The sequence below is a fragment of the Euleptes europaea genome, chromosome 1, assembly GCF_029931775.1.
Source record: "Euleptes europaea isolate rEulEur1 chromosome 1, rEulEur1.hap1, whole genome shotgun sequence".
Lineage (NCBI taxonomy): Eukaryota > Metazoa > Chordata > Lepidosauria > Squamata > Sphaerodactylidae > Euleptes > Euleptes europaea.
Genome location: NC_079312.1, coordinates 104,119,797 through 104,696,512, shown reverse-complemented (window position 1 = coordinate 104,696,512; position 576,716 = coordinate 104,119,797). Strand labels below are relative to the sequence as shown.

The 576,716-nt window shown below is 45.3% G+C and overlaps 6 protein-coding genes, 2 non-coding genes and 1 pseudogene across 9 annotated transcripts; 4 read left to right on the top strand and 5 right to left on the bottom strand.

Moving 5' to 3' along the window:
• The first annotated feature begins 21,352 nt into the window (after positions 1-21,352).
• Positions 21,353-21,459, top strand: LOC130493632 (U6 spliceosomal RNA). Its single transcript, XR_008933997.1, has one exon. It is a non-coding gene; the product is annotated as a U6 spliceosomal RNA (small nuclear RNA).
• A 98,605-nt stretch (positions 21,460-120,064) lies between these two features.
• Positions 120,065-126,476, top strand: IL17B (interleukin 17B). The gene is made up of 3 exons (XM_056867054.1): positions 120,065-120,104; positions 122,968-123,293; positions 126,230-126,476. The coding sequence occupies exons 1-3, from the start codon at positions 120,084-120,086 to the stop codon at positions 126,474-126,476; spliced, it is 594 nt and encodes a 197-aa protein (XP_056723032.1). The 5' UTR covers positions 120,065-120,083.
• A 3,317-nt stretch (positions 126,477-129,793) lies between these two features.
• PCYOX1L (prenylcysteine oxidase 1 like) lies at positions 129,794-146,407 on the bottom strand. The gene is made up of 6 exons (XM_056867051.1): positions 146,281-146,407; positions 137,015-137,221; positions 135,314-135,488; positions 134,629-134,840; positions 134,323-134,463; positions 129,794-130,561 (listed from the first exon to the last, which is right to left on the bottom strand). The coding sequence occupies exons 1-6, from the start codon at positions 146,405-146,407 to the stop codon at positions 129,903-129,905; spliced, it is 1,521 nt and encodes a 506-aa protein (XP_056723029.1). The 3' UTR covers positions 129,794-129,902.
• Positions 146,408-147,202: 795 nt separating this feature from the next.
• Positions 147,203-148,374, top strand: LOC130476031 (dnaJ homolog subfamily C member 17-like; annotated as a pseudogene).
• A 5,873-nt stretch (positions 148,375-154,247) lies between these two features.
• Positions 154,248-172,567, bottom strand: GRPEL2 (GrpE like 2, mitochondrial). Its single transcript, XM_056867052.1, has 4 exons — positions 172,503-172,567; positions 163,449-163,629; positions 162,069-162,150; positions 154,248-154,642 (listed from the first exon to the last, which is right to left on the bottom strand). The coding sequence occupies exons 1-4, from the start codon at positions 172,565-172,567 to the stop codon at positions 154,290-154,292; spliced, it is 681 nt and encodes a 226-aa protein (XP_056723030.1). The 3' UTR covers positions 154,248-154,289.
• Positions 172,568-181,993: 9,426 nt separating this feature from the next.
• AFAP1L1 (actin filament associated protein 1 like 1) lies at positions 181,994-270,818 on the bottom strand. Its single transcript, XM_056847829.1, has 20 exons — positions 270,803-270,818; positions 269,986-270,159; positions 219,354-219,482; positions 215,201-215,284; positions 213,363-213,460; positions 211,384-211,495; positions 209,389-209,487; positions 207,613-207,824; positions 205,908-206,087; positions 201,373-201,468; positions 200,875-200,968; positions 198,733-198,885; positions 195,594-195,805; positions 193,536-193,681; positions 191,443-191,521; positions 191,077-191,188; positions 188,860-189,024; positions 184,951-185,129; positions 183,538-183,666; positions 181,994-182,181 (listed from the first exon to the last, which is right to left on the bottom strand). The coding sequence occupies exons 1-20, from the start codon at positions 270,816-270,818 to the stop codon at positions 182,158-182,160; spliced, it is 2,493 nt and encodes an 830-aa protein (XP_056703807.1). The 3' UTR covers positions 181,994-182,157.
• A 14,107-nt stretch (positions 270,819-284,925) lies between these two features.
• On the bottom strand, positions 284,926-477,718 carry ABLIM3 (actin binding LIM protein family member 3). Of its 2 annotated transcripts, XR_008933970.1 has the most exons (22): positions 477,646-477,718; positions 373,795-373,935; positions 357,578-357,761; positions 353,376-353,488; positions 342,464-342,590; positions 337,652-337,745; positions 323,060-323,147; positions 316,063-316,121; positions 314,135-314,206; positions 313,421-313,576; positions 307,335-307,364; positions 306,652-306,781; positions 305,636-305,734; positions 303,536-303,586; positions 296,950-297,084; positions 296,382-296,446; positions 295,844-295,991; positions 293,460-293,489; positions 291,033-291,091; positions 289,274-289,348; positions 286,321-286,395; positions 284,949-285,086 (listed from the first exon to the last, which is right to left on the bottom strand). XR_008933970.1 is itself a non-coding variant. In XM_056867050.1 (21 exons), the coding sequence occupies exons 1-21, from the start codon at positions 477,656-477,658 to the stop codon at positions 284,973-284,975; spliced, it is 1,908 nt and encodes a 635-aa protein (XP_056723028.1). In that variant the 5' UTR covers positions 477,659-477,718; the 3' UTR covers positions 284,926-284,972. The 2 variants fall into 2 exon arrangements, 1 of the variants encoding a protein (XP_056723028.1); XM_056867050.1 differs by lacking the exons at positions 303,536-303,586; positions 305,636-305,734 and adding an exon at positions 287,648-287,655 and having other exon boundaries at positions 284,926-285,086; positions 286,321-286,401; positions 289,288-289,348.
• A 48,525-nt stretch (positions 477,719-526,243) lies between these two features.
• SH3TC2 (SH3 domain and tetratricopeptide repeats 2) lies at positions 526,244-562,439 on the top strand. Its single transcript, XM_056847817.1, has 18 exons — positions 526,244-526,298; positions 528,977-529,096; positions 532,141-532,245; positions 533,820-533,947; positions 534,978-535,083; positions 536,070-536,213; positions 537,357-537,552; positions 539,428-539,501; positions 540,484-540,679; positions 545,325-545,461; positions 546,322-546,363; positions 546,460-548,169; positions 548,268-548,448; positions 553,464-553,614; positions 554,345-554,467; positions 556,355-556,505; positions 560,370-560,566; positions 562,248-562,439. The coding sequence occupies exons 1-18, from the start codon at positions 526,244-526,246 to the stop codon at positions 562,437-562,439; spliced, it is 4,008 nt and encodes a 1,335-aa protein (XP_056703795.1).
• On the bottom strand, positions 535,357-535,428 carry TRNAA-GGC (transfer RNA alanine (anticodon GGC)). Its single transcript has one exon. It is a non-coding gene; the product is annotated as a tRNA-Ala (tRNA).
• Positions 562,440-576,716: the final 14,277 nt, after the last annotated feature.

Genomic DNA, 576,716 nt, shown 5'->3' with positions numbered 1-576,716 from the left:
ACATAAAACCACACGGTAGGGCAACTAACTGTGGGCCTTGGGATGTTTCAGGAACAAATCTCGCCTCTTTAATTCAGTTGCTTTCTGCTGGTGTCAGTTTGTCTCCACTTGTGCCCCCTCCGTGTCACTGTCACCACGTGGCCTCTATTGTGCCTTCTCTGCCGCTCTCTGCATCAATAGAACTAGCAGTTTCAGCACGAAGCTGCATTGCCTACGGCTGCGCTATGAACCCGTGAAACAATCTCCAAACAATGGCCTAGACGAGATGGAAGTGCAGGACGTTATGTGTCCTAGGGATTCTGTGGCAGATACCCATCTCTGCCTGCGCTAGCCTTTGTTCATGTGACTGAGGAAACAAAAGGTGTTTAAACTGAAGTCCGGAAAGTACCACAGGTCCACGTAGTATAGCTGTGGGTAGGAAAGACACAGCCCACCGTATGGGGCAGTGGGGCAGCTTATGAATTCCGTGCATCGGTGCTAGCTCAAATGGCAGACGGCTGCATGCAGTGTGTTTGTTCCTAGTGCAAACACATAAGACCGGGGGGGGGGGGGCTTCTCTTGAGAGCCAGCGTGGCATAATGGTTAAGAGTGGCGGTCTTTAATCTGGAGAACCAAGTTTGATTCCCCATTTCTCCACATGAAGCCTGCTGGGTGACCTTGGGCTAGTGACAGTTCTTTCAGAACTCTCTCAGCCCCACCTACCTCACAAGTTGTCTGTTGTGGGCAGGGTTACCAAATCAGGGGAGGGAAATACCTGGAGATTTTGAAGGTGGAGCCTGAGGAGGGCAGGGTTTGGGGAGAGCAGGGACTTCAGTGGGGTATAATGCCACAGAGTCCATCTTCTAAAGCAGCCATTTTCTCCAGGTGATCTGATCTCTGTCACCTGGAGATCAGTTGTAAAAGCAGGAGATCTCCAGCTACCACCTGGAGCTTGCCAATCCTAGTTGTGGGGAGGGGAAGTGAAGTGAAGGTGATTGTAAGCCGCTTTGATACTCCTTAAAGGTATAGATTATCATGGTATAAAAGCCAACTCTTCTTCTTCTTCTTGTTGTAGGGAAATGTATTTGGAGAAAATTTGATGAATGTTGAAGGGCTGGTAGTAAGCTTATATGATACATGGAATGCCTTTTGACTGGAAGTGGAGTCAGAGAGTCATCCAACAGTGTTGTTTAAGGTAATAAGAGGCCTTGTACAAGTATGATTCTGCGAGCAAATAGCTGAACCTTCTACGGCTAGCTGTGATCCATTTGCAAAGCAGTTTGCAGTTCAAATCACTCGCGTCTTAAAAAAATATATTGAAATTATTAATTGTGATTACATTTTCCACCATCATTAAACAATTATACAATTAAGCAAGGATACAAAAGTGAATACAAACCGCTCACCAAAGCTTTTGGCCCTTTTAGTTTTCTCATTCAGTCCATTTACATTCCAAGAAATTGCTTTTGCCATAATGTAGTGTTTTTTAGCAAAATAAAAAGTCTATAGTTTGGTACCACCTTCTGCACCCTGTACCTCTTCTTCTTCCTCTTCTTCTTCCTCCTTCTCTCCAGGTAATTCTTTAAGGTCCATTTTATATTTTCTCAGAAATTTCCCCACATCTGCTTGGGATAGAATTATCGTTTTCACTTCCTTATAGGTGAAAGCCAAACCTTGTGGCATAATCCAACGGTATTTGATACCATTAGCTTTCAGTATAGACACAAAGTCTTTGTAGTTATTCCTCTGTGAAAGTAGATGCCTTGGAATATCCTTCAGTAGTATAAGAGAGGAATCTCCTGCTGACACTGGATTTTCATAATGAATCTTCATAATCTTATCTTTAACTCTGGTGTCATAGAACACTATCATCAAATCTCTTGGCTTAGATCTTCTCATTCTAGCAGGTAGTGGTATCCTGTATATTCTATTAATGGCTTGTTTTAATTCTTGTTCATCTATCTGAAATAAGTAGGCCAAATTTGGTATTGCAGATTCTTTATTGTCTCCCATCATATCTGGAAAATTGCGTATACGAAGGTTGGTCTCTCTCACTCTCATCTCCATCATTGCCATTTGATTTTTTGCCGCCATCTGATCCGCTTGTATTGTTTCAATCTGTTTTTCTTGGCTTGTTAATTTTTTCTTTGTGTCCTTGTGCTCATCCATCACTTTCTTAATTGATACATCCATCGCTTGCATATCTGTCTTCATAACAGTCATTTGAGTTTTTACTTCTTTCAAGTCTCCAGTGACCACATCCAACTTCTGATTAATAGCTTGGGATGCTTGACCAAGATTTGTCATCATAGAAGTCAACTGTGCCATCTGTGTAGACATCTGTTCAAACTGTTTATTTGTTGCCTCAGTTTGTTTAGTTAGCATATCCTGTAACTTTTTTTCCATAGTCGAGGTTTGTAAAGAGTCCCTTAGTTTAGTATAGGCAGGGCTATGTAGTGAGCCAGAGCGGGGTCGAGACATTTACATTCAAAAAAAGCTGGTAGAATACATGTCCACCGACAGGGCCTTTAAGGTGCTGGTTAAAAGATGATAGTTCAAAGATCAGCCTAATAATTTTTTCGGGTTGAAAAGAGTCGAAATTGGCTTTAAAATTGCATTTTAAAGTTTTAAAATACCAGTGAGTTTTTTCGGTCGCTCTAGATCGGGTTAATCAGGAAGTAAACAGGAAGTTACTAGTGCTGCAGACCTTCTATCGCCTCTTCTCGATGGTTATTCCTTCAGGAATGATTTGAAAGTAACTCGAGTGCGACGGATATTCAGTCCCGCGGCTACTTCCTGTTGTTTTAGTTCCAATGATAGAGAGGGTGTTATAGAGAGTCTTCCGTTCCAGGCACTCCCTTACTGCAAACGTGGCAGGAATTCGCCGGAAAATCAGGAAGAGAGATCACCCTCCCCTTCCTTCGGACCTTCTCATTGGTGATAATTCTTGTCAGTCTAAAAGGTATCCTTCCGACTCTTTGTTATGGTTTAGGCTGATCGATCCGATAAGGCTCCTGTCGCTAATCCCGATGACTAACTCAGATCAAACTTTTTCAGTTCGGATTATGGAGGGGTGGGGGTCCCAGAAATATTCTTATCAGCCCCCCGTCTGTTCAAATTTCTAGTAAGTAGACGAAGAGTTCTTTTGTACTCACTTGGGTGTCAAGAGGTGAGGTTCTTTTCTTTATGTAGTCCTTATGTTGGTATTAAGGCGGTGGAGGGTAGAGCTTGCTGCCAGAGTTGCGTTTTGGCGATGTCCTTCCCTAGTGCCCTCGCAGGACCGGCGTCTAGGACTCCGAGGGGCTTAAAAAGCCCCCTCAGAGTACCTAGGAGGTCAAACCGCGTTTGCGGGCTGCAGGGAGTTCCTGCTTTCCAACCCACTTGCAAGGGTCGGATTGGGGTATCTATGTACCCCAAAAATAACGCAAACTTGGATTTCTCCCAGGACAGCCTGGGGAAATGGAGTGCTCTCTCCAACGGCACCACCGGAAGTTCCTTGAAATTATTAATTGTGATTACATTTTCCACCATCATTAAACAATTATACAATTAAGCAAGGATACAAAAGTGAATACAAACCGCTCACCAAAGCTTAACATAAGCAATACGTACATTAAATCATCATTCAATCCTATAATTCAGCTCAATTAACCAAAGTAGAGAGCCAAGTCCTACCTATGCTGCCACTTATACTATATCCTTATTTAACCTTCCATCTGAAGCAATCAAGTATTCAAATATATCTTAAAATACTTCCTTTAACCTGCTCCTTTGGTTTATGTCTGTTCCAATATCTAATAAAGGGATGCCTTGTTTCAACTAACAACTCTGGAGGGTTAATTTTCCCTTCATAGATCTTCTTATATACTGTAATTTTGTTCATTAATACAACATGCCACACTTTTTACACCCATTCATGAATGCCTGGCAAGTATGGCTGTTTCCTGGTCTGCACACTTCTTGTCTTGCTGCAACCAGTAGATTTTTAATTGTGCGTTTTTTTTCATTCATGAAATCACCTGGTAAAATATTTTGCAGAGCTATCTATGTACACATACTAACTTGCAGCTTAGGATACCGTTTAAAACCTTAAATATGTTAGCCCAAAATTCTTGAGCAAGCGGACAGTGCCACCAGACATGAAGAAAGGTGCCAAACTCTTTATTACATCGCCAGCATGTTTTAGAAGCGCCAATTGACATTTTTACAATCCTGTCAGGCATAAGGTACTATCTATACTTTATTTTGAACATGTTTCCCCTAATACCTATATTAGATGATACTTTTACAATATCTTCTGTGATGGTTAGCTGTAGTTCTTTACCTCACCTGCTCTTATAAATTTTACTCCTGCCTTCTGAATCTGCAAGTAGACCATAGATTAGAGTTGCCAACCTCCCGGTGGTGGCTGGAGATCTCCTCCTATTACAATTGATCTCCAGGCGACAGAGATCAGCTCCACTGGAGAAAATGGCTGCTTTGCAAGGTGGACTCTATGGCATTATACCCCATTGAAGTCCCTCCCCTTCCCAAACCCCACCCTCCTCAGGCTCCATCCCCCGAATCTCCAGGTATTTTCCCAACCCGGAGCTGGCAACCCTAACCATAGATAGTCATTACCAGTTGCCTATGTGGCTGTGTCTGGTTTAAAAAATGCTCAAATCTATGTAATGGGCGAGAAATATTCTTCTGATTTGATCGAATTTGAATGAAGCTTGTTATCTGAAGGTAATGAAAGAACGGCGAAAGGAATCTCACCAGCCCTGCATTGAATTTCTACAAAGGATTTGATAGCCTGATCCTTAAGGAAGTCGGATATCCTAGTCATTCTCAGGCTCTCCCATATTCTGAAGTCCACTGTCTGGAGGGCCTCTGCAAATTCGTTATGATGCAATACTGTCTAATCCCAGTTTATTTTTACACTGATCCCATGCCTTAGCCAGTGCCACACAAATATGCCTAGGTCTGCTGTTTGCTGTTTTATTAAAAATTTGCTGAATTTGGATTAGCATTGAGCGTTTAACTAATAATGGTAGCATGATAAATACAGAGAGAAGCTGTGGTAGTATTTTTGTCTTAATAAGGCCAGTTCACCCTAAACAAGATAGTTTGGTCCAATTCTTTAAATCATTTTTGGCATTCTTTATTACTGGGTATAAATTTTGTTGCATCGTAGAGATTAAGAGAGATTAAGATACCTAAATGTCTTATCTTCTCTGACTTCCATGATGACTTAATTATTTCCATGACAATTTGTTTATCTGCTTCTGTTAGCTCTACACCCATCAACACTGATTTAGTATTATTACATCAGATCTGAATTGAATTTCACATTGATGAAAGTTACATTGAATTTTTTAAATGTGTGGTTTCTGCTTGGCAGATTCATAGGGATACTTTTCAGTTAATTCAACCTGTGGCTGTCGATCAGGCACTTGGAGAAGTGAGGTCTATCGTAGCCAGTAAAATTAGCCACAGAGGGACGGACAAACTGGATGGTGACAATTATTAATAATTCATTACAGGAAGGCACAAAGCCCACACTGTTAAAAGAAGCTACAGTCAGACCCCTTCTGAAGAAACCATCATTAAATCACACTGATGTAAATCATTATATCCTTGGTATCCAATCTCCCTTTTAGGGGAAGATCTTAGAAAGAAAGGTGGCCAAACAACTCCAGACATTCCTAGTTTAAACAGTATTTTAGTCCTTTTCACTCTGGTAATGACACAGAAACTCCCTTGGCCTCCCGATTTCATGATCTATGCTAGTTAACCAAAGTGTGTTCCTGTTGGTTCTCTTGGACTTCTCAGCAGCCTGCAATATGATTGGCAATGATATCCTTCTGGACATCCTGGCTAGACTCAGTCTGGGAGGCTCAGTATTGCTCTTTCTTTGCAGGTGGTGCCATTGATGTTTGGAAGCGATTTTACTGGAGTTTTAAAAACTTGATTTTTAAACAATTTAATTGGTGTTATTTTATTTTATTGAATGTTTTGTAGACCACCTTGGGGACTTTTTAGTTGAAAGGAATTCTATAAATAAGCTAAACAAATAAATCAAGAGAAAGTGAAACAGTGTAACTTTAGGTTAAATTGGGGAGGGGAAGGATAAGAGAGGATGGCTTCAGTCCCTCACCTGTCTCTAAAGACTAGGACAACTTTAGGAAAGACTGTCCATCAGGTGGGCAGGGCAATGCCTAGGGCTGCCAAGTCTCCCTTGGCCACCGGCGGGGGATAAGGGTGCAGGGTTGTCAAATCCAGGTTGGGAAACTCCTGGAGATTTGGGGATGGAGCCTGGGGAGGACAGGATACACCTTCCAAAGCATCTATTTTCTCCAGAGGAACAAAGTTCTGTAGTCTGGAGATGAGTTGTAATTCCCACCTGGAGGCTGGCATCCCTAACAATGCCTCCAGAAGTTCTCAAGGCTTTAAAACTCATTTGAAAGATGAGAGAGCTGCCGACAAAGCTGGTGTGAGGGCCAGGAGGATGTGAGCTAAGACTAGTTTTCATTAACACAGAACTAGTTTAGGCTTAAAATGCCTATTGAAATGGTCTAGGGCAGTGGTGCTCCATGGCTCACTTAAATTTATTATGTACTGATATGTTCGTATTGCATGAGACCACAGTATAGTCAGATTTCAGAGGACTGCCTCTGTGAAATGAGAAAACCACATTTTGGGAAGAAGCGGGCATCCAAGTATTCAAACCCAGTTTATGGTCACTTATGCATGGGAGTTTTACCTGAGGCTCGTTGCTCGCTGGACCACACTTTCTTCTCGCAAAGCTATGCACCAGCAGTCTCCAAGCTCAAAACAAGACGCTTTTGAGTCCCTGCCCATTGAAATGCCACTTTGTAATTGGCTGTAGTGCTTAGAAGTCCCCACCCCCAGAAACCCAAGTGCCGGACTTGGAGCTGGCAACCCTACAGCAGATAGCTGGATTCAACCCCATGAGAGCAAACTCCGGTTTAGTTGCAAGCATACATGCCATCAGAGCCTCAGCCAGCCCTGGTGTTCAGATTAGACTTTTCTGCTAATGTCTGTTTATTACATTCATACTTAGTTTTTAGGTACATGTGAAGAAATGAGGTCCAGGCTTCCTGGGGAGCATTTTAGTGGGTATCAGTTCCGTCGTTTCCAGTTGGAGATTGAGGAAAGGGTCAGCCCATTTCCTTGCTCCATCTCTGGGACAGTGTGTGTGGGTTTCCCCCCCATTCAGCCTGCACTATGTATCTGATTCATCTGCCTTTGCAGTTAGCAGCATTCAAGCTTTTCAGGAAAAAAAATACGCTAATAATTAAGTCAGAGCTGCAGTCTGAAATTTAGCTGGGTCAGTCTTTAGGGCCTGGTGACATCATGTGACCATGGGACATTTCGGCTGCCGGTACCTTCTAAGGCAGGGATGTCAAACATAAGGCCCGTGAGCTGGATCCGGCCCCTTGAGCACTCTTATCTGGTCCGCAAACCAGCTGAGGTAGCCACCCCTCCCCCCAAGTCCCAATCTGGACTGGCAAGGCATGGCTCCGCCCGACCAAGTGACATTTATGTCATATCCGGCCCTTATAACATAGGCGTGCGACACCCCTGTTCTAAGATGTTATTGCTACTGAACACAAACACAACCTCCACTATTGGACCTACTGCTGTGGGACCATCTCTTGAGTTTGTCTCCGTCTCTGCTTTTGTGGCCGGCCCTCTTGATTCCATCTGGCTGCCAGAATGCTTGAAATCAAAAGCCGGCAACTTAGCTGGAGGCCAAGGGAGAGAATGGGGGCAGTGTGTGGGATGTAGATTGCGAGCAAGGTGCTACAGGGAAGGAGGACAAGGGGAACATTTTGGCCTTTGTTCTGCAAAGGCTAAACGAAGGCAAGGCTAAATGAACGCACACACTGTTGAAGGCTTGCTTCCTTTGTGGCTCTCTGTGCACAAAAGGGGAGGAGTGCAATAGAAGCCTTTGGCGTACATTTGGCTAAAAGGTTGCAGCACCACCCTAGAGACTGTTTTCAATGCCCTCTGAGCAGATGAATCAGAGAAAGGGCAATTAAGCTATAATTCTCTGCTTAATTGTATGTCTTTTGCTTTTCCTCTGCAAGGAGGGGGAAGCGGGAGCAGCTGCTGGAGTCAAGCTGAAGCTGATCCTTTCGAGAGGAGTTCGTATTTTGGCCAAGCACACAAAAAGCCCTCTAGCCCAGATCCCTCCCTCCTTTCAGAACTCACTTGCCAAATTATGTACTTAGGTTTTTTCCTCCTTTCTTTTCTGCAGTTCTCAGCTCTTCCTAGCTGTCTCTGTGCTCCCCCCTCCCCAAAAAAGTTTCCTAACATTTGAGTTCATGACATAGTTGGGGCAGGAGCAAAGTTGAGCATTGCATGCAAGCGAAGAAACTGTAGAAGGAGCTTTAGAAGGAGAGAGGGGAGGTTCCCATGTGTGGGATCAATTACAGGGCAAGTGTTAAAAGGCCAGAGACATGTTAGCTTCCTGAAACTGTGATTTATGAGGTGTAGGGGAAAAGCTTTGAGACTCTCAGCTGGATGTATGAAAATGGCCACTGCTGTCTGTATCCATCCCACTAGAGCAGGGGTCTGCAAACTGCGGCTCCTGAGCCGCATGTGGCTCTTTGGCCCGTTGAGTGTGGCTCTCCGAACTGCGCCCATTCGAGCAGGCGAGCGGGCACGCTGTCTCTCTCTCCCCCCCCCCCCCGCCGTGGAGAATGGCCAGGTCCCCCTTTCCCTTGCCCTCAATGGTTGGGAGGCTAAAGCCTCCCCTCCCCTCTAGCCACGCAATTGCTGGGTGGGCGGCTCGGTGGTTCCTATCCCCCCCCCGCCCGCCTATCAGCTGTTGGGCGGGGTGGGCTTCCTTTGGTAGACCTGGACTCCAGCTGAGTCCCATTGGGAGGCCATGTCTACCCACTGGCTTTCTTGGCGGTAGACCTGGACTCCGAGGAGGGGAAAAAGTCCCCCTTCAGAGGCCAGGTCTACCAATTGGCTTCTATGGGCCTCCGGAGGTCAGGTCTACTGCCAAGAAAGCCAATGGGTAGACCTGGCCTCCCAATGGGACTCAGCCGGAGGCCAGGTCTACCAATAGGCTTTTATGGCGGTAGACCAGGCCTCCAGACGAGGACTCCAGACGGGGAGGGGGAAATGGCAGGGACTTACAATTTAATTTTTATCAATAAATAAGATCACTATTAAGTATGATATCAAGTTTTATTCAGTGTACCTATAGTTTAATTAAGACTTAAAACTTTAAAGTTTATTAAGTTAATACTGTATATACTCGCGTATAAGCCGAGTTTTTCAGCCCAAAAAAAGGGCTGAAAAAGCCGGCCTCGGCTTATACGTGGGTCAATACGGTTGGGGAGGGGAGGAGGGGGGAGGGAGGGGGCAACTTACCGCCGCCGCCATCGCTGCCGGGCCCATGCGGCTTCCCCTGGCCAAGAGCGCCCTGTGAGGGCCTCCTGCGGCCGCTGCAAGGCTGCGCAGCCGCCGCCGCCGGGCGCGCCCGGCTCCCCCCGCCCTGGAAGGGCCGGGGTAAGCCTCCTGCGGGGGGCCCGCCGCCGCCACCACAGCCTTCGCCGGGCCTCAAGGTAAGCCTGCGGGGGGGGGAGGGGTTATAAGCCGACCCTCGGCTTATACGTGGGTGCCTAATTTTTCCCCATTTTTGGGGAGAAATTAGGCACCTCGGCTTATACGTGGGTCGGCTTATACATGGGTATATATGGTAAACAGTGTACCTACCTATATAGTTTAATTGGTTCTTGTAGGTTATCCGGGCTGTGTAACCGTGGTCTTGGTATTACCAAATACCAAGACCACGGTTACACAGCCCGGATAACCTACAAGAACCAATGAACTCTGACCGTGAAAGCCTTCGACACTATATAGTTTAAGTTTAAGAAATTTGGCTCTCAAAAGAAATCTCAATCGTTGTACTGTTGATATTTGGCTCTTTTGACTAATGAGTTTGCCGACCCCTGCACTAGAGTAACCTGATGCAAAGGGGAATGGCTCCTGTACCTTTTAGCAGTTGTACAGAACACAACCTTCTAGCCAGCGCTACTAGCCAGGAAGGTATGAGAAAAGTTGCACCAGCTAAAATGCTTCCTCCTGGCTAGCAGTGGTATGCTTCTGGTCACCTCATAAGTCACAGGGTTTACAGCTCCATAGGGTTGCCAGCCTCCAGGTGGTGGCTGGGGATCTCTTGCTATTACAACTGCTGTCCAGGTGACAGAGATCAGTTCACCTGGAGAAAATGGCGGCTTTGACAATTGGACTCTATGGCATTGAAGTCCCTTCCCTCTCCAAACTCCGTCCTCCTCAGGCTCCACCCCAAAAATCTCCAAGTATTTCCCAACCTGGAGTTGGCAACTCCACAGCTCTGAATTGGGAAATACCTGGAGATTTTGGGGGCATGGCCTGAGGAGGGCAGGGTTTGGTCAGGGGAGAGACTTCAATTCCATAGAGTCCAATTCTCAAAGCGGCCATTTTCTCCAGGTGAACTGATCTCTGTCGGCTGCAGATCAGTTGTAATAGCAGGAGATCTCCAGCTAGTACCCGGAGGTTGGCAACCCTAACCACAGTGCATTAGAATTGAGCTGCCTATGATGATGGAGTAAGATCTCAGTTACAAGAATTTCAAATGATTAGTTAACAGTGATCAGCTCAACCAGTTTCAAATGCTGTGACTCCACCTCTTGGGGGAGAAATCTCTGCAGTTGCCTCCCTGTTGAGAGGGTAGATAGATGGGTTGGTTCAAGGGAGCCTCTTACACCTATCCTCCGCCATCTGTGTGACTTGCCAGATGGCTCCTGGGTCAGTTCAAGGTGGTGCTGATGCTACAGTCTGATTTCCAAAGCCCTAAATTCCCTGACTGACTCTTAACTGAGTTCCTTCCAGCGTGGTGTAGTGGTTAAGAGCAGTGGTTTGGAGCGATGGACTCTGATCTGAAGAACTGGGTTTGATTCCCCACTCCTCCACATGAGTGGCGAAGGCTAGTCTGGTGAAGTGGATTTGTTTCCCTACTCCTTCACACGAAGCCATCTGGGTGACCTTGGGCAAGTTACAGCTCTGTTAGAGCTCTCTCAGACCCACCTACCTCACAGGGTGTCTGTTGTGGGGAGGGAAAGGGAAGGAGGCTGTAAGCCGGTTTGAGTCTCCCTTAAGTGGTAGAGAAAGTCGGCATATAAAAACCAACACTTCTTCTTTCTTCCTGTGAATGTTCCCAGGTGTTAATATCACCTGGAGGAGGTCCTGCTCTAGACCTGGCTCAGGGGAATGTTATAGAATGTATAGAAGAAGAGTAGACTTGTATACCCTGCTTTTCTCTCCCTGAAGGATTCTCAAAGAGGCTTACAAATTCATTCCCTTCCCCCACCCCACCCCCGCCCCAGAACAAACCCCTTGTGAGGTAGGTGAGGCTGAGAGAGTTTTGAGAGAACTGTGACTAGTCCAAGGTCATCCAGCAGGCTGCAGGCGGAGGAGTGGGCAATCTAATCTGGTTCTCCAAATTAGAGTCTGCTGCTCATGTGGAGGGGTGGGGAATCAAACCCAATTCTCCAGATTAGAGTCCGCTGCTCTGAAACACTACCCCACGCTGGGTTCCTCAGTAGGACCCATCACAGTTCTAGAACGTCTTCCCCAGGGAGAGCTGTCTGGTCGAATCCCTCTGACAATTTAGTTACTTGGCTAAAACACAGATTCCCCCACCTCCCTGCTTTTTAATTGTTTTGGCCATCAACTGTTCTTCTCGATGCTCTATTGCTGTTGCTGTTGTTATTGTTGTTATTTATGACCTTCCTTTCTCACTGAGAGTCAAGGCCGATTACGTAGTGTTGATGGTCATGCTGATTTTAATAAGGTTATGGATCTAAAATCGTTCCTTACATTCTTTTTTTGTTATTATTGGCTTTTGTTGCTGATCTCAAGCTTTTGTGCTACTAAATGAAGAAAAAGCCAAAGGAGAGGTGCGGGTGACAGCCAGCAGCCTCTGCGTATCAGCTGCTCCCTTGGTTCTCCTGGCTGTCTGTGGCGCCTCCGCCCTTGTTTTTGACATTGTGCAGCCAGGGGCATCTTCTGCAACATCTGCCAAATTCTGTGAAAACTGCTGTGAATGCGGAATTGTAGAATCCACAGAGTCCTGCCGCAAGCTCAACCACACCAGGCAGGGGGGCAATGTCCTTTTGCAATTCCCCTTTGTGAGGAAATATGTCCCTTACAACATAGCCTTAAGCGTATTTACTCAGAAGTGCGTCACTACGTTCGATCATACTTACTACATGGGAAGTGTGTCCAGGATTCATAGAACCATAGAATCAGAGTTGGAAGGGACCACCAGGGTCATCTAGTCCAATCTCCTGCAAAAGGCAGGAAATTCACAACTACCTCCACACCGCACCCCCAGTGACCCCTATTCCATGCAGAAGATGGCAACAAAACCCCTCCAGGAGCCCTGGCCAATCTGTAGGGTTGCCAGGTCTCTCTTCACCACCAGCGGGAGGTTTTTGGGGCGGAGCCTTAGGAGGGTGGGGTTTGGGGAGGGGAGGGACTTCAATGCCATAGAGTCCAATTGCTAAAGTGTCCATTTTCTCCAGGTGAACTTATCTCTATCGGCTGGAGATCTGTTGTAATAGCAGGAGATCTCCAGCTAGTACCCCAAATCAATCTGTCTTTGTTCTTAGGATGTGTGGAGGAGGAGGTAATAGGAACTGTGAAATGTCTCATATTCAAGAAGCTCACCACGGAACGTTTCATTTCAGCCAGGGGTGGACTGGAATGTTGAAACAGTCCAGGTTCAAGCTGAACTGGCTCAATTCAGTGCCAAAGGAGCGGCTTTGCGGAGACCCAGGTGGCCCCACAGGAGGAGGTGAAAGGTGAATCAACACTGTCATTAGGGTTGCCAGGTCCCTCTATGCCACCAGTGGGAGGTTTCTGGGGCGGAGCCTGAGGAGGGCGGGGTTTGGGGAGGGACTTCAGTACCATAGAGTCCAATTGTCAAAGTGGCCATTTTCTCCAGGTGAACTGATCTCTATTGACTGGAGATCAGTTGTAATAGCAGGAGATCTTCAGCTACTACCTGGAGGTTGGCAACTAACTATAATTGTTGCTGTTGGTTCAGGTGCCGTGGAGGCACCGTTTGTTCCTGGCTGCCAGCAGCCCTCGGGTTGACAACTTTGGGTTTGGAAATCCTGGAGATTTGTGGGTGGAACCTGAGGAAGACAGGGTTTGGAGAAGGGAGGGCTCTTCCTAAGGTATAATGCCAAATGGCCCACCTTCCAAAGCAACCATTTGCTCCAGAAGAAGTGGAGTAAATGTTTTAAATGAATAAGTAATAAAGACCTCACTTGGAATACTGTGCCCAGTTTTGGGCTCCACAACTTAAGAAGGATGTTGACAAGTTGGAGTGTATCCAGAGGAGGGCGACCAGAATGGTCAAAGGTCTGGAATCCATGCCTTATGAGGAGAGAGGGAGCTGGGTTTGTTTAGTTTGGAGAAGAGAAGGTTGAGGGGAGACATGATAGCCATGTTTAAATATTCGAAGGGATGTCATGTTGATGAGGGAACTAGCTTGTTCTCTGTTGCTTCAGAGTGTAGGACACGGAGTAATGGATTTAAACTAATAGAAAAGCGTTTCCACCCAAACATTAGGAAGAACTTTCTGACGGTGAGGGCTGTTCGACGGTGGAATGTGCTGCCTCAGAGGGTGGTGGAGTCCCCGTCTTTGGAGGTCTTTAGGCAGAGGCTAGATGCCATCTGTCAGGAGCGCTTTGATTGTGGGATCCTGCATGGCGGGGGGAGGGTTGGGGTCACTGGGGATGTTGGGGGAGGTAGTTGTTAATTTCCTGCATTGTGCAGGGGGTTGGACTAGATGACCCTGACGGTCCCTTCCAACTCTATGATTCTATGATTCTAAGTGGTTTATGTAGTCGGGAGATCAGTTCCAAAAGATCTCCAGCCCCCACCTGGAGACTGGCAACCCTAAGAGGCCCTCGAGGCCATGTGGCTAGAGTTGCCAACCTCCAGGTGGTAGCTGGAGAACTCCTGCTATTACAACTGATCTCCAGGCATCAGAGATCAGTTAACCTAGAAAAAACGGCCACTTTGGAATGTGATTTCTGTAGCATTATACCCCACTGACGTCCTTCCCTTCATCAAACCCCGCCCTCCTCAGGCTCCACCCCCTCCAGGTATTTCCCAACCCGGAGTGGGCAACCCTACATGTGGTCCATGGGGAACTTTCCTGGTATGTTAATGGTCCAATCCATTCCTGATTTTATCTTGCCTGCTTGCTCATACTAAAAGTTATAGAGAGGAAGGAGAACACCCAATATTTCTGTGTGAGAAAAGTGCCTCTATGTACATCCCCCGTGTTTTGCTTTGCTAAATGGTTATTGAAAGACTAGTCAACCAGGCTGTTGATTGTGTCAGGCATGCACGGGCAATAGCTTCCTCCCTAGGGTGCAGCTTTTTAACCTGTTTCCTTTCTTCCTGTGCCATGCTAGCTGGCATAGGCATGTCCTGCTGCCACAAAGGGTAGAAATCAGGGCTACACCCTGCATTTTATTCCTTCTGCTGTAAAGGAGAACAAAGTTCAGAGATCTAGCATGGTGTAGTGGTTAAGAGCGGTGGTTTGGAGCAGTGGACTCTAATCTGGAGAACCGGGTTTGATTCCCCACTCCTCCCCATGAGCGGCAGATGCTAATCTGGTGAACCAGGTTGGTTTCCCCATTCCTCCACATGAAGCCAGCTGGGTGACCCTGGGCTAGTCACAGCCTTCTTAGAGCTCTCTCGGCCCCACCTACCTCACAGGGTGTCTGTTGTGGGAAGGGGAAGAAGATTGTAAACCGGTTTGATTCTTCCTTAAATGGTAGAGAAAGTCGGCATATAAAAACCAACTCTTCTTCTTCTTCTTGCACTTTAAACTTGATAGTCACTAATTTAGGGACTTGTGGAAACTTGAAATCATATTCCACATGATATGAAATTAAGAGCTTCGGGCTCTATCATCATCATCATCATCATCTTCTCATAGATGCAGAAACAAAGATTAAATTCAACTGACCTAAAAGCTCAGAATGCAAAACACAAATATTTTAAAGAATCCTTCACCCATTTTTTAAAAAGTGTTTCTGGTTAAAAACAACAACAAGCCACAAAAAAATACAGCCTAAGAAATATTTCAGACCATGGTGCACAGAACTGGGACAGGCGATGTGATCAAGTGAGTTGTGGTGGTGGAAAGTGATGTCAAGTCGCAGCCGACCTACGGCAACCCTATAGGGTTTTCAAGGAAAGAGGCGTTCAGAGGTGGTTTACGATTGCCTGCTTCGGCACTACGATCCTGGACTTTCTTGGGTGTCTCCCATCCAAATACTGACCAGAGCTGACCCTGCTTAGCTTCTGAAATCTGACAAGATTGGGCTAGCCTGGCCCATCCAGGTGAGGGACAAGCAAGACATCGACCTTAGCAAACAGGAATGTGTGATAGAAGGCCATGGTATAAACTTCGTACGAATAAGTATCTTCCGTTTGAAAGCGCTTGCTGTTCTGTAGCAATTCTCTGCAGGCAGATGTGGAGAAATTATGGGCATTCTAATGTGGGAATTATCTCCCAGCCTCCCTGCCTTACCTGTTTACTTATGTGTTCCCCTCTGTTTTGTTTCCTGCTCCCAATGGCGTCGTTTATTTCTACCCTTGTGGCAATTCAGCGTTTAAGCAGCTTTCTTAAAATGACTCAGCCTGTTCTGCAGGGGGTGGAAAGGTGGGCTGAAACATGCCATTCTGCTGGACCGCAGTTCCTCCGCTTTGAGTCTGTGCTCTGAAGGGCAGGCAGCTGAATCCCTCCAGGGGAAATGATGATCTCAGAGGGAGGGGCAGGCTACTACACACATACCAAGGCCATAGCCATGCGCTTCAGTAACAGCTGGTTGCCTTGTCAACCCAAGGCCAGCCCCTAGCAGAACTCTCTAGGTTAGAGGTGTGCAACAATTTGATTCTTTTACAAATAAATTCGAACCAAGGTGGAGTGTAAACAGTGGTGCTGTTTAGATGGTCAGTTTATAAAACAAAAGGCATTGTGTGCGTTTCAGGGTATTTAAATGCAGTTCCTCAGCCTAGTATTTTTTGTTGCTGGATATCTGTTTTTTAGTACTCAGACCACAATATAGTTTTGCTCCTGGAAAATGTGATTGAACAAACCCAGTGTAATGGGTCACTTGCAGGCTAGAGTGCTATAGGGAATGTGACTAGGGTTGCCAGCTCCGGGTTGGAAAATACCTGGAGATCTTTGGGGCGGAGCCTGAGGAGGGCAGAGTTTGGAGAGGGGAGGGACTTCAATGCCGTAGAGTCCAATTGTCAAAGCAGCCATTTTCTCCAGGTGAACTGATCCCTATCGGCAGGAGATCAGTTGTAATAGCAGGAGATCTCCCGCTAGTACCTGGAGGTGGGCGACCCTAAATGTGACTGAACCAGCATCACAGCATCTAAGGACATAAGAAGAGTCCTGCTGGATCAGACCAGTGGTCCATCTCACACAGTGGTCAACCAGGTCCTCTGGAGGTAGGGTTCCCAGGTGCCTGCTAATGGCGAGCAGTTGCCCACCGATTCCTGCCGCTGCTGCCTGCCGACGCTTGATGGGCGGAAGTAGGCTGGCGGAAAGGGGGGAGCAATCCACATCCCCGCACAATGTCGTCACTTCCAGCGCAATGTGGAAGCACTGTCATGGCACCAAGGGGACGCTCTAGCGCTCAAGTGCTAAAGCGTCCCCCCAGTATGATGCCGGTGCTTCTGGATCGCACCCGAAGTGATGTCATCATGTGGGGATCCGGATCTCTGATCCCTGTACCCACCTCCCAAAAGCTACTGTTAGTTGCCAAGAGGGACCTGGCAACCTTATCTGGCATAGATAACAACAACAGGGCATAGAGGCCAAGACCTACCCCTCATGTTGCCTCCTTGCACTGGGATTCAGAGGTTCCCTTTCGTCTCTTAGTACATGCCCCAGCAGATGTTTAATATAAGGAAGGCTCCTCAGCTTAGAAATTACAGATGTTCTACAGGGTTTCCATTACCTTGAAGCCTCTTTCAGGTGTGCAGGCCAGCACATGGCAATGGCTGCCTCCCACAGAACTCAAACAAAATTACTCCTAGTTGTGCTGAAATAGTTCAATACAAATTACAACAATAGGCTCAATATTAAGCAAACAGTATCAAGTGTATTCAAAGTGCAAAGCAACAATACGCAAACGAAGGCTGTTACTGCACTTGTATTCCCACCGATGTATTAAGAGTTTGAAAACGTTATAAAAAATACTGTTCGCACTTTCTATGTATTCCCACCGATGTATTAAGAGTTTGAAAACGTTATAAAAAATATTGTTCGTACTTTGTTTGGCCTGGCCAGGTCAAATAAGCTTTTTCTGAAGTCTCCAGGTAGGGTTGCCAGGTACCTCTTCATAACAGGCAGGAGGTTTTTGGGGCGGAGCCTGAAGAGGGCAGGATTTGGGGAAGGGAGAGACTTCAATACAATGGAGTCCAGTTGCCAAAGTGGCCATTTTCTCCAGGGGAACTGATCTCTATCAGCTCGATATCAGTTGTGATAGCAGGAGATCTCCAGCTAGTACCTGGAGGTTGGCAACCTTATCTCCAAGAGATTTTTCCTGAGTTGTTCTAGGACTTAATTCTTCCCAATCTCTGTTCTCTGGTAGATATCACTTGTCTAGCAGGAGTGGGGAAAGGGGGGGGGACTTGACCATCCCATTGTCTCTAGCTAGACCTATTAGCATTTCTAAAAGGATGGCTGAGGAGAGGCTGGAAAGCAATTTAATTGACTTCCTCCTTCCTGCCTGTTCTCAGCCAAAAGGAAAACCTTTTTAAAATGCCAGGTGCAGGTTTATCTCTGATCAAACCTCCAAAGAAAAATGCATTTCTCCGAACAGTGCAGTCAGCAGTAGCCCGTGCATGTGAGTTCTCACACAGCTCACTGAGAGTTTGACCCCGCCCTCCCAAAATACCCTACCCTGTAATTGATGCTTGGCAGCTGGCAATCATATGAATGAGCAATTAACAAATTAATCTGTCAGTCAGTAATTATAAACATACAAATTATAGGAATATTTGTTTTTTTAATGTCTTACTATTTGGTTTTATTTAACTTTGTGGTGCAGTCAACATTGTTGTCTTACTATTTGGTTTTATGTCTTACTATTTGGTTTTATTTAACTTTGTGGTGCAGTCAACATTGTTGTCTTACTATTTGGTTTTATGTCTTACTATTTGGTTTTATGTCTTACTATTTGGTTTTATTTAACTTTGTGGTGCAGTCAACATTGTTCAGCGCATGCTAATCATGACAACGTTGTACTATTGGTAGGTCAGGGTTAATGCAGGTGTAGCTGTAAAAATTCTGGGAAAAAGATCCTACTTCTTCCAGATGGGCTTACAGTGCATTCCTAAAGAGTTACTCCAGTCTAAGCTCATTCATTTCAATGGGTTTAGACTGCGTTTTAAAGAGAAACTTTTTTAAAATCTGGAGTTAGGCTTGCCAACCTCCAGGTGGTGGCTGGAGATCTCCTGCTATTACAACTGATCTCCAGCCGATAGAGATCAGTTCACTTGGAGAAAAATGGCAGCTTTGGCAATTGGACTCTATGGCATTGAAGTCCCTCCCCTCCTCAAACCCTGCCCTCCTCAGGCTCCGCCCCAAAAGCCTCCCGCCGGTGGCGAAGAGGGACCTGCCAACCCTATTCATGAATCTACCTTGCATAACCACAGAAGGTGTAGCATTTAGTCTAGCAAGCAAAAAAGCTCTTAAGAAACTAGCAATTTTCATGAAATAGGTATAAGCAGGCAAGCAACATGAGGGAGGGATTCCAAAGGACTGAGATGACCAAACGCGACGAGCACGAAAGACGTGATAGAGCAATTGCTAACTGCCATTATACTGTATGTTGATGCTTGCAGAAATCTTTAGGGAACAACACAGCCCTATTTCTGAAATGATGTGTGACAGAGAAAACATCTCTCTTTAAGGAGATACAGGGAGTGGTTAGGCCACCTACAAGCCCCACCTTCACACTCCAATCTTCCTATCAGTAACACTCCTGTGGTGTTGAAAGACTATTCCTGGCTCCGCCCCAAAAAAACTCCCACCGGTGGTGAAGAGGGACCTGGGAACCCTATCCGGAATAAGGTAAAAATCTGTTTTTTAACCATCTCAAAAGTCCTACAGCTTCTTCTGACATGTCTGTAATAAGAAATCCTATCTGCCTGACTCCCTTTATTGGTAAGAGGAACAACTTGTGAAAAGAAGAGGAATTAACTGGTGATATTGGAATGCGTGTGATATCAAATTGCCATGCAAAATTGAAGAACCTTAAAGAAAACAGACATCCTTCTTCGCCTGACCAGAGCCTCCCTGTCTACACACTTCTCAGGTGGGAAGTTGAGGCATTCCTTCCCTCCTGTATGTGATTGCTGCAGGAAGTAGGAACTTGAGGGAGAGCTCAGCTAAAGATAATTCCCACAATGCCACAAATTGCCCATATTTCCTGCTCCCGGTATTTCTCCGCCTGATACTCACTGGTAGTAAAGCAGGCTTGAATACTTTCTCATTTTCGCCAAGTAGGGGTGCCAGCCTCCAGATGGCGGCTGGAGATCTCCAGCTATTACAATTGATCTGCAGGGAACCGAGATCAGTTCGCCTGGAGACAATGGATGCTTTTGCAATTGGATTCTATGGCATTGAAGTCTCTCCCTTCTCCAAACCCCACCCTCCTCAGGCTCCACCCCCAAAAATCTCCAGGTATTTCCCAACCTGGAGATGGCAACCCTATCGCCAAGGGTTTGCTCATACACGTCTCTGTTCAGGACAGCCCAGAAAAACCTTCACAGTAATTGAGCCTTGACCTCGACATGACCAGGCATCTTACACAAGGACCTGAGCAAGGACTAGTTAAGAAAACACCTTAGCCAAGTGTGGTCGCTCTCCATTATGGATGTTGTAGGGTATACAACTGATTTGTTTTGTTAATTTAGACTTGATCACCATATCTCTATTGCTATCCTACGTTGTCCACAAACTGCCCAGGCAATTAACAATATATAATCAAGTAATAAATAATACAATTTAAAATCAATAATATAACAATTACAACTAAACTAAAACAGCATCAGCATGACTCATGATCAGTTCTTTAAAACAGCAACCAGTAACACCAGTTGTATCAAATCCACATAAAAGCAGGACGTACAAACAACCAGCATAGTAAGGGAACAAAAAAATACAGCAAGGAGATCAAATTAAATTAAAAAGCCTGGGTAAACAGCAATATTTTGGCCTAGGGAGTCTTCACAAATATAATTAAGATAAATTAAGATAAAGCAAACAAAAAAGTAACGTAACTGGTTGTGTTCATTCTAGCCATAGCCCAGGTGCATGGAAATCTATGGGAAATGGAAAAAAACCAGGGCAATGTTGGCTGTTGATGTGACTGAAGAAAAAATGAAAAGCTGCATAAAACTTGCAAAAGGCAGGGAAAGGCTTTTATGGTCCCCAGGAATAGTCTTTCAACACCACAGGAGTGTTACTGATAGGAAGCTTGGAGTGTGAAGGTGGGGCTTGTAGGCGGCCTAACCGCTCCCTGTATCTCCTTAAAGAGAGATGTTTTCTCTGTCACACATCATTTCAGAAATAGGGCTGTGTTGTTCCCTAAAGATTTCTGCAAGCATCAACATACAGTATAATGGCAGTTAGCAATTGCTCTATCACGTCTTTCGTGCTCGTCGCGTTTGGTCATCTCAGTCCTTTGGAATCCCTCCCTTATGTTGCTTGCCTGCTTATACCTATTTCATGAAAACTGCTAGTTTCTTAAGAGCTTTTTTGCTTGCTAGACTAAATGCTACCCCTTCTGTGGTTATGCAAGATAGATTCATGAATAGGGTTGGCAGGTCCCTCTTCGCCACTGGCGGGAGGTTTTTGGGGCGGAGCCTGAGGAGGGCAGGGTTTGCCAAGGGAGGGACTTTAATTAGGGTTGCCAACCTCCATGTACTAGAAAACAACAGCACAGGGCTCAGTATCTCTATATCTTTTGTATTCAAATCAACATGGAAATCATAAGAAACATGAATAGTCTTGTATAATCAGACAATACAGTACTACAATAAACCAGGTGTGTATAATGAACACAAGGTTAGTAAGTAAATAAAGTTCTCTCCTTTTCTTTTCAGGAAAATAATGCCAGGTTAATTCCACCAGCAGGCATAGTCCATGAAAATCCACGAAGCTACAGGAAATCCAAAGTCCATGAAAGTTACAAAATAGTATCCAAAATAATTAGAACCAAAAAAATATGGGACGCTTCACGAATTTGCGTGTCATTTGCTCGCTTCGGCAGCACATATACTAAAATTGGAACGATACAGAGAAGATTAGCAGGGCCCCTGCGCAAGGATGACACACAAATTCGTGAAGCGTTCCATATTTTTTTGGTTCTAATTATTTTGGATACTATTTTGGAACTTTCATGGACTTTGGATTTCCTGTAGCTTTGTGGATTTTCATGGACGATGTCTGCTGGTGGAATTAACCTGGCATTTTCCTGAAAAGAAAAGGAGAGAACTTTATTTACTTACTTACCTTGTGTTCATTATACACACCTGGTTTATTGTAGTACTATATTTTCTGATTATACAAGACTATTCATGTTTCTTATGATTTCCATGTTGATTTGAATACAAAAGATTAAGGGCGAAAACGCATGTTCACTTTATCCTCCTTTAATCCCTGTTTCAGCCAGGATTCAGCCAGAATTGAATGCATGCGTTTCACCTAATGTGCATTCGATCCTGGCTAAAACAGGGATTAAAAGAGGATAAAGCGACCATGTGTTTTCACCCATAGAGATACTGAGCCCTGTGCTGTTGTTTTCTAAACCTGTGTTTGTTCTGCATAAGTTTCAACCTCCAGGTACTAGCAGGAGATCTCCTGCTATATTACAACTGATCTCCAGCCAATAGAGATCAGTTCACCTGGAGAAAATGGCTGCTTTGGCAATTGGACTCTATGGCATTGAAGTTCCTCCCCAAACCCTGCCCTCCTCAGGCTCCACCCCAAAAACCTCCTGCCGGTGGCAAAGAGGGATCTGGCAACCCTAACTTCAATGCCATAGAGTCCAATTGCCAAAGCGGCCATTTTCTCCAGGTGAACTGATCTCTGTTGGCTGGAGATCAGTTGTAATAGCAGGAGATCTCCTGCCACCATCTGGAGGTTGGCAACCATATACACGAACCTACCATATGCGGAAAGGACTTGCCCATGTTCTTCTGGTTCTACTGATTCTCTTGCACATGTGCTCCTGGAATGTCGTTTTTATGAAGATTTAACATCAAGTTATATTATTCCTCTTCTAACAGATTGGACTAGTACCTCTGTGTCTGAGTTAATGCCCCATTTATGAAGTGACAGCGATCCTAAGGTTACATTGGCAGTGGCACAATTTATCTCAGTCCTTATATCTCTTAAACAATAGATTCAGAATTATGCTGCTCAAGATTTATGAATCAAGGCGCTTCTAAGGGAAAGGAAAGCATTGCTCTATCAGTAAGATTTCCACCTATTTTCCTGGCACAGCAACTGTGCTGCTAGCCATTGCATGACGAGTAGGTGGAGTTTTTCTCACTATTCCGTGGCAGTGATCAGAAAAGCTCCTCCCGAGAAATGTTTGCTTATCTTTTTTTTTAAATCCTTCTCACTGCATGCTGAGAAAAGTTTCACTGGCTTTCACACAGCTGTTATAGGCTATGCCAGGGAAAAGGGAGTTAACGCTACCAAATCAGCAGTGCTGCCAAACTGTTGCCTCCTAGAAAAGAGTTAGCACCTAGCTCAGTGCTTGTGTCCTATACCAAACAGGAAATCTAACAGCTTCATACTTAGTGAGACTTGAGGACCAGTGTAGTGCAATGGTTAGCACAGGGGTGTCGAACTCACAGGCTGTTACAAGGGCTGGATATGACATAAATGTCACTTGGTCGGGCCGGGCCATGCCTTGCCACCCCAGATCGAGAGTGGGGGGAGGGGTTGGCTGCCTCGGCTGCATTGCGGGCAGGATAAGAGCTCTCAAGGGGGCGGATCTGGCCCTCAGGCCTTATGCTTGACACCCCCAAGTTAGCATGTCACTCTCGGGGGGGGGGGCGATGAATGCTATCTTGAACGTCTTAGAAGATGTTATATACAATTTTCAACTTTGAACTGAGCATGAATCTTGGCAATCCTTCACTTTCTGAGAACCTGCTACTTAGGCACCAGGCTGGGACTCCTTAAAGACTCCTTAAAGGAAAAGTGGGGTATAAAAACCAACTCTTCTTCTTCGCATTTAATTATAGCACTTTTATCTTATCCATTTTTTAATCGTCTGCTTCTGTTTTATGGATAGCTTTTATGCTGCTTGTGTCTAATGGCTTGCTTTTTTATTCTGTGGTTCAAAGACTGTTTGCTTGTGCCTATTTATTCTAATAACTACAACATAATTCCATCTGGGCCAGGTGGGTGGCTCTTCCTAGCCCTGGAACTAGTCAGAAGCTGACTTACACCAGGATGTAGCCAAAATCCAGCAGCCGAATTCTGCTGGAGGAAGAAGACGGAGCAAGATCAAACATTTTCAGAAACCTGTAAAGAGAGGACCAAAACTCTAATCTGAAACACAACTGGAAGGCATCGCTATTGAAACAAATAAACTAAACCCTCACTTCAGGATAGAGACATGCATTTCATGTAGTTCTGTGTTTTCTTTGGTGTTTTTTTTTTTTTTTTTGTGCTGCCACTGAAGCTGATATTTGAGTGGGGAGGCCAGTTTCTTAATCCTTCTGCCTTGGGCTATTTTCTCACTGAAAATCACTCCCCTAAGCTACCTTTACCTCTATTGCACAAAATGCATTGGATACCCACAGTGCACCCTTCTCTTGAATCATGGTGTCCTATGATTATAGATACCTGTATCTGCTGTGCATCTGATCATCTGTAAATAGGGAACCTCAAATCAGGTTGAAGTACCATTAGAAGAAGCAGAGAGCCGGCATGGTGTAGTGGTTAAGAGCGGTGAACCAGGTTGGATTCCCCACTCCTGCACATGAAGCCTGTTGTTAAAATTGGGCTAGTCACAGTTCTCTCAGAACCCTCTCTGCCCCACCTACCTCACAAGGTGTCTGTTGTGTGGAAGGGGACGTTATGTGTCCTATGTGGCAGATACCCATCTCTGCCTGCGCTAGCCTTTGTTCATGTGACTGAGGAAACAAAAGGTGTTTGAATTGAAGTTCGGAAAGTACCACAGGTCCACGTAGTATAGCTGTGGGTAGGAAAGACACAGCCCACTGTATGGGGCAGTGGGGCAGCTTATGAATTCCGTGCATCGGTGCTAGCTCAAATGGCAGACGGCTGCATGCAGTGTGTTTGTTCCTAGTGCAAACACATAAGACCGGGGGGGGGGGGCTTCTTCTCTTGAGAGCCAGCGTGGCATAGTGGTTAAGAACAGGAGACTCTAATCTCGAGAACCGTGTTTTATTCCCCACTCCTAAACATGAAGCCTGCTGGGTGACCTTGGGCTAGTCACAGCTCTCTCAGAACTCTCTCAGCCCCACCTACCTCACAAGGTGTCTGTTGTGGGGAGGGGAAGGGAAGACGATAGTAGAGAAAAGCAGGGTATAAAAACCAACTCTTCTTCTTCTTCAGAGTGTAATAACATTTGGTGACATACCAAAGCCTGTAGCCTACGCTTCACTTCTGCCAGTCTGTTGCACTGCTCTGTCATGCTGAGTGAACCACAGTTAAATTCTTGCCCACATTAGTCAGACTGGGGAGAAGAGACTATGTGAGTGTGAGACAAGACATTCAGTATGTGAGAAAAACACTCAGAGAGAGAAAGAGAAAGCCTCTGTACTGTTCTAATTGGAAGTTCACAGGCGAGTAATACTGCCCAGGCAAGAAATCCAAATGGAGCGCTTGGCAATGTACACTTTTCCTGGCACTGACTCATCTGTAGAGCCCCTCTGGCAGCTGATGAAGGCTTGACTCACCCGCACAACTTGGTTTTCCTAGGCTAGCTGTGACTTGCTCTTCCTTTCCCTTTTGCCTTGGCCCCAGAGGGTCCTGGCCTCGGTTTGTGTTCTGCCCCCCTTCCCAGCCCGTTGTGTGTATATTTGCAATGGCTACCTTGAACAGCCTCTCTCAGGACCCAGAGGCCAAAGGGGGACAAGCAGAGATTAATGATAAGCTGATTTCTGCAGCCGGATAGGGAAATGCTGAGGCGATTCTCTTATGTCATCAGTCCCAGCTGCTGGCATATTACATGATGTCAGGCCAGCTGAAGAACGAAGGCAGGGATTAGGCTGTTAATGTCAGGATCAGGGGATGTGGGAACGGACGAGAGCCGCAGACCGATGCTTCTGCCCCGCCTCCTCGGCCTGTGCTTTCCTGATGAGGAGGCTTGTGACCCCGCCCGACGCATCACACCAATCCCTGGTCACAAGCTGGGACAGGTTCGAGCCAGATCAGAGAGAATTAAAGTGCAGAGATCATCAGAAAATAGTATGAAGCCTGGCCCCTCCGTGCCGCTCGGCAAAGGGGAAGGGAACGTTCTTGGGAGATCCGGCTGCCCTGTGCATTCGAACACGATTGAGAACCACAGGCGACAGAAGTTCCAAACCCGTGACAGGATACAGCAGCCCCTTGCTTTGCGTCCATTGCTCCATGATGAGAAGTGTGGATTGGAACTGCTGCACAGACATCCTCCAGTTTTCATTAATTGCCCCCCTTTCCTTTTTAAAAGTTTAAAGTTTGTTACTAGAATAACTTGTTTTTACTTCCCTGGTAGCAAATTCCAGGGGGGCAGCCGTGTTCTTTTCTGGTGTGCCAAAATCAAAACAGAGTACAACAACGTGGTAAAGACTAACAAATGTACAGGTCTACAAAAGCTTATGCCACAATGAATATATTGTAGCCTCTAAGATGCTACTGATTCTTGATTATTTTGAGTCCTGCCTTGATGCCGTAAGTCTAAGAGGCTGGGAAAGGAGGTTGTCATTTGGTAAATGCTGGCTCCATGAGAGAAGAGCCCGGTTCAGCTCCTTCAGTTTTGTAAGTCCTCATGATAGATGCCCTCGCCATTTTGTGTGAACAGGGCAACTCGTGTGTTTTGCAGCTTTGGCATGCACAATTGGAAACAAAGGTTTCTGAAAGTATGTGTTTGCATGCACCAAAGCTGGAAGATACGTTTGTGTGCCCTATTCACCCAAAAATATCAGGAGGATCGTGCGCACTGCCATTCTGTGATGTCAGATCATCAAAATCATAATGATGGAATAGGGCACCCAAATCCTGCCTGTTGGTGTTCCTGGGACCGGAAGTTACTGTCAGATTATGTTTTCGTTCTCAGTTTTCTCAGTGGATGTGCTATTAGAAATTTTAAAAAAGGCAAATGCTGTGTTACACTTTAATCAACTATTGCAAGACAAGTAGGGTTGCCAATGGATGGGGGACGTCCGTTTCAAGAATATTTCTTCAGCCCCATTTCCAATCAAGTATCCAAGCTTAATTAAATTCTATATATCATCATGAAGTCAATTCACCAGTTCCCTGGGACAGGATACTCCCAAGTGTAGGCAACAGCTTAGCTTGTTTCTCCCACTGGTGGACCTGGCAAGCCTAAAGACAAGCCTCTTTCTGAGAACCAGGCCCTGCCTGTGCTCAGTGGCATTGATCACTATTAACCATCCTTGTTGACTCACCAGCATCTCCCTGTAATGGTCTTACCATATGCCCCCTCCCCCGGTTCTCCGGGAGCTTCAGAAGACTTCTCCCGCCCCTACTCCAGTTTCACTCATAGGTTCCTACAATTGCTTACTAGAAATATGTCTTTCTTCAGCAAGATCTTCCTTGACCCATATCCTCTTGCCAAACAAATGCAGTTTTCAGTTCCTCCTTCCAAGGCAGACCTGCTTCCTCCACTGAAAAACAGCAGTCCCATCACTAAAAACCAGGGTTGCCAACCTCAAGGTGGTAGCTGGCGATCTGGGATTACAACTGATCTCCAGATGACAGAGATCAAGTCACCTGGAGAAAATGGCTGCTTTGGACTCCATGGACCCTCCCCTCCCTAAACCCCACCCTCCTCAGGCTCCACACCCAAAATCTCCCAGGTATTTCCCAACCCAGAGCTGGCAACCCTACTAAAAACCCAGCCAGGACACCTCAGGGTTGGCAGGCGTTGGCAGCCAGGACACCTTAGTCTGGGCTTTTGGTCATCACTCATCCCGAAGAACTGGCAAATAGCTACTGAAGCCCCTTGCCAAGCATGTGAGTGGCATGTTAGGAGAATGGCCATACATATCCCCCTGCCAAGTCAGCTGCAGGGTGGCAGGAAGAATCCTGAATGGGACAGCAGGAATTTGCTTTCTCATGCAGGTTCCCTTTTCCCCCCCTTTCTGTTTGTGTGTGGAGCTTTTCCGCAGCCTCAGCATGTCTGTGCACAACGTGAGGCTGGGTCGAGAAACAAAGAGCAGAGAAAGAACATGAAAGAGCAGGGCAGCCCCCCCGCCCCGGCAGGCCAAGAGGATTTCTACAGCACCGGAGGCCCTGCAGAGACTCTGACAGATAAGCAGAGACTGAAAGGCCTGGAATGGTTTACACTTCCGTGGAAATGTATTGATTAACGATAACGAGAGTTTATGATCTGCTTTCTCTTTCCTAGCAGGATATTAAAGGAAACTGAAAAATAGCAAATTCAAAATTCCTACAAAGCTTTCCGTACATAACAGGCAGGTACACCTCAGGTAGGGTTGCCAACCTCCAGGTACTAACTGGCGATTTCCTGCTATTACAACTGATCTCCAGCCGCTAGAGATCAGTTCACCTGGAGAAAAATGGTTGCTTTGGCAACTGGACTCTATGGCATTGAAGTCCCTCCCCAAACCCCGCCCTCCTCAGGCTCCGCCCCAAAAACCTCCCACCTGTGGCGAAAAGGGACCTGGCAACCCTAACCTCACAAAAAGAAAAAAAGAAGGTGAACACGTTTTGAATTAATCTCAACTATTTTTGAAGGAATTAATATAACATGAACCAGTCTCAATACAACAGAGGGAGTACCTAGTTTCTAATTACTGACAGCAGCTGTTGGGTACCTGGTATGGAAGCATTTTCCCCACATATAGTTGATAGATGAAATATGCTGAGTTTCACATAATACAGATTTGGAGTCTAAATATGTGGGCCAAATGTAAACATTCTTGTATGAGGTAAAATAATGCTGTTGTTTTTTTAAACTGTACATCTTCAAGCAAAGGTTTCCAAAACTCCTTTGAGAGGATTCCAGCCAGCAAATCACATCTTTCCCCCACTGAAGCAACTTCTTCTTACCCTTTCATCTCTCTGTGTCATAAAGCTATGTTCCCACATGATAAAACCCAAGGGTATCTGTCCAGCATGTAGCAAAACTTAGAAGGTATTAAACAACACCATTCTCCTGAACTGAAGCCAGTTTCCAGCTATTGGGGATTAAGATGGGTCTTGCGTGGGTGATAGATTATAATACAGCATTTCCCATGCTTCCTCCATAGTATCTGATGCAGTTACATCAAAATGGGAAGAGACCGTTCAATGCCTGCTTAATCCTTTGCCACTCACCGGAAAGCTCCTTTTCACCGGCTTTGTGCCCCCATGTAAATACAGTCTGTTTCTGCACATCTCAGGAAATGAACACATTTTAAGTCCTTTCACAATTCCACCAACCTTGCCAACGCGGTATAATCAATGGCTGCTTTGGCCATTGAACTCTATGGCATTGAAGTCCCTGCCCTCCCCAAACCCCGCCCTCCTCAGGCTCCACTCCCAAAATCTCCAGGTATTTCCCAATCCAGAGCTGGCACTCTTCTGGCTCTATTGATTCAGTAGCTCATGCCCTTTTGGAATGCCGCTTTTATGAGGAACTTAGATCACATATCTTTCCCCTTTTAACATATAAATCTAATACCTCTGTGTCTGACATAATGGCTTTTTTATTAAGTGACAATGGTCCCAAGGCTACATTGTCAGTGGCAAGATTTGTTTGTCCTTATATCCCTCAAACATTAGATCTAAAATTACGCCGCTCAAGATCAATGGATCAAGGAGCTTCTAAGGGATAAAGGAAAGGAGCTAGGAAGCTAGCATGCAAACATATATGAGGCCTAGTAGAGTGAGAACCCAGATTAGTTCAGTCATCGCAGGAACCATGATTTAAACTACCTGTGATTAGTATGACTGTCTGAATGAGTGACTGACGGTAAGATGAATCCTGGGCTCCTTCCGCACAGAGATCATTCTCCAAGTAACTCTTGTTGTCGCTGCAATTTCAGAGGTATTTGTAGTGGCAGCAGAGTGTCCACAAAGCAGTTTCCCTCACGCTTTCCTTGCTTCAGTCCCCTACACCCATCATGTCCCCCATCCCAGGGCAAGGGTGTTTAAAAAAAAAAGAAAAAGGTGTCAGAAGCAGGCCCTGAAGACAGTTCAGGGCTGCGCTCCCAGGTGTTGTTTTGCAAGGTCTCTCCAAGGCCAGATTAGATCACCACTCAGTGCCCTGTGTTTAGGCTTCATAGATTCCTTCAGTGTGGGAATTGCCAAGGTCTCCTTCCTGCCACCGGGAGGGGGGTTGCCAGGGTTACTGGTTATCTCTTATTGCTTTGTATATATGCCAATTGCTTTCCCTTAGCCTTTCACTAGTAACATCTTGAATATTGACTTCTGTAACCTGTTGTGCTTAATCAATAAAACTGCTTTCGTGGACTTGCCATCTGCTGGAGTCTGTTTATGGGTTTGCCACAGGACTAGAGTTGACATTATGTTACTAGTCCACATCTTCATCGGTTTTAATTGCTAACCTTGGCTGGAGCCCTGGAGGGTTTGCAAAGACACTCGTCTCCTCGGCTTGGGGCACGAGACGAGCTCCCCGAGGATCCCGGACTACTGCATGCCGTCTTGGAGGAGATGTTGTGGACTGACGCTGAGGCCACCCGGCTGGTTTGGCAGGTGACTGAGCAGTGGCGTTGCCTGGCAGAGACGACCCCCTGGAGGACCCAGGAAGCTGATCTACGTGCCCGCGACGACCTTTTGTATTTGGATTTTTTACTGGAAGAAACCCAGTTGGCACAGGAGGACCTTGCCGTACTAACTCGGTTGTTGTCTGAGCTGATGTACGGCGAGCCGCAACCGTAGTCGGCGGCCCCCATCCAGGAGCCCGAGTCCTGCTTCCTGATGGCGGCAGCTCAAGGGGCAGATGTTCCGCCAACTGTCCCAGACCCAGCCGTATGCCACCGGGAAGCGCAGAGTATTGCCACCCAGACGGTCCTGACTCTTATGGATTTACCCCCGAACACTGCAATGGCAGCGGAAGTTGAGAAAGTTTTAAACCTGGAGTTTGGACTTTCCTCCGCGGATCTAGCTCAACAGGTCCACCTGCTGTTGGGTCAACATAAGGAAATACAATTACTCTTAGAGCAAGCGGCCAAACCGATTGTGACGTCCGCCGCAGTCGCCAAACTCGAGGCGGACCGAGCGCTCACTGACCAAAAGCGAGCGGAGGAGCAACTATTGGAGGAGGAGGCCGCCGCTCGGGCACGAGCAACGGCAGAGGCTGGAACCCGGCCTAACGTTACCAGAGGAATAGACTGGTCTTTTCCTTAATCCTCCTGGGGCTCTCCAGAGTTTGGACAACCCCGAGAAGTAGCGCGCCGACATCGATTAGCCGCCTCTCCTGATCCCCATGAATATGAGGAAGAAGAGACCGAGTACATTGAGGAAGGCGACTGGAATACCAATTACCAGGTCAGCCAAGCCCGACGGACTGGTACCGAGGAGGAGATCCATGTCTTGCGATTTCAAAACCGGGAATTGATGGATTGTATGGCCCAGATGCAGGACCAACTGGACTGAGTGATGCGTGAGTACGGTCGCCTGCAATGTACTCAACTGCCTGCCCCAGGCCAGCCAGTCCCGGCGCATCCAGGACAGCTGGGGCAGCCAGCGGGGCCGCCAACGGGGCAGCCAGTGGGGCAACCAGCTCAAAGGACACAGTCCCGCCATAGACTGGGACTCTGGGACTTTAACGTTCAACAGCTCGTTGTGTGAATTACACCGACATGCCGTGGCCGTTAAAACCATAATCAAGCCAACCCCTGCCCTTTCCGCAGATCCCTCCAGTCCAACCCACTTGCCACCCGACTATTAGGACTTTGCGGATGTGTTCAATGTACAGGAGTGGGATGTTTTACCTCCCCACTGCCGGACAGACTGTGCTATTGAGGTGGTGGGGGATGGAAAACTACCAAAGAGTAAGATCTACCCAATGAGCCCTGCAGAACGAACTGTGCTCCGCGAGTTTTTAGGCAAAAACTTGGCTCGCGGTTTCATCTGACCGTCCACCGCGCCCTGCTCAGCACCAGCCTTTTTCATAAAGAAAAAAAATGGGGGATTTGCATTTGTGTATTGACTTCCGGAAACTCAATGCTGTTACTCAAACGAATGCCTACCCCACCCCCCTCATTCCTGATCTTTTGGGACAATTGAAGGAAGGACACATTTTCACTAAGTTGGATTTAGTCGAGGCTTATTACAGAGTCCAAATTCGGGAGGGAGATGAATCTCTGACAGCTTTCTCCAGTTGCTTTGGGATGTTCGAATTTATGGTGATGCCTTTTGGATTGAAAGGGGCTCCAGGGGTCTTCATGCAACTCATTAATGAGATCCTCCATGACCTGCTATTCAGAGGAGTGGTATTTTTTTTGGATGACATTCTTATTTACTCTAAAACCATGGAAAAACATGTTGCTTTTGTCAGAGAAGTGTTGCAACGTCTTAGGGATCATCAGCTCTATGCCAAACTTTCTAAATGTGAGTTTCACAGGAAGCAATTAACCTTCCTAGGATGTCATCTCGCACCAAGGACTGACTATGGATCCCGAGAAGGTGCGGGCTGTGCTCAGTTGGGAACCACCCTCTACTCGCAAACAAGTCCAAAGGTTCCTTGGGTTTGCAAATTTCTACAGGGCATTCCTCCCTCATTTCACTCGGATTGCTCTGCCCATCACAGATCTCCTTAAAACTAAGGGGAAAGGGGATTCGGTCACTTTGCCCAATACCCGGGTGGAGTGGACCCCCCAATGTCAAGCCGCCTTCGATAGTCTAAAGCAGCTCTTTACCTCCGAGCCGGACTTGCAACACCCCGATTGCACTCAACCGTTCATAGTTCTCGTAGATGCTTCTGATGTAGCGATGGGGGGTGCACTACTGCAACGGGGGGAGGATGGACACCTGCGCCCGTGCGCTTATTTTCCCAAAAGGTTTACCCAATCCGAACTCAATTGGGCTTTTTGGGAAAAGGAAGCCGCCGCTGTCAAACATGCCTTGACAGTGTGGAGACAGTTTTTGGAGGGTTCCACAGTGCCTTTTGAAGTGTGGTCCGATCACAAAAATCTGATCGCCCTAACGGAGGCCCGCAAACTGTCCGCAAAACAAATGCGCTGGGCGGACTTCTTTGCCCAATTCCGATTCATCCTGAAGCATGTACCAGGGAAGCAAAAACTGCTTGCTGAGGCCCTATCTAGACTTCCCTAATATCCCACCAAGGTTGACCGACCCACAGAGTCGCTCTTCACCCCTACCCAATGGGGTCTAGTGCCCACTCTGGCCGTGCAAACCCGTTCTCAAACTCACTCCCCACCACTGCCGCTTCTAGAGGGAACAAATGCCCCATGCCCGGGCGAGCTGGTGACACCACCCATCTCACTTCCTCCTCCCTCGGAGCAATCTACAACCGTGTCTCCCGAGGCACGGTGACCCGAGCACTCTGTTCAACCGCCCCCCACTCCGGTATCCACTCCGTCCCCTGTGCAGCCGCCCGCCGACGCTACTCCGAAGGGGGTGGAAGGTCTGTCCGAGTCCTTCAGGAACACTCTTCTTCGTAGTTATCACACGGAACTTTCCTCACGAACCTTTCCTGCCTCTCTAGTTAAACACGGGGATTTTTGGTACAAGGATTCTAAACTGTATGTGACTGCGGTGTTGCGGGGGGAGGTTTTAGGTTTGGTTCATGGTGCCAAGACCACCGGACATTTCGGATTCCTTAAGACTTTGCATTTACTTAGAAGGCAATTTTGGTGGGCAGGCATGCGGTCAGATGTGGACTCTTTCATCTGCAGCTGCCCCATCTGTACAGCGGCCAAACGGGCACAGGGAAAACCGCCTGGACTCTTGCAACCATTAGAGACCCCCTCTAAGCCTTGGGAGGTGATTGCAATGGACTTCATGACGGATCTACCCCCTAGTGGGGGAAAGACTGTGCTTTGGGTGATTACTGATCTCTTTTCAAAACAGGTGCATCTTGTGCCCTGCGCAGGTATCCCTTCTGCCCCGAAATTGGCCCGCCTCTTCGTGTCACATGTCTTCCGTCTGCATAGCTTTCCACGCAAAATAGTGACGGACAGGGGTTCTAGTTTTGTGGCCAAATTCTGGAAAGCGTTTCTCAAACTGGTTGGAGTGGAACAGGGACTATCTAGTGCCTTCCATCCCAAAACGGATGGTCAAACTGAATGAGTAAATGCGGTATTGGAATGTTATTTGCGCTGTTATGTCAATTACCATCAGGATGACTGGGTAAATCTGTTGCCTTTTTCCGAATATGGTTACAATAATGTGGTTCACCAATCCACAGGGTTCAGCCCATTTCAGATTGTTCATGGTGAAAAGTTTAATCCTGTGGGCCATGTCGATGTGTCTGAGGTGCCTGAAATGGTGTGGGGGGAAGAACATTTTGAAGTGGCTAAGATACTGGATTCCGCTTTGGCTACGGGGCCCTTCAATACGTGGTTCGCTGGAAACATTTTGGTCCCGCCCAAGATGAATGGGTGCGTGCCTATGACGTCTCCGCCCCCCGCCTGGTGCAAGAATTCCATTCCGCCTACCCTCACAAACCCTCGGGGAAGGGCGAAGGGGGGTCTTTAGGGGGGCAGAATGTCAGAAGCAGGCCCTGAAGACAGTTCAGGGCTGCGCTCCCAGGTGTTGTTTTGCAAGTTCTCTCCAAGGCCAGATTAGATCACCACGCAGTGCCCTGTGTTTAGGCTTCATAGATTCCTTCAGTGTGGGAATTGCCAAGGTCTCCTTCCTGCCACCGGGAGGGGGGTTGCCAGGGTTACTGGTTATCTCTTATTGCTTTGAATATATGCCAATTGCTTTCCCTTAGCCTTTCACTAGTAACATCTTGAATATTGACTTCTGTAACCTGTTGTGCTTAATCAATAAAACTGCTTTCGTGGACTTGCCATCTGCTGGAGTCTGTTTATGGGTTTGCCGCAGGACTAGAGTTGACAAAAGGCTCAAGTGCTATAGCACAACGACGTTATAATGATCTGTTGCCACCATCTGTTGTTTCTTGGCTTTCATTTTAAAAAACCCTCCACAATGAAAAAGGGCTAGAGACTTACTTTTGTAATGAAAGCTGGGAACTAGTAGACGGTGGCAATCGATCGTTATGACATTATTGTGATATAGCAATCTAGTTTTAAAAAGCCCTTAGGGGTATGGTATATTTATTGTTTATGTTATAGTCTGCTTTCCCCCTCTGATATTTTTGTGATTCGGTTTAGTTTCATGGGTCCCTGCTGGGTTCTGTTTGTAGGGTTGCCAACCTCCAGGTACTAGCTGGAGATCTTTTGCTGTTACAACTGATTTCCAGCTGATAGAGACCAGTTCACCTGGAGAAAATGGCTGCTTTGGCAATTGGACTCCATGGCATTGAAGTCCCTCCCCTCCCCAAACCCCACCCTTCTCAGGCTCCACCCAAAAACTCCCGCCAGTGGCAAAGAGGGACCTGGCAACCCTATCTGTTTGTTACTTAGATTGTAGATTGCCTGAGCTCCCTTTCCTGAAACAAGTTGCTCCCATCCCCGTGTCCCCTTCCAAAAAATGGATGTTGTTTTGAACACACCCGTCTCTGCTGTGTGAACCTAAGAGTAGGAACCTGAGTGATTCTGATTTGCATGCAAAAAGGAACATCACAGATGAGGCTATGGGGATTGAGGCAAAGAAAATAGTGCAAATGAGGGTGGAATCTGCCAAAATCCACACCTTCCCATGCACCAGGATTGCCAACTCTAGTTTGGGAAATGCCTGGAGATTCCTGGAGATTTGCGGATGGTGACTGCAGATGGCAGAGTTTGGGAGGAGAAGGAGCTCAGTGAGGCTCTGATGTCACAGATTCCTACTTCTCAAGCTGCCATTTCCTCCAGGGAAACTGATCTCTGTAGTCTGGAGGTCAGTTGTCATTCCAGGAGAACTCCAGGCCCCACCTTGAGAATGATCAATTTACTGCCTCCATGGTGCCCAAAGGTGCTTTGACTGTGATCTTTCCAAAACTAAACCACATTTGAGAAAGATTTCAACAAACTGGTAGAAAACCACAGAAGCCAGACAAACAGAAGATGATGTCGCATGCATGCTCCTGAAAACAGCTCCGCTGTACGGAAGCCAGGATGGACCTCAAATCTCCCACTGGTGGCAAAGAGGGACCTGGCAACCCTAAAGATAAACCATGGCTTTATGTTATGTCTCAACTGAGTGTTAACTGGTGGCCAAATAACATAAGGGCCATTTATGCATATGAGGTTTTGCCCTGGATTTGCCGCTCCTTCGATGCACATTTTCCCTATTTGAATAACTCTGCATGGGGGCTTATTTTCGAGTTTGGAGAATTGGATGGGGAAAATGTGCATCTAGAGAGCGGCAAATCCAAGGCAAAACCTCCCATGAATAAATGGCCAAGGACTCTCCCACACCCCACTGACTTGTCTTGTGCTTTTTTATAGTAGTTAGTGAACCAAGATTGTGAATACACAGGAGGGTTTGTCCTGATGCTGGAGTCTCTGAAAGTATTGCTCCTCAAAGCAAACACAAACACCCTTTTTCAATGGGTTTGAAAATAAGCAAGGGAGGGAATAATTGATGGGCAGCTGGAATATACCATCCGCTAACATGAAAGGGAGTTAGTAACCTACCCTGTGCATCCTTTTTCAAACTTGCTACTGATCCTTCAGAGGAAAGTGATGAAACTGCTTTTAGGCAGTGGCGTTTTCCATGCAGGGACAGAGCAGCAGCAACACAGTATCCACATGGCAGGTTTCCCCATATTTTCCCTGCCCTGGTGCCCGGGCAGCAACCATTCCCCATGACACCAGGATACGGAAGTGATGGTGGTGGTGGTGATGGAGGTGCCGTCAATTGATAGCCGACATCTGGTGACTCCGTAGGGTTTTCAAAGCAAGAGATGAGTAGAGGTGGCTTGCCATTGCCTGCCTCTGCGTAGCAACCCTAGACTTCCTTGATGGTCTCCCATCCAAATACTTACCAGGGCTGACCCTGCTTAGCTTCCCGGAATGGGGCAAGAATGGGCTAACCTGGGCCCTCCTATGGGGGCTCACCACTGGGTATATTTTGAGGTCTTGGCACAGCAGTGACCGCTGCTGTGCTACACCTCACAAGGAGCAATATCCTTTGCTGGAGGTATTGAAAGAGGTATAAAATGGGCTGTGGGCTTGGAAGGGAAGGCTACAATGGAAGAGCCAGAGAAGAGCCAGCGTGGTGTAGTGGTTAAGAGCAGTGGCCTCTGATCTGGAGAACCGGCTTTGATTCCCCACTCCTCCACATGAGCAGCGGAGGCTAATCTGGTGAACCGGGTTGGTTTCCCCACTCCTCCACATGAAGCCAGCTGGGTGAATTTGGGCTAGTCACAGTTCTCTCAGTCCCACCTATCACACAGGGTGTCTATTGTGGGGAGGGGAAGGTGATTGTAAGCTGGTTTGATTCTTCCTTAAGTGGGAGAGAAAGTCGGCATATAAAAACCAACTCTTCTTCTTCTCTCCACTGGCTGCAGCCAGGAATACTCCTCATCGGGGGGGGGGGGGCGGGCAAAAGAGCTGAGGGAGTATCAAGTGCCGAAGTGCTGAGGCTATATTCTTTTACTTGCTGTTTCTGAGCTCACTCATCCCTCTTACAGGATAAAATAAAACGAAGGTGACCGTCTGAGGCTAGACAAGTAGCAACCCAAGAAAGGGGCCTTCACGGTTGTGGTACCAAAATTGCAGAACTCCCTCCCCAGGGAAATGTCTTTGTCCTCCTCTGCCATTGTCTTCCACCGGCAGGTGAAGACTTTTTTGTTTCATTCATAGTCCTTGTTTAAATTGCTGTTTTACATATATGTAATGTTTTTTAAAAAAAATTCAATGCCTTTTTTTGGAAAGGCAGGATACAATGGTTTTAAATAAATAAAATAATAAAAAATATATGGCAGAGAAGCAGATTGGGGTGGAGTTTCTGTTGAGTGGCCGATTTCAGAGCAGCCCTGCCTCTATGAATATGCATAGCCCTGGAAATTCCTGTCTGTCTGGCCCACGTCTTTCCCCACTCCCTTTCCCCACCCACACGCTGACAAGGCTTCTGCTGACACATTGCACTTCTGCTCTAGTTGGAAAAGCTCCTGCCCCTCCCATGGGGCTGTGTATCACACAACCAAGCGGGAGGGCATAGCGAGAAAGTATGACAAAAGAGGGGAGGGGATTTGGTGCAAGTCAAAATGAGGTGAAGCGTGTGTGACAGGGGGAGGCCGAGTTTTAAAAGGTCTTCTAAGGTGTGACAGTTTCTCCAGAGGAGAACTGCCATCAAATGAAGCATGTCAGCGCTGGCAGTATTCAAATATTCCCAAACAGACTGCTAGTTAGGACTGCCAGCTCTGGGTTGAGAAATACCTGGAGATTTGAGGGGCGGAGCCTGAGGAGGACGGGGTTTGGAGAGGGGAGGGACTTCAATGCCATAGAGTCCAGTTGCCAAAGTGACCATTTTCTCCAGGTGGACTGATATCTATCAGCTGGAGATCAGTTGTAATAGCAGGAAATCTCCAGCAACTACTTGGAGGTTGACAACCCTACTGCCAGTTCTCACTGACGTCACTTGGGTGCTGGATATGATAGGACACCACTGTACTTATTGTCAGTAGTGATTCCCAGAATGGCCATTCTTCATTGTCATTTATGAAGAAGTCACCAGTCTGAAGAAGAAGTGAGCTGTGACTCACAAAAGCTCATACCCTGCCAGAAATGTTATTAGTCTTTAAGGGGCTACTGGGCTCTTGCTCTTTTCTACTGCTACAGACAGACGGACATGGCTACTCATCATGATTAAATCAATATTGTAAGCTGTCTTGGTACCATGTGGTCAAAGGAAGGGTAGAAATATATATTGCGCTGATTGGTGTGAAAAGTAGCAAAAAGGCCAGGGGCACCTTAAAGGCTAACAAGATTACAGTAGGATCCCATGGATGTTTACTCAGAAATAAACTCAACTCAGTTCAATGGGATTGGTTCTCCTGACATTACGTTTGGGAATCTGCAGCCTTAGTCTTTAAGGTACCACAAGGCTCTGTCCTTCTTGCTCTGCCAGACTAACATGGCTGCCCCTCTCACTGAGGAACAACTGAAGCAATGTACATGCTCAACCTCCCCCCTTGCTCAGCATACAAACGCTGCTATATATTACCTTCTGGATTTTCTTAATCTAAATCCTCATGAAGCTTGGCAGCAATTTGGACGGGGAGATGGATATATAATTCCATGAAAACAGGCTATATTAAATCTCCATGCTGATAATCTGTGGCTCTGGAGGCTTTGGTTGTGTGCCCAGATGCTGCATTAGGTGGCAGGGTTCATATCCTAGCCTAGCCCAGATCAACACCATGCAGGAATTCATGCTCGGGGAAAAGGCCCCGGGGCAGTGCGGTTCCCCCCAGGAGTGGAAATAATTCCCTGCTCTTCTCTGTGCCGACAGGAGATGCACTGTGCCATAGGCTGTCATTACACAGAACATAATGAGGGACTAGATCTTCAGGAAAATGTGTCAATTTGGGGCAGGAACCCAGGAATCATGGGAAACTCACTGGAGGCTTGGGAGGGGAGGTGGGGCTGCCCATCATCCTCTGTCGGGCTTGCCTAAGTTTGTTCTTCTCACCAGAGGTGTGCTGTGTTCATCAGCCCTGCAGAAACCTTACCTGGGTGTGCCTCATTTGAATTGTACTCTCGGCAGCTGCTGACGGGGGAAGGCTGATCTCCATTAACCCCTTGGCTGTTGACTTCTCTCATCTTGGCACTAGTCAAAACACAGGCGGAGGGTTGTGGCGTGGCTGACTCACAGCCCCAACAAAATGAATCTTGATGAGGGTGGGAATAAGAACAGATAGCGATGCAGTGTGAGGAGGCCATCTGGGTATTTTAACAATGAGTTTACCATGGGGAGCTAGACCCAAACTACTCACAAGAGTATGTCAGTCTTCAAATGTGGGTCTTACATCTGAATAGGGTTACTAGGCCCCTCTTCGCCACCGGTTTTTGGGGCAGAGCCTGAGTAAGGCGGGGTTTGGGGAGGGGAGGGACTTCAATGCCATAGAGTCCAATGGCCAAAGCGGCCATTTTCTCCAGGTGAACTGATCTCTATCGGCTGGAAATCCGTTGTAATAGCAGGAGATCTCCAGCTAGTACCTGGCGGTTGGCAACCCTACATCTGAAGCAGAACAGCATGCAATTTAAAGCACCCAGAGGGATGCATGGGCAACCCTCCCCTCTCCCACTGGCTGTGTAACAGCGCATGTGACCGACAGGATGTGAAAAAGGAAGCAAAGAGATAATTTCTGCAAATGTGTGGAATACAGACTTCTTGACTAGGGGGTAGGGATGCCAACCTCCAGGTGGTAGCTGGAGATCTCCCGCTATTACAACTGATCTCCACGCGACAGAGATCCATTCTCCTGGAGAAAATGGCCACTTTGGCAATTGGACTCTATTGGACCCTCCCCTCTGCAAACCCCACCTGTGTTGCTTTCTTGGAGAGGGAAGTGAGTCTCACATACTCAAACGTCATGCACAAATGGCTGCTGTAACCAGACAGGGATGGACTGCCCATTTAACTTACCAGGAGGGCTGCTGGGCAGCCAGGAACAAGCAGAACCAAGCCCCGAGATCACTGGGCTCAGGCCCTTCAGCAGCAGCAAGGATCAACGTCAGCTCACCAGTTGCCTCCTCCCGCACTACCACCGCCCCCAGAGGCATCCGGTGTCCATAGGGTTGTCAATTCCTGCTGTAGATCTCCTGCTATTACAACTGATAGAGATCAACCGATAGAGATCAGTCGAATTGGAGAAAATGGCTGCTTTGGCAATTGGACTCTATTACATTGGTCCCTCCCCTCCCCAAACCCTGCTCTCAGGCTCCGCCTCTAAAACCTCCCACTGGGGGCAAAGAGGGACCTGGCAACCCTACGTGTGTCCACCACTGGTGCTGCTGACAGGATCTGAGTTCAGTGCTCCCTGTACCACTGTAGGGGCAGCTCAGTATGGCTTGTTCCTAGGCCACTTACCAGCAGTATAAAAAGTAGGGTTGCCAGGTCCCTCTTCACCACTGCCGGGAGGTTTTTGGGGCACCGCCTGAGGAGAGTGGAGTTTGGGGAGAGGAGGGACTTCAATGCAATAGAGTCCAATTGCCAAAGCGGCTATTTTCTCCAGGTGAACTGATCTCTATCGGCTGGAGATCAGTTGTAATAGCAGGAGATCTCCTGCTACTACCACCTGGAGGTTGGCAACCCTAATAAAAAGGCAGAAATAAGGTAACAAAATACCCTGCTGTGTCGGGCCATGCTATGCAGTTTATTTAATCTGGAGAGGGTGTTTCTCCTTGGGTACCTTTGGGAACCAGCCTAACTGGTAACCGGCAATTCGATGACAACAGTGTTTCCTCCTGATGAGTCACATGTGGCCGATCCCTGAAGTCCCACTCGGGTTTCCAGTGATCAAACGGAACATTCCTCCTGCAAGTGGTAGCACCTCATGCCTTTATTAGGGGCACGGGGGATTTCACAAAGGAGTGAGCTAGCTTTTGAGTTTCACAGAACTTCTGGAAGCTCCTGAGCTAAGAAACCGGTTCATCTCGAGCTTAGTTTTTCACTGAGGAGGGACTGTGCTGATTCAGACTGTAAGTTGGGGCTTGCATGAATGAATCCTGCTCTACTTCTTAAACATATTAGGGGAAAGGATTCTAGGGTAGCAGTTACCTATTTGTAGGGGACTTGTGTGTGTGTGTGGGAGTATGCCATGACATGAGCTCCATTTGCGCTCTAGTTCAAGCTTAACACCTCTTTCAGACCCATGCTTGAGCTTTCGCAGGCAGCTAGCCATTGCACACACTGGCAAAGAAAATCCCCGTAAGCCCTCGTAAAAACTTTTAGTGTCCCTTTGTATATTAAACTCTTCCCCATAAAAAAGGGTAACACCATGTTTGAAAAACAATATTTATTTGAAGTACAGTACAAACAAGTTTTCCCCCCATTGTAAGTACATAATTGATTTAAGCAGCTGCTATACTGGCTACCTGGACTCATGGGGGAAGAGATCAATGGCATCATAATTTACCCACTAATACTGGAAATGAGGGTAAGAGGGTAGTCATTGATTCAAGACCCTTGGTTGGCACTGAGATTTTCCAGAGGTTTTGCAACATTTCCTGCTGGCTCTGAACATCTGAAACATTACTGGTAAGAGTCCACATTCACCACCTTTCTGATCACATGAATACATGAAGCTGCCTCATACTGAATCAGACCCTTGGTCCATCAAAGTCAGTTTTGTCTATTCAGATGGGTAGTGGCTCTCCAGGGTCTCAGGCAGAGGTCTTTCACATCACCTACTTGCCTAGTCCCTTTAATTGGAAATGCCGGGGACTGAACCTGGGACCTTCTGCACGCCAAGCAGATGCTTTACCACTGAGCCGCAGTCCCTCTCCTAAAAGATATACGGAGGTGGTTTGCCATTGCCTTGCTCCGCATTGCAATCCTGGATTTTTTGGGTGGTCTCCCATCCAAGTACTAACCAGGCCCGACCATGCTTAGCTTCTGAAATCTGACGAGATCAGGCTAGCCTGGTGCTGAGCCTAGTGCATTATCACATCGCAAATGCTTTTTCAAAATGAGCATTGCTCTCTGAAAGGACTGGACCAGAACACCATCTCTCTGTAGCCTGTGCGCTTGAGGGCTGGAGTTCAAAGGCACAACACCTGATACCGCAGATGGGCAAGCAAGCCAGGAAGAGGATTGGGGGGCGGGGGAGCCTTCCAGCCTATGCTGTTTACAAAACATAATGGAACGTTTGAGCAATGTATGGTTGAACGGAGGGGTGGTGGTGGCTCAGTCAGAAAGGCCTTCCTGAATGACATATTATAAGGGCCTGCTCTGCTGCCATGCACAACCACTGTCCATTCCACAGATGCAATCTCTGCTGGCTGTCTCATCTGTCCTTCGGTTCCTCTTCCTCTTGTGAAGGTGCCAGCTGTGTGGCCCATGCATGACAAAAGGGGGTGGGGAGAATGATTACACGAAAAGGTGATGGGAATTTTACCCTTAATAGAGGAAATGGATCGTTGAATATTAATGGAATCACCGGCAGAAGCTAGTTAAGGTTGCACGCACACAAAGAAAGACACGCAGTCATTTCTCTTAGTAAAAATCACCTTTACTTACTAACTTCAGGAAAGGGTTACTTGGATGTAAAATAATAAATCTCTTTCTACATTCTAAGTTTCCTATCACATCCCAAAGTGGGAGTTCTATAGTTTACATCTTCACATGGTCAGATCTAAAGTCTAAAGTCTAATGGCGGAGGCTTCTTCTTGGTAAGACAAAGAAGAAGCTCCTGGTATGCAAATACCTTTACAACTGTCCTGTTTAGCCAATGGCTATTTGACACATACTGTAGGTCACATCACCTTTGATCTGGTCAGCTTGGTTACAAACAGTTTAACCCTTGAGTGACTGAAATACAATGAAACTCGCTATTCAAAACCCAACAAACCCCTTTTCGAGTTTACATAGTATTCAGGCATACAAACATAAAGCATCACGCAAATATTCAAATTGTTGCTTGTGTAGTGGCTTTGTCAAAATGTCCGCCACCATCTCTTTGCTCTCACAGTACTTCACTTTCAAAAGTCCTCTTTGTTGCTTGTCTCTCACGGAGGCAGTCTTGTATTGAAGAAATCTTCTTCCTTTCCTGGCGCTTTCGCTGCTCAGTATTGCTATGCAAGCTTGATTGTCCTCAAATGGTTCACTTCCTTCCAGACTCATATATGATGGGTCAAGTGGAATATTTTTGGTTTTGCACTCCATCATATCCATAAATTGTAGGAATTTCAGTATTTTGCTCCTTTGGCTGATTGAGAATCCATTATCTTGATCTCTTTCAATTTCCATTCCAACATAATTTTTCACTTCTCCAAGTAGTTTGACTTCTACTGATTGGTTCAGTTTGTCTGCTATTTGCTTAGCAGCTGTTTCTGTATCACAACAGATTAGAATGTCGTCTACAAAAATTAAAATATATTGCCATCGATCATCCACTTTCCTGCTGAATAAACATCTCTCTATGTTTCCTTGTTTGAAGCCTTGAGCTTCCAGTAAGGTTGTAAGTTTGTGGTTCCATGCTCTTGCAGATTGTTTAAGTCCATATAAAGTCTTTTCAAGTTTACAAACTTTATTCTCCGTATTACTGTCCATTAGTCCAGGAGGTATTTCCATGTATATCTCCTCTGTTAATTCTCCATTTAGAAATGCTGTCTTGACATCCAGTTGTAAGACAATTTTGTTCTTAGATGCAGCTATACTCAGCAAAGTCTTTATAGCTGTTTGTCCACTAACAGGTGCATACGTTTCTGTGTAGTCAGTCCCATATTTCTGGGTAAATCCTTTTGCGACTAATCTTGCTTTGTACTTGTTGATCTTTCCATCAGCATTTTCCTTCAGTTTGAAAACCCATTTACATCCCACTGCCTTCTTTCCAGGTGGGAGTGTGGTTAATTTCCAAGTTTTATTTTTCTTCAGCGATTCTAGTTCATCTCGAATTGCGTCAAGCCATTTGGTCCGCTCACCATCGGGAAGCTTTTCCAGCTCTTCCCAACTTGAGGGCTCCATCTGACCTTTCACTTCCGCATAGAGATTCAGTTTAGGCGCTGGTATTCCTTTTGTGGTCCTTGTGGATCTTCTTAGGATTGGAGAGGGTGAGGTGGTTCCATCAGCACCGGGGTCATCCCCTTTTGTTCCTGCAGTCTCTGGGTTGTCTGCAGAATCAGGTGGTATGATTTCCCATGCTGTAAACGGAATTCCCTTTTCTTCCTCTTCACTGTCCTCTGGATTAGATGAGTAGCTGGTTTGCTTTCCATTCATGACATCTCTCTCATCTATGTACACTGCATTCAATGCTTGAACTTTGAATGTCTTTGGATTCATTACACGGTATCCTTTTGGGAGATATCCTACTAAGATTCCAAGTTCTGTTGTAGGACTTAGCTTTCCCCTTTTCTCTTTCGGGATGTAAGTATATACATGACTTCCAAAAGCTTTCAAATGTCTTAGACTAGGCTTTCTGCCATTCCATCTTTCATATGGAGTCATGTTAATGGTACTAGAAATTGACCTATTGTAGAGATAGGCTGCTGTACTAACACATTCTCCCCAGCAGGGGTCAGGCAATCCTGCCTGCAACAACATACATCTCGCACTTTGCATCAGAGTTCTATTAAATCTCTCTGAGAGTCCATTGTGCCGTGGGCTATATGCAACACTGGTCACATGTTCAATTCCTTCAGATTCAACAAATTCCTTCATTTGACTATTAACGTACTCAGTTCCTAGATCTGTGAATAACACTTGAATTCCTTTATTAAATTTGTTCTTCACCATGGCAGCATACATCTTAAACTTATCAACTACTTCAGTCTTTGATTTCAATAAGTAGACATATGCATATCTTGAATAACTGTCTATAAAATGCAGAATATATTTAGATCCTCCAGCAGAATCTTTGATTGGCCCAATAAGATCAGAGTGAACTTCATCAAGAATTTCTGCCTTAACATCTGTGCCTCTCTGCACGTGCTTTGGGGCAGTTCCTTTCCCTCTAATGCAAACGCTGCATCGCTCCTGGCTGGCAAAGCATTCTTTCACTGCTATATCACAATCATTCAGCAGTTGCTTCACAGATTTGAAATTTCTATGCCCTAATTTCACATGATATCCATAAACACAGTCCTTATGATCACATTCCTTAGTTTTCATCTCATTTGATTTTCCATTATATGCAGCTAAATGCTCCGTTTCTGAATCGCAGGCCTCATCCTGCGCTTCCTGCAATGCCTCATCATTGCAATCTGAATCAGAAGTGTCTATTTCATCTGCTATGTTAACCAAACAGTAATGAGATCCTTCTGCTTTAGTTGGATAAATCCGTCCTTTAGGGTCAATTAACCAACATCCATCTTTCTCCATAGTCACTTTAAAATCTGCATTATTCAGTTTCCTTACAGACATCAAACATTCTTTGGCATTAGGCACATGATAAACATCAGTCAAATTCAGTTGCATTACATTTCCACATAGGCTCTCTATATACACAGTCACAGATCCCTTTTCCTTGCAAGTGATTGACTCTCCATTGGCAACTGTAAGTTTCTCATTGCATGCTTCCATATGGTTAAAACATTCCCTGTTAGACCATAAGTGGCAATCCGCTCCTGAATCAAGAATAATGTCTCTAACATGCTTGGATTCAGTTTTAGACTTTAAATCAGTACAAGAAGTCTTCTTAACCATAAGCGTGGTCATCTCATTTGGCCTTTTACTTGTACTCTGGTTCCCTCTTGTGGCTGGTTGGCGCGATTGCTGCCTTTCCGGCCTTTGTTTGAATTTCGCGGGCTTTTGGTGAGAAGAAGAAGAGGGGGAGGGGGATGAGGGGCCCCCCTTCGCCATGTTTTCTCGGCATTGAAAACTCTTGTGACCAATTTTCCCACACGTAAAGCATTTAAAAATCTTTCTTTCATGCACATTCATCACTGAGATCCCACTTGATACTTCATTTAAACGTTTCTGATCATTTTCAAACTCTTTCAGTGCACACACAAGATCATTAAGGTTCAGGTCCTTTCTCCCTAGCAAGTTTCTCCTTTCAGACTGAAATTTGGGATGAAGACTGGCTAGGAAAATTGTTATAAAGTCTCTTTCTGACACTGTTTCGCCTGCAATACGAATTTCAGCGGCCAGGGTCTGTAATTGTCTTAGATGCTCAGTCAGAGAAATATTTTCTGGCATCCTGCTTGAGAATAAGTTTCCTTTCATTGCCATGAGCTGATTTGAGGAAGTTACCGAATACTTTGCAGATAGCTCTTTCATTATATCTTTGGCCGTTTCATTATTTAACAGAATATCAGATTCACTTTGGCTTAATGCTCCCATTAAGAGGCAGACTGCTTGTGCATTTGCCCTCTTAAAATCAGGGTACTCTGGGTCATCTCTTCCTGGCTTTTCTTTATCTAAGACCCATTCAATATCCATAGCTTCAAAGGCAAACATTACATTTCTCTTCCATAAAGCAAATGGTGTTTTTGCTATGGGAGGTATAGTCACAGTTTGGGGGCCTTTTGCACTCACGACTCGTGGAGTTGCGTTGGGAGCGGCTGGAGTTCCCGTGCTCGTTGTAGCTCTGTCGTCTGGGTTCGACATCCTCGCAGCTTCCCTCCTCTCAGATTACAGCACGCTGGGTCTGAGTTCCTCAGGTCTCACACGAATAAACCGCTGAGCTTTTGCAGAGAAAAAGTCCCTTCTGGCGTTTTGTAATCCGTTTGGCTTCCCTGGAAAAATCCTAACTTAAGCTGTGCGTGTTTTGGCTTCTCCAAAATCCATTAATAATTCATATTAATATTCCAAACCGTCTGATGCTACCAATTTGATGGGAATTTTACCCTTAATAGAGGAAATGGATCGTTGAATATTAATGGAATCACCGGCAGAAGCTAGTTAAGGTTGCACGCACACAAAGAAAGACACGCAGTCATTTCTCTTAGTAAAAATCACCTTTACTTACTAACTTCAGGAAAGGGTTACTTGGATGTAAAATAATAAATCTCTTTCTACATTCTAAGTTTCCTATCACATCCCAAAGTGGGAGTTCTATAGTTTACATCTTCACATGGTCAGATCTAAAGTCTAAAGTCTAATGGCGGAGGCTTCTTCTTGGTAAGACAAAGAAGAAGCTCCTGGTATGCAAATACCTTTACAACTGTCCTGTTTAGCCAATGGCTATTTGACACATACTGTAGGTCACATCACCTTTGATCTGGTCAGCTTGGTTACAAACAGTTTAACCCTTGAGTGACTGAAATACAATGAAACTCGCTATTCAAAACCCAACAAAAGGCCTTCAGAGATGTTGTGCCCTGGCCCTGCTGGTATACGTCTTCACTTTTTGCCCTGATCAGCGTGATGGCACACCGTTCCGCTCTGTGCAATCCTGCTGCGCCACCTACTGGTCATAAAATCCCTTTGCAGAGTTACCCCTCTCTTCAACGCAAATTTCTCATTGCGTGCGTTCGATCCTGGCTGAATCCTGGCTGAAACAGGGAATAAAGGAGGCTAAAGCGACCATGCGTTTTCGCCCCCTTAAGTACGCTAAATTTTCTTGGAATAATTATAACTTTTTTGTTCCCGTTATACGCGTAGTTCTGTTTCATTTCCCTGCAGATTTCTACCAACTCTGCATTCTGGATGCCTATCCCATTCTCCTATGGGGTGATTTTTCAGAACTGTACATTCTGTGTGTTATTCCACCCACTCTTCAGATTTTAATTCCCTCATTCTTTTCTTTACAATTTTTATTCTAAACTCTCCCTTCTGCCTGCTGGTTCTCTCTCTCTCTCTCTCTCTCTCTCATTTTGATTTTCTAATTTCTTTTTATTCTGAGACCAGAAATGTGTAGATTTGTGTGTGTGTGTGTGTGTGTGTGTGTGGCTTTCCCCATAAAGAACCATAAACACATACTAATTTTCAGGCCATTTTGTCCCAGTCATATGTATTTGTAGTAGCATTGCGTAGGTTCTCTGTTAATATACGGGTTCGGAGGTGGCACATAGATGCTTAGGCATATAGTTCCTCGTGAAAGGCCCTTGTGATTGGGCCTAGGATGTGGTATCCACACATATACACCAGCCATGCATGATGCACCACAGGGAAGCACTCCAATACAGCTGTTTGCATAAGAGGGGGCTGTATGTCACACCCTTTCCTCCACCTCCACCTCTTCTAAAGGTAAAGGTAAAGGTCCCCTGTGAAAGCACCGGGTCATTCCTGACCCATGGGGTGATGTCACATCCCGACATTTCCAAGGCAAACTTTGTTTTACGGGGTGATTTGCCAGTGCCTTCCCCAGTCATCTTCCCTTTACCCCCAGCAAGCTGGGTACTCATTTCACCGACCTCGGAAGGATGGGAGGCTGAGTCGACCTCAAGCTGGCTACCTGAAACCAACTTCCGTTGGGATCGAACTCAGCTCGTGAGCAGAGCTTGGACTACAGTACTGCAGCTTACCACTCTGCACCACGGGGTTCCTCCACCTCTTCTACTTCCTTCTTTTTTACCTGAAAATGGGTATCAGCTTCAAACTGAACATAACTGAACACAGCGCTGCACTAGCTAGAAGTATTGGCGTCTGGACATCAGGAACTGGTGTAAGTGGCAATTCAGCTGTGAATTTCATGCGGATGAACACAGGACACTGCCTCATACTGAATTAGGCCTGTTGAAGGCACGATTGTCTATTGGGACTTGACAGCTAGCTGCTCTCCAAAGTTTTGAGCAGAGCTGTTCCATAACACCTCTTGCCTGTTCGTTTTAACTAGAGATGCTGGGGATTTAACTTGGTGCCATACCACCGAGCCACAAAGTCCTTGCTTTGGGCAACTCAAAAGCTCTTAACCTGTCAGGAAAAAATGTTCTGAGCTTGTTGAAAAAAATCTGGGTACCAGAAAATATATTGTTGATCAAGACATCATTTGCCTGGAATGAAGTATTTCCCAGTCCTGCTGCTTCCGTTGCCTTTCTCCTGATACATCTTCATTCTCCTAATGTATTTTTCGAGTGGCTCCGTGCTCCTTTTTTCCAGTGTTAGGGCGTATGTTTCCTTAACAAACCCATCAAACATAGGCTATCTTCCCACAGTTAGGGTACTCTACCCCTGTCTTTTATATGGGAACAGGTTACAGTACAGCAAGTCCACAGGCCTTACAAAGGCATAAGGTAAAGGTCCCCTGGGTAAGCACCGGGTCATTCCTGACCCATGGGGTGACGTCACATCCTGACGTTTCCAAGGCAGACTTTGTTTGCGGGGTGGTTTGCCAGTGCTTTCCCCAGTCATCTTCCTTTTACCCCCAGCAAGCTGGGTACTCATTTCACCGACCTCGGAAGGATGGAAGGCTGAGTCAACCTTGAGGGGGCTACCTGAAACCGACTTCCGTCGGGATCGAACTCAGGTCGTGAGCAGAGCTTTTGACTGCAGTACTGCAGCTTAACACTCTGCGCCAAGGGGCTCTATTACAAAGACATACCATTATGAAAATGAATGGTAACTGAGTGCTTCATGCAATCCTCTCTGCAGCCACTAGGTGCCGCTGGTTTGCTAGTTAAACTATTCCAGAGGAAGGTGCGTTGTTCCCAGAATATTTCTTATTCTTGAGAAAAGTTTGGAGATGTTTTCACAACTGAACTGTATTGTGCTATTTTGTAAATGGGCAATTCTGCCTCTCCTACACTTATTGAAAACTTTGGACTTTTTATTTATTTATTTTTTTACTCAGGTAGATAGGCATGTCCTATCTCCCTTCCAGTGGGGTAGCAGTGTTAGTCTACTGTAGCAAAACAAAACAGTCCAGTGGCACCTTAAAGTCTAACGACATATATTCCAGTATAAGCAAGCATGAGCTAATTTCTTCAGTTACAATGAGAAGAAAGAAATTCCCGTCTTGGCCTTTGGAACTGTGCAGAGCGTACACCCTTTTTCAGAAAGGATTTGGACACAAATTGAATCATTTACAAAATCAGGATAATACATTTTTATTCAATTTAACTAACTGAAAAACATGGTCATGTCATTCAATCTCATTTAAGCATGGTGGGAAAGACATGGCATGCTTCAGTTATTAGCGAGGCAGACAGGACAACCTGACTTTTAGACATTCAAAATGTTATATCTTCCCCACAGTCAGACTGGTCTTAGCTATACAGAATGGAAGATTAAGGCCACATAGCCCAGGATTTTAGCTACTCAAAATGCTTCTTGGAGGACTTCAGTGAAGTTTATGTTAAGAACATGAGAAAAGCCATGCTGGATCAGACCAAGGTCCATCAAGTCCAACAGTCTGTTCTCACAGTGGCCAACCAGGTGCCTCTAGGAAGTCCACAAAGACAACTGCAGCAGCACCATCCTGCCTGTGTTCCACATCACCTAATATAATAGACATGCTCCTCTGATCCTGGAGAGAATAGGTATGCATCATGACTAGTAGCCATTTTTACTAGTAGCCATGAATAGCCCTCTCATCCATGAACATGTCCCCTCCCTTCTTAAAGCCTTCCAAGTTGTTAGAACTGGTTGTTAGAACTGGTTTTGCTTATGTATGTGTGTGTAAAGTGCCGTCAAGTCGCAGCCGACTTATGGCGACCCCTTTTTGGGGTTTTAATGACAAGAGACTAACAGAAGTGGTTTGCCAGTGCCTTCCTCTGCACAGCAACCCTGGTATTCCTTGGTGATCTCCCATCCAAATACTAACCAGGGCTAACCCTGCTTAGCTTCTAAGATCTGACGAGATCAGGCTAGCCTGGAGTTTTGCTTATACTTGCCTGAAAAAAGGTTTGCCTTCCCCCTATTAACATGCTCAAAAACTCTGAGACTCAATTGGTGGTGGTGGGGTCTTCTTGCAGGAATGTGCCTTGCTTGATATGAGACTGGCAGGGAATCATGGGAGGATATTTTTACCTGCTGCCTCCAGGTTATGGATCTTCCTCCCCTTGCTGTCTTTACAGGCCTTCTACCTAGGGTTGCTAGCTCTGGGTTGGGAAATACTTTGAAATTTTGTGGGTGGAGTCTGGGGAGGGGAGGGACCTCAGCAGCGCATAATGCCATAGAGTCCATCCTCCAAAGCAGCCATTTTCTCCAGGGAACTGATTTTGGTCATCTGGAGATCAATTGTAGTAGCAGTGTAAAGCAAATGACAATGAGCTACTATCCAACCAAGAAGTGGTATCACAAGGGAGGGAATTTTGTGATCTGGCGTCTAAATAGGAAACGTTTTGATAGATGCAATAATGAAAAGATACTGAGGCAAAAGGAGGCTTTCTTTATACATCTTTATACATCTTCTGAACACTCTGGCTCCAAACGGTTTAAATTTGGACAACGATCTGACATGCTTCCTTTAAAATACTCCTGTCCCTTTAAGATACACGAGCGCCATCGGCAAGGTCGGGCTTTTGTCTCAGATCTGACTGTAATGACGCGCACCTGGGTTTATTACATAGCTGTTAGCTAGTTTCTAATTCTCTAATGCTGCGTGATGTGATGTACCTTTTGGACGTCTTATAGTAATCTTTTTTCTACTTACCCTGTGTGGGATATGGAAATGATTGTGTATGACTGTACACTCTTTAGAAGCAATTCTCTGTAAGTATATTTTATTTATTTTTGTATCTTGAATAGCTGTAATCTAGAATATATGACAATGTACTGCAATTTTAAAATACAGGAAGGACTGAAGAAGGATTCTACACTATTGTGAATTTGAAACGGCCGTATCCTATTGAAGATTGTGGTTCATCTTGAAAATTGAACTTGAACTCATATTACTTACTTGGTACTCTGCTGAGACCTTTGAAAGATTTTTTTGCCCTTTGATTGTATATTTTGTACATACTGTGTGTTGGTTATAGTGTGGTTACTTGTGTTTGTACATTGTATGTGTTTGTGTATCTCAGTAGCTTATAAAATTTGCACCTTGTTTGTAAATGGTTTTCGCCACTAACCTCCAGGGACTAGCTGGAGATCTCCCACTATTCCAACTGATCTCCAGCCGATAGAGATCAGAGCACCTGGAGAAAATGGCCGCTTTGGCAATTGGAATCTATGGCATTGAAGTCCCTTCCCTCCCCAAACCTGCCCTCCTCAGGCTCCACCCCAAAAACCTCCCACCAGTGGCGAAGAGGGACCTGGCAACCCTAGGTTACCAACAGGCCTTGATAGAGGCTTACTGTGTGGAAATGGGCATCTGGGCTTTTCATTGCCTGGAGGTGAATTGTATCACCTGGGAAATCACATCCCATTAATAGGGATGTTATTAACATCTCTTGACAGGTCCTTTTTTTTCTCCAGGCAGTTAGCAGGCCTAGTGTAGATCCATATAGGGCCAGTGTTGCGGATGGATCCTCGAATGAGATTGGGGGGGGGGGGGCTGCCTAATCAGCAGGCAAACAAAGGTTGGTATCCATCTCTCTCTGTGGTGCACGGCCTGTAGTGCCTTTCCATCACAGACCCGGTGTGAACACATTGCCTGCTTTACAAACTTGCCAAAATGCTCTTTTCCAAGGACAATGAAATCTGCTGGATCATGTGAGTTTTGCTACTCTGGTCTCCATGGAGTTGTGACCTCCAATTGCTGTTTGCAATCTGTAAATTCTGCCACAGTGTGGAAAATAAGGCAGCCTGACCCCCACATAAAACCAACGGGGGGGGGGAAGCCCATAGATGGAAGCAAAGCTCAAAATTGTCTTGACACAGGGGTGCCCAAGACACACATAAAGGGTACCACTAAGTAAAACTGTGCTTACTTGCAACTTAATCATTGGATGGCATATCTAGGTGGAAGGAAGGACGATGAAAGCCGAGGACAGAACCCCGCTGAATCAGATTAATCCAGGAGGAATTTTCAAAGAGTCGTGCAACCAACCACCGTTGCAATGCAGGGAAGCATTAACAATTACTCTGTTAGCTGGGTTGGGAAGGCAGCTCCTCGAGCAAAGGAAGTTCTTGTCTTCAGTATACTCAAAGGCTAATTACACTTCTCTTTGACCATCCTCAAGGGCAAACTTGATTGGGTCAGAAGGAATAACAGCTTTTTTGAGACACAGTCAGTTGTGTGTTCTAGCTTTTTTGTAATAATTGGGGGGGATCAGTGCTGGATCAATATGTGTTTTCAAAGCTTTTTTTGCTTTCTAGAGTATGCTACCTTGCGCCACAACTCCCTTTTCTTTTGATCTGCTTGCAAAGAGGTGAAGTAGAGTTGCCAACCTCTGTAATAGTACAGAGGTGTCTTTTTTCTCCTTAACCTCCAGGTACTAGCTGGAGATCTCCTGCTATTACAACTGATCTCTAGCCGATGGAGATCAGTTCACCTGGGGAAAATGGCCTCTTTGGCAATTGGACTCTACGGCATTGAAGTCCCTCCCCTCCCTAAACCCCTCCTTCCTCAGGCTTCGCCCCAAAAACCTCCCGCCGGTGGCGAAGAGGGACCTGGCAAGTCTAAGGTGAAGAGTGCCTGGTGAACAAACTATCCTTTTTTAAAGGGAGGTTAGTTCTCATGATTTGGGGAAGCCCAAAGCGATAAACAAAGTCTGCCTAGGAAACGTTGGGATGTGATGTCACCCCATGGGACAGGAATGACCCGGTACTTGCACAGGGGACCTTTACCTTTACCTTAAAGTGATTTAGAACCCCTGCCGTGAAACAATGCAAGTAGATCACTCTGGTCCACTGACCCTTTGGGATCTAAATCACCACTGAAACAAATCCCAAGAGATTTTCTCAGACCTTGCTCTCCACTTTTTGTGTACTCCAAAACTGTTGCTGTTCCCCTCTCCACCATGACAGAAGGGAACAAGCTGCCTCTGGTTGCTGAGCCATGACCCCAAGAACAGTATTTCCAGGAATCCCCCTCTCATCATCTAAGGGATTCCTGGGAAAACTGGACCCCGAGGACACAGTGAGGGTTGGACAAATGGGAAGGACGCCCTCTAGTTCACGCTTTCTCTCTTGCCTCAGATGGAGCTTTTCCAAGCGTGATGTTGCTAAAATGGTCAGGGATCATGTTCTATGCATGGCGTCTCCTATGAACAGTGCTCAGTATTGCCACTGGGTGGCGCCAGTGAGGTTGAGATGTGGCAACATCAAGAATCCCATCCCAATGTGTCCTGTGACCAGGCTAGAGTTGTGTTTTTTTCGGTATGAATGCTCTGAGAGAACTCTTCGCCTCCTGTTAACAGGGGCAGGGAGAGAGATAGTTTGTTATATTCATATTCCCTGAGTGCATATATAAACGTATAATCATGTATGCACAAGCATATGTGCCTATCTATGCTCCCCAAAGGAATGTCTCTTGGATCCTGCGTTATAACTATCCTATAGCTTATGTTCGACCGCAGAGACACATGGTTCGCAACTCTATAGATATACAACAGGGCATGGAAACGCCTCCGTGTTTCCTGTCCTGTGAGCAAACTTTATCTCAAGCAAGGAGACATGAACACATGAAACTGCCTTATACTGAATCAGACCCTTGGTCCATCAAAGTCAGTATTGTCTACTCAGACCAGCAGCAGCTCTCCAGGGACTCAGGCAGAGGTCTTTCACATCACCTACTTGCCTAATCCCTTTAACTGGAGATGCCGGGGATTGAATTTGGGACCTTCTGCATGCCAAGCAGATGCTCTACCACTGAGCCACGGCCCCTCCCAAAGACATGTGTCATGAAGGGTCACTAATGTAACAGGGACGATTGTTTAATAGACAGATGGTCTCCAAGCTCGCCAATTCCAGCCTTCCCAACAAATCGGAAGTCCACCTCCTTAGAAGTGAGCAGCAATAAAGAGGCTTCTCCTTTCTAACTATACTTTCTACATGCCTTCTCCATATGGTTCCATCTTGTCCCTGGCTCTTGAGCTCTGGAATAATCTCCTCTCCTGCGTCTACAGTCCAACTGAGTTGTTCTGGGCTCTGGAGCTCCCAGGCAGAGGACACTTGCCTGGGGGGCTCCCATTCCACACGGCCCAGTAAAGGAGAAGCCGGTCCGATCCCTTTCGTTGCGTCGCTCCTCCCTTCCCGAGCTACAGTGCTTCATCTCAGACTCACAACTGACCAGAGATGCAGCACTGCACCTTGGGCTGGGAGACATCCAGGGAGTTCTCGCCGTGTCCGTCCCATGAGCCGCCTCTTCTCGCGATCGCTGTGGTAGAGGATTGGTAAAGAAGGAGAGAAACTGAGGGGGTTGGGTTGACTGGTGGCTTTTGAGCTTTCCACCATCAGGCAGCCCTTTTGCCGTTCTCTGTGGCGACATCCCTGCATGTCTGCTATGAAAGCCTCAGGGCAGTCCTACAGCCACACGGAGTCAGGGTAGGGTTGCCAACCTCCAGGTACCAGCTGGAGATCTCCTGCTATTACAACTGATCTCCAACCGATACAGATCAGTTCACCTGGAGAAAATGGCCGCTTTGACAATTGGACAACTGTGGCCTTGGCACAAACTGCAGTGAGAAGGAAGAAAGGCCTTAAATGAACATTCAAATTCAGAGCCTTCCATAGTCTTAAAAGGGGTTAGAGAACAACTCAAAGGCAAAGCACCTCTGAACATCTCTTGCCTTGAAAACCCTATGGGTTCACCCTAAGTTGGCAGCGACTTGACAGCAAAAACAAAAGGCCCCACCCTGTGTAGGGTTGCCAACCTCGAGGTATTAGCTGGAGATCTCCTGCTATTACAACTGATCTCCAGCCGATAGAGAGCAGTTCGCCTGGAGAAAATGGCCGCTTTGGCTATTGGACTCTATGGCATTGAAGTCCCTCCCCTCCCCAAATCCCGTCCTCCTCAGGCTCTGCCCCGAAAACCTTCTGCCGGTGGTGAAGAGGGAACTGGCAACCCTAACCATCATGGGACCTTTTCCTGAGGCTTTTAAAAACCACTGACATAGTGATGTATCTATATTTCAACATGTCAATCACCATTTTGAAAAACGAAACCCAGAAATGCTTCCCAGTAGCATGGGTGGTGTGTGTCATTGCACTGGGGCAGGGGAGATTAAAAACCCTCTGGGGCTGGGAAAATCAAGATTTTCCCACCCCTGCTCAGCAGCCCCCCCCCACTTGGCAGAGACCAGTCCCAAAACATCACAGCAAAACCGGTTTGAAAGGGATCACAGAAAAGTTGTGGGAAACCTGGGAGGTGCATAAAAGGCACCATGACACTGAAAGGAAGTGAGATAAAACCTGCTGCCCAACAGCATCCATTTGCAAGCCAAACAAGCCATGCGTAAGTGACCTCAAGTGCCACTGATGGATATTCAAAGAGCCTTTGGGCAGAACCTGGCAAGTAGCATCACACATTGTGGGGTTTTGGGGGATAGGGGCTGAGCTCCATGCACCTCCTTAAAGGCAGAAACCGGTACTTGTGAAACCTTCTAATATGGCTTGGATCCAGCACAGCATTTTCTCAGACAGTAGGATTTCTGTCCACTGAACTTAACTTTCTTGCCTCCCCCTCCCACTGCAGCCCCAAATCCCCCTAAAAGGCTATTTCTAGGGAGCAGCAGATGGGGGGAGCATTTGGGGCTGTAGCAGGACAGGGGGTTAGAAAGTCATGCTTCTCAAGCGTAAATCCCTCTTCCTCTGGCATGGTTCTGTTGGAACCAAGCCACTGGATGGAGAGAAGGCTCCCTACTTCCCCTGGAGATGGCAATTTCGAGGGCATGTGCTGGGGAAAGAGGTGAACAAGAGATCGAGCAGTGACTTTCCCAGGGGGGGGGGGAAACTAGCATCCTGTGTGATCCCAAGGAGGCTTGGAGCGTGGTAAACGGAGCATGTGTCATAACCACTTCCTTGCGGTGCCGTCCAACAACCTCAGTCATCAGACAACCAGGAACAAGCACTTCACAACAACCTGACAAGAAGCAGATGGCAGCTGCAGGGGCTGGAATTCCATCCGGCTCTTTGGCAGCGTCTCTTTCCCCTCTGCTCTATGTACAGGACACAAAATCTATAGAGCAGCAACCACCACCACCACCCAATTTAAAAAGAACACACACACCGCCAGGCGGACAAAGTACAGGGAGAGGTGTGCATTGTGTGACAGAGAGGGAACGTTGTGTAACTCACTCCAGCAGGGAGAGCACGGCCACTGTGACCCTCCAAAAGAAACAAGATGCTGATTTTCTTCAACAATGTCCTTTCTTAAAGGAAATGGACCAAAAACAATCCAGGCTCATAGTCTGTAGGGGAAAAAAATGAAAGAACAGATTCCCGCAGCATTCACAGACACTGCAAGGCAACGCTGTATGTCGTATTGTACATGCACACGCAAAAGCCCATTTCGTCTGGATCAGGTAGACTCCCGAGCCCTCATTGTTTTTAGCATGTTCACAAAATAATACTGCACGAAATAAATATATCACTCCTTCGATAAACCAGCTAATGACACTTATCTGCTATCAAGTAGATAAGTGAATTGCATGAGACATGGCAACTTTTCTCTTTATAATGTCAAGAAGAAATTAATCTTCATCCTCCCCTTTTTAAAGTGTGAAATGACAGATGAATAGCTAATGGCTGTTAAATCCAGGAAAAGGAAGTATGGTACATGTCACAAAAGGCTTTGCTCCAGAGGTCCCACGAAGACCAACAACCTTTCTAGAGTCTCTGATCTGAAGCCATCACTCTAGAATATTCTTTCCTGAACATACTGATGCATACCTCATATTGCCGGCAACCTTGTTCCCAAAACCTCTGCAATCAATATATGCCAATTCTATATTTTTGCAAGGATTATGATCAGGAGCTGAACCATTCTGAAGTTCCATGGCTGGAAGAAAAGTAGGAGAGATCGACTCCCCAAGACTTGAAATAGTTTGAAAAACTCAGTAAGAGCCCAAATCTGTAAGATCTATCTTTCAGAAATGCTGCCAAACACAACATTATCTCCAGACTGAGAATAGATTTGGGCAGAGAAACCAAAAACTTTGGCCAAGTTTGGGAATGAGCAGTAGTGAGTCAAAGGGACAGGCAGAACACAGGGACAGGACGTCATTACCCAAGCCGTTTCCAGAGGAGATAAATCTCTGCAAACGTGGAAAATGAAAATGAAAAGCAGACTTCCGGAATCATATCCAGAATGGGATATCTAAGGCAGCTACATTTTGTTCTATCCCCACTGCAGCATTCTTCCTAACTTTTGAGAAGAGACCTCAAGACACATTGGCCATAATCCAGTACTCGGTTAAGCACACTTAAATCCATTGATTACAATGGGTTTAAGCAAATTTATCTCTGTTCTGGACTGTGGCCATGGGATGTCTCTACACTGCAAGCTCGAACTGGTTTAACATCCATTTTATTTCCTCAGGAATTGTAGCTCTGTATAAGAGTGTGCATGAGTGTATAAGAGTGTGCCCTCCCTCTCAGTTCATGAGAGGGAGGGCAACTTGGCCATCTTCTGGGCATGGAGTAAGGGTCGCTGGGTGTGTGTGGGGGAGGTAGTTGTGAATTTCCTGCATTGTGCAGGGGGTTGGACTAGATGACCCTGTTGGTCCCTTTTAACTCTATGATTCTATCATTCTATCTCTAACACTGAATTCCTCAGGATCTTGGTAATGCCCAGGGTAGTTTTGGGGGAAGCCATTGCAGCTGAAGTTGTACAGAACCACATACACACATATTTACCTATTGTTAGCTAGTATGTACAATGATATCCTGACCTGAACAGTTTTTTTAAAATGACAAGTAAAAAACAGGTGAGAATAGACTTTGATGGGCGCCAGATACCGTCTCACTATGGACTAGCAAACTGCACTATCCGGCCGCTGCGTCTTGCTCTCCTCAGTGTGGGCTGACCACTGCCCTTCAGAAAATGTTTGGTTTTCATCCATGTAGCCCAACCTGTAAGAAACACAGAGATAACTGATGTCAGCGGGTGACCAGAAAAGCATTTTGCATCCCAGGAATTGTGCTACATGGGTCAAAGGTATATATAATGTTGTTTTCTTTGTCGTGTCTGTTTTTATTTTTCATCCCAAAAGCTTACTGGGTCAGTCATTCTCTCAGCATGGTCTACTTCACAGGACTGTTGTTAGGATAAAATGAAGGAGGGAGAACCACGTATGTTGCCCTGAACCCCTTGGTCATGCATTACACATGGCAGTTCCTCAGCTACCTCCACTTTCACATGCAACAAAGTCACGGGTTGGATCCAGACTACATTTTCCACTAATAGAAGGTGAAAGGTAATTTCCATCAATCCCCCCTTCCTATTCAGTCCTCATATTTTCCTCTCACGCTGTTCCTGAGCGTGCCCCTGTCCCCTGCTGGGGCAGGCAGTGAAGTTGTATTTTGTTGACAGAAGTACCTTGACTGAGCAGAAAAGTTAGTCTGGATCCAACCCCAAGTCTGTACTGGTGCCTAGTTACTATTCATGCACATTTCTCTACAGATGTCATTCACACATTTTGGTGAGTGATCTGTCCTGTCCTGTGCCCTCATCCTCTCCGTCTGGAGCATTCAGCCAACCAATCTGTTCTGTGTAAGGCAATTCTGCTCCAAGTCAGCATACACTTGACTGAGAAAATTTTGCCCCTGTTGCACTCAGGTCAGGGAAAGCAGCCACTGGGGTGGAGAGTAGAGCCACCGTGGTGTAGTGGTTAAGAGTGGTGGTTTGGAGCGGCGGACTCTGATCAGGAGAACCGGGTTTGATTCCCCACTCTTCCTCATGAGCTGCAGAGGCTAATCTGGTGAACTGGAATTGTTTCCCCACTCTTACACATGAAGCCAGCTGGGTAACCTTGGGCTAGTCACACTCTCTCAGCCCCACCTACCTCACAGGGTGTCTGTTTTGGGTAGGGGAAGGGAAGGTGATTGTAAGATGGTTTGATTCTTCCTAAAGTGGTAGAGAAAGTCAGCATATAAAAACCAACTCTTCTTCTTCTACTACTACTACTAATAAATATAATAATGTAAGGTTTGTCAATAAGGCAGCCTTGGTGATCACAATGCCTTCTGGCAAATGAAGATGGCTGTTTTACCAGAATGGCTTCTCCTAATGCACAGGGCTATCCAGAGAAAGATCTGGCTTGCAGGGAAAATGCTTCAACAGCAAAGAAGAATTGAGCTGTGTAATGGTACTCGGCTGAATTTCTCGCTGCGCAATGTCAGCTGAACGGCAACACAATAGGGCAGCCCTGCTGCTGCCAACAGCTCCACGTGAACAAAAATTGCCGTGAAACTCTTTGTTTGGCTGCAACAGACTGTCACGTCCAGCAGTCTAGATTTCTGCCTCTTAGACCTACCTTCCCCCCCCCCACCACCACTGTTGCATCTTTCCCACCTTGGTTAGATTCGACAGAGACAAAATGTATGTACTCCTCAGTAAATGAACACAGGATTGGGATGCCAGGGTTTGTTCAGGCAATACCATCCACGATGCTTAATTCAGCCTTCCCCCTCACCCCATGCACAAGTGGCAGCATGTGAAGTGTGCCCAGGAATCAAAGATGGGCACCTTTCCCACTGTGGCACATCTGTGGTAAGCATGAGAAACCAGCCCTGCGGACTTCACAATGATTGCTGGCCCCTGAAAACGGGGGTTAGGGTTGCCAGGTCCCTCTTCGCCACTGGCAGGAGATTTTTGGAGCAGAGCCTGAGGAAGGCGGGGTTTGGGGAGGGGAGGGACTTCAATGCCATAGACTCCAATTGCCAGAGCGGCCATTTTGTCCATGGGGAATTGATCTCTATTGGCTGGAGATCAGTTGTAATAGCAGGAGATCTCCAGCCACCACCTGGAGGTTGGCAACCCTACCGTGGGTCAAAGCACTTGCTATGTCTTAATATCAGGTATTCAACGCAGTTCTCCTGATTCCCAGTCCTGGATGAGCCCTACTTCTGGACAGCCCCCCAAAGCGGGGCACACCCAGAAGGACAACGTTCGACTGGCTTTTAATACCAGCGAATCATCATGGCTTCCTCCAAAGAATCCTAGTTTGGTGAGGCTGCTGATTTTTTAAAAAAACCTCTAGTCCTCAAACTTCGCTGTGGAGAGGGAACGGCTACTGAGCCAGTCTGAGGTATAGATACACCTTAATGTGATGGAATGTGATGGAAAGCCGTGTTTTGAAATGGCATCTGTTTTGATAGCCAGGCCCCTCTGTGCACCAGCGGGGTGTAGTGGTTAAGAATGGTGGACTCTAATCTGGAGAACCGGGTTTGATTCCCCACTCCTCCACATGAGCGGCGGACTTTAATCTAGTGAACCGGGTTGGTTATTTCCCCACTCCTACACACAAAGCCAGCTGGGTGACCTTGGGCTAGTCACAGTTCTCTTAGAGCTCTCTCAGCCCCACCTACCTCACATGGTGTCTGTAGTGGGGAATGGAAGGTGATTGTAAGCCAGTTTGAGCCTCCTTAAAGGTAGATAAAATTGGGGTATAAAAACCAAATCTTCTTCTTCTTCATCTCCCCTTTGCGCATTTACATAGCCTTTTCCCCACCATCGAACTCAAAGGGGGGGTGTACATGGGTCTCCCCTCCTGGCTCTGCTGCATCCTCCAGATCAGAGCTCAAAGTAGTCTTGCCCTGGCCTGAAGCGCAACCGAAGTTTCCCACAGCTGGAATGCAACCTTCACGGAGTGGGAGTCCCCTTGAGCCGCCTCCTTTCCCCATATCCTATCAAACCCTGCAACCCAGACCCATTAACGTGACCCAGGAGTCTCTGTGGAAACACAAGCCAAAAGTTCTTTTAATCCCTCCCAGTCCTAAATCACGTTCTCCGGGCTGCTGCCCCTGGGGAAGGCTGGAGCAGGGGATGAGTTTGTCCGGAAAGCCTCTTGGAACAAAGCATGGGGCTGAGCATCCTGCGGCGCTTGGAAGAGAAACCTCCTCTGGGAAATAAGTGCCGGAGCTGAATAGGGAAAAGCTTTGAGAACCCTCTCGACAGCCCATTTCGGATAACTTGCAGCTATCCAAGGAGACTGTGGGAAGAGTGAATACTGGCTGGGACCGGAGGCAAAACTGCACGTTTGCATGGAACGACAGCTGTGTGTATATAAATATATATATATATTTGGACTGGGACTGTGGCTGGCACTAAAAAGTTAACGCCTGTCTTCCTGTCCTCATCCCATATTCTTAGGGGAAATAGTCTCTTGGACATGTTATCAGCCACAGTGGAGGGGAAAAGACAGGGATAATATGGAGATAGATCATGATGGGTAGCTGTGTTAGTCTGTCTGTAGCAGCAGAAAAGAGCAAGAGTCCTTAAAGACTAACAGCACTTTTTGGCAGGGTGGAAATGACATGGGAGGGAAGCCTGAAGCCCCTGCCTTCCCCCTTGCATCACTGCATGGAGTGATGGTATGGTTTTTAAAGCTTAATTCTTTTGTGAACGTGTGACTGAGAATTGGGTTGGGCACCCATGATCCATGTCTCATGGAACGTAATTTGGCCCTCCATCTACAGGCATGTGCTCAAATTTCTACAAGGAGCACCATGGAGATCATGGAGGCTGCCGGTGCTCTCATTTTCAAGCGCTGTTGTGTCCTGATTGAATTTGTTCTCCTTGTGGCATTATTTTGTCCGGGGACTATATGCCAAATCACATTCAACAGATCTCAGTGGCCCCCTTTTGAATGGACACAAGAGCACCAGATCAATGCACACACCATCTAGTTTGAAGCACTACATGTGTACAAAATGTAGCACACAACCCTCTAGAATATGCAGAAGCAACAACCAGGGTCTTTTATGCATGGCTGTTTCACATGCATAAAAGACCCGGGAGTGTTCCAAATATTTTGAAGTGTCCTAATTTTACATGCATACTCCCATCACACTTGAGCTGTGTGTGTTTTGTGCTCCCATGCCCCTACCCGAGTGCACAACATACCATGTAAATCCACCCCTGGGAAGCAGGGGGTCAGAAAGCACTGTTTATTGGTCTCCTCCCTTACTTTCTCCAAGGGTTTCCTTTTAAAATCAAATGCTTCTGAGAAAATAAAAAACGAGATCTCAATCTGGTCCCACAGTCACAGGCCGATTAACCCCGAGTTCAAGCCCAGACCCTCACATTGACTATAAATAGCTCTGCCTTTTCCTTTCTCATCCTCCCGGCAGGAGCTGAGAAATGCCTGCCCTTTTATGGTCAAAATGGCAGATTCCTAGAGCCGAGCGAGCCAGATCTCCTATGCTGGGGCTCAGCCAAGGGGCCCAGACGGGAGGCAGCACTGGGTCTTTCAAGCTGCTGCTGTTGCTGCTTGTCCTCAGTGGGTTTGCCTGGGATAAATCATAATGCCAAGAACAAAGGCCAGGTTTCCAGGGTCTTAGAGACGGGGATGCTGCTGCTGAGGCTTTTGGAAGCAGAGTCTGAGAAAGATTTGGCGGCGTGTTCCCCCTCTCTGCGGCTTCATACCCCTGGTTCGTTTGCTTACTACTTCAGAAAGCTCTGTTCCGACTCTGGTATTGAAAACTGGACTCTCTAAGTATATTCATTTGCATTAGGGTTGCCAACCTCCAGGGGGTGGCTGGAGATCTATTACAACTGATCTCCAAGTGATAGAGATCAGTTCACCTGGAGAAAATGGCCGCGTTGGCAATTGGACTCTATGGCATTGAAGTCCCTCCCCTCCCCAAACCCCGCCCTCCTCAGGCTCCGCCCCAAAAATCTCCAGGTACTTCCCAACCTAGAGCTGGCAGCCCTAATTTGCATACATGTCAGGATTATTATGCCATATTCAGATGGCATCAATGTTATGTACGGCCTAATGCAGAGGCACAGTCCTTAGTTTTAGGTTGACAAACAAGGTTTTTGGCCTTCCTCATGTCACATGACCCAAAGGCCATCAAATCCAACTAGAGTTGCCAGCCTCCAAGTGGTGGCTGGAGATCTTCCACTATTACAACTGATCTCCGGGTGACAGAGATCAGTTCACCTGGAGAAAATGGCCGCTTTGGAAGGTGAACTCTATGGCATTATATCCCACTGAACTCCCTCCCCTAGCCTCACCCTCCTCAGGCTCCACCCCCCAAATCTCCAATTATTTTCCAACTCAGAGCTGGCAACACTAAATCCACATTTGTAAGCCTCTGCTTGCTGATTAATACCTATTCAGGTACTAGAAGGAGATCTCCTGCTATTACAACTGACCTCCAGCCGATAGAGATCAGTTCACCTGGAGAAGATGGCCGCTTTGGCAATTGGAGTCTATGGCATTGAAGTCCCTCCCCTCCCCAAACCCCACCCTCCCCAGGCTCCGCCCCCAAAACCTCTCACTGGTGGCAAAGAGGGACCTGGCAACCCGAGGCCTGGAGATCTCCCAGACTAACAGCTGAGCTCCAGACTACTGAGATCAGTTGCCCTGGAGAAAACGGGAGCTGTGGAGGGGAAATCTATGGCCTTATACCTTCCAGGAGAAGTCCCTCCCCACCCTCCAAATCTCCGGGAATTTCAGATCCCAGAGTTGGCAGGCCATAGCCATGAGAGGGAGATTTCTCTACTCTTTCTTTCAAAGATAGAAGTGCCCTAAAGCCATTGGACCTCTGTGGCTGGCTACAGGCCACCAGCTATACTCAGCATCCCTTGAACCCTTGAAATCTGCCTGGCCTTCTACACGGGATGCAGACAAGAGCCCTTAAGACCAGGGTCTGAAACACCTGTTCTCCTCCCCCTTTTAAGCATCCAGCATGATGAAGAATGCAAAAGCTTGTGCACTGTTTTGTGTTTTTTTTTTGGTTGGCCCTCATAAAAATATCACATGACTTTTGTTTTCAGGTTTTGCTTTGGACCAGCATAGCTACTTGCAACCACAAACCCAATTGACATTTTGTCAGCGAGAAACTGCTTTGGGAGGGAGCACTTTGGAGCAGAGAAGTGGCAGAGTGAGAAAGTGCTTAACTATTTTTCCCACTGCACTCCTACTGAAACATTTGCCCTCCACTCTTACCTGCTTTCCCCCTGTGGAATTCCAGGTGTATGTTAGTGAGCATAAAAATGTGTCTGGAATCTATCTTTGAAAAAAGCAGCTTTGGGGAGCGACAGCAGAAAAAACGGCAGGTGAGAAAAGGATTAAGCATCCCTCACCAGTAGGGTTGCCAACCTCCAGGTACTAGCTGGAGATCTCCTGCTATTACAACTGATCTCCAGCCAATAGAGATCAGTTCACCTGGAGAAAATGGCCGCTTTGGCAATTGGACTCTCCCCATCTCAAGCCCCACCCTCCTCAGGCTCCGCCCCAAAAATCTCCATGTATTTCCCATCCTGGAGCTGGCAACCCTACTCACCAGTGCTGCTTCTCTAGTAAAACCCACACTTTTTCTGAAGCCACTTTCCCCTCCAGCATGCAGCTGCTGGATTCAAATACATATATTTGCATGCCGTGTATTATTTGGCCTTTAGAAAAGCTTTCTGTGTTGTTCGGAAATGGCTGCTGCATTTAATCTGGGGCTCACCATCAGCTTCTGCAACTAAAATCCTGCAATAAAGACGCCCGCAAAAGAAGGAGCAAGATCTGGACCTGGAGAGAAGAAGGCCATGAAGGCACTCTCTTCTCTACCATCTTCCCATCCAAGGGTGGGGTGAGGATGGATGGGGGCGGTGGACAGGCAACAGAAGATTGTTGCTGAGAGTGATAGCTGGGTGGTTTCAGCAGGCAATGGCCCGCCAATCCACCCAGCTGCTCCGGAGCACCAATTGTGTGTGTGTGCATGAAAGGGAGTTTGAGTGCTAAAGCGGCCACAGCGATGTGGTGCTTCTGGGGGTAAACCCGGAAGTGACGTCATCACATGTGCGCGTCTGCCCTCTAAAACCTCCCGCCAATCGAGAGAGGGGACCTGGCAACCCTAGTGGTAGCCCAATGGGGACAAAAATGCTCTCAACAACAACTTCCATCAACTTCCCGGGCTTCTCAGCTCCTTTTTCATTCTCAGATGCTTGGAAATGAGCGGCACCCTTTCGACCACATGCAGAACTTGTTCCTAGGATCCAAGGCTAGGTGCAAGGAAACACCTTTCTCTGCCTGAGATACTGGAAAGCCATTAACACACAGCCAGAGTCAACAATACCAGGCTAGATGGACAAGTGGCATGACTGATGAAGGGCTGATTCACACATCACAGCACCTTTGTGTCACCTGCAAGGACTTTTGATTAGAGGGGCACTGGGAATTTCCCACTGGGAACTTAATTCCCAGGAGCACATGGGCCCAATTTAGGACTGTGGAAGGAAGAGAGAAGTGGATTAAGCCTCCTGCACTGTTTTCCCAACCTGAAATGCCTCCCAGGGAGTTGCTATTTGTCCTGTTGGGGAAACGTGTTGCCATCAAACTGGGATAAAATGGTGTAGACCCTTCTCCCCGCACACCCCATAGATCCAGGGAACTCCCAGCGAACATCTATCACAAATCCACGTGGAGGACATGGAGGCTTTGTCACATGTCAGTTACCCCTGAGTCAGTATAAGGGGCTTCATATGTTCAGTAGCTGCAATTTTGAAAAAGTTATGGCATGTCCAGAATGGCCCCTTATGAGGTGGGCAAGGTTTGGGGAGGGGCTTCAATGCCATAGAGTCCAATTGGCAAAGCGGTCATTTTCTCCAGGGGAACTGATCTCTATCGGCTGGAGATCAGTTGTAATAGCAGGTGATCTCCAGCTATTACCTGGAGGTTGAAGGAAAAATCAGACACCTCTGTACAATTACCAAAGGATGAGAAATTCAGTACAGGAATCCAGCCATAAATGATGCCAAATATATTCTGGCTAAATCTTTACAGTATGTGGTAATATAACCACCAACACCATATATTGCCAACAACAAGTGTATTTTTTCTTATTTACAGGATGTTTCAACAGGTAAGTACGCAATTAATTCCTTTAACTAGTAAGTATTGATGCTTCAATACTTACTAGTTAAAGGAATTAATTGCGTACTTACCTGTTGAAACATCCTGTAAATAAGAAAAAATACACTTGTTGTTGGCAATATATGGTGTTGGTGGTTATATTACCACATACTGTAAAGATTTAGCCAGAATATATTTGGCATCATTTATGGCTGGATTCCATTACCCTACCTTATGCCCATACAAGTACTACAGAATACATACACACAACATGCATGTGTGTACAACAAGCATCTCGGGAAGTATCATTTTTCAATTATCACCACACCGATGGAAGTGGCTTGATGTGCGGTCTGCATTTATAAGCATTTTACAGGGTGGCAAATTTTTATCACCCCTTTTATGGTACCCGATCTTTGCAAATGTCATTTCTGCACAACTCAGGGCGGGGGAGAGGTTTCTGGGGCATGTGAACTGGTAGGGTCTGGGAGTGACACCTCTAGCTCTGTTTACAGATTGCATTCCTAGAAAAGAGGAAATGGTTTGCTGGGTCTTTTCCCAAGAGAGGCGCAGCAACGTCAGTAGGCCCTTTGGAGACTGTTTGCTTTTCACTGGTGGCCTCCATCTGTTGTGAAGGGTTAGGCAGTGGAGAAAAGACTGGAGGAAAAGGGAGGGGGAAAGCAACAAGAAAGTCCCTGGAGTGATATTTCGAAGGATAGAGCCACTCCGATAAAATCCATGGCTGTTCATTTTCCTGAATCACGTAAAGATTGCACGTTCGGCATCCATTCAGTGTAGCCTCCTTTGGCCCTTAAACCGACAAGACCTGGTTGTAACTGCTATAGTTCCTAATCTAGGATTTCGTTTTGTTCCTTTGCCCTCCGCTCCTTTTCCCTACCTTTCTATCAAGGCACTTCCACTGGATGAAACATGTATTCCTTTTAAACGTCTGTTTCTTATTTTAGATAAATGGGTGATAGAATATATCCATATATATCCGTGCCTCTTAATTAAGAATGTTCCTGGAATCTATTGCCTCTCCAGGTTTTCCACGGACAGTGTAGTATAGTGGTTAGAGAATCAATCTGGAAGATCTGAGTGCAAAAATCCCCTTCAGCCCTGAGGCTGCCTTTGATCCAGGCATCCTCTCTCAGCCTACTTCTCAGGGCTAGCGTGAGGATCAAATGTAAAAGGGGAGACTCCTGCAGGCTTTGAGCTTCATAGGAGAAGAATGGGGAAACAAGGACTTGTCTATTGACAGCATTTTTACCCTCACTCTTCCTTCAAGGACTTCAGGACATTGTTCTCTTTTCCTCACAACGTGGGTAAGGCTGCCAGTTCACACATTAAGTTCTTTTGGCTGCCAGACATTTTTTCTATCAGACGTGTATAGGGGGTTTCCTGCTAGTGACTTTTCCTTAGTGGGCATGGGCCCAGTTTGGATGAGGATTATGGTACTTATGGTATGGTAACCCTAACCCTCACCACAACAGACACCCTGCGAGGTAGGTGGGGCAGAGAGAGCTCTTAATAGAACTGTGACTAGCCTAAGGTCACCCAGCTGGCCTCATGTGTAGGAGAAGGGAAACCAACCAGGTTCACCAGATTAGCGTCCGCTGCTCATGTGGAGGAGTGGGGAATCAAACCCGGTTCTCCAGATTAGAGTCCACTACTCCAAACCACTGCTCTTAACCACTACACCACTATACCAAAGAACTACACATGCAAGGCTGATCAAAAGGGCTCCACAAGGACTTTATAAGCATGTCAGTCACTGCCACAAAGTGCTTGGCACGAAGTCACCCTGTGGGGATTTGGGCCCAGTCTCCTAGATCCTAGTTCAACAGTTTAACCACTATAGATTATGGCAAACCAGCACTACAGGATAGACACAAACACATATACAGAAGATAAGAGTAAGACTGCTTGACTTCATACTGGTCGGCTCATGAGATGCAAATGGCAAGTACATTAGAGAATGAAGTGTTTACACACAAAGATGTTTAAAACTTATAACATAACATATATCAGTTGGTGACTCACCAAATGATATTGTTGGCCAACAATGTTATTGACCTGGACTAGAAAAGGCTTAAGGCAAAGAATGACGGGCAGTGTGGTGTAGTGGTTATTGTGTCAAACTAGGATCTGGGAGAACCCAGGTTTGAATCACAGCTCTACCATGGAAGCTTGTCAATTGACCTTGAGCCCGTCAAATCTCTACCCAACAGGGTTGTTGTTAGGATAAAAAGAAGGAAACAATGTAAACTGCTTGGGGTCCCCATTGGAGAGAAAGGTGAGATGCAAATAAAGTAAATAAGTAAGGAATACATTGATGACTTAACATATAAAGCTTGCTATTCCTCTGATAGTTTAATCCTCCTTTAGCTTTGGTCTCCTGTAACAGCTTCATTCAAAGGACTGTACAGCAGAAACTGACTTTAATGAAACATACTCCCTTTCGAAGGAAAAGGGGGCTGATGTTATCTTCTTCAGAATGCAGTTTCCTTTCATCGCTCTATCTTTCTGCTCGGAAGGGAAGAAGAGGAGGAGGAGGGGGGAATATGTATAATTCCTGTTAGTAAAACACTTCCTTTCATGGGCAGTCCGTGTACCAAGAAGACTGAGATCTGCTGTCTGCAAGCTTTCCCATGGTTGCCTCTCTGCTGTGGTGGTGACACTGTTAAATATGGGAAGAGGCAGAGAAGGGTCCCCCAGAATGACCATAAATAGAAGACAGAATGGAAAAAAAGCATCTCGGAGCGGGGCTGCCAGAGTACAGTTTCCACTCTGCTGTATATTATCGGGACAGGATCTTTCCTGGATGCATTTCTATGGAGATTTGAAGTCTGTTAGATAGGCACTAGGCTTAAACAAATACCTACTTAAAAAATAAAGGAGATCTGCCCCACTGCAGAGGAGAAAACTGCCAGGGCTCTTTTCAGCTTTCCCCAGCCTGTGGAACAGATGAGAAACAGCCCCGAATTCTCCAAATTATATATTTTTAAATCTCCGCTTCCCTTCCCAACAAGTCTCTGAGGTATCAGGCGCGACATGTGTACAGTCCAAATTCAAAGGCTCTGAGCCAACATCCATGGCAAGAGTGGGGGGGGGGGATTGATAACTGCGAACCAACCTGGAGCAAGGCAGCTCTCGCCCACTGCCACTCCATGTCCTACGTCTCACTGTCAAAGTCCATTTGGTTCTATAAAGAGCCCCCCCTCCACCCCTGGCCAGTGCTTTTCCTTTCTCATCCTGAACTGTAACAAGGGCCTTTTATGCAGGGACATTTCCCTGTGGTCACCCCCACCAACTGCTTTAGGGCTTCCTTTTGATTATGCATGCCTGTTCTGCCCGTCAGAGGTCACCTTGCTCGCCCCGCACGTTTTGCCCGCATTTTCCAGATTCTGGCTAAAACAGCATCTGGAAAACACGGGCAAAACGTGCAGGGAGAGCGAGGCGACCTCAGACTGGCGGATAAGGCATGCAGAGTCAAAAGTCCCAAAGCAGTTGGCGGGGTGACCACAGGGAAACATCCCTGCATAAAAGGCCAAGGACAAAGTATGCTCCTCTGACATGCTCATAACAATGCGGCCTGCATCCTCTGAAGTCTTATTCCAAGGAGGTCCCTTCATCCTCCAGCCAAGAAAGGAAGATTTAGGACATCCCAAGGACTCACCTTCTCCTCAGCTTTCCTCCAGTACAGTTTGGAAAATAAAGCCTGCCAGCGTAACACTGGGCCTTTGGCAGGCTCATTGATCCCTGTATGCCCCTATAATGCTTCCTCCTGTTTTCTTTTCTTCCACCAATGGCACCGCTACCTCTGGGTTTGTCTATGAACTGCCGGGACTCTTGACAGTTTTATCTGACAGACTAATTTCAGCCTCAACGACAGTCTTTCAGTGTAGCTGCTAAGTTATTATCAGTCCTCATCAGCTCATTAATAAAGGCTATCTAATGATATACTGCAGTGGCTTTAATCAAACGATTCTGGTCCTGTTTTGCAATAAGCTGCTCATTTTGTTCTGAGCACCTACACGACCGACTCTTACTGACAAAAGATTTCTCAAGAATATTTTGTTCAAGCTGAAATGGTTTTCCTATGTTTTAGAATAACATACTCTAGTTCCTTTCTTTACCTGTATGGAAATCAAATGGCCTCAGAAGATAGGGAAGCAATTGCAGCATACTGCTTGTGAGCATGAGATGGATGCCATCTGATTCAAATACTGGCTGAAGTATGAATTTAGGCTTGAAGGTGGGCAGTTGAAATAGTGTGGGTTCCTCTCATCTGGAGCCTCAATTTTCTTAGCCAGTCTGCTATCTTTCAGTCTCAGCACCCATCTGTAATGTAGGAATAAATAATACTGACCTACATTACATTGTCAGTGTTGTGATCACCAAGATCATGTAAGTGCTGCCTTAGAGACTAAGGTTTTATTCCAGCATAAACTTTTGTGGATGTTTATTAAGCAAACTGTCATCAACCCGTCACAATTTTCTGCATGCTTATAAGATTTCACGGGCAAACTATGGCACCATTCAGTAGTCTCCTAACTAGTTTACTTAGAGGAACAACGTCACTGCAGTTGTGTGATAACTGCATTGCTGATATGTCTTCACCAACAGACCCAGTCCATGCGTCCCCTTTGAACATGGAATGTACCCAACGTAATGGAAGCTCTGATCTTCTGAGGAACACAGCATCCCTTTCTGAATTGGATCACTCCAAGGGTGGTTTCAAACAGGAGGTTTAAATCACTCTACCGCTGTGCTGTTTTATATGAATATGAGATCCCTCCTAATGTGGACTAGAAAGCAGAAGAGAGGCACTTTGGAATCTCAAAGAATCTTCTGGTCAATATTTATATATTTAAGAAGGAAGGAAGGAAGGAAGAAAGGAAGAAAGGAAGAAAGGAAGAAAGGAAGATTCAAAGTAGGAATCCTGGCTTTTTATATAGTAGGGAGAAGGCAATAGGATAGGTGGCTGGGTTAAGGTCTCAGTACAACATCGTAGGGCCGTGTGTGTGTGTGTGTGTGTGTGTGTGTGTGAAAGTGAGATGACCCAAACATATAGCATTTCTGAGCCCACGATGATGGTCACATGAAGACATGAAGCTGCCTTATACTTGGTCCATCAAAGTCAGTATTGTCTACTCAGACCGGCAGCGGCTCTCCAGGGTCTCAGGTTGAGGTCTTTCACATCACCTACTTGCCTAGTCCCTTTAACTGGAGATGCCGATGATTGTTTGTGGCTTCCTAGAGGCACCTGGTTGGCCACTGTGTGAACAGACTGCTGGACTTGATGGGCCTTGGTCTGATCCAGCAGGGCCTTTCTTATGTTCTTATGACCTTCTGCATACCAAGCAAATGCTCTACCACTGAGCCACGGCCCCTCCCCAATGGTCATCATTTATTTTGGAGTGGTGGCAGTAGTTGCGATCCAGAGGACCATGCCAATATTTCTACATGCCCAATGGAGCTTTGGGCTTGCATATCTTAATGTGACACATAGAAAACTGCTGTTAAATGTGAAGGGACTCCCCAAAATAAGTGTGATATGAAATGGACAGTCTAATGTTTATGGATTGGGGGGAGGGTTAAACCCCACCGAGTATGCCCGAAGTTAAAATCCTCATCTGCCAGCTCAGATCGCTGGATCTAAAGGTGAGACTGAAATCCCAGTTTAGCTCCCACCAACAAACCCCAGTTTGCTGGATCATCAGCATTTGTTGGATCATCATCGGAACTACGGTTTTATTAATCCACAGTTTATACACCATAGTTTATCCTAATGTTTGAATGCAGCGACACTGTCTGACAGAAATATACATGCTCAAACAGACCCTGTGGCACATACCACACACCATATTGAACTCACACTAACTGAAGCACACACAGTTAAGTTAAACACTCCAAATTGTGCATACAACAAACTAAGTTGGGCCCCTTGCAGTGATCAGCTTTCTTAACTTTTGAAAACATGGGTAAAGAAAGTACTACCTCCCAATGTCTACGAATATAAAACCTGAAGACATTTTCACTCAAGAGACTGAGTGCTGCTGTTTTTAAAAATGGGACTGCAAAACCTAAATTTGCTGAAATGGATTGGCACGCATATGCCCTGACCTGGTTAGCCCAGGCTAGCCTGGTCTCATCAGATCTTGGAAACTAAGCAGGGTCAGCCCTGGTTAGTAACTGGATGGAAGGACCACCAAGGAAGTCCAGGGTCGTGGCACAGAGGCAATGGCAATGGAATACCACCTCTGAACATCTCTTGCCTTGAAAACATTGCAGGGTTGCTATAAGTAGGCTGCAACTTGACAGCACTTTCTATCACCACTGACACATGCGCTTGCTTGAGCAGAGCCCTTTTCGGCTGTGGAGGCAGCTTTCCCCTGCAGAGTGATTTTCTAAGGAGTCTGGAAAGTACTACGAAGCACCATGCTGTATAATTGTACTGGACGTGACACTTCACCCATTAAAGAAAATTCTTGAGGTAGTGATACGAATAGAAGTGATGATTAGTAGAACAAAAGTACATTCACATGTGCTAAATACATATTCAAAAAGAGTCTGTTCGGTATATACCCTGTTTCAAAATATATCTTCATCAGAAGAATGCAGGTTGGAAAACCATCAAATGGATTTTCAAGCTGTAAATCTCCTACGTAATTGAAACAAATGATACACATCACTTTGTTACATAAAATCTTATAAACCAGTAAGCCTCTATAGATATATTTTGAAACAGGATAATATACCAGATGCCTTTCTTTGACTCTTTTTGAATATTTCTGATGGACTCTTTTTGAATATGTATTTAGCACATGTGAATATACTTTTGTTCTAATAATCATCACATCCATTCGTATCACTGTCCAACTAGGCTCTCCAACTAGGCTACTACAGGTATGATTTTCTTTAATGGGTGACCTATCCTGTCCAGTATAATTATACAGTGTAGTGCTTCATTGTACTCCCCCCCCCATTCAGTTCTACACGAAATGTTCCTTTTAATGCTGTTTTTCTCTATAGAGTCAGGCGCATAAATTCACATGAGATCAGTGTCTTTCCATGAGCTGAAAAGTGCCCGGCACTAGAGGAACACGGCCCACAGCAGAGGAGTGCCACTACAATGGACAAAGAGAGATGCTGGTGTAAATAAGGCTTAGGATCCAAATCACTGTCTCCCACATGAACCACAATCATACATGACACAAAAACTGTGTGTGTGTGTGGGGGGGAGGGGCTCAACAGAGGCCACACAAAAACACTCTGGCCATTTATGCATGGCTGTTTCCTCGCAGTCACCCCACCAACTACTTCGGGTCTTTGCTTCGATTATGCTTGCATTTTTCGACCATCAGAGGTAGCCTCGCTCTCCCCATGCATTTCCGCATGTTTTGCCCATGTTTTCTGGATTTGTGTTTAGCCAGCATCCAGAAAATGCAGAGAAAGAGCATGGAAGCACGTGGGGAGAGCGAGGTGACCTCTGATGGTCGGAAAATGCATACATTTTCTAAAGTAGTCGGTGGGGTGACTGTGAGGAAACAGCCATGCATAAATGGCCTCTTGAGTCTTATTTTAATGGAGTTTGGCCTGTCTTACATCAGATAGATGCACATTTTCAAATGTTTACTGGCTGCTGCCCCACCTGCATTTTTAAACTATGGGTACAGAACACTAATGCCCAAAATCGACCTAACACATTATTACAGTCAGCACATACATGCTCTTTCTAAGTAATTTTGAACTCCGTCCTTATGAAAAGGGGGAGGGGAGCGGAAAGGCATGGAATAAATTTCCCTAGCTTTTTCCAGTCTTGAAGCCACGAACGTATTTTGCAAGCTGTCATTTTTTTTTAAAGAAAAAAAGAAAGAAAGAAATGTAATCATCTCCAGACAACATTTTTCACAAGCAGGGAAGGAAACACCACTCTGCCCAGGAGCAGTCCAGAGCTGCAGCCCGTCTAGACACAGCCTTCCCCTCACTTCCTACTGATAATTGCTTTGGGAAATGTGGATGTGCGTGTGTGTATTTGTGTGTGCATGTGTATACGTGCTGGAAAGGAACTCCCTGCCTGTTAGTAAAAAGGCACTGAATCTCTCTCTGTACCCAGAGTGCATTATGGGTGGCTTTCAGAACTCTGATCAGATGCAAACACGTCTTCACAGTGTTAAAATGCTCTAAGTGGCAGGAAAATCGGTGCTGCTCTTTCCACCATGCATCCCAAAATGCCATTAGCACAAAGTGGTTAAGAAAATGATCTTATCTCAAGGTGGCCTACTGACAGATTTGGCATGTGCATTTGTGAGACTCTCTGGGACTCTGGATTTATGAGAAGAGAGAAAGAAGAAGAGTTGGTTTTTTATATGCTGACTTTCTCTACCACGTAAGGAAGAATCAAGCCGGCTTACGATCACCTTCCCCTCCCCTCCCCACAACAGACACCCTGTGAAGTAGGTGGGGCTGAGAGAGTGTGACTAGCCCAAGGTCACCCAGCTGGCTTCGTGTGTAGGAGTGGGGAAACAAATCCAGTTCACCAGATTAGCCTCTGCCACTCATGTGGAGGAGTGGGGAATCAAACCTGGTTCTCCAGATCAGAGTCCACCACTCTGAACCACCGCTCTTAACCACTACAATATGCTGGCTCTCTCAAAAAGATTGTTTCCTTTCGCTATTAGAGCCACTGTATGTTTTAACATGCAGAAAGTGAATTCCTTGCCTCTGGGGGTTACCGCACTTGTATTTCCAGCGATGTATTAAGAGTTTGAAAATGTTATAAAAAATACTGTTCGCACTTCGTTTGGCCCCTTTAACTGTGAAGACGTCTTCCAACCATTTATTAGCCGTTGCATCCAAAAACCCTTTTTTTATAACATTTTCAAACTCTTAATACATTGCTGGGAATACAAAGTGCGGTAACCTCCTCTCACAGATCTTAGGAAGCCCAGGGTATCTTTCTTTTAGACACTGACTATGAGGTTTCTCTTAGGAACTGACCAAGAGCCACTGTCTGCAGCGCTAGTCTGATGATGTAGCAGATAACCAGACATGCACAGAGAAAGGAGTCTCTGAAAAACTCAGGCACGTCTTCACTAAGGGTGACCCAACGCCTGCCAAGCAGGCTGTAACTAACTTCAGCAAACCCATCTGACCCAGGTTGACTCTGTATTGATGAGGAAGCCCTGGGATGACAGATTGATCTATTACCATTTTCCATTGTAGGGTGGGGGGTGGGGAGGGCCATCTTGGCTGGAAATTCTTCTGGTTTTTATTTTTCCGTCTTGGAACAGGCTTCGTGGAACAAACAACTGCCAGCGGTAGCTCCATAAGACAGCTATGTCTTAGAGCCAACCAGACAGACTTTGTTGTAGTGTCTGCCGGTCCTGCGGGAAGCAGCTCTTTATCATACTCTCTGGAGAGGAAAGGGGTAGAAATGCAGCACCGCTTGTTTGTCGGTGTCTCTTGCTTGAGTCTAGCTTTGGAAAAGAAAACTCAGGGGAAGGAGGACTGGTAGCGAGGCTCAGCTTCCCTAAATCGGTTCTCATTATGTTCCCTGCTAAACTCCGTTGTTATCAAAGGCTGCATCTTTCTCTTCCTGGTGATCTTCAAAGTTTCCCAGATATAAACCAAGTCTCAGGATGCCTCACTCAGCAGCGCATATCATTCCGATTTAGGAAACTGCACCAGGATGACTGCAGAGATAATCGGAGCTGCAAGACAATGGGGCAGCTGGGCGTGCTGTTTGTCCCACTGCAAAGAGGTGATTGAAGTGCTTGGATGCAGTGCTGCAGCCTCAGCCTCCCAATTCCAGCCACCCTGAACCCCATCGATACTCAAACCTTTGAGGGAGGGGGTTATATGATGGGAGATCCTCTTGGGGCAATTCAAGATGTTTTGCACAAACAAACCCCCCACCCCGCCCCGGAGATCCCTTCCTTTACCATTTTTCCTTTCTACTGTTTATTTCTTTTTCATTTTTTCAGCTGGAACTCAGTTTGATGCTCACAGTATTTTAAACTGCAGAGCAAAACCAGAAGGCAAAGGCTACCTATATCGAATAGTGGCATTAAAAGATTAACCCGAGAATAGAGGGAAAACGTACAGGTTGCCTTCTGTGGGTATACAGACACAAGACAGAGGATGCACAGAGACACGGGTAACAGCTGAGAAACAAATTCGACAGACACACACGCAGAGAGAATGATTCGGCACATACCTGCTTCCGCAGGGACCAGGAGTCTTTGCCCCCACCTGCCATGCACTAGGCCCTTGGTCTGGATGGAGAAGGGTGGGCGCCTTCTCACCTCTTCAGAACATAGAGGGCCACTGGGACGCCAGCGCTGCCACTCCTTTTTTAAGCCGCTGGCACAAGGGGTCCTGGCTGAAAACTTTTCCTCACTGCTCAGAATCTGGAAAAACCTTTTACTTTTACCTTATATGAGCTGAAAGACGACGCTGGGTGGCTGACGGCCACATCTGTCAGTGGTCCTGAGGGCAGCCATTGGCTCCGGCCCGGCCACGTGGGCCTGCTGCCTTGACCTGCGACAGTTCAAGCGAATGTTGGTTTTACCCCCTAAGGAAGGCGTGCTTGACAATTTTCATATTTCTTCTAAATTTGGAGATTTCAGACAATGCTCCGAATGCCAGAGGCCCATGTGGAAGTCATTAAAGACTGAGGGGGGAGGGAGGGGGGAGTGGGAGAGGGGGAGAGAGGGAAGGAGGGATGGCAGGGAAGGCTTGGGGGTGGGGCAAGGGAGACAAGCCCGAGGCTCTTGCCAGCGACATGCCTGGGAACATAAATGAACTGGCGGAGAGAAAGTTGTTTGTAATAATTTACTTCCTCTCCAAGCCTCCTGCCCCGTTTGGGAAAGCTGAGAAGCTCTGAGAACCACATGCTTGGAAGGAATAAATCCGATTTTGTCGCTCAGCGGGAGATTCCAGCATTTACCTTTGGAGTCTAGGTTGTGCCCCTGTAACTCTGAAGTTGAGACAATTACCCATATTTTATTGTATTGTGGATGTTATCCGGATGTCAGAAATAGGCTGATTTTGCCCTTGTTGACCAGAGTTTTTAAGACATTCGGGATGATTTTATTAAATGTTTACTTGAGGATAAAGATGACAACATTTCCTACACAATGGCAGAGTTTCGTTACATTGCCACCAGAGTGAGAAGAGCTCGGGTTGGCACATCAAAACTGTAACAGCTCTGTATTCATCAGTTTTAACAACGTTTATCTGCTGGCCAAATGACTGTAAATAAATAAACTGAACTGATTTTGCCAGTGACAAATGTGGAATGCCCTCTGGCTCTGCCACAGGGTCTAACCAGGGGAAGGAATTGCCTGGGGCATACTGGGGATTAGTTGCTGCACATTAATAGCTCCTTACCCCACCCTAATCGGGTTTTATGCACACAAAATGGATTCGCCCCCTCCCTTTCTCTGGTATGTTTTCTGTTAGTGATTGTATGTATGAAACCAGGCAGTGGTCATTATTCTGGTTCAATGAATTGAGAACTTAACCCAGTTGTAGTGTATCGTTCATGGATGACTGCAGTCCTGACTCTCCGAAGAGGGAGGTAGGGAAGAAGTCGAAAGATGTTCCCTGGCTCGGCATTGGCTACCTTGTGATTTTCATTGCTCGGTGAAGCTTGATTTGACCAGGCTAAAAAAGGCATCTAGGCATATGAAAACCAGCATGAAAAATTTACATCACTCCCCCCCCCCCATGTTTGTGCAAGTGTGTGAGTACGTGTGTGTGTGTGAGAGAGAGAGAGAGACAGAGAATATTATATCAGAATCTTTAGTATGTCCAAGACCACAATCTTTTTCTAATGACATCCTGTAGAAAAATCAGGAGTTGGGCTGTGCATTTGGATATTTCTGATCCCCAACTGCCTGAAATTCCCTGTTTAGTTTTGTTCTGGAAAGAACCAAACCACAACTAATAAGGGGATTTCGGGCACTGTTTGGGATCAGAAATATCTGGATACATACCCCTAGTCGGGAGTAAAATGCTGACCGCTTTATGGCTGACTTTAGAAAACAGTCATGTCCAGGCAATGACCATGTCCTGTCTATTGAATATCCTTTTACACCCATTTCCATTACCTGTCGTCAAGTTGTAGGGTCCAAAGGAGGATTTCCCTGAAAGTATCCAGCACCACAGTCATAGCTTCCAAAGATCTTTTATGCATGCCGTTTCTGACCATCAGAGGTCGCCTTGCTGTCTCCCTATGTTTCCCCTCCCCCCCCCCGTTTTGTCCGCATTTCCAGAGACCTGTTTTATCTCAAATTTGAAAACGCGGGCAAAACGCGGGGAAACGCAGGGGGAGAGCAAGGCGGCCTCTGACAACTGGAAACGGCATGCACGATCAACACAAAAACCTGAAGTCGTCAGAGGGGTGACAGCGAGTGAAACAGCCATTCATAAAACACTAAAGAGAAATCCATTCACCTAGAGACTGTGAAGTGTTATCAACAGATACCAATCCTTTCCCCTTTACAAGTTTATTATGAAATGCTCACTAGCATTTCCTTTTTGTACTCATCAGACATCGCATTATCTGAGGTCCTGCACTCAGACGCCATGTTGTTCTAAAATACAGTCCTTCTCCTGACATCATGCAAAAGAGCTGCATACCCACTTCTCTCTACACAGCCATACTCTCTCTGCCTTATTCTCTTCCGCCATTGGCATAGCCATTATTATTAGAGGCAAAGAGCCTGGCATCTAGATTCTGTAGCCTCCTCCTTTTTTATCTGAAGCCTTCATATAAGTTTCCTTCCCACATTTTGGTGTACTTACAGGACAGTGAACTCAAATTAAGGAAGTGGTGAATTTGGAGGCTGATTAGATGCTGGCTGAGTTGGAGAACAATGGGATCGGTTCACCCAAGGTCCAGTTTGCAATATGCTAGTGGGCTTGCATTTACCACACAGTCACAATGCTGCGGAAGGTGGGGCTGCCAGCTCCAGGTTGGGAAATACCTGGAGATTTGGGAGGTAAAGCCTGGGGTGGGGTGGGGAGGGCCTTCAGTGAGATGAAATGCCATAGAGTCCACCCTCCAAACCAGCCATTTTCACCAGGTGAACTGATCTCTGTTGCCTGCAGCTTGGTTAGAATTCCAGGCAATCTTCAGCTACCACCTGGAGGTTGGCAACCCTAGCTGGTGCTGCATAGACCAATTAATGGAGACATATACCATACAAGCAATGGGAGGTGCGAGAGAGAAAGGTACTCATAGCAGGGTCATTACTGATGACAAACACTATGTCATTCTCTGTGAAAATAATATTTCAGAGAAAACCTGGGTACCCTCCCTGCCATTATACCAAAATCCCAATCCTGGAAATTGTAGCTCCCTTGAGAGTTCTGTGTGGGAATCTGTTTTGCTTTTCTGTTTTGCATAGAGCTGCAGAAGCATAATATACTAAAGCCACCTTAAATCAAGGGAAGGTGAGATGGCTCTCATGGAGGGATGGACTCTGATCTGGAGAACTGGGTTTGATTCCTCACTCTTCCACATGAGCTGCGGAGGCTAATCTGGTGAACTGGATTTATTTCCCCACTCCAACACACGAAGGCAGCTGGGTGACTTTGGGCAAGTTACGGTTCTATTAAGAGCTCTCTCAGCTCCACCTACCTCACAGGGTGTCTGTTGTGGGGAAGGGAAGGTGATTGTAAGCCAGTTTGGGTCTCCCTTAAGTGGTAGAGAAAATTGGCATTTAAAAACCAACTCTTCTTCTTCTTCATACAGCACATCTGGGTGGGTGGCATAAGACGGCAAATGTTGGCTGTTCTTAAGAAGAAGTTAAAATGTTTAATCTACTTACAAAAGTGGGAGGAGTAACTCGAAGATGATACTACCTTAGAGCAATTGTGGTATAAAACCTGTCGGCCTGAAACCAGTTTCGAAATTTCCTGGCAACGGCCATCAGAGGAAGAGAAGATTGTTCAGGTACAGTGAGATGGGGTAGCAATTCCTCTTTCAGTGAAGAAGAGGTTAAAGTCTATCCTGACAGCTTCTGCAAGCAAAGACACTTTAGCCAGTACAGCAAATAAACATTCTGGTAGACTCCCATGTTGTATTTGGGGAGTGAAACACAAAACCTGACTAAGTACAGATGCAAAAAGTGAGTCCATGTATGGCAGGGACTGTACTCAGAGAATGATTTAATTAGCAGCCAGCTGAAAACCCATGAAAGGCATTAAGGTAAGAGGAACTCAGCATCAGCAATTCCTCGGGTTCTGTTTCACTTTGTTCTTCTTTTAATAGAGATGTCTACAATCATCGCCCCTTCTAGAAATCCATCCTGCTTCTTATGATTATATCCTTCTCTGTTCATAATTCTTTTGTATGTGTCATGGAAGAACATGACTTTTATGCAAGGAATAAGTCAATGAGAAGACAGCACTCCTACGGTAATGAGATTGTTCATGTCTCGTATTGAGCCAGGTGTCTGACCTAAATGCAACTAACGCAAGACCAAGCAACACTTTACCTTACCACAGGTTTGTGCTTACACTAGGCAAAAGGAAAATGGGCCACTGAGTGTCACTGCTCTAGAGGAAAGTTGGCAGCAGTGCAAGGTAACATTGCCAACCTGCTTCATGTCAGGGGCGCCTTAAGAGTTTTTTGTAGGGTTGCCAACCTCCAGGTGGGACCTGGAGATCTCCTGCTATTACAATTTATCTCCAGGCAATAGAGATAGATTCCCCTGGAGAAAATGGCTGCTTTGGAGGGTGGATTCTATGGCACTGTACCCTGCTGAAGTCTCTCCCCTCCCCAAAGCCCACCTTAGCCTGGGTCCACCCCCAAAATCTCTAGGTATTTCCCAACCTGGAGCTGGCAACTATAGTTCTTTGGGTAGTGGGAAGAGTGTAAGCTAGTTATTAAAATCTACCTCTTCCTCCTACTGATGGGGTATCTAAAGGATATCTCCTATTTAAAAGGCCTGCACCTCTGAGAAAACCGCAATAATCCACACTTAAGTCCTTAGATTCCATTATATGTGAAATAGGACTGTACCTTCAAAGGACCCTTTTCTAGTATTAGTTAGTGATGCCATTGGACGTCACTATTTCCTGGAATGCAGACCCTCCTGGATCTCAGTGGGTTGTCTGCATAACACCCAGCAAAAGATGGAAAAGAATGGCACCCCCCTCCACCGGCCACATCTATTTTGGCTAAACCAAGTGAACTGTGCTACATTTTATTTATTTGAAATAATTTATAACCCACATTCTCCAGAATCTGCCCAAAGTGGCTAATAAAACAGTAAAAAATACACATTAACATAAAAAATCACAATTCACAAATCAATAACAGCAGTAAGGCTCACAAAATAACAACCAGCATCAAAGCAACTGGCAAGTGGAATGAAAACAGGCTAGAAGTAGGCTTGCCAACCTCCACGCAGGGCCTAGAGATCTTCTGGAATTACTACTGATCTCCACACTACCAAGTTCCCCAGGAGAAAATGACTGCTTTGGAGGGTGGACTCATTATACCCGTGAGTACCCATCTCTCCCTAGGCTCCACCCCCAAATCTCCAGTAATTTCCTAACCTTGAGTTGGCAGCCCTAGCGAGAAGACAAATTCCAACTGAAAAGCCTGGGTGAACAAAAGTCAGTAATGTTGGAGCCAGAGGAGCTTCTAGGGGAGAGCACTCCACTAGCACAGCTCCCCTACTGCGAAGGTCTCATCTGTGGTGGCGATCCTCCTCAACTTTGTGGGCAAGGACACCAGGAACGGCACGTGAGATTAGGACTGCAACTGGTCAACTGCGCAGCATGGGAGGAGGCAGTCCTTCAGAACCCCTTGTACAAAGCCGTTCAGACTCTTAAAGTTAAGCACCAGTACTTTGAATTGTGTCTAGTAATGGATAGGCAGTCAGTGGAAATATTTTAGCACATGGGTGATACATAGGGTTGCCAACCTCCAGGTACTTGCTGGAGATTTCCTGCTAGAACAACTGATCTCCAGCCAACAGAAATCAGTTCACCTGCTTTGGCAATTGGACTCTATGGCATTGAAGTCCCTCCCTTCCCCAAACCACGCCCTCCTCAGGCTCCGCTCCAAAAATCTCCCACCGGTGACAAAGGAGAACCTGGCAATCCCATTTCTATAATCCCCATATCCTGTTTCATACATGGTTTTTTTATTTTGTCCCTTTTCTCATTGGGCTTTCTCTCCCTGTAATCCACAGGCCTCTAATGCAAAGGACTCTATGGCATCATATCCCACTGAAGACCCTTCCCTACCCAAACCCCGCCCTCCTCAGGCTCCACCCTCAAAATCTCCAGGTTTCCCAACCTGGAGTTGGCAACCCTATTTTCATGGCATGGAGGTAGTAACTGTTGTCTAGAAAATGACATCCCATTAAGCCTATATTAAAGGGAAAGGACAGGTTTTTTTTCCAGGCTGCTGGCAAGCCTAGCAGGGGGCTGATTGGAGGGAAGCAAGGCCAGAATAATTAAACATACAGGGACACACTAGGCAACCTCCTGTGTGAATGGCTGCTTCAGGATCTCAATAATGAGAGGTCTGGAAGTGTGGTAATGTAGTATTCATTTGAACCTGAATAACATACCACTGTGGGCCCTCACAAGCCACTCTAAACTTTGTAGAGGAAAGGAGGGTTGTAAGTTAAATATATAACTAATTTTGCTATCATAGAATGCTACCCATTCTTTTATGGCACGTTACTTACTGTGCTAATGTCTATAAGCCTCCCAGAGAGTAAGTGAGTAGCATATTTCATCCAGAGTTAGGGTTGCCAGGTCCCTCTTCGCCACCGGCAAGAGGTTTTGGCGGCGCAACCTGAGGAGGACGGGGTTTGGGAAGGGGAGGGACTTCAATGCCATAGAGTCCAATTGCTAAAGCACCCGTTTTCTCCAGGTGAACTGATCTCTATCGGCTGGAGATCAGTTGCAATAGCAGGAAATATCCAGCTAGTACCTGGAGGTTGGCAACCCTATCCAGAGTATATAAAATCTTAGTGCAGGACAACTGTATTCTTTCCAATGCATTCACTTCTCTGGGGGCTTCCCCTCTCCTGCTTGCCCTATTTCACTCCCTCAAGTGACCCAGCCCAACCATCTCTTGCACTGCTGAGCTAACACTACTCAAAGACAAAGACATGCTCCCATTAAATACCTCTATAATTAGGAAGGCAATTTCCAAAATGAAATGAAAAATGTAATGTTCCCTGTTTGCTCACTAGATGCTAAAACCTTGTTCCATGACCCGATAGGGCTGTGCCCTCTGCTGTCTAAGAAGACTTAATAAGGCAATGTTTAGGCGGTTACTATCTTTACAGCCCGTGTCTTCTTGCAACTGTGTAAAATAAAATAAACCATTCAGGGTGAAGAAGAATTCTAAAAAGAGTCTTCATTTTTCAAACTGTTTCTCTAGCATGCAGTGGAACAAGACTCTGTTGCTGCCCATGATTTGCTTCTCTGCCTACCCACCTCCATGACCACTAATCGTTCTGCCTTCCTCGTGAACGCCTACGAATTATCCAGACAGCTCTGTTTGAAATACTGGCATTCTGTTCCATTATTCCTAGTTCCTACACTGCAGAGCTGTTCCTGAATTAGGCCCCTCCAGCCACCATAGCTGATTGAGACTAGCATGGCCCATTCAGCCGGTAACACTGTACAACTGGCTTCTTCAAAGAGTTCCCAAAGAAAATACCCACATATCCTGTTCTTGCATCTGTTCCACAGCTGTACTGATAAGAAAGTGCCATCCAGATAAGACTCAAAGGGACCTTTTTTGTTCTATGCAGATCTGGTTGACAGTCAGTCATCTTCTATCTATCATCCTCTCCAGTAAACTGTGTTAGGCTGACTGCAGGCTCACAGCTGGTAAAAAGCTGCAAGGATGCCACTCCGTATGACCTCCTGCCCTCACTAAGCACCCCTGCAAGTTGGGTTGCCAGGTCCCTCTTGGCCACCAGAGGGAGATTTTGGGGGCGGAGCCTGAAGAGGGCAGGGTTTGGGGAGGGGAGGGACTTCAATGTCATAGAGTTCAATTGCCAAAGTGGCCATTTTCTCCAGCTGACCTGATCTCTATCGGCTGGCGATCAGTGGTAATAGCAGGAGATCTCCAGCTAGTACCTGGAGGTTGGCAACCCTACCTGCAAGTGGTTTGAGAGCCAGCATGGTGTAGCGGTTAGGAATGGTGGACTCTAATCTGGAGAACTGGGTTTGATTGCCCACTCCTCCACATGAAGCCTGCTGGGTGACCTTGAGCTAGTCACAGTTCTCTCTGAACTCTCTCAGCCCCCCCTACCTCACAAGGTGTCTGTTGTGGGGAGATGAAGGAGATTGTAAGCTGTTTTGATTCTCCTTAAAAGGTAGAGAAAATCAGCATATAAAAACCAACTCTTCTTCTTCTTTGTTTTTCATCTGCAAGTAAAGGTAAAACGTTACATGTGCTCCAACACATTTACTGTATATGTGTCAACAAGAACAGGTTATATGCCTGTCCCCAATGACCCAAGGCAAACTTCTTCCGAGAGGGGAGAAGCAAGCACAGAATATGGGGTGTCTGTGTTATGTGTGTCCATGCACACTCGCTGGTTCTGTGAACTCAAACAAAAACTCAGGCCCTGATAATAAAGGCCTTGTTCTTATAATTCCAAGTCATTGTACAAACACTTACGGCACCATGGAACAATAGCTGAGGATGGACTGTTGAGAGATAAGCTGTGGTTTCTTGGCCCATGTACCACCTAGGGGAGCAGAAACAAGAATCTGACTTCCTTTTTAATATACATTTTTTTCTTGTATTGTCAAGACTGAATATGTGAAGGCTGGCATGATTAATGAGCATGTCAAAGTCAGAGTCACTCCTGCAAGGTCAAATTCAGAACATATACATGGCAGAGTTGTATGTTTAATCCAGTTTGCAGAGATAGCCACTCTACCTGGTGTTTGCATTTCTGCATGAGCCAGGAAAAAAAAATTGTTATGTGTGTATGCATGTAAGGGTGTGTGTGTGTGTGTGTGTAACTTTTCTAAGCCGTCCAGAATGTTAAGCAGCCAAAAATATATACCTGCTTGGCAACCATTTTCTTGCTGTGCATAAAGTAGATGGTAGAGGAGGGGAGTTCTGATCATAGAATCATAGAAACGTAGAGTTGGAAGGGACTCCAGGGTCATCTGGTCCAACCCCCTGCACAATGCAGGAAATTCATAACTACCTCCCCATCCATAGCCCCAGTGACCCCTACTCCATGTCCAGAAGATGGCAAAATAAACCCCTCCAGGATACCTGGCCAATCTGGCCTGGAGGAAAATTGCTTACTGACTTCAAAGTGTCATTAAGGTTCTAAATAGTTTAGGGTTTGGGGTACTGGTTCCTCCTATACTGTCCATCCTTCCAGCTGAAACCCTTTTTCCCAAGATCTGCCTTTGTTGCTCCCACCTGTGGAGGTGAGGTATGTGAAGACCAGAGACATAGCTTTTTCAGTGTTGGCACCTCACCTTCAGAATGACCTCCCCCTTGATGCTCACCTGGCACCTTTAAGTATGCCAGTCAAAACATTTCTCCTCATACAGGCTTTTAACTGATGTATTCAGTCTTTTTAAGCTGGTTTAATGATCTGCTTTTAGCCAGGGGACCATTTGATGGTTTGTGATTTTATGTTTTGTTTAATATTGATTTTTTTATGTCTATTGTTTTTTATGATTTCACTATATTATTCTTAAAATTCTCACACAGGTCTCTGGAGAGATGTCATATGCATTTAAAAATAACATTTTAAAGAATAAGTATTTCTAAGCCAATGTTATTGTAGTGGTTGGACTGTCAGACTAGGCAGTATTGCCAACAGATCAGTTTTCCATTGGCATGACTGGTTATTTCCCCTTCTGGACAGATGAGGTGTTATCATATATTGGAAAGACTAAGAGAAACCATTTTTATTAACATAAGACAAGCCACGCTGGATCAGACCAAGGCCCATCAAGTCCAGCAGTCTGCTCACACAGTGGCCAACCAGGTGCCTCTAGGAAGCCCCCAAACAAGACGACTACAGCAGCACCATCCTGCCTGTGTTCCACAGCACCTATTTTTTTAAGGTTTAGTGCCTCTTTGCACAAAGGATTTTGCTGTGTTGCTCCTTTAAGATCTTTGCAGCACTAAGTTTGCATACAGTTAACCTTCATTTTCAGGCTTGGCTTTTCTGTGCCTCAAAAGAAACTCCTCTAACCATTGCAGCTGCTTTTGCCTGCCTTTTCTGTACCTCCTGATATTTCCAAAGCCAGAAACAGGGAAAGATGAGCACCTTCAACCATGCAGTATTCTCTGAAGGCTTTGCCTCTTAATCTTTTCTCTCTAGCCGTTAACTCTTCAGCTTTGCATAGGGTTGCCAGGACCCTCTCTGCCACCAACAGGAGGTTTTTTGAAATGGAGCCTGAGGAGGGCAGGGTTTGGGGAGGGGAGGGACTTCAATGCCATAGAGTCCAATTGCCAAAGTGGCCATTTTCTCCAGGTGAACGGATCTCTATCAGCTGGAGATCAGTTGTAATAGCAGGAGATCTCCAGCTAGTACCTGGCGGTTGGCAATGAGTTCTAGTACCTAGCTCTGCCCATGAGTTCTGCCTCTTCACTTCACTGAGTTCCACCCCTTGACCTCACTGGTCATGGGGGGGGAAGCATTCTCCCCTTCCCAGATTTGTGCCTTTAAAGAGTTGGTACGCTTAGGACTAGGCCTGGGTATACCCAGGTTCAAATCTGATCTCCAGGCGACAGAGGTCAGTTCACCTGGAGAAAATGGCAGCTTTGGAAGATGGACTCTATGGCATTATACCCCATTGAAGTCCCTTCCCAAACCCTGCCCTCCTCAGGCTCCACCCCCCAAATTTCCACATATTTCCCAACCCAGAGCTGGCAACCCTACCTATGCCTAACATTGAACATGCTCATCCTGTAGAAATGCATAGCTGCCATAGAACGGCCTGCATGAATATTGAGGATTCCAAATGAAATCTTAGCCTGAGGTTGCCTAATAGGGCAGTTATCAAGCATTGTCCTCTAGTTTTTTATTAAAGGGCTGGGCAGCTTGGGCACAGAGTACATCTAGGTCCATTATCTACTACCCATTCACTGCGAGGCTGCGTGATTTGTTTGGCAGAAGATGACTAAGAGTGGAGTTCAACCATCCATCTCAGAAATCCCTGTGTGACAGCTTAATGGCTTGAAGTGAGTGCCAGGTACAGGCACAGAAGTAAATGTTAGGATTTTGTGAGCTGTAAAACCTTTCTGCCGTTACAGTCTTGGCTGGCCTTGCTCAGGGTGTGGCGGCTGAGCCTGTTCCCCCAAGCAGACACAAGCCCAATTACGGAATGGTCTGAAGGCTTCATTTAGACTGGTTCCAAAACAAAACCGTGCTTGAGGCCAGTAAAGGTAGAAGTGCCCACAGAGCTTAGAACAAAGCGACTGAGTTTGTCACCCTCAAGTATAAATACAATCCACCAGCCATGCATGGTGGCCTATGAGGGTCTCAAGAAACATCCTGTTTTTACTGGTTTGTTTAGAATGGCAAAAACACTGCGATTGTCAAGAACTTGGCAGGCCATCACGTATGGTACAGACGCTGTAATAACCATGGCGGCCATCAATTGTGTCAGTCTGGACTAAAAGGTGGCACAGCACAGGAGACAAAAGAAGCAGAGGGTACTGGGAACAGCTACGGAGTGGTTGTAGCTTGGCAAAGGGACTGCGGCCAACATAGTTTTTTAAAAAAAAGGAGAGTAGGGTTGCACCGGCGGGAGGTTTATGGGGCAGAGTCTGAGGAGGGTGGGGTTTGGGGAGGGGAGGGACTTCAATGCCATAGAGTCCAATTGCCAAAGCAGCCATTTTCTCCAGGTAAACTGATCTCTATCGGCTGGAGATCAGTTGTAAAAGCAGGAGATCTCCAGCTGGTACCTAATCTTTGCTACTATGTAAATAAAACACTATGTGCTTAGCACAGCTTCAGTTCTATATTATTCTGAGCCCTCGTGCTGCAGATTATCTCAGTCTCCACTGGTTTCAGCACAGGTATTTTCTTATCTCAGGTACCTGGAGGTTGGCAACCCTAACTCTATGGCATTGAAGTCCCTCCCCTCTCCAAACCCCACCTTCCGCAGACTCCACCGCCCAAATCTCCAGGTATTTCCCAACCCGGAGCTGGCAACCCTATGAGAAAGAGGACAGAGAGGGTTTGTTCTTCTTCTCCCAAAATACTACAGCTTCGGGGCACCCAATGAAGTTGATGATCCAGAAGAGACAAGATACGGGCCTTGCACAACCAAGGTATGATTAACCAGGAGAGGCCTGGCCCTTTTACTGACTGGGAAAGTTCCTGTTTTGGAGGGCTGCTAGCAGCCAGGAGCAAGCCAAGTTGAGCCTCACCCATTCTGACAGTATCAAAGGTAGCACCTGCCTTGGCTTTAGGGTTGCCAGGTCCCTCTTTGCCACCGGCAGGAGGTTTTTTGAGCGGAGTGTGAGGAGGGCCGGGTTTGGGGAAGGGAGGGACTTCAATGCCATAGAGTCCAATTGCCAAAACGGCCATTTTCTCCAGGTGAACTGATCTCTATCGGCTGGAGATCAGTTGTAATAGCAAAAGATCTCCAGCTAATACCTGGAGGTTGGCAACCCTACTTGGCTTGCTTTGGGGCCATCAATCTGCTCCTGGAATTAACTTTTGGAACTTGCTACTGTAGGATGGCCTGAGATGGGTTGATGGCCTTAAAGCATAGCTGGCTTGAAAAGGAGAGATGAATTCATGGAGGAAAGATCCATCAATGGCTATCAGCCATGATGGCTGAATGGAACCTCCACGGAACCGGGTGTGATTCCCCACTCCTCCACATGAGCAGCAGACACTTATCTGGTGAACTGGATTTGTTTCCCCACTCCTCCACATGAAGCCAGCTGGGTGACCTTGGGCAAGTCACACTCTCTCAGCCCCACCTACCTCACAGGGTGTCTATTGTGGGGAGGAGAAGGGAAGGTGATTGTAAGCCAGTTTGATTCTTCCTTAAGTGGTAGAGAAAATTGGCATATAAAAACCAACTCTTCTTCTTCTTCTTCCTCTTCTTCGAATGTCCATTGCTGTGAGGCAGTGGCAACAGGAGGGGGCTTTGGCCTCCGTAACCCTGCTAGTATAAAGAGGTATGGGGAGCAGAGGAGGGAGAGGAGTGCAGGAAACCAGAATGGGGGAGGGTGCCAGAGTATTTTTATTTGCTTCTGTGGGAAACCAGATGCTGGACTACGTGGATGTTTGCCTGATCCTGCAAGGCTGATCAGCTGCTCTTTGATAACGATCGAAAGACAGCCAGTCCCCAGACGGCTCTCTTGCATTTTCACAGTGATCGTTCACAGGCTCGCAAGCCGTGGCTTCTAGAAAAATCAAATGTGAGCTTGGAAAGAAGATGGAGGCATTGCAGAAAATGCTATCAGGAACATCCCTGCCCTCACACAAAACTATTGCCTAGGAACCATGCAAAGCTCACCAGTCTCATTTACTTAAACATGTCGGAAGCGCCAAAAGAATGGGGCTCTTCTGGCAGTATGATCATCTCCAGCCCAGCCTCAGAGTCATGTTGCAACTCAACCTTCAAGGAGTCATTGTCGCCTCATTTTCTATGCTTTTTCGCCATCAAACTCTAGTTCATGGGTTCTCAACAAGGGGGGGGGGAATTCCCCCCAGGGGGATTTTAGGGTTCGGGGGGGGGATTGGGACCACTATTTAGCAAAGTGTGATATCCTGTAGATTATGTACAATCTGTAAAATTGTAGGGGTTTTTTTGTTTTGTTTTTTGAGCTAGACTATCTTGGGAAGGGGGCAATGATATTCTGAACAATGGTGAAAGGGGAATGGAGCAAAAAATGGTGAAAGGGAGGAATGGAGCAAAAAAGGTTGAGAACCACTGCTTTGGAGACAAATTTTAAATTTGAGTGTTATCCAAAGGGATGCTGTTGTAGGATTATTTGGGATGCTCATCTTCAAGACTGGTGGGTCTCCCAGTTTAAGCTTGGAAAGGCTGCCTCACCCTTTCCTTACATCCTTTTAGGACTCTCAGCCAGGAGGAAGGGGATGGATCTTTGGAAGCCAGACATGGATTGTATACTTCTAGTCTCACTCCAAGTTTTTTGTTCCCATTTTCGTTGGCAGCTGCAAGTAAAGCGGGGTATGGAGTGGAGAGGAGGCTGGGAGGCTCAGGAAGCAGGAAGGAAGCTGCCAGAGTGGGGTTTTTTTTTTTTTTTTTTAATGTACAATCATTTACACTGGCTAATTTTCCATCAGGTGTTTGGGATCAAGGAATTAGAAACGAAGTCACAAAAGGAAGAACAAAGGGGTTGTTAGCAATATATATATATTTCCTTTGTATCTGGAACATGTAAGGAGATGTGTTGTAAACTCTGCAACTGTGATAAATGCACTCAGGCCACAGTGGCAGGATATGAAAGGGGCCTGGACATGACTTATCCTTCTTTGCTAATGTGCTGTTTATTGACGACAAAGGACATTACTCTTCCAAGGACCTCATATTCTGATCTCTGTGTTCCTGCATTGCCAGGTGCGAGCCGGAATGGGATGTGTCAAGGTTGGGGAGAAGAGGGGATGCAGAAGAGGAAAGAGCTCTCTATCACGCCCTAATAGGGTTGCCAGATCCCTCTTCGCCACTGGCTGGAGATTTTTGGGGCGGGGCCTGAGGAGGGCGGGGTTTGGGGAGGGGAGGGACTTCAATGCCATAGAGTTCATTTGCCAAAGTGGCCATTTTTCTCCAGGCGAACTGATCTCTATCGGCTGGAGATCAGTTGAATTAGCAGGAGATCTCCTGCTACTACCTGGCAGTTGGCAACCCTACGTCCTAAGGATCCCATAGGCTTCTTTGCACTGGGCACTTTCCTTTGTCCTGAGTCTCACAATACCTGGCCAAAGAGTCTGGAATGTGGCGAGAACTTCCGCCTTGGAAGAAAGAGCAACCAGAAGTGATTTAAACTACTTCTAAGCAGCTTATTGTTACGTCTTCCTCATTTTTCCTGAGGGCTGAGAGGTTCCAGGGGAATGGTTACCTAGAACAGTTCCCTTTGAAGGAGAAAGCACTGGAGACTAGGGTTGCCAACCTCCAGGTAACAGCAGAAGATCTCCTGCTATTACAACTGATCTCCAGCAGATAGAGATCAGTTCACCTGGAGAAAATGGCCACCATGACATTGAAGTCCCTCCCTCCCCAAATCCCTGCCCTCCTCAGGCTCCACCCCAAAAACCTCCAGCCGATGGTGAAGAGGGGCCTGGCAACCCTACTGGAGACGTATGACATTTTTTGTGACACATGCTTTAGGTTGGATCCAGGAATTAATTGGCGGAAGATGCTGACAGTCACAGATCTTTCTGGTGTTCCCCTCTCTCCCCTCTCCCCACCAGTCCTTTCTGATTCTGGGGTTATGAGACCCATGTGGACCCATGTGGGTTGGGGGGACTGCAATGGGGGGAGGGAAGGGGATACACCCATTCTGCTTCAGAGCCAGCGTGGTGCAGTGGTTAAGAGTGGAGTTTGGAGCAGTGGAATCTGATCTGGAGAAACGGGTTTGTTTCCTCACTCCTCCACATGAGTGGCAGATGCTAATCTGGTGAACTGGATTTGTTTCCCTACTCCTACACATGAAGCCAGCTGGGTGACCTTGGGCTAGTCACAGTTCTGTTAAGAGCTCTCTCAGCCCCACCTACCTCACAGGGTGTCTGTTGTGGGGAGGGGAAGGGAAGGTGATTGTAAGCCGGTTTGATTCTCCCTTAAGTGGCAGAGAAAGTTGGCATATAAAAACCAACTCTTCTTCTCCTTCTCCATCCATTAGCACAGTTCCACTGATGGAAGATGGAGGAAAGGGCAACTTCACCTCTTCCACCTCCTCCCTGCAGCCTCCCAGCTTACATGGATATTAGTCCATGCAGGTCCCACAAGTCTCCAGGAATAAATTTTCCCCCAGGCTGGAAAGGACTGCTAGGGAGAGAGGGACGTGGGGAAGATCTGCAGTCTTTTGTGGCCACAGATCACTGGATCCAACTCACTAGGTAGAGCTGTACAAACTCAACACACAAAGAGGCATAGAGTCACTTCTACGGGGCAGCTGATTGGCTAGCCCACATCAGGTCCCCAGAAAGAAATCCTACAACCCACCTTCCACCAGGCTTCAGTCAACTTACAGCCATCCATCTGCCTGCCTCTTTGTTCTGAATTCAAAACTTCTCTTTCGTCACATACACACTGCTGCCTACTCCCCTTATTTAGGAGGAGTCACCTTCCTCCAAGCTCTGGTGGGTACTATAACAGAGCCGTTTGAGAACAGTCTCCTAACACTTATCCTCTGTTGAGGAAACACCCACATTCATTAAAGAAGGTTAGAATTCTGTTGTCATAGGCTTTGGCTTTAGTCCCCTTGGGCAAAACCCACAGCACTATTTACTCTGTGACACAGTTGTGCCACAATCTATAGTATTCAGTGAATGTGATCCATTTATTTGTGGTGATGGTTCAGGTACTCTTGTGTTGTAGAAGAACAGTCACAATGGTTTGCAATATGGTTTTTGTCCACAGATACTCCACATGCTTATTTATTTCCAGCCAATAACTCTTCTGAGAGTCGCAGTGTGATTTATAATCTAAACATCCTCCCATCCAAGTGACCTACAAGGCTAGGCTTGCTTGCGCTCAACATCATGTGCCTTTAGACCATTTTTGGACTCTGAAAGCATCGAGGCCATACATGAGCCCAGAGGAGGGTGCACATTTGGCATGCTTTTCTAACTTCTTCACGGCAACTTGGGAAAAGAAGGATGGAAAAGTATGGTGTCTATCTGTGCATCTGAACATAGCCATCCACAATCATGCTGGTTTATGAGAAGTGCCAAAGAATTCTGGAAGTTTTCCAGATACATGTAAATGAGGCAAGCAAATAATAGTATGACAACCCTATCCTTTTCTTGAATGTCCACTGTTTCTAACAATGTGTGAGAAACATGAAATGCACTGTTTGACTAGGGGGATACCTGATGGGTTTGTTTCTTATAGGACTTCCCCGTATGTTCTGGCGGCAAAGAAAAGAAGGTCCAATATGGTTGCTAAGAGAGCTGATCCTTTGGTTTTAATGGTTGCTAGGTCCCATGGGCTGATTGGGACACCACTGCAACTTTTAGTTATTATTTCTCTGTATGCATCAATTTAGCATAGTTTTATTATATATATCGATTATAAATCCAGCATTTTATTAACCTTGTATTTCCTTTTATTACATATCTGCAGTATCCTGGACATATTTGTAATGGCCTATGGCTAAATGCAAGTAAAGCTATTACTTACTTACTTACTTACTTACTTACTTACTTGGGGGATACAGTTAGTGATGGCAGTGAAGCTGGAACTCAGATGTCTTGAGCAGCATACATTCAGGCACAAACTGTTGGGAGACATCATTTACTACATAAGCAAAAATGAATGACCATGATTGCCCTTAAAGAATGCCTATAATTCCACCATCATTCACATTTGATGCATTAAGTAGAATTTCCAAATCCCGATGAATATCACTTTGGATAAGCCTGCCAGAGAAGAGGAATTTGACCAGCTTCCTGTCCCACTGACACCACTCCTGATGAACGTCCAGAAGAAGGCATTGACCTCTGCTGGGTGCCAGCAAGAAATTCCTCACCGCCCTCTCCAGATGGGACTTGTCTCGGTGTTTATGCAACCAAGGGAGTCAATAGAATTAGGCACTTTTCATGTTGCCCTTTTTTGAGTACTGGGAGTTTAATTCCCACCAAACAATGTTCTTTTACAGCACGCTTAAAATAAGCCCTTTAGGCTGTGGGGCTCTGTGAGCTGCTAGCATTGTGCAAATATGGACTTGTGCAGCAAGCTATGACACAATGAAACGGCTATTTACTCTTTGCGGGGGAGGTGGGGGGGGAAGGCCAGGAAGTGAAGGGAGGGGCAGTAGGAAAGCCTCAGAACTTCATGTCCCCATATGGCCATTCTTTAAACAGCAAGAGCTTTGTTCCAATGGCTGCTAACATTAAGTGGATTTAAGGAAACCCAAGGCAAGAGGTATTCTGTGCTAGCGATGAACTTCTCTCACGATAAAAAATGGCTAAATTCCATGGCAGTCCTGGGCACTGGGGCAGTAGGGGAAGGGAATCATTTGTGTCAATTTTCTTCTTGTCCATACAAACCAACGTGATGTGTGCATAGTGGTCAAAGGATAGCACTTTAAAAAGAGGAAAAGGTGGCATAGGACTAATCATGTCACGGTAGCACAGCACATGGCTTTTATTCCCATGACTTTGCAGCATGGCTGCAAAGGCCTCTCCTTATATCAGGGGTGGGGAACCTTTTTCCTGCCAAGGTCCATTTGCACATTTATAACATTATTCGGGGGCCATACCAGGTGTAGATCTCCCGGTGGGGGGGTGGAGAGGCTAGGGTTGCCAGGCCTCCGGCCACCACCTGGAGGTTGGCAACCCCAGGGGAGGCCATGCAGAGAAGGCCTGGAGGGTGCCCCCGGTCCTCCCCCCCTCCCAGGCAGGAGGGCAGCCAGCGGTGGGCCCGAGCAAACGAGGCGCCAGGGGGGCGCAGCCCGTGGTCGATCGGCAAGGGAGGAAGAAAGGAAAACAGAAAGAGGAAAAGGGAGAGAGGGAGAAAGAAATGGAAAGAGGGGGAGAAAGAAAAGGACGAAGGGAGACAGACAAAGAAAGAGAAAGAGAGGGAGAGAGAAAAGCCTTCCCCCCCACACACACACGCCGGCCCCACGCGACCTGGCCCCAGGCTCCATGCCCTCCCCCCCCCAGAGTCCACAAAAGGCCCCCCGAAGCCCGATTGGCTCCTGCGTGCATGCTCTGCCGCCGGTAGCCACAGGCCTCTTTCCCCCCCTCCCTCTCACTGCTCAACAGCCAACAGGCAGCAAGAGGGGCTTACAGTGTGCCCCGGCGTTCCTGCATGCTGCGGCTATACGGGGCAACCTTGGGGGAAGCGTCCCTCCCCCTCCTCTCGCCGACCAACAGCCGTCCAAAGGGTGCTGCAGCGCCCCTGCAAGCCATGGCCACAGGAACACCCTCAGGGAGGGCTGCCCTGTGCTGCGCTTCTGCGGCAGGGCCCCGGAGCTCCCGAGGGCCACAAAAAATGTCCTCGGGGGCCGCATACGGCCCCCGGGCCTGAGGTTCCCCATCCCTGCCTTATATGGACACCGAAGTTTGGTGAGGTTTGGGACAGGGGTCCAATTTTGTAGGCCTGCAAAAGAGTCGTCCCCATCCTCCAGGCATTTGTGAGAGGCTAGAGCCAAGCTGTCATTCGGTTTTCAAGTTCAGAAAGTCAGCATTGCCAGGAACTGGCAGAAAGAGCCGATTGGCAGGCTGGCTCCTAAAAGTCTGGGGCTCCGTTCATATCTGGGGCGCATAGCATGATTTCCATGCAAATTTGCTTCCAAAGTGAGGGGAACGGCTTAAATGCAAGAAAAATAAGGCACAGAAAAAATTATTTTGGTTCCAAATGACATCCTGTGAACAGTCCTTTAATATAGTCATCAAAAATCTGATTTCAAGAGATGGTCATGGTACAGGTAAACGAAGCCACTACTTGGGGCGACCTTCAGTTTTAAAGCAGGTTTTCATGGGGGGTGATATCGGAGCCAGCCGAAGTCACGACCATGGCAGCTCTTCTGAAGGAGATTGTTCATCCATGCTGGTGAGGAGTCTTCTTCAGAAGCTGGTTCAGCAGCTGTTGAAGTTGGTGTTTTAGTTAGAAGGTATATCCCTCTGGACGGAACTGGGTTAGCCCTGTCTTTTAAAATGACCCTTCCAGACTAGTTTAGTCAGACCAAGTTGGCTCCGATTACACAGCCCCTACCTCAAAAGGGCCCCAACTATGGGGTCCTAACCAGTCAAAGATAGAAAAATAGGAGAAAGCACAGAGCCGTGCATCTGAGCACGGGCGAATAGCTGAAACCCGAAAAAGCCGACTATGTATTTGGCTTTTCAGGAATCGTCTATTTGGCTTCGGATAGATTCCCAGGTTTTGGTATTCAGCTGAAACGAAACCCGAATATTGTTGAAATGGCTAATTTTGGGTTCATTTACGGTTCGGGTTTATCAATATGCACAGCCCTACTCAGGAGCAACCAGTTCTTCCTGCTTTCAGCACAAGCTGGCTGTGTAAAGTGCTAATTGGATGGCCCTTGTGACAACCTCAAAGCCATCTTTCACCCTCCTTTCCAGCCAGCTGTGAAGAATGCTAATTGGCTAGACCTGCTGGAAATTACAAAGCTTAGAGCAGTGTTTCAAGTTTAAAAAAAAGAATAAACATTTAACTGGACAACTATAATAGTCCCCTGGGGGAAAAAATTAAGCCATCCTGAAATACAGGGGGAGGTGTGAATTCAAAACCATGTCCAATGGCAGACAAGAAGCAGAGCAGGAGGAACAGATATCATCTTGCAGCAGAAAAACTATTTCCAGATCCTTTGATGAAGGTCTGATTGATCCTTGAAATCACTCGGTAAAATCTAATGGTCTACAGTATTTGCCTTGTCTGACTCTGAGGCTCAGTTGAGACATTTACAAAAGCGTTTTTTTTAATAACTATGGTTAGTTTGATTGTCTGAACACAAGCTGACTCAGGCTTACTCTATTTACTATGCTTAGTTAGGCCAGTTGTTCCCAAACGTTTTTGGACCACTGCCCCCTTGATTCCATAAACTCATCCCCAGTGCCCCTTACCCTATAAAAAGCATTATTCAGAATAGTGGTTTGCACAACCCACTAAAGAAGATAACATTAAAATTGAAAACAGTAACAACTAACTGCACATTTATTCAAAATCCAATTAAAACTTTTTAGTTTAATTTATTCAACAAAATTGATGAATTTGATCCAGTGATACCGGTTTTTCAATGTCTGCTAGTCATTTAGAAAGAATCTTAGATACCACATTTAGCAACTACTTCACTGTTCAGCAAATTTTTAAGGCAATGGATGAGCTTGATGAAGTGTTACCAGTTTCCCCAATGCCTGGTTTAAAGTCACTTAGCAGGAGACTTAAATCACATTTGGTAATCTGGAGTCGATTTCTTTGCTTGGAGAGAAGTTGGATGACCACATTAAAACTACATTCCACCAACAAGGCACTTTTTAACTACTATCCATAGGACAGCGATCAGAAATCTCCAAATATCCAAATGGTCACAAAAAATTTGCAGATCATAATCTTGTATCACACCTTTGTCTTCTAGCTCAGACAGGCTCGGAAACTGTATAGCTCGCAATGGCCTATATTGTGTTTGAACACAGTTAACTTTGAAATAACTGTAGAAATGACAGATTTGGCCTTAATAATACTATCCTCATTTCCTTGCATTTGCAACTTCATTTAATTAAACGTTGCAAATAGTTTTGATAAATAAGCAAAGTCATGCATGATCTCTTTGAGTTCATCACTGAGCAAAGCATTTGTGTCTTCAAAAAACTCCACAGCAGTGTCAAAAAGGGAACAAAAACATTTCACACAGTTGTCTTTGGTAGCCAACAAACTTCAGTATGAAGCAGCAAACATTCAAAATCTTCATCATTCTCAACACAGAGCTCTCAGAACAGTCGATCATTGAGAGCCTGGGCTTTAATTTTAGTCACTGCAGTAATAACAATGTCTGACAATTTGTGCAGGCAATCGCTGAGGTTTTTTGCAACAGATGATGGCAACGAATGGCACCGTGAATTTGGCAATGCTTTTTTGATGTAAGCGACACACCCGCGATAACGACCGGTAGGGCTGTGCATATCGATAAATCCAAACCGAAAATAAACCCGAAATTAGCCGTTTTGGCAATATTCAGGTTTTGTTTCGGCTGAATACCAAAACCTGTATAAACACCGAGAATGTGGTTTCATTGGCCTTTCCCCCGCTTATCTCAGTATAAGGATGTTGACCAGAAGTATCCGGAACTGTAATTAATGCTCTCCTGCCTTCCACATCCAAAGAAATGATTCTGAGGGTGGGGTGGCAAAATTAAATAAAAACATATTAAGAGATCAGCCACCTTTCTCCCCCCCCCAATGCTTTCTGCCATCCTTTCTCCTATCATCTGCTCCTCCTGCACTTGTTTTCTTCTAATTAGATCTTCTTTCTCCTTTTTAAAGTGATCCTAACCAGTCAAGGATCAGGTAGAGAATGTGAAGACTTGTTGATGTCAAGGAGCCAAGGAGATCTGGCTTCGTTGCTAAGGGCAAACAAAGTCCCTTCAAAGCAAGAGCAATACTTTTTGAGCTAATGAAACATTTGTCTCTTGCTGAGGCAATCACACACCCCCCCCCAAAAAAAATCAATGAATGTGGGTACTTCCATTCCTAAATGAGGTGCCTGGCTCTTTCAAGGCAGGGCTGTACTATGCAGTTGGTTACGGGGAGGACTACAAACACCATCAATGAGTGTTGCTGCAGGAGGATTCCGCAGTCTTACCAGAGACACCAGAGAAAATGTCAACGGGCACAAAGGCTTCAGCATCATGCAGCTACAGCCTACTACGTGACCCAGATCCTAGTGCTGGCAAGTGATGTTATTACGTGCAGCCATTCCAGGTGTGTGGTAGACATGCAGCATCCTTGGGTTTGCATGTTGCTGCAGAAGCAGCCCCAGTGTTTCCATCACTACCTCCCGATGCCCTCCAGTAATAGGGATGCCAGCCTCCAGGTGGGACCGGGGGATCCCCTGGAATTGCAGCTCATCCCCAGACTACAGAGATCAGTTTCCCTGGAGAAAATGAATGCTTTGGTGGGTGGTCTCTATGCCATTGTACCTCACTAAGGTCCCTGTCCTCCCAGGCTCCATCCCTAAATCTCCAGGAGTATTCCCAGCCTGGATCTGGCAACCCTATCCCCCCTTCCCCTGCCAGTGGCCAGGGTGGGGGTTAGGACCTGGCAACCCTATCCAGTAAACTGTCCAAGCCCCATTCTCAGTATCTTGAGTCCTCCCAGCAAACCAACACTCTTTTCTACCCAAGGAATCCCGGACAGCTTGAGAATGAAAACTCTGTTTCTGTTTTTAAGGATACCAGAAGACACATTCTACGAGCAGAGAACTTGGCTGCAATGGAAGAAGCCTTCTACATTTTTCTCCAAAAAAGAGCAAAACTCCAAGGTCCAGGCATAGCTGCGTCTCAGTCATGTATAAACAACATTTCCAAGTGTTGACCCAACAAAAGGCCAATGGTGCCGCAGAAGTATACCAGGCAATCTTCTAGTGCCAGATGGGACAGACCAGACAGACTTCTTTAAAGCTTGTCAGGCTTATTATTATTATTCTGGATAAAATGGGGGGGGGGAGGAATCACCCTGATCCCCTTCCTAGACTGGATTGTGCCTAGGGTTCCCAACCTCCAGGTACCAGCTGGAGGTCTCCCGCTATTACAACTGATTTCCAGCTGATAGAGATCAGTTCACCTGGAGAAAATGGCCCCTTTGGCCATTGGACTCTATGGCATTGAAGTCCCTCCCCTCCCCAAACCCTGCCCTTCTCAGGCTCCACACCAAAAATCTCCAAGTATTTCCCAACACGGAGCTGGCAACCCTATCCCTACTAGGGTTACCAACCTCTAGGTGGGGCCTGGAGTTCTCCTAAAATTTCAGATGGCAGAGTCTTTGGAGGAAATGACAGCTTTGCAGGGTGGACTCTGTGGCATCACATCCCAGCCAAACTCCTTCCCTTGCAAAACTCTGTCCACCCCAGACAGCATTTGCAAATCCCCAGAATTCCACCTATTTAGGGCTGCCAGCTCCAAGTTGGGAAACATCTGGAGATTTTGGGGGTGGAGCCTGAGGAATGTGGGGTTTGGGGAGGGGAGGGACTTCAATGCCACAGAGTCCAATTGCCAAAGCGGCCATTTTCTCCAGGTGAACAGATCTCTGTCACCTGGAGACCAGTTGTAATCCCAGGAGATCTCCAGCCACCACCTGGAGGTTGGCAACCCTACACCTATTACAGTGGCAGGGCCAACAGTGGTTGAGCTGCCCTGTTAACACAGAATGGACATGTGGATGTGGACCATGCCTCCTTGCACAAGGATTTGGTGCAGACCTTCAGGCCAATGCACACAAGCTAAGGAGCAGGGCCTGCTAAGAGGATGGTGCCTTCTTGCACATCTGCTTTAAGTTCAACTCTGAAGCAGCAGCAGATCCCCAAAAGAACATCAAGGCATCTTTCCTGGCCAGTTGCCACTTCTTGGCCAAGTTGGTGGTGCCTTCCAAACACTGATGTAGGAGACTGCTGAATCTTCAGTATGGGAGAGAAATGTTATGCAGGAGAAGTAGTGGACCCTGGGGTTTGAAGAAGAGTGCTTGGTGTCCCTGGAAAAGCATTCCTGGGTCACTCTTGCTGTGATGTCTGACTGGCCATTATTTTAACACAAGTAATGATTTCAAATTTGTAATGTTTGTAGCATGAAAAATGTGAAATGTTGGGATGGGGGGATCACAGTGGAGAAACCATTTGCCTTTACAATAGCACCACCCTCTGGCAGCTCTGAGGAATTACAGGGGTGGCTGAACTGATATGCCTACCATTTTCATTCACACATGCCAAACTAAAGTCTTTTATGCAAGGACGTTTCCCCGTAGTCACCCCCGTGACTGCTTTGGGGCTTCCTTTTGATTATGCATGCCTTTTCCACCCGTCAGAGGTTGCCTCGCTCTCCCTGTGCATGTTGCCCGTGTTTTCCAGATGCCGTTTTAGCCAGAATCTTGAAAATGCGGGCAAAACGCGCGGGGAGAGCCAAAGATTCCATCCAGAGCCAAAATGATTACATGCCTCTGAGTCTTTCATTGCACTAGGTAGGTGCCTATGTGATCATTGTTAAGACACAATAAAAAGCAGAATGGAAGTCTTTTGAATTGACCGAACAATGCAGGTTTTACAGTATAAGCCACTTTAAGCCAACAATACAAAACATTCAAGTGTACACATGTCCTTAGGATATGTACATAATTTAGGTAGTGACCCTGCTGAGTAAACTCTTGTGTGCAGCTTTCTCCCCATGGCTCAGCTCAGGGTGACATCCCCCATTTGATAAACACAGCTCTGATTCAATATCCCATTTGTCAATCATGAAAAAACCCCACCTCTTCGCAGAGCAGGGCTGCACACAGTGCTGACTGGCTGCCTCTTGTGGCAGTCACAAAGCCGCCCCCTCTTCAAACCGTTTTCAAAGAACCCTTACGGAATAATTCAAATGCAGAACAAACTTTTGGTCAGATAAAAACGCAGGGGCTTGGAAAGTGGAAGGCCTGCCTGAAGCATACAGGGAGGGGTGACAATCTGCTTTTGATCCAGGAGCAGGTATGTTAGCCAAATTGCTCTTTAACTTGGGGAATTAGCAAGCAAGATGGCAAACTACAATATTTATAAAGCTGGAGCAACCTTTGTATATCAGAGCCGGTAACTGTGACCTTTAAATAAAGACAGAAGTGAAGGATTCCGAATTAAGAGAGTTTATGTTGTTTTCTTTCAAAGCAGTGATGCATACACACATACAGAGAAATCTAAGAAATTCAAAGAGAGTAGTACAAGCACAGATGCCAACGTGGCAGGGATCGTTGATGGGGTGATATTTACTATTTTTGAAGAGGTGTTGTCCAAGTTCACGTAGACTAAGATAGAAGAAATTAAGAGCAAAGGTGGGGGCAAGGGGTTCCCGTAGACTTGGCCAGCAAGGCGGGAGGGAGCATGGTCAGGCTGCGCAAAACAAACCAACAGAGTAACTGCAAAGATGCCAGTAAACATTATGGGCTGGGGGCACCCCAGATATACTGTTTTTCTGGGGGCAGGGAGAGGGGATTTACCCCTCCTAGGTTCCCAGGTGACAAAAGGATTAATCTGTGGCTGCCGGGGTGGGCTAGGGAGAATTTGGAAATCTATTCTGATTCCAATGGCTTTTACAGCCCGGGAGAAACCGGGAGATCTCTGCTGAAGTGATTAGCATTCTGGAACAATAGGCCCGATGTCTGCAAACGTCTGGGGATCGCTGCTGCATAGCTGGAGGAACGACTCATCGCTGATATCAGGATCGCTGCTGATTGCTCATTAAGCTGCTGATGTTGCAATGGGAAAGGGGGGTGTTGGCACTGACTACGTGACTGTCTGCTTTCCATGACATGGCTGCGGCTGGAACAGAGTTTGCACAGGAACATGGAGTCTCTCAGGTTCGCTGGAGGTTGCCCTTGCTTCTGTTTCCTAGCTGCTGGCTGCACGGAGCTTGCAGGAGCGGCTGTGTCAGTTTCAATGGAGCCTGCAGCGGCCGTCCAGTAGCGTTTGGGGCGCGCACGCGGCTGGAACAGTAGTCGTGTGCCTGCATATCGGGCTGCCAGGTCCAGTCCGGACGTTTAGGTGGCCCATATGCTTTCAATTCCCCCCCTTGTCGCCTGAAGACACCGTCTGAAATGGTGACACACTTAACACGTATTGCTTGAAGCCTTCATTGAAGACGCCAAAGCCGGGGATGCATAAGCCAAAGGGTTTTTGGGAACCACTTAAACTAATAGTAAAATCTTAGATTAAAAATGGTGACTGTCTACGGAACTTGGACATTCTAACGAGAAATATGCACTGTTGAATTTGCAAGCATTTTTCAAAACAGTTACATTGAATGGGTCAATGCACCAGGCTCAACTTTAATGCATAAATGAAAAACCAATTTTCTAAACTCAAACTACATTGTTAAACTATAAACTGTAATCAGATATATATATATACACACATTGATTCATAAGGCAAACATAGGATACAAAGAAAAACCTTAGGCAGAGACTGCCAGATGTTAGAAGGAAAAAACTTTGCACTTTTAAAAGCTATAGCAAAAAGAAAACAGTGAGATAGACCGCTGGTTTACATGCATATTCTGAAACTAGAAAAACATCACCCCCCCAGTATAAGGGTGAAGGCAAAAATAAACGCATAGTGGTTTTAAGGGTTCACTTCCCCTAAAAGTTTTAGAAAGGTGGGGAAGGGTTAACAAAAATTTCCTTGCTTCTTCCGCTGGCAATCGGCTGGGCTTGGGTGTCCTTCATGCCTTTTGGGTAGCACTCTTCGGCTCCCTTGCTTTCCTCGGGGGCTGGCATGGGAGGGCCAGGCCGAGTAGGCGTGGGGTGATTTACATAATGACTGCAAGGCATGCTGGTCTAACGTGGAATAATGCAAATGGTGCAAAAAAAACCCCTTTATATTTCTGCATGTTTTCATTTCATTTGCTGCGAGCTGTGCTACGCATATAGGGTCCTTTTCCTATACCAGTTCAATATTCACTTTATTCCCAAAAGCTGTTTCTTAAAAACGGGTTGCCTGCTTAACTTCCCAGCAAAACCATCAAGCTTGAGTTCCCATGCTCGCACGGGTCTCAGTTCAGCCCACCGAATAGGCGGCGCCTATCCAGCAGGTCATCATGACCTGACTGGCTGCACTGGCGTTGCCCTGGTTTCGGACCAGACACTCCCACGGGGGGTGCCTGGTCGAACCTCAGAGACCTCTTTCTAACGGGGAGACCCTTCAATGCAGGGGGGGGTCTCCTTCTCGGGGAGAGGTCTCACTTTACTTGGTAAAAGATAGATCTCAAAACAAACATACAACAAGATGATAAGCAAAACATTCTAAGCACATTCCTGTTCCGCCCTGTTTTTCTGGGGGTGGCATCCATATGCAAAATGCCTTTGACTCAGAGGGGTTGTCGTGTGCAAATGGTTGGCACACAAGCATGTTGGGTAAAGACACCTGACAGTGCTCACGGTGGAGCTCAGCACTAGGTGTGTGGATTGGGTACGTGGAGAGCTAAAAGAGACAGTGCGCTCTCCTTAGACCAGAAAGCACCTAGCAGTATTGTGAACTTCTTTAACTTTCTGGGTGCAGGCTGCTTGGGAGTTTAGTTGGTCACCATATTAAACAAATGTTCTGCTGCCGCAGACCCGGTGGACTTTCAGCCTTGCTCTTTAACGAGCCGGCCAAGTGCTGGCCGCAGGCTGTCAGTCCGAAACCGGCGCGGCATCAGTGCAGAGAGCCCTCACACGTCTCTGCAAAATGGGCCAAATCGCCCACTCACACCAGCCTCCTTGGGGGCTGCACTGAAAATGCCACCAAGCTCCTGCTAATCCCTGTCCCAGGGGCAATCCGAAATGGTAGCCCCACCTTTGAAAGTTAAAGAATAGACCTTAGATAGAGAGACCAATGAGCAGTTTTCGGTATCTGCCGGCTGTTCTCGGGTCTTTCCGTAATGGAGGAGGTGCTAATTACTTTCGTTTTTGCGGTCTTCTGCTTTGCTGGCTTTCAACGGGGGTTAGCATGGGTTAAGCTAGTCCGAGGGAGGTGGGAAGACATTTACATATGGCGCTAAGCATTATGGTTGCAAATATTTACACTTTAAAAATAAAGACTCTTAAACTTAAATCATTAACCTTGGCGCTTGTATGGCCATCATTCTTTACGGGTTAAAACACACACAAGAAAAACGCCTAGAGAGAAACCTAGATGAAAACCATTGCTCAAAGGGAGGTAGAGTTGCAAGACTAAGTTGGTTCGGGGCGCATTGCATTAGCTTTAAGCTAATTATCCCGGTGGCACGTCCGCACGACCACCGGTGAATGCGCACCTCCTCATTGAGCCCGGGTGGGCTCCTTGACTTGCACTGGTGTCACTCTGGTTTTGGATTGGCTCGCCCACGGGCTCGCCAATGACCAATACCTCAAGATCTCTTCCCAACGGAGTGATTCCATATGGTCAGGCTGGAATCATCTCCTCGGGAGGAGACCTCCCCTATACTTGTAAAAGATAGATTAAGAAAGAAAAGGAAAACATTCATTACATTTTCAGTTGGTACACTCCATAGGAAGGGGAGGGGGAAGAGGGGATACATGCCAGTGTAGAACTGGCTTGGTCTGCTCCAGAGGGTTTGGCGTATGCAAATTTGAGGCCCAAGAGCATGATGGGTACCTGACGGTTTTTGGGGTTTTGACAGGTGTCAAGTGAAGGTGTTTCCAGTTAAAGAGACCGCAACAGGTTTTTAGATTGAAAGGGAGAGTTGACTTTCCAAGGGCATGTTCGTTTTTAGGGGGAAGGGGGATCCCTGTGATCTTAAAATTGGTGGTTCAGAATCCCTTGGCATTTGGGGTGAAGTGCTCCATCCATCAACGGGTGAGCGGTCCAAAACCTGACCGGCTCCAGTGCTTGCACACCCCGCTTCGTTAAAAGACTGGATGGCTCTGCCTCCACTTGCAAAGGATCTGAAAAAATGCTGGATTTCCACCTTGACGGTGGTCGTGCTGACGCGCCGCTCGTGGAACCAGTCCCTTAGTCCCTCCCTCTAATTTTTGCTCCCAGGGTTTGCCAAAGTCGATAGGCTTTCCACCTTGGAAAGTCAAAGATAGAACACACAGAATACAAGAGAAGGGAAGGAGAGGGGATGCAAGTCTCCCCCCCTCCTATAACCTTTTGTCGGAGAGTTGGGTGGTGCGATGAATGACCTCCAGCTTGCTGAGTTGTCTGTGCACCCAGCACCCAACTCTCCGACAAAAGGTTATAGGAGGGGGGGAGACTAGCATCCCCTCTCCTTCCCTTCTCTTGTAGGGCAAAACTGCCCTGCAGCCAAAAATAGAAGAAAACCCCCTGCAACCACTCCTCTTTCTACATACATCGTCTTACGCGGCCTTACAGCACAATCCTATGCAGAATTATTATGTAGGATTGAGATGAATGGGCTTAGAGTGGAGAGGTTCTGCATAGGATTGCACACAGTCACTCAAAGACATTGCCAAGGAGCAGGGGCAGGGTCACACTATGGGATAAGGAAGTGTCCGGTCTTCACAAAATCTGCCCTTGAAACTATGAATCTCAACCTCTCTCTAAAAGTTCCCAGGTCCCTTTTTGCTACTTGCGGGAGGTTTTTGGGAGGGAGGCGGGATTTGGAAGGGGGGGGACTTCCATGTCATAGTCCAATTGCCAAAGCGGCCATTTTCTCCAGGTGAACTGATCTCTATCAGCTGGAGATCAGTTGTAATAGCAGGAGATCTCCAGCCACCGCCTGAAGAAGGTGACTCTCTCTGGTCAGCTCCAAATTACACACCAACAAGATACACTTAAAACATCTGGTACAGATGGGGCATCAGACTCAGGTGGGTACTCCAGAATGGCTGCCTGATCCCATGCAAGTTTACTTGGCGTTTAAGTCCCTCTGAGTTCATTCAGGCTGACCCCTAGGTGCATAGAATTTTAGTCATAGATTCAAAACTGTCTGAGCAAATGCAGCAAGGAGGAATAAAGCATCCAAGTCTCATACGGACCCCTCATTTGGGTTAGGAGCCTCATACCTTCTCTCAAACGTCCCTCTTACAATGCGGACTTGCTGTTAAACAGCAACTGTATAACAGGCAAAACTTCAACAAACGGCATTCAGCTATAGCTATTGCACTTCCTTCAGACGCAGGTCCACGCTAGATGCTCTCCTGTGGTTTTAAAGCTTTCAAGTAGCTGGGGGTAGGGGTGGGCAAGCAGTGCTTGAGAAGGAAGGTCGGTCCCTGTCCCTTGCGCCATTTTCCTGCTCTAACCATCCCCACCTCAAAGCTGTGATTTGCTCTGTGGGGGAATTCCCTGGTAAGGCAAATGCCATCTTCAGAGAGGCGATTTAGATCCGGAAAACGTGCGAGGACAAAACCCCACCACCACCCCACTCCAGTGCCATAGCCCCGATCTCCCACCCCTCACGCTTTTAAGATTTTAAAAAATCAACCCTGTGGGTGATCCAATCATGGATTTTCCTGTGTCTCATCAGATTTGTTTCTCAAATTGCCAAGCCAGCCAAAACACAATGCCATGAAACTGGGAACCAGCTGCTATTATAAACAGGAAAAGGCATTTGTCTAGTATCTCTTTTAAACAAATAATTAAAAAAAAAACCTTAGCACAAAGAAGTATGGGGTGAAGACATCCTAGACTCCTTCATGCTAACATACTGGTATATTTTTAGTTTTGTATGACAGAACCAACTTATTCATGCAGTTCCCAGCGCTATGGCAGCTGAGCAGCAGCAGCAATTTGTGGACTGTGCCTTGACTCTTTTATTATGTTTATGTGAGTGAAAACTTTCCGTAGCATCCGAAATCAGATTTCCACCTTATTTTGTTTTAAGAGGACAAAGATATCAGATACACTGGCTTTGTGTCCTACTTGTATTTCTCAGTAGAGCAGTAGTCTTCAACCTTTCCAGCACCAGGAACCAACTTTAAATCTAAGGAAGCACTATAGAACATTCTATTTGTGAAGTAATTTAGTGAGATTTCAGAGCTGCAGAGATGGGATTTTCTGTGGTACGCTTTAAGAATAAATTTTAACTGATGTATTATTTGGCTGCCAAAGGTAGGATATAAATGTTTTAATAAGTAAGCTTGTCATATTTATTAACAGAGACTAGTCACTTCGACGCCCAGCAGCTGATTCGTTCCTCATATATGATTAGTTAAAATATGGCTTCATTGTCCCATTCCTTTCCCGCTGTCCAACCAGAAATCAGGGAGAAAAGGAGAGGAGCAAGAGTTACAGGCTATGGTTGTTCATATTGACAGGTTAACTGACTTTACAAATTTAAAGCCATTCCTTACTTATAATTTAAGCTGAGCTTATAAACCCAGTAAACATGGGTGAGTTGGCTTAAGACTGGCTAGGTTGCAAGTCTAGCTGGATATGTGAAAGAGATAGAGGAACTCTGTGTGCGTGTGCCAGAGAAAAGAGTGAGTGTGGGCAAATATAATTTGCTATTTTGTAAAATAAATACAACGTGTGTGAAAACATCTGGCTTGTTTTTGATTGACTGTGTGTGTCTTATGGCTCTGGGCCCTATGAAGAGTTTGGTATGCAGACTGTGAGGCTGGGAGATGTGGTCATCCCCCGAGTCTTATTTGAGCAACAAAAAATGTAGATCACTGCTATTTAAGAAACAAAGTTATTTTTTATTCAAGAGACATTTATTACTTAATTGGTTGATTGATTACAAATTTTAAAATCTAAAATGCTAAATGGTTAGCAGTTCTGTCCTATGCCCTTCCAAGTCCATTGAAATCAATAGGCTTAGAAAGGTGTAAGCAACTTTGCTTGGGGTGGCGCTGGAAGAGCCCGTATGCAATCTGTTGCAATAAGGCTTACTGGTAGGGTAGTATGGATTTGGTCTTTGTTATGTAAATGGCAACAGGGAAATTGTGTCTTATTATTCATTTCCTAACAAAGACTGGGAAGAGAAGTCAAAATCAACACTCCATTCATGCTTAATAGAAGACTAGCTTCACAGCATAGTGGCCTGTTTGCCAGAGAAACATTTGATAGACAACAAAAAGAAACTGTATGGAGTAAATCCTGCAGTTTGGACTACATTCTAAAAGGTCTGGCAACAGGTCATAAAATCCTGGCTATGTAAAAGAGGGCAGGAGTCTATGGGGTACACTTTTCCCAGATATGTTGCCTTGTTGGGTGAAGAGACATCTAGAATTACCTTTGCAAGGGCCCATTGCAAACATTCATGGGAAACTGAGTTTTCCCACATTCTTGGGTGAGGTAGCAGGCGGCCATTACAGCGTATAAAAAGTAAGTACTTTTAAAATTCTCCTGGGAGGCATTTTTTGAGGTAGAGGCAGTGTAGCTGCAAGGGACTCTCCTTGCATGAACGCAAAAGTTGGTAAAGTTTGGGACAGGGGGTCCAATTTTATGGGGTCCTGAAGGGGTCGAACTCCCTCCATAGAGAAGCATTGTAAACTTTACCATTCTTCTCTATGGAGGGGGGCAACCCCTTTGGGACCCCATAAAAGCAGATCCCCCAACACAATCTTCATCAAACTTTGGAGTTCATGCAAGGATAGTCCCTTGAAGCTACCCTGAAAATTTGGGAATTCTACCTCAAAAAATGCCCCCCCCCCAAGAGCTCATTAAAAAAATTCCCCTAAGGAAAAGCCTGGGGAAAGCTGAGTCTGAAAAAAGCCGAATACCTATACAGCTGATTCGGCGATCGGCTATCCAGCTTTGGCTTGATTCCCAGGTTTTGGTATTCAGTACAACTGAAACCCAAATATTGCCGAAACTGCTAATTTTGGGTTTATTTTCGGTTCGGGTTTATCGACATTCATAACCCTAATTACAGTTGATTTTCCAGACTACAGAGATTAGTTCACCTGGATGAAATGGCTGTTTTGGAGAGCAGACTGTCTAGCCAGGGCCTCCCAGTTGGGAAGGAGGGCTTCTGCTGCCATTTGCTAGGGTGGTGGGTGTAATGGACTGGAGGTTGTCCTGCCCCTGAAGGGAAAAATAGCCCACTATGGGAGTGCTGCTTCAGCATCCAATCACCTTCCAGAAGGGGGATGGCATATTGGGGGGAAGCACAGCAGAAGGGAGTTCAGATCTGGCTCAGCAAAGGAGCAGGCAGAGGGAAGGGTAGCTCTGCCTGGTAGCGTGGCAGAGTGGTTCAGCACTACCTCTGGGAGAGAATAGAGCACCCGAGGATTAGGCCTGTCTCTGGTGATGAGCAGACCTTGTACCATTTAGTCTGGCTCTTGGGAAACGGCAGGCTGGTGTGGGTGGAATCCTGTGTATGTGGCTCGTCATTGAAAGCCTGTTTGCAGCTGAAAGCATTAAAGAGAATTCACAGCACATTCTGAAGCCACCACTAGCTTAAATTTATGTGTCTCAGCCAGGTTTCTCCTTTGACTACCTGGAGACCTGTGCTGCTGATCTGTTCTTTAAAAACAACCTGTAAATAAATAAATCTTTATTATTTACATATAACTTCAGTCTCCGTGATCTCCATGTTCTACATGATTGCCACAAAACTTCATGGTGGCAAATCCAAAGCCTTTACACTTGCTACCTTAAGAACATCTGGTAATTGAGAGGAAGGTTTACAGTTTAATATAAACCCAAAATCATAAGAGGCTGTGTGGGTCCCCTCAGTTGGTAGAAAAAGCCTGTCACAATTGGGTGGTGGTAGAATTGGCATTCCTCCCCCCCCTCCAGCAATGTCAAAACATAACTTCCTTTCCTTTCCTTTATCCCTTAGAAGCTCCTTGATCCATTGATCTTGAGCAGTGTAATTTTAAATCTAATGTTTGAGGGATATAAGGACTGAAATAAATCTTGCCATTGACAATGTAGCCTCGGGATCCCAGTCACTTAATAAAAAAAGACATTATATCAGACACAGTGGCATTAGATTTATATATTAAAAGGGGAAAGATATAACATGATCTAAGTTCCTCATAAAAGCGGCATTCCAAGAGGGCATGAGCTAATGAATTAATAGAGCCAAACATCACTTCCAGTGTGATCCGGAAGTGACATCAATGGATTGGGGTGAGCCTCTAGCATATGCCAGAAATTGAATTTGAGGTGGTTGCTAGAGTGTTGCCCTGCTGCATTGACGTCACTTCCACTTCGCACTGGAAATGTCATTGGGGCACCAAGTCTGTGGGCAGACAGGGATGCCCCACCCCTTAAAGCACTCCTGCCGCTTGCCACCAACATCAGGCTGGTACACCAAGTGTGGCTTCATATTCCCGCTGAGCCCTCCCCAGACAATCTCCCCAAATCTCCAGGAATTTTACAAGACAGAGCTGGCAGCCCTATGTATTGTCTAAGAGTTGTGCTTCCCAGACATGCAATTACTATACTCTCCAGGAGTGTTCGAGAGCTAACCCTACAAGGACAAGGTGGCAGAGGGAGTCTTCGTTCAAGTCTGTGGGCAGAGAATTTCCTTTATCTATAGACTTATTAGTGATGGTGAAAGTTACCCAGAGAGGGGGGGGGCGGCGGCTGCGCAGGCAACCTGACTCCCACATGGGCAGAAATGTAGACTTGTAAGCCTCCACCCCACCCTCCCAATAACCAAAGCAGCTGCACTGTAATAAAATCAGTAAAAAAGGATCACTGAACTACATTATGGTGCATTTCCATCTTTAAGAGTTAATCAAAGGAATAGTTCAAAGTGTACCATTACTGTAGCATAATTCTGATTCATAGGCAACAGCACAATCTCCAGTCCACTAAATGGGTAAGAGTGTGGAGGGTAGGGTTGCCAACCTCCAGGTACTAACTTGAGATCTCCTGCTATTGCAACTTATCTTCAGCCAATCGGGATCAGTTCACTTGGAGAAAATGGCCGCTTTGGCAATTGGACTCTATGGCATTGAAGTCCCTCCCCTCCCCAAACCCCACCCTCCTCAGGCTCCGTCCCAAAAATCTCCAGGTATTTCCCAACCCAGATCTGGCAACCCTAGGAGGATATCATGTAATTTTGCTCTGATGCAAATAACTTCCCTCTCCCCAAAATAGACATCAAGGCTGTTAGAGAAAATGATTGGAAGAAAGGGTCTTGTACGCCTCAGGAAGCTGTATAACTTTATCCACGCTTAAAATGTATTAAAAGGCCACACACATACACAAAATCTCATGAGAGTTAAATGACATGAAGGCGAATGTTTAAATCTGTGCCCAGCTTGTTTGGGAGGTTTGTAATTAAACTGGCTGAAGGGAAAGCAAGAAGAATGTGCTAATTTCTAAAATGCCATAGAGTCTACTCAGAGGCTCCCCCTTCAAAACTTCTACTTCTCCTCAAGCTGCCAAAGAGCTGCTGTGTTGTTGTTGTTTAAAAAAACGCAGTTCAGTGTAAGCTTGGGTGAAGATTTGTAATGGGAGGTTTCTGAACATTGGAAAGCAAAACAAATTGAAGCAAAAATCAAGATCCAAAAATTGAGCATTATTCAGGGCCCGAGCATCGTTTTCTGTAGACCGGTGCCAAGTTGTAATGCGCATACACGCTAATCATATACTATATCTACAATCTTGTAAATCACAAAAGAAATGTTTCTACTTTATTTCTGAAATTACATACATATGTATCATTATTAGAGGCTTGTAGACTAGGCCACCACAGCCTAGGGTTGCCAACCGCCAGGTGCTAGCTGGAGATCTCCTGCTATTGCAACCGATCTCCAGCCAATAGAGATCAGTTTGCCTGGAGAAAATGGCCGTTTTGGCAATTGGACTCTATGGCATTGAAGTCCCTCCCCTCCCCAAACCCCACCCTCCTCAGGCTCCACCTGAAAAACCTCCTGCCGGTAGCGAAGAGGGACCAGGCAACCCTACCACAGCCCCAGATCCCAGTAAGGTGTACTGATTCATAAGGTTGCCAGGTCCCTCTTCGCTGCCAGCAGGAGGTTTTTGGGGTGGAGTCTGAGGAGGGCATGGTTTGAGGAGGGGAGGGCCTTCAATGCCATAGAGCCATTTTCTCCAGGTGAACTGATCTCTATCGGCTGGAGATCAGTTGTAATAGCAGATCTCCAGCTAGTACCTGGAGGTTGGCAACCGTACTGATTCATCCCTCTCCCATCCTTGGGGCCCGGTTAATCTTACAGTAAAAAGCAAAGGTCTTTCAGGACAGGTGCAGAACACTCTGTTCTAGCAACTGTGTATTGTTGTGGCATCTAACAGTTGCATCACCCAGAATTGCAACTGATCATAGAGATCAGTTCCCCGGGAGGAAATGGCAACTTTGGAGGGCTAACTCTATGGCATCACATCTTCACTGGGCTCCTTCCCTTTCCCAAACTCCAATCTTCCCAGGCGCTGCTCCCAAATCTCCAGGAATTTCCCAAACTGGAGTTGGCAACCCTACTAGGAGCCTGAAACCAGTAGGGTTTAGTTACATAGACCAATTTCATATGGTTAGGTTGCCAGGTTCCCTAAAGCGGGATGCTTTAGGGGGCGGGGCGGGGGCGGCCACGTGCGCATGTGGGTGCGCATATGCAGTGACATCACTTCTGGTTTTACTTCTGGAAGTGCTGCATTGCCACAGCTAATTTAACACTCAGATTCCCCACTTTTGGTTCTGGTCTACAGCTATAACCTATTTTAGTGAAAGGCTCAGAGAGGAAATAGCAGGTAACCTGCATTTCAATAGTCAGCTTTTGTGATCACATGTGTTGCATAGTTGGACTGGAAAGCCAATAAAAAGATCAATATACGTGTGGATGACTGGCTAACAAGACAATATACTTGAAGGTTACTCTGTTTCCTCATGGAAATGTCTTTGGTATGTATTTTGTGAAATGTTCATTAGTCAACATGTGGTAACACAGCATTGCGTGTGTGTTAAGTGCCATCAAAGTCGTTTCCGTCTCATGGTCACCCTATGAATCAATGTCCTCCAAAATGCCCTATCCTTAACAGCCTTGCTCAGGTCTTACAAACTGAGGGCCGTGGCTTCCTTTATAGAGTCAATCCATCTTTTGTTGGGTCTTCCTCTTTTCCTGCTGCCTTAATTTTCCTAGCATTATTGTCTTTTCCAGTGACTCTTGTCTTCTCATAATGTGACCAACGTATGATGTTCATAATAAATACCTTCAAATAAGTGACAAGCTAGAAAGCAATGGAACCTGCTCATGGGGTAATTCATGCTAGCAGTTTGAATGTATGCATTTACCCTTGCCTTAATGCAATCGTTGTGACTTTACTATGCAGAGGTTGGCCAAACTAATCCACTCTTTTTTTTTTTAAATTTTTTATTGGTTTTTTTATAATAAATCAGAAAAAAAAGAAAGAAAGAAAAAAAAATATATAAAAAAGAAAAAGAGAATAATACATGCCATTATAGAGCGTACAGTTCCATTAATACATTAATACATTATTATTCATCTAAAGATATATATTGCGCCCTAATTCAAGCTCCCACCCCCCACCATAGTGCCCATCACCCATGGACTTCCGATGGAGTGTCTTGACAATAAAGAAAAATCACATTATTTTACATTAGTTGAAATCACAGTATACTATAATTCGTTAACTATACTTTTAAATTCTGTTTTTGCCAATTTATCCCAATATGCAGCGGCCTTTAAGCATGTAGTTTTAAATTTAAATTTAAATTTAAACCAGAGAATCTACAGAAGAAGAAAAGGCATCTGAAGCTTCTGGAGGTGGAGATATACCAACAGTTCCGTCAGAGGACTCTCCAAATGATGAAGAATGAACAGAAGAAGGGGGGTGGGGGGTGGCAGTAGTAGGTGGTAAGCACGTTAAAATTGACTATGGAAATATGGGTTTTAAATGAAATTTGATATGTTACAGGTTCTATCTTGGAATGTGAATGGATTGAATTCTCCCAACAAGAGAAGTAAAATATTTCATCATTTACGGAAAACTAACGCTAGTATTATTTGTTTACAGGAAACGCATATACTCCCAAGAGATGCATATAGGTTGGAACAGACAAGGTTGGGTACCTTATTCACAGCATGTAATGATAGTAAGAAAACCAATGGTATTGCCATGTATATACCTGCTTCACTCCAACCAAAAGTTATTTACCAAGACACGGAGGGAAGGATTTTGATGTTGGAAGTATTATGTGATTTTCAAAAGATATTGCTTGTGGGAATATATGCACCTAATATAAATCAAAAGTTATTTTATGAAAAACGAATCCACTCTTTGAGGAAGTGTGAAATCCTGGGGCACATAAACTTGCATGAGATAATGGCAGCACATTCATGTATAGGGTTGCCAGAGCAAGCATGGTGTAGTGGTTAAGAACAGTGGTTTGGAGCGGTGCAGTCTGATCTGGAGAACCGGGTTTGATTCCCCACTCCTCCACATGAGCGGTGGAGGCTAATCTGGTGAACTGGATTTGTTTCCCCACTCCTACACACGAAGCCAGCCGGGTGACCTTGGGCAAGTCATTCTCTCTCAGCCTCACCCACCTCACAGGGTGTCTGTTGTGGGGAGGGGAAGGGAAGGTGATTGTAAGCAGGTTTAAGTCTCCCTTAAGTGGCAGAGAAAGTCGGCATATAAAAATCAACTCTTCTTCTTCTCTTCACCACCTACGGGAGGTTTTGGGAGAGGAGCCTGAGGAGGGCAGGGTTTCGGGAGGGGAGGGACTTCAATGGCATAGAGTTCAATTGCTAAAGCGGCCATTTTCTCCAGGTGAACTGATCTCTATCGGCTAGCGATCAGTTGTAATAGCAGGAGGTTGGCAACCCAATTCATGTAGATAACGCTGATGAATAATAAAAGCACCAAAGGGAAGTAATTGGTCCATTATAAACACTAACTGCTTGCAGAAGTTTCAGATTTATACAGCAGAGTCAACTGCAGTCAATGAAGGTTCCAGCCCTTTGGGCTTATTAGAAAATGTTCCAGTCAAATGCTGCCTAGTTAACTTCACTGATCTTCATTGTTCAGACATTAAGCCATATAATACCAAATCTTATTGCATTGTTCCTTGGATGTCTCACCGTGTTGATTGTATTGATTTACAGTCTGTAATCTGCCTTGAGTCTCAGTTGAGAATGGTGGAATATAAATAATGCAAATAAATAAACATTTATTCAGCCAGAGCAAATGCAGAAGGTACAGGAAATGTTGGCATCATCTCAGTTACTCCATTTCCCTTTAAAGGCTGTGAAATGGATGGCATGATCCCACTAGCAAGGTGGCATTTCATTTGTGGAGTTAGTTGCAAACTTTGATTTGTGTAGGTGTAAACGGCTACGGTAAACCTGTACGGTCAATGAGGACGAGAAAAGCCAGCACGTACAGAAGTGGAGATAAAATAATCTCATTACTCTTGGAATATCTTGCACCAAGAAGCTTTTAGATAGTTTGTATATATATAAGATTTATAAGGTCCTTTTGCATACAAGCTTTTTAAACTGCTTTGGCTTCTGAAGGCAAACAGATTTTTTAAGGTTTTGCACACCTAAAGAATAAAGTGCCACAACAACAGGATTAAAACAGGTTTTGGAAAACCCTGACAAAGGCTTCATTAACTGCAGGATGATAGTGTTTCATCCTTAAGGTGTATGAAACCTTAAAAAACATCTGATTAGGATTGCTGTCTTAATCACACGTATGATGCTATGCATGACCTTACAGTGCCACATCCTAAACAGTTACACCCTACTAAATCTCAGAAGTGCTAGACAGCAGCTGGGGATGTGTTTTCAGGGCATCACTTCTGGCAAACGACTGTTGAGCTCACAGCATGGAGTCACTTCTAGGAAAATCTGGACGTGACATCATGCCTCTCTAGGAATCACCAGAAACTCTATGGTGAAAAACATAGAGTTTCCAGTGATTCTTAGAGAGGCATGATGTCACATCCAGGTTTTCCCAGAAGTGACATCACACAGTCACTGAAGGCCATCCCAAGTCGCCCCCCTCCAGTTTCCCCCTGGTTCCAGGCCAGACCTGGTAACCCTATGGTCACTTATGCGTGGTCAGTTTAGCCTCCTTCATTCCCTGTTTCAGCCAGGATCAAGTTTTTGAAAATTTAGGTGACCTCATTCCTTTTCGGCTCAACCCCGTTTCAACCTTAAACGAACTCGGCTTTTCCCATTCCTCTTCTTGCCGGAGTCAAACCTGGCTCAAACCAGATCGAAAGAGTGTGCATATGCCTGCCTCTGGTGTTCTGTTTGCTGATAGCCATATAAGGGAAGCATAGAAGATTGGCATCTCTCACAGCCAATCACGAAAAAGTGTGTAAAGAGGCAGGGAGGGATTCAAGTGCTTTCTGGGAGCTCTTTCTGAGAGAATGAAAGGCTTTTTAAAAAGGAGGCTTGGATTTTGCCCGCCCCGCCCCTTTTTCAAATGGCTCCGGTTTTCGTTTTTTGTTCCTAAAATGCTTTTTTATGCGGCAGTTGGGTCTGGGGGAAAGGAAATGTTCTCTCTCGAGGTGAGCCAATTACAGAGCAGCAATTAAAGGGGTGGGACTTGATTTGAATTTGGGAGACTGCTTTTCTGTGTCCATGCCTCCATTAGCACAGGGTTTTATCCCTGATCATTCCACCCAATGCATACAGTTTGACCCAACCCGAATTACTTTGATCCTGCCTGAAACAGGGAATGAAGGAGGCTAAACCGACCATGCATAAGTGACCTATGTGTGTTCCTTAGTGCAATTAAAGGCCGATGGCAAGATGCATCCCATTCCAAATGATAGACTGTGGATAGAAACCACACTGAATGCTTTGTATCCTGATGTGGATGCACATGTGGATGCATATTTGTATCCAGTTTGCATAGATAATTTCCCAGTTCTAGAAATTTAGGATAATTACATCAAAGCAGTGAGGTCTATATTCCCTTAGGGATGTTAACAGCTAACAGCTATGCTTTCAAACTAAAATCAGTCAAAGACAGCAGGTTTAACACAAATGTGAAATATGAATGCTGCAAATATGCACCAAACATATTCCTGTGCAGTTGCAAGACATGAAAAGTATTCCACATCAGTTATGAGGAGAAATGTTTTAAAATTGTGGGAGTCCTCTTCTTTTATGACTCTCCTAAAGCAAGGAATGGTTTGAGTCACATTTAATGCAGGTGGTGAGGAACCAGTTCCTGATTTCCAAGAAAAAGATGACCCAGGTCATCTTAAAAATGCTGTAGTACAGACTTTTCCAGCAAGTCAATAAAACTAGCCCTGCTCTCCCCCCCCCCCCATTAAGTTTTTCAAATGCTTCACATCTTTCTTGTAGCATGGGGGGGTGGCTAAAACTAAAATCAGAATTTGTTGCTCAGTCTTCCCTTAGTCAAAACAGCACATGATAAATAGATGACAATAAAACAGGATCATCTCATACATTTTCCATTGTTTTATTTTCCGTATTTTATCTCTTCTGCTTCTGAGAGCACTAACTAGGCTGAACTGTGCCTGGTAGCACTGAAGGCTTGGTGCACCACACTTTGCCTCTCAAAAGCTTATACCCTGAAAAATTGTTGGGCTCTAAGGTGCTACTGGGCTCGAATCCAGCTGTTCTAAGGCAGACCAACATTTATTACCAATGCTAATTTCTCCACACCTACTACCCCTCTGCAAATCACATCTAATCCAATCACGCCTGCTATTGCCATTTACTTGCTTTTGACATTTACATTGCCATTGTGTGTCTAATTCACTTTTCTTTACTTAAGGATAGTTGGACTCACATTCTAGTTGTATTTGAAGAAGTGAGCTGTGGCTCACGAAAGCGCATACCCTGCCAGAAATGTTGTCAGTCTTTAAGGTGCTACTGGACTCCTGCTCTTTTCTACGGCTACCCCATGAAACTATAATCCAGTCAAGGTTCTGACTCGCACATAACCCTGAAAGTTCAGCTTCTGATTGTAAATCCCCCTCAACCCTTTCTGTCTTAATAAATATAATCCAGGTAAAGAGTATTCTTTGCCTTTCTACATAACATCAAGTTTACTCTAGGTTCTAGCATGGTGTAGTAGTTAGAATGCCAGACTAAGATCCAGGAGACCCAGGTTTGAATCCCCAATCTGACATGGATGCTTTCAGGATGACCTTAAACCAGTCAGTCACTCTCTGTCAGGCCAGCTGACTTCACGGGATTGTCATTGTCAGAATGAAAAGGAGGACAATGTTGTAAGCTACTTGGTATCCCCATTGGGGCAAAGAATGGACTATAAATATATTAAAAAAACTTGAGTGAGGTTTTCTTTTCCTGATCCTCCATCTCACCACACAGTTCCATATTTCCAAACTGAACTGTATCCATTCCATTTTCTGCCTGTCCTGAACTGGCCTCTTCATTGCCCTAAACTACCTTCCAGGACTCTGGTTATTGTAATTGCTTTACTTAGGGAGGATGAGATCTATACTTTCTGATTCTTGGCGGCAGTCAACAACCCACCCATTCAAACCCAAGGACACAGAGAAGGCCCAGGTCCCATCATCAGCCTAGAGGAATGCTCTTCACTGTATACCAAGATCAACATTCTGGGTTGGGTCTCTTCCTCCACCAGCTTGGAAATCCCTTCCCTTACAATGGGACAATTTCTGCCTGCACTCAACCCCAGGGGAGCCTGCCTCCAGCCAGCAATTTTTATGCAGGGGTTCCCCATCACCTGGTGCTCTGTGCCAGGTGTTCCGATCTAATCTGGTCTGTGGACACAATGTGTGCTGACCCCCCCCCCACCCAAGGAAACCTGCACGGGCAGCTGGGAAGCAGTCCGCCCTGGCCGTTGTCCCTTCCGTCAACAGCCCAGCTGGCACCGCGGAGACGTCTCTTGGTGCCAGGCAGGCCCACCTCCCTGGCGATGAAGAGATTAGGGGCTGTTGCTTTCCTTTTTAAAGCTCCCGGCCCATCTCCTTCCCTTCATTCTGCGGCAGAGGGAGGCATCCGCGGAGCCCTCGGCTCTCTCTCGCTCACCCACCCACTGAGATGGAGTGGGCTCCAAAACTGGTAGGTGCCTGGCCTGCTTTGTGCCTCTTTTATTTACTTTCAGTTTATTAATGGCCTGTCAGGCTTGTTTGCTTTTGGAAGTGTAAACTTTGCCTGGATAAGCGATGGCTTTCAGTGCCTGGCAGGAGAAAGAGACAAAACAGTCTCCCAGAGAGAGACTGAGAGAAAGAGAGAGAGAGACCATAAAATGAACCACTTACCCTCCCAAGAAAGGGGGCGAGCTTGATAGGTCTTCTGTCATACGCGCATAAGGATCCACTCGCGCCCCAAGAATCTGCAAACACCAAGAAAGGAAGCAGCTTGTCAAACAGAAGAGTGCAGCTGTCTCTCTGGGCTAGCACACGGCAGCTATTTCAGCGAAGAGAGCCACTGAAGAGGGAACAGGAGATGCAGATAAATGGGAGAGGCAAAGCTCATCTAGCCGGTCATCTCATCTAAACATGTAGGATGACCGTTGCCATGCATTTCATGGGATTAGGAATGGTCATCTTTTGTTTGCAACCATTCCGGTACTGAGCGACTCTGAGCATTTGCAGAATCCCCCCCCAACAGTGTGAGATCCAGCATGGTTTAGTGGACAGACCATAATAATAATAGTTGGTTTTTATATGCCGACTTTCTCTACCACTTAAGGAAGAATCAAACCAGCTTACAATCTCCTTCCCTTCCCCACAACAGACAGCCTGTGAGGTAGGTGGGGCTGAGAGAGTGTGACTCGCCCAAGGTCACCCAGCTGGTTTCGCATGTAGGAGTGGGGAAGCAAATCCAGTTCACCAGATTAGCCTCCACTGCTCATGTGGAGGAGTGGGGAATCAAACCGGGTTCTCCAGATCAGACTTCATCGTTCCAAACCACCGCTCTTAACCACTACACCAAGCTGGCTCTCCTTGGGCTAGGGACAAATTAAACTCCTGAACAGCACTGTAGCTCACTCAATAGCATGGACCAAACCATCTCACAGCCTAACCAGCCTCGCATTGCTGGTGTGAGGGACAAACTGGGATAATTGCCTTGTACGCTGCCCTCAGCTCTTTGAGAAAAAGCTGGTTATAAATGATAAGAGAGACCATAAGGCATTGTTGTTAAGCTTTAATGCCACCTTCTAAACAAGGCTTCTGCCCTTCGCAAAGAGAGGGGGGTCATGGGTATAGTTGCCCCCGCCCCCCTGCAGCCAACCAAATGGGCAAAAGGAGCAGTTGCCTGGAGCCCAGAGCCAGGCCCTTAACAGTATCTCCTCCTCCCCCAGCTGCCTGCCCCCCTCACCCCCACCACAGGGATTGAGAAGGCAGCTTTGCAAAACTGCCTGAGGAGTAGGGTGGCCAGGTCCCTCTTCTTCACCTGTGGGAGGTTTTTGGGGTGGAGCCTGAGGGGGGTGGGGGGTTTGGTTAGGGGAGGGACTTCAGTGCCATAGAGTCCAATTGCCAAAGCAGCCATTTTCTCTAGGTGAACGCATCTCTATTGGCTGGAGGGTCAGTTGTAATAGCAGGATATCTCCAGCTAGTACCTGGAGGTTGGCAACCCTACTGAGGAGGCAGACAGCAAGCACTGTCAGTCACTGCTGCAAGCTGCCCAATGGGCTGCAGAAGGCAAGATGGGCTTCCAAGGGCTTTTGCACCCGCCTTCTTAGTGCTTTTGCCAGGCAGCCTCTACCACTGGTTACTTGCTGCAGGGCTGAGGAGCTATAGCTCAGGCCAAGGCACAGAGCGGTAGCCATGGCCGCCGGATAGGGTTGCCAGCTCCGGGTTGGGAATTATCTGGAGATTGTGGGGGTGGAGTCCGAGGAGGGTGGAGTTTGGATAGGGGAGGGACTTCAATGCCATAGAGTCCAATTGCCAAAGCGGCCATTTTCTCCAGGTGAACTGATCACTATTGGCTGAAGATCAGTTGTAATAGCGGGAGATCACCAGCTAGTACCTGGAGGTTGGCAGCCCCTACTGCTGGTAGAGCCAGGGCAGTGAGTGCAGGTGATGGACTGAGGCTCTGCCACTGTACAGCAGTCTTACTGCTAGCTTTGGATGCGCAGGCATGATTCACACACTCAGAACAATGTGGTGGTTATGAAGTGGCAAAGGTAGAGCTTGGCCATTGATGCAGGGCTGTTACCCTCGCGATCACCCTGCCGACTGCTCCGGTACTTCGTCTTGATTACACATGCCTTTCCCAACCTTCAGAGGTCGCCTCGCTCTCCCCGGGTGTTTCCACAGGTTTTGCCCGCGTTTTCTGGATGGTTTGGCAGGAATCCGGGAAACACAGGCAAAATGCACAGAAACATGCGGGGAGAGTGAGGCGACCTCTGACTGTCGGGAAAGGGATGCATAATCAAAACAAAGCAGCGGAGCAGTCGGCGGGGTGACCTCGGGGAAACAGCCCTCTATAAATGGCCTAATAGAACAAACTGCATTACTTAAGATGACAGGTAGTGAATTTCGGCTCTAAATGTTCTAAACCCTGCTGAGGCCCCTCCCAGCCGCAAACCCCACCCTCCTCAGGCTCCACCCCTAAATCTCCAAGAATTTCCCAGCCAGGAGTCAGCAACCCTAGACAGCAGGGTAATAGCCCTCCTCCACAGGTCTGTCCAAATTATCTAAAAAGGGGACAGGGTTGCCAGGTACTTATTCGCCACCAGTGAAAGGTTTTGTGGGTGGAGTCTGAGGAGGGTGGGGTTTGGGTAGGGGAGGGACTTCAATGCCATAGAGTCCAATGGCCAAAGGGGCCATTTTCTCCAGGTGAACTGATCTCTATCAGCTGGAGATCAGCTGTAATAGCAGAAGATCTCCAGCTAGTACGTGGAGGTTGGCAACCCTACAAGGGTACTTGAGTGACCTATTCTGAAAGTAACCAGCTCACCTTTCATTTCTCCCAGCTTCTTTTCTGCGCACTGTGCATTTCCTTCACATTAGATGCCACCGCGGAAACTAAAGACCAAAACAGAAACGCAAAAGGAAAAAAGAAAGGATCCACAAAGGTCAAGATTCAGCGCCTGAGGGCTCAGGAATCCTCACCAGACCCAGTGCTGAGGGTGAATCCAGGGGCCTCAACAGACTACACCCTAGTGGAGGATTACGAGCGGAGCATCCATGAGATGGTTAACCAGCTGAAGAACATCTCTGAGCCTCTGGACAGCAAGTGTCAGGTCAACTTGAGACTCTGGATGTCCAACAAGAGGAGTTTGTCTCCTTGGGCCTACAGGTGAGAGACAGAGAAGAACCAGGGTAACTGAACATGCCCCAGCCCACAGGGCATTTTTATGTATTTACTGCACACAATTTATACCCCCACTTTTTGCCTTCATAAAGACCACATAAGGCATTTAACAAATTGAAAACATACATAATAAAATCACATCTTAGGGTAGGGTTGCCAACCTCCAGGTAATAGCAGAAGATTTCCTGCTATTACAACTGATCTCCAGCCGATAGAGATCAGTTCACCTGGAGAAAATGGCCCCTTGGGCAACGGGACTCTATGGCATTGAAGTCCCTCCCCACCCCAAACCCCACCCTCCTCAGGCTCTGCACCCAAAACCTCCCGCCGGTGGCAAAGAGGGACCTGGCAACCCTATCTTAGGGGCCCTTCTGCATGAGCCCAAAGTTGGGACCCTGCTGCGTTGTCTTTGTAACATGTTACTCAAGCAATCTGTGGTCCAAAGGCATGATAACCATTCCCTCTGTAATGGAGGTAGGGTTGCCAACTCTAGATTGGGAAAGACCTGGGGATTTGGGGAGTGGAGCCTGGGGATGGTGGCGTTTGAGGAAGAGAGGGATCTCAACAAGGTATAATGCCATAGAAGCCACACTCCAAAGCAGCAATTTTCTCCCAAGGGAACTGATTTCTGTAGTCTGGAGATTAGTTGTAATTCCAGGAGATCTCCAGGCCCCACCAGAAGGTTGGTTACCCTGAATGGTGGGGTGGGAGAGACAGACATATTTCTTTGTAAAGTTTTATTTATTTTTTTAAAAAAAGACTCCAGTGCTGGCTCTAGACAGTGAGGAACAAAAAGGAAAGAAAAGCAAAATAATAATGTAGAACAGAAAATCCAGGGGGATGGCGGTTGGTGGGGTGTTACCTGTGTTTCTTGGCACTGAAACAGGGAATAAAGGAGGCTAAAGCGACCATGCGTTTTCGCCCATCTACGGCCAGTGGTAGCGAACCTATGGCACAGGTGCCAAAGGTGGCACTCAAAACCCCCTCTGTGGGCACGCACGCCGTCGCCCCAGCACAGAGTTCGCCAGAGTGTGTTCCCCCGGCTGAGGAGGCTGGGGACCAACGGTGCCTTCCCGGCTCCTCCAGGAAGCACCAGGCTCCTTCCCAGCACCTTCTCCGCAGTTGCTGGCTGTGCGCTCCGGAAGTGAAGACAACGACAAGCCTTCTGCCGAGGTCTGGAAGAGGTGGAGCCGGGACTGGGCTGGACCGGGAGTGGGACGTCTGGGCAGCCGTCTGCGGCAGGCTGGTTGGTGACTGCAGCGCGGGGGATTGGCGATGAGAGCCAAACAGGGCCCCGCCTGGCTAGAGCCGAGCCCTTTGCTTAGCTCAGGTTTCACTCTGCTCGTTCATGCAACCAAAGGTGCCTCTGATCGTGTGCAGAGGGCTGTCCCCACCATCAGCCCCCCGCATAACAGTCTTTTTAAATTCGTATGAAGATAACAGTTGGAAAAAGAACCAAACTGAAGGGGTGGGGGCTATGCTCCAGCTGCTTTCCTTCCCCTGCTCAGCCGCCCATGCAGGGTTGCCAACCTCCAGGTAGTAGCAGGAGATCTGCTATTTCAGTTCACCTAGAGAACATGGCCGCTTTGGCAATTGGACTCTATAGCATTGAAGTCTCTCCCCAACCCCACCCTCCTCAGGCTCCGCCCCAAAAACCTCCTGCACCTGGCAACCCCTAGCCCCATGTGAACTTCTAGCTGTGTTGGCACTTTGCGATAAATAAGTGGGTTTTGGGTTGCAGTTTGGGCACTCGGTCTCTAAAAGGTTAGGGACACTGAAGCTAGAGGTGTCAGAGAGGATGTGATTCCCCCTTTACGCTCTGCAGTTTCTTGAAAGCCTAGGATGCTACTGTACATGGATGTTACTGATAATGACTTGTTGGCATTATCAGAAATTGAGTGGCACATGCCAAGAAGCATCCCATGCATCGAGCAGGTTATGCCATGGGTTCAATAGGGTCAATTGGTAATTAACTGTAAACATTAATTTATTATAGTTGTGGAACTAGTAGTATGTTCTACCAATTGCAGCTGGAGCCCACTCAGAGGTTAGCTTACAACTGGGGCCTGTGCGTTCTGTCCCTTATATATGTTCACATCACTCAGAAAGAAGCTTACTCATTAGTGTGCACTACTTTATTTTCATATTTAACACCGGCTAACCTAGAAGAAAAAGCCCCGTGACGCAGAGTAGTAAGCTGCAGTACTGCAGTCCAAGCTCTGCTCACGACCTGAATTCGATCCCGACGGAAGTCGGTTTCAGGTAGCCGGCTCAAGGTTGACTCAGCCTTCCATCCTTCCAAGGTCGGTAAAATGAGTACCCAGCTTGCTGGGGGTAAAGGGAAGATGACTGGGGAAGGCACTGGCAAACTACCCCATAAAACAAAGTCTGCCTAGTAAATGTCGGGATGTGACGTCACCCCATGGGCCAGGAATGACCTGGTGCTTGCACAGGGGACCTTTACCTTTTTTAACCTAGAAGGTGAACCAAGAAAATACTGTGGCTGTATTAGTGGCTTAATTCTGTGGGACTGTCCCCCATCTTGTGGTACTGTTAAAAGTTAGCGCATGTGCTACGAGGGCTGAATGTGACATAAATGTCACTTGGTCGGGCCGGGCCATGCCTCGCCAGCCCAGATCAAGAGTGGGGAGGTGGCTGTCTTGCTGGCCGGATAAGAGCTCTCAAGGGGCCGGATCCAGCCCGTGGCCCTTATGTGTCACACGCCTGGTTTAGAGTAATCTTTTATTTAGGAAGATCCAGAATTTCAGGGAGTTAACATTATGGTACATTAGGAGGTGCCTCAGCGGGAGGTGTTGCAATCCCGTTTCCCCAGGCCCTCTGTACAAACGTGGCCTGACATTACTAGCCATGTAAAATGAACATGTGTATTCCCATGTCAACATGACTCTGTATTCTTTCAGGATAAACCATGATGCAGCGCGAATCCCAGTTGACATTCCAGAGGCACTCTGCCTCTGTGCAGGATGCATCAATCCCTTCACCATGCAGGAAGACCGTACACTGGTCAGCATTCCTATCTACAGCAAAATCCCAGTGCGCCGTCTGCTGTGTGACCCAAGCAAAAGTCACAGAAAGAAGAAAAAGTGTCACAAGGAGTACAAAACGGTCATGGAGACCATTGCTGTAGGCTGCACTTGCATCTTCTGAGAACACACGATGGGCAGATCTCCCATCCTTGCATTTCGGCCCTCTGCTCCCATTTACCTGGCCTCCTTCTCTTGCCAGCTGGTGAGCTAAATCCTTTCTCCTTTCCCTGTCACAACGAGGCACGGTAAATGTGCAAGCACACGTGCGTTTTCAGAAGCCAAAACTATTTTGGACAGGACCCTTCTTTCCCATCACCCTCCGATCACCTGGCACTGCCTCATGCACACCTCAAGCAATCGGGAACTTGGCTTATTAAGGGGTTTCACTATCCCCATCTTAGTGCTTCTGGGTCCATATTAAGACAGACCTGTGTAATTGCCTTTTTAACTACAACAGTTCGTGGTATTTTCAGAGGGTTTCATATAGGTCTGCAGTAGAAGAACTAGATTCACATCAGTAGCACCTTAGAGACCAACATTTCCAGGGTGTAAGCTTCAGAGCAGAGGGTCAAACATAAGGCCAGGGGGCCAGATCCAACCCCTAAGAACTCTTATCTGGCCCACGAGCCAGCCACCCTCCCCACTCTCGATCTGGGCTAGTGAGGCATGGCCCAGCCCACCCAAGTGACCTTTATATCATATCCAGCCCTCGTAACAATTGAGTTTGACATCCCTGCTTTAGAGAGTCAAAGCTCTAACTATATCTGAGGAAGGGAGCTTTGACTCTCAAAACCCTGGAAATCTTGTGGGTCTCTAAGATGCTACTAGATTCAGATCTAGCTCATGAGATGAATCCAGAGTCACGCTTATTCCCCCACTGCCAGTTGTTCTCTCTAACTGGCATACCTGCATCCTCAGGTGTTTGGTGAACTGTCTTGGCACATGAAGAGAACGGCTGCTGGAGGGGTAGGACAAAAGGCCTGCATCGTTAACTGCAGAGGGCTCAGGCCTGTTGCTCTGCCTAACCGGTGGTTTGGCTTTTCTGAAGATCATCATAGCTGCTGCTGACCACTCCGCTTACAAGCTGCTTTCGCCTTGGATTCTGGAGGCCTCAGTCAACTGGGACACAAGTTAGGCCAGAATAACACCAAGATTACAAGAGGCCTTTTACGCCATCCACTTTCTTGGATAGCACTACTAAAACAGAGAAAATAAAACCCTTCTGTAAGAACCTCCATCTACCTGTATGGACTGCTGAAGGTCAAAAGCTAGGAGCAGGCCATTCAGTTTCCTGATCATCCCCCACCCCTTGACTTTCCTGTCAGAGTAGGAGAGTCTGTGCTTACCCTGAGGAGGTAGAGAGGGAGAGGCTTTCACAACCAGGATACTTGGGCAGGCTACTGTTCACCTTACACAAACGTATCAAGAGAACTCCTTATCTCAACACCAAGCCTGGTGCCGGCAGCTCTGATAGCAGAATCCGGGAAGTAGTGGGAGGCTTGGATAGGGGCCAAAGCAGAAAACAGCAGGGTGGTACTTGCACCAAATGCAAGTAGAGCCAGGAAGCAGCCAGAGAACCTCAAGCTACTCAACTAAGCCATTCGCACCCTCAGGCCGCTGACCCATGAGCCTGGAATTATCCATCTTCAATGGACAGGAAAGCCTCCCTTCTCCACAAGGCAAGCAGTAGTTCTCTGTCCCATGGGAAATGGGCACAGCTCAGTGCAAATCATCTGCAGAAGGTCCAAGGTGCAATGCCTAGCATGCCCCCCCAACTAAAGGATCTCAGGAGGATTGAGATAGATCTTTTTCCCTAGACCTTGGAGAGCTCTTTGCCATCAAAGCAGGTGGTGGACCAATGGCCTGACTCGATATAAGGCAGCTTCACAAGGAAATAAAGGCTTTGTTAAAAATAAATGAAGTATTGGTTCCAGCTTGTGGAAGCCCACATCAACGTATCTATGAAGCAAACCAGCAAATAGAGAATGATATAATCAAGCCAATATATTTTCAAGGCATTGCCTTTTGCCAGACACTTCACAACACTGTTGAACACCAACTGGTAGCTCTAGTTCCCAGTGGACTTCTGTTTCTCAGCCCATCCCAGAATACTAATGAGCACGCCACACACAGTTAAGGAACTTTATTACAGGTTAAGAGTCACACGACCAGCACTTCCTGCCCTGCCTCTACAAGGGAAACAGGAGGGATTCACTGGCCAATTATTGTGCTCAGGAAGCAGCCTTGCCGTCTGACAATAAAGCGAATTCCTCACCTTATTTTACAAGTACTCGATTCTTTTCTCAAAGCCCGTTTAATTTTTTTTAAAAACCCAGATCTCTGTAGAAGACGGAACATGCTTACTCCGCCCGCGGCCTTTTTTCTCCAACCACCAGGCTCTAAGAGTGGAAGCTGACTGCTTTGTTGTACCTGCCCCAAGTCACCAGTTTACTGCAAAAGCAGTTTCAAGTAAGTATGGCCTGACTCACAGCACTACGGGAGCAGACAGGCTCCCGTCTCAAGATTTATAGACTCAGCTAGACAATACAACTGGATGTGTGGCTCCAAGTCATAAAAGTTTCCAGTCCATATGCAGTGTTTTCTCCTTGCCAAGAAACAATAAAAATTAATTTTACCGCCGAGGTCTGGAAGGGGAGAATGCCCAGTTTTTCTTGTAATCCCAGAAACGGCAACCATGCCTTCCTCCATGATATACAAAGGGGGAAAGCAATGTTAAGGCAGCCATCAGTTGCAGAGATTGGATGTTTATCAGGGCAGAGGTTATGCAGTTTTGTATAGATGCGGACAGTAGGAGGCACGTTCACACACGTTTACATTTACACAGTCAGGGGACATCGGACCTGAGCTTTAGCCAGTACCCAAACACCTAACTCAGGGCTCTGGCTGACCACAGTTAAAGGCAAGCTCGTGGGGGGGGGGGGCTGGCAGAGGATAACATTGCTTGGCATGGCAGTACAGTACAGGAGCTGCAGGGACCTGTTATCAGACACGTGCTCCTACTCAAAAGAGCCATTCCCTTCAGCACAGCAGCCTAGCCACACGGAGGGAGTTCAGCAGCAAGCAGCTGGGAACCAGGACTGCAGTCGTTGCGTAGGAAACGAGAGATCCAGTCTTCATCTAGCTTCTTTAACAAAGGAGTAGCTTGTCAAGTGACGTACAATAGCCAATGCGCGGCTGTGGCTCGGCAGCAGGTAACTGAGCATTGTTGACCTGAAGAAGAATCTGGTCCCACTGCTGAACTTGGAATAAGCTTGGATGCAGTTCAGTAGTAACCAGCTTAAGATGCCTTCTAAGATTTCTCCAGGACAACGTTAGTCTCCAGTAAAGGATTGCCATTTGCTCGCAGACTCTCTGCAAAAGAGAATGGGATGCACTTGCTGTAGGGAAAAAAAAAAAGATACACAAGGGATGTATATCCAATCCTCCATTCCTCTCCCTGATAAAAGTCCAGTGTACCTGTTCAACCCACCCTGCATCCAATAAAGGAGACGATCCTGAAAGTCTCCTCCAGCAGCGCCCACTCGATTCACAGCTCAGTCTTTATTTTGTGCATCAGGTCCTTCTGGTCTATCTTATCTAGGTCATGATACCAGAGGTTGTAAGCTAAGAGGGCCACGTTTTTGGCTGCCACGGCGGCCATTTCCACCGAGCTGGCTGCCCACTCCACGCTGTTGAGGTAGTAGAGATGGTCATGGAGAATAATGGGCGGAAGAGTCCTGGAAGATTCATAAGAAGGACATGCCTGCCATTCCGTCACCTGGACAGAATAGTAGGAGCGAAAGAGCATCTTCAGCTCCTGCTTTTCCAGGGGATGCTGGGAGTGAACTCTCCACACAGCAGCCTCTTGGGGTTGTTTTCGCCTGAAGGTACCGGAAACGTTGACAGGGCAAATGTTATCCATGGAATTGAAGAAGAGGGCAGGAGAGTCTGTGGTGAGGACACTGGTGAAAGGGAAGAGCTTCGGATCAGAAAAACCAAAATAAGAGGAGTTGAGATAGCCGTGGACTATGGAGGTGATGGTGGTGTGAAAAGTTCCTGGAAACTCAGAAATGGGCGGGTCAAAGTTCTGAAAGGTGATGTTGCTCTTCTTATCATGCAGTTGTGTGGCAATGACCACTATGTCATAGAAACTGGAACCTTGGCCTTCCTCATCCTCATAGTGCACTTGGTAGAAGCTTTTTCCTTCTGGAAAGAGACAGGAGAGAGAAAATGCAAAACAGACACTCACAAAGGACAATAACCATCGCATCCAGGTGAGGGCTTCAGAGGAATAGTATGGACAGGCACAAGATGCTAGAGCAGGGTGTCGAACTCATTTGTTACAAGTGCCGGATATGACATAAAAATGTCACTTGGTTGGGCCGGGCCATGCCTCGCCAGCCCAGATTGGGAGCGGGGTCGGGGGGATGATGGCCTCAGCTGGCGAGCCTGCAGCGGGTTTGCCAGCCCATGTCGAGAGTGGGGCGGTGGCTGCCTTGGCTGGCTCACAGGCCGGATAAGAGCTCTCAAGGGGCCGGATCCCTCCCACGGGCCACATGTTTTACAACCCTGCCCAAAAGGATGGTAAATTTCCGTGAGTCACAACTCATCCCCAGTTCTCCTGCAATCCGTTAACCAGATCCTCTCCGCAGCTCCTTCATGACTTGTGGGTTTTAACTTCCAGACCCTGCTCAGGTGTCTTCCACACAGGGATGGGACTCTGTGGTTTCCCTGTTGCTGGTGCAGCTGCACATAAGGCAGCAGGCTCCACAAGGCAGGTTTCCCTGCCCCAAATCCCCAGCAGCGGCCACCTTCCTCCACCAGGCCACAGGGGCTTGTGCAATTAAAAAAGAAAGAAAGAAAAGGTAAGCACTACAACATGGTTATGTTGATATGCCATTGTAACTGTAGGGTGTTTTATGCATGGTCGCTTAACCCTCCTTTATTCCCTGTTTCAGCCAGGATCAAATTGTTGGGAATGCACGTTACCTCATTCCTTGGAAGCTCAACGCTGCTCCAACGCAAAACGAACCCAGCTTTCCCCATCCCTCTTCTGGCCCGAATTAAACCGTGGATCCTGGCTCATTCCGGAATCACTGAGCGAGCGTACAACTTTCTCGGGTTGAGCTTAGCCCCACCCTTTTCCAAACCCCTCTTCAAGGCAGCATGGAGATAGCCAAACAGGGGAAGCACAGAAGATTGGCTTCGCTCACAGCCAATCACAAAGCAGTGTGTAAAGAGGCAGGGATTCAAGTGCTTCCTGCTACCTCGGAGCTCTTTCTGAGCAAAAGAAAGGCTTTCTTAAAACGAGGCTTGGATTTCTCCCCCCCCCCTCTTTCAGATTGCTCCATTTTTTGTACTTAAAATGGTTTTTTTATGCGGAAGTTGGGTTTGGGGGGAAGGAAATCTTATCTCGCGAGGTAAGCCAATTACAGAGCAGCATTTAAAGGGGTGGGACTTGATTTGCACTTGGGAGACTGCTTTTCTGTATTCATGCCTCCATTAGCACACAGTTTTGTCTCTGATCATTCCAGCCAATGCAAACAGTTTCCCCCAACCTGGGTTACTTTGATCCTGGCTGAAACGGGGAATAAAAGTTAAAGTGACCATGCATAAAGGACCTAGGTGTAGCAAGTTCTCTGAATTCCCAGCTTTCATTCAAGTCTCTAGCACCTTTGATTGCAAAGATATGCCTTTTCCCATTTATCTCTGCAAGAGAAGCAGCTAGAGATTTACTTTAAAAAAATGAAATCTGAGAATTCAGAGAACCTCCTACACCTCTTTTTACAAATGTATATTGACATTTTAGTGCCGATTGTTTTTTTTTAATTAAGAGCCCTCTGGTGATGAGAAAAGGAAATGGCTGCCGTGGAGACAGGGTCACGGAAAAGGGCTGCTGTGTTGGTTGGGAACATCAGAAATCTTCCCACTCATACAGCAGCCATCCAAGTTTTACTGCACTCTTTCCCAAAACTGTGGAGCAAAAGTTTGACAAAGACTGGAGAAGATATGGATGAACAGAGGTACACAAATGCACCATGATGCTGTGGGGAAGCGGGGGGGGGGGAGAATACCATCTCCCCAAAGCACTGAACTTGAGGCAGATAACCCATGCAGAAGCCATCTTAGTTAGCTCAACAAGCCCCAACAAACCAACAGGGCAACCTGGACAAGTGACACGTGGGCCCTCATCAAAGGATGCAAAGCCAGGGAAATCTTTGCAAGTACGACAAATGGAGAAATCTCACTTTTGACAAACCCAGTGAAAGGGATGCTACGCATGGTCAAAATCTTAAGAGCAGAATGGTCATATGGAAGGAACTGTATGATGGGATGACACAGCAGGCTTCTATTTTGGAAAGTGTGAATTGACAGAATGGGTCAAACTAGAGCTACCATTTGTGCGTACAGCAAAAGGTCACCCACAGAGATACAACTGGGAATCTACAGGTGTTTTCTAGCTTGGGATTCAGCAAGTGTGAGACCATAGGGTGACAATGATACAAAATGAAATGACATGAACAGCAGCATGAGAGTGATTGGTTGTGTTGCCTCACAGAAAAGATTCCATCTGTCAGACTTGGCTAGCTACATTCACATAAATCAATTACAATAGTGATGAATACAGTATCCTAGGGGAAGTATCGTGTATTCCCAGGTAAAAAATATTGATTACTGAGTTACAGAAAATGCAGCGTTCTTGCAATAGAAGAGAAACCTGGAGAAGAGATGTGCAGACTCTAAACAAGACATCAGAAACAACTTCACATTTATTATACAATCAAACAATCTCCAGGAAAAACCCAAGATGTGTGTACAGTTGAGAAGGCCCTGGGAACATGGCTCCCAGCTGACCCCCTCTGGCTGCTTCCTTGCATGCATCTTCAAAGCACATGTGTGTATGTAAAGTGCCGTCACGTCACAGCAGACTTATGGCGACCCCTTATAGGGAAGAGACTAACAGAAGTGGTTTGCCAGTGCCTTCCTCTGCACAGCAACCCTGATATTCCTTGGTGGTCTCCCATCCAAATACTAACCAGGGCTGACTCTGCTTAGATTCTGAGTTCTGACGAGACTGGACTATACCATGCTGCCTTCCCTCCCCAAGGCACATTTAGGGAAATTTAATGTTAGAAGTGGCTTTTTATCTTGGTCGCTGGCACTAAGGCAAGTAATGGGACCAGCAACTGTCCACAAATAACAAGGGGCTGGACCCTTCAGAAGAGAAGGCACTGGCAGAACACATCTTTCCCTGCCTTCCCCCTTCCTCAACCAGCCTGCAGTTTGTCCCTGAAACTCCTCTCTAAAGACTGGCACAGCTGTGTAAGTAAAGCACACTGGAGGATGGGCTGCTGCAACTACAAGGGGGAAAGCGAGGAAAATCGTTGTGAGCTATGAATGGAAGAGGGGGAAAGAGGTGATTTTACTTGCTTCTCCTTTGTCACTGCAACCCCTGCATCCTGCCGCTCATTTCGTTCGCGAGGCTCTGCTGACCTCACAAAACATGTGTTTGCATGCAAGGTATGTTGCAGTGGCACGCACAATGCATGCAAATTACAATGCATGCAAATTACAATCACATATCGCTTTGCAGTCCCAATTCTTCCTTTAAGAACAAATTAACACCCTCTACCGAGGCCACCTAGCCCATTATGGTCTACTCTGATCCATCATGGCTGTCCAAGTTCTCAAGCTAAGACACATAACTTGCTCCCAGTATCATACATGAACACACATGAAGCTGCCTTATGCTGAATCAGACCCTTGGTCCATCAAAATCAGTATCGCCTACTCAGACTGGCAGCGGCTCTCCAGGATCTCAGGCGGAGGTCTTTCACATCACCTAGTTGCCTAGTCCCTTTAACTGGAGATTGAACCTGGGACCTTCTGCATGCCAAGCAGAGACTCTACCACTGAGCCACAGCCTCTGCTTCCAGACCTAGAAAGAGACGTACTGTATGGCTCACCTGAATTGTGCAGGGTAATGGCAGTCACAGTGGCCTGGATTACGTTGGCTTTGGTTAACTTCAGCAAACCGGAGCACACCAGCTTGTTGCCACCTTCCACAGCCCACATGTTGCCTTGCGCCCCTGCTAGTGACATGGCCCCTGAAGAAAACAACACAGAATGGGTGAGTGTCAACAGACCAAACGGGCTGAAGTCACACAGCACTGCCCCCTCCTGTGACACTCAACTTCAAGCCTTCAGGAAGGGAAGCCTTCCATTGGTCTTCCTTGGTGGACCTGGAGAATGATAACAAGGGAGCCACACACCTGCAAATGCAGGCACCAGTATGGATTGGCCGTAACTGGCACGCAGAATGGCCACAATGGCGTCATCAATGAAACGCTGTGCGATGCCAGCCTCCAGCAGGGATTCTGCCACAGAGCGCTGAGTCATGTTGACAAAGGCATCCCCACCCAGCGAATGTAGGAGTTCCTCTAGGCGAGAGAATGAATAGCCATGAGCCTGGTACTTGTAGATCCTGGAGGAGAAGGAGGAGAAGGAGAAGAAGAGTTGGTTTTTATATGCCAACTTTCTCTACCACTTAAGGGAGACTCAAACTGGCTTACAATCCCCTTCCCTCCCCCTCCCCACAACAGACACCCTGTGAGGTAGGTGGGGCTGAGAGAGCTGTGACTAGCCCAAGGTCATCCAGCTGGCTCCATGTGGAGTGGGGAAACCAACCCAGTTCACCAGATTAGCCTCTGCTGCTCATGTGGAGGAGTGGGGAATCAAACCCGGTTCTCCAGATCAGAGTTCACTGCTCCAAACCACCGCTCTTAACCACTACACCATGCTGATGCTGTGGAGCTTCCTTTCCAGAGACCTCAAGAACCTCCGGCATATTGTTCTGCATTTTTTCACGGCCTGATTAGCACACCATTTAGGTGCAAGGGGAAAGCTCATCCAGTTTTCCTTCAGCTCCTCTGGAAGGATGACATCCGTGTTACGTACCTCATGAACTTCTCCATTACCTCCTCCACCCACATCTGTAGGCGCAGGAAGCTCATGCCGTAGTGCCACCAGAGCCTAAAGAGATTCAAGAGGTACCAGTCTGTCTCCACAAGGACAAATTGCTCCCCACTGAAGACTGCACTTTTCCCTGCCACTTCCCGACGGTGCTTCAGTCCTGTATGAAGGAACAATGAGACACAGACTTTGTTTTTCATTGATGAGTGCGGATGCTCAGTAGTTGATCTTCACGTTTACATTCTTTCTCAAGCTACAACGAAAACAATCAAAATTTCCGACCTCACAATCACTGGTACTTTAGGGTAAGACAGCTGAATATACATGGGTTTTCCTGAAACATCAAAGTTTGACACCGATTTAGATCCAGAGCAGGACAAAAATGCCACAATTCATATTTTACCACAATTCATATTTTGCTCTTACCCAAGTGATTAGATGTGATAAAACAATCAGCGGGGGCCTTGTCCCTTGTTTTGAGGGCACAGGACCCAGCCAAGCAGGAACAAACATCAGCAGAGAGAGTTGTAGACCTTTTAATTTGATGCGCTTATAAAATACCAACAACAACAACAATAATCTTTTATTTTTATCCCGCCCTCCCCTGGCAAAGCAGTTCTCAGGGCAGCTCACACAATACAATAAAATTATAATACATATAATAAAATCAATTATAGCAACGCTGAAATTTTGCTCGAATTAGCCTAATACAAGGCACCAAAGCTGTACCCAGCAAGGAGAGATGTTTCTATGGCAGTAACATCTGAACTCGTATTACAGGGAGAGGGATGGACCTCGATTACTTTAAAGTGGAAGCAAATCAGAGGGTGGGGAGGGCTTCATATGAATGCCCCACCTTGGTGCTACGTGCGCATCTATTTCTGCTATTTTGACACTACACAACTCTGCTGCACTAGCACAGACTCCTTGCCATTTTGTTTCCCCTCCTCCTTTTCACAAGTATCATCTGGCAGTTACAGCCCCCCACCCCTTCCCCATCCTGATCTTTACTGCAGAGGATTGTCAAGGTTAAGTGGGGTTGGACGCAGGAAGATCCTGCAGTGCCCAAGATGTCTTTTAAAAGGGAATGAGAACGTAACTTCTGCTAGGCTTTAGAGACTTTTCCTAGCATTAACAGTGCTAGGAATTCCTAGCATTAACAAGGGGAGCAGCTGTGGCTCAGTGATAGAGCATCTGCTTGGCATGCAGAAGGTCCCAGATTCAATCCCTGGCATCTCCAGTTAAAGGGACCAGGCAGTAGGTGATGTGAAAGACCTCTGCCTGAGACCCTGCAGAGCCACTGCTAGTCTCAGTAGACAATATTGACTTTCACGGTCCAAGGGTCTGATTCAGTATAAGGCAGCTTCATGTGTTCAACAAGCTAAAGGACTATTTTTTTGGAAATCCTCAGAATCCCCACTTCTCCAAATCACATGCTAATGTGTACTATTCTCAGGTTGCAAGGAACTCAAAGGGTCATAAAATTCAACCTTCTGCCACAAGATACAATTTAGCATATCCAAACTGTAACACAACCATTATAATCCCTCATAGTATACATTATTGTGTGCCTGAAAAGACAAAAGCAAAAAAACCCACGATCCACCACACCAGAGACACTTACAAGGCATGACAAGAGTATACAAAACCTTTAAGTCCCAGTTCATCAGCTGTGCCCACACTCACCCAGCAGTTTCACAAAGTCTTGCATGTGCAAATTGAGGGAGTGGATGGAAGCTCCTCCACTTTCGTACTGCTGTTTGTTGACAGTGACTGTGGCCAGGCGACCGCCCACCGTGTCCTTTTCGTACACATCCAGCTGCACCTGCGGCCCAAAATGCTGCTGCAGAAAGTGGGCCACTGACGAGCCACCAATCCCAGCTCCTATCACGGCTGCCGGAGAAAAGAGGAGAAGCAGGCATTAGACATCACACAGGTAGATTCAGAAGAAGAGTTGGTTTTTATATGCCAACTTTCTCCACCACTTAAGGAAGAAACAAACTGGCTTCCCCTCCTGCAACAGACACCCTGTGAGGTAGGTGAGGCTGAGAGAGTGTGACTAATCCAAGGTCACCCAGCTGGCTTCATGTGTAGCAGTGGGGAAACCAACCCGGTTCACCAGATTAGCCTCCGCCGCTCATGTGGAGGAGTGGGGACTCAAACATAGTTCTCCAGATCAGAGTCCACCACTCCAAACCACTGCTCTTAACCACTACACCTTTGTATCATAACACTTTGGACCATCTGCCCTCCCTCCTTCGAGGACAAGAGGGCTGGTTTAAAAGCAGTTCTTGAGACAGATTTTGTACAGTGTTATGATATAAATAATTTTATATTTTTGCAATAAAATTTAAAACAAAAATAACGAACGAAGCACAATGGGTAGCCGTGTTTGTCTGTAGCAGTAGAAAAGAGCAAGAGTCCAGTAGCACTTTAAAGACTAACAAAATTTCTGGCAAGGTATGAGCTCTCATGAGTCACAGCTCACTTCTTCTCGAAAGCTCATACCCTGCCAGAAAATTTGTTAGTCTTTAGGGTGCTACTGGACTCTTGCTCTTTTCTGCTACAAAGCAGTTCATGTCAAGCAGGAAGGATACCATAAAACTAACAAGCTTTCCCCAGCTCAGTCATTTTGCCTGGTGCTTTCCAGATTTCCTTTGCGAACATTTAAGATTTGTATGATACAAAGCAGCTAGGAAAGTTTCACTGGAGGCCACGGGATACTTTGAGCACCTGAATACGCCACCAGTTGAGTTGCTCTCACACATATACATACCAAACCTTACCTATTCTCCCAAGCTTCAACTTGATGCTAAATTTGGCATTAAACTCTGACTACCATTGAGGGCAAATCCTTAATCCCTAGGAGTGGCCACCTTCCTCCACTGGGCCACCAGGGCTTGTGCAATTACACAAAACTCAGTCGGCTGACCAAAATGAGGCACAGCAAGCAGTCATAAGAACATAAGAAAAGCCCTGCTGGAGGAGCTTCCGGTGGTGCGCTGGGACGAGTAAGACGTTCCCTCAGGCTGTCCTGAGGGAAATCCAAGTTTGCGCTAATTTAGGGGTGATATATGCACCCCAATCCGACCCTTGCAAGTGGGTCGGACAGCAGGAACTCCCTGCAGCCCATAAACGCAGTGTGACCTCCCAAAGACTGAGGCAGCTTTATAAGCCCCCCAGAGCTCTGGACGCCGGTCCTGCGAGGGCACATAGGGAAAGGAATCGCCAAAACGCAACTTTGGCATAAGGCTCTACCCTCCACCACCTTAATACCAACATAAAGGACTATTTTAAGAGAAGAACCTCACCTCTCGATGCCTAAGTGAGTACAAAGAACCCTTCGTCTTTTACTGGCATTTTCCAATAACCGGGGGGTAGATGAAGATATTCCCAGTACCTCTGCTCCTCCCTTATTTTAATCGGGAAAGTTTGATTTGTAAATTCCATCAGGATTAGCGGCAGGAGCCTTATCAAACAGATCAGCTTAAATCAAAACAAAGAGTTGGAAGGACGCTTAGATGACGGACTAAAATCTCTACCAATGAGAAGCAACTCTGAGGGAAGGGGAGGGCGAATTTCTTCCTGATTCTCTGGTGAAAAAGAATTTCCTGCCACGTTAGCAGCAAGGGATTCATCAGACCGGAAGCCCCTCTATACCACCCTCTCTATCATCTGAGTCACAACAACAGGAAGCAAGCTGGAGGACCGAATACGCGTCGCACTTGAGTAACACAGAAATAATTCCTGAAGGAAATAACCATCGAGATGAGGCGGTAGAAGGTCCACGGCAAATACAACTTCCGGAATACTTCCTGGTAGATCCGACCTAGAGCGTCCAGTAAAACTCGTTGGTATTTCAAAATTTTATTAAGCTGTTTTAAAGCCAAATTCAGCTCTTTTCAACCCGAAAAAATTATTAAGCTGATCATTGAATTACCCTCTATTAACCACCATCTGGAGGGCCCTGTCTGAGGACATGACTTTTACCAGCCTTATTCCAATGTAAATGTCTGGAACCCGACCCCGTTCTGGCTCACTGCATAGCCCTGCCTATACTAAACTGAAGGACTCAGCACAAGTTTTAGCTATGGATAAGAAATTTCAGGATATGTTAGCCAAACAAACAGAGGCAACAAATAAGCAGCTTGAACAGATGTCTACACAGATGTCTACACAGATGGCACAGTTAACTTCTATGATGACAAATCTAGGCCAAGCATCTCAAGCTATTGACCATAAATTGGATGTGGTAACAGGAGATCTTAAAGAAGTAAAAACTCAAATGAGTATTATGCAGTCAGATATGCAAGCAATGGATTCATCAATAAAGAAAGTGATGGAAGAGCATAAGGATACAAAGAAAAAATTAGCAAGCCAAGAAAAACAGATTGAAACAATACAATTAAATCAGACAACAGTAAAAGATCAAATAGCCATGATGGAGATGAGAGTGAGAGAGGCCAACCTTCGTCTGCGCAACCTTCCAGATATGATGGGAGATAACAAAGAAACTGTAGTCCCAAATCTGGCTTACCTGTTTCAGATGGACGAACAAGAATTGAACCAAGCTATTAACAGAGTATACAGAATACCATTACCTGCTAGAATGAAAAGATCTAAGCCAAGAGACCTGATGATAGTGTTCTATGACACTAGGATTAAGGATAAGATCATGAAGATGCATTATGACAACCCGGTGTCAGCAGGAGATATTCCTCTAATTTTATTAAAGGACATACCAAGACATTTACTCTCACAGAGGAATAATTACAAAGAATTTGTGTCTGTTCTGAAAGCTAATGGTATCAAATATCGCTGGATTATGCCACAAGGCTTGGCTTTTACCTACAAAGAAATGAAAATGACAATTACATCTACAGCAGATGTGGGAAAATTTCTGAGAAAATATAAATCAGATCTTAAAGGATTAACTGGGGATCAAAAGGAAGAGGAAGAAGAACAAGAAGAAGAAGAAGAACCACAGGGAGCAGCAGGAGGAACTAAATTATAGACTGCATATTTTGCTTCAATAATCATTGTACCATGGCAAAAGTAATTTCTTGGAATGTGAATGGTTTGAATGAAAAAACTAAAAGGGCTAGAATTTTTAAATATCTACAGAAGTATAAATACTCCCTAATTTGTTTACAAGAGACTCATATAGCAAAAAAACACAAAAAATATTTGGATAGACAAATGCTTGGACAAGCATTTGTGGCATCGGCCGAAACAAAAACTAAGGGAGTAGTAATATATGCTCATTCTAGCCTTAGTCCTGAACTACTATATAAAGACAATGAAGGGAGAATTGTAATTATAAAAACCAAAATATTGGGGCAAAAGACGATTGTGGTAGGAATATATGCTCCCAATGAAGGAAAAACAAAATTTTATGGACAATTGCATGAACTGATCTCTCAGTATGCCAATGACCAGATTTTATTGATGGGTGACTTAAATGGCGTTATTCTCCCAATTTTGGATAAAAAATCAAAAGCAAAAGACGAAAATGAAGGATGTTTACCTAAAACTTTCTTCACCATGGCTACAGAATTGGAATTACAAGACATCTGGAGAACAATGAATACTACAGCCAAAGAATATACCTTTTATTCAGCGAGACATGACTCACACTCCAGAATAGACATGATTTGGTCTAGTAAATCAATTTTTACGCAACTACGTAAAATACATATTTTACCAAGAACTTTTTCTGATCACAATCCGGTTACATTTGAGTGGAACAATAAACAAGCATTCAGATGGCGACTGAATGATAAACTTTTAAAGGAAAATAAGATTCAAAAAGAATTATATGATCTGATTAAAGATTTTTTTGAAATCAATCTTAATGGAGAAACTACGTTGAATATAGTGTGGGATGCGTTTAAAGCAGTTCTAAGAGGATTTATGATACAGAAACATGCAGCGTGGAGGAAAACTCAACTACAATTTACCAATAACATACTTTGGGATTTACAAAATTTGGAACAAAAACTTGTTATGGTGTTACAAGAAGAAGAGAAAAATGAAATACAAATGAAGATTTCTGTATCTAAACATCAATTAAATTTGGTCATAATGGAGGAAATGAACAAAAACTTAAAATTTGCCAAACAAAAATATTTTGAACATGCTAATAAACCTGGGAAATTTTTAGCAACACAACTGAAAGACTCATTTCAGAAGAAGATTATAACAAAAATCCAAACTGCTAAAGGACCAGTTCATTCAACTACAGATATACAAAAAGAATTTGTTTCATTCTACACTAAGCTGTATCAGAAAGAAAATATTTCAAAACAGAAAATAGATAAGTTTTTAAGTTCAATACAGATGAATATTCTTTCAACAGACCAACGAGAATGGATAGATGCTCCAATCACAAGGGAAGAAATACAAGAAGCAATAATGAAACAAAAGCCGGATAAGACACCTGGACCAGATGGAATAACTGCTCTATTTTATAGAACATTTAGTGACAACTTAGCAGACTTTTTTGTATCACTTTGCAATACAATTTTGGATAAGGGAGTAGCCCCAGAAACTTGGTCACATGCATATATATCGTTGATACCTAAGGAAGGAAGAGACCCAGAAAGAACATCAAATTATAGACCTATTTCGTTGTTAAATGTGGATTATAAGGTTTATGCCTCGGTCTTATCGAATAGGATAAGAAAATTTATTAAAGACCTTATACACGAAGATCAGGCGGGCTTTGTTCCAGGAAGGCAAATTAAAGACAATATAAGAATCTTATTGGACTCATTAGAATATTATGATCAGAATATACAACGATCAGCCGCCTTTGTATTTTTGGATGCGGAAAAAGCCTTTGATATGGTCTCATGGGACTTTATGGAAAAAACATTGGTAAAATTAAATTTTGGAGACCGTTTTTTGAAAGGTATATCAGCTATTTACACATCCCAACATGCGAAAATTTTGGTGAATGAATCAATGTCGGAAAATTGTCAAATTAAGAAAGGAACTAGACAAGGCTGTCCTTTGTCTCCGTTATTATTTTTGTTGGTGTTGGAAACATTATGTTGTAAACTAAGGAGTATGGAGGACATTCGCGGTCTAAAAATTAAAAAACATGAATTTAAATTGAGAGCATTCGCGGATGACCTCCTGTTAATTCTGGAAAACCCAACACAATCAATGAAGTTACTACAAGAGACTCTGGACGATTTTGGGGAAATATCGGGATTTAAAGTTAATCAAGAAAAAACAAAGACAATATTCAAGAATTTATCAGAAATAGAACAACAGGAATTCGTCTCGTTTACAGGTTGGGAGAAGGCCAACAAAGTTAAATATTTGGGAATCTGGATCTCAGCGAAGAACAAAGAATTGTTAACCAACAACTACTTTAAATTATGGGGTAAAATAAAAACTGATATGACTATTTGGTCAAATAAAAAGTTGTCACTATTGGGACGTATTTCAACAATTCAAATGAATGTGTTACCAAGGATGCTCTTCTTATTCCAAAATTTGCCTATAATATCACATGTTAAATACTTTGATACTTGGAGGAAGGACATTTTAAACTTCATCTGGCAAGGGAAAAAACCGAGGATTGCTTATAAATACTTGGTGGACCTTAAAGTTAGAGGAGGTTTAGCACTACCAAACTTTCAACTTTACGCTGAAGCGGTAGCCTTAACATGGCTAAAAGACTGGATAACCTTATCAAATACACGTTTACTGGAGCTTGAAGGCTTTAATAATATTAGTGGATGGCATGGCTATTTATGGTATGACAAAATTAAGATACAAGCATCATTTAGGAATCATATAATCAGGTCCTCTCTACTGCGTATCTGGATGAAATATAAACATATTTTGTAACCAACAACTCCGATGTGGATTTCACCGCAAGAAATGCTAACACTACGTCCACTTAGACTGGACAAATTTATAATTTACCAGGAATTAATTAATTGGGAGGGGAAAAAATGTTCATTAAAGAAATTTCAATTTCTCAAAGAGGATTTACACTGGTTGCAATATTGTCAGATTAAATCAGTTTTTGTACAAGATATTAAAAATGGATTTTCTAAAGAAAAGTCCCCTTTCCACAAGATGTTACTAGAAAACAATCTGAAACTGATCTCTAAAATGTACAATCTACTTTTAACATTATATTGTGAGCAGGAGATAATTAAACCAACTATGATTGATTGGGCTCAAAATATCGGACATGATATTGCTTTTAATAAATGGGAAAGACTTTGGTCAAAAGATTTGAAAGGAATAAACGCGCAATCAATTCGAGAAAACATTTATAAAATGATGTATAGATGGCATTTAACACCTAAGAAGATGGCAAAGATATATAAAGTGACATCCCCTAAATGTTGGAAATGTAATACGGAAATTGGTTCCTTTTACCATATGTGGTGGACTTGTGATAAAGCTAAAGATTTTTGGGATATGATATACAATGAACTGAGACTAATAGTACAAAAAAATATACCCAAAACACCAGAAATGATGCTATTAAGTATGATACCTGACGACTTGCTAATACAAAGAACGTTTTTGATCTATGCTACAACAGCTGCGAGACTGCTTTATGCAGCAAAATGGAAGGGGGCAGAAATTCCCGAGAAAAAAGACTGGATTGGGAAAATGTTTGAATTGGTGGAAATGGCAAAACTTACAGCCATTTTAAATGAAAAAGACAATGTTCGATTTTTAGGGGAATGGGAGGATTGGATGAAATATTGTGAATATGAATTAAAACTGGGAAAAATGGAAGAATACTTATTAATCTGATCTAGAAGACACAATTAATATTAAGAGTTATAATCATTTATATTAATAGAAGATGTTTTATGAAAGTTAAATGAATTTATGATAGTTAAGATCAGACCAATTATGATGGGATGAATATTTTATTAAGAGGCGGAGAGAGGTGATGGGGAAGCCATAAATTTTCCTCTAATTTGTTTTTTTTTGTTATGAATTCAAGAAATTATAACAACATAGAGTTAGAATTTTGAATTTCATATTGCTTTTATTGTTATTTACTATCATGGAAAATTTGTATTATAAAAACCAATAAAATTATTATAAAAAAGAAAAGAAAAGAAAAGCCCTGCTGGATCAGAGCAAAGCCCATCAAGTCCAGCAGTCTGTTCACACAGTGGCCAAACAGGTGCCTACAGTGGTGCTATTCGGTGGTAGCAAATGAACTAACCTGTTTTTATTCTGGCACAAAGACTAACCTGTTTTTATTGTAGCACAAAGCTGTGCCTTTAAGGTGCCCCAAGATTCCTGTTAATTTTTACAGGACACACAATGTCTGTCATGAATTATTTCAAGATTGGATCGATTCCAAAACAGTAGTCCATGGTGGTCTCTTGCAGCAAAACCAACAAAGAATCTCATGGCGCCTGAAAGACGACAAAGTTTCTGAGGCATCACCTTTCACGGGCTTGAGCCCGCTTTGTCGAATACATGGAACAGTCACCTACGCAAGTAGGTATATACTCCCAGAGTACACAGGAAAAAGGAACACCTTTATTTTAAATGGTTGTATCTCCAAGACAACAAAGAAAGGCGAACCAGCTCAAGGGACAGCACTTGACCGTATCAAGCAAGGCACAAATAGATCCAGTTGGCATAGATGTGATCCTATGAAGGCTAGCAGCCCACAGTGATGCACAATCATAGTAAGACCAATGCTACAAATAAAGATGACCAATTCCTTTCTGTGGTGAACAAGGATTTCCTGAAACCAAATTCTATGGTGTCAACCTCCCAGGATTTTCCAAATCATCCAAAAGAAATATCTTGGGGGGGGGGGAGTCATGTAATATATATTTCATTAAGCCCATCCAAAATTATTCGGTTCTAGAGAACCTGAAAGCTTGCACACTTATTAGTGTCATTTTGCTTGGCTGTAACATTACACAGCATTTCATTTTTGGATTCTTCTTTACTTGGAATTGCTTCCTCTGGATGACTCCAGTGCAAAGCCACCAAATTCATGAACACACATGACACTGTAGAATCTGGTCTCAACAAATCCTGGGAACATCTAGCTTAGCACAGAAAGTCACTGTCCCTCTTTAGTTTATTTACACAGCTGAATACACCATTCACCACCAGTAACTAACAGGCTGGAGTGGAAAGAAGGTGGCTGTCACCGGGTGTCTTCTGCGAGTACAGAAGAAGACGCGGAAGATGGGGGCAGCATTGGTGAAAGCAGAGACATTTAACTAGGGTTGCCAGGTCCCTCTTGGCCACTGGTGGGAGGTTTTGGGGTGGAGCTCGAGGAGGGTGGGGTTTGGGGAGGGGCTTCAATACCATAGAGTCCAATGGCCAAAGTGGCCATTTTCTCCAGGGGAACTGATCTCCATCAGCTGGAGATCCAGCGTAATAGCAGATCTCCAGCTAGTACCTGGAGGTTGGCAACCCTACATTTAACAGGGAAGAGAAGCGCACGCACACACACACACTCACTCTACAGTTCAAGGGGTTTTGTGTGCATGAACGGGGAGGGGGAGAAGAACCCACGGAAGAATTGCAAAGAGCCTCCTGGAGGCTGTGCAACACAAGAAACCGACGACCCGTCGTTCATCGCTGCTCTGCAGCATCTCACGACAAGCCAAACCAGCCTCTTCTTCAGCACCGCTGCTAGATCCTCGTCACCCGCGTTCTTTCCCATATCGTAATATAATTATTTTTAAAATAAATTTAGATTATTTGGGGTTAACCAAATGCCTCAACGTTTTATTTTACGTTCAATAGAGAATCCTAAACGTTGTGATAGTTCTTGCCGCTACATTTTACGTCCCCCGCGTTCTTTCCGACAACCCCCCCCCCTCCTGCCCTCCTCGTCCCCATCCCGGGAGGCCTGGCTCCGAGCGGCAAGACCCGCACGCCACGAACGAGCCCGCGCGGGGGGGGGGGGGGAGAGGACCGCCTACCTATTTTGCCCGGCGGAGCATCCCCTGCGGCGGCTGCAGAGGACGCCGCCCGCATCACCCCTACCGCTACGGCCAGAGAGACCAGGAGCCGCGACGCGCGAGGCGGCCGAGGCGAGCCTGCCATCATGGTGGGGGTGCGGGTGCGGGGGGGGGGAGGAGCTGGGCGGAGGAAGAGGCCGCGCCCAGCAAAAGCGATTGCAGCGGCGCGAGCCAAGCGGCCCAACCGGCTCGCCCACGTGACCGGCGAGGCGCCGCGGGCTCCGGCCGTCCCGGGGAGGGCGTCCGAGGGAGGCTGCTCATTGGCTGCGCCTCTCGCGGCCTCGCCTTGGTCTTCCGTGCCACGAAGGACCGCCCCCTTAAAGAGACCCCGCCCCAGCGGGGGCCGGCCGGGCGCAAAGCGTGCTCCGCAAGAAGAAACAGACCGCGAGAGAGGGTTGCCGGGTTTTGGGGGCGGAGCCTGAGGAGGGCGGGGTTTGGGGAGGGGAGGGACTTCAATGCCATAGAGTCTAATTGCCCAAGCGGTCATTTTCTCCAGGGGAACTGATCTCTATCGGCTGGAAATCCGTTGTTGTTGTTGTTTTTAAATAAATTTTTATTGGTTTTTACAAATAACAAAAATAAAATTAAAAAAAAAATTACATAACAAATTGTAAATCATATAAACAAATAACTAAAAATAAAAATACACAAATACAAAAAGAGCACTTTTACAATTTTACATCTTCTATTTTACTACAATTTTACATCTTCTATTATAATATTATGGAATCAACAGTGCCCATACCCACCACCCACCTTAAATGTGTCTCCCACCACCACTGGACTTCCGGAGACGTATTCTGACAGTATTAAAAAGGCTGGAGATCCGTTGTAACAGCAAGAGACCTCCAGCTACCACCGGGAGGTTGGGAACCCTACCGTGAGAAGACATGGCGGTTGATAAAGAGCTGCTAGAGCTGGATTTGTACGAGTTGTTGGGAGTTGGCGAGAAGGCGGTGGATAAAGAGGTTAAGAAAGCCTACAGACAAAAGGCGTTGTCTTGCCATCCAAGAGTCCAGTAGCACCTTAAAGACTAACAAAAATATTTTCTGGCAGGGTAGGAGCTTTCGGGAGCCACAGCTCACTTCTTCAGATCTGAAGAAGTGAGCTGTGGCTCACGAAAACTCCTACCCTGCCAGAAAATATTTTTGTTAGTCTTTAAGGTGCTACTGGACTCTTGCTCTTTTCTGCTACTGCGGACGGACTAATACGGCGACCCACTGGGAATTGTCTTGCCATCCAGATAAACATCCAGATAATCCCAAAGCAGACGAGCTCTTTCATCAGTTGTCTCAGGCGCTGGCAGTTCTCAGACGCAGCAGCAAGGGCAGCCTACAATAAAGTGAGAAAAGCCAAGGAACAGGCAGCAGAAAGGACTCGGAAACTCGATGAAAGGAGGAAAAAAAGCCGTTTGCCCTTGAAGCCCGGGAAAGACAAGCCCAGGCCAAGGTTTACGAGGAGGAGGAGATCCGGATAACCAGGGCGTTAGAAGAAGAGATCCTACGGCTACGGGAAGAGGGATCCTGCCAACTGGAGGAGCAACAAAGGCTCGTCCAGGAGCAAATTCGACTTGAGAGAGAGCAGAGAGTACGAGGCAAACGCAATGGGCATGGAGAGGATGACAAAGGAACCCCCAGGCTCAAACTGCAATGGAAGTGCAAGAAAGGAGATGAGACAAAAGGAGGCTACTCAAAAGAAGTTCTCCTGCAAATCTTACAGAAGTATGGCAAGGTCCTGAATCTAGTGATCTCAAGCAAGAAGACTGGAAGCGCAGTAGCTGAATTTGCCACGGTGAAAGCTGCTGAGATGGCAGTAAAGAACGAAGTTGGCCTGATAAACAGTCCTCTAAAGATCTCCTGGCTAGAGGGCCGGCCACAGAACAGTGCGGTGTATTCTGATGGCACCATCCAGCCACGAATAACCCAGGGTTCTGTGGTTTCCGAACGCAACTATGAAAGTCTTGTGATGATGCGGATGCGCCAAGCCACTGAGAGACAGAAACTGATAGAGCAGATGAAACAAGAGGATGTGTATGTAGTCTTGCACGTAACATAAGGAAGAACAGAATTCTCTTAGGCCTTTTTTGCATGGTCAATTTTGATGCTCGCTCAAAGCTTTTCACAGTCCTGATGCAAAAAGAGAAGTTCCACTCGCCCGCTCATTTGTTCCTGTTTGCATAACCATTAGAATATGCATAGCTAATGTGCCTCTGTTGTTTTGCATTGTTACACCAAAGGTCACGTTATATGGGCTTTTTTTGTAATGTGAAGCAGGTATGCGCCAGCTTCGCAGTCACTTCCGGAATGATGGTTCAGCATGCAAAATTAAAAAAAAAAAAGCGGGACAATTCAGCCTGGAATGCGCTTCTAATTACCCTGCTAAAATGGCCTTACACTTCTTAAATTAAGTCAATAAACACCGTTTTAAAAAACAGTTGTTTTTCTGAGTAAATAAACTGATAAAGGGTACATATTTAGTGAAGGATTCAAAGATCTTCATATATGGCTTTAAAATTGGTTGGAGCTTACTAGTTGTTTCCACTGGTTTTGCATGTTCTTCTTAGGTGGAAGGAGTCTTCCACCCACTCAAAAGCTTATGCCAGTGGAAGAGCCTCTTGCCAGAGGAATACACCAATGAACCGGCTTATAGGATCCAACCCTCTGTGGCAACAGCTGATCCCCCTGGGCCAAACCTTTTGCCCAGTTCCTTGTCAACCATTTTCTTCCTCCCAGTGACAAAACGTGAGCCGGTTTATACATAATTCTAGTCATCTGGAATCTGCGAGGGATTGCTTGGCAGTTACAGCTTATAGCAATGCTTACTACATTCATTTTGAAGTTTTTTTCCCCATGTAAACACCTTGCATATAAAGGTCCTAGGCTTCCATTTCTGACCTCTTGTGATAAAGAGAATTTCAGGTAGTATTCATGAAAGGACTTCTTGAAATAAAGGCGGCTTCGTGAATAAAAGTTTAAATGTGGCGTTTATTAACATAAAAGTTGCTTTATTTCTGTCCTAGGCATGTTAAGAGTTCAACAACAATAAAATATGATTTCTGAATTAAAAAAGAGAGAGAGACCGCCCAATTAGAGCACAGGCTGATAGGATGATACAACACTTGATTGTACAGACAAGGTACCCCTGTCTAAAGCTGGTTTTTAAACTGTAATCTTTGGTCCTCTTTACCGTGCAAAGCCCCTAATTCACCTTATTTGACTGCCCTACAATTCCATAACTACGCATTCCTCTACCCGCTGATCCGCCCCTGCAACTCCCTGTTGGGGGGGGTACACTAAGAGGAGGGTCGGTTGAGGGATCGAGTGACGTTTTGCACTCTAAGTGGGGATGTACTAAAAGGAATTACAAGAATGCCCATTGGGGAGAAAAGGATATGCCTGAAGGCCCCTCTAGGGTTGCCAGGTCCCTCTTCGCTACCTGTGGGAGGTTTTTTGGGCAGAGCCTGAGGAGGGACTTCAATGTCATAGAGTCCAACTGCCAAAGCGGCCATTTTCTCCAGATGAACTGATCTCTGTCGCCTGGAGATCAGTTGTAATAGCAGATCTCTAGCTAGTATGTGGAGGTTGGCAACCCTAGACTCATGGGATAGAAAGGGAGTGAGGAATACCAGTTGACTCCCATGGATTCCACTGGAAAACATTACAGGACAGAAAAGTTGCAATGAAAACATGGAACTGATTTTGAGAAACATGCCCTGGGCCTGGAAAGACAGTCCCCAGAGTGGAATAACGATCCCTGGGCCAAGATAAACTGCTCTGGCAATGGCATTACAGCCCCCATAGTGGAATGATGGTCTCTAGGACTGGCATCAGTGCTCCGGAACTGGAATGACAGCCCACACAGCAGAATTAGTCCCTGGGAGCGGCATAAGTGTTCTGGAACTGGAATGGCAGCCTCCAGAATGGAATAATGGCACCTTGGAACATATTATAAATGTTCTGGAACTGGAATGGCAGCCCCCAGAGTAGAATGATGGTCCCTGGGTCTGGAGTCAGTGCTCTGTATTCCAGTGCCAGAGACTTATGATTCCACTGTTGGGGCTTTCATTCCAGTCCCCAGAGTGGGATTCTTGAAATCCATTCCACAGTTTCCTTGCAACCTTTGTGCACTACAATGTATTTCAGTGGAGCCCATTGGCGTTGTGGATCTCATTATTTACTATGGACCTTCAGGCATCTCACACACCATAAAGCTAAGTAAGGCTGTAATGAAGAAAGTTAGAAAGGATATTAAATCAAAAGCATACAGTTCAACGGTAGTGTAATGCAATAAAATAACAAAGCTGTCTCGCTATCTTACTGGAGTCCTAGCAAAGCTGGTTCTTGAGGCAAATAGTTTCCAGAGCATAATACAAGTGTCTTTCTGCATCAAGGAAGGGGTTAAAGGGGAAAAGGTAAAGAGACAAATGTTCTTCTCACTAGCTACGCTTAATGGAGAAAGCTCACCCTAACCTGAAATCTACAACCCATCACGGGGCTGCATCCATGGAACTTTCCAGGGTGTGAGTTCCCCCTCCCATACTAGGTTCCCAACTGAAACACATTTAGCTAGCTTGAGAACCTGTCCTTAGAAAGTGGTGGTTGCATGGGATTGCACTCTGCACCTGCAGAGGCAAAAAAAAAAAAAAAAAAGACTTCAGGCTGAAAAGGTTTAACCTGAAAATTAGGAGGTTGAAATCGAATTTAGAAACAGGTCTTCTTGGATTAGTTATTATGGATCACCATACAAGTGATTGGGACAAATGCTTGGAATTTAAATTATTACCTCTAGGCATCACCAATGATATGATAGAAACGATGAGTAGTTGTGAATTGAGTCAGTCAATTAAAGGACATTTGAGGGATCTCGATTATAAGAGTATGCCGGTTAGAGTGGGCAGAGTAAGTTCATCCTTTTCGGTTGGAATTCTTCCCTCAATAAAAATGCCAAACTACCTGTTTGAATTATCTCTTCTAAAATATAGATGGGCAATTATGCTTGCCATTGGCAGTGTTGTTAGGCAGGTTTAATGGTGTTCCGTATTCTAATAGATCCTGCAGATATCACACTAACTGAATTGACTCTATAGGTCATATTCTTTTGAATTGTCCTGAATTTTCAGATTTGAGAGCTGAACTGATTTTTCCTTTGCTTAAGGATTCTCTGTAGAAGCTAAGTCTTCTTGGTTACTAAGAGATAAAGACAAATAAGTAACTGTGTGGCTAAATTTTTGGCAGCTGTAGCAAAATCACACTATAGCTCAGACCATAAATCTTATGCTTCCCTTTCAGTGTGTGATGGCTTACTGTTTAGGACTTTTGTCACAAAACCAGTAATTAAGAAGACTCATAAGAGGGTACAAAAGAATACATTGACAAGATCAGGACAATAATTTATTCACTACCACCACCCAAATTCTCTCCCAATTTCAAAGGATCAAGACACAGAACCTCTGACTGGATAGTCCTATTCAAAAAGCATTCAAAGAAAGAACCAAGTTCCAGCAGACAGAAATCATGTAAAGATTTTTTTATTTGCAAGAACATGGAGTTCTGAAGACTGCACTATGCTCTAAACCACATGGGTGCCCTGTCACTCTCCCACCCAATAAGAACTTCTTAGTTACAAGTAACAGCACTTACATAGAGCACAGACAGATTCCATATACACAAGTGGCTAACCACCTTCTTAAATGAACGAACTCTGGAAGACCAATTGTTCATGTGCCTTGGCAAAACAGATATAAAAACATCTTGAGCTCAATAAACAAGAAATCATGAAACATTTCTAATCAAATATATTCTTAATTAGAAGCAAGAAGTGTTCTGACAGAATCTTTTATTGCTACGAAGATAATTCATGTAGGATTGTAGCCAGTGGAAGATTTCCACAGGTGGAAAGAAGGGCAATTATATTTTCATCAGTTCCCCCCTCTCACTACAGACCTCTGACACCTCCTTTATGCTAAACTGAGGGGGTCCCTATCACACTGAAGCAGCATTTTAGGGGGCTTATAACAGGAAGCAAGGAAGTCACACCCTGCAGATGGAAATCGTTTGTCTATGGAAATTATCTGTGGGATCTAAGCCATCAAGTGTCAAAGTGTTATTTCCATTTTGGTGCTGCAGACATTCCATGGGCATGAATTCAGTTCAAATTCACATGCCTGCGAAACAAAGAATAAAAATACTAATATGAAGCTCCACTGCTTCCCGACAACCTCTGTATTAAATACCCCCATGTCTGCAACAGGTAAAGTGACTGAAAATAAAATACCAGTGAGGCTGGATCTTTCACATTTGGAGTTTCAGATATCATGGGAGAGAGATTCTTGAAGAAGGATATGCTAACTTAATGCAAGTAACACGGAAGCCAGTGAAGGGACTGGAGTCTTCATCAGGTTTAGACAAATCCAAAGAACACTGATGTTCATTTGAAAGAAGCCTCTCCCTACTTAGCAATTTACATGGTACTCAGGAAAGCATGGGATGGGTCTCCTCCATCATCTCTCTCACACAGTTAGGATGTCTTTCAGAGCTACACTACAGGGTACCTAAGTGTCTACTGAATATATCATGTTGAAATAAGATGATTGTATGTAATAGGTGAGCCAAACATATAAAAAAAAACAGACCAAATCACTAATTAAGTCATTTTATGGTTAAATCGAACAAGTTTGGCCTCAGGTTTGGCAGCTACCTGATGTCAGCTCCCATTCTCTGTTGGCAGAACAGTAAGTCTAATATTTTCCTGCCACGGTATTGAAATTTGTTCAAGGACACTTCAGATATTTATTCAGATTTTTTCCCATTGAAAACCACTAAAAAAATACAGTATAGATTCTCTACCTAATCAAGAGGTCCCAAGAAAGGCCAAGAAAATTTTATAATAGTATTTGCATATTAATTACTTGAGGGCTCAAATAAAACAAAAGACTCCCACTTGCAGGTCAAAGGTCCTTATTTCCTTCCAGAACTGCCAAGTCAAACTGTGCTTGAAAATTGTACTAAACTATTTCCTGAGTCAAACTTTTGGGCTTTTAGACACCCAGGAATTTTCTGCATACAGAGTAAAACCACTGGTCCAACTAGCTCAGTAAAGTCTACTCTGACAGGTAACGGTTAACATCGCAGCACAATTCCCTAAGATCCTTTTTCTGAAGACTGCCAGAGATTGAACTTGGGAAAGTCTACCCTAAAACATACATTCTGCTACAGAGCCATGAAATCCGGTCCTTCAGCTTTTAACTATGCAAATGATGAGCTTATCCGCATTTCAGAAGTTTATAGGTTGAAACAACCATGTGGAAGTGAGAAAGGCCTCCAGCCATTCAAGGAACTGTTGAAAGGTATGGGAGGTCTTCTGCAGGGTGCCATACTACACAGCACTCTGATTTGATTCTTCAGAGTCCTTTGCAACTCTTAAGTCATAGCATTTCTGTGAGGTAGCTGGGTATCCTTTCCCAGTTTATGTGCAAGAAAGCAGAGGCTGAAGCAGCTTCAGGGAAAGTAGAAATCGCCTACACATAGGCAATTCTAAGCTAAAAAAATCACTTACTGGAATTCTAGACTTCCATCCTTCCTTTCAGTCCAATGCAGAACGTAATAGAGACCTGAAGCTGAGAGTGTTTTGATTTTTAATACGTGACTGTATTTTATATATTTACTTGTAAGCTGCCCTGGGCACTTAAAGCAGCCTAGAAATGTTCCAAATAAATAAATAAAATAAACAGTAAAGATCACCGAACTACTTACTTCTGAGAAACAGCTGGAAGGTATTTATAAAACAGAAAAAAATACCATTAAATAACTGTACATCTCGGTAGTCAAGGTCAGGCAACTGCACCCATCCTGAGAAGCCAGCATGTAACACAAACGTGGCTTAATAAATAAAAGACATGTTGTAGCAGCAGTAGCTGTATGGAGAGAGAATTCAGTTCATTACAGTTTTGAGTTCTAATGCGCACGTCAACTTCATTCGTGTGATTCTACTGCCACACCAACTCGTGCATGTCTGATAGTGCGACCATGGAGTTTATAGCCATCTAGAGACACCAATGCCACAGTGCCTGGCTCCATTCCTGCTGTTCGGACATGACATACTACTTCATGATCATAGGGGTCATATTTGCCACCAATGGGCTTCATTTTTTGCAGACCATGTTTACTGAATACGCCCTGCAGTTTGGACTCTATAAGAGACAGGCCTTCACAAATATTCTTCAGAGCTGAATCTGGGTCACTGTGTACTCCTTCTACGGTGCTCTCAGTGGTCTTCTCCAGGATGTCTACTACCTCTACCAGATCTTTACAAAAGCATTGGATCCCTGCAAACAAATAGGCAAAGGTTAGGACAATGACAGGTAAGCAAGAAGAGGATTACACTCTTTACAGTCTGATTTATATGACACTACAACAAGATCCAGGAAATGCTGCCACTGGGTATTGGGAACAGAAATGAGTGCATTAGTTTCCATTAAGGAACAGACAAGCCGTTCTCAGCTTCTCTAATTTCCCCATAACATGTTTTTCATAGCATACAGATGTCAACACTAGAATGTGTTGCCTAGGTATTCTTTCCAAGCAGTAAGCTGGCCCTGCAACATCATCATTAGAATGGTCCCTCTCATTTAGTTTTTCCATGGATTTGTTTTGATAGGTCAAAAAAGGTAGCAGGTAGTGTTCTGTCTTACCAATTTTGTATTCTTGGCTGTTGTCAGGCTGCTATCTCGGTTTCGTTATTGCCTCTGTCTCTGCGCTGTATTGTCTGCCCCCCAAGGTCGCATACCTAGGCCTGGGAACTCAGCTCCTGGGAAACTGTATTCAGCCTATGCGTGTAATCTCCCGCCTTTCCTGCCTTATAATATCTCCCAGCTAGTGAGTCTCTCATAGCTGTCATTTTATTCGTTTGCACTGTATGCCTATTTGACCAGTAAAAGCCATCTGTTTGGACTCTATATGACTTTGTGGTGATTTCTGGTTCTGTGGGCCAAGGGCTGACATTATGACAGCTATCTCTCTTCACCATTCTACTAGCCAGGCTGGAGCCCAGGGGGGTTCGCCTGCCACTTGGATGGGAGCTGTGCAGCTCTCCAGGTGATCTACTACCCTGGAGCCCTTCTCTGAGGACCCTACTCTGTTACAAGACTTAATCGCTGAACTTTTCCGGACGACCCGAGAGGTTTGCCGCTTGAGGGGACTGGTACAGGAGCAGTGGCAATCTCTTACAGGACGTCTCTGGATGTTAACGTCGGAGGATACTGATGCTCGTTTAGATCTTCAGGACTTGGATCAATTACTGGACGATGCCCGATTGGCGACTGAGGATTTACAAATATTAACTGGACTTTTGGATAATCTTATTTCTCGAGAAACTCTTTCTACCATGGCGGGAGCCCCGCCGGAGGGTTTTTCCCTGATCCCGGATGCAGCCAGCTGTCAGGCTGAGGCCAAGCGAGTCGCTATTAGCACCGCTCTTCTCCTTGTGGAATGTACAAAGGACACCCCGGTAGCCACCTTGGCTCAAGTTTTGACCCCGACCTTTGGAGCCGAGGCACCCGCACTGGCGGTTCGAGTACAACCTCTGCTGGGCGGGGAACCCGACCCCATACTCTTACTCCTCGAGACAGAACTTTTGCCGCGCATTACGGCAGAGACTGCCCTAAGACTTGAGAACGCCAAAGTTCTTGCGGATCAGCAAGCCGCCGAAGCGGCTAAGGTCGCAAGAGAGAGAGAGGCTGCGGAAGCAGCCAGGGCGGCTGCAGCAAGGATTAGGAATCAGGCGAACGTGGACACGCGCCCCAAGGACTATGTACTAGGGCTATCAGGTCTGTCTTTTTCCCCGGCGTTTGTCCCGTCGCGCGCGACCCAACGCGCACGCCGTTTGGCTGACCGACGTCGAGACTCAGGAGAGTCTGAAGACGAGGATTTATATGGGGATAGCTCTCAATGGGCCACAAGCTTCCGGACCAGTAAGCCTCATCTTACTGGTGGCCCAAGTGAGGAGGTTCATCTCTTACGAGCCCAGAATCGGGAGCTCTCCGACCGTGTTGATCAACTCCAGGAAGTAATGGAACTTATGCTTCAAGAGAACAGGCAATTACAACAAACCCTGATAGCTCAGAGACAGCCCGTTCCGATACCGGGTCAGGGGGTACCCGTACAGCCACCCGCTAATGTGCCTGCTCCACCCTTGCCTCCTGGAGCTCCTGTTGCTCCTCCGCCCGGACCACCCGTGCAACCACCCGCTAATGTGCCTGCTCCACCCTTGCCTCCTGGAGCTCCTGTTGCTCCTCCGCCCGGACCACCCGTGCAACCGGGTCAACCCGCGCCCGGCCCTTGGAAGCAACTCAAATTGAGGACTACGTATGACGGATCTCTCGAGACTTTGCCTTGTTTCTTGCATCAAGTGGACAGTTATATGCGAGAACAAGGTCAACTTTTCCCCACGGAAGATAGCCGGGTGCGTTACGTAGCTTCCCTTCTGACAGGCAAAGCGGCTGACTGGATGGTCCTCCAGTTTGACACCCGCTCTCATGCTATTCGTTCCCTCAACAACTTCATGACTGCCCTGAGAAGGAGGTTTGAGGACCCCTTCCTGGGGGAAAGAGCCAAAACGGAACTCTTACAATTAAAACAAGGCTCTGCTACAGTTCGAGAATTTGCCGATGAATTTCAACGACTGGCAAGTAAAATTGTAGGTTGGCCCGAGACCACCCTGATCCATCATTTCAGGGAAGCCTTGCATCCTGACATTCTGAACTGGTCTTACATGCGGGGCGATCCCGATACCCTCGAAGACTGGATCCTATTAGCCGAGGAAGTGGAAAGCCGCCGCCGCTTTATTTCTCTCGTCCGTCAAAAGCACAAGGAGAAGGGCACCCAAAAGCCTCAACCCAAGGCACCACTGCTCGTCCCGCGAAATCCCCCACGTCCACCCCAGGAACGTGAAGCCCGATTTCAGAGGGGTGCCTGTCTTACTTGCGGAGAAATGGGCCACTTTGCAGCCGTTTGCCCACGCCGCCAGGAATTATTTCGTCCCAGCACGACAACCCGCGCCCGAGGTCGTCCACCACGCAGAGGCACCGCGGCCACCCGCAGCGCAGCTCCGGGAAGACCCACACCCTCTGCACTCCATGCCGGGGACCCAGCCTCCCTGCCTACTACCAACGACCCCGCCGGGTCTCGGATTACAAGTGCCCCATTGGGGGACAACTTTCCCTCTTCGGATGAGGAAAATCCTTGGATTTCTCCAGCCTTAAACCTGGAATCTCCCCTCGACTTGTCAAAAAACGGCTCCGGTCTGTGGTGAATGGAGCATCTCCACAGACCTCTCAGGATCTTCCTATCAAACCGAATGCTCCTACCAAAATCAAAGAAGTGGACTCCACCGTCTACGTGGATGCAGTTTTACAACAACTTAACGGTGGCCCACAAATCCCCGTCAAAGCACTAATTGACTCCGGTTGCTGTCGCACTCTCATAAGCGAAGCCACGTTTGCTGCACTCAGAGCCGACTCTGAGGCTTTACCCGCCCCCGTCCAATTTGCCCAAATGGACGGAAGCCAATTCCAGGGGGGTCCAGTTGATCACCGCACCATAGGGGTGGCAATGGGAATTGGTTCCCACTGGGAACAAATAGACTTCACTATAGCCCCTATCCGATTTGAAGTGGTCTTGGGAATTAACTGGATTAAAGGACATAGTCCCAGTATTGATTGGGAAACAAACACTATCTCCTTCGCTAGTCCCACCTGCGACCAGCATCGGCAAAACTTTGCTCTGCTATATCCGCCCGTTCCAGCATTAACCTCTACTGCCCCAGCACCACCGGCTCTACCCGCTGTATACCGGGACTTTGAAGATGTCTTCGACCTTAGGGAATGTGATGCCTTACCCCCCCACCGGGCCTCAGACTGTGCAATTGAAGTAGTAAAGGACTGCACATTAACCAAGAGTAAGATTTACCCTATGAGCGCTTCCGAGCGCACTGTCCTCCGGGACTTTTTGGACAAAAACCTCGCCAGAGGGTTCATTCGCCCTTCGAATGCCCCAAACTCAGCCCCCGCGTTTTTCGTCCGGAAAAAAGAGGGCGACCTTCGCCTGTGCATTGACTTCAGAAAGCTCAATGCGGTTACCCAGACCAACGCCTATCCTATCCCATTAATATCAGATATTTTGGGACAATTACAGGAAGGCCGTGTGTTCTCTAAATTAGACTTGGTGGAAGCTTACTACCGAGTCCGTATCCGCGAAGGGGATGAACACCTCACTGCCTTCTCTAGCTGTTTCGGAATGTATGAATTCCTTGTGATGCCGTTCGGATTAAAAGGGGCTCCGGGGGTCTTCATGCAACTCATCAATGAAATCCTACATGACCTTCTATATCGTGGGGTGGTGGTCTACTTAGATGACATTCTCATTTATTCGAAAACTATGGACGAGCATGTGACTCTGGTCAGGGAAGTTCTGCAACGCCTGCGTAACCATCAACTTTTCGCAAAACTAGCTAAGTGTGAATTTCACCAAAGCAAACTCACGTTTTTGGGATACATCATCTCCCACCAAGGTCTTCGCATGGACCCCGCCAAAGTCCAAGCCGTCCTCGATTGGACTCCCCCCACCAACCGTAAGCAAGTACAGCAATTTCTGGGATTTGCAAACTTCTATCGGGGATTCATCCCTAACTTCGCCCAGGTGGCTCTATCCATTACGGACCTACTGAAAACTAAGGGAAAAGTAAGCTCGGCTGCCTTGCCCTCCGCAAAAATCCTATGGACTGAGCAATGCCAAGCCGCCTTTCTGGCCCTCAAACGCCTCTTCACTTCGGAGCCGGTGCTACGGCACCCAGACCCAAATCAAATGTTCATTGTGCAAGTCGATGCTTCCGATGTAGCCATGGGAGGGGCTCTCCTCCAGCAAGGACCGGATGGTCTTCTTCACCCTTGCGCTTACTTTTCAAAAAAATTTGCGCACGCTCAATTAAACTGGCCCATCTGGGAGAAAGAGGCCTCAGCAGTTCATCATGCACTGACTCTATGGCGACAATTCTTGGAAGGGTCTAAAGTCCCCTTTGAGGTTTGGACCGATCACAAAAATCTAGCTGCCCTCACGGGGTCCCATAAGCTATCGGCGAAACAACAACGGTGGGCGGAGTTCTTTGCTCAGTTCCGTTTCACCCTGAAGCACGTCCCTGGGAAGCAGAACGTTCTCGCGGATGCCCTCTCCCGTTTACCACAATATCCGGTAAAACTCGAAAGACCCACCAACTCTCTGTTCACCCCTATGCAACGTGGGGCCCTACCTATGCTGGCTGTGCAAACTCGATCCCAGCATCAGCACACCTTACCCAACTTGCAAGCTCCGCCAGCCCAACCGGCTGCCCAGCCGCCACCGCAACAAACCGGAGTTCCCGCCCTTCCTACCCCTCCGACCGCCCAGCCGCCTGCTGTCTGCGCGCCGCCGCACGTAAGCACTAGCCCCATAACTGTTTCTAAGATCTCCATGGCCGACGGGGGGGCCCCCTCCAAAATCCCCATCTCCGAGTCCTTTTTAACTGTCCTTCGGGACCAGTGCCTTTTAGAACGTTCCGCTCATACCCTACCTCCTGGTGTTTTGGAACAAGGAGGGTCCTGGTACAAGGACTCAAAATTGTATGTACCCAAAGCTCTCCGGAAGGACGTTTTACATTTAGCTCATGGAGCCAAAACAGCTGGGCACTTTGGGTTTCTGAAAACCCTTCACTTATTGCGCAGACAGTTCTGGTGGGGGGGAATGCGTTCCGACATTGACTCCTTCATCCGCAGCTGTCCCGTTTGTGCCGCTGCGAAACGATCGCAGGGCAAACCCCCGGGACTGCTACAACCTCTTGAAACGCCCAGCAAACCTTGGGAAGTGATTGCTATGGACTTCATGACTGATCTCCCTCTCAGTGGGGGTAAAACTGTGTTGTGGGTTGTTACTGATTTGTTTTCTAAGCAAATACATTTGATTCCATGCGCAGGGATCCCCTCTGCTCAGAAACTGGCCCGCCTCTTCGTGACGCATATCTTTCGTTTACATTCGTTTCCGCGTAAGATAATTTGTGACCGCGGAAGTGGTTTCGTTTCTAAGTTTTGGAAAGCTTTCCTCAAGTTGGTGGGAGTGGAACAAGGGTTGTCTAGTGCATACCATCCTCAAACTGATGGTCAAACTGAACGTGTCAATGCTGTACTTGAATGTTATTTACGCTGTTATGTTAACTACCACCAGGATAACTGGGTGGAACTGTTGCCTTTAGCAGAATATGCCTACAATAATGCCATGCATCAATCCACAGGTTTTAGCCCGTTTTTTGCTGTGTATGGACAAGATTTCAGTCCCATCGCTCCTGCAGATGATGTAGAGGGGGAGGGGAACCCCGACATTGCCTCCTGGGCACACGCCCTCCGTACCACTTGGCCCTGGCTCGTTAGCAACCTCGACCGGGCCAAACGTAAATACAAAGCGCAAGCTGACAAACATCGTTCCCCCGGGGGTGATCTGCAAGTGGGTGCTTTGGTTTACCTTTCCACCAAAAATCTCCGTTCCACCCAACCGTGCCATAAGCTCAGCGCCAAATTCATTGGCCCTTTCCCCATCACCCGGGTCATAAACCCTGTCACGGTGGAACTGGCTCTCCCCAAATCCTTGAGGCGTGTGCATCCTGTTTTCCACATAAGCCTCCTCAAACCCCATGTTGCTTCTCCACAGTGGCATCCGGACCCACCTCCTGCGCAACCCATCATGGTGGGGGGGGAGGAACACTTCGAAGTCTCCAAGATCCTTGACTCCCGTGTTCACCATGGCAACCTGCAATATTTAGTCCGTTGGAAACATTTCCCCCCTGCCTATGACGAATGGGTGCGCGCACGGGATGTCTCCGCCCCCGACCTCGTCGACGCCTTTCACATTGCTTACCCGGATAGGCCAGCCCCCTTGCGAACTGGGAGGGGGCCTTGAGGGGAGCAGAATGTCAGGCTGCTATCTCGGTTTCGTTATTGCCTCTGTCTCTGCGCTGTATTGTCTGCCCCCCAAGGTCGCATACCTAGGCCTGGGAACTCAGCTCCTGGGAAACTGTATTCAGCCTATGCGTGTAATCTCCCGCCTTTCCTGCCTTATAATATCTCCCAGCTAGTGAGTCTCTCATAGCTGTCATTTTATTCGTTTGCACTGTATGCCTATTTGACCAGTAAAAGCCATCTGTTTGGACTCTATATGACTTTGTGGTGATTTCTGGTTCTGTGGGCCAAGGGCTGACAGCTGTCAGATTTGTGCCTTATTCTGACCTCTTCTACCCGTACTTCAATGGAAAAAATATTACCAGCATCTCTGAGATAAGACTCCAAATGCTTGTTGTGTGTTGAACACCCCCATTTTAAAGTTCCTCTTATGCTTTTGGAGCTATGATTCTAAATACTAGCTGCAGCGCTGCTGTTCTACATTTACCAAACCTCTGCTGTACATAGAGTAGCACAGATTATTTTATTAGTTATGTTTCCATGTAAACAGGATGCATTTTGAAAACCATGTTAAACCAAGATGGGTATTAATGCTGTCCCAGAACCACAACTAGTGAACTCTGTAAACTAGTTTGGATGAAGCGAAAGAGAATTTACAATCAAGAGGAGGGAAATGGATAAATGGGACCTAACACAGCAAAGAAAATTCAGTAGTGTATGGGCAGGCAGGCAGCACTTCAGCAAATTCTTTATTACTGGCATGACAACAACTTACCAAACCGTTTAGCATCTTCTACGATCTTCTGTGTCCTCCGCCTGATAGTTTCGGAATCCATCAGGGCTCTCTGGTATCGTTCCTGCACACACAGCAAGAGGCAGAAACATGAGACACAAGGTACTTTTCTTCCTGTATACCTCTAATCTGCTCAGGCGAGATGTGCATTTTTCACTGGAATATGCAGCAAACAGAAACTTCAAGCAAGAGAACAATGAGTGCCTTATAATGTGGCACACTCAGATAAGGAGGACTGGAGACAGCTTGTTAAAATGACTGCATTCTTTAGCTGCTGCTTTGGCTAAGGCACCTCTTCCTATTATTAATGGAGATATTTTAACTGGTTTATTTCTTATTGCGTAAGTGACAGACTCTACTGCAAAAGAATTCGGCCTTGGTGAGTGTGTGTGTGAAGGGGGGTATTGTAATCTTAAGAGGCATCTCCCCTAACAACAGAGCAAAGGAAAACATTCACGGTCCGCCTGAAGGTTGAATTATCATTGTTGTTTATAGCTGTAATCAAGCTCCTCCTATTTTTATAAAAGCCCTCTTTTTTCCTCCGATTTACCAAATCCTTGTAGTTCTTTTTAATGGTTAGCAGCTCCTTCAATACTGAAATAGTATTGTTCCTTTTGAGTTCTCTGTGTTTCCTGGATATTGCTCGTTTGAGGAGTCTGCACTCATGGTTAAACCAAGAATTTTGTTTGGATAAGGCATCTGGGTTTGAAGTCATTTCCCTAGTAAATAAGGGTTTAAATAAATCAATTAATCTAAAGAAAACATTTAGGACAGTAGCTGCAGACTCTTGCCCAACAAAGGAAAATATTTCAGAACTGTGGAAGCCACACTTCTTCCAAAAACAATTCTTTACATTCCATTGACAGTCAGTACAAGGAACAGTAATGACTACTACACAGAAGTGTAGTCAATGTCCCTAGCAACTGCAGCCCATGTGGTTTTTAAAAGGTCTACACCAACACAGTCACTGGGATAACCATACCAAGGAGCTTAGACCGACTCTACTTTCCTGCTTGTTGAATGGTGATGATAGACAACAGATTCACATGTCCCACCTGCAGCCACCATTTTGTGCAGGGCGAGAGGGGCAGCCGCAGCAGCCACCCCACAATGTCCTGCTTTTTCTATGACAGAAAAGAGCAGCTCAGAGGCACTGCAGGTCTCCAGGCCCAGCTCTAAAAGGCCTGGACAGACTGCACGTGGCAGCACTGCAACGGCATCAGCACGAGAAACATCGGAGAAGGGGCAAGGCAGGCATCTGGCTCTGAGCATCAGCATGCAGGCCACAAGCGTTTTAAGAGCATCTGGCTGTGAAAAGATGCTGCATTTCTTGGTTAGGAGAGTGTCCGAGCAGGTACTTACTGTTAAGTCACGGACTTGTTCTTCCAGCTCGAGGGTTCTGCGATCTGAAGCGCTGTCTGAAGTGCTGCCTGAAGCATTTTCATCGAGGTGATGTCTAGGCCCGTCACGGGGTTCTTCAGGACCACAGTCATCTCCTGCGCTCCTCTGCTCTGCAGCAGTGCTGAAGGCAAAGAGTAAACCTCTGAAATGACACAGAGAGGTAGTAAGGCATAAACAGCGGTCAGAATTGTGACAGTAAGCCATAAATCTGTTTTGGAAGTAACTATCCGAGTACATCCACCTTTGTGTTTTTAACCCACTGGTGCCTGCCATTATGGTTTAAGGCAGTGGTTCCAAAACCTAGGGACACAGAGTTTATTTCAAGGCACCCACGAATCCAACTAAGCACTGCTATTGTGATCTTCCTGTCGTGATGCATTTTTCTCAGTAAATGGATAGTACAATTACTGTCATGGGGAGGTCCACAAAATTTCTTGATGTTAAAAAGGGGTCCCTCATACTCAGAAAAGCTTGGGAACCACTGATCTAAGGTACACATTGAAGCTCATCTCATGTGATACTGGGAGAGAATCTCTTCCTCCAGCAACAAGCTCAGTTTTAATCTTCCAGCAGAGGTGCTCAGCACACCCTCTTGGCAGGATGTAAGCCGAACACAACAAAGCCTTTTCATACACTGCTTGGAAACCTGATTCCCGATCTCACTCACTTTTGCATAAAAATGGAACAAAGTTAACTGATGTTGGCGAGAAAGACAACAACTTACTTTGTGCAAAGTTTCTTACAGTGCAGCCCTGAAGCAGAACTATACTTCTGAGTCCATGGAAATCAATGGTCTTAGAAGGATGCAATTTTGTCTAGGATTGGATTGTTAACACTTACAGCAAAAGCATGTCCACTTTAAAAATTACAGCAGATTGCTGAATCAAACGTTTGCTACTGTTTATCTCCAAAACATGGAAATGCAGGACAAGCTTTCCCACTCAATAATATTTTTAGCAAGAATTCTCTGTAGGACAAAGACTCATTGAAAATCTTCAGCTCCCTTAGAGACTTGGAAACATACTACATAGCACACTAGCTTAGCTGAATTCTTCCACCTGGGAGGTATTGGAATAGTTTTACTGACATACATGTTACTGTTGAACAAAAGGTAAACAGCTTCTGCAAATCTGAAAGCTGTGCTTTTAGCAACAGACAGTCTGGGTGGCATGAAACAATTATCAAAATGCTGACAGAACTACCATTTTGCCTCAGTTGCTTAAAGCAACGCCAATATTTTTCTACGCAGCCAAGTCCTAACAGAATGCTACTGCCAGTTCCTAACGTGCTATAGTACTTTCCCTAAAATCCCCTATTCCAATCTCAGTTTTTCACTGAAACAATCTGAGATCATAACTGATCTGCATCAGCAAAATACCAATTAAAAAGCATTTATGGATCTGGACTGAATTTTACATCAGGTAACAGAACTTGCCTGCCTTTCTTTCCCACTGACCCCCATGAAATGCTGCTTCTGGGGGTAGGGGACGCTAAAGAATTACATGAAGAGGGATCTGCTGCGGGAATGGGAAAATTGGTGGAAACTGACAATTTTGTCTGGATCCAGCCCAGAGTTGCTCATAGCAAATTAATGAAAGACAGATCACTAAAATTAAATGTAATTAGAGAAAAGAAAGAGATCCCAGGCTGGTCTTGACCAACAAGGTAGGCCACACAGATCCAGGTTGTGAGCTAGGGGCTAAGAGTCAAGGGCTCTCATGCTCTTGCCCTTCAGCTTGCACCTGTCACACCTGTGGCCCTGCCCAAGCTTTAAATGTGTGCAAAGAGATAAGGCAAACTTTGCCTACATGTAGAACTCAACTGCTGCTAGCAAGACCTTCCTCATCCCATACCAGGGATGCCTCCATGGTGTGCTGCCATAGATAAAGGGGGGGCTATTTCCAAGAGAAGTTGCTAAGATCAGAATTCCAAGTCCAAAGTCTTCAGTAACTCTCTAAACATTACAACAAACACTGCAGCACTCTTCAGGCAATGGAAGCCACAGGAGCAATAATATTCCTGCGCATACTTTGAAGGTCCTCTGTGACATAAGATCAGCCAACAGCATCAAGAGAGGCAGGCTAGGAAGAGAGTTCTTGAATTGCACTGGCGACCTTTTTCTAGTTATCAAGATGGAGACAATAATATTGGTATGCCCTGCAAGACAGTAGCAATGTATTTGATCTGTTTTAACAAAACACACATAACAAAACTTAGAATAAGTTGTTTTCTTGGGTTGGGGGGATGGGGAATTACCCCAAATCTAATTTTCATTTTCTGAAGTGCTTGTGAAAGAATGTAATGCAATGTTAAGGGGGGAAGATTTTAAGAGACGATTGCAATTGTTTTCCTAGCATATAGCTTTGCAAGCGTCAGGTTTTTGCAATTAACTGACTTGTTGGTGACAGGGATACCAGAAGGCAGTGAATGAATGCATCCTCCCCAGCGTCCCTGACAGCTAGGCACTGAGATGATCTGCTCCGCCACCCCACACGGGAACATTCTTTCCCCCTTCCTCTATGAGGGCAGTAAGAATGCAGTAAGACCTGAGGGAAGGCTCTCTTTCTGCTTAAACTCTGGACAGGGAGGAAGACCTGGGCTTTGCACTCTGCACAGAAACAGGCTCTTTCAAAAGTCCTAACAATTCTCACTGCCAGTTCTACAAGTTAAAGTTGATTTATTACACTTACTGCCCAGATGAAAACTTGAATCCCTACATGAACACGCATGAAGCTGCCTTATAATGAATCAAACCACTGGTCCATCAGTATTGTCTACTCAAACTGGCAGTGGCTCTCCAGGGTCTCAGGCAGAGGTCTTCCACATAACCTAGTGCCAGATCCTTTACTTGGAGATGCTGTGGAGTGCACCTGGGACCTTCTGCATGCTGTGCAGATACCGAGCCACGGCCCCTCATGCCACCAAGCTGGTGATATAGCATAAGCTGGGAGCATTCTATGTGAAAGCTGTTATGAGAATACGCTGCACATAAATCACTCAGAAACAACCACCATAAGTGCACTTTTCAAAAGCTCACAGTAGCCTGTAAAACTGTAATCCGACAAGATAAATACAGTTTTATGTTCAAGTACATTATGTTGGCATTTGTTTACACTGAGGTGCAGTAATACACATGCAATTCACATTTGGTACGTGTCCGAATGTTGCTACATGCCCTGAGAGGCACACAGAGAGAAATATGGGACTAAATGAGCCTGTGCTAGAGATCTGCTTATTTGAGGCAGATTTCTTTCAAGTCGGTGCTGTGAAATCAAAATTTTAAAAAATGTAACTTAACAGATCTACTTCTGCCTGCATCTTGAAATACTTTGCCTTTGGTTCTAAACCCAGTTCTGAAGATTTAATATGCCAGTGGGCACAAAAAGAAGAAGAGTTCTTTCAAGAACTCTTGGTTGATAACATTTAACTACCATAATGACCCATCCTGAACAATGGAGTACATAAATCCTTATCTTCTACAGGCTGACATCTGGTCCCTTCTGTGAACTGTGGGCGTAGACACAAGTTGCATAAGAAAGGAAGTATGATCCTTAACAGACCAGTCTCAGTTACTACAAATATGGGGACACGAACCAATCTCAGAATCTCCCATCAGTTGAAGAGAAGTGATTTCAGCACTTTGGAGTTCACATTACAGAGCACGCTCCTAAGATTCTGCATGACTCATAGCTGTTCGTGACAAAATGTAAAGCCAGTTTTGCCCTATAAGTACAGTAAACACCTCCTTGTGGTTATGCTCCTGAAAACAGAGTGATAAAGAGAACCAGCTCTATAAGAGGTACTGATAACACAGGTTCTCATGTCAAAGTCAGTTAACACTAAGTACAGTAAATACCTCCCGTGGTTAAGCTCCTGAAAACAGAGTAATAAGAGAATCAGCTGGTACTGATAACACAGGTTCTAATGGGGAGGTGTACACAATATTGCCAGGTGCCCGTGTCCGGGAGCTGGAACTGGCGGTACTGGAACTGCAGCTGGTGATGGATGGCGATTTGCTGCTGGATCATGACTTGCTTACTTATGAGTGATGTGAGAACCGCAGGAGGTGGCAAACACCAGCTGGCTGTGCATTGGGCTCGTCTACCGGAGTGTTCCAGGAAGCCTCGCCAGGTCATCATGTTGAGGCTTCCTCCCGGGAGAGCTGCAGCTGCCTTCTGTGACAGCCCACAGCTCCTACCGAAAGCCCCGTTTCTTAGCCGTGCAGGACTTGCATAGATCTGCTGGGAGGCGGCCAGCCTGCGCACAGTGGTGACGCATCATTTTAGGGCTAGCTGTATTTATTTCCAGCCAGACTGTGGAGCTGGCATCCATCCCACTCCTCCACATTTTATTTAAAAAATTATACCCAGGACAAAGATTGTTAAATAAAACAGCATTATAAGAGGTTTTACTGTAATCAGTCTCCTTGTGGTCAAAGTTTACTTTGTGCTAGAGGGGACTAATTTCCTGTTTGTCAACAGCAGATATCAATTCAATGATTTTTCTCAGAAACCATCTGGTCAAGCTACCACAAACTATGAAAACAATTATTACAATTATCACTTACAGATCAGAGTCCACACTTATTCCAAGCCATCAGAGTACTTGCATCTAGGCAAGTGTTAAGCAATGGTCATTGTACAGAGTACAGGCTGAACATCCCTTATCTGGACTGCTTGGGACCAGAAGTTGTCCATACTTCTGATTTTTCCATATATTGGAATATGTTGGAATTTTTGCATATACATAATGAAACATCTTGGGAATGGGACCCAAATCCATTTATGTTTTATATACACTGTACCACGGCGTCTAAACTGATATTTTATCTAGCTCAAGCTCTCTAATTGGTTTACAAAGCCCATGATTACCAATGTCCCATCTCAAAGGATTGCTGGCCTTTGAAGACAAGCAAAACATGCCCATGTTCCCAAAGAAATGTTGCAGTCCAAAAAAGAACAGGAAAGCACCTGAAAGTAAGTGGGCAAAAAAAGTAAGAGAAAAGGTAAAAAAATAACTGGCTGGACTGAAATTGATGTTTTATGACCTCACCAGCATGCTAGGCAACCTCACAAGGAACCAGAGTCCAGCAATTAATTAACGCTTACAGCTGTGGAAATGACTAGGGAGGCAAGCACCAAGCTCTCACTCACTGGGGGCACTTTACAGGTGTTAAATTAGCAGCAGCTGAAAGCATTCCTTTGCAAGGCCTGAGCCACTGAAGCAACTTACCATTTTGAACCAAAGTTCAGCTATCTTAAGGGCAACAGGCCTAAGTGCTTCCTATGGCACTTCTGTGAAAAGCGTCATCTGGTCACAGTGATCCACGCTCTGATCACATCCAGGTTAGATTACTATAATGCACTCTATGTGGGGACGCTTTTAAAAACTGTTCAGAAATTTCAGTTGGCAGCCAGGACACTGTATTAGCCCTGTGCAGAAAGATTTACATTGGCTGCCCCATCTCTTTTTCCAGGCACAATTCAAAGTGCTGGCGTTTAACTAAGATCCTAAACATCTCTCCCGTCATCCAGCCCTCTGGTTGAAATCCTCTTTTCAATTCCTGCTGCCTGCTCCTCTGCCTGCAGCAAGTAGTAACGTGAGACAGGGCCTTTTTGGTGGAGACACCTTGCCTTTGGAATGCCCTTCCCCGCGATGCTCAGTTGGCACCAACTTTCCTTCCTTTTAGCAGACAGGCCAAAACATTTCATTTTACCCCTGCATTTAACTAAGGCATTTTAATGGCCTACTTTATGGTTTGAGGACTATTTTATTAATATTTTAGACTGCTCTGTTATGTCTTGGCTTGCTTTGACTGTTGTTGTTTTTTTTTTTACTGGAATGTTTTTACTGACTGTCTAATGTATTTATTTTTATTGACATTTGTTTTTATTGCTCTTTGCTTCTTTTGGTTTATTTTAATTGTGAGATTTCTTCAGTAGGTCCAGAGAAGCAACATACACATTTCCTAAATAGACAGATCCCAAATTGTGGAAACATCCAACTTTGGATGTCACAGTACGCTGAAGCTAGACTAGTTTTTGGTTATGTAAGCTTTCAACCTCGTTTCCACATGCAAGAAGAGGAGGGAGGACATCTATGAACATGAGAACAAACCAGGCTTTAGCTGACTGCAAACTAACTGGAGTTTATTTGTACCCTTTGAATGGAGTCTCAACAAATGTCATGGCTGTGAGCACTGGAATGCAGGTTTCTTGAGTCTAATGCTCCATTACACCATTACTGAAACTTAAACAGTTAGTTACCCCAATTTCGAGGTCTGATAAATAAAGCATTGATCACCTGATGAAATCAATAGAATATGTGAGTACTTAGCATGGCTGAAGACCACACCAAAAATAAAGCTTAAGAAATCATTTTTGACAATTCTCCTAGCGAGTCAAGAATACCTTTGAACAGAATACAATCAGAAAGACGGCTGCAACACATTAAAGGAAAATATTAAGCCAATAAGTGAAAGATTTTTGACACATTGGTTTTCAAGTTTCAAGATGTGGTTTGAATATCTTGGGTCTTCCTCGAGAATAAGAGCTTAACATTAATTCGGTTAAGTAGTCTAAGAAAACACTCTCCTTATTAAAGATTTATCTAAGGCTTTCACTGTTCAAAGCTGGACTCCACTGGGGGATAAATGACTTTAAAAGAGGATTAAACAAATTTACTGAGTATTTTTATCAGTGGCTACTAGCCATAGTGACTAAAAGGAACCTTCACATTCAGAGGCAGTAAAGCTCTGAATTCTAGTGCCAGGAGGCAACATCAGGGGAAGGCCTCGGTCTCTGTGCCCTGTTGCTGGCCCACTGGAGTAAATTGTTGGCCACTGTGTGAAAGAGGACGCTGGAGTAGATGGGCCACTGGTCTGATCCAGCAGGGCTCTTCTTATGTTATGCTCTGCTCCTATGGTATGGATGTAGGCTGCAAACAAAATAAGCAGATACATTCTCTGCAAACTACTGGATTGTCTGAAGTGGGACAACTCTGAAATAAGTGGACTTTAATTTACATCTTCCTCGTTAGGGACAGAGCATGGTTTGCTAGGAGACAGTTGCAGGTTCAATCCCTGGTTTGTTAAAAGGAGACCAGGTAGTAGCTAATGGGAGAAACTCTTCTGTGCCAGAGATTCTGGCAAGTCCCCCCCAGCTGAAGGCCAATGTCTGACATAAAGTAGCTTCCTGTGTGCATCCACTACCCGCTTCTATTTATACATTCGTTTTCCTCTCTGCCATTTCATCCACACAACAACAACCCTGTGAGGTGCATTAAGCTGAGAATGACAGGTCTCAGGTCACCCAGCAAATTTCCACACAGGGAAATGTGAACCAGGATCTCCCAGGTTTTAGTCTGACACTCTAACCACTACACCACACAGTCACATACACTAAATGCCCGTTTGTCCATAGGCACCAAGTATCCAGGGCCCTCTCAAGTACTAGACCAGGGGAGGTTCCCACTACAGCACTGGGAAAGAAAGGGGATGGGGGGCACAAACTTAGTTTAACTCTTTACAGTGCAATTCTAATGCAGAGCTTCTCCGCTTCAAAACCATGGATACCTGTGGTCAAGTGGATTAATTAATTCTGTAGAGGGCTGACTGGTTAGAAAGGAGCCTCTCGCTTCCAACCCACTGCCTAGTCGTGTGCCATTCCTGAGCAAAAGAAGACTGTGGCCATTCATGCATGGGAGCTTTTGCCTTGGATTTGCCACTCTCTAGTCATGGGTTCTCAACAAGGGGGGAATTTTAGGGTTCCAGGGAGGGAATTGGGACCACTGTTAAAGCAAAGTGTGATGTCCTTTAGGTTATGCACAATCTGTCAAACTGTAGTTTGTTTTTAATTTAATCTGCGACATTCAAGACAGTTTGACTATTTTAGGAAGGGGGGAATTATATTCTGAACAATGGTGAAAGGGGGGAATGGAGCAAAAAAGGTTGAGAACCACTGCTAGAAACACATTTTCCCCATCCGAATTCTCAAAACTCTGCATGGGGGCTTATTGTTGAGTTTTGAGAATATGGACGGGGGAAATGGGCATCTAAAGAGCGGCGAATCCAAGGCAAAACCTGTCATGCATAAGAAACATGTGTTTAAAGCCCACTTTTGCATGGGAGGTTTCGCCTTGGGTTTGCCGCTCTCTAGATGCACATTCCCCAAACTCAACAGTAAGCCCCCCACGCAGTTCTGAGGATTCGGATGGGAAAAACGTGCTTCTAGCAGTGGTTCTCAATCTTCCTTGCTCCATTCCCCCCTTTCACCATTGTTCAGAATATAATCCCCCCTTCCTAAAACAGTCACAAACTGCCTCGAATGTCGCAGATTAAATTAAAAACAAACTACAGTTTGACAGATGGTGCATAACCTAAAGGACATCACACTTTGCTTTAACAGTGGTCCCAATTCCCTCCCCGGAACCCTAAAATCCCCCTTGTTGAGAACCCGTGACTAGAGAGCGGCAAATCCAAGGCAAAAGCTCCCACGCGTGAACGGCCACAGCCTTCTTTTGCTCAGGAACGGCACGCGACTAGGCAGCGGGCTGGAAGCGAGGGGCTCCTTTCCAACCAGACAGCCCTCTGCAAAGGATTAATCAATCCACTTGACCACAGGCATCCATGGCTTTGAAGCGGAGCAGCTCTGCCTTAGGACTGCACTGGGAAGCCTCCCGTGCAGAAATGGCCCGAAGAGAGAGCGGGGGGGGGGAGGAAGAGGCGAGAGGAGACTCTTGTGCCTCGTGGTTTCCGAAGGGCTCCCGGGCAGCGAAGGGGAGGCGAGAACTGCCAGCCCAAGAAGGCGCCTCCACAGGCCGGCCCCACTCTCGAGGGGGAGAGGAAACCCGTGCAAACACACCCGCCCCGGTATACCGTCGGAAACGTCGACGCGAAGAGGCCCTAAGGAGAACCGGGGGTTGGGGGTTGGGGGAGACCCCTTAAAGGGTAGGGGCGTTGCAGAGGAAAAGGAGGCGAGTCTTCCCGGGAAGGAGCCGGCGAACCCCCTCGGGTACCTGTCGCCGCGAAGCCGTCGGAGCAAAGGGCGGAGGCAACTCCGCATTGACCTGGCCGCTGCCATCGCCGCGCGCGGGACCGCCAAGCACTGGCCGGCGGGGGGGAACGCGACGGGGACTACAACTCCCGTCAGCCACCGCGCTCTCGAGCCTCCGCGTCACAACCGGGGTTCCCCTTTCAGAACGTCCTTTTATCCGCGATTTGCGGTCGCCGCCCTGCTGGTGGCGCCGGCGGTGGGACGGGAGGGAGCTGAAGTTTGGCGCCTTTGAGGGGTGCCGTTTTGTGCCTCTCCCTCGACTAGGCGCTGCGGGGGCCTCCGCAGCTATGCAACAGGTGGAAATTCAACGGGTAAAGCAGCGGCCAGCATGGAACACGCACCTGCTGGTTTCCCCGCCTGGTCAATTCAGCGACCGAAGGCTGAGGCGCTTCTTCGGAAAAAGGGAAAACGTTCCCTATGCTCGGCCAAGGCAGCCTGATTCCTCAAATCAGCCTGCTTCAAGGCCCATTGACAGGGTTGCCAGGTCCCTCTTTGCCACCGGCGGGAGGTTTTTGGGGCGGAGCCTGATGAGGGTGGGGTTTGAGAAGGGGAGGGGCTTCAATGTCATAGAGTCCCAATGCCAAAGCAGCCATTTTCTCCAGATGAACTGATCTCTCCCCTGGACATCACAGACTCTTCTGCATACCACACCTAATCCCATCACGCCTGCTATTCACATTGACATACTGTTAACATTTACGTACTAATGCTTGTCTGAATTCACTCTCCTCTACTTAAAGACAGATGGATTCACATTCTAGCTGTATCTGAAGAAGCGAGCTGTGGCTCCCGAAAGCTCCTACCCTGCCAGAAAATATTTTTGTTAGTCTTTAAGGTGCTACTGGACTCTTGCCCTGATCTCTATCGGTTCTTGTAGGTTATCCGGGCTGTGTGACCGTGGTCTTGGTATTTTCTTTCCTGACGTTTCGCCAGCAGCTGTGGCAGGCATCTTCAGAGGAGTAACACTGAAGGACAGCGTCTCTCGGCTGGAGATCAGTTGTAATAGCAGGGGGTCTCCAGGTAGTACCTGGATGATGGCAACCCTACCCATTTAGCAGCGTCCTCTCTCTTCCAAAGTACAAGCAGCATGAGGGAGGGATTAACAAGAGGATGGGGTAGTTGCGCTTATTTTAATGGTAACTGCTGAGTTTCACAATAGTACCTTTGAAAAGGAAACAAACCTGGCACTAAAAATGTAACCATGCCTGTTCATCTGTGTAGGAAAGTGGATATAGATATGTCATTTTGTATGCGTGTCATCCCCATGTCATTACTTCCTTCCAAAATGTCACATCCTTCTTAAGAAGGTTTGGCCAAATGATCACCATTTGCACTGTAATAAACTGTTGTGATGTCATTACAGCTGCCAACACTTGACTTGTCTCTTTTAAGATGCTAGTCTAATTACATTTGTCCAAGCTACTGTGGACAAAAGAGAGAACATATGCAGGTTTTAAAGTGTGAGAATCTGGAATGTATAGTCATAGAACTGGGTTTTAAACAAAATCTGATGAGCTTCCTGAAAACCAGAAAGTGATTCAGTTTTGTGACTCGGCTATAACCAACACAGGAAGGGGAGGCAGCTGTGATTGTTTCTACCCGGCGTGGTGTAGTGGTTAAGAGCGGTGGTTTGGAGCGGTACTCTGATCTGGAGAACCGGGTTTGATTTCCCACTCCTCCACATGCGCGGCGGAGGCTTATCCGATGAACTGGATTGGTTTCCCCACTCCTACACATGAAGCCAGCTGGGTGACCTTGGGCAAGTCACACTCTCTCAGCCTCACCTACCTTACAGGGTGTCTGTTGAAGGGAGGGGATTGTAAGCCGGTTTGATTCTCAAGTGGCAGAGAAAGTTGGCATATAAAAACCAACTCTTCTTGCAGTGCTAAATTTGGGGGTTAATGCAGTGTGGCTGGAGGTGACTAGCATTGCCTTTTCCTTTGCCAATTGTCTAGGGGCAAGTTGAGCTCCAGAGACACTGGGGTTAATCTTCCAGGTTTTCACACAGTAGATCTGGGAAGCATGATGTTATCTCTCACACCTGCTCTGACATCACCCTGCACGGGGCAGCAGTGTTTCCACTTCATCTGTGGAGAGGAAGAAGCCACACTACCCAAAGACTGGTAATATCTGGCTGCAGTGTGTAAGCTTGGAAAGGAGCATTTTTACACATCAACACCACTTTCTGAATTAATAACAACACACAAAGCAGCAGTAGCAAAGGGTTGCTGTGGGAGACCAGTTATCATCAGCGTGGGACCTATCCTGTGAAGTTCTACAGAGTGCAATTCTATCCCCCATACTTTTCCATCTCTATGTAAAGCTCTTAGAGCAAATCATTTGTAGCTGTTTTTTTGGGGGGGGGTTTGGATGTCATCAATATACCAAATCCCCTAGTGATGTGGTAGGGGTCCTGAATAACTTACTGGCTGCTGTGGTACATTGGCTAAGAGTGAACACATTAGGGTTGCCAGGTCCCTTTGCCATCGGTGGGAGGTTTTGGGGGCGGAGCCTGAGGAGGGTGGGGTATAGGGAGGGGAGGGACTTCAATGCCATAGAATCCAATTGCCAAAGCTGCCATTTTCTCCAGGTGAACTGATCTCCATTGGCTGGGGATCAGTTGCAATAGCAGGAGATCTTCTGCTATTACCTGGATGTTGGCAACCCTAGAACACATTGAAACTAAACCCTGAGAAGACAGAAGTCATGCTGGTTGGGAAAGTGGATATCTTGAAGGACATGGTGCTCCCCACTTTTGGTGGAGTTCAGCTGACTCTTGTGTCAAGGGAGAATCTATCTTGAAAGAATTTTCCAGCTGAAAGTCTCCTCTCTTCCCCACCCCCCACTCTTTGCAGGTGCTAGGTATCCTCCTAAATTGCAGCCTCCTTCCAAGGATGAGTTCCCAGGCTGGCTAAATTAGATCATGAGGTTCAGCTGTGAATCTGGTAGAGGAGGAGGAACTCGCTCTCATTCTGGAAAGTTCCATAAATACAGCCCCACTATTGGTTGAAGACAGGAGGCTATGGTCAGCTTTTTTCTGTAAGTGTAGCTAGGGAGAAGAATTCCTTATCCCTTTACTTTCTCCCCTTACTCCTAGGTAGGGTTGCCAACCTCCAGGTATTACAACGGATACAATATTTGTATTATGCTTTGGAGAACCAACTGTGCTGTGTTATGACTCCAGTAAGAAAGATAGCTAATCAGCTGCATTATTTTGTGCATTCTACTGTCACTGAACTGTATGCCATGTTTTTAACATTTTTCTTCAATAAAGCTTCATTTTGCTTTATGGTGTATGTTACTCAAGGAGTTACTGATACCAAACCCAGGTGAACTTGGTTGTGTTACTACACCAGGGCAGGGCCACTGACTCAGTTAAGAGCCTTGGGGTTCTACTGGACCCAACATTAATTCTGGAGATGCAAGCTAATGCAGTTGCATAAAAGGCTTTCTTCCAACTCAGCTTAGCCTGAAAGATGGCAACTTACCTTGATACAGCTGATCTGGCCACCTTGATCCATGCCACGGTAACATCAAGACTAGGCTACTGCAATGCACTTTACTTTGGTCTCCCCTCACAATCAGTTTGGAAACTCCAGCTGGTGCAGAATACCACAGCTTGGCTGTTATCGGTAGCCCGATGGAGCACGTATATTACTTCCATCCTGCAGGCACTTCACTGGCTTCCAATCAGTTACCAGGCTCAATTTAACTATTAGCTGTCACACAGGAAGCCCTTCATGGCCTTGGACCCTCATATTTGCATGACTGCCTCTCCCCCTGTGTTCCACCATGACAGCTTCACTCAATGCTGCAGGGTCTTCTGCAGGTGCCAACCTGCAAATGGGCAAAATCAACAACTGCCTGTACCTATGCCTTTCCTGTAGTGGCCCTCAACGTATGGAACGGCCTGACTGAGGAGGTCGGGAAGGCTCCCACCCTGTTAGCTTTTCACAAACTATGCAAAACTGAATTATTCAAGAGGGCTTTTCTACACAGGCAACAGAATTGCACTGTACTAAATGATTTTCAAAGTTACTGGGATAAATCATTAGGGACCATGGTCCGTATTTCTGCGTATAGCTTGCTGAAACAAGGATCCTACTATGGAATTTCGTATAATTTAATGTGTCATGTTAATATTTATGCTTGCTTCAGTTCCGTTTTTACTTTTGGTTGGTTGCGCAACTCTAATCGTATTGCATGGTTTATTAAATGTCCCATCTTGCTGATTGTATTGACTCTCTCTCTATAATCCGCCTTGAGTCCAAGTGAGAAAGGCAGACTATACATGACATAAATAAAAGAAAAACAGACGACCTTGAGAACTAGAGAGAGGGTGTAACCCTGGAAGCAGACCTGACATCAGCAGCCATGTTTTTGGGTCACTTTCATGACTTCTCAGGCCATATGCTGCCTGAGATTGTGGGAAGGGAACGTATGTTTGAGATTAAATCTGAGAAATTGAGATCACGCTGCAGGCAACAGAGAAGCTGACTAAGGGACATAGCCAGGTTCGCCTGGGGGCATGGACACTCCTTTGACAATAGTAATGTTCTTTGATTTCATGAGGGCTCATCTCAATTCAGGCCATGTAAAGACCAAGGTTTGCTGGACAATAACTGACCACCTAGAATCATTCAGGATTCTGCCTTTCAATGCAGAGTTCCCTGGAAACCTACTCACAAGTAAGGCCATGGCCATCAGACATCTTCTTACTCTGGCTTGCCATTCAGGTAAGTTAATAAAGAGCCCCAGAGAACCATTAAGCCACTATCCAGCCTTTGTCCAACAGGTCTGAGCAGGTAACCTAATTACCCCAGGTTGACTCCCCATATTTCCCCCCATACTGTGAAGTCATGCTATGATATTTCTCCCCCTCCTCTTTTCACATTGCCCTGTTTTTCCTTCTCCCCCCCTCCATGTCCCCCAGACATTAAAATGTATATAGATATCTTCTGACCCAGCCTAGGAAACTGAGGAACTGAAAAACCCTTTGTTGGTACATGTGTGAATATGGCATATGTGAGGCTTATATGAATTCACAACACATTAACAGCTTTACTGGCCTCTTACTGGGAAATGGTCAAGTCTGACTGTCTGGGAGGTTTCAGTTTTAAACTTGGCAGGTGAAAAAGTAACATGGATGAGGGAAGCTTCCTATAACTCTATGCAATAGATAGTTTGTCACAAAAATGTAGCTGTTTTCTTCTACGGACAGGTGCTTGTAACTGCTGAGAGAGATCACTTGACTGTCACTACTTAGATAAAAGGCACAAGCTTATTTGACACAATATATCTAAAGTCTATGGTGGAAGGAATATACCCACAGATCCCCATTTCCCATCTTTTAACATTTGATAGGGACCAGCCCCCTTTCCTTGGAGCTGTTTCCCTCAGGGAAGGATTGCTGATTTCATTTCCATTTCAAGATCCTCACAGATACTTCACTCTCCTCTCTGCACCCTAGCTGCTGACCCCCAGCTGTCTTCCTAGCTGCTGTTTTCACACACTCTCCTGTCCCCAACCTTTCATCAGCTCTCACTGGTCACTCTTAGGGAGAGGTGGAACCTAGCCTGCCCATCACACATGCACATATCTGGAATTCTTCCACTTCCCTCAAATTCAAACCTTTCAATAAGATTCAGAGTTTCTAACCTGAACCCAATCCCATGGCAGCACAGACACTGTCCCCTTCTCAGTGCAATTAAAGGTGCATAAAAACCACCTGTCAGGCCCCAGACCGGTCTAGATTGTTTCTAGATCCTACCTGTTACCCAAATTCCACAGCTGGTCAACTTCCTTCCTCTTGCTAAAACCACTGAAGAAGAAGAGTTGGTTTTTATATGCCGACTTTCTCTGCCACATAAGGCAGAATCAAACAGGCTTGCAATCACCTTCCCTTCCCCTCCCCACAACAGACACCCTGTGAGGTGGGTGAGGCTGAGAGAGCTGTGACTTGCTCAAGGTCACCCAGCTGGCTTTGTGTGTAGGAGTGGGGACACAAATCCAGTTCACCTGATTAGCCTCCGCCACTCATGTGGAGGAGTAGGGAATCAAACCCAGTTCTCCAGATCAGACTCCACTGCTCCAAACCACTGCTCTTAACCACTACACCACACTGGCACTGAGCTTTCTCCTCCTTCGAACCCTGGGCCTTCATCCGCAGACCTGCTTTTCATCACCTGTTCCTGGATGGGACTCTCACTCTTTTCATGATCAGGCTTGTATATTTTTTCTCCCCTTTTATTTCCCCAAAGCACCACTGGCTTGCTTAACTGCTAGACAGTCTCCCTTGTTCCAGGTTTTTCCCACCTTTATGAATCTAGGTTAAATGTAACTCTTGCTCCAAATCGAAGTAATTGTGGTTGTCAGTGAGTTGATTTAGTATTTGCTGCGAATAAGTTTTCCTCAACCTAATATTGTACCAAATCCCTCAATGAATGTATTTCTTTTTTTAAAACCTTTAATCTGGTCTCTGTCATCCTTTCCCTGCAGAACGCACTACTCACAGCCACCTCTTTGGGCAAAAGATCTCTGTTTTCTGCTCCCTGTGCAAACACCCAAGTGAATACCCCATCAGTTGGAATATACAATCATGCATTTCTGGAGGTTTGGTAATGAGGGCCTTGAAACATCTATCCACTTGCAGTGTGTCTTCAAATTCATTGCATTTTTTATTAATTTTATGTCACCTTGAGGCCCATATATGGTGGGAAGGTGAGGGTAAAAAAAGACCTTTCAAATAAAGAGCCAGCGTGGCGTACTGGTTAAAATCGGTGGACGCTAATCTAAAGAACTGGGTTTGATTCCCTGCTCCTTCACAAGCAGCCTGCTGGGTGACCTTGGGCTAGTCACGGTTCTCTCAGAACTCTCCCAGTCCACCTACCTCACAAGGTGTCTGTTGCGGGAAGAGGAAGGGAAGGCGACTGCAAGCTGGTTTGAGACTCCTTTTGGTAGAGAAAAGCGGGGTATAAAAATCAACTCTTCTTATTCTTCAGCTGGTAGAACTTCAGTGCTGGTCACAGGGATTGTATGCTTTTTGGACTCATCCCCTATACTCACCAGACTGCGCCCCAGTTCCATCCAGTGAGCTGCTATTTTTAGAATTAAAATAAAACAACGCTAGGAATTTATCCTTCCCTACCAGTTTCAGTGACATGCGAACAGCTCTGTGTGTCACTGCTCTGCTGCCTGTAGTACCGAGAGCTGTTGCTGGCACATTAGCATCCGCTTATGTTGTCTGCTCGTGCAAAAGCCCAGGTGGAGACCGCACTAGAAATTATCTCAATGTGACAGCATGGCAGTCTGCATCTCTAATCTCCTTGTTTGGCAGCACAGCAGCTTGTAGAAGGAGCACTGCGTCACCCAGCACCCTGAACCTCTGATGCTGAGCTCATTTACTGGGAACAAGCTCCTCTATTGCAATCGATAGAATTTACTTTGAAGAAATTCTATTGAAGATCAAGGCACTGGCTAGCCTACAGATGAAGCGACTTATGCTTTTTGCCACTTCTAGCTACCAATAATGCCATCCTTCAGAAAGCCAGTCACAATTCTGTCCTAAACTTGAACCATTTTGAGCTTATTAATTCTGGACAATGCACTTCTTAATTTGATTTCAAAGCACTAGCATCACTTTTCTGTAACGCAGGCTTCCGACGAAAGCAAACATCATATCTGAACCAACGTAGTTGTGCAAAACTATGATCCAGCTGCATATGAGACCCCCCACCTTTCAAGGAGGACTGTATATATTTTATTTATTTTTAAAATTTATAGCCCACCCTCATTCCCAGCAAGCCAGGCTCAGGGCGGGTCTAAGGTGTTGATATATATACAATGTGTCTATGTATATATAAATGTATATACAAGTGGGTCTAAGGTGCCTATACACACACACACACACACAAAGTGCCTATGTATAGACAAGTGTGCACATATACACAACCCCCTCCCATCGTATGACTGATTTCAGGAGACATGTTTACAACTCCACATTGGCTCAAATGTAAAATAAAAAGATATGGAATTATGCACAAAACTCTGTACAAAGTTCATCTTTTATTGGGGGCAGCAGAGGGAGACGACCCAGATCTTAAAGTGCAGACAATTTTTAAATAGCAAAATGTATGCCACAAAATGGATCCAGAAAGAGACAAGCATCCCACCCACCTCCCCAATAACAAAAAGTAGGTCGCTACAGCTTCTGGTCTGTTGTAATGGCACAGCGGGAGGATAATTACAGGGCTTTACCGTGGCCTTTACCTTGGGTCCTCTTTTCCAGGCCTCTCTCAGGTTTTTAGTTCTCTTCAAATCCCATGGCTTCAGCGAGCCTGAAACTGACCAGAGGCAACTCAAGACTACATTACAAAAATCTGTTTCCTAACCCCTCTCTTCCATCAGAGAGAATTTTGTTTCCATTTTTTTTAAAGGCAGCATAATATCCTTTAGTGAGTGCACACAGTGTCTTCCAGCAGCTGATTTGCCTTCAGCAGTAGTCCACTTGACCAGAGACAGCGCTCTTTTAAAAAACAGCTCTAGTGCAGGGAAACATTTTGCAGAAGCCAGTTCTGTTGGGGTTATCAATTCATTTGTTCACCCTCTTTCCTCACATATTCCCAGCTGGACTCAATTTCTGCCAAGCAGCTACGGGGAGAGGAGAGTAGGCAAATGGACCACTGCAGCAGCTGGACAGAAAAACTTTAGACTGTCCTTGAAGGGGGGGGGGAGTACTTCATGCCCTTCTGTTGATATTGATCTTACCTGACACATTTATTAAAAAACTTAAAAGGCAGCTTCAGAGCGACTATGAAAGTTGACAGAATAATTCTACCACAGGTTAATACTGACAGGCCTGAGCTTTAAAACCAGACTCAGTGTTGACAAAATCTTCACTTGCTGTGTCACTGTCTCTGGCCTACGTCAACAGTCTTGCCATGCATTAACTGCCCTGATCTAGTTTGTCAGGAAGCAGGACAGTGAAACAGGCTGACAGTGGCTGTAAATAGCATCCTCTGAGAGGACTGATTGCAAGGCACTTCTGTGTCATGCCTCATTTCCTTGAGGTGAAAAATGCTCACCTGGGTTCAAATGTTAGAGGAGTTGGGGTGAGAAAAGTTAAAGTGACTTGCCCACGGGTCTTTGGCTGACTTGGCTGAATGAGGACTCCGAACTATCTCATCATCTCTCCCCATCAGGCCAAAATAGCCACATTCCTGTTGCTTTATCACCGAGAGCAAAATCCATCCGTCCAGATAGCTGGCATACCAGACCTATTTGAAATGCTCCTCCTAGGCCGCTCAGAGGAGTATTTTGAGAACACACAAGGTTTTTTTTAAATCCTTGGAAGGATTCCCTTTCCCCACCCTGCCTCCCACACTGCCCCCTTCCCCATTACCCACACTAGTTCTCAAAAGCTCATCTGCTTGTTAATCCTCCCCCCCACACACACACTGGAGGGTGGGTGTGCTCCCTGCTGAAGAACCAAGTTCCCCAGCAGCCTATTGCAGTCTCCTTGAGGGATGAAAGGCTCTGGCACTGCTTTAACCTTTCCCAAACGTGTCCCAGTGCTGGAAAGGAGGTCTCCTCAGGGATGGAGGCCCAGTGACTCTTGTTTATGTTTTCTTCATTTCCCATTCCTAAAAATAGGGAGAGAGAGAAAGAAAGAGAACAGGGTAGGAAGGCATGGGACCTTCAACTATAAGTAGATTTCTTCAGTCTAGAGCAGGGGTGTCAAACATAAAGCCAGAGGGCTGGATCTGACCCCTTGAGAGTTCTTATCTGGCCTGCGAGCCAGCCCCCCCCCCCCTCTCAAGCTGGGCTGGTGAGGCATGGCCCAGCCTGACCAAGTGACCTTTATGTCATATTTGGCTCTAGTAACAATTGAGTTCAACACCCCTGATCTAGAGGAAGCTTTGCAGAAGGAAAAAAAAGTTTCCTTTGGATAGTGTTCTGCAATGTCTCAGATTTTATAGGGAATGTGCCAATTGCTTTTTATTTCCCCAGTTTTGCAAGGATATCTCCTCCAACAGTATGTATGTTGAAATGCATGTCTTAAGGAATGCTGACTATCATTTTGCAGTATAGGAGATGTCACACCCACTAAGAGAAAAAGACTTATGGGGGTACTACATCGCCCTACAACAAAAACAGCAGGGAGTCACAGAGTGAGCACATCTCTAAACAGCTGTCTGCTCACAGGAACATATGTGTCCAGAGATTGTTAGGAAACTATGTTATGGGTCCTATCATCTGAATTTTACAAGTCCCCAAATTGTATATTGCACCAATTTAGGTTACAGGCATAATCCAAACAATAGTGACATTCTTTATATCACTTGTGAAAGCATTAGTAATAAAATTATTGTTGCAACACTAGAAATTCAACAATCGAAGTTGCTCCTTCCCTGTTTTTCAATTTGTTTAGCTGTTCCAAGTTATAATGGCCGCTGTCCTTCTGATCCATTAATCCTTTTTAGCTACTTGGACTGTAGTTTTCCAGTTGGCAACACAAATTTGCTCATTATGCCAAAAAACAGTTATTGCTCGCTAGTGGTTGAGCTCTGAACTATAAACAAGAGCCCCAACATGATGAAGCAAACCCGTTATTTTAAAGTAAGACTATTTCAAATAAAGACCAGCTGAGAAAGTTCAACTTTAGTGGCTCCCAGTCATGGTCTCTTCATGGACACTAAGAGAAGAGCAGTTGTCGAACACATGCTTTGCATGCACAAGGTCCCAGGTTCAATCCCCACCATCTCTAGCTAAAAAGGGTTTCTACCAACAAGTGTTTGGAAAGACCTTTTTCTGATTAAGACTGTAGAATGGTGCTGCCAATTGGAGCAGGTAATATTGAGGAACAGAACAGTGAATCGATTCAACAGAAAACAACTTCATATGTCTCTTATACGTATCCTGTGTACAAGACACTTAAAATTTTGACTTTTGCTAGAGGCACTTGAGGATTTTGAGAGAGACACATTGCTGGTGTGTACCTTAGCCTTCTGTAACACATTCCCCTTGTTGGCAGGGAGCAGGGAAGGACTTTGTTTCCTCATTTCTGCGGCACAATTAACTGGCACCAAGTGATCCGGGTGGTTTAAATTTGGCTGGGTTACAGCCTCCTATAACGAAAAAAGAACACAATTAAAAAAAGAAAATAAATTTAGAGAGTTGGGAAACCAGATTATAAACTCCTAGTAGATTATGGTATATATGTTGTCACTAATGGGGCTTTGTAAAAGAAAACTGGAATGGAAAACCTTGTAAGAACTCCATTTCCTGGGTCCTGGTATAAGAGCAGTGATGCTAGGTTTGGAAACAGGGAAAGGTCTGCCATACCTGTGAACAACCATGCCCTAATTCCTCAGGGAAGACTGAATCATTTATTCATTTATTCGGATGAAAAAAATATGAAAATAAAAAGCAATGTACTCAAATTCTTAAGTAAAAAGTTGTACAAAAGCTTCTTTAGGGTCATTACACACAATATGTGCATCATTATTCCTGTAACAGCCGAGCTTAGATGCTAAGAATCCAAAACTGCTTCACAGTGATTTTATATTTTAAGTAATATTTTAAATAATTACTTGCGACTATGAATACTATTCATTTATTCATTCATTTATTCATTCTTTGGACTTCTACCCTTTCTCAATCAAGTCAGGCTCAGGGCAGCTCACAGCAGAATTCCAACAATAATTAAAACACATCAATTACAGTTTTAAAAACCCTCAATATCTATTAAAATTCCATCAGTGCCCTTAGAACCGTATAATAATAGCAGGGAACCAATCAGAGGGGAAAGAACAAGGGAAGGGGGAAACAAAAGGGCCCACTCAAAAATAAGTAAAATATAGGGAATAAAATGGGGGAAAGGGGAAAAAGGGAAGGAGGGACTGAGTCCAGCTAAGATGGAAACAGCCACTGTCCTCAACCGTAGGCCTGGCGGAACATCTCAGTCTTACAGGCCCTGCAGAATTGCATCAAGTCCCGCAGGGCCTGGGTCTCACTTGATAGAGAGTTCTACCAGGCCGGGGCCGGAGCTGAGAAGGCTCTGGCTCTGATTGAGGACAGCTGGATGCTTTGGGAGCCAGGGACCACCAGTAAGTTGTTCCCAACTGAGCGTAGAGCTCTTTGGGAGGGGGGGTATCAGGAGAGACAGTCCCGCAGGTACAATGGTCCCAGACTTATTTTGCATGATTCTGATCCCTCTGCGTATGCTATCACTTCAGGCATAGGCAAGCACCCCTTTGCTCCACATGAGAAAATGGTGTATACATAAAGCGAAATGCAAATCAGTATGATTCTGATGACTGCTCACCCATCTTTTGTTCTACATGGAGCAAAATGTCACGTATGGAGTAGACCTAGTTCAGGCTTATAAGCAGCAGCAACTTTCCCCTTACTTTGCTTTCCGTTTTGGTGGTCACAGTCAGCCCCAGAGCTGGCCCTCCTGCCAGTGACTGCTTCAGCCGGTCTTTCACCTCTGTCAGCTTGAGTTCCAAGTCAACACGCCGTGCCTCGTTTGCTTTGCACTGCTCCTCCAGGGTGGCCACACGAAGCTCCAGCTCTTTCAGGTCTTTCCCTGTTCCCAACATACATACATACATACATACATAGAATCATAGAGTTGGAAGGGGCCACACAGGCCACCTAGTCCAACCCCCTGCTCAAGGCAGGATCAGCCTAGAGCATCCCTGACAAGTGCTTGCCCAGCCTCTGCTTAAAGGCTGCCAGTGAGGAGGAGCTCACCACCTCCCTAGGTAGCTGATTCCACTGTCGAACAACTCTTACTGTAAAAACATTTCCCCTAATATCCAGCCGGTACCTTTTCTCCCGCAATTTAAACCCATTATTGTGAGTCCCCTCCTCTGCTGCCAACAGGAACAACTCCCTTCCCTCCTCCAAGTGGCAGCCCTTCAAATACTTGGAGCAGAATCAACCTGTTCCTAGCATTTGCTTCTGGACAATGAAAATCAAGGCGCTCAGAAGAAGAGTGAGGGTTTGAAACAGTAAAGGGAAATGGAGGTGAACTTTATCCTCCTGCTACTAGTGAGAGAGGTGGGAAGCAGGAGCTGTAGGCCTCCACCTAGCACCACAGCTTTCGTGAACTGCATTAAGCTCCTATTTCTTCTGCTTGCAATCTAAAACAGAACAGACAACACCCTGCGTGGTTAAGAATGCTGAATGAAGACCTGGAAGACTCAGGTTCCGATCCTCGCTCTCCATGAAATGCACTAGCTGACCAGTCTCTCTCAGCCTTACCTACTCCTCAGGGTTGTTGTAAAAAGAAAATGGAAGTAGGAAGGAACCGTCCCGAGCAGCTCGGAGAAAGAGCAGGGTAAAATAAATGCACTAAATAAAAGTTAATAAAAAGGCTGGATTGTCCCAGGCTAGCCAGATCTTGTAAGATCTCAGAAGCTTAGGAGAAGAGTTGGTTTTTATATGCTGACCTTCTCTACCACATAAGGAAGAATCAAACTGGCTTACAATCACCTTCCCTCCCCACAACAGACACTCTGTGAGGTAGCTGGGGCTGGAAGAGTGTGACTACCCCAAGGTCACCCATCTGGCTTCATGTGTAGGAGTGGGGACTCAAATCCAGTTCACCAGATCAGAGTCCACCACTCCAAACCACCGCTCTTAAGAAAAAACAAAGACAATATTCAAAAATTTATCAGAAATAGAACAACAGGAATTCAGTACGTTTACAGGTTGGGAGAAGGCCAATAAAGTTAAATACTTGGGAATCTGGATCTCAGCGAAGAACAAAGAACTGTTAACCAACAACTACCTTAAATTATGGGGTAAAATAAAAACTGATATGATTATTTGGTCAAATAAAAAGTTGTCACTATTGGGACGTATTTCAACAATTCAAATGAATGTGTTACCAAGGATGCTCTTCTTATTCCAAAACTTGCCTATAATATCACATGTTAAATACTTTGATACTTGGAGGAAAGACATTTTAAATTTCATCTGGCAAGGGAAAAAACCGAGGATTGCTTATAGATATCTGGTGGACCTTAAAGTTAGAGGAGGCTTAGCACTACCAAACTTTCAACTTTACGCTGAAGCGGTAGCCTTAACATGGCTAAAAGACTGGATAACCTTATCAAATACACGTTTACTGGAGCTTGAAGGCTTTAATAATATTAGTGGATGGCATGGCTATTTATGGTATGATAAAATTAAGATACAAGCATCATTTAGGAATCATATAATCAGGTCCTCTCTACTGCGCATCTGGATGAAATATAAACATATTTTGGAACCAACAACTCCGATGTGGATTTCACCGCAAGAAATGTTAACACTTCGACCACTTAGACCGGACAAATTCATAATTTACCAGGAATTAATTAATTGGGAGGGGAAAAAATGTTCATTAAAGGAATTTCAATTTCTCAAAGAGGATTTACAATGGTTGCAATATTGTCAGATTAAATCAGTTTTTGTACAAGATATGAAAAATGGATTTTCTAAAGAAAAGTCCCCTTTCCACAAGATGTTACTAGAGAACAATCTGAAATTGATCTCTAAAATGTACAATCTACTCTTAACATTATATTGTGAGCAGGAGACAATTAAACCAACTATGATTGATTGGGCTCAAAATATTGGACATGATATTCCTTTAAACAAATGGGAAAGACTTTGGTCAAAAGACTTGAAAGGAATAAATGCGCAATCAATTCGAGAAAATATTTATAAAATGATGTATAGATGGCATTTAACACCTAAGAAGATGGCAAAGATATATAAAGTGACATCCCCCAAATGTTGGAAATGCAATAAGGAAATTGGTTCCTTTCACCATATGTGGTGGACTTGTGATAAAGCTAAAGACTTTTGGGATATGATATACAATGAACTGAGACTAATAGTACAAAAAAATATACCCAAAACACCAGAAATGATGCTATTAAGTATGATACCTGACGACTTGCTAATACAAAGAACTTTTTTGATTTATGCTACAACAGCTGCGAGACTGCTTTATGCAGCAAAATGGAAGGGGGCAGAAATTCCCGAGAAAAAAGACTGGATTGGGAAAATGTTCGAATTGGTGGAAATGGCAAAACTTACAGCTATTTTAAATGAAAAAGACAAAGTTCGATTCTTAGGGGAATGGGAGGATTGGATGAAATACTGTGAATATGAATTAAAACTGGGGAAAATGGAAGAATACTTATTAATCTGATCTAGAAGATACAATTAATATTAAGAGTTATAATCATATAGATTAATAGAAAATGTTTTATGAAAGTTAAATGAATTTATAACAGTTAAGATCAGACCAATTACGATGGGATGAATACTTTATTAAGAGGCGGAGAGAGGTGATGGGGAAGTCATAAATTTTCCTCTAATTTGTTTTTTTTTGTTATGAATTCAAGAAATTATAACAACATAGAGTTAGAATTTTGATTTTGAATTTCATATTGCTTTTATTGTTGTTTACTATCATGGAAAATTTGTATTATAAAAACCAATAAAATTATTATAAAAAAAAAAACAAACCACCGCTCTTAACCACTACACCACGCTGGGTCGGCCCTGGTTAGTACTTGGATGGGAGACCACCAAGAAATACCAGGACTGCTATTCAGAGGAAAGCAATGGCAAACCACCTCTGTTAGTCTTGTGCCTTTAAAACCCTATTGGGTTGCTGTAAGTTGGCTGAGACTTGATGACACTTTACACACACATAAGAAGGCTGAAGAGACCTTTTCCAGCTTTCACAAACCTATCCATGCATTCTTCATAGAAGAAACCCTCATTCCAGTAGATGGCGCTATTATGCTTTCCTTGACCCACCTCAAAGGAAAATTGCAGTTGTTTCTGTGACCAATTTGAAGCTATGCTGACTTGGCAGTACTGAGCAGAAATAAATGAGTTTTTGTAGGTAGCAGATATCGGGCATATATCCAGCACAAGGCAGTTGGTGCTGGGGCCAAGGCGTAAGATGCAAAGTCAAACAGCGGTCGTGTTATTACATGGAGGGTCAACGTCAAGCCAAAAATGCCTCATAACTTGGTGGAGATTATCAGCAGTTTTATACCCTTTCATCATGAATAACGGAATCCTCCTTTTGATCCTAATGACAAGGAATCCTAGGAAAAGAGTGGGGGTATCTCTTCAGCTGGAAGGGGGATGCTTTAATGGAGGTCACTGAAGGGTTCAGGGCCCCACTGGAATGTGTGTTGCCGCAGGTCAGAATGAAGGGACCTGGGCAGAGTTGTGAGGTGGTAAATAAATCAATGGGCTTGGAAGAAGGGGAATTTCCCTTTTAGTCAGCAGAGTCGTACCTGTGCTGCTCTTCATGGCCTCTCGGAGCTCTCGCTTTTCCTTGCGCAGCGTTGCCAGCTCAGCCCGGATGGAGGCCTTCTCCTTCTCCAGTTTGTCCTTCTCCATCAGGAACCTCCTGGCGTCTTCCTCAGCCCTGTTTTTGCCATACTTGTACTGATTGGCATCTTCAGACACACAAACAAGAGAAGAAGAGTTGATTTTTATACCCCGATTTTCTCTCCTTTAAGGGAAGGCATACAGTCGCCTTCCCTTCCTCTCCCCACAATTGACTCCTTGAGGCTGAAAGAGTTCTGAGAGAGAACTGTAACTAGCTCAAGATCACCCAGCAGGCTTCGTGTGAGTGGGCTGGGGAACCGAACCCGGTTCTCCAGATTAGAGTCTACCACTCAAGTGGAGGAGTGGGAGGACAAATCTGGTTCACCAGACTAGTCTCCCACTCATGTGGATGAGTGGGGAAACTAACCCAGTTCTCCAGATTAGAGTCTGCTGTTCATGTGGAGGAGCGGGGAAACAAACCCGGTTCACCAGATTAGAGTCCACCGCTCTTAAGCACTACACCACACTGGCTCACGTGGAGACAGCAGGCACTGCCAGCACTTGGCACTTGAGGCAGGATTTCTTTAACTCCACAACCCCAGCAGAAAAAAAAAAATTTAAAGGCATGTCCAGTTATGAACAGACCAACTTCAAAATGCACAATATTAGCCTTAATAAACTAAAATGGAAACCACTTAAGACCTAACCTGCACAAAGATTGTTTATTATTGCTGATTATGTATCCTCTTGTTGGCAAAGGAGACGGGATTTGTGGCAGCACAGCCACACATTCAGTTATGAATTGGGTCTGCTAGACTTCTAACAAGACTTGGTAACCCGATAAAATGGATTTAAACTGCAACAATATAGTTGGTCAAATGCAAAGCCACAATATGACTGGCTGTATAGATTAAAAAATAAGGACAATGGTGTTCTCATAGAACAAGTTTAAGAGAGCTTAAGCTAGCATGGATTCATCCCATTTGGCATCACAGTTGGCTTGGATCTAGGCAAACAGAAGCTAAATAAAGGGGGAAATAACCCAAACCCCGGGCATCTGGTGGGAGAACACAAAAATACATTGACGTTCTACCCATATTTATTCAGACGCAATCACATGTGCTTCATGTGGGGAGGGACTGTGGCTCAGTGGTAGAGCATCTGCTTGATATGCAGAAGGTCCCAGTTTCAATCCCCGGCATCTCCAGTTAAAGGGACCAGACAAGTAGGTGATGTGAAAGACCTCTACCTGAGACCCTGGAGAGTCACTGCCAGTCTGAGTAGACAATACTGACTTTGATGGACCAAGGGTCTGATTCAGTATAAGGCAGCTTCATGTGTTCATGTACCCAGCTGGGATACACTGTACTCCCAAGTAACTGTGCTTAGGGAAGTGGTCTTAACTGCACACCTTATTTGCTGTTGAACATTCCCCTTTCTATTAAGGGATGCAGGGAAAAATATACAAACAGGATGATTATGCAGCCTCTCTTATTCACAGTTGTATTGTTGTGCAGGCAGTTTGGGCAAACTGTACTCCAGTCCTTATGTCCCCGCAAAATGCCTAAATCTCAGCTGGGAAGGAAAAGCCTTCAGGGTGAATGGGAAGCATCACACTCAGGCCTTTTATGCATGGCTGTTTCCCTCTCAGTCACCCCTCCGACTTCGGGTCTTTGTTGTGATTATACATGCCGTTTCTGACCGTCAAAGGTTGCCTCACTCTCCCCCTGCATTTTGTCTGCGTTTTGAAATTTGCGATAAAACAGGTCTCTGAAAATGCGGGGTAATACAGGGGGAGAGCGAGGCGACCTCTGACAGTCGGAAACCGCATGCATAATCCAAACAAAGATCTGAAGTCATCAGAGGGGTGACGGCGAGAGAAACAGCCATGCATAAAAGGCCTCAGACTTTCCCTGGCCCTGTAAATTAGGACTTCTGTTCTATCACTGGCTCAAGGCTCACTCTTTGTCTTTGAGGAAGTGGAATACATACGAGCAAAAAGTGGTACACATTCTGTAACAGGAACCCAAGAGCAAAGAGTGAGTGTTGTATAGCCTTGATGAGCTGAAAATGGCTCTTCATAAATGGCAGCTCCAAGACCCACACCCCCTCCCACCCCAAGCTGATTGATAAGGCAGCCACAACAAGGCACCCAACAGGTAGACCACACCCAAACCTACTTGATGCGTGGCGCTTGACTTTGACTTGCGGGTCCACACGGCGCGATTTCTCGCTGCAGGAGGAACCATGGCGCTTCACCTGGGCTCCCGATGTCCGCCCTGACTTTTCCAGCTACGCGTAAGAAACAGGGAAACACCCTGAAATGGTCGTTTCAGAGGAAAGCATGATGCAGGTCATTGGTGGGGGAGAGCAGAGACTCCAGTTCCTTCCTGGGAGGCATAACTGTTGAGAAACAGCTGTCCTGGGTACCTCTGCCTGGGAAAGGCTCCCTGGGTACCAAACAGTGTACAGCCACATGCAACCAGGGTAGAGTTCGGGAAAGAAGGAAACAAATAAAACAGAATTATAGCCTGTCTTCTTCATACCTCCACCTTCTCATACGGGACTTCATCATATAACACTCGGGAAGCATCTGTTTGAGTCTCAAGGGAGGAACTGGCCCACCTGAACAGGCAGAGAGAGAAACACATACAAAAAAGTCCTTACTGCCAATGATCATCCTTTTAAAATGTTCATAAGGAGGAACAACTAAGCTTTTCTCTACACTAATGGACTGACTATATACGCGCTTTTCTTTGTCATGGGAAATCTGCCTTATACCAAGTCAGACTACTGGTTTATCTTGCTCAGTATCACTTAACGCTGTATTTGCAGCAGTTCTCCAGAGTCCAGAGAAATGTCTGCTACTGAGATGTCAGATACTGGACCTTGGGACCTTTTGCATGCAAAGCTTATTTTCTTCTGTAACCCCTCCTCCTATCTGCTTTGCTTATTGATAGAAGTTGTTCCATCATATAAACCTTCTGCACAAGTTCAGTGTTTATGTAATGGAGAAGAGGATATGGTCATTAGGGGGAAATTTAGGCATAGATGTGTTGGGCCAAACAGCATGCTAAGTAAAAAAAAAACACCCTGTATTTTGACTCTTGGAGACACCGAACAAATTACATCTGAAAAATTTTAAGCGTGAATATTGCTAAAGGTTCACTCATCAGGAAGCACTCCCTGTTTGAATGTACATGATGTACATGTGAATCTGCTGCTGTATAATGTGAGAAATAGCCATTGCATAAGGACATATAATAAGGAATCTTTAATCCCCATTCCGAACTCACTAACTTGGATTAAGAACTCCACTCTTCCAAAGAGACAGTGAAAACGGCTATCTTCTTCTCATCTCACTTATGTACACAAAAGGGAGATTAAAAACACAATCCTGAAAAGAGTTACAACCATTGAACAGCGTAACCCTGTTTAGGACTGCACTGTGAACCCACTAAAGAGGCACATAGAAATCACGTGCATACAAACATATCAGTCTGTGAGACAGCCTCACTCCCTCCTATGAACACCTGCTATGGTGCCTCTGCACAGACAAGTTATATGAATGTTTGCTTTGTCCCCATGAGTGGGAACATTTGCTCCCATTCGTGAGGATGGAGCCGGCAGGTGTACCCATGCCCCAGACAGGACATCTCTGTGTACACAGCCAGTACATGCCTAGAGGGAAAGCAGGACAAACAAGCTGGCCCTCCCTCCTCTTTAGGGTTGCCAACCTCCAGGTGGTGGCTGGGGATCTCCTGCTATTACAACTGATCTCCAGCTGAAAGAGATCAGTTCCCCTGAAGAAAATGGCTGCTTTGGCAATTGGACTTTGGCAATGTGATGGCATTGAAGTCCCTCCCCTTTCCAAAGCCCCCCTCCTCAGGATCCACCCCCAAAATCTCCAGGTATTTCCCAATCCGGGGCGGGCAACCCTACTCGTCCTATGTAATATGACCACATACTCAGGAAAATGTGTGTAGGAGGGGGAGGGGCCACCACAGTTTTTCTCCCTCTCCTTCTACATTGTTGGCCCTCTTCATAGAGATGTCAGGGCCAGAAAGTAACATATTCTTCTCTCTGCATCCCAGACCACACTTAGAAATCAAGGAAAGCCCCCCCCCCACATTTGCACCCATATGATAAATCATAAGTCATGAATGCCGGCTTGCTTGCCTCAGCCTGACATCCTCCTGTCCATCTAGGGTTGCTAACTGCCAGGTAGTAGCAGGAGATCTCCCGCTAATTCAGCTGATCTCCAGCCGATAGAGATCAGATCACCTGGAGAAAAATGGCCGCTTTGGCAATTGAACTTTATGGCATTGAAGTCCCTCCCCTCTCCAAACCCTCTCTCCTCAGGCTCCGCCCCAAAAATCTCCCGCCGGTGGCGAAGAGGGACCTGGCAACCCTATGTCCATCACATCTTTATTCATTGCCTACTCCACTCCACCTTTCCAGTTTGAATCTAGCAGGTTGTCACACTGACTCTATTATGTTTCAGAGACAATATCTTCGTGGATTTGCTGCTGGCCTGGATGGTCATAACAGGAAGTCTGATTATAAGAGGCAAGAGCAGCATCAGACAGGTATTCCCCCCCCCCCAACTATGTCAACGAATGCTAGGAGAGGCCCTTACAGGTAGGAGTGTCTCACTGCATTGATTATGTTGGCTATTTTCTCCACGTCCACATAGTCATAATGCAAGGCCTCGGGGGTCGTCTGGGAACCAGTTTCAACAAGGAGCAGCCCAAGCCAGCGCCCCAGATCTTCATAGCTGCTCGCCTGCAGGGTTAAGACAATACTGTATTTACTCAAATGCAAGACTAGGTTTTTTTCTCTCCAGGTATGCTATCAAATAAAAGCAGTGTCATCTTACATTTACATACAAGTTACAGTTATATCCATTTTTTAGGACATTTTAGGGATTATGGTAGTGATCTTATATTCATCTTCCTTTCGAGTAAATATTATCATTAAAAGTGAAAAGAAATGCCTATTTATCTGGGGAACAAGACAGAAAACTCCCACCCTTCAAGAAAACATACTCAAGGACATTTTTAAATGGCTGTCATTTCTCCTTATCCCCAAACTTCCTGCCTCCAAAATTTACAGCTACACCATTCATCACAGGAATATATCAAGGCTTCCTCTGTGTGAGCCTTGCTGTGCAAGTGAAGTATCTCTAAACAATGAGTTACATTATGGAAGCATATCGATAGTCCACATTGCACTGAGCCATTTCCATTGGTGAAGACAGGCGCATGTGGGCCGACCATTAACCCAAAATAGCGAAGCAGTCATAAGAACATAAGAAAGGCCTTGCTGGATCAGACCAAGGCCCATCAAGTCCAGAAGTCTGTTCACACAGTGGCCCAACCAGGTGCCTCTAGGAAGCCCACAAACAAGACAACTGCAGCAGCAATCTGCCTGTGTTCCACAGCACCTTATATAATAGGCATGCTCCTCTGAGCCTGGAGAGAATAGGTATGCATCATGACTAGTATCAGTTTTAACTAATAGCCATGAATACCACTTTCCTCCATGAACATGTCCACTCCCCTCTTAAAGTCCTCCAAGCTGGCAGCCATCACCACATCCTGAGGCAGGGAGTTCCACAATTTAACTATGCGTTGTGTGAAAAAAATACTTCCTTTTATCTGTTTTGAATCTGTCACCCTCCAGTCATTTTACTGATTTCCCCACCTAGATAAAATCTCACCTTCCCCCAATACAGGCTGATGCTTTGCCATCTCAGCACTGGCCACACACGTAGAAGCCTTTATCTATGTATTTAGATATATTTATACCCCGCTTTCCCCCCCAAAGCAGATCACATCATCATTCTCCCCTCCTCCATTTTATGTTCAAAACAACCCTGTGAGGTAGGCTAGGTTGAGAGAAATTTATTGCCCAAAGGCCACCCAGGGAGCTTGCATGGCAGAGAGTGGGGCTGCGAACCTGGGCGTCTCACCATGCTGCAATACTGCGCTCAAATGCCAGGCTGTATTTTTAAATGCCATGATGGGTGAGCGGCAAAAGAATATGATTGCTTTACTGTAGCCCATATGCTCCCAGTCTCAATGTCGGTCTGCTTTCAGATCATGTTTGCATCACCTGATTTAGTGAAACCAGAAGGATTTTTTATGTTTGGACACGTTAATGTACATGTCCACTTGGATTACGTTGAAAGGACTAAGTGAAGACCAGTTTGGTGCAGTGGTTGGAATGCTGGACTGGAGATTTGCGTTTAAATCCCTCACTCAGCCATGAAAGCTGACTGGATTCTTAGGGCTAACCTACATCACTGGATTGTTGTGAGGATAAAGAGGAAAGGAGAATCATATCTGCCACCCTGAGCTCTTTGGAGGTAGGGCTGGCTAAAAAATGAGTTAAATATTGTATGCGAGACATGTTACGCAATTCATTTCTCATAATAATTTATGAAATAAGCAGAAAACTTCTGCCAAGATGCTGGTCTTGACCTTTAAAGCCTTACATGGTTTGGGACCATCGTACCTGAAGGACTGCCTCTCCTGGTATGCCCCCCAAAGATCTTCTAGCTTCCAAGGCACTGCCATTTAGCTCTAAGTTTTGTACGATGATATCCATGTTCTGGGACCTATCAGCTTGCCTAATCAAGTCTGCAGAAGCATTTTTATTCTTCAGGGTCCCCAAGAGTAAAGGCCATACTCACCTCCAGGGCAGAAACTTCTTGTCCCCCGCGAAGGATGCGGAAAGCAAAGGGGTGCTTGGGGCCCAGCCCCGGTGCCACCTCGCAACCCCGCAGGACAATGGCATTCACGTGTGTTCTTAAGTCGGTGCGGTCCTTGTGGAAATAAAGCATGTTGCCTTTTAAACGGCACCAACGCTCCTTCCAGCACTGGTTAACCAGAACATTCAAGTAGCCTGTTGGGGTACAAAAAGGCAGCTGAGCAACCAATAGCCAGAGATACAAGCCAAAGTTGTCTCCTAAGAAACTAAAAAGTGTTCAGCTTTGGTATGAGAGATCTGAAAAAAGGAGGGCAGATCCTGGAACCAAAAATTTCTTGCAATCATAAGATGTTTTCCTAAACAAGTGTCAGGTCATTTTGCTCATCCATTCCCCAAAATATACATTATGAAAAGCCCTTCTCCACCTTTGTCAGAAGTTAGCTGCTTCACAGATAGGGTTGCCAAGTGCCAGGTGGTGGCGGGCAAACCCTCGCCAATCCATCTGGCTGCCCACTGACCAGCTGAGGGTCGGCGGGCAATGCCTGCCCTGTGGCGACCTGTCACTTCTGGTTTAGACCCAGAAGCGCCACATCGCAAGGGGCTGGTTACCACTCAAACTCCCATTTTGAGTGTTAAAGGCCCAATGTGATGCAGCACTTCCGGGTGCTCACGACCCCCCCCCCTCCAAAAACCTCCCACAGAAGGAGAAGGGGGACCTGGTGAGCCTATTCACAGAGGCCATTTATGCATGGCTGTTTCCCTCATGGTCACCCCACCGACTGCTCCGGTTTTTCATTCTGATTATGCATGCCTTTCCCAACCACCAGAGGTCACCTCGCTCTCCCTGTGTGTTTCTGTGCGTTTTGCCCGTGTTTTCCAGATGCTGTTTTAGCAAGAATCTAGAAAATGCAAGCGAAACACATGGAAACACACGGGGAGAGCAAGGCGACCTCTAACGGCCGGGAAAGGGATGCATAATCAAAACGAAGCACCGGAGCAGTCGGTGGGGGTGACCGTGAGGAAACAGCCCTGCATAAATGGCCAGAGTTAAGTAAAGACAGCAGTTCCAACTGACACCTAGAATGTGTGGACTCTAGAAGTGGAAAGAAGTCACCTATAGCATAACTTGGCAATTATTCATAGAATCACAGAGTTGGAAGGGACCACCAAGATCATCTAGACCACCCCCTGCACAATGCAGTAAATTCACAACTACCTCCCCCCACACACCCCAGTGACCCATACTCCATGCCCTGAAGATGGCCAAGATGCCCTCCCTCTCATGATCTGCCTAAGGTCATAGAATCAGCATTGCTGACAGATGGCCATCTAGCCTCTGCTTTAAAACCTCCAGGGAAGGAGAGCTTACCACTTCCCGAGGAAGCCTGTTCCACTGATGAACCGCTGTAACTGTTAGAAAATCCTTCCTAATTTCTAGATGGAAATTCTTTGGTTTAATTTCAACCCACTGGTTCTAGTCCAACCTTCTGGGGCAACAGAAAACAACTCGGCGCCATCCTCTATATCAGGGGTGGGGAACCTTTTTCCTGCCAAGGGCCATTTGCACATTTATAACATCATTCAGGGGCCATACCAGGTGTAGATCTCCCGGCGGGGGGGGGGAGAGGCTAGGGTTGCCAGGTCTCCGGTCACCACCTGGAGTTTGGCAACCCCAGGGGAGGCCACGCAGAGAAGGCCTGGAGGGCTCCCCCGGTCCTCTCCCCCCCTCCCAGGCGGGAGGGCAGCCAGCGGTGGGCCCGAGCAAACAAGGCCCCAGGAGGCGCAGCCCGCGGTCAATCAGCAAGGGAGGAAGGAAGGAAAACAGAGAAAAAGGAAAAGGGAGAGAGGGAGAAAGAAATGGAAAGAGGGGGAGAAAGAAAAGGACGGAGGCAGACAGACAAAGAAAGAGACAGAAAGAGAGGGGGAGAGAAAAGCCTTTCCCCCCCACACACACACCCGCCGGCCCCACATGATCTGGCCCCAGGCTCCATGCCCTCCCCGCCCCAGAGTCCACAAAAGGCCCCCTGAAGCCCAATCGGCTCCTGCTTGCATGCTCTGCTGCCGGGAACCATGCTTGCATGCTCTGCTGCCGGGCCTCTTCCCCCACCCTTGCTGCTCAACAGCCGACAGGCAGCAAGAGGGGCTTACAGTGTGCCCCGGCATTCCGGCACGTTGCGGCTATAGGGGGCAACCTTGGGGGAAGCGTCCCTCTCCCTCCTCTCACCGGCCAACAGCCATCAGTCGGCGAGAGGAGGTCCAAAGGGCACCACAGCACCTCTGCAAGCCGTGGCCCCAGGAACACCCTCAGGGAGGGCTGCCCTATGCTGAGCCTCTGCGGCGAGGCCCCGGAGCTCCCGAGGGCCACAAAAAATGTCCTCGGGGGCCGCATATGGCCCCGGGGCCTGAGGTTCCCCATCCCTGCTCTATATGACAGCCCTTCAAGTACTTGAAGATGGTTATCATATCCCCTCTCTGTCTTCTTCTCTTCAGGCTAAACATACCCAGCTCCTTCAATTCATGCTTGTATTGACCACTGTGTGTCTCATGGGTGAATAAAGGAAACCGGGGAGAGTGCAGTGATAAATTTTTGGAGTTAAAAGGTAAGTTAAAAGGAAAGTGCTTCCACACATTGGGTTAACACAGAAGAGATGCTAGTTAAAACAGAGATCAGACCTTCCCGGCATTTTAAAAGTTCCCTGGCACGGAGAGGGAAATTAATCTTTACACATACGCACACTCTGCATGGTTTTGCCTATCAGAAGCACCCTCCCCACTTTCGTTAGCTATGGAAGGAGAAAAGATAGGCAAAATACAGGTTTCCCATTCCAAGGCTAATAGAAACACAGGGAGGGTAGTTTTGACCGGCAGAACCAGGTGGTGGTGGTGGTGGTGGAAGGATTAAATTCCTTCTCTTATTCAAAGTTGTATGTGATTGCACATACCACATACAACCTTGACTTTAAAGTCGATCCAATCAAGATCCAACGCCTCCTCTAGTTTAACCTTCAGCTGTAGATCTCTTGGCAGCTTGTAGCGCAAAGGAAGAGTAGGTCAAGCAAATCCTGTGGAGCAACTAAATAATACTTTCCATCACTACTTCCCCATCAAGTCCCAGTACAAACCACAGCATGGGATATCCTCCTCAGTCGAGGATGTTTGGGTATCCTCTGGGGACGGCTTCTTCTTGGAAAAGCTAATTATCCGGGTGATTTTTCTCCCAGCTGCTCGGCTCACAGAGCCCTTTAATTCAGCTAAACCACTCTTCTTGCCTTTCCCTAGGAGGAGAATGCAGAGAGCTTGAAACCAGTAAGTACATCAATGTCTCTAACTCAAGAATCAAGAAGCACATTTAGGTTACCTCCATCATATACAGGGATGCAGAATAAGAGTTTCAAAAGCCAGAACAGGATTAAGGGAGGGGATATACAAAGCCTAGGGCCGTGTTGGCGAACCCATGGCACGCGAGCCCGATTGGGCACGCGGAGCCCTCTCCGTGGGCACGCCCAGGGAGCCATCGCCTCTGCCTGGGGTTGTGCCGTGTTGCCGCGGTGAGGGCACTGGGGGCGGTGCCCCTTCTCCCCATGCCCACGCTCCCCATGCCTGCGCTGGTGCCTTCCCTCTCCTTGTGCCCCTGGCAGGCCCCTCCCTCTCTCTCGGCGCCACTTGCCTCTCCGGCTGGGTGCCTCCGGAGCCGGGCTGGGTGCGGGGCCCACATGCGGCCAGGCCCAGGGGTAGCTCGGGTTTTGCTCGGGCAGGGCCGCCAGCAGGGTCGCTGCCGTCAGGGGGCCGTGGGGCTGGGCTGGGCGGCGAGGGGCAGTGGGGCCGGGGCCCCCGGGAGCAGCACTGGCGGTGCCGTGGACGGGGAGGGCGGGGCGCTCCTCCACTTGCAGCAGCTGGAGCCTTTCTGCGTGGCGGCCGCACTGCGCTCCCTTCGGAGGGGGCGCCCTCTGCGACGCCTCCCTCTGGAGGCCGGGCTGGGCGCAGTGGAGGCGCTGCCAGCAGGCCGAGGAGCGCACCAGGCTCCAGGCAGCCGGCACACCCCCCCACTCACCCTGCAGTGGCATGTGGAGGGGCGGGCCCGTCGCCTGGGCTGGAGCGAGGGTGGGGGTGTTGCCCCGGGGGGCGCACCATCGGCAGCTTGCCTTGCCTGTCCCCCTGGCCCTTGCAATCGCCCCGCCCCCCGTCTGGGAGACGGTGCCTGCCCTGTGACTGGGATGGCGTGGTCCGCCTCCTCTCCCTGCCACCCCCCCAGCTGCGGCCCCTGTGGCCCCGCACTTGTTCCGCCTGGCCTCCCCGATGCTTCTGCATCTCCCGGGGGCCTTGGAGAAGTTGGGGGCGGGGCCGGTCAGCTGCCGACCAGCTGGGCTGCGGCGGGACAGGTGCGGCAGGCCCCCGGCGGTTTCGTGCCCGCCCCGCCCAGCTCCCCTGGATGCTGTCACGTCTCCCAGGGGCTCTGGGCGGGCCGGGGGTTGGGGCAGTGGTGGGTCTTCCTGCTCCCTGGAGGCGGACGGCCCTGCGGGTGGCCGGGTGGGTGCCGGGATGCAGGGGAGTCCTGGGTTGGGCTGGGTTCTGGCGGCCCGCCCAGGACACACTTCTGGGGGGCAGTCATTCTCTGCCTGAGACCCTGGAGAGCCGCTGCCGATCTGGGTGGACAGTACTGATGCACCAATGGGCTGGTTCAGGATAAGGCAGCCTCATGAGGAGGGGCTGTGGCTCAGGGGAAGAGCCTCTGCTTGGCATGCAGAGGATCCAGGATCAGTCCCCAGCCGCTGTAGTTAAAGGATCTCGGGTAGCAGGTGAGCCACGGCCCCTCCCCTGACTCTCCAGGGTGTTGGGCGGAACGTCTGCTTGGCATGCAGAGGGCATGCCAAGCCTGGAGCTGGGCTGAAGCCTCAGTGTTCAGGTTGAATTGCCGTGTTGGCACTTGGTGGTGGATGAGTGGGTTTTGGGTTGCAGTTTGGGCACTCGGTCTCTGCAAGGTTCGCCATCACTGGCCTAGGGTATGGCCTGCAAGGTTCAGTGTAGTATCATGAAAGAATTATTATTTGAAGCCAGCTGCAATCTGGAGTAGTTCCAGAAAAAGGGCACCTTGGATTTTTATGGTACAAGCTTTATAATGCTGGAGTGTGCCCCATTGCTCAGTAGCCCCAAAGAAAAGAACAGGACAACAGGCCCGCCAATTCTGGTTCAGTGCTGACATTGGTGCTGCCTCCACCAAAGCCACACCTGGCTCCTAGGGCAGAAGAGAAGTGCTGTGGACTCACCTTGCTCGTGGGCTTCTCTCCGAGCCACGGAAGAGCTGTTCTCTGTGGTTGCCACACTGTCAGAGTCAGATGTTTGCTTGTCCTGAGATGACCTCTGCAGAGGAGAGAAGATCACAAGCTTACTAGTATCCTTCCCCCCTACTAACCCCTCTGCAGCACAATTGATTATAATATTTCATCCTTGCACCCCTGAAGTTAGCAATCTGAGTCAATATCCAAAGCTAGAGCTCTTTACTTCAAGAAGGGACTTTAAACAGATGCCAGGCACCTCTATGCCATGGGGATGCTGCAGTTTGTTACTCAACACTTGATTTGGTTCAGAAAAGCCTTGCTGTTGTAGAATCCCTCTCCCTAGCAAGGCACTACACAGGTGCTGAAAAATAATGGGTGTCTCCTCTAAGACGGGCTTTCCCATGATGAGTTCATAGATTGCAGTGCAAATATCATGCCCCATTGCCCGCATCCCCAACAGCAGCATCCGTAAGACAAATAGACTACCTTGTCATGGTCCACCTTGCATGTGAGTATCGGAGATGTCGGAGTTTCTGTTCCATTCAGTCCACCTCCATTAGAATGACTGACTTCTTTGATCACCTGCGGGTGTTATAGAACTGAGTCTGAGAGAAGTGAAAACACCAATATTGCTGAGCTATAGCCGGGGGCTTCAAACTATTCTGTAATGACTTCTTGGGAAGGAATGTGTCATTAACACTTCAGTTGTCTTCTAGAATGAATGGAACAGCAGATGGATTTCTCTTTTCTCTTGCAAAAGTCTTTGTGGAGGATTTTGTATCCCGCAGAATCAGGGAAGGCTAACTAGCAACTAAAGGCTCCCAAAGCTATTTTATCCCAGCTCCGACCAAATTTTAATCAAGAATATGGTTCAATGCTTGCCCAAAGTTTGCATCATATGGAAAACAAAAATGAGAGAGAGAGAGAGAGATTGTAAGCTTCATTTTAAATGTCTTTCTGAGTTGGGAAATACCTGGCGATTTGGGTTAGTGGTGGAGCCTAAGGAGGGCAGGGTTTGGAGAGGAGAGGGACCTCAATGCCATAGAGTCCAATTGACAAAGTGGCCATTTTCTCCAGGTGAACTGATCTTTATCGGCTGGAGATCAGTTGTAATAGCGGATCTCCCGCCACCACCTGGAGGTTGGCAAACCTACTCTGAGAATTTGCAGCATTGTAATGCTCACTGATGACCAAATATGTAATCTGTAACTGTGAAGACCTTCCTGTTAAGCTGGTGACAATGTTGTGAAGTTGGACTGCTCATCAGAAGGTAAATCTGTATCAGAGAATACCCTTCCAGTCTCTGGACCACTGTATAAAAAACAGAGTCCCCCAAAATTTGAGAATTAGTTATCCTTAGCTTAAATATAGTAATTTGGAGTATTTTGTCCTACTTTAACATGACTGGCCATTAGAAATCACAAGAGGCCCACTAGCCATGTTAGCCTGTCTATTGTTTGGATGGAACTGTTTTTCACCTCTCTGATGTTCAACCTCTGTAGTCTTTTAGCCAAGGGTGACAGAGGTTTGTGAATGAATTCCAGTCAGTACTGGAGGAACATAACAGCGGCCTCGCCTTCATTTCCCCCCCCAACACACCCATTTCCAGGCCCCGCTGCATTCAGTCTGCATTGTCTTCAGGCCTCAGAACAGGCCTAGTTGAATTACAGATCTCGGCTCGTGTATTTTATTTCAAAACACATTCTCAGAAGCAAGGCTTGCCACCACACCAGAGTGTCTGCTAGATTCGTGCCAATCAGAGCAACATTCTGAGGAAGGAAGAACCTTGTGAGTCTCCTCCTAAGCCAGGAGAGTGGGAGTGCTCAGAGAAAAATAATATGTACAGCAAGGACAAGAACTAAAAACAGCCAACATGGGCGGGGGGGGGGGGGGGATAGTCATTTTAAAATGCCAGTGTCCCTGTCAGTACTCAAGCCAAAGGACACTGGCTTTGCAAGATAAAAACAAAAATCAGATCAAAAAAAGGACTTGGAAATATCTTCAACGTTTCTGGTCAGAACTCCTTCTCGCTAAGTTCTACCCAGGCTATGTGCTCCATTGTCCAGGTCAGTCAGGCAAATTTCATCCAGAACAAATTCCAAGGAGGAGGGAATATGCCTAATTTGAGCCTGGAAAAGTGTATGCGAGAAAGAGAGGCCTGGCAAAAAAACCACAAAAAAACAAAAACCCATGTCACAGCCTTCATATTTGCCTCGTAGGGATGAACAGGAAGGATTGATCAGCCAACATCTGTAGAGATCACATAGTACCACCTGGCGTCCATGACAGATAATAAGTATTGACAGTGGGAACAGAGCTACCCCTGCACTTGTTTCAGCTGCTCATGGTTGGTCGAATGACATATTACCAAATGCAGCCATTGGGGAAACTGCTGTTTCAAGGGGGGGGGGGGTAAATGGCTCAGGGGACTCCTTAATCCTTTCTTCTCCTGCCATTTTCCTGCTGAAAAACACCACCCCAAGCTACTCTCAACCCAATGGGGAAGGGTAATATTCTCCCATTAGGGGTAAAACGGACAGGGGGTGCCATTTTTCAGCATGAAAACAGAATGGGAAGAAAGAGTTTTAAATACCCCTCTCTCCCCCCACACTCTTCTGACACTTGAAATAGAAGTCCTAATGGTTGCATCTGGAAAAGTTAAAAAAAAAAGTCTTTAAATGATCACGGAACTAAATGTTCCAATGCATTGTAAGTATCTTGGGGGCGGGGGGAGAATCACCAACACATGAGTTGGAAATGTCCACAATCTTAATTTTTCAACAACAATTAAAAAATAATAATAGAGACATAAAAGAACCCCCATGTTCAGAAGGAGTATACCTCTGAGTATCTGAGGATTTTGGAGACAAACACATGAACACATGAAGCTGCCTTATACTGAATCAGACCCTTGGTCCATCAAAGTCAGTATTGTCTACTCATGCTGGCAGCGGCTCTCTTGGGTCTCAGGTAGAGATCTTTCACCTCACCTACTTGCCTGGTCCCTTTAACTGGAGATGCCAGGGACTGAACCTGGGACCTTCTGATTCCCAAGCAGATGCTCTACCACTGAGCCAAAGCCCCTCTCCAAAAGAAGGGAAGCATCATGCTCTGCCAGTACACTTTCCAGATACATCTGGCAAGCCACTGCTGGAAACAGAATTCTGGACTAGGAGGACTTTTGATCTAACCCAACAGGGCTCTCCTTATGTATCAAAGTATGTTCATCTTCACCAAATAGAATTGCCTCTTATTCAAAAGGGTTTCTAGGCTAAAGTCAGCCTCACTGTTGCATCCTTACATTCTTTGTAATGTTTAACCTAAACAAGAGTCACTTACCTACTTAAGAATACAGTTATCAACAGACCTAACCCACTAAGTTCCCATTCCTGAGACTTCTGCCTCTCACTGGCTGGAAGAACATCTCCTCCTTTTCAGGCACACCCACAGTGAGCTTCAGATAACCCATTCTCAACAATAAAGTATTCACAGAAACCCTGAAACGGAAGCCAACAACAATTTGGAGCATGCATATGTATGAGTACTAGGCTTCCCAAGAATAAGAGATCACATAAGAACATAAGAAAAGCCATGCTGGATCAGACCAAGGTCCATCAAGGCCAACAGTCTGTTCACACAGTGGCCAACCAGGTGCCTCTAGGAAGCCCACAAACAAGACAACTGCAGCAGCATTATCCTCCCTGTGTTCCAAAGCACCTAATATAATAGCCATGCTCCTCTGATCCTGGAGAAGAATAGGTATGCATCATGACTAGCATCCATTTTAACTAGTAGCCATGAATACCCCTCTCCTCCATGAACATGTCCACTCCCCTCTTAAAGCCTTCCAAGTTGGCTGCCATCACCACATCCTGGGGCAGGGAGTTTAACTATGTATTGTGTGAAAAAAAACTTCCTTTTATCAGTTTTGAATCTCTCACCCTCCAGCTTCAGCAGATGACCCCGCGTTCTAGTATTATGAGAGAGGGAGAAAAGCTTCTCCCTTTCTCCCAATCACAGTTGCCTGGGCAGCAGAAATGACCACTTATCACTCGCCCTAACTGTTCTTTTGAGCCCAACACACATGCCAATCCCTGAACAGGAACAGAGATGACTGTTTACCCCACCCCAATTCCTAAAATCAAGAAAATGCTCATGCTGTAACCTCTCTAGAGACTAAAGACACACACACACACCCTTCTGAGAAAAAAACAGCTCTTCATACATGGGATGAAATAAATGCATGGGCAGAGAAGAAAGGAGGAGGCAGAGAGAAAATCAGGGTATTTTGCTAACTGCTTCTGCTTTGCCCCCAATGGCCTCCTATGCATGGCTGCTTCCTCGCGGTCAATGTGTGGGGAGAGCGAGGCGACCTCTGACAGTCGGAAAAAGCATGCATAATCAAAGCAAAGCCCCAAAGCAGTCAGGGGAGTGACCACGAGGGAAAACTGCCTTGCACAAAAGGCCTTATGCTTAGGACAGGCAAGTAGTAACCTGTTCCCAAAGGGGGGGGGGGTGGCAAGACACCATCAGCAAGTAATTCTTTAAAAATCCCCTTTTCCCAGGCACTGCTGCAGGCTGAGCTGGTGACTTCATCCAATACAGCTTCCAACAAAATCTGCTCTACTTTAGAACAAAAGCAGGAAAGAATGGGGGGTGGTAGAGAAACAGGTCCTCCCCTCCCCTGGCATTCCAGACAATTGGAGGGAGAGCAGTTGGGGAGGGGGTGTAAAGGTCCGCCCCGCTGGTGGGTTTATTTTGCTCCACAGCTGGTGCCGCAATCAGACAAGACCGATAAGAGCCATGGAGGAAAACCCTCTCCCCACTGAAGAGATAACACTGCCTTTCCCACGGGGGCCAGTCCACTCCGGCCCGTCTCCCAAGAAGTTATCCGAGGAGCAGAGCTATATGCAGGAAGGCTAATGGGTTCAAAGGAAGTGGCTGGCGGGGAGTGTGGGGGACGGGCAGAAGCAGAAGGGGTTGGGAGGGAACTGAGCTCTGCCTGAGGTGCTGAGAGTTACCTTCAGCCATTCTTCCGCCTGCTCTTTGCTCTGCACGGCCAACACCAGAGCCTCGGCTCCCGGCAGAGAGAAACGCAGCTCGTGCTTCTTGCGGCGCCCGTCCTTTGGCACGTAGACGACGCTGCAGACACCGAGGGGCACCTCGAGGTGCGGCTGTCTGTGCTTCGAGCTTTTGTAGCACTGAAATGAGAGAGGGAGAGGGAAAGAGAAAGAACTTGAGCTTCCTTCCAAGCACGTTCTTTCCAGGCATTGCTTGTGGCCCCTTCTCAACTTGATCAGAAGAAGCAGGACTGTACCACGGGGGGGTTGGGGAGCAAGGAAAAAGGGCCAGAAACACACAGCAACAAACTCGCTGCTTGGCCAAATACAGGGATCGTTATTATAATCAGGCAAATATGCAGAAAAGCTCAAAACTTGCTGGTCTCAAAGAAAAGGAAGGATCCTCGTTAACCTATAGCCAACCTTGGCACTATACACATCTGAGTGTGATGTGACCCTCCAAGGGGTTCTTTTACAAGAGGAAGGGTGATCAGAGAAACTGCAATGCCAGTGTGCAGAACCCTCTACCCTTTCCTTTCCTTTAACCCTTAGACGCTCCTTGATCCATTGCTCTTGAGCAGCGTAAATCTAATGTTTGAAGAATATAAGGACTGAAATAAATCTTGCCATCAACAATGTAGCCTTGGGAGTCCTGTCACTTATTAAAAAAGGCATTATGTCAGACACAGAGGCATTTGATGTATATGTTAAAAGGGGAGAGATAGAACGTGATCCAAGTTCCTCATAAAAGCGGCATTCCAAAAGGGCATCAGCTACCGAATCAATAGAGCCAGAAGAGCAATCTACCCTTTTCCATGCTTCTAAACAGCTGCCTCTCTTGGGGTTTCAAAGGCAAGGTTGCATCACCCGTATTGCTGTTCCAGTCTCCAGTGCATTTTGGAAGTATGAATACCAGGTAGCCTCTACCCAGAGAGTCTGAAGCTATATGGTAGGGGCCCACAACATGGCTCCTAGGGCATCATGGTGCCCTTCAGCACATTTTCTGGTGCCCACCAAGTGATTTTAGAAGGTGGGCAGGGCCAGGTGGGGCTTTTTCCCAGTAGGGTTTGGGATAGGATGCATTTTTATCTGCACAGCCAATTAAATAGATCTTTTGCCTGAAATGTTGAGGAGTTACTATTAAGGTTATAGATCATGATGGGTTAGTCTGTCACTAGCAGTAGAAAAGAGCAAAAGCCCAGTGGCACCTTAAAGACTAACAAAATTTCTGGCTACTAAGGTGCTACCAGACTCTTTCTCTTTTCTACTGCTATTAAGGTTATGTATAATTTCAGTCCCTGATGCTTTGTAGTTAACTCTGCCTTGGCTGGCAGACGTTTCATGGTTGGCTCCACCTGCTACTGCAGCCATTTTGTGGTTTTGCCCACCACCCTGTGTCAGAATTCAAAAGGTGCCCGTGAGCTTAAAAAGGTTAGGCCCCCCCACTATATGGCATGCTAACAAATGCCATCCTAAAACTCTTTCCTATTCGGCAACTCTCGCTTAACGATTGGAGTCAGCGCCCCCAAACAGAAGGCCTTTCCCGGCCAAACTCCTCCGTTCCTGAGGCACTGTTGCGTCATTAGCAGGATGCTCTGGCTTTACTCCCTCAAACGTTTCCTGCACTCCTCCACATACTCTGGCGCTCCGCAAGCCACCAACTCACCAGGAGTCTGTTGTCCTTGATGACAGTCAGCTGCTTGGCCCACTGCCCAAAGCGCTTCTTGCGCAACAGGAAAGCGCAGATCCTGCAGTCCTTCACCAGGTTCATGGAAGCTTCCTCTGACGGCCACTGGTGTGTTAGCCTTTGGCCTTTCCCATCCTCCTCCTCTTCGTCGTAAGACTCATAGGAGCTGCTCATGGCATCAGAGTCATTGTCTACAAAGAAGCAGAGACACTCCCTGTCATCCAGGATGCCCCTGCCCAAGTCACCAACACCCTGTGTGCAAAAGGCCATCTCTACTTGGAGGGGCTAGTTCTCCTAGCTGTTGTTTTTAAATCAGAAGCTGTATGACAGGTGACAGAAGTTTCTGGAGCACACACATTTCACATTTCCCTTTTCTTTCAGAGTTTGCCTATGAGACTCACAATTTCTGTGTTAAAAAAACACCTACAGTTTTTGGACTGGATTTTGTGGATCTCAACATTGCAGATATCAGACTAGAACTTGCTCAGCAGGAACCAGGCAGGTAGAAGTTACAGGACCAATTTCTACAAATGGATTATCTACAGACAAGGAATCTGGAGACATACATGTCCCTCAATTGGAGCCAGATTTCAATATACCAAACAGAAATATGCTTGCTATCATGTCTTAATGCCCCCCAGTCTGTTTCCCCCTTATAAACTCCTGGTTTGAATTTACAAAATGTTGGAAATTTTCACTGCATTTCCCCAGTTAGGTTTTAGTTTTTAAAATATGGTTCTGGTTAAACATACCAGCTCAAACGATTTCTATAATTCAAAGCTTGGAGTGAACTGTAACGATTCCCGATAACCTCCTTGTAAGTTACAGAGAGCTCTGATGGAAGTAATTTGTACAGGGACATAAGTAAGGCCTAGGATACTGTGCAGCCTCTAGAAAGCCCCAGTATTTCTGTAGGGTTTTTGAATCACAGTTTGTTTTTATGGGCTGCAGGCTTGGCTGTGGTTCTTAGTGTAGGAGGTAGAAATATACGGCCCACTGACTGCACAGAGCTCCTGATGCACTTCTTGTTACAATCCCAACTTTCATGTTTAAAGATCAAGCTTCTAGTACAAAAAACTGCAAAGCCAGGCAAGTTTCTGAATAGGAATACTGAAAAATATATAGGGCAAAGAGCATGCACGTTAGCTGGGGCTCTATCTATGTGGCTGAACAAGTCGCCCAATTCTACCACAGACTAACAGAAAGCCTTAATGATGTATTGCAACACTTAGACGAAGAAGAGTTGGTTTTTATATGCTGACTTTCTCTACCACTTAAGGGAGACTCAAACCGGCTTACAATCACCTTCCCTTCCTCTCCCCTACAACAGACACCCTGTGAGGTAGGTGGGACTGAGAGAGCTCTAACAAAGCTGTAACTTTCCCAAGGTCACCCAGCTGGCTTCGTGTGTATGAGTGGGGAAACCAACCCAGTTCACCAGATTAGTCTCTACCGCTCATGTGGAGGAGTGGGGAATCAAACCCGGTTCTCCAGATCAGACTCCACCGCTCCAAACCACTGCTTTTAACCACTACATAACACTGGCTCTCTAAGGGGACACTTAAGGACAAAGAGATTTGGTACTCATCACTTACTATTCCTTTTAACACACACAGCAGGTATGTCAGTTCCCTGCATTAAGGCTTTCAGATATACACTTCCTGCCTGCATTGCTCTGCATTCACTGAGCCAACAGCTGCTAGGGAACTCCATTCCCCCTATGGCCCTACCATACATCTCTGCTCTGCTACCTACAAGAGTTCTTCTGTTCTCCATTCATCCGGGTGACAGGGTAGTTGCTATCTGCATCTTCGTAATATCCATCCTCTATTGAGTTGGGGGGACTGGAGCTATCTGTATAGAAAGCAGATGGGACATTTCAGACAGCTGCGCAAAGAAAGGTTTTTCAATACATGGCAGAGAGGCTGTCAAAGAGATTCTGTTGGAAGGTGGTGCTGAGATGAGCTGCATATTCAGAGCCTTCGTACCAGGCTAACTTTGGAGAGATTGCGCAGGAAAGCTTTTACTGCTCATGAAGTTATAAAAAGAGACCAGACAATGTAGACAGGGGACCACAGAACTCTATAAAGTCATCTCCCTCCACCTGTTCCCAAGTGGCTACTAGACACCCCAGGATAGAGTAGGAATTGCCAAGTGACATAGTTCACAGCTCTTGCTTGGGAAAAGTTTGCTGGTTCTTGAAGACTTTCCTGATACTCCCTCCAAGTCACAGCAAATCTTCTAAAATTATTTTTAAGTTTTTATTTTTTAAGTTACATACACAAAAAAACCCCATTAAACATACACTACATACATACTTAACACTCAATACACATTACAATAATCACAATACACACAACATATCTACATCTTCTGCCTTTAACATTTCTCCGGGCAAAGTTAAATCATTTTAAACCTTCTACCTTATTAGGATTATTATTTATGGTAGTGGAAAAATAAACACTTTGCAAACAGTAAAGAGACTGTTCTTTTAGCTCTTATCTTTCAAAACTATTAAATCTATTGCCTTACATAATGAATAGTAACATCTAATGTAAAAATTTTCTCTCTAACAATTTATATCAAAATGCGAAAAATATTACGTGTAGGATATCCCTTTTAGATGGTTAAAGCTATTATATATATATATATATATTATATATAGACAGTAGTAACTACACTTCTAAAGTTTTTGTCTTTTAGTTAGTAGTATTATCTCTTACAACACATTATATTTCTCAGGACACATGATCATAACACAGTTTCCATTTCAAATCTTTAGTGGTACATATTCCCCCTTCAAGCACTAATCTGTAATCCACTCCTGCCCCCTTCCTCAATTTTTTAAACAGCCCAACAGGGTTCAACACACAGGGCAGACTGTCTCTCTGGAGCCAAAACCTGCCTTTCCCCACGCCTCTCCTCAGCCTGCTTAAGGTTGCCAGCCTCCAGATGATGCCAGCCTCCTGGAGATCTCCCGCTATCTCCAGACGATAGAGATCAGTTACCCTGGAGAAAATGGCCTCTTTGGCAATTGGACTCTACGGCATTGAAGTGCCTCCCCTCTCCAAACCCTGCCCTCCTCAGGCTCTGCCCCAAAATCCCCAGGTATTTCCCAACTCAGAGCTGGCAACCCTAAGCCTGCCCCACTTATCTTCTGGCCTTGGCTGAGGCAGGCCTTTCCTAGAATCCTGGATGATCGGCCTCACTCATTCCCAGTGCTGCGCACAGGGCCAGTGCCATGAGACACCCAGCTTTCCAAGCTATCTTTTTAAAATTTCTGTGTTTGCACCTAGGGAGCATGGCTTAAAAGATGTTATGGAGGGCCACCAGGGCTCGGCATTTACTCAGACATGATAAACAAGAGCAGGTGTTTAGGTTCATTTCTGTGCCCTCCCCTAATCTGTCAGGCAAGCTGAGAGAAAGACAGTTCTTAGACAAGCCCTTCACATTCCCGCTGCCCAGGGTTTATCGGCACATTTCCTGGCATGTCTGAGCAAACAACTGCTTATGACATCTGACAGACCAGGGAGGGCGGGGAAGCAGGAAAAAGAGTGTGGCACATCCCCCCCACACACACACAATGCCATTTTCCTCCCCGGGCATACAAATTATAAGCCTGTCACTTGTCGGATACCTAGGAGGAGGCTTTGTTTTCCTAGGCTGATGTGGGAGTGCCTGAAAACAAAGCTGTGCCGAGATGGAGACAGCTGGCTGTTTCTCTCTCCCCTGTCTCCAATTGAGACTTACTGTGGGAGGTGATATACTCAGGGGCTTTGCCTGGGCCCAGTGGCAGTGCTTCCTCATAGTAATCTTCAGGAGGAGGAGTGGTGGGCAACGGCGGAGGTGGCTCTCCAGAAACCTGTGAGGGGAAAAAATGGGGAGGTAGTATGACCAAGACAGATATTGTTGTGCTGCGCTATTTGACCACCATGACTGCACATTAAAAACTTTAGTGAAAGGATACATTCAGATAAATGCGTTCAGTATTCATCAGAATTATGCACAGGGGGGTTTCCTGCCATGCTGGTTGCTCTCTGCATATATTTCTATCTGCATATATTTCTAATTGAAGACCAAATGCAAGGTCAGTGTAGGCAGGGCAGCTTACATTATTCCAGGGGCTTCATAGGTAGGGTTGCCAACCTCCAGGTACCAGCTGGAGATCTCCTGCTATTACAAATGATCTCCAGCCGATAAGAGATCAGTTCACCTGGAGAAAATGGCCGCTTTGGCAATTGGACTCTATGGCATTGAAGTCCCTCCCCTCCCCAAACCCCGCCCTCCTCAGGCGCCGCCCCAAAAACCTCCCACCAGTGGCAAAGAGGGACGTGGCAACCCTATTCATGGGAAAGGAGGGGGTTCATCTTTGATGAATCAGGCTTATCCCCAAAAAGTTCAGACCACTGAAATGTTTTTCCAAGACCATGTGGGTTTTGCCCACAGCAATTTTGCGGTGGTATATAGAGCTCCGAGGCGTGTTCAGAAACAGCAGGCCAAGGTCCTTTCGGCATAGAGAGTAAAATCACTTAAGCTTGACCAGGGACTCTGTGTGTGTGTGTCTGGCTGTGCACTGCAAAATTCACCTGGGAGTGTGGGCAGTGACCTATTAAAGGCATATGCTGCAGAATGTCTAGCAACAAAAACTGCTCAAGTCAGGGCATGAAACATGCTCCTTATATGCTTCCTTCCCTACTCTAAATGTAGGTTTCAAACTATCCCCACCCTCTTTCTGCACAGACCTGGCAGTCTGCCCCCAAACGTTCCACGGGGCTAGAGAGAGACATAAAGTAGAGTTGAAACGGTACACATATTTCTTTTGTCCTACTATCCCCTTCTGATTAGACAGGTTTTTAAAGCAATTCAAAGACCATCTACCAGAGACAGCAGTGGAATGACTGGTCGCGCCATAAGGAACAACAACTATTTCAGACTGCCTTCAACTTTCTCTTTTAAAAAAGCTATTGCGCGTCTCCTGCTCACCCTGCATTCTTCTGTAATTGTACCTATGTCTCAGCATAGAGACTTAGAGAGCCCGTGCATTTCTCTCTCTCAAAAGAACTGGAACATGATCAAAAGTCCACTTATAATGCAATGTTAAACAGAGTTACACCTTTCTAAACCACTGACTATACTGGACACAGTGTAACTGTTTAGGATTGCGTTCTCATCACTGGAATGCATATGGAATGGAATGTTGCACCAGCATGCATGCTCTGGTTGCTTGCTGATGTCTTCTAACCTTGGCCATGCATCTACAAGCAATATATGAAAACTGAAGTGAATGCCAAAACGATATACTGTATTTTTCGCTCCATAGGACGCACCTTTCCATAAGACGCGCCCAGTCGGCTCTGTGCGGCCCTGCCCGCCTCCCAGCTGGCCGTCGGGGCGGGGAACGCTGGCTGGCGCCATCCCGACGCGCACGCGCCCAGCCGGCATTCGCTCCATAAGGCGCACGGACATTTCCCCTCACTTTTGAGGGGGAAAAAAGTGTGTCTTATGGAGCGAAAAATACGGTACCCTGCTGCCGATGCGGTGAGCTGTATTTTGCACCTGCTCTGCATTCTGCTCCTTATTTGTATCCTCCTCTTTGCATATCAAACTGGATTTCTTGATCTACTATCCAGCTCTGTTCCAGACACCAAGCGCCATTATAGAGGTCCACCATAACAAGCCGCAATTAATTAAAGTTGGAGTAATACAGAACTGGGGTTGATGCGACTTACATTTTTAGCTGACTGACTCCTGGAAAGCTTCAAGTTGTTGCCTTCTTTAGCATCCCCATCATCTTCTTGCATATCCTGAAGGCCGCACAGGTCACAGTCTGGAGGAAGATTAGAATCCAGACACTGAACAGTGCAACAGTGGAACTGAATACGGAGTCTCCCTTTTTCTGCCATATACTCCTCATTCTGAATCTGACTACTGCCCTCCCTCCCACTATTCTTGGTGCTTGTAAGGATTACAGTGTGTTTTAGCCCCTTTCGAACCATTAGCAAGGATGGGGATAGGAGGAATTTTTTGGAGGCCCAAGGAAAAGGCAGTTCTCAAATCTCAGTTTCAAGCTGTAGGTCAGGGAAATTGGTAGCGTTCTGGGGTTGGCTCGTGTAATTGTGTGGAGGGTTTCTACCTTGATTCTCTGCCGTTCTGGACATTTGGGGAAGTTATAATTTGGTGCAGTTAGAAGGAACCATTATCGTGATTATCAGGGCAAACTATACATTATGTTGACAACCCATGCTCAGATCCCCAGACAAGTAGCTCAGTTGCAAAACACAGTTGTAGAGCAAGGGGGAATATGAATCACCGTGATGACATTGGAAATTTAACTCTTCTTCCTTTGCCTTGTAAGTAATGGGTGGGAAGGAAGACAGGTGCCTATACTGTGCCTACCAAAGCTTGAAATAACTTCGGGAGGTCATTTCCATTCAGGGAAATGGTGCTGGAGAACTGTTAACTCTCTTTCCCTAGGACTGTGGTTCCAGTACATATCGTACTCTCCAGTACATATCATACCACAATGGCCCGCACCCTGGACAGGGCAGAATGAGAACTACTTTGGGGTCTGCAAAATTTAGGGATCTATAGATATTAAAGATTAGGGATTTGTAAAAATTAGGATCCTTGGTTGAAGACTACCAGATACCTGCATCTCTCCCAATATGCCCCCCCCCGAGAGTATTGTGCTCTGCTCACACCAACTTGCCGGTGGTCTCCAGCCCGAAGAGTGTTTGGCTGTCCTCAACTAGGGCCAGGGCCTTTTCAGCCCTGGCCCCAGCCTGATGGAACTCCCTCTCTATTGAGACCAGGGACTTGACGCAGTTCCACAGGGCCTGTAAGACAGAGCTGTTCTGCCAGGCCTATGGTTGAGGGCAGATATGGTTTTTCCAACATAGTTGGCCTCCCTTCCTGTTCCCCTGCTGCCTTTCAAGACCTGGATTAGAGGACCCTGGCTGCTTTCCAGGCCGGCTTGTGTGTATTGTGATGAATGCCATCTGTTTAAACTTAGAGACTGTTTTAATTTAGTTAGTTTTGTGTGTTGCTATGTTTTATGCTGTTTTATCTGTTGTGAGCTGTCCTGAGTTCGGATGTGGCCGGGGAGAAGGGAGGGAGATAAGACTAAAGATAAATAAATAAATGGTTCCAATTATTCTTCCACATCATCCCTCATATATTCAAAAATACCATACAATCCAGCATGTTGCTTGATACCAATAGTGGAAAGTACGTTTACATTGATCTGACAGGCATCTGAATTTCAAAAGCAGTTCAGTGTCAGATACGGATGGATGGCCCTCTTGTACTGCAATAGCTGAATACTTGTCATCTATCAAGGTTCTTACTTAATTCCTTATGGAATTGTCTGAGAATTATTATTAAGAGGACAGACCAGAGTTTCTGGACCCATGCACAGAAGAGCATGACGGCATGTGCCTCACATTTCTTCTGCAGGGCGTAAACTCATAACCAGTGATCCCAGACAAATGAGGACCATCAAACATGTGAGGGAAGCAGGGACTGTCTGGAAAAGAGGCATTAAATCGGAGTAGCTTTCAGTACATACCAAATTCTTCAAAAAGGGATTCCACAAAGCTAGTGCCGTTGTGTAACGTCGCTGTATTCACATACATGTAATTTACCTCCTTCCCTGCAAGGCAGAAATGATATTACTACAAATGGTGCATCAAATACTGCTCGAGACCTGTGTTTTCATACCTTTCAAGCTTCAGGCACACTCAGTTCATACTGGCCAAGCCTATTGGACGTTTGCATTGGTCTGCCCCACCGTAAATATACCCAGCACTCTTATACAGCTAAACATTTTAAATATGACCAGTAGTAGTGGGGAAATAGCCTTTTAGGAAAAGGTGTCTGCCATTACTAATCTTTTCATGTAGGTGCCTCAGTAAACTTCCAAGGAACCTTTGGGACACAGTTTGACAATAATAGTTTCTCTGGAGCACAATTTTGAAAACCTCTTATCTAGACCTATGGGGAAATAGAGAAACACAGATTTGCCCCCTCACCAGAATCCCAAGTCTATTGTTTTCCAAGTAAGCTATAGGGTGGTCCCAGAGGAACCAGAAGATGAAGTCTTGGTTCCATGTCAGATATTCACAAAACCCAAACGGAGTTTGATTCAACTGCACTAACTAATGGGTCTGGCCATGTTTTTTCTAGCATAGCAGTGAAGTTGGCACCTACTGAATGAATTATGTGTTTACATTCTCCAGTCCATGAACACAAGTAATTCCTGCCCAAAACGAGCGACTGCTCCTTGAATTTCAGCCAAACCAATCAGGTAGTGCCCACATACTGATTTCATACAAAGAGGAAGAGTGACACCCTTCCTAGTATGTGAGCAGCCAACAAGGAAAAAGAAAAAAAGATTTGAGCAAGAAATACAAAGCAAGAATAAAAAGCTTCTTCTTTCAGAAGTGGCCATTCCATGGAGTCGTTTTCAAGAGATGGGGGGTAACAGATCTGCTGGGTATTACAGAGGGATGACAGAGAAGCTTCCTGATGAAGGAAGAGAAACCATTTATTTTTCCCATGGAAATCTCCTCTCTCAGCAGAAAACAGCCCAACAGGAAGGCTACTGGGAACACATATTTCCACAGGAAACTCTGAACAATTCTGGTCCAGTTAGAGCAGGGCCAAATATTCCCACTGCTTGGGGAAGTGGGGGGGGGGCTCAAAAGCTACAGGTGTCTTCTCTCTGTTTCTCTCTCTCACACACACACAAATATGACCGCACCATTTAACAGACTGCCTGCTCTGTCTCCTGGGGACACCGTTGTTATGAAATTCACCTGGCAATTCCCCAAAAGGCAAAAGTGCTGCAATCATCCTAGAAAAATATGGGACATTAAAAATGGAATGGGGTGTGTTATCCCTCTTCAAAAGCCTGCTGCTTCATCCGCCACGCACAGGGGAGCGTCCATAAATATTGAGAAGAGTTTCACGTGTGCCCACAGGGCACAGATAAATCAAAAAGGGTAGAACGGCCAAGGACTGTTTAATGCTTGTTAACTTCTGCTCCTCAAGGTCAGCTGGAGGACTCCGTTTGCATGGAATGCTCCACCAGAGGGAGTCATGCACTTCCCTCAAGAAAGGGCTAAAGCATACGGGCACTATGTCAGGAAACTACTAAATACCGAATCGGGAGCAGGTGGAATACTTAGACCCTGCATTTTCACAGGTGCTAAGTATCCCATTCTGCTTCCTTCATAATAAAAAGCAGAGCCAAAGAAAGAGACTCGCCTTTTCACAAAGCTGAACCACACTGTCCCCTCCACTCTGTCTTTGCTTTATATATGCTGCGACTGGCTGTCCTTTAGCCTCTGGGGGATCTGAAGAAAGCCTTATCAGCAGCTTATAGAAGAGCCCAGTGGCTTGAATTAGCAGCTCCTTCCATTCAGAGTTCAAACAGACCCGACAAAGAACACACATTTTGTTCCATCCATCAAACAGAAACTGCAGGCTTGAATGACCTTAAATTTCCTTCACCAAGGCTAGGTAACGAAGGGAAAGTATTTTAACCTTTCAACATCCACTGAGTTTCACTATTCAAAACCAGGATCCCTGGTTTATTTGTTTATATTTATTTAAGCCAATTGTTGGCCGCCTTTCTACCTTATGGAACTCAACGCGGCTTACAATATACCCAGAACAACAACAAACACCAACATAAAAATGCATAAAATACCACTAATTAAAATTACAATTTACAGCCAACAAATTGAGGAAACTAAATGAATAAAATGCTGCCCTGTAATAGAACCTTCTTTAGCAGCTACCTAAAGATCGACAGTGGGGGGGGGGAGGCACCTCCCTGGGCTGGTTATCCCATAATTGTGGGGTTGCCACCAAAAAAGCCATCTCTCGTGTACCCACGGGATGAGCTTCTTTGGTTGAAAAGCCAATCAGGAGGGCCTCTCCCTGTGGTCTCAATTCCTGGGCAGGAATTTATTATTATTATTATTATTTTAATACGTGTCCTTTCAAAAACAATTTCCCCCCACTTAAAAATGTTAACAATAAAACAAGAGGGCCCAGTTTTGAGTAAGGTGAAATGTTAAACACCCACTCCTTTTCCTGCCCAGCTCTGTGACAAATTTGAGATTACAGGGGCCTACAATTTGCATTTTATGAATGGAACAAAACATGTGATTGTCTAATCTGTTTGAGCTGTTAGAGATAAGGTTTTTTGGCGCCTTATAGTGCAATCTTAAACAAAGTTACACCCTTCTGAGCTCATGGATTTAGTTGGGATATAACAATGTTTAGCCCTGACCTGGATAGCTCAGGCTAGCCTGATTTAATCAGATCTTGGAAGCTAAGCAGGGTTGGCCCTGGTCAGTATTTGGATGGGAGACCACTAAGAAAGTCCAGGCAGGCAATGTCAAACCACCTCTGAACATCTCTTGCCTTGAAAACCCTACAGGGTTCCCATAAGTCAGCTGTTCAGGATGCAAAGAAAGTCCCTTGTTTTAATCGTATTTATTATTTTATTTTTTATTTATGTTATTTATAGTCCACCTTTCTCACAGGTTTTACACACCTTTGCCATAAACTCATGACGTGACCTCAGCCATTCATCTGACATCTGATGATACTACTCACCTACCTTACAGGGCTATTGTATGGTTGATAACAAGACAAAGTCCGCAAAGTGCCTTGAAAGTGCTCTACAAACACTAGGCATTGTTATTAAGAGCCGAACAAGATCAGTTTCTGGATGGGCTGTGACAGAAGAAGCAGCTGCATGTGCCCCCAAATCAGCCTGGGGTCATGGTGTATGTGTGTGTACATATATGGACGCAGGGAAGAGCTTTGCCCCTTCTACCTATGCAGTTTTTCTAATGAAAACTGACCACCACCACCCCTGAGCTATCCCCTGGTGTCACACTGGGTTTGGTTCTATGTCCGCTATCCATTTGTCATGGGCAGAGTGCAGCTATATGTACCCTTTTGCCTACAGAATCATTCAAAACCATACTGACAGGATCTTCTTCAAAAGGGCAAGACGCAGGTCCTGATGATAGCCAAACAGTTTTTACCTGCCATAAACCCAAAGAACCCACCCATGCCATTCCTTCACAATTACAGGCTGTACGTGAGTCCTATACAGACTGAAACCTGTACTAACATGTGATTAACTGGGAACAGCATGTGAGGAACACAGAGTTTCCCTTGGATAGGAGTTGCCAGATTCTGTGCCGCTGCCAGAGTCTACCAAGGTACAATGTTGATTTAGTTACACATAGTTGCTTTTGAATATCTCTTAATGGAAGATTTATATACATTCTTATAACCACTCTGTTAACATATATTTTGACTTAGCAGGTCCATGACAGTAATCAATTATTATTGATTTATTGGTTTCCCTTGTACATTAAAGTTTCCCAGTTTTTACAAACTGCGCAAATAGCAGAGGACAGAAAGAGATAAGGAAAGGGTTGATGGGAGAGGGGTAGGGTTGCCAGGTCTGGGTTGGGAAATACCTGGAGATTTTGGGGGTGGAGACTGAAGAGGTGGGGTTTGGAGAGAGGAGGGGCTTCAATGCCATAGAGCCCAATTGCCAAGACGGCCATTTTCTCCATGTGAACTGATCTCTATCAGATGGAGATAAGTTGTGATAGCAGATCTCCAGCTACCACCTGGAGGTTGGCAACCCTAGGCAGGGGTAAGAAACAGCTGCAAGAGTTTCTGACCTGCAGGGGGCTGAAGTTTTTGCAAGATGTTTGAGACTGTTGTTTTCTTCTCCATTGTGGTAGAGCTCAGGTATTCATGGTCCAACAACTTGAGCAGTACATTAAGCTCCGGAAGGAGTTGATCCAACACTGTGGGCAAAAAAAGAGAGAGGTCAGAGTCCAGCCATCTCTACTAGTGCTATATGGCATTTAAGACATGGACCAGATAAAAGAATGCCAGAGGGAGAAGAAAGAGAAAAATTAATTCTGGGATTCCCTGGGAAAGGTTGTCATCACCAAGAGAAGGTGCCAGTACCTGTTAATGCAGAGAAAACCTACAGCCATTGTACGCCCCTCTCAGTACTCCAGCATCCAATTTTCTACTGCAGGGGTCCCCATTGTGGTGCCCATGGCCTCCATACTGCCCCAAAACTTTTTCTGGTGTTTGTCATAGAATTGCCAACCTCCAGGTGGTGGCTGGAGATCTGCTATTACAACTGATCTCCGGCCGATTGAGACCAGTTCACCTGGAGAAAATGGCCGCTTTGGCAACTGGACTCTATGGCATTGAAGTCCCTCCCCTCTTCAAACCCTGACCTCCTCAGGCTCTGCCCCCAAAATCTCCAGTTATTTCCCAACCCAGACCTGGCATCCCTAGCTCGCAAAGTGTTTTTAGGAAGTAGGTGAGGCCAGACAGGGCTTTTGCCCAACAAGGCTTCTGATTGGCTGTGCAGAATTTTTAAAAAAATGTTGCTTTGGCAGCAGCTGCCACCACAGAATAAGGACCCACACCGTGTTACTGAAGTTAAGCTGTGGCAATAATTATGTGGCAGGCTCCGCCTCCTGTTGCAGCCATTTTGTGTCAGCCATTTTGTTGCTGTGCCCTCCATGCCATGTCAGAATTCCAAATGCGCCCGCAGGCTGAAAAAGGTTAGGGACCCTTGTTCTATTGGATGGAGCCAGCAGAGCTCTGGTTCTGGCATATAACAACAGAAAGACAGGTCTCCTGGATGACATGCAACATCTGTAGTCATAAATAGTGCATTCAGGAATACATGCTAGTATTCAACCACACATTCCCAAGAGAGGATACTATGATTTCCACCAGTTCCCTCCTCCATTTCCCTCCTCCCACAGCAGAACTCCACTGTGCCCCTAAGCTTTTCCTGTGGGCTTGCTAACCAACAGCAACAACGTTGGTGTTAGGTTCTCCTAACACTGGTGCTAAGCTCCCCACTGGTGGTAAGCTCTCCTTCCCTGGAGGTTTTTAAGCAGAGGCTAGATGGCCATCTGTCAGCAATGCTGATTTCCTGCATTGTGCAGGGGGTTGGACTAGATGACCCTGGAGGTCCTTCCAACTCTATGATTCTATGAACACTGTGGGCAATTCAGTGGGCTGTAGCAGAAGGGGGGGAATCAGTAGAAACTGTTGTCCCTTTTAAGTGCCCTTAACTCTTGGGAATGGAGTGGTTGAATAGGGCTATGGCACCATCCCTGGGTAGAGATCTGACAACCTTTTACCTGGGACATAAGAAACTAGAAAAACCAGACCAGGGATTTTTTAATAGGATGCACAACTTCTAACAAGAACTGTTAGAGTTATGCAATAATGAAATAATATTTCTGGGTCCTGGAGAAAAGTTTTAATCACTAAGGGCCTGCATCTCCAGCTGAGCAAAGGGTTTCAGTCCAATTTATTAACGCTAGTCTACATGCCCACCTATGTTAAGTGACCGCAAGGTCACTGCAATGTACATGGCTTGGGAAGACACCAAGAGATGCTAGAGGGAAAAAAACCAGTGGGAACACAGTTGCTGGTTTCTTTCACTAAATGAAAAGACCTCACTGTAAGGTCTACATAAATAAGGTGGGAATATCACTTTATTTTGATGAGTAATGAGTTATGAGATTGTTTCTTAGGGTTGCCAACTTCTGAACTGGTCCCCCTAGCTGCCCTTTTACTATCGATTTGATCAGCAAAAATTATCAGGTGATGCTATTTAGCTCCATGGCATGAAAAGCTTCAGTTGCTTATTTCTACATATTAAATGTCCATTAGACAGGGCAATTTTTTCCTAGGCCTGTTGGCAACCTTCTCGCCCTGCCTTGAGCAGGTGCATCCGAGGATGAACCTTAAGTTTCTTTGCTTCCATAGGAATGCTGCTCCCTCAAATGAGCTTCATCAGGACAGTGTCCTTGCCTGTGCCTGATCCCAGGCCAAGAGAATTGCTTTTGGAATCTTTCCACAAAGCAACCCTTCCTTGCAGGATCACGTTCTCATGCTCCATGCCCACAGACAGAATATTTCATCAGAACCGTGGACTTGGAGGAAGGCGGAAAGGGATCTCCCTAAAATCCTTCTGTAACTGCGCCAGTTACATGCCCTGACACATTTGCTGTCCCATCCTGCCTCACTGCTCTGACAATCTCCATCCTTTAATTATTGCGTGTGTTTTAGAACACCTAAGTGTAGCCTGTGGAGGGAAGCCTTTGAATGACTGACAAGGAAAGACAGAGGTCTTTTATGTATGGCTGTTTCACTTGCCGTCACCCCTCCAATGACTTCAGGTCTTTGTTTGGATTATGCATGCTGTTTCCGCCCTCAGAGGTTACCTCCCTCTGTTTCCCCGTGTTTTCAAATTCAAGATAAAACAGGTCCCTCAAAACGCAGGGAAACCCAGGGGGAGAGTGAGGCGACCTCTGACAGTTGGAAATGGCATGCATAATTCAAACAAAGTCCCAAAGTCGCCGGAGGGGTGGGACGGTGAGGGAAACAGCCATGCATAAAAGACCAGAGATTCTCCCTGGCATTCAACAAGGGTTGCTTGTTCCTCTGCCCACCCAACAGTAACACTGTGAAGGTTATATCATAATACAGTCACCCAACACAAAACTACACACCTTTCAAATCTCCTGCTTGGTGTAGGTTAGAGATGGAAATAGTTCCCGGTGAAGAACAAGCAGAAAGAATCTAACAGTTTCTGAAACGAGCACTCCAGTTTAGCTTGTTTTAATTTGACATCGAGATCCTGCTCAAGAGGCTCCCTCGCCCTCAGTGTTGGTGAAATGTTGTCACTCCCATTGTGGTTTAGGAATACCTGTCCTCTTGGGAGGCAGTCTCTGTACCCCCCTCCCCCACCAAGGCACTAGTTTGTTTGCTATGGCTGCTGCTGCTGAGCACAAGCACCAATAGTCAAAAAAGAGAAAATGATCACCACCTTGAAAGCTAGCCTTGAAAAGGAGCAACTTTAGAGAGTAAAACTGGGGGGGGGGGTTTCCCACACCAGCAGAAGTCAAGAAGCGTACTTGCTTATCGGCATAATTTTTATTTACATCATTTACTGAGACTCAAGGCGGATTACAAGGTGCATGATTTTGTACCATTTATTCTGCTTCTGCTAACCACAGGGGAACAAATGGCCGCAGGGCACTCATGTCCTGCTCTCTTACCAATATTTCGAGTCATCTCTTGGGCTTCAGAGATTTCACCGGCCGCTGCTTGTGTACCTTCCAAGCCAGTCTCTGCAACCCAAAGTGCTAGGAAGATGCTTGCTTTTTGTTTTAAATTTTTATTAACTTAAGGATTTCAGCTGCTGGGTTCTCCAGGATCAGAGGAGCATGCCTATTATATTAGGTGCTGTGGAACATAGGCAGGACAATGCTGCTGCACTTGTCTTGTTTGGGGGCTTCCTCGAGGCACCTGGTTGGCCATTGTGTGAACAGACTGCTGGACTTGATGGACTTTGGTCTGATCCAGCAGGGCCTTTCTTATGTTCTCTAGACTCCAGCTGCTCTGCACATTCTGGCGTGGAGCGCAAGCGAGAGACAGCTTGGAGGCAGCTCCTGTGAGATCTGCGGTGGGGAATTTCTGCTGATCACCACCTCTCTCGCCAACAGGGCTGTCCTCTCCAAGGCTTTTGCCTCGCTCCTCATGTCCCTAGCTGCAATGAGATGGATGGCATTACATATATTATCCACTCCAACCTAATAAGCCGCTGGCAGCTTGCCTAATGAACTCTCAATGCATTATACGCTATCCACTTCTGAATATTTCAATAGCTCAGCAGCAAGATAGCCGTCTATTTCTTTGACATGATTGGAACCGTAACTGTGTCCAGATGCTTATTATACCAAATGCTTCACAGATTAGCTAAACAGATCCCAGCAAACTCATGGCAGAGAAGTGAAACGAAACAAAACAAAGAAAAACAAGAACCAAAACAGGAGGTTACCACTTTTGGGATGCCTGGATTCGGGCCCAATTGTTTTGTTGCCCTGACAGGAGTAATAAAGCATTCCACATTGGCCAGTTTTCATACAACTCTGTTCTAATGTATAACATACAATCAGCTTACCCAGTCCACTCTAAAAATACCCTCTGTTGCAACCTGTGCTCTTTTGCAGTTATCTCAAGTGTGTGTGTGTATGGGGCTACAGAAAGCAGATGACAATTTTACCAAGTCACCTGTTTACATCTCCAATTAGCATTTGAAAACAAAACAGTTTAGCACTGCCTGCCTGTTCTTAAACCGCTGCTTTCACCTCCATTTTATCCGGTTAAAAATGTTTAACAAGCCATGTTTAACAAGCCAGTTGTTCACACATTCATCTACTGATTAATCCCCAATAAGAGATGCTCCCCCACCCCCATTTTCGTTCCTTTAGTTCTTACTGCATTTATCCCTTTCACAATTTTTGCCTCCAGGTTTTGAATATCCCACTTTCACTCCAGCAGGGTTGCCACCCTCCAGTGGGGGCCTGGAGATCTCCCGGAATTACAACTGATCTCCAGCCTACAGGGATCAGTTCTGCTAAAATATATATATACTAATTTGCAGAATAGACGATGGCATTGTACCCCACTGAGGTTCCTCACCTCCCCCAGACCTGCCTGACCCAGGATATACTCCCAAATCTCCAAGAATTTGCCAGCCTGGAGTTGGCAACCTTAATTCCCCCCCACATGCACATACAATGAGGCCTGGTTGACACATGTAGCAGAATGAAGTGACAGAACACTAAGGAAAAAGAACGGACTGCATAATTTCAGATGGCAGCTAGCACAGCACACAAAGAACTAGGATAGACTCCTTCATGCACTGATTTTAAATTTGTAGTGAATTTAGTACATGGAGGAGCCTTATTAGGGTTGCCACCTCTGGGTTGGGAAATTCCTGGAGATTTGGGAGGTGGAGCCTAGGGAGGATGGAGTTGCAGAGGGAAGGACCTTGGTGGAATATAATGCCCTAGAGTCTACCCTCTATAGCAGCCATTTACTCCAGGGGAATTGATTTCTTTCTTCTGGAGATCAGCTGTAATTCTGGGAGACCTCCAGGTCCTACCCTAAGCATTAAACATGTGACCCCCCTTTCCCCCAATTTAAAGTGGTACAACCCATTCTACCACCACATTCTGCTGAATGTACAGACTAGAATTTAGCATGTCCAATTGTGTAAAAATACAGTGCATTTTTTAAAAGAAGCATTTTAAAGCAGCATTAAGACTAACATAAAAATGAAGGGATGAGCACAGTCATTGTGTGTGTAGAATGGCTGGATGTAGTCTAAGTTGGATACAATACACCAAGGACTTGCAAAACCGGGGATAGCGGCAAACAACGCATTGAACAATAAGATGTCAAGGATTCTTTTTTTTTTTTTACTTCCGTTTCACATTATTTCACATCTGAGATGTGCATGCAGGCAAACTGTTAACTGGGTGGAACAAAGGACATTTATTTCCTATAAAACTGAAGGATGCTATAACCAACCTTACTGGATTGTAATATGCTTCTTATGGGCTGGATCATAAAGTAAGGGCAGGAGGCAAGCCAGAACTCCCTGCCACATGTTCCCAATTGTTGGCAACGCATGCTCCCTCCTCACAACAGATGGTGCTTAATACTACAAATACCTGTGCACACATTGAATGCCTGCTTACCATGTAAAGCCTGACCTGACCCTTACTTTCCATGGGATTTAGTGCCAGATTGTCCTTTTCCTCCTCCCCTTCACCTTCAAGCCTAAGCAATGCAGCACTGATCTGTGCAAAACAGTGCAAAGGAGCCACAAAATTCAGGAGGCACAGCTCTACTCCTCCTATTCAAGTCACAGCAAAGGACACTTAAGAGTTCATGTATTCTATGTAAAAAGAAGTTGTTAAACCAGATGCACTTATGAGCTTTCCAAGGGTGGGTAAGCCTCCCTAATCTCGATTGCAAGAAATTAAGGAAGAGGAAGATATACTACCGTAGGTTTTTTAAAACAGTGATCCTGTCAACACTTATGCACCAGCACAAAAAGATGAGTTAGAAGAGCCTGAGAAGGGCCCATTCTCTGCTGAATTCTAGCCACACGCGATAATTGCTCATGTGCAAAACTATATGTGGATGTTTGTTTTTACTCCGTAGCATGAATAGAACTTCTTTTTAAAAATGGCTCACACGGTGGCATGGAGCAAGCAGATCTTTTGCAGCGTTCTGTTTGGGATACTTCACTTAAAACATACTGCACTTGCAGCTGGAAATCAAACAAGAGGTCATCTCCAAAGCAGAGCTGCTGAGTGCCAAGGTGGACATAAGAATAGGTCCTCAAATCTCATCCACTTTGTGGTGATCCTCCGCCAGTAACAAGCCCTAGCTAGATTATCCTTTGCTATGATTCACCATCTGACTAAAATAGGTCCCCCAGGAAGCTCCAGGTTTTTATAAGGAGAAGTCTCACCGCAGGGATAAGGGAGCAAGCGCTCAGCGCTGACCGCAATGGGAATTCCAATGTGCTGACTGATGGAGATGTCCAGTAAAGAGGGGTGTGCGGACATACTGCACATTTTTATACTTACACTAAGAGAACAAAAGACTACAGTCCTCTTCTGAATATGTCTTGTGAGAGGCAAGCAAACTGATACCCTACGGAGTCATCCACACATACAGCACAATGACTTCACATTATTCCCTAGGAAGAGGCACATAGACGTCTCCAAAATGGAGCCCAAGTATAGCTCCTAAAGTCTAGACCAGGGGTGTCGAACTCAGTTGTTACGAGGGCCGGATATGACATCAATGCCTCTTGGTCGGGCGGGGACATGCCTCGCAAGCCCAGATTGAGAGTAGTGGCTTGCTCGTGGGCTCTCAAGGGGCCAGATCCGGCCTGCGGGTTTTATGTTTGACAACCCTGGTCTAGACCATCCTGGGAGCTAAAACAGATTCCGGAAAACACTGAAAGGAACAGCAGCCACCTGGAGCAAGTGTACATACCTTATTCCGGAGTAAAGTATGTGGCACCAAGTTTTTGGCTTTCCCTCCTCCACTCAGAAATTCATATCAGCACCCTTCTTGTTCCAGGAAAAAAGGCCAAGCAGGAGACCTTGTTGGCCTTTGGAATCACACAGAATTTTGTTTAGCTTTGTACGGGGGAAAGAGAAGAAAGTTCTACCAAGTGATAAATGCCTCCCTTTTAACAAATACTGCTGCCTCTACATGTGTATGCAGGAGAGTAGGAAGAATTTGCTGAATTTACTGCCTTTGTGCAGCTCTTCCCACAACTGGTCCTGCACATAGGGCCACATTACTCACACATGCTCCTCTACAGTATAGGGAGCTGGAAGCCATTGGATACACACGTGAAAGGGCCGAAGCAGTACCTTATCAATTCTCAGGACGAAGTTTAACAGCTCAGGATTGAAACAGACGTTCACAGGAGAACCAAATACATATCCAGGTACTCTCCATTCCTTCCCTGTTATCTCCCACTGCCCCAAATTTTGATCCAAAGATTACTGGTCTCCTGTCATTAATAGGAACAAGTTTCTAACCCCAGTTCACAGAGAGTGTCCAGGATGCAACCATCATAAGCCTTTTCCTGCCCCTTCCACTGATGCACTTTTATCTCCACAAGCCTTCTGTTTCCTCCTCTCCCACCAGAGCCAAGCTAAATATTAGATCTCCAGTTTAGGTGGATAGGGAGCAATGAGACCCCAGCTAAGGGATGTGGCCACCTCCAAGGAGGGGCCTCGCCTAGGCTTGCCAACTTTTGATTTCAATTTACTTTTGGATGAGAGAAGCATAGTTTGACCACAGTGAAGCTTGAGACAGGTTAATTTCTGTTTCTATAAATCGTTTGTCTGTGCGTGATGGTCAGCCCTACACTGATCCCAGGTAATGCCAGGTACACCACAAGCCATATCTTGGGCTGACTTAAACATACACACCTTCTGAAAGGGCAATCCTCTGGATGTCTATAAGAAAGCAATTCTGTTCAGTGTATGCAAACACAAAGTGTTGGCAGAGTGCCTATGTAGCAGTCAGGGTGCTGAACTGCTTAAAGAGTAACAAAAGCCTTAGTTGTGGAACTAACAAACTGGATAGGAAAGAGAAGAGACACCCCAGGTGCCTTGCTAGCTGAAAGACTTATAGAGTGTTCTAGAATAAAAGCCTAAGGCCATTTATGCATGGCTGTTTCCTTGCTCTCCCCATCTTTCTGTGCGTTTTGCCCACATTTTCTGGATTTGTGTTTAGCCAGCATCCAGAAAAAGTGGAGAAAATGTGTGGAAATATGTGGGGAGAGTGAGGCAACCTCTGACGGTCAGAAAATGCAAGCATAATCAAAGCAAAGGCCCAAAGTAATATGTGGGGTGACAGCAAGGAAACAGCCATGCATAAATAGCCTAAGTGTAGCATTAGGCACACAAAGAAAAGCCCCTTTAGAAAGAAGGCACTCCCCCTACATCCCCCCATGAATCAGGAATAACCCGGTGCTTGCACAGGGGACCTTTACCTTTATACTCCAACTACAGTCCTCTTTGTGCACAAGACATTACTATGTTCCAACATAAGGTACTATATTTAGAGGTGTCTCCGTTCTCCTTAACTTTTGTGCTTAGAATTAGTCACCCACATAAACCATCCCACCTTGACCAGGGGCAAATTCAGTATTAGGTAAAGGTAGTCCCCTGTACTGACCCATGGGGTGACATCACATCCTAATGTTTACTAGGCAGACTATGTTTATGGAGTGGTTTGCCAGTGCCTTTCCCAGTTGTTCTATACTTTACCCCCAGCAAGCTGGGTACTCATTTTACCAACCTCGGAAGGATGGAAGGCTGAGTAACCTTGAGCCGGCTACCTGAAACCGACTTCTGTCAGAATCGAACTCAGGTTGCGAGCAAAGCTTTTGACTGCAGTACTGCAGCTTACCACTCTGCGCCACAGGGCTCCTAAATTCAGTATTAGCAACCAAAATTGTTCACATTTATATTGTGCATTAGAACATTAGGAATGATTCAACTACACAAACCCAAGGTAAAGAAATCTGTAATATAAAGAAGAAGATTCACTGAAGGTCCCTCAGCCATACTGTGAGAGTAGCTTTGGAACTGAAATGACAGATGTAAATACCAGCAGAAATTAATGCAAGTTCAGCTGTCGGTCTTGCCCTTCCCCCCATGTTCCAACCTTGCCTTTTTTAAAGTGCTGCACTTATATTTATCCATTCATTGTTAACCCTACACCTTTTAAAAAGTATGAACTACAGGGGAGAGGTTTCGTTGTGACCTTGTGACCACCAGTATGAAGGGGTTCGGCTGCAGAGTTGCAGAACTATTTTGCCGAACTAGACCCCGGCGAGGAAAGATGCATCAGCTGTGTTGCTACAGAAATGATGTGGCTGACTTCACCTTACAAGCAATCATGTAAGGTAACTCAATATTATCATCCCCTTTCTGCATACAATGAACAGGGACTGGGGCTACGTCAGTTGCTTGATTAAGGCCACGTAGAATTCCTGGCAGAAGTGACATCTGAACCAGAGATGTCACTTACCAGTCACTTACAGCGTAATCCTATGCAGGGTTATATCGGTCTAAGCCCCTGAACTTCCTACACCATACTAGAAATACTAGCTCTTCAAATATTCCTCGACTTCAGGATCAAATGGTTTTGGACATGGCATTAAGTTTTAGGCCCTGCATAGATAAGGGGAAGTATTTCCAATTCCTAGATTTCAACATGACGTTCAAAGGCTCCCAGAAAACTATGCCACTGAGTTTTTCCCAGACTTGCCTTAAGCATCCATTAGGCAAGACAGGCAGATAGAAAAGGTGCAGCAGGGAACCTCTTGTACAGCCACATCTGTGCAGCAATCTCTTTTTCAGCTTCTTACTAGAGTGAAAACAATAGAGGAGGGGTTGTGGCCCAGTGGTAGAGCATTGGGTTGGTATGCACAAGATCCCAGGTTCAATCCCCAGCATCTCCAGTTCAAGACAGTATGACACAAGAAGCTGACTTATACTGAATCACACCATTGGTCCATCAAGATCAGTATTGTCTGCTGAGACTGGCAGCAGCTCTCCAGGGTCTCAGGTTGAGGTCTTTCACATCAACTACCGCCTGATTCTTTTAACGGGAGATGCCAAGGATTGAACCTGGGACCTTCGGCATGTCAAGAAGATGCTCTACCACTGAGCCACACCCCCTCCTCAGCAGCTGATATGAAAGACTTGTACCTGAGACCCTGAGGGCCACTGCCAGTCTGAGTGGACAATACTGATCTTGATGGACCAGTAGTCTGATTCAGTGTAAGGTACTTTCATGTATTCATGTGGAAAGAGCAATCTGGAAGTGAGTGAAAAGCCATAGCTTGCTTAGTAATGGTCAGAATAAAGGCCAAAGGCAATGGGCAAAGAGGCAGAACTATCCCAACGAATTTTTAAAAATTACCATGCCTGATAAAGCAGGCTTGTGTTTTCTTAAAAATCGCAAGCCAGTGAGGTCATACAGTGCATTCATGATGGATAGTTCTGGACTTGGGGTACAATAGCTAGGATATCAAGGGACTCTGAAAGGTCCTTTGTTTTACCTTCCATTTTTTAGGCTTCCTCATTAAATGCATACTCAAAAGTTAAAGAGGGGGAAAGAACCACTAATCAAAGGAGCCTGTGATCCACCTGAGGCCACCCGTGAGTAAGGAGAGTTAATGCTCGACTTTGTGAGGTCTCAGTGCTGATGTGACAGCTTCAGGAACCAAGCTGGCTTTTGGCTAGGCACCTTAATTTCATCACCCCCTCCCAATCACTTCAACTGTCTTCTTAGATTCAATTCTCCCTCGTCATATGATTTGATTGGAGGCTTCCAAATCCTCCAACTCACCCAGGTGATATTTACTGTACATTTTAGAGATTATATCCAGCAAGTTAATTGGACGATAATTGCTGGAAACCCATTTGTTTCCACTTTAAAATACTGGAGCCACAATACTGTGTTTCTATCCTACAGGGGAAACACCTGTTGTGGCTACATAGGGTTGCCAGGTCCCTCTTTGCCATCTGAGGGAGGTTTTTGGGACGGAGCCTGAGGAGGGTGGGGTTTGGGGAGGGGAGGGACTTCAATGCCATAGAGTCCAATTGTCAAAGCGGCCATTTTCTCCAGGTGAACTGATCTCTATTGACTGGAGATCAGTTGTAATAGCAGGAGATCTCCAGCAAGTACCTGGAGGTTGGCAACCCTAATGCTACAGTAGCATGTAGTTGGATGGAACTAGCTGTCGTGTGGACGGAACTGGACGCTTCCCTCCTCTGGTCTGTGGCTTTTGGCTAGGGATCACTATTAAGGATAAGAAAGGGTGGGGGTAGGGTTGCCAGGTCCCTCTTCGCCACCGGCGGGAGGTTTTTGGGGCAGAGCCTGAGGAGGGCAGGGTTTGGGGAGGGACTTCAATGCTATAGAGTCCAATTGCCAAAGCGGCCATTTTCTCCAGAGGAACTGATCTCTATTGGCTGGAGATCAGTTGTAATAGCCGGAGATCTCCAGCTAGTACTGTAATGCCTGATTATATAAAGGCATGTAGTAATTATATTATATATATACACACAAATGTACACCCACATAGAGAGTGTGAATAAGTTGGCAATCCCTATTATGAATTACCAGCAGAGTGCACTGCTTAGAGGTCGGTACGACCTTGAAAATGACAGGTCTGAGTTAATGCACCTGCAAGAAAGTAAAGTTTCGTTTCCTAATGAGAAAAACAAGACATTATCCTATGCTACGCCCTCGGGCCATTCTCATGGGGTATGTTAATTTATTAGAAGATGCTACTAATGTTTATTGGTTCTTTATTATATGAAATACTACCATGTAAGGCAAATGCCATCCCCCGATCCTGTGGTATAAAGACTCAATCCTATGCTTTGTTCTCTGGTAGTAACCCTGCATTTTATCTGTGGTTATTTCACCCCAGGTCTGTGTTTAGCTAAATAAAGAACTGTTGCTTAACCTTCTCCTGGTTGTCTATCGTTGGACTATAAGACAAACAGGCATTTCAGTACCTGGAGGTTGGCAACCCTAGGTGGGGGTTCTTGCAGAATGCCTAAGAAAGCCTATGAAGGGGCCTTGAAAGCCAGGGCTATCGGGCCAGCCTACAAAAGGCACTGGGGGTGGGGAGGAGCAGGGTCTCTTGTCAACAGTTAGGCTTACAGAAATATCTGTTGGTCTTTGCCAGTACAATGCCAAAATACCTGGAAACTGTAAAGAATAAAATTGTGGCCTGTTTTTCCACCAGGTAATGTCTCTTTTGCCTCCCACCAACCCTCTACTTTCTTCCTGCTGCCCTGCCGGCTCAAGTAAATATACTCTGTTTCTCTGGGCAGAGGGCCAACGGGAACCTCCTACTTCCAATTACCTGGGATATTGCACTGGAGAGGCAGGAACCCCATTCCCTTTTCCTCCTATTATTTTGAGCTGATCTTGTATCGAAATAAACTGAACTTGGAACTTGAAACTTTCCTCCCATTATCACTGAAGTGGGAAAAGATCAGGCCTAGGCCTTTTATGCATGGCTGTTTCCCTCGCCATCACCCCTCCGACAACTTTGGGTCTTTGTTTTGATTATGCATGCCGTTTCTGACTGTCAGAAGTCACCTCGGTCTCCCCCACATTTCCCCACTCTTGCCCGCATTTTCAGCAACCTGTTTTATCTCAAATTTGAAAACGCGGGCAAAATGCAGGGAAATGCAGCGGGAAAGCAAGGTGACCTCTGACAGAGCTTGGTGAGGGGAAAGACCTAAATCACAGTTCCTGGCCAGCAACGACCTGAAACCTGAATCTCCTTTACTTGTCAGAAATTCTACCATATACTGGCATGAGAAGGTCTTCAGATCAGGATGACCTGGAAAATCTGCTTTCCCCCCTCTATTTTATTTTGTAACATCTGGCCTGATGAAGAGTTCTATGGGACTTGAAAGTTTGCACACGTATGTGTCATCGGGTTGGTCTTAATAAAAGTTACTACATGGATAATGTTCTTGGCTTTTTAAATCCTAGTGGCCCTCACACTGCAGTCTGATCTGAATGGGGCTTCATCAACCTGAATTGGCTTTTAGACCTTCAGATATGGAATTCCCAGCATATATCTGTTTTGGCTGCTCCCACACTCACTCACTCTCTTTCTCTCTCACATACACACATTCTCTCTCCCTCACATACACACAAAGAGGCTTTGCCTCCTCAGCTAACTAGTTTCTGCTGCTGCAAATTAAGCAGAATTTTATTTTTTGGAAAGCATCCTAACAGTGTAACATCATTTCCCAAATGCAAATGCACTCATAACTTGCTCTTGTTCAGTGAATAATGTAAACAAGAATAATGTAAATAAAGCTTTATGAATAACAGACTTTCACAGTGGAATATTCGTGAATTTTTAGTAGAGTGTTAACTAGTACATGGAGAGGCTGAAGGCATGTTTTACATGTGCGCGCACACACACACACAATCAAATACTTTCATCACCTTCAAGAGCAAAGAATTTTTTTTAATGTTCTGTAACTTGGCCATTCCACTTTCCCCCCTAAAATGTAAACAGGCTACACTTCTGTCTGTAAAATTTCAGAATGATGGGACGGATTGATTTCATTTCACAAACAGAACTTCTAGCCATTGTAATGGTGGAACACCAAAAAACCCCACTTGCTTTACTATACAGCCATTGTATAACAATATCCCCCAAAAAACACAGAACGACTCAGAAGCAGAGATATTATTCTCCATGTCTGAATGGGTACAGTAGGTGGAATTGGAAAAACTCTGAATGTAAGGAAAACAAGCCCTTCAATTTATCTATGTACAAAATAGTCTTGTATAAAGTACTCCATATACCTCAATTTCCTAACACGCAATGTCTACAAGCTTTCCTTTTGAGGATTTTGTTTTTTGTTTTGCTTAGGATGTTGCAGATTTAGGCAAGATGAACTCCAGAAAACCCCAGGGGAAGGTGGCATTAAAGAGATCACCAAATGGCCCTGATGTCTGAGCGGAGGGGGCTAAAGTTCCAAGAGTCTGGACAGCTTGAGTTTTCCCTCAAGGATGTAAGAAGCCTGTATGTCAATAAACAATATTAGTCTTAACAGAGAAACCAGCTATGGCTGTGAAGCCACAAAGCCCTACACCGGAAAAAGCAAACTGAAACATCAAAAGGCAATTTTGCTTCCCTTAAGAGGAATTGGACTCCACATCAAAACATCGGCATGTGTGAGGGAGGGGAGGGGATCTGAACAGGTGTACACGGCCAAGATAAGATGCCACAAAGAACAGTGTTCCAGATGACGCCACATGGGGCTGCCTCTGCTTCCTACTGTGTTAATGAACAGTTATAACCGCTAGTAGGGTTGCCAGGCCCCTCTTCTCCACCAGCGGGAGGTTTTTTTGGGTGGAGCCTGAGGAAGGCGGGGTTTGGGGAGGGGAGGGACTTCAATGCCATAGAGTCCAATTGCCAAAGCGGCTATTTTCTCCAGGGAAACTTATTATGTATGCGAAGGTTACACACAAGGCCGGAGACAGAGTTCCAACAGCAACTGCTTTATTCAGTTAAAAGGGAAGAGAGAACTAACTTAACTGCAAAACACCCCAACTTATATACAGTTCCCAACCACCCGGAACCACCACCACCCAGTCCATGGTTGGATGGCCGAAGTCCACTGTCCAATAGGAGAAACTAACAACGGACCCTGGAGCAGAGCCTCAAGCTCAACACAGTTTAGCACAGCTGAGTTCAACAGTTCAGCATAGTCCTTGCACCAACTAAATACATTACAGAACTGATCTCTATTTGGCAGTAGATCAGTTGTAATAGCAGGAGATCTCCAGCTAGTACCTGGAGGTTGGCAAGCCTACCTGCTAGGGATGCTACATGGGCCTTTAAAAAAACAAAAGGGCACACACCCTGTCTTTAAATAATTGGTTACTTAGGACTTTTTGTTCCATTTTTTGTTCTTATTAAGAAAACACGTGCTGGCATACCTGTGCATTTTTTTGTCTTGAACTTTGCTGAAGTGAGAAGGATATGGGAGTAGAGGCAGGCTGCCCTAGTCCAGGGGTCGGCAAACTCATTAGTCAAAAGAGCCAAATATCAACAGTACAACGATTGAGATTTCTTTTGAGAGCCAAATTTCTTAAACTTAAACTATATAGGTAGGTACACTGTTTATCAACTTAATAAACTTTAATTAAAGTTTTAAGTCTTAAGTAAACTATAGGTACACTGAATAAAACTTGATATCATACTTAATAGTGATCTTATTTATTGATAAAAAATAAATTGTAAGTCCCTGCCATTTCCCCCTCCCCGTCCGGAGTCCTCGTCTGGAGGCCTGGTCTACCGCCGTAAAAGCCTATTGGCTGAGTCCCATTGGGAGGCCAGGTCTACCCATTGGCTTTCTTGGCAATAGACCTGGCCTCCGGAGGCCCATAGAAGCCAACTGGTAGACCTAGCCTCTGAAGGGGGACTTTTTCCCCTCCTCGGAGTCCAGGTCTACCGCCAAGAAAGCCAGCGGGTAGACATGGCCTTCCAATGGGACTCAGCCGAAGGCCAGGTCTACCAAAGGAAGCCTGCCCCGCCCAACAGCTGATAGGTGGGGGGGGGCAGGAACTGCCGAGCCGCCTGCCCAGCAATTGCATGGCTAGAGGGGAGGGGAGGCTTTAGCCTCCCAACCATTGAGGGCAAGGGAAAGGGGGACCCGGCCATTCTCCACGGCGGGGAGGGGGGAGAGACAGCGCGCCCGCTCGCCTGCTCTCTCACGCTCTCTCTCTCAGGCGTGCTGGCTCTGCAGCCGGCTGCCGGTGCGAGCGGGCGCGAGAGCAGGGGCTCCGAACCAAGTTCGGAGAGCCATACTCAACGGGCCAAAGAGCCGCGTGCGGCTCGGGAGCCGCAGTTTGCAGACCCCTGCCCTAGTCTACTCTCTTGCTTACTCAAGTACAAGCCTACACTAGTGGGCTGGTTCACTGGGCAAGCACTGACATTGGCTCTTATCTACTTTTAGATGTGTAAGCAGACCGCGCATTTACGCAGCAACTGGCTATACCCTGCTTCCTGTTTCCATACTTAAGTTCAAATCCTGTCCAAAAAACAACCAACAGACAAAGCAGACCAGCAGGAAACATGAAGATGCAAAGTTTTGTTCTCTCCACATTTCAGGAAATATGGAACGTATTCCTTTTCTTCATGTCATGTTTAACTGCTTGAAAACTGAACGCAAGCTAGGCAAGAACCTTCCCTTGTCAAGCAGTAAAACACAACACAAACAATTATGGTGTAACTTCCACGCTCCCTGAAATGAGGAGCTACCATCTCCTTTTTCTAATCTTGGCAGAATAGAGTTCTGAGGAAGGGTGTACAGCAGATTGGACTGGGAAAAGGCGCATTATGTGATCATCTCCATCCATGGATCCAGAGTGAGCTCATCTACCCCTGCATCCCTGTTCTCATAACTCTGGGTACGGAAGCCTCACAACGGCCCCTTCAGCTCCGACGCCCAGGCCTTTCCTTCCTCATTACAAGAGTTTCCTTCCAGTTCCAGGTGAAGGACGAAAGGGTGGGGGGCAGGGAATAGCCATTGTTTGTAGCTTCATACAAAGTGCTTCCTGTTGCTGCTCAGGCCCCAAGACAATCAGCGCTCTTAAAAGAGAAGCTTATGAAGGACATAAACAAAATAAAGGCTTAGAGAGTCTCCCCCCCACCCACACACACACACCGTAATTTAAAAATAGATGGACACAGAAAAGGAAGCCACACTTCAGATAAATTTTTAAGGGGAGGGGGTATTGGGGGTACAAATGTGCCCCAAAACCTCTGTGTGGACTAACTGGAGAACAAACAAGCCAACACCTACAATAAAGAAAACTGTAAAGAAAACCAGGAAAACTATTAAATGGAATCATGTAGGAAGAGCTGCAACTAGGGTTGCCATGTCCCTCTTCGCCACCAGCGGGAGGTTTTTGGGGCGGAGCCTGAGGACGGCAGGATTTGGAGAGGGGAGGGACTTCAGTGCCATAGAGTCCAATTGCCAAAGCGGCCATTTTCTCTAGGGGAACTGATCTCTATCAGCGGGAGATCAGTTATAATAGCAGGAGAGCTCCAGCTAGTACCTGGAGGTTGGCAACCCTAGCTGCAACCTTTCAAGAAGGCAAAAGCCATCCATATAAAGTAGAATGCCAGTGCTTATATATAGCTGTGCTAAGGGGATTATTTGACAAATTAACTTTGAGCAATAGGTAAATTTCCTAGAATAAATCAGGTGAACTTACAATTCAACCAGTCTACATAGAAGGGGTACTGCATTATGACACCCTCTTTGAACAATGCTGCTTTTCTTGATTTCCTTTGAGAACATGTCATTTCACTTCGAACCACCCCTTAAAGAGCCAACACTCTAGAAAAGGGTGGGTGCTGCTTAGGACAGGGAATGCTCAGTGTTTCTTACTTTTGCATTTAAAAAGGCCCTTAACTTTGCGATATTTTCTTTATGGAGGGGAGGGGGAAATGGGCCAGGCGTCAAATGTGTGAGAAAGCGGACTGTGATTTTTTGCCTCATGAGGTACTGACGCTCTGCACATTCTAGGGTTGCCAGCTCTGGGTTCAGAAATACTTGGAGATTTGAGGGTGGAGCCTGGGAGAGTGGGGTTCGGGGAGAGGAGGAACCTCGGTAGGGTATAATGCCACACAGTCTGCCTTCCAAAGCAGCCATTTTCTCCAGGAGGATAACTGTTTTTAATAAATAAATAATAGATAAGTGATGTACAGTAGTCTGGAGATCAGTTGTAATTCCAGATCACCAGCCCACACCCCGAGGTTGGCAACCCTAGCACATACTCACCTGCACTCTGTGAATGCTGTTTATATTCCAAGGTGAGCACTGTTATCGAGAACAGGTTCCAGCTTTAAATCTGCTCAAATTAAGCCTACAGGCCTCTCCAAGTGGTCCATGCAGTGCTTCACTCTATGTAATTCATGGATAAGGCCCTTGGGTTACTGAAGCTGTTCCATCAACGGTTCTCTCAGAGGCCTGATCCATTCTTAACCTACTTTTTTTTTAATGGGAAAGGAAGAGTCTCTAGACAAGCTGCAACTCCTTTGGAAACCTTCCACTAAAGAGAAACACTGCTCTCCCAGAATTGTTTCTTTGTGTTTTTAGTAGAGAAGTAAAACCCCCTGTCTACTTCCTCAAGGGGAGTCCATTGTAATATTATTTCTATAGAACTTTCAATATATGTGTGTATGTTCTTATCTTATTCATTCCCTTGCATTGGTCGTACAGAGATGGTAACCACAGGAAAAAAACAGACTTAGGGGCCTGGCCAGGGAAAAACATGATGGAAGCTACTATGATTTTCAGAGTCCCTTTTTGAAAGCAGAACACAATAAATATAACAGATCCATTTGCTTATCCCAATTTCCTTGAATTAAATTAGGCCTCCTTCAGATGCTAACCTGCTTCCATAGTTGGCCTCCATCCCAAACAGTTATATCCAGTATTGCAGAAATCTAATTTATATAAAGCACTTGGAAGATTCAAAAGAACTGAAATGCAGCAGCACTTGGTAAGCAGCCAATTTTTCTAGAACATTTCTGAGAACAGAATGAGGGATGGTTGAGCCAGGCAAGCTTTGTTACTGCACATACCAATCCCTTTGCACCTTTTTGGCTTCTAGATTGCCAGTTGGGATGGACGGGCCAGCGCATCTCACGGACTCAGATGCAGGACGACATTCTGTTGCCGAACCTTAAACTAGACAATATCTCATCCTGATAGTATGTTTTCAGGCTGATTACCCCTCTGCCATTTGTCCTCTGACTTTCTCCTGGTGAATACACATAATATGTGAATGGGGAATGCACACCTGAAGACATTACAGGGACTAGAGCTGCAGGCTTTATAACTTGTACCTCAGTCAACTAAAAGTTAGGTGATCAAAACAGCACAGGTCAATTTAATTGGTAATGACATATGTAATTTGTAGGGCAGGGCACACACTTTTAAAGACCATTTGTTCTGGTGTCTAATTGTAACAGGATATAAAAAGGAAAGAATTAGAAATAGCCTCTTTCTGTAGCAATAATACTTTAAAAATTGTTACTGATTTCTCAAAAAAAAAAAAAAAACCAGTATGGAAGTTATGGTAATATAATATACATCTAGTATATTTTTACCATACCATTCCTCTAATGATCTCAGAGAAGTGTACATAGTTCTCTCCTATTCCATTTTATCCTCATGAGAACACTTCATCGTGCGTGTGTGCATGTGTGTAAAGTGCCACCAAATCACAGCTGGCTTATGGTAACCCAGTAGGGTTTTCAAGGCAAGAGACTAACAGAGGTGGTTTGCCATTGCCTTCCTCTGCATAACAACCCTAGTATTCTTTGGTGGTCTCCCATCCAAGCACTAGCCAAGACCTACCCTGCTTAGCTTCTGAGATCAAGCTAGCCTGGGCCATCAGGGTCAGGGCGAACACTTCATTATTAAACAAATTCATCTGTTAAACGCAGCTGATTTGCAGTCCATTGCTGAGGTGGGGGGCTGAAAGTGGCCTGGAGGTGGCATGACCCTGCCGCCAGGGTAAGTGGCCTCTTATCACGGAATAAGAGGCGCTTATGCTGGCGGCAGGGGCAGTTCTGTCTGTACCAGGGTGCTGCGGAGCTGCACGCCACTCCTCCAATGGCACAGTCTCTCCAGGACCTAAATCCAGGAAGAGAAATGCGGCGCTGGCGTGGGGGGGCGTTTCCAGGGGCGGAACTGACAGTAGTCAGCTTCTAAAGCCCCTCCAGCTCGGGAACGCCCCCTTGAACGACAGCACTGCTGTTTTCTTGCGGGGGGGAGAAGCCCCATTTTCTTTTTAAATATTTAGTAAAGGCTTTTTAAAGCCGTGTGGCAGCTGGGGAACCTCTTTGGAGGCACCTCGGCAGCGCCTCGACTATGTTGTCCCCGGCCGCCGCAAGGCTCAGGAATGAGCTGTTGGGTTGCCATGCAAGGAGGGGTGAGAAAGTGTTGCTCTGTGGACAGAAATCCTTCCATCCATGGAAATGCTCCAGAGGACCTATCACAATATCTAACAAGGGAGGTCCCTCATGATGATTCCCCCCCCCCCGATGCCGCATCCAATGACAGCCTTCTCAGATAGAGACACAAGAGTCGTGTATCTTGGGGTTAGTCCATGCTGAGCTTAAATGATCTTTGTTCTGACAGGCATGTGGTTTCACTTCTGAACCCAGTTATATTCCTGCTCTTTGAACAACGAACTATGGTCAGCTCACAATAAGGGTACCAAACAAATCAACTGGGTCTGCTGACCCCTCAGTATTACCATAAGGAAGCATGAACCTGCTCTCATGCATGCATCTGTCTTGGAGATCAAAGACCGGTATGCCTCAGTCCAGATTAAAAGAAAGAATTCCTATCATGATGAATGCACTGTAAAACAAGAAAAGTTCTATGCCTCCTGAAGCTTTAATCAGTGAAAAATTGGGATGATTTATGTTATAATTTCATACCCCTGAAAAGTCAGCCTTCAAAGATGAGAATAAAACTGAACCTTTTTTTGGGGGGGGGGGTTAAAAATAGAGAAAAGGTGCTCTCAGGTTTCCATCACTATGTCTAGCTTGGCTGTTTGGTCTTGTTATCTAGGTATCCCTTTAGAGAGTACACCTAAACCCCGTCATACCCTTTATCACTGTATTTATTTGTAACATTTCTATCCTGTCTTTTCTCCAGGATTTTCAGGGCAGGGGCACATAATTCTCCCACCTTTCATTTTATCCTTATAACAACACTGTGAAGTCCATTAGCCTGAGATAGAATGACTGGCCCAAGATCACCCAGTGAGTTTTGTGGTGAGCAGGGATCTGAACCTTGATCTCTCCAGTTCTAGTTTAACAACCTCACCATTACATCACACAGGCTCTTATACAAATGACAGCCCCATTCCAGTAGCATTGGATATTTTATCAACATATAGTATGTAGCTTGAGAGGGTAGTTTTGCTATCATGATGAAGGAAATGGAGACAGCTTGAGCTATACCTTTTCCCTTACAGGTAATCTATATGCAGGGGAAAGAAATATATGAAGCCACTTCACAAGTGCCAAAGCCTAAAGAATTCAACGGGGAAATTTTAATTTTTTCCATTTCCTGATAGCCCACAAATGATTTTATGACCAAAAAGACAGTAAATATTCCCTTTGAAACCAGCATGTGTTAAAATTGTTTGACTCCAGTTTATTACTAATCAATCCCCAAGAGTAAAGAGGGAGCAAAGCCCCACTTAGAAAGCGACACTTACAAAACTTTTTTTGATACAGCAGCCCATCAACTGGGGAGAGCAGTAAGTCTGTCTTCCTGGTTTATTCTTAGGGTTGCCAACCTCCAGGTGCTCAATTTTTTGATTTCACAGTCTCCTTTGGGGTACTAGTTATTTCTGTTTGACTACCAAACCTCCAGGTGGTGGCTGGAGATCTCTTGAGATTACAACTGCCCTCCAGGTGGCAGAGATCAATTCACCTGGTGAAAATGGCCACTTTGGAAGGTGGACTCTATGGCACTATACCCCACTGAAGTCCCTCCCCTCTCTAAACCCCACTTTCCTCAGGCTCAACCCCAAATCTCCAGGTATTTCCCAATCCGGTGTTGGCAACCCTATTTATTCTGGTGTGGCTAACAGGTTCAGAAGTAGGGCTGCTAGCTACAGGTTGGGAAATACCTGGAGCCTGAGAAGGGTGGGGTTTGAGGAGGGGAGAGAATTCAGTGGAGTATAATAGAGTCCACCTTCTAAAGCAGCCATTTTCTCCAGGTGAACTGATCTCTATGCCTGGAGATCAGTTGTAATCCCAGGAGAGCTCCAGCCACCACCTGGAGGCTGGCAACTATATTCAGAAGTCTTTCCAGTTTCTACAACCCAAGATAAGAATCAAGGATCACCAACAGAGCTCTGTAGAGGAAAAAGCATGCATGGATATTCTTAGAAACTCTCTGAGAGTACAGCCAAACACACGCTGAAGCTGAAATCTGCCCTAAATTATCCCCACCACAATAGGCCAAGATGGCTGTGACGGTGTTTTCATTGGGCTATTTAATAATGCAGAACAACATCTCATGCTTAATCTAAACTTTAAAAAGTTCACTATTCCAGGAGATTAGCCCTGAGGTTCCAGGAGCACAGATTTTGTAAATACAAACTCCACACTATAGAATTCCTCCTTCCTTTAGTGGTATGGCTTTATTGACCAAAGCTTTAAGCCTAACCACACTAATGCATGCACGTACACTCCCCTTTCCCTTCTAAGTACATCCTAACTATAAAAGTTTTTTAATTTTTATTTTGTGTTGTATTACTAAAAGATAAAAGGCTGGGGATTTAGTAACATTCGGATCCAATTTACTAACATTAGGATCCTTATCCTGCAGAAGAAAGGGAAAACTTTTATCTTTGCTCATAAACTCATCTTTCTTTAACAATGGGGCTATCCATCTCTCTCTATCATCATCAAATAAAGGACATTCAAAGACTAAGTGAGCAAAGGTACCTATCTTCCTTGCGTTACAAAAGCCCCAACATTCTGGGAAAGGGACTCCAGCAAAGCCTCCTTTTATAGTTCAGGTGATGGTACAGCATTTAATCTGGCAGCTAAAATAAATCAGAGATTTTAAGTATACCAGGAGGGTCACTGAAGGTTCTAATCCATTATAGGAAAGAGAACACACCCTTCTTGCTTGCAGATTTGTACTTCTGAAATCTAACTTTAAAACTGCTTTTTAACCCGTGCCAACACTACTTTACCATTCCTCATATATAATAATAAAGCAAAAGCTATAGAATTCAGTATCATATATAAAGGCTGTCATAGATAAGGCACAAAAGCCTTATTAGCCTCTTTTGAATCTCCAGTGCAGCCTGCAATGTTGGCCCCCTATCTGTCCCAGCAACCTGGGATGCCAGGCGGGCATATGAGACCAAAGATGCCAGGAAAAGCAGGTAACTGCTATGCCAAGGTGAACCAAAGATTCCAGGACTCTGGACTACCTCTTGGTGACCTGTGCAAACTTTGGGAGCTGTCAGGCAGAGATGGGTTTGTTTGCTTTCCTCTGACCTCAAGGTGGAAAAGCTGGAAACAACAGGGAGTATATGAACCTCCCTCACATCTTTAATGAAGAGCTCCAAGCAAACACCTGGAACTGATAGCCAGCACTTTAATCCCATCAGCAATCCAGGAACTATTCAGCTAACTCTGACTAGTCCTTTTGCATATCTAATTCACCCCCGGCCCCATCTCACTTGCAGAGAAGATCCATCCAGACATCTCCTGGCCTCTCCTCCCTTTCTGGGAAAGCCCCCCAAACATCTTCACACATCTGAAAATCTATACTAAAGTCATTGCCAGTCTCTAATCAGGCAAACTAAGGTATTCTTCCATGTTGCCATTACCTCATGCCCTTTCATACTTCAATATGGCAGCCACTGGAGAAGTAATTAAACCTTTTGTCCCTGGCAAAGTCCATTGTTTTTGCCAGTTACCTCAGCAGCTTCAGGGCTCATTTTTGCTATAAGTAGTGGCCTTTTCACCATTCAAACATGTGCATTTTTTTTGATCCAAGACACCCACCCCTTACGTCTTTTCATTTGGAGAGATGCTAGTCCACTTCTCTGCCTCTCGGGGCTGCTATCATTTGGATGTCACATTCTTCTGGAGAGGTAAATATCGCCCTCAAATCCCTCATATCCTTGTGCCCACCCCCTCTTCCCTTTTACTTCTGAAGCTCTTGTGTGTATCAGGTGTGTGGTTTTTTTGCTGTGTGGGTGCGTTTCAACTATTTACAATAAAAACCGTAACACTTCTTTTACAGTTTTAACAACACTTCTTTATTTAAAATATTTTTCCAAGGAGGCTTATCCCCGTAAAAAATGGTATAAAGATCCTGCACCTCTCCCTCTCACTAAACTAAGTCTCCAGAATGCTAACACCCCCATCTAAAAACGGAGGCACCTGCTAGGGGTAACAGCAGCACCCATTCAATAATCTATCCAAATTACTCCTCTTCAGGGCTAGGAAGCAATGCCCTTATTAGGACAAAATAATTTACCTACCAATGACAGCTACTGTAATTCTCAAGGCCAATCTCTTCCCCATTCACTTTAAACAACCAATGTAAGCAAAATCTGCAACTGTGCCTGCATTTGCTCCCCAGTGGAAGGATGTTGAAAAGGTGGTGGTCAGTGGAGGAGGAGATTTGGATGACTCGGATGCTTAAACTGGCAGGATGAATGAGGGCAAGCAAAGCAGGTAGGTAGGAAGGATGGATAGTTAAAGTGGGGATCTGGGAGCTGCAAGGGATGCTGTTGAAATGATTTTGGCAGGTGGTGTGTGAAAGGAAGGCACATGGGCACTAGACGAGATAATTTCTAAAATAACTTTTGGTTCTATTACTACTCATTTATATTTATCCCACTTTACTCCTTAAGGGAAACCCAAAGAAGCTTACGAATACTGCTTTGTTCTCTTCCATTTTTAACCCTGTGAACTAGGTTAGGCTGAGAGTGAGTGGCTGGACCAAGGTCTCCCAGCAAGTTTCTGTAGCAGAATGCAGATCTGAACCTGGGTCTCCAAGATCCCACTCCCGAGCCTCTAACCCCTGTGCAACACACTGGCTACCAATAAGCTCCCTTTCCCATCAGAAATGGTAGCTGGATCCCAAACATCTCATGGGCAGGGAGTTGGGCATCCCTGATGCAGAGAACACAAAGGGCTTTCATACAATATAACCAGTTTATTATAAAGAATAAGAGCAATTTGCCTAGAACAGGCCCGAGGTTGGGTATGGGAAATGCTGTCAATTTGTGATTCTGCAGGTGATGGGGGTGGGGGGAGAGAATCCATACAGGATATTTCACAATTTTCCCATGAAGCTGATGGCTACAACATCAGTTGCTCCATAAGCATCTCCTTGATACAATGACAGTATTGGTCTGAGTCTGAGCAGAGACAGCATGTTTTCACAGACGTTGCTATTTCTAACTTTTGTTTGTATGCCCTCTGGCCTCTTTGCAGATGTGCCTAATTTGCAGTTGCAGATTCTGCCCATGGGGTTGTTTATTTTGTGGACACAATTACAGGTTATTTTTAAAAAGGAAGGATGAAGCTAGCATTTACCACCACTGTTCATTAAGTTTCTGAGTGGACATTCCATCAGGTATACAATGAAGATTACACTTCTTGGGAGTTTCCTCAAAAGAATCACAACAGGAAAGACAAAAAAGATTTGAAATAAACACATAGTATCCCTTAGGATAGAGCCCTGTGGCACAGAGTGGTAAGCTGCAGTACAGCAGTCCAAGCTCTGCTCACAACCTGAGTTCGATCCCAACGGAAGTTGGTTTCAGGTAGCCAGCTCAAGGTTGACTCAGCCTTCCATCCTTCCGAGGTCGGTAAAAGGAGTACCCAGCTTGCTGACTAGGGAAGGCACTGGCAAACCACCCCGTAAACAAAGTCTGCCTAGAAAACGTTGGGATGTGACGCCACCCCATGGGTCAGGAATGACCTGGTGCTTGCACAGGGGACCTTTCCCTTTATCCCTTAGGAATCGCAAAGCATTATTTGTACAAACTACCCTGAGAACTAGTAATTTGAATGGGTTCATTTTGGGGGGACTTGGCTGTCATTCTGCATGACCAATCCAGCAACAACTGTCTTTGTCAAATTTAATATTGTGCTTGCTCTTACAGTGTCTTAGCAATTTTGATTTTTACATTTATACAAATGCTAAAATACCTGCAGGAAAAGTAGGAAAGGGCAGAGGAGCCGAGCTATGTACTTAAAATATATTTTAAGGTCCCAAAGGGAAGGAATTCATAGAAGCAATCATTCTGTTAAAAGAAAAACCTACGTGGGGGTGAATTATTTAGCTCCCATCAGTATATATCACATTGGAAGGAAAGGGAAAAATACATACGGCCTATGAAGAATGGGCAATGGATTGACCAAGAGGTCAAATGACAACTTGTCTCCCCCATAGCAGCTACTGAATACATGAAGCTGCCTTAATACTGAGTCAGACCATTCGCCTACTAAGTTCATCACTGTCTAACTCTAACTGGTAGCAGCTATCCAGGTCACAGGTAGAGGGCTTTCATATAACCACATAACCTATTATCTAATCCCTTTTTAACCTCAGATACTGGGGACTGAACCATCTGCATACAAACCACATGTTCTACCGCTGAGCCTGCCCTTCCCTTAAGGTACTTGGCTGCAGGAGGGGACTTGAACCCACATTTGCACAGCTTCCCATAGCACCTTCATTCCAGGGCTCTTCCCAGTCATGCTACAGTGCTCCAAAACTCAGCTGTGTTGGGGATTCTGTCCAGACTGCCTCATAGCCATCGCCACCTGGGATTTGAACCAGGGCCTCCAGGTATTCCATGCCTATATCTTTCTGCTATATTTATGCTTCTCTAAAGAGGGCCATCATGCTGTATGGGCAGCAAGCATCAATTTGGGCAGCATGCAAGATCGCTAGGTTTTATAAAAAGTTGCTATACTTCCATCTGGCTACACAATTCGATGGACCTAAATAGTTCTATATACAGCTGCTTCCCTCAATCTGCCAATTTTTAAGAACTTGAAAGAACGATGCTCATCCCTGTGAAGCCCCTCTACTTGACACATCGTGGTGGTGATGAAAGTAAGGCCAAGAAAACCGGGCTAGGTATGCTTTTATTTGCATTCTTGGAGATCATATTTCCCAAATGTCCTGCAGTAAGGCTCGAGTCCATTTAAGCCTTTGTTATTCTGCTCAGTGTGTAGATTCCGTTCTACACATTTCTTACTGGCAAAGGTGCAAAGAGCTCTGCTCTGGTCTACCAGTTCAGGTTTGCTTAAGCAGCCTGTGGAGGAGCCAAGGCCTTGCGGTGCGGCATGCACAACATGCGATTGCTGGATATAAAGCAGCACATCGTTGCCAACCACCATTGTTTAGGAAACATTAATAAAGACACAAATGTTTAGTAGCCTCTTTGGTTCAACTGCTCAAAACAAAAGCAAAGCAAACAGATCATATTTCAAAGCTGGTGGAAGTGAAATCATCCCTGAGGAAGAGAGAGCGGGGTGCCTCAACATAGGGTCATCTGGGGTGCTTTAAGTACGTCCAGGGTATTTCTGTTATCCAGTGGCCAGAGCCCCATGACACCAGTTTGGCCATTCAGAGCACCTGTGGGAGAGGTGTTCATGGAAAGCAGCTAGGGTAGAAGACCCCTAGCCTAAGCAGATAAGCAAAGCAATCCATTAAAGGCTGGCAGAAGGAAACACATTTACTCTTTGGAACTTAATGTTTGTAGAATCAGAATCCAGTTTGGCGCCTCATTCCCAAAGCACATACTCCTAACATTTTGCAGATGAAAACAGGGACACTCTTGCATGCTTGCAACATCTCTATTCTAGCACCAAGGATGGTTATCTGATATCTCCCACACGCAGCCCCCCACAAAGCACTGCTGAAAACCTCTTCCCTGCCTGCCTTCTATTCCCTTACTCTGTGAAAGAAGAATTAGTTTTTATACCCTGCTTTTCTCTACCTTTAAGAGTCTCAAATTGGCTTACAATCGCCTTCCCTTCCTCTCTTCACAACAGACACTTTGTGAGGTAGGTGGGGCTGAGAGAGTTCAGAGAGAATGGTGACTAGCCGAAGGTCATTCAGCAGGCTTCATGTGTAGGAGTGGAGAATCAAACCCGGTTCTACAGATTAGAGTCCACCACTCTTAACCACTATACCATGCTGGCGCTCCTGCTCCAAGCTGGCCCTATACTGGGCTTTGAAGCAGCACGAGGCAGAAAACGTACCCTTTTTTTAAAATGTAAGAAGTTTAAAATGAATGTTTAATCTCACAATGCCTCCAACTGGAGAACAACTGTGCCTCAAACACATTCAGCAATGCCTTGTTATCTGGATGGGGGTGGTGGATAAAGAAGCATGAGACACAATTTTGTCTTTGCATGCACACTAGACTGAGCGTGCACCTCCCCCAATTCTCCCTAATCTCTAGGGGCCACAACTGCATGGTGGGGAGAATGGTAGGAAGGGAAAGATTTTACTTAAAATCTCCAAATGTGTCTCCCCAAAAGACAGAGCAGAGATGGTGTCTTACCTGGGACAGATAATGGAAGATAGGGGCTGTCCCTGATAAATGGTTGTATATGAAAGCAAAAAGAAATACATTTTGTTTAGCTTATTTATAGCCCACTTTTCTGAAGGCAGATTACAGAGTAAAGAAAGTGAAAGAGAACGTAATCATATAGCATAAGACATCCAGTGAGGGATGCAACAGGACCAGGACAAAACTTCAATGGCAATGCATGCAACAGCGAGAACAGCAAGCTACCTAAAGCAAGGCATCATACGAGAAATGCAGAATGTGGGATTATTACATAAGGCAATGCAGGAGAAACGCAGATCATACCAATAGATAATACCAGTAATGATGGCATTCAATTATAAACCAGCCTTTGTGCATTGCCATCAATGTAGAAACCTTAAATGAGCACATTTAAAATTGCACAAGAGCAACAAGAGAGAGGAAGCAGTTTGAGTTGCATGTGTGAATTTGGTCTAAGCTTTGACAGTGGAGACATACAAAGGTAAGTGAATGGCTGCTGGATTCAAGCAAGTATTTGTTGAAAGTAGGAAAGGAGAAAAGTGAACATATACTTGGGGGGAGGAGTTCAAAAATTTCTTGCCGAATGCAGCTGCATTTGAACATACCTGGAAAAGGGCCACTAGATAATCTGGTCCATATCCTCCCCATGGGGGGGTGTCTGTAATCTTTTACAAATAATTATTCAAATGAGCAATGGATGCCACATAAAAGAACCTTCACAAAATCCAACACACAATCCAACACACAAGGTGTCCATGTGTTTAGTTAACAAAACATTTAAGCACATGCCCCTCTCCAGGAGTCCGATTGCCATACAGAATGTATTAGATCCACTCCACCAAGCCACACAGCTGGGCACCAGTGGAATCTGCTTATCATAAATTGTTTAATAGTTTTCACTGTTGCTTCTATGATAGGGATCTTGCTGTAATAATGAGGACGCACCAGGGAAGGAAAATATTATTGGGCGGCTGAAAAGAATCTCCAAAATGTTCTGTGGTCTGCTAAACCAGAAAGAAAAAGCAAATAGAACAGATATACCTAGTTCAAAGGCCTGGGGGCTTTTGAACTAGGTATAACTGGCTGATTAAGACAGGCCATCCTATTAGAACTCTGATGGGGTGTTTTACTAGGAATTTGGTTGTATCCACAACCGACTGACTGAGCAACAAAATCAGGCACGGTTGTCAGTTTCTGTTTAAGGTTCCAGAATCATAAAGTGTCATTTATTTAGTGGAATAAAAACCAATGTTCCACATAAACTCTCAACCCGAGAGCTTCTGAGAACGCATAAGTAACAGTAATAAAAGAAATTATCATTAGAACAGCTAATAAAAAGAGCCAGCAGCAAAAGAAGGAGCAATGACATCAGTCAATAAAAGTTAAGAGTAAGCAGAGACCCCACTGTTTCCTATCTAACCTCCCCTATGCCAATATGTATCTGCTAGAATCACAGTTGGAAGGGACCTCCAGGGTCATCTAGTCCAACCCCCTGCACAACGCAGGAAATTCACAATTACCTCCCCCCCCACCCCCACTAACTGAATTCATACTTCATTTACCTAATGAAGTGGGCTGTTGCCCACAAAAGTTTATACCACTACCAAACTGCTGGTCTTTAAGGTGTCATGAGACTCCAATCATTACAGGCTAATCCCGTGATACTCTGTGGCTCAGGAGCCACATGTGGTTCTTCTGAGCACCATTCCCTGATGTGGCACCCACCATAGGCTTCAGAAAAGCAGGAAAGACCATTAGTTGGTGGGACTTGATGTTGCCAGGTGGTTCTCACTTTGAAAGAGCCACCACTGGAGAACAGGTAACCTGTGAGTCTTCCTAAGCTGCAGGCCTTGTGCTGGAATGAAGTAAAGGGCCTGTTTTCTCCAACACACCCCTTTCTTCTTTGCAGCCTCTGTGCTCTCGTCATTACAGTACCTGGGTTGCTTTTGGCATAGGGAAGAGTTTCATTTTTCTAACTTCTGTCCTAATAGAGTTCTGGAGAACGTGGACACTAGTTTGTGTCACAAGTCTGACTTACAAACTCTTCCTCACTCCAGATACATACAAGGGCTGCCTGCGGTTCGACAGTGGTGGTAAGGTTGCCAACCTCCAGGTGGGGTCTGGAAATCTCCCAGAATTATAGCTGATCTTCAGATGGCACAGTTCAGCTCCCCTGGAGAAAATTCCCGCTTTGGAGGGCGGGCTCTATAGCATTATAACCTGCTGAGGTCCCTCCCCAAACTCCACTCTCCCTAGGCTCAACCCCCAAAATGCCCTGTCCCTGGTAACTACCCACCTTACATCTGAAGGTAGGGGCACACCAAGCAGCACTTTTGTAGAAAATCATAACTGACTGCTGGTTCAGATGGGAGCAAGGGAGAAGCAAGAATATCCTGGTCCCTTTGGGCAAAGTCAATACATGTCACAGAGGAGATTTGAGCCTCTATCACTAGTCATGGATATAATTAGCAAACTTGCTCTTTTAGGGAGACTGTGATACAGTTCTTATCTAAAACAGACTGACTCCGTACTCCTGAATGGTAACATTATGCACCAGCAATACTTCATTCTTGTCTGGACTGAGCATCCATTCACTGTCCCTCAGTCAGGCCATTACAGCCCCCAGACAGTGGTTCAGCACATTCCATCTCACTTAACTTGTCTGAAAACGAGAAACGGAAGTACGCTCCAAATCCTCAAGGAGGAAAAAAAAAATCATGCTCCATATCTCCAGAGGACTTCTCCCTGTAGTTTCATGTAGATGTTAAACAACATTGGTGGGGGGGGGGGGTCATGACTGTCTCGTTTCCTTTAGCACCAATGATGGCAGCAATCTAAATGGAGCACAAAGGAGTCAAGTGTCATTCCTTCCAGTGTTCCATCTATGAGGAAATGGGAGATTACACTAAACAGGGCCTGAAGCAAGATGCAGTGAAGGTACATGTTACCGGAGCCCACAGATTCAGGGGGCCTTGACAACCCAGGCAGCAACTCCGTTACCATAAGGAAAAAGTGAGGCTAAACTGAAGATGACACTGAAGATATTTATGGAATCTTGTGTCCGTATCCATGACATATCTACCAGACAGAAGCAGCATTATAACAGGAGAAACAATGTTCTGGACAGCGAATTGCTGGCCAAGCCAGACTCTTCTCTAGAACAGAAAGTGGCACTTGAGCATTTAAACTAGGGTTTCTAGGCTGAGTGACAGAGATTTGTGCTTCCCTCTGTGACAAGTGCATTGAGGAACTACCAATCCCAGAGCTCTTCTGCACAGAAGGATAAAAGCACCATAGTAATCTGGGCCACTGGCCCCAGAAGTGACTTCACCATGTCCAAAATGCTGTAGGATTTTCCCGAATCTCTATGGTATTTATCATAGAGAGTGGGGGAATTCCTACAGCATCACAGATGCAACAACATCACTTCTGGCCACTCAACTGGAAATGATGTCATGACATTTGTAATGCTCTCTAGGGTTGCCAGATCCCTCTTTGCCACCAGTGGGAGATTTTTGGGGTGGAGCTTGAGGAAGGTGGGGTTTGGGGAGCGAAGGGACTTCAATGCCATAGAGTCCAATTGCCAAAGGGGCCATTTTCTCCAGGTGAACTGATCTCTGCTCACAAAAATGAACTGATCTTCTGCTCACAAAAATCTCCCAGAGATTGCCAGTGGTTACACGCACACCAGCCATGTCCAGCTACACAAATTAGGCAGCCAGAAGCATAAGGAGGTCAAACAACCCCCCCCCCAAAAAAAGCTAAAGGACACTAATCAATCCTTCAGTTTTCTGAAACAGTCAAGGCTTTCCCCCAGGTAGGCTCAGTTAATACACTAACTAGAGAAGTGGGGATTCCTTCATGGCTCTGACCATGGGATTATTTGTCACTATAATACACCTCTTGATACTCAACCTGTGTTTTCTGTCCCCAGTCCTTTTGGTTCTGGACATTAAAACCAGTGAGATCATAACTCTATGCTTTTACCCAAGTATACTAACAGCCATGTGATCAAAGGTGGCCTTTACATTTTAGCAGATGTTACACTCCGTAATAAACCAGGATATATGAACATGTGATCAATAAATTAGTAAATATTACAATGTCCTGAGAAGTATAGCCTTTAACAACAAGGCTCAAATAAAGCCATGTATCTTTTGTTCACCAGGGTTTAAACCATTCTTTTAAAAATAATTCACAGTGGGTAGCCATGTTAATCTGTCTGCAGTAGTAGAAAAGAAAATAAGACACTTAGGAAAAGAGTGGGAGTTCTGGTTCATCCAAAAGATTTGTCAAGAATACAGCAAAGGAAAAAAAAAACCTCTAGTTGAAACCAGTTCGCCCTCCCTAAACTCCAGGGTCCTAGAAATTAAAGCTTCTACATAAAAAGCTTCATGGCCTTGATTTGGGGACATAAACAGAGCTCAGTGTCATCACACAGCCCTCAAGTGTGCCTTTAACCAATATGTTTCTGCCCTGTTTATCTGCACATAGGCCTAAAGATCCCATGTCACTTCCTTTGACTGCAGAATGGGCTCTCCCTTTGTTTTATTGTTTACACGAGCACTGAACAGATAGGCCCCATGAAACAAGTCAGAAGATTAGCGTTATCTGCCTTCAAATGAGTTTCTTGGAGGAAAGATGTGCTCAGCTTGTGTTTCTACTTCCTAGCCTTCTTGGTCTACTGCTCATAGTCCTGGAGTTAACAGTGAGATCTAACCCTAAACTCCCTCCTCTTCTTGTCATATGACTGTGATATCATGTTATGGGCTACAATTTAGGGGGGCCCATGCCATCACCTGGGGATTAGAGGTGGGTCCTGGGTCTTGAAAGTTTGAAGATCACTTTAGGTAGGGGCCACACCTCAGTGGTAGAGGCTTGGCATGCAGAAGTCCCAGGTTCAATTCCTGCCTTCTCTAGGTAAAAGGATCAGGTAATAGGTGATGTGAAAGACTTCTACCTATGATTCTGGAGAGCTGCAGCCAGTCTGAGTAGACAATACTGACTTAGATGGAGCAAGATTCTATGATTCTAAGAGTCTGATCAACTTCATGTGAATTCCAAAACAACATTTTTACACCCAGTTCTAAAGTATGCAACATTACATCTTTAGGAACTGGAAAAAGCTTCAAAATATCAATGCACAAGTATCCTACAGATATTTCTGAGAATGTTCTTTGTGAAGCACTGCATCTGAAAAAAACTTCAAGTCTTTTTTAGGAAAAGGGTATGACTGGGAAAAGCTGTTTTGTGGTGGTTTCAGTAATAGCCAGAAGGTAGTTTCCAGAATGTGGTGCTGGGTGACTGCTGCTTGAATCCTTGGCCTCTGACACCTTGGGAAGTTTTATCTTGTTCCCCATGCTCTTTAACATCTACATGAAGCCGCTAGAAGTCAACTGAAGATTTGGGTTGGGTTGTCATCAATATGCATGGCTGTGGCAACCATGAACCGGTGCCTGGAGACAGTTTTGGGATGGATGAGAATTTGGAAGCTGAAATTTAACCCTGACAAATTGGAGGTGCTACTGATGGAAGGATAGACCCAGGAATTGAGCTGTCTCCTGTCCTGGATGGGACCTCCTCCCATAGGAGCAGGCTTGATTTGATCTAGAACCCACTTATTTGTCTTTTTGGCAGTCCACGGTATCCGTCTCTCCTCCAACACCACATTTCAATTACCGTATTTTTCGCTCCATATGTTTGTGCGTCTTATCTTTTCCTCCTCTAAAAACTTGTCTTATGGAGTGAATGCCGGCTGGGCGTGTGTGCGTCGGGACGGCGCCAGCCGGCGTTCCCCGCCCCGCCGGCCAGCTGCGAGGCGGGCGGGGCCGCACAGAGCCGGCTGGGCGCGTGCGCATTGGGACGGCATGAGCCAGCGTTCCCCGCCCTGACGGCCAGCTGGGAGGCGGGCAAGGCCGCACAGAGCCGGCTGGGCGCGTGAGCTGGCTCGCGCCATCCCAACGCGCACGCGCCCAGCCGGCTCTGTGCGGCCCCGCCCGCCTCCCAGCTGGCCGGCGGGGCGGGGAACGCCGGTGGCACCGTCCCAACGCGCACACGCCCAGCCGGCATTCACTCCATAAGACAAGTTTTTAGAGGAGGAAAACAAGATTTTTTCTTGTTTTCCTCCTCTAAAAACTAGCTGCGTCTTATGGTCAGGTGCGTCCTATGGAGCGAAAAATATGGTATACTAGATTTACCAAAAACAAGTGCAACTAATTTTCAGCAAAATGTGGAAAGTGTGAAGTTTTGGGGGGTTTTGCACACTGCAAGTGATTGAACTTTTAGAAGCTAGCACTCATCAACAACTGCAAGCATTCTCCTAGGGGCAAGAACAGCTAACTGAGCAAGCTTAAACCGTTAAGTCCTTTTAAACCCATGGCCTTATTGGCTATAACTGAGTTTAGGATTGCATTGTGTACCACCTGATTATTTTGTCTACCATTTGCAAATTTGCAAGAGAAACTGACTTTGGGGGGATCATTCATGATTTTGCACTTTAACTGGCCACAAGAATAAAGCTTTAAAGTGAATTGTTCCATTTCTAAAATGTTTGCAGTTGCACTGGGCCATTAGAGTTAAAATCAAAACACTGTTAGCACTCACCTGGGGAGCAAGCAACATGTTCAAAACGGCAATCTCTGTAGGGACTCTTCTTCCAGCTAGGTATGTTAAACAAGAATATCAAAAAAGGGAAGGGGAATAGTCAAAAGTGTCTCGGCGTGGCACATGGTTAGGGTTGCCAGCTCCGGGTTGGGAAATACCCAGAGATGTTGGGGGCAGAGCCTGAGGAGGGCAGGGTTTGGGAGGGACTTCAGTGCCATAGAGTACAATTGCCAAAGCAGCCATTTTCTCCAGGGGAACTGACCTCTGTTGCCTGGAGATCAGTCATAATAGTGGGAGATCTCCAGCTACTACCTGGAGGTTGGCAACCCTACCCATGGTGTATATGCAGAATTACAATATAAACTTTTCTTTCGTAATTATATGTATGTATTGGATGGGATCATGGTATGTGTGGGGGCTGGGGTTTGTAATGGGCCCAATTAAATTGGGGGGGGGGTTCTCTAGCCCCAAAGGTACCTACAGTATTGCAGGGGCCACCAACCAGGGGCCCACACTCTAATTCCTGGTAAGTCTAGCACGTGGTCTAAAAATGTGAGACAAGGCTCTGCTCCTTCCATGGTCATTGCAGGGACCTCTAGGATGACCTTCCATTACCTGAAGGGAGGTGTTATCTAGGGGAGACAGCAAAACACACAGCTCTCTTGCTAGAGTTGGCCAGTGTAGAGTCAGCAGTAGGGCCATCTGCTGGGACTTGGGCTTCAGTAGATGACCGATTGTGGATACCGCCCATGCGAATCTTTTTCTGCTCCCACCAGTTAGCCAGTCAACTGATTTTAACCCATTTTGGGGATCCTTTCTGTTCATTTATTTGGGGTGGATAACCGCTGCAGATCCCCCCCACCCCCGGTTCAATGTTAGCCTACTTAAATTAGTTACCATATGCAGTAGAGACCGTGACATTTTCTCTTCTTCCATACAAAGCAAGCTCAGGGTGACACCTCTGGGTTTTGAGTTGGCAGCCAGGAATGAAAGTCTGAAATGGGACCAGGTACAGATTACGGGACTTTCTCTTCCACATGCTTCCTTTAGTTAGAGGCGGCAGCAGATTTCCAGGGGCAGCAAGGAATGCATCTGTGCCTTCAGAATGCAAGATGATTTCACCAGTGTGATTTCACCAGTTCCTACATTCCTTCTCCCACACAGCCCCATCATACAAGGGAATGATGGCAGCTGAGGTAGAGTTTGCTACCATAACCTCTTGCCTCCAACTAATCCAGGATTTTGGCAAGCCTGGCATTCCTCTCTCTCCCCACCCACTATTTATCCCTTGGCAGACCTCCACAGGGAACAAAGATTCACCTTCATAGGCCTTTTTGAAGGGAATGATTGCCTCTTCAGACTGTACCTGATCCTGGCATATTAATGCCAGTTCCCTCCTAACCCCCCTCCTCATGCCAGTTCCCTCCTCACCCCAGCCTGCCTGCAGTACAACTCACAAGAGCACCACATTATGTAATACTTTCAGGACAGAAACTTCCCTGTATGAAACCTTCTTGTGTAAAAGCACCAATCCAGAAGTTCACTCAGGACTTAATACATTATTTCTTAGTCTGCCCCAAAAGCACAGCTGGGGACTGAGTTCCAAACACAGAATGCACGAGTACTTCCCTCCACTTCCTTGCAATGGTCCACTCCAACTCTCCGTTGTTTCAGCTAAAGTGGGATGTCTCAGCTACAACTGACATGCTTGCTTCATTGTGTGTGTGTGTGTTTGTGTGTGTGTTAAGTGCCATCAAGTTGCTTCCGACTCATGGCGACCCTATGAATCAAAGTCCTCCAAAATGTCTTATCTGACAGCCTTGCTCAGGTCTTACAAATGGAGGGCTGTGGCTTCCTTTATTGAGTCAATCCATCTCTTGCTGGGTCTTCCTCTTTTCCTAGCATGACTGTCTTTTCCAGTGACTCTTGCCTTCTCATAATGTGACAAAAATACAATAGCCTCAGTTTAGTCATTTTAGCTTCTAGGGTCAGTCCCTTCTTGCTTCATTACCCCTTGACAAACTTTGCTGTTGTGTGAAAGGAAAGCACAAATCCTGCATTGAGCCAATGGTCAGGCAAAAAGATGTTTCTTTGATCCTTTCCCAGATTTCTGTGATAGTTGCTGGGAGTAGAGGCAAAACAAATGGTTCAGAATGCAACAATTAATGCATTTTAATTGCATAAGAAGAAGAGTCGGTTTTTATACCCCAATTTTCTCTACCTTTAAAGAGTCTCAAGGCGGCTTACAATCACCTTCCCTTCCTCTCTCCACAGCAGACACCTTGTGAGGTAGGTGAGACTGAGAGAGTTCAGAGAGAACTGTGACTGGGCCAAGGTTACCCAGCAGGTTTCTTGTGGAGGAGTGGGGAAACCAACCCGTTTCACCAGACTAGAGTCCTCTGCTCTACACTTAAAACACTAAATTAGGCAACCTACATCTGGAGATCTGGAATATGGTAACTAAGCACTGCTCTGTGACCCACTCTGGCCTCCCACCCCCTGGCCCTACCCACAGATCAGAAACATTTGAAATAACAGTTGGCAACCCTACAGAATTACAAACTTTGGTCCAATTGACAGTCCATGAAAGGGCTGCAGCTGGTTTGAAGTCAAATTTTAACCAGTTATATGCATGGTGTACTTTCTAGAATAACTATTGATATCAGTGAACACTCAAAGTAATCCAAGTAGGAATCTATGTGTATATTTTAGCAAACTCTTTTCTAGCACATGCCATGAAATTTTGCACAATCAAGGGAGGGTTGGAAGAAGGGTCTGGAAGAAAAGAGGGCCAACATGTCCTTTTAAAGAAACAGCCAGACCTGCTGAGCAATGTATAAAAACAAACTTTAAGACCAAAAGGAGAGTATGTTTAATATTACTCACAACCTAGAATAAACTTGCTTTTTAAAGGAAAATGCCAGCGTCAGTCTCTTCAAAACAATCACTGTGGAGTGGAGAAAGCAGCAGGTTTGAAGATCCTTGGAGCCCAGCCCTACCAATGGATACAAGATAGACACAAAGATAACAGCCCATGGGAGCTGGAGACCTAAGCTCAGAGTAGCTCAGTGGCACAGAGCTGAAAAGAGAAATCCATACAAAGGGACAGGCCTCTGACAGGGGAGAACCACATTTCCTGCTCTGGGGCACTCTCCCTTTCCCAGACTGGCGTTGATTTTGGGAAATGGTACAGTGTAAATAGCTTATGAATAAAACCCACAGACATAAAGGAGCTTCAAAGGGTCTCCAGGAAGCTGCAGCCAACAGGCAGGACAGGCATTTATATCGACAAACAAAGCCAGACTAGCACAACCAGATGAAGCCCTAGCCATCTACATCGTCAAAGCACACGTTGAGATCCCCGTTGGTGGAGAGAAAGACCCACAGGTCAGTATCATGATTCCCTACTACACAGAAGGAGAAGCTGAAGCAGAATTAATATTTCCAACATGTGTGTCAACATAAACTAGCATCTATTGGATCTGTGACATGCTCTTTATACACAGAGCTAAAGACTGATTGCTGTGATGGAACTAAGATGCTTACTTTGGGTCTAGGAGAGCTTAATCTAAGTCTACAGGCAGCATACCATATTAGGCAACATGCCCCTTCCCCCCCCCCAAAAAAAAGATTTCTGTTACCCATACTATTAACAAAACAAATTGGTTTCTCTTCTTTACCCCACTGGTATCCTTGTTAAGTACATAGCCCCTAAATTCTGGAACAGTTAAGACTAGAACAAAAAGTATGCCAACAATTGGTGGACTCAGCATTTTGAGCCTCTGATTCTTACAGTGGCCCACCAGCACAATATGTTGCCATGCTCAGCCTTCATAGTCAAGAGGTTATGCAGATATTGGATTGCCTGGGCCTTATGACACTCACAGACACTACAGGCAAGGTCTGTTGACTAACTCCTTCACTTAGGGCTCATCGAGACCATGTTGATAGCTCCCAAGAGAGGGGAAGTCTCCAGAGTGACACATCTTTCCACTACAGGAACTGCAAAAACTCGGATGTAATACCAGGAAATCCTGCTTTGGCTGATGCTTCCTCAGAGCATTCAACTGAAGAGCTCCACCCAACTCATTCAGATAACTTTAGCGCAGGCTGGGGGTTCCCCCCCTCTTCTTAAATTGCTGTTACCAGTTTGAAATGTTTCCCAGCGCAAATGCAAACATGGAACTAAGGAAGATCCTGCGAGTTCTACCAGGCCTATTCTGTCGCTCTTTGGTACCATCAGATCCAGACTGTTGCTTCCACATTTGGGGACTGTATTAAATGGATTGACTCAAATTATGGATGGACTCAATAAAGGAAGCCACAGCCCTCAATTTGCAAGACCTGAGCAAGACTGTTAAAGATAGGACATTTTAGAGGACATTGATTCATAGGGTCACCGTGAGTCGGAAGCGACTTGATGGCACTTAACGGACACATTAGATGGAGGAAGCAAACCACAGGTCTGTTTCAGTCCAAATCTTTCCAGCCCTGAAGCAAAGGCTGAAAGGCTGACAGGCCAATCCTATGCGTGTTTCCTCAGAAGCAAATCACGCTTGCTCACAGATAAGTATACATAAGATTACAGGTTGAGTGTGGGCACCAATTTGTGTTAATTACACCACGGTAAGAAGTGCCTAAACAAAACAGCAAGCACGCTCAAGGAAGTGTTTACAATAAAATTTCAAAAGGAAGATGAAGCACAGAAAATGTGAGGAGATTTCAAGGGTTACAGAAAGCAGAACTTTTCGTGGCCTCCCCGGGCAGAAGGAGGAGAGCTAGTGGAAACATGTCTGGTAAAATGTAAAATGTAAAATGGTTAGCTGCAGCCAAGTTCTTAAACATATTATGCACACTCTCCCAACATGCAGGACTATCCATATTTCACATCAGTGCAGAAAAACTGGAGTTTCTGAGAGACACAGAACTTGTCAGCTTTCCTAAGCTTTAATTTAAACCCCAAGGAAGCTTCTAGCCCACAGGGTTTTGAAGACAGGCTTGAAAGCCTGTGGCCAATTATCAGCTGAGATCTCTAAAGACAGAGGGGCTCAGTAGGATATCCTTCAGTCATGAGGAAAGGTATCAGTGTCCTATGTCACTCACTGGCACTCCCCATGATGAGAAGGACAGAAAGACTCATGCAAACTAAGTCAATACAAGTTGAGTATCTCTTATCTGAAATGCTTGGGACCAGAAGCATTTTGGATTTTTCCAGATTTTGGAATATTCGCATATACATAGTGAGATATCTTGGGGATGGGACCCAGGTCTAAGCATAAAATTCATTTAGGTTTTAGATACACCTTATACACGTAGCCTGAAGGTAATTTTATACAATATTTTAATAATTTTGTGCAAGGGGGGAATCTGCCGTTGAAGCGACCAACCTGAATAAGTGCCATTTTATTACCCTTTGTGGGCGCTCAAAAAGTTTTGCATTTTGGATATTGGATTTTCAGATAAGGGAACCTCAACCTGTATATGCAAATTAGCATAACTTAGGTCACATTTCATTTATTCGTATCCTGCTTCCCAGCCAAATTACACCCCTTCCCAAGTGATTTACAATCCAGTAACAGATTTAGAAGGTAAGAGTTACAGGGTGCCAGAAGATTGTTTATTTTTGGTAAACAGGCAACCATAATTACCCCTCTGGATTTAAAAATGTGGTTTACACCCTGACCTTGAAGACCATGTGGCTGAGTTGCAGCCGGCTCATGGCAACCCCATCCAGAAAACAAATGAAAGGCAACACCCTCAACCATAAATCCCACACTCAATTTTAAAGCATCAGAAGACAATAGCGGTTGTGTGTGTGTAAAGTGCCGTCAAGTCACAGCCGACTTATGGCGACCCCTTTTGGGGTTTTCATGGCAAGAGACTAACAGAGGTGGTTTGCCAGACTAGGGGAGATAAAAGGAAGGCCTTCAGCACCTTCATAGGAACAGGAAAGGCCAGGCAGGCTTTGGAGGGAGCTAGCCAGTGCAAAGGAGGGGCTACGGTGCTGGACTAAGAACAAGGAATCCTGGGCTCAATTCCCCACTCAGCCATGTACCAAATAGGGTGAGTTTGGGGGCAGTCATTCTCCTTTTTAACCTGTTTTACGTTACAGGGTTGTTAGGAGGACAAAGTGGGGGAGGAGACAAAAGTGTATGCTGTACTGAGGTCCCGAGAGTCAAAATGTGATACAGTGGTTGACAGGGCACCTAACCAGCTGCTACATCAAGGATAACATAGTTCAGATGAGGGGTGGGGGAAGATAAAGAATAGCTCCCAAGCCAAAAGCCAAAGTATACTAGCCGCAAGCTGCACAGCAATTGCCCCTCCCTCCTCTCTCTGGAGCCCATCATGAAGTTAGAGGAACTCAGAACCTTCAGAGCTCAAACAGAAGCCGGGGTGGGGGGGGGGAGTAGGTAGGGTGGATCTTATCAGAGACCTGCCTTCTTCCTCCTTGCAATCCTTGGTGCATGCAGGAAAACTCAAGGCATGGCCTGCATCCAAGGCCATCTTTACAGCATTATAGGCCCCCGGGCAAAGCAGGGCACTGGTGCCCCTACCTACACAAGAGCCAGCATGGTGTAGTGGTTAAAAGCTGTGGTTCGGAGTGGTGGAGACTGATCTGGAGAACTGGCTTTGATTCCCCACTCCTCCACGTAAGCAGCGGAGGCTAATCTGGTGAACTGGATTCTCCCCCACACACACACACACTCCTACACATGAAGCCAGCTGGGTGACCTTGGGCTAGTCACTCTCTCAGCCTCACCTACCTCACAGGGTATCTGTTGTGGGGAGGGGACGGGAAGGTGATTGTAAGCCAGTTTGATTCTCCCTTAAGTGGCAGAGAAAGTCAGCATATAAAAACCAACTCTTCTTCTTCAACACAACCACTCACAGGAATAAAAATGTAAATGGTTGATAAAATTAAATATATATTTATTGATGCTTCCATAATGAACAAGTTCTTTCTTAAATTATATTTCAGTATTTATTCTTAACCCAAACCAACATTAATATTGTTCATTATACTTAGTAAAACACATGCTAAATATGCAAGCCATGACATACATAGATATCATAGGGCCCCTATGCTCACGGGCAACTGCCCAGCATGCCCATGTGTTAAGACGGCCCTGCCTGTACCACTGCAAATGATAACCAATTAAAGTGTGCGGACTTTATATTCAGCCTTTCTGAATAATCTTTTAGGAGACTACTATTATCACTATTGAAATAATAGTATCTTGGAAGTTTCAAAATGCAGCAGCCCTTTTCTTGTCTGGGGCTAGCCAGCAGGAAGAAGAGTTGGTTTTTATACACCGATTTTCTCTCCCATTTAAGGAAAAATCAATCCAGCTTACAATCACCTTCCCTTCCCCTCCCAACAGACACCCCGTGAGGTAGGCGAGGCTGAGTGTGACTCGCCCAAGGTCACCCAGCTGGCTTCATGTGGAGGAGTGGGGAAACCAATCCAGTTCACCAGATTAGCCTCCGCCGCTCATGTGGAGGAGTGGGGAATCAAACCCGGTTCTCTAGATCAGAGTCCACCGCTCCAAACCACAGCTCTTAACCACAACAGCAAGCTGGTAATATTTTACCTATTTTAATGCCCCTACTTGTCCACTGGTTTCCAAATCCAACTGACAGTGCTGTCGCTTGCCATTCACAGGCTTAGACATGGATATCTGAAAGGTCGTCTCTCCTTGCATGTTCCAATGAGGCAGCTCAGCTTTTCCCAGCTCTTCCTCAACCCTTCCATTGCCAAGGTTCACTCAGCGAGCCTCAAACCTGAGCTTTCTCATTTCCTGCTCCCCTTCTTTGGAAGAGCTTCTTGGCAGAGTTTTAAAAGCTCCCACCTTGCTGACACCTTGGTATGTGCCTTTTGTGTTTGGCTGATAACCTGGCTGGCTCTATTCCTCCACATATACATAAAATCTTATTTTTAAAAGTTGATTATTTTTAGTAGCTTTTATGTTTTTTCTTGCCTTGGGTCCCACCTGAATTATGAGTAGGGTTGGCAGGTCCCTCTTCAACACTGGTGGGAGGTTTTTGGGGCAGAGCCTGAGGAAGACAGGGTTTGGGAAGGGGAGGGACTTCAATGCCATAGAGTCCAATTGCCAAAGCAGCCATTTTCTCCAGATGAACTGATCTCCATTGGCTGGAGATCAGTTGTAATAGCTGGAGATCTCCAGCTACTACCTGGAGGTTGACAACCCTAATTATGAGAAATGCAGGGCCTAGAAATACTTCAAATAAATAAATTCCACTGACCCTTAATTAAAAATTCAAAGCATGTTTTTCTGAAGTCACTCCTGTTTGCTCCTGTACTCCCCACAACAGAATTCCCATGACAGAAATGTCTAAAATTTTAATTTGTTTCCACAAGTTACTCAATACAATCCATTTCTGAAACCAGCACTTTCCACTACACTGAGATATTATTGGAAATCCACAGCCCGCTTCCTCTTTGCTCCATATAACCAGCTGCAGAGAGTCCCTTAGAGATGGGAAGTCCCGCACAGTCCCTTTGTCACATAGCAACTTGGAAAATGGATGTGGGCTGCACTAGGATTACATCTTGGTGATGCTGTGTCATATGTCATGCGATCTGTTACATATAGCCCAGAAACCTCTATGGTAACGACAGCTGTATAGTAAGTAACTGGAGACTTTCCACTGTATTGCCATATGGTGCTGAGGGCAAAAAAAGAAGCATTGGAATCCATAAGGAACTCCCCTAGTGGATACTTTCCAGCTCATTTGAGAACAGGACAAGAATATTTTTTTATCCCAGCCCTTCCATTTCCGCCCACTTCCAAGCGCTGCTGGAGAGTCAGGTGCAACATCAAGGTCAAAGCTTGTTAACGCAGCCCTTCCTTTGCTGGACAGAGAGGTTTGTAAGCTCCGACCAGCAGCAACACCGGAAACGCGCATGTGGATCTGTGAATAACGTTATAGGATTCTTCCCTGGATGGGCACCGAGTACTCAGGAAGTGCTGTAACGGAAGTCCTTATCCTGTGGGTCCTAGGTCTCACTCACACTTTTCCTCTGTGGCTGGAGCCCAGCCGTAAAAGACAGAGCAAACTGTAGTAGCAGTAGCACTTTAACTGAGTACAATCAAGATAGCTCCTTATACAGAAGCCAAACTACCTACAGACACATTAATGCCATCTGTAATGGACTGAGTCACTGGCTATGGGAGTACGGCCTGCACCAGCCCTAGGGCCCTTCTGCTTCAATTATATGAACAATGGTACTTATGCAACAACTTCTGCAATCAGGCCCCAAGTCATTAAGGTGAAGAGCACAACACTTCAGGGCTAACAGACACAGAAATGTATATATTATTGGCACCCTGTCACTGGGCACCATCTCTTTGGGGCTTTATGTGGCCACGCATCAACTAATACATGTGCAAATCCCATTCAGTGTTTGCTTGCCTGAAGGGGCTATTACAGCTGTTCATTCATCCTGTGCTCGATCTGTGTCAGTAGAAGCTAAACAAGAAATTCTGCCTCCATTGGACAGTACACCAGAGTACACATTTGCTCTGGAAACTGTAATGTCCAGATCAGATCACTCCTAAAACCAAACACATGTTCCCTAGTATACAGTACAGCACACTGTGGGACAAGTAACCTCTCAACAGCAATATGGGAAAAGAAGACACCCAGCTGTGGCTTCACCTCCTGGTTTCACTCCAGTTGTTCATAACACTGACGAAACAAGCCACTGGAAATTTGTGCCTTGCCTCTTTGGCAATGGGAAACACTTCACTATTCTCAAAAAGCAATACTCTAGCTGCCCTTAAGCCCTTGCCCAGATGTAGAAATCTTGACTTCGGATCCTGATCAGCATTTACACTTACTTCCTGCTTCACACAGCGGACACAAAGAAAAGTTGTATTCATTTATACAGGCATCACATAGCTCAGAATAACTAAACTACACTATGCATGCCTTGTCCTGCAGAGTCTGCTCTACGGTTCAGACTTCACTAGAAGAGAAGGTGGAGAGAAAAGGGTCACAGGAGGATTAAAAAAAAAGACCTGCCATGCAAATTCCATAGGTCAAATATAGGGTTGCTAGGTCTCTCTTTGCCACCGATGGGAGATTTTTTGGGCAGAGCCTGAGGAGGGTGGGGTTTGGGGAGGGGCTTCAATGCCATAGAGTCCAGTTTCCAAAGTGACCATTTTCTCCAGGGGAACTGATCTCTATCGGCTGGAGATCATTTGTAATAGCAGGAGATCTCCAGCTAGTACTTGGAGGTTGGCAACCATACTCAGATATGCAGAGATTTGCATGTGCTAATATAGCATTAGTATTATTAGAGAAGATGTTGAACAGCAATGCTTTGGATTTTGTTTCTTGCTGAAATGTCACATCAGAATTAGAAGTGACAAGAAATCAGAAACCTGTGTGATAAGAGTTGTCTAAGGTACAGCTAATGCAAAAACATGGAAGGAAACAATTTTGACGAACCTAGTATGTTTAAACGCTAACCTTTTCCCACAGTACCCATGCTACCTTGATGCACACCTCCAAGCCCCCACAGAGTTGACAAGCATGGATATAAGGGGCTCTGCTCTCTTTGCAATGAATCAGACAGAGCTGCCACTGTGTTCCTTTGCCTTCCACCACAGTGAGTTTGCAGGAGAAAAGAATTGCAGCAATGTGAGGGGAGAGCCTTCTGCTGTCCTCAGTAACAGCTGGGGGTGATTGGATCCCCTTCCTCTCCCTCTTTCACAACACACCCTTCAATTTGGCTGCATTTTAGAAGAGGGTGGAATTCCCACAGTGGAGTTTAGGCAGCAAATCAAGAATGATTCAGGATTCCTCCCACCCAGTGCAATGTCACCCTTCTTCTGTGGCAACACAGGGCCACATCTATGCTTAAGGAGGCTGCATAAAGTGATCACAGCAAGAGAAGTAATTAAAGGGTCCCCAGTGCTCTTGGGTAAAACAAACAAACAAATACACATACACACACACAACTCTGCAAATAGAAAACTGATATGTATCATTCTTCTTTAAAAAAAATCAAACTGTTCATGCAAACTCTGACATGGTTGGAAGATACATGATGCAGCAACACTGCTGAAGTTAAAATATGGGAGGCCCCCTGGGTATCCTCACTTATACCCCAGTGATTGGAGAAAAGGCAGAATCTAGATAAATAACTGGAAGCAACTTGACAGCACTTAACACACACAGATGAATAACAGGTGAATTAAAAGTAGTGAGCAGACAGAAATACACCTAGGCTTGAAGCTGTTTGTTCATCATTTCACCTACACCCACAGAATGAATGTACCCATGTGGTGAACGTGTGGAAATTGGTACCTATGTTTTACACTGTTATAGTTAGATACAAGGCATCTCTCACATATGAGTTGTGTATGGACTACAGTGACTTCTCGCTGAGTCTGGGACTTAGCAGGGTCAAGGTGACCACAAATAATACAGAACTTGTCACCAAAGCTATCCAGAATCTGTGGACTTTACCTTTCAGTGTCCTTCTGAAGTTAATATACGGTTAACAAGTGGCAGGTGGCTTTTTTGGGTTGCAGAACCCTGAACTACTCAAGGGCTAAAAAAAGTGAAGTTTATGCAGGAACAAGAGAATATGCATTGAAGCATAGGAAAGAGTAAAGGGGATTCTAAATAGAATCAGCTGTGCTGATAAAAAGACTGGCAATCATGGCAGGATGCTTGAAAGATAGAGGAGTTTAGTCAGCATAATGGATGAATTTCAAGTGTAACTCTTGCCTACATTTCAAAGCTTAGCTCATTCTGTCATATTGAGTCACCGCTACAGAAATTTAGATGCAACCAGACACAGAGGCACAAGTTACAGTTTGTTGGGGGGGGGGGAGAGGGGGAAGCTCCAATTCAAGGGCGGAACACATCTGCTTCAAGATTGAATTTTGAACACCGCCTTATGTGGATTTGGAAGAAATAGAGCAAGAAATCCTTTTTTTTTACTTCTGCAAATATCTGCAAAGTTGTCAGACAGAATGGAACATCATAGTCAGAGAGGAGAAATATAATGGATGTTAAAGTGGTTTGAATTTTCATGTCAGATTAGTTGTCTTGACTCTAAAGCCCCAGGGGCTAACACCAGCTAAGCAGGCAATATGGAGCCTTATAGCCAAGATGACCACATTATGGTTAATGTAATACAAGTCAAGCATATTCCTAGATCTGCGGCCACCGTTAATTGGGAATCTGAGGTAGTGCATGTACATTTATGAGACAGATGCAGAGCGTGTATGGGGAATAATATAATTGCAGGGAAGTAGCATGATTTCCTTCCCAACCCCTCTGAAGGTCAAAACCCTGTCGTCGGGAGTACAGATGCAATTTCCATTTGCTAATGGCCCTCTCAAAGAGGAAAAAGAGAAGCACCCCGGAAGGGCAGCAGGATTTCACATTAGCCCACAGCAGTCCATGCACTAATATCAATTTCTTACAGACTTTTTTTTCAAATGTGCTAGTATTTAGGATTAGCACACTTCCAAGTACAGATTTTTTTATTGTGTTTAAACAAGATTGCTTGTCCAAACGTTGTCCACTGCCATATCATTCTAGGTGCTGGCCCATTATTTCCTATTCTACCTTCTCTTCGTTGTCAAACGTATCTCTCTCCTTCATTTCTAGTTTTGGACTTAAGCATACAATAGCCAGATTTGGGACTTAAAAAGGTGAATAATTGAATCCATCACCACTGATGTGGCTGTACTAATGCTCCTGTCACACCGTCAGTTTCTGTAGCTTTTAACTATCTGTACCACAAGAAACATAGATAATTGAATATGGTACCATCCAATTCCTCTGGAGTTTTCAAGATAGCTAGAACCTCAGTAATGTCGCCACTCATCAAAATATGGAGGACATATTTGGTCACACTTACAAATATGGGCTACTTTTATGTTCTTCAGAGAGTTTATGATAAAACCATATAAAGAACTTCTCCAAAGGCTGGTACTGACATCTTCATATGTGAGAGAAGTAATCAACACAGATGGGAGATGTCTGCTATCTTCACTTCAGTAGCTGACATTTTATGAAAATGTATTTAATTGCCAGGAATAAAACATACACATGCTTACCTGAAGACTGGTTCAAGATATTTCAGAGCTAGCTTTCAATGCTCAACAAGTGTTCCAATGGGGAACCAATGATCACAATACCCAAAACAATCTACTTATAGGGGTTTCCTTTAATTAGAGCTTGTTAACAGCAAAAAACCACATTTCCTTATTCAGGACAGGTGCAAGAACAAATACTTAAAAGTGAGTGGAGTAGTGGGATATGGTCCCTGACTATAGCAATGGTCAGCCTTTGAATGCTCACTGTCTTACAACTGAAGGGGGGCACAGGGCAGAGAAAGAAAGGAGGTCATAGTGTCCATTGAGGAAGCACCACCCATCCTCCTAGAAGGAGGGAAAAGAAGAGTTCTTGACCTGCACAAGCTCAGCAATGCAATGAGATTTTAGGACAGTTTTAATGATACAGGTTCCAAGGCCACCGCCATCCTTTTGTGAAGCAGGAGAGGAAAGGGGAAGATCATTCTCCCTATTTTTCCATGAATTCTGACGTCAGCATCGGTATTCCCTCTCCTGTCTAAAGATACCTCTCCTGGTCAATGAAGTTTGCAAGTCCCAGCAGAAGCCAGTGGTGGGCAAGTGTGTAAAGGAGTTATTTATAGCCACAAATGAGACTGCCTTAGCTGCCTAGACTGTTGCTGGAATGTATACACTGTATACAGTGGAGATATACATAGGCTTTCCAGACACGGACAGTTAAGATTTCACTACATATATATCAATGTTCCACTTTGTTGTCGGACAGGAGGGAAGGGATTGCCACAGACAGTCTTGGACAAACGTCTCCAAAAAGGGTCTAACATAACTCAGCAGAGTATCAGAAGTTTGCAGTTTCACTAAACCATTTAATACTTAAGAAAAATCCATGGTGTTGTGCTCATTTGGGACAGCAAGTATATCTTTTACTGCAAGAGAAACCATGCTTAAAAAGTGTTAACGTTTGCAAATAAGCCTAAGGGGCTTCCACCAATAAGTAAGTTTCACTGCAAGTAAGCACGGCAACTTCCCCATCTGTCTCTCCTTGTGCCTCTTTTCCTGCCATGTCTCTCTTTGTAAGCATGCTCTGCTAGCAACTAAATGAAAGCCAATAACACAACCACTTCTGGCATGGTAGCCACGGCATGTGTTGTGTTCGAGATGCCAGCAACACATGAAAAGGCCTTTGCACAACAGCTTGACAGCATGCAAAGGACTTCGTAAGCACCTAAGAAGCCACTCCAAGAATAGTGAGCTAAAAGTCAATGTTCACAGATGTCCTGCACCGAGGCGGACTGGGTCTAAAAATATTGGTTGCCAGGAGACAAAGGGGGCCCACCCACAACTATAAGGCTACCATTTTAAAGATATTGTTTAATGTTTAAGGGGGCCCACTTCATCAGTGGCCCACAGGGCCCACTTGCCATCGGGCAAGCTGACACAATGGCCGGTCCACCACTGGTCCTGTGCAAGACTTTCATACAACCACCTCTGTGCGCTGATAGCAAGAAATTTGTATCTTCTGCTACTGGGACTGAAAAATCAGACCAGAAACAGCAAGGAATGTATCAAATTAACAAAATGAGGAAATATCCTAAAAACAGAGGAGCTCTGCTTCATTAGGTTTTTTTTATGCAAAGCCTACACACACTACCATCCCAACATATGGCAAAAAGCCAAATCCTGTACCTGATTAAGTTATCATGGATTGGCGGGTCACCATAACAGGGTCTTTAAGCATTTTCAGGAACCCATGCCAAAAATAAGTTCACATTAGGAATGGATCCCCCACACACCCACACATACACAAAAGAGCAGAAATCACAAAGGGGACAAATTGTCCTGTCATTAGCTCTTATGCTTAATTCAAAATACTATAACAAATCCTTATATATAACAAATCCTATGTAGAATTACTTGGGAGAACATCCCATCAGAGTTCCAAGATGTAATTTTGAGTGGCAGAGATGCTTGGGATTGAGATGGATATATTCCAACATGGGTATAGTTCAGAAGTAAGCCTGCCCACAACAGCATTTGCTATGGACAGTGAACACAACACCTGCTCATGTTCATTCCTACAATGGATGTTTGGTCATCTCGATGGGGACAGTGTCAGTGAAGAAATATCAGCCCAGAGAGGGAGCCAAGAAGATTCCAGTGCCATCTGGCATCCACACGTGTCTACCCCAACGTCCCAGGTCACACAAAGCCCCATTAAAACAATGCAATTTCCCAACCATTCTGGGTGCGCATAACATCTTGCCTATTTAAAAGGGAGAGGGGGGAAATGGGGGAGAAGTGGTTTATCCCACGCACTTCTCAATGGACGCTCTCCTCGGATTCTGTGGCCATGCTATCCACTGCTTTGCTAATCAAAATTCCAGTTGGCCACCCACGTTTAAGTCTGAAAAACATTACTTAACAGGAACAACCCTGGGATGACTGTCGTCCAAGACATTTATTTTTTCCCCTCCCCACGTCCGAGTATCTAATGGTACTTCCCCACGCGAAACGTGCGGGGAATGCGAGCCCACGTGGGGCGTGGCCCGCGTCCTCCTCCTGCTCGCATCAAATGCTCTAACGCTCAGCGAGGCGCTGGCACCCGCCCCTAGCCACAGGTCAAGGCAGGGCGTGATCCGGCGGGGCTGCGGCTCGCCGGTTCTCTCCGATGCTGCGGACTCTAAACCGCGAAAGGTTACGCTCATAAAACGCCTAGGCCGTTTCCGCACGGGAGGTTTGGCCTTGAATGTGCCGCTCCCTAGACGCACCTTCCCCCCTCCCATCCAAATTCTCAGAACTCAACAATAAGGCCCCCCCCCCCAATGGAGATTGGTTCTTGTAGGTTATCCGGGCCGTGTGACCGTGGTCTTGGTCTTTTCTTTCTTGACGTTTCGCCCGCAGCTGTGGCAGGCCTCTTCAGGGGAGTCACACTGAACCCCCATGCAGAGTTTGGAGAACTCGGATTGAGGAAATGTGCATCTAGAGCGCGGCAACCCCAAGGCAAAACCTCCCCGTGCGTAAACGGCCCTAGCCTTTCAGGGGCTCAATTTCCGCCTGTCTAGCTTGGAGCACAATAGGCTGAGCGGGCAGGGAAGGGCTCCGGGAAGACATGTGGGGGTCACCACAGCTCCGTCAACAGAAACTCAATTTTCGAGGCGACGTTCCTCCTCCTCCTCCTCCTCCTGCATGTCGGCAGGTCTTTCTCGGCCTCCCCCCACCCCCAGCAGCCTCCCTCGCTCTCAGGCAGGGCGCGTGAACCCAGGCAGGCGAAGTCGGGGGTCGGCGCGCGCGCCTCGGCGCCGAAGCCCCGGCGCTTTGCTTACCGCTGAGCCTCTCCATGGTCCCGGTCCTGACTGGGGAGGGAGGCGCTCCCTCCGCGCAGCCCGCTCTCCCCGCGGCGCTCCTCACTCGCGCCCCGCCTGACCCCAGAGATGCGCCCTGCTCCTCCCGGCACGCAAACGCCAACCTTGCAGCCGGCTCGCCGGGACCCTCCCTGCCCGTTCCCTCCGCGCCCAGCGCCGGGTCTTAGCGCCCTTCCATCCTCCCCTCCCCTCCCCTCCCTTCCTCTCCCAGAGCCGAGGCAATCTCCGCTGGGACAGGCTGCGCGCTCGCCCCGCCCTTCCGGATCAGGTGCGGCCGCCTGGACACAATGACAGCCTCCTCCTCCTCCTCCTCCTCCTCGGAGCCCCTCCGGTGGCGCGCGCGCTCTTCTCTCTCTCTGGCCATTTATTCGTGGAAGGTTTTGCATTGGATTTGTCACTCTATAGATGCACGTTTTTCCCCATCTGAATTCTCAAAACTCTGCATGGCGGCTTATTGTTGAGTTTTGAGAATACGGATGGGGGAAAAGCGCATCTAAAGAGTGGCAAATCCAGTGCAAAACCTTCCACGAATAAATAGCCTCTCTCTCTCTCTCTCCCCCCCCCCCACTTTCCCAGAGTCACCTCGGAGGCAAGGGGCCCTTTATGCACGGGCGGTGTCGCCTTGGGTTGGCCTCTCTCCAGATGCGCATTTTCCCCATCCGAATGCTCAGAACGGAAACATGAGTAAAGCAAAACCAGTTACGATTTCAACGCAATACGACTATATAACGAAGTGCAAGACACCCAGTGAATACTTAACTACAAAAGGGCAATAGGGACACTATATACAAAAATACAAGGTGCGCAAATGCAAGTCAATCAGATTGGTTCTTCTGTCAAGGTAAGTATTCTAGATCTTTTCTTAATATTTTTTTGTTTTTTAGTATTGCATGTAAGTGTAGCAGCGCTACGAGTAAGTAGAATATAGGCCCCGTGAAGACCGCCGGAGAAGGGATACAAGAAGGACGTGTCGTCTAGATCGGTATCCACGTTTCGCTGGAGGCTTCATCAGCCGATCCTAGTCTGTATATGTAATAAATTATTTAAAAATACAATGTTGTCAATTATTTGTTCATAAAAGCATGAATAATGTATGCTAAGAACCAAATTTAATAAACAATGTGATATATCAAAATATCAAGAAAGGCATGGCATCTAACTCACCGTTCAGAGAAAATATATTTGTGCAGGGAAAAAATCCTCATATATATCACGTTCCAATAGCCAAGGCGGCTGCAGGTAAGTTTCAGAACTGAAACATAAGCTCCTGTGCAGAGTTTTGAGCATTCGGATGAGGAAAATGTGCCTCTCTCACCCACCCACCCGGGTCTGCCCTCAGCACGAATCCACCACCCTTTAGAATTGCGCTCTTTCTTTCACTCCTTTGGTGCCCCCACCCCAAAGGCCCTCCCATGTGCCCCTCTCTCTTGTGTTCCTCTTACAGGTGACCCCAGGAAATGCTTATGATGTATTTATTTTAAAACACATCTCAGTATAGGAAGGCTCACCAGGGGCTTCAAAATGCATAATAAAAACTCTGATGCTCTCACAGTTAGTGTTGCCAGATCCCTCTTCGCTACTGGTGGGAGTTTTTTTGGGTGGAGCCTGAGGAGGGCGGGGTTTGGGGAGGGGGAGGCACTTCATTGCCACACAGCCCACCTCCCAAAGCAGCCATTTTCTCCAGGTGAACTGATCTCTGTCGGCTGCAGATCAGTTGTAATAGCAGGAGATTGCCAGCTAGCACCTGGAGGTTGGCAACCCTACCCACAATTTAAGATCTTAAATGTTTTTTTCCTGCTGCCCCTTTACATATGACTACTTCCCTACATGGACTCTCTAGGAAATTGTGTGCATCACAATAACACTTGTCAAGCTAAGATGAATGCAGGTGTGACTAACCAATTATTCAGGAGTGTATGATGTGCAAGCCCTGACCTGTATGGCTCAGGCTAGCCTCATCTTGTCAGATCTCAGAAACTAACCAGGGTTGGCCCTGGTTAGTATTTGGATGGGAGACCTCTAAGGAATAACAAGGTCACTTGCTATGCAGAGGCAGGCAATGGCAAACCACGTCTGTTCATCTCTTGCCTTGAAAACCCTACGGGGTCGCTGTAAGTCAGCTGTGACTACTTGATGGCACTTTCCACTACCATGATGTACAAATTATGATGGAGTACATGTTGGTTTGCTTTTAAAATGGAAGTTCAAGTAGTAAAACTCATGTAGTGGCTGGAACATGCTCTGCATTCTCAGGTTCTTCATGAATCTTGTTCAGCCTGGGTCTGTGCAGAATGCCCATGTGCCCATGGCAGGAGGTGCTGTGTCTCCATGGTAAAGCATCCGCTTTGCATGCAGAAATCCCAGACTCAGTCCCCAGCGACTCCAGTTAAAAGAATCAGGTAGTACATGATGTGAAAGGCCTCTGCCTGAGCCTCTTTAATGTTGTTGTTAGTCAGAGGAGATGGTGCTGGCTTTGGTAGAGACCAATGGCCTGACTCTGTATAAGGCAGTGTCATGTGTTTACAGAAATCAAACACATTACTTAAATCGCTTTGGTATAACTTCTCTAGAATTTTGAAAATCATCTTGGACACTTAATTTAAGTGGAGAGTCAGGGTATGATCAAAAATAATAATAGTGATAAATGTAGACATTCCCAGTTCTGCAAAGGACTGCTGCCCTACTCCAGCTAATCCTCTTTCGCTCAGCTGTCTTAATATTGAACTGGATCAAGATGTACAATTTCTAATTGTTCTGGGTCACGGCAGCAAAGCTAGACAGGTTGGGGTGTATTTTTTAAGCCTTTTTATCTGCTCACGGCATTCTTTGTGTGGGGGGGAACTATATGCATTGTGAAGTCTAATCCTATGTATGTTTACTTGCAAAGAAGAAAGCTTAAAACTTGCTAACCTATGTACACATGCTCAGGAATGAGCCCCATTGAATTTAGTGGGACTTTTCTGAGTCAACATGCTTAGGCTTGTTCTTTACAGATTTATTATTTGGAAACAACCCCCTCTGAAAAGAGTGGGTCTTATTTCTGTGTAAACATGCATAAGATAAAGCTTCTTAGATGCCAGACAGAAGCTGCCTGAGGCTTTGTTTAATAAATGGAGTGTTCTGACCCACGATAATATCTTTGTTATCTAGAAGAACATAGCCCAGGACTGCCAGTTTCTTTATGGACAGATGCTCTGTTAAGAACAACATGGCGGTCTGAAGTTATAACAGGTGCAACCAAGTTTCCTGGTGTGAATTTGCAGAGGAAGAGAAAATGGAACATGGCGACTTCTTACCTGTCCTGCAGCTATTAAAAGTACAATATGTCTATCAGGAAAAAGTCAGCAACGGTAGCAGAGAACCAACCATTTCAAAGGGGGAAAATATGACATTTGTCATCATTGGGAGGATGCATAAGAAAATACTTGCTGGGAGGAAGATTCTTAAAACGAGAGCGAGAGCGCATGAGAGAGAGAGAGAGAGAGAGAGAGAGAGAGAGAGGCTATGGGTTTTGGTCCTCTCAGATGAAAAAAGTTACTTGGGTCCCAAAACAGGATGGCAGAGTAGCTAACTATGGAATTTTGCATCATTTACTGTATCGTGTTAATACTGAAGCTTTGCTACAGCTCTGATTTTAGACTGGTTCTGGAAGCCTAATCCTACTGCACTGTTTATTGAATGTCCCATCCGTCAATTGTTTTGACACACTCTGTGTAATCTGCCTTGAGTCCAAGTGAGAAAGATGAACGATAAATTATATAAATAAATAACTAGCTAGCAGCACGCCAGTGTAAGGACAGCCTTGGAGGACCAAGCTACAGAGATGGTAAACCTGAGTGCAAAGTGTGTGGAAAGATTATTAGCTAGTTCAGGGGGGAACTAGTGTGTTTCCAAATGATCAATAATATACACCAGAATAATTAAGGTCAAGATGAGTCTTCCAGGACAGATAGTTCCTGTCCTGCATTTCCTTTGCTTAGAAATTGCATATGCCAGCATTTCTGATTTCCCTTCAGCATTTCAGTATTTGTTATTCAAGTTATTTTAAGAGAAAAACATATCCTTGGAGTATGATTCATAGACCACTCAGCGTTGTATAGTCCTGCTGAAGTCATGTTTCGTGATTCATTTGATGGGCTGTCATAAACGAGCAAAATAGCTTTAGTGCAAAAAGCTTTTTACTGTGCAGGCAGTCATATAATCCACCAGCTCCCCACCCTTTGGTGGTGGTGATGGTGGTCCAGGCATCCTGGCACATGAATTAGAATTTAAGGGTAAAAGTTCATGTCTGGTTTATATGAGATGTTCAAGTGAATGCACTCAGTTGTTTTCTTTGCAACAGTTTTCTTCATCATTCTGTCCTAATGGAGATAGATCACGATGGGTAGCCATATTAATCTATCTGTAGCTGCAGAAAAGGGCAAGAGTTAAGTAGCACCTTAAAGACTAACAAAATTTCTGGCAGAGTATGAGCTTTCGTGAGTCACAGCTCACTTCTTCAGATACAGCTAGAATTCATTTTAGCTGTATCTGAAGAAGTGAGCTGTGACTGACGAAAGCTCATACCCTGCCAGACAGTCTGTCCTAATGGTTTAGGACGTAAACCTTTACAGTTCCCATACAGCAGTGGTCGGCAAACTCATTAGTCAACAGAGCCAAATATCAACAGTACAATGATTGAGATTTCTTTTGAGAGCCAATAGATAAACATGCTCCACCACCACCTAAAAAAAAGGCCTTCAAACTGAGAGAATGGGGCTTGCTGATCGCATGGACATTTCGGCAAACAGCTCCAGGCCTGAATGACCCGTCTGCATGAGGGGGGGGGATGGAGGCGACTGCTGGGGCCTCTGGCTGTTACGCTGCCCCATGAGCCCCTCCCTCTGCTACGGACCGGGCGCAGCAGGGCACACGAGTCGGCGGCGCCTGGGGAAGCGCCCTGAGCCCCCGAGCACGCGGAGGGCGCTTCCTGCCGGGTAAATGCGCCCAGCGGCTTCACGGAAGGGAGGGGGCAGGGGGCCGCGTCCAGGACAGCGTGCGCGTGCGCAAGGGAAGCCCCACCGCCCGCCTCCGCCACGCGGCGCTGCAAACCTGGCGCGGCTCGGGATGAGGTCGAGTCGATGGGCGAGCGCCACGGCCTTCTGCCAGCCCCGCACTTTGCTGGAACGCCCAGGGAGCGGGTGAGAGGGCTCCGGAGCCTCCCACCACGTGCAGCCCAGGCGTGGGTGGATCCCGGCGGTGGGAGGAGCCCAGGCGCAGCGAGAGGCGCCCAGCCGGGCGGAGAGGCAAGAAGCTGCCCTGCGCCGGGGCAGGAGCAGAGTGGCTCGAGAGCCCGCACTCAAGAGCCGCACTCAAGGGGCCAAAGAGCCGCATGCGGCTTGCGAGCCACGGTTTGCCTACCACTGCCATACAGGTATATGATTTGACACATTAACTTTTTTGAACATTGGAGGTTAGTGTATGGGTGTACATAGATAGGTAGACTTATGTATCTCCACCCATGCCCAATAAACAGTCCATATATAGTGTAGTGGGATCGGAGCATTTTGTAGGACGTGGCATTGGGACAGGAGCAGCAGCAGGCTTTAGGGATAAATACTGGACCCAACAACTGTGTGAAATGTTTGACGAAATGCAATGTTAATTCTAGGATGTTGCCTGATTTTGAACTTAGTCATCTGAGGGTCCTTATACAGTCCAAATTCAACTGGTAATTGTTTCAGTAGATGGCAGGGCCAAACAGTCTCATGCACCAGAGAATAAGCTTGCAGCCAAGATGGAATCAATCAGCGGACTCAACCTTACTTGCAATTCAACATTCGTTGCAAATATCAGAGAATCTATACTGGCCATGCAACACTCCCTGGAAGTGTGCACTCAGATTTAGGCCTATTGATTTGAATCGACTAAACGTGTTTGGCTTCAGTTATAATAGTGAAAATGTATTCAAGGATATACAAAATGCAAAAACTCTCAATTTGTTAAGCATGCTGAACTCTGTGTTAGATCGTAGATGTTCCTTCAGAGGACAATTTATTATTAGGAGCATGTCTCCTAATCAACATGTTTGATTGCTACATTGCAGCCAGGTAGGATAATGTGCACTTTGGTCATGAGCAGCTTTTTAAAAACTGCTAACCTTTGTCTGTCGCTTAAGACAAATACAAGTTGTGCAAGTGGAGGAGTAACTGGTAAGGAACAATTAGCAGAGGGAAAGTATTCATCTACAATTAAGCACCCTCTCTCTCCTTTTACTATTATTGCACTTTATAGTAGATGTTCCTCATTACCTGATAACTAGAAATCCTTCATTTACACTCCCCAGAACTCCAGGAGCCATGATGGCTACAACTTCCTTGATTAGTCATAAAAGAATATCCAAAGGAGAAATTCTCATGATTTTAATAAGAGATTAGTGAAACAGAATTTCTTTTTAGATTGTTTGTGGCCCGCTACATGTAATCCAAAATGATATATAGTTCAGGATTCCATCAACATCACAACTGAAGTAAACAGCAACGTTCCTGAGAGTCTTTAATGGATTAAGGTTGCATCTTCATTGTGTTTTGTGTACAAGTTTATTACCTTTAAATTTCAAGAATGAAATGCGTGGTTAACATTGCAAACTTTCCCCTTGTCATTATGAAGTGTGTGTAGTATACAGTGTCATATAAGTGAAAACTTGTCTTGCAGACTCCAGGGCTACCTGACACAAGCATGGACAGCGCTTGATTTCTTGATCTATTGCTTGATTACTTGCTGCTGAATGAGTGACGCAAGTCCATTCAAACTAGTTTTGAGTTCTGAGCCTGTGTTGACAAATGCACAAATTCAAAATTGCATTTGGTAAATAACTGAAGATCAGCAAAGAAAATCAGCATCAGCTTTTCTCACATACTTTCTTCACTTGTTAAACAGGAATGAATGTTTCTTGCTCCAAGGACCAGAGAATAGTTAATATACGTATGAACAACATAGTGCTTTTTAAACAGGGCTGTGCTTTACAGGTGTGGTGGTGATTTGAATCAAACCTGCAGCACTGGAGGTTGGCAGGTCTTAATTCTTCCAGTTCTCCCAGCTTGAAGACAAAACCAGCTTTATGGGATTAACAGGTCTCTGAGAATTATTTTGAAAATGGAAACACTCCAGCTTTACCAAGATGCTAGAATGAAGTCCTTTAAACGGAAGCTCTGTATTTCCCTGAGTTTTTAGTCGAGAGCTTCTGCGTCAGTTCAGTCTAAGGGCCCAACTAAAGACAACTTTTTGAGAGTACTCTCATACTATTAGCCATGCACTAAGCTACTGGGAACTCAGTTCCCAAGAATTCAAGGCCCCAGTTGGAATGAGGACTATGGTGTGGGAGCAAGAATGGGCTTCAGCCTTCCCCCTACATTGTCCTGAACCTAAACAGCCCTGAGGTATGCCATTGAGGAACTGCATATGTAATTGCTCCCAAAATCATATGAAATAGTGGGTTATTTATAGGATGGTCATATTCTTGAGTTATTCTTGATGGAGACAATACAATTGTTCTTCTCCATTTGATCCCATGGTATACATCAGTGGGGAAAATACTCACAGTGGCCTATGGAACATCAGGATATATCCAGCGGTTCACACACTTTGAGGAGTGGGACTTTTTCACTTCCTGCTCCTGCTGCAGTCCACTAAGCCATCTGAATTACCCACCCCCCAGTGGTCAGTAGTCCCCTCTTCCCCTGGAACACTTGGTACAAAGTGTATGTCTGCAGTGAGAGAGGGAGGAAGGTAGAGGAAACCTCTGCTTCTTCTTTTAAAGACTGAAGTGCCACTAAGAGACAAACTAGACATGACGACTGTCAGGGGGCCAACCCGTGGCGACCAACCAATGCCGTTTAAAAGAAAAAATAGCCCCGAAAAATGGCTGCAAGGGCCCGATCCTGATCAGGCTTGCACAATGGCAGCAACAAGTGATGAAATGGCTATTTTCCCCTCTAAAATGGCATTGCTAGCCATGGGTTGGCCCCATGGCTGCCGTCACATCTATTTTGGCCCTAAGTCTTTTGAATTGCATGGTTGAGGAAGGAGCAATCCTTAGAGAGTCGTATGCATATTCATGGTTTGTGCTCACTCTTTGTGATGGCATGATGTTAACATCTGCAAAAGAAGTAGCACAAGTTGACTGCCCCACCAAGCTCCTCCTGCTCTACATCCTCAGTGGAGGACTGGATTCATTGTAACACCCCTCACCCTGTCCCTACATCCCAACAAGGATATATGTGAACCAGCCAAGGTACTCTGATATTGTATTTCATGGTGCTATCTCACTCTGCCCCTCCTGCCCCCCAATAAACAAGGGGAAGGAACTTGTTGATGGATACATAGCTTCAAGGGCACAGCCAAGGCTCTCAACGAAGTATATCCCTATATATACATACCTGTATCTGTGTTTTCTCCTGTGGGTCAAGTAGCAGCTACTGCACATATGTGTGAGAAGGATTTAAATTAGGAAAATGGCTGGGGCAAGGGATTAAACCCTGCTGCCACATTCCCAGTTGGAAAGCTACTTCCAACCCCCTCCCCAAGCTATTAATTCCAGAATCCAACTGCTGGTTTGACTTGCCATATATGGGGCTGGGGAGGGTGTGGGTGTGTTACAGGCCGGGCCTCTGTGAGATTACAAAGGTCATTTATGCATGGTCGCTGTAGCCTCCTTTATTCCCTGTTTCAGCCAGGATCACATTTTTGGGAATGCACATTACCTCATTCCTTGGAAGCTGAACCCTGTTTCAACGCAAAATGAACCCGGCTTTCCCCATTCCTCTTCTGGCCCGAATTAAACCGTTCGTCCTGGCTCATTCCAGAATCACTAAGGGAGCGTACAAACTTTCTCAGGTTGAGTTTCGCCCCACCCTTTTCCAAACCCCTCTTCAAGGCAGCATGCAGATAGCCAAACGGGGGAAGCACAGAAGATTGGCTTCTCTCACAGCCAATCACGAAGCAGTGTGTAAAGGGATTCAAGTGCTTCCTGCTACCCCAGAGCTCTTTCTGAGCAAAAGAAAGGCTTTTAAAAAATGAGGCTTGGATTTATCCCCCCCCCTTCTTTCAGATGGCTCTGTTTTTTGTTCTTAAAATGCTTTTTTATGCCGCAGTTGGGTTTTGGGGGAAGGAAATCTTATCTCGTGAGGTAAGCCAATTACAGAGCAGCATTTAAAGGGGTGGGACTTGATTTGAACTTGGGAGACTGCTTTTCTGTATTCATGCCTTCATTAGCACACAGTTTCGTCCCTGATCATTCCAGCCATTGCAAACAGTTTCCCCCAACCCGGGTTACTTTGATCCTGGCTGAAACAGGGAATAAAGGAGGTTAAAGCGACCATGCATAAATGACCAAAGGCCCCCACAGTGAGATAGTTTTCTGCCTGCAGCTATGTGTTTAAGGAGTTGCTGTGTGGTGTCCCCGTTTTTGCATCTCTCTGACCAGTGCCGGATTTAGGTTTGATGAGGCCCTAAGCTATTGAAGGCAACTGGGCCCTTTATATGTCCAGCTGTCCTTTGTCAACAACAAATTGTCACTGTTTTTTGTGTTGAATATATGCTATATGGTAATTTATGGACCTAATAGGTATCTAAAGCCATTTGCACATAACAAAATATGTATTTTATCAAAGTAATTGTTGAACTGAAATACAATTAAGAAGTAGTATATTAATAGTGAAATAATTATTATTTCCTTTAAATTTTGGGGGGGCCCCAAGAGAGTGGGGCCCTAAACTATAGCTTGTTAAGCGTATACGTAAATCTGGCACTATCTGTGACTGCCTGATTGTGCTTGTTATGTGAGGGATGTGTAAGTCTTGTGGGTGGATCTCATAGCAGGATTATTCAGCTATTACCTTGAATTGATTGCTGTGTTCTTTATATGCCTAATGTGGGAGGGCGAGATGTGTGTGTGTGTGTGTGTGGGGTTCACTGCCAATGGTTTTTATGTCTTCAGCTACAGTTGTGTTGCCCACTGATGGCTGAGTATAGGCCTGCACCTGTGTTATGCTGGTGTTAGCCCAGGTGAAGTCGGATCACAAAATTAATCTTTCAGCTACGTCGATTGAGGTATTTCATGGGGGAAATCGTTATAAATATGATGAGCTGTGCTTACTGCTGTGCTGAAGTAGACAGAAGCAATTACTGACCCAATATTACAGCCATCAGTTCATTCCCCAGCTCATTATATGATGGCATAAAAGGATTCATTGCTACTTGCTGACAAGAAATTTTCCCCCTCTTTTTTTGCTCTCCTCTCGTGGTGTCTGCAAAAGGCATACTTAAGGGCAGCCAAAGACATGACGAATGGTCTTTAAGCCCAGAGGGGTGATACAGGATTGGTAGCTTCCTGAGCTAACGTTACTATAATGCAATTTCAATTTATTGTATAATGGGTTTGCTGGTGTCAACCTGGCTTATAGTAAAGAGATAAATAACCCCTCTGGAGGGGAAGTCGTGTCTTTCTGTTGTCTAAAGCTAGTGGTAATGCTGGGATTTAAGTTATACTAGAAATCAGAATGAAAATTTGGAAATTCCCATTGCAAGGTTTTAAATTATCAAAGGGATAAAAACAGAAACATCCTTATATGGTGGGATATGACTGCTTTGTAAAAAAAAACCCACACCAAACAGTTAGTACAACATAGATGGAAATATTCATCAGTCTTTCTGGCTCAATGGGAATTCACAGCAGAGAGACAGTACAGTGTAGTGGTCAGAATGTCAGACTGGGACTGGGCCATGCATGTGGGGAGGGGGGGGAGACCCAGGTTCAGAGAAAGTTCACTAGGTGACATTGGGCCATTCATTCTCTCTAAACCAAAGCCACTGCAGAGATAACAGAAAGAAAGGACAGGATATATAATATTTGGACTGAAATCTAATAGATAACTCTGAGGCCAAGATGTTGCAGATTATTTTCAAAAATAATTGTTGACTGAGACAAAAAATATGACACGACACAATAGTTTTGTTCAAACAGCATATTAGGTAAGAAATCTTTTTTTGTTTTCTTTTTTTAAGAAAGCAGAATAAGCTTACAATTTCCCACAGAGATAAAGACATTCCATGTACATTTCTTCATTCAGAAGGCTACCATACTGATCGGATCTTTTATAGGAGGTATTGCTAGTGGCCAGGAAAGGCAGAAAGAGTCCAATAAAAACAATACAAAGTCAAGAAGCACAGGTGCCGACAGCTACCAAGCCCTCTTTAAACTCACCTCCTTTTCTTATGATACAGCTATTTTTTTAGGATTAACTGAAATCTCAGTTATGACAAAGGCCGACAAAACCTCAAACTTCAGACAAAAAGCCTCCACGTTTACACTCCTTTAGGTATTGTTTCATCACAATATTTATTTAAAACTAAGGGAAGGCTACATCTGTTTCTTTTTTGTAAGAAGATAGTGGCACTGGGATAGTGGCACTGGCTGTTTCCAGCAAAAAGACGTTTGCTTTGCTAACCCAACTTGCCGCAAGACCTCTCACAGCATGGCAGATAGAGGATGAACCAGGAAGAATGGAAAGGGGTCCATTTTTAATCAGGTACATTCAGGGATGGTCCTAGGGCACACCCTAGATTCCAGGAGTCTGTGCGAAGGATGAGTACAACATTTAGCACCCCAAACAAGACCATAGCCAGGAACGTTTTTTTTTGTGGGGGAGGGGCTGGGTAAAATGACAAAGTGGGGAGGGGCAAACTACATCTCACAAAGCTGAGAATAGGTGGGAGCTTGACTGAAGAGTCTGCTCTGAAAGCACGTCACCTCCTTCTCCTCACACCGGTTAAGGCCAAGGCTCAGTATGATGCAGGCTTTCAGCCCAAGCAGCCTGCCAGTCTTCTGGACTTGTACTATACATCTTCCACATATAGGGTTGCCAGCTCCAGGCTGGGAAATACCTGGAGATTTTGGGGGCAGAGCCTGTGGAGGACAGGGTTAGGGGAGGGGGGACTTCAGTGGGGTATAATGCCATAGAGTCCACCTTCCAAAGTGGCCATTTTCTCCAGGCGAACTGATCTCTATCGACCAGAGATCAGTTGTAACCCCAGGAGATCTCCAGTTACTACCTGGAGGTTACTTGTTTGTGTACATTTTTTAGAGGCATTACTGCTCTTTTCCTTTAGCTTGACTATTGTAGTATATGTGCAATTTCTGCTCCAGACTACCTGGAGGTTGGCAACCCTATCCACATCACAGCTCAACCTAAGACATAAATAATGGTGGTGCCCAAGTATTTCTAGGCATGTAGTGGAGCAGCTTATACCTAGAGGCGGAGATGGTGGTGGTGGAGGCATTAATTTGGATAAAGGAATGTCTGTGGGGGTAGGTCCCCATAGACCACCCATAGTTGTGGGTCTGACCTCAGGAATCTTGCTTTTTTTATATTTTAATAAATTGAGTGACTGGAGTGGGGTTCAGTAAGTTTTCCAGCCATCATAGGGTTGGGTCAGGTACCATGACCAGGAAAGCCATGACCAAAAAACAAATGGTGCGAGCTAATACAGTTTGTTTCCCTGGAGGATAGGTCTATCCATGGCTACTAGCAATGGCAACCAAATGGAATCTCCATTCAGAGGCCTTATACCTCTGATCAACAGAGACTTGGGACAAACATCTATAGAACAAACAACCTGTTCTTTAGATTCAAATGGCTGCTGTTGGGAAAAGAATGTTGGACTAAATGGACCTTGGTTAGATCATGAAAAGTCAATTCTTATTCTTTCATATGCAAACATGCTTAATTTACATAACGCCAGAAAATTCCATGTTTTTGATAAAGAATTTTGATTTTGTTTTTTAAAAAGCGCAGTGCACACACAGCCCTGGACAGGGACTAAGGCAAAGCAGTGGGGAGATGGAGTAATGGGAATTTGACAATAAGGACACATAAGGCATCTGGCTGGTCACTGCTGCAAACAGGATAATGGACTAGATGGACCCTCGGTCTGACCCAGCAGGCTCGCCTTATGTTCTTCAGTCAGGTTTAGGGTATTAGTAGGGGGCAGAGCAATCCTGAAGGGGTGTACGTGACAGCTCTTAAGAGCTGGCGAGACCCCTGCGGTGGCGTAAGTGCCACTTGCGCCGGCTAAACTGGCATTTACGCATGGACACTTATGCTGGCTCCGGGGAGCAGTGCAAGCTGCCGGCGTAGCCTCGCTAGCAGCATTTCCCAGTGCCAAAGGGATTGTGCCGGGGGCTGACTTTAGTCAGCTCCCTGAGCCTTTTCGGCCTGGGACACACATGAACACACATGAAGCTGCCTTATATTGAATCAGACCCTTGGTCCATCAAAGTCAGTATTGTCTACTCAGACCAGCAGCGGCTCTCCCGGGTCTCAGGCGGAGGTCTTTCACATCACCTACTTGCCTAGTCCCTCTAACTGGAGATGCCAGGGATTGAACCTGGGACCTTCTGCATGCCAAACAGATGCTCTACAAACTGAGCCACAGCCACGTCCCCTTTTGCAGGCATGAACCTGCTTCTGCAAAATTGGTGGCGTAGCCCTGAGAAACTCTATGCAGGAGTTTCACAGGATTTTTTCCCCTTTTTTGGGGGGGATAGCCTTTTTGGCTTTGCTGCGCCCAGCAGCAAGCTGCTCAGGAGGTGGCGCAGCTGCACCGTCCCCAGGCGCTTCCTACCTAACCCACCCCCCAGGATTGCTCTGCAAAAGAGGGACAAGAATGTTAGCTTCTTTTAGAAGTATGTGCCCCATGACCAGCGTCTTCCTGCCTTCCTTGGTCTGCACTTGGATTTAAGAGACTCAGGCATGAAATACTGCAATGCCGAAGACCGCCTGACATTCGTGTAAGAAAAAGACAGCTCAGTATAAAAACAGGCTCCCACCTCCCCAGTTATGAAAACATTCTCCAAATAACAGTTACATTTTAAAAAAGGAATTAAAGGAACAAAGAGAATAAAAATATCTGTGAGACTTGAATTCACTCTAAAGGCTTCCAAAGAGAGCACTCGGGGCTCCTACTGTACAACAAAAAAGAGTTATACAGAGTTTCAATATATAGCTCTTTCTATATATATATATATATATTATATATATATAATATATATGTATATATTTATAGGTATGTATATATTTATAATGCAGTGCTTTCAAAACAGCCGCGCCTGCTTCTTCAGCTCATTCCTCTTCCACAAAGCCAGGCGATCAAACTCAGAAATGGTCATGCCAAACACCTGGTAAAATTCCTCTGGCGACAGGTGGCGCTGGAGGGAGAACAGACAGGCGTAAGGTTGTGCAGCGGTCACTCATTGTGAGCGGGATGATGTATGCACACCTGTGGAATTGTGACTAGGCACAAAAGAAACTGCAGCACTGAACTAGCTCTGTGACTTCAGTCTCACAACAGACAAGGGTTGTGGGAGCGAGTGACCTCCCGGGTGCTTTCACATGTGTGCCAAACTAGGGGGTCTTCCACATGGCAATGACCCTCTGTAGATTTCCCATTGCTGCTGCAGCTGCTGATTCAGCACAGTGGCAACAGGGCTTCCAGAGGATACGGTCCCCCACACTTTTTCTGCATTGTTCATCTGCAGCTGACACACCCCCCCCCCCCAATACACACACCACTGAGGCCTTTTTCAGAATTCTTTTAAAATCGATGATGGCTGGATTGCTACAGCTTTTTTTTTATTATAAATATTTAATCTTACAATAAAAGAAAAAGGGGGGGAACCCATAGATACAACATTACTAAAAAAATCAAATACTAATGATACAAATTATTTAAAAAAAAAACTAAAACAGTGCTACTAATGTAACTAAAATACCCATAGCACTTAATCAAGTAATTGGATTGCTACAGCATTATATGTAACAATCTACCAATTTGGTTCTCTGAATTCCCAGACTTTTTTTAAAGTAATTCTCTGCAGAGATAGGAGTGAACAGGTGCATCTTGGCAATGAAAAGGGCCAGAGATTTACTTTTTAAAAAAGGTAGAAATCCAGAGGCTCCAACAGATAGATCATTACAACACTATAGTGACCTAGTTATTGCTGATTTTTAAAAAGCCCATTATGGTGCAGAGGAGGAAACAACTGCTATGGGGGAAGGCATTAGGGGAATTGGCCCTGAAGCTGGTGGCACCTTCTAAAGCGCTTCGGCGTTCCTTCCACTTGCACTTCGGCGGCGTTCCAGCAGCAAATATCAGATCAAAGGTGTTTTGAGAAAGCAAGGATAAAGCACAGGGAAACCACAGAAAGGTAGCAGATGGTCAGTGATGCTGTGTGGAAGCTTGGTAATAATCTGCTGTAGCTCTAACCGGAGCAAAAAGCCTGTGTGGAAGTCAGCTAGATGTGACGTTGGGAGAGATGTGAACACATGGGTGAGGGCTCTTCCTCTCCACACCATTTCCCCACTCTCAGACCATCCATTGAGGCTGCTATGAGGGGAGGACAAATAAAGGGGCCAGCAGAGGAGCCGGGAAGTTTTACTCACCTCTAACCGAGTTCGGTCCACATCTTTGGGTAAGCGGCTCCTCCCCCTTGTTGTCACCAGAAGCAGCTCATAAGGGTATATCTACAAAGCAAGGGTAATAAATAGACTGCTGAGCCACAGTTCTTTGCTTCATGAACAAGAAAAGAAGATGCCAATAGGTACAGCTTTGAGGGAAGCTGTCAAATCTTAATGGAACAGGAAGTATGTTTTTTTGAATGCTCGGATCCTTTACTGGGATACAGGTTACTGTACTTGATGATTCACAAAGTGACTTAAAGAAAAATTATTAGGGACTGTGGTCTATACTAATGTGTATAGCTTGTTGAAACTAGGTTCCTGCTATGCAATTTTGCCTCGTTTTATGTGAACATACATGAACACATGAAGTTGCCTTATACTGAATCAGACCCTTGGTCCATCAAAGTCAGTATTGCCTACTCAGACCGGCAACAGCTCTCCAAGGTCTCAGGCAGAGGTCTTTCACATCACCTACCTGCCTAGTCCCTTTAACTGGAGATGCCGGCGATTGAACCTAGGACCTTCTGCATGCCAAGCAGATGCTCTACCATTGAGCCATGGCCCCTCCCCAATGTGCCATGTTAGTTCTTATCCTTTGACTCAGTTCTGTTTTTAGACTTCTGGTTGGTTCTACAACCCTAATCCTATTGCATTGTTCATTGAATGTCCCATTCGTTGATTGTATTCACTCACTCTTGAGTCCGCCTTGAGTCCAAGTGAGAAAGGAGGACTACGCCATCACCTGACACACTCTAGCCCTATTCACAACACATGCACCACTTAGCCCTGCTCACAAGTTACAGTGAATGTATGTACAATCCGTGTACAGTGGACACTTGGATCCCAAGCCTTATTTCTGTTTGCTCTGCTGCGGAGCATGCTACTTTGGAGCTAGACACTATCTGGCTCATTGAACGACACTGTTCTTGCATGAGAAGAAGTGCTTAGCTCCAGAGGGAAGCAATCCACAGTGGGGGATGGTCCTCCTACAGCACAGTACAAGTGGAACCAAGCCTTAAGAGCTGTATTTCATAAGGTGTCCCACAATATATAAACCTAAAAGGTGGCCCCCGTTGCAGAATTTTAGAATCCAGAAATGCAACGGCTACCGGGCTATACCGAAGCATTTATAAAGAGGCTAAAACCTCTGGAGTACTTGAAAGCACACAGGGGAAGATGAGATTTTCTTCTTGCCCATTGTCCATATGGCTTCTCTGTGGCAGTAATCTGGTGGCAGCTTTAAAAAAAAAAAACTTCTCGAAAAGGCCCCAGGCTCTAGATGACTACAGGATTGCAGTGGAAGGGTTACCTTATATTCTGTAAAGGATGAGAAGAAAGAGAAAGGAAAGAAGGAAGTCAGTCTAATCCCTCTTTTGCAATAAGAGGATCTTTGCCATTTCAGGCAATGTTAGGACTATTATAACACATTTTCCAGAGTAAGGAACTGTATGATGCTGCAGCATCTGCAGTGAGGAGCATCCACTATTTCCTGTGGGACTGTGATGCACTTGAACAAGGGGAAACCCTCTAAAATGCAAGGCATTTGGCAACCCTGCGTGTCGCATATGTGGTCCCATAAGTTTCATTTCTACAAGGCCTGCCAGTCTTACAGGGAGCAGAAAGGCATCTCCCAGGACTGCATTACTACCTATATGGGCCATGTTTCCTCTCCCCTTCCCAAAAATCCCAGTTCTGCATCGATGTTATCCTAATTCTCTGTCTTGGAAAGCTCAATTCAGTGATTGTATTACCTTGGCTTGCATAATATATTGTGTTACTGTTAGTTTTTGGGATGGACTGTGAGCTATACTGAAACCAAACCCTCCTCCCCACCCGCCTGATAACTAGAAATACTGAACTTCCCTCTTGCTTTGGAGACTTCACCATACACTGTTCTGGCTATTTTTTTTGCAAGCAAGAGTGTTAGAAACTAAGGGCACAATAAAGTCACAATTAAGCACGTTTCAGCCTCACTGCTTTCATTGCGAGAGACCGATGAATGAGCTTAGCTGTGTCATTGAAATTAATCGGACTTAAAATAGCCTGATTTTTAGGTTGCCAGGTCCCTCTGGGAGATTTTTGGGGCAGAGCCTGAGGAGGGCGGGGTTTGGGGAGGGGAGGGACTTCAATGCCATAGAGTTCAATTGCCAAAGCAGCCATTTTTCTCCAGGTGATGTGATCTCTATCGGCTGGAGATCAGTTGAATTAGCAGGAGATCTCCTGCTACTACCTGGCAGTTGGCAACCCTACTGATTTTGGTTGGTTCCAGCCTCCCCTCCACCCAAATAAAACTTTGATTCTCAGGATGCTGAACTCGGTGGCTTTCCTGTGCTTGCAATATACAGTCCTATCTATATACATCTCTGGCTAAGATGAAACTATTATCAATTGTTTTGCTTGCGATGACCATAGAATGGATCTCACTAGTGCCCGTGCTTCAGTTTGCTACAATCATGTCTGTTGACCCCCTTCCTTTAAAAAAAATGTCCTGCAACTCCTTTTTCTAGAAAGATTTGTTTGTTCCTAATCTCTGGAGCCCCGTGGCGCATTGTTAAGCTGCAGTACTGCAGTCAAAAGCTCTGCTCACGACCTGAGTTCGATCCTGACTGAAGTCGGTTTCAGGTAGCCGGCTCAAGGTTGATTCAGCCTTCCATCCTTCCGAGGTCGGTGAAATGAGTACCCAGCTTGCTGGGGGTAAAGGGAAGATGACTGGGGAAAGCACTGGCAAACCACCCCGCAAACAAAGTCTGCCTTGGAAACTTTGGGTTGTGACGTCACCCCATGGGTCAGGAATGACCTGGTGCTTACTTAATGACCTTTACCTTACTTAATCTCTGGAAATGCAATCTCCAGCAAAACAGAGAAGCAGAGGATCTATGAGAACCCCTTGAAAAAGGAGACCAAGCATGTGCTGCGGGATTGCTGAATGTTTCAGGTTCGTCCACTAACCTCGCATCCCCCAGTTGACGGCGTTTGTGCTATCATAGTGGAAGAGTTCGGCACTTGGTGGCTAAAGAGAAAATGACAATACAGAGAAGTGGTTAGTGTCCGAGCAATTCTATGAAAAATCCCTCTGCACTTTGCTGCTTCCATTAGTGGGAATTCAGAAAAAGTTGGCTGGTTAAAGACAGAGTTCTTGAACGTTTGCTGGGATTTTGGGGGTGGGTGGGTAGGAAACAAGTGAAACTGTCTGTGCAGCGGAGGAGCCAAGAAGTACACCCTGAAGATCATGAAAGCAATTTCTTAAAACATCTTTAAACAAATATCCTCAGCGTCATATGTCAAACAGCCTCCCAAACCACATATTGCTCCCAGTTGAAGAGTCTGTCCAGCTAACATTTTGCCAGGTGGAAAAGTAGATTTGTACAAGTGGGGGCCTGTGAAACCTTGAGGGGAATCCCCCCCCCATTGCTGAGCTCCCTGAGGCCACCCCCTGTCCTGATCTCAGCTGGTGAGCCCACAGGAGGCTTGGGAGCTGAGAAAGCCATCCCCACCCCGGTCTCTGGCAGCTGTCAGCCACCCTGCCAGTCTGGAGCAGCTGCCTCTGGCCAGCAGGGGATGCCAGTAGCCAACAACGGTAGGTGTGTTCTCTGCGCATCCACCTTCTTTAGTTTTTGTTTTTGGGGGGGGGGATCTGATTCTAAACCCTCTGTTTTAAAATGAGATATATAGATTGCAAATAGCTCAGGGTAGTGTACATGGGGTTGTCCAATTTTATTTTCCAAACAACACTTTGAGAAGGTTAGGTTGAGAGTGACCCCCACCCCGGCATTTCAGGTTCATGAGCTAACATATTCTGTGGAGTCCTGCAGCTTCGTGAGGTGCTTTGCTTAAACGAGTACATGAACATCAGCTAATACCAGTTTGCACAATTGCTCTGCTGTCTGTGCTCAAACAAAGTGTGGCTAATATCTAATGAAGAATCAACAAAACCCTGATTTCCCCATGTTCCTCTCTGCCTGTGTAGTTCTGGGGATGTGGGACCCATGTGGGTGGGATGCATGGTTGCAGCTAAGAGGAGGAGGAATGCTTCCTCCCTCTTGCTTCAAGGAAAATGCCTCATACCTTACATTGATGCCTTGTTGAATACAAGCCAATGTTTCTCCAGGGGAATCTTACCCAGTTCCCTATTATATGACCACTCCACTCTCATTTAGCAGCTGTATGTCAAAGATTGCAGGGAGGCTAATAAATTCCAAGGTCATGCAATCCAGCAGCCTGCATTTGGTCTATGAACTGCTTTTCTAGCCCTTGATAGCAGAAACACTAAATTTCTGCTTTAGATGAACTCCAGAAGCCTGAAAGCAATTCAGAAATGTGTGAGGAACTAGCTATTCCTTGCATGTTTAGAAGTGGCTTTCTAGGTACTTAATTCCCACCAGCCGGCAATCTAATCTACTCTTATCTTCTTGGGAATCTCCAGCATTTCTAAGCGACAGCTTCTGAGATCTATGACTTCTTGGCATAGTGGGAAGGAATTCATATAACCCAAGATGAAACAATCTCCGCTTATGAACCTGGAAGCGAAGATTCTGAAATCAGAGGGCTTCTAGTATCTATAGTGATGAGCTTTATTCTTTATACTTGCTTGAGCTTTATTCTTCCAAGGTCATCCAAAGGGGGCATGCATGCCCTTACCCATGCAGATGTTAACTAAGAATAGTGAGGATTTTAATGAATCAATAGACACTTACCCGGTGCAGCCCGTTTCTTCTGTAAGCAGGGAGAGAGGCAGATTTTGAAATGAGAGGATCTGAAAAACAAAACAAGGGAACAAGCTTTATAAACCACAAATAAAAGGAGACTCACTTATTTGCCCAGGAAAAGCACCAATGGCAAACATATTTAGTGGATTAAAACACTGGGCCTGGAATACAGGTTACATATAAAACCACCAGTATAAACAGTTGCAAAAATAATCAACACCATCGATGATATACAAAATATAAATGTACAATAGGCCGTTGTTCAGTGGTGAAGGGCCGTAGCTCAATGGTAGAGCATCTGCTCGGCATGCAGAAGGTCCCAGGTTCAATCCCTGGCATCTCCAGTTAAAGGAACCAGGCAAGTAGGTGATGTGAAAGACCTCTGCCTGAGACCCTGGAGAGCCGCTGCCGGTCTGAGTAGACAATACTGACCTTGATGGACCAAGGGTCTGGTTCAGTATAAGGCAGCTTCATGTGGCCTCTTGGCTAATATATTTTGTCACTTATTGATGTTACAACATATCGGGAAACAAATTTTTTTGCATTAGACACTTGTGTGAGCAAATTACCATGCTGAAAGACCTATGATTGGTGTTATTAATTCACATCTAGTCACACAGGATATAAGGTTTATAAATTGCTGATATAATACCTTGTGAAGTGCATTTCTGGATGTTTTTTTAATAATCATATTTTGTGTAATTTGACCTTTGAGGAAGGCCCAAGAGGCCAAAATGCATATGGTCATTTATATTTTGTATATCATCAGTGGTGCTGATTATTTTTGTAACTGCTTATACCGGTGGTTTTATATGTACCCTGTATTCCAGGCCCAGTGTTTTAATCCATTTTATTGTGTACACCTAATAAATAGATTATAATAATTTTTAGTTTCCAGTTCAACCCTTAGGTTCTCTGTACTTTTCTGGTTGAGTTCTTTCCCCCTTTTCTGTTCGTTTATAAATATATTTAGTACCCATGTACAGCAGAACATTAGTTGCCAAGGAAGAATAGAACAATTTTAATTCCTGTACATCAGAATATGTGAACGGTGCCACCTCCAGCCCTACCTCAAAGTTGGTAAAATATCACAATATGATAAATAGGAAGAAGACTCCTTTAAGGAGTCTCAACATGGCTTATAATCGCCTTCCTTTCCCTCACAACAGGCATCTTGTGAGGTAGGTGAGGCTGAGAGAGTTCTGAGAGAACTGTGACTGGCCCAAGGTCACCCAGCAGGCTTCATGTGGAGGAGTGGGGAAACAAACCCGGTTCTCCAGATTAAAGTCCACCACTCATGTGGAGGAGTGGGGAATCAAACCCAACTCTCCAGATTAGAGTCCACCGCTCATGTGGAGGAGTGGGGGAACAAACCCAGTTCTCCAGATTAGAGTCCATCGCTCATGTGGAGGAGTGGGGGAACAAACCCAACTCTCCAGATTAGAGTCCACCACTCATGTGGAGGAGTGAACAAACCCAGTTCTCCAGATTAGAGTCCACCGCTCATGTGGAGGAGTGGGGGAACAAACCCAGTTCTCCAGATTAGAGTCCATCGCTCATGTGGAGGAGTGGGGGAACAAACCCAACTCTCCAGATTAGAGTCCACCGCTCATGTGGAGGAGCGGGGCAACAAACCCAGTTCTCCAGATTAGAGTCTGCCACTCATGTGGAGGAGTGGGGGAACAAACCCAGTTCTCCAGATCAGAGTCTGCTACTTATGTGGAGGAGTGGAGGAACAAACCCAACTCTCCAGATTAGAGTCCACCGCTCATGTGGAGGAGTGGGGCAACAAACCCAGTTCTCCAGATTAGAGTCTGCCACTCATGTGGAGGAGTGCGGGAACAAACCCAGTTCTCCAGATCAGAGTCTGCTACTTATGTGGAGGAGTGGAGGAACAAACCCAACTCTCCAGATTAGAGTCCACTGCTCATGTGGAGGAGTGGGGCAACAAACCCAGTTCTCCAGATTAGAGACTGCTACTTATGTGGAGTGGGGGAACAAACCCAACTCTACAGATTAGCGTCCACCGCTCATGTGGAGGAGTGGGGGAACAAACCCAGTTCTCCAGATTAGAGTCTGCTACTTATGTGGAGGAGTGGGGGAACAAACCCAACTCTCCAGATTAGAGTCCACCGCTTGTTAACCATGCTGGACAATATGCTGCCTTCAATGTTATTTCTAAAATTTGCCTTGTGCGCAGGCTGTCTTATCTTGGCCAAAGGTAGGTCTGCCTTTGCCACTCCCTCCTTTCCCTGAAGATTACAGACCTACTTACACCAACACAGGAGAATCACCCTTTAAGATCTACCACACCTCAGATTCCATAAAGCAACATCTGCTCCAGCTACATAAGCCCCATTAAATCCAGGGCCCAAAATGTGCAAAAGAGCACTAAGCAAGAGACGATATACATACCGCTGTCAGCCAGGTAATGCATTCGGGGAGCTATAAGGAAAGAGAAAGCAGGAAGTCAAGCAAGTTCTTGGGACATTGGGCTTTCACATGAACACAGGTCTGAATGCATTTTTGCAGCTGGCTCACACAAGGTTCAGACAATTGTGTATATGGATACACAAACTAGCGGAGAAAAGTTAGCATGAAGCAGCTGGCAAATGGAGGCAACAGCAATGGGGAAAGTGCCACTATAAATGGGAAAAGACAGCTAGCTGTCGCCATGTATTGCTTGGAATAATGCTGGTGGTCTTGTACCATCCACCGTTCATGACTGGAGAAAATAAATGCTGCTTGACTGCAGAAGGGGAGTTGAGAGCTGCTTAGCATTTCCACTCAAAATCTCCCTGCAAAGTACCAGTATTTTCCCTCCTACCATAGGGAGAAAAAAATCAGGAGACGCAATTTTGAGAGGGGAAAAAACATGGAGTGGAAAAGGCTAAGCAGCCCCCCACAATCCAATGTTTCTTCACTCAAACATTCAGCCTCCTGAGGGTGTGTGTGTGTGTGTGTGTGTGTGTACAAATGAAGGCAACTGCATCATCATTCCAAAGGAGAATAAAACTGGCTGCTTAGGTGCCAATGGACCCATCTAGCGGCCAGCTGCTATAACTGCAGGACCACATCTGCAGTTTAAGCTGCCCCTCCCCCATAATCCCTCTGCATGAGGGGGGAAAATGACTGTGGGTTAGTGTGGCAGTCCATCAAAAATTAATGAGCAACTCCTTCAGGCTCAGGCTGGTTGTGTGCCCCAGGGAATTCCATAGCGGTGAGTGTGTATGTGGGTGAGAAGGTGCACGCGGTCAGCCTAGAATGCATACAGAGAGGTAGGCACATACACAAAGTGGCTTATGCAGACAGGCAAATAAACTCAAGTATTTTCATATGTGTGATTCTTGTATTATATTGTCCAAAGCCATATCTAGAAACTGCAACACTAGGTGGCGGCCCATCTAACATTCTTCCAGTTCCTTGAAATACTGAAAAAGAGCGCACACGCAAAAGCCTTTCACATTGCTTTCACAATATACCTGACTCATAAAAAATGGATAAACGACAAAAAATCCTTCCAGATATCCACATATATCAGCTGAATTAATATAGCTAAAGTCCACTTTTCTCTGACTCAGCCTGACCTTCTTAAGCTTTACTAAGTGTCCCTGCTTGAAAAAATTTTTTTGCCTTTCCATGTTGATATTTAAAATCTTTAACCAATCTGTGTTTTAATCAGTCAATTGTATGCATTTCATACCCACTCTGAAGACACTACAGTACTTACTAATCAGTTGCTGAGTTCCACTCAAGTTTCTGGATATTGCCTACAAAGCCCTTCGTGGTTTTCAACCTACAGGACTGCCTCTTCCTCTATTCTCCAATGCAACAGATTCTCTCATGTGAGCAAAGCCTTCTAAAGGTGCCACTCTGCAAATGGGTAAGATCAACAACTTCCCATTCATACACATTTTCTGTGGTCAGGCCCACCTTACGGAATGGCCTGCCTGAAAAGGACAGAAGAATCCCTATGCTCCTATCATTCCAAAGAATGTGCAAAGTAGAAATGTTCAGGAGGGCATTTTAATAAAGTATTTAGAACTGTAGTAGAGTAGAACAGTTCAGGAGGGTACCTTTATAACGGCAGAGGCTTGTTGTCCATTGCGATGATTATTGTAGATATCACTTGCTTTTACTGCATTTTCCTATACTTTTAAATCCATTTTCTAAAGTACACTTGGCCTTAGATTGTTTGCTATTCGCATCGTTCTCTAATTCTCTAATCCTAGTCCTATTGCACTGTTCATCAGTTGTCTGACTGAGCTGCTTCATATCCTGTAATCTGCTTTGAGTTCCAGTGAGAAAGGGTGACTATAAATTAAATTAATAAACAAACAAACACCGAGAAAGACATTGTGATTCTGACATGCACAGCCTCTTCCTTAAAGAACCTGAGGGCACTTCATTACCGGCAATTATTAATTCCATCCTCTTCACTTCTACTCTGCCTCCATCTACTTCCAAATCCTGCCCTCCAATCTATCTTAGTGACAGTTACTCACAAGCACATCCATCACAAAGATGACCAAGTCCAATTTAATTCCCACAGAACCAATCAATTGGTTCTTTCTAGCCATACTGGTAATAATGGAAATGCTATTCCAGGGTCCCAGGTTCAACATATGGTTTGGGATTATTCTACATTGTCTACAATACCTACAGGCAGTGTTACCTCCCATACTACAGTGAGTGATGGCCAGTGCCCAAGAGAAGGCAACCTTTGCGTGCTCTTAATTCTCAGAAGCCAACCCTCTGCGGGGATGCAGGGGGCACATGAAATGTTCACAATTGCTTACAGCCATTTAGCGAGCCCTCATAACCAGTCGTGTGAAGAGCTTCTCTACTGCCGGTGGAGCTGCGGGGTGGTGTCCAGGGATCTGCATAGGAGTTGGAGCGTGCCTTCATTTCTTCCTTCAGTATCAACCTGCCAATGCCAGTCTGGAGCTACATACCACAAAGTGTTAAAATATGATTAATACACATATGAATCTATGGGCCCTTATTTCCCCCCACAAATTTAGATTCTGCTGGTGGTATCACATAATGTTTCCCCAGTGAAGTCCCCCAACAACAGACTATTCCTTCACTGTGGAGGGCAATACCTAAAGATACCGAAAACAGCCTGAGTCCCAGTATAGCACTTCCTCTTATAAGGTTCCTACTTGAGTCCAATTGCATGAGCTACCACAGTGTAGAGTTAGCTGGTGTCCCTTAAAGTCTCTCATCCTTCAAAGGGGAAGAAAGCTCTTGGAAAGCAACCTGAGGAAGCTAAAGAGTATTTCCAAATCCAGCACGCAGTACAGCAAAGGTGGACGAATGACGACCGGCACTCACTTTGTGCATCCCTCGATCAAACCCATCTTCTTCTCCTCCTGAGGAGAATCTTCGAACTCGCGGTGCTACAAGAAAAGGTGGCCAAGGACAATCAGTTCAGAGAAATAGCTTGGAAAGCATCAAACAACAGCCGCACAAATCTGCAGAGTTGACTAAGGATAGGGCCAAAGGTGAACATTCACTTCTGCATTCCAAAGACCCTTCTGGTTGAAGGCTGCTCAGGCAATGGTCCGTTCTTTTCAACCCTCTGTGTGATGGAGACACTTCCAGCATTATGAGTGAGAGCTGGGAACTCAAAGAATGAAATGCACGAGCTTTTTGAATCTTCAAGGGCAATCTAGAAGAGGGACTTTAGCCCATGTAGCTTTTCCCAGCCCCACCAGTCAAGGTGTGGGGCTGACTCTCCCTCTCTTATACAACCTTTAAGGGTATAGCAGGAACCTAGGTCTATTTTGCATGTGGGGCCCCCAGTGGCCTCCAGTTAAAGATGGCTCCAGCATGCTGTTGTCAATTTGTAAGTATGCGTTTGTGGAAGGAGAGGTGGTTAATGTCATGGAATGAATGTTACCTTTGGGTGACCCTTGGAAAGTCCAGTACTCAGTCTCTGAATGGTAATATGGATCTGGAGAATAGGCTGGGCTGTATTTGGAGGACTGGGCAATATCCTCACTGGTTTTACTTTTTGTAGCTGCAGATTGATTATCTACAAAAGCAACAGAGAGGAAAACAGGAAACTTCCGTTATTTAAAAGACGCTGGCTCAAACAACATGATGTAAAAACTTTCAGTGCAAAAGTGGGCATGTAGGTGTGAGGGGGGCCGAAGCTTCCCCACACCCACAGTTGCCCACATCACAGCTCTCGCCCAAGGCACAAGCGATTTTCTCTCCGTTGGCCTCACTTCTGGAACTGGGACTCAGCTGGGGGAAAAGTGACATTGGGATGAAGACTGTAGGGAGATAAGCCATGGCCAGGACGAGGTCTGAGCACCTCCACAACACTTTCATGCCAATAACTGGGCCCCTTCCTACTCTCCCCCCTGCGTATATGATTGGGGCATGCCAAGGCAAATAGGTCTAGTCTGAACTTCTGTCCTAACCTATCACGTACCAAGCGAGTCCGTTCCCCAAATAAAATTTACCACAGAGGAAAACAGGCACAGCGGTGATCGCTGGCAGCCTGGACTCACACAGACATGTAATTTCCCACTTGACAGTGGCGAGCAGCACTTCTGTTCGGCGACAGACAAGTAGCAAACTGTAGCGGCACACTACCTATCTGCTTGCACTGACGTTTCCCCCTGAAAATTCTGTCCTGGTCATTTAAAGCCTGATTGGGGGATACCAGCTTTACAAGGCTGTCAAGAGTCCCCACAGGCCTCCGGGTAAAGATGATGTCTGGCCCTCCTCAAACCCAACACAAACATCATATGGAAAAAATACCACACCATGTGCCTCTCCTGGGTGACCAGGGTCCTGAGAATTTGTTTCCCCATCTTGGCAGCCGTGAATTTTTGACTGCTCCCTTATGTTCAAAAATAACACACCTAATCCACATTCCTCTGTGCCCCTTTCTACTTGGAGGGAGTACTTTATTCTTTTTTTAAAAAAAGATCATTCAAAAATGATTCTCCACCTGCAGTCAGTTGTACAGGCCATTGCACCTTATATATGTATCAGTATGATATAGTATGACAAAGAAGAGCATGTTATTGCTCTTCGGAATCCTTCAGAGAACTGGGGGGAAATGGAAGAATTGTCCTCGGATTCCATGGGTTCAATATCATGACTGAAGGTCAAGAGAGAAGGTTGTAAATGGTCCTGCAGGGGTCACTAGACACTCTAATATTAAGGATATCCTTCTCTGCTTTCCAAAATGAATCCAATGAGTACCAAACTTTAAAATAAGCCTGATATACACCAAGATTTTTTAAAAGTATGAAGCTGGCTACTACCAAATGATGACCTTGGCCCATAGGTTTAGCCCTTCCCCCAACAAAAAAACCTGCTGAATGTGTACTGATCTAAGGCATAGTTACATTTGAGCCCAGTAGCAGCTTACAGACCAACAAGATTTTCAGGGTATAAGAAGAAGAGCTGGTTTTTATACCCCACTTTTCTCTACCTGAAAGGAGTCTCAAAGCAGCTTACAATCACTGTCCCTTCCCCTCCCCACAACAAACACCTTGTGAGGTAGGTGGGGCTGAGAGAGTTCTGAGAGAACTGTGACTAGCCCAAGGTCACCCAGCAGGCTGCATGTGGAGGAGTGGGGAAACCAATCCGGTTCTCCAGATTAGAGTGTGCCGCTCATGTGGAGGAGTGAGGAATCAAACCCGGTTCTCCAGACTGGAATCAACGGCTCTTAACCACTACACCAAACATTCAAGAGTCACAGCTCCCTTTGTCAGGTCTAAGGCATAATAGCCATCCATTCCTTCTCTATCCAGACATCACATCAGGGATGCAACTGCAGCTGCTATTGCAAAAGTGAAGCAACAGATCAAAAGTATGTTCCAGGGCTCAAGGGATGAAGCCCAAAATGGTTGCCCTAGTTAAAAAAAAAAAGCTGTAGGAGATGATACTACTGAAAGCAGGTATCATTAGGACATGGCTTGGCATTGGGGATAGGAGTGCATTACACAGCTTAGCCACAGTCACACTGCACAGCCTCAGCTAAGAAACAAGCACAAGCCTCAGATCCACTCTGTGTCCCAATTTCATTCTTTTGGAAAGCTGCACCAAATGATGAAGAAAGACAACTGTTTTGGGGGAGAGTATGGCAAAAGTATTATTGCCTGTGGTATAAGCAATCATCATGGTATTGTCTCTGGTCCAAAAAGTGCTGCAAGTTTTTGTGGTGCTTCGAAACCTTACAGAACCTGTTTGATCTGAGACAACAACAAGGCAAAAAGAACACACATTTTGGATAATGATGACTTAATCATACTAGATGGTATCCAGCCACTGTGTTTCCATTGGGGGGAAAGCTAAGGGGAGCACTGCAGACCTCCACACTGCCTCCATGCTGTTTGGGATGGTCCCCTGACTCTCGGGAGCAGTACTTTGCAGGTTCAGGGGCAACCTTGATGCTCGCTTTTTTAAAGAGTTAGTTTGGGATAGCGATGTGCGCTCGGATATATCCAGTCCAAAAATATACCTGAAAAATTACTGGGGCCGGCAGTTTAAAGTGCCAGACTTGAGGGTTTTGTTTTGAGTTGTGGTTTTTTTGCAGGTTTTCTGGACAATGGGAGGGAGGCAGCTCTCCCAGGCAAATGGAATCACACATGAGGGGGAGCTTGCCAGGTTGGTTCTGCTGGGATTCTCTGGTTTGACACTGTTTTTGTCAGGCTTGTGGCCACATTGGCCTGGGTTCTGCTTGGCTTCTATGGTTTTTGGCACTGTCTGTGTCGGGCTTGCAGCAGTGCTCTCCCTTGCTTAAGTTGGTTTGGCTTGGATTCTTTGGTTTGACATTGGCTATGTTGGTCTTGCCACGTTGGCCTGGGGTACCGCTGAGATATTGGTTCTGCAGGGCTTGTTGTTTCTGTTTGCACTGGGAGGCTTTTGGCCAGTGTTTGCTTGATTTTGTGTGTTTGTCTGTTCTTTGCCTTGGAGAAAGCATGGAGTTTTTTTCCCACATAGTAAACAAGGGAGAATGGCTGGGGGCACTTGTTCGGGGCCCCATAAAATTGGACCCTTTGGTCCAAATCACTTGAAACTTGGGTGTCTTCGGGGGACAGGCAGCACTAACCGTGCTGCAATTTTGGTGTTGTTTGCTTAAAGAACAGCCCCTACCGCCCCTCCCACCCTGGAAAATTCCCCACGGGTAATAATGGACCTGAATAATTTGGAATCCTGAATCCATATATCAAACTGGTATTTGGGGCCCAAATAACCAAGAATACCAATAATTATTCCCCTGGGTTCCCTGCAGCCACACAACAGCTGCTAGGAATAGCTATTAAAAAATGAAGCAAAAGCAGAGCCCATTTGGGCTCAGAATACTCCCACTGGGGAAGAAAGGCCTTCTGATTCCAGCCTTTTTCTGCACCAAAGCAGCATTGGGGGGGAGAGGAGTTATTTTCTCATTCTTGCAGCTCCACATAGAGTATTCTGTGCGCACCAAGTGGCAAAAACAAGGAAATAACTCCCAGACCCAACTTTTTAAAAAAGTGAATGCCTAGTTTGGCTTTCAGTGGGTTCTGCTGTGGGAGACGCAAGGCAAATCCCAGTTTGTTTCCTACAGTCACAGATTGTTTCATATAATCTCCCATCTTCAAGTCTCTTAAGAACCGTTGTTATGTCTCAAGCCTACCTGACATAGGTACAAAAAAGAAATGGATGGACACACATACACTGAATCCTACTTTTTTCAAAACTCCAGATTGATCTAGAGGAACAATCACTCCTTGGTTCTGGATTCAGCATCACTTGATCATCCACCTCCGCACACACAAGGTGATGCATTTTGCCTGCGTGCGGAAGAATTAACCTGGAAATACTCTCTTTCCTGGGGACCCAACTAAACGAGGCACTGGATCCATGACTGGATCTCTCTTCTCTTGAAATGTTCTAATAACAGAAGCCGAGAGGGGATAATTTGGATTGGGACTGCAGTGTTTGGGGAAAGTTTTAAAATATCCATCCACTTTGATTATTTCCCTGTAAAAAGGCCCCCTCCAGTGCTATTTGTTTGTTAGGGAAAACTTCCCTGTCTGAGTAAATAGCAGCTTAAGGCATTTTCATCAGGAAAACAACTTAGGGAGTCCTGATTCAAATCATTGTGTGCCTCCCCCCAATACCATGGCTGCTATCAATGGCAATTTAAAGAAATGGGAGATCTGATCATAGACCTGCAATGCCTTCTCTAATTCAGCCTTGTTCCAGGGCATTAAAGGATAACTGGTAAGTGGTTTGAGCTTTTGTTTTTTTTAATGTGTGCCCCTAAACATGCATTGAATGGACAACTCTCCTGATTGGGTACACAAGAGGGTATTTATACAGCCTTTAGGGATGAGTAAACTGCATTACATAATCTTAAGTGTTGGTCATACATTTTCAGAGAAAACTATTTTGTGTCCTAAATGATGAACAGAAGTTATAATAATAATAAAACCTTTTGCTCTTGTCCTAGGGTACAAAATGGGTTTCTCTCAGAAGATTCTTTCATAAAGACAGAGAAAGCACCTCCTCTCCCCCCCCCCACAGAATAACAAAACCTATGTCATATTATTGCCACTCATGTTGCCCCAAGGCTTGCTGGGGGAAGTCAGAGCAGTTCTCAGAAACATATGCGGGACTGATACAAATGAGAGAGGCAAAGGAAGCTACTTACAGTGCAATAGGGTGCAGACAGTCAGCAGGGCAAGGTGTTAGGCAGACAGGGGAAGGAAGGAAGGAAAGAGAGGAGACACAGTTACCACAATAAAGGGAAAGCCACGCCACTTCTAAAACAACAAGATCAGGTCGGTGAGCAGGGAAGTCTTTTCTCCTCATAGCTAGGACCTGCCCAGCAGAGGGCAGCCCTCCGTCTTCTATGGCCTCAGAGCCTCAGCCCCACCAAAGACTAAAGAGAATTGCTTCCATTGGTCTCTTGACATTAGTGCGCTACATCTGCCTTGAAAAAAGTCCATCCTTGCCCTGCCTACAGTTCCTGCTTCTCCCAAGTTTAGATCAGCTACACTGTTGGCTTCTTCTGTCTACAGTTGCGTCACCATGCTTGTTTCTTCATCACTTATGCTTTGGTTGAGCAACTACGAACTAACATTTCCTTGCAACCAATTTCCATGGAATGTTTATTTGCTTAAAAATGCAGCCTCAGGCTGCAAACATATACTGATGCATATGGCTGGGGTGGAAAGTGCTGTCAAATCACAGCCGACTTATGGCGACCCCGTAGGTTTTGAAGACCAGAGATGTCAAGAGGTGGTTTCCCATTGCCTGCCTCTGCGTAGTGACTCAGACTTCCTGGGAGGCCTCTCATCCAAATACTAACCAGGGCCAACCCTGCTTAGCTTCTGATGATATCAGGCTAGCCTGGGCCATCCAGGTCAGGGTACTGATGCCTATTCTGACTTGGAATGGAAGTCCCTTTGAACAACCCACTTCAAAGTAAACTTGCACAGAATGCCCATTCAGCTTTGGTCGAGTGCTCTCACAGACATGGTTCCTCAAGAATGACAGGATCTCAATTGGGATCAGCACCCTCCTCATTGGCCCAGAAGGTAGACACCACATGGGCTGGGTTAACTCTTCTTTTAATATATTGATTGCTGCTGGTGGGCTGTTGGGATAATCTGTATGTTGACTGATTTTCCCCTGAGTTTCTTTGTTAGGACTCTTTACATGTGACTTGCAGTGCTGAGAAGCCACGTTCATTTCATGGTCACATTTAAAGGCTTGCAACAGAATGTGTGTGAGTCTGATTGCATGAATATTTTCCAACTGTATAGCAAAGACCCATTGCAATCAACTCCAGCCACAAGGTTCTGGGCCTTTAAATGTCATATGAGATGCACCAGAACTATGAGATTACACCCATGGAGAAGTGGCTCCCATGGAACTGACACACCATCTACGAGGCACCTTAATGCACAGGCCACATGGTCCTGCTGAATCTAATTTCCTTTAGTTTAGATCAGGGGTGTCAAACTCAATTGTTACGAGGGCTGGATATGACATAAATGTCACTTGGTCGGGCCGGGCCATGCCTCGCCAGCCCAGATTGGCAGGTGGTGGTGGTGGTGGTAGCTACCTTGGCTGGCTCACGGGCCGGATAAGAGCTCCCAAGGGGCTGGATCCGGCCTGCGGGCCTTATGTTTCACACCCCTGGTTTAGATCACTTAGAATGGCCAGCTAATCCTCCCACTGGTATTTTGCCTTTGTTTGAGTAAAGAAGGTTCCTACACTAGAATGACCCACCATGATGGTTCCACCATGATCCAGTCTTTTTCGCTGCTTCCTTCTTATCCATACCTCTGAGGCCAGAAATTCCTCAAAACTACCCTTCTCTCCAGGATATATGATGTCCATGTCTAGCACTGACACCAACTTCCCGTAGAAGCTCATGGAGACATTAGTTGCATAGAAACGTAGCTAAAGCAGAACTGGACTTCATTATGTGTGTCCAAATACGTGCCAAAGCCATGCCCAAACTGTACCGTGTCTTTTATAGATGGGGGGTTTCCGGTAGATGTTACTCTCTGCGGCAGCTGGAGGCAAAAAGAAAGACAATGAAGGGAAGGAGACAGAAAAAGAGAAAGGGAGTAGGAGCCAGCATGTGAATGAGGCAAGTCACAGGAGCCACCATATTTGCAGGTAAAGTTGCCTACCCATGATCAAATAACCTGCTCACTCTATTAAGTATCTCCACCACCCCCCACTTCCACAGCTCTGCAGAATAAAATCAGACAGCCTAATTCTTGATATCTGAAGAGCAGAGATAACTTGGGAGCTGATTTGTTGGGGCAACATATGAACACATGAAGCTGTCTTATACTGAAGCAGACTCTTGGTCCATCAAAGTCAGTATTGTCTACCGGCAGCGGCTCTCCAGGGTCTCAAGCAGAGGTCTTTCACATCACCTACTTGCCTAGTCCCTTTAACTGGAGATGCCAAGGATTGAACCTGGGAACTTCTGCATGCCAAGCAGATGCTCTACCACTGAGCCATTACGTTTGGGTACATGTGTGTCATAGACAGCCAGAAGACAAAGAATTTGGGCATGCACAAGAGATCTTGTTGTGAGCATGTTCATCATTAACAGTATGGTCAGGCAGACTTTTCTCCTTTAGGCACTCTTGGCAGCTTGCCTCAGTTCAGGAGAATGAAGATACAGGAGGGGCTAGTGGCCACCATCTTCCTGTCTGCCAATGGCCCCGGATGATCTGTCAGCTGGTTTCTCAGATTTACAGGCATCAACCCACCCCTCCATCCTCGCCAAAGAACAATGCAAGTCAGTCAGAGTTTCTTCAAACAAGAGAAAAGCAAAGCAAGCTGGGAACAGGAGCTATCCAATCAGTGCAAAGGCTTACTGATAGGCTGGACTGGTGGAGCACATCAAGGGCCATCCATAAAAGACATCTGCAAAAGCTACTGGGACACAAGTAATCTGAACACCATTTCTGGTGGTGGCGGAACAGGAGAGTAATAATGTCAGGGAGAATTCCAGAAAGTACAGGTCACTGCAGGTGACACAGAGCAGTTCCTGCTAGACAGGATAAATGGAGGGCTAAACGACTCTCTGTGACTCCAGGTCCACATCATTCCCTGTTTTACAGATAGTAAGACTACTGCCCTGGGGTCTAGATGTGCCTAATCCCAGGCTGCTAACTTGGTTCACTATTGAAAAGGATGACTGGCACATGAAACCCAGACTTTGAAAACCAAAGAACGGTCCCACACTTAGGGCCTGTCGTATGATGTCAGACATACATCCCTAACAAAATCCTAAGGGAGCTGTGCTCCTCGTCTACGATAGTCTGAGATCAATACCTCGGAGCGGTCTTCAGCTTTCATTTCACATATGCGGGCAGATATCAAAAAGCACTGGAAGGGATCCAGGTTTGACACGGCCTCATTTGAAGCTGAAGGATTGAGGAGCTGCCGCTGCCAGGCATTTAGGCAGGTGAGGGCCTCACCTGCTTTGAGTAATGAAAGATTCTAGATTTACTTTGCAAACAAAGTTGATTTGCAGGCAGGCAGGAGGGAAGGGTATACATGTATCTACTTGTGTCATTACAAGGGACAAGTGTCTATTTCCCTCCCTCCTTGCAGAAGGGGCGGGGCAGTGGCCCTTACCTGGTGGCCCCTGGAGCCTCTGCTGGAGGGGAGCAGCCATCTGGCAAGCCCAGAGAAATCTGGGGGAAGGGTGCAGCGGGCCCTGAGGGGAGCAGGAGGAGTATAAGATAAATTGTCTGTCATGGATGGGTGTAGAAGAGCTCCTAGCTGACAGACAAGCTTTGCCTTGTGGTCCTTGAGGGGATAAAAAGGGAGGAAAGGAACAGGGTGGGGTCTGGTGTTTGTGTAGGAGAGAGAAGCTGCAGTGGGAGGTGAAACCAGGCTTTGGAGGACGTGGGGTTAAGGCTGCAGGTCTTGTTTATGGATGGCCTCTACCATGAAAATGCATCTTGCTGTTGCTAGCTGACTCTAGCACTAGCCATGCAACACACATATCTGGCACATGCATACATGCATGCATGCATGGGGAAAAAAAGACACAGTGCTCTTCCACAGGCTGGCCAAAGACCTCCAGAGCCTACCTGGAATGTGGAAATGCCTAGGAGTCTGGTATGAGGTTGGTGTGGAAGACCTCACATCTAACTGGCTATAGTAGGGGGAGCTGCGTCCACTCTCTGTTCCTTGGAAGAGCAGATTTGAGGGAGCAGCAGAAAGAGAGAGAGAGAGAGAGAGAGAGAGGGAGGGAGGAGAGAGGCAGAGGAAAATGGGTGTTAAAAGCAGCCGTGTTAGAAGAGTAGCAAGCCAGTTGTGAATCAATGATGGGTGATGCATAGATGGAGGGGCTCTTGCGCACCATAGTGAGGGAGAAGTGTGGGGTTCACAGACAAACAAGGGAAGAGGTGCGTGTCATCAGTGACAGTTCTAAACCCATTCCAGAGGTATCAAACTCCATGTCAGGATTTAGCTTGCAGAACTGACACTGGTGGGGCAGAGGTCAATAATAGGGGTAACCAGATTCTTCATTTTGGCATCGGGTGAGCAAATATCTTAGAGGAGACCCAGAGAAATTCTGCCAGATATTCTTTTTGGGTGTGTTTTTCTTCCCTGCTCTGCCAGCTCCCTAGTGCAATGTGTCAAAAATTCATCGCTGGATCGTGTCCATGATGAAGAATTACCACCTAGCACCTCTGTTGTGCACATGAATCCTGTGGCATCTACTGCTTCCCACATAATCAACTTTTTTCAATTTCAGCTCTGGCAGGGAGTCATTACTATTTGACTTGCCACAGAAAAGGAAACAGTGCTATACCCAGTCAGTAATACACCCTTTTCTTTCTTAGAGACCGATCAGTTCTATAATGCAGTCAGCCACTTCTCTGCGAAGAAATGGTCCCACCCAACACAGGAAGCTGCACATTATTTTTACTCTGCTTTGTTCAAAAAAGACGTTGCAGTTTAAACTCTTATGGGAATGGAAAGACGTTCTGGCCATGAATGTGCCCCGGAGAGAAGTCTGAATGTCCAGGTGATGTCACCATACTGGTTTGTGTTGGTCTCAGTACTCAGCTCATTCATAGGGAAAGAGTTCTGTCCTTACCTGAGCGGTAATAATGATGTGGCGAACGTGGGATGGTGGGTGACATGCCTTGGCGGCTGTAGGTGGGGGAATCAATGTAGCCTGGGCTGGAAGCTCGCCTCTGCCTGATATCCATGCTTTCATAAATATCCTGGAAAGTCAAAAGAGGACTGATAAAAAACTCAACCCCAGGGAAGTGTGCACACAGGCTCATGACATAAATCCCAGTCCTCTTACTTTTGACTCCATTCTGGTTATCAATTCCCCAGTTGATATGATGACATTACAATAGGGTTGCCAGCTCCGAGTCGGGAAATACCTGGAGATTTTGGGAGCGGAGCCTGAGGAGGGTGGGGTTTGGAGAGGGGAGGGATTTCAATGCTATAGAGTCCAATTGCCAAAGTGACCATTTTCTCCAGGGGAACTGATCTCTATCGGCTGGAGATCAGTTGTAATAGCAGATCTCCAGCCATCACCTGGAGGTTGGCAACCCTACAAAGACAATTGGCCTCACTCCTTCCATTTTAATGTAACCTGGGGCCACCGTCTACAGCCTAATCCCAAAGTCTAGCAGCAATACACTTCAGGCCCCTCTGCACTGGGATCTTCCTAGCCCATCTCTCAGCAAATGTTTCTTCAAGCTCTCACTCTACGAGGCCTAGCCACACAGACTTTCATATTAGCTTGGCAAGCCATTGGATTACCTGAGAATACGGAGACAAAGTTCCAAGAGACTGGAAGTGACAGGAGGCCAGAGACCAGCCGTGAGGGAGTGATGAGTGAGGAAGGAAAAAGAGGAAAAAAACAATTACAAGCTCACATGACTGCTCAGGGCCATAGTACAGTTCATCTCTTACCCCATTCCTCTGTTACTGTCCATTGAGCAAAATGACAACTTTATTAGAATTGTCAGGGCATGGAGGGAGACCCGGGAGAAAGACTCCAGATGAACAAAGAAGAAGGGACAAAGCTGTGTTTTCTCCCAAATGTTGTGAGAAGCAGGGCAGTTCTGCTGGGATCGCACGGCTAACAACCAAGCATAAATGGCCTTACAGTTGCAACTTTTGTTGGTATCTAAATATGGCTCTACAGCATTAAGTGTTTCAGCCCCCTTCGGTCCTGGAAACTAACTGAATCAAGGCAAAAAACAAAACCTATAGTATTTGTTTACAAATATTTGATGTCGATTAATACGTATACGCACACATTCAAGAAACCTGCTCTGAGCCCGGCTTGCTGGGAATGAGGGAGGGCTATAAATGCAATAAATAAATATACATTTAGGGCAATCTAGCTGTTCCATTCATTCCTGCAGAGTCTTAGGAATGAATGGAATAAGCAACTAGATTGCCCTGTTTTGCCAAAGCAACGGGATGTGGCCTTAAAGCTTATACCTGCTCTCTCCATGGATCTTAAGCTGAGACTTATTCAGCAAAAAATTATGTTCAAGATCTACTGGACACCACAGCGACTCTTTAGCAAAGGAATGAGTAAATTATCTAATTGTTGGCACTGTAACTCACTGGACGTGTCCCTTGAACATATGCTTTGGGTGTGTCCAGTCCTTCGGTTTGTCTGGGAAGAAGTTATTACTCATATCAGCTTTGTATTCGAATGTTCACTGATTCTTGAGGATGTCTGTATACTTTGAAACTATTGGCCTGTCTCTTAGGAGCTGACTGATGGCCAACGAAAATGAACCCTCTGTGCCCTTACTGCAGCTAAAAGACTCATATTACAACATTGGAAAGATAAAAGCCCACCTCCGAAAAATCAGTGGATTGAGGATCCTAGAACTCTATCAATATTTGAATGCATGGCATACAGATGGCAATTGCGCAAGGACCTATTTTTAGATATTTGCATGTCTCCAACGGATGCTCTTCACTGACCAAATGCTAGATTAACATATTACAGGTTACATCATACCTTTGAGCTGGTTATTAACCCATATTATTAACCCTTGCCTGTCTGAAATGAAACAAAGCTCGCTACCTAATGCTCAACAATCTGCCACCACTGTTTTTATATTTTTTGCCTTTATGTATATCTTTTTTTCTTTTTAGTTTTCTTTTGTTTTTAAGGAAACCCCCCCTTTTTTTTGCCAAGACCACTTTTGGATACTTTTAACTGCTCTAAATATTACTCCTGACCTGGCTGTAGTGCATTAGGTGTCGATTGTGAGTACAGCATAGTGTAATTCAATGCCAGTAAGATGCACCAGACGCGAGCTGATATGCATGTGGTAAGACAACATTATCTCTGTTGCATTACATCATGGGATTTGCTTGAACAAGGAGAGAAATGGAATGTATGAAATGAACAAGGAGAGGGGAACCAGAGCAAGACTAACCTTGCTCACCTGTCTACATCAGCTTCCCTTTCTGCCTGCCACCTGTGCTCCTGTGCCTGGCAGTTTGCCTACAGAGGCCAAACTCAATGAAGGACAAGACTTGCAAAACTTTACTACCCAGATGCATTTTTTCTCACATATATGCATGGCAAGCTGTATTTTCCCAAATGGTCTCTTTTGTACATCTACTTGAAGTACATGATCTCTATCTTCCCTTGTAGCTGGACACCCTTGTTATTCAAGGGTCGTTTATCCATGGGAGTTTTACCTGAGGTTCATTGCTTGCTGGACCCTCACTTTCCTGTTGCGAATCTATGCACCAGTAGTCTACAAGCTCAAATCAAGTCCCCGCCCCTTTAAATGCTGCTTTGTAATTGACTTACTTTGTAGTGCTTACTGTGAGAGAAAATCCCCCTGAAAACCCAATTGCTGCATAAAAAGCATTTTAAGAACAACAACAAACAGAGCAATCTGAAAGGGGGGAGAGAAATCCAAGCCTCGTTTTTAAAAAGCCTTCCTTCTGCCCAGGAAGCATTTGAATCCCTGCCTCTTTACACCTGCTTTGTAATTGGCTGTGAGAAAAACCAAGCTTGTGTGTCCCGCACTTTGCCTTCTGCACAGGGATTTCACCCAGGCTGAGCTCAGGGGAGAGGGAGGAATCAGGTTAACAGAGGAACGGGAAGTCCTGGGATTTGTGAGGGCTGGCAGTGAGGTCATCTCTAATGGATGGAAAATTCATGCATAACTCCAAGGAAAAACCAAAGACAGACCGGAGACGAATGTGAGTGAAAGTACCCAGGCATAAACAACCAAGGAGATATCTGTTATAGCATCACCAAGCCTGCTGACTTCCTAGGAGGCTCTCCTGCCCTGGCAAGGCATCCCCTGCCCTAATAAAACATGTTTTGAAATTCCAAAGAGAATGCAAGGCTGAAATCGGTGCCTTCACTAGCAAGTTGTAGCTCAGCCTCATATGGCAGCTGTAAAAGACGGAACATGGACCAAAGAAGGAATCACTGATTAATGGATGTGGTCATAAAAAGAAGGGAGTAGTTTTTGGTCTCAACTAAAAAGACAACAGGAAGTGCTTCTAATGGCCAGAATCAGGGCTGGACTAGCACCTCATCTGAACGCTAGTAGGACATGTCAAACAGGGAGTCAAGAATCTCAGAACAGCCTTGGAGAAGGACAAAGGAGCTACAGAGAAGTGTGGTCTCTAGAAAAAAAAACCTTGCTCACATCAATAAGTATAATATGTATTAGGACCAGGTGAAAGAAATGAATGAGAATGGCGAGAATGTGCAGCCAAGGATAGAAATGAATATAAGAGTTTGAAGAGGGCAGTGCTGGTTGGCAGCCAAGAGATAATCCTACGTAAAAGGAACCTTTAATAGTTATTTTTATATTCTTTTTTATGATTAAAAGTAGCAAGAATGTACTAATAAAGCATTTATGTATACTGAGAAGACATCTGATTATAGATAACTGTACATAACTTGAATCATAGTACTGTCCTGCTTGCTACAGCATATACTTTTGCTTAATTATATATTTAAGCAAAAATGTATGCTGTAACAAGTAGGACAGTTAGCTATTGTTAGAAGATAATTCTGAAAGCCTATAAATATGAAAGACTGAATTGATTATCAGCTTCCTCTTGGAAGAAGCTCCTTGCCTTGTGATCATACTTACTCTTAGGCAAGATATTTAATGGAGTCATATAATTGCTCTCCTGTAATTATCTATACAGAATTAATGGGTGGTATTATCATATTTTTTAAAGATGTGTGTGTGATTTTGCCGTCAAGTCACAGCTGATTTATGGTGACCCCATAGGGTTTTCAAGACGTTCAGAGGTGGTTTGCCATTGCCTGCCTCCACGTGGGCAAAGAGAGTTCTGAGAGAACTGTGAATAGCCCAAGGACACCCAGCAGGCTTCATGTGGAGGAGCGGGGAATCGAACCCGCTTCTCCAGATTAGAGTCCGCTGCTCTTAACCACTACTCTGATCTGGAGAACCAGGTTTGATTCTCCAGTGCTCCACATGAGCAGCAGATGCTAATCTGGTGAACTGGATTTGTTTCCCTGCTTCTACACATGAAACCAGCTGGGTGATCTTGGGCTAGTCACACTCTTTCAGCCCCACCTACCGCACAGGGTGTGTGTTGTGGGGCAGGGGAAGGAAGGTGATTGTAAGCCAATTTGATTCTCCCTTAAGTGCAGAGAAAGTCAGTATATAAAAACCAACTCTTCTTCTTCTTCTACACCACGCTGGCCCTCTCTTTTAAGATAATCAGTGATAAAGATGTTAATAGTTATCTTTTAATAAAAGATAAAATAGTATTTACTATACCCACAACAGTCCAGTTCACTGTGGGGCGTACCTCTTACTCAGAGATTCATGATCTGGTAGAGGAAAATTAACCAGAGGCCTAAGGCTTCTCAGGTTCACACCTACATCTGAATCAGGCCTGACAAGTTTCGTCCAGAACAACTGGTTAATAATTCCCAACATGATGCTCACAGCATTTGTAACAGAGGAACTGGTAAGATTTCAGTAGATGTCTTTGTGAGGCCCTGAAATAAAGGAGAAAGCCTATCTAGCTTCTTTGTCTTTTGATGTAATGGTTAAATAAGGTCTTGGTTAACACATGGGGTTGAATCCTGCAATCTATCCGCATAAGGCACTGATAGTTATGGATTTTCCCCATGTTCCCCTTCCCACGGTACTCCTTTCCAAACATGGCAAAGTTTATTACTGTGATCACGGGACACACATAGAGTCACAATGGTTGGAAGGCTGCAGTGTGAGAGGGAAAAGGGCAAAAACGCTTCTTCCTTCCTCTTCCGTTCTCTGCTGGAAGAAGGAGAAGGGTAAATTTTACCACCCCCTTTCCCCTTCAGCTCCCTGACTATTGGCTGTTACTCCATGCGTGTCCTGTGACTCTGGAAATAAACTTTCTTGGGGTTGGAAAAGATTGCTGTGGGAAGGGGAATCGTGATCCTTGCGCCTATAGATCACAAGATCCAACCCTTGAGGTCTCTGTATTGATTCACAAATAGGTCCTCTTCACCACCGGTGGGAGCTTCCTTGTGGTGGGGCTAGGGGGGTGATCAGTGCAATAACATCACTTCCGGGGTAACCCCAGAAGTGATGGGGATGCTCTAGCACATTCCTATGATTTCCACAGAGTTTTTGGGAATATGTCACTTCTGGGATTACCCTGGAAGTGATGTTAATTGCTCCCCTTCAGCTGGCCTGCTTCCGCCTGCCGGCTAGCTGAGAATCAACAGCTAGCCCTCTTAATTGGGGGGGGGGGGAATTGCCCACCATTACCTGGTATCTGGCAACCCTGTTAACAAAGCTAATACAGAGGGACTGCTTCTTCCATGCTACTTACAGAGTAAAATATGGGATGGTTCCAGGTTAAGTGATTTGGCTGCTACTGAACCATGATGCTCTATCCACAGAAGATGTTTCCAGCATGTTGATGCATGTAATTTCAAAGACTGCCTCCTGGCCATCTGACTTTTGAGTGATGCCCCTGATAGAAAAACTGGGAACTGGATATTTTTGGGTTGCTAACCCCATTTACCTTGCTCTCACCTACCCTCCATTTCACAGATACATATATTTTTCAACAGAAACCAGCAAGTCCAGGTTGAACCAGTTTTGCTTTTTCTCCCTGTCCCACCCACTCAACCTAAGGGGAAAGGTTGCTTCTAAGAATGGAATATAATACAACAAGCTGCAATTTGGTGCCAAAAATTCAACAGTACTATTTAACAAATCAAGTACACGCAAAACAGATCTGCCTTATTTTCTATTTATTACCATCCTCCTGGATGTCTTTTGCTCATTAAAGAAGTCTGGAGATGTTGGGAAACAGCTAGAGAGCTCCCTCCCTTTTTATGTGACACACTAAGAGATAATTCTTTGAGGAAACCTTTCTTCCTGAAATCCCACCTCATTTTATCCTATTTCCCATCTCTGGAAAGAACATAACATAAGAACATAACACAAGAAAGGCCATGTTGGATCAGACAAAGGGCCATCAAGTCCAGCAGTCTGTCACACAGTGGCCCAACCAGGTGCCTCTAGGAAGCCCCCAAACAAGACAACACAGGCGGAATTTTGGAGGCTTCGTGCTTTCTTTCTGTGTTCCAGCTGCAGAGGATGGAACACATCTGGATAGAGAGTATGCTCACACCAGGTCTCACTTGGACATTTTCAGATTTTTGACAGGACTGTTGCTAAGCAGTAAGAGTAACCACATTAGTTTCTCCTTTCTGTTTGTTTTTTGCTCTGTTGCAACTCCCAACCCTCTCAAAATCAATGGCATTTACACCTATGGAGGCTAAAGAAACTTGTTTCCGTTGGAGACCTTTGACCTTACTGGCTTGCTGTGCCTCTGACCAAAGTGCTGAGAAGTTGTACCTCCCCATAGCTATATCTCTCCAGCGTCTCGTCCGACGTGTATCTGTGATAGGGCTCATAGGAAATGAGGTCAGGGCGTTGCACCTCGTAGATGGCTTTAATCTTGGGAAGAGCAGCCAGGTCTTTGTAATTAAGGATCTCATTATCCACTTTAGCCTGAGGAAAGGGGAGACAGAGACAGAGAGGCGAAGACAAAGAGAATAGTAAAGAAACAGGTGTTGGGGGAAAGGGGCATGTTGGAATACACAGAAATGAAGGCATCATCAGAGCAAACACCCAGATTGTTACCACAGAGGTGAGAAGAGGGAAGGATTGAACTTTGTGAGAGTCTACAGGGCTCTCTCCAGGTAGATGAAGGGAAGGAGCATGGGAGTCTGGAGTTCAAGACCAATGCCACGAATAGCCTTGGGGACATGCATCTGAGCTCTTCAGTCAGATGCCACTCCCAAAAGCTAAATTAGGCAGACATGCATTCGATGATGGATGTCAACATCTCATTCTGAACACATCAAATGTTTTCCTTTGCATTGTTCATTTGGAAGACTCTGTTGCCACTATGACCCTTGTGCTCAACAGCTGTGTAGCTGGGTTGGATGATGTCTTTTCACCCCTCCTGGAACCCCTACGACATGTCTTCCCCAGTGGCACCTGTAGAAGTTGTAAATTTTAGTTACAGATACCATGTGCCTGTTTTAGCACCAGAGTTGTACTTACACAGATGACACGATTGGGGGAACCAATGCTGGAACCAGGTGGGGAGATGGATGTTTCTGAAGTTCTTCTGTGCTGTGTGTGGAGGGGAAAGCAACAACAATGGATCATGAACTAAACTGTTCATAGCCTCTGTCAAATCCATGACATGTAAGGAAGCCATTTAACCATCCCTGAGTGGGAATGTCTTCAGCAACAGCAAAACGTTCTCGTCTGCTTGCCTGTACTGCTTCTGCTTACGAAACTTTCATTTCACAGTGTGTTTCACAGTGCTTTTCCGCTTACTAAAATACTTTGCAGTCCTTACTCCAACCCTCCATCCTGAAGGGCGACTGTCCCGGGACGGGCCTACCGGCCAGCTCCCAAGCCACTGTCTCTCCACCTCCGACCCCCCGGGCCCAGGTGTACTCACGGGGGAGACGGAGGGGGCTTGCCGTATCACCCGGGCCCCCCAGAGAGAATCAAGGGGGCAACAACGCAGGTGCCTTTCTCTCCCCAGGCAGCCGGCCAGATGGGGCGCGGCAACCCAGTGACGGCGCAACCAGGCGAGGAGCCGTGGGGCCGACGCAGCCGGAATGACGCGGCCCACCGGACTCCGCCCCCCTCACCAGCTGATGATAGGGAGGGCGCGGGCGGGTCGGGGAAGGGCTGGCACAGCTGCGGGAGATCCCGGTAGAGCCGCACGATCGGCTGCCCTGCAAGGGGATCACGGGGGAAGGGATGGGAGCAGGGAAGGGGCGGGGCCTCTCTGGCCGGGATGGTTATAGGGCGAGAGGGGAGCCGAGGCCAGGGAGGAAGCCGGAAAGGGTTGTGTGCAGGCTGAACGTGGGTCGGCCGGCAACCTGGCAACATCCAAGGGAGGAGAAAGCTCCGACTCCCCCTCGGACTGGTCTGAGGCCGAGGAGGCTCCCCCGCCTCCACCCTTCTCCAGGGCAGAGACCCCGGGGGTCACAGAGGTCCAGACGCGGTGTGACAGCGACATCAGAGCCAAACAACACATTCACTCTATTAATTCATGCTGGAAGGATGTCCACTCTTGAACTTGGCACCTGCACTGGGCACTTTGTTTATCACATTCATATCCCACCTTTCTTCCATTAAGGAATCCAAAGCAATGGACACTGGATTCTCAAGAGGTCTCTCATTTAGGCAGTGACCAGACAACTTGAGCAAAGCTGAAATGTCATGTGCTTTCAGACCATACCTGGCCCCCAATGAATACTAACTAATTATACTTCAGGGACTACCCAGGTGTTACGGAGGATACCTGGCTGCTGCTGACACACATCCCAAGTATCTCTCCAGTAATATTTGGTAAAATAAAGGTATGATGTGATGGAATTGTGTTCACCGTCTTCCCCACCCACACTCCAATACATGAAGGTACCAGGGAAACACTGAATGCGATGATGTGACATCACATTTCTTTACCAGGAATATCTCAAGGACCACCTACTCTCCTATGAACTTAACTGTATATTTCCTACTGAGGTTCTTCTCCTTGTGCCCCCTCATTCAGAGGTAAGATGGATGGCCACAGCCCACTGCCTACCCCCAAATGTATAGAAAGGCACACTCCCCTTTCACATTGTGCACAGGTACCACAGCAAATACCAGTGTGGTTGCAGCTAATTTTGACAGCAAAATTCAAGTATGAAGGGTCTCCAGGAGTCAACAAGACTGCAGCCTACAAGTATGGATTGGCCACCTTGACTATGTGTTCAAAGCCATCTCCTTCTGCCATCTCAATCTAAGGAATCACGACCGTGTAGACCAAAGCCTTCAAATGCTAAATTTCAGACTTCCACTTCTTCCACAATTGCTCTATTCATCACGGCTTTCCAGGCAGGCATCGATGGATCCCCAGGTTAGGCAATACAACAACCCATTGCTAAAATTCTGCTTCCCACCTGCCCGCGGTTCTGTTTTACCTTTAACTTCTTTTCTGCTCTTGCTGCTTGTTTGCAGATGGGGTGCCACACTTCTGAGCCTGAAACACAGGAAACCAGAATGTCAGGGCTACGAACTCTCTGACTGGTAATCCAACATCTATATTACCCAGGTTCACAATATATATTACATATATATTACCGAGGTTCACAACAGAACTTTCTCGGCCTTGGCACCAGCCTGGTGGAATGTTTCGGCCAGGGAGGGCAGGCTTCAAATCGAAAATAAATAAATACATAAACTTCTTCTTAGCCCTGCTCTGAAGCGCTCCCTGTTGCTAGGAAGGTCCTCTTCTTCCTCCTGTCTTCAAGGAGGCCCATGAATCTGTACCATCCAATCCCTCGTATTGAGGCTCTGGATCCCTTTGAACACATGAAGCTGCCTTATACTGAATCCGACCCTTGGTCCATCAAAGTCAGTATTGTCTACTCAGACCGGCAACAGCTCTCCAGGGTCTCAGGCAGAGGTCTTTCGCATCACCTACCTGCCTAGTCCCTTTAGAGCTGTTGAAAAAAAAATTGGTAAAATTCGGATTCGGCAAAATTTGGCCCGTTTTGATTCGGGAAATGCCGAAGTCCGAACTCCCCCGATTCGTATCCATGCGATTCGGCACGAGATTCGGAGTTCGAGGGAAAATTCGGCCGTATAAAGCCATTAAAAACACATTCGCGCCTTTCTGCAGCTCCGGGGGGGGCATGTTTGGAGGTCAAGGTCCCAAACTTTCGGCGTAGCTTGAGGGGACCCTTCTTGCAAAACCCCCCAAGGTTTGTAAAGATTGGGTCAGGGCCCCCCGAGATATGGGGCCCGGAACGGGTTCCCCCCCAATCTGCCCATTGCAATAAAGCCATTACAAACACAATTGTGGCTTTCCGCGTCTCCGGGGGGGGCTTTTGGAGGTAGAGGCCACAAACTTTCAGCATACCTTGACGGGACCCTTTTTGCAAGAACCCCCAAGTTTGGTGACGATTGGGGCAGGGAGTCCCGAGAAGGGGTCCCCCCTCCGCCCATGGAATGAATAGAAATAAATAGACCGTTTGGACTCGGAGTTTGCAAAACCATGCAAAGCAACAGGTGACGCGACCTTGGGAGTTTGCAAACCATGGAAAGGGACAGAGGTGAGCTAGCTATGCATAAGGAGCAGGTGGTGGTGGAATTTCCCCTTTTGCATTGGACTCGGAAGTCAGGAGTCTCGGGACTGGGTAAATGCATTGTTTAAGTCACAATTGGAAAACCAGTTTTGAGCGAGCATCAAAATAGACAATGCAAAAATGGCCCCAGTCAGGAATCGGATCTCTCAGCAGCACCGCCACCAAATTGGAAGGCAATGAATACAGTCGGGACGGGAGGGGAGGGACGTGAGTTTTTAGACTCTTCTCCTGGCCATTTCAAAAGTGAGAATCCCTGCTCTGATTGGCCAGGAGAAGACTCAGTTTGGCCACCAGTGGCCGCAGGAGAATACTGCTTACTAACTGACGGTTATGCTGCTGATTCTAAGCCCCCAAATTTGCTGAATTTATTCGGCGCGCCCCAAACTCGCTGAATTCGGCTTGTTGTTTCCCCACATTTTTTTGAATTCGGTTCCATCCGAACTGAAAACCGCCAAATCGGGGGAAATGCGGCCGTTTTTTGGTTCGGAACGAACCAAATCGACAGCCCTAGTCCCTTTAACTGGAGATGCTGGGGATTGAACCTGGGACCTTCTGCATGCCAAGCAGATGTTCTAGCACTGTGCAATGGCCCCTCCACAGATATCAGATTGCACATAAGTAATTTGGAATGTGAGCTTTTCATAGTCAAAGATATTTGACATTGGCACCACTAACAGCACTTAATATACCATCAGGGTTGCAGCAATAAGTAAGACTGTGTTAATTTTATCTTGGGGCAAATGTGCCAGTAGCAAAGTCATTTCACTTAAAATGTTTTTACTACTAAAAGGCAACCACACTATTCTGACTCCCATCTCTGTGAGTTTGTAAATGGTGCAAGACAGAATGACAGAGTTCAAAGGGAACGAAAGGTCATCTTATCCACTGCGCCATCACAAGGCAAGGCCGTCCATTTCCAGTCCAGCAACAATCCTAGCCCAGAACTCAATGTCAGACTAGAGAAGATGCTGAGAGATCTGTAAATGGATTCTCCCACCATTTAAAACATGCTCACAGAAGCTATGTGTGTGTGTGTTAAGTGCCGTCAAGTCGCTTCCAACTCATGGCGACCCTATGAATCAGTCCTCCAAAACGTCCTATCTTTGACAGCCTTGCTCAGATCTTGCAAATTGAGGGCTGTGGCTTCCTTTATAGAGTCAATCCATCTCTTGTTGGGTCTTCCTCTTTTCCTGCTGCCTTCAACTTTTCCTAGCATGACTGTCTTTGAGACCTACATGAATTTCTTCTGGTCCTATGAGACTGTGTTTTTTCCTTGCACTTTATTGATACAGATAGCTGATGAAGCCATGAGCGAAACGTGATTTGGATCTAGACAACACGTCCTGACAGCTTCCCTCCGTGGCTCCTGCCTGGGACTCCGCTTTCCAGCAATTTACAACACCTAAAGAAGTCTATATTTGAGTATAAAGATTTTCTTACCTGTTACTCAGGACACTCAGGAATTGACATTGACTTACCTGACTCCCAGGATATTTATACATTGAACTTTTTTTCTGCTGGACTGCTATTGATATCTATATGTGTATTTGGTTATTACCTTGTTGTATATATTGTTCACTTTTGCACCTTCCTTCACCTTTATAAATTAGTACTTTAATATATATTGTGTGAGTGCTGTCTGGATTCTTTCCATTATCCATACAGCACTGAGCCTTTCTTTCTCCAGGCCAACCTCCAGGTATTAGCTGGAGATCTCCTGCTATTACAACTAATCTCCAGCCGATAGAGACCAGTTCACCTGGAGAAAATGGCCGCGCTGGCCATTGGACTCTATGACATTGAAGTCCCTCTCCTCCCCAAACCCCACCCTTCTCAGGCTCCGCCCCAAAATTCTCCTGCTGGTGGCGAAGAGGGACGTGGCAACCCTATGCATATAGGAGGATGGCCATATAGAGACCCTGGAACATATTTTGCTGTACTGCTGTCGCTGTGATGAATTGACGTGGAAATATTTACAGCAATTTTTACTTTATAAATTTTCTCTCTGCCCACAGAACCTAGTTCAATGGTTGCTGTTTGGCTCAGATAAAAGAATTATGTTATTAGTAGCTAAATTTTTGCGGGCGGTAATTAAATGTAAAAATGGTTAGTTTGGGGGGATTATATTAGTGTGATGCTGCTTGTGGCCTTTTGGCTGTTTAAGCAATATCATTTAAGTAAGATATACTTCTGTCTTCATGGCTGTACAAAGATGTCATTTAAATTGCCAGATGCCTGAAAAACCTCCAAAGATCTTATAGGTTTCTATGGGCTAAACTATAGGCCTGAGGAACAGTGATGGGACCTCCTGATGTAATTCAGATGCAAAAAGCAGCTGTGGGAAGGACCAGTAAGATTTGGGACTGCAGCACTGAGCAAATGGAGCTTTACTTCTCCCTATGCTATGTTGTTTTCCTGATTGAAAATGTACCTCCTGGACTGTTTTAAACCCTGCTAAGGATTATTAAAGACACCTTGACCTGGACAGCCCAGGCTCGCCCGATCTCTAGGGTTGCCAGGTCCCTCTTCACCACCGGCGGAAGGTTTTTGAGGTGGAGCCTGAGGAGGGAGGGGTTTGGGGAGGGGAGGGACTTCAATGCCATAGAGTCCAATGGCCAAAGCGGCCATTTTCTCCAGGTGAACTGATCTCTATCAGCTGGAGATCAGTTGTAATATCAGGAGATCTCCAGCTAGCACTTGGAGGCTGGCGACCCTACTGATCTCATCAGATCTCAGAAGCTAAGCAGGGTCGGCCCTGGTCTGTATTGGGATGGGAGACCACCAAGGAAGTCCAGAGTTGCTATGCAGGAGCAGGCAATGTCAAACCATCTTTGAATGTCTCTTGCCTTGAAAACCCCACAGGGTCACCATAAGTCAGTTGCAACTTGACAGCAAAAAAAAAAAAAAAAAAAAAAGGACTAAAGACAGGTTCTTGCACTATACCTGTCTCTTTTTCCTAAAAGGTAAAGGTAAAGGTCCCCTGTGCAAGCACCGGGTCATTCCTGACCCATGGGGTGATGTCACATCCCGACATTTTCTAGGCAGACTTGGTTTATGGGGTGGTTTGCCAGTGCCTTCCCCAGTCGTCTTCCCTTTACCCCCAGCAAGCTGGGTACTCATTTCACCGACCTCGGAAGGATGGAAGGCTGAGTCAACCTTGAGCCGGCTACCTGAAACCGACTCCCGTCGGGATTGAACTCAGGTCGTGAGCAGAGCTTTTGACTGCAGTACTGCAGCTTAACACTCTGCGCCACGGGGCTCCTCTTTTTCCTACCAGGGCTCAAAATGGGGCAGGACTTTTCAGCAAGGACAAAGACTGGGGCAAAGAGTTACCCTTCCTTCCCAAACACCATGGCTCTCATTCATATCAGCACCCCTCCCCGACACACAACATGGCTGCTGTTTGTGGCTAAGATACACAACAGAAGGATCTGACCATTTCAGCCCTGAACTGGAACGGAATTAGTTGTCTTTACAGGCAGCAAAATACAACAGGCATAATGAACTTTAGCAGAAGTCAACTTCCATTATATCAGCTTGCCAAGACTGGAGTTAGGACTCTAGGAGATTAGCATTTCCTTGGTCTATGGTTTACTGATGCCTCTTCATTTTCATCATAGTATAGAGAAGGCAAAGGACTGCTCGTGTTTCCCACAGTAGTAAGGACAACTGTGGGAGAATCCTAGCTAATACCCTGCATCAGAGGCACAGCATGCAGAATCCATCGCCAGACTGGTCTGGCCATCATTGCAGCCTGCACTGCAGACAACCTGGGGGAAACACTGGCCTTTTATGCAGGGACGTTTCCCCGTGTGTTTTATTTATTTATTATAGTTCTTATATGCCACTCTCCCCAACAAAAGCCCACATTCCCCAGATTCTAGCTAAAACAGCATCTGGAAAGCATGGGCAAAACACGTGGGGAGAGCTCTGATGGGTGGAAACGGCATGCATAATCGAAAGGAAGCCCCAAAGCTGTTAGTGGGGGGGTGACTGCAGGGATACATCCCTAAATAAAAGGCCATCCAATATGCACGCATCTTTACACTGGATGTGCAAGTGTATTTTTACGGGCAGCTTGTCACTAGCTTTTCCTAGAGAAAATGTTAACCATTTCAGAAAAAGATCTGGCTGGATTTAAAAAGTTTAGGTCACAGACTACTTCTACACTGGCTTAAAAAAATAATCCACAGATTCACACATGTGTTTCAAGAGGTGCATAATGCAGAAAACATAACACATGCATCTATTTTCTGGGCAAGGCACATGTTCTGCTGTCTGGTGTTTTGAGTTGTTTTGAGTGGTTATCTTCTGTGAGAAATAGACATTACCTTTATTACAGTATACCTGATCATTAAGACAAAGGTGATATACTAATGAATCCAAGAGCAATGTAAGCAATGTACAGAAAGGAGCTCAGAGGTGCGAACAGGAGGAGGAATTCAGGCTTCAAATGCAGCTGGGAATGGAATCTTAACAACTATTCTGGGCTCATGCTAAGGAACGGCACAGGTGCACTTAAATATGCCTGGAGCGCTGAAAGAGTGCTAGGTTATCTTGATCTTCACAGGGCCATCCAATTAGTCTTCTCCCAGCACAGAATGACTCACTAGCTGCCACAGCCAAAGAAGAAGAGCTGGTTTTTATATGCCGACTTTCTCTGCTTAAGGAAGAATCAAACTGGCTTACAATCACCTTCACCCCCTCTCCCCACAATAGACACCCTGTGAGGTAGGTGGGGCTGAGAGAGCTCAAAGAGAACTGTGACTAGCCCAAGATCACCCAGCTGGCTTCATGTGTAGGAGTGGGGAAACAAATCCAGTTCAGCAGATTAGCTTCTGCTGTTCATGTGGAAGAGTGGGGGATCAAACCCGGTTCTCCAGATCAGAGTCCACCGCTCTAAACCACCGCTCTTAACCACCACACCACGCTGGCACCATTATCCTTCCACAACCTTCAAGACCACTGTTACCATAGTAACAAGCAGTTCTCATTGGCAGAAGATCAGGCATGATGGCCAGGTGCAGTACTCTGGGGGAGTTGCTCTTTCCCCACACCCACATTTCAGTGGCAGGGCTTCTGTTGGTACCAAGCTGGCTGATAGGCCAATGTGATACTAATGGCACATCCACTCCCCCACAATGAGCTAAATGTCAACTGTCGCCCCACACAAGAATCAACCCGTCCCTAAGTTCCTGTAGTGCGAGGGTGGTAAGGAACCAACCCTGCAATTAACGCAGACAGACACAGGGTAATTAGTGACTCAGGGTGACAAGCCACTAAAGTTTGTCTAAGGGACAAACAGCACCCCCCCAGCTGAAAATAAACTTACAGAAAAAAAACCTGAACTTCCAGAGATACCCATCTTCCCGGAAGGAAATATTTAAGGCACATGCAATAGCTGAAGTTGTTACAACCCAAAAGCTTTAATAAGTTTTCTTTGCAGCTTAATAATGTACCCTCTGTTTGAAAATGTTGACTCACTCCTCTGTTAAACTGGACTGATTAACTTTAATCTCTGCCCCGTGCAAAAAGTCATGAAGATCCATCAAGAGCCCTTTAGGAAAAGATGGCGCCCGCAGAGAATGGGCTCATGTCGACCTTCAGAAAGAGGGTCTCTCAAGCTGCCTTCTCAACAGCTTTAAAACCATTTCGGATGTGTAAGTTTTCATACCTAGTCACCTGTGGGGCATGGATGAGAGCAGGCAGCCCATTCCATAGCGTGACCTTCTGGCCTTTGAACTGGGTTTCATACCTGTATGAAAGCTCCTACCCTGCCAGAAATTTTGTTAGTCTTTAAGGTGCTACTGGACTCTTGCTGGTTTCATACCTGTAAGATACATCTCTTCACCTTCTGTGAACATCTGGTGGCAACGCACACATCTGGCACAAGTAGGGTGATAATGCTTTCCTCCTGCCTAAAAACAATCCAGAACAGAAAAGAGTGCTGATGAGCAAATCTATTCATATTTGTCAGGGTTCTCCTAATAACGTATTTATATAATTTCTCATTTTTTAATCCCACCTTTCATCCAAATCTCCATCAGGTGTGGATATCAATAAGAACAAAGCCATTATTACAGTACCGAGTACAATCAATAATGTGACTGCTTGAAAACAATTTATGCACAGCTCCCAAAGCGACGTCCTAAAAACGATTCAAATAACAAATTCAGTGGCATAAAAAGAGGTAATTTATCCTGCCTCCATTCAAAAATCTGGTGGGAGAAAGTGTTTTAAGCCATCGTTAATGACAGAGCCTGTTAAGGAATAGAGTTCCAAAGGGAAATGGAAAGCCATGGCCAAAAAGGCCCTGACTTTAGTAATCTCCAGCCTCACATCCATCAAAGAAGGGATACAAAGCAAAGCCTCTCAAGGAAATTTAAACAACAGGGAGGCTCATATGGGAGGGGGCCCTTGGAAATATGTTGGCAGTTTAGGGCTTTAAAAGTCTGTAGCGGCAGGCCAGCCATGCTCACCTGGGTTTGGCACCAGTAAACTCACACCATAAAAAGCAAAAAAGAGATTTATTAGAGAAAATTGGAAAAAAAGATATTAAAACAAGGAATACAGTTCAGTGATGACAGGCTGCCTAAAAAACAATAAAGCTAACTTGCTAACTACTTATTGAGGTCCTAACACAGCGTAAGTTCTTGAGGCATGAAGTTTCCAAAGCTTACTTCCAGTGTCTTTCTGGCAGCGAGAAGGGGAAAAAGGGAATATGCTATTCTCCTCATGAGTTACTCTTATGGATAAAGCTGGCCCAAACCTGCTGCCCCCCTCAACCACTCATAGGGCTGTCTCCATGGAAGCTTCCAGGGAATGAGCGAACTGCTCCCTTCCCAAGTGAAATTCTCAGCTGAAGGACATATTCCACTTAAGCCTGCCTGGGAACATGTCCTTGGGGGAGACTGATAAGGGGTCATGAACTCCGCACCTGCGAGAGGCAGAAACTAGTTCAGGCTGGAAAATTCTTTAAGATGGATACCCTCTTCACAAAGTCTCTTTAATTTAACACACAAAAAATCACAGAAAACCAGTGAAGTGCTTTCAACACTGATGTAGGGTTGTCAGCTCCGGGTTGAGAAATACCTGGAGATTTTGGGGTGGAGCCTTAGAGTCCAACGCCATAGAGTCCAATTGCCAAAACGGCCATTTTCTCCAGGTGAACTGATCTCTATCGGCTGGAGATCAGTTGTCATAGCAGAAGATCTCCAGTTAGTACCTGGAGGTTGGCAACCCTACACTGATGTCACATGTTCTGAGAAGCACATACTAACTGGTCTGCTGCTGCATTTTAAACCAGTTACAGTTTCTGATGGCCCAGGCTAGCCTGATCTCGTCAGATCTCAGAAGCTAAGCAGGGTCAGCCCTGGTTAGTATTTGGATGGGAGACCACCAAGGAAGACCAGGGTTGCTGTGCAGAGGAAGGCACTGGCAAACCACCTCTGTTAGTCTCTTGCCATGAAAACCCCCAAAAGGGGTCGCCATAAGTCGGCTGCGACTTGACGGCACTTTACACACACACACAGTTTCTGATAGGCCAAGGTGACACCAATGACACATCCATTCCCCCAGAAATGTCAACTGTGAAGGGGCCCTAACACATCCTGGTAAAGGTAAACAATTTCCCAAGTCAGATGGCAGGAGAGTTCTGTTCTATTTACTCTCTGACTGTTACACATGTACACTCACAAAACTCTTGGAACACTTCAATCACAGATGTACCCAAGATGTTGCCAATGGGTTAGAAACTGGATAGCAGAGCAATGGGTTACCATTGCTTTGCACTAAGTGCTATCACTTATACCTGGCAAATCAGGCACTTGTTCATGCCATTTTATAATGATATGGCACCTAATCACTGAAATAAAAAGTTTGCTCTCCAAGTAGAGACTGTTGCAGTAGTCTTTGAAATCAACAGGCTCCTTCAAGGACTGCAGTAAGAAATAATTTGTGGAATCCACCTGAATATGACAAAGGTATCTCTGACATTGCTCACAGCTGCCACATTGATCAAAGGGTTTAAACTAACTTTACTCTTATGTCAATCCAGTAACTTGACAAGGATCGGACAAGGCAACAAGTTACAGCACAGCCAAGCCCAGGATGACATCATATCTGTGAACTACCGTTGGAGTAGTGTGACATTCTTTTTCTACAACTTGTTATTAAATGGTCACTCTCTCATGGTAGTGGGGAGATCTTTTACAACTTCCGTCTGGATGAGCATGAACTGAAGCCATCTTTGATGAAGTCCTCAGCCCTGGTTTGTTTGTTTTTTAAACTTTTGGATTTCAAAGATTTATATTCCATCTTTCCACTATTAGATCTTTAAAACAGCTTGCACATCTAGGGTACAGGACTAGGGCCTTTTATGCATGGCCGTTTCCCTGGCGATCACCCCCCCCAACAACTTTGGGGCTTTGTTTTGATTATGCATGACGTTTCTGACCATCAGAGGTCGCCTCGCTCTCCCCCTGCATTTCCCCACATTTTGCCCACTTTTTGAAAGTTGAGATAAAACAGGTCCCTGAAAATGAGGGCAAAGCGCAGCGAATGCGCAGGGGGAGAGTGTGACAACCTCTGACGATTGGAAATGGCATGCTTAAAAAGCAAAAGACCCGAAGTCATCAGCGGGGTGACCGTGAGGGAAACAGCCATGCATAAAAGACCTCAGGTTACTCCTACCACAGTTCTTCCCTTTACAGCTGATTTTATGGTAGTTGGAATCCTGACAAGACAGGGCTTAATGGAATTGCCTTGCTCATGCCTATGGTGGTTCTGTCTAGTTTAGTGGTAATAGCAAGGCAAAGAGCAACCAACCTCTTCTCAAAAGCATCCACCTCAGTCAGGGGACAGAGCAGGTAACAACCTCCGGGGTACAGGGCCATGGCTATTCCTGACACACCATTCTTCCCCAGACAGCTTGCTTGATCTCTCTCTAAATGCTCCCACCAGAGGGCAACTTTTTTCTGGTGTCTTTAGTGAATCTGATACTCCCAGATTAGAAATAGCAACCTACTATTTCGCCCACTTGCAACGTAGCAGGGCTGTTCTCCTTGCCCTTTGACAAGGATAATAGGTTTAATTGGTAGCTTGTTTCCACTCAAAAGTGTCTGTGAGGATTTCAATTACAGACTCACTTTCAGGGTTCCAGAGCTTAGAGGCAGCCACTGGTTTACCTTGGCACTTCCATGGCAATCAGCTCGGTGCTGTAGATAGCATTCCCCCAAAGGAGCATTTTGCAGCGATAATAATCATAAGAGAGGACGAGGGATTATTAAAGGGTGTGGGGGGAAAGAATAGGCAGCGAAGGCCTTTAATTAGAGAAGAAAGAGAAGTTAAAGCCACGATTCCCACTCGTCAACGTTTTCCCAAGAAGCGGGTCTCATAAGATAAGACAAGCTAGTTAGATGATCAGTGGCCCACCCCACAAAATCTTGTCATTTCTGCCATGATGTGGCTAGTCTAAACGTTTGTTGCCTTACAGCCATTAAAATGAATTACTGGGTCTTGGCCCAAACCCTTAGCCATGATTAAAGGCTGACTGTTGCACTGCGACAGGTATCTCAGGCTGCATCTGCACGAGCTGTGTGTCCCACAATATATCTTGAGAACAGCCGGCACCGTCTACAGAGCACATTTCCCAGCAGCAACTGAGGAGTTACGGTCTAGTCAATTCACTCATAAGGGTAAAAATTTAAGCATCAAACATGCAAATAGGAGCTTCCTTTCCTGGGTTAGGAGATCGGGTGTGGAAAAGGCAACAACTGCTACACCTCATTATACCCATCTTCAACTGTTGAAGATGGAAGGTTTTTGAGCCCTTTCTTAGCTGTCAAGTCACAGCCAACTTATGGTGACCCAATAGGGTTTCAATCCCTGACCTGGATGGCCCAGGCTAGCCTGATCTCATCAGATCTCAGAAGCCAAGCAGGGTCGGCCTTGGTTAGTATTTGGATGGGAGACCACTGAGGAATACCAGGGTTGCTGTGCAGAGGAAGGCATTGGCAAACCACCTCTGCTAGTCTCTTGCCATGAAAACCCCAAAAAGGGGGTCACCATGAGTCGGCTGCGACTTGATGGCACTTTACACACACACATAGGGTTTCAAGGCAAGCAACGTTCAGAGATGGTTTGCCACTGCTTGCCTCTGTGCAGCGACCCTGGACTTCCTGGGTGGTCTCCATCCAAGTACTAGCCAAGGCTGACCTTGCTTAGCTTTTGAGGTGTAACAAGATCAGACTATCCTGGGCTATCCAGGCCAGGGCTTTTTGAGCCTGAACTGTTTAAAATCAGCATCCCACATCTGCAAAAAATATGGAAACAATGCATGGCTAGGATGTAATTGTTTTCTTCCTGTTCTGTCTCACGTTTTTTTATCCTGCGTTCAAAAAACCGAATGCATGGGGGGAAGGAACAAACAAATTACAGCCTGAAGAAGGGGCGCCTTCCCTGCCAGGAGAAGCCACTCCCTGGCCCTAGCGGCGGCAGCAGCATCACCTTCCTGACCCCGGACCCTGCGCCTCTCTATCTTCTTCCCCCTATCCCCCCCGCCCTCCTCCTCTGCTTCCCCTGGCCCTGGTGGCAGCAGCAATTGCAGCACCTTTCCACCACCTGAACTCCTCTCTCTCCCCCACCCCCGCACCCTCCTCCTCCACTTCCCTCTAGCACCAACCATTTGAGCCCACCTTTTCAGCAGCCTGGAGCCTGGAGCCCCAGCATTAGAGACAGAGTGGCTCCTTCTGGCGCCAAGCACAGGCTGCTGGCAGCAGCAGCTGGAAGTGTGTTTCATTGGAAGTGGCTTCGTTGGCTCTGGAAGGAGCCACCACTGCTCTGTCTCTCTGACGCTGGGGATCCAGGCTGCAGGCTGCTGGAAAGGTGGGCTCAAACGGCTGATGCTGGGGGGAATTGGAGGAGGGCATGGGGGCGGGGAGAAAGGTGATGTTACTAAATGGGTTGCCAATCTCCCGGACTGGTTATGGCAACCCCAGCAGATGCGTGCCCACACTGTTCCAGATGCGCGCCAAGCCCCAAACGCAATGGGGATGGCTCCCGCGCCAGCGAGTGAAACGGACAAGAAGGAGCCACGGGCAGAGAAGCCTCTCAGAGAGAACCAGAGGGAATCCATTTTTCTGTGTGCCCCATTCCAGCAGAAGCAATCTCGCAGGGAGCTGTCAAGAACGTAGTCTTCGTCTACACGCCCCCTCCCCAGCCTCATCAGCATGATTAATAGCCCATGGGAAGACATCAAGATACCAACAAAGGATCGTTCCTCCGGCTATGCAAAGTGACATGCCCCGGACACAGCTATGCGTGTCTTTGTGTTAAGAATGTTAATCCAATCTGCAGGCATCTCCCGGTCCTCCCGGAATTGTGCAAATCAATGGAAATAGGATAGTTTGCTCAATTGCCCTCTTGCCTCACCCCGGCAGTCGATCATTAGTCTTTTTGTCACCTTTTGTTTTACTTGGGAACCACGAAAGGGTAATCTCATTACCCCGCCCTGGTAAAGAGTATATCTGGGATCCCCATTATCCATACGTTACCTTAGGTCTTCCCCTTGCATACTTGCGGTCACTCTGCCGGAGTAGGCAGCCATGCTCGAACACACAGGGGACCTCCACCCCCTTTTTATTCCTCTTAGCCCACGGAACCCAGGACAACTCCGCTTCAGGACAGGTGCAGTATTTCCCATCATCAAAGCGCCTGCCACATGGGCAAACGTCTCTATATTCCTCTCTTTTATTCCTAGGCTCTGTATGTTGGAGTATGTATGATATTTGAGTGCTTGTGCACACACTATTAATAAGTAAACCTTTGAACTAAATTCATTGACTCCGCTTTATTATTTGAATCACGGTTTGGACTCCCGTAAACATAGGTTAGATCCTGAAGGTTATGCCCATAGCCGGTTGTTGAATGCTAATTTCCCCATATAAATATTCATAACCGAGCAATTTGGCTAACAGTGACAATGTTGCTGCTGCGGGGGCAGGGAGGTTGACCTGGGTGCTGTAACGCACCAGTCTACACCCGCGGCTGTAGCGCTCAAAAATTTAAAGTTGGGATAACTCAGCGCTCAGATAACCAGGGGAACGTCTGGAAGTGGACGGGTTGATGCCATGGGCAGGCCATGGCCTTGCGTGTTGTCTTTGTAAATTCGCTCCATTCTCGGGAAATACCAGGAACAAAATGGCCATGCGTTAATGGCCAATGGCTATCTCTGTGCTAACTGGTGCCATTCCATGTAGCTAGCATCAGTTGATACAGAAGAGCAGTAATCCGCACGGTGGAGGTGAGGAGGAGGAGCAATAGTTTGCAATGCTGGTCGCCAGCACAGAAAGGGGCTAGGAGTCATTATTTCCACCGCTTCTGGCTTTGATCAGCACTCTACTTGCTGGGGGAAGAGGTGCCTATAAAAAGATCTCAATAATTACAGACCTTAACCAGGAATCCAGATGTCACAAGAATCAAAACCATATTGAAACTAAATGATAACTTAGGATCTGGGAAATCAGTTCTGGGATAAAATCCTGTACTGGTACACAAGCAGGAAAAAATGTTTGTTTGTTTTTCTTTTAACCCAACTTTCCCCCATCTTTTTTCATGAAAAATTATTTAGAGTCCCTTTCGTATGGGTATTTTAACTAGCTTTAGCTTCTGAAGACAAATGGACTTTTTAAAGAGTTTCACACATACCTTAAGGGTAGAGCACAACAACAACAACAAAATCAGACCGAAACAGGTTTTGGAAAACCTGGATTAAGGCTTCATTGGCCTTTTATGCAGGGACGACTCCCTGCGGTCACCTGCCATTGACTGTTTTGGGGCTTCCTTTTGATTATGCATGCCTTTTCCGCCCGAAAAGAAGTCACCTCGCTCTCCCCGCAAGTTTTGCCTGCATTTTCCAGATTCTGGCTAAAACAGCATCTAGAAAACACAGGCAAAACGCAAGGGGAGAGCAATCTGACCTCTGACTGTTGGAAAAGGCATGCATAATCAAAAGGAAGCCCCAAAACACTCTGCAGGGGGTGACCGTGGGGAAACATCCCTTCATGAAAGGCCATTAACTGCAGGAAGAAGGTGTTTTATCCTTAAGGGTATATGAAACCTTTAAAAAATTCTGTTTGCCTTCAGAACCCAAAGTGGATTAAAGCATGTGTATTAAAGGGACTTAGATGTTAAAGGGGTTTTTGTGGCTATAGCCAATCCACATATCCCCTCACACATCCCCCTAGTGGGGCCTAGTAAATGAAATATATGGGATGATGCCATCACATTCAGCATGGCTCCTCCCCCTGCAAAGAATAGCCAATGAACTGGAATGGGGGCATGGAAATGATGAATTCATAGGCAACACCGCACATGTCTCTTGTACTTAGGGTTGCCAACCTCCAGGTTGATCTTAAAATGAAGACAGATGCTTAGTTTGCTTTCATCTCCATCTTTAGCTACTGTTATCTGTATGTGCTACAGTAAAAAGAATAACTTTTTCTTCTTTGGCCAGATAACCACGTCCTGTCCTGGTCCCCGCAGCCAAGATTCAAACCCAGTGTTTTTCGTTGCTGTTGCAACTTTATTATGTATTTTCCATTATCTAGAAAGGTTGAGCTATTTTTATGCCAGACACTTCCAGGAGTCAATTTGTCCAAACGCATGTTTCATTCAATAGATTTCTTTTAAAAAACCCGAGCGATTCAAAAACCAACCATGCACAGCCCTTCAATGGTTGCTTTCACCGCTGCATTATCTGATGCTTCTCTCACGCGCATTCATAGTTTTAGAGAATGGAAATTTGAAAATCAATGATAATCATGCAAATGAGGTGAATGAATCATTGAGACACTTGCAACTGAAAGCTATATTTATATATACATTCAGAAATACTCCGATGCCTTCAGCAAGATACCCTTTCTGCTCATTCATGTATTCTCCAAAATGCCACAGAGATTTATGAGAACATGCTGGCTGAGCCACTGATGGGTTTGGCTGCCACTAAAGTGATGGTGGGCATAAAAATCAAATGACAGATTGATGCTGTCTAATGTAATTGTGTCAAGAACGCCGGCTTCTGAAGCCCAATGAGCCATTCATAGGATTTACCTCCCAATACTATGAGCTTCTTGGCAGAAGATGCAGCTCAGAGGCTCTCAGATTCCCTCTGAGGGCAAAACTGGGCTCCCTGTGCTGATGCCGGCCCTCACTTGAGTGTAGTGGTTAGGGTTGCCAGGTCCCTCTTTGCCACTGGCGGGAGGTTTTTGGGGCAGAGCCTGAGGAGGGCGGGGTTTGGGGACGGGAGGGACTTCAATGCCATAGAGTCCAATGGCCATTTTCCCCAGGGGAACTGATCTCTATTGGCTGGAGATCAGTTGTAACAGCAGGAGATCTCCAGCTACCACCTGGAGGTTGGCAACCAAAGTAGTAGTGTCTGCTAGCCTTGCTGTCTGGTCAGGTACATCTGTGCTACATAATAATGGCCATAAGGGCAGGGTAGGAAGGACGCCCTTGGAATGGAAAGTGATGGAGGGGCTGTGGCTCAGTGGTAGAGCATCTGCCTGGCTTGCAGAAGGTCCCAGGTCCAATCCCTGGCATCTCCGATTAAAGGGATTAGGCAAGTGGGTGATATTAAAGACCTCTGCCTGAGACCCTGGAGAGCCGCTGCTGGTCTGAGTAGAAAATACTCACTTTGATGGAGCAAGGGTCTGGTTCAGTATAAGGCAGCTTCATGTGTTCACGTGAATGTGCGAGTCCCAGATCTGCATCCAATGTATGGTGGTCAAACCTAAGATTAATTCAAAGGCTGGGGATAAAATGGAATTACTCCAAGAAACCTCTGGGAGCTCCTTCGAGAAAAATAGTGCACAAATGTAAGACAGGTAAACAGACAGATTACCGACAGTGGAGTTGGCTGGTTCTGCCCTGCTTACTCTGTTTAGTTGCGGAGGTGCAAGTCACAGCTTGCAGTACTATAGCCAGAGTGAATTCAGAGATTTGGGGCTACAGTTCGTTGCTTCATCTTCCCAATCCAGAACATTCAGAGACACGTTGACCAACAAGCCTTTGTAATTTCAAACACTTCTCTCGCAAGATGCTGAGTATAAAAGATGGTTTCCCCATAATGTTTGGGAGGTATGGGATAACTATGAGTCACTTCTCTGCCAGAATATCTGTAAAATAGTATTGTCTGAAATGAATAATAAAGCGGTTGGCTTTTTAATGGGCTTTTATAATATACTGTAGAAGGGGATCTGCGGTTAATAGGGCCTTCTGGGAGCCACCCATAGGGCCGGCTCACTCAAATGACATATTTGCATTTGTGTTCAGAGATGGGTGGAAGGAATCATCAAAGATCTAGAGAACAAGAACTAATACACTAGATCAAAACAAGCGTCTTACCTATCTCACAATCATGTTTCCAATGGTTAGTCGTGTGTGGGGGGGTCCACTGGAAAATAAAAGTGACGATTCTGTCCATCCCTTAGTTTGTGCTCAGTTTCTGGTACTCAAGAGGTGAACTGTCCCTGAATACAGAGTTCCTATTTAGCTATAATGGATAACAGTCATAGACATTTTTTATTCTCCACGAATTTCTCTATTTAAAAAGAGGCTTCTGAGCTAGAGACCATTATTAGCTTTCCCACTCGGAAACCAAAAATGACCATAGGGCGCTGAAAAACTTACCAGGGACTTTCCTTATAGTCTCCACAAAAAATTCTTTCCCTTCTAGTCCTTGTCAGTATTGGTCAAGTATGATAAAAATAACCAAATTATCCAAGCAAGCACTGAACGTGCTTAGTGTACCTGCTCAGTAGCCTCTTCATAGAACGTGACCATCTTATGTAGCCTTAACTCAACTCCAGAATGTGACGGTCTTGTATAGCCTTAACTCCAGCATTTGGCTTGAAGTCCATTGGGCTCAGAGTTGGGCCTTGTGTGTGCTAACTGGCTGGCACAACGTCTTGTGAGATTCATCTTTGGTTTTGGTTTGGCCCACAAGGATAGGAAGCCTCCTCTCTAATGGAGGTTTTACATAAAGGAGAAGCAATTACCCAACAGAGCAGACCACAACAGCCTTGTTTATTTTATATTGATTAAAATTACAGTCATTGTGGAAGTCTGATGCTACCTACCATGAAGAGACTGCTTATTACAATTCAGGAGAAGGGGGAGTGTTGTTCCTTTAAGACTCATTAATCATCCACGGCTGGCTGCACATCTTAAAGTCATCTGGGACACCCAGAGGCTTAAGCATATGAAGGCTGATTATGGATGCAAATAGTTAAAGGCGCTCTTATGCCAGACGTTGTCGGGAAGGAGGATGGGGAGCCTATTGCTTTGAGGGCAGCAGGATCCTGGGTTTTTCTCCCCTAGGCAAAGCAACTTCTACACATCCTGTCTGATCTGTGATCAGTGTGGTTCTCTGGCTTATTGTCTAGAAGACACCATCTTCAGCACTCAGCATCAGCAAGGAGAACTTTGGTTGGGTTTGCATGCCCAGATATGACCAAGAGAGGTTACTGCCAAGAGAATGTGCTCTGGATGTCTCAAAAGATGGGTTGTATGAGGTCCACAGGATCTCTGAATCACCCTACGGCTCAACAGTCTTCAGTACATGACATAACGGGCGTAGCCTTCTTCCCTGCACCACGCTTGAGAATTGCAAACAGCGTGTTCCCACAGCCCTGCTGACCTATGTGCAGCCAATACTATTGTGGCGATTAATGGCGCTTCTCTTGAGCAGGCTCTAGGAATCCCATATAGTGTGTGTGTGTTAAGTGCCGTCAAGTTGCTTCCAACTCATGGTGACCCTATGAATCAATGTCCTCCAAAACGTCCTGTCTTTGACAGCTTTGCTCAGATCTTGCAAACTGAGGGGTGTGGCTTCCTTTATTGAGTCAGTCCATCTCTTGTTGGGTCTTCCTCTTTTCCTGCTGCCCTCAACTTTTCCTAGCATGACTGTCTTTTCCAGTGACTCTTGTCTTCTCATAATGTGACCAAAATGTGACCCATATAGTGTGACTAGTGAAATGCAGTTCATGGAAATGAGGAGTAAAAGGGATGCCTAATAAGGGTAGCTTCACATGTTATGGGGATGGTGAATCCCTCTTCATCCACACTGGGTCCATCTTCCACAGTGTTTACTGTTGAGGCATGTCACAGAGAAGCCGGAATTTACCTTTCCCACTGCTAGCGAAGCAGCCTTTAGATAATGAGCATAGCTGAGTGCAATCACATACATGAACACATGAAGCTGCGTTATACCAAACCAGACCCTTGGTCCATCAAAGTGAGTATTGTCTACTCAGACCAGCAGCAGCTCTCCAGGGTCTCAGGCAGAGGTCTTTCACATCATCTACCTGCCTTGTCCTTTTAACTGGAGATGCCGGGGATTGAACCTGGGACCTTCTGCATGCCAAGCAGATGCTCTAACACTGAGTCACGCCCCCTCCCCAAGAACATGCGTTCCCAAGAACATGTGTTCTATCACCCCCATGAGAAATTGCCCCCCCCCCCAATTTCTACGCATTATACTTTACTCTGAAGTTCTTGGCTAGGTAATCACTGCCACTGAGACTCAGCAATGTTCAGGAGGCTTCATCCCTAATCCATCTACAACATAAAATAAATAAAAGAAATCTCAAGTGGCCAATTGCTTAGAATCAGAACACTCTTCAGAGCACAGTGCTTCCCTCCATGTGCCAGGCAGCATGGCCACAACACATTCCCAGTGCTGTTACACATGTCTTGGTTTGACTGTCTGGAGCAGACAGATGGAAAATGGAGGCGGTGGGTGGGGGGGAGGGCTTACAGCCAGTGAGCCATTAGTGGCTGTTTTGTATGCTGTAGGTCCAAAGATCCTTTCAGTGTGGTTTCAGAATAATCAGATGGCTGGATGCATGGCAGGTTCATGTCAGTTTTACTCTGGAGACAGGCCTTTATTAAAGCCTGGAAGCAGATGGCAAGTGCCGATCTATGGAGGAAAAGAGATGTGAAGCTGACAAGCACCTAACTGTGCAAAAGTGGCATGACACAGATTGCCGACAAGAAAGGATAATCAATGGCAGGGGCTGGCACGCTTCTCTTCCTCCCAGCAAGCGCTCAGTTTCTTAAAAGAGAGGCACTGAGGCTCGAGCCTCCCTGCTATGCATGCCATCTGCCCTGAAAACCTTGCTCCTTAATCCTAAGTGTAGTAGGACTGGTCTGAAACGGCTCAGTGGTTCCAGGAACAGACTCTTCATGAGTTCAGAGGTGACTTTCTTCACCTACTGCAAGATTCAGAAGTGGGATTGAAAAACAGGTTCTGAGGGCTGAGCCCCAGCACAAATTAAGCCCTGTCCTCTGTCAAGGGGTGGCTGCATGCACTGTCAGCATGAATTAATCTCCCATTATATTTGTTGAGTTGTTAAAAAGAAAGGAAAGACTCAAGATGTGCAGAGGAAACAAAGTAGTCAGATCTTTTCATGGGTTATTTATGCTTGGTAATTAGCAGTGAGTTCCAGGCTGAATTGCCCTGCATATTTTTTTGAGTTTTTCAAGCTGAACTGTCTTTCAGGAAGTGACTGCAAAGCCAGCGCATACCTGCTTCGCATTTCTTAAGAGCCCCTTTAACACAACCTATTGTGTTTGCTCTGCCCCTGCCGCGAAGAATCCCCTCAAGGAAGCATGCAAAATCACAGCGGCGCGTTAGCTATGCACACAGAGGTTGCTAATGGCTATGCAAACAGGAACGAAGGAGCAGGCGAGTGGGGGGTGGAATTTCTCCTTTTGAATCAAGACCATGAATAGGCATTTTAAAGGTCACATTTTTTAAAAGAGCTTTGAGCGAGCATCAAAATTGACCCTGCATAAATGGCCAAGATGTGCAGGAGCAACAAAGTAGTCAGATCTTTTCATGGTGTTTTCCTATTGAAAGAAAACCGGACAACGTTTGGATCCACCTGACTTACTGTAGCTATTAACATAAAGCTTCTCCTCTGTCTTTCCGAAGAGCTAGGGAGTGTCTTGGCTTTTGCATTCTACAGGCCCCACGCGCTGGCAGCCTGGCAGCCAGAATGCTTGCCCTGGGCTCTCCAGTTCCCTTTTGGAGGAGCATCCTTTGATCCCCTCTGCCCCCTTTTAACCTGCTAGCATGCTGATGCTTGGCTAGCAGCTGGGCTGGATTTGTTGCCACAGCAACAGACAGAGGCAGGGTGGGGTCCTGGGTACAGAGCATTCTCTCAGGTGGATAAATTGAAGGAAACATCTGAAAAATGTGCCTGCATCACCTGAAGGGCAGGTAGAGTAATGGATGGTGATTGCAGAAGCCGACATAGTCGAGCGGTGTTGCTAAACTGCCTGGAAATCGAGAAGCGAGTCAGAAAAGTACCTTTTCTTTGGTGGTGATTACGAAGGGCAGAGAAAGAATTCGCAGAAAGTGGACCTTTAGTGGCAGATGGAGGACACAGGCCAGGCACATCATAGACCGAATACCTGCCACACACTCACAGAGAATGGGCTTCGCCAGAGGTTTACGAATATTGGGCTATGGTCCAGATTGTGCTGTGCCAATAAAAGAGATTGGCCTTCAATCACTCTATTTGCATAACTTGTTTTTTGATTGTACAATTCTCCTTTCCAGAAATTGGAAATATTTCTACCAGCCTTTGGTTGACAAGTGAAGGAGAAGGGTTGGGATTCAATGGTGGAATAAGGAGAGCTGGAAACATACTCGTAAAGACCAAACGAAGCTCTGATTTTGAGGATTCCACTGCCACCACCAGATTATAAATCAGAGGGCCCATTCCATGCTCCGTAATGCTGACACAGCCCACACCGATTCCTAGTCCTCCCCACTCTAACTATATATAGCCAGCTATATTTAGCATCCTCCAAGCTCGCCTATACTTTTGTAATGTACAGCTGCTTATTCTCCTCCTGCCAACTCAGATTCTGAATGAACCCATTTCCAGCCATGTGCATTAATATTAATATAACCGCCTCCCTTTTACGTATATAAGCAAAGGGATGGAGGAGAGGGACCTACCCTCAGGGTACGGAAGAGTCTAGAAAATACCAGGAGCAGATTTTTCTGATCGCACACATGAAGCTGCCTTATACTGAACCAGACCCATCAGTCCGTCAAAGTCAGTGCTGTCTACTCAGACTGGCAGTGGCTCTTCAGGGTCTCAGGTAGAGATCTTTCACACCCCCTACTGCCTGCAACTTTTTTAAAAACTGGAGATGCCAGGGACTGAACCTGGGACCTTCTGCATGCAAAGCAGAGGCTCTTCCACTGAGCCCTTCCGTTGTTAAATTATCCACATAGCCTTGGTTTTAATGAGAAATGTCAGCTGCAACTCCTATTTTGAACACAAAGGAGGGGCCGGATGCTTCTCTGACATCACGACAGCAATTCAGTGTCATAGAAAGCACTTACCTCCAGGACCCTGCCGCTGATGTACCGGTTGCAGGTTTCACATTTAATGCCAAACTGGGCGTGGTAGTCAGATTCACAGTATGGAATGCCATCCCTGTAGGAAAGATTGAGTTTATGAGAAACAACACAGGGAGCAGGGCAGTGAAAAAGTCTCCTTTCCTGAGCAGAGAAGTCCACACTGTTTTGCACTACAGGCAAATTGGAAAGGCCAAAGACTAAAATGCAGTAAGTGTGGTTGGACTTGTACACTGTTAAAAGCCCTGCCAGCGTGGTGTAGTGGTTAAGAGCGGTGGTTTGGAGCGGTGGACTCTGATCTGGAGAACCAGGTTCGATTCCCCACTTCTCCACATGAGTGGCAGAGGCTAATCTGGTGAACTGGATTTGTTTCCCCACTCCTACACATGAAGCCAGCTGGGTGCCTTGGGCTAGTCACACTCTCTCAGCCCCACCTACCTCACAGGGTATCTGTTGTGGGGAGGGGAAGGGAAGGTGATTGTAAGCTGGTTTGATTCTTCCTTACGTGAGAGAGAAAGTCGGCATATAAAAACCAACTCTTCTTTTTCAAGTGAAGGGGAATGTCCTGCTAGATCTACTCTGGTGTTCAGGCACTAAGCAAAGAACTGACTCTAGTAAATGCAAAGAACTTCATGAGGGCTGTTTTTACCCTGTTATTCAGGCTTTTCCCAACCTCAGCCTTTCCCTTCATCCTCTCCCCTCAACTCATGCATGCTGTAGCATGTCCTTCCACCACCACAACACTGGCATCTCAGGGGAGGGAGAAGGTTGTGTTTCAGATTTCACCTCATGTCTCAGTATTTGGAGAGTCCTGGCAGGAGGACAGCTTCAAGAGCATGAAGAAGATACAGTGTGGCGGGAAAGACAGCCACTAGTCAAATTAGTCCAGCATCCTTCTGTAGTCTCTTGAAAGGTGTTCAGGGATTTAGGGTGAGGTCCCCTGCTGGCAAGGCCTCTCACTTGTTACAACTGTACAGCTGCATCAGTCGGCTCAAAATGCTGTTCATCACTGGTGGTAGGATAATTTGGGGAGGGAGGATGAAGCTGCTTGGGACAATGCATGGCTGTTTCACTCGCCGTCATCCCTCCAACGACTTTGGGTCTTTGTGCTGATTATGCATGCCATTTCCAACCGTCAGAGGTTGCCTCGCTCTCCCCCTGCGTTTCCCTGCGTTTTGCCCGCGTTTTCAAATCTGAGATAAAACAGGTCTCTGAAAATGCGGGCAAAAGAGAGCCAGCGTGGTGTGGTGGTTAAGAGCGGTGGTTTGGAGCGGTGGACTCTGATCTGGAGAACCGGGTTTGTTCCCCCACTCCTACACATGAAGCCAGCTGGGTGACCTTGGGCAAGTCACTCTCTCTCAGCCCCACCTACCTCACAGGGTGTCTGTTGTGGGGAAGGGAAGGTGATTGTAAACCGGTTTGAGACTCCCTTAAGTGGTAGAGAAAGTTGGCATATAAAACCAACTCTTCTTCTTCTTCCAAATGCGGGGAAACGTGGGGGGAGAGCGAGGCAACCTCTGATGGTCGGAAATGGCATGCACAATCACCACCAAGGTTACCCAGCTGGCTTCATGAGTAGGAGTGGGGAAACCAACCCGGTTCACCAGATTAGAGTCTGCCACTCTTGTGGAGGAGTGAGGAATCAAACCCAGTTCTCCAGATTAGACTCCACTGCTCTTAACAACTACACCACACTGGATCTCTGAACAACACTGTAACCCACCATGAATCCTTTCAAAGGGCAAAGGCAGATTAAAAGGGCTGTAAAGAAGCAAACAAATAAATAAAATAGGTAAATACATGATAAGAAAGAACTAGGCCTAATGCTGTGGCCATCAAATGGGTAGGAGAGAGCAGTGACTCTCCTCAACACAACAGAGCAGGTATCATGACTCAGACGGGAAAGAATGTGATTATATAGAAGAAAGCATGAGAGGTTTGAGGGGGTAAAGGACAGAAAGAAATCAGCAATGCATTAAATACCCACTGGTCTTTCAGCAGTGGCAAGTTTGAGAAAAGCGGCTTTGCACATTACATTTTCTGACACAGCAATTAATATTCATTTTAAGGAAAAAAGCAAGCACAGCTTTACTGTTCACATTGTTCTTGTGAGTGACTTCTGCTTATTTCCCAACAGATATATTTATTTTGTTTTATTCCATTTAGGAGATTTGTACCCCACTTTCCTATTCAAGAACTGACAACTAAAAAAATTGACATCATAAAATGATAGATTCTCATCCTCTATGAGGAAACAAACTAGGCACTCACAGGGTTGTTCATATATATATATTTTTGCCTGCTTTTCCCAGCACAAGTTTTATCTCTCTGCAAACTGACCCAGAGTGGGCGGCCCTTTGCCTTAGCAGCCATGAACTGCTCCAGGGCTAAAACTATTCATTGATTAATCAGTGTGATCGAGCAATTAAATCATTAATTGCATAATAAAAAACATAATGTGGTTTTTAAATCGGATTTTAGTGGAAGCAGTCTAGCAAGTTTTAGTGCTGAGGGCAATTTTATAAACAATTATCATCAGTGAGTTCAAGGTAGTTTTAACCCCAATTTTTCTGTGCTATTTAGTGAAGAGAAAATGTTGTTCTTGTTATATAGCCTCAACTATCACCTGGCACTGCGACTTGGTAATATCATTGTAGTTAATGCCTATCCATTTACCTATTAGAAATACATGCGTTTCCTCCAGCATGCTTTGTACTCTGATGGATGCACACAGCCTGTGTGAAAGCTGACCTGCTGGTTCCCTCCCCAGTGGCTTGCTGTCTGGCACCAACGTTATCTGACTGCTCATGGAACTCCATATCTACAGCACAGCTGTAGCCAGACATTTTGTAATGGTGGGTGGCCTAAGGGTATGTGGTTAGGCGGGGAATCATACGCAAAAAAGCAAAATTCTAAACATGAAGTCTAAGATAGTTTGAATTATTTGTTAAATGCCAGATGCCTGAGTTCTTGTTGATCATCCCAGCAGAAACCAAGAACTTCTTACAGATCCATTCAGAAGAGTACAGCTTGCTTATTTCCCCTTACATTTCATTTTAAACAGGACTAGGGCTTTAAACAGGACTATGGATTAGTTCCCTGCACACTAGACAGCCTCTGCTAAAGACCATGCTTCATCTTCCCCTAAATCTTCTGTTTGCCCAAGATCAACGGTTTTAAATGGGCCCATGCCCAAATGTTTCAGCAGAAGAGGAAGCATGCCACATGGCAGAGATCATCTAGTACACATGAAACTCATTCATAGGCCCAAAAAATGAAAATTCATGGAGGGGCCTCAAATATTCCTGAAGGTGCAAGTCTCCCGAGGCAGTCCTCATAATTTATGGTCTTGATTTATAGTATCTTACAGAAGTTTCATACATGCAAGTGCAATGTACAAGTGACCTTTGCTTCCTGTGAAACATGTGGGAGAAGGGCCCACCTAATAGAAGCCTTTCTGATTCAGATCACAGGTCCAAGATCCTCTTTCCCACAGCATCTAGCCAGATGCCTCCAGAAGCCCACAGAGGGAGGAAAGCAGCCTTCCCCTGCTATTTCTCTCCCCCCCAATACACATACAATTGGTATCCACAGACATCTAACCTCTGAAACCAGACATTCCATTTAGCTGTCCAGGTGTCTTATCACCTTTGAAATCTAATGGCCATCAGCATATAGGGGAGGGGCTGTGGCTCAGTGGTAGAGCATCTGCCTGGCATGCAGAAGGTCCCAGGTTCAATCCCTGGTGTCTCCATTTAAAGGGACTAGGCAAGTAGGTGATGTGAAAGACCTCTGCCTGAGACCCTGGAGAGCTGCTGCTGGTCTGAGTAGACAATACTGACTTTGATGAGCCAAGGGTCTGATTCAGTATAAGGCAGCTTCATGTGTTCATATCTTGTTGGCATACAGCCCTTCTGCATATAAAATGCATAAATTACTGATATGTGTGGAGCTCACAGATTTTACCAAAGTAAGGATCCCGACAGAAGTTGGTTTCAGGTAGCCGGCTCAAGGTTGACTCAGCCTTCCATCCTGCCGAGGTCGGAAAAATGAGTACCCAGCTTGCTGAGGGTAAAGAGGAGATGACTGGGGAAGGCACTGGCAAACCACCCCGTAAACAAAAGTCTGCCTAGTAAACGTCGGGATGTGACGTCCCCCCATGGGCCAGGAATGACCCGGTGCTTGCACAGGGGGACCTTTACCTTTTAAGAAGTGGGCAACTCCTCACTTGGCACGTTGTACGGGAAGGGCAAAAAAACCCCTTCAATCACGCCTCTTTTCCCTGCCTGTTTGTAACATGCAAACTGCACTGAGTGGTATGCCAGGTAGTGGAGCATGGAGTTCAAGGGCAGAGTTGGAACACTGACGGTCAAACAAGGAGAGATACTGGAAGCTCTGTGCACCCCCACCCCCAGCATATTTTTGTTGCTAAATAACAGCTGTGAAGGGAAGGTTCAATGCAGATTGGGGCCACGGACCAGGAAAAGGTTCTTTTCAATTCTCTCCCATCATATGATGTTTTCTTGATATCAAATGCCCCTCCCCCCCCAAACTACTATGGGCAAAACATAAGGCAATCTATATGTTCCTCTCATTGGGGGGAAACTTTTTTTCAGACAACTTTTTTTCTCACTGTGCTATTTAAAACCCGCCTGCCGTCACACCACAGATCTGATCCAAATCAAGGCACTCACTGCTCCCCTTTCATGGACCTTCCAGTATTTTGTCTGGTTTGACCCCTAGGCTTGAAGCAATCCCCACACACGTGACGTAGGTGGGCCAGGAAGAGACACATACTTGCTAATGTATTCTCCGGTCAGGATGATTCCACAGGTTTGGCACTTGAAGCAGCTGACATGCCACTGTTTCTCTAGGGCAAGGAGCGACTGGCCTTGCTTGATTTCCTCCTTGCAACCTGCACATTCTAAGAAAAAAAAAAAAGAGAGCGAGAGAGAGAGAATTAACAACACAACAAAGAAAAGGGATAATTACCTTGAACATGTCAGCTCTTCAATCAGATAGTCCAGGAAAGTCCCAACCTTCCAGACACCAGGTTAGGTCCCACAATCTGGGGATGCGAGGATGACAGATCTTCCCCACATCCCCTTCCCCCCTTGAAAATTTTATTCTTGGGGTTGCAAAAAAAAGTGTACTAATAGTCACATTGGGCCTGGAGGCTGTAGTGGGGAGGGGGAAGGGCACTGCAGCTTCTCAACTCACATGGCTATTAGTCCAGGTGAGTCCCGCAAACCCAGCAATGAAATTTCCCAGGGTCAGAAAGGACTGCTGAGAGGAGGAGAACACAGGAAAGATCTCTGACCATTACTGCTTTCTACTTATGGATCATGCGATCCAATCCATTATGTGTCACAGTCCAAATTGTACCCAAGGTCTGAGGCAAACAGTCAGCCTATGTAAATATTTGTCTACCTTTTGTCCAGTAAGATAGGACGTTTTGGAGGACACTGATTCATAGGGTGGCCATAAGTCAGAAGCAACTTGACGGCACTTAACACACACACACACACACACACACACACAAGTATTTGTCTATTCATATGAATGTATCTGGAGCTTCTCAACTTCTTGATTGGAGGGGATGATCTCCACATCCAACCAGACATACAGGCAGCCAAGCTGGTGGTGGCTATTGTGTAGGTGATCTAGGGAGCAATTGCTGAAACCAAGGAAAGGATTCAAGTGACTCATTAGAGAGCCCATAGTTGGACCATCATCTTGCCTGTTTGTATCTGATGGGTGTGTACAGTCCTATGAGGAAAGATTGCAGGAGCTGAGTATATTTAGCCTGAAGAGGAGAAGACTGAGAGGGGACATGATAACCATCTTCAAGTACTTGAAGGGCTGTCATATAGAGGAGGGTGCTGAGTTGTTTTCTGTTGCTCCAGAAGGTCGGACCAGAACCAACCGGTTGAAATTAAATCAAAAGAGTTTCCATCTAGACATTAGGAAAAATTTTCTAACAGAGCGGTTCCTCAGTAGAACAGGCTTCCTCGGGAGGGGGTAAGTGCTCCTTCCCTGGAGGTTTTTAAGCAGAGGCTAGATGGCCATCTGCCAGCAATGCTGATTCTATGACCTTAGGCAGATCATGAGAGGGAGGGTACCCTGGCCATCTTCTGGGCATGAAGTATGGGGGTGTGGGGAGGAGGTGGTTTGAAGTTTCCTGCATTGTGTAGGGGATAGGACTAGATGACCCTGGTGGTCCCTTCCAACTATGATTCTATGATTCTATATGAGGAAAGTGACTGCTGAGGACAGCAGTAGTGAAAATGGCACAAAATTACCCTTTTAATGTTTTTTGAATGGTTTGAATGCTGCTCATCAAACAATTATCTTCTTAGAATATATCAGAATTGACAACATTCAGCTCAGTCCCACAAAAAAAAGTTACTTCTGGCATGTAAAGAGACTTCTAATTTTAGGTCGCATTTTCTGAGCCTGGCTTGATTTTACATATTTTACTATTGTCAAGTTGTTTACTGATGACATATGTCTGAGCAAAAAACTCTATAGAGATCCAGTTTGCTGCTAATTTCCATCCCTGGAGAACTGCACATTGTCCTTTGAGCTCTTGATCCAGCCATTAGAGCCAGTTTTCGAATGGCACTGATTACAGTCAGTTTGAAAAAACAACCCTAAATGAAACTCTGGGAGAACCTGGCACAGATGAAAAGGAAAATGAAGAAACATATGTAAGACAAGTGGATACATCACCAGTTTTTGAGGGTGCCAGGAGCCACTAATCTCCACACTGCTTTGACCTATTTTGGGTAAGGGTCAGGAATGCAGTAGTTTTTTGGTGGCAGCCTCCCTTTGTGCTCTGACCGAGTCCACTAGATATGATAGAAATGGAAGGACGTTTTTGGCCACAAGCTAGTATAGGAAGAGCTGTTCCCTAACCTCTGTCTACCTTGGCTATGTCCAGCCTGTGGAGATATTTACTGGCCTCCCTTCCTTTCCCATTTCCTTTGCTGCCTGTTGAGACCAGTGGCAGGAAGCATATGGGCTTGGAAGCTATGACCTTGATTTTGCTCTAAATGGCTCTTTCCTTCTCTCTCTCCCTTCAGCACTTAGAATCCTCCCAGTTTTCAAAGAGTCTCTTTGGCACATGAGCTTTGAAAAAAAAATCTCCATTGTTCCTTCAGAAGGTTATTCTATTACTCCTTGGCAAATGCAACAAGACAAAACATTGCATGCCGTTGACAACAGCATGAAATGGGCAGTACTGATCCTGTACTTTATCCTGACATGCTTGCAGCAAAAGTACTGGTGAGATATTTTGAGACCACAAAGCAGATCTGCATGCCCTTTCTTTTTGTCTTACTTCGTTTCTATTGGTCTTAATTCATTTGTGAATACTACCCCTGGTTTGATGCTCACCCTTTCAGTACAAGCCACTGCCAGGAAGCATTCAGGGAATCTGTAGCCTTTACTGTATATATTTGTAGGACTTTCTCGCTTGACAGCCTAAGCCATCCAACAATAGACCCTTCCTGCACTCCTATTCTGAAATCACTGATAGAGACCACGTTAGGAGCACTTTAAACGAAGTAGCTACAAGTGCAGGAAAAGAGGCAGAAAGAGGCTGTCCTAGCCTGCGTACATCTTGAATACTACTTGCAGCCAGTGATGAATAATCCATGGTGCCCTCGAGTAACCTGAGCCACACAGCCTCAGAAAGGAATACATCTAGGAGTGAATTTCAGGGGAGGATGTGGTCTTCAGGTCACCTGACAGTGGTTCAGCGCAAAGGAGATGAAGAGAGAGCAAAAACCATATACCGGTCATTGCGAATGCTGGTCTCAGGGGTCTCTAAACAGGTTCCTGGAAATAAAGCAGGGCTGAGAGATGGAGATGAGAATCGTAATGCTGAACCAGCAGACTATGCTGCTGCCTTGCTTTATTCCATCTTGTCCCAGGGCTCTCAGAAGAGGGCTTTGTGATCCATCCAACTCATCTGATTCTCACAGGCCTGTTCCATTTATTTATTACAACAGTACTACCCCACTTTTCAGAATCAGATACTCCCTAACAGTGCAATCTTAAGCAGAGTTACATCCTTCTAAGACAAGTCCCCTGAAACCAATGGGCTTAGCAGAGCAGATCCCTGGAGCTCAGCATTCAGTTCTGCACAGCTGGGGGTGGGGGTTAAGATGAGTGCTGCTTGCCGGTTTCTGCCTCCTCCAGGAATCACCCCAGGGTTTGGATGGACACTGCATGTTGGCTCCCGCCTCCTAGTGGAGGTGGGATCCGGCAAGCATCACTCGTCTGAACCCCGAGGGTTGCCTTATGGGGAGGGAGTGAAGATTGGGCTAACTCCTGGCTGGGAAACCACGGCAATCTTCAGTTTCCCTCCCCACCCCAGTCAAGTTCCACATGGGGCTTGGCCGGGGCAGGGAGGGAGTGAAGAAATGGCAGCAGGGCCAAATGGTAGTGGTGCCAAAGCGGCCCAAATAATGCTGAATAAATGCAGCATTATTTGGGGATCCACTTTTCAGCTCTCATTTATTGTGCCATTTTTTGCCAGACCCCCCCCCCCAAAATACTGAAAAGGTATTTTTCAAAGGGGGGGTTGATTCAGCATATTGATATTTACACCCCCTAAACCCAACATGGGCTGCTGAGAGTCAGAGCTCACTTCTTCAGGTGCTATGAAAACGCTGGGGGCGGGCAGTCCTTCATGTATCTTGATTTCTAACTGTTTAGGATTTCTGTTTAGGCCAGACCAGTACTAGCCTTTGGAAAATGAATTTTACTTCTGCCGTGATGAAAACCAGACCTTGGAGTCTTTGTTCATAGGAAAGGCATTAACAGAATAATGTACAGGCACTTGTACACCACATAAAGCTCAATGTTATAAATATCACAAGACTACAAGAAGGGCCAGCCTGAGGCAGAAAATCAAAATGACGGCAGCTTGATATGTGGATGGTAACAGCTGATAATGCTTATCTGTCTTGAAAAATTTCACCCCTGATTTCTGCAGATCAAATGTCAAGTAAAGGCACAGGAATACATGCTGATTAAAAAATTGGCAGGCCTGACTTGATAATCCTAATTGAAATAAGTTATCATATATAATTGTTCATTCTGGCAGGGCTCTGGTCCAAATTTGTCTATCTCTCACTCTGACACCACTGATGACACCCAACTGTTGCCTACAGAAGCACTCCTCTCATCTTACTTCATTGAGGAAAGCTGTTTGTAACATGAAATGCCTGAAACTGAAAAGAGAGCTGCCGTAAAGCTGCCACCTTTATCATTCGAAAACTCTAGGGACAATCTGGACGGCACATAATGCAAGATTTCACCACGTTCTGTGGCATCATATTGTGAAGTACCTCATAATGAGAAGGCTAAATGATGCCATGCCAGGGTGTAGTCACTTCATGGACCAGCCGTGACTATGAAGTGGAGAGAGTGGATGCTAAGGCAAGTGAAGAGAATATCATCAAATGTGCATTTCTGTTCCTTCCCTGTCAGTTGCCATAGCAATAGGTTGTCGCATTCCAAGCAAAACAGGGTCCCTATTCCTTTAACAGTTGTAAAATGTGGCAAAGATTGACGGAGAAGCCTTTTCCTCCAGAGCAGCACTGTGTTGGGAGAAGTGGCACTTGCTGAGCTTCTCTGCAAACATTTTTTTTAAAGAAGTCTGTCGTAAATGGTGCTGGCTAGCCCAAGGTAGGTCTCCAGCATTTCTTGCCAAGGGCAGACCAATACATTATTAAGAAGCCGTGCAGGAACTAGTGCTCCACTTCCTAAAATCCTAAAATAGGTTTCAACCTAATCAAGTACACCCTAATGAACAGCTTGAGATTTCACATGAGGAGTTATAGAAGAGGCTGAGGATGAGAGCGCTGGAGCAGAAGAGAGAAGAGATGGGCTCTGCTGGCAGAAAAGACAGCAGATAAGCTTGAGCATGAGATCAGGAAGGAAATTCAGAAAGGCCGAACAGGCTTTCAGTGCAGCGAACTCTGAGGCCAGCGTGGTGTAGTGGTTAAGAGCGGTGGTTTGGAGGGGTGGAGTCTGATCTGGAGAACCAGGTTTGATTCCCCACTCCTCCACATGAGCAGCGGAGGCTAATCTGGTGGACTAGATTTGTTTCCCCACTCCTGCACATGAAGCCAGATGGGTGACCTTGGGCGAGTGACAGCTCTCTCAGCCTCACCCACCTCACAGGGTGTCTGTTGTGGGGAGGGGAAGGGAAGGTGATTGTAAGCCGGTTTGATTCTGCCTTAAGTGGTAGAGAAAGTCGGCATATAAAAAACAACTCTCCTCCTCCTCCTCCTCTTCCTCCTCCTCCTCCTCCTCCTTCTCCTCTGTTGAATGCTGGCACTGGGGATGGTGGCCTTTGTGGGGAGTGGTATCTCGTCCTCGGCTCCTCGGGTTCTGTGTTATGGGGGTGATGCCTTTTTTTTTTCTGGGTGCCGTGTTTCCATTTGGTCGACCATTTAAACCGCAAGGGTGGCTTTGGGCTTGAGAGTACGGTGTGGAGTTGAAACAGTGCTTTTTTCTGATGGTTCTGGTGTGTGTGGAGGGGTGTTTCTTGTCTTGGTCCCTTTGCTTCTTGTTGTGCCGGATGCCTGATTTCATGTTGGCCATCGGTTTGGAGTATATCTTGTATGGTTGCACAGTATCGACTGTGGGTGTTTTTGTTTGCAGTGTGGTGATTGTTCTGGTTTATTTTTGGAGATTGTGGCTTTGTTGCCTATTGGGTTTCCTTTTCAGCTTTTGCTGTAGAATTGATTCTGGGGTGCAGAAAAGAAGGGAATAACAGACAGTCCTCTATAAATTTAAATTCTCAATGGTCAGTTGGCTGTAACAAAGGCCGCTTTTTGATTGCCTTTTTTTTTTTTTGCTTCCTTAATGAGCTGGCTTTACCTGACTTGGTTTTTGAAAATGGGAAGGGAAGAAAACCCTGATGGGAAAAAAACTCTAAATAGCTTTTGAATAGCAAAATTGTTCTGTCAAATTTTTCTCTTCAGTTCATATATCAAAATCTCCCTTCCCCTTGTTATAGCTGTGGTTTTACTCCACTCTGGTTCCCCCTCTTTCCCCCCCCCCAACATTCTGTATACAATGTGCTGTTTTTAGGCCTGGGTCTGGCATTAAAAAATGATTTAAAAAAATTAAAAATCCCCTCCCTCTTCCCCTATGAAACTATTCTCCGTGGAGCTTTCGCCACACTCTTGTATCCTTCTTCACCTTTTGCATTTAATTTTAAAGACAGCATACTTCAAGAAAGATGGATGCAAGATGGATATTATACTAAAATATACTGTTATTTAATATGTAATAAAGTTTAAAAGAAAAAGAAGAAAAGAAGCCATTATAAGTAAATGCACTAGGTATGCCAGGTCCCTCTTCACCACTGGCAGGAGGTTGTTTGGGCGGAGCCTGAGGAGGGCAGGGCTTGGGAGGGGAGGGACTTCAATGCCATAGAGTCCAATTGCCAAAGTGGCCACTTTCTCTAGGTGAACTGATCTCTATCGGAGATCAGTTGTAATAGCAGGAGATCTCCAGCTAGAACCTGGAGGTTGGCAACCTTAAAATGCACCCCAAATTCCCATTATTGTCTTTTGCATCTCTCCTGATATACTGTCCTTGCTGACTCACATTGCAAAAGAACATCTGAACCAATATTGCATAAGAATCAGGAGATTATCAGTGGGACAGAACCAGCCAACCAGACTGATTCTCAACTGTAGCCTACAGCTGCAGTAAACAAGACACAGAGGAGAGCATGTCTCAATTTCCAGATGCTATGGATGCAATACAGTTCAATTTAATAATCACAAGAACAAATGGTCACAGCACAACCCCTCCCCCAACCTTTTCTGGAAATCTGGATGAGCCATTCCTGTGGATCCTCCTCTTGGCCCTGACTTTCCAATAACAGTGGCAGAATTTTATGCATTAAGCAACAATATAAAATAAAGGCAGAAAAGGAGTAATCTTTCCTAGTATAGCCACGCAACAAAACTGCAACCTGGGTTTTGGGGAGGCACAGGCGGAATGTTAACTTCCTTTCATGACTTTTACATGCACAGGTCACCGTCCAATGTGGTTAAGCTCACTTGTATCAACAGATACAAGCGCTCTTAACTCCCCGGGACACTGTGGCCACGGTCTTGTTTGGCAGCACCCAGCAGTCTGGCCCGGCACAGGCTGTCACAGGAAGACACAGTTTTGTAATCACAGTGAAGCATTTTGTACATTTCCTCTCTCAACAAGCAATGTGTCTAAATAAACACTAGGGAACAGCAGCATCTGTTGCCTCCGCTCTGATCTCACACGGTCTACGTCGCAACTGCATCCGGCTGCTTCACATGACAGCTTAGGATGTTCACCAAAAGGCCTTTAAAAGGCAAGTCACCACTGATCAATTTAGCCACCCAGGCGTCATGGGCAGAAAGGGGTGTGATGTGGCCCATGAAGGATAGTTTCACCCGTTTTTTTCCTCTTCCGGCTCCTCCCCAAACATCTTTGGGGTGATAGAGGCTACCAACTCACCGCCATATGGTATGTCTCATGGGTCTATCCCCATTGTTTGTAACAAGACTCAGAAGAGAGGATGTAGGATAGAGAGAAAGCAAAAGAGACCCTCCTCTATATATCCATTCCACTGCCTTTCATCCAAGACTGTACCATTATGAAAGGAGGGGGCAAGATTGGGCCGGCAGGGGCCACTGCCCGCATGTACTGAATATAGTGGCAAGTGTAAAGTCATACCCCCATAAGGCTGCTCAGTGGCCTTGGGGCCTATGGGCTTGTCACCAACCCAGCCCTGCTGGAGGCCAAGGCAGGGCTTATGAGAGAGAACGGAGCAAGGCCTAGGGTTGCCAGCTCTGGGTTGGACAATACCTGGAGATTTTGGGGGGTGGAGCCTGCAGAGTCCAATTGCCAAAGTCAACCATTTTCTCCAGGGGAACTGATTTCAGTTGTAATAGCAGGAGATTTCCAGCCACCACCTGGAGGATGGCCACCCTAGCAAGGCCACCACGCTGCCACACCACTTGGTAGAACTCGGGCATTTTCCCTCTGCCCCATGTCAGGAAGCAGTGGTGATAGCTTTGTCTACAGACAGTTACGGCAGAACAAAAGGCTTTTCCAAGGAGACTGGGACAGGAATCCTAATACTTGCTAAGGCTCAGGAATCCCACCTAGAATGCCTGGGACCCTTGATTCCATTACAATACAGGTATTCATGTCCCTCCAACATTGGACCATCCTGGCAAACCTAACCCCTTTTGGACAAGGGACGAGCCAGTTTAGACCAGACCAGGTATGTGTCTTGGAAGTTCACAGCTTGATGGATAGTGTTGCTAGGTCTCTCTTTGCCACCGGCAGGAAGTTCTTGTGACGGAGCTTGAGGAAGGTGGGGTTTGGGGAGGGGAGGGACTTCAATGCCATAGAGGCCAATGGCCAAAGTGGCCATTTTCTCCAGGTGAACTGATCTCTATTGGCTGGAGGTTGACAACCCTATTGATGGAGGTGGGATATGGCTTGGATTGGTAAAAGCAGACTCTGACATCCGAGATGGGGATTTGCGTGGGGTTGGACAAATCCGCTTGTCAGTCTTAAAAAGGAGGCTGCTTTAGGAACAAGCTACAGCATAGGTACTGTGTTTAGCTTAGTTAGTGCAACTGTATTGCTTTTCATTTGAATATTTCTGTGTTGTTGTGTCCATGTGCTTTCCCCTGTATTTTGTTTTACCTTTTTCCCATCCCCCTTTGAATCCAACATTTTTTTGGCTTCACTTAGTACAATCTATTTCTCTGGGATATTTCTCCTCTTCCCCAGGTGCTAGACTGAATGGGTCCTATCAGGTTGGTTATTATAAGTTATTTTGTTATTGTTCTAGTACTGTGCTGGAAGAAAGCCTTCTCAGCAGGACAGTCTAGAGGTTCTCAGGAGATCCTGAGTGGCGGCTGTGGGTACTTTCCATGGAACCCTTGGTCAAAGGGAGTTTCCCAGCATGGAATGGCACCATTTCCCCCCTCCCTACTGTAACAGAGCCTTTAAAGAATGCTTGTGACTCTCCCGCTGTCCAGCCACTATGACAAGTCCAGCAAGTATACAAACACAAGCAGTTCAGCATGGCCGAGAGACCATCTCCAGGCTACCTCTACCATATATGAGCATGTCTTACTATGTTAGGTTTGTAGCCTTAGATAATGGTTTGTAGCTTTAGGTAATGAAGAAGAAGAGGAGGAGTAGTTGGGTTTTATATGCTGACTTTTTCTACCACTTAAGGAAGAATCAAACCAGCTTACAATCTCCTTCCTTTCCTCTCTGCACAACAGACACCTTGTGAGGTAGGTGTGGCTGAGAGAGTTCTGAGAGAACTGTGATTAGCCCAAGGTCACCCAGCAGGCTTCATGTGTAGGAGTGGGGAAACCAACCCGGTTCACCAGATTAGCATCGGCCGTTCATGTGGAGGAGTGGGGAATCAAACCCGGTCCTTCAGATCAGAGTTCACCACTCCAAACTACCGCTCCTAACCACTACACCACGTTGGCTCTCCATAAGATGATCAACTTTCCTTCCCCCCCCCCACAGAGCCAATTAAAATAAACTTGAGCCATGCTTAAAAGAATCTTAAGATTTCAAAACCAGTTATGCTATCTTGGAGCCTTGCATGTAATTTTGGGACATACAGTTATGGCAACCTTATAATCGTAATTATTTAAGATGAAAATATCAGAAGGCAAGAATGCAAATAGGTTTCTAAGCTTCACTAACATGAACTGCATCCTCTTCTCAGAGTCAGAGACACATACCGTATATACTCGGGTATAAGCCGACCCGAGTATAAGCCGACCCCCCAAATTTGAGGCCAGAAAAGGGAATTTCTTATTGACCCGCGTATAAGCCGAGGGTCAATAAGAAATTCCCTTTACCGGCAATGCTGCGCTCTAAAATGGCTGCCGCCATTTTAAAGCGCAGGGCCCCTGCCCCAGGTCGCCCTCTCGCCGGCCTCCCGGGCCCTCCCGACCCACCCCAACCACCCCGACCCCAGTGCCATCCAAGGGGGGGAGGGGGAAGAGCCCCTGAACCCCCTACTTACCGGGAGACGTGGCAAATCGGCGGCGGCGGTGGCGGCGCGGCCTTCCTGGGCCAGCAGGAGGCCCCTCCAGGCCCCTGCCGGCCAGGGAAGGCGCCTGGGCGCGTGGGTGGCGGCGGCACGGCCGGCAGGGGCCTCCTGTCGGCCCAGGAAGGCCCCTGCCGGCAGGAGGAAGGCGCCCGAGCGCCTGAGCGGCAGCGGAGCGGCCGGCAGGGGCCTCCTGCCGGCCCAGGAAGTCCCTGCCGGCTAAAAGAATGCGCCTGGGCGCGTGAGCGGCGGCGGCGCGGCCGGCAGGGGCCTCCTGCCGGCCCCTTCAGGCCCCTGCCAGCCGGAGGAAGGCGCCCGGGCGCGGCGGTGATGGCGGCGGTGATGGGGATAAGTTCCCCCCTTCCTCCTCCTTCTCCCTCCTCCCCTACCCTACCGTATTGACCCGCGTATAAGCCGAGTTCGGCTTTTTCAGCCCTTTTTTTGGGCTGAAAAACTCGGCTTATACGCGAGTATATACGGTACATCTTTTTAACAAAGATGATCTCTGATACCGCCAAGGTTTCCACAGCACTTACACCCATTAGCCCTTTATGGGTGCCACAAAGGAGAGAACAAAATGAAACATGTTTGACTTACGACTTGGTCCATGTATCTTGATGGGTTTGTTGCTGATCAGAGAATGGGAACAGGTTTGGCAAACACAGTCCTTGCCACTGAAAGTTACTTTGTCTCCGATGGGGAAAGGCTTTCTGAAACAGAGGGAAAGCCAGAAAAAGATTCAAGCAAGGATTAAATGGAGGACTTCAGCTACCTGAGGATCTCCTCATTGTCTTGATGAATTATCACAAGGTTTGCTCCAGGGACCTTGTGAGCAAAAATTTGCAACTGTGACTGGATGTTAGTCTAAAGGGCTACTAATAAAAAACCAGTGGTCCGGCCAAAGTATGAGTTTTATTAAGGAATAGTTGATACATCAGAGGTTGGTTTTTGGTGGGGAAATAGAAACCAGAAGATTTTCTGGCAACCTGATCGCCCTGGTTATTTTTGTGAATTCTAACAATAACCCTTTGAACAATACCCAAATCGGATTGTTCTTAGGAAACATATTACAGGGCTCTATTATTAATTGCCTATCACAGCACCCTTTAAAAACACTATTAAACCTATAGGGCGGACTAGTTACTTCATTTTTTGGCCTGAGACCATCACCTGACATGTCTCATCAATCTTTGGTTCACAATCAAGAAGCTTTAATTTTAATCTAAATATGAAAGGTTAGTATTTCACAGATTTGAAGAATATGGTATTCGTTTAAAAATTAAAAAAAAGAATATTGCAAGGCTTGGCAGTGTTGTTTGTCTAGAATTAGAGATGTTTGTCTAGAAATATAGACACAGGGGAGCAAACATGCAGGAACACACACATACACCCAAAGGCATGAACATAAATTACAAAAATATTTTTGAAGACCCAACACACAGATATCAGGGCATGTGCAAACATGTATTTTCTGTGTTCCTAGGGTACCAGGTGATGAAAAGGACTGACAAGAAAACTTCAGTTATGAGAAGACAAGAATGTAAATTTATTCTGAAGCTCTTTTTCATATATATGTGAGATCCAGTATGGTTCAGTTGCTAGAATGTTGGACTATGACCTGAGAGACCCAGGTTCAAATACCTACTCAGCCTGAAACTTTCTGGATGACCTTGGGCCAGTCTCACAGAGTTGTAGGAGCTGTGGTTGTTGTGTGCATACAAACACACACATGCAGCAACTACTGTGTGAGGTCACATTATATAAGAAATGGCTGCATATGGGCAAGTTTTAATGTCCAGATGAGTAGAATCGCTTGCCACAGGTGCTACAATCCAAAGTGTGCCACAATCCAATTCACAACTAAACAGAATAAAGCATAGCAAAATTCCACTTCTCTGGGAGGTAGTAGAAGAGATAGTAGTAGTATCTGTAGTAGAAGAGATAGATGAGTGTCCTGTATACCTGAGACCAACAAGAATTGCAGGGTATAAGCTTTATAGAGTCAAAGCTCCCTTATAGCACAGTCAGGGCTCAGGGATCTAGGTTGCCAGGTCCCTCTCTGCCACTGATGGGAGGTTTTTGGGGCGGAACCTGAGGAGGGTGGGGTTTGGAGAGGGGAGGGATTTCAATGCCATAGAGTCCAATTGTCAAAGCAGCCATTTTCTCCAGGTGAACTGATCTCCATTGGCTGGAGATCAGTTATAATAGCATGAGATCACCAGCCAGTACCTGGAAGTTGGCAGCCCTCCATTCCTACTTGTATCTGACAAAGGGACTTTTGACTTTTGAATGCTTATACCAGAAAATCTTGTTGGTCACTAAGGTTAGAGTGGTTCCGCAGTGGAACAGTCTTCTTCAGGAGGTGCTGAGTTCTCCTTCCCTGGAGGTTTTTAAGCAGACGCTAGATGCCCATCTGTCAGCAATGCTGATTCTATGACCTTAGGCAAATCATGATAGGGAGGGGATCTTGGCCATCTTCTGGGCATAGATTAGAGGTCACTGAGTTGTGGGGGAGGTAGTTGTGAATTTCCTGCATTGTTTGAGGGGTTGGACTAGATAGCCCTGGTGGTCCCTTCCAACTCTATGATTCTATGATAACTGATAGTAACCATATATGGGCCATGGGCTCAGCTTCTTTCAGTATGGGATGGTATTAGACAAACAAATACTTTTAGAGTAACTGCAGTGGTGCTACAGCTGCTGCAGACTGAGTGGAACAACCTCCTTAATAAATTGTTAAACCTTTAACCATTAAACGATAAAGGACTCCATTACCTTTTACACATTTCTGTAAATAGTTAAACAATCAGGCCAAAGATGAGTAGGGGAATCTGCTATTGAGAGCCAAGGGAGAAACGAGAGCAACTGTTGAATCAATTCCCCCTCCCTGTATCTGAGGCTGTTTCTAATTAATGTTTAAACAATATAATTTTAAGAGTTTTACAAACAGTTATTTTATAAATCAAATTTACATCTGTACTTCTTAATATAACTATGTGGTGAATGTGGGCATGCTATACTGCTAGCGGAATTAAGGATAAGCTTCCTGTCACTCACTTTCACCCATCTTTCATTTTAATGCTTCCCTAATGCGCTACCAGTGCTATGGATGCCAAAATAATAGACCTGTCCTATAATAATACATGGCCTAGAACGCCTTCATTGCTCCTTTGGGATTCCTCCCCCCTCCTGGTCACCCTTTGGAAGTCCATCCATCCACACTCAAATGATTGATTCGATTATCACAACGAGACACCAGTACTACCAAAATCAACCCAACTCTTGCTCAGCATGCTTTTAATCCAACTAATGTGACAAAACAATAAATCATACAATCAGATCCTTCTCAGCGACACAGCAATATTATTCATATTGCTTTCCCACATGTAAAGTGTGTGTGTATGTCATGACCCACACTGAGTACGCTCTGGGCTCCAACTCATAAGTCTCCAAGGAAGAGCCTGAGAAACCAGAAATGTGCTGGGGGAGGAGGAGGAAACTCTGGGAGACCCTTGCAAGGTAGATGCCCCTAGTCCATCTGTGCCACAACCTGCCCCTGAGGAGTCTGCAGAAGGAGCTCCTCCACCAGAACTTCCTTCTGTCCCCCCAGGTTCTGGGGCAACTAAGCACCAGTCTAGGACTTGGTCCACAAGCCCTCCAGAATCCGCCTCCTCCCAGCAGGAGCAGCAGGCTCATGCTGAGATAGCCCAGCGAAGGGGTAGCGCCAAGCTTGCACCTGTGCTCCACTTCCTGGGCCAGATCAGGATGGATATCATCCATCCAGTTAAGCCTGGACAAGATGAGGCCGAGGTGCTGCTTCCAGAGCAGATGGAGCTGCTGTCCTCTCAGCCTATTTAAGCCTTGGTCTGGGAAGCGAAACTTGCTGGATCAACTGGTCCACTAGGTGTAAGCCCATGTGCCAGCCCCGGCTTCTTGCCTCCAGTTCCAGACCCTGACAACATTCGCAAGCCTTGCTATCTAGACCTGAAGGCACTGCTCCAGAAGTAGGGTTGCCAGGTCCCTCTTTGCCACCAGCAGGAGGTTTTTGGGGCGGAGACTGAGGAGGGCGGGGTTTGGGGAAGGGAGGGACTTCAGTGCCATAGAGTCAAATTGCCAAAGCAGCCATTTTCTCTAGATGAAGTGATCTCTATCGGCTGGAGATCAGTTGTAATAGCAAGAGATCTCCAGCTAGTACCTGGAGGTTGGCAACATTATCCAGAGGAGACCTGACTGGGCCTGCCTGCAGAGTGCAGGACTACACACACACACACACACACACACACACACACACACACACACACACACAGAGAGAGAGAGAGAGAGAGAGAGAGAGCTGCATCAATATGCCATTCGATATTATGCCCTTGTTGTATTATATCAATAATTTGCAACTTGTTCTCCTGCTTCTCCCACCTCAAGCAAAATGTATTAGTTTCATTGTTATGTACATTCTCAGAGCAACATATAGCATCAATTTAAAACAAAGCGCACAAACATTAAGCCTGGTTTTATCACTGCTTCTGCAGAACTGGGTCAGGTGCATACATAATACTTAGTAGTAAGGGGAAAGTTATAATTCTCCTGAAAGTATGGATATTGCCTAATATATATATATATATACTGTGCATGGGAATTTCCCTGTGCTTCTGGTTCATCCTTTACCTTGCAACACAAACATGGTGTGGTGCTGTGATTCTACTGTGCCACCATTTCAACCCTCTTCCAATGTGGGTTTCATCACCACCTGACACACATGGTTTCACAGTGACTAATGGATACATAACCTTACTTCAACTCACCTGCACATGGTGCACACAAAGCATTTGGGGTGATAAGTCCTGCCCAAGGCTGAAATAACCTCTCCAGTGATGAAGTCCTGGCAGCTGTCACAGCGGGTGCCGTAGAGCTGTTGATAGTCATGGGTGCAGATGTATTCTCCATTTTTAAAGAAGAAACCAGACTGAGCCAGGTCACAGCCACACACTGGAGAGGAGAAAGCACAGGAGAGACAGATCTTTAGTCATCTTTTCCAGTAAGGCATATTCTTTGGAAGAACTTCCCTGAGATCTCCCCATTTGGTGGACAGGAGGAATGTTCCTTGGCCAGTGTGAAGACTTCGAGTTAGTCAGCACATCTGCTATCTTGAACCACTTCACATGTTTATCACTCTGTTTTTATCCTGCTGTTTCCTACAGCAAGCACAGAACAGAGGCAAATTCTTGCATACATGTGGTGTTGAAACTGGCAGTGGATCCCTGACCTGTGTGTACCCTGTGTGTTTAGGAACACGTCTGCCATTCACACTTGTTCCGTTTGCTGCAGGAAGCACTAGAGCAATGCTGGTGTAGCAATGGCAAACACGACCACTATATAAAGTATGAAGGGGCTCTTAGGGCCAAACCACACTTTACTCAGGAGATCTGTGATCAGATCTCCCGGCATCCTTTATGGCTTCAACTGGATAACTGGAGAGCTGGCTTGCGAAGGTGGTGCCGACAACCTTTCCCTTGGTGCTGCTTCCCCCACTTGAAATCACCCCCAATGAAGTTGCTATTAAGTGATGACAGAGAAAGAAGCCAGCTAAAATACGTCCCTGTCTCCTCCCCACCTGAGGCTCAGAGTAACTCTTTAAAGTTGTTGCATTTCACCATGCATGTGGGGAGAACACACTACATATAATGTTTCCATCATTATTTTGTTTGAAAGGGACACTGTATTTTCAGTCTTGGTACTAGGGTTGCCAGGTGCCTCGTCACCAGCGGGAGGTTTTTGGGGCAGAGCCTGAGGAGGGTGGGATTTGGGGAGGGGAGGGACTTCAATGCCACAGAGTCCAATGGCCAAAGCGGCCATTTTCTCCAGGTGAACTGATCTCTATCGGCTGGAGATCAGTTGTAATAGCAGGAGATCTCCAGCTATTACCTGGAGGTTGGCAACCCTATGTGGTACACGCAACGGAGAAAATACTTGCATTGGGGGATGATTTCTATCAGGGAAATAGCACAGGAGGAAAGAGCTGAAGCTTTCTGTCTCTCTCTCTCCCCTACGACTGTGACTCTGATCCGGCATTTCCCTCAAACTGCTTAAAAACCTTAAACCAGACACTGGGAGGTCTGGTGACAAGTCTCCCATCAATGTGCAGTTTTTGCCTTAAAAAAGCATGTGGGGCTTTAGTGCCAACCCTGCATCAAGTGTCAGGTTACCAAGCCTCACAGTTTACAGGAGAATTCTTGTAGTGCCATGGCTGCTCTATGTGGCCTCCTCCCTTCATATCTCTACAACGTATTTGTGTTGTAGAGCGTGTTTCTCCTACACACAAGCAGTTCCCAGGCCCACATTCCTATAGAGGAAAGTATTGTATGAAATGGCTATTCTTGGGATTGCAGTAATGGAGGAGGGTTGCAACAATCACAAGTTTCAGATGGCAGTAGAAGTGCATCAGAACAAGAAAAAGCAAAAAAAAAAAAATGGTGGGGAAAATATATTCAGTTTGACAATCTCTGGCAATGCTATTTCACAGATCCCCCTGATGAAGAATAGGCAAAATGTGTAAGGATTGTCAAGTTGAATAAATTATATTTTTGTTTCATCTGGCATACCCTCAATAACTGTTATTGGCACTCCTTCTATAGTGTTTGTGTTTTAATTGAATTTTATATTTTTACCCATATTTTAATCGTTTAAATGTTTTTAAAAAATTTTTACATTTGCCATCTTGTGGACCCCGATTGGGTGGAAAGGCAGCATAAAAATGTTCTAAACAAACAAACAAACAAACAAATATTTCCCCACTGCACCAATGCTTGTTTTGTCACTTTTTCTTGTTCTGTTTATTGGTGCTGCCCTCTTTTTTGAACTCCTGTACAAGTGTTATCACCTGCTTCAAACTTCCATTTTTATGAACAGTGTTGAGAACAACCAATACATCGCTGCACAGGGAGCCCTGAATTCATTAATCTGGCATGAATTTTATCAGCAAGCAGGAATGGAAGGCCATTTATGTAGGGCTGTTTTCCTCACGGTCATCCCACTGACTGCTCCGGTGTTTTGTTTGGATTATGCATGCCTTTCCTGACCGTCAGAGGTCGCCTTGCTCTCCCTGTGCGTTTCTGCGTGTTTTGCCCGTGTTTTCCAGATGCTGTTTTAGCAAGAATCCGGAAAACATAGGTGTTTTATGCATGGTCGCTCTAACCTCCTTTATTCCCCGTTTCAGCCAGGATCAAATTTTTCAGTATGCATGATACCGCATTCCTTGGAAGCTCAACACTGTTTCAATGCAAAACGAATCTGGCTTTTCCCATTCCTCTTCTGGCCTGAATTAAACTGTTCATCCTGGCTCATTCCAGAGTCACAGAACGTGCATACTGCATTGGGGGGAACACAGAAGATTGGCTTCTCTCACAGCCAATCACAAAGCAATGTGTAAAGAGGCGGGGAGTCAAGTGCTTCCTGCTTCCTGCTACCTTGGAGCTCTTTCTGAGCAAAAGAAAGGCTTTTTAAAAATGAGGCTTGGATTATCCCCCCCTTCTTTCAGATTGCTCCATTTTTTTGTTTTTTGTTCTTTTGTTTTTTGCGGCAGTTGGGTTTGGGGGGAAGGAAATCTCTCATGGTAAGCCAATTACAGAGCAACATTTAAAGGGGTGGGATGTGATTTGAGCTTGTTTTTCTGTATTCATGGTTCAATTAGCACTCAGTTTCGTCCCTGATCACTCAAGCCAATGCATACAGTTTTCCCCAACCTGGGTTACTTTAATGTGCAATGAACCCAGGTCCAAGCAGGGAGATCGAGCCCATGCATAAAACACCATAGGCAAAACGCGTGGACCTCTGACGGTTGGGAAAGGCATGCATAATCAAAACAAAGTACCAGAGCAGTCAGCAGGTATGACCACGGGGAAACAGCCCTGCATAAATGGCCAAAGTCTCTATGGGACCAAAAACCCTTTCCCATCAACCACTGCAAAATATTTTGGGTCTCTGACCGATGATTTACACATTTAAATATTTATTTCCACCACACCTTAATACTGGCAGCTGAACATGTGAAATGAATTGAGTGGGAAAAAAAACTGTCTGAGGAGATATTAGGGAAGCCAGCCTCCAGGTGGGACCTGGGGATCCTCCAGAATTACAGCTCATCTCCAGACTACAGAGATCAGTTCCCCCAGAGAAAATGGATATTGAGAAGAATGTGACATTGTACTCCACTGAGGTCCCTGTACTCCCCAGGTTCCATCCCCAAATCTCCAGGAATTTCTCAACCTGGATCTGGCAACTCCACCCTCCCCCACCAGTGGCCAGGAGATACCTGGCAAATCTTGGGGATATGCATGTGAACCTTGTACAGTGTTTCAGTTGTATTGGTCCAACAGGGCCAGTTCCAGGTTTTGGGGACTGCCGGACAGAGAGTTCCCAGGGGCCCCCTCTCCTCCTCTAACCCCCCACCAGGATCCCCACTCGTGCCATCTTTCCAGCCCACCCACATCCCCACCTTCTTGTGTATCCTTCTTACTGACTGCATTTCACCCACATCCCCACCTTCTTGTGTATCCTTCTTACTGACTGCATTTCCCTTCCTTGATGGTGCTGGATAGTGTGTGGAATGCCATGACTGTGCCTGCCAGGAGTGCCATCACTGTACACCACCCACACGCCTTCCCTGGCAGCATGTGGTTGGGGGGCCCTGCAACGGTGGACTTTGCCAGAAGTCCTGGCCCGTGACAGCTGTCCCACCTCAGGGTATACAGACACCAGCCCCGTCCATTCATATATGCAAAACATCACTAGATGTTGATGAACTTGCATGTGTTAACTAGCCTCAAATCTCTATCACGATCAGTCAACCCCCTCATTGGGAATATAGCACTGAGAATGTTTTTCTTGGTCAGTGGTAACTGTTTGGGTGGATAATTTCTGCAGGAAAGTCCTCCTTAAAAAAAAAAAAAAAACCTGGACAGTCCAGCTCTTCTTTCAACCCCACAAGATGTCACTGTTGGGTTGTTGGCAAGATCCAGCAAAAAAAGACATGCCTTTTTGTAGAAGACCTGGGCCCTGCTGGGGGAAAGTTTGGCTACTGCTTAGGGGAATTGTCTGTGACCTTTGGTGCATAACGGCAATGCACTGTGCCCTCTGTGACTGAGCATTAGCAGCCGGCAAGATGCTCCCTGCTCAAAGCAGCCTGGCAAAGTGAAGTAAAACCCTCTGCTTAGGAAACAACAGATCCACGCCATCCATCTTACTTCCCAGAATGATGCTGGTACATCATATTATTAATGGCTGCAGCAGCCATGAGAAAGAATGGAAAACATATGCATAGGGTTGCTGGGTCCCTCTTAGCAACCGGCAAGAGGTTTTTGGGGCACAGCCTGAGGACGGAGGGGTTTGGGGAGGGGAGGGACTTCAATGCCATAGAGTCCAATGGCCAAAGCGGCCATTTTCTCCAGGTGAACTGATCTCTATCGGCTGGAGATCAGTTGTAATAGCAGGAGATCTCCAGCTACTACCTGGAGGTTGGTAAGAAAGATCACCAGTACTGTAAAGTCGTTGCTACAAAAAAACAGTACACAGCCAATGATCAATATATCAAAAATGCTATTAGATAAGTTACAACATAAACGTGTCAAAGTGTCACCCTACATACATATGGTGAATATAAGTGAGCAAACAACATACAAACAAACAATGAACACTTATATATACATGAGCAAATCAGTCCAAAAGCTGAAACAAAATATTTCAGAATAGACAAGTCTCCATGAAATTGACCAGAGTAAGCAATTGCAAAGAGGGCTAAATTCACTTCTATACAAAATGTTGGAACGCGTGTCCAAGCAAGATGAGAAAAGCCCGGACGAAGCACAGGAACGCCTTCCGGATAAGTTGCGTTTTCAAATTGTGGCTGCTTTTAAATTGGTCCGCATCTTTGTGAAGCAACCAGAGATTCACGTGATTCTGCCACATGGTCACCTAATCTATAAGACAGGAGACTTCCAAGTTCCAGTTAGATGACCTCCAGAACCATCACGTTGATACATGCGGGTGCAGTTGGGACCAAGGAAAGATATATAAATAAGGGCTGTCTTGGGCCAAAGAGGAGCAGGGGTTGTAGCCCTGGGTCCCGGGTCCACCTCCCTGGACTACCCCAGTGTGTTGCCCTGCACTTACTGGGTGATGCAGTCTCATGCCAGGAAGCATCCCAGAGCTTGAGCAGGGGAGGTGCAGAGCCACAGAGGTGAGGAGAGGTGCCGACATGGTTTAAGGGCCTGGGAGACATCCGTTGCCACCCGGCTTGCCAGCGCCTCCCACGTGTCATGGAGGAAAACCAGGGCCTGCCTCTCTCCCCCTGACCAACAGGGAAGAGGCCCCAGGAGCTGGCAGGAAGAGGCAGGCAGGCAGAATGGTGGGAGGAGGCTGTGGGGCGGACCGCCTTGCAGCAACCAGGATGGGGAGAGTGGTGAAGGAGCCATGTGGGAGCCAGCCGGAGGAGGGAGGGGCAGAGTGAGGATTAGGGAATGTGGGTGTTGGGGATAGGGTTGCCAGGACCCTCTTTGCGACCAGCGGGAGATTTTGGGTGCAGAGCCTGAAGGGGCGGAGTTTGGGGAGAGGAGGGACTTCAATGCCATAAATTACCAAAGCGGCCATTTTCTTCAGGTGAACTAATCTCTTATCGGCTGGAGATAATTTGTAATAGTAGGACATCTCCAGCTAGTCCCTGGAGGTTGGCAAACCCTAGTTGGGGAGATAGGATGGACGGACTGCTACCCAGCTGAGACGGATCACGGGTGGGGGAGGCAATTGGCAAGGCATGGCGGGGAGGGATAGAGAATAAAAAGGAGGGATGTCCACACAGCTAAGGAGGAAGAAGGCTGGAGGGTCTACCAACCGACAGCCAGGGAGTCCAGACCTCTCATTTTGGGAGGCCCACCCCATTCTGAGGCCAGGCTAATACCCCCAGGACCACAGCAGAGGGCAAGGGGCTTGGGCAGGCCAAGGGGGCGCCTCACACTCAGATTGCTAGGGTTACACCTTCAAGCCAATGAGATACCAGAGAATTGACTGGGCTTCTGTCCTGAGGCCTTTTTCTGCGCAGTTGCCAAAGGGGCAAGCCTAGAATGGAGGGAAGGCTCATGAGCAAACATAACCTTTTAGCACAAGCAGCATGAATTGCTGGGGTCCTGGCTAATAATTGGCAGATACAACTACTGCGGGTCTGTGGAAGGAGAGAGAGATACAGGAGACTTATATAATGATCTTAGGCAGTGTTAGGGGCACCTCAGCTCACCGATTTCAACAGGCATGCCTATGCCTGCACTGGGCTGGGCTGTGAATGCGAAAGTACAGCTGAAATCAAATTGGCTGTGTAATCAGATGTGGAATGATAGAGTAGATGAGGCTGGATGGGGCAGGAGCTATAAGGGCAAGATAGGAAACACAGATTTCCCTTTGCTTTGGAAGCAGATGGGAAACACTGCCAAGTTCTCCCCTGGCGGTTCTGCATTCCTTTTGAAGCTAGAGGCAGGCTGGGCTCTTTGTCTGCCTGAGTCTCTGTACAAATCTCCAGGGGGCTGGAGCCACAGTTTCCTTACAGGGCCCTGCATGCCAGCATGGGGAGGAGACTCTGGCAGGTGGACAGGAGAGAGTAAGCTGTTTGCTTGAGGGTGCTTGCGAAGATAATATTTTGCATTGAGTTGCCTGGTTGCATCCCAAAGACCTGAACATTAACTTTGGCATCAAAGATGTACCTACCAGGAGATTGTACAACTCTTGTATCTCTTACCTATTCCTTTTCTGATCCCCTTCTTCCCCAACCTGCTTCACAAGTGGGTGTCAAGAAGTCCCCCTCTCTTAGGGTTGCCAACCTCCAGGTACTAGCTGGAGATCTCCTGCTAGTACAACTGATCTCCAGCCAATAGAGATCAGTTCACCTGGAGAAAATGGCCGCTTTGGCAATTGGCCTCTATGGCGTTGAAGTCCCTCCCCTCCCCAAACCCTGCCCTCCTCAGGCTCCGCCCCAAAAATTTCCCAACCCAGAGCTGGCAACCCTGCCCTCTCTTCTGCTCCAGGCTGGCACTGCTTAGCTTTCAGAGGCCACCCAGCTACTCTACCTATTTGGGCCTTGATGTCTGTGCTGAGCAATCCACATGGACTAGAAGGTAACTCAGCCAGAGCGTCAGAGCTCCACTATCATCATGACAGTAATGTTATGCCCCATAACAGGAAGTACCTCTTAAATGAAATATTTCCCAGTGCATTTCCTTGTTGTCCAGTACAGTCAACACTCATAGCAACATTTGGAACCATTCAGAGCGTGCAAACAAAGCAAGAAAAGGAATGGGTTCCCTGAGCTTGGGTAAACTGATCTCTCACCTGCCACCTGACTTATTCAGTACATCTCTGGCAGCGAACATAATGATTTCATGTTTGGTACATTATCAAACTGTTAACTGTAAATGTTGAAGTCGTAAAAGAAGACTATCCGTTTTTCAGAAAAGGAACAAGATAATCACAGGTCTTTGTACATAGCCAGATTTCCTTAGAAGCCATTTACTTCATGGGCTCTACATGCATCTGTTCAAAGCTTTACTGTTAGCCACAGGGAACTTTCAGCTTTCCGCTTCACAACCATCTGGGAATCATGAATCCATTCTTTCATTCCCTGGTATCATTTCTGACTGAACTGCAAGCAATATACTTTGCAACCTTGCTCTTGGGCCTAATCACAGATTAGCTTCTTTCCCATGGTCTTCAGCATTCAAGAAATGTGCATGTGCTTGCTCATTGCTATTTGCAGAGAAATAAGCACATTAGCTGGGTTTGTGTCCCAGTCAAAATGATTACTCAGATTAAGCTTGTACAGGATACAGATCTTTCTGTGCTACACCAATAGGGCTTCCTAGAGGCACCTAGTTGGCCACTGTGTGAACAGACTGCTGGACTTGATGGGCCTTGGTCTGATCCAGCAGGGCCTTTCTTACGCTCTTAAGCAGTATTATGTTCATATTTCTCAAAAGGAGGGAGGCCATATCCAAGGAATACTGCAATGCTTGGTTACTACTCAAAGTGACTTCCTTAAAGGAAAAGCCTCCACCCCATGACACACTTCTTTTGCAAATGAAATTTATGGATAAATACCTGAGGACTACTAATATAACTCTGAACTGCCCCAATCCAAATAATCCCCAGTTGCTTTAAAGTAAAATTAAAGACATCAGGAGAGCTGAGAAATGTGATACTTGCTGATCTCTCATTTAGAGAGATCTCATCATAGATCTTTTGTGTCTTATGTTTTGTCTGGTCTGGAGCTCTCTTCATTTTGTTGGGGGAGGAAGCATTTGTCTCTGACACTACCTGCCTGCTGGCCTGCCTGCCTTGCAGCAGGTACAAGCGACACATTTCTCATTTGAAAGTATGATCTCTTTTGCAAAGTGGCAAGATGTAGCATAGCCTAACCTCAGTCTCTGTCCCCTACCTCATACCTGCCTTCCAGAGAATAGAATCACAATGTTTCCTTATTCTCCGCAGATGTGCAACCTATTATGGGGGGGGGGGGGAGGTAGCCTTGGCTTCTATCCCTCTCTTTCCCCAGTCTGCAGAATCTGCATTCATATAATATGAACAAATATTTCCTCTGTGTAGGCAAGCAGGCACGGTACCAACACAAAGAACAGAATGCAAGTGTATAGGATTCTCTTCTGCTTATATAGATCCAGAAAGTCCTCCTATGGCCACGGAGACGTTGCAATGTTTGGAAAAATGTCACAAAAACTAACGGAATAATTCTCTTTGGCATAAACCTCTGCTAACTATTCTGGTTGGAAGACTCCCCTGATCTACCAAGCTAATGTACTGAGTCACTTTCTCTGTTCTCTGTCTCGCACACTTTCTTCACCGCATGCAACTGTGAAAAGCAAATAGTAAGTGCCAGTATAAGGCCTTTTCCAAAGTTTTCCAGAAAGGATCAATTGTCAATAATTATATATTAAATATATTGTTAAAAGAGCAGATTCGGTTTGGATTTTCAGTAATTAATATTTGAATGTACATATCTAGGAAGTGCCTGACTGCTGCATGGACTAAATTACCACACTGTTACACTTATGAGTAGATAGTCTGCCTCGTAAACGTAAATGTGATGTGAAATCACCCCATGGGTCAGTAATGACCCAGTGCTTGCACAGGGGACTACTTTTATCTTTTTACACTTATCAGGAAAGGGATGCTGCCACAGGAAAGGAATGCCGACCCCACCTCTTCTGCCTCCACAAGCACATGGGAAGAGAAGCACTGCACAATGGGGTCAGGATAGGGTTGCCAGGTGGGTGATATCAGTGGGCAATTGCCCACCAATCTCCCAGCTGCTCCGGAGCGACAGTCGTGTGCGTGCACAGCTGCACGCACGCAATGACGTCACTTCTGGGTTGACCCCTGGAAGCGTTGCATCGCCGCAGCTGCTTTAGCACTCAACCCCCCAAATTTGGTGTGCTAAAATGGCCATGGCAATGCGGTGCTTCCGGAAGTAAACCTGGAAGTGACATCATCATGTGCACACAGTTGCATGCGCACGTGGCCATTCCAGTCCTGCCCCCAAACCTCCTGCCGATGAAGAGGGGGGTCCTGCCAACCCTAGGTCAGGATGTTGCTTTCAGTGGAAGGCATGGCTGGAGCTTCTGAATACAGAGACAAGGTTTTCAGGGGGTGGAAGAAGGGGGCAGTTCTGCCTGCAGCACACAGCAGGTGCAAACACATCTATGCCCACATTGTACCGCTAATTTGAGGTGCCGTGGACCATGCCCCGCTAAGAAGGGAGATGAAGAAGCCTACAAGCTGTCATGTTCTTGTATTAAGAATGTTCAGGATCCAAAATGCAGTATTATATCACATTCAGTATTTACAGGAGCCCTTATCAGAGGAGAGAGTTGTTTCTGCCTAACCGTCTCCTACTGAGAGCTTCTCGAGGGTCTCTTGGTAATACATTGAAGCACAACTCACTTACTGACAGTATCCCCACAGGGGCCAAAGACACGACTTTTCTCAAGGTTTGAACAATTAAGCATCCTTGTTCCTTTAAGTTGTCATAGTGACTAGCTGGACTTTTTGAAGGTCTGAACTGGCACATTTTTTATCATCTTGCAGTACTAAAGTCAGTCTACCGTCTCTTGTTATCTTTTTTTAAATCCACACGTTATCTTCAGGTTTTAATTTTTACAGAGTTCATCATGTATCCTTACCCAAGGTTGTCTTGATGGCTGTGGAGGCATCTTCATTTTCTGCCAACTTAGGAACTGCTGCTATTTTCCCTCCCATTGACCTCCAGCAGTCCCATGTGACTACATCTCCACTGATAGGATGCAAAAGAGACTGCAAATTGGGGAGCCGTGTCCCATCACCCTCGGTTTTCTAGGCCTTCTGTCATCTCCTCACCGCCACATGCACTGCTTGGCATGTTCTCAGAGCAGTTGTGTTTTGGAGATAATTGAATGTTGTGAATTACTTAAGCTCATCCCTGCCCTGTTGATGGAAGGGGGGAACTGGGAGGAGCAAAGATGAGATGCTGTAAAAGCTAATGGCCTGGAACAGATGTGAAAAGGGCTCCTTAATACATTTATTGAAACAGCTGCTCTTATGGAGGGGCAGTAACTGGATCTATAAATTGTACAGTGTGAATGACTAGAGCTTGGTAATGTGTCCTGTTAATTCCCAATTCCACCGTCTTTTGCTAGCCAGTGAGTGAGACATTCTCGCCGTATCCAGCACTTCACTGTTTCTGTGTCTGGCGCCATTCTACGAAGTACACAGTACAACCCTACATACGAGGGTTGCCATTTAAATACAAACCACCTCCTCTCTCTGCTCTGCTCTGGAACCTGGAATGATGTCCCTGACTCATATAGTATAGCTACACTACTAATGCATTTAGTTGTCATGAATTTCACCAAAAAGAAGAAGAAGAAGAAGAAGAGGAGGAGGAGGAGGAGGAGAAAGAGGAGGAGTAGGAGTTGGTGCCGACTTTCTGTACCACTTAAGAATCAAACCGGCTTACAATCACCTTCCCCTCCCCATAACAGACACCCTGTGAGGTAGGTGGGGCAGGGCTGAGAGAGTTCTGAGTAGGGTTGCCAACCTCCAGGTAATAGCTGGAGATCTCCTGCTATTAGAACTGATCTCCAGCCAATAGAGGTTTTTGGGGTGGGAGGTTTTTGGGGTGGAGCCTGAGAGGGTGGGGTTTGGGGAGGGGAGGGATTTCAATGCCATAGAGTCCAATTGCCAAAGCGGCCATTTTCTCCTGGTGAACTGATCTCTATCGGCTGGAGATCAGTTGTAATAGCAGGAGATCTCCAGCTGTACCTGGAGGTTGGAAACCCTAATCACGGATCATGTTCCCAAAGGTGTTGCAATGGTTTATCCTCACTAAGGCCTTATATATTTGTATTCATATTGTCCCACTGTGAGCCCTACCATAGTGGGAAGGAATGTCCAGGAGGGAACAGACATAATGCTGCTTCCTATGAGTATATTAAAGTCAATGTTCTCTACTGCCATAGGCAAAGGTGGGGAAAAGTCCAACCCTTAGGGACATTTGAGTTGCACATTTGAGAAAGGCGGTGTTAGGCCTTTTATGCATGGCTGTTTCCCTCGCAGTCATCCGTCCAACGACTTCTGGTCTTTGTTTTGATTATGCGTGCCCTTTCTGACTGTCAGAGGTCGACTCGCTCTCCCCTTGCATTTCCATGGGGTATTTTTCACGGTGGATTTTGCTTCAGTTTCGAATCGGAGCAAACAATAAACCGATTTAAATAGCTTTTTCATGGCAGTGCAGATTCTCCCCCCATCCCGAGGCATTTTCAATTTTTCACGGGAGAAACAGCGCACTTCTCTGCGCTGCTTACGTCTGCTGCCGCTCATGACTCACCGCTCCAAATCCGCCTAATCCCGCCCACTCTTCCCATGATCCTATGTGTGTGTGTGTTGGGGGGGGCATCCTGAGAGCGGCAAATCCAAGCCAAAACCCCCATCACCCTTCTGAAGAGGGGCAGCCAGTCTGCTCTGGGTCTCCCTCCAGCCGGTGCGATCCTATGTGTGTGTGTGTTGGGGGGGGGGCATCCTGAGAGCGGCAAATCCAAGCCAAAACCCCCATCACCCTTCTAAAGAGGGGCAGCCAGTCTGCTTTGGGTCTCCCTCCTGCCGGTGCGATGCTGTTAGAGTGGCAACTCCCCCAGCCAATCACCGTTCTTGGGGGAGGAGAAAGGAGACGTCCCGGGGAGCGAAGCAAACATTTTTTTCATGGGCATCCGAGCAACAAAACGCTCTTCTACTGGAAAGTACGGCTCAGAAGTGGTTTGGATTGCCTCTCTTTTAACCGGGCTTATTTTGCTCAGTGGATCTGCAGTGAATAACCAAAATTTGCCTCCGACGCAAATCAGCATCGAAACAGCAGCAAATCTCCGTGAAGAATACCCCCATGTGTTTTGCCTGTGTTTTCAGGGACCTGTTTTATCTCGAATTTGAAAGCATGGGCAAAAGGTGGGAAAATGCAGGGGGACAGCGAGGCGACTTCTGACGGTAGGAAACAGCATGCATAATCAACAGAAAGACTTGAAGTCATCAGAGGGGTGACTGCGAGGGAAACAGCCATGCATAAAAGGTCTTAGAATAAATGCCTTAACTAGTACTAAAATGTTTTTTTCTCAGAAACTGTGAATGTTGAATGTTTTCCAGAGGCATTCTGGATACCTGAATACTCTCCAAATAGTGGATATCTGTAACTGTTGCTGAATAATATTTGATATCTTATACTCGTTATTTTGCAATATTTGACAGCTAACATTCAATGGTATTTAATATGTGGTAGTATTGCTAGCCAATACATAATTGTTATCACCGTGGCTTTTCTACTTTTTTTGCCTCCATTTTCCACATTCACCTATGCTAGGAACTTCTGAGCCCTGACCTGGATGGCCCAGGCTAGCCTGATCTCGTCAGATCTCAGAAGCTAAGCAGGGTCAGCCCTGGTTAGTATTTGGATGGGAGACCACCAAGGAAGACCAGGGTTGCTGTGCAGAGGAAGGCACTGGCAAACCACCTCTGTTAGTCTCTTGCCATGAAAACCCCAAAAGGGGTCGCCATAAGTCAGCTGCGACTTGACGGCACTTTACACACACACAGGAACATCTGAGTGCCTGCTATAGTGTTCTGGGACATGTTCCGGGTGCACAGTTCATGCAGTGAAAAGGCTGGGCCTCACCACTGCCCCTTGTGAATTAAGAATTAGAATGCATACCCAACATTCCCTTGTGGTTGCATATTGCAGAAGATCAGTAGCAGGAGGCCAGCTGTCTGTCAGCTGTTCTTCCCGTTGAGGAACCCCCGATAAGCTTCCAAAGAATCAAGAACTTCTTGGAAAACAGTCCCAAAACCATATCATATTTGACACTACTCGATGGATGATAAGTGATCATGTTTAACATTAAATAGTATTTGACTGTTGACATGTAATTGTATTTAGGGTTTGATAGCTGACGGCTTATTAGAGTCCATATTTTGAAGCATGCCAGAAGTGAAACAAACAAGAGATGCTACCAGCATTCACATGTTAATTTTAAGACAAAATGATCAAAGTGCAATTTCTTATTCTGTTGACAAATGTATCATTCTGAAATATGAATAGTGGAAGGGGGGGGGATCTGATTATTTGCAAATAGGCTTTGTAACTTTAGCCCTAATCAAATGTGCAGCAATTGAGACAGGAGGTGTCATGGTACAAACCCGCTGATCTGTGAGAGCCGTTTCGGCCCTCCGAGGTGTCTAGACACTCAATTGTCATCTTGAGTCCCTGCCTGGCAATGCGACAGTCTCCTAAATCTGCCGACTCTCAGAGGGGTTTTCTCACACTTCTCCTTCAGTAAGCAGCTGCTCAATTTTGGAAATCCCCACCAAGAGGGCCAGCAGTTATACTTCCCCTCTGCACTGCCATTTAAAGACTCCACGTAATGACCACATCTCACACTACCTAACAACTGGTTACCACAGGGATGAGTTACCACATTTGTGCACACCTGGGGAATAGCAATGCAACAACCAACCACCTCCCTTCCCCAAGGGCGCATTTTAGATGAGGCCTTCGTCCTGCAATCTATCCTCTATTGCAGTGATGGCGAACCTTTTAGAGACCGAGTGCCCAAACTGCAACCAAAAACCCACTTATTTATCGTCGAGTGCCAATGGGGCAATTTAACCTGAATACCACCCCCAGAGGGGGCCCAGAGGGAGAGGCTAGGGTTGCCAAGTTCCTCTTCGCCATGAGTGGGAGGTTTTTGGGGTGGCGCCTGAGAAGGGCGGGGTTTGGGGAAGGACTTCAGTGCCATAGAGTCCAATTGCCAAAGTGGCAATTTTTTCCAGGGGAACTGATCTCTATTGGTTGGAGATCACCTGTAATAGCAGATCTCCAGCTAGTACCTGGAGATTGGCAACTAGTTCCTTAGTGTTTTCTCTCTACATATCAAGACAAATGGAAAGGTGTTTGGAGGATAGCTTGTGGGCACTTCAAAGGTGGAATAGGACTGCACGCCCCTCCGCCCGCACAGACCCAGAGGGTGCCGGAGAAGCCGCTGGAGGGAAAGAAGGAAGGAAAGAAGGGAAGGGAGGGGGAAAGGGAAGGAAGGGAGGGAGAGAAAGAAAGAAAAAGAGAGAGAAAGGGAGAAAGAAATGGAGCAAGGGAGAGAAAGAAAAGGACAGAGGGAGACAGAAAAAGAAAGAGGCCATTTATGCATGGGAGGTTTTGCCTTGGATTTGCCACTCGGTGGGGCGCGGCGGCAGGCTTGTGAGAGGCGAGCAGGGTGGGGCAGAGGGTGCCTCCTTCGCACCCACCGACCAGCCATGCCCCTCCGCCCGCACAGGCCCAGAGGGCGCCGGAGAAGCCGCCGGCCATGCCGAGTGTGAGCGCTCGGCTTCTGTTCCCCGCTCTCCCACCCGCCTGGCTGGCCACGCACGCTCCAGCGGCGGCAATGGCGGCAGCTTCTGTGGGAGAGTCCGGGGGCCACCGCCAATGATGTCGGAGGTTCCCCACCCCTGGGCTACAGCCTCCCCCATCCGGGGTGGGGCAGAGCCGGAAAGGCCAGCGGCTTGGAGGAACCGTGCGTGCCGGCAGAAAGGGCTACGCGTGCCGGAAGTGGCACCCGTGCCATAGGTTCGCCAACACGGCTCTATTGGAATCAGCCAAACTGGACCCTATTCCCTCCATGCCAAGAGAATTTATCACCTCTGTCTGCCTACCACTCTGTGGGTCAAATCTTTTCTTCCTGAGGTCTCCCATATCCCAAGTCTCTGTCACCTTCAAAGTTTCCAGCTAAGGTCTAATATGGCTGCTTCATTGTCTTCAGCTGGGACTTCCATTTGCATTTATAAAGCTTGGATAGATGGGTACATGCCAAAGCAGTAGACAGGATGGGTGATACTTGGGAGCCATTAACTTCCCCCTTCCCTCCTGTCTTCTGTCAATGGGGAGGGGGGGGAAATCTTTTAAAAACAAGTGTGAAGGTTTCACTACAAGAGGCAAAGACAGATAGCTTAGAAACACTGGTATTTTTTGTCTTTTACCTCATTACTAAGGGTTACCAGGTCCCTCTTCACCACTGGCGGGAGGTTTTGGGGGAGGAGACTGAGGAGGGAGGGATTTGGAGAGGGGAGGGACTTCAATGCCATAGAGTCCAATGGCCAAAGTGGCCATTTTCTCCAGGTGAACTGATCTCTATTGGCTGGAGATCACTTGTAATAACAAGAGATCTCCAGCTAGTACCTGGAGGTTGGCAACCCTATCATTACCATATTTGCTAACTTGACATACTGAATTCATAAACCTTATACCAATGAAGTGTGCCTCTTAGAGGCTAAGGCTGCTTCCTCACAGTGATGATTCTCCAAGTAGCTCTTGTTCCAAGCCTTCAGGGAATACCTCACACTCGCCTTTGTGCCTCTTCTGAGCAAAAATCTACTGACACACCCCCCAGCCACCCCAAGCACTTACCTTGACAGGTGAAGCATCTGATGTGGAAGTGATTGCTCTGAACGCGCACTACCTCCCCTTTACAGGTATCTCCACAGCGATAGCACTGGATGACGGTGGGGCGGCCTCCAGAGTTGTACGGATTTTGTTGAAAAGGAACTGCTGGCAGAAAGGAAAGGCAATGCTTGTCAGCATGATAGACAAAGGGCATGAACAACCCATCAGAGCCACCAATATGCTGAATCTGCCAGCTATATTTGTTCTTTATGGAAATGTGCCACGGATAAGTGTCCCATCCAGAGGTAAGAGAGGTGGTGTGCTAAGGAGTGAGGACAATGGCAGACAAAGCATTCCACATCCAATTCATTTTCTAGCCTCCATCTCTCTTGGAAATGGCAAAGACAAGGCCAAAGAATTTTAGTGAGGGAAGAGAAATGATTACAGAATCATAGGTCATGGCAGAGCACATGCTCCATCTAGACATTAGGAAGAATTTTCTAACAGAGCGGTTCCTCAGTGGAGCAGGCTTCCTTGGGAGGTAATAAGCTCTCCTTCCTGAAGGTTTTTAAGAAGAGTTTAGATGGCCATCTGTCAGCAATGCTGATTCTATGACCGTAAGGAGATGATGAGAGGGAGGGCACCTTGGCCATCTTCTGGGCATGGAGTAGGGGTCACTGGGTGTGTGTGGGGGAGAAGTAGTTGTGAATTTCCTGCATTGTACCGGGGGTTTGACTAGATGACCCTGGTGGTCCCTTCCAATTCTATGATTCTAGAATGGTCCTACTTTCACACCTGGCAAAGTTGGCAGCCAGTACTGAGTAAGACCCAGAGTCTGATTCCACATAAGATGGTTCTGTATATTAAAATATCTCTGTAAGCTCTACTTGCCCCATAAAGTCTCCCATTCTGCTCCTGGAACCTTCAGAAAAAAGGATCTATGGTAGCCTGGAAAGCCTGAGATAATGGGAGGCTGATTTCAACCACAGCAGACAATGCTGGGCTAGCGGCACAAGCCTAAGCACTGACATCTATGGACTTTGAAGAGTGTAACTGTGCTCAGGGTTGCACTGTTAAAAGAGCAATAGCTAAACTCAGTGTAAAACAGCTCATTATAGCAATGCTTGCCTTTTCTCTTAGCACTTAAATGCCAAAGAGACACAGTCTACACAGCCAAAATAAGAACCTGTTTCACAGTTCCATAATTCCATTCATCCCGAACTGGAGCTCAAACATTCAGAGAAGAATTTTCTCAGATACCCCTTCCCCCTCTGCACCCATCCATATCTGTATAAGTGAATACTGTATAAAGCTGCAGACTGGTGCTACTTAAGCCAACGGACACAAAGCTGCTTGAAACACATGTGACATCTTGGTAAGCACTGCCTTTCCAGAGATGTACATCCTCAGGGATATCTCCACATCATAAGTGAAGGTTGTATTTGTCAGGGCTAGTTTGACCAGATTCTTGGAATTCTCCAAGGAAACAGCCGACATGCTCCTGAGCTCTTTCAGGCTAGGTAGTAGATTGTCGAGTGTCCCTGGAGAATTGATTAAGATATAAGGGCTCTCGTTTTAAATCCTCTGAGCACTTTGCAAAGGAAAGACTTCTTCCTACATCTGTTTCTCTATCCTTGACACTCGCTTAGCAAAATCTCCTATTCTGTTGACCACTGAGGGCCTTTTCTAGATAATATCTCCACGCACATTTTAGTGTGAATACCTGTCACTCCAGTGCTAGAGAGAGGGAGTACACAGCTTCCAAAGCACTATTAACAGAAAAAAAGGTTTACGAAGCAGCAGGGCAAGCAGACATCTTGGGGGGGGGGGGAGAGAGAGAGAGAGAAAAAAGAGTTGGTGTTTATATGCTGGCTTTCTCTACCACTTAAGGAAGAATCAAACTGGCTTACAATCACCTTCCCTTCCCCTCCTCACAACAGACACCCTTCTAGGTAAGTGGGGTTGAGAGAGCTCTAAGAGAGCTGTGACTAGCCTAAGGTCACCCAGCTGGCTTCATGTGTAGGGCTTGTTCTACTCTCTCTTTTTGCCTTTCTCTATCCCTACCTCTAACTGATGTTCATCCATTTCAACCAAATGCAGCTCTGCGCCGCTCTCTTAAACGACTCTGGCCATTCTCCATTTCTTCCCCTTTCGCCTTGAATCCCATCCCAGAGCATTTCCATGATACCATCTTTCTCTCTTTCTTCAAATCCCTTCTCCAAACCTATGCATTAAAAAACTTTTTGTTAAAACAAAAATCTGTGTAAAAAGCACTTGTTTGCATTCCTAAGTTGATACCCATGCCCCTCCCTTCTCCTTTGTGATTTTCACACTGTTGGAATTCAGATTGGGGCAGGGACTGGTTTGTTTTCTTGAGGAACGTTGTCAAATGCCATGTTGGCTGAGGGCACTTCACTGGTTATTAAAGAGATGCTGCAAGTCATTGCTACCCAGAACACTTTATTGAAATAAGATAGCATCGCTAGATTTTAGCGAGATTTCACTGGAGCCGGAGTTACTGAAGAATAGTGAGAAAGGCTCCTTCTTCAACGCCTGCCTCCTGCACGGAGAACAAAGAATCCACCAGACATTTGGATAGATCTAAGCCGCTTCACAGCCTTTTGAAATAAAGACAAGGGGTCTGAGTCAAGGAATTAATCAACGATTAAACCAACACCCATAACCCCTCCCCCCAAAAAAACCCCTGTTGGATAATTTATCTATCAATTATTATAAGTTTCTAGTCTCCAGGGAAAATTTCTTGGTGTCCATAGCAACCTGTCACCAAGCCTATGAGCTCAGAGCCTGCAAATAGTCTGAGAATTGGGAGGGGAGGTGAATGTGACAGGATGGGGAGGTAAATTGCATGATAGAAAAGGAGCCCTTGGCCATGATTCTTATCTCACCACAAATTCCCTGGAAATGAACAGGGTGTCTACAAAAGAAACTGAAGACTGCAAGGTCAGGACAGAAAGGCTCTAACCAACATATGTGTGTGTGTGTGTGTGTGTGTGTGTGTGTGTAGATATGTGTGTGTGAGAGAGTGAGTGTTCCATACTCCTTTCTCCTTATCCAGCCTAGATGCCTCCTGGAATTTTTTCCTTAAACACAAGTCCACTTGGTTTTCTTCTGCCCCAAATCGTTTGTCGGAAGCTGCCTATTCCCCCTTGGCCCTGCATGGCAAGTGTTACACATGACATTACCCCTTAGAGGGACAGATGATCAGGGCAAAGCTCATTATGCCAAAATAATCCAGTAATAATGTAAGTAGCATTAGGAAACTTGTGGGCAGAAATACAGCAATTGGGGGGAAAGGGGGGCAGGGAAAACCACATGGAATGCCTTAATCTCACACTGGTTCATTCCTGCCTGAAGCAGACATGCTTACTTAGCAAGAAATTGAAGCCAAGTTCACTTCATTGTCATTAATGCATTAGTGCACTCTTGGCAATGATGCAAAGGGCTACTTGGGGTGTAGTTCTCTTGGGTGCGATTCTAGCAACTTGTAGCCAGGATGGTTTAATACGTCTCTCAGCCCTGTCTTAACTCATCCATGTTCACACTACCAAATGTGCAGAAAGAGAAGAACAGCAGAAAACGGACCTCTGCAAAAAAACTCAGGGCTGCTTCAGTTGGTTCCTCCAGTTTATTAGCAGAGATACTACATCTCTAGGCAAAAGTTGTGACCTCTACCCCCACCCCCCGCAATTCATTAGCTTCTCACTGATAGTCCCATCAAACATGGTTTCCCAGTGCCAAGCAATCCTCAGTCTGGCCTGCAAAACCTAGAATTATGGACAGTTGCCACTGTACTGACAATTTCCAGGTAGCCACCAAGGGAATAGACGGGTTCATGGAGAAGGCCCATAATGACATGCCATAGATTCATGCAGTGGTTGTTGTGGGGAGGAGGAGGGAAGGTGATCGTAAGGCACTTTGAGACTCCTTAAAGGTAGAGAAAAGTGGGGTATAAAAACCAACTCCTCCTCCTCCTTCTTCAGAGTTATAGACTTTACTGCCAGAATAGGGCTGACTTCTCAAAGAGGCTGTTTTTGACAGCATCCCCAATATGAATGTAACATGTCTTCTAGCCTTCAGACTGACTCTAAACATGGATTATAGAATTTCTGTTTTAACTTAAAATGTTCAAGAGTTGGAGAGCTATCAGGGGAAGTGATCAATTAACATCCTTTCTTTTTCAGTGGCCCCCTCACCTATGCCACGGAATAAATATACTGGAAATGTTGGTTTCACTGCAGTTTAATCACTACTAAATGACAACCCATTATTCACTGCTGTAAGGGCCTTATCTGATGTGTAGGCTGGCATTTTCCAAGCACAGAAACAATATACAGTATATAGAGATGATGGATTTAGCAGATGGCACACACTTTTTCCTCAATTCATGTCTTGATTCTACAAGTGCAGAACCTAGAGGCAATGAGCAAACACCTGAAGATTTCTGGTTGACACAGCCATCAAAGATATCGCCTCGGCTTCACTTGTCATAATGGTGTTATTCCCATGTATTTGAGCAAACACCTTCCCAGCAAGCCCTTCTATGCACTTATCTCCTTCATGCCTAATACCCGCTGTGTTCCATCTTAGAGGCAGCTGTGATTGTTGGAGGAACAATCTGTGCCTCTTAAACACTTTACACCATCGAGAGATGGAAACACGGTCTAAAGGATGCAATGGATTGTCACTGCATGCTCAAAAATATTACACCACAGTAGGGTTGCCAGATCCCTCTTTGCCACCGGCAGGAGGTTTTTGGAGCGGAGCCTAAGGAGGGCGGGGTTTGGGGAGGGGAGGGACTTCAATGACATAGAGTCCAATTGCCAAAGCGGCCATTTTCTCCAGGTGAACTGATCTCTATTGGCTGGAGCTCAGATGTAATAGCAGGAGATCGCCTGCTAGTACCTGGAGGTTGGCAACTCTACACCTCAGGCCTGGTGGCAGTACATTGTGTAGTAGTAAGTCCCTGTGTGTTCGATGTCTTGCAAATGAAGAAAACAGAGAACAGATCTCACCAATAGCATGTCTAAAAGCACTTGTCAAAATGTTACACTGTGTGTAACAATGGCTTCAGGCCCTGTATTTTGCAGTGTTTGTTAACCTGTAACTGCAAGACTTCCTGTGGTAATGTACTGTGCCTTGTTGTATTCATAAATTTTTATTATTCAGTAAGCGAAATTTTATAGTTGTTACAAAGAATGGGATGTGGAAAGTTAACACCACTCTGTGTCAAGAACTGTGGCAGCTTCACTTATTACAACTGGTACAGCACATTGTGAAATTGCACACATACATGAACATGCATCTTTTGACTACCCAGGTACGTGTGTCTTGCAATCCAGGCCCAATCACATTTTTAAGGCAGGTACATGTAGATGTTCAAAGATGCATGTACATGAGTGATTTTTATACACTTGACTTGTTTACTTAAATCTGCCGGGGGGGGGGGGCTGGCTGTAGGGTGGATGCAGACTAATTAGGGGTGCCAACCTCCAGGTACTAGCTGGAGATCTCCTGCTATTACAACTGATCTCCAGCCGGTAGAGATCAGTTCCCCTGAAGAAAATGGCCACTTTGCCTATTGGACTCTATAGCTTTGAAGTCCCTCCTCTCCCCAAACCCCGCCCTCCACCCCAAAACGTCCCGCTGATGGTGAAGAGGGACCTGGCAACCCTAAGACTAATAAATTGAAGCTTAATCCCAACAAGATAGAAGTGCTACTGGAGGGGGGATGGTCTAACCCAGGATTTAAGATGTCACCTATACTGGATGGGGTGGTACTCCCCTTGAAGGAGCAGGTCTGTAGTCTGGGGGTGTTCTTGGTAGGCTTGCCAGGCCCTGCAGCTCCACCGGCGGGAACTTTGCGGGGCTGTGGCAGACGTGCACGGTGCGTGTGCATGCCTGGCACAGAATGCGCATGCACCCAGCGCGACATGCCTACGTCACTTCTGGGTTTACCCGGAAGAGACGTGGGTGGACCGTGCCTGTGTGCGTGCCCACTGTGTCCGCCGGCCCTCAGCTGGCCGGCGGGCACCTGGTGGATTGGTGGGATTTTACCCGCCACCACTGGACACCTGGCAACCCTAGTTCTTGGGCCCAGGCCTACTGCTGGATAAGCAGTCCAATTACTGCTGGGCAAGCAGGTGGCAGCTGTTGCTTGGAGTCCCTTTTACCAGCTTCGACTGATTAGCCAGCTTCGACTGATCTGGCCACTGTGGTGCACGCCCTAGTTACATCTGGATTAGATTACTGCAATGTGCTCTGTTTGTAGGGTTGCCAGCTCCAGGTTGGGAAATACCTGGATATTTTGGGGGTGGAGTCTGAGGAGGGAGGGGTTTGGAGAAGGGAGGGGCTTCAAGGCCATAGAGTCCAATTGTCAAAGCAGCCATTTTCTCCAGGGGAACTGATCTCTATTGCCTGGATATCAGCTGTAATAGCGGTAGATCTCCAGCCACCAACTGGAGGTTGGCAACTCTATCTGTGTGGGGCTGCCCCTGGAAAGTGTTCAGAAAGTTCAAGTGATGCAAAACACAGCAACCAGGATGTTGACTGGATTGGGTCACGGGGTCCACATCGCTCCAGTGTTCTCTATTTACACTGGCTCCCAATCTGCTTCTGGGCTCAATTCAAGCTCATGGTGTTGACCTTTCAATCCTATATGGTTTGCAGCACATGAGGGGCTCCTAAATGCCTGATACAAAACATTTACAAAGAACCTCAGCAGCAGGACAGGAGTAACTCTCGTAAGCAGAGATACCTAAATGGCACAGACTCTGACCACCTTAATTCCTGCATCAGGTGGCATATAAGCATGATGGAAGGATAAAGGCAGAATGCAGATAAACTAGTTTAATTAGAGGACTCAGAGCAGGGACAGACCATAAACAGTCTTAAAGGAAACATAACAAATAGTATATTGGATGAGTGGGAGGGAATTGCATCATCTCACCAGAATGTAGTTTATGACCACATGTCCTGAACTGGATGCAATTCAGGCACGTGGCTGCAAGTGAAAGTATGCCAGAGGCAATGAGCAGCAGATGGAGGGTGAGGTCAAAATTCAAATTCAAAACCTTTATTGGCATAACAAGTCGTTCAAAGCATTCCAGAATTAGTCAAATGATAAAGCATCAATATCAAAATCTATATCAATAAACATGGATGAAGTAGGATATGCCAGAATGCAGTGAATATAAGGTATATATAGAAAACGAGTATCTAAAATAACAGAAATAATAGCTATTATATTTTTTGTTTGATTTTTATCTTTAAAGCTTGCTTCAAAAACATGGCTACTATTTCTGTAGTTTCTGGGTCGTGCCCATTCAGTGGGAATCTAAACAAAGAGTGAGGGGAAGAATTCCTGTCCTGAATTAATGGCATTAAAAATTTAGTGCGTAGATCCGCTAGCATTACACACTCCAATAAAATATGATGTATGGAGTCTATCTGATTCAAGCCACAACCACAAATTCTGGGTGAGGTACAAGGAACTGGAAGGAGCCAACCTAGATTATTAAGCCAACCTTTCCATTGGCCCTTTTGACTTTCAGACATTTGCCCCCTTTCCTTTCTAATGAGCACCCTCATGCTGGGCACCTCTCCCTCCTTCCAAAGGGGAGCAAATGGATAGTCATTAAGATCACACATCATTGTAAGCCCACTCCTCTGGGCGCCTAACTGTAATCCCCTCCCTGGGCGATGTGTTGGTGTTTGAGTTTTTCACTCTCACATGGGAGCGGAACAGCTTGATCCAATTAACTACTTGTAATTAATTTTTGTGAAGTGCTTGGAGAAGTCACAGGTGAAGGATGCGGTAGGAATGTAAAACAACCTGGGTACTTGTGGCTGCAAGAACGCATCGGTGAATGTGTTGCCTGTCAGCTTGCCGCGTGGCTGAAGGGCAAGAGAAGCGGGCATGACACAGGCACAGCGCACAGATTATGTGACTGGGCTGTGGTGAGCATCTGTAGAGCGTGTGGCTCTGTTGAGCATAGCCATCTAGTGTGGTGTAGTGGATAAGAGCAGTGGTTTGGAGCGGCGGACTCTGATCTGGAGAACCGGGTTTGATTCCCCACTCCTCCACATGAGCGGCGGAGGCTAATCTGGTGAACTGGATTTGTTTCCCCACTCCTACACATGAAGCCAGCTGGGTGACCTTGGGCGAGTCACACACTCTCAGCCCCACCTACCTCACAAGGTGTCTGTTGTGGGGAGGGGAAGGGAAGATGATTGTAAGCCAGTTTGATTCTCCCTTAAGTGGCAGAGAAAGTCGGCATATAAAAACCAACTCTTCTTCTTCTTCATATGCATGGTGCTTGTGTACAAAGCTAGAAAGGAGATGGCAGCATAGTGACATAGAAACTACCTGGAAGGAGCTATTTGATTTGTCAGGCTCTCGTTTTTTTAAATGCCCTGTTGGGTACATCGCTCCGGTCCATGCAGACTACCCACCTTTATAAGTTCTCCTCCCACTCCTTTCACATGGTGATGGGAACAAATGAATGATTAATCACGTTAATCTCTCCACATTTCCTCCAGTAATTGGCCTGTAAATCATCCTCTCAGAAAAATCCACAATGTGTGGCAGTGCCAAGGCCAGGGAATAAATTTCACTGTGCGCTCTGCAGGAGAATGCCCCCTCCAAGCTGGCAGCATTTCACTTTGGGGATTGCACAGGACAACTCTGAAAAAAAAATTATCGCACAAAACCATAGCTCAAGGCACACCCTGAGTGAGGGATCTGAGGATGGCTATATTGTGGGTCCAGCCACAGTCATAATGAATGGGCTTTGCTGATCTGAAAAGAGCAAGAGACCAGTAGCACTTTAAAGACAAAATTTCTGGCAGGATATGAGCTTTTGTGAGTGACAGCTCACTTCTTCAGGTGCTATTGGACTCTTGCTCTTTTCTACTGCAACAGACAGACTAACACGGCCACCCATCATGATCTATCTGCAGGTCTAGTTAAGGGAAATGGCTGTGTGTGTGTTAAGTGCCGTCAAGTCGCTTCCGACTCATGGCGACCCTATGAATGAAAGTCCTCCAAAATGTCCTATCTTTGACAGCCTTGCTCAGATCTTGCAAATTGAAGGCTGTGGCTTCCTTTATTGAGTCAATCGATCTCTTGTTGGGTCTTCCTCTTTTCCTGCTGCCCTCAACTTTTCCGAGCATGACTAGGAAATGGCTAGGCTCATTGAATTTTGAATCAGAGATGCCTGGAATGGTCTCTTGGTCTTTATTATCTGGCTTGCTTAGATCAGAATGCTGGCTGTTTAACCTGCTGCGATAACGGGCATGACACAATAGTAGGGTTGACAGATCCCTCTTTGTAACCAGTGAGAGGTTTTTGGAGTGGAGCCAGAGGAGGGCGGGGTTTGGGGAAGGGAGGGACTTAAATGCCATAGAGCCCAACTGCCAAAGCGGCCATTTTCTCCAGGTGAAGTGATCTCTATCGGTTGTAATATCAGGAGATCTCCAGCTAGTTCCTGGTGGTGGGCAACCCTAACAATGAGAAAGGAAAAAGATTAAAGAAGCTGTGTCAGCAACTGCCAAGAAAAGGAACGATGGCAATGACCATTCAAGAGTCAAGGCTGTTTTATCCACAAGTGACCTTGAGGGGTCTGTAGAGAACTTTTATCCATCCCACTGTAAGGGGTTCTCCATGGATGTAGGTGGAGGCTGATGCATTTGCTTACTGGCCACACGACAGCAAAGGAATTAAATGTCACTTTCCCTTGTTTAGCATTCTCAGCCAAAAACCAATAAAAGAGCACCATACTGCATCGTTTATATAACTAATGAATCACTTACATGCAAATCAGCTACATACAATTGATGTGTAAATGTCTCCAATACATAGAGAGGCTTCTCCATTGGACAACTTGTATGCAAAGATTCATAGGCAATCAAAGACAATCTTGATCTTTCCCTATGGATGAGCATTGCTTTTTAATTTCTTTTGGTAATGCCATTTCAACATATACTCTATACTGTAGTCACATAGTTTGCAGTATCACCCTAAACAAGACTACTCATAATCCTACTTGGATCCATTCAAAGAGGCTTATTCCCAGGAAAGCATTCTTAGGACCGATGCATTTCTTGCAGGCTGTAAATCCCATTAAATCAAATTATTGCTTAATATTCCATTATGAATAGGGTTGCCAGCTCTGGGTTTGGAAATACCTGGAGATTTTGGGGGCAGAGCCTGAGGGCAGGGTTTGGAGAGAGGAGGGACTTCAATGCCATAGAGTCCAATTACCAAAGCAGCCATTTTCTCCAGGTGGACTGATCTCTATCGGCTGGAGATCAGTTGTAACAGCAGGAGATCTCCAGCCACCATCTGGAGGTTGGCAACCCTAATTATGAAACAAACTAGCTATGCTTGCAAATATATTTGATGGAGTGAAAAGTGCATAGAGGATGGTGTTCTTGCACTTATTTAGGTGGATCAAGAAATGACAACAGCCTACACTCTAATCAGTTACTGTGATCCTCTAATGGGAACTTATGGGTGATGAAGAAAACAGAGCAATAGAAGGGCAGTGCTGAGCCAATTCACTGCCAAACACAAACAAAAATGCAACTTCTTAGGATATAGTCTGAAGGGACATAAAAGACCAACCTTGCTGAAGCTGAGCAGATCTGGGCTGGTCAATGACCTCCTGGGAACTTTAAGCATACCACCTTAAGTTCCAAGACAGAAGAAAGGGATAAACAAAATAATCAATAAACTTTGCTGTGTAGATGTTGCTGGCTAGATGTTGGAAAGTATGTGCAGTGTATGTACAAAGAAAGGACTAGGATCGTGCTCACTGATCTTACCCCACAGTGTTTGTCTGTTCAGCTGAACATCTGCAGACCACCCTGTGTGCGCATACATGCATATGTTCTTCCATGCATTCATGAATGCTCAAAAAGCTCTTGTGCACACATGTTTTTTTTTTTGCAGATGCTCAGGTGAATATGCAGATATCAGGGGCAGAATCAAGGGGTGCCTTCTACAAGAGTATTGTATTGATGCTTTCAAAGGTCTGCGTAGCTCTTTTATGTTCAATCAGACTCAAGTTCAGCAAGATCAGGAAAACAAACAATATCTAAGCAGCAATAACTCTAAAGAGGACATAAATTCTATAGAAAACTAGCCACAGCAGTCTCTTTCTTCCTGCTCTATGTCCTCCCAGCTTCTGTTAATGGAGGCATCTCCTTCCAAGCCTCCCAAAGCCCCCTCTTTCCATTCTGCCTCAGCAAAGTGTTTCATCTTGTTAGCCATATGGCCAGCCATGTGCAAGTTCCAGATTGCAAATCACACATTAAGGTGCTCTAGTGTCACTGCCAAGAGACAATAATGCAGTCATCTTCTTGTAATTTCATTCCTGGTCAGGAGTCTCCTGGTCCAGTGTCAATCAGAATCCTAGCCACTCCATTTAACGACAGACAGACAGACAGACAGACAGAGACAGAGAGACAGAGAGACAGAGAGACAGAGACAGAGAGAGAGAGAGAGAGAGAGAGAGAGAGAGAGAGAGAGAGAGAGAGAGAGAGAGAGATTGATTGATTGATTTGCAGAGAGCATATCAGTAGCAGTGCCTGGATGCTGAACTGGGGTTGTTTGGATCATCACTTTGCCTAGCACCTTAATGTCCTGCTGATAAACACATTAGAAATGCTATAGAGCTAGAGATTGCTAATGAATGCTGATTACAGAGCCTCTCTGAACAGGTGGGAGGTTGATTGTGAAGATCCTCTTTCTTTCCACATATCTCCATGGTGACTGATGAAGATGAAGATCCCCATCATTCCTGTTTTAGTGGCACATTATCTTTTGGCACATTACTGGAAGTACCCGGATGCATGCATTTTGGCAAGCATTAGAAGGGTCCCCACATTAAAAAAAAAAAAAAACCTTTAGATGTGGTAAAGCACCTCACATCTCATTAAAGAGAAAGACAAGGAGAGAACAAAATCACTCCTCAAGAGCATATTAGTTGCCGATGTGAGAAACTCTCATGGCTAGTAGTATGTATGAAACATCTGAAGGTCTGTGTATATATGAACTAATGGACCAACTGCACTCTTCTCACCAGCTCCTCCTTATTGTACTGTCTAATAGAAGTATGCAATGCTCCTTGGCCCAACTTCAGGCCTTCTTAACCTTAACCCCAGTCTTACAGACTGGCTTGCTTAAGGATCTCTGGAGGACATTAACCACTTTCAGGAATGTCAAGTAGTCCTGTTCAAGGATATTTCCCTATTGTCCTGATTTCACTATGGGGACTGTTAAGCAGAGTTTTGTGATTTAAACTTAGTGTTGCCAACCTCCAGGTGGTGGTTGGAGCTCTCCTGCTATTACAACTGATCTCCAGGCAACAAAGAAAAATGGAGAAAAATGGCCACTTGGGCAATTCGACTCTATGGCATTGAAATCCCCCCCCCTCAAACCCTGCCCTCCTCAGGCTCTACCCCTAAAATCTCCATGTATTTCCCAACCCAGAACTGGCAGCCCTATTTAAACTGGCTAGTTAGTATTTTTGAAATCTTTTAAAACTTCAGTATTTAATGTTTTAATTGTTGGTATTCATGCCAGGTGCCATCTGTTTTCTATGAATACCAATGAGCCCTCTGGAAAAAGGTGAGATACAAATATTTTAATTGACTGATTAACTGGTTAAACATGTCCATTATTTGGGTACCATATTAAGAAAACTAGGCTTCTGGGGACAATAAGTACATTTTTGGGTTATCCAGATTCAAAGTATATCTATCTACTGGGAAACTCTCACACACCACCTACATGTTTCAGACAGACTTCTGACCTCTTTTAGGATTGTCCATATGGCAACAGTGAGGCCATAGGCTTTTTCTGTGATAGGCCCAGTCCTTTGGAATGGCCTACCAGACTAGGTGTGGATGGAGGTGGGCTCAGGGGTGGCGATCGACGTCCCTTGAGCAATGACATCACTTTTAGTTTATGCGGAAGCACTGGCATCGCACCAGGGGGAAACTCTAGTCCTAGCCAAAAAAACTCTATGGTTTCCACAGACGCTGATTGCCCCCTCCCTTCTGCCGGCTGGCTTCCTCCCACCAACCAGCTGAGTGTCAGTGGGCAGCAGAGTAAATTGGTGGGTGATAGCTTGCCATTAGAGGGCAGTTGGCAACTCTACATGGGGTGGGGAAGGGGAAGGTAAGCCTCTAGACCTTCTCCTCAATGCCATCATCCCAAGATCAGGCTCCTGGGGACTTTAAAATGCCTTTTCCTACAGCTGCTGTATGACTATAGGAAAACTCAGACCCAAGTTGTTAAAAATATAACATGTAGTTTTGCCCTAAAACAGTTCTATTTCAGAGAGTATTTGGTGAAGAAAGATGATTCTTTTGAAAAGTGGTGTTGAAGGAGTGTTTTAAGGATACTGTGGACTGCCAAAAAGACAAATAAATGGGGTCTGGATCAAATTAAGCCTAGACTCTCCTGAGAAGCTAAAATGAATATACCGGAATATCATTCTTTGGTCGCATTATGAGAAGACAAGAGTCACTGGAAAAAATAATTCTGGGAAAAGCTGGAGGCAGCAGGGTAAGAGGAAGACCCAACATGAGATGGACCAACTCAATCAAGGAAACCATGGTCTTCAGTTTGCAAGACCTGAGCAAGGCTGCTAAGGATAGGATGTTCTGGAGGTTATTAATTCATAAGGTCACTATAAGTTGGAAGCAACTTGATGGCACTTAATACGCACACACATTTGATGGAAACTGTTAAATCTGTACATTTTTAACCTTGTTGATGGACTGTTGTGTTGGGTTTCTGCATCCTTGCAGCTTGCTGCGTAGTTGGTGCCTTGAGTGTAAGGATGTACAACATACTACAAATATTTTAAATAAAATAAAATAAATGTAGAGGGCAACAATTTAGACTGGGGCAGCCAGAATAACAGTCAGACAAAAATAGTTTCTGCTTGGATTAAATAAGCTGTAGCCAAGCTAGTAATTATAACTAGTAGAAAACTGAGAGACCAAATGAGAATAGGACAAAGAGAAATCTATTCATTGATTTAAAATATTTACACACCATACTCTCTGATTAAAATCCCTTGATTTTAATGTGACGTTCCAGACAATAAAACAATTAACACCATAATAAAAGCCAATCAGCAGCACAAATCACATCCATCCATAAAAAGGCAGCTACAAGAATGTTCAGCAGGAAAGATCCAATGCAACACAGCACCTATAACAGCCACAAAATTAATCAAAATATTTTTAGAAGTGTTCATATCAGCAGTGATTAAAACCAATAAAGGGTGTAATCTTTCCAGTTAAAATGCTTGGTGAAACAAGAAAAGAAACATCCCCCTCCTCTCTCCTTTTTCTTTCTTTTTTCTCCCCTCCCTTGAGGCTAGGAAATTAACGGAATGAAGGTCGCTGAAATACTATCTCTCCCTATGGGGATTTAAATTGGCACCTGTGATAGCTAGGGTTGCCATGTCCCTCTTTGCCACCGGGGGAGGTTTAGAGAGACGGGGTTGGGGGCGGAGATCAGTGTCATCTACGTGATGGTGTATGTCCGGCACCAACTGGGGTCACGGATTAAAAAAGCAGCCCCAGACGACCACCCCACCACCTGAGCAAGGAAGGCAAACCAGTCTGGAAAACTGCTCCCCACTCTTCCCAGAGCCTCGCCTCTGATCAGCTGTTTTTTCCAATCAGCTGTTTTGTGTGAGGCAGGAGGACGGGGCGCAGTTTTCCAGACTGTTTTGCCTTCCTTGCTCATGGGTTGGGGTGGTTGTCCGGTATTGCTTTTTTTTATCTGCAGCCCCAGCTGGGCTCCTGAGGATGGCTCCCCCTCCTTTTCCCTGCCTACTTCCGCCCGTCCACAGTTGAGAGTGGGCAAGCAAGAGGAGTAATGGCCGGTAGATTGCCCGCCATAAGCAGGCAGTTGGGAACCCTATTGATAGCTAAGCTCAGCGTGTTTAAACTGATTTAATTCAGGGGTGTCAAACTTAAGGCCCGCGGGTCAGATTCGTAGGGTTGCCAGCTCTGGGTTGGGAAATACCTGGAGATTTTGGGGGCGGAGCCTGAGGAAGTCAGGGTTTGGGGAGGGGAGGGACTTCAATGCCATCGAGTGCAATTGCCAAAGCGGCCATTTTCTCCAGGTGAACTGTCAGCTGTAGATCAGTTGTAATAGCAGGGGATCTCCAGATAGTACCTAGAGGTTGGCAACCCTATGGATTTAGCCCCTTGAGAGCCTGCAAGCCAACAGAGGCAGCTACCCACCCACCCCACTCTCGATCTGGGCTGGCGAGGCATGGCCCGGCCTGACCAAGTGACATTTATGTCATATCCGGCCCTTACAACAATTGAGTTTGACATCCTTGTTTTAATTGTTTGATTGTATGGTTTTACTGTATATGAGATGTGGATTGCCATGATGGTAGCTGCACTGAGCCTGGCATTGCCGGGGAAGGGCGGGATATAAATAAAAGCTTATTATTTATTATTAAACGTTCTAGCCTGGTGCTGGAATGCTATCAGACTCGGTGCCAGGCAAACAGGTATGGAGAAGGAGTTCCACCAACCGAAAGACAGGGATGATATAAAGACAAGACAGTTTTAGGGAGCCCCCTACATTGAAGCAGCATAATAGATCACTATACAGTCACTCAGTCTGCCTTCGGTAATCTGTCAGAGTCTTTACGGCTCAAAGTGATGGATCAGCAGGCAGAGAAGTATAACTACCGGGAGACAAATTGCAATAAGCAGCTAGCCAAAGCTGTGGAAAGCCATCAGGGACCTTCCAAGGATCTCTGCTAACCTGTAGGTTTGCCAACCTCCAGGTACTAGCTGGAGATCTCCTGCTATTACAACTGATCTCCAGCCGATAGAGATCAGTTCCCCTGGCGAAAATGGCCACTTTGGCAATTGGACTCTACGACATTGAAGTCTCTCCCCTCTCCAAACCCCACCCTCCTCATACTCTGCCCCAAAAACCTCCCACCAATGGTGAAGAGGGACCTAGCAACCCTACTAACCTGTTATGGGGATTATTGAGAACGGATACAGAAGCATTGTATGGGGTAAACACATGGAAACTACTCTTTTAAAAGCACTTAAAGTATTTCAGATGGTGGTTGAGCAAATCCAAACTAGGTATATGTTGTACCGAATTAGTAGCAAGGAAGCTGTAAGAATACCAGTGGGGAAGGGGTTACTTTAGATCTCATTCATAATCATGCAATATTTGTGAATTACATTTGGTTTGCCTGATTTTAACTAATGCCTAAAAATGAAATTATGACAGAATCAACCTCACGTTTAAAAATAAATATGAGTAAAGTGCAGTGGCGCATGAGTGGTGTGTGATTCAAATCTACAAGAAGCATCCAGCAAGTTATTATAAAGATAAATATACGACACTAAGTATTGAAAAACTGCACATTTTAAACTATCAGGAATGCTTATGAAACTCTTCTTCTAATTTCTTCCTGGATTTTGTGGTTTCGGTTTGCCTGAATCAGGAAGAGTATCAATGCTCTAGCAGGCCATCATTTCCCCCATCCGATTTCTGGACTGTGTTCAGATTGCTGTACATATCAAGTTTGTCAGAGTTTTCAATTCCCATATTATTTTCTGATGGGTTACTGATGCACAGCAGTGCATATGCACATTGATCAAATCACCGCTCAATAAAGAATCCTGATGAAATGAAATCCGGATTCTTTTTTGGGACTGCGTATCAGTAACCTGCAAGAAAACAAAACAAAAGAATGCAAGCTATGGCAAACTATGCATCTGCCAATTCCATAATTAAATTTAGGTGTTCTCCAAGCTGAACTGGAAGGCAGACGAAGTAGAACATGTGGCACAGCAAATCCATTCACTTCTATAAGTACACGTATAACTTAAATAATATAAAAGCCTTTCAGTGCCTCTATGAGATAAACAGGTTTAAGATTTGGCAATCTCACAAAAAGAGCATTCCAGCTTCCCGATTTGGAGCGTTCATTCTAACCTGGCACACAGTTCACAAAGGTCAGGCTGCACTTATAATTTCGGAGGGAATTTTAAAAGACTGAAGCTGCCTTTTCAAGGAGGAGAAGGGTATAGTGCTCTTTAACTCTCCTGCCGTTTTCTCGCTGAAAAGCCTGGCCCTCAAAGCTGCTTGTGCTCCCACCGGTGAAAAAAGTCTCAATACCCCATAACTTTTCTTCAGTGTGGCCCATAGTTTCTCACGAGGAAATGTTTGGACACCTTGATTGCAAACACTCACACAGCTTCATTGGGCAAGGCCGCATAGCTGTCTAGGCTGGCTTGCAACCCTGTCCTTTTCTACCCCACTTTCTCTCTGAGAGCTTCCCCGGGCACAGCTGACCTCAGGCACACTCCCTCAGGCCAATGACAAGTACACTTTTTTAGAACACATCTCTGTACAGGGCACTCTCTAGTGATCCCCCATGGCAACCTACACCTAGGATTTATGCTTCCCCCCACCCCAAACGCAAGTGCAAAAAGCCCTTTAGCAGAGCTGAGCAATGTTGACCGGATGCAAATGAGAGAACAGGATCAGGTCTCTGAAGCACCATAAAGACCAAGGTTTTATTTTTAGCGCTTTCATACAGTACAACCAGCGTCATCAGGCACTTTACCTAATAAAGTGGGCAGTAGTCTATAGGCCAGTCTTTAAGGTGCTACAAAGCCCAAATCTTCCCTTTTCACAAGAGTAGGAATTAACTGATAACATGCATGGTAAAAGCTATTTATGGCTCTGTAAGGCAAAATAGGAACCCCATGGCGAAGAGTGGTAAGATGCAGTTCTGCAGTCAACAGCTCTGCTCACGACCTGACGGAAGTTGGTCTCAGGTAGCCGGCTCAAGGTTGACTCAGCCTTCCATCCTTCTGAGGCCGGCAAAACCCAACTTGCTGGGTTAAAGTGTAGATGACTGGGGAAGGCCACAGCAAACCAACCCCATAAAACAAAGTCTGCCTAGTAAACGTCATGATGTGACATCACCCTGTGGGTCAGTAATGACCCAGTGCTTTTAAGTGGGTGAGTAATGACCTTTACCTTTTAAGTCAAAATCAGTCTCTTGCATCATGATTGGAAGACTGAGGGAGGAAGCCAGTGTAGATCTAGAAAACTAAAGATACCTCATCTCCAGGAGGCAGGCTATTGTGTTCTGCACCAAGTGAAGCTTCCAAGTCAACCTCTATGCAGAGAGCATTGTGTGAGCCTTGCCCTGATGTTACAAAGGCACAGATGATGGCATCTCACTCTTAATCCAACAGAGAAGCCCACACCTTTCTACCCAGATGGGGCTGGTAAAAAGCACAACTGGAGTAGGCATGGCATGGAAACAGCTCAGCCATAGTCAGACTGAGTTTGCGAGAGATTTATGGAAACATACAGCGCATGGGAGTATAATTTTTTTATAGAAAAGTATAATTTTGTGCTGGCAACGTTCAAGTATTCAGAAGAACAGTGCCCCTTTTGCAAATGGAAATGGTGAAGGTCACATAAAGAGGTCCATCTGAACCATGCAAAGGTAGAACCTTTGGGAATGTACTCCGAACTCTGCCCAGAGATTAATTTATCTAAACTGCCTTTGGATTTTCACTTCTGTTTGTTTATGTTCTAGGCAAAGATATAAGTTTTGGTAGAAGCCACACACAGCAGGCAAGCAGAAACAGGCAACAGAAAAGATTGAAAAAAGATGCTTCATGCAGTTAGCCTTTCTTCCTTTTCTCCATCAGTACAATGGCCTTCTCTGGCAGCAGAAGTCTCCTCCTAGTCAGCCTCAATGTAAGAAGCAGCATATGGGAACAGGTAAACCACCAGCATGCCTGCATTCATCTGTGGGGATGAGGAAGCACCAGACAAAGGTGGATATTTCTCACTCAGCAGCTTGCTGCCAGGAACAGAAAGGCTAGGAAGGGCATCAGCAGCTGGCATATAGCTGGCTTAACCAGCTGAGAATCTAGCCTTGAGGGATAATGTGTTCGTACAGGGAAGGGCTAATTCACAGCCAGCAGGGAAAAGCTGCCATCAGCCCAATACAGACAGACCAAGGGTGCTGCCTGACTCAGGGCTCCAGCTGTATAACAGCTGCAGGCTTTTCTTTCTGGCACCCTTTCTGGATGCACATCTACTGAGAATCTCCCCAGCTTCCCAAATAAACACACACACCACACAGACAGAGATTCAGGAAATGTGTTCTAACAGGGCTGAGGAATACAGAGAATCTACCTTACCACAGATATTCCTTTTATCAGTTCTCCCTCAGCTTGATTTTGTTCCATCAGTATACTTCACTGGCATGGCAAAATATACATGTGGACAAACTGATTAAAAAGAATAGATACTAAATTTGATTTGGAACCTTTTTTAATGGAGGTAATTTGAAAGAGACACCCTGCATTTTCTGACTGATAAGTTCTGAAGGTTTCAGAACTTATTGTTTCAATAATAAAAAAAACTGGTTTGGCCAGAGGTGAAAGACGGACAAAGAAATATTAGTGTATATCAAGGGAAGGATGGATCTCCCAAACCATTTTAGATTCATTTGAAAACTACTGACTGTTTCTGGTGTGAAGAATAAGAATATGATCCTCACACAGGAGATAGACAGATTCGCATAACTGAAAACTGAATTTTCTGGATCAACTATGCATCACTGACCATTCCTGATATAGTATAGTATGCAGTACTGTGCCAATGTTGCCATTTCCCTTCTTTTTCCTGGAATAATTCTCCATTTTTCAGCTCTATTCAGTTCTTGAAATGCCCGAGGCCTCTAATTTTTAAGGGACTGTTCCTTATTTCAGAAATAAAGGCAGTTTGGGCAGGGGCAGTTCGAACTAGTGAGTTGTCCCAAGCACCCTTTTCCCATGACATCCCCTCCCTCATCCAAGACAGGCTTCCATAGCCAACTTTGAACCCTACCCCATCGTGACACCTACATAGGGTTACCAGGTCCCTCTTCACCACCAGCGGGAGGTTTTTTGGGCAGAGCCTGAGGGGGCAGGGTTTGGGGAGTGGAGGGACTTCAATGCCATAGAGTCAAATTGCCAAAGGGGCCATTTTCTCCAGGTGAACTGATCTCTATCGGCTGGAGATCAGTTGTAATAGCAGGAGATCTCCAGCTAGTACCTGGAGGTTGGCAACCTTACCCCTACAGGAGGTGACGGACGACACAAGCCAACTTCCGCCTCCACCAATGTCACCCCCCACCACCAAGCGGCTGATTGGATTGTGTGAGTGGAGAACCTGTCCTTAATTTGGGCAGCAGAGCATTACCCATGGAAATGTTGCAATCTACAAATGTGCAAAATTGTTCATCATATTTCAGAGGGCTCCTTACCCAAGGGATGCTAGAGAAGGTCTAGGCACCAGTGTTCTTTTTTAAAAAAAAATTAAATTAGGTTGAATAACATCCTTTGTAATGGTTTGCTTTGATTTTGCCTTTCACTCACTCTTTTTTGTTACAAAGCATTCATTCTTAAGGTACAATATCTGGATTCTGCTCCTTATGCATCAGCAACAATAAAGGAAAGGTGACTCTAGGTCAAGACTGGAGAATTGGCAAAACTGTTTCACAAGAGCTCAGAGCTGTGAGAACAAGATTTTGCAAGACAGAACTTCTTTCTTTCTTTCTTTCTTTCTTTCTTTCTTTCTTTCTTTCTTTCTTTCTTTCTTTCTTTCTTTCTTTCTTTCTTTCTTTCTTTCTTTCTTTCTTTCTTTCTTTCTGCTATGTGCTACAGATGGTTGTGGGCTAAACTGGTAGCAAAGCAATAAAGGATTCTAAAAGGGAAGATGTAATAAACCTGGAAGATGTTTGGGCACGACAAGTTAACTTGCCGGTTTGGATGGTGTTACAAACAGCTTAGATGAAAAGGCATCTCAGTGAGAGAACAAGAAAAGCCAAACTAAGTTCCTTCTCGGGCCTCATCCGTTGAAGCCATCTGTAGCACATAGCAGAAAGAAAGAAAGAAAGAAAGAAAGAAAGAAAGAAAGAAAGAAAGAAAGAAAGAAAGAAAGAAAGAAAGAAAGAAAGAAAGAAAGAAAGAAAGAAAGAAAGACAGCACTTTGGTGTCACTGCTTCCTATCTGGCCCTCAGCATCCCCTAATTATATCACAAGCAGTTGCTGCTTCCTCCTGCCTTCTGCTGTCATACTCCATACCTGTCACCAGCACATTGTGTCACCTCCCTCTGTCGCAAAGGAAAACAAATGACATGTGGGTGCTTGTGAGAAGGTTGTGAGTGCAGCTGAAGTGTCAGGTACCTGCACAGGCTCTGTCACAATAGCTGATAGCTTGCAAAACAGGGATATATCAAAGCAGCCATGTACAGAGGCACTCCGAGAGGGGTCGGGTGACCAAGGGCTATTTATCCAGAGAGATGGAAGGAAAACTATGGCAAATTCATAATGTGAATGAATACAAAGCAGCCATGATTGTCAGAGATGCCCCTCTTTTGAACCCGGCATCTTAAGCTGTCCCTCAGGCCCTCATTACCTTTGCAAAGACACCAATGCTCATCATGTATTCCTGGTCTTTGGGATTTATCTCCAACTGTGTCTAACGACTGTTGGAAACTATAATGGTACCCACTGGACTCACAGCCTGGGATGCATGCTTTGCTCCGTTTTGCTGATCTCAGGTCAGATCTTTTAAGTGTTTAACAGTGCACTCCTAAACAGAGTTACACCCTGCTAAGCCTACTGACTTCAGCGTACTTAGAGGGGTGTTACTCCGTTCAGGATTTCACTGTCATTCCCCCCCCCCCCACAAGCATGAGCTTCTTCGGAAGCCCCATTTATTTACCCAGAGCATTACTATGAATCTACAGTTATTCATAAAAATAGGGTTGCCAGCTCTGGGTTGGGAAATACATGGAGACTTTGGGGGGTGGAGCCTGAGGAAGGCGGGATTTGGAGAGGGGAGGGGTTTCAATGCCATAGGGTCCAACTGCCGAAGTGGCCATTTTATCCATGGAACTGATCTCTGTCGCCTGGAGATCAGTTGTAAAAGCGGGAGATCTCCAGGCACCACCTGGAGGTTAGCAACCCTAGCTGCAGCAGGTGGCAGGAGGAAGGAAATCCTGTTTTGCTTATGGGATCCAAGGTCACATTTACTAACTGCACACAAGTTTTCACATTTGTAATCATACAGAACAAATTTCATATACTGATGGGGAGCAAATTAATGAACATCCATGGATAATGGAATGTGAACTGGCTGGAGGTTTTTGGGGTGGAGCTTGAAGTTTGGGGAGGGGAGGGACTTCAATGCCATAGAGTCCAATTGCCAAAGCAGCCATTTTATCCATGGAACTGATCTCTGTCACCTGGAGATCAGTTGTAATAGCAGGAGATCTCCAGCCACCACCCAGAGGATGGCAGCCCTACATATAAACAATGCCCTTCATCTTTGCCTCCAACTGCCCTTTACAGGATGGTTCTGTCACTAATGTTAGGGCCAAGAGGCTGAGGGGCAGGGAGCTGTTCGTTCCAGCTTTTCTCACCAATCTGTCAGTGCAATTCAAGCTCTGGTTGCACTGCGGAGGGTGGGGGTCCAGTTGTACATGTGAGAATTCACATCTTACTACTTACAACGTATTGGCCTGTGACAACTAACCCTGCCCCAGGATGTGGTGATGGCTGCCAGCTTGGAAGGCTTTAAGAGGGGAGTGGACATATTCATGGAGGAGAGGGCTATTCATGGCTGTTAGTTAGAATGGATACTAGTCATGCTGCATACCTATTCTCTCTAGTATCAGAGGAGCATGCCTATTATATTGGGTGCAGTGGAACACAGGCAGGATGGTGCTGCTGCACTCGTCTTGTTTGTGGCTTCCTGGAGGCACCTAGTTGGCCACTGTGTGAACAGACTGCTGGACTTGATGGGCCTTGGTCTGATCCAGCAGGGCCTTTCTTATGTTCTTTCCTGTCCTCCAATAGGTGCAATTTGTACTTGTTCAAGTTGAAGGTATTGATGGAAAAAAACTGTACTCAGGATGTGAGAACAAGGCCCGTGAACGCACCAGCAACTTACCTTGCTATTTACACGCATCCAGTACGAAAGCATCCAAGACTAGTTTAAATTTCTATTCCCACCGCGCCGCCTTTGTCCGCTGCTTTTGATAAGCCCAGACCGGCACGCTCCCACGCATGCCCAGTCGGCTTCTCCAAGCAAGGACGGCGATTGGTCCAGCGTAAGGGAGGCGGGGGGAGTACGGGAGTTGGCTGGCAGCAGGAAGTGGGCTGGCAGCAGGAAATGGATCGAACACAGTTTGCATGTTCCCACTGTAAGGCACCGGGTGTTGAGGACGTTTTATTTTTTTTAAATTCGCCGTATAAGCGGATGCACTTAATGCGGCGAAATTGCGCTCTGGAGACGTCCTCGGAATCCTTCGGGTGAGTTGCAGTGGGAACATGCAAGGAAAGCCCGCGGAAGCCGGCGCCACAAATGGTAAGTGTGGACATGGCCAAGGTTAGTTTATCTGCTTTCCGACTTTTCAATGGCCACAATTGAGCTGTTGTGTCACCAAACACACACAACTGCTCAATTTAGCCACAAAATGGCTAAGCACACAACATTAGAGTTCAGTGATCAGGACTCCAGATCTGGTCCAAAAAAACAGCCAGGGGCAGCAATCTGGACCAAGTTTGTGCCACTGGGGATGGGTTTTTTTACCTGCCCTGCTTTAAACCCAGCAAGGGGGGGGGGGAAGGCTGACACAATATGGGTAGCATCTGTTTTCCCTACCAGTGTTTGAAGCCACCTGGGGGATAATCCATGAGAAATAGCGCAGGGGTAAGGATTGCCACCACCCCCTTCCCCAGTATCATTGCATCCAGATTGGGCTTCCTTACAACTGCTTGTACATATCTGGAGTTCTTGTCACAGAACTCTAGCATCATGTGTAGCTTGGCCCTTAACCAACAACAAAGGACACACTTGGCATCTCTGTTTGTTGAGTTTTGCTGAACTGGGAACATTTATTGCTACAGTTTTGTGCAGTGACACCATATTGTACTGGTTCCCAATTAGGGTTGCTAAGTGCCAGGTGGTGGCGGGCAAACCCCCGCCAATCCACCTGGCTGCCCGTCGACCAGCTGAGGGTCAGCAGGCAACATGTGCACGTGCGCCTGCCCACAGTGCCTCGTCACGTCCGGTTTACACCCAGAAGCGCCGCATCGCAAGGGGCCGTTTACCACTCAAACTCCCACCTCCACCCCAAAAACCTCCCACCGGAAGAGAGGAGGGACCTGGTAAGCCTATTCCCAATTGTTCACACTACAAATGTTGCAGGTGGAATGCATGTTACCAAGGCCTTGAATCAGCATCATTGATGCACATAGAACAGCTCATCCAGATATGACCGCTACTCTAATTTCAAGCCCTTTCTATTTCTTACTTCACTTGTGAAGTCCTGTACAGCACAACCTTGTCTTCTCTCCTCTTCAACCCCCTCTCTGGTTATTGATAGGGTTGCCAGGTCCCCCCTCGGCTCGTTTTTGGGGTGGACCTGAGGCAGGGATCGCGTGTGCGCAGCTGATGCTGATGCGATCACATCACTTCTGGTTTACACTCTGAAGCACCGCATCACAACAGGCCTTTTACTACTCAAAGTTCAAGTGGTAAAAGACCCATTGTGATGCGGCGCTTCCGGGTGTAAACCGGAAGTGACACGATCGCGTCGGCGTGGCTGCGTGTTCACGTGATCCCTGCTTCCAAGCCCAGCACTGGATTGGCGGGCAATTGCCTGCCAATCTAAGCAACCTAGCAACCCTAGTTATTTGGGAAGATCACTAGATAGTGTCTCCTAGAAACTGCAACTGTATAGTGGGCTGACGAAGACACCCTCAAAATGGCTTACAACCTGGGGGACCGTATCCAACAATCTAGTTGATATTTATATTGGATGTTGCTTCTCGTACTATCATACCGTCACTACTCCCACACATTGCCTTTTTCAAGCCACATTTCAGAAAAGGCTCCAGCACAGACGTACGATGTTTACAATTGTCCAGTGATATGAAGAAGGTGATTAGCCAGCTTTTATTTAGTCTTTGTGTAGTTTATATAAGGTAAGAAATATAAGTGTTTTGTACACATGGTTTATAGTATTTAAGTAGATATTAAAAAGCAACATATATGAAGTAAAAGTACAGTTGGCCACGTAAACTTCTTAAAAATACAGACTCCTGTGCAAGGTCTTCATTAGAAGGATCTCTCAGTATTACAACTGATCTCCAGACACAGAGATCAGCTCCCCTGGTCCTTTTATGCAGGGACATTTCCCCTTGGCCACCCCCGCCGACTGCTTTGGGGCTTCCTTTGGATTATGCAGGCCTTTTCCGCCCGTCAGAAGATGCCTCGCTTTCCCTGCGTGTTTTGCCCGTGTTTTCCAGTTGCTGTTTTAGCCAGAATCTGGAAAATGCAGGCAAAACATGCAGCGAAAGTGAGGCATCTTCTGACGGGCGGAAAAGGCCTGCATAATCGAAAGGAAGCCCCGAAGCAGTCGGAGGGGGTGACCGCGGAGAAACGACCCTGCATAAAAGGCCCTGGATAAAACGGCTGCTTTAGAGGGTAGTTTCTATCACATTATACCCTGCTGTGGTCCCTCCCCAAGCTTCACACCCAAATCTGCAGGAATTTCCAAAGCCGGAGCTGGCAGCCCTGGTTAACAGTCCCTGTGGCACAAACAGAAATGCCTCACAGCCTGAACAACTGCTGACAACAATGTGGGTATACTCCACATTACCTCCAAGGCCATGACAACAACTTGGTAGTAAAGAAGGCTTTGTTGGGGGCTGAGGTCCCTGGAGAGCAACGGTGATATCATTTCACTGGGAATGAACAAAGGCCATGGAGAAGAGCAGGAGGGGGAGAAAAAAAACTAGAGAAAAAGATTAAGAAGACAGCTATAAAGATGACAGAGTTGGCAGAAGAAGGAGGGAATAGAAAACAAAACAAAACAAATAGAGAAGGAAAGAGCCAGCACTTTGTTTCTGGCAGGGCTCATGGAAATTGTTCTGTGTTCTCAAGTGATGAAGGAAGCTGGCCATTGTGTGTAGCGTACTGAATAACCCCGTTACCTGCCAGTGCAGCCAGGAGCTTTAATAGCCTGTCTGTTGCTTGCAGGATGTTTACTTCCCCCAAGATCTGGCATGCTGCAAAGCCATAAGATGGGCCAGCATGGGGTATGAACCAACAACCAAAAGGCAACTTCCTGGCTAGGCAACAGGCTGCCCTTCCCTTGTTTACCAGACTACTTGGGTTTCTCATGCTCTACACAGCATGCATGTGCAACTATGTCGCAGTAATTCTGCTGTCTCTCATTCTGCTTCAGTGGATCGCCCAGCGCAGAGCAGATGGGGGGCATCCTCGTTCAGGGATAATTTATAGTACAGCACTTATCTATTATTGGCCTACCCAGTAAAATCCTGTGTCGAGATAATTTTATAATATGATTTCTCTCTTCATCAGGATTGTTAGCAAGCGACTGTGGCATCCTTCAGGATACTGACCAGGAAGCCATGGAAGTTGGTTCTGATGCTGCAGAAATGTCGGAACACACAACAGTACATAGTTTAAGGATTACCGAGAGAAAGGCATGTGTATGATAGGGACCAAATTTGCCTGCGAGCCACATCTTTGCACTTTGAGGCCCAGACCCTAACCTTAATCTGTAAAAAGGAAAAAAAAATGTTACATGCTTAACTTCTGCTTGTTGTGTAATTCACAACAGGAACCTTGCGAGAGAAAAAAGAGTTGATAGTCTAGCAATACATTTGCATTGTCTTGCCTAGCATCCACCAAAATACCAGAGTATTTTCACAGATGGAAGGATTTCCACCATTGGAGCACAACTTTCTCACTTCCCCCCTCCCACCGCAGACCAAAATGCCCCCCTCTCCAGAATGCAGTTCCTGGATAGTCCCCTGTCCCCCAGGAGAGACATCATCACCATGGGCTGCAGCAGGAGGTGGGGACAAGAAAGTCATCCTCCTGTGGATCTAAGACATAGTCTATATCTAGGGATGCCAGCCTCCAGGTGGGACTTGGGGATCCCCTTGGAATTATTGGTCATCTCCAGACTACATAGATCAGTTCACCTGGAGAAAATGGATGCTTTGGAGGATAGTCTCTATGGCATTGTACCCTAATGAAGTCCCTGTCCTCCCCAAGCTCCATCTCCAAATCTACCGGAGTTCTCTAACCTGCATCTGACAATCCTCCCGTCCCCACCCAATCCCCTGCTGGTGGCCAAGGGGAACCTGGCAACCCTGGTCAGAAAGAAACAACAGCACTGGCTGGCCACAACATGTCTGATTTTCCAAGAGAACTTTTATTGCAGTTAGTGCACAATATCAGAACTAGGATGACAAGATGCCTCTATAATGCAGAGCTCCAGTCAGCATTCCACTATTTCCCCCTCATAATGAACAACAGTAGTGATGCTTCCCCCTAACCAGAAGCTAAGACTGTCAAAACCTAGTCCGTATGTTCAGTCTCAGTTTGATGGAGATGCAAAACAAGAGCAGGGTTATCCTTTCTGTCTATCCAATAGATTTTATCCTGCCCTTCCTCCAAGAAGCATAACATGGTTCTTCCTTCATTTTGTCCTCCTAACAAGCTTGTGTCTTATATCCGAGGTCTCTCACAAACAAGAGTACTCTACACCATCTTGTCATTTGGCTCATAATCCATAGGGTATAATTGCCTAGTGCTGGAGGCTGTCCTACTCTCTCTTTTTGTGTTGCTTTCAGCTTTGCTTTCCTTTTGACATGATAGCCCAGGTCTCTCATGAACAAGTCTTGTCATTGGTAACAACTTTTATTCAGTTTTCTATTGTTTTTAAGTGTGAAGTGCACTGAACCAGCTCCTGTGGCAGCCTAAGAGAATGCACTCCTGCCATGTTGTATAATTACTCTGTTAGGCTGAGGACCTAAAGATGCTAAATGTTTTCCTTGCACCCTCCTCAAGTCTGCCTGGACTCATCAGGACTTTTGATCAGCAGTGTTTTGCTAATTTTATGCTCAGAACTCAATTTTCAGGTGTGCAGGATCACAACAGTGGTGTGCTGGGAGAGGAGGCTTAAGCCTGCCCCCATATCATTTTCTTGTCCCAAAATAGTTCCAGGGGTGATATTTGTGCTGTTGGGGAAATGTATATGCCGCCATCAGTACATGCAAGTTTCTCTAACAGGGCAACTGCTTCATATTGGGAAAACAGTGCAGTTGGGGAGCCTTTAAACCCACTCTCTGTGAGCACTATGGTTCTGATCCAGATGTAGCCCCTGAGCCTGGGAAATGGGTTCTGAGCACAGAATTCTCAGCAGACATCTGATTGAAAGTCCTCACAATAGAACGAGGGAGGGTAATCTGTAGTTAGGCCTCAGAGCAACACTCCAACCCCTGTACCACAGGGGCTCCTCTGCTGAACTGAGACAATGTGGAAATGACCAAGGGTCAGACTGGTCAGCAATATTAAAACAAAAAGGTCAGGTCCAAGAAATTAAAGTTTTTTTAAGTGAGGGTGTCTCACTGATGTTTCCTCCAAATGCAAGTCAAGAAAAGAGGTATCTTCCAAGACAGCACGAAAGCAAATTTAGAAGAAGAAAAAGAGTTGGTTTTTATACCCTGCTTTTCTCTACCTTTAAGGAGTCTTCACTCCCAGAATCTCCAGATATTTCCCAATCCAGAGCTATCTGAGATCCTTGGTTGTGGGCCAGCCTGCAGCACCATGTTAAAGCTCCCTTGGTACAAGGAAAGTTCTCACTTACTGAGTAGAAGCCACCCAGTTTTAGAACGGTTTCCCCTCCCTCCAGTTTTTAATCTAATCTCTTGATTTTAGCTTTGTCCTGGTCATTTATTTTGGAAACAGCCATGGAAGTTAAAGCAGTCAGCAATTAAACTGCCCAAGATCTGAGCTTGATATATCAGGGCAAGTCACTTACTACACTGCTTAGTTGCTTTGCAAAATAATTAACTGCAAAGGAACTGGGCTGCACTACAAATGCTGTAACCTCATGGAGTTTAATAAATCTTGCATAACCTAAGCTGATAGATCAATGCAATATTGTTTACAAGACCTTTTCTTTCCAAATCTAGAGATGCCTGATCAACACTCCTGCAAGAAGATTCTGCAAGATGCCTAGCTCATAATTTGCAAGCACGGTGGACAACAAAGTTTTTTAAAAAAATTAAAAACCAAGAACACAATCCATGTAATATCTTTTATTAGGACCAACCCAACAATACATAACAGTGTTTTGAACTTTTGAGTTTATCAGAACTCTTTTTCAGGCAGGCTGTTACCAAAAATTGTTTAAAAAGATATTGGGAAGAGAGAATGCCACAGAACATGGAGTTAAATCCCGTTAAAGCCTGCATTATGTTGGACTTTGTTTATTCTACGGAGTGGACCTTATTATTTATTTAATTAATTAATTAATTAATTTACTTCATTAATTCTCACCATTCTCCCCAATGGGACCCAAGGCAGTTTACAGCATTCTCCTCTCCTCCATTTTACCTCACAGCAACCCTGTGAGGTAGGTTAGGCTGAGTGTGACAGGTAGGGTTGCCAGGTCCCTCTTCACTACCAGCGGGAGGTTTTTGGGGCGGAGCCTGAGGAGGGAAGGGTTTGGGGAGGGGAGGGGCTTCAATGCCATAGATTCCAATTGCCAAAGTGGCCATTTTCTCCAGGTGAACTGATCTCTATTGGCTGGAGATGAGTTGTAATAGCAGGAGAACTCCAGCTAGTGCCTGGAGGCTGGCAACCCTAGTGACAGGCCCAAAGTCACCCAGTGAGCTTCCATGGCATGAGTGGGGATTTGAAGCCAGGTCACCCAGGACCAAGTCCAACACTCTTAACCACATTGTTTACTGCCTCTTGCCTGGAAAAATGTGAAACCAGCTCTATTTGAATCTGATCTGCATCTAACACACGCCACAGGCTTTAACAAGACATTCTCCCTTCCTAAAGCTCTTTTTGAACAATTTTTTCTTTGTAACATCCAGCCTGAAGAAGAGTTCTGCTGAAGTCAAAAAACTTGCACACTGTTCTGTGTCATTGGTTTGGGGGATTTACTTTCAGACCAACACAGCTTCTTAATACTTCTAAAAATTTCAACTTTCAGGTATGGCTTTTCTGTCTATAAGCCATGGGAACAAGGTATTTGAGGTATTAAAAGGTCCCTCTTGGAAACCGGCGGGAAATTTTAAGGGCGGAGCCTGAGGATGGCGGGTTTTGGGGAGGGGAGGGACTCCAATGCCATAGAGTCCAATTGCCAAAATGGCCATTTTCTCCAGGTGAATTGATCTCTATCGGCTGGAGGTCAGTTGCAATAGCAGATCTCCAGCTAGTACCTGAGGTTGGCAACCCTCTTTGAAAAGAAAGGGCCAACTATATTTGAATAGGAAGAGATGGCCGGCTCTTCCCCTCTTTGCACACACACAGGATCAAGCTTTATATTTCACCAGGCCCAGTTGCTGCCTGCACCCACAGTACAAGGTAGGAGAGGGCAGATTTAAATGTGACTGAATTCATCCCCGGCTCCTGTGGTAACTAGGCAGCCTTTAAACATAGCTGAGAAATGTGCCCCCAGCTCAGGTTCTGACAACAGCAGGAGGCAGGCAGACAGCTTGGTGAGAACCGAACAAGGGCTGCCTTGACAGAGCCACTTGACTTGTCAGCATGGCACACTTTCATCTTTAATCAAAGAGCCTGGCACCGGCTAACCGACGCAACTAAATAAATGAAGAAGCAAATGGGCTAGGGGGAGCGTAATGGTGGCTCAGGGCTCCCTGCCACCTGGCAGGCTCTGCCATTCAGGAAGAGCTTCCACAATGCATGTTCCTCTCGGGAGACACTGTTAATATCTTTGCTTTCCAGAAGCCGGGCTCTGCCGGGAACACTCCGCCACTGCCAGGAACAGGATGCGTGTGCGGCAGGCGTGTGGGCTTTAAAGGCTCTCCTTGGGTTCGGTGCTTAGTGGATGCGCACTGCATTACCTTGCAGGGCCTTTCCTCTGCCGGTAGCAGAGTCTGTAGTGAAGTCATCCTGAGCTCTAGCCTCTGAAAGCAGTTTAAATATTTACAGCAAGAGGCAAAGAGAGAGAGAGTGCTGGTCTCGGTGGTAAACTATACGTGGACGTATGCATTGCATTCTAATCTCTCTCTTGGACTTGCATAGCAACCTATAATAAATGGTTCTTGCTTCTGCCGCCTGCTAGCTATTTGTTTTTTTAAAAAAAACTCCTTGGAGAGAGATGAACACTTCCGCACAGGGCTATAAGCTCTTTTTGAACTGGACCTGCCTTCGTGTCAATACGAGTGCAGCTGCTGACCATCCTGTGTGCTTCTTTCACACACAGCTGTATTCGCATGCGAGGCTGAACACAAGCATCCGTCATTGTGAGCGGAGCAGCTGGGGTTGTGAGCGTCCCAAAGAACAGTAAAAATTCAGGAAGCAGACCCCCATACCCGGTAGCTCTCAGGAACTTCAGAGAGGGCTATAGCCAGAGGGTGGGGAGGGGGGGAGGGGGAGAGAAACAGCTGTTTGCAATTTCTGCAGGAAATAGTTGCTGTTGTCTCAAAGCCAGGCCAGAGCTGTCTCTGGAGTGGGACACAAGCTGGGTGGGGTATGTCTTTAGCATTAAGATCAACAAACAACTCCTACATTTTGCTGGCCTTTGCAGGATAATCCTTATTCACTAGCCTCTGGGAAGAGGCAAAGAGAGACAACCCATTTAGAGACAACCAGGCTTATAATCATATCCTGGAATTGCCCTACCTCCCTTGTATCATGGAAAAAATCCAAGATTTTTTAAAAAGAATCTGCCATAATCAAATTTCTGAAGCACCAACGTTGTTCCTATAACCCTCAAATCCTAGCTTTCAATGCAAATTTGTAGTTTTCAGGACTGCGTCTCAATTCATGAGAGCAAACATTTTCAGTACTGTCCTAAGTTTCTGGGCTGATATCTACAGGTCGGCTTGGCTCTTCAAAAACAAGAGAAAGCAGAAGAACAATAGAGAGTTATAGATACTATGTGATGGACTATGCCAAATGTTTGCACATTTTGATGGTTGGGCTAAAAGTCATACTTTTGAGGTTATATTTTTGGAGGGGAAAACTGCTAAATTATAAGTTTTTTTGTTAGTCTATGTGCTGCTTTTATTTTCCTGCTCTGCCGATGACTCAGCACCATATCAATCAATATATCTAATTCTCAACATGGCCCTATTTGTGGATACTTAAATCCAGAGATTGGGGCCATAAACAGATAAGACAGATTTTTCTACAAACCAGATCAAAATCCTATGTTTCCAGAAAAATCTCTCTCTCTCTCTCTGTCTGTACAAGCCCTCATTGGCCACTGATAGGCTACCACAATAGTATTGCCAGGCAAGTTTTGATTTCTTTCAGTAAAAGGCAGGGGGAGTGGGCAGGTCCCTTTCCAGGGCTGTTTTTGCCTTTGAGGGAGGATTCAGCAGGGAAATGCCCAGCAGCAACCACTAGACAACTTGCTACAGCACAACTCACCAAGGACCAGCTGTTTGCTAGTGTTCAACCGCAGCAACCTCACAATATTCAGTGTGATGTAGTGATTAGAGTTTCAGATTAGGATCTGGGAGACCCAAGTTCGAATCCCCACTCTGCTGTGGAAGCTCGTTGGGTGACTGTGACAAATCCTAAAACTTGCTAAGGCTCAAGTACTAGAGTGTCTGGATACCTGGATTCCATTAGAATTAGGTATTCACTTCCATTGGACCATCCTTGCAGTCTTAATCCCTTTTGGACAAAGGTTGATCCAGTTTGGGCCAGACCATCTATTTGTTATGGTAGTTCAGAGCCATTACTGGGTGCTCGATGGAGGTGGGACTATACTGCATATTGCTTTGATTGGTAAAAATCACCTCTGACATTAGAGATGGGGATTTGTGTGGGAATGGATAAATCCACTTGTCCATCTTAGAAAGGAGGCTGGCTTAGATCCAACTCCATTTAGCATAAATATCTGGACATTTGGGATTGTCCCTTGTCTTCAGTGGAAACAAAGCACACAGGAAGTTTGGTGGAGGTTAAGGACTTCTTGTTACCAGAAGGAACTCTGCACAGGCTCTGAGGAATCAGCTACAGCACAGGTAATATGTTTAGCTTAGTTAATGCAATTGTATTGCTTTTCACTTGAATCTCTCTGTGTTGTTGTTGCTGGGTGCTTTTCTCTCTCTCTCTCTCTCTCTTTTTTTTTTTTTTGCCTTTTGCACAATGTTTTGAATCTAATCACCCTTTCCCTTTTTCTCTCTCTTCTACAATAAATCTTTTTGTAAAGATATTTTTGGCTTCACTTAGTACACTCTCTTTCTCTGGGATATTTCTTTTAATCTCTTCCCCATGTGTGGGCAGAACAGGTGCTACCAGGTTGGCTATAAGTTATTTTGTTATTGCTCTAGTACTGTGCTAGAAGACTATCTTCTCAGCAGGTCAATCTAGATGTTCTTAGGAGATCCTGAGTGGTGGCGATGGGTTACCAGGGTACTTTCCAGGGAACCCTTGGTCTAAGGGAGTTTCCCAGCAAAGAAAGGCACCAATTTCCCTTCCTACTGTAACAGCGACCTTGGACCAGTCATAAACTTTCAACGTAAACTACCTCACAGGGTTGCTGTGAAGATAAAATGGAGAAAGGAGAAGGCTGTAAGCTGCTTTGGGTGCTCATTGTGGAGAAAGACAGGGTATAAATGAAGTAATTAAATAATAAATATAGCTGAAGATGTGGAGCAGATAAAAGGTAGGTTGGAAAGATGAAATAGTGTGGTTAGGCGGATGCAGGGAAACATAAGTTACTTCTCACAAGTCTTTGCAGGTCGCTCACTTATTTTTATTCTAATTACTGCATTCTCTTCTTCTTGATTTGGAGAGCATTCTGGGGGAGGGGGCGAACTCCATAGGAGCTGGCATGACCCCGGGCCAGCGTAAGTGGCCATTTATCCCAGGATAACGTTCCAAGGGGCGGAGCTGATGTTAGTCAGCTTCCTAACCCCTTTTGCCCCAGGAACGCCCCCTTAAGCTGTGGTGTGGCCTTTTTCGATGGCGCAGCATCGCTGTTTGCAATGGGACATTCCCCCTTTTTTCCTTTATTTATTTCCCCCCCCCCACGGTGGCTGGGAAGCCTTTGAGGAGGCTGTGTGGTTGCACCACTCCCAGCCGCTGCGGATCTACCCTCCCCAGGAATGGGCTGTTAATCATATGGGTGGTCTAAGTCAATTGGGGAACACAAATTTAATAGGATGATGTCATGGTGCTAAAAGCCAATCCATACACTGACATCACTGAGCGCAAACAAAGCCCATATGAGGTCAATGATTTTGCATAATTTGCATGGATGATCCCAGCCTACTGAGGATCACAAAATAAATGAGATGACATCACAGCCAATTGAATTAGGCTATGCACTTATGTCACTGAAGGCAAAAGAAGCAAAGGCCAATAACACATGGCTAGAATGTTTTTGGATTGTTCCTTCCTCGTCTCACTTTTTTTTATCTTGAGTTCCGAAAATTGAATGCATGGTGACAGCCGTTCCACAACATGCCCACAACTGGTCAGGGTAGAAAGCATGGTGCGTTTTGCCCCGTCTGTAATGTGGGATACTGGGGGAGTGGTCGGGGGTTTCCCCATCATTTTTGTCACCGTTTTGTGATTGGCCGAGGTTGGTCGGAGGTTGACCCAAATACCGGGGGATTTCCTGGTTACTATGGGCTTACCGGTATGCCAGTATACTATCGCATCAGCAAAAAAATAAATTCACATATCCCCTGCCTCCGAATAGAATCCACCCCCTAGATTGTTTGAAAAGGCAGAGGAAATGGCACCCATCAAGGAAAATCAACACCCAACACTGCACAAATAACACTTCTCACATCCAAAAAGCTTGCCGCCCATCATCTCCCCGTTTGCACACCAAACCACAGCTCCACACAGCCACATGTTTGCAATTTGTAAAATGTGAACATAATGGTGTAACTTAATAGGTACACGGAACATGTGAGGGGGGAATATTGGATGAGTTTTGTGAGACTATTAGGTGCCCCAGCATGTGGGAACGGCAGGGGCCAGGATAGAGCATGGGGAAGGTCGTCTTTCTAATTTGGCAGCTCATTGGTATATCAGTATTCTGACACACACCCCCAAGGAAGAATGAGGAAGCCGATGAGGAACGGCAGACAATGACAGCTAAGGCGGATATGTTTCATGGGTCAACTGGAAAGGAACTGGGATGAGGGGTGTGAGAGGGAAAGATGAAAGGGGGTATGTCGGGACTCATGGAGATAGTCCCGCGCGCTGAAGCACGCACTGGCAAACACATTTGCCACAAAACTGAAAGTAAAATCAGGAGAAAACTGGGATGGGAAAACACAGAGAAGTAGCAAAGGGGAAGTGAGTCGGCCTCTCAGGTATGAGTTATGACAACAGAGATTCATGACATTCACGGGGAAAACAGAAGACAAAACAACCATGTGTTATCAGCCAAAGTCAGTTTCACTCACATGAGTTTTATAGTACCTTAAAGATTAACAACATTTTATTCCAGTATAAGCTTTTGTAGACTACAGCCCAACTGAAGCAGTGGGTTCTAACCTATGAATGCTTACTCTGAAAATAACATTTCATTATTCTTGAAGGTGCCGCAAGATTGTGTTTATTTATGCTGCAATAGACTAACACAGCTACCCCTCTGAATGCTCAAACGCTTTTGCTCTGTTTCAAGGCTATTAAAATTGCCCAAAGGGGAAGGCACTTTTTAACACCACCAAACATGTTTGCAAAAATCACCTCTTTCCCAACTCTCTCCTATGTGAGCAAGGAGATATTGAAAAAAGAGATACTGGAAAATACAATATTGTAATGTACAAAATGTCACAAGCATGGGTGCTTTGCCAGTATTCAACACAGGAACACAGTAGCTGCAGGATGCTGCATCTGCTACCCATAACTGGGGCATTTCCACAGTTAATACTCCAGACATATTTGAAGAGGACACATATCATATTTTATTTATTGGTAGTCTAGTGTAAGAAATTTTTTAATTAGAATGCTTACTGGTTTTACCACTGTGACAGTGGTTCTGAAACTGTGGGTCAGGACCCAAAAGGGGTTGACTCTCTCTATTTGCAAGGCCAAGATGGAGGAGAAAGAACAGGACAAGGTGGAAGAGAAGGTTCTGAGAGGCTTGATGGTTTGCTTCTGCATAGCATGCAAAACAGCCATGAAAGACAGTCTGTTGCTCAGTAATATGACATATTTATAAATACTCAAAATGAAAAAAAAAATTGTAAACGAAGTTCTGATGTGATATTCCTGCATTTTATGTGATACACTAGTTTGTGAAATTCTGTATATGAAAAATAAATAAATAAATAAATAAATGGTTTAAAAAGAATACACTATTCCAGAGGGTAAGATACAGTGGTATACTAAAGTGGAGGCAATGCCACTATCTTTTGCCTTCTTCATGGGTTAGCTTTCCTGTCGCTAACTAGAGAGCAGTATTATATCAACAAAGCCATCTGCTGGCTGTTGAATGACTGGCCTATTTCTCACAACATTATTTCATTGAAGGTAAGTCAGCAGTTATCAAATGCACATGCTGAGAACATATGCCAAACAATCTCATTTATTAGCCTCACATCTGTGTGCCATGCTTATGGAAGGCATGTGGCCTCCTGTGTGGGCACCACATCTTATGTATCACTTCTCAGTAGACACTGTGTATACTGCTTAGTAGGACTTCATGTAGCATTTGTGCGATTCCCTAGATAACATGCGGCCCTTCAAACTCACAATGCCTGTAATGGCATTGGGACTTCAGCCAAGGACTTTCTACAGTTCTTTCCTCAATGCACAGTTAAGAATATTGCTTAGTGAGGCTGCTGAACTGCACACCCAGTTCCAGCATGAAAAGTGACTGTTGAATGAGTCTCAAAATAGCAGTGGTTAAAACAGAGCTGCCCTGGTTATTAATATAGGGTGCAACTGACATCTGAAAGATGGTAAAGAGCCCAAAGGCAGCTGTTGTGCAGATAAATGTTTGTGTTAAAATATTGGGCCACTGAGACTTCTGGCTCCAGCCAGTAACCAATAGTGGGTTGTGAGGCATTCTAATGTGAAAGAGGATTCCCTTAATAGTAGGATTGTCTGTTAAAGCTGGTAAATGTGTACAAATAGGCAGCATTCAGGCATCGCAAAAAATGGTTTGCTCATGATGACAATAATCCAGGAAGCTCCTGAGTTCGTATGCTCTCCCCCCTACCTTTTCTTCCCTTTGGATGTCATGCAGAGATTGAAAACATCAGCAACACTTTAACCTGTTGCAGTTTGTGGTTTTTTCCTCCCCACACACTGGGATTCTACAGTTTAATCAAGAGTTTATCTTAGTTTGTAAGCAAAAAACAAACCTCGTTTTGTTAAAGTGCCCGGTTCACTTTAATAAATCCACATCACAGACTGTGGTTTTTGTCTGAAGATTTACAGGTCTGAAACATTTGTTTGGTTTTCTGAAAGCAGCCATAGCATATATGTCACTTCTTTGAGTCTTTCATTGGCTGCCAAGCCAAGGCTGCAGTTCTGAATGATATTCCATAATGCTGTATGGCTTGTTTAATTACATGATCCAGTAGGGAGCCACAGGTTTCTCGTTGCTTTACACATGAAACCACCAATCTGCTTCAAATCAGCACGTCAGGATTTTCACAAAGCTATAACATCAGAACTCTTTGCAACAAATCAAGAGAAGAGATGACCAAGCTATTACAGATGAAGCCAAGCTATTACAGATTATACTTAAAGCAAGGCAGAAGGAGATGCCAAAAGGTATAGAAATGAGCATCTCCATCAATGATGGCTGTTGCAGATCCACAGTCTTCCCTTCAGCCATATCTCAGGAAGGGATGGCCACGAAGAGGATTCCTGCCTATTCCTGTCTCTGGTGTTCTATAATGCCACCTTCCTGCATAGTCATCGGAGGGATAAAACAGTTCTGCTCCACATGTAACTGTGTTGACGCTCAAGACTTCCAACCACTGGGCATGATTCTAAACAATGGACAGAGCCTCATGCCCCTGAGATGACCACAAAGTCATACCAAAACCCCCATGAACCATAACATCAGCTATCTAAAACTCCTATGGGCCACATACTTGCAAACTAACAAATGTGGTTTAGGAATAGCCAGTGTGAACGTTCACATTTACTTTCTATACTGAGGCCCTATACACATGAAGCTGCCTTATACCACATCAGACCATTGGTCTATCAAGATCAGTGTCATCTATTCAGACTGGCAGCAGCTCTCCAGGTCTCAGGTAGAGGTCTTTCACCGTGGTGTAGCAGTTAAGAGCAGTGGACTCTAATCTGCAGAACAGGGTTTGTTTCCCCACTCCTACACATGAAGCCTGCTGGGTGACCTTGAGCTAGTCACAATTCTCTCTAAACTCTCTCAGCCCCACCTACCTCCCAGGGTGTCTGTTGTGGGGAGGGGAAGGGAAGGCTTTGAGACTCCTAAAGGTAGAAAAAAGCGGGATGTAAAAACCAACTCTTCTTCTTCTTCACCACTTACTACCCGATCTTTTAAATGGAAATTCCAGGGACTGAACCTGGGACATTCTGCAAGCAGAGCAGATGCTCTAGCATAGAGCCCTGGTCCCACAAATCTGAAGAACTTGTTTCGATTCTCCATTCCTCCACATGAGTGGAGGACTCTAATCTGGAGAACCAGGTTTGTTTTCCCACTTCTACACATGAAGCCTGCTGGGTGACCTTGGCCTAGTCACAGTTCTCTCTATACTCTCTCAGCCCCACCTACCTCATAAGGTGTCTGTTGTGGGGAGGGGAAGGGAAGGAGATTATAAGTCACACTGAGACTTCTTAAAGGTAGAGAAAAGTAGGGTATAAAAACAAACTCTTCTTCTTCACCACTTACTACCTGATCTTTTAAATGGAGATGCCCTGGTCCCACCTCCCAATACAATGAGATTTTCTGTTATTCCATATACCAACATACACACATGCCCCACCCTTCATTTGGAACTCCTTAAGCCATAAGATATCTTGTAGGACTATTCTTCTGTACTTCACCTGCTGCCCTGGCTTTGCACAACTTAGTTAATATGGGATTTTCCACAAACATTGTATACTATTATTGCCGCTTAATTCTTCCAGAGTAGGTAGGTGGATGATGACTGCTTGTTGTACTGTCAATCAATCATAGTTGTAACATTATTAAAATGTCAAATGATACATTTGGGCTGGTTATGCTAGGGCATTATCTCCCTTCTAGGAGAAACCAGGTTGGTTACTGGAATATTGCTTATGTAAGTTATGTGCCCTGTTTTGCTGCCATAGAGATGACTCAGAGACTGATGCTTTGTTGTCAGGGCATTGCTCCCAATAAATTGCTCATATTATTTTATTTTCTTTAAAAGAAATTGGAGCATTTGCTTGGGTCAATAGAGAAGGAAAGGAGACCTTTTAAAAAGATACAGAAGTCACATTCTAGGCCTCTAAAGACTCTCTCATGATCAATATGCCAGAAGAGAGGATTTCTATGAAAAAGGACCCTGTCTACCATGGTTATCCTATAAGGTGGCAAGAGATGCTCCTTTCTTTGAGTGAAGCACCCTAATGAAGGAGGATGAAAAAGAAGAGTTGGTTTTTATACTCCAATTTTCTCTAGATTTAAGGAATCTCAAACTGATTTAAAATTGCCTTCCCTTCCTCTCCCCACAACAGACACCTTGTGAGGCTGAGAGAGTTCGGAGAGAACTATGACTAGCCCAAGATCACCCAACAGGCCTCATGTGGAGGAGTGGGGAAACCAACCCAGTTCACCAGATTAGAATCCTCTACTCTTAACCACTACACCATGCTGGCTCTCCATGTGCCCACAGGACAAAATCTAGGGTGAGGTCTCAAAGGAGCTAGAGGCTAGATGGTCATCTGTCAGCAATGCTGATTCTATGACCTTAGGCAGATCATGAGAGGGAGGGCATCTTGGCCATCTTCTGGGCATGGAGTAGGGGGTCACTGGGTGTGTGTGTGGGGGGGAGGTAGTTGTGAATTTCCTGCATTGTGTGGAGGTTTGGACTAGAGGACCCTGGTGGTCCCTTCAAACTCTATGATTGTATGATTCTATGACCAGGTGCACTAATGGAATAATGGTTAAGAGCAGGCTTATACAATGTGTGATGGACATGAAGCTGAATGTGGTGCACTACTAGTCATGTACTACTTGGTTGTTGTCTGTCAGGTGCTTGGCAACCTCGTTGATTTGGAAATCCTATGCAGGTAGCAAAACCAGAAAAGCCTCTCTGGGGCTACCATCCTTGTTTTTGCATTATATTTGATTCAGTGAATCACAGCAGATTACACATGCCTGGCAGAAGAGTCACCCAAAGCATCATCAGTCCAAACTGACATTGCCCAGCAAATAATATTGCTCAGCTCATGAGACACTGTTCTTTTTTGCAAACCTATATTACCATAGTACACATAGGCACATGTGCCCTGCATAGCTGTGATTGTGTTGATTTGTGCTATATTTAGGGCACACTCCACTGATCCAAAAAAGGCTTCCTGTTTCCAAGTGGGGAACCAAGAGATAAACAAAATCCCTGTATCTTAGCTGGGTGACCTGCCAACAGCAAACATCCTAAGCTTTGCTTTTAGCTCTTACGTGGTCTTGTGTGGTTTTAGCTCTTTTGCTTGATCCATAGGAAGATGGCCAAAAGTGGAGGTGGAGTAGAAGCCAGTGTAGTATCTCTTAGTATTAGAAGACTTGGAAATGAGAGCAATTGAGATTGGGTGCTTAGCAGGTGGAAACAGCATGGTGTAGTGGTTAAGAGCAGCGGACTCTAATCTGGTGAACCGGGTTGGTTTCCCCACTCCTCCACATGAAGCCAGCTGGGTGACCTTGGGCTAGTCACAGTTCTCTCCGAACTCTCTCAGCCCCACCTACCTCACAAGGTGCCCGTTGTGTGTGTGTGTGTGTGTGGGAAGTGATTGTAAGCGGCTTTGAGACTCCTTTCGGTAGAGAAAAGTAGGGTATAAAAACCAACTTCTTCAGATCACAGCACACCAACGGCCCACCCAAAACTCGACGGGCAGTGAGAAACACAGCCTGGACATCCGTTTCTTGGTGCTTGCATGGTCTCCAGCCACAACTATCAACTGCTCTAAGGGTAGGTGAGAAAGTGTTACTGCTAATGGACTATTTGATGGCTATTCAGAGGAAACCTCTGTTGCTCTTTTTTTTAAGTGAAAATTGCAGATATTTGTGTCCGTTTCCCAGGGCTTTAGCGACGGATGGGATGTATACATGAGCCAATCAATACCTCTTCTGGGGTCATTTATCTGGTTTCTGGTTTGCTACATAATAATATGCAGTTGTTATTACTCAGAATTATGTAGAATATTGGATCATGAAATGGGATGCGCTTGAAAACCACAGCTGGGTGCAAATCCAAATATCGCAACAGAGCAGCAAAAGGTGTCTGAAAAGGCCAGTTTGTGGTACTGTTATCAGCTTGGGTGGTTTTTTTCCTCTTGTGCAGGCATGTTTGAAAATGTCCTCACAAAAAACTGTGTCCAAGCTCATCTCTTCAAAGAGAAATGTAACGGAATTTCCATGAGGTGTGCTTTCAATCGAGCGAATTCCTATGTAAAAATGGCAGTGGTACAATTTACTAAGAAGAGGTTAACACCTCAGTTTGTGTGCATTTGGGCTTGTGCACACACATTGCAGTGTGTGGCACTCCAACTGGCTCTGCTGAGGGTCGAGCTGGGCTCGACCCCGGGCTAGATGAAGCTGTCTTGGCAAGGGTCGATAATCCTCAAAAGCGACCCTCCGTTTCACAGGGAAGGGGACCGGGCACCCCCACGTGAAGGCTGAACAGGCAAGCCTCAGAACAGGTTGGGGAAGTTAAACAGCACTTTCCCCTGGTCCCTGCAGCCAGTGAACTATCCTTCCCTCTGTCTCAGCATGGGCGGTCACAGCTGTACTCCTCCCTGGCTAGAGCTTTGCTGGCCTTTACATAGGGGATGCTCCACACCCTGTCCTCAGCCTGCCCCCTCTGGCCCCGACCCATGCTGAGTGTATAAAAGGCTGTCTGATCTTTCTTAGCTGGAGGCCCTTTTCCCGCCTTGGGGCTCCTTGCTGCTGCTCTGTGCCACTCTCCCTCGAGGACATGTGCTCTTGCTGAGTCTGCCTCGCCCGGATGCTCATCCACATGGTCGCGAGATGCCGCATTGCCTTGTTGGTTGGTTGGGCTTGCTTCTGCAGCTTCGCGGCTTGTTGCACCCAAACGCTGGTGCCATCTGGTCGTCCTCCCTGTGGCGGCAGGGTTGTTGGCAGGAGAGCTGTCTCTCCGTGCGGAGTCTGCCTCTGAGGGGGCCGGAGGGTTGGTGGAGAGTCCCGAGGTGGGCTGTCGTGCCCGGGTCTTGGGACCCAGTGTCATATAGACAGATCACGATGGGTAGCCATGTTAGTCTGTCTGTAGCACTAGAAAAGAGCAAGAGTCTAATAGCACCACTCCTCTTAATCACTCCTTGCGTTGGTTGCCTTCATGCAGTCTGCCATTCATATGCTACACAAACTCACCATATGGATTAGTTAATTCCCTCCATGCCAATACAGATTTAGGGCAGTGGGTGTGCACTATTTATACTGCTTTGAAAAAAGATCCACAGGGTAAAGTGCTGCACCTAAACAACTTGCCATATGAAGGGAAGTAGGTATGAAATGGCGTGATTTAAAGCAGCCTCCACTATATAGCAACTGTGACATGGACTATGGTCCTTTGAATTAAGGTCTAAAGGTTAGCCAGAAAACACACTGATTGGTAGGGTTTCCAGCTCTGGGTTGGGAAATACCTGGAGATTTTGGGGGTGGAGTCTGAGGAGGGCGGGGTCTAGGGAGGGGCAAGACTACAATGGGATATAATGCCATAGAATCCACCTTCCAAAGTGGCCATTTTCTCCAGGTGAACTGATCTCTGTCAGCTGAAGATCAGATGTAATAGCGGGTGATCTCCAGCCACAACCTGGAGGTTGGCAACCCTGCTGATTAGTCCTAATGCAGTTATCATAACTACTTTCAGGATATAAATCAACTGCTTTTCACTCTGCTTTACAATGCAAAAGAAATTCAGCATGGAGACAGACAGATGCTGCTCTGTGTCCCTAGACAATGGCAGTAGAAAAGAGCAAGAGTCCAGTAGCACCTTAAAGACTAATAAAACTTCTGGCAGGGTATGAGCTTTCGGGAGCCAATGGCAGAGTTAGTTGGATACCAGAAGCTCAGTTCTGCGTGGCATAGGCATTTCCCCATCAGCAGCTCTGAAAATGTTTCCAGGCCTCTTCGCACCTCTGTTTCATCTGGCCTCTAAAAACATGACCCAATTTAAAGAGAATGAACCAGAACCAATTATATCCTTGCAAAGTAGTTAAATAGGTGAGTACTTCCACCGAAGACTATGAATTGCCAAATGCTTAATTTTAAAAGCATTTAAGGCCTAGAATCAGGTCCTGACCACCACTCCGCTGCAGTCATCACAGATTTCACTTACTGTTTATCAGTTTTCCTGCTCCCTGAGTCAGCTTGTTGCCTCTCCCATACTCTGGACAGATGTGTTCCATGATCAGCATATTGGGATGGGGAAGGGTTTGTTTGATGAAGCTGGAAACAGAATCCCACTGAGCAGCTGAAGATGGAATTTCATTGTTACAGCTGTTTCCACTCAAAAGTATTGCCAAAGTTGTTAAGAACACAAACAAAAAGGCATATTATGCTAATAGAGTGTGCAGGGTGGAAAAGTGCATCTTTTACTTTTCCTCGAAGAGCTTTGATGGTTAACAGTCCATGATGAAACCAAAGCGAAAGGAGACAACTGCCCTCCTCTTTGCCTATCAGAAATGACTCTGGATTGTAGATCAGTAGAAGAAATGTCAGACAAAGTGGTAGTTCCTATTTATGGCTCTTCTCTGATCTCATTGTTCAGAATGTGTGGTTGCACACCGCATCTTCACTAAGGCCATTTATGCAGGGTCAATTTTGATGTTTGTGCAAAGCTCTTTTTAAAAATGCGACCTTTAAAATGCCTATCACGGTCCCCACGCAAAAGGAGAAATTCCACACCCTACTCGCCTGCTCCTTCGTTCCTTCCATTAGCAACCGCTGTTTGCATAGCTAACGTACGGCTGTGGTTTTGCATGCTTCCTTGAGGGGATTCCTCAAGGTGGGGGCAGAGCAAATACAAAAGGTTGTGTTAAAGGGGCTCTTAAGAAATGCGAAACAGGTATGAGCCGACTTTGCAGTCACTTCCTGAAAAACTAAAAAAAAAAATATGTGGGGCACTTCAGCCTGGAACGTGCTGCTTATTACCAAACATAAATGGCCTAAGACTGGTTGTCCTGCAAAATTCATACGCTAAGGATCAGATCAGCATTTCCCACCTAATGCAAACAGTCAGCTACCCCTATTTGTGTTGTTCAGTTGGACAAATAAGGGAAAAATAAAGGAACTGAAATTTTGCAAGTCAAAAGTCCCTAAAATACGCTATACAGAGAATCAACAACAGAACCTAAGCCCATTGCTATAATCTCTGAAGGCGAAGCTGGCAGATGAGAAATGTAATTTCGTGTTTATATTTAGCAAGCTCTGCACAACATTTTGGATGACGCTTTTATGTTTGAGGAGACAACCAGACCTCACTCAGAACACAGACCATCTGTTGCCTTTCTAGAAATCAAGGCAACCATAGCTATGAACCACCTCCTTATACTGCACAACTTTCACACAGAGATAACACAAATCTAACAGGTCTGGGTTGTTCCTCCGTGGTACTTAAAATGTGCAGTCTCATATCAGTTTCACACAAGTTGGTGGAAGCCACAGCAGATATGAACAAAGTCTTTGAAGTGTCATATTTATGAGCGTTTATGACATGCTCTGGCTTGCTTGGATTGCCATAACTCAAGAGGATCTGTGGGATTAGGCAGCCCAAATGACCCATGCTGTGCAACAAGCTATTCAGTAGCTTCTATACATTTGAAGCTCACTTATACTAAGGCAGAACACTGGTCCAGATAGGGCACTTTAGTCTACTCCAGGGATCCCTGACCTTTTTGAGCCTACAAGCTCCTTTGGAATTCTGACACAGGGTGGTAGGCACAACTACAAAACAGCTACCACAAAGTACCTGCTACAAGAGGCAGAACCAACCACAAAATGTCAGGGAACAAAGCCATGCATAACTGTAATTGTAACTCTTCAACATTTCAGGCAGAATCTCAGTTTAACAGGATGCTTTTTAAAATGAACATGTTTAAAATATTTTCTTGCATATGCACAGTTTAACTTCAACCAGGCAGTGAAGATCCTTATGCTGTTGTGGCAGCTGCTGCTGAAGCAACTTTTTAAAGATCTGCATAGACAATCAAATCTCGAATGGCCAGTCAGAAGCTCTTCTGTGCAAAAGCCTCATCTGGCCCCACCGACTTCCTAAAAACTCTTGCGGGTGCCAGGAAAGGTTTGAGCAGGCACCATAGCACCCACAGGTGCCAAGTTTGGGACCCCTGGTCTACTCAGACTATACAGCGGCTCTATAGGGTTGCCAAGTCCCTCTTCGCCACTGGCAGGAGGTTTTTGGGGCAGAGCCTGAGGAAGGCAGGGTTTGGGGAGGGACTTCAATGCCATAGAATCCAATTGTCAAAGCGGCCATTTTCTCCAGGTGAACTGATCTCTATCAGCTGGAGATCAGTTGTAATAGCAGGAGATCTCCAGCTAATACCTGGAGGTTGGCAATCCTATGGCTCTGCAGGATCTCAGGCAGAAAAAGACCTTTTCCATTCTTGCTAGCTGAAGATGCCAGGAACTGAGCTGGGGCCTTTTCTCATGTAAAGCATTTGCCACTGAGTCATGGCCTTTCCCTTGGACCTGGATAAACCCGTGGCTCATCAGTCAAGATGAGAGGGCCATTAAGTCACTCAAAGTCACTCAGAGTCTTCATATCTATCTGAATCAAGTAAAGAGGTACTACAAAGGAGGATAGGAGTTGCAAGAAGATGCTGCAAGAATAAGTTGCAAGCACAGTTGATAACAAAGCTTTAAAAATTTCAAATATCCAGAACACAATCCATGTAATACCTTTTATTAGAACCAACCCAATGCCAGGAGAGGAGAATAATGAAGGTGCTTTGGGTCCCTATTGGGGAGAAAGGGAAGGTATACATGAATGAATGAATGAATGAATGAATGAATGAATGAATGAATATTAATCTGCATGCCAGTTTCTATTACTTGCAATACCTGATCTATCCACTGCTAGATCCAAGGCTACTATAGGTCAATGGATCAGGTCTTTGTTCAAGGCAACAGATGACAATTGAACTGGTAGACTGTGAATGCAGACAGTCATGTATACTAGGTACAAGCACACCAGCCACTTATCAGTGTTTTAGGCACTAGGTGGCAGATTAAATAAGAATTTTGAAAACAGGCTTGAAAGGAGACCATGAGGTTGCTCTAAAAATGGGTACAGGAGGGTTCCTCTGTGCATGAGCAATACAATGGGAGAAAGTGCAAAGTGCATGTAACATTTAATAAGTGAGTGATAATGAGAACTGTTTGTCTAACAAAGCAGGATTTGAGATTTCAGTCATTTTACTTGATTTCACAATGTATTAATAGGTTCTTTTGGAACGTATCATGTCTAAGGGGTGATATGAAAGTTCTGTCTGTTTCCTTAGGATAATATTTTTTCTGACCAATGCAAAATTGAGCTAAATTGCTGCAATTTGTTTACACTATTTACATACTGCTATTCAGAGATTAAATTTGCAAAGTGCCTACAGTATTAAAAACAACAATCAATCCATAAACTAATAAAAGAAATCAAGAACACATTAAAAAAAACCAGACCAAACAACACAAAATCCATCTTCCTATATATCAATTCAGAAAGCAAATGCTCTATTTTCATTGGTCTGGGCAGGGAACAATCAGACATACTTCCTGGGGGGCCGGAATTTCACAGCATCAGGCATCTTCTGAAAAGGCCTTGCTCCTAGCGGATGCATTCACAGAAGATGGGACCTTGGTAAGACCTAACTGATAGATCTTAAAGCAGAATACCTTTTACAGAAGCAAGTGCTCCCTGAGTAACTGCTTGTTTGGAGGTTCTAGCAGGGGAGCGCAGCTATCGTATACCCTTGACAGAAGAACGGTACACTCCTTCTATCTGGGATGGTCATCCTCTTCCACCGAGCACACCGAGCGCACAGTTTCGGGAGGGATGCACATGGAGCGGTGAGGGAGGGAGGGGACACCCCCCCATGCCAGCCAGATCAACTGAATCAACCCTGGGTGACAGATGTTGCAGCCAGATCTCCCTCACATCATAAGAACATAAGAAAAGCCCTGCTGGATCAGACCAAGGCCCATCAAGTCCAGCAGTCTGTTCACACAGTGGCCAACCAGGTGCCTCTAGGAAGCCCCCAAACAAGAGGATTGCAACAGCACCATCCTGCCTGTGTTCCACAGCACCTAAGATAATAGGCATGCTCCTCTGATCCTGGAGAGAATAATGAGTAACTGGAAATTGAGACCATTTGTAAGCCAAAACCGGCACCTTTAAAATTGTGCATGGAAACAAAAATACAAGCCCAGGAAGGTGCTGTGTACCCACTGATTTTTTTTTGTTAATAAAAAAGTTGCCATTACTTATATAGGGTTGGGCAGATTTCCCCCCACCCCCCACCCCTGAATTTGGGAGAGCCCTGAAAAATGGTGCTGATATTCAGTGCCAGTGAGTACCACCACAAAAAAAGCCCTGTGTCTACCTGTCAAAAGGTAAAAAGCCAGTAGTATTTTGAAACAGGTGATTTTTCTGGATACTATCCAAGAACAGTCCCACATAGAATGCAATGCAATAACCTGAAAGTCACCAAAGCATGAATCACAGTTGCTAGGTCTTGATATATTCCAGCAATGAGTATGTTCAGGTGAATCAGAAGAGGCTGGACAAAAACCCCACACTTGCCCACCGCCACTACATGGGAATCCAGAAGAAAGGTTAGGTTCAAATGTATCCTCAAATGTATCCTGAATGTGAGAAATCCAGATTCACATGGTGAAGCTCATTAGGCAGCTTGGAGCAAGTGATTGTTTCTCAACCTCACCTACCACACGGGCTTGTTGGAAGAGCAGGATACAAATGGAATAAGTAGAGCAATGAACTGAGTCAAACGGAATGATTAAGCAAAAGGGTTGCCAGCTCCGTCTTGGGAATTACCTGGAGGTTTTGGGGGCAGAGCCTGAGGGGGTGGCGTTTGGAGAGGGGAAGAACTTCAATGCCATAGAGTCCAATTGTCAAAGCAGCCATTTTCTCCAGGGGAACTGATCTCTGTCACCTGAAGATCAGTTGTAATAGCGAGAGATCTCCAGCCACCACCTGGAGGTTGGCAACCCTATTAGACAAAGGGTCAGTTGCCATAACATCCCATTTAGCCACTTGGTCAAAATATTTTTGAAAAAATTAAGTAAGGAAGGGCACAAAGACAATAAACAAGCTGATAATGGTCTCATTCTGACAGAGCAGCATTTCCCGAAGGTCTCAGCAGAAGACACAGTGTGGCAAATCCATATGGATGAAAAGAGACAGAATGGAAACATTCAAAACAGTCCTTGGTGTACATGTCAAAATGCTAAAACAGTGAGGGCAAAAAAAATCATCTTAATTGTGACCATTCTGTTGGATATGTTCAAATTTGTCTATGCTCTGTCATATAGGCCCATTCTGCTGTCCGATCCGTCTTGTAGCTCTATTGTGTTTGCTGAAACATTTGGCTGTTACGTCATAGACATGGAAGGTTCCATCTCTAGACTGCCCAGACGTGTTATAAATGTAGAATGTCATACCATTTGAATGCAACTGAAACTACTAGACTAGCCAAGACAAAGGATGCATTATTAAACTCTGCCATACAAGATCATGGATGAGTCATCTGTCATCCTTCACTATGCTTTGAAATGTTGGTTACAGCTCTTTAGAATCCAGCCACAGGTCATCTCCTGTTCCAAAGAAAAACTAAACAGATTTTGAAAGACCTCATTTCCAGTCTCATCTTCAGCATGGCTTCAGTATGCAGCCCAGGCAATTTATTAGCTTTTGGGAGCAATTCTTCATATGTAAAACAGGAAAAAATAGGGTTTGATGCAGTACAAAATTTCCATTTGCACTAGAGCTCAGGCACAAATGGAAATGCAGGACAGTGGTAGCTGCTTGCACTAAATCAAGCTTATTGTACCCTAATTGCATTTCTGCTTGTGCAAGAATCAAGATGTTGTGCAACCATATATACAGAGGAAATTGCTAGGTGTCGCACAAGATCTTGTACAAGTAGAACTGTGTTAAGTCTGTTTATGTTTCTGCTTGTGCGTCACTGAATCCAAACCAATGCCTCTCTCACAGGTTTGGTGTGAGGGCTGGTAGAACCAGGATTATGAATGACTGAAAATTAACAGTGCAATCCTAAACAGAGACACATTCTTTTAAGTCCATACAGTTCAATTAATTTAGAAGGGTATAACTCTGCATAAGTGGATTTTTGATCAAATCAAGCCTGAATTCTCTGTAGAAGGTAAAACAATCTTGTACAAGTAGAACTGTGTTAAGTCTGTTTATGTTTCTGCTTGTGCGTCACTGAATCCAAACCAATGCCTTTCTCACAGGTTTGCTGTGAGGGCTGGTAGAACCAGGATTATGAATGACTGAAAATTAACAGTGCAATCCTAAACAGAGACACACACTTTTAAGTCCATAAGGTTCAATTAATTTAGAAGGGTATAACTCTGCATAAGTGGATTTTTGATCAAATCAAGCCTGAATTCTCTGTAGAAGGTAAAATAACTAAACTGAGGCAATTGTACTTTGGTCACATGAGAAAACAATGCTAAAAACTGAGGCTATTGTACTTCAGTCACATCATGAAAATACAATGCTCACCAGAAAAGAAAATAATGCTAGGAAAACATGAAGGTGGCAGGAAAAAGGAAGACCTAACATGAGATAAATTGACTCAATAAAGGAAGCCCTGGCCCTCAGTTTGCAAGAACCGGGCAAGGCTATTAATTATAAACACACACATATAACGTTAATAATGCACATTAATGTCTTTGTCCTGTGTAAAATTTCCGAAAATATCCATGTCCCATTCTGTATATCAAGAACGCCTTGCAATATGGACCAATGATATTATGCAGACATGGGTTTAGCACCTTTTAAAAAGAATTCTACTCATTAGAATGGATCCTGATGTGTAACTGCTGTGCTTTGAGCGTACATGTTTGATTTTGCTGTCTGAAAGCGGTTTCTGTTAGGAGTTCAATATGTTTGCACAGACAAATATGGCAGGATTATGCTACTGGAGTTATTGATTGACCTAGATTAGGTCAAAGCTACAATATCGGAAGAAATTTATCAAGAGCCAGGAACTGGAAATCCAACCAGGGCCAAATTATTAATCCAAGACTGGATGATGCAAAGGCTAGAGCAAATTCAAGCCATCCATGGTAGAACAATTTTGGGGGTAAGGCTGAAATGAGATAAGCATGACTAGAAAAGTGTTGGTGGTGGAAAAAGTCGTCAAGTCACAGTTGATTTATGGTGACTGACTAGGGTTTTCAAGGCAAGACATGTTCAGAGATGGGTTGCCATTGCCTGCCTTTGCCTCATGACCCTGGTATTCCTTGGAGATCTTCCATCCAAAGTATTAAAAAGGTAAAGGTCCCCTGTGCAAGCACTGGGTCATTCCTGACCCATGGGGTGACGTCACATCCCGATGTTTCCGAGGCAGACTTTGTTTATGGGGTGGTTTGCCAGTGCCTTCCCCAGTCATCTTTCCTTTACCCACAGCAAGCTGGATACTCAGTTTACCAACCTCGGAAGGATGGAAGGCTGAGTCGACCTTGAATCGGCTACTTGAAACCAACTTCCGTTGGGATCGAACTCAGGCCGTGAGCAGAGCTTTTGACTGCAGTACTGCAGCTTACCACTCTGCGCCATGGGGCTCCTACGTATTACCCCTCTTTAAATATTTTATGTTCTAAATCTCATATTTTCATGAATTTGATTTCTTATGGGGGTCCTAGAAATATAACTATGCTAAAATCAGCAAATATTTAGAGATTAAAATTTATTCAGGCATCAAATATGGAAAGGTTCTCAGATTCCAGTGAAGAAAGCTACAAGGATATACAAAGCCAGGTATCTGCTGATTTTTACTTCTTTGGTTCCAGAGACAATATTGTTAACAAAGAGCTCTATACAGAATATTAGAGAGCTACCAAGTGAATGGGATTACATTTCTAGCATCTTTGGGATTGGGGAGCAGACATTCTTCCTTATAAATAGGGCATTAAAAGCATTTCATAATATAGGGCAAGGGCACAGCAGTCAAAGATCCAAAGGCAAAAGATTGTTAAAGTATACCTTCTTTTCTGTGTGGCCTCCAAATTCAGAACTAATAAAAATTATGTGGACTTCTACCATACTTTGTATGTTGATATCAATCCCCATAATTTGATTACTTGCACCAATCTTCTGCATGTTGTATACTATAAAGGTCAAACTGGTATGATAACAGATGACTACTGTTGCACTCTACAGAATTTAACATAGTCTTGAAGGTTTGCAACAGTCTGTGTTGAATGGCTGCCATCTAACCAATAAGAAGAACCTGACAGTGGAGTATATAGATATGTATGCAGTCCAGTGTCACTCATACAGTGCATAAAGCACAGGACAAGATTGTGCTGGAAACTGTGTAGAGTTTATTCATTAATCTCCAGCTAGTGTTCTTTCAAAAAGTTTATGGCACAAAGCCATTTTTCCAACCCATGTCTTTTACCTGTCTGGATGCTAAAAAATTACATATGCTTTCATGTGGGGATAATACGCTGCAGAGTATACTCTAAGAAGGTATGCATAGTTTCCTTTTTCATCTAAAGAAATGTCGGTTTCAATTAAACTGAAGACAAAAATTCAGACTTTTAATGAATATTAAGGACAAAATCACACTGTATGCAAGCTCTGCGTATGGGCTTAGGGTAATTGCTTAAATTGGTTTTCTGCTGGACATGAATAGCTTGAAATGTGGAGAAAGTCATGTGGGGAGCAATTTAAAGTGGTCTTCATGCAGGGACTGGCTGCTTCATAATATACCAGCCATTACTGAGTCCCATTTTGTCAGATAAATTCCTTCTTTAGGGCTTTCAGAAAGAAAGCCATCCTTGATAGTGATGCAGATGTCTATGTGATGCTTTCATATTTAAAAAAGGTACGTTGAGGTAGAAAGCCCAGTATCCACTCCCATAGCTTTGGTTTACAGGTCTAGGAAACAATAAATTGTGGTTCTAAGCTCTTGCCATTTCTGTTCAATCAAGTGCCTGCTCCTATCAACAGGAAAGCAGGGGCTTCAGTTTTAGGACCAACTGTGACAGCAGCAATTACCCTTTTGGGGCCATCTTGTATGTTTGTTTCTTTGCCAAAATGTTTTTTTTTTTTTTTTAAGGCCTCAGCTTCAGCGAAACAAAGAGTAAAGTTAACTGGAGATGTCTTGTTTCTTTGCCAAATTGATAAAAAAAAAAAAAGCCTCAGCTCCAGTGGAACAAAGCGTAAGTTAACTGGAGATGTCTTCTCCCCCTCACTACAAGAACAACCTCATAATTTCTTTATAGCTCCTTTGATGTACGCTGAGTTATGAGGCACACAGGAAATCTGTTACTGACAGTTCTGTTACTTTAGGCAGCATTTCAGGTGTCATGTTTACCGTGTAATATTGGCAACCGCCAGGAATTACTAACTGTACTTTTTACATTAAAATATGAACATGAGAGACACATTCTCATTGGTCTTTGCTATTTGCCCTTTCGACTCTATCTGGGAAGTGTTTCCTAATCTCACCTCAAATTCCCTGTCCATCAAGTGCCTCAACATGATGAGCAGCAGCAACAACACATGTAGCTGTTTCTGTTTCTTTTTTAAATAAATACTGCCATCATCCATGGGATTGCCAGCTCCGTGTTGGGAAATACCTGGAGATTTTTGAGGTGGAGCCTGAGGAGGGCACGGTTTGGAGAGGGGAGGAACTTCGATGCCATAGAGTCCAATTGCCAAAGCGGCCATTTTCTCCAGGGGAACTGAGATCAGCTGTAATAACAGATCTCCAGCTAGTACCTGGAGGTTGGCGATCCTAATCATCCATGTGATGAATTCCCAGGATACTATACTTTGGGATAATTTCATGATTTGTGAGCTGAAGCATTTTTTTTAGAATACTGCCAAATTATACAAAAAACAGGTTATGAAAATAAATATCCACTATAAACAAATAAGCTATTTTGATGGGTCACGATGAGCTTCTTTGCTGATCCTCTGTTATGTGGTACATGCTACATATCTGAAAGCATGATACAGTACCATGCCAAAATACATGTCTTGATGTGAAGAACTGTAGTGGATCTTGGTTTGGTGACCTGGCGATGTGCAATAGCAATGAATCCATAAAATGGATGGGACTTGACCAAGACAACATCCCACAGATATTACATGTACCTACACTTGTAATTCAATTTCAATCGCCACAGCAGATGAATCTAACATTTACTGAGCTACAGTTAGTTACTTGGAATTATTAATTGGGTCCCAAATGCTACATCTGCCAGAAATCAAAGAAATAGTTTAGGGAAATAAAATGTCCAATGTGACCAGATTTAGGGCCTAGCTGGATAAAACATAGTAGGTTCCTTGGTCAGAGCTTCTAGGCATTTTCCCTTTGTACACAGCAACTGTTCAGGGCTCCAATTTGCCTCAGGACTGTGGTACAGAAGGATAGCAGATTTAACTTTTTCCTCCTATGCCACTGATCTCACCTGAACACATGTGAAATTGCCCCACTGAGGAAAACATACAGGCATTTTTACTCTTCCAAGAAGGAGACTCTGTGTGGTCATCTGAGGTTGGGATAAAAGTAGTGGGTTATGGTTTCATCATCCCCTTCCCACGGTGGGGTCCCAAAGCATTACTTATCTAATAAAAACACTCAGGAACTCCTAGCCATTGAATTCCAACATCACATTTAGTTACAACCATAGACAGGCCAAGCAGACCTGATCTCAAAAAACAAGCCGATGTGAAATAGTGAAAGCCTTGTGAGATTGGATATGCAGGCTTACTTCCTGCACAATGCTGTAGCAGAAGAGAATAGGCTCCCTCGAGTAGAGGTGCTCCGGAAATTTAATCGAAAACAACACTTGAAGTGAGTTTGGGAACTTCCTCCTCAGGCCAAACATCTGAGAAATTTCAAGGGAAACCCAGAGTCGAGATACGCAAAGTTTCTCTCCACACGTCTCTAGGTTGTCACTAGACTTTGCTGAAAGTGAAATTATCAGAGGAATTTTGAGGAAAGGGATGATCAAAATTTCTGAAGCAGTTTCTACACATTCCTACCCTGAGGTGTCTTCAGTCTCAAATTCTTGTGAGTACGCTCCTCCAGTTAGAAAGCTGGCGCCGTGAGAATGTCAGAGAACCTCTTTTAACAATATCTGTCATCACCTCGAACTATGCATTTCTGGGATTGCCCTAGTGAAAGCACCGTGGCCACACCTCTCCTTTCTGATTCTCCCTCTAGCTTGACAGGAATCCTGCAAAACTTGCCTTGCAAACGCAGCTCCCTTTAATGATGCATTCAGCTGGGATGGCACTTGATGTCTTTCCATCATAACATTTGCATTGCCTTCGCTGTCTAAATCTTTCAACTTTCCAGTCAGCTCAGCAACAACATGAAACCAATTGGACGTTTGTGACAAATCCACTCCTTTGATCCAGCCCAGTCTTTTAGGCTGCCCTAGAACAGACAATTTGCTGGCCACTGGAGGGCTCATTGTGGCCTAAGTCAACAATAGCAGTTGTTGAGGAAAGTCTGAGTTGAGAGGAGAGGAAACCTCATTTTATTATTATTGGCTTAAAACTATTAAAACTGTGCTGCCTCTTAATGTCTGGCCTTCAGGATACAACAGGAAGCGCTGCAACGACATGGTGAGCCTAAAAAAGTTTTGGCTCAAGCATGTATAGATGAGGAATCCATATGGAGAAAATGTGCTCCTTGAACACAGATCCTGGAACTAGGGCCTTTTATGCATGGCTGTTTCCCTCACAGTCACCCTCCGATGACTTTGGAGGTTTGTTTTGATTATGCATGCCGTTTCTGACCATCAGAGGTCGCCTCGCTCTCCCCCTGCATGTTTCCCTGCATTTTGCCCGGGATTTCAAATTCGAGATAAAACAGGTCTCTGAAAAAGAGGGGAAAATGCAGAGAAATGCAGGGGGAGAGTGAGATGACCTCTTGATGGTTGGAAATAGCATAATCAAAACAAAGACCCGATTTGTTGGAAATGAGGGGGTGACGGCGAAGGGAACAGCCGTGCATAAAAGGCCTAGGAGCAGGGTTCCCAAACATTGTTCAGCAAATTACTGGGGGGGGGGGGGATGTACCAAGTCACTTGTGTTAACTGGGAAACAGCCTGCTAGTTTTTTTTTCTTTCCAGAATTAACAGGCTCTGAGTTTTTCATTTTTTTTTTCCATTTCCCCATTGAGCAAAACTGGGTGTGGAATTGCACAAAATAATGTTGGCTGAAAGACAAATGAGAAGCATATTAGTACTTAACTGTGAGAACTGCAATGTTTCTGTGATGGAGCCATTCTGCCTTGGCAAGATGCACCCTGGTTTTGAGCTGTCTGATAAACAGATTTAAGTTAACACACACAGAGACATTTGCCTGGAGCCAACAGCAGAAAAGCTGGCAGTGCTTTAAGTTAATCAAATCAGTATTTAACTGAAATCATTAGAGTTCATTTTCTAATAGCAATTGATTATAAAAAAACCCTGATTTGTAGGGGTTTAGCAACCATGCAGGAGATTAATGCAACATACAGAGCTTAATCCTTAGTAAATAGGATGAGGTTTTTCCTTAGTAATGAGCTATTATGATGGCATCCTCATTATCAAGGGCTGCCAGCTCTGGGTTGGGAAATTCCTGGAGATTTGTGGGTGGAGCCTAGGGAGGGGGGTTTGGAGAGGGGAGGGTCTTCAGAATGCTATAATTTCATATAGCCCACCCTCCAAAGCAGCCCTTTTCTCCAGGAAAATTGATCCTCTTTAGTCTGGAAAGCAGTTGTAATTCTGGGAGATCTCCAGGCCCCATCTGGAGATTGACAACCTTATCATTATCCCATCATCTATTGCTGGCCTTCCTGCCTTCCTTCTTATGACTGACGGGTGATACAATAACCATCTACAAGTACTTGAAGGGCTGTCATACAGAGGATGGTGCCGAGTTGTCTTCTGTTACCCCAGATGTTCAGACCAGAACCAGCAGGTTGAAATTAAATGAAAAGAGTTTCTGTCTAAACAATAGGAAGAACTTTCTAACACAGCACTTCCTCAGTGGAACAGGCTTCCTCGGGAGATGGTAAGCTCTCCTTCCCTGGAGGTTTTCAAGCAGAGGCTAGATGGCCATCTGTCAGCAATGCTGATTCTATGACCTTAGGCAGATCATGAGAGGGAGGGCATCTTGGCCATCTTCTGGGCATGGAGTAGGGGTCACTGGGGGTGTGGGGGGGGAGGTAGTTGTGAATTTCCTGCATTGTGCAGGGGGTTGGTCCTTTCCAACTCTATGATTCTATGTTATTATATAGTACTGCTCTGAATCTTCAGCAACTGGTTTGCTGATGATACACCATCGACATGTTAACATTATTATTATTTTAATTATTAAATTGACTGTTTTTATCTTTTTACTATAATTAATCTGTTGTAACCCACCCTGAGCCCAGCTTTGGTTGGGCATTCAAGGGCGGGCTAGAAATCGGGGGGGGGGATAAATAAATAAAGGCAAGCAGTAGCATTCTCATATATTCTCATATAACACATCTTTCAACATTTTGTCCTCAGAACTTCACTAGACAGCTAAGAATACCCTACATACAAGGTGAGCATTAGCTGGAGTATACTATAGTGGAAGTCACTGTGAACCAAACCCACTATCATTTGCAAGCTGGATTTGCACATCTCCCCCCACCCCAAAGCTAGTATTGCTGGTACATGTACTCTGAAAAAAGGGATTCATCTATCTCTCATATTATACCAAAGAGTTCCTGTGTAATCGGATTCTCTGGTTATTTTTTTTCTTGTTTGATTTCCCCACCCCAAACCTAACTTAACGTAACTCCATGGGCTTTGTAACTGCTCTCATGTGGATTCCTTGAAGTGCTGGCATGCACAGTGAAAAGAAGCAAGTAACTGTGCTGTTGTTTAATGGGCTTTTTGATAAGGTATTATAGGGCTTTAAATTAATGTCTACCGGTATGTGGTGCAAGCCTGCTAAATCTTAGGAGACAGCCCTTGCTGCTACAGTTACTTTATGTTACAACTACTAGTGGCTCATTAAAAACATATTTGCAGAAGATTAACAGCTATAGTGGGGAGACACTGGTAAGACCTTGCTACATAATTAGTTTGGTTGTTAGTACTAATAGTACCTTCCCCAATCCCAGAGTGTTAAAGATGTTTCTGTACCATGAATTAGGAAGACATAGGTGTACACACATACTCCCCCAACAACCCTCTAAGTGACATCAGCTGCATGACCCACCACACATGATCTATGTTATGCCTTTTAGGGAAGGAAAGGACCAGTGCTGGACCCAGTAGTGAATATAAGAACTGTGTTTATTGTTAACACAACAACCAACTAACTAAACAGGCCACAACTAGGCCTCAGTAACTCTAACGCCTCCTCCAGTTATAGTCACAAGACCTGAGCCTCTCTGTTGTAGAGAGCCTCTGGGGGTTGTCCTTAAAGCAACAGTACAAGTATACCACAATCTATACTGTGTGCTAGGTCCACTGAATATCAGAGGTGCAGCCAGCCTGCGCGATCTGCATTATGGCTCAGATGGTCTTCCAAAACGATTAGAGCATTAATGACAGCAATGTGACAGCTTCCTTCCCCATTACAATCTACTTGGGATCAAAGTCAGACAGGCAGTCACAGGATTCTAGTGGATCTTGGCATCGACAGAGGCTTTATGTACACAGGAGGCCAAGGTGGACAAAGGCTGGAAGATACCTTATGATGTCTGAAAGGACATTGTCACATCATGCTGCAAACTGGAGACTGTAACAGTCACCCTACATGATTTATAACACTGGGGAAAGCCCCTTGAGTCATTATAGGTCAATGCTGGATATCCACACCAACCTCCTGTGCCAGTGTGATACCGCAAAGGAATTGTGCTATATTCTGCAAACACCTGGAACAGTGTGTGTGTGTGTGTGTGTGTTAAGTGCTGTCAAGTCGCTTCCGACTCATGGCGACCCTATGAATGAAAGTCCTCCAAAACATCCTATCTTTGACAGCCTTGCTCAGATCTTGCAAATTGAAGGCTGTGCCTTCCTTTATTGAGTCAATCCATCTCTTGTTGGGTCTTCCTCTTTTCCTGCTGCCCTCAACTTTTCCTAACATGACTGTCTTTTCCAGTGACTCTTGTCGTCTCATGACCAAAATACGATAGCTGCAGTTTAGTGATTTTAGCTTCTAGGGTCAGCTCAGGCTTGATTTGATCTATAACCCATTAATGTTTTTTTGGCAGTCCAAGGAATCCGTTACACTCTCCTCCAACACCACATTTCAAAGGAATCTATTTTCTTTCAGTTTTCTTCACCATCTTTCACACCCATACATAGTAATAGGGAATACGATGACATGAATTAATCTAGTCTTGGTGGCCAGTGACACTTCCTTACACTTCAAAATATTTTCTAGCTCCTTCATGGCTGCCCTTCCCAGTCTCAATCTCCTTCTGATTTCTTGGCTGCAGTGTCCCTTTTGGTTGATGACAGAGCCAAGGAATAGAAAGTCTTGAACAATTTCAATGTTAATATTATTATACATATTATTATACATATTATCATACATATTATTATATTAGTGTACAGCATCAAAAAAGGCTTTTCAGACCCACTGCAGACCCCATTAACACCTTGATCTGTAAGAACCTCCCCTCCCAAATCTGCCACTGAATTTTCATTTGAGTAACATTTAGTGGCATACGACTTAGAAGAAGAAGATTTTCTCTACTTTTTTAAGGAGACTCAAACCGGCTTTCAATTGCCTTTCCTTCCCCTCCCTTAACAGACACCCTGTGAGGTAGGTGGGGCTGAGAGAGTTCTGAGAGAACTATGACTAGCCCAAGGTCACTCAGCAGGCTTCATGTGTACGTAGGGTTGCCAGGTCCCTCTTCGCCACCGGTGGGAGGTTTTTGGGGTGGAGGCTGAGGAAGGAGGGGTTTGGGGAGGGGAGGGACTTCAATGTCATAGAGTCCAATTGCCAAAGTGGCCATTTTCTCCAAGTGAACTGATCTCTATCGGCTGGAGAGCAGTTGTAATAGCAGGAGATCTCCAGCTACTACCTGGCAACCCTATGTGTAGGAGTGGGAAAACCAACCTGCTTCACCAGATCAGAGTCCGCTGCTAATGTGGAGGAATTTAGAGTTCACCGCTCTTAACCACTACACCACGCAGGCTCTGTTATGCAGACAACATCAGCCTTCTTAGAACAAATGCTATTGTTATAGGAACGCTGCAAGTAGAAGCTGCTTTGGAACTGGGCTAGATTTTTGTATAGGTACATGTCAAATCCAACTGGTGAAGCTCTGGATATGAGAAGACAAAGGAAAGCAAAGTGCAAGGTTGAGAGTTTATTTAGCTCTTCTAGATCCCACTGGATATACATATACTTTCAGATTTTGCTGCCAGGTATGTTCTCACGGATCTTTACCAAACAAAATGGTACAAAGCGCTGGAAGCTGTAGATATCATTAGAATTCCATCACACATTCCTTAAGGGCACTCAAAAAGGCATGGTGCTAGATTGTGGCCAAGGCCACTTAACAGTGATTTGCTTCCACTTGACCAGACATTTGTTTACACAACAGGAGAGGAGAAACCATGGTTAAGAAGTTGGAATCTTTCCAGTTGCGGAAACATTCTTATAACACCGATTAATTTTAGTCTGAATTAATGATAGGATGCTCTGACAATCGCTCACGTGGATTAGCCTCAGAATTTCACTACTATGCTACATTTATTAAAAGCCAGGACTCAGGGGATGGAAAATGGGGGGGGGGACCCACAAGAGCTGATGTTCCCAGAGACCCACATTATGAGCTGTAAGATTAATGTATACTGCTATAATCTAACGCGCTTATTTGCATTTTTGGCTCTCTCTTTTTTTGGTATGTGATCATTTAGGAAGGAGAGACATAAACCAGTTGCGAAGAGGGTATAATCTGGGCACTAAAGAGCATTTGGATGTAAGCTGAAAAGCCTCAGAAATAACTGAGGGAATGTATAAAGCACTGCCCTCAGAGCAACTGGAAAAACTACTGTACACTCTATTCTGAAATAATCTTAGACAGAGATAGACCTCCTCCACCTCTCTGATGCCCCACAGAGTTGATAGGATCTCTCCTCATAATTTCCCCCTCTTATTTTCAATAAGCACATGCTGGAGGAATGGCAAACCCTGGGCATTACCTCATATAACAAATAGTGTGGATGCCAGGCAGAATGAGTCACCATGGCAACCCTATTGCAGCTGAGGTGAACAAAGCTATTAGAAATAAGAGAGAGATGGAGGAAGTATGTTCAGTCACCACTGTCTACACCACACACACATACACTTCATGGATGAATATCAATATAGGGGAAATAGGGCTGTCATCTTGTGATATAATCCCAATAGAGTTTTGATCTTTGAAAGCTTCCACAAGCCTGTCCCCTCCCTACTGTCTCTCTGGCTGCCTCCTGTACTATCATTGCACTGACTAAAGCAATAATTCACAACTAGATTTTCTCGTGCGGACAAGATAATCCAGGAGATGAATGATTACTAAAGTACAACAATAGCACAACACCCCCAGTGAAGTGTTGATGCTTTCTCTCTCCCATTCTCTCTCTCTCTCGTTCTCCTATAAGTAGGGATGGAGAAGGCATCTCTCTGAATATGAAGTAGGGAAAATAGTCCCCTTGCAGGTGGCTGTACAGAGCCAGCCATCTTTCATGTATCTGAGGAAGAACCAAAATTCCAATTTCAAGAGAGGAAGAATCAATTAACTTAAACAAGAATCAAAGCAGAGCTAAAAGGGTGAATATTTGTAAATTGTTTATTATGGTCCTTTGACCAAACATAAAATATTTACAGGTACATTGTCCTACCAAGAGTGGCAGTATAAAACAATGCATTTAATTAAAACACTATACAAAATGTTACCCTCGTTAAAACAACTGGTCAACAATACAACTTAAGCAATCACTCTACTCTACAACTTTTCATTCCTGTTTATATTTAGGTTTCCTATGATTAACTACTATTGTGCAAAACGTGGCCACTAACTTTGTTACCTGAGAAAATTCATCCTTAAGAAGGATGTCAACTCTAACAACTTCAGGATAACCAGTACTCTTTCTTAAAAGAGGGCCAGGAATCTTATCTCTGTCCTCCTTGAAGTAGCTACACCTAAGGAGGACATGTGGGGGTGAATATTTGAAAGCTCGGTTCTTTACAGAAAAGTGGAGTCACCATGGAATGGTGTTAGGGTTGCCAACCTCCAGGTAATAGCTGGAGATCTTCCACTGTTACAACAGATCTCCAGCCGATAGAGATCACTTCACCTGGAGAAAATGGCCCCTTTGCCAATTGGACTCTATGGCATTGAAGTCCCTCCCCTCCCCAAACTCACCCAGGCTCCACCCCCATAATCTCCAGGTATTTCCCAACCTAGAGGTGGCAACCCTAAGTGATGTCTATGCAAAACTGAAACTCCTTGAGATCCAAAAATTAGACACATTTTTTTCACTGGGGTATAGGGTATGTGAACCACTGTCAGGCTCAGCAAAAGTTGAGGTGCTGTGGTGGCTGAAGTGATGTGCTACAGAGGGACAGCTTTGGGAAAGTAATGCAAGAATGTACACATTGCAAAAAACGAACAAACATTTGCAGTACGATTTGGAACAATTTTGAGTGCTTAGCAGAAAGTGAACTTTTTTAGCATTCAAGTGGGGGGCTGCTTGTAATACGGGTTCCACTTGTGATTCAAGCAGAGGTGTGAATACCCATCAGCATCTGCAGTCTTATGCATATTTACTTGGAAGTAAGTTCCATTAAGTTTAGTTAGACTTACTTTCAAGTAATTGTATATTGCTTTGGGATGAAAAAGATACAGCTAAATTATAGCGGAACAAACTAGGGGTGCGGTGTGGTAAGGCAAGTCAATTGTTATAGCCCTAGTAAGCTGAGTCCCTTGGTTGGATCTGGAAAATATGTCGTTGTGAACGTGGAGGAACGGGCTACTCTGTATCGGTTTAACCAATGGGCTTGGCCTGAAGTGACATGCCTGGGAGAAATAGGAACACATAACAAAAATAACCAGTAATGTTACTGAATGATTATAGATGTTACTTCAGTGGGTCTTAATTGTTAGCAAATGGTTCTGCCAAGTACCCATGAGGGCTTAGGTGACCACCAGAGCTGAAGGGAAGGGGCAGATATGTATCTGTGCCAAGAAAGAGCAGAGTCTATCAGAGGCATAGAGAGAAATGTTCAGACATGACCATGAGTTGGTTGAAGCACCTTGGATGTGCAGAATCTTGCCTCTGGGAACCTGATGTAGGGTAGTTAGGGTTGCCAGCCTCCAGGTGGTGGTTGGAGATCTCCAGCTATTACAACTAATTGGCAAGTGATAGAAATCAGTTCCCCTGGAGAAAATGGCTGCTTTGGCAATTGGGCATTAGCATTGAAGTCCCTCCCCTCTCCAAACCCCACCCTCCTCAGACTCCACCCCCAAAATCTCCAGGTATTCCCCAATATGGGCTGGCAACCCTAGGGGTAATGGATTTGCTGCTTTACACGCTTGCCTCTTTGTCTCCACCTGTGTTCTACCTGTATATTTGTAAATAAAACATCTATCACAAAATTCACTAAATCTCCAGTGTTCTCTACTTCAAAGTGAACCAACTCAGGTAACTGCTGCCCCGGGAACTTTTCATCACTCAGGGAGCGGGAGTGTATGAGAATATGTTACAAGAAAAATGACCACTGAAATCTACAGGTCACCTGACATAGCTGGTCCATCTTTCTACCTCCAAAGGCAGTTCTGAACCGACATTTCTGGTGCCTGTTCAGTCCCCAACCTCCTCGAATATGATGTATCCATTTTGGAATGCACTCAAGATATATTTGGGCATAAACTACTGAAGCAAAATATTTCCATCTTCTTTTTTCTTCATACCCCCACAATTATGTTCTCTAAGCTATAAATGGAGTTAAAGAAAAGTGAGATAAAACATATTAGGGCTAGGGGTTGGGAAACAGCAGCTGAAACCTGTCAACTGGAATGGAAAATAACACCCCACTTAGGCTGTTTATTCTAAAGAAATATCAAGTACCAAAGGGGATGGTTGGTCCCCTCATGCTGAGTTGGCCTTGTGATAGCCAAACACCAAGTATGGAAACAGCTATTTGCATGGAGACAGCAACTGCCAGAGCTGCTCAGCCCCTGGGCGTGATGCATGACTGTTGCTGAAAAACTGAGAAGGCAGAAGGGTTGGTTGCCTGGGAGAAGGCCCAAGAGAGCACTCAGATAGCAGAGCAGGAGCTCTGGAAAACTCCAGAGGAAAGAGTTATTGCTCAATAATTGCTGCTGAGTGAAAAATCACAGCCATTTAAATGAACAAAAAATGAGGGAGGTGAAAAGAAAGAGCACGAAGAATCAGCGTACATTCCTGGTGAATGGCCTAGGAATGGCCTGTGTGAAAGGGATGCATTTCCCAGCTGTGCACAGGGCAGGCTTCTTGCAAGCCCAACTTCCCATTATGCTGATCACCAATGGACTGGGAGCGCAGCTCGCGGATGGGATGGGCGTGAGAATTTCAGCATGGACACTAGTAGTAGAATGTGGAGAGTTAGTAGGTCTCTTTCACATGGGCCCTCTAAATACACTTTGGCTCCTGAAAGCAAACAGATTTTTGTAAGGATTCACACATCTAAAGGATAAAGTGCAAAAAAAAATGGGGGTCAAGGCTATATCTGTACATGTTATTTGCCCCGCCGGAAGGTTTTTTAGGGAGGAGATGGGGCTGTGATCACATAAGTGATTATGTCACTTCCGGTTTACACCCAGAAGTGCCACATCTCAGCAGGCCACTTTACCACTCAAACCCCCAAAATGCTAGCGTTTGGGGGAGTTGAGTGGTAAAGCAGCCTGTCACGATGCAATGCTTCCAGGTGTAAACTGGAAGTGATGCAGTCACATCGGCACAGCTGTGTGCGGGTGATTCCTGCCCCATCTCTGCCCCAAAAACCTCACCGGAGGAGAGGTGGGACCTGGCAACCCTACCTGGAAAACATGGCGGCTTTGGAAGGTGGACTCTATGGCATTATACCCCATTGAAGTCCCTCCCCTCCTCAAACCCTGCTCTCCTCAGGCTCCACCCCCAAAATCTCCAGGTATTTCCCAGCCCGGAGCTGGCCACCCTAGTTGCTGCTGCTATAGAGATCAGCAAAATCCTAGCACATCAGTAGGGTTGCCAGGTTCCTGTTTGCCACTGTTAGGAGGTTTTGGGGCGGAGCCTGAGGAGGGCAGAGTTTGGGGAGGGGGGGGACTTCAATGCCATAGAGTCCAATTGCCGAAGCGGCCATTTTCTCCAGATGAACTGATCTCTATCGGCTGGAGATCAGTTGTAATAGCAGGAGATCGCCAGCTAGTATCTGGAGGTTGGCAACCCTACACATCAGTGACATCACTTCCAGGTTTTAGTTTGAAGTGACATCAACATGTTACTTCCCCCACTTTTTTCCTGCTGCTCATTTGAGTACCAATGGAGGAACAGAGGTCTTCGGGGGTGGGGGGTGCTGCCCACTGAAAGCAGACAAAAGGCACCCCTAATTTGGAAGCCAAATAAGGTATTACTGTCAAGGTTTGTAAAACCTTTAAAAAATATCTGTTTGCCTTCAGAAGCCAAAGTGGGTTAAAGAGCCTGTATGAAAGAGACCTTAGAAGGGACAACACTGGTACATCTCTTTTGATCCTTCACACTGAAACAGAATACCGAAATAATTCTAAACGCTCATCAGCGCAGGCTTTCCTACAAAGGGAGAGTTCGCACAGCTTCTCTAACCTTAGTGCCTCTGTAGCATTTAAATCCATTGTTTGATGCCATCCCTTTGAGCGGTAATGAGGATCTTCTGCATTTTGCTAGGATACCGGGATTCCATCAAAGAATACCAAAAAAAGAGGCCTCTCACAGGACTGGATAAGGAATACCATGGAAGCAAGAACCACATCATATGTGACACAATCCCCACATGGAATACGCTTCAGTGCAGCAATCTGCAGAGTCTTGCGTGAAGGTTGTAATGTGAGAAGATTATAAAATGTCTGTCGCTTGCTGTGCCGACATAACAATGCACACACATCGCAGAGCCAAGGAGAATGTGTTTTATTTTAAGTACTTTTACCTCTCCTTTTCTCCCCGATGGGGACCAAAAACAGCTAACAATTTAAATAACAAAAGATAACCAGTCAAATAAACAATCATGGCTTCCCAGTAGGTGCACAATCAGTGAATTATAGATGTGTATGATTGTCAGACATGGTGACCTACACACAGAACAGACATAAGTTACTGTTTTATCAAAACGGCACAACTGTGGACACTTTTATGCTTTGGTATAAAATATGTATTAACCAAAGAAACAATCTAAAAGACCCAGACAAAATTTAGAATTATAAAGGAAAACAAACACCTATGAATGTACATATTAAATTTGCTAACACATTCCTAAACGCTGCAGATGATTATAGTAAATGGGCTGAAAATGAAAGCAGTCCGTCTCCGCCTCTTCACAAAGTTGCAAACTGCTAAGCAGTCATTAAGCATCTGCTGAAATGCAGCAGGACATCATTTTAACGTAAGAATTTAATCATGGATGAATTTATCCTTGAAGTACCATCATGGTATGGTGCACCTATGGTAACTGAGCTGCACAAAGGCCTTCTGCACAAGAGAGCCAGCATGGTGTAGTGGTTAAGAGCAGTGGTTTGGAGCAGTGGACTCTGATCTGGAGAACCAGGTTTGATTCCCCACTCCTCCACATGAGTGGCAGATGCTAATCTGGTGAACCAGTAGGGTTGCCAGGTCCCTCTTCACCACTGGCAGCAGGTTTTTGGGGCAGAGCCTGAGGAAGGCAGGGTTTGGGGAGGGACTTCAATGCCATAGAGTCCAATTGCCAAAGCAGCCATTTTCTCCAGGTGAAGTGTTCTCTATTGGCTGGAGATCAGTTGTAATAGCAGGAGGCCTCCAGCTAGTGCCTGGAGGTTTGCAACCCTATGAACCAGGTTGGTTTCCCCACTTCTCCACATGAAGCCAGGTGGGTGACCTTGGGCATGTAACAGTTCTGTTAAAAGGTCTCTCAGCTCCACCTACCTCACAGGGTGTCTGTTGTGGGAGGGGAAGGGAAAGTAATTGTAAGCCGGTTTGATTCTGCCTTAAGTGGTAGAGAAAGTTGGCATATAAAAACCAACTCCTGCTCCTGCTCCTCCTCTTCTTCTTCTTCACCACAACCACAAATGTATAAACAAATCTGTTGACTTTCAAATCAAGTACTCAAAAAGAGTTTATAGAAAATGGTTTGGATCATACGTCTTAAACCCTGTTTAAAAGCATCTCCCGCGCCATTCACCAAGCTGTGAACAGAAGAGGGAGAAAGAGATTATTCTGTCTGATCAACACAGTAGTGCCCAGTCAATGTGGCACATTTTTACTTGTGAGGCTTTTCCAGTTCTGAGAGATGATGTAAATGGCAGGCTGCTTGGGGAAGGAGAAAGATCTGCACCACCTTCTGGGAACTCTTCCACTGGATCCAATCCAACGTCACAGTTGTAGAATCAAGTAGCCAACACGGTGTTAGAGATAGGGTTGCCAGCTCTGGGTTGGGAAACACCTGGAGATTTTGGGGGCGAGCCTGAGGAGGGTGGGGTTTGGAGAGGGGAGGGACTTCAGTGCCATAGAGTCCAATTGCTAAAGTGGCCATTTTCTCCAGGGGAGCTGATCTCGATCACCTGGAGATCAGTTGTAATAGCAGGAAAACTCCAGCCACCACCTGGAGGTTGGCAACCCTAGTTACAAGACTGTCATGAACCTTGAGTTCCCATAGATTTTAAATGGGGTTTATGATGTACTTTGTGTTCTTCCTCCTCCTCCCTCTTCATTTGTTTCCTCCTCCATTTCTGCGAACGCCCAAAAGCCAGACTTCAAAAGAAAAAAGGCTGTCAGCATGCAAAGCAGTAAGCAGATGCACATTTTGTCCTCACCATGCCTTTCATCATCACCAAGGAATAATGCTAACTAACAGGCCCTTCTGTGTGGTGCCAAGTAATGTGACCATATTTCACTGTCACGCAACAACTGACACATGCCGCTTACCAAAGGGCCAGATATGGACAGCAACATGAATTTCAGGGTTTTATCCACTTCTACAAATGTGTCTCTCTCCCCCACCCCCTGGCCTCCAGAATACAGACCTAAATAAATCCATCTGTGTACAATAAGCACGGGAGATCCTCTTAACATTCTGTGTTCCCTGTGCCACAATCTGCATTAAGTGTGGACTCAGAGTAGGCTAGATACAAGAATAGAGGCATTCTCCGATAACAAATCCATTCATGCGGTTAAACTAGTACACTTGGAGGTCAGCACTGGCCCCCCTGCCAAACCACCACAGAAAACAAGCTGCTGAAGAGCATTCTTCTCCAGATGAAGTGACATTCCATCCCCAATGGCCTCTAAGAGCCAAGTCTTCCATCTCCTCATTAGCAACAATTAACATGCGGTCAGCAACAGGCCTGGCCAACCTGGCATTTTCCAGAGAAGCCCTCATTTGCAACAATGCAGAAAAATAGAAAAATCTAGAAAAATTGGTTTTTAAAAAAAAGCTGGATTCTGAGGAGGGATTCATTCCATTATATTTGCCCCCTTATTTCTTCTTTGGCACAAAAGCTTGTGTGTAGGTAACTGGATTATCTCAAGTAGAACTTCTGGGGAAAGCACAGTGTAACACCCTGTTGCTAACAATAAAGTAAGACTGCTCTTTTAGACATTGTAAAGGAAATCTCTTGTAGGATATTGATAAGAAATCATTTAAGGGAGATGAGATGCATTGTGGGATTCCTTATTTCTTGAAAGTAATCTAAATCACTTAACTACCCACTCTCTGAAATATACAAACCAGATCAGAGAGAGATTAAGTGACAAGAAATTAGGACCTTATACATACATCCCAAAATAGACCAAAAGAGATGGTAATGTTGATGTCTGACCCTAAATCCATTGAATGGGACAACACATTGTTGCCTTTAGTAAAAGAGGGATAGCCAAACAGTGATTTTCCATCTGTGCTGTCACCTTGTAGAATTTTGAAAATGGATTTCTTCAAGGGTTTCCTGCAGAGTCTGACTTTCAAGACTTGCATGTTAGGGAGGCAACTGGGAGTTTGGTGGACCAATTTCTAAAAGTGGATTCTCCACAGAATCCTGCTGGGTGGCAAATTCATCACAGTGGGAGGATGGAATCACCCATCCATTATGAGATGTTATGGTTTACTACAACACTGACAGAAGTTGGGTGCCTGTTGAGATTTCCCCTGCTCTGATGAACCGAAAGTTAACCCCAGGCCTTCTATGCCTTAGGGCTTTCACTGTGGGTCATTGCAGATTTGAGGTGTATGAAATGCATATCTGACCCAACGTGCTTACACAAAAACATGAGGGGGACTGTTATAGCCACAGTGTCACCAAACTGAAAAACCTATCAGCCTGAAAAAGGGAAACATTTTCCACACTTGAAAAAATTATGCGCACATAATCATACATCCTGACTAAGGTCTATTGTTACCTCCCTAGCCCCCTTCTTCCTTATCCACTATTCCCAGATCAACATATATTTGGTGGTGTCCTTTTTCTCTTGTTTGTACTTTGGCCAATCACTCAATCCTGAAAATTAACTAGATGAAGATCGATAGCCCAATTGATGGGAAATGACAGAACATTCAAACGATGCTACTTTTAAAAGGAGGTATGATTGTTGTGCATGAGTGCACAGTTGTACAATTTCTGTCTGTGATTTCTTTTAAAAGAAATTGAGGAAGACCCAAAATAGTGATGACAGACAAGCCACACCTGAGAACACTGCAGCTAACTCAGAATAACCATTACAGGCAAACCCAGGACGTATTGGTAATGTGGGAGCAGGGCCATTTCCAGATTTTGCAGGGCCCTGGGCAGACAGTGTGCCAGGGCCCACCCGTGCCCTCTTTTCCACCCCACACCTGCATGCCTCCCACCTGCTCATGCATCCTTCTCCTGCTTGCAAGCCCTCCTGCCACACATCCTCAGCTGCCTGTACTACCTGCACACCCTATCCCCAACAGCACTGGCCAGTGTATGCAGCTGGGAGTGTTGCTGCCACTGCTACCAGGAGTAGGGTTGCCAACCTCCAGGTACTAGCTGGAGATCTCCTCCTATTGCAGGTGATCTCCAGTTGATAGAAATCAGTTCACCTGGAGAAAATGGCCGCTTTGGCCACTGGACTCTATGGCATTGAAGTTCCTCCCCTCCCTAAACTCCGCCCTCCTGAGGATCCGCCCTAAAAACCTCCTGCCGGTTGTGAAGAGGACCTGGCAACCCTACACAACACCCACATGCCCTTCCTCAATGACTCTGGGCAGTTAGGAGCTTGGGAACAGACAGGTGGCAGGGGCACTGTGTGGGCAGGGGCCAGAAGCAGTGGGCCGCAGCAGACGTTCTGAGCCCTGGCAGCTGCCCCAACTCAGGGTATGCTGACGCCGGACCTGCGTGGGAACACTGGAAAGAACAAACAAGACCCACATGGAGTGGAAACTGCCTTGAGTGCCTAACGCATTAGAAAAGTATGGTGTAAATGCTCAAAACAAATATAAAATAAACCTCGCTAGTTAACCCAGTCAAGGAGAAGAAGGATGGCTGCCCTCTCCCAGCTGTGGCCTTCTTTACCCATGCAGTCAAACAAGGAGACAGAGATTTAGGACAGATGCCCCTCCTATGCAGGTAGGGCTGCCAACCTCCAGGTATTCGCTGGCGATCTCCCGCTATTACAACTGATCTCCAGCCGACAAAGATCAGTTCCCCTGGAGAAAATGGCCGCTTTGGCCATTGGACTCTATAGCTTCGAAGTCCTGCCCCTCTCCAAATTCCGCCCTCTTCAGGCTCCACCCCCAAAATCTCCAGGTAATTCCCAACCCGGAGTTGGCCAACCTAGGGCACAATGCACAGCTACTTCCTCCACGCAGTGGCACTCTACCGATGAGCAGGCATTCACACCAAGTCAGGGGATGAAGCCAGCGAGCTTCTTCTTGTTCTCCTTCCCCACAGAATGAGTCACTCCATGGGGTGGCCATCTGTACAGGACTAGGACAGTACAGCAGCCTGCAGGTGGTGGATTTCAGTTCTGAATGCTCCTTTGCATTGAAAAAAAACAACAACTGGATACAAACCCAGAACAGCAGGGAGAAAGCTTCTCCCTTAGCCCTTCACTTGCTGTGCTTTTTTCCAATTTGGGGGGGTTAACTTAAAAGAGCATTACAAAATATGATCCTTCACCTGCAGTCTAATACGGTGCAGTCCACTTTACTACCCCAGCATTTACCACCCTCATCCCTACCTCCTTTCCTTGCCTGTGTCTGGGGTCCTTGTATTAGCAGATGGCATTTTCCTACCCATGCAGGATGAGGAAGAATTGAACTTCTGATAATCTCCTAGATTAATTCCATGTCATTTGGCCCAATTATTCCTGAAAACCGTTGGTTACCTCACTAATAGTTTTTGTGGTGCGGTCAAAATATTTGTTGATAATTCCTTTGGCACCAAAAACAATGCTGGAAAAATCATGGTGATGTTCTAAGCTCTTTTGCAAATAAATTTTCCAAGTCACCATAGGGCCAATCAGACATTACATATGGTATGAGTTGGGTTGGGTTCCCCCAGCCCATTTTACAGACAGATGTGCCATGGGGAAAGCAACATTCCCAAATGCTCTGGGGCTTGCAGCTGTTTTGGCTTGGGAAAGCAGCATGGGGGTGGGTAGATTTGAAACTCCTTCTCCTCACATGCTGTGCCCCTAAACTGCATTGGGTCCTGGAGGACTAGAGAACATTACTTCCCTGACCTCACGTCTGACTGTAAAAATAGGGTTGCCAGGTCCCTCTTCACCACCAGCGGAAGGTTTTTGGGGTGGCGCCTGAGGAGGGCGTGGTTTGGGGAGATGAGGGAGTTCAATGCCATAGAATCCAATTGTCAAGCGGCCATTTTCTGCAGGTGAGCTGATCTCTATCGGCTGGAGATCAGTTGTAATAGCAGGAGAACTCCAGCTAGTACCTGGAGGTTGGCAACCCTATGTAAAAACCATTAGGGGAACCTCAACCTGAGTGGTCACAGACGTAATGTGTAGTTTGGCCCTTTGAGGAGTAGAGAAATGAGTGAAGTGATCCCAAAGCCATACAACATTTCAGATGTAATTGACTGAAAAAGAAGGAAGGAGAGTTAACCAGCCTAGAAACTGAGCAGATCATGCTCAGATTAGAAGGGTTGGGAAATACAGGGCTTCACAATGAGGAAGAGGTAGGAGCAGGAGTGCACGAGCAATTTAACTTAAAGAGAAATTTCCCAGTAGACCATTGCCCTAAAGGGCTGCTGCTGGCCTGGAGAAACCAGAGCCAAGTCCCAGCAACTCTGCCAGTATCCCAGGAGCCAAATGACCTTCATCAGTAATAATAACTGGTGTCAGCTCTCCAGTGGCCTCCTCCTACACTGCTGCCACTTTGGACAAGGAACCAATACGACAGCTAATGCCTGTTGTTAGCACCACTGAGGTGAGTGCAGGGACAGATTGGCCATTATGTCCACTGGGACTTCTGCTGGTGGGCCGATGGCCTCCCGCTTACCTAGGGTTGCCAACCTCGAGGTGGTGGCTGGAGATCTCCTGCTATTACAACTGATCTCCAGGCAACAGAGATCAGTTCACTGGAGAAAATGGCTCCACCCCCAAAATCTGTAGTTATTTCCCAACCTGGAGCTGGCAACCCTGCCCTCACCTGTGCTGGGCTAGCTCAGCTTCAGAACAACCTGGGAGGACCAGGAAGGCAAGGCCTGCATGAGTAAAGGGGAAGGAAAGAAGCACCTGGCCAGCTGAGTAAATAGGCTGCCTCTTCCTCCTCTCCTTTGGGAGGCAGGGGCAAGGCCGTTTCCCACGGCTGTTTCCCCATGTTGGTGCTCCCCTGGCTGAATGGCCTCTGCAGTATAGCACTGCAGGGACCACTTAGCTTGGCTTGCCACAGGGCCATTTTCACTTCCCAGTCCACTCCTGGAGGGACATATTTTCCCCTTATTCCTCCTTAATGCACGTGATTATGAGTTCAAAGAGCACTTTGCTTGGCTGAAGAACATCTACTGGTAATCCCTGGCCCCCAAAATGTCCAGCTGTCCTCAACCATGGCCAGGGATTTTTTGCAGGGTTGCCAACCTCCAGGTGGTGACTGGAGATCTCCTGCTATTCTAACTGATCTGCAGGAGACAGAAATCAGGTCCCCTGGAGAAAATGGCCGCTTTTGCAATTGGACTCAATGGCATTGAAGTCCCTCCCCTCGCAAAATCCCATCCTCCTCAGACTCCACTCAGACTCCAGGTATTTCCCAACCCGGAGCTGGCAACCCTACCTTTTCGGCTATTGCCCTGGCCTGGTGGAAAGTAGAGTTGCGAGGTCCCTCCGCCACCGGTAGGAGGTTTTTGGGGTGAAGCCTGAGGAGGGCGGGGTTTGAGGTGGGAAGGGACTTCAATGCCATAGAGTCCAATTACCAAAGCAGCCATTTTCTCCAAGTGAACTGACCTCTATCGGCTGGAGATCAGTTGCAATAGCAGGAGATCTCCAGCTAGTACCTGGAGGTTCTCAATCAAAAAAACAACACGCAAAATATGTTTTATAGCAAACACATATTGTATTAATATAGAAGTGACAAGAAGATAGGAAATACCTAACTAACTAAGAACATGCAAACAGTACACAAACAAACAAGTGGTACTGAAACAAACTATCACAAACTATTATTTACAATTATATACAATATACAAAATAGGTCCCACAGCACGCTTGTATCAGTTTGATAATATATCTTTAGAACCCCTTTAGTCCTTTTGTGGACTTGACAAGCATCAAGCGCACAGTTAATATCCTCAGTTTCACTCGTAGTGTAGAAGCCAATATAAATCCCTTAAAAGGGTAATGTAAAGCATCTGGTGGGGCCCATAGTAGGGATATTTGTTCAGAACTGAACAGAAGGTACGCAAATCCCAGGTATTCTTTTGCTATAAAACATATTTTGCGTGCTGTTTTTTTTTGATTGAGTATCTCTCAGTACAGCATCGGGTGATTGTTATTTTGGTTTAGTACCTGGAGGTTGGCAACCCTAGTGGAACGGTATCCCCAGTTAAATTCGGGCCCTTCAAGACTTAAAACAATTCCGCAGGGCCTGTAAAACTGAGCTGTTACACCAGGCATACAGTTGAGGACAGGGACGTTAGTCTATATAGCTGGCCTCTCCCTTCCCCAGCCTTTCTCCGCATCTGCTACGTGACCACAAATGATGTAATGGTTATGGCTGCTATATCATTGGGGTTATTATAGATATTTTAAGGTGCCTAGTTTTACTGTGGAAATTTTATGTAATACATGAACTGTTTTATATTGTTTTAAAGTGCTGTTAGCTGCTCTGAGCCTTGCTTGTCCGGGAAAGAGCGGCCTATAAATCAAACCAATCAATCATTTCTCAGGAATCAACTTTAGCATGGTCAGAATGGGGGCGGGAGGCAGCACTGGACCATAAGGTGCTATGGTTATGAAACTCAGTAAATTCATGACGGTTCAATGATTGGAATTAATAAAACATGCATTGGGTTGTATGAAAATTAAATTGCAAGGTGGAGAAAGCCCCACCAAAGGCCATCATCAACCAGTAGTTATTCAACATGACTGGTTTGCAAATGTCTCTGGTGAAATACTCCCCCTCCCCACATTCTACATACATTTGTTATCATAGATCATCCATCAGATGCATCACAGAGAGCTGAGTAGTAGTGCAATCATATTCCAGGCCGATGGTGCTAGATTTTGTTAGCAACAACAACAAAAAAAACAAAGCAACTCAGGCAATTGCAACAGTAACTAGACTTTCATAAAGAGAAATTCATTAAGCTCTTACAATGTTTCCACAAACATAAATATACCAACAAAGGTCACACGTGACACACAAGTACACAAGGGGCAAAAACGCATGGTTGCTTTAGCCTTCTTTATTCCCTGTTTCAGCCAGGATTTAACCAGGATCGAACGCACGTTCGGCGAAACACATGCGTTCAATCCTGGCTGAAACAGGGAATAAAGGAAGCTAAAGCGACCATGCGTTTTCGCCCAAGGATCCACATGCATCACGATTAGCAAGCATGGTTTTCCATGGCAGTGCCATGAAGGAGCAGTTCTCAGTTAAACAAGTTTAGTTTGGTACAACGTCCATGGGAATCTTCTGATGAAGACAAATTCTTGAAACAGGATAAATTCTATCGGAGACCTGTTAAGGAGCATGAAGAATATATTAGACAGGGACATGTACTTATAATGTGTTAAATAACTGGATACTTACCTTTTACCACATGGAACAGGTTCTTTTCTGTGTGAACATGCCCTAAGTGGTTGCATATGGAAATATATTTGCACTTGTGTGTCACATGTGACCTTTGTGGGTATATTTATGTTTGTGGAAACACTGCAAGAGCTTAATGAATTTCTCTTTATGAAAGTCTAGTTACTGTTGCAATTGCCTGAGTTGCTTTGTTTTTTGTTGATATCTTATATTAAGCAGCTGGAGTTCCACCCCTTTTAGGCTGTTAGATTTTGTTAACAGCCATGCATTCTTGCACCTCCACCTGCTGCAATTCAGGTTGACAGGCACATTTTGGCAGCAACTGCTGTATGTTTAGAAGACAATTCCCACACACATGTCACCGCTGCTCAGCACAGAAGGTGTAATAGATCACAGCGATTCACAGCGCATTTTTCAGCGATGACCTCTTCATGCCCTCTTTCATATCTAAGGAGTTAAACTCCATGGCTTGAAACAGATTGGGTCACAAACTGTATGATGGGATGCATTAACAGTCGTCTCCATACCCTGCTAGAGGGCAGATGACAATTGCAGCATTGACAGCTTTTAGTTCTGTGACTTGGAAAGCAAAGACATCTTGGGCCCGTTCAAAAATCCCTTCCACCAAAAAAAATTCAACTGAAGTTCTTGAACTTAATCTGATTTAGATGGAACCATTGATTGCAACAGAAAAGCATTTTGTTTTGCCCAAGAGACAAAGGTCTAACCCAGAGAGCATACAACAGGCATGATTTTTCCAGCTGACCAAGGTATCCAGTTCCCATTCGTTTATTGAAAAAGCACAGCCAACTCTCTGGCACTTTTTCAGAGATGCGCTTTGGGATCTATCCGTAGCAGCAGCCGTGAAACTGAAATTTTCAAACCCATGGGAAATTATCGAAGTAAGCAAAATTAGATCTGGAACAATTAATTGTACCCAAAAATATGTTCACCTTAAACTAAATACACACAAAACGTATTTGAAAAATAAGTACAACACAGATTGAGGGTAGATTCTCCTTTTCCCCATCTATCCCTGGGAGTAACAGGTGCAAGACAAGTAAAATTATTCTTTTCCTTTTGTTAAAAATCACAACTGGGGAAAACATGTACTTCGTTTGGAGCTCTTCTGCAGAACGATAAGCTCAAATACTATAATAACAAGGTGTTTTCATGTTCACTGTTTCAGAAAAGTCCATTGGACATCAACCAGTAACAAAGAAGAGAAACCAGAATGTGACAGACCTTTACGGAGAGGTAAGAAATCAAGCTCTGCATTAAACCTTAGTCCTTTCCGGTTGACACAATTTTGGCACCCAAACTGTGCTTAATGATTGTGTTGCCATGATCCTCCCAATATGTGTGGTCATCATTTTTGGATGAATAGGGCAATGTATATCTCCGATTGCATGTACCAATGTTAGAAAGTATGCATGTGTCCTAGGACTGCCAACCTCCTGGTACTAGCTGGAGATCTCCCGCTGTTACAACAGATCTCCAGCCGATAGAGATCAGTTCACCTGGAAAAAATGGCCCCTTTGGCAATTGGACTCTATGGCATTGAAGTCCCTCCCCTCCCCAAATCCCACCCTCCTCAGGCTCCACCCCTAAAACCTCCCACCAATGGTGAAGAGGGACCTGGCAACCCTAACGTGTCCCTGTTCACACAAAAATGGCAACAATATGTATTGGGAGGATTGCAAGCAGCACGACTGTAATGACTGAAAAGGGCTCTTATGAAGGGGAAAGGTACCGTTTCTTCAGTGGCTAAAAAACTTTACGGTGCTCGCTGAATTTTGCTAAGAGTCTTCAAACATCTTATTGACACACGTGTGAGCCAATGGAACATTCTCCAAAAGCCCTTGGGACAAGTGCATTCCACTCATACATATCCCAAACAGCATGGTTCATAACTGACTTGAGCTAGTCTGAGACGGCACAAATTCCAGTTGGGTCACCGTCTAGAATTCTCAGCCATGTCGTAGTTTTGGCCTAACAGTACAGAGGGGCTGCTTTCATCCGCGCACACGAGTATCAGGGATTAATAAGCCACAGAGAGTTCAAAATGGAGGGATTTTTTTTTTTAGCATGACAGCTGGTCTAGTTGTGATGTGTCATCTGGCCAATCCGCAGTGCGCTTATGCATATCAGAACCAGGCTTTTCACAGGGCTGCTGTCTACCTATAGGCAGCGCAGGAAGATGGCCCTAGGGCTGGATAATCAATTGTGTGCTTGGCTGGAACGTGAATGTTTCCTTTACTCCATTTGCTCAGTTTCCCCTTCTTACCTTATTAGGGATCTACCCCCACCTCCTTTTACTGCTTCTTGGCTATTTTTAAAATGCAACAGAACAGACACTTTGGCTGCTAACATCCCGCAGGATGGAAGAGAGTTTATCTATAGCCCAGCATAAGAAGTCATCCTATACTCTTTTTTTTTTGCATATATGGACAGCATGCCAGGGTTTTCACAGAAAGGTGGGGCTTCTTGTTCTTCAGCGAGTACTCAGCTCACTCCAGCAAAAAAAAAATTATAAAAAAAAATGCTTCAGGAACTGTGACTTTCTCCTTACAGGAATTCACAGTATCTACTTCTCAGCAGCTAAAGGCTCTCAGACCAAGCCTACCTAATTCTAAACAGCTGTTTTATCCCTTAGTATACTGTCTTCCTCAGGGTAGTTTTCTGATAAAGTACACACTTATAATCTTACACGTCTGCAATTTCCCACTTCACTGGAATTCTTAAACACACACACAAATAGATGTTCACTGGTTCTGAATGTTTCCAAATAATCTGTATTGATAATGGGCTAGTACAGAAATTTAGAGGTGGGCACCTAAGGGACAGAAAGAGAAAGAAGATGAAAACATTTTCGGCCATCAAGTTGCAGATGACTTATGTAGGCAACAGACATTGAGGTGGTTTCCCATTGACAGCTTCAGCGTAGCAACCCTAGACTATCTTGGTGGTCTCCCGTCCAAGTCAAATGATCTGTATTTTAGTGTGACACATTCCAGCAGTACTAGAGTTTGAAATTATTACTTAGCATAGTTAAATTTGCATAATTTGGCAAACTAAGGGTTAGGTTTGACCCTAAAGATAAGCATCCATAGAAATAGGTGCTGAAAGAAATTACTAGGGTAAAAATAATTTATCTAGGGTAGCCGGACCCCCTCTAGCAGCAGGGATCCCCCACTTTGGCACCTTACCTCTCGATGCTGCTGAGTGAACCAGCGGGGGAACTCACTGGCAATAGACTTAGGCAGAGGACTCCAGCGTCAGACTGCAGAGATGCCAGAAGTGATGTCATCATGTCACCGATGGCCACAGGGGCACTCTGGTAGTTGGGCAAAACTCTATGGTAAAAATGGCTTCTACCATAGAGTTTTGCCCAAATACCAGAGCACCCCCACTGTCATCGGTGATGTGATGACGTCTCTTCCAGTGCGCGCCAGAAATGACATTGACACATTCTGACGCCGGAGGCCTCGGACTAAGTTTACTGCTGGTGAATCCCCCTCCCACCCTACTCTGCCAGTTGCCAGGGGGTACCTGGCAACCCTATATACATCTAGGGTTGCCAACTTCAAGTTGGAAAATTCCTGGAGATTTGGGAGTAGAGCCTGGGAAGGGGAGGGTCTGGGGAAAGACCTTAGCCATACAGTCCACCCTCCATAGTAGCCATTTTCTTCAGAGGGACAGATCTGTGTAGTCTGGAGATTCACTGTAATTCTGGGAGATCTCCAAGCCCTACCTAGAGGCTGATAACCCTAAGCACATCTTATTTTACTAGCCTTACTGAAATGAAAAATTCACAGTCATCATGGTTGCCCTAACTCAATCAAAGATCCCACCAAATATTTTTGACAGGTATTTGCTGCTCCTCCACCTGCACACATACACTAATTAAACAGCATGGCTTATGTTAATTCCACATACATATCAGATCAGTCACTGAGAAATGCCAATTGTTTCATCATATTATGTAGACCTGTGGTTTTCAACTTTTCCAGATGTGGGGCCCACCTTTAGTCCCTGGCAGCAGTAAAGGACCCTCTCAGCTGCAAGTAAATAACAGGAATCCACATGAATCCAGTCAAGTGACATCAGTCACATGACAAGTAGAAATGGAAGATTTATGCTGAAAGCTGACATGGGCCATTGAAGAACCAACTGGCAGGAGTGGGAGGTGGCTGGATTGGGTGGGGGAGGAAGATAGAAAAGCCAAGGGAGAATGCCTGCAGAAAGTGAAGTTTTCTGAACCTGCCTTCTAAAAAGCAATCTTCACCACCACAGAGTGACCTTGCTTCACCATCATGTTGCTTTTCCTTTCAGTGTGTGTGTGTGTGTGTGTGCACGCATTAGGGTTGTCTGCTCCAGGTTGAGAAATACCTGAAGATTTTGGGGGTGGTACCTGAGAAGGGTAGAGTTTGGGGAGGTGAGGGACCTCAGTGAGATTTAATGCCATAGAGTTCACCTTCCAAAGTGGCCATTTTCTCCACGTGAACTGATCTCTCTGTTGCCTGGAGATCATTTGTAATAGTGGGAGATCTCCAGCCACCACCTGGAGGTTGGTAACCCTATTGTGTGTGCACAAATGCACAGAAAGAGGTAAAAGGCAGGCATAAGTAGTAAGTTCTTCCCAAAAGCAGCAAGAAATTGGCAGCTCCATGGGGGCTTCATAGCCCAGCAGTCAGAGCTCCACAACCCATTTGATGGTGAGGGGTTGATGCCATGGGTTGAAGACCACTGATGTAGACTGTGGTAGAGAAAGAGAACAATGGAACTTCATCTGAAGGATATAAAAGCACTGACCCTAATTAAAAAGGCATTATGGCTGTTTTTGTGGATTTTTAATCTATCAACATGAAGTTCTTGTTGATCATGTCAGGAGGAGGCTGCAAAACTACATACACTTTCTTGGGAATATGCCACATTAAACTCCGCTGGATTTCTGCATTGTGCTTAGGGTTGCCAACAGCCTGGAGAAAAAAATGTTCTGCCTCTTTCATACAGGCTTAATGTGTGGAAATGGGCAGGTGAAGCTGTTCACGGCTAAACAACATCGCTTAGTAAATTACATCCCATTAAGCCTCTATAACAGGGACAGGACATTTTTTTCCCCAGGCCAGTTGGCAACCCTGGGTCTTGTGACTGATTAAGATTTCTGGATTACAGAGGAAATCTTTCATGCAGAGGTTCCCATTAACAATAACAATCCATCTGGCTCTCCAGCCATTTACATGTGTACACACTAACCTAGCAGCAGGAAGCCTGCTGCTGCTGAATGAGATTATACACTGTACATCTCTTGATAGGCTCCCTGCTGCATTCTAATGTGGGGATGCATTGAGGGACGTAGTCAAGAGACTTGTTCTAGCCTTTGTTCCCTCCCGATCAAATTATTTCTGAGAGTCAGGTGTGGCTAAAAAGAGGGCCCTTGTTCCCAATAGTGAAACGAAGCCGTGTCACTTAATAGGCCATTCAGCTCTGTAAAACATTGCAGACTCCTCAGTTACACGGTCTGTAAATCTCTACTGTGCCATGAAGCTCTTCCCTTGGGCTGGTCATGCCCTCTCGGCCTAGCCTCACGGGTGAAAATGGAGAATGGGAGAACGTGTGCACTGTTCTGAGTTTCTGGATTGAAGGGAAGAAGTGAAAAAAAATCGTGGGAGATAGAATAAGGATGTTTTGAAAGTGTGCTTAAAGAAGCGAGAATAATCCAACTCGGTGTTTAACCCCTGAGGACTTAAGGTCTGCAGCATATATATAAATTTTACCTCCTGTTGGAGAAGGACCCGTTGTGCATTAACATTATGAAAAGGGCAAGCTCCAGCTTTTTGCAAGCTCCACAGGACAAAAACATGATGTCTGTGTCCTTTTGCCCTTTGTTGATACAATGGTTAACCATAGGGGCATCAATAGGGTTGCCAACCTTCAGGTACTACTAGCTGGAGAGCTCTTGCTATTACAACTGATCTCCAGCTGATAGAGATGAGTTCCCTTGCAGAAAATGGCCACTTTGGCAATTGAACGCTATGGCATTGAAGTCCCTCCCCTCCCCAAACCCCACCCCAAAAACCTCCAGCCGGAGGTAAAGAGGGACCTGGCAACCCTAGGCATCAATATTCTTAGCTCTAATTTCCGACCTGTGCACTATAACCCTTGTCCTTACTGATCTACATGTGCTGCCTATGTACATCTTCTGGCAGGAACATATTATTACACAGATGACATTTTGGTCGAGCACGTAGTAAATTGTCTTACTGTGTATTTGAAATTGGAGGTTGTGAAGCTGTGTTATGTGCGCACAGTTTAGCAACACAGGCCAATTGAAAGCATTGCCTACCCTGCACTCTCTCTTATCACTGAGACCAACATTGCCACAGTATTCCGAACAGCCTGGATATTTATAGCTCTTAAGAGGCCCCCAAACGCCTTAAAGCTCACCTTGCTCTGCCTTAATCTTGGATGTGGCACAAAAGCTGGCAAGGTTGCTAGATAGCAAAGTGATGAAGCGAGAATGGGAAACTCCCTCCAGCCCTCACACACATGGGGCATGTTTACATGAGGCATTGTTCGGAGAGGTTGTTTACTATTGATTACCTTTCACTGGAGGTGAAATTACTGCAATCTGTAGCAGTCCTGCACCCCTCCATTCATGCATCTGAGTCCTCATGAGAGCAATTCACCTTTCCTATGTCACTGCCCAGGAGGCATGATATGGTAATGGCCATCAGGAATAGTCATATCAAATACACCCCTGGATCAAGAAGTTAAACATAGACAGAAATCCACAGCACAGCAGAGGCCAAAGAACACAAAGTAGCCCTGGAGGCAATTAACCCCTGGAAATCTTAAAGCTACCCATGGGATGGGTTACAGCCAAATGATAGAGCACATGTGACATGGGTAAGATATTAAAAATATGTGACATAGTGCAGTAACTCTGGGCACTTTGCAGCTGGATTTTACTGTGTGAAATGGCAAAAACCACTTGCAAACTATTGTTAAAGTGAATTGAAAGTGGATTGAAAGTGCATTATTCAGGATGTGTGAAAGCACCCCCTGTGAAATAATTCTTGCTGGGTGCCATTTGGAACAGAAAACAATTGGTCTAGGAAGATCAGTGGTCAGACTCAGTTTCTAGACAGCATCATTTCAGAAGAACATTTGTGCATAGTTACAACTATTACAAAGGACTGTGCAGTATCATAGCTTGAAGCTGGTGGTGAAAAGAGGGAGCCAGACAGCAAAATTCCTCTTCAGAATGCACAGCTACTTGTGAGAAGAGCCTAGTTATCCTGTACCACATCGTTCCTTATACTGTAAGGCTTACAATAAGGAACCAAGAACCTTCCGGCCTCTTCACTCACTTCCTGCCATGCTGAATCAGCCATAGCAGGAACAGTAAAAAGCCCTGAAAGGAAACCGGAGAGCTTGCAAAAGAATGGAGGAGCAATATGCAGGATGAATGCCTCCATAAAATAGCTCAAGGACAGCAATGCACAGTGACATTGCAGCAGTGCCATTTGAATAGCCACTCTTATAGGGATTCTCAGAGCTGATGTGCACAGGCTCGGGGGTGTTTGGCAGCTTCTTAAATTTCAATTGCCCAATGGCTCTCGCCGATACTGCAAAGATTATGGGAATTGAGTGTCAGGTGACCAACCAGACAAATCAGAATAAACACCCCTCGTTGTTATCCATATTTGTGGCAGATTTGGGTAGATTGTCAGCAGGGAATGTGTTATTTACAGTGGCACAGTATGAAGATGGACATTGACAATGGATAAATAGCTAATGCTACCTACCTATTTGCTGGGCAGAAGACCATTTATTTTTTGGAAAATTTGTGTATAGGAGAGGCAGAAGAAGCGTAAAGTCACTATCTAAAATAGTCCGGTCATGGTGGGTGAATGCAGACAAGTATTTAAAACACATATACCCACTTGGTAACATGGCTATCTTGGTGGTTTCAAGTGACGGTTTTACTCTACATTTTACCACACACCTGATCACACATTTGTACTTCATGTGTAATAAAAATTCTCTTTGCATTTGACAGTATGATACCAGTTTACCCTAGAATGAGAGAACTCACACTTTGTTTATTTGTATGGCCCCTTACAATCAAACATCCTTTAGAGTGGTGATTATACTCCTCTTCAATTATTTGTAGGTGAAGAGGAGAGTTTTACCACTTCCTTCTGTAGAGAAGTGCGATAAAAATTTTTGGCACCTACTTAGCAAGACAATGCAGATGATCATCTTACCACACATTTAGATGCACACTGTGGTAAGTTACCAGTAGTTAAATGATCATCTGTAGTCACCTCAACCTAGACATTCTATTAAACTGATTATGGCGTATCTGAGAAAAATTCCACTTATCCCTTACCACCTTTAAAGTTTCGCTGTATAAGCGTATTAAACATCTTGGTATGCTTGAGACACAAGTTTTCCATCAGACTCCAGCATCCCACACCATCCTTCTTCTAAAAGACCCAGTGATATTGAGAACAGCTGTGGTGTCAGGACATTCCCTCAGTGCAACCTGACATGTTCCAACAAGTGTCTCTGAGCAAAGAAAAGAAGCCACTACCAGAAATCAAAGTGTACAGGGGCTTCCGGTGGTGCCGTTGGAGAGAGCACTCCATTTCCCCAGGTTGTCCTGGGAGAAATCCAAGTTTGCGTTATTTTTGGGGTACATAGATACCCCAATCCGACCCTTGCAAGTGGGTTGGAAAGCAGGAACTCCCTGCAGCCCGCAAACGCGGTTTGACCTCCTAGGTACTCTGAGGGGGCTTTTTTAAGCCCCTCGGAGTCCTAGACGCCGGTCCTGCGAGGGCACTAGGGAAGGACATCGCCAAAACGCAACTTTGGCAGCAAGCTCTACCCTCCACCGCCTTAATACCAACATAAGGACTACATAAAGAAAAGAACCTCACCTCTTGACACCCAAGTGAGTACAAAAGAACTCTTCGTCTACTTACTAGAAACTTGAACAGACGGGAGGCTGATAAGAATATTTCTGGGACCCCCACCCCTCCATAATCCGAACTGAAAAAGTTTGATCTCAGTTAGTCATCGGGATTAGCGACAGGAGCCTTATCGGATCGATCAGCCTAAACCATAACAAAGAGTCGGAAGGATACCTTTTAGACTGACAAGAATTATCACCAATGAGAGGTCCGAAGGAAGGGGAGGGTGATTTCTCTTCCTGATTTTCCGGCGAATTCCTGCCACGTTTGCAGTAAGGGAGTGCCTGGAACGGAAGACTCTCTATAACACCCTCTCTATCATTGGAACTAAAACAACAGGAAGTAGCCGAGGGACTGAATATCCGTCGCACTCGAGTTACTTTCAAATCATTCCTGAAGGAATAACCATCGAGAAGAGGCGATAGAAGGTCTGCAGCACTAGTAACTTCCTGTTTACTTCCTGATTAATCCGATCTAGAGCGACCGAAAAAACTCACTGGTATTTTAAAACTTTAAAATGCAATTTTAAAGCCAATTTCGACTCTTTTCAACCCGAAAAAATTACTAGGCTGATCTTTGAACTATCATCTTTTAACCAGCACCTTAAAGGCCCTGTCGGTGGACATGTATTTTACCAGCTTTTTTTGAATGTAAATGTCTCGACCCCGCTCTGGCTCACTACATAGCCCTGCCTATACTAAACTAAGGGACTCTTTACAAACCTCGACCATGGAAAAAAAGTTACAGGATATGCTAACTAAACAAACTGAGGCAACAAATAAACAGTTTGAACAGATGTCTGCACAGATGGCACAGTTGACTTCTATGATGACAAATCTTGGTCAAGCATCCCAAGCTATTAATCAGAAGTTGGATGTGGTCACTGGAGACTTGAAAGAAGTAAAAACTCAAATGATTGTTATGAAGACAGATATGCAAGCGATGGATGTATCAATTAAGAAAGTGATGGATGAGCACAAGGACACAAAGAAAAAATTAACAAGCCAAGAAAAACAGATTGAAACAATACAAGCGGATCAGATGGCGGCAAAAAATCAAATGGCAATGATGGAGATGAGAGTGAAAGAGACCAACCTTCGTATACGCAATTTTCCAGATATGATGGGAGATAATAAAGAATCTGCAATACCAAATTTGGCCTATTTATTTCAGATAGATGAACAAGAATTAAAACAAGCCATTAATAGAATATACAGGATACCACTACCTGCTAGAATGAGAAGATCTAAGCCAAGAGATTTGATGATAGTGTTCTATGACACCAGAGTTAAAGACAAGATTATGAAGATTCATTATGAAAATCCAGTGTCAGCAGGAGACTCCTCTCTTATACTACTGAAGGATATTCCAAGGCATCTACTTTCACAGAGGAATAACTACAAAGACTTTGTGTCTATATTGAAAGCTAATGGCATCAAATATCGTTGGATTATGCCACAAGGTTTGGCTTTCACCTATAAGGAAGTGAAAACGACAATTCTATCCCAAGCAGATGTGGGGAAATTTTTGAGAAAATATAAAATGGACCTTAAAGAATTACCTGGAGAGAAGGAGGAAGAAGAAGAGGAAGAAGAAGAGGTACAGGGTGCAGAAGGTGGTACTAAATTATAGACTTTTTATTTTGCTAAAAAATACTACATTATGGCAAAAGCAATTTCTTGGAATGTAAATGGACTGAATGAGAAAACTAAAAGGGCCAGAATCTTCAAATATCTACAGAAATATAAATACTCCCTAATTTGCCTACAAGAAACCCATATAGCTTCAAAGCATAAAAAATACTTGGAGAAACAGATGCTTGGACAAGCATTTATTGCTTCTGCTAAAACTAAAACAAAGGGAGTGGTAATCTATGCCCACCCCAGTCTCTGTCCAGAACTAGTATATAAAGATAATGAAGGAAGAATTGTAATTATCAGAACTAAAATATTGGGACAAAGGACAATAGTGGTTGGAATCTATGCACCCAATGAAGGGAAAAAATCCTTCTATGAAAAATTACATGACCTGATAACCCAGTACGCACAAGACCAAATTTTATTGATGGGCGACTTCAATGGAATTATTCTCCCATCTCTGGACAAAAAATCAAAAGCAAAAGATATCAATGATGGACGCTTGCCTAAAACTTTCTTTGCCATGGCTTCAGAATTAGAATTACAAGACATTTGGAGAACAATGAATACAACAGCTAAAGAATACACCTTTTATTCAGCAAGACACGATTCACACTCCAGAATCGATATGATATGGGCCAGTAAATCAATTTTCACGCAACTACGTAAAATTCATATTTTACCTAGAACTTTTTCTGATCACAATCCTGTTACCTTTGATTGGAACAATAAACAAGCATTTAGATGGCGAATGAACGATAAACTTTTAAAAGACAACAAGATACAAAAGGAATTACAGGTTTTAATGAAAGACTTTTTTGAAATTAACCTTAATGGGGAAACTTCTTTAAATATAGTTTGGGACGCATTCAAAGCTGTTCTGAGAGGTTTTATGATACAGAAACACTCGGCCTGGAAGAAGATTCAATTGCAATTTACAAACAACATACTTTGGAATTTACAAAATTTGGAGCAGAAATTGGTAATGGTAACACAGGAAGAGGAGAGAAGAGAAATTCAAATACAGATTTCTGCATCTAAACACCAATTAAATTTGGTAATAATGGAGGAAATGAATAAAAATCTGAAACTTGCTAAACAAAAGTATTTTGAATATGCAAATAAACCAGGAAAATTTTTAGCAACACAACTGAAGGACTCATTTCAAAAGAAGATTATAACAAAAATCCAAACTGCTAAAGGACCAGTTTATTCAACTTCAGAAATTCAGAAAGAATTTGTTTCATTTTACTCTAAGTTATATCAGAAAGAAAATACTCCAAAACAGAAAATAGACAAATTTCTAAACTCAATACAGATGAAAGCTCTGTCAATGACCCAGAGAGAATGTATTGAAGCTCCAGTAACAAGGGAAGAAATACAAGAAGCAATACTGAGACAAAAAACGGATAAAACACCTGGACCAGATGGAATTACTGCACTATTTTATAGAACTTTTAGTGACAATTTAGTTGGATTTTTTGGTTCACTTTACAATGAAATTTTGGACGAGGGAACATCCCCGGAGACTTGGTCACACGCATTTATATCACTGATACCCAAAGAAGGAAGAGATCCAGAAAAAACATCTAATTACAGACCTATATCGCTCTTAAATGTGGATTACAAAATTTTTGCTTCGGTTTTGGCATGTAGGATAAAGCAATTTATTAAGGATCTTATACATGAGGACCAAGCAGGTTTTATACCAGGAAGGCAAATTAAAGACAATGTAAGAATTTTACTAGATTCACTGGAATATTATGACCATAATATTCAACAAACTGCGGCTTTTGTATTTTTGGATGCAGAAAAAGCCTTTGATATGGTCTCTTGGAACTTTTTGAAACGGATTTTGGATAAATTGAATTTTGGAGATCGTTTTCAGAAAGGTATATCGGCTATTTATACCTCCCAACAAGCTAAAATTTTGGTTAATGAATCAATGTCAGATAACTGCCAAATCACGAAAGGGACTAGACAGGGATGTCCCTTGTCTCCACTTTTATTTTTGTTGGTGTTGGAACCGCTATGTGTGAAACTAAGAAGTATGGAGGACATCCGCGGGCTAAGAATTAAAAAACATGAATTTAAGTTGAGAGCATTCGCGGATGACCTACTGCTAATTTTGGAAAACCCAACACAGTCAATGAATATACTTCAGGAGACTTTGGATGATTTTGGAAAAGTATCAGGCTTTAAAGTGAATCAAGAAAAAACAAAGATAATATTTAAAAATTTATCGGAAATACAACAACAGGAATTTATATCATATACTGGCTGGGAGAAAGCTAACAAAGTTAAATACCTGGGAATTTGGATCACTGCAAAGAATAAAGATCTGTTAACCAACAATTACCTCAAGTTATGGGGTAAGATTAAAACTGATATGATTATATGGTCAAACAAAAAATTGTCATTAATGGGACGTATCTCAACGATCCAAATGAATGTCTTACCGAGGATGCTCTTCTTATTCCAAAATTTACCAATAATATCACAAACAAAATATTTTGAAACTTGGAGGAAAGACATTTCAAACTTCATCTGGCAAGGAAAAAAACCAAGGACTGCTTATAAATACTTGGTGGATCTAAAAACTAGAGGAGGTTTAGCACTGCCTAACTTTCAACTCTATGCTGAAGCGGTAGCTTTAGTATGGCTAAAAGACTGGATGAATTTGTCAAATGTACGTTTGCTAGACTTGGAAGGTTATAATAACTTAAGTGGATGGCATGGCTATTTGTGGTATGATAAAATTAAATTACAAGCAACATTCCGTAATCATATAATCAGGTCCTCTCTACTTCGTATTTGGATGAGATATAAACACATTTTGGAACCAGAAACACCGATGTGGATATCGCCCCAAGAAATGCTAACTTTGCGCCCACTTAGACCAGACAAATTTATTACTTATCAAGATCTAACTAATTGGGAAGGAAAGAAATGCTCACTAAAAGACTTTCAACTGCTTAAGGATGATTTACAATGGCTTCAATATTACCAAATCAAATCAGTTTTTGTACAAGATGCAAAAAAAGGTTTCTCTAAAGAAAAATCTCCTTTTCAAAGGATTCTACTAGACAATAATACAAAGCTGATTTCTAAAATGTATAATCTCCTTTTAACAATATACTGTGAGCAGGACACGATTAAACCAACTATGATCGATTGGGCTCAAAATGTGGGACATGATATTGTTTTAAATAAATGGGAAAGATTATGGTCTAAAGATTTAAAAGGAATAAAAGCACAGTCAGTGCGAGAAAACATCTATAAAATGATGTATAGATGGTATCTAACACCCAAGAAAATTGCAAAGATTTATAAAACGATGTCCCCTACTTGTTGGAAATGTAACAAAGAAATTGGTTCCTTTTATCACATGTGGTGGACCTGTGACAAAGCCAAAGACTTCTGGGACATGATTTATAACGAACTGAGATTAATACTACAAAAGAATATATCCAAAACACCAGAAATGATGTTATTGAGTATGATTCCAGACGACTTAGCAACACAAAGAACCTTTTTGATATATGCCACAACAGCTGCGAGACTGCTTTATGCAGCGAAATGGAAAGGGCTAGAAACTCCAGAGAAAAAAGACTGGATTGTTAAAATGTTTGAAGTGGCAGAAATGGCAAAACTCACAGCTATTCTAAATGAAGAAAATGACGTTCGGTTTTTGGGGGAATGGGGGGCGTGGATGCATTATTGTGAATATGAGTTAAAATTGGGAAGAATGGAAGAATATTTTCTAATCTGATCCAGAGGATTATTTTTGATTTTTTTTATATTGAATAAGCATAATTATATTTACTAACAGATTATGGTTTTTTATATATGGTATTGATATTTTATCAAGATTAGATTACCTATGACGGGAGGAACTTTTTATTAAGAGGCAGATAGAGGTGATGGGGAAGTCAAAAAATTTTCCATTTCTTTTTTTCTTTTCTCTTTTTTATTATATGATATGGAATTATAACAACTTTAGGTTAGAATTGAAATTCGATATTGTTATAGATGTTGTTTAATGCAATGGAAAATTTCTATCATAAAACCCAATAAAATTTATATAAAAAAAAGAAAAAAAAGAAATCAAAGTGTACAAAATACCAAATAGAAATTATAAGATGATTTGTGTAAAACAGAACACGTACAGACTATAATTACAGACTACAGCAAATACCAACTGGTAAATATTAGATATCATGTATTGGCTTTCAAATACTATCAGAAACCAAAGAACAGATAACAAATATCATAGACTCTCAATTGTTAAATACCAATTACGGTTCAATAACAAATCTCACATCAACTACCAAATACGGCCAGATATCAAATATCGCTGTTTAACAGCCAATATATACATAATCAACACCATATTCTAAAGAGAAATATTTTGAAGTTTTATTTATTAGTCTTTATTTATTTAGTTCATTTATATCCCAACTTTCTCCCCAATGGGGACTCACATGGCTTAATATCATTATCCTCCATTTTATCATCACCTTGTAAAGTAGGATAGACTGAGAATGTGTGGACTGGCCCAAGGTCACCCAGAAAGCTTCCATAGCAGAGTGGGGATTCGAACCTGGATCTCTCAGATCCTAGACCAACACTCTAACCACTATATCATACTGGCTGAGAGGAAACCCATTTTAGCTGTGGAACTGGACCAAGCTAGACTAACTATAAATGAAAGAGTCAAAGACACTGAGCGTCAAACGGATCTCTTGAGATCCCCTGCATTTATAGAACCTCAACATTCCAGGTATTTTCTAGCACCAGCTGCATATTTATACTCCCTGGAAAGGAACACACATAGGAGGGCCTATACACTGGCCAGATGTGCAGCCCTACCATCTGCCATATTAGATTTAAGAAGATCCCCAGGGTGGAGGGACTGTGATCTCCAGGCGATAGAAATCAGTTCACCTGGAGAAAATGGAAGCTTTGACAATTAGACTCTATGGCACTGAAGTCCTTCCCCTCCCCAAACCCTGCCCACCTCAGGCTCTGCCCCCAAAACCTCCCGCCGGTGGTGAAGAGGGACCTGGCAACCCTAACAACAGGAGGCAACCAGGTTGATTAGTTTTAGAGTAAGCTCTGATTCTGACTGTGGGAGAATATCAGTAACAGCAAGAACAATGCAGACAAAACACTTGGGGAGAGCGAGGCAACCTCTGACAGGCAAGCCTAGAGGGCATATTTAAGATATTCCAATGAATCTCTCAAAGAGAATTACAAAGGACTCTAAGTACAAAGTGTGGTGGAGAGATTGTAGTCATAGAAATCACAGAATCATAGAGCTGGAAGGGGCCATTCAGGACATCTAGTCCAACCCCCTGCTTAATGCAGGATCAGCCTAGAGCACCACTGATAAGTGTTTGTCCAGCCTCTGCTTAAAGACTGCCATTAAGGGGGAGCTCGCCCCCCCCCGGAAGCTGATTCCACTGTCGAACAACTCTTACTATTAAAAAATCCTAATATCCAGCCAGTACCTCTCCGCCTGCAACTTAAACCCATTATTGCATGTCCTATCCTCTGCTGCCCACAGGAACAGCTCCCTGCCCTCCTCTAAGTGGCAGCCCTTCAGATACTTAAAGAGAGCAATTATATCCCCCCTCAACCTCCTCTTCTCCAGACTAAACATGCCCAAGGCCCTCCGTTTTTCCTTGTAGGGCTTGGTCTCCAGGCCCCTGATCATCCTCGTTGCTCTCCTCTGAACCCACTTCATTCTGTCCACATCCTTTTTGAAGTGAGGCCTCCAGAACTGCACACAATACTCCAGGTGTGACCTGACCTGACCCATGCAGTGTACAGCAGAACTGTGACATCTTGAGATCTGGATATTATGCCTCTGTGGTCCCATCAGGATATGAAGCAGCCAAGGGTGGCAAGCCTGAGCTAACTGGCTTTTGTTCACCAAGGTCTTACCGTATATATACACAGAGCCTGCCTCAAAGTGCTATTCCATCAAGAATAGACTTTTCTTTACAACAATCCATGCACTGTCCCCCCATCAATTCCTCTTCTCATCAGCTGACCTGCCAACATCACTATACCGCCCAGAATGCATTTGTGAAAAAAGGCAATTGTCTGAGTCTAAACTAACTAATTAGATGTTCCAAGGACTTTCATTAAGGGTCTGTCTCAGCACAGTAGCAGCCTCCCGCTGCGTTTCCCTGCACTGTCTCACAGGATTTGAGAAAGCCATGGCATGCATCAGACTGCCCCCTGGTTGACAACTGTTCCCCAGAATGCATTAGTCCACCCTGCTACCCTCCCAAATACCATTATTTGGTTAAATTAAGTGTGCCACTATCATTAGGAAAGTTGCTTTCAATTTTATCTGAGCACGCCGAGGACTTAAAAATAATTACATTTCTCCAGTCGAATTTATGGTTTGATATTTATCAGTCTGTAGGAGTGAAATTAGAGAGCTTCACTTGTGCAAGAGGGCCCAAGAAGGAAAAGCTTGAGATGGCAAGTAGGTCAAGCCTAAGGTAGAAAAATGTATGCTGCTTGTTAGCTTGTAGCAACCTCCCACCAGTGGTGAAGAGGGACCTGGCAACCCTACACACACACACACACACACACACACACACACACACTTGTTAACAAGAAAATATGCATGTGTCCTAGGACTGCCAACCTCCAGGTACTAGCTGGAGATCTGCTATTACAACTGATCTCCAGCCGATAGAGATCAGTTCACCTGGAGAAAATGGCTGCTCTGGACATTGGACTCTATGGCATCAAAGTCCCTCCCCAAACCCCACCCTCCTCAGGCTCCACCCTAAAAACCTCCCACCGGTGGCAAAGAGGGACCTGGCAACCCTAGCAGAAGACCATTTATTATTGGAAAATTTGTGTATAGGAGAGTCAGAAGAAGCGGAAAGTCACTATCTGAAATAGTCCTGTCATGGTGGGTGAATGCAGACAAGTATTTAAAACACATATACCCACTTGGTAACATTGGATTCTATGGCATTGAAGTCCCTCCCCTCCCCAAACCCCGCCCACCTCAGACTCTGCCCCCAAACCTCCCGCCGGTGGCGAAGAGGGACCTGGTAACCCTACCCATAGAGGCCTGCATCCTTTAAGTGCCCTCAGAACAATACAGTGAGACACACATCAGCTACTCTTTAAAAGCAAACACAAACAAACTCCACACTGGTCCATAGCAAAATCAAAACCCAAACCCATGTAATATTTTTTATTAAAACCAAACCAAACAATACAACTCCATATGCAAAGTTCCACGGAGGGAAGGTAGCATTGTATAGCCCGATCTCATCAGATCTTGGGAGCTAAGCAGCGTCGGTACTTGGAAGGGAGACTCTGCAAAGGAAGGCAATGGCAAACCACCTCTGCTTAATCGCTTGCCTTGAACGCCCCTTGCTGGGGTTGTCATGAGTCGACTGTGACTTGATGGCACTTTACACACACATGCACGCAAAGTTTTGAGCTCTACAGAACTGTTCATCAGGCTGGATGTTAAAAAAAGTACCGGAGAAAAATCAGGCTATGATCACGGATCTTAATGTTGCTTCATTTGCATCTAACAAACTTGCCTTAAGATCATAGTCTATAGATCTATTTATTTTCCCTCCTTTTTTTTTTGGTTTTTTTTTTGTACATGCTGTTAAGAGTTCTGTGGAGCTCAAAAGCTAGCCCACAATGATGCATTATTTTGGTGGTCTTAATAAAACGTCCTGCATGGCTTTTGCTCTTTGATTTTAAAAGCAAGATTGATTAAAATGTTTGCATTCTCTGTGCATGGCATACAAAGTCAAGATTTGGCAAACAGCTAATTCCATTAGGGCCACAACTTAAAAGACCCTGATCCAAGTTCTCCCAATAACTTTGCTTCTTTGGAAAGGACTTTGTGCTGGAGACAGCAAGAAACTTCATCACTGGTTATTAATTGCTAGCCAGAGAAGGGTGTAAGAGGTCTTCACAAAAAAAGGCGAATATTACACAAAACCCAAACTCCCTGGACTGAAAACTACCATTGGCTATAGTGGGCTACGAACACAGAGTGGCATTTCTGTATCTCTATAGCCAAATCTCTGCAATAGAAAACAGGGTGAAAACCAGTTAAATTATATATCTGAAGTAACTATGATGACTATATGGGCACCTCTTTGGTGCCACTCAACTAAACAGAGCTCTAAGAGTTAGGCTGAGGTTTTCGTTCTCAGAAACCAATCAGTGCACTTTCTGGCTATTGAACTGGAAGCTAAGTGACTGCAAGTGGTGGCAACTGTATACAACCCCGGTCTTCAAAAGAGGGGGTAGCTTATTCTGTCCCCTCCTCCTGAGATGGAGAATCCCTGACTCCATTCCTAGAAAACCGAGAGCGCTCCATTTTCATGTTCACTGGATGGGCACGAGAAGAATTTATCCTCTGTCCTTAGAAAGGACTCAGACACTGCAGATTATCCTTGAGGACCCCCAGGGGTCTTCAGGCCCCAGTTTGAAAACTGCTACTCTAGCAAATCCTACAAAGATGGATAATCACAGATAGCGGAACCCAGGCCTTTCACCAAGGAAAGTATAATAGCACACGGGGGCAGAACACAGCCATATGATTCTTGTTTAATTACAGGGGGACTTAATAGAGTTTGCTGGTAAGCACTCTGTAACCACATGTCCTGGGAGATTACTGTGTAATAATACTTAGTGGATGTAACTGGGATCCTGATTTAGAAGACAAAAATAGTCATTTGGAGCTCTTGTTCCTATAAGATACTTAATATACAACCTCTTCTGTCCCAGAACGTACGTCCCCAATTTCATCCATCAAGGGACAGAATACTCAGACACTAACAAAATGGAGCCGTTTCACATTTTTCAACCAGCAACACAACCTAGAGCCCTTGTGCTGCTCTTGAGTACTTCTTCAGAGTATATTCCCATTGTTAGTACAAGAAGGTATTTATTTCCCCCAGTGAAATCCACACTGCTAACAGAAGAAACTGTGGGATCAACATGAGCTACACAACGTCTACAGGAAGCTTCCTGGAAGAACAGGCACCTGCTTTCTCCAGCTATGCTTTCCAGAATTCTCCCAATTGAAACAGCTTCCCTGTGGCCAGTGATTCCCACCTGTGCCTTTGCTGCCCTAGTAATGTGCATTATAGCCATTACATTGTGAATCTCTACCACCACACCAACTTACACGAAATGTCAAGCAAGAGTGTAGAGACTCATACTATGGTGGTGACAATCCGCATGGTAAATCATTCTAAACGCCACGGGTGGGGCAAGGATAATTTGACACAGCGAAGCAGTTCTAACCATACACCAGGCTTCACAGGTAATCCTTTCCTGCTTACGTGTAACATCAGCATTAGACTGAGACAGCCTAAGATGAAGGTGTGGGGGAAGTGAGTTAGATGTTCCTAGACAATGTAGTTTATACCATTCTCATCTGTCCATTGCTTGCTGGGTCAACTGAAACACTCACAGGTTGAAGAGGTATTGTCAGTGGTAGGACTTAGGTTGCCAGCTCCAGGTTGGGAAATACCGGGAGATTTTGGTGGGTGGAGTCTGATAAGGGCGGGGTTTGGAGAGGGGAGAGACTTCAACGCCATAGAGTCCAACTACCAAAGTGGCCATTTTCTCCGGGGGAACTGATCTTTATCGGCTGGAGATCAGTCGTAATAGCAGGAGATCTCCAGCCACCACCTGGAGGTTATAAAAAAGGTGGGGGGGAGTTATCACCACACAGGGAGCAACACTTGAGCTTTCATCCCAAACTCTATGGATAACCCTAACAGTAATGTCACTTCTGGCTCATGGTGGAAGTGATGTCACAGTGTCACTGGAGAGCCCCCCCCACCAATAAGTCTCTCCTGCTGGCTGCCCGCCTCGGGTTGGCAACCCTACTCTCCACGCTGATAATCATTATTAAGTACACCATAATTCAATACAGTCTCCCAATCACTTAACCGAATTCCTGAAACAAAGACTACACTCTTGCCCAGTGATACTCAAACTTTAGCAACCTAGTTACTCCGAGTTTTAATTTAAAATTTTCACACAACTTCTAACTCCCTCTTCCTCTCTCACAGACACCTGCATGTGCCCATTATGTGCCATGCAGCTTCCTTTCAAAGTGTGCAGCAAGCCATGCATATTCCACAGGGTTGCCAACCTTCAGGTATTAGCTGGAGATTTCCTGCTATTACAACTGATCTCCAGCCGATAGAGATCAGTTCACCTGGAGAAAATGGCCACTTTGGCAATTGGACTCTATGGCATCGAAGTCCCTCCCCTCCTCAAATCCCACCCTCCTCAGGCTCCACCCCCAAAACCTCCCACCGGTGGCAAAGAGGAACCTGGTAACCCTACCCATAGAGGCCTGCATCCTTTAAGTGTCCTCAGAACTATACAGTGAGAAGCACATCAGCTACTCTTTAAAAGCAAGCAAAAACAAACAAACTCCACACTGGTCCATAGCAAAATCAAAACCAAAACCCATGTAATATTTTTTATTAAAACCAAACCAAACAATACAACACTAGGTAGGACAGTAGTAGTAATAGTGCGGCAGAAGGTTGAAGGGATTTATCCAAGGTCAGCCCTCTTTAGTTGCAGCAGCTCAGGTCAGTAGGGACCCAATACATACTCAGGGGGGTTAGCTCAGTTTAATCTCCTTTGGGCGGATTTTCACTAGTGTGCAGTGGAAAGTCAATCACACAATGATACTTTGCTATGAAGCTATTCCTCGTAGCAGAACCGCAATTAATGCTGCAGACTGCTGCATAAAGGCTGCTGTAGCAAGGTACACTATTGTGCAAGGTCTGGAGGACACTCAAGGAGTGACTCATTGACCACTTACAAAGATGTGGTTCCTTTCAGGTCTCGACCTACATCACTGAATGGTCCTTTTAAATGTTCTCAAATGAGATCGGAAAATATGAAACAGAACCTATGAAAAGATCAGAACGGACCAAGGACTCATGATGCTCTCTACCTGTTGGTCTAGGAATCCTTCAGGTACGTGTGGCAACAGAAGAGAAGAGGGAACGGGATGGGTGTAGTTTGTCCTACGGCAAAAACCCTGTGCCTGCTCTTGGAGGGTATTATTTCTTGATGATGTTGTTTTAAACAGCAACAGCAGATAATAATCAGGGATCACTGAAGTTAAGAGTAGATCTTATTATCAGATGTAGGCTGTGACTCCTACGCCTGTTCATGGGAAGTAAGTCTTAGTGTAGGCAGTAGGAGTTTAAGCAAACAAACAGCTAAAGTTCAGAAAAGTCACGAATAACTCCCTGTCCTACAGATGTCCATGGTGAATGCAAAAACACCCTATTCTTCAGACTGAGCTGTGACTCACGAAAGCTCACACCCTGCCAGAAATTTTGTTAGTCTTTAAGGTGCTACTGGACTCTTGCTCTTTTCTACTGCTACAGATAGATCAACATGGCTACCCATTGTGATCTATCTTCAGGAAGCAGAAATTATTGTTATTGTATTTATTCAAATACTGATTTTTCAGAATGGATCTGAGCCTTTCTTTTGACAAATGTTGTTTTGTGTGCATGCTGCTACCAAGTGTGCATATCCACATACCTGTGAAATGGCTCAATGTATAGCTTTTGCTGGCAACAGGTCACACACATGAAGCTGCCTTATACTGAATCAGACGCTTGGTACATCAAAGTCAGTATTGTCTACTCAGATTGGCAGCAGCTCTCCAGGGTCTCAGGCAGGGTTCTTTCACATCACCCACTTGCCTAGTCCCTTTAACTGGAGATGCTGGGGATTAAACCTGGGACCTTCTGCATGTCAAGCAGATGCTCTGCAAACTGAGCCACAGCCTCACTCCAATCAATTCATCAAAAAGAAAGAAAGAAAGAAAGAAAGAAAGAAAGAAAGAAAGAAAGAAAGAAAGAAAGAAAGAAAGAAAGAAAGAAAGAAAGAAAGAAAGAGGACTTGGATGCATGAAATGATCATGCTTATTTAAGAGCTATCCAAACGGTTATAGGAGAGGATGTGGGGTCAGCAGAAATCCACTTTCCCTTTGCTAGACACACACATGCCCTAATAATGGAGATGCCAATGGCTGGCTGACTGGATTTGTAGAATTATTTTCTACGTCTTTACTGGAAATGGCATGCATCAAGGGATTCGGCTTCAATAGAAAGGCTCAGAGGCATTGATGTACCTACTTGCAACCTTATGAATCCATTTGTAGCTAATTAGTGGTGCTAACTAAAGCAAGAAGTATATTAATAGCGCTACACATGTAAATACCAATGCTACGGCATCTAGACCAGCCTTCTCAAATGCCAAATTAAATGCAGCATCAATGGAGGAACAAAGAGCCTTTCTTCTCATTCTTAGTTCTCTCCAGCAAGCTCCTCTATCTCTGCATGGCATGACCTTCATTTGCAAGAGAGAGAAGGTGGCATTCTTTTGTGGCATGACTCCAGTACACTTAACTTTGCCTGTTCATTGCAGTCCAATGTAAGCAGCAACAGGTGTACACATAGGAAGGGTTCCCCAAATCAGAGACAATCTTACTGGCATGAAATAATCATCAAGTGATATGAAGTCCTTGTGTCAGATAAGGCCAGAAACATGAACAGCATGACAGATTGTGTCCCGAACTCATCTGCTACTTTGGCTTGATTCACACATGAAACCACCACCACATCTAGGCCTACTAAGCATTTGTAGCACCACAGGAAAAAAAGACATGGTGTGGCCCAGTCCACAACATAAAGCATTACAACGCAGATAGCTTGCTACACTGAGTTGCCCCTATGCAGATAACGGTCTTTTATGCATGGCTGTTTCCCTTGTGGTCACCCCTCTGATGACTTCGGGTCTTTGTTTTGATTATGCATGCCGTTTCCAACCATCAGAGGTCGCCTCGCTCTCCCCCTGTATTTCCCCGCGTTTTGAGGAACCTGTTTTATCTCAAATCTGAAAACGCAGGGAAATGAAGAGGGAGAGCGAGGCGACCTCTGACAGTCGGAAACGGCATGCATAATCAAAACAAAAGACCTGAAGTCACCGCAGGGATGACTGTGAGGGAAACAGCCATGCATAAAAGGCCATAATTTCATCCAGCAGTTGAAACTGTATCTGCATAGTGGCTGTTTCATGTCTGGGGACCTTTGATGATAGTCATACATAATGGGATGTGTTAGGACAAAGCAGCTGCTCTCCTCCTTGCTCCGAACAGAGTCCTGATATTATCATAGCACATGGCTTAAAAATAAGAGGCTTAAAGGAATCTATGAGGCAGATACTCAGCTGCTATAAACTGGCATTATTCCATGAAAACCAATGGGGTGTGACGGTGGTGATTTACATTCACTGAGGTTCCTGCCCAATGTCTGTTGCCTGAGAATATGAGAATTATTATTTATGAATCATCCCCTCAAATCAAATCAAATTTATTAACACGGTCAACTGACCAATCATATGCCAACACATCAAAACTTCCAGACTTAATAGTTTTGCACCGCAGAATCACAGACTGCCCATACAAATAAAGGCGTACGTTCAATAAAAACAACCCCTGGTTAAATTATCACCTTAAAATTGATAAAAATTGTAATAGTCTAACGATCATTCTCTAATAAAGTTCTGCGTCTTTTAATAGCAACACCGCAGAACTTGGCAGTTTGGAGTGTAAGCTGAGGATCTTCTCCTAATAGGAGCTTCTTTGCCAAAAGCTCATCCCCTCAATTGTAATTTCAGTTTGTAAAAAGTGCTTTATATTCTTTATCTAATTTATCACCATGACAAACCTGTGAGATAGACATAAATACATCAGCTTTATAGAAAGGGAAATGAGGATAGAGTGTGGTAGCTTAATCAAGGCCACTCGCAGCTGAGCAGGGATCTAGGGTTGCCAGGTGCCCGCTTGTGGCGGGCAAACCCCTGGCAATTGACCCCTCTGCCCGCCAACCACCTGAGGGTCCGCGGGCAAATGTGCACGCACGCGTGCATACCACGCGTGTCACTTCCGGATTAGAACCGGAAGTTCCGCCTCGCGAGGGGCCTTATACCTGTTAGTTTGAGTGGTAAAGGACAGCTGACACTCAAAAGCCTCCCACCGGGGGAGAAGAGAGACCTGGCAACCCTAGTCCTGGATCCCCCAGTCGAGTCTCCCAAGAGCAAGTCCTGCACACTGTCCTCTGAACCACACGCTCTCTTCATGCCACATAGCTATGTGCGTTTCTGGATGAGTGCTGCTCTGTCATATCCCAGGCACAGCTTCAATTTCCATGCTTGTGTTATGAGTGCTTGACATTACTTTCATCCTGTCTAGCATGCGCCAGATGATACTTTGGGTAGGAGGGGGTATCTGAGAGGGCCAGGATTCTATGGCCATTTTCTAGCACAAGAACAGTTGTTCATGGGATGTATGGGACCCATCAGAGCGCTGTGTACCGTCTATGCTCGACACAGCACGAGGTCTGTTTTTTAGCTTATCTCAGCAGTGAAATCTTCCGTGGCACGGAGGAACAGCCAATGAAACCATTTGCAATTATCTTGGCTGAGGAATTTGTAAGCTGGGGAATTAAAGTAGAATGGGACACAAGCCATTGAGAGCATTAGCCTAATATTCCACTTCAAGACATAGGGGCCGGTATATGACAAATACTGAAGAAATGCTTACAAAGCAGCGGCTAAGAGAGGACATGCATCTTAAGATCCCTACACCCTGTAATATCAGATGGGTATAGCCTAGGGTTGCTGGTCCCTCTTTGCCATCGGAGGGAGGTTTTTGAGGCGGAGCCTGAGGAAGGTGGGGTTTGGGGAGGGGAGGGACTTATGCCATAGGCAAAATGGCCATTTTCTCCAGGTGATCTCTATTGGCTAGAATCAGTTGTAACAGCAGGAGATGTCCTGCTAGTACTGGAGGCTGGCAAGCCTAGTATAGCCCCCCACCAGATATTACAAAGTAATCTTTGGGAGAGTCATTGGTCTTCCAAGCATAAAAAACAGTTCATGACAGAAGAGTGGTCTCCAGTGTGGCAATTTATGTATGTGTACAGTTCCATCACATCCTACCAACACCCTCTAGAGCAGGTGTGTCAAACATAAGGCCCAAGGGCCGGATCCAACCCCTTGAGAACTCTTATCCAGCCCGTGAGCCAGCCGAGGCAGCCACCCCCGCCTCACTCTTGATCTGGGCTGGCGAGGCATGGCCCGGCCTGACCAAGTGACATTTATGTCATATCCAGCCCTCGTAACAATTGAGTTTGACACCCCTGCTCTAGAAGGTCCAAAACTTGGGAAGCTGCTGTTAAGGTACGAGCACATTTCACCCTCAGTCTTAGGGATGAACAGGGATCAGATTTAGTCTCCATTCTAATTGCGTCCCCAGAGGCATCCTTTTAGTCTCTCCCGTATCGATGAATGGCTGCTGTCCATTTTTGTGGCAAGAGTAAAGCGTTCGGCTTCAAGAGGCTATTGCAGCATACATGCGTCCCCTACCACTGTCAGGCTGTGAACTGACAAGGATCCTGTAGTGGGTTTCAACCCTCCAGGGGACCTTGCAATACGAGTCCTCCCTCTGCACCCATCCAGCCCATTTGGATGCACTGAACTACCAGCATGATAATAAACGGTTGCATACTAATGCAAATAGGTAGATCGCCACAACAAAGAAATGGCATTCACTTTTTGTGTGTGTGTCCTGGCCAGTTCAAGGATTTAGGATTGATCAGAATAGCACTGATTATTGCTTTTCAGATGTTCATGAATGTTAATAAGCAATAACGCATTGTCACGTTTTGAAAGAGCGCAAAGTGTTTCGCAAAGGAAGGCGGGCGTTATTTGGTTCCTCGGTGCCAGGGTACAGAGGGGAAGACAAAGGCATACAGATGTGGCATGACAGATCAGCTCAGCCAATCCCAGGTCTGGCTCAGCTAGGCACTGACAAAATAAAGAACAGGTCTCAGGTTTCTTACTTACTCCTTCTGTAGGTAAACTGCCAAGCTGCTATTCCTCGGGTCTCCTTACTGTCTTATCATTACAGATAGCAAATGTGCCAGATGCTCTTTTGGGGTTGGCTGAGAACATGTCACACAAACACAATCGATATGTGTGCATGGGGAAACAGTGCTTGGTGGCACAATAATGGATTTATGAAACACTCGTCCTGCAAACAGTAATTATCAGCATCCAAACTGGCTATTAAGCCCTGGAGAAGGAAACAGCTATCAAGTGCTTGTCATTCATTTGCGGCTCGCTCCCTTGAGAAGAAAAACCCCTTCCTGTCCTCCTTTGCTTTTTGTGTTCCCCATGGATGTCTGAAACCCGGAAAGCAGGAAATGCAATTCAAACTCCTGCTTCACCAGTTCTCGGATGCATCGCCTAGGTGGATGGCGCAGGTAAGCTAGCGCCTTTTGTTGTCCTGCATCTGTTGGATGAAGAGGCATTTGACAGCTATTGTCTGTGCCAGCACAACATCCTCGTGCCTGAAACATTACTTCCACAGCCCACGTTCCAGGCGTGGCTCACGTGGAAGGCCTCTGGAAAGTTTACTTGTCCGTGACCCAGCTGGAGAAATCTAGAATCACCTGTTCTCTGAGCTAAAGTCTGCTGCCAAGGAATCGTTTTTCCCCCTCTTGCAGTCTGTCTTGGAGCTGCACCAGCACCACCTGCTTGTATTGAGAAACCCAGGATCAACAAGATATGCTCAGTGAGCTGGCAAAAAGTAGGAGGGAGGGGGCCCAGCAGAGAAAGGGACACCAGAATCCATTGGATGTCGCCCAACAGGTAGGAATCCCCCTCCACAAATAAGACATCTGCAATTCAAAGTCAGATCCCAAGAACAATGCCGATCAAGCAGCCATGCAAGACATCTTTATGTGCGGTTAACCTAAGAAGCTGTATTATAGAGCCAAACCATTGGTCCATCGAGCTTGGCTCAGTTAGCTACCCTGACTGGCAGTGTGTCTCCAGGTCCTTGGGAAGAGAAAGGTCTTTTCAAGGCCTGCTACTCAAGATAACTGGATATTGGTGATCGCACCTGGAGCCTCACGGATACCAAGCATGAGCTCCACCATTGGAGTATGGTTTCTGGCATGATATGTGGGTTGCAGTGGTGTCTCGAACTGGCTTGACTTGATTGGAAAAGTAGTGCCAAGGAAGTGGGTGGAGAATCAACAGTTGCGCTTTCACTGATAACAGAAAGGCAAAATGAGAGCCACCTCAAACTTCTGAACTGCAGGTTCTTGATAGGCAATTGGTGCCACAAAACGGGCACATGCCAACACCCAAATCTGGCCCTGTGCAGCGTATCTCTCAGCCTGTTTCTGCTTGTTTAGGAATTCAGCTGCTGTGCCTCTGTGCATGCCTTTCCCACATATAGCAGTGTTCAAGATGGATCTTTCCATTCTTGTATAAGACCAGGACACAGAAGCCCAGGGAGGGGCTGTGGCTCAGTGGTAGAGCATCTGCTTGGCATGCAGAAGGTCCCAGGTTCAATCCCTGGCATCTCCAGTTAAAGGGACTAAGCAAGTAGGTGATGTGAAAGACCTCTGCCTGAGACCCTGGAGAGCCGCTGCCCGTCTAAATAGACAATACTGACTTTGATGGACAGAGAACCTGGTTCAGTATAAGGCAGCTTCATGTGTTCAAGTATCTTCAAAGTAACAACATGGGTGTTACTTCCCAATCAGAAGGGAAGGGCTGTGGCTCAGTTTGTAGAGCATCTGCTTGGCATGCAAGAAGGTCCCAGGTTCAGTCCCCGGCATCTCCAATTAAAGGGACCAGGCAAGTAGGTGATATGAAAGACCTCTGCCTGAGACCCTGGAGTGCCGCTTCCGGTCTGAATAGACAATGCTGACTTTGATAGACCAAGGGTCTGATTCACTATAAGGCAGCTTCATGTGTTCAACCCTCAGGCTTGAATTCTGCTGTGGGTCTCTGGCAATATCACCATGCCCTTGCCTACTTACAGAGCGGCAAGAGTGAGTACGCTACACAGCCGAGTAGCGCGGGGGGGCGTGTGACTGCACAGCCCAGCTTTCAAACCACGCTGCACACAGACAATACCTTCGGTACACGGCTGTCAAAAACACAGGATATGGAAAGGGAGAAGGTGCCAACAAACTCATTATATCTTATTCGCATTTCTAAAGGGGGAGAGGAGAATGAAAAGCCAACCAGACCCTAGAAATCGCCCACCCGGCGAAATTGCCCCCATCCCCAGTGCAAAGGAAGCCACTGTTCCTATAGCCAAGCCAAGGAAGAGGAGTACTTACTGCTGGTGCTCATGTTGATCCGGCTGTGTCCTTCTCATTCAACAAAGGGAGGGGGGAAAAACTGTCCTTTAAATTCTCGCCGCTCCCTCGCTTTTCCTTTGCGGGGGTGTGTGTGGGGAAGGGGTCTTTTAATATATTTCTAGCGCCTTCTCCGCTAGAGAAATAGACATAGAGAGTTCCGCTTTGATCCCGGTCTAATTCATCTGCAGGTGTCTTCTTGATCCCATGCTATTTTCTCTCCGGGCTTCTGTCTTTGCGCTTAATCTTGGGCAGGCAGATAATAAGGTCAGGGGTGGGGTTAAAACAAAAGAGGGAAAGAGAGAGAGAGAGAGAGAGAGAAGGAAGCCGGAGAATCCTCCGGGGAATAAGCCGGAGCAAGGTGCTTTCCCATAGACTTCTAGCCCTCTTCCCCCCGGACAGATCCCCAGCCTTCCGTCGATCCGGAGCCGGGAGCCCAGCTCAAGGCTCCCCGGTTGCAGGCGGCTGGGCTGAATTCTCCACCAGCCGCTGTCACGCAGCGCAGACCAATTCCAGCCCAGGCTCTCCTCGCCGCTCAAGGGGGTGTGGATCAGAGAAGGACGGCGTGTGTGTGTGTGTAGGGGGGGGGTGTTTCTGCACACAGCTTGCTTAGCAAACGAAGGAGCCAGTTCTGCTCTCTCTCTCTCTTCCCCCCGCCTCCTCGGGCAGTTCTAGGGGAGCTCCCGATCCTCGCATGTGTCGGAGGCGAGCCCCGCCTAGCGCGCTCACCTCGTTTCGGCCAAGTTTGTCCACAGGAGCCTCTTTTCAGGTGCAGGAGGAGGGGTTTGGCGCGGAGACAGCGGGCTGCGAATTGGGATGGGGAAGGGAAGAGGCGGGGGGAACCGGTACCACCGGGCAGGGTTTGTTGGACTGCTGGGGGAAAGCGGGGCGCCGCCTGCTGCCCCCTGCTGGTGGACATGGGACGGCGCTCGTTGCAGGCAAGGTATCAAGTTTGCAAGTGGGGCGGGGGGAGGTCTTTCATTCTTTGTCACTGCCCAGGTAATAAATAGAAAAGAGCCAGAGTCCAGTAGCACCTTAAAGACTCACAAAAATATTTTCTGGCAGGTTAGGAGCTTTCGGGAGCCACAGCTCACTTCTTCAGATACCAGCCGTGGCTTACAAAAGCTCCTACCCTGCCAGAAAATATTTTTTGTTCGTCTTTCAGGTGCTGCTGGACTCTGGCTCTTTTCTACTACTGCAGGCAGACTAACACGGCGACCCACTGTGAATTAAGGTAATAAATGTTTTATTCTGATGCCGTTATGATTCAGTGGAGAGGGGTTTGGCATGGCTTACGGTGCGATTTCGTTTGTGCGGACAGTTCCTAATCTTTAAAACAGGAACAAGGGCACTCGGGCCCACCATTTCCGATTAGGCAGACATAAAAAAGGAGCCAATGTCCACAGCGGCTTGTTTAATGGATACAGCGAAGACTAAACAGGTGGAGGAGCAGACTGTTTTCAGAGTGTTAGTTTTGTAGTTACTTTTTTTAAAAGTACCTCGTAATACACTGAAATGCTGCTGAGGAATAATACGAGGGAATATAACCTGAGCCCGACCTTTGGGGTGGGGTAAAAATGTAATACATAAAGGGAGGGGAGACCAGAAGCCCCATTTCTAGGGGGCAGTTTAGCACTTTGACTTGCCAGGGAAGTTCCTCCTTGTGGATTGCTGCCCTGGGCAGCCTCCCCTTTGACAATGGCCATTTATGGACGGGAGGTTTTGCCTTGGATTTGTCGCTCTCTAGACGCACATATTCCCCATCCCAATTCTCAGAACACAACAATAAGCCCCCCTGCAGAGTTTTGAGAATTGGGATGGGGAAAATGTGTGTCTAGAGTGGTGAATCCAAGGCAAAACATCCCATGCATAAATGGCCAATGTTTTAACTTTCAGTGTTTTAACGGCTGCTCTAACTTTCCGGTCTGCCCCATGCCCCCTTCCCTCCATGGCACCCTGGACAGGCCTGGGACGAGGTATTCAAGTGAGCCATTGAACTGAATTATAAAAGTTTTCTATAACAATTATACCCAGCTGCCACATTTTAGAACATTTTCCTTCCATCAGGAGCCTGGGTAGGGATACCAGCCTCCAGGTGTGACCTGGAATTACTGCTCATCTCCAGCTACAGAGATCAGTCCGCCTGGAGAAAATAGATGTTTCGGAGGGTGGATTCTGTGGCATTATACCCCATCAAGATTCCTGTCCTCCCCAGGCTCCATCCCTAAATCTCCAGAAGCTTCCCAATGTGGTTCTGGCAACCCTACCACCCTCATCAATGTGGTTCTGGCAACCCTAAGTCTGGGGCTGTCTGTTGGAAGTTGGAAGTTCGGTTAATTTTCTTGGAAATGGCTATGAGGAAGGGTATGAGGCTCTGGGAAGAATATCTATACCATAACCAGTTTATTTAATTGAGTTGTTAGCCATATATTTAAAAAGGGGGGAGTATCAACTTGAGAACCAGTGTGGTGTAGTGGTTAAGAGTGATGGCCTCTACTCTGGTGAACCAGGTTGGTTTCCCCACTCCTACACATGAAGTCAGCTGGGTGACCTTGAGCTAGTCACAGTTCTCTCTGAACTCTCTCAGCCCCACCCACCTCACAAGGTGCTTGTTGTGGGGAGAGGAAAGGAAGGCAATTATAAGCTGCTTTGAGACTCCTTATGGTAGAGAAAAGTGGGGTATAAAACAACTCTTCTACTACTACTTCTCAGACCAGGCAGTAGGTGATATGAAAGACCTCAGCCTGAGACCCTGGAGAGCCACTGCCAGTCAGAGTAGACAATACTGATCTTGATGGACCAAGAGTCTGATTCAGTATAAGGCAGCTTCATGTGTTCATGTGACATTGTGATAGAAGTTATGTTTCTGGAAATCAGTGGGAGGCACTGTTTGCACGTTCCAAAATGTCAGCATTCCTAAGAGTCCCGGTGTACTTTCATGGCATTATCCTCTGCTCTTTGTTTTCTGTGTGACGTAAGGCCTGATCCCCTGGCACACTGTAGCAATAAGCATACATTTAGGACTATGCGTGACACCCACTATGCCAATGTAACATCACAACCTGTTAAGCCTGTCCTAGGGTTGTGCTTGTACCGAAGGGTAAGATGGTGGTGCCAAACAGGGAGCAGCCATCACCGGCAGCATTATGTAAAACTATATGGTACATGAATGAGCAGCAGTGGGGCATTGTGAAGAAGAAGAAGAGTTGGTTTTTATGTGCCGACTTTCTCTACCACTTAAGGGAGATTCAAACACCTTCCCTTCCCCTCCCCCAACAGACACTCTGTGAGGTAGGTGGGTAGGGTTGCCAGATCCCTCTTCGCCAACAGCAGGAGATTTTGGGGGCAGAGCCTAAGGAGGGCGGGGTTTGGGGAAGGGAGGAACTTCAATGCCATAGAGTTCAATTGCCAAAGCGGCCATTTTTCTCCAGGTGAACTCATCTCTATTGGCTGGAGATCAGTTGAATCTCCTGCTACTACCTGGCAGTTGGCAACCCTATAGGTGGGGCTGAGAGAGCTCTAAGAGAGCTGTAACTTGCCCAAGGTCACCCAACTGGCTTCGTGTGTATGAGGGGGAAAACAAATCCAGTTCACCAGATTAGCGCCACCTCTCATGTGGAGGAGTGGGGAATCAAACCCGGTTCGCCAGATCAGACTCCACCACTCCAAACCACCACTCTTAACCACTACACCTCGCTGGCTTGGGGGCTGACTCACTTTCATGACACTGGTCATCTACATCAGCACAAACCCGTGTCAATATGGGGCTGCCTGATGTTCAAATATTACTGAATTTGATGACCTGGTGAGGTGAACTTACTTTATGTAGGATGTTTCTGTGGTACATTTCACACTGCATGCTGTGTGGGAACAGCACTTTTGTTAGTGCCAGGGTGCCACCTCATCCGTGCAGACTATCGAGTGCCAAAATAGTCCATGGAACGATGTTGACTATCATCTCTGAACAGTGACTTGAGCTGAACCAGTCACACCTGAAGGACCTTTGCAGCTCTTTCCCAAAGGTCAAAGGAACGGCCATGGAATTTAGAGCTCATGAAAGAGCCTTCTTTGTACTGAGTAACAAGCTCTGTTCTTTATACTATCCCTTGTACCTTACTACTCCTTCTGCCTCAGTTATGTTAATGTCAGCTAGGGCCTCTTTATTCTTTGATTTGAGGGAAGCAGGCGCTACATGATACAACGTGAATTAGGGGCATGCCTTGACTTATGGTATGCATGGAATGAGATGGTAATATGTTGTGTTTGTGTGTGGCTATCACCACCCAGGTCAGGACACTGGAAACAAACCTGGGAGTTATTACGGTGAGGAGAATTCTTTATTTTGTTCTAGGGACTCCCTGTATTCCAGGTTGCTATTACTGAACCTGAACTCCACATTTAAACTGTGACACCCATTGGGTGAAAGCTGGAGGAACTAAGCATCTAGGTTCCCGGCTTGTGTCCAGAAATCAAAGAACATGCGTCACTTCAGTGGGGTGAAATCATTCATAGAGAGCACTTCACAGGCATGAGAGATGAGCTGAAAACACCCTGCTAAATTTGCGGGGTTTGCATTCTTTCAGATTTTAATCTAAAACAATTTATATACTGTATAACATGTTGCATAAAAATACAGGTAGCATTTTGTCACTAAATGCTCAGCTTAGGAAACACAGGAGGATCTGGCAGTTGCAGACTTGTTGGCCTGTGTGAAAGTGCCCTCATTCTCTTTCTCAATCATTCACTAATCTACCTTTTGTCTGCTTCCCATCTTCAGCTATATTTATTATTTATTTACTTCATTTGTATCCCACCTTTCTCCACAGTGGGAACCAAAGCAGCTTACACTATTCTCCTCTTTTGTGTTTTATCCTCACAACAACCCTGTGAGATAGGTTAGCTGAAAGTATGCAACTGGTCCCAAATCCCCCAGTGAGCTTCCACAGCAAAATGGGGACACTAACCTGGGTCTCCCAGACCCTACTCTGAAGCTCAAGAAACCTGATGTTGGTACTTGTATCTATAGCAGTCCAGAAGAAACGGAGGTATCCCCCAGTTATTTAGAAGTGATTCAGTAGTGTGTATTGTGCTGGAAGACAGGTTTCGGCATGGAACTGCTGGTTAAAAGTCTCAACAGTAGCTACTTTGTTCAGTTGAAAAGTATGCGAAGGAGGCCTCTGGTGTTACATTCCTTGCTTAGAGCTTTAAAATGTGCACAGGGAACAAGTCAGAAAAAGGTCACAGGTGCCTCTCACGTCAGTCCCTTCTATCCACCAAACTATCTCCCCCTTACTTTTCTGAGTGATGCCTTTCCTAAACAGGTAGTGATTGTCATTAAGGTTGTCAGCTCCAGGTTGGGAAATACCAGGAGATTTTTGGGGTGGGGCCTGAGGAGGGCAGGTTTTAGGCAGAGCAAGACTTCAATGGGGTTACAATGCCATAGAATCCACCTTCCAAAGTGGCCGTTTTCTCCCGGTGAACTGATCCCTAATGGCTGGAGATCAGTTGCAAACCAGGAGATCTCCAACTAATACATGGAGGTTGGGCAACCCTAAATATCATCTCTCTCTCTCTCTCTCTCTCTCTCTCTCTCTCTCTCTCTCTCTCTCTCTCTCTCTCTCTCTCTCTCTCTCTCTCTCTCCCCTCCCTCCCCCTCTCTCTCTCCCTCCCCCTCTCTCTCTCCCTCCCCCTCTCTCCCTCTCTCTCTCTCTCTCTCTCCTCTCTCTCTCTCCTCTCTCTCTCTCCCTCTCTCTCTCTCTCTCTCTCCCCCCCCCCCTCTCTCTCTCTCTCTCCCCCTCTCTCTCTCTCTCTCCCCCCCTCTCTCTCTCTCTCCCCCTCTCTCTCTCTCTCCCTCTCTCCCTCCCTCCCCCTCTTCCCCCCTACCCCCAACCTCTGTACCTTTGTCCTTCACCAAGTGCCTTCCGGTTGCTTAATTTTGCCCATTCTCCCTTGCTACTCCTTATGCCTGGAACTCCCTCAGAACAATTACATGGTGTCTCAGTTTCTCCAAATCCTGCCTCAAAACTCACTTTTACTAGAAAACTTACAGCACAGTTCCTTAGATCTCAGCCACTAGTGTAATAAATATTTGTACATTCCCCCCCCCCCCATTGCCTTTCCTTTGGTCTTCCTGCCTTCCCCTCCTTCTGTTGTTTTCCTCTCCTTGATAAAAAGGTAAAGCATCATGTGCATCAACGGCCCTGAATACACACTTGTGTGTGTACACATCTTTTTTCTAGTATAAGAATGATGGGGTATAAGCCTGTGTGACTTTGGGAGAAGGGTCCATGGAGCTTTACCAGATGCATGTTTTAGACTTACACATGACGGTGAGTTCTGTGCTAAATGGCATACTTGTATGGCCATTACTCCTTCCAAAACTACATATACATCAATGTATTGTGTGTCCTGGGAATAACAGCTGTATGCCAATGGACATCTCTGACCAAAAACAAACAAACAGACAAACAAACGTAGAATTTCCCCTGCCTCAGGAAGCATGGATTTCATTTCCACTTTTACAATCCCTCCCAAGACTTTGGGATGTGGAATGGCATGGTATAGCCTGATCTCATCACATCTCGGAAGCTAAGCAGGGTTAGTACTTGGATGAGGGACCACCAAGGAAGACTCTGCAGAGGAAGGCAATGGCAAAACCACCTCTACTTTTCACTTGCCTTGAAAGCCCCTTGCTGGGGTTGCCAGCTTTGGAATGTCACAGAGCTCAATTAAGAGACAAAAAGCCCTTCCACATCTCCCCGCCTCGCTTCGCCCACTTCCAAAAATTCCCCTTCCTTTGCCACCACTACATATCAACCTCCACGATAAAATGCTTAAAATAAAAAACCCAGAAATAACAATATTATCTAAAATCGGTAAAATATATAAACTAGATAAAATAAGTTGCAACTTGACAGTATATATATATATGCGCATATCCAAGATTTTGCCAGTAATTGGATACTGTTCTTGTACAACCAAGACAATTATAGCTCATCCCTGTGCTGAAAGGAGAAAAAAGCAGATGATTCCCAGGCTGCCAATATTAAAATGGTCAACAAATTATCATTTATTTGTGAGAAGACTCTCAGCAGGAGACACAGGGTTTGTTGCTGTGCAAAAAATTAAACGAAACAGCCATTAACCGCTGTATTCTGCAATCAGTACGAACAACGCATGCGTTTTAATTCAAAGAGAAGCTTCAAAGACTTTGCTTAGTTATAAGTAATTTTGCATTGGAGAGATTCCCTCTGTAAAATACATTATGGACTAGACAGGGCTAGACAGCTTCCACATTTTCTAACTGGACGATCTAGGAACAGCAGGGCCTTTGACACAGACTGTCTTGTCGGCACAGTAAACATGTCCCAAGTAGACAGAGATGTTTCAGAGGTACGTGCTAATAAACAACCCAGCATCTTGGAACAAGCAACGCAGCTGATCAAAGAACAAAACAGAGTATGGAGATCCAAGAGTCAGAAGGTTTGGAAAGATGGGCAGCCTGGGACCACGAATACTTACTTGGATATAAGATCTGAGTTCAATAGAAATTCCTAACAGGTAGGGTTGAGATCAGTCGTAATAGCAGGAGATCTGCCATTACCTGGAGGTTGGCAACCCTACTAACAGGGTATGAGCTGTTGTGATACCTGATACCTGAAGAAGTGAGCTGTGGCTCACGAAAGCTCATACCCTGCCAGAAATTTTGCTAGTCTCTAAGGTGCTACTGGACTCTTGCTCTTTTCTGCTGCAACAGACAGACTAACCCCGCTACCCCTCATAATCTATCTTCAAGAAATTCCTAAGGGAGTGTACATAGGATTGCAGCCTAAATTAAACAAATATACAATATAAGTAAGGATCACACAAAATAAAATGCTGTTTCTTCCTGCTCCCAATAATGTTTCAGTGACAGTTTTCATTCATCATTTTCATTAATGGGTCATAAAATCATAGGCACATGGCTGCTTCTGGTGTTACTAGAACTTCCTTGGTTGCCTGTTGGTTTATGAGTTCAATTCAAGGTGCTGGTCATAACCTATAAATCCCTTCATGGCTTTGGACCATCATATATTCCAGACTTTCTCTTCCAATATGCTCCAAAGCAGCAGCTCCAGCCAGGTGGAATAAACCTGTTGCAGATCCTGCTTTGCCAACAGATTTGAACTGTGTCAGCATAAAACAAAGTGCTTTATTTTATACCCCCTATCTAGGTGAATGGACTGTCTGACACTGTTGGGAGCCCCCCACCTTAGGGATGCTGTGAACAGCATGGTGAACAGGCAAATGTACCATGTTTAACAGCTGTGCTCACTCATGAACCCAGTCTCCTTGCCACCATCTGGCTCGACCAGCTTTGTAGTTGTGCAGTAGAGATAGAATTTTAGTTTCATTTCCTTGCTAGGGTTGCCAGCTCTGGGTTGGGAAATACCTGTTGATTCTGGGGATGGAGCCTGATAAGGGCAGGGTTTGTGGAGGGAGGGACTTATAATGGAGTATAATGCTATAGAGTCCACCTTCCAAAGTGGCTATTTTCTCCAGGTGAACTGATCTCTATCTCCTGGAGTTGTAATAGCAGGAGATCTCCAGACACCACCTGGAGGCTGGCAACCTTCTCTCCTTCAGCCTAGTAAGCAGCTTTTGCATCTGCACATTAGGTGAAATAAATTCATCCCCAGGGTCATGAAAGGTCATGTCTGTAATTAAATGATTTTTTTCTGGGGGAGGGGTATTAGGATGGTATTATAACTCCTTTAAGGTGGTACAAAAACATGCATGCATGAAATAGCTTCCATGATAATATGGACAAACACCAAACAGTCCTACTTCTTTTAAAAAATACCATTTTACTTTATAGTGACTGGTTCACTGAATACCTTCCTTAGTGTTTATTTATACGATTGGCTGCTAAGCAGCGAACAGTGAGGAGATTTCTTTGGGGGAGGGTGAAAACTAGGACTATCAGACTGTGTAAGAAGGAACGTGTGTGAAATACTGCCAGTTGCACTGTACAATATTGCAGTGTTTGAATACACAAAAATAACGCAATGAGCCTGCATGAGTTACTCATGAACATCTGAACTGCTTGTCAAAACTTCAGCTCCCTACCCATGACTGATCTGTGAGTCAAACTGGTAGATATTACAGCATCCCTACCTTGTTAATTATTGAGCCAGTGTAAGGTCAAGTTATTTAGGTGCACATTTCTTTGAAGTAGGTGAAGAACCTTTATTTTCATAGGATTTATAATCTGGACTTGTTGCACTGATGTTGGTGGAAGATATGCGGTGTTTTGTCTATTTGGTTTTATTGTATTTTATATACCATTGTAACTCACCTTGAGTCTATGCTTAGAGAAAGGGAGGTTTAAAATGTAAACATCGGTCAAATTAAACATTACTGGTAGGAAGGAAGGAAGGAAGGAAGGAAGGAAGGAAGGAAGGAAGGAAGGAAGGAAGGAAGGAACTACCTAAGAATCCATGTACTATAAAAAGAGAAAGTGGTACAGCAATGGAACTGAGTTTATTTCTGGGGTAACAGCTGCAAAACCTGTGGTGCTACTCTAGAAATCATTTGAGGCTCTGTGGCCTGAATGTGAGGATATATTAGATCCCATATTTTAGAAATGGAATAAAATTTAGTGATTTGGAATGCTGCGTGATGTGCTGTAAGGGTTCCGTAGAACATCTGAGACTACCCTTGTGAATAAAGCATTTGCCTTGCTACACACATGGAAAAGCCCCATACATTATTCTAAATTCATAACAGTCTATGGCACAAAAGGAAAGGTATGTACATCAATTTGTGTGTGTTGATATGAACAAGTGTATCCAAACAAACAGAGTGCTTTTGGACATTGGACTATCGAACTGAGCAAGTACATGGAACTTGGTTTTTACCTGCTTCACACAACTTTTTTCTTGAAAATCAAAGGTGGTGTTTTGCTCTCAAGCTGTGGTAGATGCTCAAAAGCCATTTCCTCCTTTGACTATCTTTGCTTTAATGAGAACACATTGAAATGTCAAACAGCCTTGTAGAATCTACAAGTCGGAGAAAGTGTGCATGAGCCATGCCCCTTTTGGCCCTGAAATACATTGAAATCCATCTATCACATTAAAAAAAATATTCTGCCCTTTCTCCAAGGAGCTCATGTTCTTCCCTCCTTCATTTGATCTTCACAACTACCCTATGAGGTAGGTTAGGCTGAGAGAAACGACTGGCCCAAAGTCACCCAGTGAGCTTCATGGCTGAATGGGGATTTGAACCTTAGTCTTCCCAGTCCAACACACTAACTGTTACACCGTGCTGGTGTTCTGCTTTCCTCCTCCTAAAGGACTGTTTGGCTGTTTATCCTCATATTTTCCTCTAATGAAAACACAGACATATAATCAGAGCCCGATTTTGGAAAACATTTAATTCCTCTTTCTTATTGTTGGAATGACTTTATCACTAGTTCTGCGTTTCCCCCCCACTGTGTTCCTCACATAGTTTCGCTGAAATGAAATCAAAGTGGTTCCTTCTAGATTTGGGGAAATGTTGTTATTGAACATGAGGAATTTGTAGCATTAGCCAGGAATGGGTCTGACAGTCATTGTACACCATTTCCTTTCCTCCCAATGGGATTGCCAACTTCAGGCTTGGAAATTCCTGGAGATTTGGGTGTGAGGCCTGGGGAGGGCAGAGTTTGGAGAAGGGAGGGACCTCAGCAGGGATGTGATACATGAACACATGAAGCTGCCTTATACTGAATCAGACCCTTGGTCCATCAAAGTCAGTATTGTCTAATCAGACTGGCAGCAGCTCTCCAGGGTCTCAGGCAGAGGTCTTTCACATCACCTACTTGCTTAGTCCATTTAACTGGAGATGCCAGGGATTGATCCTGGGACCTTCTGCATGCCAAGCAGATGCTCAACCACTGAGCCACAGCCCCTCCCCTGAGTCCACCTTCCAAAGCAGCCATTTTCTCCAGGGGAGCTATCTCTGTAATCTAGAGATCAGATGTAATTCTGGCTCTACCTGGAGGTTGGCAACCCTACCTCCTACCATATCACTCTGACCCCAGCAGTGGTCATGCTGCCTTCCTCTCCATGTTGTATATACATATAGCAAGCTTTGCCAAATACCCTGATATATAATCTGCAGATCTAGCATATATTGTAATGTTTCCTTACCCTAGTGCTCCAAGGATAGCACCATACTTTGGAACAGATGGAGGTTTAGTTACTCCATCCTTAGCACTGGGACTAGATCCATTCCCAAACATACTAACAGCTCATTCCTAAAGCAGGCGCAGCACCGCTGTTCCCGGCGTCGGCGTACTGGGCCAAACCGGGATAGGAAGCAGCCTAACCTGTGGCTCCTCCCCCAGTCCCGTCCCCGGAACGTCCCCCTGCGCCCCCATGGCCTGAGCCACAGAGAGGCCGCACCAGCAGAGGCGCGGTCCCACGGTGCTTGGCTGCCGGTGGGACTGGCCTCACTGCCAGCGTAAGTGCATGTAAATCCGTTATTATACGCACTTACGCTGGCGGCGAGGTTACGCCTCCTCCTAAGAGGTTTCGGCCGAAAACCTCAGGAATGCGCTGTTAAACTCAGAAATGACTTTCAGTTTAGACTTTCAGTTAACCAAGTGTGTGTGTGTGTGTGTTAAGTACCATCAAGATGCTTCCAACATATGGCAACCCTATGATTGAATGACATCCAAAACAGCTTATCGTTATCAGCCTCGCTTTGGACTTGCAAACTGTGGCTTCATTGAGTCAAGCCATCTCATGTTGGGTCTTCCTGTTTTCCTAATGCTTCAACTTTTCCTAGCATTATTGTCTTTTCCAATTACTCTAATTACGCTAATACCTGGAGGTTGGCAACCCTAGTTATATGCCATAAGTACATCAGGTAAGAACCACAGTAGTGTGATGCAGGTCATTTACTGCAATAATGCCCATGTTGTGGAACCTCTTTTCAGAAACTGTTCTGAAAGCAATCTTCATTTTTGGCAAGGATGCAAAACATTCTTTTTCACAGGGCATTCAAATGATTAATTTCTGTTTGGAGTATATTTTGTCTATGTTTCTTTATCTTGTTTTTTTAGCTTATGTACTTAGGATCTACAGTTTTTGTTGTTTTATGAGCTTTAAGATTTTATTGATATTGTTAAACTGCTTTGAGCTTCTGGAAAAGTAGTATAAAATGTTATGAATAAATAAATGTAATAAGGGTTTCATGTGTAGAAATCAGCAGGGGAAGATATTTATGGCACAAAGTTAAAATTATCACTTACCGATAACTATAGATCAAATTGCTTTAAAGGGATTGATGCAAAAGTTAGTAATCCATGAGTAGGTATCCCTGCAAATCAATACATACAAGTTTACTTAATCAGAAGGTTAGTTTTATTATTTAAAATACACAAAAAGACATAAGAGAAGTAAAAAAAAAAAGGCAAAACCTTTGTTTGAAACTTTGTATTAGCTTTAAGTGACGTAGGCAGGGATTTATGCCTTAATTATCTACAGGAGGTGTGTATTAAGGAGCAGTTGGTCCTGAGATTGGAGATCCCAGTCTTGCCTTTTTTAGCTGACAAATATGGCAAAGATCTTAGTGACCATAGCATTTGCTAGCTATGGCTGAAATAACAGCAGTCCTACAGTGCAATCCTAAACAGTTACAGCCTTCTAAGCTCATTTACTTCAATGAATTTAGAAAGGCATAACTCGGTTTGAGATTGCATCGGAAGTAGCGTGCATTTCTTTTCCTTTCAAAGCTTTATTTTGTGTACAGGATATACAAGAACAAATGCAATAAGTTCTTAAATAATTAGGGTTGCCAGGTCCCTCTTCACCACCGGCAGGAGGTTTTTGGGGCAACGCCTGAGGAAGGTGGGGTTTGGGGAGGGACTTCAATGCCATAGAGTCCAATTGCCAAAGCGACCATTTTTCTCCAGGTGAACTGATCTCTATCGCCTGGAGAACAGTTTTAATAGCAGGAGATCTCCACCTAGTACCTGGAGGTTGGCAACCCTATAAATAATGGGATAAAATATTTACAAGGTATGCATTAACAATTTTCTAAATTACAGAAACTTTCTCTGTTAAGCTTTTTACATAGAACATACCGTACATGTTTATACAGGCATAAATTATACTAGGAGAACATAAAGTTCTTCATTAGGGCTTGAGGTAGCTGAATATTTGGTTCTGAATATGTAAGTATAACAAACGTATTCAATGTGTGGGGTTGCCAGCTCTCGGTTGGGAATTACCTAGAGATTTTGAGGGTGGAGCCTGAGGAGGGTGGGGTTTGGGAAAGGAAGGGACTTCAATGGGGTATAATGCCATAATAGTCCACCTTTCAAAGTGGCCATTTTCTCCAGGTGAACTGATCTCTGGCGCCTAGTGATAAAATGTAATAGCAGGAGATTTCCAGCCACCACCTGGAGGTTGGCAACCATGTGGCATAGAAAATTCTGCAATAGTTTAATTCGTCATAGTCTCATTGTCTCATTTAGTGGGTTAGTTTCTGCTGCAAGGCAAGGGGTCAAATGCAATGGTACAATACTACAATTGTAGCTGGTGTTTCAGATTTTCTGTTACAGGAGATCATTAGGCAAGCTGCAAGTACAAAATGATCCAGGAAGGCAGAATAACAGACAGAATGCACTAATAAGGTATTTTCATATAGAACTTCATGCATGACACCTTTGGGGCTATCCTAGCAGGACAGTACAGATGATTTGCCAGTAAGTATCTAGGGTTATCAGTCCAGCATGTAGGACAATACAGATCTGGGATGATTTGCTAGTTTCTGAAAATGCATAAAAGAATGCTAGCTGCATGCAAAAATGGAGGTTATCTGGCCCATGCAGACACAAATTTAACACAGGATTATACATTTAACTTGGATTAATACAGCATATTCCTAACTCTACATGACACACATGAATAAAACGATCGCTATTCACAGGCGCAAACTAGGACCGTGGGGGATTAGAGAAAAGAGTATGCTAACATATAAATCTATGCTTTGAAAAAAGCAAAATGGTTCTGTAGTTCTAGATATCCACATCCTATAGACTACAATCATGATGTGAGAAGATCAGGTTATACCCTGAGTCTAATAACACTTATGCTATGCCGAGCATCATTAATTACAAAAGGTGCCCATCATTACATAATGTTGCACAATTTAAAAAAGGACAATGATGACACACAGTACATTTATTTATATGAGATAAACCCTAGCCAATTCACTTTGTTGAGTATTAGACCAAGTGTGGCTGACACCTTCCATAAATTACTTAAGGATGTTGTGAGTGGCAAAACACAAAAGAGTTCAGTATCACAGTCCTGATCTCAGGCTGATTGAGGAGTAAATGTACAACCTGCATTTAATGAGGCTGAACTCTGCCTAATGAATCCAGTTTGCAGTTTGGGTGTGCTCCTGCAGCTGGTTCTAGGGAAACACATTGCGGAAGTGTCCAGGAATGCCTGTTGCGAGCCTAGGCTACTCATAGGGTTGCCGCTTTGGCAATTGGACTCTATGGCATTGAAGTCCCTCCCCTCCACAAACCCTGCCCTCCTTAGGCTCCACCCCAAAAACCTCCTGCCGGTGGCGAAGAGGATGCTGTAGGTCGTTTATGCATGGGCACTTTCACTCACGTTCACCCCCCATCTGTCTTGGTTGTTTCTTGGAGCTATGCATGAATTTCCCCTCCAATAGAGATAACCTTGCTGCCAGCACCACACAAATCCCAGGGCTTCCCGTCCCTCTATTAACCTGATTCTTCCCTCTCCTCTGAGCTCAGCCCACTTGAAATCCCCATATATAAGGCAAAGCGCAGGGCACAGACAGCGTGACAGCCAATTACAAAGCAGCATGTCAAGGGGTGGGAACTCAAATATTTCCTGCTTCCTTGGAGTTATTTCTGAACAGAAGACTTTTAAAAACGAGGGTTGCCCCCCCCCCAAGTGATTGGGTTTCGGGGGGGGACTTTTCTCTCACTACAGCCAATAACAAAGCAGCATTTCAACGGGCGGGGATTCAAATGCTTCCTGATTTGAGCTTGGAGACTGCTGATGCATAGACTCCCAACAGGAAAGTGTGGGTCCAGCGAGCAACAAACCTCAGGTAAAACGCACATGCATAAACGACCGTAGTAACATCTATATCAGGGTACTTACTAAAGCTTATATGCTAACTGGAGCTGCATCTGGAAAGTGGCTGAAAACTACAGTTGGCACAAACTGTAGCAACAAGAGAGGGTCTATCCTGCAAAATATGTAATTCTTATGTTGCGTCACTTTCACTGGCTGCCACTTTGTTTCTGGACTCAGTTCAAAGTGGTAATAATAATAACTTTTAAAGTCCTAAACGGCTTTAACCCAAGGCTCCTGAAGAATTTTACAAAAAGAGTCAAAACTGATAGCATGGATAGGGCACAACATGGGTCAGCATTCCTATGAAAATCCTAGGTGCAGGCTTATAATTAAAGAATTTCTAGAAGGACTATAAAAGGAAAACCAACATTTATACAGCATTTATGACATACAAAGCAGCAAACTTTTTTAAAAGATAAAAAGATATACAAAATAGGAAAAAATACAACTACTGCAAAGTAGGGATGCTCTAACACAGGGGTGTCAAATATATGGCCTGTGGGCCAGATCCGGCCTCTTGAGAGCTCTTATCCAGTCTGCGAACGAGCCGAGGCAGCCACCTTCCCCAGTCCCGATCTGGGCTAACAAGCCTGCTGCAAGCTCGCCAGCCGAGGCAGTCCCCCTGCTCCGGATTTGGGCTGGCGAGGCACGGCCCAACCAAGTGACATTTATGCTATATCTGGCCCTCATAACAAATGAGTTCGACACCCATGGTCTAACATCTGCTAATTCAGCTCAGTCGCAAACAGGGAGCCAAGTTTTTCATTAATCAGTTCAGCTATTCACAAACAGTTCAGGCCTGCTCACTGGGTTAATTTTAACTATGGAAACAGTACAGTGCAGTACAATTGGTTGTGTTTCACACATGCATATTTTGCACCGTCTGATGGGAGTCCGACCCCCCCTCCCCAAGTTGTTGTCACTGCATGCTGCTTGGTGGGCAATCAATAAACAGTGAACAAATCATTCAGCCAGTGGTATAAATCAGCACTTTTAAAAAAGTTTTACCATTTGGTGTTCATTTAAGTATGGGCTACCAACATTATTTTGTGCACATGCATTTTTACACAACCCTATGGAGGTATCTTTCCCCTTCGTTTAATCACCTAACAAGACCCTCCGTGACTCTGAGCAGAATCACAGCAGTCTTAACTACTGTGTGGATGTGGAAGCCCTCTCGAGGCAAGGAAACGAAATTCCACCTCTGCAAGGAAATGAAATCCCCCCCCCCCCCAACACAGCTACTGCATGGCTGCAAAGATTTTCAACGACCATTTGAGGTGGACAGGTGGACAGATTTGACGTTCAGCTCCTGGGGTGGTGACAGCTGTCGAACATGCTGTCAATCAGGTTCTTAGCAAAGTGTGCAGCATTTCTGTTCTGCACTGACAGGTGTCAGGTCCCAGAACCAGAAAGGGAACCAAAGATGATAGGCAGTTGCAATCTATTTGTTCAAGCCTTTTTGCAAAATAGAGACAGCGACATACTTCCTTAAAAAAAGAGGAAATCAGAACTTCTCGACTATGCTACCTCCAAGTCTACACTTCCCAACAATGGAAGCACTACTGAATGCTGCCTGCGTGATTTTTTTTTCTCTTTACCAGAAATCTGAAATTATAACTGGTAGGTAGTAGAACATGCTAAATTTTATATTGTTCTTCAGGAAGTCCCTATTCCAAATGTACTGTAGTCAGACTGTGTCTTGGCCAGGCCTGTCCTATTTTATTCCCACTCTGCAGACACAATGATTTTTATGATCTCTGAGGATGCAGCCTCAGATAAGAAGCATCTGCTCCAAGAGTTCTGGAAGGACCAGAAATATTTAGCATAAGTAGCTGCTGCCATCTATTGACCAAAAAGAAGCCTATAAAAACTTCCTTGTTTTTATTTTTGTAGTAATTTGATAAGAGCTTTGTTACTATTCAGAAGATGCTAGTGACTAAGGAGAGTTCAAGGGAGAGAGATCTAAAGTTTCTATACTCTTTTCAGCTGCAGAAGCTGGGCCAGGAAAAGATTTTTTTTTCTCACCTGTTGTTGATCTGTACAGTTATTGAAAGTTATTCAGCTACCATAGGCGTTTGCGAAGACAGCAGATACTGATATTGGGTGTGTAAAGTACCGTCAAGTCGCAGCCGACTTACGGCGACTCTTTTGGGGTTTTCATGACAAGAGACTAACAGAGATGGTTTGCCAGTGCCTTCCTCTGCACAGCAACCCTGGTATTCCTTGGTAGCCTCCCAAGATACTGATATTAAAGGTAAAGGTCCCCTGTGCAAGCACCAGGTCATTCTTGACCCATGGGGTGATGTCACATCCCGACATTTTCTAGGCAGACTTTGTTTGTGGGGTGGTTTGCCAGTGCCTTCCCCAGTCATCTTCCCTTTACCCCCAGCAAGCTGGGTCCTCATTTTACCGACCTCGGAAGGATGGAAGCCTGAGTCAACCTTGAGCCGGCTACCTGAAACCAACTTCCATCGGGATTGAACTCAGGTTGTGAGCAGAGTTTTGGACTGCAGTACTGTAGCTTACCACTCTGCGCCACGGGGCTCCTATACTGATATTAGAAGGGTTCAAATGTATGCTTCCCCCCCTTACAAATATGCACAAGGGTGCCTCTGTTGTGTCTTTGTGTCCAGAGACCTTTGGAAATATCAGACATAAAGCTTATAGCTTTCAAAGGCTAACAAAGTCAGGAGAGTTTTGATGTTCCATACTTGCTTCCAGCCAACACTGCTTCCTAGTTCTTTCTCTTATGACTCCTTGTTCTGCTAGGCCACTATAAGACTTGGGATAGACTAATCGACAATTACTCATTGTATTCTAGGCTAGGATCAAAGTATAGATTAATAAGGCTGTTGAAAAAAAATTCGGTAAAATTTGGATTCGGCAAAATTTGGCCCATTTTTATTCGGGAAATGCCGAAGTCCGAACTCCCCCGCTTCCGGTCTGTGCAATTCGGCATGAGGTCCGGAGTTCGGGGAAAAATTCGGCCGAATAAAGCCATTAAAATCACAATCGCACCTTTCCGTGGCTCCGGGGGGGGGGCATTTTGGGAGGTAGAGGTCCCAAACTTTCAGCGTAGCTTCAAAGGACCCTTCTTGCAATAACCCCCACGTTTTGTAAAGATTGGATCAGCGGGAGCTGAGATATGGGCCCCGAAAGGGGTCCCCCCTCCTTAATGTGCATTTGCAATTAGCAGAGCTTGCCACCCACTCGAAGCTCCCAGCCCCGACAAACAGCTGAGCTGCTGGGAGCAAGGGCGGGGCAGGTGCGAAGAAGTTTGCAAACCATGAAAAGCAACACAACCATGCAAACCATCACATTTGCAACCATGCAAAGCAACACCTGATGCCTGGGAGTTTGCAAACCATGGAAAGGGACAGAAGAAGTTTGCAAACCATGATGCAAAGCAACACAACCATGCAAAGCAACATGTTTGCAACCATGCAAAGCAACACCTGACGCCTGGGAATTTGCAAACCATGGAAAGGGACAGAGGCATGCTAGCTAAGCATCAGGAGCAGGAGGGGGTGGAATTTCCCCTTTTGCATTGGACTCGGGACCAGGCAAATGCATTCTTTAAGTCACAATTTGAAAACAATTTTTGAGCAAGCATCAAAATAGACCTAACCGATCTTATGAATGAGGGAAAACCTGAGGACACACAACTGAAGCCCCCCCCCCTCAAACCTAACTACCTGTTGTAGTTAGGTTATAGATTTCCTTCCTTTCAGATATAGCTTGGAAAGCTGTCAAACCAAGCAACAGGCGATTCCAACTGAGGAGACAGGAAGGGGAAGTGTGATCCTGCCTCCCTGAGTAGCCAGTAGGGCACACACCCCCAGACAGAGCGGGCGAAAGCCCCCTTTGGCTTCCCCCCCACCCACAGAAACTGCTCCCTCCCCACACACACACAGACTCTGCTTCCCCCCCCCCCCACACACACACACAGGAGAAAAATTATAGATAAAAGCCCCAAAAGGGGTCTTATGTGGATGTCTTCTGTTCCATCAGGAGGGACTGGGAGGACTGGATAATCCAATACGATTCCATTTAAACACGGGAGGTTTTGCCTTGGATGTGCCTCTCTCGAGATGCACACAGGATTGGCTGATCCCATTCATCCCAATAGGGAAAAGGGGGGACCCCATATCTCGGGACCCCCTGACCCAATGTTTACAAAACTTGGGGGGTCTCGCAAGAAGGGTCCTTTGAAGCTCTGCTGAAAGTTTGGGGGCTGTACCCCCAAAAATGCTCCCCCTGCAGCCATGAAAAGGAGCGAATGTGTGCTTTAAATGGAATAAAAATGCACATTAAGGGGAGGACCCCTTTCGGGCCCCATATCTCGAGACCCCCTGACCCAATGTTTACAAAACTTGAGGGGTCTTGCAATAAGGGTCATTTGAAGATCCACTGAAAGTTTTGGGGTCTCTACCCCCAAAAATGCACCCCCTGCATCCATGAAAAGGAGCAAATGTGTGCTTTAAATGGAATAAAAATGCACATTAAGGGGAGGACCCCTTTCGGGCCCCATATCTCCGGACCCCCTGACCCAATGTTTACAAAACTTGGGGGGTCTCGCAAGAAGGGTCCTTTGAAGCTCCGCTGAAAGTTTGGGGTCTCTACCCCCCAAAATGCGCCCCCTGCAGCCACGGAAAGGAGCGAATATGCACAAGCACCCCCCCCACGGGGATTTCTCTCTCACACACAAACAGATACTCTCTCTTTCTTTCCCTCGGCCGAGCAGCAGCTGGGCTCATGCACTCAATCGCTCAAACTGATTGGCCAGAAGAAGACCCAGCTTGGCCACCGATTGGCTGCAGGAGAATGCTGGTTACTAACTGACAGTTATGCTGCTGCACCAAACCCCGAATTTGCCGAATTTATTCACCAAACACCCCGAATTCGCTGAATCTGGCTCCCCGTTTTCCCTTTTTTGAGTTCAGTTCCATCCGAACTAAAAACCGCTGAATCAGGAAATTCTGCTGCTTTTTGGTTCGGGACAAACCGCATTGACAGCCCTATTGATCATAAAAACTACAACTTTGCCAGCGAATAAGCTTCTAAATTCTTTATTACAGCCAGATATGAATCCAGTAGCACCTTAGAGGCCAACAAGATCTATTTGTTCTACCTCAGACCAACATGGCTACCCTCTGAAACTAACAGCGCATTCCTGAGAGGAATGTGTGCGCCAGGCTTAGGAGGCAACGCAGCGGTGTGTTACTTCCTAAGGAGGTTTCGGCACCACCGAAACCTCTGCCCGGTGCCAAAAATCCGTGCAACCCTAATAGGGTTTAGGTGGCATATCTCGCCCATAAAAAGGGGGTGTTTTAGGTGGTGTAGCTCAACCATAAAAAAGGGGGTGTTCCCGAGCCGAAATGGCTCAGGAGGCCACCTGACGGCATCCCCGCCCCCCGGCCATTGCCAGAATGCCCCGGGAACGCCTCCCAGGATGCTGTTACACCCTGAGAACGCCTCCCGGAACACCGTAACTCCTCCCAGGACGATGACGTGGCTGTTGCTGGCGTACGGATGCCGGTGGCAGGCTCTGTCGGTGTCCGGGACTGGCGCTGCTGCAGCAGTGTCTGGAGACCGGCATCTGGCCCTGCACACCGGTGCTGGGGCCACCAACGCTGGTGTGCACCTCCCAGACGCTGATGCTGTGGGCCCTTGCACCGGCGTGGGCCGTCGCCAGCCTCCAAAGGGCTTTGGGTGCAGCTGCCGGCACAGCTCAGGAATGGGCTGTAAGTTCTTTCTTACATCACTGTTACTTGATAACAGTTTTTCCAAGTAGCAAACCAGTGATGTTAGAAATATCCTTGGGGTGATCCATAAGGGAGTTTAGGATATTATTATTACTATTTGTTCCATAAAGTTGCAGTCAACTTATGGCGACCCTATAGGGTTTTCAAGGCAGGAGATATTCAGAGGTGGTTTACCATTGCTTGGCTCTGTGTAGCAATCCTGGACTTCCTTGATGGTCTCCCATCCAAGTGCTAACTAGTGCTGACCCAACTTAGCTTCTAAGATGTGACAAGAGCAGGTTATCCTGGTCAAGGTTTAGGATATTATACAGGGCATAATTTGAGTGCTGATGATCTCTTTGAGAGTGGACGCAAGTATTATCTAATTCAATTAACACAAGAGCGTCTAATGCATAATGCCTAAAGTCCTATGCAAATGGGTGTGTGTGGGGGGGATTGTGACTTTACTGGCTGACTCCTCCCTCCCATACTTCCAATGTCTGCATGTTGGACAGCACATGTGCATTATGACTTATATACCCTTTATTCACACAATCTGTATATTGCAAAACTGCGATGTAGAGTGTTACACAACTGAAAAAGAGCAGAGGAACAAATGCACATTGGGATATATAAATCTGACATTTTCAGTCACTAAATAGTGTTCAGGAACAACATTCTCTCATTGTGATAGAAGCTGCTAATTGAAGAAAGCAATACGAGCTGATTGAGCAGGATTTGCAGCAGACGGCCCACAATACTTTGTCATCAGCAATAATGACAGGGACATCCCTTGGGTGGGAGCTGGAAGAAAGGAACATTTAGTTCAAGCTGTGTTAGTGGCTTGAAAGGAAACCTTTGAAGCAAGACCTTTTCTTGTACTCAGATTGATGGAGTCTGGACTCTGGGACACAGACGGATGGTGTCGTGGAAGTAAAACTTATGGCTGCAACCGTATCATTCCTTTCCAGCCTGTACTTTTAGTGATAAAAGCTTTCTTTTCTGTACAAGTTCTGGGTCATAAATCTCTTAAGTTCTCTCCTCCAAAGGAAACTGACGTTGCAAAGACTACAGGAGCTTCCCGCCGCACAGGAAACAGGAAGCAAAACAAGAAAAATAACATCCATTCTCCAGAACTGACAATTTGCCAGCTTTGAACAAGCCCAAATTTTGTGAAAAATTTAAGATGATGAAAAAATACATCTTTACTGAAAACATACTTACCCAAGCAAGTTCATCTGGAAATTAGGTGTGATGAGCCACAACCAATTAAAACTCTCACTAAAATGTGTTTAGACCGGCAAGAAATGGGAAGTGAAATTCTGTGGGTTTTTCATTGCTTTGAATTAGCTTTGTAAAGAACAAAAGTGCAGGTTGAGGGTGTCTGATACTGTGAAGTTTGGGTTCCTCAGGACTTTCCAGAGAGGAAATGCAACAGGCCTTTCCCCCCCTCTTTGTGTCTCGCAGGAGTTATGTAACAATGGGACTTTTGACTGCCTGCAAATGAATCTCAAAATGGGAACTGAACTCAAGGCTTATTGAGTTATTTCAATGAGGTATGCTGTTGCTGTATCTCCTATCAAAATTCCTGTCAGGGATTAGAGGGAAGAGCTGCATTCATCCAGGAACAACAAGCTGCAAGCCAGTTCCATCCATCTTTTGTGTGCGTAAAATGCCATCAAGTCGCAGCCAACTTATGGCAACCGCAGCAAGGGACTTTCAAGGCAAGTGAGAAGCAGAGATGGTTTGTCATTGCCTTCCTCTGCAGTCTTCCTTGGTGGTCTCCCTCCCAAGTACTGATCCTGCTTAGCTTCCGAGATCTGATGAGATTGGGTTATATCATGCTGCCTTCCCTCCCTCCATCTTAGGCCTAATTATTTATAATTGGACAACCAATTGCGGGTAGGGTTTCCAGCTGCCAGGTAGTAGCAGGAGATTTCCTGCTAATTCAGCTGATCTCCAGCTGATAGAGATCAGATCACCTGGAGAAAAATGGCCGCTTTGGCAACTGAACTCTATGGCATTGAAGTCCCTCCCCTCCCCAAACCCTGCCTCCTCAGGCTCTGCCCCCAAAATCTCTCGCCGGTGGCGAAGAGGGACCAGGCAGCCCTAGCCTTGGGCCAAAGCCTAGAATGAAGCCCCAGAATCATGGCCACTTTCCCTCCAACAGGGTCAAGCAAAGTCTGCCCTTTGCCCCATACAAGGTAGGTGGAATCCAATGCCACCTCTAGAAGATGGCTGCCTAAGCCATGGACATGGTGGATGTAACCAGCTGCCTAAGTCCTAGCAGAGCTGGTGCAAGCAGCAGTGGGGGGGGGCTGCTTTTCATTGGGGAGGACAGGGTCATGGCCAGTTAAGCCCCCCAATGCCCTTGTTGCTCATAGTTTTTTGTCTTTGTCTTGCTCAGAGCTGTAGGCACCAGGGCAGTACAATGAGTCCAAAGCATTCTGCCCTTTCGTTTCCTGGGCATTCTGTGTTCCTCAACACCAGTACCCTAAAAATTTCTCCTGATGTTGAAAAGTAATGGAGAATCCTCCCTGAGAAAGGCCAAACTGAGTACATAGATTAACCCATGATAAAGTGTTCCTCTGCTCTGGAAATGTCTCAACGCAAGACATAGCAGTAAGTAGAAGAGTTGGTTTTTATACCCCGCTTTTTCTCTACCTTTTTAAGGAGTCTCAAAGCAGCTTGCAATCACTTTCCCTTCCCCTCCCCACAACAGACACCTTGTGAGGTAGGTGGGGCTGAGAGAGTTCTGAGAGAACTGTGACTGGCCCAAGGTCACCCAGCAGGTTTCATGTGGAGGAGTGAGGAATCAAACTCGGTTCTCCAGATTAGAGTCCACCACTGTTAGCCACTACACCATGCTCTGTAGGCTTAAAAAAATATTTTAAAACATTATTGTTTGTTTTCTGTTCTCTCACTGATTCTGCAGTGGGTGTATGCCAACTGTTTAGCTCTATTTTTTATAATGAGAACAGATAGTTTATTAGGATAGTTAGTATGTTACTGTCCTTTTAAGAAACAAACTGCAGAAACAGGGAATTCTGGGGAAGGGAAAGCTGGCTTCATTTTAGCTATCTAGTTTCACTGACCATGATAAAATCTGCAGTGTATCACACCTGTCTAGACATTGTGATCTTTTGGCCACATAGTTTAGCAATCTGAATCTCCCCTTTTTAAGGGAATTGTGGTTCTGATACTTATGACATGACATATTAGTGTACATCAGGGGTCCCCAGCCTTTTAAAGCCTGCAGGCACGTTTGGGATTCTGAGACAGCATGGTGGGTCCATTCACAGAATGGCTGCCACGAAATGGTTGCTGCAAGAAGTGGAGACAGCCACAAAATGGCTGATGCAGCTTACTTTCAGTCACCCACTGAAGATCCTTTTGCCGTGGTGGCAGCTGCTGCCAAAGCAATGTTTTTAAAATTAGAAGCCTTGCTGGGCAAAAGCCCCACCTGGCCCTGCCCACTTTCTAAAAACACTTGGTGGACGCCAGAAAAGGTGTTGGTGGGCACCAGGTTGCGGACCCCTAGTATATAACTTGCGGAGAGATTATTGTTCAGTGCTACTGCACATACTTTGTATGTAAATGGTCTCAGGTTCAATCCCTAATAACTTTAGTGAAAGGACCTTTGATAGGTATTGGGAACAACCCCTGTCGCTTGAGAATCTGAAGAGCTGCTTCCAGTCAGAGTAGGCAATGCTGAGGAAGATGGCCAATATTACAAAGATTATATGAGATGGCTACTGTCTTAGAACTACCAGGCAGAATTTAAGTGGTGGCCATTGTTCCCTTTATTCCAGATGTTTCCTTCCCAGATTACAATAGCTCAAAGCCGTTTCCTGAATGCTTTCCCCCCATATATTTTTCCTTGTCCTTTCATGATTGCATAATAGCTTGAGATCTTTTCGTGTTCTACATACTTTCATTTTCCCCATGATAAGAACCCAGGCTGGAGTCTAATTTGAGTAGCCTCAGTCAAGACAACATACTAGGTCGCACTGTGTACCTATTCTGATAACTACCCAGTAAAGGCTTATACATCCTCGTACCTCTCTATCTTTGGTCAAGTCATGAGATGACAAGAGTCACTGGAAAAGACAGTCATGCTAGGAAAAGTTGAGGGCAGCAGGAAAAGAGGAAGACCCAACAAGAGATGGATTGACTCAATAAAGGAAGCCACAGCCTTCAATTTGCAAGATCTGAGCAAGGCTGTCAAAGATAGGACATTTTGGAGGACTTTCATTCATAGGGTCGCCATGAGTCGGAAGCGACTTGACGGCACTTAATACACACACACACCTCTCTATCAAACCATCGGTGAACAGCTCTTAGAGTTGAGTGCTAAAAAGTAATTTAGTGCCACGAACTGGCTTTGAAGTGCTGACGTCAAACTGCACAGCTCCCAGCCTCCTTAGCAATTCCCCGAGCCCCCCAGCCCCCCTGGATTTGGCAACTAGGTCCCACTGCAGGCCTCATCTTCACAAACATCCCACCGTGCAGGTTGATGCTTACACTGAACCTGCATCAAAAGGCCATTGATTATCCTGCATTATTTATGATTTTAAGGCTACTTAGCCTTGTTGAAGATGCAAGATAGGGATATTTCTAGCAAAGCAAAACAAAATAGCCCATAAATGTGTGTGTGTGGGGAAATCAGCTACAATATAGGACACGAGGAGGAAGGGGGAACAAACCAACCACACGTTTAGCAGCTGCTTATTCAGCAATGGGAACACCATCTGTCTGAAGAAACGTCACTGAAAAGGCATCTTTTTTAAAAGTGAGGTGGATTTATGCAGGTTGCAGGGCTCCAAAACTGTCCTGCCCTTGTCATCGAGTTAGTCAAGGCCAGGAAGAAGAAAAAGACACTGGAAGAGATGGAATACATCCGTCTCGTGTAAGGAAGGGAGTTGGCATTCTGGATCTCACTGAAGGCAAGGCTGTCTGGGGTTTTCTTTCCTTACATGACTGTTGTTGCCTTCTTCTCTTATGAGAGGAAGGGTGTGCAATGTACATGTGTTTCTAGGGCTGCTAACCTCCAGGTGGTACAGGAGTATAGCTGTTACCAAAGCCAAATATATTGTAGCTGTATTTTTCACAGTATGTGGTAACACAACCACCCTTAACAATTCTATATACTATAACAAAAGATGTACAATTTTACATAATGAAATGTCAAAGCAAGTAACACATTAATTCCTCCAGCAGGTAAGTAATGAAGTACAGTTTGCAAGAAATGTTCTTATAGGATGCTCTATCCTTATAGCAGCAAGATGTGCATAGAAGGAGAGACACGAAGTCTTCTCTTAAGATGCTCTTTGTTCACACAACAGCAAGTTATGCATAGAAGGAGAAAACGATCGTTTCAGGGCATAAAGCCCATTTCTTCATCAGTTCTTCCTATGTAATACAATAAATAAATAAAAAATACTTTTCAATTGTCTCCAATTCTTCTAAATTACTGGTCTCATTTATCAATAAGTTACTAAAATTCTATCACAGTTAGTCATTTAAATATGTACAAAAATACTTACAAAAATATAATGTTTGCAGTTATATTTCATCATCCACAATATCTGGTTTCAAGCGAATAACCATTTCATAAATAGAATGCATTACGCTTCCCCATAGGAGTAAGGTGCTGAGTTCCTTCCACTCTAGGTAAGGACTCAAGTGGCGTTATTCACGTAATCATCTGAGTAACTTAAATAACCATAAATGACCATCCGGTGTGTGCTTCGTGCCCCGGCTGATGCACTTCTGTTAGAAAGCAAATCTTAAAGCGACAGTACCTATTTACAAGAAGCAAGACAAGTCATTCTCTAAATTCAAACCATGAGGTGCCATGGTGTTCAGGATATGTATAAAGTAAGCCTCCTTACGTCTAAGGATTCTTTCATTGTCGCTCTTATTAAATCTATTAAGTTGTAAGCGCCAAATGACAAAAAATCTCAGATCATTTTCATTATGTTTATACTGCAGAAAATGATCAACAACCGGGGCTGTAGTTATGCCCGCCCTAATCCTGGATCTGTGCTCCAGAATGCGTGCTTTGATGGGTCGTATGCTAGATCCAACGTAAATTCGTTGGCAGGGACAGATTAAACAATAAATACAATATTTGGTATTACAGTTAGAGAAGGAATGTATTTTGAAAGTGAAATCAGAGTCCGTTCTTTTAAATTCTTTCACTTCCAAGGCATAATTACACGCCAAACATTGATGACATTTGAAGTGTCCCACGGTAGGATGTCTCTTAGTCTCTTTATATATGTCTGAGTGTACCAGCCTATCTTTTAATGAATTAGTCCTTTTATACCCTATTTTGGGGACCGCTGCACATCCTGGTATATCAGACAACAAGTGCCAATGTTGTTTTATAATCCTGGAAATATGTGCCGATAAGTGGCTGTGCTGTAAGGCAAATGTTAGGGGTCGTTCAATTTGTGTATCTCTAGGGGTTTTATATAATAAGGTGTTCCGATCTATACTGTCAGCTCTCCATCTAGCCTTCTGAACAACTTTTGAGGGATAACCCCTAAAGTCCAGTGAGTTCTGTAATGCTGCTGCATGTAATTGATAATCAGGCAACCGGGTGTTGTTCCGTTTGATTCTCAGGAATTGCCCATATGGCAAATTCTCCCTCATATGCCTTGGATGAAAAGATTGAAAATGCAACAAAGCATTCTTATCTGTGTTCTTTCTATACAGAGTTACCGCCAGTCTATTTTTGTCATCCTTATATACCATCGTGTCTAAATATGGTATTTGCATTTTATCAGACTTTCCAGTAAACTGGATGCTGGCACAGCTATTCAACCAACATAAGAACTGTTCAAAATCCACATCAGGTGAAAGCAAAAATATCAAATCATCAATGTACCGTCGATACCCCCATATATCATTCTGAAAAGGGTGATCGCTGTAAATATATTTCTTTTCAAAATCCACCATGAAAATATTTGCCACAGTGGGTGCCACGGGAGAACCCATAGCAATTCCCCCAGTTTGCAGGTACAGTTGGTTATCGAATCTAAAAAAATTGTTTTTAAATACTATATCAATGAGGGACATCAAGAATTTTTTCGGTGGATCAGGATCGATCCGGGATTCCAATAAGGTCTCAATAATACGGCGGGTATCATTTAACGGAACATTCGTGTATAGTGAAACTACATCTACTGTAGCCAGAAGACAGTCACCTGGTAGACACACATTTTCAATATAGCGAACAAAGTCACTAGTATCTTGAATATAGGAATCAGTATTGACTGCAAATTGTCTGAGATGGAAATCTAAATATTGTGAGACTGGCTCTAAAACACTTTGTGAAGCTGATACTATAGGTCTTCCAGGTGGAACCCTTCCCGGCTTGTGGATTTTTGGTAGAGTATATAGGACTGGCATTCTTGAATATTTATTAATCAGGAATTCAGCAGTACTGCTGTTAATGCTGCCGTCCTGTAGGGCCTCTTGCGTTGTTTTAGCAATCATAGTAGAGACAATATTAGTGGGATCCTTTGGAATTTTTTGGTAATATTCAGTTTGTGATAACTGTCTCATATCTCTTCTACGTAGTCTTTTTTATCTTGTAGGACTATAGCCCCGCCCTTGTCCGCAGGATGAATAATGAGCTCATTATCTGCCTCAAGTCCCTCCAAAGCAGCTAACTCCACTTTAGTTAAATTGTAATGTTTGGGAATATGTTTATATTCTAATTTCTCAATATCCCTACTTACTGCCATCTGAAATGCAGTAATCATAGGATTGCTAGTATTGGGAATAAATCTAGATTTCGGACGGAAAGGAGTAGTGGGAGCAGTTTTATTCTTAAAATGATCCTTTATTTTTATGAGTCGAAGCATTTTAAAGAGGTCCACGCGAGTTTGAAAGGAGGAGTAATTAGGTGTCGGCACAAAATTCAATCCATAGCTCAGGACTCTTTCCTCATTGGAAGTCAAGGTCCTGGAAGATAAATTGACAACTAAGTGTTCTTAGTTGTTCTTTATCACAAACTGAATATTACCAAAAAATTCCAAAGGATCCCACTAATATTGTCTCTACTATGATTGCTAAAACAACGCAAGAGGCCCTACAGGACGGCAGCATTAACAGCAGTACTGCTGAATTCCTGATTAATAAATATTCAAGAATGCCAGTCCTATATACTCTACCAAAAATCCACAAGCCGGGAAGGGTTCCACCTGGAAGACCTATAGTATCAGCTTCACAAAGTGTTTTAGAGCCAGTCTCACAATATTTAGATTTCCATCTCAGACAATTTGCAGTCAATACTGATTCCTATATTCAAGATACTAGTGACTTTGTTCGCTATATTGAAAATGTGTGTCTACCAGGTGACTGTCTTCTGGCTACAGTAGATGTAGTTTCACTATACACGAATGTTCCGTTAAATGATACCCGCCGTATTATTGAGACCTTATTGGAATCCCGGATCGATCCTGATCCACCGAAAAAATTCTTGATGTCCCTCATTGATATAGTATTTAAAAACAATTTTTTTAGATTCGATAACCAACTGTACCTGCAAACTGGGGGAATTGCTATGGGTTCTCCCGTGGCACCCACTGTGGCAAATATTTTCATGGTGGATTTTGAAAAGAAATATATTTACAGCGATCACCCTTTTCAGAATGATATATGGGGGTATCGACGGTACATTGATGATTTGATATTTTTGCTTTCACCTGATGTGGATTTTGAACAGTTCTTATGTTGGTTGAATAGCTGTGCCAGCATCCAGTTTACTGGAAAGTCTGATAAAATGCAAATACCATATTTAGACACGATGGTATATAAGGATGACAAAAATAGACTGGCGGTAACTCTGTATAGAAAGAACACAGATAAGAATGCTTTGTTGCATTTTCAATCTTTTCATCCAAGGCATATGAGGGAGAATTTGCCATATGGGCAATTCCTGAGAATCAAACGGAACAACACCCGGTTGCCTGATTATCAATTACATGCAGCAGCATTACAGAACTCACTGGACTTTAGGGGTTATCCCTCAAAAGTTGTTCAGAAGGCTAGATGGAGAGCTGACAGTATAGATCGGAACACCTTATTATATAAAACCCCTAGAGATACACAAATTGAACGACCCCTAACATTTGCCTTACAGCACAGCCACTTATCGGCACATATTTCCAGGATTATAAAACAACATTGGCACTTGTTGTCTGATATACCAGGATGTGCAGCGGTCCCCAAAATAGGGTATAAAAGGACTAATTCATTAAAAGATAGGCTGGTACACTCAGACATATATAAAGAGACTAAGAGACATCCTACCGTGGGACACTTCAAATGTCATCAATGTTTGGCGTGTAATTATGCCTTGGAAGTGAAAGAATTTAAAAGAACGGACTCTGATTTCACTTTCAAAATACATTCCTTCTCTAACTGTAATACCAAATATTGTATTTATTGTTTAATCTGTCCCTGCCAACGAATTTACGTTGGATCTAGCATACGACCCATCAAAGCACGCATTCTGGAGCACAGATCCAGGATTAGGGCGGGCATAACTACAGCCCCGGTTGTTGATCATTTTCTGCAGTATAAACATAATGAAAATGATCTGAGATTTTTTGTCATTTGGCGCTTACAACTTAATAGATTTAATAAGAGCGACAATGAAAGAATCCTTAGACGTAAGGAGGCTTACTTTATACATATCCTGAACACCATGGCACCTCATGGTTTGAATTTAGAGAATGACTTGTCTTGCTTCTTGTAAATAGGTACTGTCGCTTTAAGATTTGCTTTCTAACAGAAGTGCATCAGCCGGGGCACGAAGCACACACCGGATGGTCATTTATGGTTATTTAAGTTACTCAGATGATTACGTGAATAACGCCACTTGAGTCCTTACCTAGAGTGGAAGGAACTCAGCACCTTACTCCTATGGGGAAGCGTAATGCATTCTATTTATGAAATGGTTATTCGCTTGAAACCAGATATTGTGGATGATGAAATATAACTGCAAACATTATATTTTTGTAAGTATTTTTGTACATATTTAAATGACTAACTGTGATAGAATTTTAGTAACTTATTGATAAATGAGACCAGTAATTTAGAAGAATTGGAGACAATTGAAAAGTATTTTTTATTTATTTATTGTATTACATAGGAAGAACTGATGAAGAAATGGGCTTTATGCCCTGAAACGATCGTTTTCTCCTTCTATGCATAACTTGCTGTTGTGTGAACAAAGAGCATCTTAAGAGAAGACTTCGTGTCTCTCCTTCTATGCACATCTTGCTGCTATAAGGATAGAGCATCCTATAAGAACATTTCTTGCAAACTGTACTTCATTACTTACCTGCTGGAGGAATTAATGTGTTACTTGCTTTGACATTTCATTATGTAAAATTGTACATCTTTTGTTATAGTATATAGAATTGTTAAGGGTGGTTGTGTTACCACATACTGTGAAAAATACAGCTACAATATATTTGGCTTTGGTAACAGCTATACTCCTGTACTAATTTCCTCATCTTTCTGATACGTGTGCAGAGGTGTCTTTATTTTCCTTAACCTCCAGGTGGTGGCTGGAGATCTGCTTTAACAACTGATCTCCAGGTGATCAAGATCAATTCACCTGGAGAAAATGGCTGCTTTGGCAATTGCACTCTATGGCATTGAAGTACCTCCCTTCCCCAAACCCCACCCTCCTCAGGGTCTGCCCCAAAAACCTCCCGCTGGTGGTGAAAAGGGACTTGGCAACCCTGTGTGTTTCCTTGGTTAGGAAGAGGCCTGCCGTGTTAGAGCTATATGTTCTATGTTGGATGCTAATAAGATTGCACTGGGATGTTATGGTAATTGAGAAGTTAAAAACTTCTCTGTATGTAGTCATTGGTAGCATCAAGAATTTTAGTTTGAGGGTCTTGTTACAGCACTGGGTGCTGAAGCTACAGGAAGAGATTTCTTTTTAACCTGGCCAGAATAATTTGAATTGAGCAGAATATACAAATAAATGCTAACACCTGCAGCACAGGTGTTTTTTTTTTGGGGGGGGGGATAGAAGATCCTTTGCAAGATTCAAAATCCTGCCCTTTGATATATTAATGCTTAAAATTGCTTGCTTTAAGAATATTTGTTGTGTTTATAGATAGGAGCGCCTGGGGAATAGCTACATAGGTATTTAGAAGCATTAAGGAGACTGACCCTTCTAGAAACAATTACTTGGGCTGGAACGGATCGTGTGAAGAGTGATTTCTACTGGATTGTTGAGATGACACACGAAGTGTATTCTAAAGCACTACGTAAATGCTTTTCACAGTTACTACAGCATCAGTCATGACTGCTTTCATACCCGTTGGTTAACGCATTCTCAATGCACTATGGCAAGCATTTGCAACTGGATTTTCCTGTTTCACACAGGAAAAGCCAGTTACAAACAACAGTTCATTGAGAGTGCATTATCCAATTAAGTGTGAAAGCAGCCAATGTCTGGGAATAAATTCTCCCAATATTGGTTACATTTTATGTAGTGTGTTGCAGTGTCTATTCGAATATGCTAAGGATTGCCTCCCAAAAAAGTCTGAATACAGTCCATGAGCAAAGCAGACCCTAGAGCCTGAACTTTTAGCTTGTGCGAACTGGAGCTGAAGTAGTCATACTTCTGAAAAGAGACCTTTGTGCCTATGGGTGGGTATTGATAGTATTAGTAGGAGGAGTGTGCATGTATGAATGTGTTCAGTGGTTGCTCCCAATCTTTTTGCTAACTGTCATAACAAAAATACCCTCTTCTGTGTCTTGATCTTCAAATACAAGTTACTGTTTAGTGTTAGTAGGAACTTGTGATGTGCTATTGGGATGAGTAATAACAGCTGTTGTATACAAAATGCACAGAATATGATTATAGGAGCTGAGGTGCCATTCTACTATCAATGCCATTTACAGTATTCCTGGGAACAACCTCTGCTCTCATCAACATATGCAATTAATAGATTAATTCATGTTCTACCAATTGACCTCCACATAAAATAACATAAACCCACAACATTAGAAGGAGGGCCAGTAATCATTATTGGGGATATGCCAGACAAAACAAAAAAAGTCTGGCAAAAGACATTGATAGAGGGAGACCGACAAATCTCCCTGGGGAGGGAGTTCCAAAGTTTTGGTGCCATGACTGGGAAGGCCTTTTCTCAAGTTGCCCCCCATCTAGCTTCAGATGGTAGGGGCAACTGAAGCAGGGCCTCCAAACAAGACCAGAGTGTATGGGTAGGTTCATATGGGAGTAGGTGGTCCTTAAGGTATCTTGGTTCCAGGCTGCACAGGGCTTTAAAGATCAATACCAGCACCTTGAATTGAACCTGGAAGCAAATTGGAAGCCAGTGTAGATGAAACAAGACTGGAGTGATATGATCCCTATGACCCACCCCAGTAAACACTCTTATTGCAGCATTGGGTACCAACTGTAGCTTCTGGACAGTCTTCAAGGGCAGCTCCACATACATATCATTGCAGTAATCAAATCTAGATGTTACCAGGGTGTACATCCCAGTGACAAGGTTTTTTCTGCCTAGAAAGGGCTACAGCTGTTACAATGATTCAGGAACATCTGTGATGTTGTGACAGACTGGTGGAGCAGTGGGAGTAATCAGGAAGTTCTCTGCTACTTTAACAAAGTAGGGAGCTTGTGTTATGGGGGTTCCCTGTTGTGACTAGTGCAGGGGGGGAAGGGACAAGTGAGTGTGGGCTTGGCATATGAAATGTGCCCGCTGATGCCCCCTGCTCATCTCATCTGATCTGCAGCTGAGCACTGGGAGAAGAAGGCTTTCCTCAGGGTCACTGCTAGGGTTGCCAGGTCCCTCTTCACCATTGGTGGGAGGTTTTTGGGGTGGAGGTTGAGGAGGGTGGGGTTTGGGGAGGGGAGGGAAATTCAATGCCATAGAGTCCAATTGCCAAAGCAGCCATTTTCTCCAGGTGAACTGATCTCTATTAGCTGGAGATTAGTTGTAATAGCAGGAGATCTCCAGCTAGTATCTGGAGATTGGCAACCCTATGCCGGTGGCAAAGAGGGGCCTGGCAACCCTACTTACACTCTTTCCACTACCCAAAGAACTAGGGTTACCAGATCCAGGTATACCTTGAAATTTTTGGGGTGGAGCCTGAGGAGGGTGGGGTTTGGGGAGGGGGGGACTTCAATGCCATAGAGTCCAATTGCCAAAGCAGCCATTTTCTCCAGGTGAACTGATCTCTATCGGCTGGAGATTAGTTGTAATAGAATTGGATTTACTGGTGAAAAGCTTTACTTATGTAAAAACTGGATTTCATTTTGTATTAAGATCATTCACGAATTGTAATTCTGCTAATGTAATTTATGCTTTGATTTGTCCATGTGAATTGATTTATATTGGGAAGACTCATCGGCTATTGACGTTGCGTATCGGTGAACACCGATCACGCATTAGAAACAATGTCATTGAAGCCCTGGTCGTAGAGCATTTTAAGAAGAAAAAACACCTAGATACGGATCTGAGATTCTTTGCCTTATGGCAGTTAAAATCTAATAAATTTATGAAAACAAATATTGAGAAAATCTTGAGCCGACAAGAGGCTTGATTCATTAGCCTTTTTAATACGGTAACCCCTAAAGGGTTAAATGCAGCATGTGGTTTTTCTGGGTTTCTGTAACAACATACTCTTAGGAGGGAAGGAGGATTAGATCTTAGTTTCCTCTGTATATAATTTATAACACCTGGAGCTAGTAGAGGACTGCATGAAGGAATTCACACCCAAAGAGGTTTAATGGAGCACTGATGCAATGTCATAGTGCAAGGATTGAAGGCAATAAATGGGTAAGTTTTTGAAATATATTATATAATTTATGCTGAACACAGTGTTAAAAGAAATTGGAAGTATAATGTATATTATTTGTAAAATTTTGTGATTATGAAACCCACAGGAGAACTGGCTATTGCCTAGAAAGAACTTGAGTGGCAAACTGGCGATTGCCTAGAAAGAATTAGAGCGGCAATATTATCTCAACTAAAATATTTTCGATTCAATCATGGGTGACTGAAGAAGGAGCTCAGTGAAACAGGGACGCATTACCAGAAACCTGTATCACCCCCACCCTATGTACCAGATATGGACTATATATTGCACTGAATTTATGGCCGTGTTACTATTGTGATTTCCTGTTTTGTATAAGTTTCTGTGCATACATGTTTTGTGTACATAACCAAGGAAAGAAATATAATCAAAGAAAGAACTTGATAAAGCTTATTTTAAAAGGACTTGTTTTTCACACATGTTCGCCTGCACCAGGAGAGGAGTTATAAAGCACTTTAAGTGGTACATGTTAATTTGGTGTAAGCCTTTCTCTTCTCAGCACTGACTAGTAACTGAAATGCAAACAGCATTTTGTATCCTTCCTTCTAAAGGCTGTCAGGAAATCCGTTCTGCACTTAGGCAGTCAAGGATAAATATACCAGGTAGCTAACAACTGCACAAGGAAGTCAGAACCACATTCTTTAGATTCCTCTCAAAAGTATGTCTGCCAAAGGTTGGAATTCTAGGTAATCCATAAATTAAACAACCAGGTCAGCAGGGTTTCCAATGGCAATGTATTTACAGGACATCTCAGAATCTGCATGAACAACAATGGGAGTTTTGGATTAGGTATATTGCCTAGCATAACACACTATTAAGTTATACAAACACTATATCCCATAATAAAAGATTTTTTAAAAAAACATTTTTATGTTACCTTCCCACCTGATCAGGGCCTCCAAGGCAGCAAACAAAAACACTTGAACAATTAAAAAGAACATTTACAATTCTGAAATAATTCAATAAAAAACACATAAACAATACCAGAATCTGGAAGAAGGGGCAATAACCATTACTGGTAAAATAAAAGGTGAACGTAATCCCCTGTGCAAGCACCGGGTCATTACTGACCCATGGGATGACATCACATCATGACGTTTACTGGGTAGACTATATTTATGGGGTGGTTTGCCAGTGCCTTCCCCCAGTTATTTACACTTTACTGAGGCATGCCAAATGAAACAAAAAATCTTCACTGTTGGTGGAAGACACCAATAGAGGGAGACAAGCGAATCTCCCTGTGGAGGGATTTCCAAAGTTTCGGTGCCACGACCAAAGCCTTTTCTTGGGTGCTGCCTGCCTAGCATCAGATGGCAGGTGCAACTTAAGCAGGGCCTCTGAGAATGACCAGAGTGAGCAGGTAAGTTCGTATGGAGCAAGGTGGTCCTTAAGGTATGTTGATCCCAGGCTGTACAGGGCTTTAAAGATCAATACCAGCATCTTGACTTGAGCTCAGAAGCAAATTGAAAGCCACTATAGTTTGAAAAAGACTGGAATGATATGATCCCTACAACCTACTCCAATCAACACTCTGGCCGCAGCATTGTGTACCAACTGTAGGTTCTGGACAGTCTTCAAGCGCAGCCCCATATGGAACGTATTGAAGTAATCTCATCTAGATGTTACCAGGGTATGCACCACAGTGGAATGAACTTTCCTGCCCAGTAAGGGCCACTGCTGGCTCACCACCTGATGCTGCTTAAAGGTACCCCGGGCACTGCTGCTATCTGTTTATCCAACAGCAGATCTGCATCCCAAGGTGCAAATCTGCTCCTTTAGGGGGAATGCAGCCCCATCCAGAACAGGAGATACCTCAATTCCTGGGTCAGACCTCCCCCAGTTAGTATTGCCAGCTCTGGGTTGGGAAATACCTGGAGATTTTTGGGGTGGAGCCTGAGGAGGGTGGGGTTTGGGGAGGGACTTCAGTGCCAGAGTCCAATTGCCAAAGTGGCCATTTTCTCCAGGTGAACTGATCTCTATCGGCTGGAGATCAGTTGTAATAGCAGATCTCCAGCTGGAGGTTGGCAACCCTGCTTCTAGTAGTGCCTTTGTTCTGTCAGGATTATCTTGTTAGCCCTCATACATTCCAAAACTTCCTTGCATCCCCATTCTGCTATAACCATTGATATTCTCTCTAAATATACGGAGGTTGTGAGTCAATCCATAAAGAAATCCAAAACCAACAGCTATTATAACTTTTATTAGTACCAAAATAACACAAAACAAGGTGTACTCTTTTGGGTTTTGTCGTAAACTTCCCTACAGACCATCAGTGGCAAAAAAAAAAAAAATTCTCCACCTGCCTTTGTTTTTGTTAACATCCAGAGTGCTAAAGTGTTCTGACAAACCTTGAAAGCTGTGTTCATTTGGTTGGTTTCAAAAATGGTATTACATGGGATTTGTTTTGATTTTCTCTCCAAACACACTGGTATAATCAGCGGTAGTTGTTTTAGATGTTTACAAATTAATGGTACAATTACTGCAGCACAGTCACATTTATACATCTGAAAGGCATAGTACTGGTTTACTCAGCTTTGCAACTCCTCCTTTTGTCCATATGGTCCTGTATTGTAGCCCCAAACAGATGGGTCTACGTCTGTACCAAAAAAGCCCTTTCCTTCTAGTGCTTTGTAATATTGGTTCTAGCGTCTGTGTAAAAAGCAAATGCCTGTGGTTTTCCCTTGATTGTATACCATCTATGACGATAATTTTAGGTCACAAAGGGCTAGTTGCTCTCAGACAAACCTGGCTGTCAATTAAGATTGTCAGCTGCGGCCCTGTTCTGTGTTCTCCCCACTTTCAGAGTCAGAGTGATTATTTACTAGGCTTTTCTGTGGTAATGCCTCATCTCTGGAACTGCCACCCTACAGCCCTTCATCCAGCATCTGGCCTACCTAGCTTCAGGCACTATGTGGGAACCTTTCTATCACTTACACTTTTTGTTACTTTCTCATCTTTCTTTTTTCTTGGCTTTTTAATAAGTGATCTGTGATTTTAACATTGTTGCTCATTATGGTTTAATTAATATTGTTGATAATTATTTGCAATAGACATTGTATTGATTGGAACCTGCCACGGAAACTACTATGCTTAGAATTTTGCAGGATATATATGTGTGTGTACATATTTAAATCAACAATAAATAAATGATCTGCTACTGAAAATTGCGTGAGAGGAGACACAGTTCATATCACATGCCTTGATTTGTCATCCTTCATTCTTCTTTATCATCCTACTTCTTGTTTTAAAAATGTGAATGCTGCACCTTGAGAGAGAGAGAGAAAAAAAATTGTGAGGAAACAGTCTGGACAAAAATTGCACACTATTCACCCAGCCATTGTCCTGCACTTCCCCTGTGTGTGGGCAAGGGAGGTGGGGAGGCTGGGGCCCGATTGTGCGGGCCGGCGTGCGTGTGTGTGTGTGTGTGTGGAGGGGGAGGCTTTTCTCTCTTCCTCTTTTTCTGTTACTCTTTCTCCTTTCTCTCCCTCTTTTTCTGTCTCTTTGTCTCCCTCTGTCCTTTTCTTTCTTTCCCTACGTTCTTTCCCTACGTTTGTTCGTTCTTTCTTTCTTTCTCCCCCTCTCTCCATTTCTTTCTCCCTTTCTCTTTCTCCCTCCCTTTTCCTCTTTCGCTGTTTTCCTTCCTCCCTTGCAGATCGACTGCTTGCTGCCCCCCCCCTGGCGCCTTGTTTGCTGGGGCCCACCGCTGGCTGCCCTCCCACTTGGGAGTGGGGGCGCCCTGCAGGCCTTCTCTGTGTGGCCTCCCCTGGGGTTGCCAACCTCCAGGTGGTGGCTGGAGACTTGGCATTAAAACCAGTTACTTTACCATCTGTTCTGAACCCCCACCCCCACTGCATCCAATTAAGTGGAGAGGGTGGCTTTTATGGATGTATGCAAGTGCAAAATCAGCACATTGTAAGGGAAAATAATATAAAACTCAAGCTTACAATTATTGGAGAAGAAAGTGTGTATAAACTGGAAACGTGGAAGACTGTACCAGGGCAGGGAAAAATAAGAAAAGAGAAAGGTATGCACAAAGCTGCTCCAACTATGCTGATGTACACTGGATGTACACAGCTGCACACCTTTAATCAGCAATGCCTGGAGCAGCCTTACCTGCAGTGGCGGACTGGCCAGGGTGTCAGCTTGCCCGATGGCAAGTGGGCTCTGTGGGCCCCTGATGAAGTGCCCCCCCCTAAACATTAAACAATATGTTAAACACCTTAATGACCTTTTGGTAGCTTGAAAATATAACAGAAGTTGCAATACTATTACTGTATGCAACAACATTTTCAATTGTACCTTTTTTCCACTTATGTATTTCTTTTAAAAATTAAATGATAGCCTTATAGTTGTGGGTGCCCCCCCCCCCGGTCTCCTGGCAACCAATACTTTTAGACGCGGTCCAACCCCCATGGCACAGAGTGGTAAGCTGCAGTACTGCAGTCCAAGCTCTGCTCACGACCTGAGTTCGATCTCCACGGAAGTTGGTTTCAGGTAGCCCCCTTAAGGTTGACTCAGCCTTCCATCCTTCCGAGGTCGGTAAAGTGAGTACCCAGCTTGCTGGGGGTAAAGGGAAGATGACTGGGAAACAACCCCGTACACAAAGGCCATTTATGCATGGGGGGTTTTGCCTTGGATTTGCAGCTCTCTGGATGCGCATTTTCCCCATCCAAATTCTCAGAGCTCAAAAATACACCCCCATGCAGAGTTCTGAGAATTCGGATGGGGGGGGGGGAATGTGCATCTAGAGAGCGGCAGATCCAAGGCAAAACCTCCCGTGCATAAATGGCCAAAGTCTGCCTAGTACAAGTCGGGACGTGACGTCACCCCATGGGTCAGGAATGACCCGGCGCTTGCACAGGGCACCTTCACCTTTTTTACCGCCACTGCTTACCTGTGCCTCTCTCATTGACAATTTCTCTCTCACACCTCCCTCTCTTCGCTGGCTTTCCCGACCAACGGCAGAAGCCAGCTCAACCATCTCGGTTGATGTTTAACCAGCAGTGAAATTACTTTTCCCCGTTTCAAGGGCACAGCCTGAGATACGGGCCGCGGGGGCTGGGGAAGCCGCGCAGGCGGCCGGACCAGAAGAGCTGGTTTCGCCACCAGTCCCGGGCCGCCTCTCTGCCGGACGGTAAAAGCTGGGAAGGATTCACGAGATCAGAGACGGAGTTCAACAACACAGCTTTATTTGATCCCAGCACAGAACTAACACACGCGCAACGTGCCCTGCTTATATGCCCCCCTGGCCGCCTGCGGCCACTCCCCCCCCCCCACCAATGGGACATGCTGGCTTAGGGCCAATAGGATCCGTTTGTTTGACCAACGGGGCGAGCAGGGTTTAGGCTCCTTCGCGCAGAACTCAAGCCCCTGAGTCCCCTTTGGTGTCTCCCCAACTATATACAGACACAACAAAAACAACCCCACTTCGTCCCTTATTCGCCGCCTGTCCCCTGCGAGCACTCCACCGTTCCTTGGAGTCAAGGAACGGCCGATCGCAGAGCCCCCTCTGGGCGCCGGACCTCCTCTCCCCCCCCCCAGCTGTGGACGGGTTTGGGCTCCTGGGTAACCCGCTGACCTCAGCGCGGAGCTGCTGGGAAAAGGCGGCTCCCCTCCCGGCGCGCTGCCCTCCGGAGAAATGCCTTGCCCCGGCGCGAGGGAGGGGCCAAAGCGGCCACTGGCCCCGCCGGCTCCGGCGGGCCGCCTCCTTCCAGGCGGAGCGGGGCCGCGGGGTTGCTTCGGGGGTTTTTTTTTGCCCGGCCGCCCAGGCGCTTGGGCGAGGGGAGCCGTCATGTCGGGGAACCTCTCCACGGGGAACCTGTCCACGCGAGGCGGCAGGTCAGTATAGCCGCTTGGGCGCTTTGGGAGGCTCTCCTGCCCGTCGCGGCTCTCCTGGGAAAACGCTCCGGGGGGGGGGGGCGGAGTGCAGAGAGAGAACACGAGAGAGAGAGAGAGAGAGAGTCGGTGGATAAGTGAGGAAGAGAGAGAGGGAACACCCTTTTTGAATGCAGGACATACAGATCTCAGGGAATCTGATGCGGAATGGTAGATCTGTTGCCTTGTAGGAGTACTTCGTTGTATCCACCTGTGCTTCGCTTATCCGCATGTAAATAAAGCAACTGTACCATAACCCATCTGTATTCTCTCATCCAAAGAAATTCAAACCTAGTAACATTGTTTCTGGATCTTCTCACCATGGGAAGGGGGAAAAAAACATGTAACATGTAAAAACATGTAAAAAAACAGTAGTTTCGGGTTGTTTTTCCACTCAACGTTGATGCAAAGGAATTTACTGAAATTTATTCACGGCCATGAAGCCCAAGGACGCTGTTGTTCCAGCCTCTTCTGGATTCAAATCATGCCCAGGACTGGATTGGCCAAACAGGTGAAGCCTATAGGGATTGGCTGATGGGAAGCATCAACAGAGCTTCCCACCTCTCCCCTTGCAAGCTGGAATGGAGAACTGCATTCCAAGGAGTTGTCCCAGTCATAGATCCCCCATGATTGACAGGGAGTCCACATAGAATTCTGAGAATGGCATTTGGAGAGTTGTGAAAGTGGAGACGGGCTCTGCAGGCACCTCTCGTCTGGCCGAGCAAAGGCGTGGGGAGCTGAGAGGTGGCCTCCGCATGCGCACGGCTTTTCTCCGCTCCCTCACCCAGGGTGCTGCTATACTGCTTTAGCCGGGACCTCTTGCTCAGGGCCAGCGGCCCGGTGGACATTTGCTGTGCTCTCTCCTTGGCTGTTTATGCACGGGAGGTATTGCCTTGGGTTTGCCGCTCTCTGGATGCACATTTCCCCCCATCTGAATTCTCCAAACTCTGCATGGGGGGCTTCTATTTTGAGTTCTGAGAATTTGGATGGGGGGGAAATGTGCATCTAGAGAGCGGCAAAACCTCCCGTGCATTGACCCCGTGTCACCACCACAGATGGCACCGTCCACGCTCCAGCGTCTTGGGTCTGTGGAGGCAGAACAAAGAGGAGTCTTGGGGCACTTAAAAGGCTAACAGATTTATTGTGGTGTCAGCTTTTGTGCTCTAGGGCACACTTCCTGGGGGAATCATTCCATAATGAAACTGTCAAAGGTGCCACAGCAGTCCCTATAAGGTGGTGCAAGGTGCCACACAAAAGGGTTCTTTCTCTGCCAAATGCAGATCTTTTGAGCAAATCAGGTGTGCAAGAAGCATGATTGTGGAGTCAGTCTCCTACAAGTCCCACTCTTCCTGCAAGGAGGCCAGGTGGCATACGTGAGGATATACTTGTTAATTGGCCCACACAGAAACTGGAACAAGAAACAAAAAACATCACGCAAGCTTTCAAGCCTGTCGAAATGCTTCATCGGGCTAGATGTTCCAAAAATTCCAAAAATGAGGGAGGGGTTCAGCAGATTTCCCCAGTCAAGATCTTCAGACCAGATCTTGTCAGCCATTGGTGACTGATGCTGACAGGCTCACCGTTTAATGCTGTAGGTGTTAGATTACAGTGCTTGGGTATCCCTCCCCCAATAGCCTTGGCTTCACCCACACTTTCTTTGATATTTTGCTACCATTGTGCTATAGCAATCATTCTCAACCGGACTGGCTTGTTCACACAGGAAAATCCAGCTGCGAAGAATTGATATAACACAATGGTCTGCACTAGTCAACAGTGTATGGATGCAACACTTATGAGGCAGGTTAGGTTAAGAGAGCATGCCTTATCAAGGTCAGCAGCGAGTTTTGGCCACCAGAGTCTCCCAACGCTAACCAATAAAAACATAAATAGAGGCTGGTTCAATCAGACCAAAGGTCCGTGGAATCCTGTTTCCTAGATAGGTGCTTCCAGAAAGCGTACAAGAAAGACATGAAGGCAACCCCACTCCATTGTAGCCTCAGAAAAGGTTATGCAGAAGCATCCTTCCTCTCAGCCTGAAGGTTCCATTTAGATATCATGGCCGGCAGCTGATGGACCCATCCTTCACAAATTGGTTTTAAAAGGTAAAGGTCCCCTGTGCAAGCACCGGGTCATTCCTGACCCATGGGGTGACGTCACATCCCAACGTTTACTAGGCAGACTTTTGTTAATGGGGTGGTTTGCCAGTGCCTTCCCCAGTCATCTTCCCTTTACCCCCAGCAAGCTGGGTACTCATTTTACCGACCTTGGAAGGATGGAAGGCTGAGTCAATCTTGAGCTGGCTACCTGAAACCAACTTCTGTCGGGATCGAACTCAGGTACTGCAGCTTACCACTCTGTGCCACGGGGCTCCTACGAATTGATTTAATCCCCCTTTAAAACTGGTTGGGGTGTGGTGGAGGTGGCATAACTGAACACCTGAACCAGTACACATCTCACTCAAATACTGAACAACTGCCATGTCCATTTGGACAGCAGAGTGAGTTAAAAGTCTAACCAAATATAAATTTCCAAATTGTGTTTTATTGTGCTGATGTACTGCCAGCACTCCAAGCGCATGCGTGTATCCTTTTTGACCAAAAAAAAATCTGTGACATTAACAGGTGATTACTTAGATAATGTTGTGAGGTTCTTTGAACTCGCACAGTGTCACATAATAATAAATGCATTCTTCATACTTTCATCAGGAAGTGGTGAATGACCATGCAGTCCTAAACAGAGTTACACCCTTCAAATCCCATTGACTTCAGTGGGTTTAGAAGGGTGTAACTCTGTTGCATTTGCAGTTAGGCATTGGGGAATGGTATTTTTTCTGAGATAATTCATGTTGAATAAAAGAAGTGTGTTGAGTATGGGGAGGGGCTGTGGCTCAGTGGTAGAGCATCTGCTTGGCATGCAGAAAATCCCAGGTTCAATCTCCGGCATCTCCAGTTAAAGGGACTAGGCAAGCAGGTGATGCGAAAGACCTCTGCCTGAGACCCTGGAGAGCCACTGCCGGTCTGAGTAGACTATACTGACTTTGATGGGCCGAGGGTCTGATTCAGTATAAGGCAGCTTCATGGGTTCATGTGTTCACACTAGTTACTGAGAAACTCAATCATATGAATAGATGAGGCTTTGCAAAGTCACAGAGGGAAGCTGAAACAGTATTAACAAATGTATTATAAGAACAAGATCTAGCTAATTCCATGCTAGGTTCTCATGCTGCACAGGATTCCTCCTCTGGTCCTTGTCTGGGGCAATAATAGCCACAGATTCTCATTTTAAAAACCCCACCAGCAGCTAGGTCTGCTTACCAAAGACAAGTTCTATTTACCAGAATTAAATCTGATAGGCTGTTACAAATACATGGTGTTCATTCCCCCACCCCTTTCTGTACTTACTTGCAAGTGGAGATGAGTAGAGAGCAAAATGATGACGGAAGCTTCTAGGTGTTGATAAAAATCTGAATGTACTATTTTACTATATGGCCATGACTATGCCACAGATTATACTTTGGCTTCCTGTAGTAAAATGTATAGTAAAGAGTTAACTGGAACCTGATTATGTGTTGGAGGAAAACACCACCCCCTGGACTGTTCTCTTTTCTAGTTTTCAGTTTCTGCGTTAGTTTGGCTTGAGTTGCAACAAAGAAGTTGTGTTACATTCTGCAGTTCATGTGAGTGCAGAGATTTACTTCATTATCACAGTGAGATAACAAAACTTCCAACTTACACACTCAGTACGCTGACTTCTATCTGAGAATCCCACTGTTAATTTGTATGTGTGTGTTTTTCTTTTTCTTTTTAAAGAACAGGTATCTAGCTATCCTAGGCAATGGATGAGTTTGCACAGCAACCTATTTTTTTTTGCAGCAATACCTGTTCCCAGGATATTCTCTTGTTCACTATCTGAAAGCCAGTGAAGCAGCAGTTACTATAGATTATCTGCCTTATGCCATCTAACTCTATTAGTTTGTTCTTCCTCAGCACAGTAGGAAGTTGCTGTCAAGAGCACAAACAGATATGTAAGTGAAAATTTGTACCTGTCACTCATGGAGGATGACTTTCTTGCTCGCTTATTTTGAGGTGACCGTATTCATGGCTCCAGGAAGACCCAAACTTTTCAGTCAATTAGCTTGCACTTTCCCTCTCAAACCACCAGAAGACATGGCAGATATTCAGTGAGATGCAGGATTTCATTTGTGGAGACTGGTAAAGATAAAGAGACGGTCTGTTCCTGAACATCATTCCAAATCCTGAAAACTTAAGTTCTTTAATTTCATGTAGGCAGACAGTACCTAGCCACACAATCTAGTGGCATCTAGTAGACAAGGACAGCCTACATTCATCATAACAACATATTCTGTGATGATCTGGCATAGATAACAATATATGTGTGGGTGGTGTGGTGGTCTATACCTGTTTGCAGCCTGAGAAACTGGAAACCTCAAAGAGTAGCAACAACTTCCCTCTGCTGCTAGTTGGAAATGAGCGACAACTGATAATGCTATGGGAAAATGGAGTGGGAAGGTGAAGCCTCATTTTCAGCAGGCTAGCTTATCACCATGGTCTGCTGACTTATCTACCATTGAATGTAATTTTTAATCTGTGAAGGCTTTGTATGTGAAAGAGCCAGCCGTTACTTTGGTTGAGGCAAAACCAGGAACTTTTTTTTTTCCCTTTAAGCAGCAATGGAAAAAGCATTTGGGAGGGATAATTGTAAACTGATCCAATATTGTAAATAAATAATAAAATAGGGAGGATCCTTGAAGTTTTCCTATGTGTTTTCTATATTTTCATGGAGTGTGTTCATTTTCTAATCTTCAGCATATGGCTGAATGCCTTGGGACTCAAGTGATGTTAATGAGGGTTTTGGACATAAACAAATTGGTAAATTCAGTCTATGAAGAGAAAGGGAACAGCATGTCATCCCAAAAAAAAAAAAAAAAGAGTAACAGATTGATTATGGTATATATCAAGTTGCTCTTTGTGTGGTTAGAGTATATGGCATGATCCAGCCAAAGGTAAGCCCTTTAAGTGCTGTTGATTTGAGTGGAAGTTGTAAACATGTGCTTGACTCTTGTCCTTTAAATTCAAAAGGATTCAAAAGCAGGGATGTCAAGAGCTTTAAAATGAACACAATTGACATTTGAACTTACTGTGATCAAGCTGTTTCTTTACAGGTGAGATTGCCTTGACATTTTTTTTCCTGGAGTTCAGACTGAATGCAACGCCAAATAGCTTTGCACCCATGCAGTAACTTCTTCTGCAGGCTTTCCTTCCTGAGTTGTTTGTATTCTACAGGGTCATGAGCAAGTGAAGGCAGCCAATCAGAGCAGCTCATTGTCATGCAGGTTGAAAATCATGGGATTCCCTAGAGCAGTGCTTCCCAACCTGAGAGTCCTATCTCAAAAGTGGGTCACAAAGCCTGAGAAAATGGGTCTCAGGCTTTCGCAGTTTTGTTGATTTACGCATGCTCCGATTTTTCAGATGGGTCACCACTTCAAACGGGTCATGACACCTAGTAAATTTGGACTTGTGGGTTACTTGTGAAGTCTAGTTCCCCCAGAGTACTATGGGCATAGCCTTACCAGAACTACAGTTCCTTTGGGACAGTGCAAGAATGCAGATGCATGAAATATTTCAACTCTGAACATTTCACCTGCCTTTCCTTATTAAAAACAACAACAACAATGGGCCAAGAGCACAAGCCATGCAGGTTTAAGTCACCTCTTTTGCCAGTAGAACAAACCTCTGACAATAAGAATTTGGTGGATGCAAGAAGGGAATGCACATGTGTGAATTAATCTATATCCAGATTGTTCAACTACCTTTGCCATTAATGAACCCTGGGCTAGCATCTATAAAGGAAACAGATATCTCATGTTTGTAAGTCACTCTGAAAATACTGTAAGTATTTATTTTTAAAAATTATTTTTTAAATGTTGCAAACTGCAGCTGGCCAGGTGGGAAACATGAAGGAAAACAATATGAATCACAGAATAATAGAGTTGGAAGGGACCACCAAGGTCATCTAGTCCAACCCCCTGCACAATGCAGGAAATTTCACAACTACCTCCCCCACACGCCCCCAGTGACTTCTACTCCATGCACAGAAGAAGACCAAGGTGCCCTCCCTCTCATGATGTGCCTAAGGTCATAGAATCAGCATTGCTGACAGATGGCCATCTAGCCTCTGCTTAAAAACCTCCAGGGAAGGAGCTCTCACCACCTCTCGAGGAAGCCTGTTCCACTGAGGAACCGCTCTAACTGTTAGAAAATTCTTCCTAATGTCTAGACAGAAACTCTTTTGATTTAATTTTAAACTGTTGGTTCTGGTCCAACCTTCTGGGGCAATAGAAAACAACTCGGCACCCTCCTCTATATGACAGCCCTTCAAGTACTTGAGGATGGTTATCATATCCCCTCTCAGTCTTCTCCTCTTCAGGCTAAACATACCCAGCTTCTTCAACCTTTCCTCATGGGACTTGGTCTCCAGACCCCTCACCATCACCATGAGATTGCTCGTGTCAGGTGAACACATTTGAACTGTTTGAATAGTGGTGGATGTTTTGTTCGCGTGTTTGTAGCTGTCAGGAAGACCATAAATCCATACAGCAGGTGATTGAACATCTTTGTTTTAAAAGTGCTTAACTTTCGCTGGACTGTGTGCATAGTTTGTGGAGTTACTATTGGCATTTTGGGTGTCCTATGAGTTTGGACCTTGGGTTTCTCGTGCCATTTCTTATTGTTAGAAAAACAGCCTCCCAGACATGAGCTCTGTAGCTTTCAGAAGTCACGGTTTAGTGAGAAGACACACATCTCCTCTGCTTTTCAAAACAAGGCAAGGCTTTACTAGGGAAGGTGCCTTTTTACCGACAATTGTGCTAAAGGTTTGAAGATGACCAAGAAAACACTCTGAATGCCATCTTATTCATCTATAATTTGTGTTCTCATATAGACTGAAATGGATTTTTTTTTGGTATTGTTTAATCAAACTAACAGCAGGAATAATGAGAAACAGCAATCAGTAACATCATCAGAATTTGTTTCTCTTTCCTTGGATAATTGAAAATGGAGGGGTGAGGGCAGATGAGAGAACCACTTGGGCTCTGCCAGTGGGGGGAAATGGTTTTTTTGCTTCTATTGTGACTCTTCGTTTACTGATTCCAAAATACAGAAGGGACAGAGGTGAATTACCTATTGAAAACAATGCCAATGAAGCTTGCCGTGGACCTGATTGGCATAAGTAACACGAGGGTTGCCAGGTACCTCTTTGCCACTGGTGGGAGGTTTTTGGGACGGAGCCTGAGGAGGGCGGGGTTTGGGGAGAGCAGGGACTTCAATGCCACAGAGTCCAATTGCCAAAGCGGCCATTTTCTGCAGGTGAACTGATCTCTGTTGGCTGGAGATCAGTTGTAATAGCAGAAGAGCTCCAGCTAGTACCTGGAGGTTGGCAACCCTAAGTAACATTTCATTTGCACAGCATGCAAATTATGTCACCCAGATTTGTGGGTTTTCCACGCCTGTCTCTAAAGAGAATCCAAACCTCTCTTACAATGGACACGTGGATTTTTTTTCCCTCCACCACCCACTAAAGCTTAGAATGCCAAGAATGTGCTGCCTGGCATTTGAGATACAATCTGAAAAGGCGTTGAGGAGAAAGAAACCACTGGGAGTGCAGAGCTGAATATGGGCAGTCACTGCAACTTGGGAGATGGGCCCAGGCGCACCTCCCACCTCTCCCAACTGCAAGCACGGCCATCAAAAGAGGTATTGTGCATTGAGACAGGCTTGTTTCCCGATTGCTAACAGAGTACTTTTGCAGGCCCGATGTGCTGGGTTGCACTGGTCTTTCCCCTGGTGCTGCTGGAAAGGATAGACCACTACTAGCCTCAGGGCTGGGTGGGATGGTGGACACATGGGCTGCTGTTTTGGTACCCCTTTCCAGAGGAAATTTTCATTGTGGTCCACAGGTGAGTGTCCAACTTCTTTTTATTTTATTTTATATTTTGGTTCCTGCTTTATGGCAATGCTGATTTAGGCATTCTGTGTACATATTTGCCCTTTAGCCTCAGTGTAGCAACTCTATGTGAAGGGATAAACAGCACTGCGAAATCAGATCGGGTAGAATCTGTCATCCCACCAGGCTGTAGCTGCCTCTCTCTCTTTCTCCCTCTCTCCACACCTTCTCGGTTACTAGGCACTGAAGGGAAGAACACCCCACCACCACCCATGATCCACTGAAGAGGACCCACCCCTCCCCACCCCATACACTGAAGAAAAGGACCATTATCCAGTTTGTGCTTCAGACGATGGATCTTTGTGACTTCTCTAATGGAAAATATGTTGTAGATTCCACTTCCATCCTTCCTGCTCTCTGACTCCTTGAGATCATAATCTAGTTTGCAGAAGGCATTTATTTTTTGTGCTAGATTTTGTTTTTAATGTAATTCTTTGTAGAGCTAAGAAGTAGAACTCAAGCAGGATAATTTAGTTGTGTAGCATTGTGGTAAGATATAATGGCTTTGGGTCAAGGGGCATGGAATGTTTTGGTGTCATGATTGTTCTGTATACCATTCATAATTTTGTAAACCTCTATCATGTCCCACCCTTTCCAGGCATTTTTCCCCCTAAGCTGCCAGTTTCTTAGTCTCTGCCTCATAAGAAAGATGTTCCTTCAGCCCGATCATTTTAGCTACAGTTTTCTGCATGTTTCCAGCTTAATTTTTTTTTTTTTAAAGAAAAATAGGCACACAGTATTCTAAAGGCAGGCATATCAAAGACGGCATGATTGCAGTAGGATACTTCTCGTTTTAGTTTCAGTCTACTTCCTCATAATTCCCAGCTATGGTTTGCTGTTTTTATGACTCTACCACCTTGAGCTGCTGCTGTCAGTTTTTATTTTGTTTAAGATATATGTGGGGATAATAACATTTATTTTCTTGGTTTAAGGAGGCTTGTTATGATAGTTTGAAAAGCCTTAAGGTAGTGACTTTCACCATATGTATTAAGTGAAACTGAGTGTCTGAATGAGATACTAACAATCCAGATCTGACAACTCTAAAATGTTATGGTTTTTCATCCTTGGCTGCTTTTACATGGAGATGTTTCTCTGTGTAGCTCTAATTGTTGCGGTGAATGCAGAGGCATTTGTAGTAGCAATGGTGCATCCATATGGAGGTTTTCCCTGAGTATCCTTGTCTCAGCCTCCTGTGGCTGCCATTTTCCCCCTGCTACAGGACAGCTTTTTTGGGGGGGGCTTTTAAAAAATCAATAATAGTCATATCATTATTATTACATTATTACATTATAGTGTTCTATTGCAATGGTATTCTAATTTCCAACGATCTAACTATTACTAATTTCCAGTCTACATCAAATGACTAATACAACTACTAGCTTTACTACTTCTTCTTCTTATTACCTCCCCCTCCCCCAGAGAGCCGGGCTCAGGGCAGCTAACATCATCAAGGTGTACATAAAATACAATCATAACTAGACTAATATACTCGGCAGATGGCACTTAAAATTAGGCAATATACTAGGCAGGTATACTAGTATACTAGGTAATACACTAGGCATATAACACCTTAAAAGGTAAAGGTAGTCCCCTGTGCAAGCACCTGGTCATTCCTGACTCATGGGGTGACATCACATCCTAACGTTTACTAGGCAGACTATGTTTACGGGGTGGTTTGCCAGTGCCTTCCCCAGTTGTCTTGCCTTTACCCCCCGCAAGCTCGGTACTCATTTTACGATGGAAGGCTGAGTCAACCTTGAGCCGGCTACCTGAAGCTGACTCCCATTGGGATTGAACTCAGGTCGTGAGCAGAGCTTTTGACTGAAGTACTGCAGTTTACCACTCTGTGCCACGGGGCTCTTATATTGCACTTTAGGGAGAGTGTTACAACAAGATAGCTGTGCATCAACAGCCACCGTTAATGTCACTCAGTCCGGGAGGGGGAAAGAAGGATGGAGACAGAAGGATATGGGGATAGGGAAACACAGAAAGAAAGAGGGGGGACAGGGAGGGAGAAAGGAGGAATGGAGGAAATGAAAGGACCTAAAGGGGAAAGGGAGGGGAGGGAGGCCAGGCTCTAGATGTAATGCCGTCGTTGTCCTCAACCATGAGCCTGGTGGAACTTCTCCATCTTGCAGACCCTGCAGAACTGGACTAGGTCCCACAGTGGCCGTGTCTCATTGGACAGAGAGTTCCACCAGACTGGGGCCAGGGCTGAAAAAGCCCTGGCTCTGGTTGAGGACAGCCAGATGGTTTTAGGGCCAGGAATCACCAAAAGGTTCATTCCAGCTGAGAATAACGCTCTCTGAGGGGTATATTGGGAGACACAGTTCCACAGGTAACAGTGGTCCCAGACTACAAAATCAGTTTCAGTTCATATATCTATATTTATGGACTTCCCCCTTCCGAGACAGTTGGGACTAAAATAAAAGCTAACGAATTTGTGGTTGGGAAAGGTCAGCCTCTCAACCCAACTTGGTAAGTTTGCATACAAGATGAGTTCCAGTCCTTGTGATGAGAAGGCATTAATTTCTTGCCTTTTTCCTCACAGCTGAATGGGAATGAGGTACTCTCAGCTCTGTAATTTAGCAATGTCTTTCTGTTCTTTTTCTGGTTCCACATACTTTCCAGGTGAAGAGTCATCCTCTTGTTCATCTGTCCAGCCCGTGTTTCTGGCCAGTTGGTCCAGTCTGTACCAGTACACTTCTGAGCCTCCAGAAAAATGTTTCCAAAAGGAGAAGATGGCATCAGGTAGTGAAAATAAAATTTGTTCTCTGTTACAGAGCTTAGAAACATTGGTAATGTCATGAGTGTTTGCAGAGTTGAAATGAGAGTCTTCATTGCAAGACCTATATTTGCATAAACAGGAAGAAAACATAAAGAATTAAACCGGAGACTGTCCCATTAGATTGTGTAGGAGGGCTCATGAAAATGAGTCAGAAGGCTTAGCCCAGGACTGGCTGAGTCCTCAAATTCTACAAAATGCCCACAGGTTTAGATAGGGTTGCCAGGTCCCTCTTTGTCACCAGCAAGAGGTTTTGGGGGCAGAGCTTGAGGAGGGTGGGGATTGGGGGAGAAGAGGGACTTCAATGCCATAGAGTCCAATTGTCAAAGCCGCCATTTTCTCCAGGTGAACTGATCTCTGTCGGCTGGACATCAGTTGTAATAATAGGAGATCTCCTGCTAGTACCTGGAGATTGGCAACCCTATGTTTAGATTGTCCAAGGAATATTCACAATAACACTAACACCAAATGTAGTCATTTTTGTGGACCTTTCTAAATTCGCTAAACTGGTTTGTTTGCTTGCTTCTGTGTTTATGTTTGAGCATGTGTGTGTGCGCTTGTGCACATGCTTGCTTCGGACTGGTAAGCTAAAACCTTGTCCCTGCTATGGCCTTGGCTTATATGGCATATCTGAACTCTGTCAGACTTCGCACTTTAATTGCATTTGGTGCAGCTATATCAATTTTACACTTGTGCTTCTCAATACTTAAGTGTGAAAGCAGACACACCTCCCTGCTTTCTTCAGTGTCACCCCTACACACACACACACACACACACACACACAGTGGGGATAAACTCACTGCATTTTAGAAACATGTATATGCCTTTCATACTTTATTGTGAGTGCAGCCATTGCAAACACAGTTACTTCTCTGCTCAGTCTTTTCCCTAGAGGGTGGCAAGGGGAAGAAAATTCAAGAAACCACAGTGGCAGAGGTCGTTTCCAGCTTCCTAGCTATGGTTACATTCTCATTTCAGGTTCTGCCACTGGCTTGTTTTAGGTGCAGATCTCCTTGCCCTTCTCTCCTCTGTTATTCCATCTATAAAATGGGAGAGAGAGGCCTGCCTTAGGGTTGCCAGATCCCTCTTCACCACCGGCAGGAGGTTTTGGGGGCAGAGCCTGTGGAGGATGGGGTTTGAGGAGGGGAGGGACCTCAATGCCATAGAGTCCAATTGCCAAAGCCACCATTTTCTCCAGGTGAACTGATCTCTATCGGCTGGAGATCAGTCGTAATAGCAGGAGATCTCCAGCTATTGCCTGGAGGTTGGCAGCCCTAGCCTCCCTCCTTTTGTTCCCTTTGAGACACTTTAAAGGGAATGCAAAAAGCATTGGGCAACTTCATTCTCTTGTAAGAAAAAAAAAACAGTTAAATGAGCATCCACAGAGCTATTTATTTTCCTTCTGTTTGTAGCTATAATACAGCTTCTTTTACAGACGGCTACAGCTAACTATGGAGAAAAGGGAAATTAAGTGAACTTACTTATAAGAGCATGCCATTGTTGCAGCCCATATTTCTTGGCACACATTTATCTTCTAAGCCCACAGACATAGCCCAGGATTTAAATGCTGTTAGCCTGGCACAGCTGGGAAAGAGCAACTTGGTTTTTTTTTTAATGGGCCTTAGGCATCATTAGTGTAATTGCCGCCTAAATTTCCGGATTCCAGGAGCTTTATGTCTGCGTTTGATGATGTGTGATGTAGCAGGAGCGCAGCAGTCATGAGGGACCTCCATTTCCCCCCAGAAAACTGATGAGCAAAAACTTATGCAAATCAAATGCTTTCCTTCGAGAAGGGTAGTTACTAGGAGGCCCCTAGTAACTTGTGTTGCTACCCAGATCAGCGCGAAAGGAAGAAAAGGAATCCTCAGAGGCTTGGGGAAGGCTACGGAGAAAATGAACTACCATTGGTGACATCCTGTTGTGCCCGTAGCTCTACAAAAATAATCTTCAGGATCTCGTTCTTTTTCTCTCTTTTACTTCGGAGGCTGGTTTTCTCTTCCAGCTTGCCCTTTTATTTATTGAAAACACTCCCAGTGCTTTTTCGCCCACCCCTCCCTTTTGCTCAAGGCACCATTCGATAAAATGAACATAAAATACCAGAACAGTCATTAAAAATGAATAGGCAGCAGTAAAGTTGAAAGTAAAATATGTAAGCAATACAAGCCACCCTGCCCTAAAGCATGCTCCATTTAGTCACCTTTAGCAGGTGTAACCAGTTCAGTTTCCAAAACAAAATGTTAGCAAAGAGACCAAACCTTGGGGATATTGCAGGAAGGCCCTTCTAGTAGGAAGAGCCATTCCCGTTAACATGTACAAGTGATGTATTAATTTCCAAAATTTGTATTCCTCCCACAACTTGCTAGAACACTTTAAGTGGCTGCCTTAAACAGGTGGGATGAAGCAGCATGTCATTTATCTCTAAGCACGTAACAATAGTCACAGTCTAAAGCAACACTACCCTTCCCCTAGCAAGCAGTCAGCAAAGATTCATATTTCCTTTTTTCTTTTTTTAAATGTGTTTGGAGGGAACCATTCTTCCCCAGTCAAAGTGGAGATCCTGACCTACTAGAGGCATTGCTTTCCCTCAGATCTCCAGCAAGTAACTCTAGGGCTTTCAGATTAAAACTTGAACTAATGTGGGTCAGGACTGGGGGTTGGAAGTAGGTAGTCAGAACAAAAGGAAGAGGTTGCCCATTTGGGAGTAAACTGCCCTCTTCACTTTGGCAAGGGGCAAAGCTCAGTAGTAGAGGATATGCTTTGCATGTATAAAGTCCCAGGTTTGGTCACCAACTTTTCCACTTAAAGGATCTTGGTAGCGTTGAGAAAGAATTCTGCCTCAGATCTTGGAGGAAAAGCTGCCACTCAGAGTAGACATTCCTGGGCCAGAAGGGGCATTCATCTAGCAGGTATCAGGAAGCTGCTTTTATCTCTTTGTCCTTTCATTACGCCCTTACTTTGCCTCCTCTGAAAAGTTGACAGTGGTCCTTCTGCCTGCATGGTGACTTGTCAGGTAACTCCAGGGAATTGGATCCAGGAAGTCAGCCTGCACAGATAGGAGAGGGAACTCTGGCAACTGAATCCGTGTCACTGGCTGTAGGGGAAGGGTTCCCAAATGGTAAGTTTTGTCTAATTGCTGCTTAATTTTTTTAACATCTGTGATGAACAGCTGCTGTCAAAGGAGTTGTCCCAGGAATCGAACCCTGTGACTGACAGCGAGTTCGAATGAAATTCTAAGAATTTTGAAAACAGACAGCTGAGGGCTGACTGTAGAAGGAGACAGATGACAGATGAAGTCTGGAGACAACTGAGTGAGCTGTAAGCTGTCTGTCAAGGGTTCTCCTTGGGAGTGAGAAGAACATATATTGGTTTCAGGATGCATAACCAGTTATAAAGGAAAATAACTCTATTGTAGAGAGGGTCTTCCCGAAGGGTTTTATGGGAAATAGCTTTAAGGAAAAGAGTGGAACCAGGCCAGTTTAAAAATGTAAATTGCGAAAGTGTGTTTATGTTCCTAACTGCTAATTAAGAACTATCGTTTGAAGAAGCTTATGTGCAGGACCCAAAGCAGTGACTGCCAAGAGAAATCAACCTCAGTACATAATAAGTGTATCAACACTTGCATGAGAACCACCTTAGTTACATCTTGAAATACAAAATATCTCTTGTTTAGATCTTATAGTTCCTCATCGTTGTTTTGCTGTTACAAGCCAAGTTCATTTAATGTCACTTTGTTAACCTGACCTACACAATCTCCTAAGCGGAGACAAATAACACTTTTTGAAGTTTAACTTCAAACAGCCTCTCATGTGCCAACTATTTCTGACTATTATGTACAACCAAAAGCAAAAAGACATCCTCCATAATTAGTGATTTTTATACAGAAAGAGTTTCTTTGGCGGATTCCAGAGGCCACCAGCAGCCCTGAAGGTGAAACATCTGTTAATAGCAGCATATCAGTCCCCTTTAATAGGCCACAGTAAGTACAAGATAATGGAGAAGAAAGATGGTCTGAATATTCTCATTATTAGTGGTTGCCTCATAGTTTGCTTCGAGGGAGGTAAGGAAGGAGACTTTTGCCCCTCAGAGGACATTATCTGGCAAGAGTCTTGTTGCTGAAATGGGCCTTGTCCCTCACAGGCCCTAGCAGGCATTTGAAGGAGGAGAACCTTCTGCCTGTTACCTGAGAGGGAAGTCACACAAGCATATTAAAACTATTTAATTTTTCAAGAGATGTTTGCTCTGTACTACTTGTACATCAGTGTTTTGAAACCAGTGAAAAATGGAATGTGACAGATGTCACAATGCAATCGCTTTTGGGGCACCTCCTCAGAACTATCCTGAAACCACTTCACCTGTTTCAGTTCTGGGACTCTAATTCACCTCAGGTTTGGCCTGAAGACATCTGCCATTTGTGATGTGGAACTTGCTCCCAGTGCAATCATTAACCTGTAATTCTAATGCATGGCATTTAGCAGTGTGATAGATATTTAAATGCATGAGTGAACTTCCATGTGACATCCATTCCATACTTGTCTTCTCTATAGCCTGAGACATCCTTACTAATACTCACTAATACTCACAAAAGAATGGTTGATCATTGAAGAATAATGAATCTGGGAAGGGGCAGTTCTAAGTATAACATTTTCTTTCCTTTAATTGTCCTTTCCCCTTTTTCTTTTCATTTTGAAGAGATCTCCCTCTCGTTTTCCATCAAGAGTCGCTCTGGGCAGGGCCTAAACCATCAGCTGCAGGAGGCAGCAAGAAAGAAGTTGTGGGCCCTGGAAAATGACGACAAAGATGTTTGTGCTCTTTTCAAGGTAAAGTGCTTATTGCGTGTAAGCCTAAGCAGTTACACCCTTCTAAGTCAATGGAAGTCAATGTGTTGTGTGCTCAGTTGCCCCATAAAACACCTGACATTGCTGTAATGTTGGGAAGGTGGCATATGAAGATGATACCGCTGTGGCTCCTCCTCATGTTTTCTGGTACTTCTGCCTAAACCAGAGGTGTATTGTTACCATAATTTATCAATAATATTGTACCCGTTGTTATTGTAGGTGTCAGTGTGATGGCAGTGATCTGTAGAACTCAGTGATCAACAGTCCTGTACCAACAGGACAAAAACATATCAGGATGAGGTTGTGTGTGTGTTAAGTGCCATCAAGCTTTTTCCGACTCATGGCAACCCTATGAATCAAAGTCCTCCAAAATGTCCTATCTTTGATGGCCTTGCTCAGATCTTGCAAATTGAGGGCCGTGGCTTCCTTTATTAGTCAGTCCATCTCTTGTCGGGTCTTCCTCTTTTCCTGCTGCCCTCAACTTTTCCTAGCATGACTATCTTTTCTAGTGAGTCACTAGAAACAATAGTCATGCTAGGATGAGGTTGCCATGAGAATAATCCCCTAATTGTCCTCATTGCAGGGCTGAAGTGGATTGCTTTGTCCATGCTGCAGGCCTGGATTGGGTGTAGAATTATGGTGGCGCGAGTGCTGAAAAGGCACAGTGTCTTACCCGTGAAGATGCTGGGGTGCTAGCAAAGAAATTGGGGGGGGGGTAAGAGATGAGGGTTGCACTTAAATATACTGGGAGCTAGTCATGCCCCAGAGACCCTGCCACTGCTTCAGAGGTTTGTCTTCTACCTAGCTGGCAGCTACATGGCATAAGCCATGTTCATCACCTCTGATGTTGATAGTCCAGAGGTGCTGTGGATGCCTCAAGGCTCACCCCCAGTTGTTTGGGCAGAGAACAAGCCCTGTGTGCTAAGCAAAAGGGTATTGCATGCCACTGTTCAGCATGACTGCTGGAGGATGGCTTTACCTCTGGCCTACACTTTCCCAACCTTCTTTGCAGGAACTGTCAGCCAGGCTGGTGTGCATCCAGGCAGAGGAGGATCGGTTTTTACTGTCCTTCAAGACCATAGAAGAAATCTGGAAGTTTTCAACATACTTGGCACTTGGTAGGTCACAAGAAAATGAGAGGTGATAGTCATTCTGTAAACAGAGCATGAGTGTAGAATGATGTGTACGTTTGCCTGAGCCTTAGGATGGGAGTAGACTTGACATTAAAAGACACATGGAGCTGCCTGCATTCTGTATATCACATGAAGTTGCCCAATACTGAATCAGCCCCTTGGTCCATCAAGTCAGTATTGTCTACTCAGACCGGCAGCGGCTGTCTAGGATCTCAGGCAGAGGTCTTTCACATCACCTCCTTGCCTAGCCCCTTTAACTGGAGCTGCCGGGGATTGAACCTGGGACCTTCTGCATGCCAAGCAGATGCTCTACCACTGAGCCACAGCCCCTCCATTTCCCTTTTTCTTGTAACACCTAGCTTATCCAAAGTCCTCCCCACTCCCCACTGATAACCAGTGCTGCAAATCACAAGTGAGGTGGGACAAGGCACAATGTGATGATAGCATATCACATTGTGTTAAATGAGACATGAGAATGGGAGCGAGAAAGCAGTAGCAGCAGCTTCGTTTGTTTTGTATCATCCAGTTTCAGCTCATTGAAAGCTTGATAAATAGTGTGAAGCCCTTCTGAGGTCTTCCTTTGAACATGTAAGAGTGTAAAGATCAAAGCAGGCCAAGAGGATAATAACCAATGGGAGGCATATGCAGATGAAACAGTCATTAATTAGTTGATTAGTTTATTAAGTGAGAGTTTTGAAATAATTTGTTTAATTCTTTTGATTTGTTTGCTTATTATTTTAATATAGTTACATCGATTTTATTGTTATCAGGCTTGGGAGCTTTTTGCTAAGTGGTAGTCTTTAAGTGATCAATCAATAGATCTGTTATTTCCTTCCAGGCCCTAAGCCATGAGAAATATGGGCCTGCAGAATGGCTGACACTATGGATAAAAAGTAAATCCCGGACAAGAACAGTTTTTGCTTTTAGGCCCTGCATGATGCGTTTCCAATCTTCTTTTGGTAATTGATTAGGCTACGTGGCTTGCTGCTTGGAGCATCTGCTTTTCACCCCAGCATACTGGCTGAACTGTGCCCTAGTGGAGGACACTGAAATCACTGTTACTATAGATGAAGATCATATGGCCACCATGTACCTGGGTCTTCTGCTCCAGGAAGGTAAGAAACATAAACCCAGCCTTATATTGCCTCCCAAAATATATCTGATAAGAGCTGTGTTTTGGACCCAGTTAATATCGAATTATTTCTTTTTATATAACTATATCATGGAATCATAGAGTTGGATGGGACCTCTAGGATTATGTAGTCCAATCCCCTGCACAATGCAGGAAATTCACAACTACCTCCCCCCCTCATACCCATATTGACCTCAACTCCATACCCAGAAGATGGCAAACAACCCTCCATGATCCCTGGCCAAACTGGCCTGGAGGAGTCCTCCAGGAATCTCTGAAGGAGTCGTCAGAGTGCTGGGCACTAAGCAGTAGTGATAAGAAGGCCTGAGCAGGCAAGAAGGAGAAGGTGGATGGGGGTGGGGTGAGAAGGTGAGGAACACAACAAAACAGGCATTTCAAAAAAGGGCGCTCACCTGTCTCGAGTCCCAGAAACTGACTCTGGCAAGGAATAGTATAGGTACAGTTAGTGTTGATCCTATAGATATCCCCAGCAGCAGAAGGCAGTATGAATGCAAGTGCTAATTCTGATCATGGATTGGGAGGGGCAGTTAGTTTTTCAATCAACCAGGAACGCAAAACTCTGCCACATAAAGGCACCGTAGGGGTACGGTGCAATTGATGCAAGTCAGTATCTTGTCCAAATGCCTCCCAATCAGTCGGGAGGCATTTGTCTTCTGAAGCAGTCATAGGATAGAGCAGGATTTTCCTCATGCAATTTCCATGGGTTCCACACCTATGGCATTTGTTGTCCACCTTCTTTAGGACACCTATCTAAGGGAGGTTACCAATGAAGAAAACATCTAATACCAATAACAGATAGTACATGTATCGAAAATTCCATAAACAATTAAAATTAAAATTATATCAAACCACAACAAGTGCCTTCCAAAAGAGGAAAGTCTTCATATTTGTTTGGAAGAAAATTAAAAATTGGGCCAAATGAGTTTCTAAACTATGGCATCATAACAGAAAAACTCGGTCTTTCTTATAGACTTCCACCAGACCCTTGAAAGTGTCAGCATGAAAAGCAGATTTGTGTCAGAACATACAGGAGAGCACAGAAGATCGTGTTCTGATCTCTTTGTGCGACACGAACCATGACACCTCTTTCTCCTTCTGCCTGCAGGAAACTTCTTTGCCAGAGCAGTGCTCAACGTCCTGACAGAGGAAGAAGAGGAAGATTTTAAGCTCTACAAGAACGAGCTAGTCCATGTGAAGGACATAGGACATGAAACAAAATGGGAAGGGACGTCTCTGTCGACAGACCAGAGGGGACTAGTCCCCATCACAACTATCGAACCACTGCCCCATCCCTTTTACCAGTAAGTAGATTGGTTGTGGTAATCTATACAGGGTGACAAGATGAAGGGTAATGTGCTGGGTTTACTCGACTTCATTCAGAGAATAGCATTTTCACACAAGCTACCATTCATGTCGCTGAGATTGAAATGGGCCGTTCTTTACTTTGTAGAATTGTAGGTAAATATTTAATGCTACACATTCTGCATGGAAACAGACCTTACGAATCCCCCCTTAATCCTCTGTTGCTTATACTAGCAATGATTTTACAGCAATTATTTCAGTGGAGTACTTTTGGACTTTGTTTTTGTGTGGAAAGTTATCCTTGTGATTGTTGGATGGGGAATTACTTATCTTGGATAGCTAGCCACATTCTAGCAATAAGAATTTACCCTACAGTCCCAGTGGTAATCCCAAAATGGAAGTTCCTCTTTTGGCATGCCAGATGCTTTAGTGCCAGAAAACTGCAAAAGATGATTGGATGACTGCACCCGTTGACTGTACGTTCTCCTTTGCTGTGGATGATCAACATTGGCCAGGCCAGATGTCCCAGTGAAGCTCTTAAGCAGAACATTACAGTTATAACCATCCCTTGTGTTTATTGTAGCACCTAGATTTCTGGCATCCTTTCAGAAGAACATGGACGCTAGTAGCCTTCACCACACTATCTGGCCATGAATTCCATAAGTGAATTATATAGCATGAAAGGAAGTAAATGGGTACCACTGAACATATGAATGAATGAATTTATTTACAGCAAAAGCCAGAATACACAACCAGATACAACCTGTGAGAGATTAAGTTCTCTCTTGTTTAAGAATATCAAAATTTAAAAACAGTTAAAACCAATAATTTACCGGCTAAAATGAGCCAATCCCAGTGATAGCCTTATCAGTCTTTCCCATACGGATCTTAATTGCCGCAGAGCAGAATTTGGCAACTTGAGAGAGACTAAAAGAGTCCCCGTCCCAAAAAAGAAATTTCATTTGTCTTTCTCCGACTCCGTTAGATTAATAAGCGGGTGAATCAGCTTCTGCTGAATACCCTCGTAATAGCCGCATATGAGGAAAACATGGTTTGTGTTTTCAGTTTGTCCCACACTGCACGGGCACTCCCACTGTGCTCTTGGCAGCTTCCTTTCCCCTCCAATAAAGCTGAGGGTAGGGCAGATCCTCTTGTGGGGGTTAAAGCTCTCCTATGCTTATTAAATTCTACCATGAATAAATAGTGAGCAGGAACCAGACAGTAGCATATACTAGAAGAAGCTAGATACTCCGGGGAGCTCCTAGGATCTGTTTGTCTCTCAATGTCATATAACCTTTGCTTCACCAAGGACTTTGCTTGATCTCGGCTGAGCTCTAAGAGGGATTGGGGAGAGAAGCCTAATCTTTCTATTTTATCAATGGAGGGCGTCCACCATTTAGATTTGAACTGATCCAGCCCAAGCAGGGGTAAAAAACCTTCTGAGGTCCCATGTGCCTTCAACCATAGTAAAACAGAGGCTAAGGTAATTCTTGCTTCGATTTTCAGCATGCCTGTTTCCAGGTGAACCCAGGAATTTGAGACCAGGCGAGGAACCTGTAACACTGCCCTGAGAAATTTTGATTGGAACTTCTCCAATGGGCTATAACTTGATTTTGAGGAGCCTAGGATTGTGCCATAGGCCATTTGGCTGACTGATTTTGCCTGGAATAGTTTGAGGGCCGCGGGAATATAAAAGGCTCCTTTCATCCTAAAGAATTTTAGACTATTAAATGAGGATCTCTCTGCTGCCAAGGCCACTTGTCTGTGGTGTCACTGAACATATGTAATACTTGGATATTTTGCTACTTAGGATGCCAAGCCAATAGTTAACTGAAAGAAGCAAGGCATTAGTTCACAGCTCTTCACATTCACAGGTGGTTTTTGAAGAACTATCCGATGAGCTGTGGCATCTCCAGTCAGATCAATGGAAGTGACTCTATGCAGATTGGTGAGTGTAACCAACTTGAGGGTCACGTTGAGACCAACCTGTTTGAGACAGATCCACAGGATATCTCTTTATTAAGTGGTGAAAAAAAGGAAAGGACTTTTTTATTTTTGCTTTTCTATCTGGTGTAAACAAAGAGTGGAACCCCTTCCTATTTGCCACATGAAAACTGGGGCTTAGAATTCTTCCATTTTTAAAAGACTAATAGTCCTCCAAAATCTGATATTTTGGTAGGGCATTCATTTTCAGCTGCACTACCTATTCTTAGGGATTTTGAGTCACAATCATCCTTGATGCTTTATTACTTGCAGTTAGAGTGGAACCAAAACGGGGGATGGCAATTTTTGTGAACATTTTCATTGGCATCAAAATTCCCCCCTACCAGGAAAGTTTTCCCTTATTTAGAAGTACTACACCGAACAGACTTCATTACCTCTCCCAGCCCAGGCATCATTGTCCCCCTCTCTTAATTAGCTTAATCTTTCCAGTGCCATTGCAAGTAACCAATCCTGATTGGCCATGAAGAATTACATCATCATACTAGTTTTGTGATCCCTGATTTTCTAGGATGATTAACAGAGAAAGAAGCCTTAACTAAAGTGGGGAAATGATGCTTGAGCTACAGCATATTATGGGGAAATTGCAGCAAAAAGCCACACAAAAAGCAAATGTTTTCGGTAGCAGAGTTGTGTGGTTTTTTAAATTACTTTGTGTCCCTCAAGATGAACACGTTCACTCCCCAAAGTGGAACTAGTGACCAAAACCTTACTTGCTGTTCTCAAAATTTTAGTTAATTTTTTAGAATTGGTATGAGTCAGACCCTGAGGTTTCAGGTGTTTCAAAATGTTGTTGGACAAAAAGGGACCTTATTTATTCATAAGCCATAAACATGCCCTGCCTCCATCCCTTGGCCACTGCTCTGACCAGAGAGAAAGGTTCCATTGTTCAGCATGCTGATGTGAGGCTGTTTTGCTTTATTTCTCAGGCCAAGGGAGGTGCACGGCCACAATGGACCACAGAAGGACAGGATGGGATGAGTTGAGTTTCTGCAAAGGAGACATCATAGAGGTCCAGGGATTTCTCATTCCAGGCCTTCAGTGGTTTATAGGGAAATCCACAATCAACGGGACAACGGGCTTCGTCCAAACCAAATGTGTGCATCCTGAGACAAGTGAACAAATGTAAGGGTGATGTGCAGATTGGTGGGAAAAAACCTGACAGGGAGACCACCAAGGAATACCGGGGTTGCTGTGCAGAGGAAGGCACTGGCAAAACCACCTCTGTTAGTCTCTTGCCAAGAAAACCCCAAAAGGGGTCGCCATAAGTCGGCTGCGACTTGACGGCACTTCACACACACACACAGAGCGGTTAGGACAGAAATAGGGTTTTGTTGCAAGCATGTAGAAATGCAGTATGGGATCTTTGGTTTGTAAGGAGAGAGCAATGTGGAGAGGAGGCAGGGAAACAATTGTGTTTGCTCAGGGCTCATTTATGTTCATTTAAAAAAAAAAACTCCTCGGGTTTGTGATAAAATTGTAACATTTATTTATTTAAAACATTTCTATGACACCTTTCCACCCGAATAGGGCCCCCAAGGCAGTGAGCATCAAAACATTAAAACATTTCTACAGTAAATCATTTAAGACATTAAAACAGCATGTAAAATATGGTGTATATAATAAAATATTTAAACATTTCAATTAAAAATATGTTAACATTCACAAGAAGAAGAGTTGATTTTTATACCCTGCTTTTCTCTACCATAAGGAGAGCTTACAATTGCCTTCCCTTCCCCCCTCACAACAGGCACCTTGTGAGGTAGGTGGGGCTGAGAGAATTCTGAGAGAACTGTGACTAGCCCAAGGTCATCTAGTAGACTTCAAGTGGAGGAGTGGGGAATCCAACCTGGTTCTCCAGATTAGAGTCATGTGGAGGAGCAGGGAATCAAGCCCAGTTCTCCAAATTGCAGTGCGCCACTCTTAACTACTACACCACGCTGGCTCTCAGCACAAGCATGGAGAAGGAGCTGTAAGAGTTACTTGGAATACACCAAGCAAAACAAAAAGGTCTTCACCCAATGGCAGAAGACAACAGTAGAGAAAGACAGACAAATCTCCCTGTGGGTGGGTGGGGTTTCCAGTTTTGGTGCCTTGATAGACAAGGCCCTTTCTTGGGTCGCCATCTAACCTCAGATGGCAGGGGCACACAAATGAGGGCCTTCAAAGATGACCTGAGTGGATGGGTAGGTTCATATGGGAGAAGGTGGTTCTTCAGGTATCCTGGCTTCAAGCCATATAGGGTTTTAACATGTAAAGGACTGATATGTGATGAATATGGGTTTGCTAAACTGAGATGCACCAAGGTACCCATGCCTTAGGCAGAGCAAATACTACATAGGTTGGCCAGAGCAAAATTTGCATCTTGAAGACATTGGTGTGCTTGGAATCCACTTTTACATTAATTGATATGTACTATAAGGGTTGCCAGGTCCCTCTTCACCACCGGCAGGAGGTTTTTGGGGTGAAGCCTGAGGAGAGTGGGATTTAGAGAGGGGGAGAGGGATTTCAATGCTATAGACTCCAATTGCCAAAGCAGCCATTTTTCTCCAGGGGAACTGATCTCTTATCGGCTGGAGATCAGTTGTAATAGCAGGCTAACTTCTGCTATTACCAGGAGGGTGGCAGCCCTAACTATAGTGTGTACAAGTGGGTTACCAGTGCTAGAATGGGAGAAGGACAAGCGTGGTTGCTGAAATCCAGTAGCTCTGATGGTGCACATGTGGCAGTTCTGAGGTATATATAATGTTTCATATGTGCAGGTGATGCCCCCTTCAGTTCATCACTGGGGAATGCTCTATGGGTGTGTTTTCATTGCATGCATGATCCTTTTTCTCAGGTGGAAAATAAATGAGGTAGCATCTGCTCATGTGTCAGAGTATGTGGAGCTTTCTAGAATCCTTTCACAGTCTAGCTGTGATGATTTCGGAACCATTACTATATCACAGAGTATTATGTGAGCCTGGTTTTGGCCAGGGGGGGAGGGCTAGAAATATAATAAAACAAACAAACAAATAAATAAATTGGTAATGTTGGCGATAATTAAGAATTGAGACTGAATGTATACTCCAGCAAATGTTTGCACAAGGATGCTGCTTGTTGGAAAGCAACCTAAGTATGAACATTTGTTTCTAAATTGTGGTAGTCACTAGGTGTCACTGTTGCCTCCCTCAAGACGTTGCCTGTGTTCATACTCTGGAAAAAAAATCATTAGAGTGATACTTTCCCCCCCAATTCAAATGACAGATCATGCTTCTTTAATTATAGAAAGTGAGAGTTTAAATGCGTTTGCTGTTATAACATCTAGTTCATATTTTTTTTTGTTAACCATCTTAAACTGATACATTAATTAACAAATTAAATAACATTTAATTAACGTATAAACTATAGTACCTTACTACAGCTGCTCTTCTTCCTAAAATGAGTGGTCTCTCTTGAATAGTAGTCTTTTTTTCCTTTTTGAGAAAACCATTTCAAACGTATTAGAGTAAAAGATGTGAATAAATAACTGTAATATCAGAATAAACTGCTTTTTTCAAAGACAGGGCCTTTGGTGATATTAGCTCATCAAATCTATTTGGTTCTTCAAATCTTTTAGTCCTGTGTTGATCACAGTTTTGGAAGCTCATCCAGTTTTCCTGAGCACAGCTCAGTTCTTGGCAGAATCAGGGATCCCTGCTCCCTGTTGTCCTGAAAAACTTGTCTAGCATCATTTATTTATTTTTACATGCCCATTCTGCCTAAATGAGCTTAGTGAAGCTCTCAGCAGCACAAATGTATGCTTTACAAAACAATAACCATGTCACCTGGCACCTTTTTTCCTTCTTTGGTTTGCTGGATATTTTGAAAGCCAGGAAAAAAGCCTGTCTCCCCCCACCCCAATTTCCTAACCCCCTCAAAAATATTTAACATTTGGGAGGAATTGAAGTATATGCAGTACTTACTTTCCTGTACGAGCTGAAATTTCTTTTACTGATTTAAATGCATAAAATGCATCTAAAATTGGACTATTTGGCATATTGATGGAATTTAAAAGTATAAATATCTTCATTTTCTATACAAAACCTTTAGGTATACCCAATACATGCAAAACACCTTATGCTACCATAGCACTTGTATCTTTAGTTTTTGCCATTTAAGAGATAGGAAAAAATAAAAGTTGAAGGTAGAAAACAATGTAGTAAATAAGAGAACATGTATTATTTGAACAGAAACGCTCTCACAGAGTCACAATAGGTAGGACTGCCAGCATGTTTGGATATTAAGCTAAACCATGTAACATTAAAAACACATAACTAATTAAATATATTATTGTTAAACAAATTATAGCATATTAATTAGTGCCAAAATTATTTAAATTAAAACAAAAAAACCTCTTGAAAACATTGTCCGTGTTTAAAGTGTAGGGTTTTTTGTTTGTTTGTTTTAAGCTCTACTGCAAAGTGCTCAATTTTTCCATTGGAAAAATAGAAAAAGTCCTAAGACTTTTTTCTTTTTTCATTCTATACATTTTGAATGTAAAAAAACCTTGCCTTAAAAAGTATTATACTCATTCTAAAAGAGAAAATATTCCATAGGAGTTTCTTTTCATTGTTCCCCTAAATTTTCCATTTTGGGGGGAATAGAAAAAAACAGCCTTGGAAAAATGAGGGGGACATTCCCCCCATTTTTCAGATTCCCGCCTCCCCCCCCCCCCGCCCGGCACTCACATTTCTTCCTGGGATGCAAACCATTCACCACTATGTAAAACATCAGTGGGAAAGAGAGCATCATCAAGAGGCAGTGTAGTGTTGTGGTCAGAATATTGGGCAAGGGCTAGGGAGACCTGGATCCAAATCGCCTTGTACTAATAAAGTTCATTGGGTGACCTCTGGTCATTTGCTCTCTCTCAGCCTAGTTACCTCACAAGGTTGTTGTGAAAATGATATGGAGAGATAGAGAACCGTGTATGCAACTTTGGGTTACTTGGAGGAACAGTGGGATAAAAATGTAATATGTAAATTATCATATCTGGGTTACTTGGAGGAACAGTGGGATAAAAATGTAATATGTAGATTATCATATCCTTCTTCGGTTTTAGAGGAAGAAGCAGCAAGGGTAGGGGACGGCCAGCCTATTCCTGATGCCAGTGGCGCCTGGGGATGGCATGGCAGGGGTGCCGCTGTGGCACCTCCAAAGAAAATTGGAGGCTGCCGTGATCAGGAAAAAGAGCGATTTAACTCACAAAATTTAATTTTGGGGGGGGGAATCCCCATAGACTAAAGCGATTCTGTTCCAGCAAAAACCTGGAGCAGCTCCGCTGAGGTGGAGGGGGGCACTCCCAGGCTGGAAGGGGTTATGAAGCTGCCTACCTGCAGTTCCACCCACCAGAACTTGCACCCACCACCCGGGAATGCCCCCCAGGATGACAGCATGAGCACTTGCACCGTTGGGACACCGGCGGGAGGCCAAGCCGATGTCCCAGGGCCGCTCTTCCGCACCAGTCCACGGAGGTTGGTGTGAGCACTCCAATGCCAGCATCCATGCCAGTCTTGGCAGCGCAAGTGGCATGGGCGCCGGCGCAAGTAGCACGGACACCAGCGCGACCACTTGCACATCTCCTATGGACTTTCATCCCCGGGGCTCAGGAATGGGCTTTGAGGGATTACAGATCTCGTGTGAATGGAGCCTGTCGGTGGCTCTCAGCAGGAGCAAAGAATGAGTTTAGAAGATAATGGGATGGAATTATGCAGCGCTCACTGGCACTTACCCAGGTTTCTTCCCAATGCAGAAGAAAGAGTCCAGTATTTTTCAGCGAGGAAGAAGTGGCCGCCTTTCTTCAAGTTCCCTGCAATGGCAACGAGACACATTACAATAGTCTTCTTAGTGAACTGGCTCAGACGGACATTGCCTCTGTGTACAGGCTTGGTAAGTGTGTCTTCCTCCTCTCCCCCCATCCCAACACATACACTTTATTATAAAAGTGAAATGCTCCTTGTTGAATCAATAGCACTAATTGCTGTCAAATAAAACTCAGTAAATAGTTTTATGGGTCACAATGATGACCTGTACATGCAACTTAGGTTTTTTGCACATCTTGCCTGACAGTGGTGTAGTGGTTAAGAGCGGTGGTTTGGAGCAGTGGACTCTAATCTGGAGAACCGGGTTTGATTCCCCACTCCTCCAAATAAGCAGTGGACACTAATCTGGTGAACTGGGTTGGTTTCCCCACTCCTACACATGAATCCAGCTGGATGATCTTGGGCTAGTCACAGCTCTCTTAGAGCTCTCAGCCCCACCGACCTCACAGGGTGTCTGTTGTGGGGAGGGGGAGGGAAGGTGATTGTAAGACAGTTTGATTCTTCCTTAAGTGGTAGAGAAAGTCGGCATATAAAAACCAACTCTCCTCCTCCTCCTCTAAACCCTCCCCCTGATACCTTTCACTGAAAGTCTATAGGGTCCATTATTTAGAGGGCTGGTAAAAAAGGAATGAAAGAGAAACTGCCACTTTTAGCATAATTCAGTTGTAGCTGTTGGTTCTCCACAAGGAAAATACCACCAACAGTTTGCTCTGATGTGGAACTTATTGCAAGCCCACTTTTCTTTGCCCCTGCTGCTGTATTTTCTGTCATTCAGGCATAGCTCCCGCGTTTAAGTTGTGTCATCTCCTATCAGTCTTGATGCAGAATTACCAGAAGGCCTTGTTACTAATGCAGCATTTAAAGGCAAACCTTGCTGTGTGGCTCATCTTGCATGTTTCCCCCTTCCCCTTTCTGTTGATTGCACAGATGGTTTTGAACCTGTAGCTGTGTTCTCACAAACACCATCAGGTGAGTTTAGATGCAAGGGGAAATGGACACTCTTTTCTCCAGAAATGCATTTTCTTGAGAAGAAGCACTTGATTGTGACTTATCTTTCTTTTTCAGATGCCATTTTACGAGGTCTTAAGGATAGCTGGACATTAGAGGGTTGGGGCACACAGGCTACAAATAGCTTGGCCACACCTACTGATTCAGAGATGTCCACTCTGGATGGAGAATCTTCATCTTCTCCCATGGAAAGTTTACTTTTGCCTGAACCAGATGACCTTGATGATCCCAAATTCTTTATTGATTTGAATGTTGGACACATGGAAGACTCCGATGTTTTTGACCCTATACTAACTTTCCTTAACCAAGATGGCTATGTGGCCCATTTCCAAGGTCTCTATGACATCTCTTTTTCCTTCCTCAGTTCTACCTTCTATGGCTTTTCCAATGAGGAGGAGCTTGTCTTATACCTGGAGGCATCCAGGAACTGGGCCAAGAAGAGTCACCTTGTTTGGGCTCACATTCGAATATGTTTTCTTTTGGGTCGACTCTGTGTCAAGAGGGCCAAGTTCTCTCAAGCCCGAGTCTATTTTGAAGAAGCTGCGAGCACTATGGACAGGGGGTTTGAAGATCTGCCCTTGCTCACCTCGCTGTACACAAACCTGGCTGCCATTTATCTGAAGCAGAAGATGAAGCAAAAGTTCTTGTCTGTGATTGGGAAAGTGGCGGCCCTTGTGGTCGGCCTGCCAGGGCACTGCTTCAGCTCTGAGAATGAGCTGGAGGTCACGATGTACATCCTGAGAGAAGCGATGGCTGCGGGCAACACGGCCTTGGAGGTCCGGGCCTCCTTCCTTGTTGTCAGGTTCTTCCTTCAGCTGGGCAAATACGACGAGGTCCTGCCATTTGCAGAACGCCTGCAGTTCCTTTGTGCCAGTTTCTCCAGCCAAGGCTCCAGAGCACTCTGTCTAGGCACAATGCCAATCTTGAGTTACCTGTATGACAAGAAGTACTTGCCACACATTGCTTTGGCATCTGCCAGGCTGTTTCCACCTAGTGGCACAACAGGGGCACCGACTCCCATTTGGAGAGCTGGATTTATCCTTACAAATGCCTCTAAGCTCCTAAAAGTCCAAGAAAGAAGCTGCAATGTCCCTGCTGTGGCTTGTTTTTATCTCAACTGCGCACTGGCCTTCTCACATGAAAAGAGAGCTGTGTCCACTGAGAGAGCTGTGTGTGCCATTTTATCCAAACTGTACCTGACGCATGGCGTGGTACAGGCAGCTGTTCAATATTCCAATAGAGCTGTTGCCCTTGGCAAAGTGATGGGCGAGGAAGAGGCTTTTGAATCATCCCTTTGTTTGGGGTGGCTGTATGCTTTGAACGGCCAGCCAGAAAAAGCTTCTGAGATCTTGCTGTGCCTCCTGCGTTCTCTGCGGCAGACGGATAGCATGACGCAGGATGGGGTGGTCCACAACCTTCTGGCCATCGCCCTTAAGGGAGAAGGTCAGGTGCAGAAGTCGGCTGAAAACTACCTGTGGGCCTTAAATAAAGCTCGGGAGACAGGCAACAGGCGGAACCAGGCTATAGCCTTGTCCAACTTTGGGTGCTTGGCTCTGTCCTGCTGCGCAAACCACCTCGCTGAATGTTACTTTCTCCAGGCTGTTAGGTTGTATTTTGAATTCCAGGGTGGTGACGATGCACAGATGGAGTTGGTACAGGTACTGCTGTGGCTGGCACAATCCCGGGTGGAGAGTAATAAGTCAGAAGAGAGCAAGCTGTTCTATGAGCTGGCCTTGGCAATTGCCTTGATGTCTCGCAACATGATGAGTGAGTAATTAAAGCATTGGAAGGTGATCCTCAGAGAGAAAGATGTCCTTTGCGCAATGCGTGACTTTTAATCCTTCAAATTACACTGTACTTTACAGGTCAGCTTCATGCCGTTGAATCCCTCTGCCACTTCTATAGCAAAGTACACCCAAATACGGGCACCTGCATTATTTACCACGAGCACCAACTTTCCCTAGCCCAGCACCTCCAAGACAGAGAAATGGAAGGGCAGCTTTTGCAGGTTCTCGGCCAGTTATACCAGAGCCTGCATACCACAAGGTGGGTTGAGAGATTTTGAAAGGTGATCTTAACTAGAGGTGGCTGAAGCATTTCTAACAATGTTTTGTTGTTGGATGATTTCAGTGGGTTTTTTTTAAAACTTAAAAAATTAATGGAAAAATTAAATTTAATGTCCAGCTCATAAAATTTAATCATTGAGGCCAAGGCTATTTTATTTTTAAATCGAGATTTTGGTTTTAATTATAAGGCATATTTTTTAATTTTGTAAACTGTTATTTGCTTTGTTCTGTTCTACTGTTCTACTGTTCTACTGTTGTGAGCCTCCTTAAGCAGGGCTGGAGAGGCAGCATACAAATTTTCTAAATAAATAAATAAGTTGACAACTTGGCATAAACTACATTGTCTGCTATGTAGTTTGAAGGGGACATGTGCCATGACATTATTGACCCCTGAAGAGGTTTACACTCTCCCCCACCCCAAGGGTCTTGCTTATTCTTAAAAAATCTCACTTCTCTGGGCTGTGCCTCACAGGTTCAGCAGCTGTGGCTCAGTGGTAGAAGGTCCCAGGTTCAATCCCTGGCATCTCCAGTTAAAGGGACCAGGCAAGTAGGTGACAAGAAAGACCTCTAGCCTGAGACCCTGGAGAGCCGCTGCCGGTCTGAGTTGACAATACTGACTTTGATGGACCAAGGGTCTGATCCAGTATAAAGTAGCTTTGTGTGTTCATGATACTAATTTTCTGCAAGGTAGGAGCCATTTTAGGAGCAGTGGGTCCTTGGAGCCAGCCTCTGACCTATATATAGATGGCAATATTGCACCATAAATGTGCATTGTGCCATACACAGTACAAGGAGATTCAGGCAAGGGAGAAAGAGCAGAGTAATCTGAAGGTGCAAAAGGCATTTGGAGGGCTGCAGGTGGTGAAGAAGGAGAAGCACTGGTCATAGTTAGGGTTTTATTAAGTTATGAGAGCAGAAACATACAGAGGAATAAAGCCCCAGAGGGCTTTGTAGATAAGGAGTTTGTGGTGAATCTAGGAACAGCGAGGAAGCCAATATGTGGATTTAAGGAGGAGTGTCACATGGGAACAACAGGAGTGGTGAATGGTTTTAGTAGCAAAGTTTTGGATAGAGGTGAGGAGATGAAGGTGTAACTGTAGAAGACCAGTTAGGAGGAGGTTTTAGTAGTCAAAGAGAGAAGTGATCTGGTGAAACTGGTTAATGCTCTCATCACAAAACAGAATTTTTTTAATACTACAGAGCAATTATGCACATGATAGGATTCTGTACTAACACCAGTCTAGGTCACTTGAATACAGGAAGGTATCTTTATTAATATTACATAAAGAGAGATTAAAAGCATCAAAGATAATAGACAGCCTATTAAGCAAATCAAAGGTGAAAAATTATTTCAGCTTTTCTAACTAGCTCTAGGTTGGTGTGACTATGCTGAGCTGGTACTAAGACCTAAGAGCTTCTGAACCTGGAGATAATTGATTACATTTCTGAAAGGCAAAAATGGAATGCAGTTCTTCTGCAAAAGAAGTGATTATTGTCCAAAGGGGATTTAAGAAAATGGGGAAATTAACTGTTGGGGCCCTTACCAAATCAGTTTCTAGGAAATCTAATTCACTATGTTAATTTAAGAGCTACCCATGTTTACAAGACTCTCTTGGATAGATGGAAAATGGCAATACCTCCTTTGAATCTATCTTTTAAAAATGTTAAAGCTGTGGTTCCTTGGTAAATGAGCCTAGACTTGCAGAGGTTATCACTGAAAAGACATGGATGATCCATTGCAATAAAGGAAGAAAGAATGTATTTACAAGGGACAATCATTTGCATTTGCCCTACGGACAGGTTGATGGTTACCTCAGAATTTCTGAAGAGTGATACTGAATGTATGTAATTCAATTCGCCCTTGTGGTGGCAAATTGGATCTATTTTATTTATTTATATTTTAGATTTATATCCCACCCCTCCCCCACTACAGCGGGGCTCGGGGCGGGTAAGAACAAATGAAATGCATTTTAAAACAAACAGTTAAGATAGATTAAAATCCATAAAATACAAATAATAAGATGGTGCTCTAAGCTCCCAGCAGATCTGACTCCTGAGAATAACAGACCCTCCACAAAGTAAGTGAGGAGGGGGAGCATATAGAAGGGGGGGCTTATAGAGGATTTTTCTTCTGAAAATGGATTAAAAGGGCGTTTTCTTTCACAGCGTGAAAGTTCTGTTTAAAGATAAGGTCTAAACAGCACCTTTCCAATTATAATTGTCAAGGACAGAGTACTGATTGTGATTCTGTATGAGAGGGCATCTCTTTGTGTTTGGTAACCACCGTTAATCTGGTGCGTTGTCAGTTTGCACAGTTTGCCATGCATCTCTGTTTGTTTTGATGCCTTCCAGTGCTTCATGTAAGTGATACATTCTGTGTACCTGTGGAGGTATTTTGTGGAGCTGAAGCTCTCCTTATGATTGAGCTCTCTTTAGCATGGTTTGGTTTCTTGTCTCTTCAGTTCCTTTTAATAGCTCTGGGAAAAACTGCATATATCTACTGTGTCTCTCTCCCCCCGCCCCCACATTTCAATGCAGGTTAGCATGGCTGCTCTAACCTTGAAGAATGATAGTTGCACCAGGCTCCAGGGGAGGCACTATTTTATTGCATCCAGCCTTAATCTATGAATTATTCCTTATTGTGTCTGGTTCGTACCACTTCAGCCTGCAAGGGGAGGCTCACATGATCGAATCATCCTCCACAGGGAAAAAAACCCCTTCAAATAGAAAACTGGGTGCCAAGGCAAAGAGTGCTTGATTGGCCTTCCCCCACCCCCCAACATGGTATTTTACCTTGCGCAAGGATATGCTTGGTGAAATATTAAATCATATAAGTGTCCATCCACAGTCTGAAGTGGCACAGACCAGGCACAGGTTTTTCACCTCAGTGAGAACTCAGCCACAATGTCATTTTTAAAACATGACAAGTTCCAGGATAGCCACATTAGTCAGCTGTAAGAAAAATGAGAAACATGGCATCTTGAAGACTAGTGATTAAATAAATAGAAGGAATATATTTCTTTTCTGAAGAATATAGCTTTTCTGAACCAGAGCTAACTTCATCAGATAGATGAAGTAGCTGACTAAATCAGATCATAGAGAGAGAGAAAAAATAAAATAAATAAATAAAATAAAATAAATAAAAAGGGGGGAAATCCCTGTGTGGAATTTACTTTACCAATTCGATAGGCACTTCTTATATCTGATAATATAGGCTCTGCCCCATAAGAGTTTATGCCACAATAAATGTAATAGTCTGTGAGGTGCTGCTGGATTGTTCATTTTTACACATCTGTCAAGGATGAGATCTCATTTTACTTTTCACTTCACATGCAGAATACAGTCTAAGTCTAGCACTGCAGGTCAGGTGTGCCTTTTGACATGCGTTCAAGAGCAGGCATATACAGTAAAGTCAAATCATCATTCAGAAAGGATCCAGATGTTGATTTGTTTATTTATTCACCTGCATTTTTCCATTGCCTTTTTAACACATAGGTCAAACTGATATTTACAAACAATAGCCAGGATTTATGCAGGGAGATTATATGTGTTAGGCAAAGATACCAAACTGGTTTGGCTGAAGCAGTTCCCACTGCAGAAGAGACAAGCTGCCCCTCAGTTTCAAAAGCACTAACAAAAAAGAAAATAGAAGTGAAACAGGTCTTCTTTTACACGGGTGAACTAAAATGTGAAGAGGTGACTGGGCTTAATAAGTGCATGCTGTCCTGAGTGCTTTGGAGGATAAGATAAGAGATGAATGTGCTAAAACAAATAAGCAGAAAGGAACACATGAAGGTGCCTTATAGTGAATCAGACCCTTGGTCCATCAAAGTCAGTATTGTCAACTCAGACCGGCAGCAGCTCTCCAGGGTCTCAGGCAGTGGTCTTTCACATCCAACCTACTTGCCTAGTCCCTTTAGCTGGAGATGCCGGGGATTGAACCGGGGACCTTCTGCGTGCCAAGCAGATGCTCTACCACTGAGCTACGGCCCTTCCCCACCTCTGGCACATCCTGGGGATTTGGGCAAATTGATGCCAGGAAGCAATTTAGATTGCAAGGGGCCGAAAGAAATATCTGTGTAGCCCTTGCAACTTGCCACTGCTGTTCCTGCAACAACTAGCTGTGTCACATCAGTAATCTGGATGCTAATCTCCCCATGCAAAGGCCCAGACAGAATGGGCTCAGAGGAAAGGAATGTAAGCAGAAGACGCCTGTTGTGTGAGCACCCTCGTCCAGGCATCCCAGTCCCTGAATGAAAACAACAGCTGGAATTCTTCACTAGCTTTGAAGGTCAAGCAGACAAACAAACAGCAGGATATTCCAGTGCTTTGGTTGGCAGAATGGCTATACTCTGTCCAGTTAATATGTGTGTCTCGACATGGCTTTGCTGTATTCCCACAAGGGGTACTACTAAAGGCTGTGTCTATGGACCTTATAATAATTACTGCCCCCCACCCCACCACATAGAGCAACCGCTCACTGTGGTAAACTGGTCTCCAGAATAGGGACATGGAGAGCATGATCACATGAAGCTGCCTTATACTGAATCACACCCTTGGTCCATCAAAGGCAGTATTGTCTACTCTGACCAGCAGCGGCTCTCCAGGGTCTCAGGCAGAGGTCTTTCACATCACCTACTTGCCTGGTCCCTTTAACTGGAGATGCCAGGGATTGAACCTGGGACCTTCTGCATGCCAAACATGTGCCACTGAGCCACAGCCCCCCCCACAATGCTCATTTCAGTTTGCCTTGTACCTTACGCTGTAATACACTTCAAATAATAGTTGATCACAGCATGACTGACCCATATCACCTGTTTTACAAGGGCTTCTCCTTTGGAGCTAGAGGAGAATGAAAAGGCTTCAGCTTGTGTGTAGGATGCTACAGAGAGCAATGCATGGAAAGTTTTGCAGAGTTGGCTCAGAAAGAGTTTGGTCTGATGCAGGAGCTCCCAGAGTCTCTTTGTAGTAACAGAGTACCTGTGAACCCTGTAGATCTCTGAAACGGGCGCTGGACTGTACCAAGCAGAGTTTGAGAATCTTCATTGACCTCGGGGAGACAGTCAAAACAGCGCAGACCTGGCTGCAGGCTGGGAGGCTCTACTATCAAATGCAAGAGGATGAATTGGTGGAAATGTATTTGCAGGTAGCCAGGACTCTGAAGGCTTGTGGTGTCTAACTGTCCACTGAATACTTCTCAGTGAAGATTGTGAAGATTAGGTTTTGATCCCCTATAAATAACAAACTACCAAACCACAGGGGGAAAAATAATCGTCTTGACATGTTTGGAAAAGGAATTTTCAATTGTGTCCTCTACGGTCGTTGCTACACTGAGGGTGTTCTAGACTCACTATCTAGTAGAAGTTGGTTTTTATACCCTGTTTTTCTCTACCTTTAAGGAGTCTCAAAGCAGCTTACAATCACCTTCCCTTCCCCTCCTCACAACAAACACCTTGTGAAGTAGGTGGGGCTGAGAGAGTTTGGAGAGAACTGTGACTAGCCCAAGGTCACCCAGCAGGCTTCATGTGGAGGAGTGGGGAATCAACCCTGGTTCTCCAGATTAAAGTTTGCCACTCTTAACTACACCATGTAGTAAATTTCCCTCCAGTTTATAGTTACTGACTTGATCTTGGCTGGGGAACAAGCCATAAAAAGGAGGCACAATCCTTGTGCCACAGTAATCTGGGGGATCATTCTTAGAGCTTGATGGATGCAAGAAATATGCAACTGCATTTTCCACCCTACAAAAATATGTACTTCGTGGCATTTGCAGAATTTGAATCCGCTTACAGCATTTGGATGTTTTGGTTCGGGCTTTGCAATGATTCTTGTGTGATGGTACTGTCTGAGCTCTTCCTTGTCTGAACCCTTTGCAGGCAGCCATACAGACCGCACTGAAACCTGGAGAGCTGCACCTGGCCATGAACCTGTATGAGGAAGCTGGCGATGTCTTCTTCAATGGGATCCAGAACAGACAAAGAGCGGTGGAATATTACAGGGTACCAATGGCAACAACTACTGGCATCACTGGAAGCAGATTTCCACATTGAGATTCCATATTAGGCATCAACTATCCTTGAAAGAGACGCTACAGAAATAGAGGGTGGTAGGTGGTAGGTAGTGAGCTCTCCTTCCCTGGAGGTTTTTAAGAAGAGGCTAGATGGCCATCTGTCAGCAATGCTGATTCTATGACCTTAGGCAGATCATGAGAGGGAGGGCACCCTGGCCACCTTCTGGGCATGGAGTAGGGGGTCACTGGGTGTGTGGGGGAGGTAGTTGTGAAATTCCTGCATTGTGCAGGGGATTGGACTAGATGACCCTGGTGGTCCCTTCCAACTCTATGATTCTGTGGAAGTTAGTGATTGTGAGTAACATTTAGAAACGCACTCTCACACACATGCCATCTGTGTTGAGGGATACCTGGCAACTGAAATATTCCATAATCAGGAAGGGGCAGTGACTCAGTGAAAGAGCGTAGCTTTGCACGCAGAAGTTTCCAGTGATTCAATCTCTGCAGCCTTGAGTTACAAGGAGATTGGGTGACAGGTATTAGGAAAGACCTTTCTCTCCTTGAGATAGTGGACAGTTGTTGCCAATCAGACACATCTGAGCTACATTTGCTTGTTTGTGTTTTGTACAGCATTTATATGCTGCATTTCTCCCTGAAGGGGCCAAAGCGGCTCACAAAAAATACTGAAACAACAAGCCAAAGAAATAGGTCCAGGGCTGGTTCAGCTAGATGAAGTTGCCTAACCCAGGCCCCAAGATGTCTTTGGTTTGTGACTTTGGTCTTGCCCAGTACTTGCAGGAGAGAAAGATAAATTTTATCCTGGATGGGATGCAGCTGCTGCTAGCTTGCTGCCAACAATATCTTCCTCACAAAGGGAGGACCCATGTTGATGTTAGGCAGCTTCCCGTGTTGATATGAAAGCTTTCTGTTCATTTAGGTTTTCACTTTTGCATGTCCAGTGGTCCCTTCCATGGCTTTTAACATTCTTCTATCTCCAGGGGTTGTTCACAGATGTATAATATTTCTATACACTTTGCAGAAGAATACATTCCACACAAGGCATGTCCAGTGAAGTCATACACGGATATCTTAGAGTTAGTCTCTAGACTTCATTTTTATTCAGACTTGGATTGTCTCTGTGGCCTCGTTCTGTTTGTGTGTGAAGTAGTGTGCTCCCCATGTCTGCAAGAGGAATGGCTTTCACTTTATCATCATGCTGCCCAACTACTGTGATTTGCTGTTTGGTTTAAAGTAGATGTTTATAGTTCACCCTGGGGCTACAATCTTTTATCCAAAACAAGTTTTCAAAAATAAAGACAACTTTTGACAATTTTTGATAGCTTCATTTTTGAAAACTTGTTTTGGATAAAAGATTGACTAGTCCATCCATATCCCCATTTGCTTCAGTATTTTTTTAGAGTATTGGCTTCACTTTGTTTAAGAAACGTGTGCCTTCTGCATTAAAAGATGCAATGGTATTGAGTCAACATGACTTCCAGACAAAAACCAAATGGACAGAAGTACCAGGGGTCAAAGAACAACTACTGCAAAAACATCTGCACCTCTGCTTTCCCAGAGGTTCAATAGGGTAGAAAAAGAAAATGAAGCCGTATTTACGTGCATTGCCCTGAAGCCCCAAACTACCAAACCCCAAGGCTTGTATGGCTTGCAAGTAAATGAGGATCTGGAGCCAAGCAACCATAGAGAGAAAATTAAAGATGTACTGAGTGAAGGAAAGCAGATGAGTTCCCCCCTCCTTGACTTTCCTTCTCCTTGAAGGGCCCCTTTGCAGCCAGCGTGGTATGATGGCTGCAGTGGGATGGCTTGGTGGGAAACGACGAAGTAACGTGGCTGCATTTCTTCCTGTTTTGCTCAGGGAGGAGCTGTTCCTCTAGCTAGGAAGCTGAAGGCCATGCAGACTGAGCTGAGAGTGTTCCACAAGCTGACCGAGCTGCAGATCGGACTCCAGAACTATGAGAAGGCTTTGGAATTCGCCACTCTAGCAGTCAGACTCAGTGTGGATGTAGGTAAGACAGGGCTGGGAATTGATGGTGCAGAAGTATTTAAAGCCATATGGTAGAAACAATAGGGTGAAAGTTGTCATGTGCAGGACACTAGGTAACCCAGCAATTCAAAAAAGGCAACCATACCTTAAGAAGCGACTATTATTTAAAAAACCACAACCCCGAAGTAGTTTTAAAATAGGCCAAGACTTGTAAGTATTCTTTCCCCTTTCTTCTGCTCTACAGCTGAAGGGGAAAAAAGCTTTGCAGTGATTTTATGAATCTTAGGAAGGGAAAATGTTTTATTATTCATGGCTGGGGATGTAGCCAGTAAGGAAGGACTGTGGACTATGTTGTTTATCTTTACCCAGATAAAGGATTCCCTTATCCCAGCAAGAAGAAATTTAACAGGACAGTGCAGACATGATTTATCACAAGCAGAATATAAGACTGCTGACATTACTGTAGTTGTATTCAGTAGATCTAGGTATTCCTCGCCAAAAGAAACAGACGCAGGTTCCTGCCCAGTCGAATGTATGGATTATGTGGATTTCTCAACCAGCCTTTTAGTAGGAGTAGCAGTTCCACCATTGGACATGGTGCAATATTCCTGTTCCTGATGGATGGATGATTTCCCCTGTTACTGTTTGTAATCTTTCCTCAGACAAGTTATACTTGGACAGGGCACATGGCACTTTGCTGTTGCTGCATCTTTCCCATCTGCTCTGCGATGCTTCCTGAGGTCCAAGCGTGGAGCTTGCCCTTCAGCCCTTCCATTCTTTGCTGCGCACCGTTTTGCTGTTCATGGAAATAATGCACAATAGTGAACTGGTTGTTTGAAAACCATGGAATGAGTTAATTAATTATAGTATGTAAAGGTGCAGACCATCAATCAGAAGGAGGAGGAGGAAGTAGTTTTTATACCCCACTTTTCTCTAAGGAGTCCCAAAGTGGCCTACAATCCCCTTGCCTTCCCCACAAGAGACACCTTGTTAGGTAGGTGGAGCTGAGAGAGTCCAAAATCACCCAGCTGGCTTCATGTGGAGGAGTGGGGAAACAAATCCAGTTCACCAGATTCGAGTCTGCTGCTCATGTGGAGGAGTGGGGGAATCGAACCCGGTTCTCCAGATTAGAACCCGCCGCTCTTAACCGCTATACCATACTGGCTCTGGAAAGCTGACTTGAAGTTGGCATGGATGTAATCAGTCAAACTGATATCAATCTTTTTAGGGATCAGGATCTGCATGGACACTAGCCTGATTCTGTGCGTGCCAAAGTCAGCAGTAAATCCCACGAAGGTCAGTGAAGCTCCCTCCCAAATAAGCATGCCCAGGATTGACTGCATACTGAAGCTGAAAGAATAATCATACTGACTAGGGAGTAAATCTCATTGAACAAAGTGCATCTTGCTTCCAAAAAAGGATGCATCAGATTGCTCCGCACACTTCCCAAAGCTGGGAGCATAATTAAACACTTCCCTAGTGTCAAAGCAGTCAGAGTGCCTCTCTTCCAGTTGCGCAGAGGTGCTTTGCTGAGTCAGCCCCCTTATCTTCCCTCTTATCTGAACGTATTTCTCTCACACGTTCTTTCACCAAGTGCTTTTTGAAGTATTTATATCCTGCAATTTCAGCCTCTATGGTGATTGAAGTGGCTTATGATATCACAAAAATAAATAAATGGCTAAAAAACTAGATGGCTAAAAATTTCTGAAAGCCACCATTTCCTTTATCCCTTAGAAGCTCCTTGATCCATTGATCTTGAGCAGCGTAATTTTAAATCTAATGTTTAAGGGATATAAGGACTGAAATAAATCTTGCCACTGACAATGTAGCCTTGGAATCCCTGTCACTTAATAAAAAAAAAGACATGATGTCAGACACAGAGGCATTAGATTTATGTATTAAAAGGGGAGATATATAACGTGATCTAAGTTCCTCATAAAAGTGGCATTCCAAGAGGCCATGAGCTAATTAATCAATAGAGCCAGAAGAGCAAGGACAGGTTCTTTCTGGGTATGGTATGTTCAGAATTCTGCCTTGCATAACCATAGAGGGGTTAGCATCATTCTAGCTAAATGGAAGGCTCTAGAAAGATGAGGAGTTGTCAAATAATAAGTTTAAGCGGGCAAACTGCATGGTGGTGGTATTGCGAAAAACTGCAATGAACAAACGCGGTGAGCACGGAAATCTGAAAGCCACCAGCACGAACTTCCAAATCTAATAACCGATAAACTAAGTTTCAGGCGGTAGCTGTGTTGGTCTGCAATAGAACAGTTAGATTCTAGTCCGGTAGCACCTTAGAGACCCACAAGAGTTTCAGGGTATAAGCTTTCAAGAATCAAAGCTCCCTTTATTAGGTGCCAATAAAATAAGCAGCATCCACTGATAGTAAAAGGAGCATAAAATATCTTTTGAAAAAATGTTTTTTAAAAACAGCCAATCCAATACAACATTTAGTAAATAAAAGAGCACAGCATAAAAGCAGGATAAAATCAAGAAGTAAAGCATCCTAGAAATGCTGTGATTAGAAGCAGAAGTGTGGTGGGATGGGAGGGGGTGGTTAACCCTTTCCTACTTTCCATTTTTCTACTCTCTACCCCCCCTCCAAATATTAAGGTTGACTTTCATTAAAAAAAAAATCAGGAGAAAGACCAAGAATACAGATACATATGAGTAAGTGGGAAGATAGGGGAGGTACCATCCCTCAACAAGTCATCTCCATGGCACAGGTAGATGGCCACTGTGACTGCTTCAGCCTGCATGCAGGCGAGGAAGCATTTAATCAGATGCCAGCCTTGGGCAACGTGCAGTGAGATCTTATGGGAAGCAAGCCCCACAAGAACAGAATGCGTAGGTTTAGGATTGCAACTTTAGGGGGCAAAGAAATCTTCTGCACGCTTACTTCAAAACTGATTCCTCTGAACCTAGTGGGGCTTACTTCCCAGGAAACATCCATAGGGCTGAGGTATTATTCATTTATTTTATTTTTGGATTTGTATCCCACCCTATCTCAACCAAAGCCGGGCTCAGAGCAGGTTACATCATAAAAAACTCATTATACATTATAAAATACATAAGAAATAATTTATCATTTAAAACCATTAACACTAAGATCAACTCTAAAATCCGACGGTGCCCATTTCATGGGCATGGTGGTTAGTGGCCAGTCCAAAGAAAAGGCAGTTAGGTTGCCCCATTTTATTCAGAAGATCTAAATCAGATGGGTGGGGAGAGAAGGGAGGCCAGCTACGATGCTGCCTTCAACCATAGGCTGCCCTCAACCATTGTCCTGCCGGAACATCGCAGTCTTACAGGCCCTGCTGAACTGTGCCAAATCCCGCAGGGCCCAGGTCTCACTAGGCAGAGAGCTCCACCAGGCCGGCGCCAGAGCCAAAAAAGCCCTGGCCCTGGTTGAGGACAGTCAGATACTTCTCGGACCACCAGCAAGTTGTTATTCTCTGTTATTTGTAACGCTCTTTGGAGGGCATACTGGACAAGGTGGTCCTGCAGATACGACGGTCAGTGCAGAGTCTAATCATCTTGCCCTAAAGCCTGGATTTGTGTCTCTCCTTATTAAATCCATTTCAGTCTCCAATCACAGTGGCTTCCTGTTAGCTAGTTGTGATGTGATGGTCCGCACATGAATGCACGATAAAAGAAAGAACAACAACAGCGAAACAGCAGCAAGCAGGTGCATTTGGTGCTGCTACAGGGTCAGGTTGAGATCAACTTGAACTGCTAAATGCAGAAGGAAATTCAGAAGGAGGGAAACTGGGAAGGATCCTTAATTCTTGCAGCCCTCATTCACCAGGCTTGTATTCACTCATTCATGATTTTCTAGCGGGCTGCAATGTCACTCTACCTTCGCTCCTTTACCCCCCCCCCACAGGAGATCAGTTACAAGAGCTGGTTGCCTTTCACCGACTGGCAACAGTGTATTATTTCCTGCACATGTATGAAATGGCTGAGGACTGCTACCTGAAGACGCTGTCCCTGCGCTCACCGTCATTACAAGGTGCTCAAGAGGCCATGTATTACTCCAAGGTTTACTGTCGCCTGGGCAATCTGACCCTGCACAAATTAAAGGTGAGAAGCAGCTTTCTATGGCACATCCTTGTCTCCCTCTCTCTGAAGGCCTGACAAGCCTGTTTATCCCTGGAAAACAGGTGCTAAGTTTAGTCTGACCTTGCACCTTAGAGGAAATCTGTCAGGAGCCCATTAATAGCGTTATCAGACACCTTTGCATGAATTGGGCATAAGTTGTCCCAGTAAAGCTCCTACTAGGGCTGTGCGTATTGATAAACCCGAACCGAAAATAAGCCCCCCAAAAAGCCATTTTGGTAAATTTTGGGTTCAGGTTTACTGAATTCCAAAACCTGGGGAGAAAGCCAAAGCCAAATTGGCCATTCCTGAAAAAACTGGGTAATTTTTCGGCTTTTTTGGGTTCTCCCCAGGCTTTGTGAAGCTCCTGGAGGGGCATCTTTTGAGGTAGAGCCCCCAAACTTGCAGGGTAGATTGCAGGGACTCTCCTTGCAAGAACCCCCAAGTTTGGTGAACATTGGGTCGGGGGTCCAAAGTTATGGGGTCTGGAAGAGGTCACCCCCTCCTGCCTCCATACACAAGCAGGAAGGTAAGAGTCAAATTCTCTGGTCGTTCACTAATTGGCTAATGCTTGTCTATGGAGGAGGGAGGGGGCGACCTCTCCAGAACCCATAACACTGGACCCTTGACTCAATCTTCACCAAACTTTGGGGTTCATGCAAGGAGAGTCCCTGAATGCTACCCTGAAAATTTGGGACCTCTACCCCAAAAAATGCCCCCACAGGAGCTTTGCAAAAAATCTCCTTTGCTTGCTATTGTGCGAACTTTCAATCAGCCTACTTTCACTACATAGACGCAATCCTGTGAGACCTGACTCCATCTTCTCCGGACGTCCCAAACCCCCCTGATCAAAATTTCTGCTCCAGACAATCTGCTTATCTTTGCGGCCTCCAGTCCTGTTGCCTTCTGTCTCTGTTTCTTTTGAAACTCCACCTTATGGCCTCTGCTGTTCTTGCCTCCTTTTTATGCCTTTGTCGTGCATCCTCAGAGACTGAACCCTTGAAAATGCTTCCTAGTTTCTCGAAGCTGACAAAACAGCCACTTCCTCCTGGCTTCTTCAGTAACCCTTCCCAGCCGTGTACAACCCCAGTCATTGCCTTTTGCTGGTAGGAACCATAAAGTGCTCACTAAAAACAACATTGTTGCTGCAAGAGCACCTCTTGGTGGTCACAGACAACCTGGTTGGCTGAATGTGGCAAACATTACTTGAGGCACAAATGTATTAATTGCGGGAGATGTGGGCTTTGCAACCAACAATTACAGTTGAACACATTAGGAATCTGTATTGGCCTTTGGGGGAAAGCTGTTCCTCCCCAAGAAGAAGAAGAGTTGGTTTTTATATGCCGACTTTCTTTACCACTTAAGGAAGAATCAAACTGGCTTACAATCACCTTCCCTTTTCCTCCCCGCAATAGACACCCTGTGAGGTAGGTGGGGCTGAGAGAGTTCTAAGAGAGCTGTGACTAGCCCAAGGTCACCCAGCAGGCTTCATGTGTAGGAGTGGGGAAACCAACCCGGTGATTCTATTGATTGATTTGATGACTCATTTAAGGGAGCCGGGGAGGATCCGAGATATAAGTAAATATCCTTTGGTCCCCTCATTGCCATCAACTTTCAATCAGACCTTTTCCTCTTGTTCTTTTCCCCCCTGGCACTTTACTCTCAGGATGAGCAAGATGCCGCCAGTTACTTCCTCTTGGCTTTGGCTGCAGCCACTGAGCTCGGTGACCAGGTTTGGCAAGGCAGGATCCAGGCAAAGTTGGCTCAAATATACAATGCTTCCCAGTGGAATAAGGGCACAAGAGGGTGGGCCACTTATCGGGCCCGGTGGCTGAGCGAAGGACGGCATGCTGTATGACAAAGCACCATGTGGGCTTTGAGTGCTCTCAGACTTCTGAACCGGAAGAAATAAGCTTCATCTTCTTACCTCAGGGCCAAAAAGGTCTCAGGTGCCTTCTGGATCAAATGGAAGAAATGTGATCCGGTGCTTCAATCGCTTGTGTTTCATGAACTGAGCAGTGAAAAAAAAACTACTTACTGTGCAGGGAGTCATCTGAGCTTATATCAACAACAGCAACCATACATACCTTATTAAGTGTACTACACTCAGTAGATGCTCCATGAAGGACCAGTTAAAAGCATAAGGTAGGATGTAAAGAAATGCGAGTCTGCTAGAAGTAAGTCTTCGGAAACTGAAACTGATCTCTGGAGGGGAAAGCATGAAAAGGATGTTAGCTTGCATCTCTTCATCCTCATTGCCAAAAATGAAGATTACTTTTTCGCTCTCCCTGCAGGCCTGGCATAAGCTGATGTCCCAGCGAGAAAGAAGAAGTTCCAGTCATGAGATGTGATTCTGTGTCCGTGTATGAATTGTCGAGTATCTATGCTTCTGTTCATTTCATTTTTCCAGTATTGCCTTTGACACTTTCCTGGTGCTATTGAGCTATAAGAAGTACTACAAACATATGGATAGCAAAACCCAGAAATGACCTTGTACAAATTGGGGCCTTAAAGAGCATGCATGTGTGATGGAGGAGAGTTTGGGGGAGGGGAGAGATGAACAGCATAAAGTAAGGCTCAAGGCACCTCCTTCAGCTGACTATCTTCATGCCCATCTTCAGAACTGAGCTGATAGAGGAGCATACCAAGGAATTGAATGCTGTGTGAAGGTCGTCCACTGTGCCCCATTCTGTATAGCCTGTCCCTTATTCCCTCCATTGTTGCCTCCTCCTTGCGCTGTAACTGAGGAAATCACCTACTGAAGGTATCCACCTGCAGGGCATTTTGTCACTTTATCCCAGTGGGAGGAAGAGGAGAAAATGGTGATAGTAAGGGAAGACGTGGTTGTGGAGGGGCACAACAGAGGTGCTTTAAACGGCATCCACTTTGCTGATATGCTCATAGAATTGTGTGCTCGCTTGTGTGTAAAGTGCTGTCAAGTCGCAGCTGACTTATGGTGACCCCTTATGGGGTTTTCAAGGCAAAAGACTAACAGCGGTGGTTTGCCATTGCCTTCCTCTGCATCATGACCTTCATATTCCTTGGTGGTCTCCCATCCAAATACTAACCAGGGCTGACCCTGCTTTGCTACCAAGATCTGACGAGATTGGGCTGTACCGTGCTGCTTTCTCTCCCTTCATAGAAATATAGAGTTGGAAGGACCTCCAGGGCCATCTAGTTCAACCCCTTGCATAATGCGGGAAATTCACAACTAGCTCCCCCCCCTCACCCCCAGTGATCCCCTGCTCCATGCCCAGAAGATGGTAAAAAAAAAAAATGAAATTGTAAGAATGGGCTCAGAACACTCTAAATATCTCCTGTATATTTTTGTGCCTGTCTTCTCTCTATAGTGTCTTCTCAATTCCTCAACGAACTCACAGTAAAAGCTGAGTTAGGCTGAGGTAGGCTTTAAGGACAGAGGCAGAGGAGACTTTTGTCTGAAGGTGAGGAGGGGCACAAGGGTTTGTGTTCAGGGCAGTGAAGCCCTCCCTCAACCCCTGACAATTAACTAGGTTGGTCCGCCTTCATGCTCCCAAATTTCTGACTGAAATAAGAGCTGTGGATACAGTGAAGCCAAACTTGGCAGCCTTGGCCTCGGGCCCACAACCCTTTGTTGGAAAGTTCAGTCGGTATCCTCCTTTGCGCTGCGAACTGCGTAGGATGTCCTTCATAAGGCCTGTAGTTGGCAAATCGCCACTGAGGGGTGATGGAAGATGATTCTTCTGTACCCACAGCATGTTTCTATAGTCAGCTGTCCTCTGAAGGACCCTTCACTGCTGCCCAACACACTCTGCTTTGTCGACTGAGCCTTCTCCCTTCCATGCTTAATATTCCTTGCCCCTTCTACTGAGAGAACAGTCGCACAGGCACACCAAACTCTCAAGAACACTTCCACAGAAAACCCACTTTTGGCAAGGTACGGAGCACTACCCTGAGCAATTTCAAGATGGAGTCTAGGATCCTTTACAAGCAGATACTGACTGTTTGTTTTCAAGCAGTTCTGCCCAGTCATCTGAACTAGACACATGCTTTTTGAGAAACTAGCGGAAAGCTTTGATTCTCAGGATGCCTAATATTGAATCTGTTTCTAGATTCCACACTTTTGCAGTGATCCTGCAGTTAAGCCATTCAGTGAATGCCATGTTCCGGGGAAAGAGCCAAGCTTAGGTCTTGTGTACATCCTCAGCGATCTGGATGTGGCCTGTCATGACGACGGAATAAGATGACCAGCTGGTGTACTGCAAGATGGCTGGCTCTCATTTCACCAAAGATTAATCTTTGCCTGAGACATCTTTGATTGAGGTGGAGATGGTGTTTTTTTTTGTTTTTATCGAGGGCATGCCTTTGAACCCTTTCTCATTTTACAAAAGGTGCTGATGACAAAGGAAGTATGAGTTATCCTTCCTGGTTTTGTCTTTCTTGAGGAACTTACAAAAAGGGAACATGCCCATCTACTCTCACCCCACCTAGGGTGATAAATGAGCTGTTCCCGTGTGTGGGATGCATGAATCTCCCCATGGGATACACACTGGTAGTGTAGGTACCCCTTTTAATATAATGAAAGAACTGCAAATCGTATGGGGCACTGTGTGTTGATCTTGCTGCCGGCAGAGCCCTGGACACAATCTCATTTGCCGATTTTAATTGGTGAACTTTGAATCTCTTAGGAAGGCTTAAGACTGGGTGGCATTTGGCAAGAAGCGTATGATGAGGGAACTGGAACAGTAAGAGCAGAGAAAAAGAGATGGCTCTGTCTCTGTGGAAAAACCTACTAGCCTATATCAAATGCTACTGAGGATTATGACAAGGGGCTTGATTCTGTCCAAGGGCCGTAGATCTTCCCAGCTTTCCTCTCCCCTCAGCAGACATTTTTGATCCTGGAAAGTTGATTCGTGGGATCCACGTGGGGTCATGGGACTATGTGGAATATTGTAGCCATGGCCCTATGCAATAAACTTGAACCTTGAACCTATAGCCATTGCAGGTCAGGAGGGGGAAGCAGGGAGGGGGAAAGGGCTGAAGTCACTCCTCCCTCTTGCATCAGCAAAGCTATGGAAGAGGTGAGAGGAGCGATTTGCCTTCTTCCCCCTCCCCCTGCAGCCTCCACACCCCCATGGTGGTTGTTCTCCATGGGGCCTGCAACTCCAGGGATAAAATTTCCAGAGGAGGTTGGAAAGGGAAGATCTGTGCTGATGAATCACAGGATCTAACCCAAGTTGAGTGTCCCTTATCCAGACTGCTTGGGACCAGAAGTGTTCCGTATTTTGGATCTTTCCATATTTTTGAATATTTGCATATACATAATGAGATATCTTGGGGATGGGACCCAAGTCTAAACACGAAATCAATTTATGTTTTATATGTTTTATATACAGTTTATACACATAGCCTGGATGTTATTTTAAAACAATGTTTTTAATAATTTTGTGTACATTGAACCATCAGAAAGCAAAGGTGATAGGCTTGGCAGGCTGCTGAGGGCCTGTGAGTAATGTCTGCATGTCAGCTCAAAACCTCTGGTTTGGGTCATTCCAGTTTTGGGATGTCCGGTTAAGGGATACTCAACTTGTAATTCTGAATGGTTGGTTGGATGCAGAAGAAAAATTCTGCTAATAGGGGGTGGTTTTTGCTGATTCTCCTCCCCTGCTGCAGATCTCCTGCTGTTCCTGAGGGTCCCCTTTCATCCAGGAGCAGCATTTGGGGGAACATTTTGAGTAGCAGCAGGAGGAGAAGGTGATGAAGTCCCTGTGGGATCTGAGTCAAATTCATTTAAAACAGGGGATTTAGACTGGAGTAATTTTGCATGGAATTGCATTGGTCACAGCTAAAGATATGCCCACAGAGCAAATGTTCCAGCACCTAAATAGCATGGGGGGAGGGTTTATACCTGAGCGGACGAGGACATGCTTTACATGTGGAAAGTCCCCATTTCAAAGCTTGGTATCTCACATGAAAGGGATATTGGGTAACCGAGCAAAGAGCTACCCTTATCTGAGACCCTTCAGATCCATTTTCATTTGGGGGTAGATGGACCAATGCTGTCACTTGGAATAAGACATCTTCATATGTTCATAAATGATGTTGGGTGCTGCCGCGCTGATTTGCTGGCTTGCAATGTGTAATTTTGCATCCTCCTGTACTAGATCTCACCACTAGAGGGCAATAAAAGTAATCCTTCCAGGTAATGTTTTCAGTCATTATTGAGAGCAAGAATTTGAAATTAATAAAGACTTCTAAGCTATCTGAACTTTAAATATGCATATGTGAGATGCTGTCTGACTAGACATGGTCAGAAGCATTCCTCCCTTGGGTCATTTTTCTGCGTTGTTTTAAAATCCTAAGCATATCACACTGATTTCCCCAATATTTTCTGCAAATATAGAATTATCCCCCCCTTCCCAGCTGCAAATGTTTAAAAAACCAATTGATTGGACAGAGACTTGCTACCTAAAATGGCAAGGAATTGGGCTTCTTTCCCTAATGGGGGCCTTTTGAAAATAATTCTGGCAGGTTCAGCTTTCAATGAGTAACATTTCTAATTATTATAGAGATAAGTGAAAGTATGCAATCATAGTTTAGGAAGTTGAAAAATAATTTCCTGCTGTAAAAAGTATTTATTAATACTTTCCCCCTTTTTTCTTTTTTTGGATAGCACTATATCAAATACAAACTCAAGCTAGACATACTGGAGGTGATCCCTTATCAGGTTGTCCTGTTTTTGTTCTTTTTCAAAAGACTGACAGTAGCCATGCTTTCCCCCCCACCCCACCCCCAATTTGGATTTGGGTCTTTACCCTGTGCTGTTGTTTCCATACAGATCCCCTGCTTGGAGTTGCTCTTTTCAACAAGGGAAAAGATAGCAACTGTGGTTGTTAAAATCGGGAAAATGGTGTAGGGGAAAACGTTAACTCCCTCCCCAGTGCCACAACCCCAGTCTAAATTGGAGTGGAGCACCACTTTTTAAATATCCTAAATATCCATGAGATTCTAATAATAGATCTTCTGTGTTGCACTTACTTTAGTCTTTTAATAATGTATGCAGAGCACACATACCCAGCATCTGATTCGTAGAGGTATGCCTTCCCCTTTTCTCTGACACTCCATATACATGGGGTCAACACATACATACTAGTCACCATCTCTGATTTGCTCAGGACCTTTTGAACAGCAGCTGACGTGGTTGCTTGGGCCGTTTCCGCACCATTCACTTACAGTATATTATCCTTGTGGTCGATCTGGGAGGTTTGGCTGCACAGGCAAAATTTCTGTCCGTATGTTGCCTCTTTTGCTGCTGTATTCAACGTTTCACCCTGCCCACACTTTCCTCCCCCAAAATGATATGTTCCCCTGGGGAGTGTTGCATCATTCGTGATGTTATGGAAGTGCAGGATGCTCCCCCCCTCTCCTCCCTTTTTTGTCTTCACACCAGCAGCCTCTTTCATTAAGGCTGCCATTCTTCCTGGTGACCCTCTCGGCCACTCTGTGTACAAAAGGGCAGACATTGGGTGGTCGAGCAGAGTGGGAAGCCGTGTACTCTTGTGTATTTGTTTGTGCTGCAATTTTTGTTTAGCTCACACAAACGAGTACCTCCCCTTCTGCCCCCCTGGTGGGAAGTCAGCCAAGCCCCAAGTCTCTCAAGGGGTGGAGGAAGGGGGAAGAGGGAATGGTTGGAAGTCACACTACTGCGAGATAAATGCACTTAAAGGAAATACTAGACCTCAGGATAAATTGTGACTCTGTGCAAAGTAATGGGGGGGGGGTTAGTCCAACGTTCCTTTGCTAGTCCAGCACTTTAACATTCCTTTACATTTAATTTTTTTAAAAATTAAAAAACCCAAAAAGGCAGCAAGGGGAGGGGAGGGGGAATTGGGAAGGCGGAATGGAAGACTGGCAACACAGTGGGTGTGTTCAGTGGAGGGGGCGGAGAAATGAACAGTGTCTTAAACATGTCTGCACCTCAGCGGAAGTCGTCCTAAAAACGGTGAAAAAGGAAACATCATATAAGTGTTTGCAGATAACACAGCGATTAAACGATTGCAAAACAGCTCCTACCCCAAACAGAGGGGAAACAGTGCGGACATGAAAAAATAAAACATTTCATTAACATTTTCAAAAAGTTGATGCAGAAACCCTCCTAGGAGTGGGAAACTGGAGACTTTTCTTGCTCTCATCTTTAGCAGGAAGACTTGTATATTTCCTGTAGTCATTCTGTGTGTTCCCCCAAAAGCCCAGGTAATAAGCTGGATGGGTATGGATATGGGCATATTTGAAGAATTTGTAAGCAGGTGTTGTTCCCAAGCTGCATTTCACACTTCTCACATGTTATGTGCTATTAAGTCACAGAATGTCTTCTGTACTTACAGGGATGCTCATCCAATACAACTATGGGAGTTGCCTCCCCAACACACAGTGGGGGAGGGGATGCTATTTATTTAATTAAAATATTATTATGCTGCCGTTTAACCCAATCAGGGTCTCCAAGGTGGCACATATTAAAACATTTGAACAATTAAAAACAATATTTAAAATTATAAAATAGTTCAATAAAAACACATAAAAGAACAATACCAAAATCAGGGAGGAGGGCCTATAACCATTACTAGGGGTATGCCGGACGAAACAAAAGAAGTCTTCATCTGCTGGCGAGAGATGGGCGAATCTTCATGGTGTGGGAGTTCCAAAGTTTTGGTGCCACAACCAAGAAAACCCTTTCTTGGGTGGCCACCTTTCTAGCCTCAGATGGCAACCAAAGCAGTGCCTTCAAAGGCGTATGGAGTTAAGGTAGGTTCATCTGGGAGAAGGCAGTCCATAAGGTATGGCAGTCCCAGATTGTACAGGGCTATAAAGGTCAATATCAGTACTTTAAACTGAGCCTAGAAGACAATTGGAAGCCAGCCTTGTGTTTATTATGGTAGACCCATGGGAGGGGGGCAAGGTGAGCCCCATGTGGGATATCAGTTGACAATGAGATGCCAATGGTTTGACACCCGTTCATTCCCTTCTGCACTCCACCCACTTCCTTTGCTGTATAAATCTTAGTGGAACGAACCCATAATCCTGGGGAAATAGTGTATTGGCCAGGTCCTCCTTCAGTGGGGAAAAGTTCCTCCTTTCTGATTGGGCCAGGAGGAGGGGTCCCTTATAATACAGGCTTACAAGGAGTGAGCCTTCTTTGCTACTCTTGTGCCACACCCTCTTCCACTAGAAAGCTGTGGGAAACATGATCTGTCTCCAGAAGGGGGATCATGTCTGATGTCATGAAAGGGTTTAAGTAGCAAAAAACTGCTTTTATGTTTTATTTTCTATACTCTGTATTATTCACCTCTTCGATTTCCCCATTTGCTTACTTGTGCTTACCTAAAATAAACTAAATAAGATTTTTTTAAAAATAGAAAAAAAGATTTACATAAATTTAAAGACAAAAAGATAACAGTGGTGTCAGATCTACACATACATTTCTATAAACGGTTTCCAAATTTCTAAAAATAAGTCTAAACGCAATTGCCGTCTATATACCACATGTTCAAATATTGATAGAGTTCTAAGCTCCTCAATCCATTGATTTATCGAAGGTGGGCTGTTATCTTTCCAAAGTTGTAATATGAGTCTTTTAGCTGCAGTAAGGGCATGGAGGGTCCATAGGACCCAACCCATTATTTTTTTATTCATAATTTATGGCCCTGATCCACAGTTTCCAAACATTTGAAACTGTCAATACTCTCAGTTGCTTTGCCTGGTTGGAGTTGCTGCCATCATTATCTTGCACAGAGACATTAACTGTCCAGTCAGGAGTGTTAGTCCACCTTTGGATTTCACAACTTGGCCCAACACGACGTTTAGCATGATACAATATGTAATTCAGGGTCAAAACGGTTTCCTTAGTCTTTAGTCGTTCAGAGATTCGCAGCTTTCCTGGACATCCCATGTCACTTTCTAGTTGTTCCAATCTAGATGCAAAGGGAAAAGGGTTGAAAAGTATTATTTCAAAATTAATAACCAAAGCACTCATGATAACCCACTTAGCTATGTTTAAATATACTCTTGAGGGCTGTACACTGGCGCAGCTCCAATAAAGTAAATAGATGCACGCACCAGCTGAGAATGTGGCCCATGAATGTTAACCTTATGTGGCCCCACTAATTTGCAGCAAAGAATTCTGTGCAGCTTGGAAAAAAACCTCAATAATGACATTAATCTCCATGTGGGATTATCTCACGTGGCATTTCCCTTCCCACCTCTCTTGACAGTTCTGGGCTGTCTTCCTAGTGGGATGTGAGGTCTTGTTGCTCAGGGAGCAGTACAACAGTTGCCTGAAAATAGAACGAACCATAAACGCAATCCTTTTCAAAGTTACTCTAGGCTAAGTCTATTGAAATCAGTAGACTTAGACTGTAGTAACTCTGAATAGGACCAGGCTGTTATACAGTATATTGTTCCCTATCAAGCTGTAGCACACATGCCTTTGTTCTGCAGGTGTCTAAAGTAGGGATAGGAAGTTTCTTCCACTGTCGGTTGAACAATATTCCAAAAGAACCCAAAAAGAACAAAAAAAAAGAAAAAAAAAAGACTGTCTTTTATAGGAAAGGAACGAATCCTTATAATAATATTCAATATTTTTGCAAATGGATCTGGTGATAAAAAGGAACTGATGAAATAGCTGATGATAATACTAAGTATAGACCTGTGTCTCCACAGATGAAAACTGTACCAGATGATCTGCTTGGTCTCAAGGGCTGTCAGAATACAATTTAATGATATGTTGGGTTCTTCCAATATTCTTAACACCTTATAACACATAATTCGGAAACAGAATTTTGAATGCTTGAATATAGCCATTTCATAAATAGGGTGGCCAGGCTACAACCTAGATATCTGCATAGTAACTTTAAGTGCCTCGATGGAGTGAAAAACAAGGCACCCTACTTTTAAGTACAGTGAGGGGGGAAAGTATTTGATCCCCTGCTGAATTTGCCCGTTTGCCCTCTGACGAAGAAATGACCAGTCCATAATTTTAATGGTAGGTCTATTGTAGCTGTGAGAGACAGAATAACAACAGGAAAACCCCCAGAAACCCAGAAGACAAAAGTCAGAGATTGATGTGCATTATAATGAGTGAAATAAGTATTTGATCCCTTTGCAAAAGATGACTTAGTACTTGGTGGCAAAACCCTTGTTGGCAATTACAGAGGTCAGACGTTTCTTGTAGGTGGCCACCAGGTTTGCACACATCTCAGGAGGTATTTTGTCCCACTCCTCTTTGCAGATCCTCTCCAAGTCATTAAGATTTCGAGGCTGATGTGTAGCTACTCGAACCTTCAGCTCCCTCCACAGATTTTCGATGGGATTAAGATCTGGAGACTGGCTAGGCCACTCCAGGACCTTAATGTGCTTCTTCTTGAGCCACTCCTTTGTTGCCTTGGCTGTGTGTCATGCTGGAATACCCATCCTTGACCCATTTTCAATGCCCTGGCTGAGGGAAGGAGGTGCTCACCCAAGATTTGACGATACATGGTCCCATCCATCGTCCCTTCGATGCGGTGAAGGTGTCCTTTCCCCTTAGCAGAAAAACACCCCCAAAGCATAATATGTCCCCATCCATGTTTGACGGTGGGGATGGTGTTCTTTAGTCGTAGGCAGCATTCCTCCTCCTCCAAACACGGCGAGTTGAGTTGATGCCAAAGAGCTCGATTTTGGTCTCATCTGACCACAACACTTTCACCCAGTTCTCCTCTGGGTCATTCAGATGTGCATTGGCAAACGGCAGACGGGCCTGTACATGTGCTGTCTTGAGCAAGGGGACCTTGCGGGCTCTGCAAGATCTCAGTCCTTCATGGCGTAGTGTGTTACCAACTGTTTTCATGGTAACTATGGTCCCAGCTGCCCTGAGATCATTGACAAGTTCCCCCCGTGTAGTTCTGGGCTGCTTCATCACCGTTCTCATGATCATTGCAACTCCACAAGATGAGATTTTGCATGGAGCCCCAGACTGAGGGAGGTTGACAGTTAGGGTTAGGGTTGTCACCTTTTCACCAAGTCGCTTGGCAATAGTCTTGTAGCCCAGTCCAGCCTTGTGCAGTTCTACAATCTTGTCCCTGACATCCTTGGACAGCTCTTTGGTCTTGGTCATGGTGGCTAGTTTGGAATCTGATGGATTGATTGCTTCTGTTGACAGCAGAACCCTAACCCTAATCTGGCTGTTTGATAGGGGATCAAATACTTATTTCACTCATTATAATGCACATCAATCTCTGACTTTTGTCTTCTGGGTTTCTGGGGGTTTTCCTGTTGTTATTCTGTCTCTCACAGCTACAATAGACCTACCATTAAAATTATGGACTGGTCATTTCTTCGTCAGAGGGCAAACGGGCAAATTTAGCAGGGGATCAAATACTTTTTTCCCTCACTGTATCTATGTCTGATCAGCCGTCAGTCTGGCTCACATCCTGCTAACTGGTTATTGTCATGGAGCCACTAATTCTCTGAGCCATTGGTGTGATCCAAGTATACTCAGTTGTGTCCATTTTTATGATTAGACTGCTTCCTTTCAGCTGATGCGCCCCACACCTTCTGCTTCGACCTCCAATTGTTAAAGGCACATTCTAAAAAACAGAAAATATCTGTTAGAGATTTTTGAGTAGACACATACTATTTCAATATTTTTGTGTGCTTTTGGTGTATGCCCTTGAATCTGTTCTTGTGATCAGTTACTGTGTTCAGTTCACAAATAGAAGCCACACAGGTGCCAAAACCTGGCAATGTATCCAATGTTGCATTTATAAAATGCATTTAACTGTGCAGGTCCAAAGATGGGGCAAACTACAAATGATTCCGTACTGGACAACTCAAGTAGATCATTTTAATGACCCAGCCTTGAGCCTGGAGGGTATATGTCACTTCTCTTGAAACGGAGGTTTAATCAAGTTTTTCTTTCATAGAATCATAGAGTTAAGAGGGACCACAAGGGTCATCTAGTCCAACCCCCTGCACATGCAGGACATTCACAACTACCTCCCCCCTCCACACACACACCCAGTGACCCCTAATCCATGCCCAGAAGATTTTGTTACTTACTAAAAAGGCACAACCTGGCATTGAAACACAAGTGGCTACTGTACATGTGGAAACCTGGTTGGCATGGTGACAGAGGTGAATTTCAAGAACAACTTTTGAGATCATTCAATGAAAAGCTGGCCTTGATTGTAATTGGGGAAGTTTGATCCAGGGACGTTTGTCTGGGGATGGTGTTTGTGCTGAAGTTCTCAACATGCTTAACTTTGAACAGTTTATAAAAATGTGCTCCCTCCTTACTTACCAACACTGAAAGGCAACTTTATCCAGCACTTGTAAATTCACTTTTGGGTGAGAGAATGTTGATTTTTAGTAGCACACCAATATCTCTTTCTTGTTGAGTCTATTGGTTCACACAAAAGACAAAAAGGAATATGCTGATGTTACCCTCATCAATCTTTCATCCATCATTGACATGGTGGTATTTTAAAATATTTTAAAGGTGTGAAACAAGTACTCTGGGAACTGAACAAGAGTCTCACTTGAAAGGAATATGGTAATATAGTAAAAATGGGGAAGAATTTTCTATCTTCAAATTATGCAGTTCAGCACTGACCATGTAGGATGGTTCTGGACTATCTTTCCTTGATGTATTTTCAAAATAAGGGTAGGCAAACACCTGCCAGGGGTGCTCTGAGGTATAAAATATATTATAAAGCATGATTAGGACTATATGTACAACTGGGCTTTCTCCCAACTTTGTGATTATACTGTTGACCTGACTTCATCCTTCCCTGCTCTCTTACGCTCCATTGAGCTCCCTGGAGATCCTTCTTGTCACAAAGCAGGAAGCAAAGACCGGAAACTTGGCAAGAGGAATCTCCCTTCACAGAAGTGATAGGAAGCAAACTAAGTGCCAACAGTTCCTGTTACATTGCTTAATAATATGAGACGGGGTTTTTGTGAGGGAAGGACAATACAACATCGAAACATGCAGCATGTCATGAGACCATCTGTGGATGGGAATAAAAACGCAGAAATGAGTGTCCAAATAAACTGCGCATTTGGCCAGAAACAACCTCCAGAGCACTATCTTTATTCTTATTCAGTAACAGAGCCATGAAATCGCCAGTTGAGTATCAAAAAGATACCGCTGCTTGTTTACTGACGTCATTACTGACCTTTCTGCAAACAGTTCTTTGCCTTTTTCTTTTTAATGGAAGCCAGTGTGGTGTAGTGGTTAAGGTGTCAGACTAGGACCTGGGAAACCCAGGTTCAAATCCCCACTCACGCTGTGGAAGCTTGCTGGGTGACCTTGGGCCAGTCACACACTCTCAGCCCTGACCCTGGCTAGTATTTGGATGGGAGACCTCCAAGGGATGCCAGGGAATGGCAATACAGAGGCAGGTGACGGCAAACCACCTCTGAAAGTCTCTTGCCTCGAAAAACCTACAGAGTTGCCATAAGTCAGCAGTGACTTGACAGCAAAAAAAAAAAATTCTGACTGGCTTGAATGAGCACATTATGTCAATATGGAATGCTACGTGGATTTCATATTTCATAAAGTCAACCATAGCATAGAAAGGAAATATAGCATGATAACTAGGATAAGAGCTTGAGATTTGGCAATTTGAGGCTTGGGACATCCTCTTCTGCAACCTGCAAACATCTGGTCAGACTGCTCCCACTCTGCCCTTTTGGTCTTTATATGAAAATGGGTAGGGCACAAAAGATGTGTTTTGTACTTTGACATGCAATGAAACATCTGTGCAGCAATGTGGTATGTTATACCATCTTAAAATTTGGCTCTTTTCCTGTTAAGATTGCCTTTAAACATTTTTTTCCTGGTTAAGAGCTTAAAAATGGGCCACCGAACTCTCTGTTATACAAAAGCATTTGCCAGTTGCCACTTTTTCTTCCGAGGCAAGTAGCAACTTTAAACCTGCAACTTCTCAACTTAAAAGGGAAGCAGGCAGTAATTAATAATGTGAACAGTTTATGGCACGAGGCCAGTCGGACTAGATGCACGTGATTTAAACACAGAGTATTCAATATAACAGAAAGGTTCAGGTGTGGAAGAATTAAGAGCCTAATAACATCCTTAAACATCTTCCACTGAAAATGCACGTGAGCTTCTAATTATAAGCTCCCTCTTTGAAGGCTCAGAAGAAAAGAATTGATTTCCCCCCCCCAAGAGTTCTAAATGGACTTGTAATGTTTTGGTGCCTGCAGGTCTTCACAAGTGTCATTTGGGATTCTGGAATGGGGGGGGGGCAGGCAGGAGCACATGGCAACTGTTCAGTGCTTCTTTTTTGTTGTTCCGTTATACACTGGTTACCACTATTACACCTTGCCCATGGTCCAGCATGAACCTCCTCATAAAGGTGGCCACTTTAGTATCTTTTACAGTTACATTTACAAGAAATTCAAGCCCATTTCAGCCACTGCGACCATTTCACTGAGGCCAAGGAATAGATGAAAGCAACCCCGTTCTGAGCGTGCCCCAACAGTAGCTAGCAGCCTCAGCAGCCTGATCCGATGAATGACAACTACGACTGTAAACGTGGGCTCAAAATCCATCCTATTATTAATTATGTGCGGTCTGACTGAAAGTCTGTTTACTCAGAAATGTTTCATACTGATTCCTGTGGGACAGCAAGTGTACTTGAAGGAATCCTTAGAATTGCATTCAGTATCTATCCTCCTTGAGTGGTGGAATTACTTTTTAAATTTCCCCAAGTTTAAAAGCAGGTTAGGCGCTTGTTTCCAGATACCAACATCGAAAGTCACCAGAAAAATCACGCTTATAGACCTGTGCCAATATTCTTCTTACTAGCAATTACCCACAACCCACAACCTATTGGGGGGAATCTTATAAATAACAGTGTTTGTGCACCATTTGGGTTAATCCCCCCCAAATCAAGGTTTTCTAAAAAGTCAGTGTTTTCTGCAATCCTAGAGTTTGCCTGGAGTTTACAGAGCCATACAAAGCCTCATTACGCAGATTTGTCTATTCACATAGGATCCAATCCTTGGCTATTAGATACAGGGATGAAGAAGAGTAATCTGCAAAATATCTAATGGTACTAAGATGCAAAGCCTGCTGTCTTGGGAAACAGAATTGACA

What these genes read in the sequence shown, in the direction of transcription:
- IL17B (XM_056867054.1), top strand. Translation starts at nt 120,084, where the DNA reads ATGGAGTGGGCTCCAAAACTG. An exon ending in TGGAGTGGGCTCCAAAACTG is followed by an intron (nt 120,105 to 122,967) that starts GTAGGTGCCTGG and finishes CATTTCTCCCAG; the next exon opens with CTTCTTTTCTGCGCACTGTG. An exon ending in TTGTCTCCTTGGGCCTACAG is followed by an intron (nt 123,294 to 126,229) that starts GTGAGAGACAGA and finishes GTATTCTTTCAG; the next exon opens with GATAAACCATGATGCAGCGC.
- PCYOX1L (XM_056867051.1), bottom strand. Translation starts at nt 146,407, where the DNA reads ATGATGGCAGGCTCGCCTCGGCCGCCTCGCGCGTCGCGGCTCCTGGTC. An exon ending in TGCTCCGCCGGGCAAAATAG is followed by an intron (nt 137,222 to 146,280) that starts GTAGGCGGTCCT and finishes TTTCTCCGGCAG; the next exon opens with CCGTGATAGGAGCTGGGATT. An exon ending in ACTGGTGCCTGCATTTGCAG is followed by an intron (nt 134,464 to 134,628) that starts GTGTGTGGCTCC and finishes TGTTTTCTTCAG; the next exon opens with GGGCCATGTCACTAGCAGGG.
- GRPEL2 (XM_056867052.1), bottom strand. Translation starts at nt 172,567, where the DNA reads ATGGCAGCGGCCAGGTCAATGCGGAGTTGCCTCCGCCCTTTGCTCCGA. An exon ending in AACAAGTCCGTGACTTAACA is followed by an intron (nt 162,151 to 163,448) that starts GTAAGTACCTGC and finishes CTGTGTGTGCAG; the next exon opens with GAACGATACCAGAGAGCCCT. An exon ending in AGAAGATGCTAAACGGTTTG is followed by an intron (nt 154,643 to 162,068) that starts GTAAGTTGTTGT and finishes ATTTGTTTGCAG; the next exon opens with GGATCCAATGCTTTTGTAAA.
- AFAP1L1 (XM_056847829.1), bottom strand. An exon ending in AAAACTTCAGCCCCCTGCAG is followed by an intron (nt 215,285 to 219,353) that starts GTCAGAAACTCT and finishes TCTGCCTTGCAG; the next exon opens with GGAAGGAGGTAAATTACATG. An exon ending in ATGTGTTACAGAAGGCTAAG is followed by an intron (nt 182,182 to 183,537) that starts GTACACACCAGC and finishes CCCTATTTTTAG; the next exon opens with GAATGGGAAATGAAGAAAAC.
- ABLIM3 (XM_056867050.1), bottom strand. An exon ending in GAGCAGAAAAGAAGTTAAAG is followed by an intron (nt 314,207 to 316,062) that starts GTAAAACAGAAC and finishes CTCCACACACAG; the next exon opens with CACAGAAGAACTTCAGAAAC. An exon ending in TGAGGGCTCGCTAAATGGCT is followed by an intron (nt 293,490 to 295,843) that starts GTAAGCAATTGT and finishes CTTTCCTTATAG; the next exon opens with CTCCCCGAATGCATTACCTG.
- SH3TC2 (XM_056847817.1), top strand. Translation starts at nt 526,244, where the DNA reads ATGGGCTGCTGTTTTGGTACCCCTTTCCAGAGGAAATTTTCATTGTGG. An exon ending in CAGAGCCTGCATACCACAAG is followed by an intron (nt 548,449 to 553,463) that starts GTGGGTTGAGAG and finishes TGAACCCTGTAG; the next exon opens with ATCTCTGAAACGGGCGCTGG. An exon ending in TGGTGGAAATGTATTTGCAG is followed by an intron (nt 553,615 to 554,344) that starts GTAGCCAGGACT and finishes AACCCTTTGCAG; the next exon opens with GCAGCCATACAGACCGCACT.